The sequence below is a fragment of the Nipponia nippon genome, unplaced genomic scaffold (assembly GCF_047370975.1).
Source record: "Nipponia nippon isolate SJK-2023a ecotype South Korea unplaced genomic scaffold, ASM4737097v1 scaffold_9, whole genome shotgun sequence".
In the NCBI taxonomy this organism is placed as follows: domain Eukaryota; kingdom Metazoa; phylum Chordata; class Aves; order Pelecaniformes; family Threskiornithidae; genus Nipponia; species Nipponia nippon.
In genome coordinates, this window is record NW_028262413.1 from 9,411,425 (window position 1) to 9,988,140 (window position 576,716).

The 576,716-nt window shown below is 40.9% G+C and overlaps 8 protein-coding genes and 1 long non-coding RNA gene across 33 annotated transcripts in view; 2 read left to right on the plus strand and 7 right to left on the minus strand.

The window, feature by feature from the left end:
* Positions 1–48,234: 48,234 nt before the first annotated feature.
* Positions 48,235–289,449, plus strand: TAFA1 (TAFA chemokine like family member 1). Of its 3 annotated transcripts, XM_087744174.1 has the most exons (6): positions 48,235–48,318; positions 49,838–49,934; positions 57,581–57,701; positions 237,215–237,355; positions 280,798–280,922; positions 285,775–289,449. In XM_087744174.1, exons 3-6 carry the CDS (start codon positions 57,584–57,586, stop codon positions 285,790–285,792), a joined length of 402 nt encoding a protein of 133 aa, XP_087600300.1. In that variant the 5' UTR covers positions 48,235–48,318; positions 49,838–49,934; positions 57,581–57,583; the 3' UTR covers positions 285,793–289,449. The 3 variants fall into 3 exon arrangements, with proteins under 3 accessions (XP_087600300.1, XP_087600301.1, XP_087600299.1); XM_087744175.1 differs by lacking the exons at positions 48,235–48,318; positions 49,838–49,934 and adding an exon at positions 54,619–55,469 and having other exon boundaries at positions 237,218–237,355; XM_087744173.1 differs by lacking the exons at positions 48,235–48,318; positions 49,838–49,934 and adding an exon at positions 54,626–55,469.
* A 19,651-nt stretch (positions 289,450–309,100) lies between these two features.
* LOC148050091 (uncharacterized) lies at positions 309,101–311,286 on the minus strand. Its single transcript, XR_015701364.1, has 2 exons — positions 310,565–311,286; positions 309,101–309,908 (listed from the first exon to the last, which is right to left on the minus strand). It is a non-coding gene; the product is annotated as an uncharacterized LOC148050091 (long non-coding RNA).
* A 47,564-nt stretch (positions 311,287–358,850) lies between these two features.
* Positions 358,851–424,184, minus strand: TAFA4 (TAFA chemokine like family member 4). The gene is made up of 6 exons (XM_009469970.2): positions 424,163–424,184; positions 414,766–414,901; positions 411,522–411,637; positions 373,121–373,276; positions 363,585–363,668; positions 358,851–359,015 (listed from the first exon to the last, which is right to left on the minus strand). The coding sequence occupies exons 1-6, from the start codon at positions 424,182–424,184 to the stop codon at positions 358,903–358,905; spliced, it is 627 nt and encodes a 208-aa protein (XP_009468245.2). The 3' UTR covers positions 358,851–358,902.
* A 37,383-nt stretch (positions 424,185–461,567) lies between these two features.
* EOGT (EGF domain specific O-linked N-acetylglucosamine transferase) lies at positions 461,568–483,726 on the minus strand. Of its 6 annotated transcripts, none has more exons than XM_087745040.1 (17): positions 483,234–483,724; positions 482,608–482,654; positions 481,581–481,805; positions 480,501–480,601; positions 479,847–479,955; positions 479,661–479,755; positions 478,376–478,480; positions 477,120–477,226; positions 475,323–475,426; positions 472,607–472,699; positions 471,745–471,816; positions 471,121–471,207; positions 469,916–469,984; positions 468,539–468,600; positions 466,753–466,872; positions 465,184–465,286; positions 461,568–464,807 (listed from the first exon to the last, which is right to left on the minus strand). In XM_087745040.1, exons 3-17 carry the CDS (start codon positions 481,788–481,790, stop codon positions 464,661–464,663), a joined length of 1,584 nt encoding a protein of 527 aa, XP_087601166.1. In that variant the 5' UTR covers positions 481,791–481,805; positions 482,608–482,654; positions 483,234–483,724; the 3' UTR covers positions 461,568–464,660. The 6 variants fall into 6 exon arrangements, with proteins under 6 accessions (XP_087601166.1, XP_087601165.1, XP_087601168.1 ...); XM_087745039.1 differs by having other exon boundaries at positions 481,581–481,810; XM_087745042.1 differs by having other exon boundaries at positions 482,608–482,691.
* A 917-nt stretch (positions 483,727–484,643) lies between these two features.
* On the minus strand, positions 484,644–504,107 carry TMF1 (TATA element modulatory factor 1). 5 transcript variants are annotated; one of them, XR_015701356.1, is made up of 18 exons: positions 503,769–504,107; positions 500,032–501,272; positions 498,146–498,249; positions 497,134–497,260; positions 496,058–496,163; positions 495,264–495,406; positions 494,540–494,706; positions 494,208–494,364; positions 493,618–493,710; positions 492,856–493,012; positions 491,900–492,092; positions 491,498–491,567; positions 491,322–491,414; positions 490,153–490,263; positions 489,352–489,498; positions 488,756–488,881; positions 485,606–487,852; positions 484,644–485,246 (listed from the first exon to the last, which is right to left on the minus strand). XR_015701356.1 is itself a non-coding variant. In XM_009469879.2 (17 exons), the coding sequence occupies exons 1-17, from the start codon at positions 503,908–503,910 to the stop codon at positions 487,709–487,711; spliced, it is 3,321 nt and encodes a 1,106-aa protein (XP_009468154.1). In that variant the 5' UTR covers positions 503,911–504,107; the 3' UTR covers positions 484,644–487,708. The 5 variants fall into 5 exon arrangements, 1 of the variants encoding a protein (XP_009468154.1); XR_015701354.1 differs by having other exon boundaries at positions 484,644–485,370; XR_015701355.1 differs by having other exon boundaries at positions 485,546–487,852.
* Positions 504,108–504,608: 501 nt separating this feature from the next.
* Positions 504,609–520,437, minus strand: UBA3 (ubiquitin like modifier activating enzyme 3). Of its 9 annotated transcripts, none has more exons than XM_087744122.1 (18): positions 520,343–520,437; positions 520,165–520,206; positions 517,097–517,217; positions 516,033–516,113; positions 512,927–513,009; positions 512,280–512,360; positions 511,595–511,638; positions 511,235–511,299; positions 510,205–510,360; positions 509,991–510,093; positions 509,380–509,493; positions 507,854–507,907; positions 507,369–507,405; positions 507,208–507,289; positions 506,199–506,299; positions 506,017–506,080; positions 505,851–505,905; positions 504,609–505,388 (listed from the first exon to the last, which is right to left on the minus strand). In XM_087744122.1, exons 1-18 carry the CDS (start codon positions 520,360–520,362, stop codon positions 505,300–505,302), a joined length of 1,392 nt encoding a protein of 463 aa, XP_087600248.1. In that variant the 5' UTR covers positions 520,363–520,437; the 3' UTR covers positions 504,609–505,299. The 9 variants fall into 9 exon arrangements, with proteins under 9 accessions (XP_087600248.1, XP_087600242.1, XP_087600241.1 ...); XM_087744116.1 differs by having other exon boundaries at positions 520,332–520,372; XM_087744115.1 differs by lacking the exon at positions 520,343–520,437 and adding an exon at positions 519,406–519,467.
* A 1,646-nt stretch (positions 520,438–522,083) lies between these two features.
* ARL6IP5 (ARF like GTPase 6 interacting protein 5) lies at positions 522,084–531,563 on the plus strand. The gene is made up of 3 exons (XM_087744841.1): positions 522,084–522,302; positions 529,280–529,497; positions 529,811–531,563. The coding sequence occupies exons 1-3, from the start codon at positions 522,127–522,129 to the stop codon at positions 529,981–529,983; spliced, it is 567 nt and encodes a 188-aa protein (XP_087600967.1). The 5' UTR covers positions 522,084–522,126; the 3' UTR covers positions 529,984–531,563.
* A 2,223-nt stretch (positions 531,564–533,786) lies between these two features.
* Positions 533,787–547,629, minus strand: LMOD3 (leiomodin 3). 2 transcript variants are annotated; one of them, XM_087744178.1, is made up of 6 exons: positions 547,477–547,629; positions 547,102–547,217; positions 544,525–544,611; positions 539,483–539,810; positions 536,277–537,650; positions 533,787–534,076 (listed from the first exon to the last, which is right to left on the minus strand). In XM_087744178.1, exons 4-6 carry the CDS (start codon positions 539,771–539,773, stop codon positions 534,050–534,052), a joined length of 1,692 nt encoding a protein of 563 aa, XP_087600304.1. In that variant the 5' UTR covers positions 539,774–539,810; positions 544,525–544,611; positions 547,102–547,217; positions 547,477–547,629; the 3' UTR covers positions 533,787–534,049. The 2 variants fall into 2 exon arrangements, with proteins under 2 accessions (XP_087600304.1, XP_087600305.1); XM_087744179.1 differs by lacking the exon at positions 544,525–544,611.
* Positions 547,630–550,416: 2,787 nt separating this feature from the next.
* FRMD4B (FERM domain containing 4B) overlaps positions 550,417–576,716 on the minus strand; it is a 144,760-nt gene continuing 118,460 nt past the window's right edge. For 3 of the 5 annotated variants that reach the window (XM_087743914.1, XM_087743915.1, XM_009469884.2), the window contains exons 11-23: positions 576,706–576,716; positions 567,299–567,375; positions 566,036–566,174; positions 565,371–565,512; positions 564,415–564,548; positions 564,206–564,325; positions 562,701–562,929; positions 559,389–559,445; positions 557,896–558,043; positions 556,555–556,680; positions 554,583–555,388; positions 553,861–553,993; positions 550,417–552,145 (exon numbers count right to left, since the gene is read on the minus strand). The exon at positions 576,706–576,716 is cut by the window's right edge and continues 76 nt beyond it. In XM_087743914.1, the coding sequence (XP_087600040.1) occupies positions 552,025–552,145; positions 553,861–553,993; positions 554,583–555,388; positions 556,555–556,680; positions 557,896–558,043; positions 559,389–559,445; positions 562,701–562,929; positions 564,206–564,325; positions 564,415–564,548; positions 565,371–565,512; positions 566,036–566,174; positions 567,299–567,375; positions 576,706–576,716 (2,243 nt within the window). In that variant the 3' untranslated portion in view covers positions 550,417–552,024. Of the gene's footprint in view, positions 552,146–552,171; positions 552,949–553,860; positions 553,994–554,582; positions 555,389–556,554; positions 556,681–557,895; positions 558,044–559,388; positions 559,446–562,700; positions 562,930–564,205; positions 564,326–564,414; positions 564,549–565,370; positions 565,513–566,035; positions 566,175–567,298; positions 567,376–576,705 lie in introns of those variants that run through there. The other 2 variants (XM_087743916.1, XM_087743913.1) reach the window with 2 other exon arrangements.

A 576,716-nucleotide genomic window follows, 5' to 3' on the forward strand; every position in this document is an offset into this window, starting at 1 on the left:
ATGACACTCCTAAATGATGGCCAGTCAAACCTACAGAATCTATTAGTAACTTGATAATAAGTGTGAAGGGATGCTGGGACCCAAAGGAATCTTAAAGTCGCATTTATCAGGCATGTCACATCATTGCTACTGGTAATAAAAGCATTTTTGTTTTATGCTGCAGCGTCTATAGAGAATAATATTTTTTGTGCTATAGCCAAAAGTGATATTGCTACATTCATCACACTGTTTGATATGAAATAGCCTAAAAGCACTGGAAATTGGCTGTCATTATTTGTTTCTTCCTTTTTTTTTCCTAATCAAGGAGCCTACTACAGTGGTGGGAAAAGTTTTCCTTGTCTTCAAATTAAGGCACGCAGACACACAACAACTGCAACATTTCTCTGTCAGAAACCTAACCCTTTGTTTCTAGCACTGTCTAATAAGTTTTAGTGTCCTTTCAAGAAGAATATCTATGATTAACATTTCATTTTCATTTTGTCTCACCTTCTGAAAGTAAGATTCAGTGTGTTTGGTTTACTATTACAGCCTTTCCTGGCAAAAACTTCATTGGCTGCCGTGAAAGTTCTGTGTGTTTGGGGACTGCAAGGTGGTGACTTTGGGTGTTAGCTTTCAAGCGTTAAAAATCAGGAAGTAATCAGTTGCCTGTGAAAGTGAGAAAATTGTTTGGTTTTCCCTCTTTATTCAATCTTTTAAATAAGATAATTTAAACAAGGACAGGTCACAAGGTACAACTACAAAAGTTTCTGTGCTATAGTACTGTTTGTGGAAACCCCTGGTGAAGGGATAGTGTATACTGCTGAAAGTAGTTTTCCCTGCTGGCATAGCTACTGATGATATAAACGAAACTCTTTGCGGGGGAGGCGGGGCGGGATTTCTGAAGTATGTAAATTTTCTTTCAGGCCTGAAAGACACAGTGAGAACAAGTTAAGCTTTTCAGTGTAGTCTTGGCGGGTGGCACCATGGGAAACTACTGCTGAGTTGTCCATGAACTCAGTCGGTGACTATGATAGACTCTGTTCTTCCTTAAAAATAAAAAATACTGGTAGCAGTAACAAAATGTTAAAAGTGAAAAAAACAAAACAAAACAAAACAATAAACCCACAAAAACCCCTAGAAGAATCTTTCTTCTTTTCAGCTGACTTCCTTAGTAGGAAAAAGATCCATCAGTTACTTTCGATTGATGGGTCAACCAGTCATGGCCTTGTGCTCTGTGTCCCCTATACAGCTGCTGCAAATTTGCATGGGAAAGTTTGCACAGTTTCCTGTGGAAATGTAAGGCTAGGATAGGCAAGTGCATCACAGGAGCTCACTTAATAGCAGAGAGGAAACAGAGCACATTTATCATATTGAATTCTTTCCCACTGATATTCATCATTTGCATGTAAAAATGCCATCTGATTTTCTCCCTCATAAACCCGGTGTGATGTTTTCCTTTTTTCCTGTTGTTATTTTGGTTTGGATTTAAATCTGTCACTTTTGAAAACTTATGCTTTTTAAGCCCCACCGCACTCTGGAAGTAGAAACAAATGGGATTTTGAAGGACTGGGGAAGTTAAAATACTCTTTGTTGAGTGTGCTTGTGCAGCATGATGGATTTTGTAATTAGTCGAGCCTGTTCCTGGTGGTGGGGTTGCTCTTTGAAGTTAAATTCTACCCTGACCATTTTTTTCAGACTACAGAATTTGTCATACTGACTGACTCTGTTGAGAGCTGGCATGTCTTATTAACACTCTTCAGCAAAGCAACCCACTCTTTGTCTGAAACATATAGTCAGGCAAGACTGTTTGAATAGCTAGAGCAACCTTTACACTTCTTAGGGGCATGATGGTGCCAATATTGTGAATAGCTCTCTGCGCTTCCTTCACATTAATCTTATTCTGTCTTTATAATGTGCAGACATATCAGCTGACTCCATGGGACATTCAGTCCAGTAAGAGTATGATGCTATGACAACTTAATTCAGGTTTTTAGAATTTCATGCAGCCAGACAATAAAAAAGGGCATACCATGCAGAAATGTAGAAAAGCACCACAAATGCAGAAATACTATACTATCAGTATGGATGGCCACATTTAAACTGGGTGAACAGCTTATGCCTTCCTTTTCCACACTTCTTATATAATTATTGCTGGTTCTTTGCACAGCAATTAAAGACTTGCAGATAAGCAAGCTGTCACTTTGAGGTCAAATATATCATTCAGAGAGTATGGTGCTAAGGAATGGGTCTAAACAAATAGACTAATTTGTAAATAACAGTAATTTATTGAACTCAAGAACTCTCTGTATGAAGTTGTTCAGCCTTCCAGAAGATATGACACACCTCGAATCACTGGTTGAAATACCCAACAGTTGCAACAACCTGCAGACCACACCGAGAAATCATAAAATCATAGAATGGTTTGGGTTGGAAGGAACATTTAAAGGTCGTCTGGTCCAACCCCCCTGCTCATTGCAGGGACACCTTCAACTAGGTCAGGTTGCTCAGAGCCCCATCCAACCTGACCTTGAATGTTTCCAGGAACGGGGCATATACAACCTCTCTGGGCAACCTGTTCCAGTGTTTCACCACCCTCAATGTAAAAAATTTCTTCCTTATATCTAGTCTGAATATACCATCTTTTAGTTTAAAACCGTTACCCCTTGTCCTATTGCTACAGACCCTATTAAAAAGTCTGTCCTCATCTTTCTTATAAGCCCCCTTTAAGTACTGAAGGGCCACCATAAGGCCTCCCCAGAGCCTTCTCTTCTCCAGGCTGAACAACCCCAACTCTCTCAGCCTTTCCTCATAGGAGAGGTGTTCCATCCCTCTGATCATTTTATGAATGCCTTCATGAATAAACACTCACATCACCCTACACAGACTTAGTTTCTTCTACGTTCCCTTTCCCCAACAACATTTCTTTCTGAAGCTGTTTTGGCAGAGACGAGTTTGCGTGGCCCTTGGGTGACACTTGTGGGTTCTGTTTTCTGCCAGTGGCTGTTTTCCTAAGCATTCTCTACCCCTTACTCTGGTAGTATTTGCCGATTTATTTCTGAAAAGATAATACATACACTAGCAGACAGCTCTGCAACAATCATGTCTCAGCAGTTGTCTTTGGTCACAAGTAATGAGAAGAAAGGAACGAGCTTGAGAAAATGCACTAATTAGTTCCTGTAGATCAGAACACTTCTCAGCTGAAATAAGCCATGTGTCTTCACAGAGCTAATGTCATTGCACTGAAATGTGGGCTTTTTTGAGGAAAGAAATTGCAGTATGTTTTAAGGGATAAATCAAAATAATTTTATTATGCAAAACAAACAAACTGCAATAGACTGAGGAGAGGAAGTTCAAGGTTTGTATCTGAAAATCTCAAAATCAAATATGCTTGTTTGTATTTATGTATTTATATTATTATATATTTATAGCTCATATTTAGTTTGTTATGGTCTGTGCTCTATGGATATTTTCCAACTGGGTTCCTTACGCTGTTTGCAAAATTTCTCCTTTTGTTTTTTCAGTCGTCAGGTTGTTTCTTGCTGGTTTCAAACATCACTCCCTCTCTTATTGGATTTGAACTGAGCAAAATGACCCACTTTTGCTTTTGTTAGTATTTGCATGCAAAGCTAGAGATATTTGCAAAGAATCCATTAATTTATTCTACAGGAAAATGCTGCTACTATTGCAAGCAAAGACAACTTTTCTATGTGAGCACAGTGAAATTTCACCAGGAGCAAGCCACAGATGTGTTTCACTGAGACAGTTTGCCATTTGTTAGTGGAAACATTTTGCAGCTTCTAAAATATCGCTTCTTTCAGGAGCAGCTGCCTCAGTCTCCACCGTACATTCTGTTGAGTAAGGTAGGTGTGTGGATTGCTGACATCCATTGCATAGACACATCTACCACAGATATGCACTCACTCTAATTATCTACCTATACCCTCTTTAAACAGAAGGAAAGCAGAATAGTGACATTTTCCTGCCCAGCTATTTCTTGGCATATGTTTACCACTTTGCTTCAGGGCTGTATCCCCTACTTCTTGCCATAAGAATGAGTTGTGAGTCAAACTAAAGGTCCATCTAAGCCAATATGTTGTCTTTGACAGTGTCAAAAACTGATACCTGGGAAGGAGTAGAAGAAGGGGCATATATATGGTTCTCCTCTCTAAACTCTTGCCAGACTCCGACTGTTCTCAGTATAAGTACTAAGTTTTTTGTAAATCTCAATGAATTTTGATTCCATGAACTTTCTAGTCTTCCCTCAAACCACCCTACACTAGCATCCAGAATACCCTTTGACAAAAGGTTTCACAGACCACATGCCTATTGCTTGAAGTACCACTTAGCTTTGGTCTAAGCCTGGCTCAGAATTTCCTATTTCCCCTTTTTCTTTTCCTAATTTGAAAACTGCTTTTAGCATTTTTGTTACCTCTTTCCCTCTCTCCCTCTTCTGATAGTATCTAGCTCTTTGTACTGATCTTACCTTCTCAGCTCCAGCCTCCTCCAAGTATTCTATATGGAATTAGCAAGCAGTAGCCTATGAACATAAGATCTTCAAAAGTGTATCTGTCTTGCTTAGGTGGTTCTCCTCCTTTAGCTCTAATAGGACATAGGTATTTAAGTAAGGAATGTGAAGTCTATGTGTTTGAGGGTTGTCATTTCACTAGGACATGACAAATAAGGTCAACTTGTTCCATGCCAGTTTGGTTTATTTCTGCCAATGAATGCATAGGAATTATTAGCCGTTCAAAGACTATCCTGAGGCATTTCAGAAAAATGCATTGGAATGTCTCAGAAGTAATAAAATATTTGAGGCTCAGATCCAAAGTCAAATGCAAAAACATTTCAGCTTTAACTGAAGTCTTGGAAAGAGCATCCTAGCTTAGGAGCTGAACTAGGCTACAGGTAGTTTCTATCCAATTACTAAAGTCTAATGCTTTTCCAGCTGACTCCAATAGTACGTCTGACATTGCTTTGAGCATACACAACACTTAGTGATACTTACAAGGCCACAATGGCATATTTTTTTGTTGTATATCTTTGTAAATACTAATGAACTGCTCTAGAATAATTCATTTGGTGTTACCAACTTCCTACATTCCTCTCTCCACTTAAAGGGCCTATCCTTGGTTATTAACCTATGGACACACTGAACCCCAAGGATTTTGGAAGCTTGTCACACACATGAATGAGAAGTCTGCAGGAGCAGAACTAAGTATGTAGCTGTCAAAAGGTCTAGAGGAGCAGTTATCTAGCAGGAGTGCACGTAGAAGCTGCAAAGGCATCCACATAACGGTTAGGAAAGAGGAGAGAAACCAGAAGTGGGGAGTTGACTGCTTGAAAAGAAACAGCATAAAAGTATATATGAAAGCACTTAGCATCACATAAATCATATCATCAAAGCCACTAGAGGAAAGATATAGATGTGAACTTTCATTTTACACTTAGCACTCAGTGAATTCTTTGGATTCCTAGGTGTTACGAAAAATACAAACAAGAAGCTGAACTTTCATACAAAATATAACCAACAAGAGAGGGAAAGTCGCGGTGCTCACTGTAACATAGAGAAGCTTAAAATTTCCGTTGAAGTTATTTTTCATGGTCACTTGAGTAGGAGAGAAAAGCAGTCACGAAGCGTCTAAAAGGCAGCAAGCCTATCTCGTTTAACACCTCTGTCTGCAAAGCAGGTGTTTCCTCTTCAGTGAACCAATGGAAGGAGCCTGGTACCCCTCTGTCTGTTCTTTCCTGACTCAGCTGGCATTCCTGAGGTCTTCCATGGTTTGGATTCCACATCACCAACAGCTACAGTGTAGTTCAGGTACTGAGGGGAAGGAAAGTTCAGGGTCTCACCAACAGGTTTCATCCACAGGTTTAATAGAATTGAATATCAAAACTAAAAATGAAATCAGGTCTATTCTGTATGTAAGATTTGTAAGTATTGTCCTTTTGTGATCAATGGGAAATACTTTTTCTGATACTTGTCTGAATATTCTGCTGTTTCTGTTTAGTCAGTCTGGTTATCTGCCCTTGAGGATGGCTTATAAAGTTTGGACATAGCAATCTTATTTCATCCAGGCAAGTAGAGACTCTGGATCTGGACAAATATCTGAATTCTTAAATTCTTCATTCCTGTAAAACTTTACATAAGAACTGATACCCTAAACAGTTAAGCTAACATACAGTTAAAGCTGTAAGGTGGCTAGAATGGGTATCTCTTAATCCTTAATTTATTACTGGGTGTTTATAACGACAAGGTGAAGTTTCCTAAATAAATGGGAATGAAGGCTGTCACTTACAGTTCATCAATTTATACTGATAACATAACACTGTATTTATTATCCAGCCTTACAGAGAGCATTCAATTCATTTGGTAGAGAGCAGAGCCAGATGCACTGTCTTCCTTTAAAGTTATGAGTGTTAAAATGTCACTCATCTTTAAAAAGAAAACTACTGAATGTTTTTGCATGCTCACCAGTTTGCTGCAGTCTTGTATTACTTGTGAAACTTAAGTGATGGCATTTCTGGGACAATCTTGCATTCAAGAAACTCAGCTTTTCCATCTTCTAGAAGAGGCACATCCAGTGGTGACATTAACAACGATGCATAAAACAGCAATGATAAAGTAGACATTACATTTCCTAGTCTAAATCTGAGTGATTATGCTTTGAGAGACACCTAGATTTCTTCAGCTGTTTCTATAGCACCTTTGTATTTGTGTATACAGTCTGTGTGTATGTAGTTCCAAATCAAAGCTGATGAAGGTGGGAGGAATATAGAAAGACGGAAGAGTAATGTTTGCAGGAAAAGAGCTGAAAAAAGGAGAATTTCACTTATCTGGACAGCTGGATTGCCGTGGAAGGCAATATTTGATGGAAGACCCATGCATATGTCAGGCAAGAAAGCAATACATTCTGACAGCTATCAGAGATCTAACAGAAAGATGCCTCTGAAAAGTAAAGTGAAGTTCTACAGCAGCAACATCTTCAGTGTTTTCTGTAGGGTGGAGATGTGGCAGGTAAGACAGAGTAGAAATTGGATGCTTTGGTACAACATTTCTAAAATCTGTCTGGAACTGGAGAGCAGGGAGGGGAATTGTTAAGCAGATTTTTTGCAGATCTACCAACCAGATATTTGAGCCAGACATTGTACAGCAAAAAAGGATACAATTTCTACTGAATTCATTGCTTTTCCATATTACTCAAAGCTTGAATAAGCAAGTTGTCAACTGTAGCTTACAGGGACAGTGAAGAAAAATGGAAGACAAGACTATGACAGGTTGGGGTGTTAGGACTGAATACAGAAAGGGAGGACATCATGTGAGCTGAATTTGAACAGAGTCCAGGCAACTGAGATGCAAATGTGTCGCCTCCTGATCTCTCTGCACAAAGGAACTTACATGGTCAGAATCATCTGGTACTGCAAAAAAGTGCTCTATTACTGCAGAATGGGTTGAAGAAGTACAATGTTATGACCTTTCTACTTGGGAAGACTGATACAGATATTGTAGCTCAAATAACCACTGTTCCTACTGCTGCAGTCATTCTTGTATCAAAAATGAATCAAGATTCGTGCTTATCTTTCTGAATAACAGTTTATATTGTAGTGGGAAGGCCTCTGTAAATTAATCATCCTTCAAAGACCTTATCTCCTTGTTTAGTCCATTCTCGTAGGTAAGTAATAGATGGTATAATGCAGTCCCTGCAGCTTACAAAGGATCAGAGAACCTGCTTTCCTAATTGTAGGAAGAGGGCAGTGTTTCTTTCAGTTCTAAGCATGCTTTTTTAAGAAAGGAAGGGGCAGTACAAGTGAAATAGCTAAGATGTTAAACTGGAGGAGGATTTTTATCACATGTAGACATGCTTCAGATGGGATGAGAGAGAAATTCTCAGTCTTGCCCACATAGGGAAATATCAGAGCCATAGATTTAAGGGAGGAAGCACTATCTAGCTTAGGTGCGTTTCCTGGCATTTTAATTTTATATCTACATAAATTTCTGGGTGCTTTGTAGGTAACTGTTTGCATCTACCCATCTGATTAACCCTTGGATAACTCTTACTTACAAGTGCAGCCAAGAGGATCACTATTTAGAGCAGCACTTTGCATCAATACTCTGCAGCTTAGCAATGAATGGGTGTTGTGTAGATACTAAGATATAGGTCAGACTATACTATTAGATTATGTTAGATTTTAGAAATTCAGGGATATAGTCTCAAAGCATGTGAGTATTTGAAAAACTGACTCTAAGTATAGTGCTGCCTTCCATCTCAGTTTCCACCACTAGTCATCCAGGGTATTTGGTAATATGAAAGTCTGTCTGATATTCAGTTTTTTTTTCATTTTACTCTTGAACCTCTTCTCCTTTGAAAAACAGTGTTAAGTAGAGGTTACTGGTTAGTTTTTCTGTCAGCTGAGCTACCATGTTATTTACACCAATTTATCCTGCCCCTCTCTCCATCTAAATCATCCTTGACATAAAGATCACTGTTAAATAGTATATTTCTATAACATGAAATAGGAATGATTGCTATCTAGCCAAGTGGAACTGAAATAAGATCCCACAGTTTGTGATAATAGCTTCATAGTGTGTCCTGAGGGCTGCTGAGCCACTGCAGTTCTATTTTCAAGATTTCAAGATATTGCATACAAGTTCTTAAAATGTGTTATTAAATAGGATTTTCTCCTATGATTTGTTATAAGTAGAATGTGAAACACCACACAGAAAGTCACAGTGGAAGGACAGCTAAGGAGGCAGGTGAGTATGACTTGAGTCACTATAATACTGATGATGCCCACTTTGTTCTAATGCAACCAGGCTTGTGTGAAACACAGCTATAGCTGTTCACAGGTGGACCTCTCAATTTTGTTGCATGCCAAGTTCATACTCCTTTGACTCTTTCTTGAGATTTTTAATCACGCAATTTAAGGGAAATGAATTTCAGCCACTGGCTTTTGCATTGCTTTCTAATAACTGTAAAATTGCCCAGGTTCTTTGGAAATTGCCCAAGGATCATGAACTACAACAAACCTTTGGAAAATATTGTTATAAGTTCCAGATGCTCTTAGGAGCGTTTCCAACAGCCTTCAGTGATAAAGCCTGGAAACTTTCCAAAGCTGGTAAATGCATCTAATTCCCTCCAGGTCCAATAGCTACTACAAGCTCCCTTGGAGCCTTGAACCATAAGCACACTGTGCTTTTGTTGGGTAACTCAGACTTCCCTTCAGCAGATGACCAGAATGTAATCATATTAGCAGTGAATTTTACATTAAAGCAATTCCAAAAGTACTACCAATCACTTTAAGTTTATGAACCACATCTCTCAGAAATGAACCTGAGTAACAGGAATTGTGTAAGAGTCAGATAATCTTTCCAGCTGCAGAGAACTCTGCTAGCAATTGTTTTAAGCTGTTATTGGGGGATGAAAGCAGTGCTTTAGCTGTCAAACAGTAATAAATGGGGCTTTTTCTTACACAGCACTTTTTTTTTTTTTTTTTTGCCATCTCCTGATTAACTGTGTATTTTAATCTGATGCTGTAATGGTTTACCTCAGTTTTTCTCTTACTGCTTTTCAGCCCAGAGACATTTTATTTCATTTACTTACATTCCCTAATACTTCCCTATTATGTATTTCCCATTACGATGATCACTATTGTTTTGAATGGTTCTTGAAAGACACTGCAATTATTTTACCCGCATGAGTTTCAGCCTTGGTGTGGTACAGAGCAGGATTGCTATTTTGTGTAATAGTAGGTTTTATATGTTAAATCCTTTCCTTTCACCTGTACCATAGAGCATTCAAAACTAATAGCTGTAAAAATGGTTGGCTATGGGCCCATGACTGACTGTATTCTAGTTGTAACAGCTAACCAAGTCCACCTGCCCAGCCAAGGCACAGCTATGGACAGTAATATCAACTCTGACAGCTAAATGCACTTGGGCTATCTGTTCGGAAAGCCAAGAGCAAGTATTTGTTCAGCTTCAGAGCTCAGCTAAGCTGTAGCTGCCAATCTGAGTCTTTTCTCACTGGATGGGGCAACCTAGGCAGTTGCAGGTTTATATGTGTACAAGTCCAGAACAGTCAGTAGAGGCTTCAACAGTCATCGGGGGGGATTAAAATCGGATTGCAAGTGCACCTAGACCTTCCATCTCTCTGCCTGATCCTGGTTGACATGTTTTCATTCTCTTCGCAGGGACACCAGAACATCTTATGAGAGACTCCTAAAACTATTCCATTTCCAAGTCAGTGCATTAAGTGAATTAATCTCAGGTTATCTAATAGACCAAACAGAAAACTACTGAGTCTGATGGGTCCTCACAAGCTATCCAGTTATCCCCACAATGGTGACATCTACCACCTGTGTGACAGGTGAAAAGCTGGGGACAGTGACCTCTTGGTCAGGCAGAACACAACCCATCCTGTCATGTGGGCACAGTCCTATGATTTACATTGATAGTTTAGGGGCTTGAGCATCCATGTAGACAAACTTCCAAATTTATAATCCATAAAGGATCTTTTTCAGATCATGGGTTATGATCAGTTTCCTTCTAAAGGATTTTATTTCTGTGGATCTACATGAGATTGTGGAGAGGTTTTCTTGCTTCAGTGCCTTTTCTGGCAGAAACTTCAGGACAATGAGATGATCTGGCTCTAGTCTCATCCAGATGCTATTTTAATCTCTCCTTATAGGAGGACTCTAAAAATCACTAAATGTTAGGAAAGGAAATGATGAAAACTTAATTCTGTTAGCATAACTTTTTAAGGATTTTTACTTTCACCTGCTTGCAATAACTCATTGGTACTTGGATTATTAGTCTTTGAAGCTGTGTACTGGGCCTGGGATTTAGATTTTAAATATGGACGGGCTTGAAAATGGAGTGTTAGACTGCATCAACAACATTTTTCATCACACAAACTCTAAATTTTGTGTGTAAAAGTATTTATTTTTTCTTGCAATTTTTCTTCAGTGTTTGTGGTGACTGTAATGTCACCATCTGTTCAAGAAGAAACAGAATAAGGTGCCAGCGCAGATGTGTCAGAGAGATTAAAGCCCTGTAATGTTCCAAAATTTCATATTAATATAAATCTATCTTGTTTCATTTAATATATGTCTATACTGGTTATTTTTTATAGTCAGAATGCCCACCTATAAGAGTCATATGTGAGAAGCTCAAGACTGACTGGATATTTGGGGTGAAATCTTGGCTCCAGAGAATTTGAAAGCAGTTTTTTTTGTGACTTCAGTTTGCAATGTTTTTGAAGTCAGCTCTAAAAATTACCTGCTTATTTTGGGCCTGCTTAATAAAACACTTCAGTTCAGAATAGACATTGCCTTAGCAGATCAAGTTGTGTTCGGTCTAGTCCTGCATTTCATCTATAGTAATCATCAACCTTTGATGCTTCAGTAACAGAGGTGCTTCTATTTTATCCTTGTCTGAGACAGTCTATCAATCAGAGACGGGATTATATTAGGTGTAAGGTCTTACACCTTGGCACATGCAGTTTTTGGCACATGCAAGTCCAAGTTTTGTGGCTGAACAATTAATTGTGCACACTTGTTTTATCTAGTGACTTTTGGGTTTGTGCTGACCCCTTTGAAAAATTAATCATAGACAATTTTTTTTCCACAATAACCGTTTCTATTATTAAAATATTTATAATGGGAATTATTTAAAGAGGTCCCTTTATGTAAAGGGGTATTTGCCAAACAGATTGCACAGGAAGCAATGATTACAAGATCTATATGCAAGCTGCTTGTTTCTGTAAAAATTTCCAACAGGACTGGATGTCCCCTTTGGAAACAATCAAACAAAACTGGAACCTGCATGGGGGACCGAATCCAACTACATTTTAACAGGATCTTCTTCTGGCATTCAAATCCATTAATCTATATAATCTGATAGTTTCTCAACTCTTCTACTCATTCAATGTCCAAAGCACATATGAGACTTCTTCTGCCATGAAGAATCCTCTTCTCTGACAGTGGGGATTAGCTGAATGCATTCCCTTTCAAATTACAGAAAAGAATGAAACTGTGGTAATGGTGATACTTGCATCAACAAAGAGTGCTGTCATCTCTGTGCATCTTGGGAGGTTCTCAAGGACCTCTGGCTTCAAAGCCTTATTAGGATCTTTCCTATTCTGCCCCAAATAGACTTTCAACCTGCACACTGTGATGTTAAACACATTCTCCTGCCAGCATGGAGCTAGTGCAGCTACTGCAAGTTCAGATGTAATTGTAGACATCAGAACAGGGTGTGAAGGTCTGACTGAGGAAATGTTCAGCCTTGCAGATATTTTTAGATGGCTGAACATCTCGCTTAGTGTGACTTTTAGAAATACTTTTAAGGAGATTTACATAATAGTTCACTTCTGTGTGCAGAAGGAATATTTTTCAAGATTAATGTTGCAGAAGTTATAAGCAATGCCTGTACTGAGTACCTAATGATGACAGCCAGTGAAAAGGTTAGTGTTCAGATTATTCCAAGACTCTTCCCCAGAAGTGTTTCTTACCTTGTCTTCTGAATCTGGCCATTGTTGGATAGAAGGATCAGACCTACTATAGGAAAGCCTGTTCTCCTAAATACTGACATGACCAAATATAAATTGAATAGACACAAGAAAAGAAATAGGCTCCCACATCTAATGAAGATAAGCAAAATATTTTCCAGTAAGCACCTCACTAGAAGTTATCATATGTTGTCGTTCTCCTTCAATAAACAGTTTGAATTTAACGTTTAAATTCAAAAAGGGTTTAATAAAATTGCCAAGCACTGAATAGTATGAAGATTTGACTCAAGCATAGCTAGGTAATAAATCTGCTTAATTCCACTCTAACATAAACCAGCCGTCAAGTTCATAAATCCAAGTAAACGCAGTCATTTTCCTTCAGGCAACTAGGCCAATTTGTAAGAGTGCTACCTGGGTAAGAAATGGTTGTATCTTATTAGCAAGTACATAGGATTGAAATCATTCCTCTTTTTGTGTATATAGCAGATTCAGCAGCTACTCTGTGTAAGAAACCTGACACATACTCTAGGATCAGACATTATTTGGCGAAAACATTATGTTTTAGAAAAATCTGTCTCACTTTGGAGAAGAATCAGTGCAACTGAAATATCATTCTTTCTAGCTGGACGACAGGGTTAGCACATTCCTTGTGGAAGGCAGCAGGTGGCATTCAAACAGCTTGTACAATTTGGAGGGCAGGAATGTTCCTGAGATACCTGCATCATGGAAGATTTTGTCAGTTTAGCAACTTCTCTATTAAAACAAATAAACAAACAGAGAAAAAACTCCACAGCAGCAATTCTAATAAAGTGCAACACTGTCTGAGTTGTGGTATTTAAAGTTCAATCTGAAATATAAAGCATGCTTCAATAGTTTACATTAAATGTAATACTTCAAATCCAGATACTTTAGTGTCTCTACAAAATGAAAATAGGAGATGATAATCTTCAAAATCTCTAAGGCTACCTTTTTTGAGCATTTTTAACCAAGAGCTTAATCAGTACAAGGAAATGGGTGAAAAAAGCTTTAGGCATATATAAGACAACCCAAAACTCATAGTGACAAATCTCATGCAATGGACAGGATCGGATGATACATACAACCCTGTCAAAATCCTTTTTTACACTGAATGAAACAGAAGCCTCTGGGCATGTGAACTCAAGCATGTGAAGAAGTGAGCAAATGTTTCTACAGCAGTTTAGTTTTTTCATAACCTGTTGAGTTTGTTCTTTTAGTTCACTTTAGAGTAGGATACTTAGAGCTGTCTCAGGTATAAAGTAATGTGTGCTTAAAAACTGTGGAGTAATTATAGAGAAGACAAGATCTGAGGTCAGGTCTCTACATTTTAAAATAGTTTTGTCTCCTGTCACACTGTCAGTCATATCTCTTAGTGGTTGGTACCTAAAACCAGCAGGACTGAATAAAAAGTATAATGGTGTAAGCCAATTCGTCCCTGATGTAAAAAGCGGGGAATTAATGTTTGACCCCTGTGAGCTGACTGGCGTATGTCTGGAAGTATGAGATTTAATTAAACAGATGGTAGCATACATTACTGCTTTAGAAATGTGATTAATCATTATAAATGTTCTAGGTCCTTTAAAAGAATGACTAGAGCATCTGGCTATCCGCACTGAAACAGTGTACACCCACCTGACAGGAATCCATCTCCATAACGTAGATGATACTTGTGTTTATGTTAATTACTTCACATCTTTATGCTTCAGTGGAATGGACAAGTGCTGGCATATTCTTTTAAATAAAGCAGATCCATTCTGAAGTTAGACTGCATGTAGATTCTATCTACGGTTGAATTTTAGCATCAACAAAAAGCATGAAGCAAAAAAATCCAACCTTAACCCACCAGTTTTCAAGAAGCCTGGAGACGGAATTTGATGTAGACTTTTAGACTAGGAAAAGGCAAAGTGCCTTTGCCTGTTGTGGGGGTACGTTTCTTCACTGAGTCATGAGATCAGTTAGGAACCCCATCACTGCAAATCCCAGGCAAGTGCACTAACATTAGTCCTAAAGTGTTCTAGCTGACATGCTCAGAAACCCATTTCAAAATAGCTCTCATGTTACATGTACATGCGATCCAACTTTATCAGCAGTCAATGAACAGAAGAGCTGCCTGTCTGAAGTTCTCTGATTTTCATGTATATCATCCTAACACTCATGACCACAGACCAGGTGTCTTAGGAGTATTCCTTATGCAGGTGCTTGGCAAGTGCCTAACAGCTTGCCTGTGTTTTTCTGAGGGGACACAGCATGGACTCAGGAGGAGCTTGCTAATGCTGGTCAGCCCCTTCTAGTGGTTAAGTACCTTTCCTTGGATGGTTATGAGCATGGTGATTTATTTGTTTCAAATAGATATTATATCTTTTAGTCCTCTATATTTATCCACGTTGTGTCATTTATTTCCATCTGCTGTACATGGGAAATTGAGTCTTTATTTTAGAATCCAGTTCTGCAAACTGCTATCAGCTTGAGGCTTTCAGAGCTTCACAGTGCTTAAAGCTGGACAGGACCCTTGTTTTTAGTCTGTTCTCTAAAGTGCATGCCTCTCAACTTAATTCATTTGTGTTCTCCAATTGCACATTGCTGGCTGATTTCCAAAGTATATAGCAATCATACAGGAGATGTTTGGTGCCTTGCAGGATGGGGAGATTCCCATGCAGCTCTCTCAGGTTCCTCTTCTTGGGAACATTTCAATCCTACTCAAAGAAATAAGAGATGAGACCAGCTTGAGGCTGAATGATAGCCATCAGGTCAGTAGCCAGTGTTGCAAAACAAGTACTGTGGACTTAACTGATAACCTAACTATATAGGTTTCTATACAGGTTTTCATTTGCTAAAAGTCACATTAAGAGCCAAAGTTACTCAGATGAGCCAGATTGCTCTGTTTCTCTTGTTCAGCAGATCAATGGATTAATACTCTCTGTCATTTGCATATGATTCTGAAAGGCTTACAGAAATAAACTTACTTTAGAGGATTACCTTCTAGTTTCTGTGCATTTATAAATGCCATCTGTTCATATCTGAGAGCTGGGTGTTATGGTAACCCGAGTCTTAAACTTGAGCTAATTGCAGAGTACATGCCTATATTCCTGGAGCACATATGCCTATGGGTGCATAATGCTGGCATGAGGATGGTGACAGGGAAAATCCAGAATATGGGAAACTTTTGAATGGATCTTGCCTGCCACAGTGGTCTGGTTGGACGCAAAGCAATCCTCTCCTCCACAAGCCCAGGAAGCAAGGAAGGTTACTTGTAATAGTACACATGCCCAGAGGCCAGGTGACAAGGGGTCTGCTCTTTTGACAGTGTAAATCAAACTTTGGGGAAAAGATGAGGGTAGGGCGGAAGCCTCTATGCTGAAATTTTCTTTTTCATATAAACTTTGAGATATCTTGTGGGTGATTCAATGTGAAGGTGTCACCTGTTCAGTTCATTCCATTTGTACAAAGAAAAGCTCATGATTACTGTGGCCATGGAGTGAATTTGAATCATCGTGTACATAACTCCGTGTGCAATAACCTTCTTAGGTTATTCTTCATAGAAAGTAATTTGGCATATACAACATTTTCTCAAATGACTTTTGCTCTTAAAAGTGTCTTTCAGCATGTGGCCATGTAGATCTAATAAAAGTTAATAAAACAATTTCACAAAGTTGGACATGTACACAGCCTCATTCCCCATAGTTGACTGTTGTATTAACTAGTATCCTGCTACTGTTTTCCTGCTCTGTGCTTCCATTCATTATGGATCAATTATTCAATTCTTTAGGAACTCAGGTGATGCCTGGGCTACTGAGTTGTGAAATTAAAGCAATGCCACAGTGAACAGGAAAGAACATGCATTTACTTTAGAACCATCATCCTATGATAGTGATATTCCTAGGACAAAAGCATTTTTCTTCAATCAATAATTAAGCGAATTCATATGAATGTCCTTTTCCCCACACTGCTTCTAACTCTTCTAGCAAAACATTTATCAAGACCTTCTTTCTCAGTAAAAATCTTTACACATTTTTTAATGGCACAATCAAAATCTGAAAGCCAGATGCCTGTTATCACCATAGGCATAATTCACTGTACTCTGTATTTCCTAAATGAAGCACAGTACAATTACCAGAAGAACAACTGCTTTACAAAGTGAATCTTGTAGTTCAGTAAAATTTAGCCACTGAGGATCAGCTCAACAAATAAAGTACTAATTTGCTATTTGACATGCTGGAAAAAGTGTCAAACCAAAATGAGAGCTGTGGCTTCTCAGCTGCTGGGACCAGGAGGAGTAGCGCTCTCCAACACATTGCTCATTTCGCAGGCAGTCTCTTGCTTATGATTGCCTTAGATTCCTGTAATATTTAGCTGGTTAAGTCAGTTCCTCTTTACCTTTGGGGAGTGAAATTTCTGATGACAAGTCTGTTGTTAGTAAAAATTGTTTGCTTTCGGAAAATGTTCTCTAGTGTAAGAACCTGAAGAAAATCAAAACCAAATATTTACACAAAATAAAAATGTGGTAACAGATAAGGATAATGGCCTGTTTTTCATTGCCTTACTCTCTGTTCAGTCATCTACATGAATCAAATTAAGCAATTAAGCAAATTACAGGAAAAAATCTAACACTTTACAGCTTTTTTTGCATGGGGCAGAAAGGGAAATTAAGCTGATATTTTCAAATATCTGTCATTTTGCTAAAGTGCCAAGTCTTTAAAGAGTACTGTATTCAATGCCCAGCCTCCCTGGCATCAACTGCCATATTGTAAATTATCTTTAACAACGCAGTGCAAGGTCATGTTTGTATATATAGGTGGGAAGGGTCTGCATATATGTCTCCATCAGGACTGAAACTGGTGGCTGTCTTACCAATATGTTGCATTTAGCCTGAGCCTGTGATGTGTGACAGACCATGCAGAATGCCCCTGGGGTGAGCACAGGTAAAACTGTGCCTCCTAGAAATCCTTGGAAGTACAGCTTGCGTCATTAACTCTGGGAAGTGTGACAATGATGTCTGTCCTGCTGAGAACCAACCTTCTGGTGTCAGAATTCTTTAAAACCTCAGGACAACGGGTGCAAACCAGTTTGTGCCAAGATTTCCTCCAGTTCCGTTAGAAAATGATGCTTCTATGCTGTGTAGCAAAGGGTTGTTCATACCACCCCCCTGAGGCTGCCTTGGGCATCTCAGCGAAATGCTACTTAGAGCCCCCCAGATTTGGAAGCCCAACCTCCCTCTAATAGTTAGTGAAAAAAATGTTAAGGGCTTCTAGTTCATTCATGACATCGAAGTTAGATACCTGATGTTGAGTGGGTTAAAAACCTCTCAACTCTCTAAATCTTCCAGATGCACACATTTCATGTTCAGCTCTTGCCAAATCTTTCAGCCTTCAAAAATGTTTTTAGTGCTCAAGCTCTGAAGTATAGTTTAAGCTTATGACCCAGAAGGCCAGGCTTAAATAAAAGGTCGATTTTCTTTTTTTCCTGCTAGCTTACCTGGAGTTCCAACCTGAGTAAACAAGAGCTGTGGCCTGAAAGATATGTTTGTGATTCAAGCTTATTTAGAAATAAGAATGATTTCTGAACTTTCTGGTTGGTTTGGTTTGGTTTGAGTTTTTTTCCAGAGAGGAGATCATGACCTTCTGTGACGGGAAACGTTGTCTTCTCTCATGTGGTCTGTGAAGGTGTGAAGTGTATGAAACGAAAAGTCAAAGTGTTTCTTTTTTTCCTTTTTTAGGTTTTAGCATTTTAAATGGCAAGAAAACTTACTTCAGGGTAGTCACATAGCAATGATTTTTGGATCACGTAAGGAGACTACCGTATTGTGCTGTTTTGGCTGGGCTTCTACGTATGATAGTTTCAGAGGTTCTTCGTGAGCAAGAAGCAACAATGTATACTAGGAATTCGGAGCAACTTTTTGGCATGCATGATTTAACATAAAGTTACAATATAGAGAAATTTTTAATGGGAAATCTTTAACCTTTGAAAAAACTGAGTTGGAACATTAGTTTGTTAATTTAGAAATGAAGGGGTGAAGCTTCCCTTAGTTTCTTTTGAAAGCTTCAGCCTACATATATTTGCCAGTTTCTTCCGAAAAATACTTCTCAGGTGTAATAGCTGCCAAAGGATGGTGACATGGTGCACTGCTCTTGGTGGTTATTTATTCATTGACAAACTGCCTCCTTTTGGCACTAGATTTATATGGCCATTTAAAGAGAAAAAATTCAGGACCTGTAGACAAGACAAGAGCATCATAATGTGCTATTTCTCCATCTAATGGAAACGTCAGCTTCCCTGGTTGCTCTTTCTTCTGTCCAAGAAATTCTATGCCTTTGAAAGGCAGGTGTGTTTTATATAGGATGAATTTCATGAAAAGGGCTCTTTTTTTGTCTCCTGATGGAATATTTTTTGTGTCTGTGTATGGAGCTCTCTAGAGAGGGACAGAACTGGAGGGGGTCTGAGCATTTGTTCATTCCCATGGTCTCGCCAGAAGGAGCACCAGTGAGCTCAAGTCCAGTCCCCTTCAGGTTTCAAATCCGTATCTTCCTGAGATGAATACAGACATCTTCAACTTACCTGTGCCAGGAGGCATAACGATCCCATGGATGAGTTTGCCCAAATCCACTCCCAAACCCAGAATTCATCTTGCAGCACTGACACAGTAGAATCACCTTTGATGTGAAGTTGGTTGTTCAGGAATCAGGAGCTGCAGTCTTAGAAAGGCTGCATCTCTGGACCTCAGTTTGGCAGTCCTTTTAATGGAGCCAATAATATCAGCTTTAAAAAGCAGCTAGAGCAATTTAGATAAGCTCTTTAGTAGAAAGTATTATTAATAGACTTTTTCTGACAGCCAAACGGGGATGACCCTTTTCACTGCTATATATTAAATGAGAGTTTTTCCCTTTTTCATGATGAGTTGTAATAGTCTTAGCAACCATGGCAAATGCATTTCCTGATTGCTTTTTCCTTTCTTTCTAACTTCAGAATACATCACTTCAGGGACCGCATATCATTTACTGAATTGCTTCTGTTTGCCTCCCTCAGCTGCCGTCTGCTTTGTCAGCAGTCTGGGATCCAGCTGATGACATTTTTCACTCCTTGTCTCAGAGGCACGCGGTGCTAAGTCCTGCCCAGATGCTCTTGCACGCCTTTCTGTAAAGTCTAATGATAGAGCTGTTCAACTGAGCGATACTCATAGCAAGAGGGGCAGGTCTTGAGAAAGAAAATCAGACAAAAAGCAGGCTTGCCTCAGATGTTGAAAACAGTCGGGGAAGAACTTGATTTCCATTTAAAGGGCACTTCTGCTTTGCCAGTTCTGAAGTGCAATGTGTGGTAATAAGAGATGATTATGCTGCACAATAGCCTGAATATAGCCACTGAAGCAGGGTGAAACTAAAAAAGCTTTCTTCTTATAAGGCATGATGTAATGATTTCTGTCATGCTTACAGCCATAAATGAAAATAGCAATTCATTACACACCAAAACTAAGCAAATAGTTGAGGCTGCAAGTAGTACATAAGTAATAAAACCAAAGCCAATCTAAGGACCCAGAGGCTGAGTGCATTTTCTACTTTATTTATTAGTTTTGATCTAGACCAGAATAGACTAGACTAGAAATAACCATCCACCTGCTCTGAGCACCCTGCCAATTATTTCAATCTACAAAACCAAAATGCAATATGAACAGCTCACTGCTTCTAGCAAACTGCAATACCCACTCAGATATTCCTACCCCTCCTTTTCCACCAGTACTTTAATTCATTTCTCTCTCTCCTAGTGCCAGGTCACATAGATGAATATTGCAAGCACTGCTGATAGATGCAATAACAAACTATTCTTTTCTTTTCCTCATTTTTCAATGAAAAAGTAGAGAATGTTGCCTGAAGTGCAATGAAAACACTTTGCAGTGTCTGTTTTCAGAAGCAGGCTTGTAAATTATTAGGCTTTTGTTCCTTGTTCTGACTTTTCTTAAGAGACTGCTTTTTCTCTTCTTTTCTGTACTTAGTTACTTTATGTAATATTTTGACCTAACAACTTCCTCTCTTGGCTCCATTCTACCTTTTAACTTACTAAGACTTAAGAGGATGAGTAGCAATATTGCTTTTAATAGGAGAAAGATATATGAAAATCTGCCAATGTTCTAGCTATTTAACCATCATGTCTTTATTTCTTTTAATCTCACTAGAGGTTAAATTCAAGACTAAATCATATATTATTCTAAAAAGATTAACACCACAACAGTTAGCAGTCTTAACAACGAATTTAACAGGTGTTGCTGTTATTCAGATATAGACCAAGAAAATAGTTTGGTTTTCCCAGACACAAAAGAGCGATTCTGTGTTACAGCAGCAGTTGTGAAGCCACAGATGAAATCTTAGCACCCTGGAAATCAATGGCAGAACTTCCTACAGTGCCAGTATATAGATTTTCAAACAAATTAAGTGCCCAAATCCCTTTCAAAATCTCAAATCGTTCATAGGCAATGTCATCTCAACATACAGATGGTTTTGGGTCTGTTACCTCACTGTAAATCCAGAATTACACTGCAAAGTAACCCCATGGCAGTGAAAGCAGAATTTAGCAAAGGACTGCTGAAAGAATTTAAGAGACTGAGATGCCTGTATCCATGATTACTCCTTCCTCTCCTGCTACAAATGTTATTGGTTCATGCCTCATCTGACTCCCCACAACTGGGTGTAAGGCTGCAGACACACATTCTCTTCTGGAGCATCTGTGCTGCTTAAAGAGGTTATGCCCCCATCCCACACCCATCTGTCTCCTCTCCCTCTTGCTCTCTCTGTAGTTTTCATGAGTTGGCTGGTACCCTACAAGTCTTCCAGCTGTCTGTCCAAATCTCACTGCTATTAGCAATAGCTACTGAAAGTGGGTCACAAAATAGGAAATGAGGAATTCTTTCACTGAAAGGCAAAAACAATTTTTCCCTTTTCTAATCAAGGAAAATAAGTGGAAAGGATGAGATGTATTTTTTCAGCCCAAAGTCCAAGATGAACGGTGGATTTCTCATTGGCTTCACCTTGTAGTTTCCTTCATTTTTCATATAACAGAAAAAACAGCATGGTGAATGTATGTCGCATTTCAGATCTGTTCTGAGTTATGCTGCAGGGGAGCCCACCCCTTCGCCAGTGGATGCACAGGATCCCCAGGGATGAGAGTCTCTGTGTAGCTTCCCCTCTCTCCCCCACTTCAGTGGGTGTCCCTTAGGCTTTGGTACAATGTACGTCAGATAAGCTCTGAGCTGAAACTTGACGTACATATTTTTTTGCTGCTTCATTTCAGGAGACGTGTTAGCTTGGTACGTAAATAAACCTGAAGGTGACTACACGAGATGAAATATTAATAAAAACTCCTCCCTCCCGCTTCCACCATATCTTTGGTGAGTCTTTGCATCCAGGCAAACCAGATAAGTGACTTTCTGAGCTGCAGCAGATGCTGCTGCTTCTGTTCTCATCCTGCATAAGCTCCTGATGTAACACCCGAGGCCTGGCTGGCTGCTCCAGCAATCTTGGTCTCTGTGCATGCTGCAGGCTCCTGGTGCCCTGCTGTGCACAGCTCCTTCCTGCTCACCACATGCTGTATTCCCTGAAACTTCTTTCTGGTCAGGTTTAGTTGCTCCCTCAATCAGGAACAATGTTCCCCTTCCCAAGATGGCCACCTGACAATGGCAATGCCCCTTCAAAGGACCTTACTGCACAGACTGAGAATAAACATGCTATCACTCACAGGAAAACTGAAAGCCTTTGCTTAAGCAAAAGGTGTTGTATGGCCTATTTAATATTAATAAAATTGATTTTTAAGCATAATTCAGAGAGAGCTTTGATACACAACTTGCCTTATATGTTTTATAAAAAGCCTGAAAAGTGCTTCTACATTTCTAGACTGTTTCCTTCCATTGTTTTAGTAGCAGCAGACACTGATGTGTTGCTCCCAAGTACCTTTGTTTGGATGCAAAACCATATTTGAAATGGCATCAAGACCTCCTTTAAATACCCTCGCAAATAAAAGGAGATAAAATCCAATTTATGGATGCGGTTTCTGAAATTCCATATTCAGTGCCCTTTAAGTATTGCAATCCTATGGTCTTGAGATTCCTTACAGATATATTATCAGGCTTAGAACTGAGTAAAGGTGAACTTTATTAAATAAGTTCATTATAATGGTATTTCATAGGTTTGGGCTTATAATTAATGGATTGTAAATTTATACTTTAAGACTAGAAGAACAGGATCATATATATAGTATTATTGAAGTTAACAGGGCTGTTCTTTGAAGAAAAATGCCATTCAGCAGAACACTTAAATGTATGCATAGCTCTAAGCATACGTTTAAGTTCAAATGAAGTCAATCTATTTGGTTTTAAGAGGGCTTGACTGTGCTTTGGTTCCTTGAAGCATTTATATTAATATATAGGGTGGCTGCTGCAGTAGCCTTGGGATGTCATTAATGTTTTAAAAACAATAGTCTTTCTAAGCACTCATGACCGTTAGCTAAGAGAACTACTATTAGTTGGCAACCAGGTTAAGGCCTTAAAAACTCTGTCATCTGATATGTTTATTAAACTTTCATATGTATTGTACAGATTGAAAGAAGAGAATTTAACTTCATACCAGTTGCTGAAGACTAGTCCCTACTGCCAAGTGTCGTAGGTAAAAAGCTGCCAGAGTGCAGTTCAAGAATGGTAGTAAGAAAAGGATTTGCTATTTCTAGTTTTTCTGCCTAAATATTCAGAAAAAAAATTGTGGATTTTCTCTGGAAGTAATTTTCCTTGGGTTATTTTGGACTTTCCCTCCCCTCATAGACTGTAATAGTACCTTATGGAAGAATGGGAAAGAAATCTCTGTGGCCATACTTCTCTGTAGTGGGCACAGCATAGCATGATGAAGGAGCATGGCTGACACAGCAGCCGCTTCAGTGCATTTCCCTTACAGCAAAAAGCTGCACTGTGTAAGGGTAGTTTGAAGGCAGAAGTTCATTTATTATATTTCTGCAACAAAGACATCTAATGTCTTAATTACAAGAAACTGATACAGAACTAACAGGAACATTCTACATTATTAAACGAGTATAGAGGTTTAACGTATTTTTTGCTCTACACACGTAGGACACTGTATATACAAAGGAAACTTTTAAAGTAAGCATTCCAAATCTAAATCTCAAGGTCATTATCACAGGTAATCTATCAAGAAGTGCAAAACAAACAGCACGCTTAATCCCCCTGCTTCTTAAGTGTATCTGTGGGTTACTTGGCAGCATAAAGCAATCACATGCTCCACAGAGCATCATTTCCCTGACTGAGAGGAAATCATCCTATAATTTTTTCTCCCCTTGATTTCCAAAATAATTTTTACAAGAGACTCAGAGTCGTTACATTTCTGCAGCCACCACTCTCTCCAAAACTGAAGGGTGCTACTGCTACTGTCCCACTGGTGTCCATAGTCAAGTCATACCCTAAATCGGACCAAAACCTCCAGACTTTCCTGTAGTAAGGAGTTTCATTGACATCAAAGAGGTGTTATAGTTCCTTTGGCCTTAGGATTCTTTTATCTAAAGTAAGAATAATGAATAAAAGACCAGTAGCAATGATGATGATTGATCAAATCTGGCCCCTTTATATTTAAGCAAACCTTCCTGGACATCATTTTACATGACTGAGATTTGTCATACTTTTGGCAATGACCAGGTACATTCATAAAACTAGAGAGAGAGAGGGAGTGTAAGCATATAACCCAGGAGTCCTTCCTTGCCATTTCTCATCCATAGTCTGAACTCTGCTATATAACACTTGGTTACTGTTGTCTTGAATACAACATTCTCATTTGCATAAATGGCCTGATAATCTGACATTTTTTTAAGTTAACTCTTCCACATAAATGCACAGAAGTAGCAGATTCATATCACAATGCTGGACACGAAATGGTGCAATTCAAAAGAAAGTCAGTAGTACCTCTTTTTTAAAGCCATGCACAGATAGGCATGAATTGAAAATAGCAAAAGTCCTTATCTTGCTGTTGGTATTGAGATCCAGTACAATGGGTAAATGTTGATTAAATGTCAGGTACACTACACTGGGCAGTGCTTTAATCAGTTGTTTCTGTATATTCCAAAAATAGATGCATACTTTGAATTAAAAGCTCTGGGGGAACAAAAAAAAAGACAGTAGTGCTCTCGTCAATAGGATGTAGAGAAATACCCAAAGTCTCATTCAAACATGTTTAAGCTTTTGTATGGCAAAGCTATGCAGGGTTTAGAAAAATAGAATTTCAGAAATGTAAGCTTTTAACATTGCTGTTCTGCTCCAGTGAATGCCATAAGTATGATATTTACAAAGTTTTGTGTTTGTCACTCAAGGATCCAATATATAAAACCTATTAAGTTTGTAATTAGAAAAATATTCTGTTCCCTTCTCCAAATTCCAGCCTGTACTCTAGAAGTCAAGGTGCAAACTTTCTATCACATGCATTGACAGTAAAGATGAAGGCTCTATGCCAAATTAGGCCCAAATTAACGTCTCAATAACTTCAGTGTCTTTAATGTGTCTGCACAAGACTAAAACTTGTTGAACAGTTTAGGTGATGGTGGTTCAAAGGAGGTAACTTCCATTCCACTCTTACCTCTGATCTGGTTCTCAAGTGCTGAGATCAAAATAATTTATATCAAAATGGTCAGCAGGATCAGGCAACCGCTGTATGAAAAGGACATAGGACACAGAAAAAGGTGATGTTCTTATATGTTTTTTTTCCAACTGGAACCACAATTTGACTTGTGGATACCGTTTTTTTCCCATACAGAAAATTCTCACTGAGCTGCTATAAGGAGCTGTGAGCTAGTTATCCTCTGGATATTAATGTTTGGTTGCACCTAGAAAAATAGAAAGTAGCTGTAGTCTACTAGCAGCTGACCAGTGAACAGAGATGGCTAGTATTAATGCTTAAAATACACTGTGGTATGAAAAAATTAGGCAATGTGATTTCCATTCCTTTGATCAAGCAATATTTAATACACATGCTCACTACTGTCAAAGTTCAGAGTTGTTGTGGTCTAAATAATTTTCCAGCAAAAGGATGTAGCTACTCGCTTTGGAAGAGCACCTAGCTTAATGTTTGTCACTTTACTTCTTACCAGATCATTTGAACAACATTTGGGTATCAACCTATTGTTTTTTTTAAATTAAAGTTTACAGAAATAATGTAAGGTTGGCCTGTGAGTCTTTGAGCATTCTTATAAATTTCTTTTGTTTTCATTTCTTCCTTGAATTAAAAATAAAGTTCCCGTGAATGGAAATTTCCTCTGATGGTGTTCAGAGAAGCATTTCTCTAGTTGCAGCTTAGCGTGGATGTTAAGGAATAACAGAAACTTTTTAAATTATAGAACTAATTATCTACTTGCAGCTGATCAAACACTTTACACTTCTAGCTGTGAGCACAACTCACCACATCTGTTGGCCTCTCCCTGGGTAAGTCTACGCTGCAGTTGCTGCTGTGAATGTTATGGAGTGGAGACACACCAAAGGCAGGATTACACTAACAAGCCTTGGATTTGTTAGCATGACAGCACAAAGCTTAGAGGTGGCTTTTTGCCTGGAGTCTTACCCAGTTGCTTGCTGGGTGTTGGAGCCAGGAGAGAGTTTGGGGGTGCCACAGAGCTGGGCAGCTGCAACTGCTCTCAGCTGTAAAGGCTAGTACCGCTCTGTCCTTCACAATCTCTTTCCTCTACTGTTGTTTTTTTTTTTTTTTTAAAGTTAGCTCACTGGAGCTACAGATTGCACTTAATGTTCTTAGAGGACAAAGGGATGACCGTGAATTGGCACAACATCAAACAGGGAAAGAGTCCAAGCAGTCTATGAGGTAGTTTATCCCTCCATGAAAAAGTTGAGTATCCTTGAGTTGTAGCTAAGTGGAAGAGGAAATTTGCTGAGACGTGTACAGTGCTCTCTTGAGTCCACTGTATTGTGACTATTATTTAATATTCAAAATATCCTTTTCTCACTTAGATCATGAGGACTCGTAGAGTTGCAGAAGATAAGCACTATTGTACTATGAGTACAGCATACTCATCCTTGCCTATCACATGGATAGACCGTATGAATAGTCTTTCATACAGTCTTTTAGACTGCATGAATAATCTGTCTGCAAACACAGAGATTTCCACATGCAGGAGTGGAAACACAGTCATCCATATGCCTTGGGAAACCCTTCACTCATATCTTATGTACAGTCACTAACTTGTGCTGTATGTCCAGCTTTAACTACGCGTAATAGGAAGGCATATGATGTTCTGTTTCATGTTTATGTATAATAACAGTGCTAGAAAGCTGTATGATGCTCCGTATTTTCTTTGCAAGCAGAAGTGAAGAAGCAGTCGAATCCTTTTTGTTCAGACTCATGCCATTTTTCACCTTTCAGGATCAGCAATTGTCAACCTATTGTTTAAAAATCCCTTGTACTGGTTCTGTTCGTGGTGCCTAAAGAGCTTGCTTTCTCTGACTAACAAAAAGCTTCTTTTTATTATTATTTTTTCCTCCACTGAATGAGAGAATAAGGCCAAGCAATTTGTGATTTAACCTCCTGCTGCTGAGTTTTCAAATTTTAAAGTGTTAACAAAAGAGACTGCATGTTTTCAGTGCTGAAAGCTCTGATTATATTATGGCACAAATTTATAAAAATCAAACGCAGGCAGAGAATAGCAGGCTAGAGATATGTGACTATCTTTAACTGCCGGCCTCCTATAATAGAAATTGAACTTTCTCAAGAAAAGAAAAGAAAAAGGAAGCTGTAAAAAAGAGACTGTTTTACCAAGTCTTAGTCTGTATCCATTTTTGATAGATTTAGTTAACCTACAAGGGAACAACAGTATTGACATATATCACTTTGAAAAATGCCAGCCAAATGAGATATTTTTGTTTTCTGGGTTACATGCTGAAGCCATGTCATTTGTTCTGATTTTTTTCTGTCCCTGCTAACACACTCTGTTCCTGTGTTTTATGATTATATGTTCACTCTCTGAACTACCCCAGAGATATCGATTACATTTTCTGATGAGTGAACAGTATTTCAAACAGCCTACGTGAAACCCTCACTTTTGTTCCTATTTCTATAATTGTTTGGAATAGAAATATAATTAGATGAGTAAAATTATTATCCTAAAGAGCCTCTAAACCTGGTAAATAATTTTTGGTGGGAAGACTTCTGGTTCCATAGTTTTCCTCAGCTGACATCACACATGAGAAAGAGTTGCCTCCAGAGGAGACAACTCATGAGATTAGTTAAATCTGGGTGTTGCTGCAGTGAGATTTCCCTAAGAATTTATCACTGCCTGGTCCTGTGCCTTTCGAGTGTCCCTCCTGGTAGGATAATGAATATTAAGAAAAGTAATTTTTAGGTTTTTTGTGTCTTCAGTAATACTATGGATAAGCTGCCTGCTGAGGCACCTCACAATGCAGACCCAGGTCTGGAATTTTAAGATTCAGATCTGTTAAGATTCAGAGCATGACCAGAAAACCAAAACGATATGGACAATGTCACCACTGCTTTTGCTTACAGCTTGTTTGGTGAGAAGAGTTTAGGTCAGGCTTGTCAAGAAACCTTGATGTGAACAAAGTTTTTACAACAGAATTGTTCTCTTCTTTTTTCATTCTCCTTTCTTCTATTTCCTACATGTGTCGGGAGTGGATGTCTGTGTGGGCAGAACCTGCTCTCATTGCTGTTTGCTGACACTCCATCAAATTTGTGTGCACAAGGCACAAGCACGTGTGTGATTCATACTGATGTGGCTCAGGATGCTGATTTGAGCTTACTGCTCGATGCTCCCTTCCTGGGAAAGCCATCACTTGTTACTTAGGAAGGGAGTTCATAGAGTTGATAGCAGCTCGGAGCAGCTTTGCTCCCAGGCTAGTGCCAGAAAACAGATGCGTGACATGCCACATCCTTAACAGATGGACATGCCATATGCCATTGAAAGTGGTTATCTAACTTCCTCTCACATTGTGGGTGAATAGCTCTTCTCTTTTGCATCAAAGCCTTAACAGGCAAAAAAAGTGTTAGTTCCTAGGGGAGGTAAGTAACTCAAAGGAAGATTTCCCAGGCATCTTCCAGAGTTTCTCAGTGCTGAACAGTTGTGTGCCTTTCAAGGGCCTGTCTACCTAAGAGTTTGCTGTGCCCATATTGCTGGCTGTGGGAGGTATCTTCGCTGACTCACGGTCCTGAGCTAATTTACTTTGCTTTTCCTAAGGCAGGCTTGGAGCTGGGCTAACATGGTCACGAGGCATCTGGAATGACTTGGCATACACGAGGAGCAAGCTCCCATCTCCACAGAGCAGAGGCAGGGCTTGTAGAGATAAACTTGGATGTATAACTGAACTCCAGCTTCCTTACAGGAAGGAGTAGAAAGTTGCACAATAGGCTAAGAACAGCTACACACGTAATTTATGTGCTGGTTAGATATCTAGGTTAGTTGCGACACTTCCAGGCCATGCTTCATGAGTACATAGGTACTGAACTGCTCCTGTGTTTTAGGCTCCCATCTAGTTATGGACCCATGAGTGATGATATGGCATCGTGTGCTTAAGTGGTTTGATGGATTATTGTATAGGTTCTTTTTGATATTCAGGAGGAAAAATTATTGTCATACTACTGATCACTTGTGACCTTAACAAGAAAGCTGAGATGATCCAGGTTTTATCATTTTAGGGTATGAACTGTATCACATAAGGGACTAAACCCATTCTGATGAATGGCTGAAAATGTTTATAATGGTAAAAAGTTGCAATTATACTGAGAAACAGTTTTTACAAAATAATTTGTGCTTAGAAGACTAGCCTCCTATGAGAAGCATAAAGTTTTGCTGGAAATGTGCCAAAGCAAGACTGTTTCAAAGCTGACTGGCATATTGGTATGGTTTCCCTCTCACTATAAATTTGGTTCATTCAGATGAATGACTGGACTTTGGGCTGGTTGGTCTTTTAGGCGGAGATGATACAAAATGGGAGTTGAGAGGAACAGGTTTGGGGAAAGTCTTCATAGGTAAAGTCATCTTAGACCCAAGCCAGCTCCTGAGGGTGGTTGTTTTTCTGTCTCAAGTTATTTGGAGCCCTGAAATGCAGGAGGATTACAATGAATGGTTTTGATTTGGAAAGTCTACAGCATAATGTGATACAATGGCCACAATAAAACCTACATAGATTGAATAATGCAGAATCAATACATGAATGGAAGTGTGTGACAGGGGTTGCTATGGCATCTCCCTTATTTAATAAAGGAATAAATACAGGAATGGAAATTTCCATAAATGGTCTCAGCACAAATTAGAGCTGTTCCTAACAGCTCTAGTATATGTAGTAGCATTTTTGAAAAATTAATTACCTTCCTCCATAAACAAGAATGGTATTTTTTGATCATGCTTTAAATGAATTTACTTTGTCTAAATTTATGCCAATTCCAGTTGAACTGTTCCTGAAGCTTCACTTGGGGAGTAGGGAAGTTATGAATAGAGAGATCTGTTCAAGTGTTTTGTTCAAATGTCTTCTGCTGTTTTGTGCTGGAAGTGTAAGAGGACAGGCATAAATACACCCCAAAATGCAGTTCCCTGGAGAATATGGAACCTAAATCTACAAGAACTTGAGCCCTTAATTTTATTACTTGACAGAGAAGGGACAGTAACAGGATTTACTCAGCGTGGCAGAACTGGGCTGAAGGCGGTTCTGGCAGCCTACCTGTGAATCCCAAGCTGTCTCCCAGGCCACAATGCCCCTGAGCTAGAAAACCCACACTTAGATTCCAGGTGCTGCTGCCAGTCCACATCCTCACGTGTTTAAAATCAGGGTGTCCAAGGAATTAACAGGATTACACAATTTGGGTGTGAAGAGATTAAAGGGCAAGCAAGTTATATGCGATGAATAATTAATGTATGAAGTTAAGATCTGGTTTTGCTTATCAAACATTGATTTTCTCATTTAGCCTTACCAGGACTTGATAATATCACACACATTTGAATAGTTTCACCTGATCTGTAACTGTCAGGGTATGTTGTTAAATTATGTGTCGTTAAACATGTGGTATAGTTCTTCATCTTGAATAGGACAGTGCTGAAGCTGTGCACCGGGTATTGTAGGTGTTCAGATATGTAATTTATTGACAACAAATATTTTCTCAGTAACATTTTGTATTGGTAAAATCTCAATTGTTTTAACGTCTTCATGCAAATGAATACCAAAGGGGCATATTATGGCAAAAGGTAATATAAAGACAATTTGGATGCAACTTCTTAAAATGTTTTTTCTTCTATTTAAAGGTTGAGTGGAGGTTTCTCTGTGCTTGAGCATTTGTTACCCCTTAAATGTATCATCACACCCATCACATCTCCTACTGTTCCTGGAGAGTGTGTCAACCTTTAAATGAATAATTTAAAGCTATGTTAACTTTCCTGAGAAGCAGTCTAATGAATAGATGTAACTGATGCCCACTAGTTATCACATTCCAGGGTACTTGGTGAATAAATTATCTTTTTTTTCCGTTGCATGAAACAGTCCTAATTTGTGGAAATGCATTTGCTAGTCACAAATATCCCTCAAAAAATACATGCAAACAAATTAGTATTTGTTATGTGCAAAAGGCCTTCACTCACTTGAGTCACAGGCAAGTTTGTACTTCAACAACAACAAGTAAATACCAAATGACAAAAGATTAATATTTGCTTAGGAGAAAATATCATCGTTTGCTTGCAAATTCAGGCATTTTTATGGGCTTGATTTAAAGCCTACCGGTAACCTGAAAGTCTCCCACCTCATGCAGGTCAGGCAGCTGAAGAACACCTCTTTCCCCAGATTTTTGTGAAAAGAGAAAACAGCTTACGGGGATATTTAAAAGTAGTCGAAAGTAACAGGTACAGACAAGCAGAATAAAGATCATTCAAATAGCTCCATAGCTCTTGCTGTTTGTCTCAGTTACAACACAGAAAAATAGAGCAAATACCTAAGAAAACACTTCACTTTGTGAACTGCGGGCCTATGTAGCATCCTGGTTAGGAAGGGGACTGCACTTTCAGTTACTTAGAGTCAGTGAATTGCTGAACTTAATTAAAAGCATAAATAATTTGCAACAAGAGGACGAATGGGGCTGGGAAAAATATTTGTCCACATATTGATTGCAAGTGCATTTTTCAAATTCCTTATGATGTGCTAAATCCCACAGGAGGTAAAAAAATTTGGGCCAGATCATTAGCTAAAAACTCAGCATCATTTGAATTGAATTCAGAAGTGCTGAACAGTTTTGCTTTACATAGCTCTGCTCTGTAAATCAGCAAACAAAATTCAGCAACTGAATATTTTATTCCAAATAATAAACTATACTTGAAAACGTTTGTACTTACTCTGTGGATTTGTATAGATACATCTTTTTTTGGCATCATGTCACTTCTCAGCCATAATGTATATTGAAATTTAATGAGAAGCTGAAGAATGCTTATTAAGTTATTATTTACTTTTCACTTATCCATTAGGCTGCATTTTCACCTCTGTACAAGAAGATATTTAAACACTTTTTGACCAAAAATATACAGTAGGAAAGGTTATAGCCACCCTGATTCGCAAGGGGATTTTACATGTGCCTCAGGTAGGGACAAATAAACAACTGTATTCACTACAATATCACTTCATACAACTTTCTCTTGCCACTAGTTAGGCCTTAATATACTTAGAAGGTTGCTCTTCTAATTTGAACTGTGTGAGACTTTGGCTGGAGGCTACTTCTGTGTCCCAGTGATAAAAGAAGACATAAAACAACCCAGTGCCTGATCATTCTCCCTGGCTGTCAGTGAATCATGTTTAATAGCATCTCCATTGCAGTTTTGGCCAATTTGCTTGCAATGGCATCCTTTTCCATGGGCTTACTGCTCAGCAGGCCCTGAAGCAATCTATGAATAACTTCCCAACAGATGCTGTTTATGAATTGAAGCAAATGGCTTCCCTGTTTCTCTTTTTTCTCACTTCAATAATTTTCAGTTACATTACGATGAATATTTATAGTCCTATAGCAGTGCATAAAAATGGGAACAAGCAGACCTGTGCATTGTTTCATACGTGAGTGCTGTTCTAATGGGTTTTGGCTCAATGGTTTTGATAACGTTCTGTTGATGGACTGAAAAGCGAATGCAAATTGTAGATCAGTCACTTCCATTCACTGTTTTAGCAGACTGGGCATTGATGGAAGACTATATTAGGAGCACGTATAGTGCACCTTATCTTCTGGAAATAATACACCCCCTAATACAAGCCTACAATACCTTTCTACTCAGTTTTATTTCCTGTGAGTAATCCCAACTAACTGCATTGTTAAATGCAGGATCTTACATTACTGCAGCCGGTCCTTACTGGGTTTATCAGACTCTGGCTAAAATGTTATGTGATTTATGATAAAATTAATGTTTAGTGGCAGAAGTAGCCAGTGTTACAAATATGTCATTTCTACAAATTAAGTTGGAAAGTGCGAAGGAGAAACTGATTTGTGATCAGCCATCTTTCTTTAACAGAACAGTGTAAAATTCTTGTTCAATCCTAAAAAAAGTCCACTTTACAACATTTTATAATTCTGTAACAGTTCTTCAATGTTGTTTTGCCAAGAAAAGTGGTTAGATTTACAACCGTATATGTTTATTGAGTTTTTTCCAAGGGAACTGTTCTTGGTGCTGCTTCATTCATCTCCAAATGTCTGATCTACTTGTCATTTCTATTGAACAATAGAGAAGCTAAAGAAATAATGCTTTTACTACACAGTAATTCCACGATTAATAAACACCTCTAACTTACTAGGTACACTTGTACATATTGTCTATAAATATATACTAGATACAGAGCATGCATATTTAAATACAGACTATTTAAAATTATTGCATTTTCCATTGCTCTATAATAAATTAATTTGTATGATAAAAATAATTGGCAATATGGATGACCGCACACATTATTCACACTACGCATCTTTAACACAGCATTTTATTCCCCAGTGCAGAAGTTGGAAACAGGAAACAAGCTGAACAATTTCTTGTATCCTAATATGATGGCACTCACATGGATTACAGCTTTTAAAAATCCATTGTAAATAGGGCACACTAAATAAATACGACTGTTGTGCCTGTGGAACTCAGATTGTGGGATTTCATCGCTTTTGGCTTCCAATAAATGAATAAAAAGCATATACCATGTTAATTTATATTATCAATTGCCATCTCAAGAAAGTAAACAGACATGCACCATGTCTGAGTTCTAAGCCATTAAGTAGCAAAATACAATTACAGCCATACCAACCTACACTTCTAGAAGCATTTCTTAACATTCTGAAGTGTCTTCTAAAAGGCACGTATTGTAGAAGGTTGGCATTTCTAATTCACAGGATAATTTGAATTTTAAAAATGTGTATTGGTTCCATTTTCTATCAAATCAGTAACTTAAAAGAGTTGTCATGGTGCATTATTAAGGTGTCAGGGTAAGGTCTGGTTCCCCATGCGGGAAGCCACTGGGTGGTGGGCCCAGACCTGTGGCTGTTCATAGAATTTGACTCCAGCCTTCTGTCTCCATCCCTTGACCCACTCTTCTTCTGTAGCCTGTGCCATCTGCTGCAATTTCTTTATAAGATCTTGGCAATTCTTTTCTGCTTTGCACCATGAGAGTGCAATGTACCGGTGTCTTTCTCACATCTTTGCTGATGTTTTTTCTGGTCTTCTCTGAGCAGTCCCACATACAGTATAGAATCATAAACAAGTCCTTCCCTTGGCACTAGATTTAATTAAGAAAGGTACCAAAAACACAGTAACGGAAAGCCTAATTTGAATTTTTCAGTATCTTTTAAGAATGAAAAAAAAGCATTAAAATGTTGACTAGATATTCACAAAAATGTCTTCTCCCTGTCAATCACACACAATGCTTTTTTATTTAATTATTCCATATAATTTATCTTCACAGTTCCCTCTATAACTCATTTCCACAGCTCCTTGCTTCTTGGACAGGTTATTGATCTAATGTGTACAAAGAAGTTTTTTAAAGACAGTCTTTTAATAATAATCACCTATGCACAAAATCAAGGAGCTCTTTAGTGTAAGCAGTAGTAGAAATTTGATCGATGTGAGCATTACAGCATTAGTCCTTAAATTAATTGTTTCAGCTTACACTTTAAGTAACTTTGACATCACTTCAATATCTGGTCTGTTCAGAATTTTATCATGTAGGAAACGTTATCTTCATAAATCACTGTCAGCCAAGAAATTTTGCTGGAGACATAAAATAAAGTAAGTGGTCTGAACAATTTTCCGGTGGAAGTTGGGGACTGAACTAGATACTGGCCCTATTTTCCAGCCCTCATTACAGTGATTTAATATTTCAACAGTTCCCAGGGAAAGCAGTGAAAAAGCTCCGCCCAGAACATTTGACAAAAAGTTTATAATGTGTTACAGAAGCATCACCCATAAACTGCCATTGGGATGCAGAGATTAGCTATGCTTAAAAAGAAGATCAGATCTATATCTAAGAACTTATTTCTTTAATTCACCATACAAATTCCTGCTGAGGAATATTGATATCAGTTAAGTTTTCATTTAAAAAAAAGGTGGTTTTTTTTAAACCACTGGACTAAGATCAAAAGTGTAGACCCAATACTCCCTCCTTATTAACTTCAATTAGGGGTGGTAAATAGATTCTTTCTCAAATTAATCTTAAAGAATTGATTTTTTAAAAGAAACACCTGAAGTAACATCTAGACAGTGAACTGCGGGGGTCAAACATGAACACGTTTCAGATCACACACTGGTCAGCTTCCCACTGGTCCTCTGGGACCATCGCTGCCAGTTGTGAATACCCTTCAGTAACAGGAATAATGGAGCAAGAGATGTAAGGGCAATGGATGAAATGGATGTTCTTTCCAGGAGGAAGAGATACGTATATAAATGTACATATATTCCTTCAAAGGGGTTTAATGATTTGCATGTAGTTGTGAACAGTTTTCTGTACATTTAAACAATTCTAATGCTTAGTGTTTCTAATAAGTTGTTTATTACTGTGCACCTTCAATTTACCACATGCTGAGCAGGCTATAAATATTGCTCCTATATAAATTATTAATAAAATCAACATCTTTTATCACTTTCTTGCCTGACATAAACTATGATGAGCTGAAAGTCCTACAAATGCTTTTAAGCTCCCCCCCAAGTACACACGAAGGAAATAAATTTCCTCAGTCTTTCTATAGTGGGTACTAGTAACCAAAGTGGTTTTGTTTTTACCTAACAAAAGGCTAACATGCTTTAGCTTTAAAAAATCCTATCTTTCCTATTGTCCTTTTCATCTCAGCCTTGTTTTCTGCTATAGTTAATTATTTTTCTCACAGACAAAATAAACCCCATTAGTACTAACAAGGGAGATTCAGATTAAGGGCTCACAGAGGCTTGGATCTTAATGTTAACATTGTTGTGTGAGCAGGAATTTATCAATTTGGGATTAAAAATTAATCACCAAAAATGTTTTAGGAGCATGATTCATAGTCAAACCAAAATACCAGAATGTTTATTTGATTCCATAGAAAAGACAGATGTCTTTATCTTAACTCTGTGGAAATTGCACTGGAAAATGACAAGGAGTGTGTCTTTAACAAAGCTAAATTTGAATCATCACATGTGATAATTTAATTTCTTTTTTTTTCTTTTTTTCTTTGCCTTTCTCAGTGTGACATGGCTCAGACAAAAATAGCAGGATAATATCACAGATGTTCCTTTACACCAATCACTGGTTATTGCTTATCCAAATGATGTTTTAATACAAACACACAACTGCTCCTTCTGTTTTATTGCTGTCAAAATTTTGTTTCAAATTTAATAAATGGAGAAGTGTGAGCAGATGTGTCATTGACAATTTGCTTTCTTCACTGGGCTGCATGGCAAGCTAGAGGATGTTAGTCACATCTGCATTTTTAGAATATTTAATTCTGTACTTTTTTCACCCTGTCTGGCGCTCCTCAGTTGGCTGTTAGGGCCGGTGCAAATGAGCTATGGCTGTGCAGTAGATCTGGAACTCAGAGCTGCACAAACATTCAGCACCCATCACTAGCTCCTGGAACATCAGGTACCTCACTGGCTTCTTGGAGAGCATTGGGTAAACTCACTTTTCCAGCCACAGATGGTACCTGAAAACCTTATCAATGATTGCATTTATCCCAGGTTTTTACCAGTGTTTGACATAGTACTGTAGCATCCCTAACAGCTGCGCCACTTTGGTTTCAGTCCCAGCTGTGCTTTGGTAAAGCCCATGATAAGACTGGCGGCTAAAATCAGATGAATGGGAGTCTGCATCCTCTGGGATCTCTGGGTCATCAGAGAAAGGGCATTTCTTGTCAGGTGGAGGTGTTTCAGGGCCTATTGCCGTATGGTGGAATTTGGGCAGGAAAGTCAGCTAGATCCTAGCTATCAAGGATCCCCTAATCCATTGAAATGGGTAGCTTATGATTCTGGGAACCAGGCAGAGAGAAATCCCAAGGCAGAAACTATCTTAGTATAACGACAGCTGAAGCCATAAAACACTGTGAAATAAATATACTTTATAAACATAAAGTGAAAAAATAGTCCCTCACTTACAGTTTTTATGTGATTTATGTCTTCAATTTATTTAAATCAGTGACCCATCAAATGCAGACACAAAATTAAAAATTCAGCAAAAATTTCAACGGCCATAAGGAAATACTGAGTTTTTATTTGCTCTCCTCCTGCAGCTGCCTCTCCATGTTACATGAATTTATCTCAAAATGAAACACGATGAGGAATCATCTTGCTAGAATATTATTGATCTGTGATTTGGGTACCAGGCTCAATACACTGAAGACACAGATGTGAAAGAGACAATTTACTCCCTCTCACCCCGAAATTTTTCAGAGAATACTTCATTTCAGACATATAAATCTGTAAGCTTTTCATAACAATTTTGTGACCAAATATATGCCACTTATATTACTTATGGGACTTTTCAGTAAACCAAGAATGAGTCGGTATCCTTGTATTAATCAGACGGTCATGGTTTGAAAGCTGCTGATATCCGTGTCACATGGCCCAAAGGGGTCCACACACAGCAAGTCTGATCTGTAAGGCACTGAAGTAAAGGATTTTCTTTATTTTTCCTTTCTTTTTTTCCCCATTGGTTATAGTGGGATTTGGTTCAAGCTCAATAAATCCAACAACAAGTACTGGTTCTTCAGCTGGTGTAAACTTCACACATTTGCTTCAAAAGCAGACACTGCCTTTTGTGGTGGGAATTTTCCTGCTATCTTGGGTATACACAATTTGCAAGTGCTGAAGTTGGAGTGTCCAGCTCTATAACTTTGAAAAAGATACTGAGATTTTCCATGCTTTACTGGTGGCCGTACTCTGAACAGTACTTTTCTCCTCGTTTTTACTGTCTTTGTTGTTGACTAGTAAAATGATTATTTGTACAGACATTTTCCAGAAATATGTGACCAAATTATGCCCGCAGCATTTGAGAAAAACATGGTCCATGTATCAGGACAAGGCCAAAAATTCACAGCATGAGATTTTCTTTAGCTAGCTGTGTTTAATTTTCTTTTAGGAAATTATAGTGTTTGTAACAATCTGGCCCTCCCTACCAAAATAATCTAACCCTCTTTCAATATTTGCCAGGAAAGCTACACCAATATATCAATCATTAATTATAGAAAACCATGTCTGAGCACAGGAAAAAGAGAGAATTTTAATTCTCTCCAGGATACTGATTTCTTTTGTAGCCTCTGAGAAGTCAATCAACCTGCTTGCCCCTGCAAGTAACCACTTATTCAGAATATAGGTGGTGGAGGAAGGGTGGGCTGATGGGGCAGAGCATGCGTATGGGCACATGGCTTGAACGAAGCACCTCTTTAAATGGCTGCCTCAATAAAGAGCTAGATCACTTTTGCAAGCTTAGAATTGTACAAGCACTACCTGGAAAAGTTCTTTTATCTTCCATAGAATGAGGTTAGTTCAACTCATGAACATATTTATTCCTTAGGAAGATATCTTTAGGATTAGGCTCTTTGAAATGCAACAAATTTCTGAATTTCCCTTCTGAACATGCACTATTCCCAGGCTTTCTGACCACATGCTCCTGCTCCATTGCCTGGTGTCATGCTGTTGTGCTGACAGCTCCTTCTAGAGCTCTGATAGTGATGGACAACAAGTGTGGCATGCAGCTGTGTCTTTGCAATTGTTATAGCCAAGTTTAGATGCAGATTTAATCTGTGTCAGGCATGGACACTCCCTGCGTTTGTGTCTCATTAACAGGATCCCTTGATAGACAGCGTATGCCAGGTTTTTCTGAGTCCTGGGAAGATAGGTGATACCAGTATAACATCAGATCCATCATAATTCAAGAGAGAGGGATCCATGATATGTGATCTACTGTTGGTAAAATCAAGCCCCACTCAAACTTTCTAAACCAATATGAACTAGTAGAATGATTTTATACCAGACCAACTCTACATTTTCAGCTGTTACGCTTTTGACTTAATACTGGGGCTTCAGAAGCTCAATTTACAGTACGATCAAACCACAGCTACAACAGGAGTCTATAATTCTCTTTCCAGTATCATCTCTATTGACCTCAAAATGAGACTTGCTTTTGCCGTACTCCGTGGATTATGGAGCCCTCTAATGTCAATAAGCTGCACTGGGTGAAGTGTGTCCTCCACAGCTCAGCTCCTTACCTTTGAGCAAGTTGTAGATACTGGCAGATTCATTATACTGTGTTGAAACACAGGATAATATACTTTATGAATGAAAGACATGTATCATGTATGCTAACTCTACATACAGACTTCCAAATTGTGCTCCTGTTTATACTATGATAACAGCTGACTCCAGTGGTACTTAATCAGACCAAAACTCAGCATTGTATCTTTAAGAAACTGATATTTTTCTTATTATAGATGTTTTTACAGCAGTGGTGACATACACCATTCCATCAAGTACTGATTGGAAAATGAAGTAAATAAGCACTCTGTGTTGCATGACAATTTTCTTTGCAGAATAGATAGAAGGAAAATTTCTCAAAGAAGCCTGTAAGTTAAAGTAGAAATGAAATCCTGCCAAACCCTTAAAGTTGGTAAAAATACGTGGTTACCAAAGAAACCAAAAAATATGAAAAGAGCTATGCCATTGAACCTCAAACATTGTCCAATTGCCGACAACAAAAGTAAGCTATATTAATAGTAGAGAGTTTAGCATGTAACAATGAGAAAATCTGTCATAATGGCTTAAAAAGCCAGTCTAATTTTCCATGACCCTACATAAGCCTAGTAATACTCATTAGTGTCTACATGAATTTGTTAAACCTTCTCAGCATTGAGAAAACATGACTTACTTCAATTTGGATTTGTTTGCATCTAAAACTTTCATATGCTGTAGCTTCCATGGGAGTGACAATAACTTGTATTTGAGGATTAAGGAAACGTGTTATATATTCCACATCTCAATAACAGTACCTAAATAGTGTAATCTACCACATTTCTAAAAGCAATCAAATGGCCAGATCCCTGCCCTTTTAAGTAAGGAGGCTTGCCTGAAACATTCTGAATTTCATAATTAAATGAAAAATTAGATGAATAGTGAGGCTATGAGTCGATGCAGCTTGATTGTAACAACAGGGTCATTAATAGTTATTAATGATAACTGGGATAAACTGTCAGATATCATCCATGTGTAAGTAGGTAGACATGAACAAATGATTAATAAATGTCTCTTAAAGAAAAAGAATCCTTGGCTGAGACTTTGGTGAACTTGCAAGCTAGGAGAGTAGATACAAGAAAATACAGAAACAGGGCATTTGTTTTAATTTTGGATATACTCTGTTTGAATAAAGAACCCAGCATCACACAATGGCCTGCATGGAAACAGCAATGTTGCGGATTTCAGAAGTAAGTTGCAATGAAATGCCCCTTTTGGCTCAGAAGCCTGTATTCACCCCTGACTAATTTCATTATGCTGCTCAAGCTGACATACTGATTAAAAGAAAGTAATTCCATTTACTTCTCCTTTTAATCATTAGGTAAACGGAGTGCTTGGTATGTTTGGTAAATATGAAGTAGATCAGTTATTACTCCTCAGGTGCTGATAGCACTATCATACCGGATTATCTCCTGTGTTATCAGCATCCCATTCTGCCATATAGCAACTTCTTGAAATTGCAACATGGTAAACAAGAGGCCTTTGGGTATTTGCTTTCCTCTCTTTCAAATATACATAATCACTCAGCAATACCAGGATGGTTAAATTATCCTTAGAGCCAAATGACTTTGAATTAGATTTCTTTTCTTAACTACATCAATCCCCCATGTGCCACTGATATCTGTGGAACTAATACACAAAAGGATCTCTGCTGGGGCCACATTTTGTCACCCATTTACAGACCAAGCTGGATGTAATGCACAAAGTTCCCTTGATAGCTCATGCTACTATACACAGACTACATACTTCTCCAAATGAAGAGATGGCTGAGTCTGCCCACACTGGTGTTCCTTTGATGGCTGTCAAAGAACCTTCTCTTATGTCAATGCTGTCACCCCTTACTGAAGAGGGACATTTTCAACTTACGTGTATGACTTACTGTTTTCAAGGCAGGTGAAGGCATTGCAACAGCAGGGTCAGATTTTGCAGAGCACTGATATAGATCTAGCTCTTCTAAAGCAATGGGAGTTTTATTATTGATTTCCAAGAGACTGGAATTAGAGTACAGCTTTCCAAACCTCTTCTGTGCAAAAAATGCAGAATGTATTTTAAAATTTAGGGATGATATAATGAGGGTTAAGCTAAGCCGAGCTGAAGCACTGGTGGGCCTCCCTCCTGTTCTCTCACCTTTGGCCATGGAGAACCACTCCTTTCCTTGCATTTGCACTGGCACCATCTGACCTGAAACCCCAGGGAGAGCAGTGGGCATGGTGCACAGGGATGGAGGGGAAGGCATTATGGCACAGGCAGTGTTTTTCCTTGGATGCAGCTGATCCTTTCCCTCAGATCCACAGAAGCATGGAGCCTTGCTATGCTGCCTTGCAGGGGTACCACAGAGGAGGATGTGTCTAAATCCTACTAAAAAGGATGTTCTGTCATTCTGCAAGACACAGCCTCCAAAGGTCCCTCAGCTGGGAGTTTTGAAAAGCTTTAACTTTGCAAATTAATATTTTTCAGGCAGTTCCTGTCATATTTATTATTACAATTACTATTGCTGCTATTGGTATTTTTGCCCATAATTGCTCATGCATTTTCACAGAGCGAGGATAAAACTGGAACCCAATTAATTTTTCCAATTCTACTCTCACAGCTCTGAAAACCAAAAAATTCTGAAGTTGTCACCAGTCTGCCTATTATTTTGTTTGCTGCTTCCTTCCTGAACAGCGGCATCAAGATGAGCTTATGTTTGATAACTTGTTGTCATTTCTCTTTGTTTTCTGTTTGCAAGATGCTGATGGCTCGTTGCAAATTGGAGAAGGCTCGCGGCATGTCAGCTGTCTGGACAAACTGCAGGAGCAGGTTAGCTGGGAACAAAACCTCCCAAAGACGCAGGTTTAACACTGTTTGCATGGCTTTCCCTCTTCAGTTTGCAATCACTCTGACTTCAAAGAAGTGTTTTACAAGTTCCTACATTCAGAGCATTGTAGGGAAAAGTATTTGTTCATTCTTCCCATCAGCTACTCCCAGAAACAGCCTTACAACAGTTGGTAAAGGGGAGGGAGACATTTTATTGCTCCAATTCCCTTAAAGCAGCAACACCTTGAAAAACTGCAGGGCAATTATAGATGCCGTGATTTTTTTGCTATCATCCTTCCTAGCTTGTGTATTCAAGTTTAATACATCCTCACAACCATGATTTTACATGAGCATAATTAACATTTTGCCTTCTGAATGCAATAAGATGCACTTGCTGCTCTGTCTAGAGGCTGAGCCAGGAAGCATTGTTTCTCACTTGATAACATTTTAATGTTCTTGGGAAACACCAGTCTATTTGTTAAAATTTTGTTCAAATAACACCTCAGCCAAAACCGCTATAACTCTTTTCACATGAATCTTTCCCATGGCCTTGTTTTAAGCATGAATTCTCTTCAGGGGCTGTTGTACTTACTTATTTGTTTATTATTAAGGACATTGCAGATTAAGAAAAATAAAGGCAAGCAGGCAAACCTGCAGACTGCTAAGCTGAGAGACTTGTGTCCTAATAACAACATACAGTGAGGTGTAGAGTCTGTTATTAGGATAAAAGTCTAGCCATGAAGAATGACAAAACTCTCATTGTCTTTGGGAAGATCAGCATTTCTCCAGTGTCTCTCTCGTAAGAGCAGATTCTCCTTCTTTGACTGAACTGTGTTTCTAATTTAGTCACTATCAACACTTCCTCTGATTTCAACCTCATTATGAACTTCATCTATTTTTTCCCTTCCACTAAAAAAAATTAGACTTCTTAAGACAAACTGTGAATTCTACAGAAATATTCATGTTTAGACAAAATTGCCATTGAGTAACTAGGTATTTTTTGTTGAAAAGACAGTAAAGTCATGGCACTGATTTTACACTGGTGCTGAGAAAATTTACCCTTCAGGCCTGTGTCTGAGTCTCCTGTTTGCTTGACTCATTGCAGATTTTTCTCTTATCAGGTGAGTAGTTTGACCATTTGATTTTATTGTTGGTTTCTTTCCACATGCCAGAAGTACTGAGTATTTAAATATATATCTGAAGTTCAGCAGGAAATTGAAAATTGATTCTCTTCAGCAGTTATCTGAGATATGGTTCAAGTTCTTGCTTCAAGTTAGCCAGAGCAAAAAGCTGAAGCAGTCTCAGGGGAATGCCAGCTTGGCAGATATTATGGAGCGATTTCTGTGACATCTTTGAAGAGAAATTCAGAATTTATGCATTTTTTTAAACAAGTTTCCTGTTTACTCTCAGGTCTACTAAATAAGCATGGAGGGTAAGAAGAGAACAAAAAAGATTTTGAATGACTTGCATAATATGCAGGCACCTTTTAGTGGAGACATAGGTGATGAATTGTCAAATATGACGATGACCAGATTACGACTCCTTATGATTTTCTTTAGCTGTGCTGTGGCATGGCCACAGGCTCTAAATCTCATACATGTAGATATAAAGGAGGTGGCTTCTGCCCAAAGTACTCACCCACAGATTGCAATAAGAGTCAGCAGGTTGGACAGGACAAAAAGATAGGAGGACACAAGGTGACAGACCATTGCTGGAGCTTGGATAGCCATGGAGACAGACATCTGGTGTGTGGATGGCTGTCCCTACATGCACACATCCACTGCTAACTGGTGTCGAAGACTTGTGGCTCGATCTCTGCCATGAAACATAATTTACCCTCCTTTAGCTTTCCAAACAGTTCCCAAGGCTGCTGAGTACAGCTGAAGCAGAGGAGTGCACTCCAGTAAAGCTAAGTGCTTACTGTAAAAGTAAGTGGCATGACATAAAGTCATATTTTTACTAATGCTTCTATGAATTTGATATACTAACAGAGATGTACTGACGCAAAATGGTAACCTTTGTCATTCTGAGTCGTATATAAATGAATGGTTAAAACAACACTTGGGTGCAGAGTTTAGTGATGTTTTTCTCAGCAAAATCAATTAAACTAATCTTGGGTAAAGTATTTGCAAGAATATAAAAGTGACTTAGACACTTCTCTGCCTAAGCTTAAGCTTGCTTCAGCAGCACCTCCAGTGGTAGCCTATGAAATGGTACTTGGACCCCAGAAGCTGTGATGTGCGAGACAGCTCAAACCCTCTTTTATGCTTTGGCAGGAGAGTGAGTGCAATAATGATTCACTATTACAGATGAGTGTTAGTTCAATACAGATTGATTTGGTTCTCTATCTTTTTGTTTAAATGCATTTCCACATAAATGGGTCTGGTGTGTTCAAACTTCCTAAACAATAATTCCACCAAAATTCTGTAATAAATAAATTACCCTCAAAAATCTACCGGAATTAAAAATAAATCAGCAGATTCTCTGTTCAGCAGAAGCAATAAATCCTTCCTCTATCACAGCATACACTGTTTACATTTGCCTAGGGGCTCTAAAACATTATGAGATGAAATGATTTTCCTGTTCCTTGGTGTCTGGCTGCCACAGAATTTAAGTGTTTCATGAATTTAATTGTGAAGAGAACAGTTTAACATTTTTCAGCCCCCTGTGGGGAAATGGAGGGAGGAGCCAACTGGATATTATGCTGCCTGGAAAATGATTCATATTTAAAATTTAGCTATGATGACTGTATCAGGTGAGATTCAGAAGGCCAGCAAATGACCCCATGTCCATTAAAAACCCATGTAAATTGTCAAAAGAAGTCTTTGATATCATAAGTAGGGCCTAGCCTTCTGCTTGTGGTAGAATTTCATTCCACGTTGCATAAATATCTTTATTTATGCAACATTAAGCCAATTTTCAGCATTTTCCTGAAAATCTATTAGTTGCTTTCAGGCTCTCTGAAAGGTATCATATTTCATTGCATGAGAATTCATCTTTCATACTTTAGAGAAAGAGCTTATATCTCTAGCAACTAAAAGCTTGTAAAAAGGCAGTTGCAATCTTTTGCTGAAGCAGAGATAGAAGAAACAAAAACTACTACCGTTGCTTAGATGTAAAAAGAAATCTTTTTTTTCAGTGGAAGAAGATTGTTCTGGCTTACCTTGATTACTGAAATCAAGGAAAACATATAACTTAGGTCTACCAAACCATTTTTGTACAATGTAGGGAATGAGAGGGAGGATTGCTGTACAAGCTGGGAAAAAAGCAAAACTACTAGCTGCGCCTCCTTTAAACATACACCCCTTTATATTTTCATTTTCCAATCTTAGTTTTCTTGTCTTGGTCCTCTTTTGTTCACTTTCATGCTTTGCAAGCAATATGGGGAGGATTTCTGTGCCATTGTGTTAGCCTGCTTATTCTGACTTCTCTGCTTGGTGCACAGAAGTCAGAGTGTGACATGAACAACGATTTGATGTACAGAGCCTACAATGCCAAAAGAATCTAGTATTTTATTCAGAAGCAAATGACAACAAAATCTTTGAAAACCTGAGAAGAAGGTGGGGTAGTAAAAGGGATGTGTGGGAGAAGAGGAATATAAAAAAGGATCAAAGCAGATAAATTTCAGCTGGCATGTGATAACATACTCCTCAGTTTCTTAGAGTTAAAGTTGTAGCTTCCAATATATTTTAGTGATGGATCCCGCATAGCAAACTTAACCTAAATTATCCCTTATAAATTTGTTTTCTAGCAAAAAAAATAGAATTAAATATAATCTTATAAATTTTGCTAATGTGCTTGGCAGTGAAGCAAAATCAGCAGTAAGAAAAAGAGTACTGCTGACAATTTCAGTGAAGAACAAAATCAGTCAAGTATAATGTTCATCATTCCTTATTTACTATGATAATTAGATCCCAACGTTCTGCACTGTGATGTGCATGGCTTGCTTTGTTCAAGATGTTACCCACATTATTTCTTTGGGAGTTCTCTTCTTCCCTTGCCACCAACTTAATACACATGCTTTTAGCATACCCACACTGGGAATGAGTACTTCAAAAGTTTCTGATCAGCCCAGCACCTCTCTACGTGCATACCAGATGACACAGAGACAAATGGATTTGCTTCCAGGGACAGCACTGTGCGAAGTATTGCTTTGGTTCATTAAAGCAAATGCCTGGATACGCATTCAATAAATGTTCTTTATCACTGAAAATTAGCAGTGGTGTGAATGGGTCTCTTGAACTTTGTAACTACAGTCAGGGTTAAGAATGACAGAATCTGAGTGTTGGGAATTGGAAGAAATAAAAGAGTAAATCTGAAAACAGAACAGACTGGAGACTGGAGCACTCCTGAATCTCTCTTAGGGTGGAACTGTGCATTAGCAGATGGCAGCCTAAAAACAATATGTGCTGAGAGAGCTCGAGATGTATGGCAAGATTTTCAACACCTACGCAAACGTTCAAAAGAGTATTGTCTGTCAGGGGTGGTGTAGGAATTTACAAATTGCTTTTGTGTGGATTTCTGAAGCTATTATCTACATATGATCAGCTATGAGATGTTGGAGGCAAATTCAAGGCAAATTTTTACAAAATGGAATACGAGAGCTAGTCACAATATTAATCCATATGTTTTGATGTGAGCATTGTAAAACACATATAAAACAGCCCAGACCCTTCTTATTGGTAGATAATGTAGCTAGGTTGCTTGTGAGAGGCAGCAGAAAATTGCAACTGAAGAGCAAATCGTGATCTTGCCATCTGCCTGGAAGGAATTATTACATAGGGTTTGCTGTCAATCAACCAACCTGTTTTGAAGCAAAGGCAGAACAGTATATGATTTTTTTTCCATGCTCATTTCACGCACTAATTCCTTAGTCGGAAACTAACCATCTCCAGCACTAGTACGGCACACGGGGCTCTGGCTGCAGCTCTCTGCCCAGCCCTGCAAACAAGTAGATGAGGTGTGGAAGAGAGTGCTTGGAGTGCGTTTCTTAAATAATGACAAAGCCCATAGCTGTGACAAGGAATTAAATCTTAAGGTATTATGTTTGTTAAAGTGATGGCATCAGGGAAGTATCGGCTGCTCTATATCATATATTCATGCTGATTCTCACTTTTTTTTGTTCCAGTGGGAGAACTTTCCCCAATCCCTCATTTCCACCTCTTTAAGGGAGTCTTTTGTATTGCTTTCTAATTTTTTTGTTTGGGTGGGGTTTTTTTCATGAATGTAACTGAAGTCAGAAATTGTCCCTGTCTGCCTGTTTTATCTTTTCAAGGATTTTCCTAAAAACTCTAGGCTACAGTATTGCACACTGGTGTATTTCATCCATAATCAAAATTGCCTTAGGTAGCACCTCTAATCTGAGGATCTTCAAGCATGCTAAAATAGGTGTGTGGAAGCCACACTGTGCCCCTGCAGAATCCAAAGCATTTTAGAAGTAATAAACTGAAATATAATTTAAGATCACATAGTGAATCCATTATAAGAATTCACACTGCAGGGGGCAAGCAGCAAAGAAACCTCTCAATTTGTTAATGTTTTTCCACCACTGGCTTTCTTTGTGATAAAGTGGAAGCAAATACACAGGTTTGCAAATAAGCTATTTGATCAATCCCCTAGTGTAATATAAGAGCTGAGATTTCCTCCGCGGCTGGGGCCAAGACAGAATTAGTCGACTTTAAAGTGCTATTTTCAGGGTAGCACCTGGAGTTACAAAGACCAGAAGTGCAACACTGCAGAGCTGAGTTGGCTCCTTGCATTTTCCTTTTGTAGAGGTGCCAGCCAAAGCTTTCTTTCCAAAATAAGATGTTTCTGAGCACAGGTGCTGGGTTGTGCCAGGATGTGCATTTGGTGTGTGCTGGAGCACCCAGGCATACCTGGGTGCCTGGAGACATTTCACAGCCAGGAGAGACATTAAGCTCCTAGCAGAGCTCCATACAGTGTTCCGTAGCACACAGCACAACCATCCTGGCATATTTCCCAAATCAGCCTGGTTGTGCCTTGTCACTGGGATTTACTCTAACCAAAAAGTACTTTGCACCTGATGATAGTTTTTTGAGCCTTTAAACCAGCTTATCCCTTTGCCAGGTTGTGGGCCCTTTAAAGGCTCAGGTGGTTTGAGTTTCTTATCTGTGGAAGGAGGTGAGAAGAGTAGGGTGGGGATATGGTGGTGTTTGCTCCAGGAGTGGGGGCAGCAGCCAAAAATTTATCATCAAAAGAAGTTTTTGAGTTAAGAGGGGACAGAAAAAAGAGCTAAGCCTGCCTGTGAGCTCAGACCTGTTTTTTCAAGGTTGGTACTTGGGAACTAGACTTTTGGGGCTGGAGGAGTGGGTTCCTGGTTGTGTTTGTGATTTAGGCTTTCATGGTATGTTGGAGAAGCTCTTTCCCTTCCCAGTGATGTTGGGGAGGGGTGGGGGTAGCTGGGAAAATGTTGCTGGGAAGAAATTTTGAGCTTTGTTCTGTGTGGGAACCTTTCTGCTATGGCTCCTGGCTGCTTTTCCTACTAATTTCCTTCTGCCAGGAGAAGGTGGGAGTCTGGCTGGCTGGGCCAGGGGAGAGTCTGCCACAGCACAGCTGGGAAGGAGATGGGGTATTGAGCCAGGGGTGACTTTCTGCAATGCTATAGGGAGAAATTTGTTTCTTATATAGCCCCATTTCTATGCTGATGTCTGAACTATGTGAACTTTGACAGAAGAGGCTCATTTTAGCTGCTGTTGAAGCCTCCTTTTTTTTCCATTACCTGGAGATAATGGAGACCTATTGTTTGTTAAGTTTAACTGAAAGATAGGAACATAGCAAGCCTAGAGGGAGTGAAGACAGCCCAGTGACCATGTCTGAACTCACCATAGTGAATTTGCCTTCCAGAGTGTCTCAATTGCTTTGCTTCTGTTGGATTTATTTATGTTGTGAATATTGAAAACACTTGCAACTTCATGTAAAAATTGACTTTTCAGCAGAAAAAGTAAATATTAAACCTGTGCTTGGGGACTGATATTTGACATACTGAAACTGATAAATCAAATATCAAGTGTCCTCTCTGACTATAGATATACTCATTTTCAGTTCATGCACTCTGACCCGTGATTTGTCTGCTGTAGATGGGTCTTGCACGTAATGTGGCTTTAGCTGGTCTGGAAAGGCAACTGCAGATTGACAATAGCAATAGTTCATTCTGAAACTACGAGTATTTCAACAGTATTTCATGTAATGGGTTCAACTAGGCTACTATAAGAATGTCTGGGCTGAAGGCTCTTGAGTTTGTACTATGGCAAAGTTGAGAATCAATAAGAGGAGATTCTGGATTTTCAGATCAGGAGGATCTCTCCAGCTAATGTATAGCTGATAAAGGATAACAGTATCACTACTTGACAAGAACAACATGACTGGCATCACTTTAGGGCTGTTTTAACTTAGATTTCTTTGCTTTTTGGTATCTCAGAACTGAAACTAAATAAACAACTCATCTCCATTATGTGAAGGTTATGATATGATAATATCATGATATTATTATTATTATTATTACCTGCCATGATATCCTGAGCACAGTCACGTTTTTATTGTTATATTTTGAATATACTGAATGCTATTGAGATTTTGTTGCATGAAGATAATAAACTGCACAGATAATTCATCTTGTTAATCCTTAGCCAGTACTGATCGTGTTGGCTAATAGCAAGTTATAGATAAGGGTTGAGATTTTTTTGTGCCTTGTCCTACATACTTTAAAAATAACTAGGACACAAACTTTTTGATATAAACTTCCTTGACAAATATAGATGTGTTCTTTTTTTCTTTCTCTCCTTTCTTAGGCATGGAAAAGCTGTAAAAAGCAGAATCTTTGCCTCCCAAACACAGTAATTGTGAAGACTAGACATCCCTTTAACAAGGAATAGCAGCACCTTTAAGGTAGGCTAGGAAAAATAACTGTGAAAATCTTTCATTTTGTGATCTGCTCTCACTTATCCCTGATTTTGTCAATGTTCAGACTTGTTATTTAATTCTTCATTGTTTTCCAGTACAAGCTACTTATGATGCTCTTGTGGTTTGTCATGTTTGTTTTTTTTTTTTTTTTTTTTTCTAATGGCTTTGGCTGTGACATCTTGCTGGTTGGATCTTCCCTGTACATTTGGGGGTAGGGGGGTGGCTGACAGAACTGCTGCTTCTGCTAAGCAAGGTTGGTGTGGCTGAGGTAGCAAGGAGAGAAGTGCTGCAGCAATGTGGCATGAGATAAGAGGGTAGGAAGGAGCCACTACGTTTCTGGGCGCCAAGCGGAGCTTCTCCATTGAGTGTGTTATGCTGTTCCCTGGTGTTGCTGTGTCCTTGGATGCTTCCCTATACCTATATAGCTGCACCCATGCTGGGAACAGAGCAAATTTCCTTGCACTCTGTACTGCAGGTGGGACAATAATTGTCTGAACCAGCCCCTGGGCTCCCATGGGAAATGGCTTCTCTGCCCATGTTGTTGTTCAGCTATGCTTCTTTAGCTTTTGTTGTGTACAGTCTTTGTGTTTGGCCAGCAGAGGCTGTGGTTGCAGCCAGATGAATCACCAAACCTCTTGATGTTCTTCCTTCGTGAAAAATTGTGTAGATTTCTGTCTGAGCTTTGCATGGTCATCATGGTTACCTCTAGGAAAATCAGTGCATCTTCTCTTGCCACGGGAAAAGCTAAAGGAGAAGAAAGCCTGGCAATAGAGACTAAAGGATTTAATGCTGTTGTAGAAGACATAGAAAGGAAACAAGTTCAGCTCAGTCACTGAGGTTGGACCAGACCTCCTTCAAGAGAGGAGGAAAAGTGGTGGGGTCTGAGAAAGGGAAGTCTCAGGGCAGGGAAGGTTTTCCTGGGAATATATTGAAAGTGCTAGAAAGGAAGCAGAGCACCACTGTGAGCATCTGGCTGAGCACAGGGGATGTGCATCTAAAATGTCGAACATTGCTACACTTGTATGTATTGAACATGGCACATAAGCGTTTGTCTGGGCAAAGCACAGCTGCTTACTAGGAAGCCCATAGATTTTGAGCTCTCCTTGTCCCAAAAGAATCCTGATTTAGTGTTTGTGCTCCCTGTTCCACTGGGGAAAGAAACAAAGAGCCAGAAACATACAGGGAGGCTTAGGGACCTGGATGAGGGTTGCTGTGTGGCTGGTTTTACTCCGGGCTTCGTGCTTGCTGTTCAGGCTATTACATGTAGGCAGATTGATCTTCATGCACACAGCTGCTGGTTTTCCATGTGGGCTGGCTTTCAATGGAAGACAAGCTGCACGGGGAGGCTAGGGGCCAAGCAAAACTTCTGCTCTGTCAGATTTTAAAAAAAGCTTCCATAAATGTCGTGGACATAAGACAAGAGAGTCAGTAATTTGGCTTTTGGTGGAGGTAAGGTAAAACTTGCTGTTAGACTACACTTGGCTCACCTGGGGTAGCAACATGTAGGTACTGAAGAGCTGCAATGTGCACTGCCTGTTGCCCAGGCAGCAACCAAGACTGAGTTTGAGTCTATAGGAAAGAATGTTGTAGGGTGGGTGGAAGCAGCTGGGAGGGATGGGGAACACAATCTGTGAAAAGCAAAGCTTCATTGTCCCAGGAGCACTAGAACTAATGAGCTTTGCATTTCAAAGGTGGCAAGCCTTCTTCAGACCCTGTAAAATACACGCCTGGGATTTGTCGTGTTAAATCTCTACATGGGGAAAAGGAGCGTGTGGGGGAGGTAGAGAGAGAGGCAGAGGAGGCAGCATGCAGAAAGTAGAGGGCAGAGACCCTTATTTGGGTGCAAGTACCAATCTGCTGTCTGCATGAGTCTGCCTGAGTTGCATATGCTTTCCTTTTCTGTATGCACAGAAAATTGTGATAAATAGAGGTTCAGGCAGTGAAGAGCATTTATTTTTATTTGCATATTTTTGTCATTCACTTGGCATCTGTAGATGAATGGTGGAACCAGGAGGAAAAGGCTATTCTCCTTGCGAATACAATCCTCGTGTGTGTGAGGCAGCCTGTCTCAATGGCAGTTTGATGCCTGCTGACCCCTTGCAACCTACCTTCACCTTGGAAATATTATGCCAGTGTAATGGTCTGCTTTTGGCAACCTCGCCAGCAACCCCATGGAGTCTTTCAGAGCTGTGGATAGGCAGTTTTCTGTGCTCTCTGACTAGGATAGCTCAGGTCCTGGTCTCTGTCCTTTCTTCTGTTTGCCATCAGGTATCAGAGTGGAGGTGGAAGGACTTCCTTTTGACACTTCACCTCCCAGCAGCCAGGCATAGACCATGTAATCCAAAGGCTCTTCTGCCCCTCTGCAGGGCCTGGATCCGTCCTGCCCCAGTGCTGGAGGGAGCTGTCATTGCACAGGATGGTTGACACAACCCTTTGCCCCATTTACCTTCTTTCTAGAGACGAACTACTCTTTCAGCCTTCCCTTTTGATGACAAAGGATTTTGAAATGTGCAGACTGTTCCGTAGTGTCTTATTTTTCCTTCCTATTTTCTTTCCAATGTGTCAGTTTTAGTAGCCCCACATTCAACACACAGGCCCACGGGCGCATGTAAAGCATCATCCACTTCCTGTCAAAGCCAGTGACTCCTGAAGTGAGGAGGCTAACCAAAGCATCAGGTGAAGATGACACTGCACCTAGCTCAAAGCAGGGTAAGAGGAGCTGTTTTGTGTCTTGTTGGTCCACTGAAAGTTAAAATTGGCAGCGAAGACATCAAAACAGGTGTGAGGATGCTTCTGCAAGATTTGCCAAGGACTCCTCTGTTTCTGTCTGATGCTGGGAGCCAGGACAGGGAAGAGACTGCAAGCGCAGCCTGTTTAATATTCTCTTCTGTCCCTCTGATCTCCCCTCTACCCTGCAGAAGCAACATGTCCCATGTTTCTGCAGAGCTTGTCCTGAGCAATAGCAGCATCTGTCAGGGGTTACGGTGGCATTAGCCTCATGGAGCTGGGAGTTTAGCAGTGCTTGGCAGAGTGACAGTTCTGCTGTACCTTACATAAATCTGTATCTTGCATAAATCTGTCTCTGCCTACTCTGCCAAGGTGTGTGGTCACAATTTGTCTGATTCCTTCTGCTGTCCACAAGGCCTTTCAGTTTCCTAGAAGATTTTATTTGCTTCTTGAGGCCCATCTCTTTCCTCTTGCTTCACACTTCCCCACTCCATACCCTTTCCCTTGTTGTTTCCCTGCAAGCCCTAGAGGGAACGCTTCTTGTTAAACAGGTGTTATTTTAAAATAAATTCCCAACACCTGCCCCTCTCAGGTGCTGCAGAAAGCTCCCTATATTCCCATGGAAAGAGGGAAGGTCTTGAGCCTCCCTGTGGCTTTCGCAGCAAGCCACAGCAGCCTGCCACCCACCACCTACTACTATAGGCTGCACCTGATCCTGGGTCCTAGCTCCTTGCTCATCAGTACTTCATGGTACTTGGTGTGCCTTGGTTGCCTCTCATCAGCTTGCTTGGACACTTCTAGACCCTTCTGAGGCCAGAAAGTAGCAGCAACTGCCCCAGTTCTTGGCCTTCTTCCAGTGTCTAAGGAAATTCTTGGGGAAAACAAGAAAACCTTTATTAAACAGAACATTACATCCCCAACCATACTTGTGCCATGTGTTTTCATACAAAACACCTGAAAAAAATGTCCTGAGCCAACCCCTCCTGCCCAGCACTGCTCAGGGACCTGATGGGAGCCATGCTGCAGTGGTGGCCTGTGGTGTGGGGAGGTTCCACTTGCCAGTGCTCTCCTGTGTCACTTTGTCACACACACACACACCCACCCACACCACCACCCCCCCCACCCCCCCCCGCGACGATTGCTTTATTGTTTCAAGGCTGTAATAAAGAGCTGCTCTGAGCATTGTGGCAGAGACCAGCGTAATGTTCCTGTTGGTCTGCAGGGCCAATCTCTTAATATGTATTACCCAATAAAATACAGCAGCTCCAAAGGAGTGTATGATCTGTCAAGTAAGCTCACTGCACCTCTCAGTGAGAGTCTCCACTGAGATATATGTCCTTGGGTGCTGAGAAGGAGGTGCTTGAGAGTAAGGGTACTTATTACTGTTATTATTTACTATTGTTTGGTGTCTGGAGCTGGTAAGCAGTGAAGGCAGGACACTCTTCTAACACAGGTTATGAAGAAGGAAAAAAAAAAAAAATTCCCACGTTATGGTATAGCATGCACCCTCAGCTCTTAAAATGGAAGTTTCTGTTTTGTCTCCAAGCCTTCTTTCTTTTGTAGGCAGACATGAGAGCTGTAATGCTAAGTGAATGGTATGTATTAAGTCTACACAATGGCTCTTTAAAAAATAATTACATATGGTACAAGAGTGAGAGAAAACCACTCCATTCCTGTAAATGGCCACTTAAGATGTGGACAATAAATAAATAACTGTAATAAATAATTTCATGTACCTGAGCTTTAGCATTTAGGAGGAATAAATCAGAGCTCTTTCCCCATTGTCTGCTGAGATGCATCAGAAATTGAGTTGGAAGGAAAGATTTTGCTCAAGAGTTGTGGCAAGGTGTTGGAAAGCCTATGGGAGTGTGTGAGAGTCTCCTGCCCTCCCCTGTCTCTCCCTTGTTTCTTGTTACACTTTCCCTGCACCACCCCTCCCTGTTCACAAGCATGTGCTGCGCTCCTGTGAAATGGGAGAGACTCCCTTAAGCCTCACTTGCCTCTTGCGAATAAGTGCAAGAACAACGCCTGGGGAATAAAGCCTCTGCCGGCGGAATTAACGCATCTCCCAGATTGCTCATTGGGTATTTAGTCCTGCGCCTCTCCAACGGCTTTGCCTTTCCACCAGTGCTCTCCACCCTCCTCTGCCCATTCATACCTGCTCCTCGCAGACAAAACCGGCTCATCTTCTGCACTGTGCAAAGTCTGAGTGCCGGTATTTAAATGCAGCTCCAGTTGCTAAGCCCCGGCGACTAGCGGAGTGCCTGGCTAGGGCTTGCAACCGAGGGCTGTGTCGCTTTAAGGCATGTGATACTTTCCCAAGCAGGGATGTATTGAAATAGGCTACGGTACTTACAGCATCGTATAGCAGTGTACGTACAGCTGCCTTACTCTGCACTGCCCGCGCTGGAGTGAGGCTGCTCTGTCATTAAACATAAACTGCTCCTCATCCTTAAGTATCCTGGAAGCTGCAAATTATCTCAAGATCACTTCAAAGGTCTGATCAAGCAGAAGGTGATGCTAGGAGATGATTTAAAGGTGAAAATGAGAAGGTTTCCACCCCTCAAACCTTGGCCACTTTTCTGACGGCAGAGTCTGAGAGCTCAGATGTCTTCTTTACTCTGGGAACAGGATTTGTAACGAAAGCGATTTTTTTTTTTCTTTTAATCCTGATAAAGAAGATTATTGGGAAGCTATTAAAAATCCCTTATTGTGATACAGATGGATTTAAAAAGTGTTAGATTTTTCCAATGAACACTAATAGAGTGCTCTGCTCTTGGTTGGATTACTCAGGTAAGGAGCTTCTTTAGGATTTAAGATTCAGAAAGCAGATCTGGAACTCGTCAGATAATAAGTGGAGGAATACTCACTGCTGTGTTTCTTACTAATGATAAGATGATCTGTGTGTAAAAGTATGTATGTGACAGCAGTTTGCTGACAAACAAGTGCATGAAGAAATGTTTGTAAGAGAAATGCTGGGGTTTGAGCAAAGGTAGTTTGAGAAAGGGTTTTTTATTTTAAAAAAGGGGGGGGGGGAGGGGGAAGCAGAGAGCTAACAATAAAGCCAAAGTGCATTAAGTCAATCTGCTGTCCATGTGGTTAAGAATATGATGCCTGAGGAAAAACACAGGAGTGTTTAGCAGGCTGTAGAAGTTTGGCTTTGCTTTGCTGTTTGGCTAGGATTTTTAAAGTTTGGTTTAAATAACTTGAATACCTGAAATATCCCTATGTGAGAGTCACCTTTCCCTCTTACCTTGTTGTATAAAAAGCATGGGAGCACCAAATATGACAAGAAGGCATTAATTCCTGAAGACACGGGAAGCCTACTGGGAGCTCCCTGATCTGAGGGAATTGAATCTATTTTGCAAGATAAATAGGTGTAAAAGAGAGGGGGGGGAAGTACATTGTATACTGCAAAGTAAACAGCTGGAAATGAAATTAATTGTATGCTAAGCAGTGCATCAAACACTCAGTACAGCCTCATGCTGATCAAAATAATGTTTTGATATTTTCTAATAATTATACTTGTCAGTTTATGTAGTTTTTTGTAGCCAATTAGACTTAAAAAGCTTCCCAAATACTGTCTGCTTCTTTAAAATCAGGTGCAAAAAAATATTTTATATGCATCTGTTTTATTACCACTGTACTCCACTATTTTAATATTGTTAATTTTCCTACTGCAGTAATCCCCCGATATATCACATACAGACTTTTTATTTTTTAGTTCTTTTTTAAGGACGTGATTTTTCTATGAGAGACTTAATCTTTCAAAGTCTTTTTTGCTCCGTGAAAATGATGTTCAGCTGATTGGATTATTAGATAGAAAATGGCATCATGTCATTGGCTGAACAAGGAGAGTGCCTGAAGTTTGATTAATTTGGCAATATGAAATGCAGCAGAAGGTGTTGTTAAGGGAACTGGACGATGCGTAGCGTAGCTGAGCCTTGCAAACCTCCTGATCCTTGCAAGCATTGAGAAAGAGCTGTTGAAGTTAAAAAGTCAGAGGGAAATTTAGCCACCTAGTACAATAATGAATACAAGTCTGAAAAATCAGTTGTCTATATTGGATGGCCAAGTATGCCAGCACTGGGAGACAAAGAAATTGCTCTTTCCCTTTGTAATAGGAATCTTTAAAAAATTGTGACACAATCTGCTTTGTGAAAAGATCAGATTTTCTATAGAGTACCTATGAAATTCAGTCTGGCCATACTCCATACCCTTACATACACAGGTCGAACAAAAGGAAGCTGATTTCATCTGGGGATTAGAATATAATTCTGAGAAACAATTACTTTGTTTAGCAGACAGCATCATGATTAAAAATTAATGCTCACAAAAGCCAAAAACAAGAATCTGTTACCTTCTGGGTCATTATTAGCCTTCCAGTCCTGGGGCTAGAGTATTTTTGAAATGCATCTCAGATACCTGATGATGTTGTATGCCTATCTGTAATGTGTTTAAAGTAGTTTGGATACTGTCTGGGCATCATGGGTGTTTTAGCTGGCCGTGTGGTTTTCTTTTTATTATTTTTTTAAACTCCCTTGTAAAGTCAGTTATGGACCAGCATGGGAATATTTTCCAGCCTTCTATTTACATTGGTTTTGGTTTTTTTAGTCCTCAGATCATTACAGTTTCATTTTTACCAGTGAATTATTAAAGTTATCTAGGGGCTCCTGTGTTGAAATCTTGTTACCTTAGCTGTCCTTTTTGGACATGACCTTTGTTGTATGACAATTGCATCCTGCAGGAGGGAATAATAACCCAGAGACAAAAGACATTTAGCAAAAGGAGTAAAAAAAGAAAAAAAAATTAAAAGAATTTAAAAAATACTGTTGTAATGGAAGCTGACTATTCTGTGTGCTGTAAGGCAATGGATAATAATGTCTGTCTAATATTTTGTTTAGAGAATGGCAGTGGTCTCTGCAATGTCCTGGGTCCTGTATTTGTGGATAAGTGCCTGTGCAATGCTGCTCTGTCAGGGGTCCCTCCATCACACTTTCCAGCAGCATCACCTGCACAGACCAGGTAGGACCGAGATCAGCTGTGGGATGCCATAAGATTGCAGGCTTTCTGCCCGTGCTTATGTCTGTCTTGATAAATGATTGAATAATGATAAAATGGATTTTGTGATTTAACTTTTATGAGTAGCTTGCCTTTATGTTGCACAGAATCTTTTCTGCGTCGGTCTAACATGTTGTGCTTTGCCAATCTGATGTTAGAATATTCATCCTTTAAGGTCATCTTCTATCAACTTCCCAACACAGGAATCCTGTTTTGGGTAACCATTTAGTTTCTCTGTCCTTATTTCTATCTCCCCTTCTCCCCATTTCGTGCAGTTCTGGAGTGGATGTATAACTCTGAAAGACATTGCGACAGCGTAAGTTTGGATAACTTTGCAGTATCTAACCCAAACTGGACATGGGTTTGTTACTCAAAATACTGGTGCCAAATCTCACTTATGGTCGCTAGTGTTTACTGGAGGTTTGGTGTTTGCCTTAGCATAAATGAGAGAGACAGTTATTCTAAGGTTCTCAAGTTTACCTCTGAAAACTGATGGGGTTGCAAAGGTGCAGCCCAGAGGAGAATTTGGGACTGTCTTTCAATGGAGTTAAATGCCTGTAAAGTCAGAATAAATACCACAGGTTAGCAGTGGAGAATGCAGCTGACTTTGACTGTTATGATCCACAGAGACTGCACATTAGTAGTTTTATTGTGGTTTTATTAACAGAAATGGATCACATAACTTTTTTTCAACTGCTAATTGTGTTTTGAAGTATGTGCCGGGTTAAAAATTGAGGAGTTGGCATATGTTAGCACAGTATTATTATCTGGTTAAAATTAGATTGGCCAAGAATGTTGCTTCACAAATTTGGATCCAAAGAAAGGTAGGAAAGATTTTAAGAGCTTTAGAAATGAGAGATGGAAACAGTTAACTCAGTGATGAATCGTTTAATAATGTGGCAAATAATACTTTAATGTTATTTAATCTAATGGCATACCTTCAAAGATGGACAGTCTTGAACCGCAGATCTTTAGCAACCTTAGCGACTCAAAGTTTTCCCAACTACTTTTTTTGTCCAAAAGTCATAGGTATTGGCATTGTCTTGCTTTCTTGTAATAAAATATGCATAGTATGATGGAATAGACCTAAATCTTTCATAGACCAGCTCTTGGTAGCTGTGTTAGAGCATCAGATTAACTAATGGTGTTTATGTTTACTAGCTGGCACTGAAAGTTTGAGAGTATTTGAAGTTTGAGTGGTGAAGGAAACAGGGAAAAACAGCCCAGCTAAACAGAAAGGTAAAAGGAAAATGTAACCTCGTTTTGTAAAATCAGTTGAAACAAGTGACATTATGAGAAAAAATGAGAGCTGGGCAGATTCAGAGCTCTGCAACACTTGCCTAAGCTTGAAAAATCACCTTTTTTATGAAGCAAGAACAGCAAGACGCTGAATGCATACCAAGTGTTGGGGAAATGTGAAAAATGACAAAATCTTTCACTCAGAGATGTGATACAGATAGAGTGAAGGTTTTACAGCTGCCTCATCACCTACTTAGAAACAGCCAAGCTTTCCCTCCTGCGAGCCTTTCTCAGGCAGCTTCTCTGCACCCTACATGAATAAGATTGATGGTGTTCTGATCCCAGGCAGCCAATTTCAGTCTCTCAAGAAATAATCCACTACATTGACAGATGAGTGGAATTTGACATGATGTTCACCTCAGATTCAGATTGTGCTGCACCTGGGAAGTACCAGCTAGTGAGCTTCCTTTAGGGAAACTGTTAGAGATTTTGGACAATTTCTGCTGTCACAACAGAAAATCAAGACAGTGTGTTTTATAAGGCCATGAATTTGCAGTCTGCCAACTGAATGTGAAAGGTTGTACATAAAAGGGATGGAAATATGTTAACTAGCAAACTGAGTGATTTTAATGTATTCAACTGCAGTCCCTGAGCACACCCTATTTTTCATATTTATAATATTAGGAATGCGTCATTTACTTTTAGTTAGTCACTGTGTAAGTAAGATTAAAATGTTCAGCCAAATAAAAGTGAATAAAAAATGGATGCAGATGAGCCAGTGCATAATTTCAGTAATTTAATATTTGGTGTATGAAACTTCGACTTACTGAATCATGGCAAATATAGCTGTAATCAATAGCATGCTCAGCATACCTTTTCTTTCAGTTCATGATCTTCCATAGATAATGAGATGCTCTAAAATAAGAGAATTTGAGCTGTTCAGCTCCATCATGGGGCTACTTTGGTACAAGATAATTAAAAAGGCAGGTTTCACCCCATCTTATGCTTCTCATACTTGATGAATAGAAGAGTCTCACTAAGCACAGGAAGGTGCAGGTAAAAGATAAAATCCTCATGGAGTGTATTTAGCATAATAAACTTGAACTGAACTCAGTGGATTAGCACAGTGAATATACCCATCTGTACTACTGTGGTTAATCCAGTTTTGAAACCCTGGAAATCAAGGGCACTATATGAAAAGGTTAGTTTATCATTAGGGATTTCTGAGCTTGTTCTTTTTTTTTTTTTTCTGAAACTTTCTTAAGCAAGTGTCTGAATGGGTTGAAATAGATGTCTACACACTGTGCAATCACAGAAGTTTAAAGCTTCCTTTCAGTGTAGTATAATTTTTCAGTTTTATTATTCAGTACTTCTTTATTCAGTTAGATGACTTAGCAGAAGGTATGAACCTGAAAACAAATGTGATAAACCGCTTTACGTGACAGTATTTGTAATTGCCTGTAGCTTTATTTTCTGTGAAATGTTGGCAGGTGGGTACAAATAGTAAGGGCATAGTAAATATTACTTGAATATAAGATGGATGAAGCTGTATTATTTGTACCTGTTCATGAATTCTTTCTTGTCTCATTAACACTATGAAAAGTTTGAATGCCGCTGTTAAGTACCCTTAAGTATTGGTGGCTGTTCCTTTTGACTCTGATAGGTGAGGTGGGCAGGGTAGATTTTCAGGCTTCTTCACTGGGATCTGGAGGAGACCTTTGGAGTAAGCTAGCTGAACGCCATTGCGCTATAATTCCCCTTGGGTAATACACATGGCTTTCTGCAGGTTTTTTATGACTATATTTCATTTTAATGAAAATTATGTTAGACAAAGGACATGTGAAAGCATTCGCAGGAAATAACTTTATGTGGAAACAAATCACCATTTTTAAATTTTTTTTTTCAGGCATGTCATTTCTGTGTGATTTAGTAAGAAACAGCAGTAATGAGAAGAATTCCACATTGGCTGTTTTAGGCTCTGACATACACACAGTTGTAGAGCTGTTGAATTGGCCTGAGGATTAGAGTGGACAGGTTGTGATTTGCAGAGTTAGCTGAGTGCCTGTGATAGTCTGTTGATCATCTGATTGACAGGATTGACCCCACCCAGAGGTAGGAAGTAGACACTGGCATTTGGCAAGACAGCAAGATATTAATAAAGCAAAGGGTTCAGGTTTAAAAGATAACCACTCACCCCCTCAATCATGCAATTCTTAGTAATGTTTTGGGCTTTGTTCCATAAATGAGGGATGTTTTCCTCCTGGTGAGGACCATCAGCTAGTACTGAATCTCAGTGGACAATACTGACCACATGTTGCTTAAAAATACAGGAAAGCACTTTGGATTCACCCGTAAGTTTGAGCAAAATAATTAGGTACATGTTAAGGATGCTAGGTTAGCCTTGCATATAGCCTAAAGATGTGAGGCAGACACAAGCAGAAACATGTACCTACTGTAGCAAGGCCGACATTTGCAAATATGTTAATTAAAAATAGGCTTGTTCAGAGGAAGAAATCATGGACTGAATCAAGGCTGGAATCGTATGTCTACTAAACATGAAGTACCTTTTATTGTGACAGTTGTTAATGATGTGCCCATTAAAAATCATCTCAAGAAGTGATTCTCTATACCTCGTATTACGAGGAGGAAAATCAGTCTCAAAGCAATTCTATGCAAACTAGCAAGCAATATCAACCTAAGGATGCTCTGAGCATGACTCTCAGTAGACAGCATTTTGCAGAAACTTGAGTCTGTGGCTGGGGGCAAAAAATTTCTTAGTTCTGATCTTGGCTTTCCCACTGATTTTTATAGCCTTGAGGGAAACTGCGTATTTTCACATTTCAAAAGGTCTGCTATTTTCATATGTCCCATATAGGTGGCTATTGTATTGAGTTAAAAACAGACTGGGAAGAATGTTGGTCTGAATCTAATTCCTCAGAAAAGTGTAAATAAGATATGTGTCTTTACTTTGCAGAGCAACTGAGATTTGGAAGACAAATTCAACAGGATTTTTGCTCTTGATATTGATAGAAGCAAGTGTAGGACTAGGCAGTTTATATAGAAATGCATACAGTTTCTGTGATAAGCAAGAATTGTATTCCATTAATCATACTGTGTGAATACAAACTGTTGCCTTCCGTACACAATATCCAAATTACCATGCAACAACTTAGTCAATGTCCAGTAGATCACATCATGGATGTGAAAACTGACAACTGGTGTTTCTTGCTGTGTTAATTAAAATGAACAAATTTATTAGCTCTAAGGCCTGATTCAGATCTCACTTACACTGTTAAATGCACAGGAGGCACCATATATATCCCAGTTTGTTCATGATCAGAAAAACCTGCTCACAATGAGCTATTCCAGTCACTCACTGGAAATAATCTCTCTTGTGATACCTTTCTGTTATATACCTCTGGCCTTCACAGTCTGTTCTTGAAAATGTGAAAGTACCCGCTGCTAAGTAAAGAAATCTAGGTTGGAGGTACTTACTCTGTTCCTGGTCACATACAAAATATATTTGGATGTACGTGGACAAATGTATTTGTATGTATTTTGTGTAGACAGAAAACTGATGTAATGAAATCCACGCTTAAGGACGAAGTAGGATTACTAGCAGCATAATAACGAAGAATTGCCTACTCTGCTTGTGTGGTGAATTTGTTTACAGCAGCAGACTTTATCAGAAGTATTGCACCCTGTGATTTTTATTTTTATTTTTTTCTGAAAAATCAAACCTCCAAAAGAGAAACAACATGGCTGTAGGGTGTGTTTGCAGCCAGAAAGTTAGCTATGGGGTTTTTTTTGTTGTTTGTTTGTTTTTTTTTTTTTTCCGGGGTCTGTAAGCTGTTACTTTAATGGGCTCCTGTCTTTCAGGTAAAGGGGAAAGTGTAGGTAGGCATTGCCAGGGAGCAGCCAGTACTCGATGGAGGGTCAGAGAGGATACCCCCTTCACCAGAGAAAGGTACATAGCTGTGAAGCTCACAGCTTGGTTGCAGGTGGAGGAAAGTTGTCACCAGTCACGCTGCTGAATGTGACGCCTTGTTACTTCTGATCCAGGGAGATGAAGCAACCTGAGGGGGAGCAGGTGTTGCAGCTCGATGGGCTGTGACCAACAGCATGACCGAGATGCGTGGTGGGGCACTGAGCAGACCGCTGTGCCCGGCACAGCTCTGCAGGAGCTGCTGGAAGCATGGCTGTGTTCCCTGCAATCGCCCCTGCCACACACATCATGCAAAAGAGCCATGGCAAGGTGCTAACGGTGGTATTTTGAGAGAAATACCTCTTGCATGTGTGCTTTGTACTGGCAGTGTCTGTGCTCTGGTTTGGTTCCCCCCTGCTCTGTCCTTTCTCCCAGTCGTGCTCCTATCCCCAGCCCATGCTACTTCAGCTCTTCTTCAGGCCCCTCTGCAGGCAGCCACACAAGCAGGAGCAAAGCCTGTCCCTCTTTGTGTGGCAGAAGCTGCTCTGGGGAAACAGGGACCACAAAGCGCCTCTTGCTGTGATGGCCCCAGCAGGCATCTCCTCTTCCCACACCCATGTGCTGAGCCTCCATCTCCAGGTGCAGCCTTGGGGCCTTGGTGAGTCATGAAGGGACCTTTCAGTGCACGGCACTATTTGTAGCTCGCTGTCATGGTATTAAGGGCTGTGAGAATTCATACTATGGTGGTTAAGTCCCAAGGAAAATTTGGCACCTACAAATATAAACCCCAAAGGCAAACTATGTTGCTCTGCACAGAAGTATTTCTGCTGATAGCATCAGAAACATGCCTTTAATGATTAGCCTACTTTAGTCCAAGGCTCATTTATATTTTAAAAGGCAATATCCAAGTGCATTTCCTCATAAGATAGATGTGTTTTCTCCCATTAAGTTTCATATTGTTTTATCCTATCCCGCCTATAATCTTTGTATTTCCTTTTGAATGTTTTCTTTTCCACTCTGCTGTGAAATCAGCCTTTGCTGTGAGCAAGATTTATTTTCCTGATGGGATTCAGCATTTTGCTATTTCCAGATGCTCTGTACAGAACAGTTCTTTCTAGCTAAACTTATTTTTTTGCATCGGAGTAATGCTGGAGATTTCTTTTCATTGTGCTCTAGGCAGGGACCACGAGGACTGCAGCACAGTTGGACTCTAAATTTATAAGACTCAGTCAATGATGCACAATGGGGAATTGGGGGTGTAAATTAAGCTGAATGAGGTTACAAAGCCCCATGTATGTATCTGTGACTCATATTGCTATGCTCTATTTAGAAGATTGTTATCTAACATCTCTCTCTTGCCTTTTGTATTCCTTTCAGAACAACAGTTTTCCCCTTTTCCTTCGCAGTGGGTGAAGAAACCAGTCCTGCCCTTCTTGAAAGGTCATTTCAGTGACAGCAGGTGCAGGATCACTGTTGCTATCCTATAATAATCAATAATTAAGTCGTAGTAATCCATTGTAATCCTTATTTCACTTTAAGGGAACAGCTTTGCCTGGGAAAGGAATTGGTGGCAGGAATGGAGGACCTTACTAGTTCTTGGATGATGTGAAAGTGATTCCTTGAGAATCACCAGGTGAAGTGGGACACATGGACAATCTGTTATCTGAGATGGCTGAATTTCCTTCTACCAGGGTGCTCTCATTGTGGTGCCTTGTCTTTGAGCTACAAGTAATCTGGGAGTAGTCTGCTCTACACTAGCAGCTCCCACCGACAGTCACATGCGCTGGGTGCTTTTTAAAATTGTGCATAAATTTTTCTTCTGAGCTGCAAAATTTTATTTGTATATCATGCACCTTACCTCTCACTAAATGAATAAACAATTAAAAAGCTGCCTTAATGGTGATGCTTGTCCCTTGATTATAAGGAGAGACGCTGGTTCAGATCAAAATATGCATTGAATCTGTCCTTTTGCATGATCCAAAGCCCCTATTGGATTAATTTTTTTTTCTGTAGATGACAAATCTGAATCAGGAGCCTTCATTGTGAATCTACTAAAAGCAATGTGCAAAAATCACTTCTGTAGTTAACTTATATGCAAGTGAATGTTATACTGATGGAGAACTCGATTGGAAAACTCCTATGAGCATACATGTCACTTTGTTGGAAAGTGGGGAACTCGGCACTGTAATTTCCTATGTTGTAAATAATGCCAGCAGCCAACAGGATCTATAGATCAGCCCGAGCGCATGCAAGAGCCTCAGGATCTTAACTGCACGCACTCTGATAAAACTTTATTGTCTCTTTTATTGTCCTCATTAATGCTCTTCAAAAATGCCGTTAAATATTTCTGGCAAGCAAAGCTTCGGTGTAATTTTACTGTATTGTTAAGGATTTATTAATTATAATCTTTTCTTGCAGAGTCTATTTATATTTGATCATGACATTAATTGGTTGCCAAAACAAACTAGAGTTAATTGTGTTTAAGTGGTTGGGAGCAAGCAAGGATAGTTTATTTGGAAAATCAGTTTCATTGATTTATATGTTTATTTTTTGAAAGAACATGAATAAATGAAGGGAACCTACCACCTTTTTCCCTACATGCTGCCCGGGAATCATCAATAACACAGTTGTGACTTTGAACAGATTCAAGGATGGAAAAGTATCTGTATTATATATATTTGCCTATATGAACCTATTAAGAAGGAAATGTTCACATTCTGAATTATTCTGAATTTAAATAAAACCGAAAACCAAGCAGAAATGAGGTGAAGTAACATTGAAACTAACAGTAAGGTAGCGTTCAGAACAATACACTTTGAAAACTGCATTTCAGAGAAAAACTTAGCTTCACTTCAGATTTGGCTAAACATGCTTTGGATAAGGAAGTTATGGTAAAATACACTAAAATATGATTAGATAAATATTTTCTATAATAACTATATTAATACAATATATAATTATATTGTGTTTCTATGATATAGTAATTTCTGTATTTTCTATCATGCCTTTCAAAATAAGCTAATTTTACAGTTCAGAAGCTTTTGAACACCAGCATATTTCATGTTTTAATGTAAAATCAGAACTGAGTGTAGAATTCTGAGGACTTAATGTTTGGGGTTTTTTTTGAGGTATTAGTTTCCCACGTCAAAACTGTAATTAAAAAAAAAAAGCCACAGTAGTTTGATATCTTTGTGCATTCCTTGTTTCTGCCTTGATATTCCTTGTTGAGGGGAAAAAAAAAAACCTGTATAAGGTTTCTGTTATCCTAGCAGCTACCTAAAACAGTTGTCATCCTGAAAAATGAATAAATCCTGCCTGGAAGCATATATTCAGATATGCCAGTGGCTCCCTCTTTCCCAAAAGAAATTAAGACCTCACAGACTTCAAATCCAATGCCAATGCAAACACGAAGAAGGTCTTGCCAGTCCTTCTAGCTGGTACCAGCTCTTGTTTTGGTTTGCAGCAGCACTGAACTTAAAGGAGGTCTAGTGTTTCCAGAAGTTGCCTTTTTCCCCAAAATCACCTTTCTCGGCTGTTCTAATAAAATATATTTCCCTTATCTAAAAATCTTGCTTAAATCCATAAGCTATCAGGGCTACACTAACACTGTTTACTGTGAATGTCATTAACTCATGCTGTTCCTCTACTTGGTTATTTGCATGAGATGCTTTCAAATTCGGGTGGTCAGTCAGCCAGAAGTCGCTATTGTGTGTTAAAACAAAAACTTAAGAGAGGAGTTGAAGATAACAGAGATTTTTGTGATTGGTTTGAGTGCCAGGGCAGTATCTGACAGAGAATGATTGTGTCTAAGCCAGCTCCCACATCTGTAGTATAATTATTTCTGTAGTAATATCATATTTTTGTGAGGCTTTAAAATGCAGATTTCCCCCCGCCAGGTAATTAGAAACTGTCTTTCCATGGCTGAAACCTCAGCACTTTCTCCATTAAGTCAGCTGCCTGGGTGGTGTTTATCTTAACCTTGTTTTGAGTTTCTCCAATAAATAGATGACTCCTTTGGTTCTAATTTAGTTTCTCTTGGTATTTCTATTATCTCTTTCTAGTTGACAGGCAAGGAAATCAGATGTGCATCAAATGAAACCATTTGTCATGGATTAGTGCATGCAAATGCCTTGATGACAGCAATAGACAAAAGCTAGCGAGTGTCTGAATGCTAATTTTGGAAGAGAAAATTAGCAAGGCCAGAACACCAGTGATAGCAGTCCCTAAATGAGATTATTCAATGCCTAAGAGCAAGGCGACACTCTTCTGTCCCCTCCCTTGCCATTTTTTCTCTTACCGAAATCTTAAGACACCAGGGTAATGTACAATGACCCCTGCTAAGTGGAGGAGTGTCCATGGGAGCTCCTGGCTTTCTCAGAGGTACTCAATGGCAGGACCTTCCCTCTGCCTATTAAAAGCCACCTGTACCCACAGCAGAGAAGAGGGATGAGACTCATAGACAGGCAAAACTAGAGGAGACTGTTAGTGATATTCCAGCATGCATACCCTAGTTTGTCAGAGCACACTTGGAGTCAGAAGGGCTGCCAGGCAGGATACTGAAGTGAATCATGTTGAGGTGGAATATATCTTCCTTAATGTCTTGATTGGAAATGTTTTGCATTTCCCTTTTCCCCGAGGATGGAATTGGTAATTGTTTAATGCAGATCTCCTACTGTTGGTAACACATGGAACTGAACAAGATGACAGCAGTTATTAGATACTTGTCTCATGCTTGTGATTTTTACTCCAGTTTCTTTATGAGCCTGGTTGGACTCTTTTGAGTCCTAAAAGGTAAGTGTGGGCTCTGCAGAGTTCCCCACTTGAAGGATGATGTGAGGAAGAGCTGAGACACAGTTGTGGGAAGGGAATTTTCAGATGCCCTGACTGGGAGCAGGCTGTGGACAACAAGCATCCTGTGCACATTGTATTTCCATCCCTCCCAAACCACCCTTAGGAGAGCACCAGACACAAAGGCTGTAGTTTGGTGAGAGGACCACAATGTAGCCAGATTACCTGCAGTCTTCTCTAGGTTTTCACTCCATTTCAATCTTTTTTTCCCCCCACTGCTTATTCTATTTATAAATCTGTCTCCCTTCCTTTGAATCAGTTTCCTTTATTTTCTTTTAAATCTTTCTTTATGTAAGCTCTTATGGCTCTCACTTTTCGGAAAGGCTCTCTGAACCTCCTCCTCTTAAAGTCAGTGCACCTTGATGTGGTGTTTGAGCAACAAAATGCTATTTGATTTCATCCCAATTAGAACACCATCCACATTTTTATGAAATAAATAGTTTCAAACATTGCTATTTGGAAAGAATCAAAATGGAGCTATTTGATCAAAAGATTTGAAATGCTAAAGTACGTTTTCTGATATTGACACCTTATTTTAAGTGTTTTCTAACAAAAACTGGGGAAAATACAAATTATAAACTTTTGCACCCATAGGAAAAATTATTTCTGTTGATCAGAATTTTCCCCTGGGAAAAATTTCACAAGTACTTTGTGCCTGTTTCTGCAGCAGACTGCATGCAAGGCAATATATTATCATAGTGGTTTCTAATTTTTTTGTTTCCCCCCCTCTGCCCTTATGCTTTCCTTTTGTGTATTTGTACTGGAGCAGACCTTCATCCTTTATACCTCCAAAGTTTCTCCCTGTTTTGATGCTGCAATGTAGTCAAGGCGCCTTGTTGAGGTCATGATGTTACCATAGGTACAAGCATGTTGGTCAGACTGGGTGCTGCAGGCTCTGGAAAGCAAACTCTTGACTGAGCAGGGCCAGTTCTGAAAATGAACAAATGCTGGTGATAAAAATAGGTGCAAATTAAACGGGAAGGTTTTTCTGCTTTCAATGTGAATCATTTGATGGTTTCCCCTGGTCAAACAGTTCCTCGAGTTTTTAGAGTGTATTTGAATTGGCTTTGAGCTGCCTGTTGCTACACAGTGTTTTGTGATTATGTACCTTCTGTAAGCGGTGTGGTATCAAGTGTTTCTTTTGTACCAGACCTACTCCTCTGAGGTTTGGGCTATACAAGTGCCCCCTAAACCCTATTCTTATGTAAATTGAGTTATTTGCTTATGTTCTCTTTTACTTTTCTAGTCTATCAAAGGAAAAGGTGTAATCTATAGTGTCTAGAGATGGAAACAAGCTACAAAGCAGTATCACATTTATACTGAAGTCCTTCTGATGAGGATTGTACGTCTTTAGTATGCTGCTCCCTACATCTGATGGGCTGTGCTCTTTAACAGGTGAGAAGAGATTATCCCTTAGTCCTGACAGAATCTATGGATCAAAGTCTGGTAGGAGAAATTCATACAGAGTTTAAAACACAAACTTGCTTTTAAATGTAACTATAGCAAAATAATTTCCTCTGTATAATACACATGCATTGTATGAATTAGTACCTAAAGTTTCAGAGGTCCTACTGTAAGCTGTGTCCTGTCTGCTTTTAAGGAAGTGCTTTAATGTCCACATTTCACATAGGAACCAAGCAAAGGTATGAATAAAATTCAAATATGCCTTTGTCAGGAGCGATTATTCCATATTCTGGTAGCATATACAGATCTCAGAATCTCAATATTTGCTATAAAGATAACATAGTTTTACAGGACACCCAACCAACCTCTGCTTTTCTGTTTGATTCTTTTCTTTCCCTTTATGCCCAACCAAGGGACAGTCAATCCCCTTGTGCGGTCTGTACGCAGCATCCAGCAGTGGAATAGATCATCTGAGGAAACAGAGATCTCAATCATGAGCATATTTAGGGCAGCTGAGACGCAAATAAGTGAGGTTTTGTTATTCTGTTCCTCACATAGCCTCTTTAAGTGAGGCTGGTGGCTGCCAGACACTGTCCTCCCAGCTGGTACCCAGAGCAGGCATCCTGTCCTTAGTGCTCCGTCCTTGGCATGGCTTGGCATGCAAGTACAAGCGTTGCTGTGAGCCGGGTGATGGACCATGGAGGCTCTTAGCTCCCTCTTTTCATGAAATCAAGTGCTTTACTGTAAGCCAACTTCACGCTGGCTTAAACTTTCATGGTGGTTAAGCTATAATGTATCAGACTGCCCCAGCTGTGAGGTGTAAAGAGCCTTCACGTTCACTTACTGTTACTCAATTGACAAACAAGTTGTACCATTGTAGTGAATTTTTCCCCTGTGTCCATGCTCTCAGCTGAACCACAGGCTCAGCACACACAGACAGGCAGTGCGGCGTTTGCTTCAAATGTGGAACTTCCTATTTTTTCCTTAATTGCTTCCTTTGAGATGAGAAGGTTGGGCTTGTCTTTGGACAAAAAGGCTTCCGCTTTAAGCGTGTTTCTCACTTGACGGCTATGCTTTCCACCAGAGTTTTGTGCAATGTTTCCAATCTTTCACAGGCAGCGTAACACTGATTCTGCATAGCTCAAAGAGTGTGTTTTTTGTAATGTGTCTGGCTTGCAAATCTTGTTAACTGCATGCTGTTATCTCAATACACTTGCAGGCCAGCTACAGCAGCATAAAAACTGTGGCAAGATAAATCATGTTAATTTTTTTTTAATAGGGAAAAAAAATTCAGACTGTTTCATTTGCTGCAATTGGAAAAAAACTTAATCTCTTGATTGCTTCTAAAGACACAGATTGCTCTAGGGAAAGACCGAGAAGATCAGTCCCAAAAGACAACTGTGCACTGGGGGCTCCTAGGCGCAAAATCACCTGTGAACAATGTCTTGTTTGGTCCAGCCAAAGGTGTGTGGCAGGACTTGGCAGGGCTAGGATGCTGTTAGGGTCCTGCATGTCTTTCCCTACTAATGGCCCTTTTTTGGCTGCTGCTGTTGGGTTTTGAGCCAGCTGCAGAAGTTTTGCTTCTCACTCGCTGGAACCTAGAAAACCTCCAAGCTGGGGAAAGGTCTTCTCTGTTATTTACCTCTCTTTTGGCAACACAGAAGCTCAAAGGTTATATAGCTATTTACCAGTTTTGTCATATTTCCTGGCAGGGCTTCATGCTGTCATAGAGGCGCAGCAGGAATCCTGTGTCCCAGTTCATATCGAGGCCACCTGGTTGGACTGGGGAGTCCTGGCAAGGGATCCTTTTCCACGGGATCCTTTTCCACAGAATCCTTTTCCTCTCATGCAATGAAAAAGCAATTGAGCTTCAGCTGATGTTCACTGTCTGACTTGCAGAGGGTATCTAGAGGCTCTTGTTAGGCCTTGAGAATCACAGTAGGACTTGATTCCATTTATATTGCTGAATTAATGTAAAAATTGTTCATTTTAACCTCTTGCGGTTGTAAGCTTTTATGTGCTTGAGGAATTGTAACAAATTTTTCTTTTCTATTGTGACAATTGTTTGTTTATTTTTGTAGGCTGAAGGAATACAGGGTAACACTCTACGTTTTGCGAAGCGATGTTTCTTTTGTTGTGTGACTAAAGCAGTGTAAATAATTGTTTGGGTTTTTTTATTTGACAGCCAAAACAAGATATCAAGTGTTGGTTTGGTGCAGTTATTTACATTTTGAAATTAGTTTAGAACAATTCGATTGTTTTTCTTACTAACTGGTAAAGAAAAAAAAAAACAAAACCTGAAACAATTTGTCGTATTTCTAAACACTGAAAGAAAAGCAAGGAAAAGGCCAGATTAAAATACTTTTAAAAAGTCTGGAGAAGGTACTGCTTCTTTCCTTAAGTAGATTTAAGTCAGAGTATCTCTATTCAGAAGCTATGCTCTGCTGTAGGGGTTGACCCTTCATCTTTTTCCCAAAAGTAGACCTGTGGTGTTAACATATTGCGGGTAGGGAGAGTAACTTCCAATGCCTCTTGAGTTTTCCATTTTGAATAAACAATTAGGTAATCAGGAGAGCAGAGATGAGACATCAGGATTTTTCTCTGACTTGCTATGAGAGAGTAAAAAAAGCCAGTCCATTTCTCACAGTCTCCATGGCTAATGTAATGCTTTATGTAAGGTTGAATAGGCTTTGGGACAGGCCCTACCCCTGCCAAGAAGTGAAGAGGTGGAAGAGGCAGTGCTAAACTTGCTGCCACTAAAACTGAGCGCACAGCTCTGCTCTGAGCTGGTGGGGGCTCTCAGATGGTGGTGGCAGACGCTGGTCATTGAGAATTAAATGCATGTGAAAAAGAGGTCTTAACAAACAAAGGATGGGGCTTTTAAAAATAGCATGTTGCAAAATTTAACTTCTGGGAAGGGCATGCTTTGGAGGCTTTTGCTTTTCTTTCAGAAGAAAGCTGAATCACTGCCTGCTAACTCTGTGTGGTGCAGTAGAGGTAGATTTTCTGCCATTCTCCTGCTGTATTTGAACATAGGGCTTGAACTGTGGCTTCTCTCTGTCTTTGCTTGTATTTTGGAGGAGGCCAAGGCTGCACCCCAGCCACAGCAGAGCACTACTTGTGGCTTCTGTTCATCCATTCACAAAGAAGCAGGAGCCCAGAGGGAGGGAAAGTAAAGCTTTGACAAACTGATGTTTGTTTGCGGTGCTATTGAGGTGTTTTGCTGACTTCTCAGTCATCTCAAGATCTTTGCTAATTTAATGAGCCAATTTCACTCGTCAAGGTGACGGTTATCCGTATCAGAGACCAATACTCCTCCTTTAATGTACATCTGCAGCAGTTATTTTGCTGTCCTTGAAGAAACACAGACTAGAATATCGCTTTATTTTGAGAGATGCTCTGGTTTTTTTTTTTTAACTGAGGCTTAGTATTAGAAATGGGTTTCTTTATCTAAGTGATAGCATCTGCTTTTGTCATTTTTATGTAAACTCAGCTCTGCTTTGCAAAGCACCACTGTTCTCTTCTGGAGAAAATGTGATTGTCTATCAGCAGTGAAGCTCTGTCTGTGTGCTCTAATATTAATCATTGAATCCAGCAGTTATTTAAACTGTATCTACTTGTGCCTTTTTCATGATAAGTTCTTGGGTAGGTGGAGGGGATTGTGGTGGGATTTGTAAGCGGCTGTATTGGATTTTAAGTAAGAGTAAGGGATTATGTGCCAGAGGAGACCTGTAGTGAAATATATAGACTTGCCACCAAAAAAAAAAAAAAAAAAATCTTGTGGTAGGAACATACCAGTTTTAGCAGGATCCAAATTTTGGTAAAACAGAACAAAAGAGAGGTTGAGATCTTATCAACAGTATAATAAGCGGTGTGGTGGTTTTGGCATTTTTGTGGAAGCTGGTTCAGATGAAGTACTCGAGTCTCAGGCTTTCACTGGGCTGTTGAGTTTGTCTGAATTTTCCCTTTCCTGGGGAGAAAGTCTGATTCAACCAGTGAGCCCCTCATTCAGCACATAGGGAGCTGATGGCATGGCCTGGCAGAAGCACAGCATAAAGACCAAGGACTGTGTTTCAGCAGCACAAAGCACAAACCTCTTTCCAAAACCTTGTGATTTCTGTAAAAGTACCAACCTAGTTCTGCGTAATGTCTTTTCATGTTGCTACCCACCTCAGTGGACGATCTGTATCTGTCAAATGTTTGCAGAGCCCCAAATTTCTGCCAGCAGAAATAGAATGGTGTGTAAAACACTTAGGATTGGTTTTGGTGGCCCTTCATGTGGAATAGAAAATGTAGATTCATTTCATAGCTGACAAAGAGCTGATTATTTATGTTTCTTAGAAAACAGCTAAGAATGTCTAAGAATCTTTTTTTACCATTATGGATGACTTGCCGTGTATTTTCACGTTGTTCTTTTTGAATCATGACAAATGGAGATTAAACAACAAACAGCCCTTGAGATCTGTCATTTTTTTCAGTGATTTGCATAGGATTGCACCCATAAATTATGGAGGCAGCTACCGGATACCGTGAATGAACAAGTACTTTATTTGTGACGTAGTTTTGAGAAACATCCCGTGAATTGTATCTGCAGAAGATAATGGTGCCATCCCATAAAAAGCTGCTTAACATTTTCAGGTCACTAAGCCATGGGCAAAGTTACTAATTTTTTACTTATTTTTAACATAAACATATGAGTTTTTATGCTGGATTATATCACTATGCCTATCTCTTATTGCTTTTACCATGTCACCTAAATGTCAAAAAATTCCACCTCTTGTAACAGGAAAAGGATGAAGATTTTCCATCTTGCTCTGGTGCTCTGAATACTTTGACATCTGTAATATAACTATTTCTCAGTAAATAGTTCACCCATTTTTGGACACCCCCTTTTGTCTGAAGCATCTCCCTCTTTTGTAATGGGAAGTTTTGGAAAGATGGTATAAGAAAAGGAGGCTTAATTTTGTTCTGCTGCAAACCCTCCTTATTTATGGCTGCTATTATTTTATATATTTCCTTTCATTACTCCTTGAGGAGGATGGAGGAAGGTGGTAATGTATCATCTCCCAAATTGAGAATGTGTGGATACGCATATGGCCAGACATGTCTAACCTTTTTGTTCTCAGTGGTGCAGGCATATTTGCATGCAAGCCTCTATACGTTACCTCATCTCGTAGTGCAGAGACATTTTTAGTATACATTAGTGTACATTTTTAGTGTACAGAGCTGGATTTTACACTCACTTTCTTCACAGAATATTGTCCTTTGCTCTTCCCTTATTTCTCGTCTCAAAATAGTCCAGAGTGGGGATGTTCAAAGCAGCAAGGTCTTAGTCTCTCTCATGGATAACTAGGTGCTAAATGTTTCCCATCAACTGACCAGGTCTTGCAGTCAGTTATTCAAATAGTCACAAGGGTTTGGGGTTTGACTGTATTTCTACTGGGTCTTGATGAAGACTGAAATGTTTTGAGTTTCGCTATTGCTGAGAGTATCTTTCCTCATTTTGAAGTGCCAGTCTGGAATGAGATGCTTCCCCCAGGACCATGGCTTGTCATGTAGCAGCGGGAATAGCATTGTAAGGGGCAGCAGAACATCTCTACGTTGCATTGCCTAGGGGAAATGAATGTTGCTGCCTTCTTCAGGCTTTTTTCCCCACGGAGAGAATTTCTGCAGTTCCCCTAATAGCAGTAAAGACATCTGTTTCCAGCTGCAGAAGAAAGATGTGTCAATAGCTGCCCTGGCCAGGGCAACAGCAGCAATGTCACTGCAATGCAGAAAGCTCAGCACACACTAATTTTCCGAATTTCTTGTCCATGTACCCCCCAGGCCAGTCTAGCTTTGCCTGTCCTCAGGGCACAGCACTGTCAGGCTTGAAGTGGTGCTGGCGGGCTGTGGTCCTGCTGGAGCGGACACTGTACATGTCTCCTGCCACTGCAAGGCAAAGCCCCAGCTAACCTGGGGGAAGGAAAGGTGCCATCGCAAGCACAGAACTTCTGTCATTCTCTTTCGTTTATATGCACTTGTGATTTGCTTTTTTTCTTTCTGTCAGTGAAAACCTTCAGATATATCACTCCATGGACTAGAAATACTTATCAAGTTCCCTGATTATTTGTTTTGTTATCTGCCTACCCCCACCCCCCCAAAAAAAGATAGCCCCTTCTAATTTTTTTTAATATTTTTTTTTAACTTTTACCTTCTATGCTCTGGTGGCCACAGTTAGGCAGTCCTTGGTGCTTACCAAGCATTGTAAACTAAGTACTTAAAATCATAAAGGATAAATGTATGAAACCTGGGAACAATATCAATTATCCTGCTTTTCTTCTCTAGAAACATTTTTCTTATTACGTTTTGAATTAAGATTCCTGTAGCAAATTCTAAAGTATATATATCAACTCAAGTGCAGAAAATGCCCAGAGTGTCATTAAGTTTGCCATGACTGTTTCTGTCAATATTTAATATTTGGGTAAGTGCAATTCATGCTGTAAACAAAACCATGGCAAATCGGTGGAAGGTGGTGCTTGTATGTATACACATCCATACCTTTACTGTAAGCCAACTCCTTTTCTGCTTTACATTCTCCACATTCATATGGATTTCTTTCATGGGGGTTTCAGGCAGTAGACACTTCTGTATGTGTGGTAAGATTCAGAAGCTTCAAACCCATAAAATCAATCCACTTGGTGATATTCTGGTAAATAACACCCAAGAGTTTATAGTTTGTTCAGCTTTGTGATAGATCATAATTTGGATTTACAGCCGTTTGCCAGCCTGGCGGGCAGAGGGGTAAATATCCTCCCCTCCAGGAGCCTCCAGCCTGGCAGCACCTGTGTGCTACGCTTGGAGCCCAGCAGCGAGGGGATGCTTATGACCTCCCCTGGGAGGGACCGGTGCCTGGCTGCCCGGTGCTGCAGCTGCCTTTTGAGATGGGGTATAAAGATCTCGTAGTTAGCAGCGAGTGGGGATTTGGGGTAGTAACAGGTTTTCTTTACGATAAGCTTGCCAAACATTTTAGTTTCATCACACTTCTTCTGGCAGTGATAGATATTAATTAGTATTTTTATCACATAATAGTCTATAGCCTTAAAATGTCAAATTGTGAGCACATTTGTAGATTAGGTTTAACTATTAGTGCTTTTCCAGGAATTATATATAGATATGTATTATTTCTTTATTTGCAATATTAAATCATCGTAGTTGGAGAGCTATACATCTGTTCTTTATTCATTTTTCCTCTGTCACCAGAAACATGCAGACATCACAGCATCTCACCCAGCTGTCAGTATTTGAAGATGTTTTCTCTTTTTAAGTCTCTTACATAGTTATATAATATGGAGGAGTGGAGGATATAAAGGTTTCATCAGTATGTTTTTCTGTAACTTAATTTATATTTATTATTTTTTCAAGGAGGGAAACTTCCATGCCTATGAAAAGAAAAAGAGGTAGACTATGAAACATTGCTCTTAATGGCAGCAATGAAAGTGTTCTGTAATTTGGGATGTTAGAGCAAGTCTGCTGGGAAATGGATTAGTAGGCCAGGAGAGGGTATTGTGATCAAAGTGCATAGTAAATTAATTTACCTCACACTCCTGCAATTTATCACATAGATATCACCTCTACACATGAAAAGATACATGAGTATGGATGCAATATTGCTCTAGTGCTTATATCTTATTCCAGAACTTAAATAATTTAACACTCCTGCTTTAACCTTATTGAAATATTAAAACCCTGCAATCCCTTAGATTTGCTTTTGTTACAACAGTAACATTACATTTCCGTGTCATTATGACACTGGTTCATAATTGCAGCCCAGACAGGTCTTTGGCCATTTGAATAGAAAGCAAAACTGGTTTTGACTGGTAAATGCTAAGCAATTTCATCATGAACAAGGACACGCATTATAAAGGAGAAGGAATTACAGATTCACTGACATCAGGAGTCCTTTTTAAAAGAACTTTTTCATTTGCTCACCCTTGCAACTTTTGGCTTGCAGTCATTTCCCATCTATATAGCAGTTCTGAGTGATATTTCAAGTTGCAGTAGTTATGCTTCACAATTAGACTTGGCTGGTAAACAGTTCATTAAAAATATCTAATTCAAAGCAAGATGAAACAAGCCTTTCAGAGGTTTTGATGGAGAATGGAACAAAATAAAGATCCATCTATTGTCAAAGGACCTCTAGGTTGGGGGGTGGCGGTGCAGTGAAGTTGAGCATAGGAAACGCACCGTTAGGTCCTGGCTGGAATTATGGGGGTTAAGAGTTCTCGTCTGCTACTTGTGGTCCAGGAAAGTGCCCTGAGAAGGCTGCTGTGGTCTGGCTGTGCCTTTGGCCAAAAACTGCCTTGTTCCTCAGCAACCTTTTCCCATCAAAATTACTGCCAAGTGGCTCTCCTCCTCAAAAAGTTCCAGCAGTATAGAATATGTGCTATCAGATTACAAAAAGATTTCCTCAAAAAGAAGTCCTAATTAGCTATAGTCACTGTGCTTAATTCAGTTAAGCTGAGCTGATCCCTGCTGCTTGTGGAGCTGGCAAGCAGTGTTGCAGAGGAGAGGGTCTGCTCTTCTCCCGCTGTCCCACATCCTCACTGGAATGATTGCTTGGCTCCTGTCAGCTGAGCCACCAACTTCTTTAGCTGGAATCCCTTTATTGCCTGGGTTCCTCTAATTAATTACTTATCTCCAGGTCTTTTAAACATTTGGTAATTGGTGTATGTAGCTGTCTGTTTCCCCTAAAGTCTGAAACCATTTTATGTACATCTTATCTAAGTGTACAATCAACTAAATTAATACTAATTACAGTTTCCAAGACTCCCATGAATTGTTCATTTTCTGAAGAGAGAAAAGTTTTCTTGACAGTTATTTATGGGTAGAGGTCACAAATATCACTGTACTGATCTTTTTTGGTTACTAACACCTGATAATTCAGATGGCTTCTTCCTAAAGTATTTTTAGTTCAATTAATTTGCTTTTACTGCTGGATCTAACACACGTTCTGCTGCAGTAAATCACCTCCTAATGAAACTACATCTTTTTGAATCAGTTCAGACTTACTTGTGACTATCTTTGTTCTTGTTAGACTTCCATTTGAGGAAAAATGTGTACCTGGGAATACTTGTGGAAAATTCAAATAAAAAAATCTGATTACTCAGATATTTCAGTTTACTTGAAATTTCTGAAGTTAAATACTGTCACCTTTAAATTTCTTGAGATTTTGATGCTGACATGAGTGGGTTTGACCAGCCTTTGCATAATTTTTTTCTGTAGTTTTTTAGCATAGAATTATTAGTGTTTCTTGGAGATTTTTTCTGTTTATTTAAGTTGTAGGGCTCAGAGCCTTTACCTTCAGTACGAAAATACAACACACACCAGATGTCGGGGTGGATATGCTAAGAGTGTTCTTTGCATCTGGCAGTGATGACAGATCAGCGCGGGCTCTCGTAGCGTGGCCACGCGGAACAAGGCAGACTCGATCAGCTGAGATTGGTTGCAGGGAAGTGTGCGGGAGAACAAGCTAAACCATGAGGGTGGCACTGTTTCTGAAAGCTCATGGAATGATGAGGTGGTGCAAACGTTGGAACTCAGACTCCAAAACTGGCAAGAAAAAGGTGATGGAAGAAGTTGCTACTCTCGTAGAGAAGGAGGAAATCTTTCCAAAACAGGCAGTTGGCTCTCAGTTGAGTTTTCATCATAGTGTTACTCCATCAGCAGAACGTAGGCACCAAGTAAGACCACACTGATTCAATGATTTTACAAGCATTGCCCAAAAGACCTGGGGCAGTAGATAACTGTGTTCTAAGGTTATATATAAAAGCACATTTAGACCCTCTTACAAAATGAGATTCATTGATGGCTCATGTGAGGGATTTCAGATGAACTAAGCGATCCATTAGAGAAAGGAGTAAATGCTTAATCAAGACACTTGATCTTAACCAGTGCAAAATTAATCTCTTCCACTGAGGTAGAAAATTTGTCATGACAACTCCTGTTCAGGTCCACAAGAGTGAGAGGTACATAACTAGGTCTGCAGGTGACAAAGAAGTGATTGGGTAGTCAAAAGGGAAGAAGGATGCAGGAATCTTAAATAAGAGGAGGCCAAAGCTACAGAACCACTGTGCAATGTTATTCTAATCACAAATCAACAATATGCTGGGATTGAAAAAACAGATTAGAGACTTAGATGATTAATAAAAACGTCTGTAGATATATTCGGGTATGTTTTTTTTAGCTTATAACTCTCATTTTAACAGTATAAGCTTTTGCTATTCACCTCTTTAACTTCATGTCTCTAGTGCAAATCCTAGTCATGCCTGCACTGAAATCTATGCCTGTCTCCCTGATGTCTATGACATTGGCTTTTAAGTCTGATGCAATATAGCTAGAACAATATTCTTCTCTTATCATGGCTAAAGTAGGACTCATCGTGTCAAATCTCAGTTTTCAGTATTGTCCACTGTGGATAATTCCATTCTGCCTGTAATATGAGTGTCATCTTCAGCTCCTCAGCTCCTGTCATCCTGGCAACCTCTGAACTGTGCTGCATGAGCCACCTAAGATGCATTTGTTCAAGTTTATATGTGCAGCCAGAAGTCTTGTTAAGGCTCTTGTCTCATGCCTTGATTATTTCCACCTTCATTTGTCTGTTCTTCATAAGTTTTGTTATACTATGCTAGCATCTATCTGAAATGATGAGACAAAGGCTGTCCTTAGCCTATACCTTGTCTTTCCTCTGTCCTGGTATCCCCTTCACTATCGCATCAATTGTAAACTACTTGTTTTAATTTTTTTTTTTTTAATAGCCTAAGTAGCTGGTCTATTCCTAGCAGATTTATTTCCTATTTATTGTGTTGTTTTTATGTGTGTCTCACATCATACAGGTTTTCATGTTGTTAATTCACATAGTACTTTATGTACTCTTTCAAAGCACCAAGCCACTTCAGTGTTAGCTGCTGTTAGAGTACTGGGTTCGATGTAGCAATTGGTCTGATATTCTATAACAACTTCTCTATAACTGCAGAAAGACTTTCTTTACATAATCTGTCTTCAAATATCTGTACTTAGGATAACAGATAAATTATTCTTAAACTCAGATGACCATGTCTGAGCTACAAAGGCACCTCCTGGGACATACTGGTTTAGGTACCCAAATGCAGGTTTGTACTTACTGTGATTTTCAGCCAAGAGTTTTCAGGCATCTAGTTTAAAAGATCCAGTTGCATAAGGATTTCATTTCAGTGGGTTTTAGTCCTCTGAATATCCCCCTCTCATAAAAAGAAAATTCTAGGTATATCCACACAATGCAAAGGAAAACAGAGATGATGTAGTTGGAGCCTGTGCTAGCTCCAGAGCCAGCATAGCTGCATCAGGGCGTATTAGCTCAAACTGGCTGCTGCGTTCATTTGATACCCTGCTTCCCTTGCTGGGCTAGTTTCTGTGTTGCTCCAGCACCACACATATGTTGATTGCAAATCTACCTTCTGTGCTTGGGTGTTCAGTGTAGACTAGTTTTAAGCTATCACATCAGTGTAGATTCTTATAAGACCAAAATTCAATATTTTAAAGTTCATCAAAGGTTATCTTAATTACACATGTGTTTGTGCTATGTGTTTCTCAGATTTTCTTAATAAACTAACAATTATCAACAACAATTATTTAAAGGTGTAGTGAAAATTTAATTTTGATTGAATCACTTAGGCATGTGAGTATGCATAATATGGAGTGCCCCTGGTTTATTAATCTGAACCAAACTATGGTGCTCTGAAAGAAGGAAGATGTTATTAAAATGAAGTATATGTGTATAGCCAGGCTATTGCCTTACAAACTGTGGTGATAAACCTGAGGCTTAGGTACTCTTGAAAATATCCCCTATAGAGAAGTACATGCATTTGTTTATAATAAGTCAGAGACTTAGAACAGGATTTCTGCTGGCGTTTGTAGCCCGTGCCCTGGCAGCAAACACTTAATTAGCATCTAAACCCAATGTTAGGGCCTCAAGGGTGACCTTCAGTAGAGGGGAGCAATCAGACACTTTTAATTTCCTAATTACTGAGTGGGGCTAATGGATGCATGGCGACATCAATTCCACAAAAACTATCCTTGTTTCTCTTGGGTTCCTCAGACTCTTTTGCTTGTATCGATTGTATCTCTGCCTTGAAAAATGTATAGGCAGTGTGAAAGAAAGCAATTTTGGCTTGAGGTGCTGCGAGATCAACACTGTCATAGTATACATAGTGATTTAAATGTGATATTTCAAAAAGAGGGAAAGATACTGTGCTCATCTCCACTGAAATAATAGTTATTAATAATTGTGTTCTGTTTTTAAGGAAATAAATGTGGAACAGGGAATTCCCTCAGAGTTGAGGGGTGTAAATTGCTCCAGTCAATAGTACACACAATACCATCAGTAATACTTACTAAACACAACTCTCCAAAAAGGAGAAGCTAACATTTTTAAATGTCTGTGGGTGCTCGCTACTTCAGTAGATCAGCTACTAGCTTATCACAGAGCGTGCTCCAAAGTATCCCTTATTCACTGAGGACTGCTTACTAAATGGACAAAGTGACTTAGGTTTGATGTAGAGCAGGCAGGTTCTGGGTTTCAGACCTTGCTGCCAGCCAGTGCTGTGGGTCAGTGACCTGGTGTTGGATAGAGAGGCCACACAACAAATTATTTCCTTTGCAGCACTGGGATACAGGGTCCTGCTTTCCCCTCTGGCTTTTCTACATCTCTTGGTAGCATAGCTCAAGCTTGTGTAGTGAACTAGAACTAAGTAATTACTGTGCATAGAAGTACATAGATTTACTGGAGTAAAATACTAGTAAGTATGCCATATATTAATTATACCACTTTAAAAATTACCCATCTAAATCAATTTGATATGTGATGTCTTTTAATGCTTTTCACCAGTTTTACATTATGAAGATTGGTGAATAACTGCTTGGTCTTTCCATGTCATCTGCTATTTTTTATGCTTTCTTGTGTCCCTCCCCTTTATTTGTTCCAGCTGGAAATGAAGTATTTAAATGTGTTCAGTGCCCTTGATTCCCTTCAATCCTTTTCCTGGTCTCTCTCTCTCTCTCTCTCTCTCCCCCTCCTTCTCTCCCCCTCCCCGCCCCCCCCCTCCTGTTTTTCCACTTTGTCTTTTTTAGGGTGAGGATCTTAAGTTTCACTCTTTTTTAGTATGATTTAATAATATTCCTTCTCTACTAATTTTTTTCTATGCTATTATTTTTCTAGCTCCCAAATTGTCTGACATTATGGCTGAACTATCATTTTTTTCCAACCTGACATTGTTTACTTCAGAAATATCTTAGAGAAGGTACAGCTGACCGTTACGACTTGAAGTGGAATTGCATTGGTTCTGTTAACTCGTGTATAATTTAATGATTTTTTTTCTCCCTTTTAAAAAAAAAAAAAAACTGGAAAAAATCAATTGAAATACAGTTCAAGAAATGAAAATAACAATTAATGTTGGCCTTCAAAGTGAAGCTGGGGGAGTTAGTGCCGGTATTCCCTCCAGAGCCCCAATGCTATTTTTCTTCCTTTGATATTACCAACAAAGTGGAAGCAGCCTGGGCAGATTTGTGTGGGGAGGTGTAAAAGTTGTGGGAGTGTGGAAATAGCAAAATAAATTTATCTTCATCCTACTACAGTGTGTCATTGCAGCTGTTTATTTCAGTAGTTGTTCCACATAAAATACCGAAGCAGAGCCAGCTTCTCTGCTGCCTCAAACTGGCTGCAGTGTATGGGTATTTTCAGGTAATGGGCCAATAAGCAACAACAGGCCTGAATGCCCGTATTGTCACGTGTGCCTTGGGCTAGATACAGGTCCTACTTCTTCATCAGTTGACAAAAAACCACTGCCAGGAACTGTGACTGTAAAGAGCAAAAAATGTGAGGCCCTCTGAGGAGGAGCTTGAGGCTGGAGGATGCTCTTGCCTCACGGATTTGGAAACCAGCATCCTGTAACTTTTTTTTTTTTCCCCATGTCCCCATTCCTGAGGTGAGCAGTGGGACAAATGCTGAAAAGGATTTGCCTGTTTCTCAGTCACCTTCTCCCTCTCACCGGGAAAGTGCCATAGTGAGTCACTTTTAAAAACAAGAGGTGACTCTAGGAGTGCTGCTGCTGCTATTGACTGTATGTGGGGTGAGCTCCAACACCCCCTGATGAGCCAGCATCCCTGCCTTTGCAGGGCTGTGTATTTTGGCTCTGATATAAATTAAAGCCATTAGCTCTTCCCCAGGCCTCTTATGGCACCTGTGAGTTGTTGCATTGGAAAGCGACCTCACCATCTGCTCCCAACTTTTCATTGTACCAGGCCAGAGACAAACTTTTAGCTGAGGTGTGACTCTGGGTACAAAGGGGAGAAGCAGCTTTGGACAATTAAATACAGATTCTTTGGTATTTATTAAAATATACTAACTATCAAATTTAAATAGAAAACTAGCTGTTGAAAATGCAATTTTTTTCTAAAGTTCAGCTGCTGGTAAATGAAATTCTGGTGCTCCTATACTTAGAAATGCTTAACATAAATTATGACCTAATTAACATTTGCATGGTAATCTAGACTTCCTACAGCTTATTCTGCTAATTAACACATGACAAATGATCAAGAATTAATATTTCATTGAAACATAACTTGTCCAAGAAAGCACATTAATGCTGTAGAGAACATTTCATTCCCAGTTTTATACCTGAAAAGTGTTCTGTTACAGTTAAGACTATTATATAATTTTTGTCATTAAAATTATTTGTTATTAGAAAAATTACCATAATAAGGATGACTGCAGGTGTTTCAAATTTTTCTCAGGTCTACTTAAAAATAAATGAATACAAGTCCTGACATGATCAACTGGGCTAATTAGGGTTTGGGGTAGTTGGGATTCTTCTGTAATACCCCACTGGACTTCAACCAGTCAGCTTCAAACAGGTTGAAACAAGAAACAAGTGCAAAACCCATGTGCTGTTCTTCTGTTTATTTGTAATGTGACAGTACCAAAGGGTAATATCCATTCTGTGTAATGCAACGTTATGAGCAGATCTGCAGGTTAGCTCCAAGCAGGCCAATATCAGCACAGAGCACAGCATAGTGGCATGCAGAGATACCAGCTTGGATCCTTAGCTGCTGTTGCCACATTCACTCTGTGTTTTCCCCTTGAATTCACTCATGTTTTCCCCTTTAATGTTGCAAAACGTCCTTGGGCTTAGACATGTTGGGACCAGCCTTCCAGCACCCTCGGCGGGACCCAGCTCCCTATCCTTGCCTTTCCTGGGGAGATGGGTTACCTCTTTACAGATATGGAGGTCTGAGCACCCACTTAGAGTTTTTCATCTTAAGTGGATGGCAAAGTATGGCTAAAACAGAGAGCTTAGTCTTCAGAAAAAATATTTTCTTTCGATCCACAGGTAAAGGAAAAGAGCCTGAAGATTTCAGTACATGTGTATAGGTTAAGGACAATTAACACTTAAATAATAATTAACTGCTAACTCATATAACTAAGAAACTGCAGTTTTAAATCAAGATTGTAATTAGGGTTACATGATCAATGCAGTACAAAAATCCAGTGAGCTAGTTCCTGGAGTTCAAAGTAATTAAGTACTGGCCACTCTTGCCATGTTTTTTTCAAGCATTTCTCTTCCTGAGCACTGCTTACCCAAAATTTGAATACAGATATGTCTCCTTGGGCTGAAACAGTAAGTTTGATTACACTTAAAAAACAAAAAAATTAAAAATAATCAAATGAAAATAGATTATTTTCCTCTGCTTGTGTTCCTAAGCAAATAATACCACTTAAAGCAATAGGTATGCTTTTGCAGGAATGTAAGTCTCATCTTCATTGTTTGGTCATCAGACACATCTCTACAGACACCACTTGCTCTGTTTCTTTTAGATAATATATCATCATTTGTTCACTAAGCAATAAATCCTTAGTGATTAATCAGTCAAAATGCCTATTGGTTTCAGAAGGAATCTCAACTGCTTGCAAAATACAGGATCTGCTCTCTAAGGGAAGAGCAGAAAACATGCACATATTAGACTAACATTTGCTTTGTTTTAAAGTCAAATTAATTTTGCCTTGCCTGAAGCTGAGAAGGAACTTAATCATATATAGAGAGTCTGTAATAAATCCTGCTTGACATATGGTATTTCCCTATGAGTTTCCAAAAAGGAGGGGGACGCAGCAGATACGTTGTTCAGGGACAAAGACCTGGTATTTCTCGAGCACCAGTTGAACTCCGACATTTTGTGTTTCCTTTTGTACTCTAGTTGTGTGTGCTTTTCTTGGAAAGAGCTCAGAATTCTATTTTGTTGCACATGGCTGCTTGGCACTAGTCTCAGACGCAGGCGCAATGCAGAAACAAGTATCTGAAAAATCTGCTTCGTGGATTGTCAGACAGCTCTTTTCCAATGTATAAGGTCAATGTCTAAGGTTTAAGCTTTATGGCTATCATTTTATAGTAATTTGAATACTTATCTAATTATAAATTACCCATAACATTTTTAATTCAACCCAGAATGGTAAAGATATTTGGGTCTGTAGTTATCAGTTCTGAGGTTATGAATATCTACCTTAACAGTTCAACATGCCCAAACTTCTCCAAATTAAGTGTGAATTTCTCGGAACTATTATCATGAGGAATTGTGACTGTTGAGGCCGAGGAGCCTGTTTTCTCCCCCATCAAATGAAAAACACAGTGCAAGAATATGGGGGGTTTTGGAAAAAAGAGGAGTGAGTAGGTTTGTATCTGAATGGTGGCATTAGGTAGCATATCATCTCAACTATCAAATGAGTACTGAAATGCTGAGCATCCTTGTGAAATCATTCTCCCATTGCCTTCTTGGGAGAGGTCTTAGTGAGTACCAGGTGTATCCCATTGTGTAATTAACCATTACTGCTTTAATATTGTAATGATCTGACTGTTAGCAGAGTTGTATCTTTGAATTTCTTGTAAGGGTAACTGTTAGAAGAGTTTCCTTTGTCCAGAGATGGGAGTGCAGCTAGAAATTGGTAATATTGATCTGCCAACAGTGATATATTTTACAACTGAGTCAAGCATATCATCCCTTTGAAGCTGTCTGTCTTGTTTAACTGTTTTTCCTTTGTTCTAGGTTTTTTTTTAATGTTCTGGCATTGATGCCCACAATGCTAAAAGAACTGAATGAAAAGCCCTTCAGAAATCTAGCAGTTCATGCCTGTTTACATTATTCTGTTCTACATTAGATACAAACGCATTTGACCCTGAAAAAAAGGCTTCCTTTAAGGCTTTTGATTCACTGTGACATGTTACGTGTGTCCGCATTATGCAGGTGGTGTCACGGCATTTGCCCTCTCCATACAGCTGGAGGAGAAAAGTAATAACACAAAATTTCACGTCAGTCACTTCAACTGTAAGTGGCCTTTCAGTGCTCCCGAAAGTCCGATGTGCATAGTTTCCGCCTCCCACCCCCTGCAACTTCATAGGAAACAATAGAAGGTTTCTAGTATAAGACTTGTTTTTAATTGAAAACATAGTCCATGTTGTATGGGGTTTTTTTTCAACTAATAAAGAAACTGACCCTTGAGTTTGGAGAATCTTTGAGGTTTACTCTGTAATTACAGATTTGCTACAGTTTCTGCAGAATCCTGCTGAATTTCTGTTTCTTTGAAATCTCAAGGTCATCTTGGGATCTTGAATTTGTAGCAGTCTCTGAACCTTCATGATTTGCAGACTTAAATGATGTTTTAGTGGTTCCCAAGGAGTGGCACCTGTGGCAGGATACAGCTGGGATGGGCCATCCTTCTGAGCTCCAGGCTGCCCTGGGTGCAGGAGCCTCTTGATGTTGCTGGTGCTCCAAAGGCCTATAATGTTCCCTATTTGGATCCTGTATTTTGGGTAAATCCACATTTATCCAGGCTTGTGTTGCATCGTGTAATTGAAGCAACCCAATTCATGCAATGGAGTGACACTGAAAGCCAGTGGCTCATATTTATAAAGTAGTTTTCTTTGAATTCATAACAAAACATCTTGAATGTCTTTGATCTATGACAAAAGGTCAGAAGTTTGAGATGCAGGAGATATTGCACATCACCCATGGATCTGGGGATGGCAGAAATGTCAGTCAGGCTCCTGACTGTTTTGCAGTAAGAGTGATTTCATGTCTCCTGTGGTCCTACACCCTCCAAATGTAGAGATCTCACACTTGTATCCTTCAGCTTTTTTAATCTGAACTTCTGCAGGGTGACTGTAACTTGGCCTACTGACTGAAATGAATCATGGATAATTAACTCTTGGCTTATATGGTTGTTTTGATTCAAACAGTCTCTGATTCCGGTGCTGGAGGACATGGTTTAGTGGTGGACATGGCAGTGATAGGTTAATGGTTGGACTCGATGATCTTAAGGGTCTTTTCCAACCTTAACAATTCTATGATTCTATGATTCATATAGGCTGCTCAGCTTTTTTATTCCAGAGTTTGGGGATTGAGCATCTTGATGCAATTTTATTTCTTTTACATAACAAACAGCAATCTCTTCTCTTTGTATTTTGTTATATCCTAGCTTCATTAGATCTGCAGGTAAAACCACAGCCCTAACTGCTTCAGAAAAGGTTTTACTTTTTTCCAGTTGTTTGAAGCAAAAAGCATTTGCAAATAAACAGAGAGTTATTAACTCTTCTTTAAGAAATGCTGGTCAGTGTAATAAGGAAGGAACTGCTCTTCCAATTTGGCTGTCTAAATGCAATTAAATGCTGCTAGATTTGCTATAACAAACTGCTAAATTGTCACTGTCATCTACTGAAAGAGACACCTCAAGTTATTGAGGGCACTGTTCATTTCCTCCTCGCAGATAAGGGATCTGTCCGGCTGTCAAGTGTCAGTCGTCATCAGGCAATGCTGCTATGTGCCTGGACTTCAGAGCGTGCAGCATGGTTAGTGCTTGCATGGCATTTTTACTTATTCTTCAGCTTGGGTTTGCCACTTTGGGAGTGCATTTGCATTTTCAGCTTCCCAAACAATGACTTCAGGTTGTAACAGGTGGCGGTGATTGCTCAGGGAAAGAGCAGAATGGGAACAGTCATTTAAATGGGTAAAAACTTGGGTTGGGATATTTTTGTGAGACAGGGCGCAGCTCTGTTCCCTGGCCGTGGTGCAGGAACAAGCTGTCGTTTTATCATTTTGGGTCCAGCTGCATGAACTGGCAATCGCAAGGTGGTTTTGTTTTCTCCACTCAAATTCATGCTTTGTTCTGGATATCTCTGTTTACACAGACCATCGCAGTCACAGCAGAGGCTAAACTGAAGGAGAGAAAAAAGTCTTTTTTGTTGAGTTAGCAGTGAATTCATCATGAGATAGTCTTTTCTTGCTGAGAATAGAGGCCTTACTACTTGAATTTGGCCTGTCTCTAGCATTGAACTCTATTACTCATTTTACCTTTTTGCTTCTCATTTCCCTTTTGAAATGGGAAGGGCTCACCAGAGGCTGTTTTCAGCATTAATTAGTTGGCATAATTTGAGATGCTGAAGCAACTTATGATGGTTCAGACACTTTATTTTGGGCTACTGCCTCTTTTATTGATTGATGTTGCTTTTTCCTCACATACTGATTTAGTGGGGAAAAAAAACACCCCTTTTTCACTTTGATGTTTGACTGAATCTTTTTTCTGTCTTCTCCCATCCAAAGCACCTGGAGCTCATGGAATCAGCTGCCTGCGTGCCAGGCCACTACCAAGCGAAAGTGGCTGCGCACTGATGTGCACATATATTTCTTTCTGACATGTTTAGCTATATTGATGTTGGAAGGCAATAGTTTGGCTGCTGGAGCTAGTATTTACATTTAGAGCTGAACTATCAGTTTGCTGCTTGGTTTGGAGATGTGAGGTTGTCCGTCCATAGACCCAGCATGAGTGTCGGAGAGCCCTTCAGCTCGTAATGAATGTGAAGGGATTGCTTCGCAGTGAGTCATCCAGTCATATAATCAAAATGTTTATACTATCTGCGTCTTGGCAAGGCCATCTGCGGTGCCCCAAACACAAATTCCATCAAACAGATTGTTGCAGAGCAGCCGTGTGTATTAACTCTATTTATCAGATAATTAATTTTGGTAGCAGAGAGAAGGGATGACCATAATTTACAATGCAATTCAGGGCCACGTGGAAGAAAGAACAATGCTGTAGTGTTGTGGGCTGCAAACAGGAATTTTAAGTATGCCTTAAGTATATCTCAGTGAATATACTAAATGCATTAGGTAACCTTTTCACCAGGAGGCTGTCCTTATGGTAACAGGGGCATCTGGTTCGTGTCCTGCTTCTGGCAGGACAGGACTAATTTCCTTTTGCAGACTGTCTCTTTGCTGAAGGGTGAGGTTTGTTTGGGATTTTTTTGGCATTTTAGTATTGCATAATCCTCAAGAAGAGACATTATTGGTTCTCTGGCAGTAGTCTTATCTTAATATTTTTAAACAATATGATGTTTATAGGCCAGCAAAAGATTTGAAAATTATTTTAAGCCACAAATCCTGATTAGACTAGGAGGTGTGGAATTAAATTGCTCCAAACAGGGCCTGAACCCTATAAATGTATAATCAGCCCCAGCGCTATTTCCTGGATGCATTTTGTTGCCGAGTGCCCTACCAGGGCCTGCTAGATGACTCTACCTCTGTTTCCCTGCTCCTTGCCAGAAGAGAAGGAGCAGACATCATCTGTGTCTTCTCCAGAGCATATGGAGTGCTTCTGCCTTCCACCCCTCAGCAGCACGCGGGCCCGAGGCACACGGGCAGGAAGCGCATTTATCCTGGCTCTCTCTTTATTCCCTTAGTATCGTCAGACTGCGTACTCCCATTTGACAAAATGTGTACAACATGCAAAGCTTCATCTAATTTTTCATCATTGGGGTGACTTCTGTTTATCAATAGCTCAATAATTATTGATATTACATTTCCTACAGAGCAGGTAACATCTTTTAAAATTTATTTTCCCTCCTTGTAGTTTTCCTTCATTTTCCGCAGTATCTAGCTAGAAGGGAGAGAAGCAAAATGAGCATTCAGTTTTATTTTCCAGTTCAGGATCCCTTTTGTTCCTACAAGCAAAGTGCAGGTCGCACTGCAAGCACTAGATAAATAAAAGGCTTGTTTTACCTCATCACCAAGTGAAATGTTTTTGCTCACTTTTTTTCGCTGTTACAATGTATTTGGTGGTGTTCCATTTTGTAGCATTTGTAACAAGTTCCGGTCTGATGACCTCCCGCCATCCTCTCAGCAATGCTTGGAAGCGGTGCGTTATTATAGCAGAAGAGGGAATGGGCAAAATTTCCCCCACTGCTGCACGACTCTTTTCAGAACTGCCAGTACCTTTGGAATACGCTGAGTTGTTAATTTGCCTTTTATTTTATCTTGGGTAGCTACGATTGGTTGCACTGATTGTTGTGAACAGCTGAGATGAGGCAAGGCTTACACTGGTCGGTGTTTTAGCACTGAGGATTTGACTGTGCTTTAAGACAGGTCCTGGGCAGGAGCAGCCGAGTGGGATGCCCTGGGCTGGGAGGTGCTGTGGCTCAGGCTCAGGCAGTGTCCCAGCTGGCTCTCGCCTCTTCCCCTCCATGGATGGTGTGCGAGTGTCTGCAGCCACTCTCTTCTAACAGGATTTCAGGACTTGGGCTGGTTAAAATGTGCAATTTTCATTTTTTATATGAAATTGCTTTTGTTTTCCCATTTTTTTATATTCTATTTATTAGTTTTGCAATATTTCTCTACAAGTGAGTAGTGGTTCAATATTTCAATTCGTCTTTCATGTTGTGTCTTCTTTCATGTTGTTTTGGAAATCATTATTGCCTTACATTGACCAAATCACAGTACCCTTTATCTAGAGCAAAGTGTCTACTTTGAGATGCAATGAAGGGTAAGTTTGACACTTGTACAAAAATTATACATGACGGCATGTCAATAGTAAAGTAGTGTAGGATGTTACTACTATCGTGTTGGAAAATGTGAGAATAAGAATGATGTAAATTGTAAAATATATCAAATTATTTTAATAGTCACTGTCAAAAATATCCCTAAGTTTAATTTTAAAAAATAACCTAATTGGAACGCATTATATTCCACAATATCTTTGTTGAAGTTTGTACCGAAGTCAACAGAATTTGTAGAAAAATTTCAATTTTTTACAAAGACCAACACTTGGATCCAGGACCCTACAAACAAACAATATATCATAAGGGGGGAAAAGGCCCTTCATGACACCCAGGTCCTTACAAGAAACTCCAGAAGATTGGTGCTAAACACATTTTTTATTCTTGCTAGCTCTTTCTCAATCAGCCTCTATTGTGGGAGAGAGGGAAGGAAGAGCTATTCTTTCCTAGAGCTCTTTCATGATGATCTGAAATCCAAGACACAATCAAGTCTTTATATACTAGAGAAGTGGGTGGTAGATGTCAACCTAAATAGATTAGATTAATTATTCATGTGCATATTTTTGAGATTGACAATAATCGGTTGAAGACGACAAATCTATTTTCCTAAGTAGTGTGCCTCCAGACACAGCACCAAATTGAGGGTCTGGGGTCCCTCAGTTTGGAGGGAAGAAGACAGAGAGGGACATGGACTCGCCTTACCAAATCAGAGAAACAGACAATGTGGAGCTGTTCACCATATCCTTAAAAATTAGAGTTATGGGCACCTGTTGGCTGAGCAGAAAACTGAATGTAAAAGGGTGTTTGTCCCCTTGAATGACCCCAGTGCAGGGCTGTAGGAGCTGGTGTAGGGTGAGGGGATGGGATGGCACAAAGTGGCAGAGGCTCACATGCTTCCCCAAACAGCACCCTATTGCTGCTATGGGAGAGGGAGCACTGACCCACAGGGCAATTCCTGTGCTAGCATGTAATGTCAAAGTCCTCCTCAGTCTTTCCTTACTTTCCTGCCTATTCCATATATTCTGGGAAGGGAAATAGGCATATGAATTTGAGCTGAGAGAAAGGGTGGTTTGGCTGTTCTCCCCAGTTCTAGGAAAGTACCATTGTAATGATAATGTGGAGGGAAAAAAATCCTATCCCAGTTTTTCAATTCTTCTTGTTTACTCCCTTGCTAACAACCACACAGACTCAGCTCTGGTCATCACCAGAAGCCAGGTTTCTTTTGAAGAACTGAATGAAATTTCAATGACATGGACAAATACTTTTGAGATTAGTTTGCAATGTGCTTAGCTTGTTTCCAGAGCCACTTAATCTCAGATTATCCAATATAAAAGATTAATCTTCTGCTTAGCTTTCAGTTCCTCTCAGTATGTCCAAGCTTTCTGCAAGGTATGCAGCTTTTTAGGGTGTAATAGTATCATGGCAAATGCATGCATATGCACGTACTAAACCTACTCATAAAGAAATACTGCATGGTATTTACCAACATTTGCTTTGTATCCAAGCCAGTCTTTTCTACTCAATTTATATCGATCTTTCAGCCTGATTCCTGCCTTTTCCATCAGGTTTTTTTTGCACCATTGACCTTAATTTTGTCCTTTGGAGCTGTAAGAATGACCAAAGTGATGCTATTAGGTTGCTGTTTGGAGAGCTGGTGGTGACAGTGGCAGCTTTCACTTCAGGTCCCCAGGAATCTTCAAGTGTGCAACTGATATTCCCATATTATTTTCATCTCTCAGGTCAATCCCAAAAAAAGAAAAAAAGGAGCAGTTAATCCAAAAACTCTATCACCCCCAAAATGAGAAAAGTGTACAATGGAGGCATGTTGGTAGAGCAGACATCTTTTCTGCCTTTTAGAGCTTATTTTAAATGACATGGAAACAACAGCTTTATGCTCTGATCAGAAACACAGAGGTTAAAATCTAATGTGATTGAACACTATCCCATTTGTAGGGTTGTCACGAATTTCATCTGCAGCCTGCAGAATGAGAAGGGTCTCCTTGAGAAGATACCCCCTAAATCCCAAGGCTGCATTTACTGTCTTATAGGTGGGATTCTCTGATGTTTGCGCACATTTTCCAGTTTGGGACTTATGGCTTTAAGAACTGTATGAAATATTTATGTGTTGTGCAAATGGTCCTGCTTAGTTACTATTGGATACCTGTTGTGGTACAAGGCTTGAATCAGAATTACACAAAGTCTGAATCACAAGATGCACAACAAACCCCTGAAAACAACCCCATTTTGTTCAAAGAAGCCAATCCTTTAGTTTGAGGCTGAAGGAAATTCCTAATTTTGTCCATTTCCAGAGGGATTGTGCTTTTGTCTGGATTTGCTGTATCAGGAGAGAAATGAATGCTTGGCAACGTGCTTTGTGAGAACAGTAAAAATGCATCTTGGCTGGCGTATTATATATCCTTAGATCTACTCTACAGAGAAGAGCAGGTCGAAAGGACTATCCTGCCGGCTTTTAGCTGAGTCTCTCACAATGTGCTTCTCAGTTAACTGATGAAGAACCACACTCTGCAAGATGCAAGATATTTTTTATGAAGGGGTGATTACCTTCGTTTTCCATTGGGAGCTGAAAATGCTGAGCATCTTACATGTTATGTTCAGTGCTTTACAAGACTGGCTTTAAAGGTAACATAAGTAGGTTGGGGTTAATTTTGGAGGTAAAGACCCACGGACAGGAGCTAAAAATCATGACACTGAGATGATAATCTCAGCCCCACAGCTGTCCTACAGCACCTGTTTAACTTCTTGATCTTCTGTGGGAATTGGAAATAGGGCCACAGCTACAGACATATATGTAGGTACCTGAAGATGCAGAACTATGCTACCAAAGATCTCCCTGAATGTGTCTCCCTATTAGTAAATGTTTTATGGTTGCAAATCTGGCCCTTGAGTTGTGGCTCTTTCCTAAGCCTTTCCAAGCCCTGCCTAAAACAATCTGGTTTTGTGGTAGTGTTTTGAGTTAAATTTCTGAGTTATGTTTTCTCTTTGGAAGGTTTTTGAGATATAGATAGATAGATAGATATTTTTAATACTGTGAATTATTTCCTGCCAATCCTGAGGTGTTTTCTTCTTCGGTGCCTTACAAGATCGACAGGCTTGTTGTCGTTTGATAGATATGTACAACTGTCAATGCCACTTGCTCATTCAGGGATGAAGACATCTTTACTAATGATAACTAGTTAATAATATCAGCTTTTAATGTCTACTATCTGGAATTAAAAATCTCATGAAAGCTTCCACATACTTTCAAATTGTGGCCATTTAGTGCCTTTGTACTTTTACGTGCTACAAATCTAGCAACTATCCCCTTCGTGTCTGTTCGAAGTCAGACAACTGTGGTTCTGTATCTAAGTCATTAGTCAGAATAAAACTGCAAAGATTGCTGGAGGTCTCCTAAACATTTGCTTAAAGATTTATTTTCATTTATATTACTTGGTGATTCTAATCTTTGTTTCAATTATAGCAATGTGCTGATAATATGATACCTGAGTATGGTTATAAACCAAAATTTATGTATATGTAAATGTAATACCTCTTTATCTGATGCAGAAATATTTCTGTGGGTATTAGTTGTGTATACTCCTGCATAATTTGCAAAACCAATTAATGCACGGTATTGCAATACACTTCTTTGGTCACCTTCTCTACAGTCTGTTCACAAACTTGTTTGTTGTGGAATACTGCTGGGTAGCCTCAACCTCTTTTACCTGAGTTGCCATTTTAAATCAAGCTACTATGGAAAAGCTCTCTGGTATCTCTGTCGATGTGGAACAGCAGGTGGAATCAGCCTGACCCAGAGGTGTGAGATCAGTTGCTGCTGGATTCACTCTTGGATCTATCAGAGGGCTGAGATGCAGACTCCAGTAGCCCTGCTGGATTAGCAGATAGAAATGGGCTTCTCCTTTTCCAGAATGAGAAGTCATTACATCAGGCCCCAAAGAGTGGTGTGTTACCCACCCTAAAATAAACCACTGGTGTATAGATGGTTCAGTGCAATGTAATTTTCTGGAGTCTTTCAGATGGGTGCCAGTGTTCCCAGTACTAAATTAGACCAGGTATTTAGCAGAAGCAAAAGAAAAAATTACCACAGTTAACTTTAAACACTCTAAAATATTTTTCATGTTCAAGTATATTGCTTGTAGCAGTAAGGAGTAAGGTATTCTAAGGAGTTTGCAGACATTTCCTTAGGATGACCTTTATAAGTTCCTTGGGAGCTTACTATCTGCAATGGAGACGTCCCTAACGAGTGCCAATTAAATATTTATACCACAACATAATATTGCACAGATACAGTGGTCACCATTAACATTTCAGAATTTGTTTACAGATGCTGCATTCTCACCACAGTTATTTGCTGATTCAGGCATATGCACAAACAAATGGTATCTCAAATAACTCTAACTGTTGGAAGAAATACTAAATTTTTAATTGTGAGCACTGTATATACATGTGGTGTGTATTGTTATTCTTAAATAACTGGGACCAAAAGCCCCAGCTGAGAATAGCAATCCATTGTAGAAACTTGTATACGAATCTGGCCAAGTATCATTGCGATAGAAGAGAGCTGCCATTCAGAAGACCTTCGAAGATTGTTGGGTTAATGAAGGTAATTGAAGGTAAACTGAGGGCATTCATTCACAGATTGTGTCAGAGCATAGGATGTGAATTTAGGTAACAGCAGTGTTTCTCCAGTCATGTTAAAACAGAAATAATGCGGGGTGGAAAAAGTTACTTTAAAGCTAGTAAGTGATGTATACTTACGTAGTCTCTTCTTACTTTGGATTTGGAGTTAAACTCAATTTACAGCCCAGTGCTTGTAGTGGAAATGATGTTTCTTTTAAGTTGCAGTGATTCCTGTGCTTAATGGGTACAGCTTAATAAAACACAACTTCTCTTTGAAATGTCTCTTGTCAAAACTAAACACTTTGGAAATTTTCGAACAAACATCAGATGAACTCGCTGTAATTGGCACTAGTGTGTTGAATATAAAGTACATTACTCTTGTAAGATTTGTTTCACTCTACATTCATTTCAAGATATTGGGTTATTCTGCACATTAAAAATGTTTGGTGGCAAGAAAAATAAGTGATGAACGAATGTGGTACTAGTGGCAAAAATTAAAATGTGCTAGTAAGTGTGCATTCATCATACTACTATGTAAACTTTATTCAGGTTGGATACACTCAATTCACAGATATTTTGCTGAGCACTGATCAGATTCACGATTTTGGCTATTTCCTGTCATGTATTCTGGCCAGTGAAGAGATTGCATCCAGCCTAGTGATGAGTAAGTTGCGGATATACAGGTCTTGTCTCTTTTGACTGTGTTTTAGTCCTCCCCCCACATTTCTCAACAACACAGGCATGGGATCACTCACAGTATCTCCTCTTAAGTTTCTCCTTTGTCAATGGGACTGCCTCCACCTCTTACTGTTGCGAGGTGCTGTCATATTGTGGGAACAAGAAACTGTGTATGTCCTGTCCATATGTCTACCTGCAAAGATACATGCCAGTTAGTGTAAAGACTAAATTGCCTTAGGTTTAATAATTCATATGGTAGCTGCCATTACATCTGGCTATATGGCTTCCAGGTGAAAGCTGGGCCACAGTGGAAGAGCTCAGGTCTATCTATGCTGCCCAGACAGGTATGCCCTTAGGTGGGCATAGGTTATGGCAAGACTGGTAAAGGGGGATAGGATGTGGCTCAGAAAAGGCTAAAAAAAAAATCATAGTGGAAAGAAAAGAGAAATAAATCAAACCAACACATAGAGAAGTGAAAAGAAGACATAGCACCCTAGAGGCAGGGACATAAGAACTGAAATTAAATTAAATTGCAGTATTACACCTGGAATATCCCTACTATCTAGTTGAAGAAAGAAGCAGGGCTTCAAGGAAGGCCAGTACTGATACTGAAAAGAAGAAACAAAAAGAAAAACTTCATCTCCTGAAAAGGAAAGCCGTGCCATGAACACCTTCAAATATTTCCCCTGTTGTAACCCAGGTGAGACCATCTGTCCCTTCAGAATATAATTTAAAAGATTTTTTTTTTCATTTTTTGTCTGAGAGGGGATGGAGGAAAATACCTCGGAAGCAATATAGTAAATACAATTAGTGGTGTGTACTGAAAAACAAAATAGTTAGGGTTGTCTCTTGATTTCTGCGTCAGCCTGAATTTAAACTAAACTTCAAATGCATTCATGCCTGGTAGTGCAAGTCACCTCCCAGAAAAATCTGATAGGTATTGTTTTGGGGTGTCTCAAGTTTTTTTGGTTTGTTTTGCTTTGTTTTTTAAAAGCTTACTAGCCAGGCCATGCAATGTATTTCTACAAAGAGGGTGGCCAAGTAGAAATCCCTGGTTAAAAAGCCTTTGACTGCATAGCAATCAGATTTGACTTAACCAACATGTCAGGAACTGGAAAACAAATTTGGTGGTTCATCTTGGTGGCTGTTGGTCGTTTTCTGCATCACAGCAATAATAAGCATGGAGGCTGCATTGACATGGGCATTGTACATCAGCCAGTGATGTGCTGCATTGCAGTGGTTTTCTCTTTGGTGCCTGATAAATCCCAATTCACTTCACAGGTTATGCAATGGGAGTAAAAATTTCCCCTGTCGTACGAAGGACTGGTTTGGGGTTTTTTTTGTTCTTGTTGTTTTTTGTTTGTTTGTTTGTTTTTCTTGCAGAACTTTTTAGTTGAAAATAAGCATAGTATCTGTGTCCTAACTCCACTCCAAACAGAGAGAATGGTTGTAGAATTAACCCATTTCAATATTACTGGACAACTGGTCATCTTTCACAAATGATGCTTGTGTTATCTTTTTATGAAAAAGGTCCTGCTCTGCGTGCTCACTTCTAGCTGGTCTTTTCCATTCCCTTGCCTGTGGTGTGTGTAGCCCTCAGTACCAGTCTTGCTTCAAAGAGCCATTGAGGGCAAGTACCTTCATGGAGGCTTGCAACCTGTAGCGAGGGCAGGCAGAGACCTGGGATGGGGGGAGGATTGTTTCCAAATTGAAGATGCTTTGTGCATGACAGGTGAAATTAAACTTTTTTTGAAAATAGAGCCTTTCTAAAGGGACTGTAGGCCAGTTTCTAAATCCATTCTTAGCCTTGCCACTGTTCTGGTCCCCAAGCAAGACCTGTTTTTTCACTCTTTCCTCCTTGATACGCAGTGCAAACAGAGCACGCATAAGCCACATGCACTCCCTTTTCCAGGAGTCTCTCTCCTTAGGGACAGATGAAAGTATCGGTGTGAAGAAACACTACCCATGTCACTGGAGGTATGTCACAGGCCCCAGGAAAGATGCAATCCTGGTAGCTGTGCATTTGCTGGCTTTAGTCTAGCTGATGTCGGGAAGGCATAGCATAAATTTCAGTGCTGTCCCCTCTGCTCCTGGTTATGCATTTTTGTTGCTGACCTGCATCACTGTGCTGCTAGGGTGAAAGCTGTGCTCTGCCGCGGGTGCAGAAAGGCGCCTCGGGAGAACAGGGCTCTCCATAACAGCCAGACACACTAAAGCTGAATGAATTTTATTCCTGTGCAATTAATCACTCAGTTCTCTGAGAATAAAACAAATTATGTGCACTTGCATTAAAAAACCTCCTCCTGATAGCGCTGTTTAGAAATACGTCTGCTTCTGAAATCAATATTTAAAGTTTTTGGTTGGGAAACCTGCCTTTTCTGAGTTCTTTTCTTGCTAGAAGACATTATCAAAAGCTGGCATCTTAACCTCCTGCTAATTTGCTTCTAGTTAGTAAAACGATGAGTTTAGCTAAATTCTCTTTCCTAGTAACTGACAGCATAAGTTAACATCTACCTTTTCTGCCTACACAGAGCCAAAACCACACAAATGTGTTCTGACTAGGTGCGTGTACATTAACAATACAGCTTCTTAAATGATCTGTTATCTAAAAAGCAGTAAAATCTGTTGCTTGTAAAGTTTCAGAATATTTAGTTTAAAAAACTTTTGTAGTAGGCATCTGGGGTTACAAGCTTCTGGAAGTTTTGTTTCAATAAAAGGAGTAGTTTTTGAAAAAATTGCTGTGGAAAAGTGACACTTTCTTCAGCAGTTCTATTCCTGGAATGTATTCTGGATCTCCTCTGCTGAAGATGGTCACAAAATGTTTGTGCAGCTCAATATCAGACATGTCCTTTTCTGTACATCCATCAGGAATGGGGCAGAAATGCTTCTCGCAATCTAATCACTCCAAATAAACATTCCTGGAGCAGGCAGGATTACAGGGATATTAGGAAGGGCAATCAGTTTAATACTGGTGCTATGAGAGAAGTCAAGCACTTGGGATGCCTTTCAGCTGTGAAGTTGAGTTTGTGGGGTTGGAATTTGGGAGGTTTCTCAGACTGTTCATACATGGGAGTTGCTGACTGGTGACGTGGAAACCCATAACAAGAGTAACTTTCATTTGTCAGAGCTTTGAAATGAGTTTGTCCTCTCTTTGCATTTCTGAGTGTTTTAGAGGGCTAGGAAGAGGCAGATACACAGCGGAATAATTAGTTTGTAGCGCATAAAGCATTCAGATGGTGAAAGGAAGCAAATGAGTGCCTCAGGGAGGATGTGGGATGCACCTGAATTAGCCTGGGTGCCTAACGTGAGTGATAAAGCTGACCCTGTCCTGCCATAGGGGTATTAAACACCCATCATCATGGAGAGATCAGGTAGTCACACTGCAATTTGCTACAGTAAATCAGCCGGTAAATGAGAAACAAGCAGGTGAGCAGGATTTACACTGTGCTGTTACGTCATATTTTTACACGAATAGGCACTTAAGAAGTTGGTTGCAGTTATGTCTTGTTCCCCTGGGAGGCTGGAGTCATTTTTTTTGTGGGATTAGTTTAGCTCAGCTCTGAGGAGGTTTGTCTGTGCTCTTTATTTTATGGCACAGCGAAAGCTGCTGATCTATGTTAGCCTGTCTTTGCTTGCAAGTGCTTGCTGTCAAGCTGCGTGATACCTCTGTTTCCCCAGCAACTCAGTTAATTCATTTAAATCTCTCTTAAAAAGTAACTTTTGCTGTCTACCTTAGGATAGGGAATTGTAGGGAAATTACAAAATCAATATATGAAACAAACCCAAACTAAATTTCGAGAGGCGTCTGCCAAACCAATGCGTGTTTGTGTTCCTTATCTAAGAAAGATTTACTTTTTGCATTGTTCAGTTTGTTCTTCCTACATCTATTCCTTTATCCATCATATCAAATGTAGGAAAAAATGCCGAAGCTACTGAAGTATGAGTTTATGCATATATTTTGGTGTGCGATAGATCCATGTAATTTTCTTCATCTAGCTATTTCTTAAAAGTAGATCCCAGTTTGTGTAGTATATAAACTGGATGGTACATTTATATGGATATTTAGGAAGTACAGTCAATACTTTGAAGAGGTGAATTCTGCATGGCTGGACACAGTCCTGGATGGAGATGCAATCCCAAAGTCCAGCCAGGATGATTTCCCTAGTTACAACCATTACATCAGAAATAGGGATGCCTGAATCTATTTTGTTAGTGATTAACTAGAGGATAAAAATTGCAATTCAGGGAAACCGTGATATTTGGTGGATGCACAGCTAAGTGCTCTGCCTTTGGCTCTGGTTTAGAAAACGTTGGCATTGAGATGAGAGGAGTTTCCCCCACAGTGCTGAACTCCCACAGTCTGCCCAGTTTGATTCCTTAGCACTCTAAATAAAACCCCCAGGACGCTGACAGAGTCTTGAAATTTCTCTGGAATTCAGGAAAATATGAAAAATAATGAGCATTAGCCTTTAATCAATTGGCACAAACCCTTAAAAATCAAATCCTTTCCCTTTCCAGACTCTGTGACAAAGCCTTTTGTCACAAGAGCTCTTCCAGTCCAGACCTTCATGGTGGCCCAAACAGAACCAGGGTCTGAGGATGCGCAAAACGTCTTCTTGTGCTGAGCAGACCCTGGGCCTTGTGGTGTCCATATTTGCTTCCCAGACACTGGAGAGCGGTGGCCAAGGCACAGCTCTCTGCCTCACACCCTGCCCAAGGGCAAGTGGCATTTGCAAACTTTTCTAATGTCACCCACCACTGCTCTGTGTTTTACAGGCACTTACAAGGAAAACAATGTGGGATGGGCTGAACTGGTCTCCCTGACAGGGAACGCTGGGCCATGTTGTCTCTGCATTCCTTGTCTGCTTCTAGGAGATGAAAATTAAACTTGCAATAGTGTATGAATCCCAAGAAAGCTGTGCACAAGCCTATTGCCTGTAGTCTGCATGCGGTCCAATTCCACCCTGCGACTCTTCATAGCCCAAGGCTGTCAACTCCATGCTTTCCCTGAGCCATGAGGATTCAAAGGAAAAATAAGACAAAGAAAACAGCTTTGATTTTTTTGTATTTTTGTTACCACCACTGAACAGCATATAATTGCCCTTTCTTTTACATATTAAAGCTAGCCTGATGATGTAATATCCATTATAACTCTAAAAGCTTAATCTTAAACAGAGCAAAAAAAACCCCAGAGGATCATATGCCTGGAAATTAGCATAGGGTTTTTTCCTCTTTAGAGGAATGCCTGAGCACATGGATGCTGAGAGGATGTGACTCACACAGAATGAGAACGAGTTGTTCTTCAGCCTCTTGATATAGTGCCTGGGATATCAAATCAAGTCCAAGCCCTGATTTGAAACTCCCTTGGAGGACCAATTTTTAATTGGATGTGAACTACTTTTAATGATGGAAGGATACCTCTTTTGGTGTTATATTTATGGGAAAAAATGAAAAAGCAATTTTATAAGAGCAATAACATACTCCAGGGCATGCAGTTGTAATCAAGTAGACATATTTCCTGACTGCTGGAATCACAGCTGAAGCATAACGTATAGAGTACACAGGCTACATGTCACATCTCACACAGGGCTCAGTCCTGTTTGTGCTGCTATCGGTATCTTATACAGACAGCTTCCATCTCAGGACAGGAGTATTTTGCCATATTTACCCTAAGGAAAGACTAGACGTCCCTCGAATTTCCTCTGTTCACTGCATGTGAAGAATGGATAACTGTCTGGCCCTCAATTCTTTTCCCTTTTCGTCAGACCCAAATTTTTAACGTACAGGCTGTAATGCACATTTCACCTTTGTATACACTCATTACCTCCCTCATTAGTACAGTGTAGAGGTCTGGGCACCATCCCACCCCATGGGGAAAGGGGTCATGTGTTTGTGACTTATTCCTCTACTTAGTGGTTTTAACGATATAATGTTTTGGGTTAAGTTTTCTTCAATGCCAAGGTGCAAGCTTTTAGGACATGCCACCTTCCATCCTGTACTGAGTTAGAGTGCAGGCAAAGCAATCTTTCCACCCACCAGTTGCAAACAACATATGAAGTTTGTCAAATAACTCATGGGTAATTGTTATTCTTTCTTAGAAATCAGATTGTGCTGTTGGTTTTTTTTTTTCCCCTCTTATTAACCAGCTGATGAATGGCTTATACAAAACTAACATTTCGAACCTCCCCTTTTTCATTGGTCATGACAAGGATCAATTTGAATTGCAGAGCACTGCTTTTGAAAGGGAAAAAATAACCCTTGGCCTTTGCCTTGTACTTTTTCCTTTATTCAGAAATCATCGACAAACAACTACCTGGCTATTTAAATAACCTTTCATTCTAATAACTTAGTTATTTATCTACCACAGCATCATTATTTAACATTAACAGAAGTGCTTTGCTTTGCAAAATCTCAGTGCTCTTTCTACTCATTGCTGCTGTTTTCTCTGGGAACCCTCATACCAGTTGATTTTCTGTCTTTGTTTTTACAATATAAGTGAGTTTAATATTCTGCCCTATGCTTTCTGTGACCTGGATATCCTCACAGAGTTGTTATAGAATAGCTAGAGCAGACTACGTTTATAATTTGCTTCTCAGTAATTTTCCTGTGAGGACAAGTCCTAAAACAATTATTTTTGAGCTAAAGGTCTTGGAAACTTCATTTGACTATCCAACAAGCAAAGACCCGATCTCACGGTTGACTGCATCCCGCATCGTTCTTCCTATTCTCTACAAGTCTTTGTAGCCACACATCCACAATTGCACCTGAACACCTTTCAGTGTGTATTATGCAACATGGTTAATATCTGGTATGTATTTTTCTTCTCACCTACTCCTTGGGAAGGGAAGTGTGAGCCGCAGTGTGCCTGGGTGTTTTTGTTTGGTTGGTTTATGCAATATGCACATTTCTCTGAGTTTGTTTGACTCAAGTGAATGTTCTTGAAGACGAGACGTTGAAGGGTCTGTAATTCCTGTTTCAACCTAGGAAAGCTCACCATGCCACACACATGAGCCTAATCCTCCTTACAGAATTTTTTTTCCATGTGATGAAGTCCTGAAACATGGGTTTCAATCTACACATACCATGCGCTGGTGTGCCCTGCAGGAGCTCAGTTGTGTCAGGACAGAGCAGTGCTGTGCGTGCTAGTGCTTCTGGATGGGCTCTCCAAAGCATCACAGCCATATCAGAGAAGAACTCTGTTGCTTATCCTGGTTATTTGGAGAAACCAGTTATAGTACTATGCTGATACATGTATTTCACTTCTAGTCTAATTAGTTTGGTGGGCACTGGGCACCATGGCTTCACACCCTAATGTGGGTGGTCAGTTGGGATTCAGGCTGTCCAGGAAGGACTTTGAACCTTTCTGGGCGTATTGGTGTAGCAAACAGAAGACTAACCTGATTTACTTACAGTGGAAACTAAAGGGATTGTTGCAGCTTTCTGTCCTGAATGGGATTTCCCTCACCAGATCTTTCTGTCAAGGACATTTGTACGAGGTGCAGACCTGACTAGGTAGGACCAGCCTGGGACTAGAGTCCTCATCTGCACCATTGAGGGGAACAGGGAGCAACCTTTTTGTGTGCAGACGCTTGTAGCCCTGGGTTTCTTCAGTCTTATAACCACCGTGAAACTCTTCTCTAGACAGTAGGACCCTTGAATCCTATTTCATCTTGGCCACAAAGGAAAACTGCTAACAGATTTCATTATTTCCTCCCTGAGAGTTGAATAGACCTCATGTTATTTGCGACAAATTTTCCATTAGTATATGCTGTATCATTCTTTCATGTCAGTAATTCTTTGTTCAGTCTGCCTCACTGCAGGAATATATTAAGAATCCTTATAGCCCGGATTTAGACATGCTTAGGCATGATGATTTTTCATTTATTGTTGTAGAATGAACATTGCAGAGCAAGCAGGAGGCTAACCATTTAACACCAAGTGTCTTATTAATCAGCTTTTGTTTATTTAATTTAATAAGCAGCTTTTGATAGCTGTAAGAGTCTGGTTGTATATTTAATTTAAGCAGCACTTACTGCTTGGGTCTTTGGAACATACAACTTCAGCCTTCCTGATACTTTACTACTGTATGGTGGCCTTTAGATCTCAGAAAGTTTGTTTCATCTTTTTTTTTCTTTTTCTTTTGAAAATCCAAGAAGCGTTTTCTTCTTACAATACCAGGGAGTCCACTTTCTTGGGCTGAAAGTTTTACACTGCTTTCTCTTTAATTTTGGGAGGCATGTGTAAGCACACAAAAGCCAAGCAACTGCTTGCCTTTTAGCATCAAAACCCAGGGAAGCAAGTGCTAGAAATTCCTGTCTTTGAATCCTGTCTAGTCCTTTGGGAAATTATGGAACCTTCTTACCATCCGCCTCTCCCTCCTGGAAAAAATGAGCGTTATCACATCTCTGCCGTGAATAAGTCCCAAATTATTTCAAAAGCACTGCTATATGACCGGAATCAACCTCTGAGACCACTCTCTTACAGTCCTCTAGTTGCATCAGTCCATGGGTTTTCTCATACATTTGTTCTTTAGAGCCATTTAAAGTGCTGCCCAACATGCAGCATACTGCATTCCTGTGCCTGGTGCTGCAAACCTTGTCTCCTTAGGGATCTGGGGTCCAGGCGATGATTGTCATTCTGGTCCCACCCCTCAAAATTCCCCAGGACAGAAATCAGAGACATGCAGGGTAACAGGGCTCTGGGAAGCCTTTCTCTAGTTTCATTTGCATTTCGTGTAATCACTATTTATTAAGTAATTAATCTGGTTTTATTTTTCTGAACTAGAAGAATGCCATGTGGTTTTGTATCTTCCATTAGTTCAATCATGCCACATTAACAGGATGGGTTTGCATGTACAGCCTGTAGCTCCAAGTGGCCTCAGGCATTTTTTTTTTCATGGATCCAGTAGCTGAAGCTGGACCTTACTGTATCTAGCGAAAACTCAAGAATTCTCCTTAATATCCAGTGCAACTTGATTCCATAAAATCTTCATAAATTGAGAACAAAACATTACTGAAATAAATTTACGTACAGGTGAGTTCCAACATATTCTTTTTCAGGTAAAAAAAAAAGGATATAAAAACCCCTTCTGTTACCCACGATAGTCATATTTGTGCATTTTTGCAGCGCTAGATTGACATGGAGACCAAATATTAAATTGACTTTATATATATATGCCTAATTCTATTCACAGTGCTGTGGGCTATAATACTGTGTTTTGAAAGACTATTCAGGATTAAGTCTAACTTCATGACTCCCTGCATAAATTATTTAAATACTGTGGGGGTGGGGAAGGGAGTTTCAGAAAAACGGGTAATTGTAATTGTCTTGGTGAAATATATATTGACAATATTAATGTTTAACTATTTGATAAAACCTTTGAAAAGAGGTACCGTCTGCTCTAACTGGCAGATCCTAACGCAATCTGAGAAATACAGATCGATACATGACTGCAGAGTGCTACACGTCCTTGTCTGTAGCCTCCATTACTTCAGCCCCCTGCAAGTAGCCCCCATTATGCCATTCTGATACCTAAACAGGAAGATAAGTGAGGGACAGTTATTCAGTGCTGAAAAGCTAAAAAAAACCATCCTAAAACAACAACAACAACAACAAAACTCCCAAAAAATATTACACAATTTGTTATATTGGCTATTAAAATACCCCAACACCCAAAATTCCATGCTTGGCAGAAAGCCAAGGGCATGGTCCAATTTGATTTTCAAAAGCATGCGTATACAAGTAATTAACAAAGCAAGCTTTTAAACCCAATTTAAAAGGAAAGAGGGGAGAAGAGTTTTGAAGCACATAATTCAGTTTCTCTTTCAGTTTGTTCCCATGCTTTCATTGATTTTTAGGGGCTGTTGAGTAGTTCAGTTGTAGTCATTAGGATCCTAATTCTCTTAATTCACTCAGTTGCTTGCTTGTGCCCGTTCTGAGTAATTCATTGTCTTGAAATAAAAAGAGAAGGAGCAAAGATTGACATCTGAATTGTTATTTTTCCTATTGTATTATCTGACAGAACAGTAAAATCAGCATTTTACAACCTTTTTCCTCTCTCTGCCCTGTAATTGGAATGTAAGACATCTCTAGTAACAACTGAAATGTCCCATCTTAATGGGAATACTTAAGTGTCTGTTCCCATGATTTTTCTGCCCTTCCAGGAACAGGCATTCATATAGAATTTTTGGTACCCAGCTCCCTCTACTTCCAGGTTTCCAAAGAAAAAGACCACTGTGTGCTGGAGCAATGTAATCTTCCTTTACCCAATGACAGTGGAACTCTGATCCATGTTTCCAAACAGGATCTGAAACAACGACCTTAAATGCTAGTGTGGGAGTCTCAGCTCTTCACTGTAAGTGAAAAGGGCTGTTATGTGGAAGTAGTCATGAAAAGTTATTTTCATATGTCCATCAGCTACAAGAGTGGGCCATCTCTCAACTGTTATGCTCATAGGGCCTATGTGGACATATAAAATATATTTCTGTTGCAAATCATGTCAAAAGGTCCATAGGTTAATTATCTCTAAGCATTAAAGTTCCTTGGGGAGACATAAGCACAAACCCAAATGCTGCTGTGTGCATTAGACACAGTAAATACAGCAGTAATGTTTTCGGCACAGATGATGCTGAAGTGGGAAGCTAGCCCACTGCCAAGCCTTGGGTACCTTGACTTTCCCAAAAAACAAGTGGCCATCTGCAAATTAACCTGACATGTCTCTGTGCTCTAATGGAGTAGCTGATATGCAGAAGCATCAACAAGTGCTCTTTGACAGAAGAAATCCTTGATAAAAGATGTGAAAAATAGTCCCTTGGGAGGGGGGATAAATCAAAAGCTGAGGTTGGAGGAGGTACCAGCTTTGTACAGCAAAAGGCGACACCAAGCTCTCTGCATGGGATAACGGGCAAGAACTGATCTTGAAAAGAACTAAGGCCTGTTATCCTTTAGTGACCTGAAGTGATGTCGGCATGAAGGAGCCATTAAAGGGCAGTGGAGGCAGAGGAAAGATACTGCTTTTAAGGGAGAAATGAGTCATTTGAGGAATGAGTTTGGTTTTATTTTTTTATTTAATTGCTTTTCTCTCTGTCTCTATTAGCTAGATATCAGCTCTGAGAAATGTGCTATTTGGGCTTCTGGGAATTTGCCGGCAGTATTTCAAGTTTGTTTGTCTATCGATTTTATAGACTTGTCAGCAGAAAATCATGGGAGAATGAATATCAGGAAATCTTCAATTGTGTGTAACTTATCAGCTCATTTCCATGTGTATTTCTCAATGATCTTATCTCCACAACACTAAATGCATGTATGCATTTTAGTTTCATTGTGTTTATTCATTGAAAAGCTATGTTATAAATAGAAAAGTGATTTCCTAAATGCCATCTTGCTAGCATTGTAATGTCATGTCTTTGGCACTCTCAGTTATGCCAACAGGAGTATTCACTACTGCCAGTTCCAAAAAATTAGTTGTAGGCTGCTGCTCCCTGCCTATTTCCTGTGTTGGTTTTTTTTACCCCAGATATGTATAGAACTCCTTTGAGAGCTTCACCTATCCTCTGCACCTTTTGAGCCCATCCCCGCCATTGCTGAACACCTGCTATGCAAAACTGCCATGTGAATAAAATTGCCTTCTCTCCTTCGGTGACACCTCCAAAGTCACTCCCCAGTAGGACACCAAGTGCCCCTCCAGGCTTGATGCTTCCCTTTTTGCTTTTCTTCTCATCCATCCTTTGCCTCTCTTATTTTTCCTACTTGTTAAAATTTTTTTCTCTTTCTCTTCTAGACATCTCGCTGCTGTTTATCTTTCCGTTATCACCTTGTCCCTTTCCTTTCCCGTGTTCCCATCCCTTACTGTCCTCTTAAAGGTGAACACCTGTGTTTCACCTATTCTGGCTCTCCCTCTCCCCCGATGGTTGCTCTCCCGGTGATAATCATCCTCCTTTCCTCACCTTCCTCCTCTCCTCCTTTTTTCTGGCACTCTAGGTTCTTTCCAAGGTGGTGGCTGACAAACAGGTTTACACCACTTTACCCAAACGAGATGAAATGGATGTGCAGCTATTTCTGTTCATAGCAGCTTATTTCAGTTTACATCAAAACTGCTCTTGCCCTCTACCGTGGTGGAAACAACACAGAAAAGAACCTTTTTTTAATGCTGAAGAAGCCACCCAAGGTGTTTTGCTAACTGATCCCGGGTGGCTCTTGGGTAACCAGATGTGGGAGCATGTGGACAGGCTCCGAGGGCCGTGCTTCAGTTCACAGCCCCTCCATTATCTGCTGCTTCTTCCACTGGTTTGTTTTTAGTTGAAAGAGGCATTTTCCTTCCAACTCAGCCATCTGCCTTGGTCGCGCCACACTTTTTCTCTTTTATCTCTAAATGGAGTTTGCACCATCTGGACCTTCCCCCTCTTAGTGGACAGAATTTGCAAATATCGTGATGGGTTTTCTGGTTGGTTTCCTCACGATTTCCTCCTTTTAGCAAGAGTGTGGAATCGGCAGAGCAGTCGCCTCATGGATGCTAACTGAGTTGCCCTCCTCAGCACCTCTCCTGCCCCATCTTTTCCACCTCGATTTGCGTGCTCAAGCTGGGATGGCTTTCTTGGTGTCTGTGCCAACATTACAACATTTTATAAAAGCAGTAGTGAATAATGCTGTTAGTTCCTCCTCACTGTGGTTTGATTTCCTTTATTTTAACCCTACAGTCTTAATGAGCTATGCTTGGGGTTTTTTTTTACCTCTTATTATCTGTTAGTTTTCAGCTTAGATACCATCCTGCTGCTGATTTTCTTTAACCTCAATGGCCCGCTGCAGCTCTAATAGTGTCTCACTGAGTTTCTGGATACTGCTGAGGGCTCATCTCTGACAGCAGCCAGGCCTTTAACACTCTACGATCATATAAATCAATCTGATTTACCTGATTTTTATTGCTGTCAATGGAATGCAATGTCTTCATTTGTAATGATAAAGTATACATTTGTACCCCCACCCTCAGTTTTGCCTTGTCTAGCTCAAGCCAACGGTGGTTATTTCTCACATCACTCAGTTTGACGTAGAGGGCAACTGTTGTTTTGTCTATAACTCTGGTTGTGAGGAGAATATAGAAGACACCTATAGGACATTTGCTCGTTTGCAGAGGGATGGATTACCCCAGCCAGCCGTCCACTTTCAGAGTCCAATGAATGAGCTTGATGCCTCCTTCAGCACTAAGTATTTACTGCTTCACTGAACTGATCTACTAATCTAACTGCAATGAGGGTTTAAAAATATGTATCATTGCCTTCAGTTTAATTAATTAAATTTTTCTAATCGTGCTCTCTCTTTACTGCTGTATGAGGTAATAACTAGTGCTTTAATTGGGGTAATTCAAGAAAAAATCATCTTGTTCTTATTACTGGGTGGTAGGTTTTGTTTGTTTATTTAAGGTTTCCCCCAATATAATAGCCATAGCATTAAATTGCTTAATGCTGTGGGAAAGCATCTGCTATATACAACACAGGAAAGATGTGGAGAGTCCTGGGTGATGTGGCTGCTGGGTCAGGCCTGACTTCCTAACAGCCCTGCAGTTGATAATGTTGGATTTCATACCACTTCTGGGAACCCATATACCCCACACTCCTTTCAGGATTAGATTGCAGGATGTGGACCACGGGTCATTTAAGCCTGATCCCAATTTGTGATGACTTTATTGTTCCTCTGAAATGGATATTGGAGAAGAGAAATAGGCCCATCGGGTGTGTTATGATCATAGGGTGTATACCACAATCCAATCCTTGTGTAGTCTGTTTAATAGAAGAAAACACAGCAAAAAGATCCATTTGAATGGTTTTAAGATCATCATCTCTCTAAGTATTGTCTTTATTTTCCAGAGATGTTTCATAAATGGTAATTGCTGCTTTGGGAACAGGCCATTGAGAGTTTGTGGATATTTGGCAGCGACTGGAGTCGAGGGGCTGTGAAGGGGTTTTCCACACGGGGAAATTTACTGGTGTAATTACACCAGTGTAATTATACAGCTCTAATTGTACCAGCATAAATACCCCGTGTTTTCCAGCATGAGGGTTACTTTCTTCTTGTTTATCATGCTTCCACCATGACATGCTTTGAGTAAAAGGGAGCAAACTTCTGGCGGGTACATTCACCCTTGCCAGAGCGCTGGAGCTCAGGCTGTGCACAAAGGGGCATCCCGTCATCTGCCGTACCCGCAGACATGCAGATTTATGTCCCAGCACTATGGTAAAATTAGGAAGGCTGTGTTGCATGGCCCAGGGGGATTATTTTGCCCATGGGCTGTGCTTCAGCCAGCTTGTGGTAGCTGTTATCCCACTACTCTGCAGAATAATAGAAAGGTGCTATCTAGCAGGGACGTGTCTCTTTCAGCACCACAGATTCTGAAAAGGGATGGAACGACATGTGCTTTCAGCGAGATGATGTTATAGTGTATTATCGAACAACTGAGGCATGGGATTCTTTTGAGAAATATTAAAAACAGCATGTTCAGTGAGTATTGCCTTCAGGGCTGGGAGAAGAATACTCCCAGACTCTGAGCTTTGCTTTGAGGCTGGGTAAGTTAGAGTAGAGGAGGCAATGCAGGTGAGGGGGGAATTAATTTGCTGGAGTTTCTGTGCAAGGTGCAGTTAAAAGCATTAGGAGTCTTTTTGTAACCGCTATTATCTGAAGAGACAAAACTCTAATTTTGGAGTTATGTGTATTCAGGACAAAGAAATGTTGCTTCTTTCTGCAAGTCAGCATCAATAGCCAGCTGGCACTTGCCTAAAAATGTTTCTTTTTGGATTTGCAATTATTATTTTTGATTAAATAAAAAAGAGGGACCTCATTTTGTTATAAGTACACATTCTGCAATATTTCTGATAGTATGGGAAAAAGCATACTATGCACTTAAAAATTACTGCTCATTAATTAGCTTCTTTGATCCTAAGAGTGAAAACATCCCACCTGTGCTACAAGGTGGCTTGCAGAGCATTCTTTAGAAAAAAGACTTTTGCTGAAAAAGCCTATCCTCTCTGCTGTGTTACGCAAACAAATGATTTTTTTTTTTTTCTTTTAGTAGGAGTGAAGTATGAGTTCTTTTTCTTTTCCCGGCTTGCTAAAAATGTGTGATAACAAGTTGACTTCAGTGGGAGTTTTGCATGGGTAAAAGCTGAAGGATCTATCCCCATATTGTATGTGATTTTGCCCTAGTAATTATTCTTCAGTTGAACAGCTTCTCCATGGCAACTGCTTCAAATAAGTCTTGTATCTTCACCTATTTTTAAAAAAGGACTTATTAGGATGTATGTTTTAATTTTTTTCCACCCTAAAAAGAGAGACAGGAAAAGAATCAGACACAAGTAGAAGCGTACAGGATTTGGCCAAAGATGTCCTTTCTTCCACTCACATCCCCACCTTTTCTCTGTCCTAGGAGAGAAAAACCAAAAAAAGCATATACAGTTAAAAATAAATGCACTACCTTGTCTTTCCACGTCCCCTTCCTGAGCCTCTGAGACATTATGACGCTGATTTGATCAATCATCCCCCATCCAGCCCGACAGTTCCTTAACACAAACTTTCTTCTTCCCTCTTTTTTTCAGCCACAGTCTACTTCCAGTCTGGCAATTAATTGTCCTACTTCTGCTGTCCTCACAATTGCATTCTTGTCAGGTGGCTCAGCTGAAGGTCAGGGCCTCTTAGCTGCTTGCTTTGTTTTGCACCCTCTTACTAAAAAGTAAAGGGAGCAAAATATTCTGTGGCTGGATATTCTCTTTTGTATTGGACTCGTCTCATGGATCACTGGTGATGCCTCCACATACAGTTCTACTCCTAAAAAATGGGACTTTTCTAATTTTTTGCCAGACTAGAAAATACATCTGTTGTCAGCAATACAATAGTCAGGAAAAACATCCAATTATTTTAGACTTAATTTTCTATTTTCATTTTAGTACGGCAGCTGTGCTTTCTAACAAAACTCCAAGAGCAAGGGTTTCATAAGAAATAGTCTTCTTTTTATAGTTTTCTATTGTTGGAGGTCACTATCTTCTGAAATAATGCATCCTTTTGGAAGGTCTTTTTCCTTGATGAATTTCCAAATGTGAGGTTATTGTTGTGTGCTGGACATGGTATTTTGTGTTCAGGTCCTTATGCTGTGCCACATTTTAAAGGCTAACAGAGTAAAATGGGGCCTCTCCTTTCTGCTGAACACATGAATACGGAAACTCTGGCAGATAAGTCTACCTGTCCTGGTGACGTTTCTGAAACACTGCTGAGTGACAGTTTTACTGGCAGATTTTCACACGTGACTTTTATAAACATATATAAGGCCTTGTTACATTTGTTTCACCTGAAAACACATGTAACGTGGCATACAAAAGATGTTAGCTAATTGCTTTCAGCAGGACTACATCCCATGTGAGAGCTATTTTGTCATTTTTAAGGTTGCCTCTGAAAATTTTTGCAGGTTATGTCTAATTTTAAAATTGCTACTCTTTCTTGTGAAGATAGTTAAATGCTGATGATTTTTAGCTGGTTTTTAGCAAATCCAGGATGACTGATAATGGCCCTGATTTTTGCCTTCTTGTAGCTGATCACCCCTCTGGTTATATGCTGCTCTCACCCTCCCTGCGACGCACATTGCTTTTAGAGATCCAGTCTATATTATGACCCAATAAAGAGTTTTATCTGCAGAACTAAGATGGCAACAAACCGTGGCAGAAGGTGGAAAGAGTTTGCTGGAGGATGAAAACATAATAAACCAGCTTTCTCATTTAACCTGATTTATCACTGTACCCTAAGCCACAATACTCATGAATGTCAGCAGGTGCTGCTCAGTTTTCTTCTTTCCTTTGCCATTCTCAGTGTCAAAAAGAGGGCTCATCAAAACCAGGGTTCACTAGGCAGCATCCATAAGTTTGCCGGTACACTATAAAGCATTGCATTTTGCTGTTTTCTGACAATCAAAGTAGAGAGAGTGCTTAATAAAACTAAACTAGTATTTTTCAGTCAAAATGTTGACAGCCATTTTGCAAGTGCCATCTTAGCTCTGACATCTTGGGAAACAGCTTAATAATTAACATTACAGTGGAGATTTCGACTGTCTGCCAGTTCTGACTATCACAAAACAACACACAAACTCAGTAGCTGTAGCAGCAGTACCTCAGGTGGGCTGGACATCAGGCACTGAAGAGCAGCTGTCATGTTTGATACTGTGCCATCAGATGGAAGAAACTCTAACTGAATCTTAAACAGGTTGCATCTATTAAGTTTTCATTATGTATATTTGGCTTGAACATTTACAACACTAATTTGATTGTCTTTTGTTGGCATTAAAAAATTAAGCCAGCAATTAAAAAATGAAATAAATACAACCAGCAGTGAAAAATCTAGGATTTTTTTTCAATATGTCTTGGCTGTAATAGTGATTAAATTATATACTATCAGTCAGGTTTGTAGAATAATTTGACTCTAAAAAGCTGTGAGACAAATTTTCTTGTTACCCTTGCTTCTGCACTACCTGTTTTGTCACTTAGTCTAACACCAGAGTAATTAATTCCAAAGAGCTATCTTTGAAAAACAGATAGCCCTGGATTCCTGCTGAAAATGATAGATATCACTCCACAGGGAGAATAAAAAATAAACAATAGTTTATATTTATCACAGAAAGTTGCACCATTCTATTTAATTGAGAGGTATCCAAATTCTTCAAGTACTCTCCAATTAGTGAATTTATATGTATACTTAATGGTAAAACCAGTTGTGATTTGTGACCATTCATCACTGGTTGTACCAGTCTTTTGGCCAACAAGCTAAAATTACAGAGGGTTCTCTGCAATGTTAGCCTTATTACTAAACTTCTCATAATAATAATAAAAAAATTTAAAATAAAAAAAGCAACACCAAAAAAAACCCAAACCTAACTTCTACATGTTATGGCTTAACGTGGTTCCATGGACCGAAGTGAAATGCTTACTCGTGTCTTGTGGACCACCAGAGAAAGCTGGGACAGCAGGTAGAATCCTCACTGCAGTCCGTGGAATGCCATTGCTGAGAGCGCAGAATTTCCACGGGCAATGCATTTCAGCCAGGATTAGTTTCCCCGCATGGCAAAGAGAAGAACCTTTTTGCAGCAACAATAAAATGATTGATGCTGTTGTTTTTTATTACAGCTAGGTCTTAAAACATTCATTTATCCCATTCGTCCATCCCATGCAGATTTTAGACATCTTCTCCATGAGTCTCCTGAGCTTGCTTCTCTCCCTGAGGCAGGGCTCCTTCAGTGCTTGTATTTTCCTCAGGACACCCATCTCTTTGCTTGTGTAAGTAGGATAGTGAATGAAGTATTCTTTGGTGGGGAATTCAGCAAGTTTATTGTTTCATTTATTGCTGGATTTGGATTTTGAGCAAAGTGTGAAGCAGAGGGTCTGCACATTGAATGCTGAAGGGAAGAATGAATGTTGCACTGTCTGCATTGCTGGCTGAACTGCCTACTGATTTGGCCAGGGTCCTGAGGAGCAGGGGGCATGGAGTTATTTACAACTTGTGCACAGGAGTAATGTAGGATTAGACTTGACAGCAGACTGGAACCTGCTTTCTAAGGACTTTGCAACTTTAGCATTCTTCTCAGTCATTTTGTGTCATTATTCCTAATGAAAGAATATCTTTAGACACCTTCCAGCAACTTTCCTGACATAAATCCTTCTAGTCAAAACCTTTTTCACCCAAACTAGATCTTGTGCCCCAATGTATTATGGGAATTATACTTCCTGATTTCAGCTGACCCCAGGATACGCCTATCCAAATGATGAAGAAAGGATTGTGTGTCAAATCAAGACCCAGGGCACAAGGGAGAAAGAGAATGGCATAATTTCCATGGTTGGAGGCCATAGGAGGAAATGTTGTCATATCTACCTTGCTCTCGGATAATAATATACACCACCTGTTCTACAGGTTTCTGTAGGTTAGTTTTCCTTTCTTTCCTCTTAAAGCTCTTCATATTTGAAACATACAGCTACTTGAAAGGTGGTGTTATTTAAGATAATATGGCAAGTCTACCTCTGTCAGTTGTTCAACTAACAAGAGATATAAACAAGGTGGCTAAAACAGTTTTTGTACCATACTGTGTCATCTTGTCACAATTAACAACTAGCTAACCAGGTATTGAGTCTCTCCTCAGATCAGAGCATCCCAGCTCTCATTACAAATTAATGACACCAGGGCACCAGACTAGATGGGAAAAACTAATTTATCAGGAGTCCAGCTTACAATTTTGAGTCTTTAAAAAAAAAAAAAAAAGTGAAAGCAGGGCTTTGTATGTGCTAATATACCCTAAACATAAAAATGCCTGTTAAATGTGGTAAACCTAACATAGGCTCCTGTCAAATTACGTTTCTGGGTATGGAAGGTATATAAGTAGATCACAGCTTAATGTTTTTCTAAAGGTATGTTTGTTTAATCTGCATCACAATGTAACTGCAAAGTCTGCTGTCTACATATGTTTTGTTATATTTTTATCCCATGCCCAGATTTAGGTACCACATCAATGAAATTCTGTCATTTATTAAGCAGTTAAAACTGATCCTAATTTTCAAGTGTCTATTAGAATGCGAAAAGAGTTGTAACATTCATCTTGCAGGCTCATGCTTTTGAGATATAAACGTATATGTAATATCTAGTAAAGAAATTTTACTTGCTGGGCTGGAGTCTCAGGTCACACTGAATTTGTGCTTGTGCAGCCTTTTCTGAGAGAAAGAGCCTTTGCTTATATCTTTGAAGAGATGTGAGATAATGGACTTTTACACTGAGACATTTGTACTTCCAGAAAAGCTTTTACTGACCAAGAGCAATGCCCAGGCACTCCTGTGGCTTGGATAAAATTAATTGGTGAAGCGGCATTCCACATTTAGTGAAAATGAAAAAACAATGTTTTGATAACTTTAGGGACTTCCTTCCTTCCTAAAAATGCCCATTTGAGCATGCTGAGGAAGGTATACCATTATGCTGGTACGTTGAAATAAATCTCAGAGAAATATATTAGCAGACAAGCAATGTAGTTGTGGATGTGGGCTAAATTACATGGCTGTGTTTATGGATAGGGAGGAAGTGAATTCATGAGGTGAATTCCACATGTATCTGTGAGTGCAAGTTAAACTTTTAAAAAATAATAGCAAAAGGAATAGTGTATGCTGTGAAGTCAGAGTTGAAAAATAGTCCTGCAAGCTGCCTCCTTTTTAGTTAATGAAGACAGAGGAATCTTTGTGAAATATAGAAAGTCAGAACTCTGTAATGTGTTGATTATCCTCCCATTAAACATTATCCTGGCCATAGAATTGGAATATAAGTTAGCTTTATAGGGGAAATATTGACTAGACAGGCTGCTAACATAGAGATTGATTTTATTATTTAGGAAGGCAGAATATTAGGATACATGAGTGTTTCTTTTTTTAACCAAGATGCTATGCTGTCAGTGGTGAAATATTACTGCAGGAGAGTTTTCTTTTTATACACAGTGGTAAGAAGTATGGCTTCCTTTCTCGGCACTTCAGCCACAGATGCTATCAGCTAGACCATCTGTGGTGACAGATTTGTGTTATATCACTTAAAAACTAAGCGAAGCTGGTAAAGCCTCCTACTACAGGATATAAGTAGCTCCTGCTAAGGCTGGGATGTATTACGATTCTGTCTTTCTTCGGGGGGCAGAGGAGTGGGAGGATTGTGTGGATAGAGGCTCACAATAGCTTTCAATCATATCTTCACTGAATCTTGAAATGCTGGCGTAGATCTTCTGGGGCAATGTCCACACGAAGCTTCTTCCTCTATGTCCCCACAGGCGATACATCTGCACTCTTCTTGCTCACTGTGAGTCACTAGCAAACCTAACTGGTCTGTAGAGGTCAAGGGGGTCACTAAATCTAACCTCAGAGGAAGTCCGTGTAGGTGGTACCTAGCAGGCTCTCATGTGGCCCGTATCTCCTCTACAGGAATGACTCTGCAGAAAGGGCAATGTCTCCTCAAGGTTACGTTGTCTTAAAGATGGTGAATGGTGACATTTTAGGTCATGGTGGGCTTCTTCCTGCCCAGTTGTAATTTTTTCCTTCTCCTAATATTCAAAATGTTCTTAATTGGCATTCTGGGATTTCTGAGAGGATGACAAGATTTGATGAACATTGTTGTTAGCGAGTGACCATGGTGACCATGAACACCATTTGAGCACTGCTAGGACTAAAACTGTTGCACCATACATGGAAAGCTGGCCACACCAGGGACAGTTTTTCAGCCATAAGTATGCAAGAAAGGAATGTTGCTGGCATGCCATGTCACACAGCATTTCTGTGCAGTGAGATGTGATACCAATAGGTGTTTTGGCAAAAACATCGCAGAAAGCTCTGCTGAGCCAAGAATGGAAAACTTCAGTCTTCGTATCTGTGACTGTCCAGTTGAGACATATTAGACTGGAAAGAGATTCTTTTCATGTTTCTATAAGCATAAAAGAGATGTGTTTTTAGACTGAGAAACAACTTTTGCTGCTAAGAACATTGTAATATCTTTGTTCTACATTCAGAATCAGTGCAGCATACTCAGATACCAAATGAGCACAATAGGATTTAACAGTATGAAAACTCTCCAAGTATCTTGTGCTGAGAATTACAGGCTCCTCAGCCCATAGCGTTATCCACTCATTCCCCATCTCAAATTCTAACAAGTAACAACAGAGCTAAAGGAGTTGAGCACCTTTATGGGAGTTGGCATTTCATGATCTCAAGTTCCCCACCTACAAAACAGAAGAGATCATCCATTTGGTTATGTAGAGAAGTGGCCATGATTTCTTTCAGTAATATAACCCATAAAACAACCAAAAATAAAGCTATGGCATTTTACAAAATCTAAGCAGTAACAAACACCTACTTGTCAGTATAAATTTGCAAAATTGTCCTTCCGTTCTTTTAAAATAAAATCCTACTGATAACTTATACTTTAAATCCAGCAAAGAGGCTTTCAAACAGATGATCTCAGGAAATTGTTTTTATCTTTGTCTTTGGAAATTTAGGCTTGCTACATCTCACCCACAATAATTTTGCAGAGGGAAATCATAGCAGCGGTTTTCCGGATACTGTTCCTGCACAGAGCGCAGCCAGCTAAAACTTTCCAGTTGGTAAGATAAATACTGAAAGAGTCATAAAATGAACAGCTCCTTTTTGTAAAGTCAGGTATTTCCTGAAGAATAAACCAGTAGTCAGTTAAGTCCCTAGTTGGAAGACATAGCTTACATGTGGTAGCTTATTGGCATCTCAGGTGTTACTACCCCTTTCCTTAATTTGTCTCCTTTTTATTCTTCCCTTCATCCTTCCTCCCTTTCACCCCTCTGAGCATTTGGACCCTAGCTTTACAAAGACTTAGAGTAATGCACCCAGAATAGCCGTATTGATTGCAGTGGTTACTGCATGTATGTCATCTGCAGTTGCCACACTGTCTCTGAGCAAAATCTTCACTCAAGTTTTCTTCTTCCTTCTTCAAAAAGTCCCAAGACATTACTGCAGGGTAGAGGGCACAAGAAGAGGTTGCTGAGCCTGTCTTTTTGGCATGGCAACACAGAGGGCATGCAAAGCATGGGTCATGCTCTGATTTCCCCAGCTGGCTTGCCAGCCAGACCCCTGCAGAGCTGGCCCAGGCATGTGCCATCAGGAGGGTGTAGACAGGCAGTGGGTTTGCTATTGAGCACAGTCCAACACTACACCTAAGGAGAAGGGTCTGTGTGTGAAGTTAGGCAGGCATCACACTGCTTCTCCATGAGCCTCTACCGGTGCACTGCTGTCCCTACCTAAAGCACTCCTGTGTTACTGTTTTGGGAACGCAGTCATCGCTGTGTGGAGGAGGAAACAACCTTGCCTTTGACCCAACGCCCTGAAAACCGTCTCTGAATCACACTGGAAGAAGACAGGCCTGGAAGCCTCAGATCCTGTCACCAACTTCTAGTCTATTTTAGGCACTTGCTTCTCAGCAAAATCTGTTGGGACTTGGTGCTGAAATACTTTGGAGGATTTGAATAAAACTGCTTAGTATAATAAAAAGATAAGATCAGCCAGTGCACCATTGAGAAACATTTGAAATTAATTCTTTTCCCTTTTTGATTTCCAGAAAATAGTTTTTGCTTTTAAAAATGTCAACTGGCTATCATACATTTTAAAGCAAAATGAAACCAGCAACAGAGACTGCTGCATTTAATTATTTTTTTTACATATCAAAACTACTGCCTACAATGGATGTATATTATTAAAGAAAAGAAGAAACTTAGATTGGTTTTACTTCAGGATCAGTGGTGTCCCTTTAACTAGGCTTTTTTCTTTATCAGGCATTTGTCAGGAGGGTTTGTCATATGTATACGCATGGTAGGATTAAGCTAAGCTGAGACACAACAGATTTATTCATTTAGCAGGTTTTCTTACTTATTGGGGTTGTTTTTTTTTTTTTTCAGTCTTCAATATAATTAACTTGTTGCTTGCTAGCTCTCTGCCCTACTGCCCCCCATGTGAAGTGAGGGAGCTTTGTGGTGTCTTTGCAATACCTTGGAGCTCTAGAAACACACAACCATGTGACAAAGTCAAGTCAGGCTTCCTGGTCCATGCTTTCGGGGAGTATTTCTACAAAGACCTTGAGCTTCTGAGCACTTTCTTGCTGCCATCATCCAGAAGTCTGCGTTAGCAGAGGTTCCCTGGTGTCTGTGTTTGTCTGGCTCTCTGGCCATTAGAGGTGTGCAGCATGGTGGGGTATGGTCTGTGGGGGATTGAAGGAGGTCTGTCTGAGTTTGTCTCCAAAACTGAACACCATTCCGTACAGAACACAACTGCCAGCACGCACACAAAGATATTTTCTCCCCAGTAACTCTTCATACAGCTAAAGTGATCAATACTGGAATCTAGCTGTCCGTGATCTCCGTATCCAGCATGCTGTTGACTGGACAACATATAGCCCTGGCAATATATTGCTATAGGGGGTGTTACAAACAATTAGAGAAACAGGGATTCTTATCATGGGCTCTTGTCAATTGGAAGGCACCATCTAGTCTAAACTCCTGCTCACAGCAGGACAAGTAGAGCAGGTTTCTCAGGAGCTTCTCTAGTCAAGGTCTGAATAATGTATGCTGGGTGAGGTCCTAATGAGGTCTGTGGGTGAACTTAAAATTAAATATAGACAGGATTTACTGCAATAGAAAAGGACCTGCCAAAAAAAGAGATCATCACCATGCTGTATGTAAAAGGGGAGACAGAAGAAAACCAAAATCTTTGGCACAAATTCTCCTGTCTGTTATGTCCTTGTCATGTCCTTGAAGCCAGAAAATCCACTCACTGGATAACTCAGGTCAGACCCCAGTTCTGCAGCAGAGACATGGTGATTCTTCTATAAAGAAGAATACTTTATTAACAATATGTTTAAGTTATGTCAACTGTCAGCCATTCATGAACTTTTATTGACAGTAAATAGAACCTGAATGATTTGGGGTTTTGGCTGTCATTCAGAGGTGCTTTTGCTTCCAGGTCTGTCTTAACCTGAAAGCATGTAATTTGTTTCATTTGTGGTGCTGCATAGGAAATGAACCTAGGTCTCTAGTGCTCAAAGGCAAATGCAGTAATCATCTGCATGACTTGATTCCTTATTCCGGTAATATGAAAATTGTCAATTATGGATGAATTATGGGCACTACTGATACCTGTAATTTGGTTCTGCAGTTTTGTAAACATATGCAGCTGCATTTAATTGTATTTTGCTAGTCATGTAATTCATTAAGGTGCACCTGCAGTCACCTAAGATACAGATATTAATGAACTGAAAAGCTGTATTCCATTGTCTACTATTTATATTGACATTTCTTACAACTGTTTGTTTTTAATCACATATTTGTGTATCTGAGATGCTGATATTAAAAAAAAAAGTAAATGATCATGAAATAAACAGACAGCATAGCTAGCTGCTGTATTTTAACTTTCTGAAAGTACTTGCTAAATAATTAATTTAAATAATTGCTTTTCCATGCAAAGCCCAAGACTGGAGGAAAGCTGTAGAATTGATTTTTTTGCAACAGTTATTGTGGCAAAGATGAATCATTAGATAACTGATTCCAGGGATGTGAGCTGCTGAAGCCCTTACTCTGTACTTCCATGCTTGAGTGGTGATGGATGTTGTTCAGCTCTGCCTGAATACAGTAGCTTTACTTTTCATCTTCCAGTCCAATGTCTTGGAGAAGTTATCTTCAGATTTGGGAGCACGCTTTTAAAATATACATTATATTTTCCACAAATAAGTGTTTAATATGCATAGCTATTCCTCCTCTTCTGCTTCTAGATATTCCTATCATTTGGATTGAAACAAAAACCAAGTAGTTTTATTAGCCGTAGAGCCTGTTCATTGCATTTTGCAGAATGTACAGGCAGAGCACTGAGAATCAAATCATACAGGTCATACCCCAGATTTCTTTTTTTCCCTTCCTTCAGCATGTCTCACTTTGCCTTTTTGGAAAAAAAAAATCGTGTTATGGTAGAAACCTATGGCTTCAGCAGGTCTGGGGTAAACTCTGGCTCCATAGGGAATCATCATAACTTTGCTGCACAGGTTAAAGATGGAAAAGAAGGTGACACAGAGACCTTCAGTTACTGTCTGCGTCCCTGGGAACATTGCTCCATGGCTGCTGTCTGTATGGGAGCGCACAGAGAAGAGTGATGAGCCCATTATCTGCAAGCTGCTTAGGGGAAGCTCAAACCTTTCCGTCAGCACAGGAGACAAACTCTGATCTCCTCTCAGTGTTGGTCTCTGCCTGTTCGTGCTCTCTGTATTAGCTACCTCTTGTCTCCGACGAAATACAACAGTCAGGTACCTTCTTCCCGTCATTACTGTCTCCTTGAACAGAGTTTCAGTCTTCCTTTTTCCCTCTACCCTATCTCAAAGGATTGTCCCCAGTCAATCACTCTATTACACACATGAAAGAAGTCATAACACTGAAGTTAAATAGCATGGTAGCTAAACAGAACAAAATTATTGAGTCTGAGAAAGATGTAGAGATGATTACCATAGGTTACAAATGTTGTAATTCCCATGCCTGAATGAAAGGTATTGCATTTCTTGAGAAAAAAAACTATTTTCCTTGAACCAACCTGTTGGTTGAGGATCTTTCCTGGAAACATTAACTTGTCGTATATTCCGTTTTCAGTGAAGTATTTTTTTGTCAGGAAAGTTTTCCCAGCTCTAGGTATTAGAATACACTTTCTGCCTCGGATAAAGTTGGTCCTCTGCCCTGTAATGTAGGTCCTGGGACAAAAATAGTGAATCCTTTCCATACATCTTGACATTTTCAAGAATGTGTAAAATTTTTGTTGCAGGTTGGGGGGAGGGGTGTTAATTCAGTATTTCAGAAGTTTCTGTGATCTGAGTGAGTATGATTACATTATGCTAAGAAATGTTTTGTGGCCTTATGAGATTCTGTGATAGATGCTTTTGCAGTTGCAATATTTGTCACAAAATGGACTAATCCCATTGCTCAGATGATGTACTTTGTGGCTTGGCATCGTTTAACTGCACAGTGATGGTTATTGTAAAAGCAAGCTAAATATTCTTCAGACTATTTAGAATATTAAGTACTACCAAGCATCACACCTCCATTTCTGGAGGTGCTTTACAGATACAGTTTCCAGCTAGGAAAATGTCAGGCAAGCAGATGAACTGGAATCTGAATAGCAAGACTTGCATAAGGGGACACAGGCTTCTCAGATGGAAGAGGCAGATATCAGGACAGATGCCTTCAATTAGAAGGAATTAAGGATTAATGTTGTAAATAACTTCCCAAAAACACAGGACTTGCAGGAATGAATAATCTGATTATGTCTGTCCTGACATCTGTGCAAGTGTTGGAGTGTTCAACGGCAGGAACATTTGCACAGAAACTATCAAAGTACTCATGTTCTTCTTATGCTAGAGTATAAAAACAGATGAAAAAGTTAATTGCATGTTTCTTCTGTTTCTTTGTTATGCTTATTAAGAACATTGCAGACAACTGAAGGAGAAAGTAAAGAAAAAAGAAAAAGGAACGGCCATTGTTGAGGAGAGACTGGGAAATGAGGAAAGGTGAATGGGAATTTATTGTACATCAAATTAGGGATGGTATTATTCACTAGGGGAACACTGTTCAGAAATCTGAGCTAATATGACAACTTGGCTGTTTTATGATTCTGTTCTACTGACTGTATTGAAATGAGGTATTAAAGAACAACTGAAATGCAGAAAAATGTTAACAGTAGGCTACATTTTCAAATCACTTTATTCAAGCTGTTCTTTCCAAGGAAGTATAGAACAGATGAAGCAAAGTTCCATTCAATTAATGCATCGGTTGAGTCACTTTAAAGTCCTCTTTCTGCATAATACCAGAATTTGTAAGGATAACGAGGTGCCCAGATCCCACAAGTTGGTTCATCTACCAGGCCTTGCACTTAAGCCAGTTCCAGTTAGAGTCATTTCCTTCCTTAGACTCAGATGAAATCTCCTCCAAAGCTTGGCTTTCACTGGCCTTTGGAGTTCTTTGCACTACTGACATCTTATCCACTTCAATGTGCAAGGGAACAAGATTTAGCCCTTATCTCTGCCTATACACATCATTTGAAGTTGACTTTAAATGAGTTGTTCTTCCAAGCCACATAGGTACCTAGATTAGAGGTAAAATATCTCAGTCATTAAATGGATCCTTGTTTTGCTGCAAGTCATGCAGTGTTGGGGAATGGCTCAATGAGTTTTGAGTGCAAACCACACTTTTTTCCCACTCCTTTTCCCTCTTGTCAAGCAATAGACACTAGTTATGACAGCACCTATCTCTTTTTTATGAGAAAGTTCCATGCACAGCAACAAACTTCAGAAATTAATGGCTTTATGACAAAGTCACAAACTTGTATGATTGCATTTACTTTGATTATTGATTTGTATACAGTCTGAAGTGTTAGAAGAGAGGAGACGTATATCCAACTCTCAGTTGACCAGTAAGTGCCATATATAATTGATTCTTTTGTCCCAAGTGGAAACTGAGTTTTCTTGGCTCAGAAAAAGGTACCTATTTCTGGAGTTTGCTAACATTTAAAACACTTCTGTTTATGCTCATGATTGTCATTGCCACATAGCATTGTCATTTGCATTTTGCTGTTGGTTCCTAAGCACACTGAACTAATGAACTTTAGATTATAACCTTCATGCTTGTTTGTATAATTGGTTCTTGCTGCATTGAACATTTATATCTTGAGTCTTTTATTGCTGAACTCCACTCAAACACTTCAGTGATGTAGGCTTATCCAGACCACAGAATTGCTTGATACACAATACGGGTAATTCAGTGTTTGGTTTCCTGCAATACATATCAAGGATAGTTATCCTAAACTCAGTTTGTCTTGAATAAGGACAGAACTATGATTATTTTTGGCATCAATAGAAGGCCAAGGGGTACAAACATAGAATAACTTTCTCTTTTTTAACAATATTGGCAATTTCAGGATGCTACAAGACACACCTCTTGATAACTTTCAGCTTCCTGCTATCTGTTGATGATTTCTGAAGGGCTCTCGGGGGAAGAACTCACACAATGACTGTGTATTAAACACAGCTTTAATTTGAAAACAAGTGTGGGATGATTTGTAGTTTGATTGGTTTGTGGCTTTATCTGTCTAGAGAAGGTAGGAAGAGAGTATATAAACCATCCTCCATTCTGCAGCTTGCTTAAACCTCCACTCCCAGTGAGCAGACCAGGAGATCGTGGGTAGCTCCAAGGGCTGGGTAACACCTTGGCTCAGCCCTCCCACTCACTGGGTCAAAATAGCTGAGCCAGCACCTGCATGCGGGGAGGTAATAATTTAGTCCTGTTATAGGCCAGTGGTAAATCACTACCCTTTCCCTCCCACGGGGAGTAGGTGATTGTGATTCAGAGATGCGTCTCTGAGTCAGGTGGCCTCCTGGGGCTCACCGTGGGATGTTTGCTCCCAGTTTAGCATGCAGCAATGCAGAAGAGTCGATGCTCACCAAAACATTGCTGATTGCGTCCAGTTTGAGAAGGTATAAGGAACTGCTTTGCCTTTTGGTTCCTTCTAACCAGTGTCCCATCAGCCCTTCAGTGATAAAGAAATGTACAACACCCTGAAGTTGAAATTTTACATCCACTCTTTCCAATGGTTTTTTTCTGAAGTATATATTATAATGCATAGGAATGTAATCATAGTAAAGACTGTGTGCCTGCAGAGATGTCATAAGTGTCTCCTCACACCTGCATTTCAAAAGGCAACACTACTAAAGATAAAGGTGGTGTCTGAAATAGTTTAGGTAGTAGGAATTTTCTGGCAAATGACTTTCCAAAGGAAAACATCTTTCTTCCCAAATCTGAAAATGCCTGTCATGAAAAATGTCAACTTAATGCAAATTAATACGGAAAAGAAAATTGGAAGTTTTCTCTGGTGTATCCTTGAAGGCTCTCGTGAAGGACCACAATGTTACTGTCACTGCCTGTCTGCTGGAGGGAAAGGAATGTGCAAGAATTTTTCCCCAGGGCAGCAATTTCAGCCATGCTTAGATGGAATTTTTATCTTTTTCTGGAAACTCTGACTGGGGAGCACAGGGAATTATGCTTCTTTATAGTTTAGGGTGATTTTTTTAGTTAACTTTTTTTTTTTTTTTTTAAGTAAAAGGAATCTCTAAAGTCTGGTCAACAGCTTTGTTCTGAACGTGTCATGAGTTATTCTGTTACCCCCAGGCTTCCAAATTCTATACCCTAGTATAGGAGTGAATGTTCAAGCTCGAGCAGAAATGCCATGGTTGTAGTACTCCAGCAGGAGCCTGCTGTGAGTGAAGAACTGTTTCCTCTGCACATTGCTTTCTGATTAGGGTTGTTTCTTGACACAATCTATTTCTGAGATTCTTAAAAAAAAATAAATAAAAATTACATACTCTTGTTTCTGACCACTTCTGCTCCAATACTAGCAAACCGGCAGGGATAAGATGACACACTTAGAATCCACCCAAATATCCAAGAATTTCTTCTTTCTCCTTTACTGGGTCCAGTTATTCACTAACTGTTCCTAGACAGTCAGTGCCTGTCTCACTCAAAGGGGACAATGGTACTATTTCTTGTAAATATATTACTAGTGAACGCTTTATTAGCTAAAATGAAAGTGTACTCAAAAACCTTCCTTAGGCAGGAGTGAAAGCAAATGAAAGAATAGGAGAGATTCATGATTTTGATATGTCTTAACAGTAAGTGACTCAGACTTGTACAAAGTACCTTTTATTCCGTTCTTCTGTGCACTCATGTCATGACAGATACTCATGTCTTGTTCTCTCTGTAAAGCAGCTGTGGTACTTGTGAAAAGGCTGTCATCAGTGCCAAAGGGAGAGAAATGCTGTGTGAAAAGTGGCAGTAGAAGTTTTCCTGCTCCACAAGTGTCCTTGCCTTGATTTTTTAGGAGCTGTCTAGTAGGATAAAAGTACTACCTCAGCTATTACAGCCATTCAAACAAAACTGACTATAAATATCTCTGCCAGCCCCAAGTATAGTGTAGTTTTTCACTGGAAGTATTTGTTCAACCAGTATCTCCTGACCGTCCCCGAGCATTGTTGAGTAATGTCTCTGCAGAGGAAGGGCTGTTCTCCAGACAAACAGTTGCCCACAAAGCTGGAAATCTAGTGCCTCTTCCCATCACTGTTAATGAATCTTGGTGAGAATTATGGTTACCCTCATGTCCTAGTGTCTCAAAAAGGATGGCTTGCACCTCTGAAATGATCTGATCGTTGATGGAGTAACTATACTGTTTGCATCACTGGTGTTGGTGTGGGAAACCAGCGGTGGTCCCACAGCTGTGTTGTTGCAGGACTGCTGATTTCACAAATGATCGTGCAGGCAATCCATGCAACTCTCTTGCAGAAGATTTGTCAGATGTTTCCAAATTTTCTTACCCAAGGAAATTATTTTTACCCTCTTCTTCTGTTACCTGTGAATGAATCCTGTAGTTCTAATCTTAAAATTCAGGTTGAACGTTAGACCAATATTTCATGGTAATATAATTGTTTCATATGAGATCATTCCACTTCATAAAAGTTGCCTTCTGATGATCTGGAAATAATGTTATAAAACAGAAAGACCCCAGAAACACTAATGCATCACCATCTCTAGAATTGTGTTATCTAAAAAATACTTGAAGTGCCTTTCTGCTCTGCACTGTGTCCAGAATGAAAATGAGGAAAGACAAATTTTTAAGATAAATTGGTTTGTGAAAAATTTATGTGCACTTTACTAGTGCAGGCAGGATGTAATCTGTTTTGTATTGAATCTGCTTGAAAAAAAAACCACAATGATAATGAGATTTTTTAAAGGCGCTTTTAAATTCATGCTGGCAAAAGACAAATAGTCATGACTTTTAATTTCTATAAACTTAACAGCTGGGGACAAAATAAAGCGTTATTAACTTAAGGGGTGTAAGGAAGTTGCTTTTGTTCCAAGGACGAAATAAGTTATTCTATTCTCAGTGTTATTGATCTAAGCTGTCTGTCTGATCTTTCTGCTGGTACAACCAGGCCAGTGAGTGGTTTTATTTATGCTGCTTTTACTGTTAGTAGTGAGAGAAGAGGGGCTGCAAACATCTCCTGTGATGTCTGTGTTCCCCATCCTTGGTAATGCCTGTAAAAACACTGGTTATGAAGGAACTATGCTTCAGGGGCAAGTTGCTCTGCTACTAAATGGGATATTCCTCGTATTCAAAACATGAAGTGTATTACCAAATAGTGAGGAGCTTCTTAACCTCATTTCATTGTTTTGAAAAATATTACTTCTCTTCTATCATGAGAGCCATTAATGATAAAGGCGTTTGTCCTTGTCAAACTTTCTTACACTATTTTTAATTCCATTAAGTGCAACTTACTGTTATTAGAAGATAAATAAGTTATTTTTCTTTATCACTGTATGTTTTATATTACAACTAAGAAGTAATCTGTGTTGGTTTTTTTTTTTTTATTTTGATTATAAATGTAATGGTAATTCAAAGGCCATCCACAGTTTCTTGGTATTCTTATGTGCCTGCTGTTTCTTTTGCTTGTTGAATTCAATTCCTTTTATATTAGTAATTTATTTTTTACCGTGAATATCTTTGCTTGCCACCTGCAGACTCCTCCTGTATTTTCCCAGACTTCATCATAGAAGAAGTTGTAGACTATATTGTGTTAATAGTAAACCACAAGTTCATGTTTACATAGTCTGGGGTTTCCCTTGAGTCCCAAGTCTTTACTAACTGATTTGTCATAGAGGTGAAGGGCACAACCTCTGTGTTTAGGAAATCAATAGCAGTTGCCATTTCCATTAAGGAGCCTTGGCTGAAGTTGTTCTGTCTTGCATATTACACTGCTGTCAGTATATGCTTTCATTTGCTCATGGCCTGAAGTTAAAAATGGAGACAGACCAAAAGAGGTAGAGTTTGTTTTTTTTCTCAAAGAAGCTTATCCTCTCCATAGAATTGGGGAGAACTGATCTGAAGATGGCTTGAGCAAAGAGCGAATACAGAAAAACTAGTGTGAGTAAATGTTATAAAAGGGTGTACTTACACATGCTCAGCTAAACCAAAACAGTGGAACAAAGTATAGTTTGACCAAGTGTAGAAAAAATGAGCAGAAGTTCAAAAAAAAAAAAAAAAGATCCCTCTTAGTGCATTATAGGGGTAGCAGACTAATACCTCTGTTGAATAGTTGTTCAGTAGCATCTGATGGTATGCCTAGGCATCTTGAAGAATGACCAGTGTTTGAAATAACTGTAAGTGGAGCAGCAGCAAAGAGCCACATGCCAGTTAAGGAGCATATGTATTGCTGCCATTGTTTAACTACCAAACTATGGCTTGACCCAAGGACTGGCTTGGGCTACAACCCTTTACTGGTACCACGCTGCTGTCCTTTTTCATTACTTCTGATCATCAAGACAAGTTTTGTTGCTGCTTAGCTTTGAAGTGCAGGAATGCACACAAGTGCACCAGCGTGATGGTGTCATTACAAAATGAACTTACATCACTGTAAATTCTGGGGAGAAAGTGGACTGAAGCCAACCATAAATAATCCTGAAGTCAGCATGTGAAATTACAAAACACCTCTTTCACAATTTCAGATTGGCACATCCCAGTTGGCACTAACCATTTTCTCTAAGCAAGAGTGTCATTTAGAAGAGATTAAACTGCACATGACAATGATAAAAACCCCTTCTCCTCCCAGGGTGCTACTCAAAGCTTATCTGCTTAATACCAGTGTTACTACCCTCTTCCCTCACTGTAACATCAACTTGATTAGACCCTGAGGTCTCCATGGTAGGAGTAGAGAGATGCTCACTGGGTGGAGGCACCATCAGCAGTGCTCCTCAGGACAGGCACAGACCCGCACCGAGGCTGCAGGAGCCGAGCCTGTGCATGCTTGTCCAGAGCATCCAACATGAGGTTAATGACAGGAAAAGATTTGTCCCCCAGGGCAGTGCTAAGTTTGCAGCAACCACAGTGGTGTGGAGGTGGGCTAGGGGGAAATTTGCTAGCCCTGCTTGTGTTTTATCATATTTCTCCCTGCTGGAGAGCCACTGTGCTATCGCTAGGTCTTATGCACTCTCCAGTGTATTTCAAATACTCTACCTTTAAATACTGACCACCAGCAGAATGATGCCAGTGCTGAATGCTGTATTCACAGATAGGATAATCTTAGTCAAGATACATTCCTATCAAAATTATTAAAGGCGCATCTGATAGCAGTGTTTCAGTTAAGGCTTATTAAACACTTTACATTTTATCCTCCATTTTCAGGGATTTATAATTTTGCTATAAAAATTCACTCAACTTTGAAACTTGGCATCCATGATTTCATTCCAGAAGATATTTTTAAAGATACAAAAGCAGAAATATCCCTATTCCAGCAATGACTTAAATGGATATTAACTTTCAATCCTGCTCTACAGCACATGGGAAAGTTGAAAAAACTGCTAAAAATGACTGCTTAAAAAAAAAAAAAAAAAGAAAGAAAGAGCCTTTGCAGCAATATAGCTTGGATTATCCACTGAAATCTTGAACTCTTGAATGTGATCTGGTACATTTTGAGGGTTGTTGTCCAGTTTCAGAGGGAGCTGCTGAGATGCAGATACCTCTGCACTGCACTTCTTGCAGGGGCTGGAGCCACCTGCTCCTTCTTAGAAAAGCCCATGCCCCATGAAGGAAGGGTCTTTATAGATAGGGAGGATGCCCAAGCACAGGCAGTCCTGAAAGCAGTGTGAACTAAGAATTTTAGCAAGCGAGCTTTGGCTTTGAGGGGTGGGAAGTATCACATGAATGCCTGGGAGTTTTATAAGATGGGCACTGGGCACAGTTGCACTGAGTTTGAGTGCTCTGGAGAATTACTGGAAAACACTTTCTAATTCTTAAGTCTTGGAACAAATTGCTTAGGGTCATTGTAGGGTCTCCATCATCAGACCTCAAACTGGACAGGCTAGGCTAGACATGTGTCAGTAACATCTCAGATACAGTTAATTCTGCCTTAAGGCAGAGGGAGAGAAGGACTCTCTCACATGTCCTCCAGCCCATTTTTCACTCATTTTTCATCATAAAATTTGCTATATACTTTTTTTGTCATTGGTGCTGCGTATTGCTCTCTGCATTTCACCAGGTGAGCACTTTACAGTTGTCTTAAGTGGGTCCTTATTTCTTAATGCAGAGCAAAGTTTTTTGTTCTCAGTAGAGGTCTCCATTTTCCTGTCCTTTTTACCTAACACATCTGAGTCTGGTGTCTTCTTGATTTCATTGGCATTTAAACTGCTTGACATCTTTAGCCCTCAAGGATGCTCTGAGCTGTAAAGGCTCCTTTCTGAAACTGCTGTTCTGGAGTTATAGGTGATGCACGATTGGTTGGTTGCTTCATATGCTAAAGAAATCAAGCAGCATGTAGCTTCTCCCATTAAAAATTAACGCTCTGCAGTAGGCAGTAAAGACCTTAAATGTTTTGTTGTTAAGGAGCAGATAATGGAAAAAAACACCACCTTTTTGTAAAAGAATGAAGGATGCTTCAAGTTAGGAGCTTTCTCTTGTTCTGTGGCTATCACCACCTTGAATCTGACAACTGGAGAACGATGTCCGGGAACACATGATCATGCATGTGGATTGCTCGGATGTTATTCCACTGTTCATAATCACACTGCTTCTACCCGAAGTGGCCAATGCATGTATGCAACATGTTAAGAGATGGATAAGTGCCTATGTGATTTGATAGTACTTTGTGTATCCTTTCATATACTTTGTGTGCATGTAAAGTTTCACACAGCTGCAGATGGCTAATTTGAAAAGAGGCCTGTAGAAAATTTGGCATAGAGTGCATTTGCTAATGCAAATAACAATAATTCATATGGGAAAGAGTGGAAGGATCATTTAAAATGGAGCACTGACTCCTAAACTTCCCAACCATCCATGAATATCCTCGGTTAAGAGGCTAAGCTCTCGTGGTGGGGGAACTGGGGATTTGGTAATCGTTTGTGGTTTTGTGAAGATGAATTTTGTAAGATGCCAATGTTCATGTCTATTTTACACACTCAGTTTGCAACGGGAGATTTGCCTGGTGCATGGGGTTCTGTTGCCCTGTTGTAGCTGTCTCAAGCTGTTCTTCACTCTGCAAAACAGCGATGACTTGAAGCTTGAGAAATGTCCATAGAGTGGGATGCAGTGATTAGAGCAGACCTGTGGAAAGTGGGCATGTTTCCTCTGTCTGCCTGAAATGGCATAATGTTTTTGGCAAGGATCACAATGAAAGAAATGAGAGGGGGCATTCTGTCCAGCCAACTGTCACTGCTCATGTCCACCTCCCCTACGCCTATCTGGTACATTGGCCCTCTTTCAGTTACACCATCTAAATGCTAAATAGCAGGGCTGCTGCATGTCTGTAACTATGTAGCACTCACTCACTACGCTCCATGCTGCTATCAGATGAGAAAGAAAAATAGTTAATAAGTAATTGAAGATTTAGGAGAATTGTGAAACACTGCCAGGCAAATAAGAGGAAAAAATATGATATTGTAAGAATGAAGTGTTTGTCTGGAGAAGCTCTCTAGAGTAATACAAAATGAAGTCTATCTATTTAACAGGGTTGCAGTAGAGGGGTCCTTCAGCTCATCCGGGATGTGCCAGGGGCTTTACTGGGTAAAAAAGCTGGTGCTCACAGTCTCTGTCTAATTGGGAGTAATTGCAGTAAACGAGTGGTATAATAAATACTAGTTAGAATAAATGCTACTAATGATAGTAACACGTGTTAACATTGATATGATGATTGTTAGGTATTGGCGGGTAATTACTAGTTTTAATTTTAATTTCACAAAAGAAATTATCTATTGTCAACCATCCACTTGTCCAGTACAATGCAAAGACAGTTAGCTAAGAAAGACATCTGTATTCAGACTCCCCTGGTTGCTTTACCCATGTTGCACTGTGTTCCTCTTTAAAGTGTGTCCACAGCCTCCAACGCACATCCTTTATGGAAAGAAAAGAGCAATGTCACTTTGAGACAGATCCAGGGGGTTTAGAGCAACTTTCCATTTCCTCAGTTAATTACCAACATAATCTCTAGATAATCTCTTCTCAAGTCTATGAAGATTGGCTGCCTTTGAATTCCGAGGACGCTTGGTCTTTTTGGATCGTAGCCATAGATTAAACTTCTTCAGAGTGGAGATAGCTGTACTTTCCCACTGTTGATTGAAATGCGCTGCTGAACACTTCTGAAGTTGGATAACCCCTCCAGAAGCTCAAAAAATTGCTCGCCTCCCTATGTCCTCCCAGCTCAGAGGTGCCAAATCCCATTATAACTCATTTCTGTGCAGTCAATCATAGCCTTGTTGTTTGATGTGTAAGAGGATTTTCCAGTTATGCTAGGAATGCCTTATCAATAGGAAATCACACATTATGAAAGAGCTATTTCCACCAAATTTGCAAAATTGTGTTCGTAATTGTATTGCTATGCATTGTTATTGCATAACTCTAAAGAGGGGAATTTTCTAACTATGCTTTCTTAACTGTCCTCATCGTGACTGAGTTCTTACATCTCCCATGAAAGGAGAGATCTCCCATCTGCAGGAGACGTACCACCATCATGTGCACACCTCTGCTGTCTTCAGTCCCAGGCATTTTGACATGCTCTGCAGAGAGCATCTGCCTACAAAAACGCTCACGAGGTTTGTCAGACGTCACCTCTGGGAGCTTTGCAGAGGATTTTTAGGGAATTTTTTTTTTTTTTTTTTCAAAGGAAAATTAAACATTTTCCTGGGGGAGGAGGAAAATTTATTTAAATGAACAAATTTACCCTATCCTGCATGCTTTCCTTCCGTATCACCAACATCACCTCTCCTATTCTGTGCATGTATAGATTATCTAAGAAGCCATTTGCCTACTGCATGTGTATGCCTGGGAGTACGGACTCTCAGGAACCGACTTGGTTTCTTGTGAATGACAGAAAATGTTCAAGCTTGTGCTAGGCTGTCCCTTACTAGCCTCTAAGAAAATTCCTGACCCTGCCATTCTGGCTATGCACTTCTGGTCTTAATGGGCTCACCAAAAAATGCTGGGATCTGACAGCATAAATCCATTTTGTGTCACTATTGGAGAATAAAAATACTAATTTTTTAAAAACATTTAGTAATTTATGAGACAGCAAGAGAATCAAATGCTTAATATATCCTTTCCTGCAGCGCATCATTTTAAATTCAGTTTTGCTTTTGAATGCGCCTTACACTTGCAAACTATTTCACATTAAAGAATGCAGATACCTGCATAGTCATGTTGGTCAGGTTTTTCTCTTCTTTAAGATTGGGTCTCCAGCAGCAAGTCTGTCATTTAATTTGCTGATGTTTATTTACTAATTAAACCCTACCCATATCTGAATGTAACTCAGCAAATGTCTGTGTGGTTTCAACACAAGATACAACCCATCGTTCAGATATCCATACAGTAATTTCCCATGAGCTCAGCGGAAATCATTCCATCTCCCAGTGGACATCTAGCACCATTTTCTATTGTACTTGACATTTCTTCGCTTGTGAATATTGCACTTCTCCCCCACCCCAGACATACACAGTCATTCCAGTTTCTGGTAACAAGTTTTTGATCAGGTTGTCTTTGTACTCTCATCTTTTGAAAGCTTACCATGGGGCTAAATTTTCCTTTCATCTTCATGTAGCCTTCTTCTCCTCTTTTTCTCTGAAAACATCTGAAATGGGTAAGGAAGAAAGTTGCAGTGCAGACACAATTTGCTTTTTTAGTTAGAAATTGTAAATCCCCTTTTGTAAAATTCTCCCTACAGTGAAAGGAAAAAAAAAAACCAACAAAAACCAACAAACCAACAAAAAACCCCCAAACAAACCCAACAGCTTTTTTTTTTATCTTGTGACATTAAAATCTGGAATTTCTACTTATGAAGAATAAGACAGCTCTTTCGTTCACCAGCTGTATGTGTTTTTACAAATGTCAGGCTTAGTTTTGACAGCTAACCCAGACTGGCCAAAGGGCTATTCCATACCATATGATGTCATGCTCAGTCTATAAGCTGGGGGAAGAAGAAAGAAGGGGGGGGGATGTTCGGCATGGTGGCGTTTGTCTTCCCAAGTAACAGTTACACATGATGGAGCCCTGCTTTCCTGGGGATGGCTGAACACCTGCCTGCTGATGGGAAGTAGTGAATGAATTCCTTGGTTTGCTTTGCTTGTGCGCATGGCTTTTGCTTTACCTATTAAATTGTCTTTATCTCAACCCATGAGTTTTCTCACTTTTACTCTTCTGATTCTCTCCCCCATCCCACTGGGGGGAAGTGAGCAAGTGGCTGTGTGGTGCTTAGTTGCTGGCTGGGGTTAAACCATGACAAACAGCTTTTAGAGAATGACAGTGATTTTGGTTTAAGACATCGGAAACTCGGACTTAGCTTTCTACTGTGAAATAAATAGAAAATGGACTTAAATGCAACCTCTGGAGCGACTGACCTAAAAGCCAGCAACATATGTTTTATGCATGTTGGAAAGGTTGACTCTGCAAGCTGCCATGGGATGGAGCTGTCATCCCTTGGCGATGTCCAGCCAGCACAGCCCTGCTTGTGCACCCCAGCTCACTCTTGCCACGCAGCTCTGGTTTCAGCTTGGCCAGTGCCTTGTCCAGCCCCATGGCGGAGACTGCTCCAGCATGACTTTCCTGTAGAAAATGCTTAGAAAAACTATAAAGAGTTAGGCTACCCTTTGCTTGTGTCCCTTTTTCCCTGCCACTGCTATGGAGCATCAATTATCTGCAGGGTGGGACAGTCTATGTGAAACATTTTCAATAACTTGCTGCTGGCAGTACCATACTTGCTTTCTTCTCCTGGCATGCTCTTTATTTTCCTAAGGCTATGAAAAATATCCAAAAATCCTGTGAGCTGGAACTATTCTATGAATGACTATTCTTTCTGAGTCCAGAAAGAAAAAAGGTTGTAGCAAGGAAAGGGCTTTCAACTCAGCTCAGGCAGATGAGCTCTACTGGTGCAACCACATAAAATGCCACCAGATAAAACCCTAATCCTGACTAAGGAGTAAAGCCAGATGTTTCAGTCAGGGATGTCAGCTGCCTTTTGTTTTCTGAAATGAGGACTGTGAGTAATCTTGAGGTTGCCATCTCATGAGAGTGTCATGAGTGGATTTAGTAAGATTTTGGAAAGCAGTGAGTGTGTATGAAGGTATAAAAAAAAAAAAAAAAGCGTTATTTCTTGTGTTGAGCTTGTTGAATGTAAAACCTCCCTGCTCCTATCTGGTTTGCTAGACAAATCACAGTTTAAAATAGTGTATGTTTTACATCTACGTATGCATGTGTGTGTGTGTGCGCGCTGGACAGTTTAAAATATATGAATTACCTCCATTTGGTGGTTAATAAATTCTTAAGGGAGAAAGGTTCCTCCTGAATTTCCAGACCAAACGTGATCAGTTCCTGTAACATTATAAGGTGAGTGAGATCCCAGCGGATGTAAACTGGTATAGTCTCAATGAAACCAAATAAGCAATTCAGATCAAAATCAGCTGAGAATTCAGTCTGCTTAATGAGCAAGTCTCAGAAACAAACTATTTATCCATTTTACTGTTAGAGTATTTATTGTGGCAGGATATTTTCAGGCAGCAAAAATAAGCAGTTCCCAAACTTGCTAAAAATATAGAAAAAACTTGAGCACTGCTAAAAGGTGTTATTTTTACTGAATCGGGTTTATTACTTGCATAATTGGCATAAAATAGAAAGCAGTTCATGATAATGGTGTTGTTCATACTTCTGTAATTAAGATTGTATCAGTATTTCAAGGACATAATACCCAGTTAGAAAAATGTATACAATTATAGCATTAATTCCTTGAGAAGTAGATCTTTAGCCAGTTTTTATAGGGAAAACACTGCTTTGGTCAGTGACCAGGTAGAGGAGTCCAAATAAAATGATTCTGGGTTCCAGCACGGCACCAGGTGTTTTGCATTCCTCACATAATTAAAGCCTAATGTAGAAGTGATGCCTTAACGGATTTAACTAGCAGAAATGCAAATATTAGGCCGACTTAGTATGTTCCACTTTTACAATGTATTAATTGCTGTAAATATGCAAAGGTATGCAATTAAAAGAGCAAATGAGTATTTCTAATTAGGATGGAATGGTAGCACATTTCATCAAAGTAGGACACAGTGTGCTACTTAGCTGTGTATATGTTTTTGCCAATTAGTCAATAAGGAATTCTCATATCAACAATTGAGCCTTATATAATTGGAAAACGAGCATGGAACCACCAAAGTCCAAAAACAACACTTCTATTACCCTGTAAGACAACAGGGTACTTTTGGCCTTCTTTGCATCTGGGGAAAGGAATAATTCATTGACAAAACCTGCGCCTGTGTATGGGAAAGTGGCTTTGTCCCGCCCAGCAGAGACGTGGGGAGAGTCCAACTTACAGTCAGACAGAGTAATGCACGTGGGACAGGGAAACCAGGTCCCTGAGCAGCCCAGGGGCACAGCTGCTTTCTAACCCCTTGCATTTGTTAATTCAGATGTGTCTTTCAGCACAACGAACACCATGGCAAATGCCCACGGTACGTTGCAGTGTAACATTGAGGATCAGAGCCCGGCTTTCCTGGCAGTCCTAGCAGTGTGTTATGACTACCTTATTCTCAGTGGCAGAATACCACACAAACATGTTACCAGGACTTTCCTAGAAAGCATTTAGAAACAGGCCTAAGCTGGAAATATAATGGAAGTATAACTCTTGGCTAAAATAATTCTGATCTGATCTCTTCCATAGAGTTGCATCTTTGTGGATGCATGTGTGGGAGAGGGGCAATTCTATGAGGCGGCCATGCATGGGATGTGCCAGGGCTGCGTGGCCACTCGGACCATGGCAGGCGACCTGCTGGAAGGCTGGGGTAGCCCAGCACCATGCCAGAGGTGCAGCCCTCAGACACAGGTACCAAATTCATATGCTGAGCCTCATGTAGCAGGGAAGCAAACCAATTTTCTGTGCAGTCAAGAACATCCCAGTGAGTGCCCATGTGTTGGACAAGGGGGCACTCGGAGCAGGTGGAGTTTCTATTAGTTGACTCTATGCTGCACACACACTCCCATGGGAAGATATGTGTTTGGTAATTTAGCAAATGAACAATTTGGAAATTTTAAGACTAAATCATTTGGTTTTTTTCTCAGGTGAGGGGAATAGGATTAGAAGGGGAATAACTTCTGTTCTTGAGTAACATCTTTGGGAAAAGGGTGCTACTGATACAAATTGGAGCCACAAATATATCAGTCAAGGTGCGGGTTCAGACTGACATGGGGTTTGCAGGAACAAGAATTTAGTCTGCCTGTCAAGGGGAGCTAAAAATCTGAAACTGCTTTGAAAACCCTTGAAGGGGCAACAGAGCATGAGAAGGATGGGGAGAGGAGTGGTAGAGCACATGGCAAAGATGCCAGCCCAGGCGCTTATGGGAGCTGCTCGGAACAAGAATGCGCCTCCAGTCTTCGTATTGCTTTGCTGGGTTTTGGGCTGTTCTTCCCTTGCTTTTGGATAAAATTTCCTCGTGTTTGTAAGAATTTCAAATCTGTGTTGTGGATTCAGTAAGTTTAGGGGGTTCATTTGGGGGAAGGAAAAGCCGTTTCTCCTTTGCATAATAATACAAATGCACTTAGATACAGGCTGTAGTTAAAGAACTGACTGACAACCTCTGTGACAGATGAAATAGAACATTCTGGGGCTGCAGAATAAAATAATATAATTCATACTGTACCGGGCAGCCTCCTGCCCTGAGCCCTGACCCCTCAACAGATATTCTTCCCATAACCTCCTGAAATATTCCCAGAGCCTCTTTCATGGTGAAGGGTAGCTTGCTTAGTGCTTCTCCTATGCTCAGAAGGCACTGGCCTGTAGCTATAAATAATTACTGACTACTCACACTGCCTAGCACAAAGTTCAGGTTTGAACTTTCATTCAGATACCTCTGTGCCTGTTGGTGCTTGCTGTACGTGGTAAAAGTTGTATTTTCTACATCCACCCTATTCGCTCCAAGTTAAAGTGATTCTGTCATCTGGCTGAGATGCTCAGACAGGGAATTAAGTTGGGGGCTTTTTTGGTGTTTTGGGTTTTTTTTTCTTTCTTTCTTCCTCTTCCTGAGGAAAGTTTACAAAACCTTGTTCTTTCCAAAAGAAAGGAGTTAGTCACCTAACTCCAGGTCATCAGCATGTGAGTGTTTAATTCCCTTGTGCTCTGTTGTGAACCACCACAACCAAAAGACTGAGGTGTGTCCAACAATGGCTTTTCACAGCTTTCTTCAGGAATTAGGGACGTCCCTTGGCACTCAAGTGAGGCAGGAGTGGGGATGAGCAGGTGAAGGTGGGGAATGACTACAGATCTCTCAGTCCTGAAAGCCTCTGAGTCCCGACCTTGCCCTTCATGCCATCTTTGCAGAGGTCAAGCCTGCAGTGCCTGCAGTGGCCCAGCCATGAGCGATAGGGATCTTCTCTGCTGGGTGTAACAGGGTCCCTCCGGGCTGGCCTCCATCGAGGGTGCACTAACCCATGGAACTTGTGTAAAAGCCTTTATACACACCTGTGGGACTGCACCTCTGTTTCCTTTTAAAAGACCAATTATATATGGTAATAGCAACAAATGCCTCTTGTGTCATGGCTGAGTCTGATATGTTGATAGCTGCACTCACAGATGATGCTTCGGTGGAGCGAACCATCTTCTCCAGCTTTCAACAAACCTCAAGGCATTCTGCATCTGGTTATTTGCATGCTGCTATTTTGACAGCCCTCCTACCCAAAATGCTTTGCATCACTCAAGCTTGCCAGATATTGAGCTTTGTATTTTGAGTGAGGGTAACTTCCCTGATGTATTGAAGGTGTTTAGTACTTTCATTTGACCTTAGCTTTAACTTGCTCGTATTTGTCACTGGAAAGAAAGGTGATTAGGAAGATATATGGCCCTCTATACTGATTGCAGACAGCAGATACGCAGCACTGTCACAGTGGGCAATTGCTGATAGAACTGTTTCAAGTTTAGTACAGTTTGGATCTCAGGCTCACATCTCTGTCAGCTCTATTTGAATATCTCCTAGCACAATTTCAATATTTACTTCATGCAGAATAGAGAACATCTGGGATTTATGCAACTGCTCACAGGGGTAAACAAAAAAAAGAAGTGATTCTGGGGCCTTGCCGACAAAAGCTTCAACTTTCTGAGCAAAGCTAAATGGTGTTTGGCAGTGCTATAGTAGAAAATTAGAATGAAAATGGTATAAAGGCTCCTGTTAGTACCAAAAGAACTTGTTTTTCTGCAGAATTTGGCATAGCAACATCATGCATTCCCAGAACTCTCCCTATGTATTCAAAAATAATGAAGTGAAAACAAATTGGGTTTGTGGAGTACATTATATGCACCAGCAAGCTTGTTTGTGTGTGTCTGAGATAAATGTGCGTGTGCCTATGTGTATGTGGGGTAATTGTTATCTGCTAAGTGGTGTGCGGTTCCCCTCCCTCCATGAATTTACATCACCGCTATATGCTGTGAATAGCAAAGAAACACTGCCTGGGTACTACCATTTATATGTCTAGACTCAGTTTCCATGTAAAGAGGCTAACACTAGCAAAGAATTAAGTGGTCTTCTCTTCCTGCTACTTTTGAGACATTTGGGAATATTTTTAATCCCTTTTGCTTTTAATTGCCATTGTCCCTGCTTCATCCTCTCCCTTGTTGCCACTTAGTCCTTGCTGAACTGAAGAAATGGCTTTTACAGAATGTTCTGTAACTATTGAGATCTTTGATTATAAAAGGTACGTGCTGTTTCTGCTGCTTTCTGCAGCTGTAATTTGCACAGGGAAGTAATGGTGAAGGTTGCATTGAGGGGGTGGCCGGAGCCTTAGGAAACCCACTGACATGAAAGTGCTGCTCTGCTTTGCACTGGGTGAGGATCTGTGTCTCTTCTGTCCTCTCAAAGGTGGTTATTTTTGTCAACAAAATAGGGGTTCCCTACAGTGTCAGGGCTTTATTATCCCAGAGAAAGTCAGCCGAATTTCAGGACAGCACAGTATTTTCCCAGGTGTTTGATGCTGTGATAATATACGCTCTATTGACAGCCTGCATTAGAGCTGAAGCTTTGCACTCAGTATATTAAGAGCGTAATGTTCTGCAGTAACTGCACAATAATTCCACTCTTGCGCTACTTTTCTTTATTCCACGAATCCTGATTCTCTACCTAGCTCAGAAAAAAATATTAGCATTGGGCCATACCTGAGCCAGCTAAACTGTGTAAGGTAAAGTTGCTCAACACCAGAGTTTTTGCAAGAATTCACAGCACCTTGCTGCTGACTCGGAACTGCTGATATTATGAATTTCCGAATTCTACTATCTACCCCATCTCCTGTACACATCGTGAGTCAAACTTCAAGGTACCGCATGTCTGAAGTTTTCTCTACTTGTTTTCCTTTTCAATCCTATAATTTTTTCTAAGTAAATTTTGGCTTGTATATGAAATATTTTTACAGCTACATAGTATTCTTTATATCCAAAATTCCTGAGTGTCTCACTGGTATGTATCAAGGTCAGGGGCACTGCAGGTATGCAGTAAGTCAAACTAACCCTTTAAATGTTGACAATACAGTGTATGCAATGTATATTTATCGATAACCCCATAAACTAAGTCCTGGACTTCATGGGATATTTAGATTTACTTTGCATGTCTGGAAAGTCAGTTGTGTATGAAAGTGCTAGATCTACTGCACGTGCACAGAGCACCTTTTTTGTACACACGCATTAGTACCGGTGTTTCCCAGGGGCATCTGTGCATATGCAAGACATGCATAGGTTAATGGTCGCAGAGCAGGATACTTGATCTTCCAGGAAAGCTTGCTTGGAGCATATGGCTTGTGGCTCCATGGTGTGGGGGACCCCATGCTGGCCCCTCTGAGTGGTCTTTCCTGAAGGAAGACCAGCCATATCTGAAAACGGACTGATCACCAGAAGGAGATAAAATGTTCATTGCTGGGGGAAAAAAAGCAAAAAAAAAGAAAAAGAAAAAAGTATGTAATTTATTGAGAAAAAAGTGTATAATCACAAAGGAAAATTACCTTTGCTCTGGCGTTTTCTATAAATGCATCATTATACTTGGGAGTTATCTAACATTCCTGTAATTGCTACACCACTGTGTCTCATATTGCATTGGAGTAATTCTCCATGTGTAGGTGCATATACTATAGAACGATGGTTTTATTAATCTTGAAGGAATATCAAAAATCTGAACTATAACTAAGCACTGGCATATATCAGTTGAGTGTTGTCCCTTCTGCATAGTCCTCTCTCCTGCTTTCCTAATAACTCTGACACATCCTTTTTTTCTTTTGACAAATTTCTCCATAAGCATAGTGGTAAGATGTACCTCCCTACATGAATCTTGGTTTGTACAGACTTCCATACTTGGATTGCAACATTAATTTTACCTTAAGATAGTTACAGGTTGTCATTATGCCTAGCCTAGGTATATTATTTCCATATCATTTTTGCATGGATGTGGTGGTATTTATTCATACACAAATAAAGCCAATAAAGCACATATCTAGTGCATATTTTATTACTAATGTAACATTTACTGCACTTTATTGTTAACATAAAGTAATGGTACATATATAAAAAGCAAACGTTTCAGCATAAATCACTTTAAATGTTCAGCCAGCATGACCATCGCATATAATGTTTCCATTTATCAATCAATATGTCAACACGCCTTGATGCATCAGATGTAAATTATCATCTAAGGTATCTTTAACTCCTCAAAATGTCATCCATTGAACTGAGCTCGTTCAAGTTCACCTTTTAACTTTTTTCCCCAAGATGCTCGCTGTCCATCAAATATGTAAAGGAGGTCAGAGGTCAATGAATCTTAATTGGACTTCATTAGGTGGTAATATAGCACCTCAAGTGCCTAATTATGCCCTGGTACTGAAGAGCAATGTCATAATGTAAGGATGTAATGAACTAGAAGCCATGCATAATCATGCGCTGTAGCACTTCATGGCTTGTTATGGTTCTCTGCATTGTCTCCAGTGAGGTATAAAGCTTGGTGCATGTTAATATAGTCAAATTTCAGTTTTAAGAAGTATTTCAAACACACTTGTAAGTATGAAGACTTCTGATTGATTGAGTTATGCTGTAAGGCAAGCCCAGTGCTATATAACTTCTATCATTATGATAATCTATTGTTCTTCGTTGCCTGTGATGCTAGAAGAAAAATTATATTCCTTCACTGCAGGTAGGGCAAGTCAAACTGAAAAAAAATCCTTCACTCCCAAATTTTATGGTGTTGATTTGCCATGTATTAATTTTCACGTATCATTTGAGAGCAAACAAAGAATTAAAGTAGTTAATTTGGTAATAAAACTGTTTTATTCGGAGTTGTAATTAGGCTATATTATTTTCAGTTTCCCTTTGGAGGATTGGAGGCCATGAGCAGAGAATGATTGTACTACTGTTTCATTTGTCAAAAAATCTGCTTATACACTAGCTTTTAGCAACAAACGCATGTAAGATACTAGTGAACTTAGGGCATTGCAGGAACAAAATATACTGAAACAGTAACATATTTTAGGTACATTGTAAGTGTGTGTGTGTATTTCTGTTTCCCAAATTTTCATGTTCTGCATCAGGTGCATTTTGCCCGTTCTTTAGCAGTTGTCACTTGTATAATCACTTTGTCCTCATATTTAAAATGGGAGCCAGGTACAATGTTTGGTTGCTAGAAACCATATTCAATGAATAAAAGTTGTACTAGAGAGCTTGCAAACAGCTCTTCACAGAGCTGTGTAAATAATTGATAGGTCTGTTCGCTAGCTGAACTCTTTTGGTTTGGGTTTGGTGTTTTGTTTGGGTTTTGGTTTTTGGTGGTTTTTATGTAGTTTAGTCATTCTTGAGCAAAATATTTTTTCTTATTAAAAAAAATTAAGTGTGAATTTAGGTTACCTAAAATATTTTGTTTGAATAAAAATGATGTTTTGTATTTCTAAGGATTTTAAGCTTCTTTATTTTTTTTTAAATATTCTGGCATTTTTTGGAATGATTAAACCAGATTTTAATTTGAAGCAAACAAACAAAAAAGTTTCATTTTGAAAATATTAAATGAGCACTTCAACTTTTAAAAAATAAACACTTCTTTTTCACAAAAGTCTTTATGGACTTCACCCCAGAATGGCAATTTTCTGTGTGTAAACTATTCACTTTTCAATTTTTCATTTCTTGGGTCATTCATTTTTCATTATTTTTTTCTTTTCACCTTCAGAGATTTTTTTTTTTCATGGGAAAACACAACCATCTTCACTCCTAACATTATCTGTTTTGGCTGAATCTTGCTTAACAGTGTGTGTTGTCATTTGCAAAAACAAAACAAATTCAACCCAAAAGATGGCAAACAGTAGGGCCACTCTAAACATCACTGCAGAGAGAGATAACTTTAATTTTGCTTAAGAAATGTGCTGATTTTTCCTGGTATTGCAAATGGCATCGAATTTAAAATTGTTTCATAAATAAATGATTTTCAGTCAGCAAAAGAGCACCTTCATTTCTAAGCTGAAACTGGTAATTTTCTTGCAGACTTTCAGTTGTTAGGAAAGGAAACCTAGTTATATGCTGCTGTCTGTACCATCAGGTATCCTGCTTTGAATCCAATAACTGAGTTCAACAGCCTCAAAAGTGTATTAAACATCAATATCCTTTCCTCAGCAAGAACTAATCAGTTCCATCTCTCTAGCTTTTGGGATAAAATGAGACTGCCTGGTTGCTGCAGGATTTGTAATATTTATAGCTGCATTTTATATTCTCTGTTTCCATCTGCCTTTGTTTCCATCTCTCTCGTTCGCTGTATTTACATAGGATACGTGTAAGCTGAATGTAGCACTACAAGTTGGTTCAAGCAACTGACCTGTAGGACATATCTGCCTTAGGAAAGGCTCCAGCGATTTCACTCAAGAAGAGAGTCATGTATCTATCTCTATTTCTTATTTTCAGTTTACAAGAAGAGTCCCTGGGGCTAAATGACCACTGGGGAGAACCTCTGGACACAGCAATGCCCCAGTAGTCCATAGTGCCCATATCTCCTGGGGGCTTGGGCTGCAGTGAGGGCAGACCTCTTCAGTATTCACAGGATTTGCTATGGTCAGATGCTTAGGGTTGGTGGGGAATGCAGATTTCTGCTATCACTAAATGTAAACCACGTCTACTTTTCTTCTTTCCAGGATCTGTTCTGAATTAAATCCAGCAGTGAGCATTGCCAGGTAGCAAGCCTTCCTTTTGCTATGTTCTTACAGCCCATAACACAGTGAGACCCTGGTCCTGATTAGGCTGTCACAGCACTCTTGTAATGACATGTCTATTTTTCATTGCATCAACTGATAACTTGGTTCAGATAAATGATTACAGGAAGAAGAAGAAAAAAAAAAAACCAACAAAAAACCCCTAGGCATGTGTGGTGTATGAAAGCAAATCTCAGTCCCTATTAATTTTTAGGCTGTTGAAAAACACTTTCCTAGAGCATAACACATTACTATTTTCCCTAAAATGTGAAATATAATACAAATAACCAGTGGCAGCGAGGAATATATATGCTGTATACTCAGGTAGGGTTCATCTGGTGGAGTTCTATCACATTCTGATAGATTTATGACAGTTCAATCAGAAGTACAACACTCCCGCGTGTGTGCTCTGTCCCCGCAGGGACAGTACAGATTTCAGGAAATGCAATAAGCATTCCAGCAACAATCACAATTCAGGACAACAGTGTCTTCACTCTGGATATCAGTGGCAACATCTAATTATAAAGAAGAAAATGTCAATGCTTTCCCTTTATTACTAGCATTGTGGCTGCATTAAATCTAAGTTTATTTGACAGGGACTACTCAAAATTATCTCCTACAGAAATGTGCTATCAGACAGCAAGAGTATATCTTTGTCAAAACAGCAAGTAGTAGCTGCTGTTAAGCAATTTTGCAAATACGGTACCTTCAGGCACATATACTATATTTCATTCTGCATTTACCAATATGACAATTAGCCTTCAGTGTCAAGATAAAAAAGATTATGGATGCAAATATGGCTATTTCTTTTCTTTCAGTTGATTGTATCTGATCACAGCCAGATACTGCTTCTCAGAGTGATGAGTTTAAATATGTTTTACTCTCTTCTTAAGGAAAAAAAATGGAAATTGACAGCAGAGTACTTAACTGCTGAGATTCATATGCTCACTTTATGTATATATAAAATGTAATTCAAGTGGCTGCAAACATTGACTAATCCAAGAATTCAAGCTTATTTGAGTTTTCTGTAGAGAAGCTTAGATTAGATCAAGTTGATGAGTTCTTTTGAGTTGCATATTACAATGTCATAAAAGACTAACTGAATTCACACCAAATACAAGCTGGGCTCTTGCTCTCAGCACTGATAAAGAATAGAATCAGGATTTGCATCTTCTGTCACAGACAGCAAACCTCCTTTTTGATTATTGGAGGAGTTTTGGCAGATTGTCTCACTCTGGAACAGCAACATAACATGAAAAAGTCTTATTATGGAGTCAGTCTTTACATGTGGATTTTCTTATTGTAATTTTCTAAATACGAGCTATTCTTCAGTTTTGCAGCCTGGAGGTGGCTTAAACTTGTCTGGGAAATTCAGTGACAAATTTGTCATAACAATATTCTGGAAAGGTAGCTGGAATTATAAAAAATTATAGTTAAAATTAGTCACTTCAGATCATCTATCATGCAGTTTGTCCCTGAGGAGCTTTGCTGAAGGACCAGTGAAGTCTGAGCTTGACCTGGTGCTTCAGTTAAACCCAGTGGGCTTGTTCCTGTGTGTGCCAGGGAAGGGCAGAGCCCCGGCTCTCTCTGCCCTCCTGCTCCTGGTAACGGAGCCAGCAGAGATTGTTGTGGAAAACAGGCAGTCTTGAGCATAGTCTTTTTAACCAGAGACCTTTGCCTTTGTATCCACACCAAAAACCTAGTTGCATTATTTTTTGCAGTTTATTACCTGAAGAACAGTCATAACAATGGCTGAAGAACATACGATAAAGAGATGGAGTCAGGAGCTAAATAAAGAGAACAATAAATGTTGCTGAGATTATGCTGTTGGCAAAAGAGCTTGATGCAGTTAAAAATCCAGCAGATCAGTTCAGCAGGATGGAATTCATTGAAGGATGCTAGGCAGTAATCAGAAAAATGTGTTCCAACCACAACAAAAACTGAAAAGAAAACACCGAGACGGCCACAGCAGGTGTACTTTATACTGCTGGCACTCGTGAGACCTGCTAGAGAACATTATAGACGTGGCAGCAGAGCATTTGAGTATAAAAGGAGCATAAAGTTGCCTTGGCATTCACATCCAATTTAAAAGAAAAGCACTGCTTGGATACATAGAAAATATGTATCTTCCAAATATTTCATATGGAGATTGTGGTGCTTAAGCTGTTCTAATCAAGAGGACATTCACGGAAGAAACCAGTAAACAGCAGGCTTGAACAAATGCTTTCCCAGCTCCCAAGTAGGAATTATTTTTAATCATAAGACATAAAGCATCCATTGGAGTAAACCCCTGATCAGTATCTTGCTGTCATGCGAGTTGTTCCATTGATTTCAGTGGAGCTATTAAAGACAAGCATGTGCTTAAGTGCTTGGCTAGGTTGAATGATTAAAGGGGTATGTTATTTTGCAAAGATACCTGACAAAAACTGCACTCGTTTGCAACTTAACTCTGATTTCATAGTTCTGTCCTTTAAGAAAACATTAATTCACCGACAATAAGAAAGGAGTCATAGACCGAAACTGCAGCGAAACAGAGCAAGACTGTTTTCCCTGCAGAAATTTCAACAATGTGCAATGACCTCTAGCAACTTTAATTAAAGAGAAAATACATACAGAAGAAAACAGTACAAAGATATAGCTAGGGCTAATAATTTAGTTCACCATCAAAAGTCAGTAAATCAGTGTGCTTCATGAAAAGCAACTGTCAGTCCTTAGCCAACAACGACAATGCTGTGATGCACTGAAACATTAGGGAGAAAAAAAAAAGGAAACTTTTCCCAACTTCTTAAAACTGGGCACACAGTTCATATTCCTTTTAACCACCTGAGGGAATTAATTAATGAGAGAAAAAAAACACCACAAAACCAAAGTCCACTGGGAAGTTAATTGCAGGTATCTGCTTTCCAGATCACTTGCTGCTTTGGCTGTTTCTATCCAGGACTGCCGTCGTTAGCTGCCGCTGACCTCATCCTGCGAGATGGTTGTATGGACTTGCATAAAATTCAAGGTGCTGTAACCTTGCATGGCATTCACCTGAGCTGGCTTTCCAGTGATTAATCCAGGGCAGGTGATTATCAGAGAGCAGCCAGCTTTCCTTTTGCATTAGCTGCAAACCTACAGAATTTCCATCTCCATTAACTGGCGTGGGGCTAAGGGACTTCTCTGCTACAGGGTTTCATTGTGTCTCTGCCCCTCTAGCTGCTTCTTTCATTGATTGCACCTCAGTCTTCTTTAAAGATACCTTTGGGGATTCCTCGCTTACTCCTCAGAGGGATGGAAAGCCTTGAGCTGAGTGAGGCATGCTCTGGGTGTTAATCTTGACTTCTGCTTATCAGATCTTCTCAGGTGCTAGCCACAAAAAGCCGTAGCAGCAGTATGTCTTTCTTGACTTCATCTTCAGATGGTGTCTTCTGCTGTTGAGCTTTTTCACCTTGAGCAAACATGCCATTCAAGAAAGTGGTAGGGCATGCAAATGCAGATTTTTTTGTAGGTTTTTCCTCCAATTTTCAGGAAAAATCTATGGATTTTTTTACCACAAACTCTACTCTGCATTTACATGTTGATTGTTGGAAGCTTCTGTGATGGACTCTGCCTGGGATGGCTAAAAGTCACATGAATTCAAAGAAGTAAGGAAACAGCAGTCAGCAGCTCATGCACCAGCATCTTTCCTGCTTTGGCCCTGTGCAAAGACTCCTGCAGGTGGAGAGAGATGTTCATTTGGATGGAAGGGAGTGAGTACTGCCAAATTAGGGAACTAAATTGTAAGTAACCAGGTTGGCCAAATTATCTATAGTTAGTGTCTGAAAGTTACTGTTGAATTCAAGGCATGTTTGCTTGTTGGCAGCTCTCGGTGGAGACACCCTTTCTAGGCATTAATGCAACCTATAGCATCACTTGAGTGGTGTCACCTGAAGTGATATTTCTCTTTTCTTCATCTAATGGAGACTGAAAGGGCCCTGAATTTCTGGATTTAGTTGTGTGAATGTATCAGGTATTTAGGAAGGAAAAGGAAGATAGATGTAGGAACCAAAAACACTACAAAATCAACAAAGTGTAAAATAAAGGTCAGTTCACATAGGGTTGGAACCTGCCCATCGCAGACCTGTCTAGTCCAGGCTAAGCCAGGACACAAGTTTGAAGAAATACTGTTAAAAAAACAAGGCTGAAGCTTGGGCTTTTACCTATACTATTGCATTGCTTAGCTACAGATATACATGACTAAAAATGTTCTAGTATGAATTGGACTTGATCGTTTTTCTACAAGGACACTTAAAGTATGTAATTCTGGAAATATAGATGGCTTGATTGCAGAAAAGTAGATTGAGAGACCTATTGAGAATTAGAGCAGGTAACAGCACCAGGAAGACTTGCTGTACTCTCTGTTTTATTTACAACGCGGGGTAAATTTGTTTTATTTGAATGTCTCGCTCCCATACAAAGTATTACTGCAAATATCATGGCTGAAACTGAATAGCCAATAAAGTCCTTGAAGTATTTATTTGACCTTTTAATCTATGTGTGTAGATTAGAGTTTACAAATTAAAGCATCAAAGAAATACTTTTATTTCTTCTGAATAAACCTATCAAACTGTGTTTTAATGTCAAATTTCAGTTCTAGTTCCAAGCAATTTAGTAGAAGTTTTACCAGTGTAAGGATTCAAAATTGAGCTCACTGATTGCAGACTGTCACTTCTCTGGTAGGCACAGTGATCTCAGAGAAAGTCTTCTGGCTGTTAGTGTGACATCTGTAGTAGTACAACCACATTTCTTCTTGAAATGTGTTTCATCTAAACTGTATCATTTAGCAAATAAAAACCATTTAGTAAGATACAGTAGACAGATGCTGAAATTGGCCTATTAAAGACGCTTTAACAAATGGTATAATGAAATTCTCTGCAGCTGAAACACTAGGCTTAATATGACTCAGAATAGATAAAGCAAATAGTGACTAAGAGTAAAAGCACTTTATCGGAGATAATTATCATTTAAGTAAGGTACTTCGCAGATATGAGGAATTTCTGCAATACATTTCTCTTTCTGCTAGCATTAAGGGTAGTTTCCTCTCAGTAGTGACTCAATGTGGAGCAATTTGTTTCATAACTTGAGAGTTTAAAACGTAGTTTGAAGGTTTGCTAAAATGTCTCAGACTCTTCATTTTGTGATACTTTGGAATAGGCTGTGTATTTATGAATTATTTTCCCCTGAGTCTTTATTAACTAACAACCACAAGTCTTCCTCATCTTCCAATACAAACTCCTGTGAGTAGTAGATTTACTTGTTGCCTGTGTACTGTCTTCATCTGCTACAAGAAGCTATGCTTTACAGACAGATACTCTAGTAAAATTCTGGCTGACTAATAAGCTGTATGATTTAAGGTCAGATTCCAAGTACAGGTTGGAGCAATCCCTTTTTTTTAATACATATAATAATTGGATGATTGTACTGGGTCTGGCTGGGTTATAAATATGTGTCTATGTTATAAATATGTATCTGTCCCCACTGTTTTATAAGTATGATCTCAATAGCCTTGTAGCCTCTTTCAGACACATGGAGGCCATTGTCAATTCTGTATGAACCAGGTTTTGATTTCCAGAGTCAAATCGATTCCAATTGCGCCAATTTTTCCTCTCTGCTGTGTGTTCAAATCAATGACTCTGAAGTTATACTTATGTATAATATGTATAAGACTCCTTAACTTTATTGGTAGGTAATAGTAAACTGGAATTTAAGGGAAAGGCTATGTCTGAATCATACATGGTCAAGATCCAAAGCCTGGCCTAATCCAAAGCCAAATAAAGTGACAGGGATGCCTCATGAGCTGTTCTTCACAGTCCTTTGAAGTCATCCTTCTCTTCTGGGCAGAGGCACTGCTCCTGGGTAGGGCTTCAGGCAGGACCAGCTTCCCCAGATGAGGTGGAAAAGGCTTACACACATAAATGATTTTACCTGCTTAAGATGTCTTCTGAGATACATGATTCCTGAATCACTTTTTAAGTAGGTGACTTACTTGATTAATTAGTTTTCTGCAATACGTGTTCTTTATAAGCCATTAGGAAGCCTTTCCACTTCATCACAAAGCACTTTTATTTTGCCAGACATTATTTTTGTTTAATATACAACCTATTCAGCAACTGATTGCAATGCCCCATACAAGATTTTTGTGTGTGGCTGCATGTTTTAGTAGTCAATATAGTTATTGTAAGGTTTTATGTTCACAGCACTTCTGAAACAAATGGCTTTTCAGTGTCCATATTATTTTATCATATCAGTAATAAGCTATTACATTAATACGGAACAAGTTTTATGTGACACAGCAGTGAAACAGTATTAATTTCCCATACCATTAGATTCTTGTTTTGAATTAGCAAAGGTGTGACTGAGAACCATTTCTAAAAAAACATTATGCCATATGTTGCTGTATGAGGAATGTCCTCATAAGGAGTTGCCGCAGTTATAAAGAGGATAAATGGAACTTTACTTTTAGATGAAAATCCTTTCTTTACATAACTTTCTCCATCTGTGATGCTGCAGAGTAGAGTGTGACCATGCTGTTTAGATACTGGCCAGTAGCCCACAGAAGACCTGCAGTAGCCCCTTGCACATTTGATTTAGTTTCTCCCAGGCTGAATCTCATAGTAAGGTTACTCAGAGGTTACTCTTACCCACCGCTTTTCCATGCAATTGGTATAGCTTTGTACCACTGCCTGTAACACGTACTGCCTGTGGCTTTCCACCTTGAAAGGGCTCTACAGTTTGTACAGTGAGTGTTTCAGGTTAAGATTAGATTTAGGGTTAGGTAAATGTTTTTTCCAGGATTAAGTTATTCACACACAGAGGTTGGAGCTACCCCAAAACTCCTCGCTGAGAGGTTAAAATCAAATCTGCTGAATAAAATATTTCAGGTTAAATCCAGTTGGGGCTTGGGCTATCAGCACACAAGGAAAGCTTCTGCATTTAAATGAGAGCAGAAGGCAGCATGAGGAGCAGGGCAGGGGCTGCCCTGCCATGCAGGCTGCCCAGGGGAGCATCCTTCAGTCCTCCCTCCACGCAGCAACAAGTGCTGCTCTGCACATGCTTGTTGGTGACGTCTGTGCAGGTTCTGCCCTCATGCAGATGTCCACAAAACCTGCCACAGTCTCCCCTCATTTTCGGTTTGCATTGCCCTGTACCTCCAGAGCCAGCTGTGTCCCAGTTTGCATTGGCACATCTGATTTGCCTTCCACACTGTAGTACTTTGCACTAGCCTTCAGTGAATTTCATTTTCTTGATTTCAGCCTGTTTCTTCAATTTATCAAGATTGTTTTTCTAAGCCTGTCCCTGAGAGACTTCTCTGCCTCTCCCAGCCTCTTGTCATGTGCGTGTTTCAGTAGCGGGCTCTCTTTTCTAATTACTCACTGTGTAAAAAGCAGTACTGTCGCCACTGATAAATAATGGTAATCATTACTTTGCAGCCTGCAGAATTTAACCAGTGTTGCACTTCCGCTCTAGAAGGCAACAAACGGGCTTAAAAATCTCCAGAAGGTGTATAATTATTTATTTAAATGTAGTGGGTTTATCGATTCCTGTGGAATCCAATTGATTTCATCCCTGTTAAAACCCAGGTGACTAAAGAATGTAGCCTTTTTGATAAATTAATAATTGAATGTAATGGATTATTAATCAACAGCTCTTGTTCTGCCTTTGGTGACATAAGGTGCAAAGACCCCAGTTAATTCCCCCCACCCCCATTTCATTCAGTGGGCAGTTTCCATACCAGATTCAGGTCCATTATAAATCTAGCAGAGGACTAATATTACATATGCTGTTGGTCCGTTTAATTTGTAGAATGAACTATATATTTGCAGTATCTGAGGTTTACTGAAGTTATTTCTAAAACAATCATTAAAATAATAAATCAGATATTTATGTGGCACAAACAGCCCTGTGAAAAAAAAGCCTAAAAATCAGGTCTTGAACATTGTGTAGGGCAGTAAGTGGAAGTCATCCGTGGTACAAGAAAAATTGGTTTAAGGAAGCCTTGCCCGTGTTACAAGACGAATTAGCCAAATACACTGCACTCTGCTATTTGCTTCCATTTCAACATCACTGTTTGCTCTGAAGACCCCATTTACTGCAGCTGAACACATCACTTTTTCTCATGATCTTGACTTATCTTCTTGTTGACCTAATGGGGACAACTCAACATATTTTCTGGAAGATGGGATTACAGACAGCACTGAAAAAATTGTCTCTCCTTCTCTTATCCTGGCCTCAGGTACCGGGTGTCTCACTGGCCTAGTGACCAGCAAAAGCTGCTGCTCAGTGTCACCTCCTTGCCTTAGGAAGTGGCAGCCCTCCTAAGTGTCCTTGATCTTACCAAAGGATTTTTAAGAACTACCTCATTCCTAAGATTCATTTTTTCCCCCTGAATTATTTTAAACCCAGATATTCTCTAAAAGGATTTATAACTTACCATTAGAAATCCTCTTCATTGCTTTTTAGCCCTTTAGGATTTTGTCAGGATTACTAATGGGATTTTTATCACTAGGGAAATATGGCTTCAGACATTATATCTTAAAAAAATAAATCTGAAGCATAGGCTGTCAATGAAGCAGCCAACACATTTATATTCTTCTCCAGAATAGCCTGTCCTGTAAACCAGAGGATTCTGTAGCAAGGTGTTTTAATTTTTTATGTGTCAGAATAAAGCAAATTTCTGGCTGAGAAAAACCATCTGTATAGCTGACAGCTTGACCATCCTGGTTTACTATTTTGCTAACGTGTATCTGCCATATAGATTCAACCATGTTTTCACCATGTTTTTCTACAGCCGCCTTCTTACTCATTCTGGTCCCATACTTAAATATATTCTTAAGTCTGCTCAGCAATTCACTCGGGATTACAAGCATGTACCTAAGTAAATCAAACAGCCTCTCAAGTGTTTTCCTGCATCAAGGTCTCTCTTCTTGTGTATAGAAGATGGTAAAGAAGGAATTAGGGACGTTAGTTCCTGCTATGCTAGACCCAAGAGGCACGTAGGGTAAAAAGCATTCAAGCTCTCCCCTACATTTATCTCTGGGCATACAGATCATGCAGTACTCAAGGGGTAAAAACTTGGGTGGGCTTGAATACCAAAGGAAACTGTATATATTACTTTATCTAATGGCTTTTCTATGCAGGCTTCTTTGTCTTGACTTAAAGTTTTTATGATCATCCCACCCCGAAAAAGGATTACCAGCAGATTTTTACAGTTGCAGCTTCTGCATATCCATTGTGAACTCCCTGAGCGAGCAATGGAGGCAGTTCACCAACAGCATGTAGAGACCTGTCCATGACCTTGTTATGTCTCCAAGGTATACCTAGTATGTCAATAGCTGGGGAATGGGAGTCAAACTAGGAAGGAAATGGGCCTGAGGAAATATTGCATTGCAGAAGAAAGTATATGAACCTGAGATATGGTCTTTGGGGGTGCAAGAGCTGAAATCCATGTGAAAGCAGATTTTACTTCAAAAATTGCTTCCTATGACCAGATTCCTTTCATTATTTGTCAAATGAAGCAAGACAGAAACACACTTCCTTCCTTCTCCCTCTAACGCTGCCCTCACAGGGTACGAAGAAGAGGCTCCTTCTGCCTCCATTCCCCCCAGTGCAGACTGTTGGTCTGGAGTAAGGAAGACTGGATCGCTGTCGTAGCAGAGTGGTTCCAGGTCAGAGCTGGGGCAGGCCCTTAAAGTAAGAGGTAGTAACTCGCTGTTTCTGAAAGTGTTTTTCCAAGCCTTGGCTTTGCCCAGGAGGTAGGCCACCGTGGTGGATCTCTCTGCTTCAGGTTCACTGAGGCTCTGCATATTCTCATTGTAAACTGGTCAAAACCATTGTCTAAATAATTGCTTTATTTAGAAAAATCCTGCAGGTTTTTTTCTGCTCTTTGTTTGGTTTTGGGTGTGTTTTTTCTGTTAATAAAGAGCATTTATTGGTAAATAAGCTAGCCATCCAACAGGCTGACTGACATTGAGTTAATTGGTTAAAAAGCATGACACTGCAGAGGTTAGTGGGCCACATAAATCTTTTAGATCCAATAGCTCTGGCTTTTTATTTGAAAAAGTTTATTTAAAATTGCCTGTCTGGGGATGTACTGTCAAGCCTATTTTCATTTCATATCAACTATAATTATTTAAATGAGCTCTAATCTATGATATCTTAGAAAGTCTAAAATGCAGTAACAGCAATGAAATCCTGTGAGTACAACCTTTCTAGCCACTTACAGGGTTGCCCTTAGCAATTCTCCAGTACTTTGGGAGGTGGGGATAGACAGACCTTTCTGAGATATTTTCCTTTTTCATTTCTAAAAACTTTCCAGATCAATTCACAACAAGTTTGGATCAATTAACAAGTGCAAAATACAGAGATTCCTGGGAAAGACAGAAAATCCAAGCAACAATAAGCGTGATCCATCCAGATCCAAGTGCCGAGGGCTTTGTCAAGCTGTGACCATATGATGTCCGTGAGCTGCATGCTCATCTTCTGTTTATGGCAGTATTTAGGATGTTCTCCAGCTCATCTTCATTTGCTTGAAGGGTATGAAGAGGGTTTGCAAAAAAAACGCTCACAATAAAATACTATTAATTTTTAAACTGATGAGTACAATCCTCACAGCTGTTAGGTCTCTGCTATTTACATCAGAAGTGATCTTCTGTTTATATATTTATAACAGGCCAGGTAGTGATCAATGTCTGCGGGGCCAGGGGGAGCAGCTTGCCTCAGCAGGCACTGCCATCACAGAGTCCTTCGTGCAGAGTCCTGGCTCCCCCACCTTGCCCAGCCCAGGTCACCTTTGTCCCTCCATGAACTACATGTTCTGCTTCAGGATGGCTAAATTATGTAAGTCAAAAGTCATGCAATTGGATTAAATGCATGTGATCTTTAAAAAGAAATCTGTGTCAGGTAACTTTTATTTCCATCCTTGGCTTTGACCCTTCAGGCTTTAATCAGTTTTCATTTTCAAGCTCATCTTTGAACCCACAAAGGCTCTCTTGTCAAAGGCGAGATATTGTATCTAATCACTCGATTTCAAGAGCTGGGCTTTAAAATTAAAATATCAGATATTCAAGTTCACGTTAAGGACAGGAAAAGTCGTCCTTAAAACAAAAGTTAGCAGGACTTCTTTCTTCCTTTTCCGTGCCGTGTTTGAACCTGCGCTGCAGCCCCGCAGCCGGAGCCAGCTCTCTGCAGCACACCCGTGAGGGCTAGGCACATGGCAGCTCCTTTCCTGAGTCAAATTTCACAAATAACGAACTTGGAAGCTCGCCTCATGCACGTGGTTTGTTTTAGCAGGGGAGCATACAGTTTAATTGCTCGGATTCTGGGCCCTCACCTCAACTAACCTTAATTAATTAATTAGATATCGGCACAAGTCATCAAGCCAGTAGATGGGGAGAGGAAAAAGCTTCTGTTTTGGGGCTTGCTCTAGGATCTCTTTGTTTGCCTTTGCCAGAGGCGGTGAGTCGGGAAAGTGCTTTCTATTGCTGTTAGAACAAGACCTGGCACGGCTCAGGTGAGGGCGATGTGAGCAGCAGCAGGCATGACTTTGGACTCTCCTACAGCACCCGTCATACAGGAGTTCGTGTGGCTCCTGTTACCTCGGGGAGGCTAACGCCCATGGCCAGGCTTATCTGCTGATCAGCTGAATTGATTTTTTAGAAACTAAACATCCATCAAGGTAGAAGGACTGTGGCTGGAATGGATGTTAGATACTGTTTCATGCAGGGCTTGGTGGTAGGCTGTCCATCAGAGGCTGGGTTGTTACAGGGCAGACTTAACCCCAGGTAGAGGATTGTAAGTCCCTTTAGGGTCTCTGGACAGTGAGGAGAATAAGGTCCATCCAGAGGGCAATTCAAGAGAGGGGGCTTAACTGGACAGAAACCCCTTCTTTTGCTTACAGCAAGTCCCTGAGCTGCCCTTCTGGGAGCAGCAGCCTCCGCGAACGTGTTGATGGATGCCAAGAGGGAGGTGGAGCAGTTGCAGCAATTGCTCTCATACAGCTTGGGGTGGCTGTAACTCAGCAGGATACAAGCTTGTTTGTCTGCAGGCTCAGATTTGGGACATAACAGCTTTCTTTGGGAAGGGAAACGCATCTCTCCTGAATAATTCATGTTTTTTCCTTAATTATTCAATAATAGGTGCCCATTCTTTGCTGTTGAGGTCCCAGATAAAATGCCAACAGTATATTATGTCTCTAAATCTCATTTTCAGGAGTAGTTTAAGGCCAAATTTTCAAGGTTATAAAAGCATCTTAAGATAGAGATAGCAATTTTCAAGACCAGTAATTAAGTCGGGCAACCAATTCCCTAGGAACGCAACCTCTGTAGGCATTTTGTAAATGTATTTTTTGGTACCTAATGACCTTGGCATCTTTCTCAAGAACAGAGAACTGAGGGAGTTTGGATGACTTCCTATGGCTAAATTGCAGTGGAAGCTTTTGTTAAGTAGGAAATGCAAAAATGATCTTTTAGCATGTTTATTTTGTTAGCTGCTCTCTTATGATATAGCAGAAAAGACAGGTCTTGTAAAAAGCTGAAGTGACAACCAATCCTGTTATTTTGAGGGTGAAAAAATAAGTAATGCCATGTTTTTCTTCTAATTCATTTAAAATTTTATGTCCGAGACTACGGTACCAACTTTATGTGACATCGTTAGAATATATTTTCTTAAAATAGCTTTACACTATTCATTTCTTAAAAAGTCTGAAATGCGAGTAAGAAATGCTAAATCTTTTAAGTATAGTCTTCCCAGCTGCACAACACTACTACTTGTTTTGGCAGATCCCCAGCATGGCTGGGAGTCCTCTCTCTGCTTTCTGTCCTCAAAATGTTTTCTGGATCAGAGCTTTTGACAAGTAGAGAGTGTGGGAGTGTCATGTTCGACAGCTCCAAATCAATAGGAAAAAGCTGAACTGGAGTAAATCGGCATTCCTGCACTGACCATGGTAGTGATATATTTGTTTTGGTTAGTTGAGATCCTGATCCATTTAAGGAAAGATTAAATTTAGATGAATGTTTGAAAGTGTTAATTGAGGGGGTTTTACATAAACAATCTCTTTTGTATTGAAATATTGCTTTGGTTTACAGATTTATACATGTGCATCTCATTTATTTTATAGTCAATTAAATTACTAACAGAAACTATAACAACTTAATAGAATGATTTAATAAATAATAGAAAGTAGTGGAATTTGATGTTTTGATTTCCATTAGACTGGAGTCTGAGCACCCCTCTGCTACGCTCCAGCCCGCTATCTGCCTTGTGCAGGAGGAAGCCCTGTCCCCTCTTTGCCTTTTGGGGACCGTCAGGGAGCGGGGGAGCTTTCTGTATTCCCTGGTCTGGCGTGGTGAGCTGGCTCAGTCCCAGGAACAGCATGGCCATGTCAGCAGGCACTGAAGGCAGAGTTAATTCTGCTGGTTGGCCTCAGCTCGGGGATCAATGCGTTGGATGTTATCTATGATATAGACTTGCCCTAAGGCTCAAGCCTTTAAATGTATTTAGGAACCTAAATATGCAAGTGATTTTCTGACGGACTTGCCCAAGATCACAGATGAGGACTGTGACCAAATGCTGTAACTTTTCTAGTCCCTGGAAAGAGATAGAGCATTTCTGGAAATAGCAAACTCTGTTGGACTATGTTAGGATTCTGGGAAAAGGAAAATATTTAATTTGCAAAAGAGAACACACAAATTCTCTTTGCAAAAGAGAACTCACGTAACCCGGACATGAAGATTATCTAGCCCCTGCTGAGTGTGTGCTAACCATACCCCACTTCAACTTCTGATACTATAAACTTGTAGCTGATCACTTACGAATAAACTGAAGAACACTAATTATTTACAGAAATTATATGGTAAATAACTGTGCACAACAAATATACTTGCTTAAATGATAATCTGCTTGTGGATAATTCACAAAGAGGAAAAATGTGATGCTTTATTTATGGCAAATTATTCACTACTGTGAAGTGATTTGCTAGTGAAATGCTAATTCTTGCCAGATGTTTATAGAGCTGTGTCCAAACTTACTAAATATTTCAAGAAAGAGTCATGAGAACATTACACAGCATAGTTAGTGTTTATGCATAAAACTCTGGTAATGATTGCTTAGCAAGAAGGTTTGACTCAAGAAAATCAGCCGATACTCTACACCGATATTAGATTTTCTTTATGTAAATTTCAGATCAGAACAGCACTGCCTTGCTAACTTTAACTTGTATGTGGAAACTAGGAGAAAGCAAGGGAAATGACAAAAGTAATTGTTTGCTAAGCTGCTGCTTCAGAAGACCCTTTCACAAACATTAGCTTTTGCAATAGGTTTCCATGGTGCGCAGATAAACAGCAGCAGTTCCTGGTAGTTGAATTGCCTTGTGTGTTACTTGACAGCTGTCAGTCAATCACTGCTGAAATTTACTTCTTTGTTACATGTGTTTTATGAAAAAAATAGGAGACCATTCACAAATCTAAGTGGACTTCATTAGCATAATGACAATAATGTAGCACTTCCAGAGAAAAAAAATAGCTTAAGGAAAGTTTAACCTGCCTTCCAGCCCGGTTTCTGCATGGAATGGGAGTTTTCTAACCGAGGAGTTTCATCTAATTTCCTCAATCTCTAGACTGATAGGGGAAATAGTACAGGGAATAGAAAAGTGATTTCTTCATGTGGCTGGTTATTGTCATTTGAATCTGAGAGGGACGCTTGTGAGATGCATGCCAACAGAGGCTGGCTTCTTAGTTTGGGCACTTCACCTTCTTACTGTCTGATTTAGTCTTGATTAAGGTGGTTACAGCTTTTGTCTCTGCTTTACTTCATATTCTTGGGAAGTTCACTGAGGAGGCTTGCCTTGACTCAGCATTTATAACATACTTGCATGATTCAGTTAATATTATCAGGATGTTCAGAACTAATACTACAGCATGTGTGTTATATATGTTTTTTGTCACTAGCTAAGTCAGCAGCACTAAGGCAGTAAAAACAATACTGAGTCATGCCAAAGTCCTGTTCAGGTCAATAACCATGTAGTCTTCAATTTCAGTCAGCTTCGAATTTCAGCTTGAGTGAATTGGTATGTGGTGAAGCTGGTTTTTTAAGGCTTTAAATATATTGACCAAACTGTTTGTGACTTTATATATTGTAGTGAATACAGAGCTTTGCTGGTTTTTCCCAGCTAAAGACTGAAAACCTAGTCCCACTGCTTTGAAATTGCTTTTCTGACTTTTTACAAGACTCCAAGGGAAAAAGTCTGTGATGAGAGGCTCAGCTTTGAAAATGTAGCAGGATTCATTTTCTGTGGTAGCTAGGGAACAGGCTTGAAAGTCAAGTTTATCCATATATGTGCATATATATGTGCACATTTGAAATGTGTATATGTGTATTTTGAAGCTTTTTAAATATATATTTATATATTCACAAATATATATTTGTGTCTATATGTTATACATATTTTAACAAATCAATTCATGCTAAATCATTTATAATTCTTAAATGAAGAACCAAAGTTTTCTTCTTTGCACGAGATGCAACCTATATAGTGTGCCAAGCAAAACACCACAGTTTGTGTGCCAAGGTACTAGAGTTTTTGCCATTTTAAGGAAGTTAAATATAACTGATTTCAGAAGATGTTTAATGAAAACGCTTGCTTTCTTTCACACTGGTGCTGTTTATTTTTGTCAAATTCTGGCTGGTTTGTTAAATATCACTAAATGATATTTACAAGTTTGCAATGTTCCCACAGACCAGGTGCAAAGATTTTAATGTATGTATATATCTATCTATTACATATATATATATTCTTGATTATACATAATCAAAAGGAGAAATAAATGACAAATTCCCACCTACCCATCCTCAAGCACGTCACTGCACAAATATCGTCTCATTTTATCTTTATTCAGTTTAATGCTCAGGGAAATGGATCAGACATTACAGCCCAAAAGACTGAATATCAAGTAGTTGTCTATGAAACTTGCCAGCAGATTAAGGTTTGCATACCTCTGTCATGGACCTATCCCTTTATTGTACCAGAAACTTCATCTCAATTCCCATACAAACCCACAGCTGCTGGTGTTTGAATTTCTTCCTCTTTGCAGCCCCAGCCATCTGGAAGAACCTGTGTGTGTATTTCTGCTGCAGTAACTCTCCATCTATTTTCAAATATCAGCCATAAATATCTTCTTGTCCTTGCCCATAACCCTCAATTTCTCACCCCATCTGAAGCCACGTTTTAAGTGTTGATTTTGCAATTGGACTATCTAATTGTGGATTGCACTTTGAGATGCAAGTTGTCATCCCAGGCATGGGGGTACGTGTTTGGGTGCTTGCCTGGGGAATACCTAAGGGAAGGACCACAGACACCAAGGAGAGTCCTGTTGACCTGCTCATGGTCCTGTTAACTTCAACTGCTGTCCAGTGGAAAGCTCAGTACTGTGGATCCTGCCAGCATCACTGCAAACTTTGTGTCACAGATGGCTTTTGCAATTATTTGGGTACTTCCTTTAAGTACGTTTGAAGAAAACTGCATTTTCAGCCAATTCCCTTTGTTGTCCTGAATTATAGAGAACAAATCATTTTAACACAATTTCTCCCAAATTGCCAAGTAAAACTATTTCTGCATTTTCTTGTAAAACTGATGATGTCAGTTTAATTGATTACAGCATGGCATCAATCAAACACTAGTCTTAAAATATTTTCAGATGCCAAATAGAATAAACATAGCCACTAAGTACCTTAGCCTTTACTTCTTCAAAGAACTCCATGGGTGTTACTAACTGGCATGTTAGTCTGGACTGCCCAGGATCTTAATGTATGACTCCACCTGCATTTATTTCTTAGCAAGGTTACAACGTATTATGGGATGTATATGGTGGTCAGTGCCACCTCAGAATACCTTAGAGCACAACAGTAGCCAGTCTGCAAGGTCAGAGTGAAATTTTTCTGCTTAATTCTAAGGCATTTTGGATGATCCAAAGAACAAAGTATCATGTTCACCACATCAGTGACAAATTCTTAATTCTTGCATGAAAGCGTAGTTGGTATATCAAACACTGGAGATAAATTTCTGACAACCATTCTAATTCAAGCCACGTTCTTGAGTTCAGTCCAAGTGAGCACAAAGACTATTTGATTGATAGAAAAAGTGTGTGATTTATCTGTCTCTAGGGTGCCGTCTTTTCCTATTGTCCCTTTGAGCGCTCAGTTCTAACACAACTGGAAACAAGGGGTCAGGTTACTGCTCAAAACAGAATGATTTTATGCCACTTACTAACGCTATCTCCTTGTGGGCCAGCCAAAAAAGATGGAAGAGTTTGACATGCTTTTAGGCCCCTTGAAATGTAGTATTGAAGACCATATTAGCATACATATATTTGCTCCACCTCTTTCTTCTAATGTACAGCTAACATGTTCTAAAATTAGTCTGAAGCAGGTTTCTGATAGAGTAGGAATATGCTTATTTGAAAGATTTCTTACCTTGATTTCTGACATAAAATATCTGAGCTGTGTTTTAGATTTAGTTATGAATAGATACAGCTTATTGATAGACAAATGATACCACTGATGCTTTGCCTTCCTGTTATTTTGACATTTTGCTTGTAATTGGTGATTGTCAAACTCGAAAATTAGCAAGATGGAATCATCTGATACAAAGAGAATACATTGAATTTTGCAATACCGAAGTGGAACAGAAAGATAGCTACAACCATTTTCCTGTATTTTTTTCCATAACCATTTCAGGTGGGTGTTTGTGTTTCAGAAACTGCAATTTATTCTGCATAGCTCCTTTCATCCAGAAGAAATGGACTACAAGGTGTTTTATAGACTGTGGTAATTTAACTTACAGCGGTAATATAGGCACAACATGGCAAACAGACCATCTAACTGGCAGAGCACTTAATTCATGCTGAACATTAAGCACCTCAGTAGTCCCGTGATGAAATCCACCTTGAGACTGCTGACAGGCCATTTTAATGTTAATCACGTGCTTACAACCTTTGCCATATCAAGGACTTAATTTACCAACACTTGAACATTATTCAGCAAAAGAAGGAGAAAATAGGGATGACGGTAAGAAATCATTTCCAGATAGAAAGCACTACACTTCAATAGTTACTGGAATGGTCACACTTTCAGAAATCTTATTGACACTTGACTTTATGCTAAGATGGTGTTATTTCCTGCAAAACCAAAAAAAGATAGAACAGGTGAACTAGGGAAAGGCAAAAGCTTACTCCTTCCTTCCTGAAACCATTCAGTGCAAAATTTGGCTCCATTTGGCTTTGTCACAAGCACTAATAAGAACAAGATCTTGCTCACTTTTCCCCTTATGGTAAGCAGTTGCTCTTGTGGCATCAGTATGTTGAATCCTAATATTCTTGAGCTCGTTCAGAATAGTTACATCCCAGCTGTTGCCCTGAAGCTCCACAGGCAAAAAAAAAAAAAAAAATAATGCAACCTGCTGTCAACACAGCAGAAAGGATGAGAGTCAGCCTTTGCCTTCTTGGGGATGAGGATGTCACCAATCAAGGGGAATGAAGGAAATTCCATAAAATACATTTTCATTGAACAGAGGTAGGTGAGAACATGTGTTCTTCAATAAGTGTGGTTGCTTATTGAGATTATGTTAAAACTGTAGTACGTTGACTTTAGGGCTTTGATGAGTAAATGGAAGGAAATATGGTGAATCAGGATCAGATTTGATCCTCCTAGAATCACATGATGGAAAGATTTTGGGTAATATGTGAGATTTGTGCAAGATCAGTTGCTGCTGTGAGATTTCTGAAGCCTTAAAGATTTAAGTGATAGAAACAGTTTGGTATCAGTTTTGCATCTTATTGTCTGTCTAATGGGTGTTTTGTAGATTTTTCCTATCTGGACCTTGGATGAAAGATTGTCTTTAATTTCAGAAAGACAATTCAGTGGTCTTGGCAGTCTCCTACTTGTTTCCTTTTTAATATAAATATATACATTTTTAAAGACACATAGATTAATCTGTTGTGAAAAAAAAACAACCCAACTTTTCTTCTCTTATCATTATGAATACAAGGGCAATCTAAAAGAAGTATCACACAGAACGAAAGACAGAGAGAAGATGTGTGCTGACTCTATGCTGACAGCAGTAAAACTTTCGCAGAACACATTGAAAGTTCTGTCACTAAAACTATTTTATTGCAGCTGAGAATAACAAGAACTGTGGAAACTAATCATTAGAGACAATAAAAACAACGCTTTTTTCTCCAGATAGGTAAATCTTTGAGAGGTAATTGATAAACTAATGCTACAGAGCCAGCTGTAAATAAACCATCCATCCCAAGGATGAAATACATGCTTTCTTCAGTCACAATCCTAAACCTCCATCAAAGATCTAATTTCCTTCCTTTAGCAGGGGAAAATACAAGCCTTTATCAAACAGTAATCCTTTTAACAGAAATGTCAATTAAAGCTACCCTGTTCTTTATGCTATATGGGTTCTTACCATCTGTCTTGCAACTCTGTACTGTAAATAAGAGGAAAATAAAAGGATTCTCAGTTTATTATAGTTTTAATTGTAGGAAACAAAATTCAAGCATTCCCTTGATGTCAACAAATATCTCTCTTGGCACCCAGTGGAAACATGATTGTACTCTTGCACTTCTGCTTGAATTAATGAGTTTGAGCTTAGTGCTCAGGGTGCAGGGCTAAGTGCCAGAGGCTTGTAACCTATAATCCAGGGCTGGAGAGACTTTTCTTCACCGAGGGCAAACAGGCCCTTGAAACACCTTTGGCAGACTGCACAGCAACACCTAAATAGAGTGGCAGCAGCTCTGAGAATACACAACAAAAAATGTGGAAGTGAGGGCTGCAAACAGTAACGTTGCATGGAAGTGCACCATGGTGTTATTAACAGCTCTTTGCACCATTGATTAAGGTTTCCTTGGTACAAATCAGTAATTTCTCATGAGCTATGTAAACGCAATGACGTCTTATTTGGAGATGGGATGTCTTTCCAAGGTATCAAAATTAGAAGTGTTCTGCACTTTGCCTACAGAGTTGTATGTTGAGTTAGAGCAAGGTCCTGGATCGTATTTTGAAGTAATATCTTTCTCTCCCTTCTCTATCATGCCTACATAAATGTCTATTTCATGCTTAAAACTAGGAGGTATGAAAACCAAGCCCATCTAAACTTACAGCAGTTTAAAAATGAAATGAGAGTCGCTACTTCTCAGAGCTGCAGCATATCTGGAGTACTGCGTCCAGCCCTGGGGCCCCCAACATAAGAAGGACGTGAACCTGTTGGAGCGAGTCCAGAGGAGGGCCACAAAGATGATCAGAGGGCTGGAGCACCTCTCGTATATAAGACAGGCTGAGAGAGTTGGGGTTGTTCAGCCTAGAGAAGAGAAGGCTCCAGGGAGACCTTATAGCAGCCTTCCAGTACCCAAAGAGGGCCTACAAGAAAGCTGGAGAGGGGCTTTTTACAAGGCAGCATAGTGAGAGGACAAGGGGTAATGGCTTTAAACTGAAAGAGGTTTAAAGGGTTTTAAAGAGAGATTTAGACTGGATATACGGAAGAAATTCTTTACCATGAGGGTGGTGAGGCACTGGAACAGGTTGCCCAGAGAAACTGTGGATGTCCCATCCCTGGACGTGTTCAAGGCCAGGTTGGATGGGGCTTTGAGCCCCTGCCCATGGGAGGGGCGTTGGAGCTACATGATCCTTAAGGTCCCTTCCAACCCAAGCCATTCTATGATTCTATGATTTTCAGAATGGTACCATGAAAATAATACAATACTTTGCTAAGATGCTTGAGCCCTCTTTTCTTTCATTTAAAGACTATTTTAAGTATTCCATGACCCCTTTTCTTTCATTTTTAGCAAGCGATTCATAAGTTTATTTCCATGTCCTGTGGGACTGACATCCTCACAAGCTTTTTCTATTCTGGCAACAACCTGATCAGTTGGCTAATAGGAATCTGTCTGCAGAAAAGCTGCAAGCCTTCAAATTTGGATGAGCCATAAATTGTGATTAAAAATGGCATTAAATATTATTAAAAATGGGGTCCAGAAATTTGTTTTTCTTCCTCACTATGTTAGTTCTGTTTCCCAGAAGTGCCCCTGTTGTCTGGCAGTGGCACATAGTAGTTAGACAGTGGTGGTCTATGGTATGGTGTGGGAGTGAGTATGGTGGAAACGACTTAACCAGTGGTCCTTGTTTAGGCTGTGACATTAATATAGTTTTTGATAGATTTATCCTACGGACCCACTGCAGTATGATGAGTTCAGAAACTTATTTTGGGCCAGGTCCTATGAAATTGTTATAAATTTGCAAACATAGGGGAGAGAGGACAGGTTGCATTTGATTGCATGATCAGGTGGAAAACTAAACATAAAATTTCTTATTTCAAGTTAGACAAAATATCTTTTTTACCCCAAATACCTTTTTTTAACCTTTTTTTAGATCCAGGAGCACAGAAAATATGGGTTGCAACATGCATTAGACTGAATGTCAAGGAAAAAAAAAATTTTTCTCACCTGCATGCAACAAGAGAGGTGTCTATCCCAATGCATTTGTTCAAGACTTAATTAATAATGTGTTTATCAGTGTTATAAATCTTAACAAAATTACCTTTTTTCTACTTCATTTTTTCCTGTTCTTTCAGCTTTGTCTTTGTTGGTCTCACAGTTTTGCAGATTATTAATTCTGCTTCAGATAAACCTTGTGTAGACCTAACCATATGTTTCTACAAATTCTTTGTAAGTCAGCACCTTCTCTGGGACTGGAGTGGCAATACCTTAATTCCCCTTTGCATTCAGGAAATACACCAAAAGGCTCACTGCCAAACTACTTCCTATCCTTTTAATAACTCCTTTAACTCTCCCATCTCCAGTTTGATAGCTTGTGTTTTATTGCAAAGTGAGCTTTCCTCTTAAAGATAATGACACCCTTTGGTTTCTAAGTACCTAGTAAATTGGTCCCAAGGTGTCTTACAACTTTGACTTGTTGAAACATCCACCCCATTGCTTTACAGCTTCTCTCTTACACAAGTGTTTTTTACCAAGTTTGTGGCAGTTATGGAGTTCCCTTCTTGCGCTCGTGATTGTGTCATTCTCGATTAATAATCTGCACATCTGCAACACTGAGACGTGTTTGCTGCTGTGTGTACACATGCAGAGCTCCAGTCAACATGTATACCTACCACAGACAAAAGTTTTATTAATGAAAAAGACTTTATATGCAGCAGAGAAATTACTGCTTTAATTATTTGTTAGATATTTCTCATAAAAAAACTCTAAGAATTGGGAGAAAAATAAGATGAACTATTCAAAGTAAGAGGCAATGTATTGAAATAAACACGTCCTATCTATCAGATCATACTTGCTTTTCCACCACAGCAGCCCAAATCTTACAGTGAGCCTGAGGAATATGTTTTTCAGATGAAACCAGTCTGAAATATCAGATCCATATTCTGGTTTAATTGTGCTGCCTTGGAAGCCTGATGGTGTATATGGGTCAGTGTCATATGTGATCCTAGGTGGCAATAAACGTTAGGATGTTCCTAATCCATGAATGCGTGTAACCAAAGATGACCAAAACTGTGCTCAGAAGGATGTAAAGGACTTCAGTTCCCTTTCCAGTAATGTGTACTAATGCACTAGTCATTCATGTAAAATGTGAACCAGAATGTCTCCATGAAGAAATATCACAGAGTGTCTAAAAAGGACTTACATCCTTCCTGTGGAAAATGTAAACCAACTCAGAAAAATTCAGAAGAGCTGATACCTCCTTCTAAATGCTCTAACTTCTGCATAGGACACGGGTTTTAATTTCGTAAGAATTTCATAACAATTGCTACAGGTGTCGATTTACTTCAGACAGATGTAAACAGGAATTGAAAGTCCTCTGGGAGAGTACCAGTTCTGGTGAGGAATGCTACTGTCTTTTTGGCAAATTTCACCATATCAATTGGCATTCATAAATAGTAATTAATTAGAATAATTTACTATATAACAAGGAAAGTGGCTTTCTTGTGAACACTTGCATAATGAATATAAATAATACCATACTGAGGGTTTTGTCAGTTTTCCTCAGTACCCCTTTCTGAATACTTTTCTCTGAATGATCCTCTTGGCCTGTCATTCATGTGGGTTTTGAAATAAAACAATCCTCCTTATACGGACACTCAGTGTAATTACTAAGGCCACTGCTTAAATAACTCTGCTGGAGTCATTCCATCTGTGAACTGCATGAGCCTACGTAAAATAATTCACTACACATGTAAAAAAAAAAAAAAAGGAGAGACATACAGGAAAATTGCAGATAACCCCAGGGCTTATCAGTAGGTCTACTACAATTAAATAAAAGGTTTTCTGAAGGTGACCTTGCGGATATTCATTTCTTACTCTTGTCAACAGTGGACCATGATGACAAGGCGGGCAGAAGATAGTAATGAGACAGTTTGATTGATCAGTGAATGTCAAATTAATTCAGCTGGAAGCTTGCCAGAGTGAAACACAAAACTGCATAGTGGAATAAATAGAAGAGTAGATTTGATACTTTGGCTAGAACAATGCCCTGAAACCACTGAAAAGATGGCTCAGGCATGGAAAGGTAAAAAATGAATTCTGTAATGAATTATTTGTCATTCAAAACAAATTTTGTTTTACAACAGGAGATAAAAACTATACGCAAATCTTAGCAGCTTTGCCAAAAGGAGAAGCAATATATTAGAAAAATGTTAGTGGGACAGATGACGAATATTCATTTGTCTTTAGGCAATCTGCAAATGCAGCCTCTTAGATTAAAATCAAAGGAACCAGTCTGGAGAATTCAGTAATTTAAAACATGAAGGAAAAAAGCTCCTTTTTTACTTTATTTTATATGTACAAGCACGTATCATTTTATAGGGCTTCTTCAGAATCAATCTTGAGAAGATTGGTCTATTAAATATATTTATTTGGATTTTATTGCAATCATTTATTAAATGTTTATGGTCTGCTGTATACACAGAGGGAAACCCTGGCCTATTGAGTCAATGGCAAAGCTTCCCTGACGTCACTAGGTGCTGGGTATTACTGCTACATGTACAAGGAAAAATTATCCGTACTGAAATAAAAATTTTATCTGATAATCAAACATAGTGGCTATTTTAAAATTCATTTAATTTAATGCATTTCACTGCTATTAGCATGAAAAATAACATTTACCTCCTTAACAATACTCTTCCTTGAGAAAAAGTATCCACATAACATATCCACATGGAACACCTCTGCTATGAGCAAAGGCTGAAAAACCTGGGATTGTTCAGCCTGGAGATGAGAAGGCTGCGGGGAGACCTTATTGCGGCCTTTCAGTACTTAAAGGGGGCTTATAAGAAAGATGGGCACAAACTTTTTAGCAGGGCCTGTAGTGATAAGACAAGGGGTAATGGTTTTAAACTAGAAGAGTGTCGATTCAGACTAGATATAAGGAAGAGATTTTTTACGATCAGGGTGGTGAAACACTGGAACGGGTTGCCCAGAGAGGTGGTAGGTGCCCCATCCTTGGAAACATTCAGGGACAGGCTGGATGGGGCTCTGAGCAACCTGATCTAGTTGTAGATGCCCCTGCCAATTGCAGGGGGGATGGACTAGATGACCTTTAAAGGTCCCTTCCATCCCAAAGCATTCTATGATTCTATGATAACTTATGCCTCCAAATAGCATGTTGCTACTGTTGAGCAGCTCCCTCCTTTTCAACATGGCTGCACATTCAGAAAACCTTCCTGCTCCAGAATGTAGTTTTTTTGATGTAACAGGGTCGGGAGGAAGGGAAGTGGTGGGATTATGGAGAGATCAGGGCAAGAGGTGGGAAAACCTCCAGCATAGCCCTATCAGCTGTATCATCCCATACTGCTTTTCCCCAGAGCTGTTTTCCGTGGATGCCTATGCTACTGTCAGGTGCTGTCTTTACAACCATCTTTCTTTAAAACCAGAAAGCTAGCACAGTAAATGTGAAGTCGACACCATAGAAATGCCAGCACGTGAGTTATATCAGCTGCTGGCAGCCCGTAATTGCATAGCTGCATGTTGCTAAATGTTCTTTTTCATAAACAAAGTCCTATTTAGACTGTAAAGGTACTTATAGCAGTTTTGTGATGTGAACATAAGACCTAGAGTGGGAATTGGCTAGTTTCACACAGGATTGGTATTTGTGCCACAATTGCAAGACATGCTTTTACCAGTGTAGAAAGATTTCTAACTGGGCTTCATTATCAGCCCTTTTTGCATCTGCTGTTCTGCTGGAGGTAGAAGAATTTTTCTTCCAAGCATAATGCTGATGTTGAAAACACAGAGAGTGCTATTATAACAAGGGTTAGTTCTATTGCTCAGTGTCTCCTGGGAATATTCAGGCCATCACACTTGTAAGTTAATTTCCTTTGGCTGTTCTGTGTTCCACTTCTGTTAACTTTCTATGAACATTTTTACAATATGGTTTTAGCAACAAAAATGCTCATAGAATGACTGTTTCTAAACCAAGGCATGTTTGCAAGGGCTACTCTTGGTGCTTGCTCATGTACTTGTTCTGAAAGCATGGAGTGATCTTGTATTGTTTGTAGAGAAATTCTTGTTATTAAAAATGCCTACTGAAAATAATAGCAGCTTAGATAAGTAATTTTGCTCCAGTAACAGAGTTTTAGGGCTGCAAATGTAATTTGTTGAACTCCAGGAAAGGCTGATGGTAAGGTTCTTTGTGCAGTCACAAGTCCATCATTTTCAGTGTATACACTATAAATCAGGTTTTGTATCTGGAGGTATAGAAGCAAATTCCTTGAGGTGAGTTGCTCATGCTTCTGTTCGTTTGTACCACAGGACTGGCCAAACCTGGAAGACTGACATTGCAAAGGCTCAAACACCGGGACCTCATTCTGCATGGTGCAGAGGGAGCGAGGGGAGAGTACGCAGTGGTGGGACAAGTGTCCTGTGGATTTTCCCTACAGGCACTGCTCGGCAAATCCGCTGGTGCCAGCACACTTATTCTATCGCAACAACAGGACTGCTGTTAGCACATCTGGGCCTCATGGCACAGATTGGAGAGTGGATAGGAACAAGACATGGGAATTTTGCCACCAACTTCGGTGGGAAACAGATTGAGGTGTTGCCTTTTTATGCATTTATCTGCAGTGATTAATTTTTTAGGGAGTTAAGGACAGCCAGCTGCCACTGAGCTATCTGTTCCTGTGCTCCAACTGTTTGATAAGTTCCCAGCCGGAGAAGCCTTTGTCCCCACCTGATCTCTTTTTTGGTCATTCACATTATCACTTGATAAATATCTCATGACATGATGCTCTGTTTTACCGAGACCTGCACCTCAGAGACCTCCCCACAACTTCTGCCATCCCAACCCTGGGAATGTAATGCATCAATTAAAAAAAAAAAAAAAAAAAGACTTGATGTGACATGAAGTGAGACCTGAAATACCCTTGACAGTGTGTTAGGTACATTGCAAGCCTTCACACACTGTGGGGTTTAGTGGCTTTCTACAGTTCTATTGAAAAACTTCACTTTTTTCATCTGAGTAGAAATTTGTCATAAACAGGGGAACAATTAGTCAACCTGATAGACAGAGTTGCTTGATCTGTTCTGTAAAATTATATGATGCCTATTAGGTTCTTAGCTCATTCTCTTTCTGCATCTACAAGTCTTTCAAAATACTTGTTTGGGCACTACCTGCCCTTGATGAAAACTCCTATGTTTTTTTTAATAGAGATCAGCACACCTTGTTAGTGCCGTGAAATACCTTATGGATGAGAAACTTCAATGCAAAACTTGAGGCACCCAGTTTGAATGCCCTGAGTTAGGAGCCTGAGCTGAGCCTGATCTCTGATGAATAGAATCACCTTCAGGAGGTGCCAATTTCTTTCCACCACATGAGTAAATCTCACTTGACTTAATTTTGGGACAGAAATGGTCTCCTGTTTTTAGTGGTGCAGATTCCTTATGTGTGCACAGGAAAGCACAGTTGCACTTTCAAGGATTTCCACAGAAAAGTGATCCCTTGGAGCTTCTGATCTTTTAACTCTCAAGGCAGGAAACCCACTGCTTTTCAAAGCAATCATTTTGTTGGTCTGAGTTTGCTCCTCTTGAAATCTGTAATTGAATTCAATGGGAAAGATCTCAGCCCACCCACTGCCTTGAAATTCCACCTGTTCTTTCTTGGAATAGTAATAATTAGCTTTTTCTACACTGTGATAAAGTTATTTAACTCTCCAGTTCGTTTACAGTAATATCCTCCCCTAATATTTATCGTACATGTTGAAAATTTTTACTTGATCTTCATTTCCAGATAATGTCCATATGTCTATATGATATTTTGATTTTCCAGCTGACGCACATTTCTCAGTAATGTGGCACTTGAATGCATAGCCATTGCTCTGAACCTTCAAGAGGTATCATAGGACTGGAATGAACCCAAAAGTTGCTTTAAAAGCTTCTCATCTTTAAACAATTCACAAAAAAAAAGAAGTGCAAAGCATTCCATTGATTAAAGATTATTTAGCATGTTTGAATAGCTTTCAAAAAAAGCCGCATATCTAAAACTTCATCACATTTCTGTAAGCCTGTGCTGGTGTTTCTGTTATGATTTTTATTAATGTTAAAGGAAGTGAAATGGTTTTGCTTTTTCCCAAAGGAAATGCCAGGTTTTAATGTGGTGAAAGGACAACCATCGTTTGCTGAGATTTCCATTGCTGTGACTCATTTACTTGTCCTACTCTTTCAGTAATTAGCTTAGATGAGCTCCTTTTCTGCCAGTTGGCGTTCCCAGAGCATCTGAGGGGAATCCTGGTGCTTTCTGTTTGCATCAGTTGAAATGAGAAAGGTCCTGGGTCACTCCTGAGCACAGACTTTGGCATTGTACCGCACAGTGTAATCAGCCTCATTCACTGCCTTTGCTGCTCTGTGCTCTTCCATGACCTCCCCGCTAATTAAAGTGTCAATCCAGAGCAGCTGGGTTTGGTAGTGGCATGCTCATGCCAGGGATGTGGCATCTCAGAAGGGTCACCTTTGGGGAGGGAACATTGAAAACATATGGGAGGAAAATGCTACTTGGGAGATTTTTGACACCTTGAGTTTCTAAATTGGCTCTTCGATATGAGGAGAGATTACTGCAGTGAGGTTCTCCCCTTCTTCCTAAAATCCTTTGCCACAACATTTTGCAGCACAAAGCACTTTTTAAGTGGGGGGGAGGGAGGTGTTAAAGATAAGGATTATATTAAGGGAAGTGGCCAACTTTGGAGCAAAGCAGCATGACAAGATTGAGGTAGAAGTGCAGAGACTGATTTTTGATGTGGGATAATTTAACTTAAGACCATGACTGTCACTCACAGTTTTACACGTTATAATGAATGCAGGCATGTGGCAAGAACAGTTTGGGAGCATCTGATGCATGAAAGCATGAATATGATATTAGGTGCTTTTAATTGCTGGATTTTTGGTGTCTCAGGCTCTTTTTTAATAATTTCCATTGTTGTTATTCTTCCTTAAGAAGCTAAAAGGGTGCTCCTCAGCTCTACAGAGTGTGTTGGACATGGAAATGTAGAAACCAATTGAATTGTTTCTATACTTTATGGTAGTAAATGATTTATTTTGAATGAGAGCAGCTTTTGTAATGCATCTCCCTAATTAAGCTACTTCAAGCACCCTTCTAAGCGCAGTGTATATTGGCCCAGATTCAAGATCTGCTCAGTGCACAGGAGGGGTACCAGGGAGCCGATTACAGGTCTCAGACTCACAAACCCCATCTGCTCCAGCCTTGATTTCAATTAGAGCATCTGAAGGGGTGGCTCCAAGTTGCCCCCAGTTGTTCTGTGGCCTCGGAATCTCTCAGCTAGCTGGGAACTGAGAAAATGGAGATTTCTACCCATTATACACATTGTGACAGCTGAGTGTTTCCCCAGCTGGGGCTGTACTTTGTCTAGATGTGCTCTGTTAGTAGTTGGGATGAGTGGGAAGAAATTGTGGCCCTATTACTATAATCCTACTTCACCGTTATATCTGTCTTCTCTCGGCAATGTCTCTTAGTCCCCACTGTCTTTATGTGAGATGAGTGTATACTGTTCTCCCTAGACTTCCATGCTTACAATGAAGTAATTACAAATGGATAGAAAACTTAGTGACAATACTGCAAAAGTTTCCTAGGATATGTTTCTAAAGGAATTCTTTCATAAAAAGCAGAGAAAAAAGTGATAGCTTCACTGAATTCAGATGGAGATCTTTGATGTGTTGATATTCTTGGTATATCTCTGTCAAAAGCATAAGTTCAACTGTAACTATTTTTGCCAAAAGAATACTTGAGCTGCAGTGTTGGGGAGACAGACACCAATCTTGGGACTGGGGGAAGATGCATTTATTGAACAAATGCTCCTAAAAAAATTATCTACAGAGCAGTTCTAAATACATTTGATATCTGCAAATACCATATTAACTTAAAAAAAAAAAAAAAAGGAGAGAATCTGTTGTCCTTGCTTAAGTGAAATCAAGTAGCTGGTAGGATGCCCTTTTGTAGCTCGTTTGCCGACACTTGAGACATTTAAACTCACCTGTGAAGGATTCTTGCCAAAAGAGGGGTTGTACTTGAGCAGCTCTGAAAGCAGTGCTGGTGATTTGAAATTGTAAAATTACTAAAAGAAAATCTTCCTGCTGGAAGATTCAAGGACAAACCTGAAGTTAAAGGGTATTGAATCAGAAATTTTTTGTAAATTATACTCCCAGGCTACTTAAGAAGAAAGTTTTACGGGTGTAAGGAAAAATAACTCCTTGAGCTTGATATCTGCCATTTCTGAGCTAGCTGGTGAGTGCTTTTATTGTGAATGTGTTTATGTTTTTATGACTTGTGAGGAGACTCAAAACTTTGATCTAGTTTAACAAAATAAAATCATAGCGGGAACACTTGAGGAAGGTGCAGGGAGGCCACCGGGGAACTTTATCAGCGGTGGTGGGTCTGCTGGAGAGTGTCCCTGCACGGTTTGCACGAAGAGCAGCTTTGCTGACAATGAAACTTCCAAACAAACACCTCTTTCTGATCTCCAGAAGCCTTCTTTTGGATAGGGCTCCCTAGTGTCTCTTGGTAGAATTCCCCAACACATTGAAGCAGAAACATCTAGGTTTTTGATGGAGTTTATTCTGTCTCTAAATACTGACAGATTATCCTTGCCAGAGACACCTTACACCTGAGCTTGGGAGAAAAAAACATACATCAAAATGTTCTATTTCTCTCCCCCCCCTTCTTCAATAAAGTAAACGAAGGGTGTTTTTACAGTAAAATAAATCACCAGGAGAAGATGCTTTCAGTGCCACAGTACCCAGTTCTCTACCATCAATATCCACAGGATGATATCCAGGTCTAAAATACAAATGTTAATGAAAAAGAGGATCATAATAAAAGCAGTTTTTTCGTATTTTTTTTTTTCAAGTTGCAGAGTTATTGCTTTGCAAAAGCCATTAGAAGGCTCCTGTAACTGCACACTCTGTTGGAGAAGGATGTCATGTCTAAAAATGTTGTCACCTTCAGAATACTGTGAAAGTCAGGGGCAAGTTATTTTAATAAGGCAGGGCTAGAAGTTGTGGGTAGAATCACAATGGAAAAGCAACATTTTCTTTTATATGGCCGATGCAGTAATTTCAGCTTCTCTGGGGAGATGCTAGGAATTACATGGATGGTGAGATTAGTGTATTACTAAATCGTTTAACAGCAAGAACAGCTACTGTGTTAGCCCTCTAATACATTAATAATACTTAACATTTCTGAGTTGTATAACCCCTTTCTTTACAGGTTTGTTGTACCCATGCCTTCTTCACTGCAGAGAACTCTAGCTGCCTTGAGGGATGGAGAAATAGGAAGGCTTTCTCAGGAAAGTGATTGATTGGGGTGAGACTGGGGCTCCTGCGGGAAACGATGGAAGCTGTCAGGCTCATCCCTCGGAAAATGCCACTGAACAACAGTGCAATTTTCATAAAGGAAGAGACTTTCTGGTTCGGGAGAGATGTTGCATTGTGCAGGAAGAACCTGATGGTGATTCTTGGAGGAAGGGTTAATAAGAGAGTCGTTTTGTAGCCAACATAAAATTCAGCTTGCATTGATGGCTTCTTCACTTGGAAAGCTCTTTCTTTCTGCAGGGGAAATCACAATAGGTGAGAGAGGGAATAAAGGAGATTTCTTACCCATTCTCCTCTGACTGACCCCAGGCCTCACAATTTATGCATTGTGCTCTTTTCTCTCCCTTGCTCCATTAGCTGCCCCTGCCAACTCTGATGCCAGTAGTTAAACTGCTTCCAGTTTGGGTTTTTCACAGGCTTTGCTTTAAAGTTTCATCTCACTTGTGGAGACTTCCATTTCAGATTCCCCGCACTTATTTATTTATGCATAGAAGCTGCTTCTCAGCAAAAGCACGGACCTGGGCAGGAGGCACAGTGATATGTCTAATGTTTCCATTGTCTAATAGCAGGATTGCTGGAGGGTTCAAGCCAGCACAGCAGAAGCAACACACTTTATGCAGGCCCTGGCGATGCAAAGGAGAGCTCTGCTCAGGCTTGGGTTTATTTCCAGTATCTGATTAACAGCATCACCATCCCTAGTCTCCTGCTGTGTCATGTCTTGCTTGGCTGTCTGCTCTTAACTGAGACCAAAAATGCATCATGTACTCGCACAACCTTGGTAATTATCCTGGCTACCTTGGCTCGTACCTCCCAAGCCAAGACTGCCAATCTCTTTTTTGTTACTGACCAACGAGACTCGCCTTCTAAGTCCTCTTAATTGGCTTTTTGAGATAACTGAAGTTTACCTATTCTGCCTGGCCAATTTGCTAACAAGGCTCAGATGCCGTTTCTGGGCCTTGACAGGCTGGAGAAGGATTTTCAGGGCTTGGCTAAGCTCAGAGGCTTTGGAACAGCGGCCAGTAGTACCTGAGGGCTGCTATCAGTGGCTTCACCTCTCCTATGAGAGGCTTCTTGTGCATGCCCAAAATAGGTATTTTTCTCATTGAAAAAAGATGCTTGAGTGCTCCTTCACCATTCCCTAAACATTCTCTTCCCCTTTCCTTCCCTTCTCACAAAACTATACAAGGAAAATAACGAACCTTTATGTGGTATTTTACTGCTACTTTTTATCCATGTATACTATGTCAGATATATTGAAGGTAATGGGACTTATAACACTATTATGGTTCTGATAGTTGGACATATCTACGGCTAATCTTATTTTTTCTCTGAGCTCCCCTGTCCTTTGCTGCATTCTGATTTGATTTTTTTTTTTTAACATAGTGATATCAGTCTCTAGGAGGCAATGTTCTGTCACAATTAGAGTTATTAGATGGCACTTTATATAAAAAGAGGCCAAAGTGACTTGGTAGTTATTTCCTTTTTTTGTAGCTATAGACTCATTAGAAGAGCCTCATCCACTTGTGGCAAGCAAGCCAGAGCACACCTCATTAGTGTTTAGTATGAGAAAATCCTGGCATGCAGCACCAAAGGTTAGTTACAGATGTATTTCATGACAGATCTGAAGCTCTCTATTTTAACGCTTGCTCTAAAGTAAAGCTACTGAACCATGGTTCTGTATTGCAGTACATTAAAATGCAATGATAATTACCCTCATTATGAAAGCATCTCCTCATAGCTCTTGCAATACTTGCTTCAAAAACGTATTAAGGGGAGGTACACTTGGGATGCAATCCACAGAAGTGGGGGCTGAAGGCTAGGAAAGCAAAAGTACATTTATGGACAGGAGAGGTGGTGAAGAGATGTGCCTCCCTGACTGAATCGTACTGCAAACTGCTGTCTCTCAGAAAAGCTCTAATTCAGCGCACATCAGTCAGAGGTTTCCCCATAGTCCTCCCTGGGAACAGCACTCAGTGAGTCCCAGTGGTCTCCGTTTGTCTTATACAGGTCTGGTATAGGATTGACCAATTAAACGGGTTTTGTGCAGATGCATGCTTACCGGGTACTCCCTCACACAGAATTTCTGCTTTTGGTAGTTTTGAGGTGACAAAGTGAAAGATGTTTTAGCTGAAAACAGAAATCATTAAAAGTTAGGTTTATATTTCCAGCCGGTTCGTACACACAGGGGAAAAAATAGTTCTTGTGCGTAATATGTAACCCACAGGATTTGGTTTGAAGAGCTGTATTAGCCTGGAGACAAAAGAGGGAAGCCTTAATTAGAAACAAAACAAGCAGGCTTTCAACCACCCTGAACTTGGTGTGATACAGAAGAGGCTTTGCAGTAAGAAAACTCCTTGATCTACCAAGTTTTCACAACTACCACTGCCTAGAAAAGCTATCATATTGAGTAAGAGAACAAAAATAGGATATATCTCCACACCCCAAGCAGTGGTAAGGTTTTCTGCAATGTGCTGCTTAGCAGGGGACAGCAGTTTGGTAAGGATCAACATCCGAACCTTACAATTCGGTGGAAAACTTTGCTGACGTATGTATGTCTTATAGTTTGTTGCTCGTTTGTAGCCTCCAGGAGGCATATGAGCAGAAAACCAGTCAGTTGGGTAATCATGGTAATTAAAAGAGATGTAAACTTTCAAAATAGCTGACACTTAGCCATTACACCAAGCTGTCATGCTTGACTGAGCTAACGTTAATTCCGATATCCCATTATATCTAGCTGATATCGGTTTAAAAGATAGCTGCTGTATTTCTTTAGCAACTTGCAGCTACAGTCATAAAAGTATTGATTGCAGTGCACATTTGACAGATGTGAGATGTATTTAAGAGAAATTGTGCCATAGATATTCTTTTACTTAAATGGCTCAATGCTGTATGGATTCCAGATGTATTCTGGATTTCACTGGTAAGGTCCTGTGGGATCTGCCTGAGAGGAGCAAGATTGAGGAAGCCCCTTCTTTTGGGTTGCATTATTAGTTTCTTAGCATAGATCTCTTTGATTTTGGTACCTGACTACAGAGGTGATGGAGAATGGGAGAAAAAGCAGGGGTTTTAGCCAACTTCACCATTTTCTTTGAGCCTTCACCACGTGCTAAGTTATAGTCCTCAGCCGAAGTGAAGTCTTCTAATTGACTTCAGCAGGCTTTGATGGAGGGGCTGAACACTGAACTTTTTTGTTCATTGGGAATTATCTACATATTTAAGAGTTATTTTATCTTGTCTTCCTTTCTGGCATCAAATTGATTTCCCAGTAGTGAATTATTATTTTTAAGACCTTGTTAGATTTCATTAGATACTAAAACCCCAGCTAGTGGAAGCTGCTGGGAACTATAAGGGAGCTATGGAGAAGTTCTCACTTGAGGACATAAACTCCATGGAAGTGGCAAGTGGCGTTGCTCACAGCAGGCTTTGTTCTTACAGGTGGCTAGAGGACATGAAGTTTCTTTGTTCAAGCTTTAAATGATTTTTATTTTCTTTTCCTAAGTATCCCACCCCTTGTGATCTTGTAAGTTAAAATAAGGTTTTTATTAGACAATACATTCTCAATTTCTTCAATTCTGCATGCAGTTTTGAATCAGTGTGTGTGCCCACTCTAAAGCATGAAGAAAATGCTGGCAATTGTCCTAAGATAAGAAAACGTAAGAAAAGAAAAAGAAGATTTTAATTTCCCTTGAGAAAATTAAAAGTCCAGCAACTTGAAAAACCCAATAAGCTTAATTACTTGTATCTCTTTCTTTAAAATCATGTGCTAGCTTATAGCATGGCAGGAAAAAAATCGGGAGCAGGCCCACAAACTTGCATGAGTAATGGGAATAGTGAAATGAAATGGCAAAAGAATTATTCATAGTTTTATTTCTCTGTGTTTGGCAAAAAAATTGTGACTCTGAGGGTTTTCATAGAGACAGGCATGCTGGCATTATGAAAAAAAGGCCAAAGTTCAACTCTATCTAAAGATTCAAAAGCTGTCATCAGATCAATGTATGCCTTACAGTGTAGCTTGCAAAAATCGTTTCTCAGCTAATATCCTCAAGGACAAGATATAGTTTGATTTGGCTCTTCCAGGAGGTATTCTTGATTGCTTTGGAAAGCAATATTTTAAAATGGGGGCAAGGGAGGGAGGGTGGTGTGGAGTTTTATTTTTAAAGCTCTGCAAATCACAACATCAATCACCCGTGAGGATGGAGACTCTCTTTCTTTCTTTATAATATGAATCTTGAATCTTCTATTTTACGCCTAATTGGGAATTGTTTTAATGAGTTTATGAAAATCAGTCTGCCTTCCAAAATGTTTCAGGAGTTGTTTTTGTTTGGGTTAGTGCCTTCTTCTGTTTGTTAGTTTCTACACTGCAGTGTAGAGGGATTTTGGACCTTTTTTTTCTTTTTTGTCAACCTTCACATTTGATTCATATGTGGATAGACCCTTAACACTGTGTAAATAGATTGGCTAGCAAATCTTATAAAAAACTGCATAGAAAGATGCTGGAGACAACCACCTAGTAGTTCAGTGTTCCTGTACTGAGGCATTGTGGACACAAACAATTTAGCTCTCCCCCCCCCCCCCCCCGCCAAAGCTGATTGACACAGAAAATGAAAATGGTAAATAAATGTTCATGCTAGTTTATTTAAAGAGGTGCACGGGCTTTTGGCATGCATCCCACAGGTTATTTAATAAGATTTGTGTGCAAGGCTCCCACACAGTGCTTACCCCCTGATGGGCAAATAAGCATGCTACATGGCTACTTTTAAATGCAGGAGTCTTAAGAGGCCTAATTCCTATTTCTTTATTCAGTCAGCAGTGCCATTATTACTATGGAAGAAAGGGATCTTACATTTTGAAAAGCCCCAATCTTCCCCCTACAGCCCTACCCTGGCAGCGGTACCTCCAATGAATCACATGCAAGGAATTACTGATGGAGAAGTACCTGCTCTAAAATTTCTCAGGAAAATGCTTACAGAGATGCTTTTGCACAGGAGACCCTACAAAAATCACTAAAGTAACAGGCAGTCATTGCAAGTCAGAGTTTTCTTTATTTTGCTATTGGTCTAATGGGAGATTTGTCCAGAAGGCAGATTCACGATGTGCTGGTAGTTGACTTCATTCATGAAGCAAAGTATTAAAAGGGTCAGAGTCCCAGCTGACCTGTGCTTGGCTCAAAAAAGGAAGAGATCCTGTTAATTTAGTTTAAAGTCTTTTACAGCATAGCCTTGTGGATGAAACTAAACCAGGGACAGGATTTGAGCACACCCATAAATGGCTGCTGATTGTGGGAGAGCTGTTTTCAGGGGCACTGGCACCCATTTTTATTTCTACATTTATCACATTGAGTGCTTCTACCAGTCCCCTTGCTTGGTTTGTTCCCGTAGCTGATAATTTTACATTTAAAAAAAAAAAAAAAAGGATGATTTGGCTGTTTTCCATCAGAAAGCCATTTTTCTCCAATTGTTCTGGCTCAAAAGATGTAATGGAAAACATATCTCATAACTGGTATGTCTGGAAGGTACATCCAGCGTACACAGCTGAACATCAGCACAGGGAATCAGAAAGAGCAGGTCCTGTACAGAAGTCCTGTTAACCAGTTAAGATACTGGAGGACTGTTATATCAGGACTTGGCAAGCCAAATTTGCAGAGCTATCATTTATAATGTGAAATGCAGAAATAGCGTGCAGCTTAAAGGAAACAGCAGGAGAAAATTCTTTTCTCTTCATATATGTCAGTATAGCCTACAATGGCACAAATCACCATGGATTTTTCCATCTCTATACTGAAGTGGATTTCATCTGCCTTTTTGTAAGATGTGGAAATTCCTAATTTTCCTAAAGACACCCTAAAAGGGTGTAAATTAGCATGGAAAGCGTGTCTGTGAGAAAATGAAGCGCATGTTTTTAATGGCTCTGTTTCCTATAGGTACTTGAAATTCTATTTGTTTCACTCAGAAAAACTTCAAGCGGGTGCTCTATTCTGGCAGTGCTGCATATCAAGCACATTCATGTGGAAGTGACTTGGTTTCACCTCCAGCCCTGGCTTTGTCCAATTAACTCAGGCTGTAGTTTCCCGAGTCCCTGGAGCTCTGTTTCTGCCCCTCTGTCACCAGGCTTTCCCCAGGCGTGAGCTCACAGGGTTGTCAAGCCTACGGTGCTATTGGTTAAAGAAAAAAACAACTCAGTGTCCAGCTCAAAGATGATTAAAGTTACTGAGAAGGAGAAAATTTGTGACTTGGCAAGGCATTTTTTTACAGCCATTTCTCTCAGTGCAGCTTCACCTTGCTGGTTTAAAGGATGTTTGTCCTCTAGATCCTGGTGCGCTTATCATTTAGGGAGAGTTGAAAAACAGATTTTATAAAACTTGATAATTTGAACAAAGACAAAATCAACTATAAAAAATGCAACCTTGAAGATGTGGGAATCTTTCATTTAGCGTCCTGTGCAATGATACTGGGCTGATAGTTGTAATTGTTTATCGGTCTTTAAGATGATTGATACGGTAGCTAACCGCAGCGGTCTCTTTCAATACCATTGATTGTAACAGCTCTGACTGACAGTCACTTCATGTACATTACAGCTGTAGCAACATATTAACATGACTTCTGAATGGCTGGGGAGATTTAGACTCAAAGGATGCCATTCTTCACTGATTTTCAGCCGGTACAGTATTCCTGAGGCTACGTGGAATGTAGATCAATGGAGAAGTAGGCCTAGGTGATGAGCTAGTCCATTACAGAGGAACATTTCAACTTTGGTGTATTTATAGTATAATGCACTTAACTCCTCTGGTATTACCTCTAAAGTGAAGTAGGGGTGCAATATTGGGACTGAAAATTAAAAAAACCCCTATTTGTTCTTTGAACACATTCACTTACAAAGTTATTACTTGCCTTTTTCATAGTGTTTGAGTCAGCACAAGTGCACAAGCATCAGAAATGCTGGGAAACTACCTTTCATCTGACACCAGAATGCTTTTATACTCTGTGCTTTGCTTACTTGCATTTGGAGTATTATTCACATAAGCGAGCTGTGAATCCTCCTCTCCAGATTGCTGTCCTTCTGCAGGAAGATCCTGAGACAGACCATGAAGATCCTGACTCACAGACCATGGACCAGTTAAATTTGCTTTGAGCAATTTCAGTCTCAACAGATCTGCCTAGTGGTAGGGCCTTGCAAACAGCTGGGTTTATGGCAGTGCTCAGCCTGTGATACAGGCACCAGGGCAGGAGTTTTGTGTTTGAAGATGACTGGAGTTGCTTCATTGTATTGTGGGCCAACCCAGATCTGAGAGCAGATGGGATTAGTCAACCTTTGTTTCCCCCAGGATCGGAGAGCAGAGTTGTGTTCTTGCCACGTAAAAGGGGTTTTTTTGAGGTTTTTTTCCTTTGATGATGAGTATAAGTAGTGGTGGTTAATTCCTTACCAAGATGAAGCTACTGTTATGCTCTCTCTCAAGCCCTGACCATTAACTGAGCTGAATGAATTGATGGTAGTGCCTCAGTTTTTTGACAACTGTTAGGTTTCTCCTCAGCTTGTGCATGATGCTTATCTGGATTAGTGTGAAGGTCTACTAAATAATCTATTAATAGGTTATTGATAGACCACCTTGTAACACTTTTAGATTATGTTTGTGGGAGTCAGTCTAGAAAAAAATTGACTATCAGTGTTTGGAAAAAAAATACCCCCCTCTCACCCTATCCAGTATGATTGGTTTCTGTGCACTGGACAAATCAAACCACTCAAAATAGTCTTGTGATGCTGCTGGCAGACAGGCTGGTTGTGAAACAGGTTTGTACATGCATGGCACTGCTGGGTCCTTGGTTCATATAGCCTACATACCCTTCCCACTGGTAAGATGCCATTCTTCCCCCTGTTTTCAACAGGTCTGCAGGTTTGTCACTGCAAAATGTTACAGTACGTCACCTCCCTGAGTGCTGGGAGATGCAGGACTTGCACCACATGCAGCTCTTAGAAGCTGTAGTAGGGGGAAAATGGCTTAGATTTTGTTGGTGCTGTTGCCACCAGTCTTGACTGATAATAGAACAAGTAACGAAAAATAGATTTGCCTGCACCATGGATGCCAGTGTAATCATGATTTCTTTTTGCTGCATGACTTTTCAAAGCTGGTCCATGTCAAAGTTAGAGCCATGGTACTTAGTGGCCCAAAGCATGAAAAAGCAGCTGTCCTACATAAAATAAGTTTTGTTTCTGTTTTTCTTTTCTTTGCTCTTCTTACCTCCTCCAATCAGTAATCACAGGCACAGAGACAACATCTGCCCTCAGCCATATCTATAGACTCCCACTGCCTTGTAGTGAGAGATTATACAGTGGGACCTGAGGCTAGAGTTTTTGCCTTAGTTTTATTTTTTATTCTGCAAAAAAACAAAGCAAGGGACTAGTCAGAGCTCAGAATTGGAAATTAAAGACCCCAAATAAATTATTTCTGCACACCTACAACTTGAAAACAGGTTGTTTTCCTACTACTTTGTGTTGGTGTCTCACATGCTGATTGCCTTATTAACAAGCTGACACGATCTCCACTGCTGAATAACTAAGCAAATTAGGAGAGTGCTACATGTGTGTTACTTGAAGGACATGCTTCAGTTGGGATTTCCTTCAGCATCTCATATCTGTGAAAACCTAATGAAACGGCTTTGTATTTAGTGCTTGTGATGGTGCTTCTGACCTTTTGCGCTTCCTTTCCTTTCTTGGATAAGGCACCTGCATTTTGGACTGACTTGCTATGCATGTAAATCACTGTAAGTGGTGAAATGACTTTTTCTTGATTTGACAGAGAGCACTAAGTATTGTGCTTTTGTTCCCTACACTACTGAATATAAGAGTTGGCAAACTATACATACTGTGAGAGCTATTGTATCACGCTGTTAAAACCTAAGGAGCTTTTTATTGGACTTTCATGCTAAATAACTTTAAAGGTACCACCTGGTGTTTTTATATAAATTATAAATGTTTTAAAAATACATCAGAAAAAATACTTTAATAGCACAGTTTCCCGCTGCAGAGTCTCACGCTACGTAAATTTTCGATTACGGCTATTTATCCCTTCCCCCACCAATGACAGTCTGTTTCACGGGATTCAATTATAGCTATTTATTCAGCTTGAATAAAAGATTTCTTTAGATATTTGGCCTTAGAGCACTCATTTTTATTTTGTAGGTTTGGTAGGAAACACCCACAAATATGATTTCTGCTGCAGTCCCCCAGATAGTGGTTGTTTGTGAAATTTGACATAAAGCCCATCATAAAATAGAATCACCTGCAGTTTCAGAGAGGAACACAGAGTTTTCCGTGAGTTTGATCTTGCTCAGTTTTACTGGGAGCTGTGAAACTGGTAGCTCTGGTATTCAGAACTGCATGAATATTGGGAGTGCAGACCTGCAGCAGATCTGGAAGGTCAGGTTCTGCAGGTGATGAGTGGTTTTCTCACTGAAACAGAAATCCAGTGGCTGATGCATCTGCTGAAGGCTCCCTTGTAAATTAGTAAACTGTAGTAACAACACGACCGGTCAGCTCAACGCCTGTAACAGTCTGCAGTCTTTGTGGTGAACACAAGGTAACACAACTTGTCCTAAAAGCTGTTTCCCTAAGGTGTAAGAGAAGCTGCATTAGCTTGCACTTGCCGCAGGCAAAGAGCATGCACCTAGATGGTTAGTGCACCTTTACTAGCCTGGTGTAACTTGTTAAGCCACAGTAACTTGACTAAGTCTAAAATGTAAGTCACTGGTGCTCCTCAATGATAAAAGGAATGTCCCAGGGTCATGGAGTGTTTCCTATTTCCCTTTTATGCAGGGGATTTGCTTGTTATCCTTCTGCTAAGGATTGTTTCAGAACCGACTCTGATAACTCCTAGTACAAGAGATGCTGAAAACCTTCCTGCTGCAGGCAAAGGTGGTGAGCGAGCCCTTCACTGCGCGTGACTCTGCATGCGGATGAGGGCAAGTAGCATTGCTTCTCACCTCACCGCAGGCACGAGGGAGTGTTTTATATGTAAGTTTCTGTATTGAGCTGCACTGCCCTGGAGTGAATATTCATGTTGGCACTTCTGAAAATGGCAGAGAGAAAACCAGGTTTACAAAATGCACTTGGTGTACTTGTAGGCAATATATAACAGGCTGTGACGTTAAGGGTAGCACAAGGATGATGCTCTCCTGTGAGAGAGGCCACATGTGGCCAATGTTCAGTGTTCTCCCTCCTGAACAGGACTGAAGTACTGCCCACAGCGCAAAAGTTACTTGCCTTTTTAACTTAATTATTTTATCTAGGCAATCTTTCTTTCTCTACTTTTCTGCTTTCCTTATTAATGCTGACTTCAAATCTCTTGTACCCCTTCTAATGAATATACGGTCTTTCATACAAAAGTCTTCTTGTATGCTGGGGCTGGGTATATTCAATTGCAGTTAGTAATGGAGCTTAAGCGAGGAAGCGGGATACCTTGATTCATCATTTCCAATGTGGTTCACAGCCTCCAGGTGGAATTTGGCTGGTGGTGAAGCCAGATCATTTCTATACTGCTGAGTTTGGTGGTAAGGTCAGTGGTCACCAGTGATGAAACTGGAGGGCAGAGAAAGGCCTTCTCCCAAGTATTTGCATATCACTGGCCTAGGTGGTCTTCTGAATTCAATGATAGAGGAGATTTAGCAAGGTAACTGGGCATTTGATTCAAAATAAGGGGCTTTCCTAGAATAGGTAGTTATTTTCTGTGCATAACTCTTGTGACCATCAGTTGCGTGTGGGCTTACAATACATAAAAGATCAAAGTATTATTTTTGATGGCCTCGAAACTGCTGCCTGGAGTGAGATAATATCTGCAAATGATGCATTGTAACTGTTGACATGGGAAAACTGTTATGCAATCTGGTACAGCAAAAATAAATTAAAATAGCAACTGCAGAACTTGCAAATGTAACAATCCTGCAAATATTATTTCTCCTTGCCTTCCTATTTATTCATACATTTGTAAATGCCAAAATGTCTTTTATCTGCCCTTTCTCAAGGGCAGTTCTCTAGTGTCATAGTAATTGAAAATTAAGAATTTACAGTATCGTAATTAAATTCTACCCTTTGAACTCTTGTAGACTGTAGCTGCATTATTAACAACATCCCACTCAGATCATGAGTGGCAAGAAGTATTTTGAACACCAACTGCTGCAAGATAACATAACAAGCTCTGACAGCTCCCTAATTACCAGACTACCCACTAGTTAAAAAACTCTTTAATACTATAGCAATTCTCTTCTTTGCACATAAGTCAAAAGGTATAACTAATTTGTCCTTTAATTGATATCTATATTGCTGTTTAAATAAAGGGCACATACTCTCCCAATATGCTTAAGCATTAATTTGTCACCTATTAACTGAATTTGGAAAATAATTGGAATGACTGTAAAGGCTTCTTTCATTGATTTTTATCACTTTCACTGGGAAACTTTTACCTCCAATTTGATCATTAGTCATGTTAAGTGATCGGCAAATCATGTAAAGTAATCCTAAGCAAAGCTGAAGTTCAAATATTTCTGTACAGGTAAAAGATTCCCACCATGCCATGTCCCAGTGCTTGTGGCTGAGTCGCAAAATAATAAATAATTAGGCCTAAAACTCTGTTGCAGAGCCATAGTGCGGGCAGGCCTATCACCTGAACAACAGCAGAGGGAACAAAGTCCTGCCTGCAGTACGACACCCTGTTTCTAGTCTACAAGCCCAGCAAGATTATACTGGTGCCTCATCAGCAGTTTGCTCCCGACACCAAGGAGTGGGCGATGGCACTGCTGAGCTCAGCTACTCCAAACCCCACCGAAACTGGCCCCCTGCCCAATACCCATTGCTGTCTCTCTGCTTTTCCTGTTGGTGGCTATAATTTAGGAAAAAAAAGAGGTTCTGATGGCTTGCCAGTTTGGAAGGAAGAGTGGGAAGGTGATATGGAAGCTGCTGTAACTCAATTTTCGGCATAGACATAAAAAGTGAATTCTGGAGGGGTCTGAAGGTAGAAGAGAGTAAAACCAGGATGTCCTGCTCTTAGGAGCACAGTTATTTCCAGAAGAGATGAGGACGTGCAGTAGATGTGAACAGGACTGCTGTGCAGCCTCTCTGAAGGAGGCAGCTTGCAGGGATCAATATATGCATCGGCCTGAAAAGCTGCTGGAGAAATGTATATCTCTCCCAGGGCTATAAATGAATATGCTGTGGGTTTCTGAACAACTTCTGGCTTTGTGTTCTTCAGCACTTTGTGATCGTGTCATGATTAAATTCTTTACTTAGATTGCAGCCAGAGGAGGTGGGAGACCACTAATGAGGCTGGTTTTTGGGACAGTTCATATTCATGTGTTTTCCCTACTACTGCTGTGTTTGCTTTGGACCCTTTCAAAGTCCCTTTCCTTCTATATGCCAGTGCCGGTCATGTGAAACTCCTTATGTGAAAATATGTTGTCTTAACACCTTTGTGGGGTGACAAGTTGGTCATGGCCTGTCAAAATAACTCTCACCCGAAGAAAACCAGTAGGACCAGATGGAGGTAGGAAAGTGTGGAGATACCACTGGTTTAATGAAAATCCCGATTCTCTCTGCTTTTCTGAATACAACAACCTGGCTTTTTGTATCGACTGCTGAAATGTGCTGTAATTGTGTAAAAGGGACCTCTAGACAGAAATCTATTTTTTGTTCCTCTTATCCTTTGTATTAAGTGAGCTCTTTTGTAATGTTACTTTTTATAGCCTATAATCATGGTAATTATGTTTTGTTGAATCTTTCACAGTAGTCTAACATTTAGTAACATTTATCTCACTGTGCTGGGACTTGAAATCTTCCCTGCCATCAGATGCTAATACAGTTATATTATTGTGGCAATATGGGAGCTAAGCCTAAGTACAGTTGTTACTTGTTACTGTTGTTACCTTTGGCAAATTACTTCTGGTTATTATGAGTAGCTGAAATCAGAAGGTCAGTGTTAAGCAAACCGTGAAGAAGATATAAGCAATAGATATGTTTAAATACCCAAGCAAAGCACATACTTGTTGGGATCTCTAATGTGTTGGTGAGCATCCAGCAATCAACCGGGCTTGCTTTCAGCGTTGTGCTCATTGCAATGATTATTTCTTGTTGAAGATTCCCTCGTGTGCTTTTTCAACAGAATGCACATGTGTCCAAAGCTAACTCAACCAGATAAATTCTCCTAAATGCTAATATTAGTATAGTCCTGCGAGCTTATTTCTATAAAAGCTGGACTATATAACGTCCTAGTATCATCAGATCTATAGAAGGAGGTATCTCAAAGGAAAGAAGTTTGAAGAATTAATGCTGTAGTTTCTGTAACATACTCTGGGAAAGGGAAATGCATATCCCTTTCTCTCCCTGTCATCTGCTCGCTTGCTCTCCCACTTTATGACTGGTATTGCACTCTGTGCTGTAAACAGTCACCATTAAACTCAATTGAGGCACTTCAAGACAACAGCAGAACTTACACCAACTGTTTATTTCTCATTATGTTCCTCCAGCTTGGCCTGCTGTCATCATTCCGAGGCAAGATCCTCAGCCGGCAAAAATTGGCTGAGTAAATTTGTGTCAGTTAGGATGTACCCTGTAATAAATGTACCTTTTATAAAATGTCTATCGGGTTGTCAGGTACTTAAACTGGTTGTTCCAAAGTCACAGATCCTGGATTGTCAGTGGGAGAGGCATGATCCACTTCAGATCGTGTCTGCTACTCATAGCTCAGTAAGATACAGCATGGACCTTAATGTTTTTATGTTCACATCAAGCTGGAATAAGATTGATCAAATGACTGATATTTAACTAAAAGCATTGCTGCTACTTCTTTTTCTCTTCATTGTACAACCTTTTCTCAGATGCTCATTAGCTAGGAAATGTAGTCACTACAGTCTCTGCCCTAAGGCGAATCCTGTGATATACCCCGAGCACTTAACAGAGAGATATTTGCTTCAGCAGGAGAGCAAAGTGAGAGATACTACTTCTGTCTTAAATAGGATGACACAAAAATGGTTCAGAACAGTATAATTTTGAGCTTTTGTGGGTTTTGTGTGACAGAACTGAAAGCCCTTTGAAGTCATATATCTGTATTTCCACATGGACCCAACAAGTCCATGGTGCACGCAGGAGGTGTGGCCAGGGGGACAGCTCCTCTTCCCCTTGCAGAGTAGGGCCAGCTTGCACTCACAGCAACACAGAGGGCTGACCTCACATCTTGTGTATTTGTAAATGATATTTAAACTACTGTAAAGGCAAATGGGTTTAAATGAAGGCAGATGGCCACAGGTGGCATATGCTGTGTCGTGAGTGTTTAAAAGTGAGAACCAGAGAGGAGTGTCTCATCACCTTTTGCAGCTCCTTCCAGGCATCGATTGGCATCTCTTCACCAAGAGGTTCCTCCTCCTCCAGGTTTTTTTTTTAACTTGTCATCCTTTCTGTCTGGAGGCACCAGCACTTCTTCCTGTAGGTTTTGGTTTCGGCTCAATGAGGAAAGGGAAAGCGAACTTCACGTTCCCTGAAGCTACTGTGGGGTGCACAGAAATTTGTGACATGCCGGCAGCAAGATGATCTTTGCAATAGAGCTCTAAGGGAACACAGCAGAGTGAGCCCTGAGATGCAGTGTAACCATGGTAGATGTTTGGGGTTTTTTTTTTCCTTTTTTTTGTAAGGACATTGTTCAGATGGCCTTGTTGCTGCTGCTTTCAAGAACCTGGTGATGCCCTGGAAAATACAACTTTTGTTCCCCTAGAATAGCTGGCTTGGCATGAAATCTCCCAGTGCTCTGTTGATCAATAGAGTCCCCATGCCTCCAAACTTTAAAAAAGAACAATGATCTGTGCAGCATCTGATTGCAGAGCTTTGTGCTGCAACAAACTTGTAATATAAGAAAAGTTGTTATTGATTTGTAGTGCTATTAGAGTTTCTTTGCTCTCCCACCACCCTGTTTCAGTGCTTCTGACAAGCAATTGGATCTCAGGTCCTGGAGTAGAAATGAGCAAGACAAATTCAATACAGGACTTGAGCATCACTGTAAGGCTTGGGCAAAATTCATGTTCCTGTGTTTGAAATTGCAATGCTGAAAGCTCATCCAGCTACCCACTTCTGGGGTTACCTAAAAGCTTTGGTTTAACAGCATGCCTGAAGTGACTGGATAAAATATGCCAGTACTTCTGGAAGCAGGGTCCAGGATCCAGGACTTCTACTTTTCCAGAGAGAGTTATCAGCTTTCTTGTTATCTCCACTACCCAGCAGCATGGGGTTGCTCTGCCTATTATTTAATGACCGGGGTACTCAGCAGAGGTGGATGATGAGGGCATCTGTGCCTCTGCTTTGCTGCTTGAATACTTTAGGTACAACACTTCTGTGCAGTAAAAAGGAAAGCTCCAGCATCATCAACTACATTTTAAAAGTGAAAGGACTGATCAGAGCCCATGTTCTGGAAGAACGGCTGTGGATGCCTGTGTTCAGAGAGGGTCCTGGGTGGGACCTTCCCACAGAAATGAGCTGGGAGTAGGGCATTTGGTGAGTGGGGGTTAAGTCCCACATCTGACCCACATCTGCTGATGGCTAGCTAGACAAGAGTGCTGATTTCAGATGCTCTGTGCTCCAAGCATGGGATCTTTCATACTCGTTTGGAGGCACTGTGTAAGTGTAGGAGTTGTAGCACCAAAGTCCTTTACTAGATCTGCTCAGAAAATTAAAATATTCTTCCTGCATTTTATCTGTCCAAGAAATTCTTCCTCATTTCATGCTTTCTAACTGTACTTTTAAAAACATCTGAAAAATATTAACTACCTGTGTATCAGTGAAGGACAAATATAAGTTGTAGCATCAGCCGTAATTATTTGCTTGTTTTGCTTGAAATGCCATTTTTAGCCAGTTTTGCACATTTTACAAATGTCTTCCATACCAAATCATCCATGGAACGTACAAATCATCTCAATTGTTAAATTCATTAACCTAACAAACTGTGGACTAAAAGCCACATTTAAAGCATGCGTCCTAAATAGTATTCTCATTATGTGGAATCAGATTAGTCCCTAATCAAATTTGACTTGGAGCTTGGAGCAAAAGGTAATGGAGTATGACCCCTGATGTAAAACAAGGATAGGTGAAGTAAGTATCTAGCACCACGATACCTCCATTTTGTGCTGTGCCAACTAATTCCACGCTTTCTGAGCGTTTTCATCATTTTGTAAACAGATTTGTACTTGTTTAGCTCCTTACCTCAGCTTCTCACACACACATGACATCTGCTAAGATATTTACAGATATTCTTCCCAGCAGCTTGATGTTTTTGCACATTCATGTCACTGATGTAACTTTAATAGCATGGACCAATAACAATTATCAAGTCTATTATTGTTGTGCCAACAGACAGAGCATTGATGGGACACCGTGGTTTGAGACACAGTACAGACAGAGCAGGAGAAAGCCTCTGCCTCAAAAAGTTTGCTGTATAAATAGAAAAGGCAGGAGGGGGTAGAATATGCAAAGAGAAGGGGGAAAAAGGTCTAAATGGAGACAAATAACACAGTCAATTACTTCCATCCCAGAAAACTGTAGAGAGACCAGGAGAGAGACTCTCAATAGAAAGGAGACGAAGGACTGAGAAAAACTGACCATAGCCATATTATGCATTTGTATAGTGGATTTTCCTCAGGGGTTTCCAAGCATGTTTTAAAGACGTTCCTGAAGGAAGACAGAGGAAAGCATATTTCCCCCATGAGTAATACTTCACTAGCTTGGGTTAGCCAGTGTGAGACTTTTCTCCATTTGCTGAGCAGTTGGGACTCCAACATGGGTTGCTCACCACCAGCACCAGCCTGGTTTAAGGGGACTCTGCAATGGTAGGAGAGGTGTGTTTTCCTCCACCGGCTTCAGACTGGGCTCAGTAAGCTGACTGTGGCATGTGGTGGGGCCATACTCACCTGCCCATTTTCCTTCTAGCTGAAAGAGCATTCAAGGGGGCAGCGAACACCATCCACCATGAAGTGGTGTACACCAAACCCAGGAGGTGGGATGATGCAGTCCTAGGTCCCCTAGTTAACCCACTGGGATGTCCTATTTACTTCATGCAGGAATATTCAGTGTGTATTAAGAAAATCAACATCTGTCCTATAGCTATTGTAAAATACCTACACACAAAAGACTGGTTTGTATTGAAGTTTTCTACCATTTTTTTAAATCCTTCCTTTTTGAAAAACTGTTTTTTCTTTTTCAAAGGATGAGTTCTCACAGCATCCTTTGAAACTGTCCCATTTCACACACTGCCATAGGTAATCCTTTTGTTTGCCAATGTGGTGGGTTGGCCCTGGCTGGATGCCAGGTGCCCACCAAAGCGGCTCTATCCTCCTCAACTGGACAGGGGAGAGAAAATACAATTAAAAGCTCATGGGTTGAAATAAGGAAAGGGAAAGATCATTCACCAATTACTGTCATGGGCAAAACAGACTCGACTTGGGGAAATTAGCTTAATTTATTACCAATCAAATCAAAGTAGGGTAATGAGAAATAAAACCAAATCTTAAAAACTCCTTCCCCCCACCCCTCCCCTTTTCCCGGGCTCAACTTCACTCCTGATTTTCTCTGTCTCCTCCCCCTAGCAGCTCAGAGGGATGGGGAAAGGGGGTTGTGGTCCATTCATCACACATTGTCCCTACTGCTCCTTCCTCTTCAGGGGGAGAACTCCTCACACTCTTCCCCTGCTCCAGGATGGGGTCCCTCCCACAGGAGACAGTTCTCCATGAACTTCTCCAACGTGAGTCCTTCCCATGGGCTGCAGTTCTTCATGAACTGCTCCAGCGTGGGTCCCTTCCACGGAGTGTCCTTCAGGAAGACTGCTCCAGTGTGGGTTCCCTGTGGGGTCACAAGTCCTGCCAGCAAACCTGCTCCAGTGTGGGCTCCTCTCTCCACAGGTCCTGCCAGGAGCCTGCTCCAGCACGGGCTTCCCATGGGGTCACAGCCTCCTTTGGGCATCCACCTGCTCCAGTGTGGGGTCCTCCATGGGCTGCAGGCGGATATCTGCTCCACCGTTAACCTCCATAGGCTGCAGGGAAATCTCTGCTCCGGCACCTGGAGCACCTCCTCCCCCTCCTTCTTCATTGACCTTGGTGTCTGGAGAGTTGTTTCTCTCATATACTCTCACTCCACTCTCGTGGCTGCGGTTGCGCAGGGTTTTTTTTCCGCCTTCTTAAATATGTTATCCCAGAGGCGCTACCACCGTCACTGAAGGGCTCGAACTTGGCCAGCAGCGGGTCTCTCTTGGAGCCGGCTGGCATTGGCTCTATTGGACATAGCTTCTAGCAGTTTCTTACAGAAGACTCCCTGCAGGCCCCTGCTACCAAAACCTTACCACGGAAATCCAATACAGCCAGCTGCCTGTTGGCCAATTAAAGCTGTAGCTGTTCATGTGATGAATGAATACCATATTCCAAAGTTGGTTTAGGTCTTTAGTTGCCTATCGGTAGTAAGAAGGAGGAACGGACTTCACCTACAAAGAAAAAAAAGCAAGAATAGTTAATAAATTTTAAACCCCCCCCCCCCCCCATCCTTCTGGTATTCAGAAGCCCCAAAGAAGGACTGTCAGTTCTTTGGAAAGCAAGAGACAAATACTTTTAAAAGTATGGTCAAGGACATGAGGTGAGGTTACCGCAAAGCAATTTAGCAGATAAGAGTGTGTGTGATGGTGCTGAGGTCATTGCAAGCCTGCTTGTGTGCTGTTAGCAGGCTGATTTGTGATAGTTTTAGATACCTAATATTTGTTGCTGTCCATCTGAAACATTTAATGCTCTATCAAGGTCTTATGCATATTGTCCTGCAGTAGGGTAATACACAGTTCCTTATTCTCCCTGCTCACTGCAATTGACTTGATTGATAGTGTAAATGTCTGTTTATGAATTTGCTAGTGCCCATTCTTTTATCTTTTTAAAATTTTTGTTATTTCATATAACATTGATGACTTCAGTATGCAAACAAATGCTTTCAAAAACTTTTTGTTCTGGGGCAGCTTGCATTATTTAATCAGATTTGCAGTTGCGCTGCAAGATAATAGCTGTGTCGTGTGATTCTAAAAACAATCTCGGTGTGATGTTTAGAGCGTTTGAGTGTGCCACAGCCATCGCAAAGCCATCATTAGTAATCTGGTGCAGACAGCAGCCTTTGCTAATGAAAGTGTAAGGACTGAGTTAGTACAAATTACAATGATTTTTCATAACTTGCACCTAAAACTAAGATCACTTTTTCTTTTTTCCCCACAGAATTAAAAAAAAATCATCCATTTGCTTTTTGTCTTTGCATGTCACTTCTTTTCTTCAATATTCTCCAAAAAAATTGGAGGTTAAAAAAAGCTACTCAGACCAGACTCTTCAGACAGATCCAGTAAATGAATGGGATAGCTGGCTCTTTTATGATTCTCCTTTTTAAGTTACAAAAGTTTTAGATTTTTAACTTTCTGGCCCTTTTAAGTAAATGGGAGTTTTGATTTTGACTTCAATAAGGTCTGTCTTTCTCCTTCTAGAAAAAAAATGTGGTTATATAATTTGAACTATATCAAAACCTTTCTGCTAACTAAAATAAAAGAACCTGTTTCTGCCAGTTTAGCAATTACCCACAGGTAGTCTTTGTGGCAACTTCTAGAGTGCTGTTTGGTGTCAGCATCTAGGCAAGAATTTGCCTCCAATAAATTGCTTCAAATTGAAAACCATAACACGAGTGTTGAAAAATGGTAGCAAAGAAAACAGTAAAAAACCGGAGCAAGCATACCTTGGTAGCTACTCTGCTGCTCATAACATAGCTCCTGAGCAAAATCCAGACTGCACATGGCATATCTGATTCAGCTAACGTATCTGCTAGGAGAAAACTTGGTGGTTTTCATACCCCAAATCCTTGTTTCATTGGCCATAGAAATATGGTTGTTTCTGCCCAAGTCTTCACCCAGTGCACGAGTTGCTGTTTAAATGCATGGAAATTCATGGTAATTGTTGCATGTGTTGCAAAGGAGGACACACGGCTCCAAATCCCATCATCAGAGCCTAGAGCATGGAGAGCTGGAGCACTAATGTGATTTCATAACAAATACTTGGGCTTTGGCATATGCATGAGGCATAAAAACTGTCCCCGTGGGCTGACATGGAGTAAGGAGCATGTCATCAAATCAGAGAAGTTGCATTTGAACACAGTTTGTCTATTGTGAAGACCCCTTCTTAGGAAATCTTTTGAAAAATAGCAGTACAGTAAGGAAAGGCTTCTCTTCCCATTGTTATCCCTGTCTGAGGTATTAAGAGTCTTTTTTTACTGCTTTTTTTAGATAACTAAACAGATGCTACCTTTTGATCTGGGCACTACTTTACTGGACAACTAATAAATTAGTTGAAAAATAGGAGCTAGCTGGGGAGAAAAGAATTTGGGTCAAATCCTATAAATAACTCCTGATGAAAAATATAGGAACAAGAGAGAATTCAAAACCATTTCATGGGAAATGCCAAGATGTTTCATTTCAGTGCTTTAATGATCCAACTTCTTAGCTTTTTGCTTCAAATCAGCATTTTTTTACTTTGAAAAAAGCTCTACATACTAAAAAAGGAAACGATCTTTTGTTCGGGAGTTAAACCAAAAACATAATAAAATACTTTATTTTAGGTTAAATGAAGCATTTCAGATTGTGCCTATGCTAAATGCAGAGGTCTTGTTGTTGTTGTTGAAAAAGCATAAATATTTTGACCTAAACCATTTTCCTTCTCAATTTCGGAATTGGCTGGGAAACAGAAGAAGCTATTTTTTCTCTCTCCTCCCTGTTGCAGCATTCTTGAAGCATTACATTTCCTTAGCAGACTTTTTGAGAGTGGACAGGCTTTCCTGGAAGCAAATCTATCTGTCTGTGACTAGCAAGAGAATTTCTTCTGCTGAAATATTTTGCATGTGTGTTCTTTCTGAGACAGACTCTGTTGCTGCAAAATACTTTGCAGAGCACTTTCCTTGGACATGCACTCAATGAACAGTTATTCCATGTGTATTTTTGTTAAAGCTTTGATTATTATGGCAAATGTAGGATTTAAATTTCTGTAATATTTTGTGAGCAGTGGAAACTTCTCCGTTGCCTTTGGACTGCAGACTTAGGAGTCAAATGATGTGCGTTTGCTAACCACCAAAGTTCACAGGTTAGCACTGGTTAATCAGAATTACTGCAAAACCCCTGCAATCACATCCATTTCTTTTCCATGTTGGGTTGGCTTCTGGCTGGAAAATACACCTTTAAAAGCTGTGCTGACACTTTCAGTGATGTCCAAATGCTATAAAAGTTTAGTGCCACACTATGGTATCCTTATCTCTCACTCTGGTATCCTTATTTCTTTCAATAATGTTGAAAAATACTTCAGGACTGTGAAGAGCAAGGAATTGCAGAGGCAGAAAAGACAAAAACAAAATGTTTTTGCTCAGGACACAGCTGTTCAAGTGGGTGTCACTTCTATTGCTTTGTCTGCAATAGAGTGCAAAGCCAGGCAGTACCTGTCCTCTGTTCTGCTCTCTAACGTGTACGCTCTGCAAATGGAGGAAAAACAGTGCACATCTAGGACCCCTCTTAAGGTCCTCTTCTTATGATGGCTGAGAGCAAGAAGCAGGGGGGTGGAAAGGAAGGCTAGATACCAAAAAAGAGGGCAGCTGCTGTTGTCCTAGTTACTCACAATATTTGCCTTTTAAATTTCCCATACAACCTGGGACTGAATGTACTGGGGGATGTGATGCAGGGAAGCTGAAGTCACCTGGGGTCCAGCATCAAGCTCACAGACAGCCCCACCAGGCTCAGGGTTACACCCAGAGGGTCTGGCATAAAGATGAATTAGCCCCAGAACTCCAAGTGATGTCAATGATGTTCTCTCTGTTGCTCTTCTCTGGCATAGCTGAACTCTAAAATGCAGCCCTAATCATAAAGATGAGTGCTGTGGCTCTTCAGTGAGTGTTATCTGTGTGTTCATGTGCCTTCACAGCACAGGATTCCTTTTAATCCAGTCTTTCCACCATCTTACAATTTTTCTGTTTGGGAAGAGACAGCTCCATAGCTGAAATCAGATTTCTGCCTGCTCTTTGCTGCTCTGCTGTGTTTATGTGTATAGGGAGGAAAAGAGAGGAGAGAAAATCTAGACTCTTGTGACGTTATGGGAGAAGGAAATAGATAGAGAAAATGTTCATGAGAAAAGAAAAAAATTATTTGTGCAGATTTACTGTAACTTAGAGTAAAACATTTCCTAGATGTATGAACTTTATTATCTAGATCAAGAGTATTATATGGAAATATCATTTAAGTTTCATGCCCAAGTCCCAGTTTAACTTCCACTAAGTCCATAGAAGAGATTGCAATGTGTTGAATGGAAGCGAGATGTAAGTCTATAAAAGAGGTTTTCTTTTCACAGGGGACATTGCTTTGCTATTTGTACTCTTTGTTTCTTAGGAACATCTCTCAGAGGTATTCCCTCTTTCATTTCTCTCGTCAGAAACATGTGATTAATGATCTCTTTTTAAGCTTTATTATTCAATTTAACTCACTAATCCAGTACACATGTGCATAGTTCTGAAAACCTGAATTGTCACCACATTCATCCAGGCTGGTATATGTAGACTTGCAACTATCCTAGAATCTGACAAATCAAATCATTTTAATGAAACACAGCAAACAGTTCATGTTGAAACAGCTGTAAGCACAATATGCAAATCATGTTTACTGGTAGCTTATGCTCCAGAGAAATAATCTTTATATGACTGCTTTATTATTTACAGTAGTTCCAAAATTTAATTTTAGTCAACATTGACAGATGCCATCCATGTTAATACTTGGACTGCTATATATGGAAAATGCTAAACATATGCAGAGATCTCATGTTTGTGAGTTGATAATGTGGTTGACAAATGGGTTTAACAATATCCACTCATTTCTGAGCAGTCGGCTAAAATTCACCTGAGGTCTGTGGTAACAGAGTGAAGAGGAAGGTCAGAGGAATACGAATGAAGAAGAAATAAAGGAATGACTCCAGAGAGCAGTGCGTATAATAAAAGCATGACAGAGGATGATTAATTATATTTTAGAGTGAGATAATTCCCAGAGAATATGTGTGCATGATAAAACTTTCTAACCTTTCGAGTTGTAATTAAATGAGAGATACACTAATCTGACCAAGTAGAGACTATTCTGTTTCTAAAACAGCACTAATGCATATATTAAAAATGTGTTATTTTAAATAAGCAATCCTACCTGGCATGAATAAAGTCAGAGGCCTTAAATGCAAAAGACAAAACTGGGAGTAAAACAGCTAAATTAAAAGAAAAATAAAGGAGATTTTGAGATATGAGTTACAATGTGTAAGATGCAAGGAACAGAATTAGTAGGAACAGCTACTGCTGGAAGATAGGGGTGAAACCCTCCAAAATTTGTCTTTACTTTTTATCCCATGTCCTTTGTTTTGAAGATGCCCATTTAAGTCTTTGCATACTTGCTGTCAATGAGTTCAGTGGTTCTTCATAAGCAACATGAGTTTCTGTTCAGGTCTTGAGTGGCTGGCAGGTTGATTTAGACAAAAATCCAGAAAAAGACTTGAGAGTGTAAACTAGTTCATGCATATTCAGCGAAAGTAAGCATGGATCATAAAGAGCATGGTTTCTCCTCTTCTATTGATTATTGCAGTTCAAAAAGTATCTTAAACTGTTTCTGGATCTTGACGTTAGCAGAGCTGCTCCTTTTGCTGAAATCTTAGAGCAGGTAGGCAGGAGCCGTTGTGGATTGCATGGGGATGGACCTTCAGATTGCAATTATTATCCATTTAAGTCTCTTCCTTAATATTAATTACTGATGTGCTGGAATCTCAGGTACAAAACCACAGCGCTTTAAATCTTAATTAACCCAAATTGAAGAGCTTAAGGACAATGAGCCGCATCCCCCTGTTTTGTGAATTTCACTTTGGTTTGGAGTCAATATGTTCATTTATAGTTAATGCTACAAGAGATATTACAACCCTCATTATCCTACCTTGCTTTTAATACAAGGGCTTTGTAAACCACATGTGCAGTGGGCTGAACTGGTCTTAAGCAGGTCTGTCTGGTTCCTGAAACACTCAGCCTGTTCCCAAGGGAAATCTGGTTTCAACTTTCATGCTCTCTACTGCACTTCATGCTGATTTTTGAAGGGGAAGACTATGAAATCGGGGTCATGTTATTTTGAGATGGATGTGCTGGTGATAGACTGGTCTTGGTCTGCCTTCATGAGAAACTGTTTATTGGCTTTCTCCCTCTGTTGGGAAAAGTGGCTATAGCAAATGACTCTGGTATTTCTGTTGCTTCATTCTGATTTTTTAGGAGTCCTTGAGAGAGAAGCACCCGAAGGAGCTCAGTAATCCCAACCTTTTCCTCCAGCTGATCTTGGAGACATCCCCTTTCAAGGCTGTGGTTCCCTCTCAGCCTCTTTGCTCTTCCCCTGTGCGTCTTGCTGCACAAGACACCAGCTGGGGACAGTGATGCTCTTTATCTTTTTCTTTTTCAAGTTGTCTCACTCATCTTCTTTGCAATGTTTCGTGGAAGCTCAAAGCTGTTCAACCCCTGCTTTGTGGTTATGGCTGCAGGTCAGATAAAGCAGGCATGCTCCTAAGACATTTGCAAGAAGTGCAGGATGTTATCGTGGGCTTTTCTTATCAAATCCTTGGATTGCTTCATTAAGAAATCAGGGTGACTTCTGGTAGTAAATTTCATAGTGAATTCGGGACTCTTACCAAAAGAAGTAGTAGAAGAATTATGTTGGGTCTTCCATTTCTCTTTGAAATTAATATTAAAATACTAATTTGCTATTGACTCTTTTTTAAGGGTATTAAAATAAGAAGCATTTTATTGAGGTGATTGGTCACACCATTAAAAACAAAACAAAACAAAACAAAAACCAAAAAAAACCCCCAAAAACCCCAAATTTGAATTTGAGTAGGAAGATTTCCTTTTTAATAGATCTGGATGTATGACAGAAACACTAGCATACAGCAAGCCTTTATATTCATGGTCTGCTTAACAGAAGCCTATCATTTGGCATTAAAATTTGAATCTGTGAAATGGTTAAGCACATGTTTAATCATAATGGATTTTGGACCCACTCATGTATATCATTCTAACATTTTTTCAGCTTTCTGAAGCACATTTTTCCTTAAGTTTTAAACTAATAATGCAGTGAATTATGCTGATTTCACCCCGATCTCACATTTTTAATGTTGCAGGCTTGATCAGCAAATTTTAAATCAAAGCATTTCCTGTGGCTTCTTAGATTAAAGCAAAAAAAAATGCAGCTCAGCTGTTTATATACAAACATGCAGCAGTTATAATGAAAGAATTACCCATAATGCCAGTGTAACTATAGTAACCTGCATTCATAAAGATCTACATTTAGCGGTGGTTAAAGACAAATACATATTTGTTTCACACAGACAATATCATTCTTGTAAAAGAATACAACAGAAAAAAACCGGTTGTGGATAGGAACAGTAGTTAGGTGTGGAGTTTCCTACAAAATAAACTCTGCCTTTGCCTTTGCTAGCAGTATGCAGACTCCCAGGCTGCTCCAAGCATGTCAGAAGACAGTCATTCAAAATGTTATTTCAGCACAAAGTCAGCTGAAAACCCAGTTGTCTAAACCCTCGTCCACAGTGGTATCCGCTGGTGGAGGTCCCGTTCTGCACAGGGTACCACTGACTTCAGCATGATGGTGCAGGACTGATGCTCTCTAACCTGTGGCAACTCCTGCATCTTCTAACTGCTATAAATATCAAAAATCAGGTGTTTCACTGTGGCAGAGCTGTTATTGATTCTAAGGGATGGAAAAAGAAAATAGTAAAAAACAAATAGAAGACAGATAGAAGAAATAAAATAACAAATGGATGTACACTGTAATCAAAAGGTCCTCTCTAGTTTTGATGCACTTTATGATGATGCTCTGTTAGAGAGAGGTAGGGCTTTTTCAAGTCTATGGCTGATTGCACGCAAAAATAACTACTGATCAATAGGAAACTCCACTGGGAATGGAACATTACCTGGAAATGATCTTAGCAAAACTATCTGGCTTATTGACTTGCAAGTTTATGCAACTACTTCTTCATAGTTGTTTCAGTTCTTCTTGTATGCAGAAAAGTCACTATTGGCCTATATCCACCTTTGTAGCTTGGTAGTTTCAGGGAATATAAGGGTACAAAATATGACTATTTCCTCTGCTTTGCTTTTAAACACTATGCATTTAGTTTGGTCCAAATATCCCACCCCAAGGCTGGGGTTTAGAGGACAGGAGAGCTGGGAGTCCACGCACCTTCTGAAGTGGGAGGTACCTGGGTGATCCCAGCAAGAAAATCTCACCTCTCCTAATGAGAAAGGCAAAACCATCCTGCAAGCCCTGCAGACTTGACAGAGAAAAAAAATCATTCCCTGCCCCAAACCTGGTAAGTGAAGAAAGCACAACAGGCAGAGTCTATGAATGCGTGTTTTCTGTGCCACCTCCTTCATTAGTCCACAACAGCCCCTCTTCAGCAGCTGCGGCCCTCCACTGACCCTTCAGAGCCAGATAAAAGAAAAAACTCAGATTTTATCTAGGCAGTTGTTTGCTTTATAGAAAGAAAGCAAAATAAGTATGAACAGGTTTATCTGAGATGAGTGGTTTCAAGCTTGGAAATACCAATACGATATTCACCAAGGATTCTAAGGGTTCAGAATAATTTTGAACCAGTGTTTGTTCCAGCCGAACTTAAAGCATGCTGTGTTTTTTGCAAGACCCAGTTGTTATAATATTATGTCATTAATGACTGCTGTCAGATTTGTGTGTGCGTATCCCTTTGTCCCCAGAGGTTGGGTTCCTATTCCCAAATATGTGGAGGAAATGTTAGGGTATAAAACAGGTACATGAAAGGTTAAAATCAAGCACCTGTATTGTCGGTTAGTGCAGATTTTTACCAGAGTTTGGTGTGTCAACCTGTATGGTTAAAACAGTTTCTCTAGTGGGCTAGCATGTAAGACCATGGTAGCTGGTACCTTACCCATCTTCCTGATCTGGCTGATGTGGTATCCATTTACTGCTGCCTTGGCTGCTGACTTCCCCTGATGCAAGGAGGCATTTTATCTGCACTGAGAAGCTGTGTCCACATTGTCTCTGTGACTTTGAAATAAAAAGCAATATAAAGCAGCTTGAAATTAGCTGCATTTTGTTATAGCTGAAAACAAGAACATAATTTCAAATGAACAGCACAGAGCTGTCAGTTGCCATGTTCTTTACATCTAAAAGTTTAATGCGATACGTTGTATGTGGATGAAGGAAAAGGAGAGAAAGAAAGTGTGGGTACGTGGAGGGAAAGCTAAGGGCTGACAGGTGGAAGGGCCCAGTTCATTAATATATTTCCATCAGATCTGAAGTAAAACTGAGACAGTGACTAGAAATGTAAATGACATATAAATAGAAAAAGAACTGAAAATAGAAAACTAGGCAACAGTAGAGCCAGGATATAATATTCATAATGACATGTTCACAACATAGGACAAAAGTTTAAAATCTTGTTCCTAAATCAAAAAAGAATAAAAAAATGGCATACTTTACTCCAGTCAAATAGCTCTTTGAATTTCAATTTCAAATGAAGTGAAAGCAGGTTGCCATGACTACTGAGTGTTATTGAATGTCTTCATAGCTGTATAATTGCTGAATATTTGTAGACAAACAGTTGAAATGCACCTTTTGCTTTCACCTGAAAACTTGGAAGCTAACTAGTTGTTAATGTGAGTCCCCTGGTGTCTTTTTGAATAATTGGCTCAACATTAAGCTACAATTATCTCTATCCAGACAAAAAGATAACTATTCAAGCAGCCATCATACGTATATCAGACCCAAATGTCATTATGTGTTAACATACAGTATATCTTAATTTTACAGAGCTTTCCCCATTTAGATAAACCAAGGGCTGCTAACAAAGTTGACATGATTTTATGAAGCTTGTCTTTGGGCTCTTTGATCTTTTCTTCCAAAACTTGATAGCTTTTCACAGAGAAGTAGATCTCTTCAGCAAAGCTGCGGAGGTCCTGGGCATGGAGAGCTGATGGTTTTCTTGGGCTTATCAAGGACTTGTCACAGAGCTATTTTATATAGAGTCTGCCCACAGTGTCTCCCTTCGTCTGGTAGGTGGGAGATTGGATCTAACAGGCATTCCTTGTGATTTTTATTTTTTTTAACATTTGTACTGAAAATTTCAGTTAAACCGTTTATACGGAAAATGAGATGTGGAATTTCCACTGTCTTCATATATTATGCATATATACTGTACTCCATTTGCCTGCTAAATGCAGCAATTCCCACAGCCATGGAAATAATTGATGTTTAGTCCTGCATAAGCAAGAATTGCCCCCAGTGAGGCTAATTCAGATACCCAAACCTTTCAACAGTACTACAGATCTCCAATTTTGATTAACTTGTAATCGTCTGTAAGTTAGTTACCTGCACGGTTTGTACTCAGGCAAAGCATTCAACTTTTTTTTTTCTTTTTTTTTTGCCTGTGGCATGCCTTTGAGAAGATCTGGTCTTAAAACTGGAAGGAAAAGATTTGGGAAAAAAAAAATCATTAAGCATTTCCCTGCTTTTCATCCAATTTAGAAATATAATTAAGCATATAAGAAAACCAAAAGCACTGCTGCTTCTGTCTCCCTTTTCTTTTAACTGCATCTACAGGAGCACATATGTGGGAGTAAACAGGAGGAAGGTGGTCCAGTAAAACAGACTTCATGTTGTATTGAACAGTTGCCTCTGTCATACAGCACCTCTAAAAGAATCAGGAAAACACAGAATAAGAGGGGACATTTCTGTAAGGTACCGAGAGCTTTCAGCTCAAAGTTGTGCAACTAAATCCGCAAGTAATAAATGTATATGGAAAGCAAACTCAGAAGGAATGAGGAAAAAGCTGAAATATTCCAGGGGGATATTGCCCCTTCACTCCACCAGTACTCGTCCTGTTCTAGAAACTATGTTACTCCTCATATGAAATTTTTGAACCTGTACGTATGCATTGCTCACTGGCAGTAAACACAGTATAATTCTTGGTAATTAGCTGTTATCAGCAATATGTCAGAACTCCAAATCAGTGACCCCCTAAAACTCCTGGCAGCACCTAACAGTACAGATCTGGATCAAATTTTGCAGTTACTCCCTTGGTACACAACTAATTACCCAAAATCTAACTTAGACTGTACCCCAGTTCTGGAAAATAATTTAACCATTGTTACCTGCAGCTTGCTTTCTCTTACAAAAAAAAAAAAAAAAAGCTCAACGGAAAGCCAGAAAGCTTATTTTATTTCCACTAGCTGTACTAGGGTTTGTCCAGTTTATTTATTTATTCAGAACTTGAGGTCTATATATAAATCAAGTTTAAATTTTACTCTATTTATATAGTTCCAGTTGACTAGTAGTAGAAATCTTTTGGCCTTCCTACCAAAGATCATTATGTCTCTAAAGAGAACTTGGTTAGTCTTCTAATCACTTAGAAGTTTTCTGTCAAGATGTATTAGTCTTTGTTCAGGTTCCATTAGATTTAAAGTTCTCTTTCTTGGATCTTACTTAATTGTATGAGTGGAATTTCTTCCCCTTGAGAAAGCTCCATTTCTTCCCCTTTGGAGAAAGCTCCACACCTTCAGCCTCAACATAAAATAGCCCAGTCATCCCCGTGATACATATTTTATTGCTTCTTTGACTGTAATTCTCTGCTCTTCCTATTTTGCAACCTTTTCTCTTTCATCATCAATCCCACCCATGCCTCTAGTGTGAGGCAAACAGTTCTGTTGAAGAAGAATAATTTATATAAATCATGTTCTTGTTCATTTTTCTGTAGTTTCTTCATAGTCATGGATTTTTGCTTGTGACCCTGCAGAAAGCATCTTAGGTAGCTCCATGTATGGTGTGCCTTCCACCACGCAAGCCCTTGTAACTCTGAAAGCCACTGGAGTATCTTTGTTGGCCTGTTTTAGGCCAAGAGAAACAGTCCATTGTCCTCGGAGCTGAGCTGTGAAACTGTCTCCATTTGGCACCAATATGTGCCAACACCAACATTTCATACGCGTAACTCAGGTGTAACGATGGAAAAGAAGTTTTTCCAAAATAATGCCAAAAATGTCATACACTTTTCCCTTTTTCATAATAAATGGCCTCTGCTTTATCATTTTAATGAACGTAATTGAAGATATTTTGACATTTTTAATTGTTCTAACTCCAGTGAATTAGGCAGAGATATAATTGCATCAAATTCTAGACTATCTCCTTATGTATATGAACATCTTTAACATCTGAACAATGGGGAAAAGGAAATAAGCTAAAAAAGGGAATACATGGAACGGTTTCTTTCAAGGTTCATGGACTCAGCATTTCAAAGATGTGTGAAACTTCTTTTTTTACAGAGTTATTCCATTGACTCAAAGATTTTTAAGGTCAGAAAGTGTCACTAGAATTATGTATTCCATTCTCTTGTGTAATATAGGTCACAGCATTTCATCCAGCTGTTTCAGTGCTGAGCCTTGTAAACTGTGTTGAATAAGCATATTTACTGAGGCATAAGTCAATGAACTGGAGAAATTAACTGAGTTCTCCCCTCTCAACCTGGCCAGTCCCCTCTGCCCTATTCCATTTTTACTCAAAATGCCAATCTTTCTATAAAAAAATTATTTACATACATAGAGATTGTCAATTCCTTAGAACTAGCATCTAATGTGTTCTTTATAGTGAAGAAAATACATATGATATACTCCTTTGAATACACATGCGCACACACACACACTAGTCTCACGCTACTTCCTCTGCTCAGTAAAGTGTCCCTGAGAATAAATAGTATTACTTCTGCAAACATTCGTAATCCCTCTGTCATGATCATCTCTGCATCCATAATCCATTTGTTCTAGACAATGGAAACTCTTCAAAAACTTCATAAAAGCTTTATAGATCAAATTTACAAGGTGGACAAAATTCTAACTTACAGAAGTAACACTGCTGGAATGAAGAAAAAATGTACGTGGTCTGTGCTTATTTGTATAATTTTCTGGGAACAAACAACTGTTTAGGACATCTGCAGCTCATCTGTCCACTGGCCTGAAACACTGTGGTAAAATGCAATGAGAAAGAAATTACTCTCTAACTGTGTTGAGTTTCCAATATGGTAAAAAAAAAAGTGTCCCTTATGAACGGTGCTCTGCTTATTGCTAATCCTGTGACCTGAGAGCTGCTAAACACTTCTGAAAGCCCCACCATGGTTTCCCAGGTGCCACTGATGGCCAGACAGCCTGTGTGCCTGCTGGCTCCAAGAGCTGCCCAGATGCTGGTGGCCAACCTGATGCTTTCCAAGAGGGTGAGGAAACATTTGAACCCAAGGTGGGGTCCTTCCCAGACTGTCCCAGTTAGGGAGATCGCTGCAATTCATCAGGTGCCAGGCTGGGGTTTGAATGGTATTAGGTGAGGGGCTTTTTCTGTAACCAAACAGAGCAGAAATTCAAAGGTGACCATCCTGTGGCCAATACCATGCTACAGAAAAGCACACAAAGGAGTTTTATTTAGTTCTGATGCAGAAGCAATGATAGATATCTTGAAAAAATGCAATGTATCGGCTACACTGCAAACTGTCAGTTGTGCATGGAGAACATTAGAAAAAAAAAAAGGAAATTTAGGTTCTGAACCCATGTCTATACAAACTGCTGATAAAACTCTCATTTTCAATAAGTCTAATACCTCAGGAAAACTTCAGTACAGGTTCAGGTACCTGAAAAGCTTGAAAGCTTGTAAGCTATTTTGTCCATAAATAAACAGGTACCATACATTTCTCAAGCATATTATAGTAACATATTACACTATAGCACTATGTATATATTTGGTAGGAGTGTTGTCTCTGCAACGTACCCCAAAGGTTGTAACTGCCCCCCTGCTATGAGTCTGCGACAGTGGCTCATCCTGGAAATAGGGATGGTTGCCACAGCGAGCAGCTGTGGTGTCAGTTTAAAGGAGCAATATTTGTGCTGATGAACTGAAACCGCGTTGCAAAGGCTGGCAGCATGCTGTGAATAGCGATCCAGCGCAGGCGGGAGCAGGTCTCCCAAATGGCTTTCCAACATAATGGTGCAGTTTTCTATTGAACCGGCTGCAGTGGGTGAGGGGGGGACCAGATCGTTCCTTGAGTGCACAGGCTGAAGTTTAACTTCTACTGGAAAAGCTGACGTCAAGGCTAAGCACTATTTAAAAAAATTTCTTGTCTTGTGTTAAGCATAAAATCTTGTTAAAAATAAGATTTTCCATGTCTTAATTGTAATACAGAAAGTGTCTTTTATTCTTCCTATGCTTGAGATAGCAAGGTAATTTCAGAACTGAAACTGATTGTCTCAGACATTCACGACTCAAATATTTAATCTAAAGGGTAAAATTCCCAGACTACTTCTCTCATCATTCCTTAGTTCTATAGAGAATAAAAGCTTCAGCTTTATATGATCTGATATTATTTCCATTATTGGTATTATGCTGGAGGCAAATATCCTTCAAAAAGCAAAATCCACTTCCCCAGTGCTCAGTAAGTTGCGCACCACAAAGGCCCAATGTCTCCTTTGCACTGTGTTCTGGAGATGCCTTGTAATCTGCTGAGAATTTAATAACAATTATTTTACTTCTTGTAGTGAAGAGCCTTTAAGATGTAATATAAAATATTCATCTGAAATCTGATGTATCCAAATTTCAGGGGCGATTTAGGACTGAAGGATGAATTTTCCAGCTAACTGAAGAGTTTAAGTAGTAGTATGCCTCTATGTATATGCATCTGCGTACTCTCCACATGGGCGTGCAGGGACTTTCTCTGGCACTGCTCTGATTTTACTGTTCTAATATATGCAAAGTCTGTGATAAGTAATAGCTAACTCCAAAGTAATTCATACATTTTTGGAGCTCTGCTTTGGAAACAGGAATAAAAGTAAGCGTTTGCCTGTGTGGTAAGCAAAGACATCAAATTTCCAATAACCCCTCAAATTCTTTATCTCCTTAATAACTCCTCAAAGATTTTCACGAGATCTGAGCCCAATTGCTTCCATCTGAAAGTGGTAAGAGCTGCTAAATAGAACTTCTAAACAGCATGCAGTGTAATATGACAAACTGTAAAATATTCTGCAATTGAAAACAGTGGGTAATATAATGCACCTTACTTATACAGAAAGGACCTCTTAATGATATCAGACAAATTTCTGATGTCTTTTTTTCAGTTCTTACTGAGTAGAAATTCCATTGACTTTATCACCTCAGTGGGGCTGCAGGAGTTTATCCGTCCTGCCTGATATCATAACAACATGAATATGGATTGCTTTCTATATTTATTGTAATACAAGGAAATATGTTTTGTAATTATGCATAATGAGGTCTGTAAGGCTATGAGGTGTGTGTGTCTGCGCATTAGCCACAGACATGCAGGCAAGAGATGGATACAATTTCTCTACCATCGATCATTTCTAAACATAAAATGAGACGGTAGGGAAGATTGCTTACCACAGTTGCACAAAGCAGTTACTGCATCTACAGAAGAAACTTGTGCAAATAAGTGTTTGCAAGAGTAAGAGAGTGAGGACTGGAATAAATACATGAGAATTCAGGGGCACATGGGTGATAATTGTATAATGGTATATACATGGAGCAGCAAGATCAAAGATTAGACTGAAACATTGAAGTAGACAAAGTCTTTGCATCACTAAAACTTGTTGCTTTCTGTATCCAAAGTATCTTTGAAAAACAGTATTTGCTGCATATAGTTGTCATAACTAATTTGTAGATGACACAGTCGGGCTTTGATCAAACAAAGAAACAAGGGAATTGAAGACCAAGAATAGGGAATCATGACTCAGGTCTGTGTAACAGACTGGGAAAAGAGAAATCACAACCTGTGCCAAAGAATGAGAGCATTAATGTGTGCTTAGTCTGAATTTTTCATAGCAGTCCAAGCCAGGAAAATGAGAAGAATTCAGGCTAGATGCTAAACAGTTGCACAACAACAACAACAACAAAATGTTCCCTTCTCTGTTATGACACAGAAAGAGGGATTCATTTCATGGTGGTTTGAATGATTACAATATAAGTGTTTACACCTGAGCTTAAAGATTCCCTTGCATTCAAAAGCTTTGCATGATCTAATGCGCAGAATACTACTGCCAGGCAGCAGATGCTTGACAATGTTGATAATGTTGTATAGATAATACATGACAACCAAATAAGCTGCGTAAGTTTTATATATATTGACATGCTAAAACAAAGACCTAAAAGACACTAATAAAGAAGAGAAACACCAAATTGTGTTAGAAAAGGGAATCATTTTGCAGGAGATGCTGTATCTAGTTCATGGCAATGTTAGCTTTGTGTACCAGATTTTAAATCATTGAAGCTAAGTCAAGTAGACATCTCAAGGAATAATAGCTGTGATGATCCACATTACTTATGGACCCATTTCAGGATTCTGATTTTGGTATTTTCAAACAGTAGAGAACAGAAAAATAATCCAGTGACTTATTAACTCTGATAAAGTTAATTAACATAATAGATCATCATTTCTACTATCTGGATGCATGTGAAATTAGTATTCATTGGGTGAACCTGAATTATCACCAAAATGTGATATTTTATTGTAGAAAATGATCTGTATATTCAATTTTTTACCTAACTTGCAAAGAGCTGGTAAATGTCAGAATATGCCAGATGACATTAAGAAAGTTATTCAAGCAAAGATGGTTTAAAACACTTACAAGTGCCTGTGGTGTTTTTAGATGGAGAGTAGAAGACATCACTCAGTTTCCTCTTTTTTTTCTGATAATAACAGCAGGTAAAGGCAGAGCAGTTGTTCAAATGTACCTCAAGCTATCTGCTAACTGCACGTATCTTTCAAGATAGTCAGGGACTCCTGAGGAAAATACAATTGAATTTTAAATTCTGAGCTAGCTGAACATTTATGAATATATATGTTTAAAAATGAGTATGTGTTCATACACATGTACACAGATTTTAGAGATATTCGCTCTGAGTATGTGCAAATATATCCTTAAATGGCATTATAATCTCCACTTCAGTACAGAATATGCCCTGCTTCAAAGTCAATACATAATATTTCTTTCATTCTGCTTTATTTTTTTTTTCAAAGAAGATTGTAGGAGCGAAGTTATACTCAGTCTCTGATTTTATAGGTGAAAATAGATATTATCATTTAGCATTAATTGATGACCCTTTTATTATCTTCTATTGCTTGGTCTTTTGAACAAACATAATGCAGCCTACTGTTGCATGAAAGTCATAATGATAAGTGCTATTTGGTGACTAGAAATGGGTTTCCTAAGCTTTAGTAGAGCTGGTATTTCTCGAATGGTTATGTGGTTAAGCATTTTATTTTGTATTTATAACAGCTACTTGCTGCATTATCTGGCTTTTTAAGGGGCAAAGACTCTAGGAGACATCAGTATTCAGGAACAATTGTAGGATAATGCAAAGATTAAAAAAAAATTAGAGGAACAGCAAGAAAGCAGCAGATAAATAATAAGAGGCCTAGTCACTAAGAAAATGGGATTGCCACCTGTAATGGGAAGAATGACAACTAAACGTTGTGCTTCATCTGCAAAAAAAAAAAACCACAAACAAAAGGGCTCATTCTGATTTTATTTGGTGAGTAGGCTTATCTATAGTGACTGACACCATGCAAATTATCTTGATGAATCTAAAATATCTCATTAGTGAAATGACAGAATAATCTCATGAAGTTCCTGGGGATGGGATTGTATTAGTTGTGTGCGTGTTGCCATTAAACATCTTTATATTCTGGGGAAGAGGCAACAGCTCTTGCTTCCCTGGACCATCTCAAAAGCTACTGAGGGAGTTTATGGGAGTTTATGGGGTTTATGGGGCTTATGGGGTTAGGGAAGCAGTGGACCCACTCAGCAGGGAAGCAGATCGCCCATGCTGGGAAACGCTGAGAGCTAAAGGGGGTCCCAGCCCAGGCAGCAGGAGGTCCTGCAGGGAGGTTTGAAGTTTGTAGGAAACCTTCAAGGCAATGCAGGGCATCAGTCACCTTTAATGAGACAGGGCTCTTTATCTGGACTTAAAATAATAAATGGGGCAAGCCCTATAGAAGCCATTATCAAGGTTCTTGTTTCTCTTAGTTAAGATATAATTATTACTTTATTATCATAAAGACTATTTTTTTGGCATGTTCTAAATGAGCTTTAATAGTCGTTTGCTTGAGCTGGAAAGCAGTGAAACCAACTGGAAAAAAAAATCTTTTTTTTTTTAACATGTTGCATTACTGCCCAACTCTTGTAGTAAAAAAGAGAAAATCTCCGCTACACAAGCTAAGTGCAGGAACTCAAGAATCAAGTCCTTTCTGAAACTCTGTTTTCTTTCCAAAATAAAACAAGCTGCCAAGTAACTTCCAGTCATTCTTGCTGTGGCAATAACCTTTCTCAAATAAATCGACGCACTGTTACTTTATGAACTCATCTAGGTAGAAAACTGTCTCCAGCCAGCCAAACAACTGCTCCTTTAAGAAAATACAATAAATTTAAGCATATAGCAGGGAGTTACTTGGCACTATGATGGCCACAGTAGATCACTAGGAAGAGGTGATACAGTTGTTCATAAAGCAGTTAGTCCTGGGTTAGTGTGGGATACACACTGCTAAAAATGCTCTTCCCTAGCAATGATCACCGTTTGTAGCCATTAGAGAAGTGATGGAGCTCTTCATGTAAGGATGAGTATGATTCTACAATGTCAAAACTAGATGATTACATAACATTATTTCTAATGAAAATTAGATGTTAGTGGTCTAATGAGAAAGTTTCCTGGTTGTTCATGATGTCTTACTCAAAAAGCTTTGGGAATTATGGTTGTATAATTTTGTCCAAATATGTAAATACATCATGCAGGACCAAGTGGTTTCAACATTTTATACCTGATGCCTATGAATTTTCTTAGGAAAGCCATGTTCTGTTTGGAAGTATTTCAATTTTCTGCAATATTTTCAGTAGAGTCAAAAAAGCAAATGTTATGATATACGGATAGTGTTCATTATTTTCACCCATACTTTTGAGTATTTTCATAAGGGCTGTTGAAGGAAGTTGTAAAGGAGTTTGGATGCTGTACAGACACAATTAGGACACTCTTTTAGGACCACGTTTTGTACATAATTGTCTGTAATGTTTAAGCTGTTCCATAGAAAAGCTGGAAGACTGGAAAGCAAATATCAAAGTATATTAAGTGGTCACCTGAACACCTAAAATGCCTTTTCAGAGAACATGTACCTCATCAGAGACCGAGCTCATTGCTGCCTGGTTAACTCTTGATTTTTACTTTGTTCCAGCTGTAAGTGACATGACTCATTACTTATTTAATCTCAGTGGTATTATTGTCATGGCTTATTCAAAACTTCCTTCAATAACAAGATGCCAACTTGCATTGTCACCTGGTAAGTATTGAGAGACACAAGAGTCTGCAGGTGGAAGAAATAGGGCAAAATTTGCTTCATTAGTTACTCAGTAGATTTGCCCTGTCATACAATGGCTTGGTCAGCAGCTTGAGAATTTGCTATATTTGTATTACTAATATTGTTCTAGTTAGTCACTTGAAATACATTCTGTACAAATAAATATGACATATGCAACTGTTTAAATTCACAGTTCAGCATCATACTAAGACACAAAGATGCTTAAAAGACTGATTTATGTGGAAATCTTACTCATTTATGTTGAACAAGAAACCACTGTACTACACATTAATATGTTGACAACATAATGAAAGAGGGTGAAAAAAGTTTTATTATACGTCAATGAAAACAACAGCGTATCTACTTCCATAACCGTTTCCACAGGTTTGGATGATACTTTATACTTTTGAAATCAAATTGTTTGGGATTCATAAATCAACCGTGATGCTGTTTCAGTTGTTCCTGTATAACGTGTTACTGATGGAGAGTAGAAATCCATCATGTTAAAGGAATCCACAGGTTGGGAGGAGGCATCTCTTAATGGCAATATAGCATTGATTTATTCATTTTACCCTTGTCTATAGTTAGAGCAGGCACTAAATTTACTCCAGATTAAATATTAATGTAACTAAGAGGAAAGCCTCATTGTCTATTTTACTGAAGTAAAAACTATCAGGGCATAATTCAATTGATATTTTATATTGAAGTTAACACGATGTTAAAAGGGAAGCTTCTGCAAGGGTCATAAGAATACTGTGGGGCTACTGAAGTTTTCAGGAAGCACTGATTCACATCAGTTTGGGGGGTTGCTTTAGAAGCAGTGAAGGGATGAAACACTGCCTTCATTAGAGTAGTTTTTTTGGCTGGATCCCTATAGCTTCAACAGCCAGACACATTGATCTGGTGTTGCATGTTCCTTTGAACATTTTATTTCATCCTTTCTTTCTTTTCCTTGAACTATTTTGCTAGAAAATGAAAACAATAAACCCATCCAGTCTTGGAGGTTAACACATATGGAAAGATATATCTGTATGACAAAATTAACTAAGGAAAGACCTGGATTCCTGGGAGTGTGGTGGATAAACTTCAGAGACTTTTTGATGATGTCTTATTAATTGAATCATTTACAGCCCAGAACAGGGGAGAAAGGAACAATTCCACAAAATGAACTTTCAATTCCACTTACCCTCTTGCATTTAGAGGTTGGAATCCTTCACCAGAGGCTGGAAAAAGGCTGCACAGATAAAATGAAGGCAGGTTAATTTTGTGCAGTCCACATTCCATAAATAAGGCAGTTTTCAGTTTAAACGATTAAGCAGATAGAATGAAGTCCTTTCTACATTTGCCAATTTCTTCAGTGGGACCAGGATTTTGCCTTGAGATTTTGTGTGGCATACAGGGACCAAATCTCCTGTCAACTTTACCACTATGAGCTGTCTTGATGAATTAGGTTTCTCTTCAGCTATGTTAATTCCTGAGAAGCATCTTAGAAAGGTACTTCAGTGGATTTTGCTACATGTGCTTGGAATAGCTGGGGAAATTCAAAGTGAGTGAGAGCTGAGCCAGAGACAGAAAAGTCTATTTTCTTCAAATTACTGATGCTACTGAATCCAAACTTCAGCTTTTTTTCTTTCTCCATTCCACTTTTTCTGTATGTTATTACCATCTGATTAGTTAATTATTGCTATCGATTCTACTGTATTATCAAAGAGACAGCTTTTCCCTTCTGTTTTACCTGTGAATTACGTTTAGACACCCAATAATTATTTTGATAATAGTAGTATAGGGATGAAGAAATACCTCCTCACTCCACATGCAACGCCTAGTTTGAGACTGAGAAGTTGAAGCTGAGTTGAGTGCTACAGATATTTATCCGTGTTGCTGTTCAGTTAAACTGATGTGTGTGTGACCCGCTGCAATCAAAGGAAAAATCAAAATGGACGGGAGCTAGTTTGTGAAAAGGCCCAAGCATAAGGGCATTAACCTGTTACCATATTTGGGAAAGGGAATCAACATCTCTTATCCACAGTCTAAAGTACGTTTTAAAAAACATATACAAGGGTGACAGCGTTTTGCCTTTTCTCCAATTGCTCTTTGATGATTGTCATCAAGAATCAAGCAGTGTGGTAGAAAGACCTTGACATATCCCTTAGTGACATACAATACCTTGTAGGCATGGATGGTATTCAGCAGAATTGGCTTTCCATGAATAAAATTCTAACACTTCCACACAAACCCCCTGATATCAAATATGTGCCCTCCACCACTTCAGATGCAATACATAGCCTTCCAACAAGGGCCTCAATTCACAACTTGTCACTCTGGCAATTGAGTTTGTGAAGCTCATGGCAGTAATAGTAAAACACAAAATATGCAGTACACAGTGTTTAATATTGCTTAGCAAAACTGTAAGAGTAGCCTAGTGGAATTATAGATATGTGAGCATGTTTGTGCATGTATTTAATGAACTGAGCTAAAAATATATTACGGAACATATTTTAATGCTCTGAAAAATATAGAAAAACATACTGCTCATCCCTAACGAACATAGCTTTTCTGTAATAGGCCCTATGAGTATAACATGGAAAATTCTTTATATCTGCACACGGACCACAGTCAGGCACGCTCTGCACAGGCAGTTGCAGACCTTGATGGATGCTAATGTGCACAATTGCCCACCCCATGCATGCACATCCAGAGGTTTTACAGGCTGACATGCACAACCACTGCTAAAAAGTGTGTGTAGTTTGTGATCCCTGCTGTAATATGAAATTCTGTCATACTGCATACAGACCACTCTTAAAATTAAGACCTCCTTATTTTTGGTAGCCACGACAAAGTAGAGTTAAATAATGCTCGTGTAACAGTGTGTGTACATGTGGGGGTGCGTATGTGCAAATAATGGAATTATCTTCAGTAATGCCTTTAATGTGCTAACACTACTTTCAAGTATTTCCAGAGGCACAAAGAAATATTTGTTACAGTTCTATCTTATTTTTAATGTTAATTAATTAGTACTAAGAGATATGTTTACCGTAAATTAGATTTACTAAAGGTTTGGCCAATGATCTGGCAAGTTTTGGAAAGTATGGCATAAAATTTTTTTTCTGTGAAGCACATAGAAAGACTTGACTTAGAAAGACTGATACAATTGACAGTCTTGTGTGATGGAGAACATGACAAAGAGTTTCACAGGGACTAGATCAATGGGTAGCATAAGGGCAGGTGATTTTCAGTGTTGATAAAGGCAGGAAAAATAAAGCAAAAAATGTGTACACAGAAGGAAAATCACGAAGGCTAATATTAGCCTTGGGGCATTATTCTGCCTTTATGTTCAATGGAGGGAGATGGGCATTTAAAGTGCCACTTAAATGATCATCTCTGGGCTAAAGGTAGTCCTTGTGGATGTCTCTCACAGTACTGGGCTCTAACTAAATCCTAACTACTCGATTCAAAGACCTGATTCATCTCCTGAGCAGAATATCTGCTCGCTCTGCACTATAGTTAACATGATCCAACGTGTGATGAGGCTAGTAACATTGTGCTCTGAAAATGAATAATGGATCTGTGAAGGATCATGTAAGTGAAGAACTAGAGAAGGCGATGTTGCCAAGATGTAAACTGCAGAGAGACAAGAGCACCCAGGGGAACATGTGCTGAATTGTTTTTAGGAGCTAGCAGAGACTGCAGAATAGTGTAACAGGAGTTCAAGCCCAAGAAGATAGGAAGAAAATAGAGAAAGAGGCCAAGAATTATTAGAAAGCAGAGCTAGAGTAGTCCCAGGGGTGAGTCACCTGGGGCCACCTACTGCTCTTGTTGTGGTGAGGGAAAAATCACCCATCAGGTGAAACTGCAAAGGATGATTTATTATGAAAGCATTGGTTATTGGAAAAAACCAGCATCTAAGGGAAATAGGTGTGCCCAAACTGGTGACTACTGAAATGCTTGCTCCAGCACACTAGGATAAAAATGGGGTGGGAAATACTGGATTGAATACTGAATTCTTGAATGTCATCATGAGAATTTAAGATCTGTCTACTGATGGATTCGCATCCCCACTTCTATCATCAAATCCAAAGCACCAGTGAAAACTAAAAGAGGAGCCACATAATAGGTTTGAAAGTCGAGGAAATAGCTCTATATGAGCAAAAATTGACATGTTGGTGACCGCATACAGTAGAGAAAAACTCATGAAGAGGCATGAAATGGAACTGCAGAATAACAGTTATTATTTGCATCTCTCTTAATGAATGATTGCAGACACTCAAGAAATTTATGAAACTAATATAGGGAACCAGGTTTAAAATATTTATTAATACAATGTGTAACATATGTGAAATGCACAGCATACCAGTAGGACCAGGGTCATAAAATAATATGGATATTTTGCTGGATCATGTGAAGGTCATGACTTTGCATAGGATTAAAAATTTATCTGAAGGAATAGGAGCTCTTATTCCCCAGGCTATAAGTGTATAAGCAGGCTATATAGTAATTGTTCTATTTATGGGCTTCTTTAATGTCCCTTTGAAGCCTCCTGTGTTTATTCTGTCAGAACAAGGGCCGAACAGATGATGGACAATTGTTCTGATCTAGTTTGATAGTATTTATATTCCAGGTTTGTACATGTTTAAGGGCCATTTAGCAGTGAACCTGGGACACTCTGAGGATTTCTCAGATGCATGGGAGATTCATCCTTAGCTTGAAGTATAAGCACAAAGAAGTTTTGAAGAAGGTGTGGCTAGCAGCAGAAATCAAAGAATTGGGGAAAGTGCATGATAACTTTGACGTTTCCTTCCTTGTTCTGTCCTGTAGCAGTGACTCTGGACAAGGCTCTGCAAGACAGGCTGTCAGATGATGAATGAAATAAATAAAACTTTGACTGTGTACTTTTGATGGCATTTCATAGCACAATTCCTCTTTTGAGAGAGCACGTCAAAACTGATGTGGTTTGAGTACAAAGAGAATACAGGAGATGGAAGCAGGAAGGAAATTTGCTCTGGATAAGAACAGAAAAAATGGAAATGCAAGACCTGCAAAGGGACATGAAATTCCCAATATATGACTTATTTTAGGAATATGTGTCCTAAATAACTTGGTGATACTTTGCAGTGGGTTACTATTTTCAGATGACTAGAAGAATGACCTCTGGGACATCGGGACCATCTCTGGGAATTTAAAAACTACCATATAGGGTCAGGCCAGGAATCCAGTATCTTGTCTCCAGTAGCAGTTGCAGCATATGCTAAGGCAGAGTACAGGAGTGATAAACAAATAGGAAAAAATTTCCTCCCAGGTTTTGGTAGTTTGTGATCCAGGGATTGTGTTTAGTAACTCTTAAAAGAGTTTTCTCCCATTTGCTTGTCTAAACACTTTGTGAGCTCATGGAAAACTTTCAGTTCATGTGCCCTGTGTGAGAAAGTCTCCCTTATTTGTTTGAACCTTCAGCTGCATATTCTGTCATAATTCCTGGATTTGGTACTGGAAGACACAGTGAAAATTCGTATTTCTCTGACATTAAACAGTACCCTGATTACAAATAATTTCAAACCACACCTGTTGTTCAGCACTCCTAATAATAGTCTTTTCCAGAAAGTCATTGTTATTTTGGTTAGAAACATTCAAATTTTGTTCTTAACTGATATTAGTCACTGCCAGTTTAATATTTACATTTTACAGTTGGGCAAACCTAATCTCTTCATATGGGGCTTTGGGGGTTGCATCAATGAGTTGCAGTTGACTTTTTTGTCCTCTTCTATCCACTTGATATTGCTGTTTTACTGAGTTTTGTTAAAAAAAGTTTATCGGCTTCATTATGAATAAAGTCAGATCTAAGGCAAACACCTTCCAGAATAGCCAGTGATTTTGGAGGACTTTGTTTTGAGGCCAAAATGGAAGTTTCTGAAAGGTGCCTGTTTTTCAGGGTATTTAATCTTTTCTAGCACTCAGGTCTCTTAGTGTATCTCCACATAGGCACCCAAAATCAGCAGCTACTGTGGACTAACTAGATTTAATTATTCTTTTAGCTAGCAGGGTCAGTGAACTGTCTTGTTCATAGGAGTTAACTGCTGACATTGTATGCAGGCTGAGAGCTGCAGAATTGCTGTTATATGTCAGATCAGCTGTTCAGGGGACTGTCATATGTAGCAGCTGCTCTTATAATTGTCATTTACTGTTCCTGAGAGACTAAAAGTGTGTTCAAAAGTTTTTTAAACACAGAATTATGAACCTTCCCTTGAAGATTTATATGTCGTTTCTTTCAGCTTATATTTTTTCTTTGTGAATTTTAAATTAATTATAAGCCCTTATTTTTGTATTTCTCTAGTAGTGGCTTCCATACTAAAAATCTCAGACCTCTATAAATAAGAGAGAAAGCATTTTCTTTATATAAATGCATTAATTTAAGAGAAATCACACCAGGATATGTTAGGTCCATTTGCCAGGTAAGTTTCATAAAAGGTGTTCTACCACATGCAAAAGAGTAAGAAATACATAACGCTATTGTGAATCATGCTACAGTGCAGTCTTCTCTGGGGTGGGACATGATGACACACAGCCAATGTGCATGCAGTTCCAGGAGTGAAGAGATGAGTATATTCATCTGCAGCATGAATTTAAGTGCAATGCAATTATCCAAGTCAGAATCCTGTCCCTTTTCTAATGGCTTATATTGGCATTCACCATCATAGTATTTGAACATCTTTCATGAGGGAACATTCCATTATGTTCCATGAGGAACTTCAACACTGCTATCTTCTTTGCCTAGTGGAGATGGGCTACTTGTATTTTGTTTTTCTTCATTTCAGTTCTTATAGCATACAGAATAGTGTGAGTGGTATCTGGTTTGGCTTTATGGTGGGAAACTGGGTAGAGAGGTTGACTCTTTTGTGATTGTGAATGTTCCTAAATCATCTGGCAATGAATTTTACAATCTGAATAAGCTCTTCAAAGTTTGTTTTTCCTGTTGCACACACACCAAAACCACCTGCTATCAGGAAGCAATGAGTGAAGCTATGACTGATGTCATGGTTTGATAACCAGGTTATTGAAGCCTAATTCTATGGAGGGCTTTCAAAAATCTGCAGAGTGGCAGCCAGTAACTAGACCTTGCTATCTTATGGGACTGATACAAAGAGCAGTGGATGATACTTCTCAGAAAATAATGTGGATGAGATGACATCTTCCACTTTATGAAGGGATTGAAGTTTTCTTAGGACACTGTTTCATTCTTACCCAAGGGAATTTGGCCGAAACAGGAGATTTGATTTTATCTCTTGACATTGACATTTGCAATCTTGCATCTTTTGCAAAGATGATTGCCATCATCTTTTGCTAAAATGTCTTTTCTCTCTCTTTTTTTTTAAATCAACAGCCAAAAGTATCTGGGGAGTTTAGCTTAAACATTCACTTTAACTAAACCTGTATTTCTTCAAGAAGTTTCAGTGCAGTTTTACACTTTTCTTTTTTGCTTTGTTCTGATGCCCAAGTGCTTACTCTCTCTCTCGAGGATCAGAAACAAAGCCATAAAACCAAGAGCAGTTGACTGGAAAGCCCATATGCTAGGTAACTGGCCAGAAGGGAGCAGAGCTATTGTCAGTCCGTCATGCTGATGACTATCTGATGAAATTCACAGTATGATAAAAGGAATTTCTTACTGAGTGAGGGTCAGTGAATGAGCATCAACAGCTAAGAGCTTGTTTGTCTAGGACATTGATCAGTGCGTATTTTCAGTCATCTTAAATATCATCCCTTTTGAAGCAGTCGCAGTAATTTATTTAGGACACAAACCCTCTAACATAAACAAGGATTAATCTTGGAAGAAAACTAACAGAGACAACAGCTTTGTGCCATTTCTTTTGTTTGTATAATTAATGTTCAACATTAAGTGTTCACTCGGTTGATACATGCATGGTACCAGCAAAGTAAATTCACTCAAATGCAAACAGTTTCTCTTGTATTGTTTTTGGAAGTATACGGTACATTTGTTCAGCTCCCTGGTAATACTTTAAAAGCTAATTACTTTGAAAAGTAAACAAGTATGCAAATATACATCAAGAAGTGCCAATTGGTTGTTTTTGAGGTTTTGGGTTGAAAGAGCCCAAGAAGAGAGAACCATGAGTTTGCTGAATTACTGACAGTGCTGTATTTTCTATTTTATATTGTAGCTCTCTGCAGGAGTTTTTTCTATTGTCAGTCTCTACAATACTTTCTTTATCCAACCTAGTTTAAAAAGAATTGAAATCAATGCTTCAAGATCATGCAAATTTTCAGCTGAAACAAGCCAGCAAAACAGTGATAGTGGGGAAAAGACCACAAATGCCCAGGAGATTTGATCTGTTTGGAAAGCAGCAAGCAGTGGAATATTTATGCACAAATTGAATAGACCTCACAGATAGCTTGCCTACATTGGCTAGGGATGATAGGCTTTTGATTGCTGCAGTGAAAACATGAACAAACAAAGCAGGGAAGGAGAATGGGAAATTTGGGGCAGCTGTGTCCCATTGTGCCTCTTCCAGCCCAGCTTTCTCTTGTGCTGTGCACTGAGCTGAAAAGTCTTGGGTTAAGGATTCCCTCCCTGACTCTCTCTGCTGCAGCTCAGGACCAGGAGCTCAGATGTTACAAGCCCATATGGTTTCGGCTCCATGCCCTCTGCACTGACACCATTATCTTAGATGTAAACAGGAAGGTAAAGAAATTTGCACTTAATTAGTTGCTAGTTATGTCAAACATCTTAATATTCAACTGTGCTAGTGAAACATCTGTGCTCAAGTGCTCTCACCAGTCTTGCCTGGGTGGAAGAGACCATGAGCTCTTCTTTGATCCTTGCAGGTCATCATTAGGAGGATGGGAATCACGGCTGTTTCTGGATGCCACACTGGTGGTATTCCATGAGGCTGTTCCCCGAGCATACCCAGTGAGCAGGAGGACAAAGTTTAAGCCTTCCAGATCTGGCCAGAACCTTAGATTTTTCAATTACAGAACTATACATGTAAAACTTTAGATATAAACTGGACAGTGTCCAGTAACTTCTCAATGGCTAATAATAATAATAATAATAATAATAATAATAATAATAATAATAATAATAATAAATTCATGACCTTGATATAAGGAAGCTCCTGGTTCATGTTTTTAAGGAAGCTGTCAGATTATTAAATCCCTCACTCAAAACTTGTGCCCAGCAACCTTTACATCTTCTGACATGACAATTATTTAGGACCTAGTGCTATCTCACTGAGCTAGAAAATTTCTCACAAGACCATCTCCTGGTCTGAGAAAGTCCTGCCATTAAATTTCTGTTCCAGCACCATTAATTCACTAGTCTGCCTCTCAGTATGATCCTGTGCTTGCATATCAATCCCTCAGAATGGTCTTTAAGTCTAAAATTCCAGTTTCAGTATGGCTGAATACTGTTTATTGATGTGAAAAGAAGTATCTGATCCTGAAAGTATTAACATATATATTCAGACATTGAAGAGGTGATTTGTCCCACAGAGAGAATTATGCTTTCTAAATAAGAGAAGGGCTACAATGCATGAGACTGTGAGAAGGTGATTGCAATATCAAAGGAAGAAATGGAATAAATGAACTTTCCAATTATTTCAGTAACTTACCTGTTTGATAGAGTGTGTAAATTATGGTAATTTATTTAAATGAAATTTGTGTAAGCAAAAGTATTTTTCTAGATACACTAATTTATCAGAAAAAGAATTTTTTAGATGTTTTCTGTGGATTTCTTTTTGTGGTGATTGAAATAAGACCCACGTCCTAAAGCTATTATTGTAGCAACATAGATTTTCTGGCTGCATTACTTGTTCACAGATGGTTAGCCTTTGACATGGCAATGAGATTGTTCACTTCTGCAAGATGTTAGCACAGATCAATAAGAAAACTGTCTTACAGAAAGAACACCTGTTTGTCAACCAAGCCTGCCTTAAAGGTATTTCTGATATTACATTTTTGTTTGTTCAGTGGAAAGTCAGTAGTTTCCCTGGCTGCAGGGTTAAATTCCCTCTTTGTGAGTGTGCAATTTGATAGCAGTAAGGAGAAGAATCCCTTTGGAAAAAGGAGGAAACCCACATTTTTGCAGTGCTGGGTATCTTAGCAAGTTGGGCTTAAACCGCTGTTCCCCTTACTCCATTTTGGGCCATAGAGGTATTGCAAATGCTGGTTTCGTTTTCTGCCAAGCAAAAAATCACTTTCATCTTCTAAGTTTTAAAATAAATATCTGGGGACTCCTCTGTCCAGGTTGTGGCTCACAGGAAACAGAGCCTCTGCCCATTTACCAGGATTAGTAAAATACCTGTTATGACAGATGTCACTGAAGTCCAAGACTCATAATAAAGAGGATCAGAAAAATTTGAAGGCCCAGGAAATATAGTGAGTGGAACTAGAAAAATGTGAACTAATATATCTGGGGAAAAGAAGTATTCAAGTATTAATGCCGGAAAATTGCTAGCTGCTACAGTGGGGATGAAAAAAAAATAGGAAAGTGATAGCATTTTCTCAAAGAGCAGGAGGTAATAGTCTCTTTGCTTGTTGAGAATACTGCTGGAAAGCACAGAGCACCATTTCAATTAGATATGGCATTCCTCTTCCACTCTCAGACTGTTGGCGAGATTTTCTATTACATAGCATCTGTCTGTGTTTCTATCCATCCCTTGTTTTTCATTCCTTCTCTATCTCCATAGTGCCTACGTGCCTAAGCAGTAATAGATAAATGACTGTGTATCTGGTAGTATATCTACTGATGTTCAAATATTTTTGACACTTGATTAACTCGTCTTGGTTGTCTATGTTTTAGTTAACAGTACTGAAGAGCAGACTAGAGATAAATGCTGGGTTGGGAAAATAGGACAGATTTCCTCTCTTAAATGGAGATAATAATACTTATCAATTTAAGAGCACAGAATTTTTATCACTGTTAATAATAATGTTATTGTTATACAGTGGAATCTTAAAAACATCAGTATCAGTGATGTCAATGATGCAGGGAAGAGCTATAGACATAATTAAGGTGATGGAAACAGGCTCATGAAGAAAGATGAAGAGAAGCAGCAAATGCACAGCTTGGCTAAGTGGTGATAATGATGATGGGGGATGTGATGACCATCTAAAATGTATCTGACATCTGTAAACATAGAATAGGGAATAGTTGTGTTCAGTTGGTCATAGCATTACAATTAGGGTTAATGAGGAAAACTGAGCAAAAGAAAACACAGAACATTTTTTTGCTGTTCAGCCCAATGGTAGATCACATTAAACGCTAGAATGGTATCTTCAAAGGATCCCCCTGTTGCACCAGCAGAAGCCCAATTGCTTAAATAATGTGAAAATAAATTGAGCAAGATGCTCATGAGTGTGCAGAGGGAAACATTTTGATACTGGGAAAGGACTGGGCAAGATGACCTCTTCTGCTTCTAATTTCCAACACTCTATTAGAAAGAGTTGGCACAGATGCCCTATTTCTAGTTTGCAGGCACTTCTCATTTTTTTATTTGTAATGAGATCCCAGTTTATATCCAAAATCATCCAAAACTTTCAAGACTGAAAATTCAGGTAGCTGAACTGAGGGTTCAGAGCATTAGGGTAGTTTCTCTGGTGGGGCTCACCTGGAACCGCACACCCTGGATGCACATGAACCCCATGGGATGGCAGTTAAACCTGAGCTATCTGAAGTAGAACATTTGGCGTTGAATTAAATTATGTTTTTCCAACGAGCTCAAAAGCAGACAAAGCTGGACATGCATCAGTACAAGTCTAAGAAGAATCGAGGGAAAGAGAACCATTTGTGTGCAGTGCAGCAATTGGCACAGCATCTGCAGTGCATTAGACTGGCTGCATGGACACGTGCATGTTTTTTTGTTCGTTTTTTTTTGCATGATTGCCTTGAAATATATTGTTTGGTTTATTTTGGAATAAAAGTTAATTTTTTTTTTAATGTAAAATGGCTGCTTCATGATCGTAAGAGACATAGTTCAAGTAATTTCCAATTTCCTTCTCTGTCTGGACTTCAGCTTCAAGATACGTTCCCCTTTTTGATGAGGATATGAACACGTCATAATGTTTCTTGGCTGTAGTATTATATAGGAAAGAAACTGGAAATCATTAGCTAAAAGTAGTTGAGTTACATGGATTATAACCCTCCTCGGAGACATAGGAATTTTATCTTGAATTGAAATTTATTGATGTTTGCCGATGAAGTGTAAATTTAAAAAACAAACAAACAAACAAACAGACAACTCTGTTTAAAAAGCAACTTTAATTAAAAAAAGCCTATTCCAAATTCTCAGAGATAGTATTTGGATGAATACTGATCATAACCAAGGGTATACAGCAGAGAGAAAAATAAATGCATTTTCTACCTGACCTCTTTGGTTCTGCTAACTACAGAGCTCCCAGCACACTTCTACTGTTTAACTAATAAAAAATAAATTAATATGAATTTCAAGCCAATGCTGTAATGTATCACATGTTTCTTTCAAAGTAGGAAATTATTTGCTCCCTAGACTTCATGTATTTCCACTCAAGTATGCAGCCCTTTTTATTCATATTATAAGGGAACAGAGCGAACTGAACTGCACATGTATTCAAAGAAGCAGTACAAATCTGAACAGGAGCCAGATGATCAATTATTAGGAGGTAGTGCTGCATTGTGTTGTTCACCAGGAGCTTCAAGAGAGACGAGAAAGAAATTGTCGGAGAGAGAAACATTCAATGAAGTTACAAAAAAGGTAAAAAGCCGGGGGGGAGGGGATGACGACCAGAATAAATCGTGGTTAGAATTGTATGCTCAGAGCTGGAGTGGAAAGACAGAGCAAATGAAGGTGACAGGAAATAAAATATCACTCATCAACAGAAACAGGGAGGAGAGAGATATTAAAACATGGAGACTCATGCAAAAAAAGGCAGCTCAGGATAATGACTATGGGAAAATGTAGGGGAAAGGAGGTCTTGGGAATATTTGTAGTTTGGAAAAAGAGAAAATCAGTCAGACTTGATTTGTTTGAGATGAATGTCACCAAAACAAAACAAAAAGCAGAAAATAAGAGGAATCAAAAGTTATCATGAAATAAAATATTGCCATTGTCCTCTCCCTTAAAATTTTGGTGAGGTGGAGGCAACCACCATTCCATTAAGGCTTCCCATAGAAGTGACCACAATGAAGAGTTACATTTTGAGAACGGTAAGGTCTGAATCCCACGTCATCCTCTGCTTCCCTCCCTCTTCCTCAGACGTAGTTTGGTCCTGGCCAGTAGTAAAACAGCTTAATCATGCTTAGGTCTGGATGAAATAGGTTATTTTGAGAGAGAATTTTTTTAACTCGTTAATTTATAACTACAGTATAGTAGTCTGAAAATTAAAATATTGCTGTTCGCATATCCAGTCTGTAACATTTACTGAAGTATTTGACTGTGCTTGAAGCTAAATAAAGTTCAGTAATGAGTGTGCTATAAATGCCTTAGGCTGAAGACTACCAGGTTCTTCTGCTATGGATAATGTATGCAGTGTAAAACGCTTTCCATGCAAAACCAATTGATCGCTTCTGTTCCTTCGGTTCCATCCTCTGTCCTTCTGTACCATTGTACAGTCAGTTCCTGGCAAAGGTATCATTTTGTACTCAAATGCAGGACCAGCTGCTGGTGGTCACAGTGTGAATGACTCTAGGAATATATGGGGTGGGATAATGTGCACACTTGTCCACTGAAAAATGACTGAGAAATGATTGCTTGACATGGCTTAGCTGCAGCAGAGTATAGAATTTACTGCTGCTACTCATGGCACACAGCACCTGTACAGTGACATTTTCATTACATATGCTGTAACTTATGGTCCTTTGTTTTCCTTTTTGTGGATTTTGGAACACGCAATCAACCCCATTGGTGAAAATGTTACTGCCACTATAGCAAGACAACGCATCTGTAAGAGATCCCATTCAAAACATCTTCACTTTGATCCCACCCTAACATCTCAGTTTTATACATTGGCCAAATTCTTTTAGTCCCATTCCTCCTTGTTTTTTTATTTATTGCCATTCTTCGGAAGATTAATGCAGCTTCTGCACTTGGTATAATTCTCTATATCAGTCTGTCTATAGTATCTCTGCAATCCCAGCTCTTCATCACTGTACATTCTTTATGGATCACATTACTTTCACCACCCCTTATCTAACTACTTCATAAAAACCACCTCACACATTTATAAAGCATGACAAAAGCATTACCATAACCTATGTTACTCTGCTCAGTAAACACATCATAGACTCCATAGGCTAATCACCTTAGTGGATAAAATTATCTGGGGATGAATTTATCTGCAGCAATCATATCAAAAGACAAACTGCATAGAACAGCTTTTTTCTGCTTTTCCATCATTTTGTCTTGACTGAAAGCCTGGATTTTAAAGTCAGTTATTGCTGATCTTCTTTGTAATCAGTAGATTTATTTATGAATATTTAACAGAAATCCTAAAAGTGTGAGATTTTCATGTATCATGTGAAACAATAAAGGATATGTTATGAGTGTAATAAGCAATTCTGGGCCTCTTTCAAGGTTGATGGGAAAAGTAATATAGTTTCCCAGTTTGGAGAGTAGGCTGAAGATAAAGGCATTTAATAAAAGGATTAGGCAGTTTTAGAGATCTGGAAACATCAAGGTGCTTGGGGAAAGCCTGTTGGGCAAGAGTAGGACTCTGGTATGACCAAACAGTGCTCGCATGGTTGACATAGAATAATTTCTAAATCCTTTCTTAGTAACTATTTCTCATGCACACTTCTATATTAATTTCTCATCAGCAGCTGTGCCTAAATCATATATTTCTTATCAGCCTAATTATTCCATCTGAAAAGAGAGTTATCCTATCTTTCTTTCATTGTGTGCCTTTTCTAAGACACATTTAATGTAACATCTATTCTTTGGACGCCTTTTGCTGGCAGCAGTTAGAACAACAACATTTTGAGGGCCCAAGAACAATATTCTGTGGTTCACCCAAATTTTGTTGTTAGGATATTTTCAGGCCTAATTCCACTTTGGATTTTCACTGTGCTCTGGCAAGAAACTGGAGATGTCAATATTGGAAATGTTCGTTTCTGTTCAGCAGCAGAAATGTTCGTTTCTCCACAGCTTTGTTACCCAAAAAATTTGTTCTGGGGAAGAATTGTGCAGCTGCAAAGCAATGATCAGAATAGCATAGTAGGTCTTTTTAATCTCTAGTTTTATACTGCTGCCTGTAGTTTAAGTTATAGGAGGAGCACTGCTTCAATGCAGGCATATTACATCTATTTTGCCTGAACTGTTTTTTCTAATCCTCTCTGACAAATCAAATATTAAATTTTCCAAACCGCTCAAGTGACTAAGGGCAAGATTTTTTAAAAGATACTTCCAGATTTTATGCTCAGCCTTACTAGGCCTACATCATTTAGACCAAGAAATCCCATTTACAAGTGATATAGACCTTTAGGAGTGTCATATCTCACTGAAAGTCAATGAAATTTAGAGTCATAATGCCTATTACTTTTTGATATGGAACTTAAGATATTTCTCAAAAATAACGTTCTTTTCTTTCTGAATTTTCAAAGTGCTGCCTCTTCATATACATCTCTTAATGGCATTCCAGAGCTGTAAATCCCACCAAGACTTCTAATTTCTAACCTCCATTTCTCAAAGTTGCTGTAAGCTGATCTCCCTTTGAAGTAAAAAAATCTCATTAAAAGACTGAAGATCCCCACTAAGAGAACATTGGATTCTTGGCTGCCTTGTGAGTTACATATCTGCTTTTTGTAGTTCATCAATACAAGAATGCTAACAGTACCTATTACAATTCACTTTCAATACTCCCTGTGACAAAAAAGCAATCAAATCTATGGGGTATGTGTATGGTCCTCTGCAGGCAGCTCTGCCTGATTGCTTTCACTTTGCTGTCTATCAGGGACAGCATACAAACACAATAGGTGGGATTTTCTCATAAACTCTGTCATTTTTGTGTATGTGTATACTGTACACATGCATGCAAAATCATAATTAAAACTACCCATAACTCTGCTTCAATAACAGCTCATCAGCATTCCTCTCCAGCCACTCTTGCCCTGTTGTCCTCCTGAATACTTCAGTCGACGCTGGTTATTGCATTGCCATTTGAGATGCAATGTGCCAGAGGCAGTAGCTGCTAGAAGACTGTCTTGTTTTTCTGGATACCATTTTTCCTTTGATTCATCTTTAAGAGATTTTTTTTTTTTAAATATGCATAAGAATAAGGTCCTGTGCAAATTTCTCAGAAGATCAATTTGCAAAGCTCTTTAGTAGAAAGACCTATTCTCTAGTGTGTATGTTGGTTTGATATGGAAATCTATAAGCCTGCCCTAGATCCACCCACATCTCATACACTGGTGTGCTCTGGGTTTTCTTTGTGAATTCAAGAGTAGAACCCATACCATTTCTCCTTTACAAAAAATACTTATTTTTAATTTCTGTGAATAAACCAGTTCTTGAGGATCAGAGTCTGTTCTGGGTCTAAGAATCTGTAAATCTCTCAGATAAAAAGCCTCCTGTGGCTGATGGCAGAGAGCATTAGTAGAAAATTGTAAAAGACTACAAATCCATGTGCTAATTAGAGCTTTGCATATCCCTGCTTCCCCTATTATTCTGAATGGGAAATAAAGTACAAATGAAAAAAAAGTTAGTATTCAAATGAAATATTAAAATTCTGCTGAACAAAATATTGTAAAGATATTATTTTCTTCTAGAAATTCTTTTATTATGGATTTTTGTGGAAAAGTTTGATTTTATGGAAATGTCCTTTTCTGTCGAAACTGCTCTTAGAAAATTAGCTTATAGCACCATATATAACCAGAGAGGCGTGTGCTGAATACACATTGCCCCTCTTAGCTGTTGAATTCTGACTCCAGCATCTATCAAAACTTTGGCTTAGTATGAAATTAATTTCCATGTGTAGCTGACCTGCTTTGTCCAGCAGTTCGTCTCCAGAGTCTGACCAAGTGTGAAACGGGTCAACACAAACCAAGACAATACATTTCTGCCCTTACTAGAAATAGGGTCGTTATATCAGTGATACAGAAATCAGGGCCTGAACTGAACGGGAACATTGCACCACCCACCAGAAAAGAGGCCCATGGGCTTCCAGCTGAGCTGTGACCTCCATGAGTACTCTTTTAAGTGATCTAGACATCAGAAGCAGCTCAACAGGAGTTTGAAATGAACCACAAGGCGCAAATCCATTGGAAACCAAATTTCACTAGCCACATTCCTCATGGAACTACTTGTTTTGGTCTTTTGTAAACAAATAGCATTTTCTTTAGAGGAGGTACCCTGTGTCTTCAGAACTCTTTCATAGCAACAACATTCGAGAAAATAGTATCTCAACCTAAAACTTAATGACCCACAGCGGGAATCGCTTGTGTTGCTGCAGTTGCATAGAGCCTTCCCAAACTGAACATAATATATATCCCACATAATGAACAATGAAAATACTGAATATTAATGAAAATATAAATATAAATTTAGGGAACAGACCACTGCAGTCTATTCCGATCCACTGGGCAAAAAAAACCCCAGTATATAACCAGGAGGCTTGTGGAGCATGTGTGGTGCATTACAAATTCCCACGGTTACTGTAACTCCATATATAATGAGTAGCCCATGAATCTATTTGTATCAGTTATCATAATGGGAAAGAATTAAGTATGGCTTAATGCTAACTTTTAATACTTGGGTCCATTTTTTGATGGTACCTTTGTGCTACTTAAAGTTCATGGGCCAAATTCAACTGTTTTGTAACTTCATTGGAACTGATGGCACTCTGGCAGCGAGGTGCAGTTAGCCTCGACCTTATAAAAAAGCGTAAAAATCCTGAGCCCTGTCTGATTGCTCTGCAGACATTGTCACTCTCCATGCGCAGAAATGCACGCTCCTCTGTATGCAGAAATGTATCCTGTAAGCTTGATCCTTTTCCTTTTGGAGCAGATACAGAGTGTCAGTGGATTATACGCAAAACAAAAATTGGAGTGTAATTGCACTGTGGCTGTGAGGAGTCTTTTATTTGTTCACTTATGAAGTGGCTCGTGGAGTAGCATGGGACTTTGTTTTTCCATCTGTTACATAATCCCGTCAGAAGCAGAAACGTTATTTTGTAAATAACATAGTAGTGCCTTATTATTTCTTAAAGTAAAGTAAAGTATAGTATTTTCCCCTGAGCACCGTGTAGTCTGTAGTTCTGGCACGTTAGCTGGCATAAACATTTTGATTAAAGCTTATGAATGTATTAATTACACCTGGGAAGTTTCCAAAACGTATTTAAACTGCAAACTCTTCAAATTGCAGTCCCCAAATCTGAATTCTTTTTTAGCAATTGTAAAAAAGGCTACCATAGGGTTGTCTTTTCATTCTCTAGGATGTTTGTATAAAGACATGAGGTGGCAAGGGTGCAAATTTTTTCACCCCTTAGTTCCTGTAAGCACTTTTCCAGAAAGTCTTCAAGTGTCTGAAGAATTCTTGAAGTCTAAAGAATTTAATTCTGTTTGAAGTTTTCTCTAATCTTCCAGGTCTAGCAACATCTGCATATACCTAAGCATTTATCAGAATAGCATATGGGTATACAACTCCAAACAAGATGGTAACACTGGAACATAGACTGTCTAGCTGAAGCTGTATAAATAAATAGGGCTGTCAAAACCAGTAATAGTCCTAATGAACTGTCTGGAAATGTTGATAAAATTGGTCCATGTGATTTCCTTTGCTTGTATTCCCATGGTGGAGTGCTTATGGTATAACAGAGGGCAGAATTTGACCAGCAAAGCCTATGAAATTGTTTGGGTATCACTGTTTTTTTGAAAGTAACATAAACAAGTTCTTATAACAACCTTCAACTGGATTAGATTGTGTGGTGCATTGATGATGAGGTAGAAGAAAATGTAACAGAGGATCTGAATTCTAAAATCACTGGGCACATGACCCCAAAAAGAAAGGCATATCTTATCTATCAACCGTCTGTGCCTCTGCCAAACAACCCAAGAAGTCTCACCTAAGCGGTGCTTTGCTCATGCATTCATGCACACATGCATTCATTATGACTGACCTGCCCTAGGAAGGTCCATTAAATGGAACTCATTTCAAGCACAGATGGTCCTGAATAGCTTAATGTCTGCCTGGTGGCCAGAATAAGTGAATTCTTGATGGCCTTAGACTTCTGATCACATACATGCAGCCAAGGAGGAAATGAAAACATGTTTATCATTTTGATAAACAACCTCTCTCATTGCTGCAGGATGCTCCATGTAACTCAGCAGAGTCAAATACTATTAAATTGTCATCACTGTCAAAGAGAGAACGTATAAGTTTTGCTACCTGAGTCATAGTTAATGACTTCCACAATGTATAACACAAATCAGTACTGCTGTTTGCCTTTTTTATGTTTGTTTACTGATAAGTTCAGCCTTGGCTAGAATACAGAGGCGAGTTATAATTTTGAAGTGCAAAATATGCTTTTATTATTACCTCTCAGCTAGAGATATAAAAGCCAGAGAAGACTAGAAGATGGCTTTTTGGCTTCTGCTAAGCATGTACTCAGACCCTATGGATGATTAGATATTTTAAATCGCAGCCACCCACAGTAGGCTCATACTTATGATAAAATATTTCACTCTGTGGCGTGTAAACTCAAGGTGGCTTTATAACAGAGGCAAAACTGAACATGATTTCAGGAGTTCAGTGTCCTCTAATTAGAATTAAACCATTTGCAGGAGTTACAAACATTTGTCCCTGTTTTACAATAAGAATGATGTATATAATTTCTGCAGTTTCATATTTTAAGCCTATGCAAAACAAAGACTTCTGAAAGGCTAGGAAATATGAGCAGTCGTAATGCCACAGGTAGTTGCCATCTTCAACAGCTCAGAATCCTTCCTGGCAGCCAATTCTGTCCCTCTTGCTTTGGTAGGCATTGCATTTCCTTCATGCAAAGTTGAGGGCATCCTGTGAACTGAGCGCTCAGAAAGGGTCAGCTGTTGTTACTATCAAGTCCTGCTAATGTTTGGTGTGAAGAGGATATAAGTCACGTTAGGACATTTTAATTTATCTCTGAAGCTTCTTGAAGAAAGAGCAAAGCTATTCCTGATTTGCAAGCTCCTGTTCCATTTCTAATCTTTTTCTGATTTTCCTGGGGCAGGAGGGAATTAAAAAAACATAAGATATTTTTCTTGCCAGGTGGATAAAGCAGCCACTTCATGAAATGTAACTGTCAACAAAACATTCAGAAGACACTTACTTAGAGGATTTTAGGGCCCTTTCCTCTCCTTTTAAGATCAATGGCAAATCCTCTATTGACTTGAATGAGTTGGATGAGGCTGTTATTGTGGAAACAAAGCCAGAAGTTACCTTAGCTCAATAGACCATAAACTTCCAAAAAAAGACATTTCTGTTCTTTGTGACAAGGGTTTAAACTTTTGCTGCACTCACAGCCTATCAGGTCAATAATTCACATTTTTGCAGGACTCCCAGCACTGTAACATCTTGCCAGGTCTTCCCATAATCTAGAAGAACCACTGAGAAAAAAATCACTGGCTCAGGAGCAGAAGTCCTCAGATATTGGTATTACAGCATTTCTTGGCGCTCTCCCTCCCCCCCACCCCCACCCCCAAAAAAAAAGTTGGAAATCAAAAATAAAAATCACAGAATAAAAACCTACTTCGCATATACATCCGAACATGTTAAATTTTTTTCAGTGGAAACTGAAGACTGATTCATGGCCCTCTCCCTGCTCTAATTTGTTTTCTTGTTTGTACAGCTGAAATAGAGATTTAAGTTGAACACACACCACCACCACCCCCCCCCAGTATATTTGTGGTATATATATTTCTGTGACTAACATAATCAAGACTGTGCTTTTTTAATGAGGTTTTTTCCTACCTGATTGTGTCTATTTGTATTTGTCTGGGTACCTCCATCTATTCCCATTTCATATATGGCTTTTAAAAAGTCCAACATGTATATGCATGATTGCTAAAATATATACCAGCAGAACACATTGGATGCAATGCTGTCCAGTAGTCATTCATAGGCTAAACACGCTTTAATGGAAAAATCTGATCCCACATAAAAAATTTTCCAGAAAAACCCAGTGTGTAACATGCATAACTTTCTCCCTGTGAGATGGATTTTTTCTTCTGTGTCAGCACTGGGAAGGGTCTTTTTATTACTGTTATTATTATTATTTGCATTAGAGTTATAGCCCATGCAGATAAAAGTTCCAATTAATGTACTTAACTGTCTGGTGGTAAAAAAAGTGTTTTTTCATTGCTTTTATAGTTTCATTATGTTTTGTCACTCCTAAACAACTATAACTTTGAGTTAAATTCTTTATTGCTGCAGCAACTTGAGCTTCCACATAGCAATTAAAGGTGTTATAAAGCTCATCCACCACAACCCATTATTTTGAATAGATAACCAAATACTCAAGACTAGCTCATGTGGTTATTAGTACTCATACAGCAAATTAATAGAGAAAATTAAGCATTTAGCTTATTCACAGATATTTACCACACAGTCTACATAGTCTAAAATTAGAAATGCTTATTACTGCGTACATTATTTTTGTTGTTGAGGTTGCAATCAATAAAATCACAAATCTGTCTTCTCTTAGGGCATGACCATAAGATGAATTAAACCAATAAGAATCTTTTCATTGCTTTCAGTATGATTTGGGTGGGGGAACAGGGAGTTTATCTGAAGAATTACTTCACAGAAAAATACAAGCATTTGGGGCTCAGTTGATTGTCACAATTCCTCTTACTCCTAAGAGACACTTAAAAGACCATTTGTCAGATCATGGCTTTCTGAATTGTTGGGATCTCTCTTCTGTGGCATCTATTGGCTTTCAAAAAGCTTGTGTCAGCAGACCAAATGCACCTAATAACTAATGCATGAAGCAGCATTTCTCTCCAGATGAGTTAAATATTTACTGCAGAGTTAGTCTTGTCTCATGCTTGCAAACTCATCAGTGCTTAACCCCATGACCACGCAACTTAAGGTCATTTACCCTAATGGACATTCACAGGCTTTCATCCACTGACTCACCCTGGAAGGTCAATGGTTTGAAAATTTAATATTATAAAACATTTCCACACTTTGTGGAGTCCCTGTTCATTGGTAGTTTTTGTACCACTCATTACTGCGGGTACACCTTATGGCACACAACCATATGACCTTAACAGCGTATAGTCAAGGGAGATTCCTCCCTGCCCATCTACCCCAGTGCTTCACTACAGAAATACCACATTTGTAGAATCACCAGGGAACAGGACTCGCTCCTGCACAGGGAGATGCCACTGGACTCTCAGACCTCTTCCAAAATCCCTCGCTCACAGCCAGACGCGGATCAGCATCTCCACACTGCTTATTCTCCTACCTGGCTGCAGGGTTACTATAGTGTTCAAAAGCTCCCAAAGTTGTTTCAAAAAGAAGAGTGAAACCCAAAGATAGGAATAATGCTTTTTATGCTATAGTAAAAGCAATGTACAGTTAGCGTTTCATTGTGGCATAAAGTAATAATGCTTTTCTAGCAAACCTAGCGAACTGTCTTACACATTCTTCTCTTTAGTAGGCTGTGCATAGTTTTGTGCTAAGTTTAAACAAATCCTGCCAAATTTATGCCACAATTTCATGAAATAGCCAAATATCTGTGGGGAACAGACTGGCACTATTAAATACTTGGCAATTATGAGCTAAATACAATCCGAACTGAGAAATCAAGAAATTACTTGGGCAGTGCATTAGCCTACTGCGGTGTCTCATCTCCTTGCACTGCGTTGCTAAGGTGAATGGAAATAACACACTTGACACTTCATTTCTGTGCATAACATATGCCACAAACACCAAGTATTCATAAACCTTAAGCCACCATCTATCTGTCTATCACTGCTTTGTGTTCTCCACCTAATCAAACTATTGCAAATGTTCATGAAGAACAATCAGAGAGAAGACAAATTAAGCCTGGTTGTCTTGCACACAAAGGGAATGTTTCCTGCCCTTAAAACTGCCAATTTAGTGAGTGGGGTAGCAAAGGGAAATGCTATTGGATCATCCTGTAATTTGCAGAGGCTGATTGTCATTCCCTAAGGGCTGAGTACTGGTATAAAATCTAATATTTGGAGAAAAGCTTATTTCTAGGTGGATTCTCTTAGCCCCTGTCCTTGTATGAGAGAATATTTGGGGGAAGAGGCCTCCAATATCACAAGTATAAAATCAGCCAACAGTTGTTGCACATTTACTGTACCATGTTACCTACATTTCTTCAGGCCCAGACCTTGACACAGTCATTTTTAGGCCAAAAATTCTGCTGATGTCAGAGAAGCTTCTAATATAAGACAGGCAAACTGTATCTACTGTAGAGGGACATTTATCTTCATTTCTTATTAAAACTGAAGTATAGCAGCACCTGGCTTATTCAGGAGGACGCATAATGGGAGAAATAGCGTTGTAATCCCACCTGTATAGAAGCCATGCAGAGACACAGACAGGAGCACGCCTGGGTGCTTTGATTAGCCACTGCTGCTCTTCCTAATCAGAGTGTCAATATTCTCTTTTTCTTTTTTTCTTTTTTTCTTTTTTCTTTTTTGCCAGAAGGAGGAACGTGTGAAGTTATAGCAGCACACAGATGCTGTAATAAGAATCGAATTGAGGAAAGATCACAAACAGTAAAATGCTCCTGTCTACCTGGGAAAGTGGCTGGGACTACAAGAAACAGACCTTCCTGTGTTGATGGCAAGTAGCTCCTCCTGTATATATGTCTCTGTTTGTGTACCATCCAGTAAATAGCTTTAAGTCTATAGATTATGCATAGGAATTTTGTTGTGTTCTCTATTTAACAAAGCAGAAAAATCTATAAGCATAAACTTACATTTACACCACCTTGCCTGCTACTTTAGTGCATGGTTCTGTGCACCTGGGTCGCATTAAGATTTACTCACAAAAATGAGGGTGTAGCACTCAGTATAGACACTTAGATAAATATAACAGATTCTGTGGCAGGATCAAGCCCTTAATAAATAACTGGACAAAATTATCCTTTGCGTCACTTCACAGGGCCCCCCCGGTGCCACATTAATTTTGATTCATAAATATTTCAAAGGACAACAGCCATTCATTTTGATTTAGTTAGCCATTTGAAAAGTCAGTGGCAAAGAAGATAAATAAATGAATCCTGTGGTCTTGTCCTGTAACAAACATTACAGAAAGCTAGGAAAGAATCTTTGTCTTTTGAAATCACTGGTGCTGTTTCTTGTCATGGGGATTTTTTTGCTGAAGGAAAAACACCATGTTATTTGTGCCTGGGTTTCATATCAGGTCTAGCTCCACAGGGTGTATTCTTCTCTGGGGCTCCCCTGCCACCGCTGCAAGGTGAAATCATGCAGTAATCGGGGAGAGAGCTGCAGCTTGGAAGTGCTTGGCAAAATATAAATCGCATAAGAAGACGGGGAGTAAGTGGTACTAATCCCATTAGTTACCCTTCCCAAACAAGCTGCTCTGTGTAGCAGAATCCCTCCATGCAGCAGCTTTGTGAAACAGAATATCTCATAAAAGTTCCCCGCTACTCTTTATGGTAAACATCTGGTGCCGTTGTTTACACCGCCCCACAGCCCACAGGTGCTTCAAAGAGCCAGGGGTTGTTTTGGCCAGAGCCGAGGTGGGCACTGCCTGGGGCTCTCCTCATCCTTCCCGTGGCTGAATGTCCAGGGGTGGCAGTGTATCTGCAGGTTTTGGAAGCACCCAACATTTCACCTTTGGGTCTGTCGTTTAGCATTCAGCTTTCCCCCAAGTGAGTGAGAGGGGGAGCTGTACAAGCAAACATTGGGAAAAATGGTTTCTTCTGGGTACCTTTGCTCAAGGACATGCTGCAAAGGTGCTAGCAAGGGAGCAGGGGCTGTTCCAACTGTAGCCCAAAGTTAGACAGGAGTATTGATGGGCACAGCAGACTGTGTAGACAAAGTTCTGAGGCTTGCACATTCAACACTACAAAGATGAGAGATTGTGGGTACCTTGGAGGGATGAGAACCTCATGCTTTATGAGTGGGTATTTGTGGTGTGTACGTATCTGGTTTATATATTAAAGATAGGACGAAAATGCTTTATTATTTCAAAAATGCTTTCCAATTTTTAAATTGTGAGGCATTAATTCATAGCTTGTTACACTGGGAATGTGATTCAGCTTCTGAACTCATGACTAAAAACATGCTAAGAATGCACCTGTGAATGATTACACTTTAATCCATGTTCTGTCATTCTGTTATTGCTTAATTACCCTGATAAAAAGAAGCTTTTCTTTTTTTTGTTAAGCACACTCATAAAACCGTAGGTGAAGCCTACAGCTGGTCTTAACCAAAGATCAGCTGTACAAGCCTTGAAGAATTTCATGTTCTTCAGCAGGTCATGAAAAACAGAGGCACTGGATAGAGCAGAGAGACACCATTAATTCAGATCTCATAATTCTGCTCAGAGAAGAGGAGCTCAAAGAATGCTGTCTTAAGAAAAAAAAGTCAGGTGCAGGTGTGGACTGGAGCCTAATTGCTCTGTCAGGATTACAATGAAAAGAAATGTTATTGTCTGGAATTTTGAAACGAATAAGGATAAAACAATGGCTAATATAAAAGTGCGAAGCTAGTCCCATTGAAGTCACTGGTAAGACTCACAGTGACTTCAAAGCCAGCAAACGTGAACTACAAAGGAATGTCTTCCTCTTTCAAGTTTAGTTGTTGTAGTCAGCCCATATTTTCTTTTGTAGATGGCTGGTGAATGGTTCAAAAGACCAATACGCTGCTCATAAAAATTATGGAAGGGGCATTTTCTTTGGCCTTTGTTTTATCCCAGACTTTGCTTTGTGACTTTTGACATACTGACCTGTTTTAAGTCAAAACTTTGACCTGTTTAGTGGTTCTGTTCTTGCTAAGGCAAACTCCCAAAACTTCCCATGGGAGTCCCATTGACGTCAGTACTTTAACTCACACAAAGATTCAGGATTTGCTTATTCTTTTGTACATAAGGACATTTCAAAAGGTTGTCTGCAACTTTTTACCTTCTTTACCTTCCATATTGAAAGGATTAAAATTATTTAATCTCACACTGGGTTTTACACTGTATATGATTTCAAGCCATAATCTATCACTAAGAAAGCTTACTTGGGTCCCTTAATTAAAAATCCATAGGTGTTCAGGTACAACAATATACTCACGCCCAAACAGACTGATCATCTTTGAGAGGTGACAAGGACTGGGAGATCCCATGTTAGCGGTTTGGCTCCCATCTGTGGTTTCAAACTGGCAACCCGTCACAAGTGGGGTCCCCCAGGGATCGATATTGGGCCCAATGCTATTCCGTATCTTCATAAGTGATCTGGATAATGGGATCAAATGTAGCCTGATGAAGTTCGCAGATGACACCAAATTGAGTGGGGAAGTAGACACCCTGGAAGGGAGAGCCACCCTGCAGGAAGATCTGGATAGGCTGGACGATCCTTGAGGTCCCTTCCAACCTGGTATTCTATGATTCTATGATTATTGCCTTGAGCCATCTCCACCTGATGGCTATTTAGTAGTGTGTATAAAACAAACTGAATCTCAGTCTTGCCCTGTTTATACCACTGGCCAGACTGTGACTTAATGGGAAAACATCTCATCAAGCCTGATGCTTTGACAGTTTTGAGTTCATGTTACAGAGGAGAGATTGCATTGCCTTCCAATCCTACCAGCCATTGCTCCAGGACACCACTAGGCTGTGTGGGTGGACTGTGTGGAGACCTAGCTTTGTTTTCTCTTTAAGAGAGAATACAATTATGCATAGGAGTCAGATTAACCTTTTTAATAAGTATTGGGTGATAAATGGTCCTTTTACCCTCTTGTTGTGAGGGTAGCACACCATCATAGTACATAGGACTCACGTATGCAGTCCTCCTCCTGAATGAGCTGAAATTCAGGCAGAGCATGTGTTATTTGTACTAAGAAGGGTGGGAAGTTTCTGTGTATTCCCAAGCATCACTTCCTACCAAGTCCAGTAAACTTTTTCTTCGGGGCCTCATCTTAAAAAAGTACAGTGAGGCTAGGCTGTGGCAGCCTCAGAAGTTATAAATTATTCCTTGCTGCTCATTCAGTAGACACTGTCCTAAAACCTGCCTCAACCACCAATGAATTATGTAGTAGCAACAGTGAGAGCAAAATAAAATCCAAATCTTGTCATGAAACAGAGATGCCAGTTTCTGTTTCTTTGCCTCTTCTGTTGCACATTTACTTTCATGATTCCCTTCACTACTTCAAGGTCTTCTTTTTTTTTTTTTTTTTGAAGAATGGTTTTGAATGCTCTTTTCCCTCCCTACAATTTATCTTGTGTGTCACTTGGCTGTAGCACATACTATGGGCATCAGTCTGTTCAGCTCTCTGTCATGGCTGTTATTATTTTCTCCATTTGCCCAAATACCTCTCCAGAGCAAGTCCCAAATGGATTTACTTCATCTGTGTTACAGCAGCTTGAGAGGGTCCCTTTTTTTGAGAAAGCAGTGTCGAGCATGTCCAGGGAGACCCCAGCCCTTTGCCTTCAGAGCACAGGGGACCTGTGCAGCTTGGAGTGTTACTAACCTACTCCTCAGCAATGCAGTTGGACACAGCGTGTGTATTGACTGTCTGAAGGTACCAGAGCAAGCTCCTGATCTACCATCCTGCCCTCACACTTCAGAGGTGGACAGGGCCAGCACAGGGCTTGAGTTTGCAGCTCAGTTTGCATGCAGACCTCTCTAGCTTCACACTTTGATGAACCTGCTCTCTCTCATTTTCCTGTTACTGCAGGCACTTCTTGTGTGATGTGCAGGTCATTTCTGCAAGGATTTCTTAGCCATGCTTCTGAATTCATACCTTCCCTCTCCACTATGCTTACAAACAGCTTGTCTTCCTCATTTCAGAAGCCCATGAATTTTCCTCCTCCTGCAATAGGCTCTGTGGGCCTACGAGGGCAGTCAGGTGTCAGCACAAGTAGCTGGGATTTGTCCCCTTGCTAGCTGTCACATGGTTAGTACAATTTCTCCTGTGGGTTGAGGTTTTATTCCTTTGTCTTTGTTAACCAATTTCTTCTTTTGGTACTGTGGTTATCAAAGTGAGATGTTCCAAGTAATATCCTGTGCTTCTGTATAGCAAGTCCTCTCGTATCTTCCTGGTAGGGTCAGTGAGCCCATGACGATTGTCCTTTCAGGTGTCAAGCCCACATCCTTTAAAAATCTGTTCACCTCTGTGACTAAAGATCAGTCGGTGGCTCCAAAATTTTACTTGTTTTTTCTTAAGTTAATTTTCTGTTATTCCACATAAAACTAAAAGCTTACAGTAAAAGGAAAAAGAAAAACAAATCCTCATATATTTCTCTTTTTTTAAAATAGATATTTGTCTTTTTTAAGAATTTTTCACCATTCCCAGTGCATCTTTCACAGTAAGTGGGGCCCAGGTTTCTTCTGTTGTTCATGCACAATGTGGAGGCATCCTTAATCTTGTTCGTTACTTCATCAGAGCTTTCTTTTCCTGCCCCATCTTCCTTCTCAGTATGGAACGCACTGAGCATAGTGAAATCCTGATGAAAAAATGTAACTTTTAACTACCTTTAAAATTGCTGTTTGAATCTTTTCTAGATGTATCCAGCATATTCTCAAATTATTTAAATGTTATTGAGGGATTTGCATTCACAATGCCTTCACAAAAGCCGGTTTTATTTTGTTCTAGCTTTCTTACAACCCAAGACACTTTCTTCAAATAAATGGCTGCAGACTGGTCCAGGTTTTGTGGTTCTACCACATCTTGGCGTCATATGAGGTTTCATAACATCAAAATAACTTTGTTGTGACAGTATCAAATGTAAAGGTTATACCAGCACTGTCATATTTGGGTCAGGACTGTAACGTTCACCTCTCATTCTTCATTGACCTAATCTTCATGCAAAATTGATGTCACCTTTCTGAATTTTCTTCTGCAGCATGAATAAAGTTGGCTGTGTGAGCTAGAGAGCAACAATGAGCAAGTGGCAGCAGTGAATTGATTAATACACACGTCTTTTTTTTTCTTTTTTTTTTTTTCTTTATGGTTTGTCTGCACATGACTTGCAGTTTTCTTTGGCTGCTTCCATTAGCAAAAGTGTCTTGTGGCCACTTCAATTGTTCTTTTTGTTTGGTTTGTTGTTTTGGGTTTTTTTAAGCCGTTCATTTTAGTACTCAGTATACACAACATAAATGTTTGATTGGACATGGGAGTCACCACCTTTTCTACACTCTAGTTGAAAGCATGTGAAAATTCTCCTATTTGGAAGTTTCTCATTCCCTGTAAGGACACACACTTTTGCTTTCTACTGTGCTTTGCAGCGGCTGCTCACATTCCTCCCAGGATATCAGTAAACAGGTCTGGTCACAAATAACCAGTGAAGGAGGTGAGAACAGAGGCCAAGGGAGCCTGTGGGGTTACTGAGTAAATATTAACAGAAAAGCTCTGGTAATATTCTCTCATCTCTAAGACTTCATATGATTGCTATAAAAATGTAATAGGAATACAAGATATTTATAATTTTAATGCTGTCACTTTTATACTGTGAATAATGTGCTTTGTACCATATCATTTACAGTGGTATTGAACCATTCTGTACAGTCAGTAGGTGGTTATGTCCGTGTGTTCTTTGAGGCCTTTGAATAATACATAATTTGTTCATCTATACTGAAGTTTACTGTATTACGGTCAATGATGCTCTCAGATACACATTTTTTTAATGCCTGAATTTTTTGTTCCCTTCACTTCAGTCTTCTTCCCGTATTTTAAACGCTTTCACAGGCAACCTCAATATTTCTTGCACAATTATCTGTGAAATTTGTTGGACCACAGAGTATGGAATAACAGAAAAGCATCTGCACTGGCTTTTGAAATCCATCACAAAGGGACTTTCATGCAGGTTGTGCATGTTGCCAGTGCTTTTAGGAAATGAGGTGGTTTTAACACTGGTGTCATGGTTTAACCCCAGCCAGCAACTAAGCCCCACACAGCCACTCGCTCACTCCCCCCCAGTGGGATGGGAGAGAGAATCAGAAGACTAAAAGCGAGAAAACTTGTGGGTTGAGATAAAGACAGTTTAATAGGTGAAAAAAAAACTGCACACACAAAGCAAAGAAAGGAATTCATTCACTACTACACTACTTCATTACAGGTGTTCAGCCATCTCCAGGAAAGCAGGGCTTCGTCATGCATAACTGTTACTTAGGAAGACAAACACCATCACTCTAAATGTCCCCTCCTTCCTTCTTCTTTCCCCAGCTTTATATGCTGAGCATGATGTCATATGGTGTGGGATACCCCTTTGGTCAGTTGGGGTCAGCTGTCCCAGCTGTGTCCCCTTCCAACTTCTTATGCACCCCCAGCCTGCTCGCTGGTGGGGTGGGGTGAGAGGCAGAAAAGGCCTTGACTCTGTGTAAGCACTGCTCAGCAGTACCTAAAACATCCCTGTATTATCCACACTGTTTTAGCACAAATCCAAAACACAGCCCCACACTAGCTACTATGAAGAAACTTAACTCTATCCCAGCCAAAACCAGCACATTCTCCACCTCTTATTTCATACCATTTATGTCATGCTTGGGTCTCACACTATCTAATACATTCTCATTACCCACAACCCTTCCATCCTTTGATATAAAGACATCATTCCCTTAGTCTATGGACCACCCCTGTAAAATGTCCATAAATGTCTACAAATGTCCATTGAGTTGACTCAGTCCATGACTGTGGGCTCCATCTGTTATGGTGGTCACTCAGGACAGGAGAGGGCTTTTGCTTTACCTATTAAACATGCACCAAAGCCAGCTCAGGTCGGGTCACTGCGGCACTTGCACTGCTTCTTGTAAGGCTTCTCCTCCATTGGTTCAGGTGGTTCCTGCTACAGTAATTCCTCAAATCATGAGTTACAACAATTTAAAGGTATTTCCATTACAATCCTCAGTCCCTTTGGGCGAGGTTATAGGGTTTAACATTGTGATGAACTCCTCCCCTTGCTCCTAGCCTGGCTAACAACAAGGGGTTCCTTCTATAGTAACTCCCATAACATGCAACTCAAATCCCAGGTTACAACAATTTAAAGGTATTTCCATTACAATCTCTACCCTGGTGCCTTTGGACCAGATCATCGGGTTTAACATTGCAATGAACTCCTCCCCTTGCCATGCTTCAGCTTGGATTTATCCACAGACTGCAGTCCCTTAAGGTTGTACCTGCTCCAAGTGGCATAGACTTCTACACAGCCACAGTTGCTTTGAGGTGCACCTGTTCCAGCATGGCCTTATCCATGGGCCACAATGCCTTCAGAGATGTACTTGCTCCAGTGTGGCCTTACCACAGCCACAGTCCCTTCAGAAGTAAACCTGCTCCAACATGGCCTTACCCATGGCTGCAGTCCCTCCAGGGGTGTTCCTGCTCTGTTGTGGGCTTATCCACGGCCACATGCTTTGAGGTGCTCCAGCATGACCTCATGCACAGCCACTGATGCTTTGAGGTATATCTGATGCAGCATGGATTTATCCACAGCCACAGATGCTTTGAGGTGTACCTTCTCCAGCATGGAATTATCCTTGGGCCACAATCCCTTCAGAGATATACCTGCTGTGGCACAGACATAACCACGGTCACAGACGCTTTGAGATATACCTGCTCTGGCATGGATTTGTCCACAGCCACAGACGCTTTGGGGCGTCCTGCTCCCATGTGGACTCATCTACAGATCACAGTCCCTTTGACTCGAGCTCATACTGGAGTTCCAGCCTGTCCAGTACAGCAGCACAGAAACAGCAGTGATGCCCTGGCCATCTGCCAGCCCAGGTGCATGGCCATTGCTGTTATCAAAATGTTCCCAGGCACAGCAGAGTAAGACGATAAGCAGTACAGCAAGCAGCAAAAGCAAAAAGCAGCCACTAACGAGCACTAGACTCTAATCTACAGTAAGGAAAGCAAGCCCCATGGCAATTAATAGCTAAACAGCAGTAACAGCTATAAATTCGATCTAGCACATTCCAATCAAACCTGTCATTATCTCAAACCCTTTGAGCCCCACGCTGGGGCTTTGCTTGTGTGCGCAGCTTTTGCTTTACCTATTAAACTGTCTTTATCTCAGCCCCTGAGTTTTCTCACTTTTACTCTTCTGATTCTCTCCCCCATCTCACCAGGGGAAAGTGAGTGAGTGGCTGTGTGGTGCTTAGTTGCTGGCTGGGGTTAAACCGTGACGACTGGTCAAAACCAATGAGGAAAAAGGAAGATGCTACTAAAATGCCGTGTAGTATCTCTCCCTCTAAATTATTCCTGTAAGAAAAGTCTCTACAGAGACCTGAGATGATCCGATTCCATGTTGTCTGCAACACAGGATTTGAAGCATTAGCTCTCAGGGAGCAGGACTAGTGTTTTAACTCTCCTTGGCCTGCTGTTGTCCTATTTTATACCAGTCATGCATCAAGGGAAAGGGAAATCACTGATACAGAACAATCAAATGAAATGGATCCAGTATTTCCCTTTCTCCCAGACTGGCTTTGGATCACATCAAGTTTCAAATCATTCCGTAATATACGAAATATTAATGTGCACGTACATACTTCAGATTTCTATTAGTTTGAGGATTATCCATCACTAGCTACCATGCGGCCCTGTGAATTTACATCAGACTTCATCACGACAGCATTAACAAACTAAACACAAGTCTTAATGACTGTTGAGAGCACTGTGACTTTTAATGCCTCTCTGGGCCAGCAACTCGCAACTCTCCAGTCGTGCTACTGGATGGTTGGTACTGCACATCCTTATTTTGCCCTGTGCAACAGTGGGAGCAGAGAGAGGACAGCATTCGTCAGCACTTGTTCCCTTTGCTGACGTTTGCCCTCCTTCCTCTCACCCAGGACCTGCTAAGGTCATACCTGCTATGTCACTCCTTGGGCAGACAGTAAGTGCAGCCAGGCTGTTGGCATGAGCTAATTTTTTTTTTTTTTTTTAAATTATGGATAAGATGCCTACTGTAGAGTGAGCATTCATAATTCAAGAGCACCGTGTTCCTGCAGTACAGAGGTGTAGCATATGCCCTTGCGGGTCCCTGAGCTGGTGCTCAGCCCGTGCATCATCCCACAGCACTCATGCTACCCCAGCTCACACCGGCTGAGAGATGGGCATGGGAAATACAGAAACTTCCTGGCTCTCCCTGAAGTGAGCACAGGATTCGAGCCCCGTAGAGCCAGATGAAAGGCTCCTAGTGACTTGGGGTCAGATCCTTAGTAAATGCTTTGTTAGATATAATCCTGTATCTATCAGCGCTTACATCAAGTGAAAACAGTTCACAGTCACAAAGCCAATAGTTTTCTATTTATCTAATGTGTACTTTAGGTGGTATCACCAGAAAGCCTTTTTTTTCCCCACTCTGTGAAAATACTTTCAATCAATTCTTATTTCTTGAAGAAAAGGGGAAAAAAATGTTTTTTGAAATCCAAGGAGCCAGCTTCTCATCCCTCTAGCTGTGCTTCGGCCTAGATAAGAAGAGATCTCAGGGTCCCATATTATTAATGCACTGTCTATATGAATAACGAGCAGGCTTGGTGAATTATTCCACACTCCTGGGAAAATCTATAGCCCTGTCCTTCTGCAGCACCACTGGAACTGAGCAGTATTTTTTTGATTTGTTGAATTCAGATTACTTCATTTGTATGGAGGAAAAAAATGTATCTGTTCCCCACTAACACCCAGTTAGTAAGCTCAGAAAAAATTCACAGCATATCATGTGCACTATTAAAAAATGAGAGAGAGAAAGAGAAGCCTAACTGTGTACTGAAATATTTTAAGACTTTGCTTTTGTCCAAAAACATGCCTTCTTGAAATGCCCTTGCAGCCACCCTGAAATTGCAGCCAGATCCTGAGAGATGCTGACTTCAGTGGGAGCAAAAGCAAAACTGGCAGTGACGATGCAGAGTAATTAGTTCATTTACCAAGGCACAGCAGCTCTCATTACCAGTTTGCCTTCTAATCTGCAGGGCAGAGGCTGAAGGGAGCAGAGGGGAGGTATGTGCCTGACCCTGCTTATGGCGGGTGAGTTTTGTGTCAGAGCACAGTATCATCTCCTGAACCCAGACCATCAGTGAGCAACCTGGGGAGAGCAGAGAGGCCATGCTTCTCCCTGAACAAGTACATGTACAAACATATATATATGTGTGTGTGTGTGTACATACATATCTGTGCACATGCTGTAGAGTTATCCTGCCATGGGCAGCACATCAAAATGCTGTTCAGATGTGTAGATATGTGTTTCCAGTGATTAAGGTACACAGGGGGAGGATATTCAAGGGTCAAATTTGTAGCCAGCCTGAGCCAAAGTCTGCAGCAAGGGCTGCCGAGTCAGGCGCTTCCCCATCTCTCAGCGAGGGCTGCGTTGTTTGTGCCGCATGCAAACATCCACCAGGCATTAGGGAGAAGTAGACAGATGATGATGTCTTTCTGGTGTGAAGACGGTGCAGCTAATGAGATCGTCTGATTGTGGGTTTATGTGAGTACATCTTCAACTCAGCTATAATTTATCTCCCTACCTATGTCTTATATGTCTTTCTTTTCCAATTGACATTGCAGTTTACTGCGCAGCAAAGCAGCTACCCTTTTTAATATCAAGCCCATAGAACAGCTGACTAATCCACCCCTGATGAAGTGCAGAGAGCTCACTTAAATCCCAATTTCCGCAGAAAAAACATTTTCTTTTTCTACTTAAGAGGGGAAAAAAGCCATAAGTCATGGCACTATCTCTATCCGCATGAGGGGTGGTCATTTTTCCAGGCTCCAGCTGACAGGTTTCAGTGCTGACACAGAGGGAGCAGAGCCCTCGCAGCCACCAAGGTGCACAGGCAGCAGCCTTATGGTGAAATTAGAGAACGGCATGGCTACGTAGCAGTGTGAAGACACACAGGAACATATAATTACTTCACCTCCATACACAGGAAAGTAACCTTTCTCTAAAATACTTGCAATAAGCCTGCTAGAGGCTAAATGGAAAAACAGTAGGAGATTTTTCCTCTTATAGGTAGCATTAAGTGTTAATCACAGCACTGGAAAGAGCCTGGGAAGGGGTTTTGGAGGCAGGGAGTGCAGGCACGGAGGGCAGCTGGCCATGCCAATGTGCCAGGCACCACAGGGAAAAAGAAACACAAGCTGGGTGGGAAAAGAGCCTAAATTAGAGAAAAATCCCTTGCTGGGGTGAAGCCACAGGCAGGGACCATGCAGGTGTGCTCTGTGAGTGCAGGTAGCATAAGGATCAGTCATGCTGCCTGGCCAAGCATGGAGAACAACCAAGAGAAGGGTTTTTTTGCAGCTTTTGCATATGCAGATCTACCTCAGTGAGCCCGGACTAGCCCAGAAGAGGGGCAGCAGCCCCCTGCGACCTATCTGCAAATCTACAGATGGCAGATGTAGCGGGGGGAAAAGCTTCAGCAATGCTAAAGGAATCTCTTCTCCCAGCAAGCGGGCATCGAGCAACACTGAGTGAGAGATTTCCAAATGTCCGGATCTAGATGGAAAAAGCCTGTCCAAGAAGAGATTACAAGGCTGGGGTGAGCAGCAGTGTGTCAGAATCAAAAAGCTTTGCTTGGGGGGCAACACAGAAGTAGCTCAGAAGAGTAAGATCTGGATATCTAGGAGAGACTTGTGTGTACGACCCTTGATGCATTCATGTCCATCACAGCTACTGCAACGTATGGAGTCTGATGTGTAGCTGCCCTGCGTGGCAGCAGCAAGGCAACAAGAGAAAGAGCTTTGCTACCATTTACTAAATCTGTGTGGAGTGACGTTGCCAGCTGATGTGGGATACGTGGCATCTCAGGAGTAAAAGGTTTAAACCTTTACACCATGCCTTTAAACAAACACTGGGTTTATCTGTGTCTTGTGTGACAAAGCGCATGTGTGTGGTCCAAGTACAACATTGAAAATGCATTCAGAAAGTGGTTTGACACCCAGAGACAGGTTTTCAGCTGGTGTAAACTGGCTCTTGAAATCCAGAGAGACCTGCTAGTTTGTGCCAAATGAGGACATGGGTTGTTGAGTTTAGGAAAATGAACAGAATGGTGACTGGCTATTAATCCTTGCTCACAGTCTTTAGGGAATATATGGGACCAGCATTCAGCTAAGCAGTGGCCAAGAGTAGCTTAAAGAAATGTTAAGGTCAGGTTAGCATCTGTGCTTTATCCACTTACACCAAATCTTTGCAGTAATTCAGACGATAATCTATCTCTGCCAGGAAAGACCATACTACTAAATATCTAATTCTGCATAAGCCCACGTCATACATCTTTTCTGTATCCGATACTGTATTTCCAGTGCACCAGGGCTGTGAAATGCTGCTTGTCTACAGGTGTCTCTAATATAGGATAGAAAATACATGATTGGAGTATTGCAAAGCATTAAGTCTTTTTTTCTTTTTTTCAAAGCTCCCTTCTATCTACAAACATGGAGTTAGTTCACAAGGCTTGAATGTGGTTTGTAGGATTAGGATTTGAACACAAAAGAAGTGGATGATTAAGTAAAAATGGAAAATGCTGCTACATAGTATGCTCTCTTTAAATTAAGAGACGAGAACCTGAAGTTATTACACACTGAGGTTTTAAAGAGACAATGACCAAATCTTTGTAAGAAGAATACACATTGTTAATCCTTTTATTGATGCAGTGAGTTCAAATAAGAGTCACTAATTTAGCATGGGGATTGTCCATTGTGTTGAACTACGTGAATTAATCTGGCAACTGCAACTAGAGGCAGACAAGTCAACAAGTGTTTAATTGATTTCAGAGAATTGATTATCCATAAAATTGATCATAGACATGTTTCCAGTTCTTCCTCTCAGAATACAGCCAGGTAGCTGTAGGACCCAAACCCCTCAGCAGTTCATCAGCCCATAGTCTGGTTTGGGTGATTTTTGTGCATTAACATTGCAGAATTGCCTTACGTTTAGGAATCAAGTAAGTACATTGCAAGCGAGGCATTTATTTCAAATCTTAGACTCTGTGCCAAGGAGGTGCACCATTCAGCACGCACATATTCTGCAGATTTTGGAAGAGGTTTCTATAGGCAGGTGTCAGAAAGCAGTTCACTAATCCAGTATCTTAAAGAAAGCATTATTCCTGTTTGGGAGTTAAGTGTTTCCATAGACCATTCCGTTTACTACAATAACTGCTCAAGGTTAAGCAAGCACAAGTGCTAAGGTAGTATCGCAAAATACAATATTCAAAAAGTGCTGCCTCTCCCTTTTGAAACTATCATGCAAAAGACAGCAGTGTGGAAAGGAGCTGTGCTGTACAATTTAAGCCTTCTGCCCTGTGTCATTAGTACATAAAACTTACTCTGCAGGCAGATGGATTGTTTTTAATATGTGGTCTTGTGTAATCATTTCCTTTTGATTACAATTCCTAGGCAGCAAGCATACAGCAGAGTTTTCAAGATGCATGTGCATGGTCAGTACATTTTTTTTTTATCTTCCTAATGTTCCCAGAACTCACAAACAGCAAGGCGTAACATCAGCACAAGCCATCACTCAGGAATGAAATTCAGAAGCAAATGCCACTGTCCTAACTGAGGACAATGGCAAATCTCCCATTACCTCAAATGAGAGTAGAAAACATATCTCTGTATTGGTTTTATTATTACAAAATGCCCTCTCCTTTTTCTTCAGACCCCTCTACGAAATACCATCAAATGCGGTTGTATGTAATATATTTATGCAAATACCAAATGAAGTCTTTTTCCTTAGGAAATTTCCTTTTCTCCTCTTGAAAATAGCTAACTGGGTGACCACATTTTAAAACAAGAGCACCTCTAGTCCCTGTTAAATAAAAAAACCAAAGCTCATTAGTGTAATGAACACTTGTATCACATTAGTGAGATCATTATCCGGGGACACAGATACCTATTGCTCTGAGCAGGATGGGGGAAAGGAGGGTGACCACTGCTTTGAACCACAGAGCACAGGAATGAAGCCATAAAGGAGAAAATCCATATAGTTTTTGACAGGTTGTGTTTCCTCTGGGATTCAGCTCCGTAGCAAAGGCCTGGCCTCGTTATTGCACTGGTGCTATTCATTCTTGTTTGTCTGTGTATTGTGATGAATTTGGTTCATCTGCATGCCAGGTGGGGAATCGGGCAAGGATTCTGTGGCAGAGCTGGAGAAGTGTAGTGCTTCTCTGTAGCACAGTGATGGGTCCTTTCCTGGAATGGATGTGCAGTTTTGGCCACTCAGCTTCAAAAAAGGAGGTGAATTAACTTGGGGGCCCAGGCAAGGAGAAAAGCTTTGGCTGCTCAGGAGAACGGGCAGCCTCTACTGAGAGAAAACAGTTGTAGGGCAGCAAAGCAAAGGATGAAGGAGTATGAATCTGGTGTCAGATCAGTGTGTGAGCACCAGGAATGGAGAAAGTCTAAGAAAACAGTGGAAGATTTAATAGATATAAGCTCCCCGTCATTAAATGTTGGTTGGAAATAGGGAGAACAGTCCTAACTTTTAGAGGAGGTTGGCAACAGCTTCCCAGTAGGGATGCCAGCTAGTTTTGCAGTCTTCCAGTGTCTTTTGCCATACTCACAAAACGCAAAGAAATTAGTATTATTTGATAAAATAACACTGCAGTGTACTGGCGAACAATGGAGGTACTGCAGACTGACATAAGTCAAGAAAAAGAGCTGTAGAACAGACTCATAAGAATTCATTCATGTGTTAGAGACACAACGAACTGCATATATGCTTTGTCTTTAATATAGCAAGAATTGATTCAATCTGGCCAAAAAAAAAAATCTTATAACAAACAAATCACATTACTTTTCAGGCAGCTGCATTTCACACCAACTAAAGGGTAGAGTCTGGGGGGGTTGTGTGGTGGTTTTTGAAATGCAGTTTTTGAAAACAGAAATGTTTTGTCAATGTTGTGAATTTACTAATAAAAGCAGGAGGGGAAAAAATTGCCGAGAGGATATGTGGAAAAGTTTCATCCCATTTTGAAGTCTTTAGTTACAGTTTGACTTTATTTGATACAGTAATTTTTTATTGTTTGGTTGGCCAACATTTATATCATTTTTATATCCATTTATTTGCAATAACGTGCTGATAAATCAGTTTTAGTAGTGGAACCAATTAATTCTCCATTGCAAGTATTGACTTAGATTTTTTTTTTTCTATTCCATTTGTCGGAGATGGTAGTGCTGGAGTTCCCTGGATGGGCAATAATGAGGGAGTATTGCAGAATCCATTTCTACTGCTCCTCTGAAACAGTGCTTGTAAGTTCTGTGTGGTTATTGCAAAAAACCATCATTTACAAACACAAATTAAGTAAATTATAGCCTTACTACCTGGCTTGCATTCTTCAAATGACCGCTGGTGCCCACAAGTGGGGATTCTAGCAGTAGGTATCAGTTTGAGTTTGCAGATTTCCCAGCTGAGTTTGCTCATTAAAACATGGCAGGATGGAAACTATGACCAGAAATAACCTGTGATTACAACGGACATGGTCTAAATGTATTGTGTGTAGTCAGGTTTGGTAAATAAAACGAATGAGGAAGGTTTTGAAATTCCTAAAATTCAAACGTAATTGCATACCACCCAGATCTGTGTTTTACTGTTACTGTTGACTGGCACTGAAAACCTTTTGAAAGCTGATACAATTTCCTAATAAAAGGGATAAATTGACAAACTATGTTAGAAGCTTATGCTCCAAATGTAGCAACCCTTATGCAAAGGCCTTTAGTGGAAACTCCTGCAAGTGTGCACTGTATTGAATCAGTATATTTCTGAAATAATCAGGAATACTCATTTGTAACAAGCTTTGGCTTAGACCCTTTCCATGTGAACCACTCTCATTATAAACTCATTATTTATGGTAAGCATAGCCACAGTCTTCATGCATTTTGCATATTCAATTTTCAAGCCAAAATATAGGAGCTGCATTAGCTTCAGTGCTCCCAGCAGGTAATCAGCCTCCTGCAGTATCAAACCTTATGTCACCAACAGTAATAGGCTGAAATAGTCAGAGCCTCATAAGGACTGTGCCTGCCCAGTTCCTATTAAAATTAATGGGGACTGGGCATCCATTCCCTCTAGGCAGCTTTGAAAATATCAGCCAAAATGTAGTTGTAATTATTAACCTTTAGGAAGTTAGTGTTGGCAGCCTCCCACTGCTCTGTGCTAGTTTCCAAAATCAGTAGCTCTGATTAGGCATGAGCCCTACCTGAGAGCCTCCAGCTCTGGTTTGATGGGACCATGTCCTTTAGAGGCTGCTGGTGGGGAGCAGCTGTGGGCAATTTGCACCTTCAGGCTGTTTTGGCTGAGCAGACCCTGGGGAGTCAGAAGGCAAATTGTGAGGCTGCTTTGCCACTTGTACCAGGAGCAGCCTGAACTGAATATGATTCCCCCCCCCCCCCCGCCCTGGTCTACAGAGGTGACGAAGCCAGTTCCGTAAAGGTCAGTAGAGGTGGTATGAAAAGGCTACCCTGACTCTGAATATAATGCAATATGGAAGTCTGAGGTAGAAATGCCAAAAATATTACAGCCTACTGGCCTGCTGATTTAACCTTCTTTAATTAGAGGGTTTTTTCCCTTTCCTGTCTATATTTGTAAAGAAAAATAATCTGGCATTTGAAAAGAAAAAGGGGATTAGAATCATTTATTATTGGATTACTATTAAACCAATAGAAATAGCAATAGAAATTCATGATTTTAAACAATCTTCAGGTCTCAGGTCTAATCCATATAGATGATGACCTGTGAGAAGTTAGTGTTACAGAAATAAATTGGCTGTGGTTTAGACTGAAGGATTTCAACCCAGCTAATCAACTCTCAGTAGTGCACGTCTGAAATGTTACCACAGTAGCTGGAGAGAACTGCCCCCTTTTTAAATTTTTTCACCAGATAGTTCTAAAATAACCAAAGTGTAATCAACACACTCAGTGAGCAGATTGTTCAGGGACACAAAATACATTCCTAAATCAAATAAATTGCTAACTGTGAAGTATTTGCTAGGCTCTGCTTTGCATAGTATGAGATAAGAAGTAAATATAACATACTGATCTCTATTACTGAGTGCTACTAAAAATGCAAAGGGATATATGTGCTCTTTCAATTTCAACAATGCATCATTAGTAGAAATCCTGTAAGGACCACCTGGATCTTAATGACCTGTTACACTGCATCTTTGCCACCATTGTGAGTGCCAGCTCTACTTTTTTGGTGGATACCTATGCCATTTTAGGAAGTACTAATTGTGTTTTGCTGAATTTTGCTGTGTTTTTATTCTGGTATTCTTACTTTTTTACTTTCCCTTCCTAAATAGGACTGTTTAGTAGTCACGGAACTGAAGGAAATGTGTAGCCAGGAACATTAGCAGTGCTGGCAGATCTCAGAAGCAGCAGAAGGGCCAGCCAGAGCCCTTCCTGGCTCTGCTGAGTCCACAGGTTTTGAGCAGAATTATGAGCAAGGCTTACTGCAGTATCCCTGTGCTCAGGGTATGGATTGTGTGCTTGTTCTGCTAGCTTTTTCTGAAATATTAGGTCTTGCTAAATGTAGCTTTCTGTAGAATATAAATCAGCTATATTAGTGTAGCATCCTGCTTGTACAACATGTTTTGGTTATGTTTACCCTTATATTCGCTCACTTTGTGGCATACTACAATATGTCAAAGAATGTAGATGTTGCTTCTTCCTACCACATTTTTCAGCTAAAAATGACAGGTGCCTGGAATTACTACAGTATTATTTTTGTTTGGTTTTTCACTAAGAAAACACCACCATAGACGGTGAGAGGTTCTTGCCAGGAGTTTTGCAGAGACTAAGGGGGCTATACTTGCACTCCGCAGTCTAACAAGAAACAGGAGTCTACTAGTTTGTGCTGCAAAACAAAGTAGGCATCCAGCAAGGGCAACAGCACAGGCTTCGCGTAGCGAAAAAAAGAAAAATCGGGCTGTGGGCAACACAGGAGTGAAGAGAGGTTGCACTGCAGAGTGGGAGCAGACTTGCTGTGTTAGGTAATACTGGATACAGTAAATAACCTCAAACCTTTGGATTTTTTTTCTTTCTTATAAACCTGAAAAGTGTGCAGTAACTAAATAGATTAAAACCATACACTGTTTGGATCACTGTTACTGTATCTGTGAAGGATGAGATAAAAACATAGCATGAGGGGCAGAGTGGGGCAGACCCGCAGGGTCCTATTCTACACTCAATTTGGGAAAACCCTAAAGTAAAAGGAGATATTCCTACAGCCTGCTTTCCATTCCCATCCAAAAATATTCTTCCTTCCAATTTCTCTTTGGTGTCAAAATAAATGAAAATGTTTCATAGTGATTAATGGTGTGCTGGCTACACAGTGAATGCTGGTAGGGATGCAGCCGCTCAGTGAAGAGGATATTTTCAGAAAACCTCATCATATTTTGTTTTGACTTTATGCTGACGTGTTGAATTTTGGCAAAAAAGTGATGAAATTCAGCCAGTTACATAAGCATGCATGTGTGCACATAGACACACACAGGGAGAGAGAGTCACTTGCTGATTCTGCTCCTGGAAGGAGATACCTCTCTGGATAAATGCTCCGTTGTTTGACACATGCTGGACTGCTGGTCACTATTTGAACCTGGATTGTCCACTTCAAGGATTATGTCTACAGGACAGGACTGAAGGAGCATTCTTGTGGTCCCCAAGGCCACCCAATGTTGCATGGCACTGTGGGAACGAGCACCCACTTCAGGGCATATTGATGGGAGATTGGGACTTACCTGCCCCTCATCCTACCTCTGTGCACCTCCTCCTGTGCCACCTTTGAGAATAAAAGGAGGTGACAAATGCCACCGCATCCCTGTTTTCTTTAGGAAATTGGCTTAGTTTTTTTTAAAAGTGCTTACAAGGTTTTAGAGAGAAGTCTAAAAAAACCTGCACTCTAATGCAAATCAACTCAGAACTTCTAGGTTTTGATAGAGCTTGTTATACATAAAGTCTATACTGTACTTATTCACCTAGAGACCTTAACTATTGTGTACAAAAAAGAACAACTACAGCACAATATTGTTTTTTTCACTGCCATTGATCTTTAGTTTCACGCTTCAATTTTGCCCTCTAGATTAAGGGTGGTTTTTTTCATACTGCTGTGTATGTGAGATGTTTAAAACTTGCTTGAGATTTCGATTTGCAGAGGGTTCTGTGAGGCTGAGGTTGTAGCTTATCTAATATTTTGACAAAGTCCAAGCTCTGTGTTGTAAAAGTCAATTTAGTTTTAAGCTGTTTTCACCACTACGGTGAATAATCCAATTTTTAATTATGTTATATGTTATTTTATTAATTTTTTTTTGTATTTTTTTCTTAAAATTTAGTTGTTTGTCATTACTATAATTTTAGTGGAAGGGACACTGGAGGAACCAAGCCTTGCTGGAATAGATTGTTATCCAGTGTAATGTATTGATCAGGTCGGGCAGTAAATTAACAGGAGCAGAACACCATTAAATTTTGAACTTAATTGCCTTCTACTCTTAATTTCTATTGGATATAATCAATAGGTGCCAGAGGAAAGTTAAAAGAGTTATTTAGCAAGCTGCTATTTCCTGCAGCATAATGGAAAACTACTGTTTCATCCTCTAGTTGATGCAAATAATTTGCAGTTCAAGTGTGGCCACTTAAGCATTTTATCAAAGACTCACTTTTAGTTCTGTCTTGATTAATCTTCAACCCTTCCAGAAAGAAATGTGATTAGTGACACAATTCGTTTTGGTTTAGCTGCCCCTTTGGTCTTTGCACTTTCCCTGGTGTTGCACCAATGCCGTTTCCCTCCAGGATATCTCTCCAGCCTGTATTCCTGTCTCTAGCCCTGCTCACACAGAGTGGCTTCAGGGGGATATTCTCAGGCCAGTATCTTTTAATATTATTTCCTTTTCCAGGGAAATGCAATGTTACAGCCAGTGGAAATGAAGACCATAGCCTTGGTCTTGACTTTTCTTCTTGGTTCTTCTACTAGTTTGGGCAAGTTGCTCATCTCTCTTATTTTCTCTGCCTGCAAAACACTAACATAATCAATCGCCTTCACCAAGGTCTAGTGTCAAGCTGATGTGTTGTACTCTCTACTAGGACACCCTGTGCGGATGATACACCTTGTTCTGTTCTTCAGCCTACCGACCAGTTACTCCTTGTGTCTTGTATTTCTCCCTATAGTAATATTTTAGATACTTTTTTTTTATTTGCTGTTCAATTTAAGTATTGCTTATCCTGCTGTAATCTAAAACCAGTTCCTTATAAATCAATATCTTAGTGCTATTATTATTTTTACACCTATTTGAACACTCTTTCCATTACCTAGTCTTTTGCTAACAAAATGCTGCAAAGGAAACACCATGTTTCAGCTGGCCCCCTTTCAAAGCTGTATGCCCAGTATCACTGCCCTGTGGAATCACAGGGACATGAAAAAGCTATTGAATGGAAGATAGACATCTGATGCAAATTAGGGGATTATTGCAAACTTTGGTGGGCCTTGGAAGCTGTATTACTGAAGCAGCACGCAGAATAAAACAGGCCAAGGTAATCATACCTCATATTTTACAGTAGTGTCAGTTCTGTGCCAGTGGTGCTATTCCATATTTATAACTTTATATTGGCAAAAGGCAATTCACGTTCAAGCTAATAGGAGTTTTCCAGGAGTGTTGATTCAGGTTCTTGATGAGAAATGAGTATAGCCCCTTTTGCACATCTTAACAGCAGAAATAGCAGTTAGAGTAGAGAAGAGGATACTTGAGATTTTATGAAGTGGTGAATAATGATGCATCAAATGGACAGACCTTCATAGAGGTCTCATTTTCTAAGAGAGCTGACCTATACTCCCTCTGAAAACCAAGTATCTTCAGGGAGTGGCAAGTTACCCACCTCAAAATATTCAACACATCCAGCGAGCCTTGCTCTGAAATCCTGACCTACGTCTGTCCACAGTTCTCTCCATTATGAAATGCAGATAACAGGTATTTTACTGTGAGCACACTTGATTTTATTCCAGTCCATTGTATTTGAAAAAACATTGCTTGCTGTCTATGCAAATTCAAAAACTTCCAAATCATCAAAAGAGCTGAGTATGAATTTACCTCTTTGACAATTATTCCTTGTCACATTATTTTGGTTAACAGGGAATTCATCACAGGGGAGAAAAAAACCTAAAGCCTTTTGACAGTTACAAGGAATTAACTGGCTTACAATAATATATTTTCCAAGGGAAGGCTGGAGGGCAGAGTTTGACAGTGCTGAAGCTGTACCACATACAACGATGTCCTGTGACCATCGTTGGCCTGGACTTAACCTTTACAGAGGGAAGACTTGTTGCTCTGTGTTACAGACTAGCACACATTGTGCCAGACTCCCAGTCCCAGCTCCCAGGAGAGGCTGAAATTCTCTTGTTCTGGTCATACCACCAGTGCCCACAGCATCACTGGTCCTCATATTACGAGCAGACAGACAGAACAGTTGGTGTTGTGCCTGTGGGATATTTAGGGAACTGAATCACAAAGCCCAGGTGCTCACGGAAGCCTGAGGCCAAAAAGGGAATTGGACATAGGGCTAATTGAGTGTCTCTGGCCAGGGTGGTGTCAGCAATTATAATAGCATTTCCCATGGAGAAGAGCTTCTCCTTGTGTTCCACGCTTCTGCCAAGAAAAGGATAAAAGGAGATTTTTCTCTGTGTCACTGAGAATCCCCTTTTCATCCAAATGAATTATGCTGTCTCCAAGGCGCCAGATTAATCTGTCTGTGATATCCCTTGTGTATTGTTTCTAGACTAACACATATCTATGTTTCTTCTTTCATGATCAACTGGTACAAATGAAAGCTAATTCACGTGGTAGTCTTTCGCAGCTACCCACTGTCACAAAAAACTCTACAGGAACAATTCAGTCCTGCTGAAGAAGAGAGGTGCAAATATACACCTCGCTAAGCAAGGAATTGGGGTAAAGTTTCACCCTTGAGTTGCCTCTTAAGAAGCCTCTGGAGGAGATGCTTTAAGCATGGACATGGTTCCTTGGAAAAGCAGCAAAGAGAGGCAGCTGAGATGATATTTTGATGCTGTGCCTGATCCTCTCTTGAAACTCCCCTGGCTTCTTCTGAGACTCTTGAAAGGGAAGTAGCTGCTTATGTCATGCAGCAGCCTAGGTCCAGTCCAAACTTCTATATGAGACAGACATATGCAATGATCCCCAACTGTTTTGGAGTGAGATGTGGATAACAAGACAACATTTACATTAAGGTTGATGATGAGTACAGTTTGGCTCAGTTGAAGCTCCTTCTCTGACTTGCTATCATCATAAAAACTATAGATTATTGCATTATAGGTATACACACCAGGAAAGGCAGAGAAGGTAGGAAGTCTCAGAGACACACATGAATTAGGATTAAATGGAGCAAACTAATTCTCAACCAGATGTAGTCACCACTAAAGCGAAGAAGATAGAAAGAGACAGAATCAAAATTAGCGAGATAACAGCTTGCATTTCTGGTTAGGAAGAAGTCCTGCATTATGAAATGCTGGTGGATTTAATGTTCAATTCTACCCTTATTTGTCATGCACATTGTAAAGCATATTTGCAGTCATCACTTTCTAGTTGAATCAGGGCAGTGAGTTTTTGTTTTTCTTAGCATACTTCATGTTTTATAGCTTAGAGCCTTGGCAGAAGTCCATCTACGGTAATATATGATTCACATCGTTGCTAGGCTGGGGACTGCAATTGTTGCTGTTCTGTCTATACTCTGCTGTGTTTGTGGAAGGATCAGGATTGGAGCTGTGAGGTTTTTCATGTGATCCCTAAATCCAGAAGTGTATTTGCACCATTTTTATCCCTAGAAAGTTATCTACTGCTTACAACTCACTTTCCTGAGAAATGGTCAGACAAGGGATATTGGAAAGCAGGCTTATTTTGTGTACGCTAGTATATAAGAAATTATACCAGACAGTAACCCTAGTTATGAACCAAAAGAACCACTACATGACAACAACAACAACTCCCCCAAAAAAACCCAAAAGAAATGAAAGAAAGAACACACACACCCCCCAAAAAAACCCTAGCTCTTTGGGGTCTTTGCAAGACAGTTCTGGAAGTTTCAGGTGAAGATAATATATTCTTGGCATAACTGTTCAAATTGAATGCATTGACTCTAGCTAAACTGTTTTCAACTCTGTCTTGTCATTCAGTCTGAAGAGAGTTTCAGTGGCACCTTGGCAGAGTTTCTCAAAACGTTGGTACTGTCAGATATAAGATGGCCTGCTTCAGCTGGAGGGAAGCTTTAGCTTCTGGGGAAAACTTTGCCATTAATTTCATGGCCAGCAGAACTAACAAATTATGGCTGCAGGAAAACTGTATAACATGCTGCAAGGGGAAAGTTCTTTATACTACATCACTGGAAATACAATACGAATGTGAAACCCCTCCGCCTATTTGCACACATCTTCCAACATTTTCAGCAAAATCAGGAGATTTCCAGATCTTTGTCCTGAAGCATAAGCAAGCACATTTTATAAAGATATGCTCAACATCCCTATGCATAAAAATTTCTCTTTCTGCCTTTGCAAGCCATCATCAGAAGGTGAATACTTCTTCAATTCCTCACTCCTATCCTTCATCTGCCTGTATAGCCATAACAGCATGCATGTAAAAATGCATAAAAATTTCAGCCTTCCAATTTAAATGTCAAGTCTTCAATCTTATTCCAGTACGTTTAGACCCTCTTTTGCATACAGTATGGCTGACTTATTACAAATCTAGTTTTCTTTAAAATGACAGAAGATGTGTCTGAGGCCCTCTCTGATAGTTCCATTTGTTACTCTACCCTTGCAGAACAAAAATGTAATGCAGCATGCTATGCTGAGAGACTGGTCACAGACAATCCCTTAGGGATATTAAATAGATAGTTATATTGTCTTTGTGGAGCTGATCTGACTCCCCGTCACTTCACTAGAGTTTAGCAAGGTCTCCCTGAAATGCTGCTGTGATTTAGCTTCACTGTGGTATAACCAGGCATCTCTGCATGGGGAGATGATGTTGCAAAGGTGTGTTCCTATTGCCCATCTCTTCCAGTGCCCTGAAAAAGAAAAAAGATGGCACAGAAATATATAGGTGAATATATATGTAATCCATTTCACAGCTATCTGGTTGCCTAGATTTTTTTTCTCCTCATCCTGTATAGTTTCCTCAGATATATATCAAGAGAAGCTGTTTGCAATCATGTTGAGTGATGATTTGGGGAGGTGTTGCAGAAGACAGACACAGGGCAGACAACACTCTAGGCTGCACTACTGAAGTTGCAGACATAGCCTGGTCCTCTCTCTTTAGCATGAACTAGTATTTAGGACCTCACTTTCAAAGACTGAGGGCTTCCAGTGAGTCATCCAAATTCCATGTTTAGGCACCTAAATTACTTGCCTTCAGTGGTTTTCTAAATTAAAAATTACAATTTAAAACAAAAAGTACTAACAACTGTACAATTTGTTTTCTCAGATTTGTTCCGTTTGAAAGTAATAACAAATACAATGACTTAAAAAAACAAGTTTAAACAACTTGCTAGCTTTTGAAGAATTTCCTTCCAAACAGTAATAATAAGTGTACATGTGTACATTGAGAGCTCTCTCTTGGGTCAGGTTTTTTTAGTATTAGAAAAAACTTATTTTTATAGCTACATAAAATGTTACAGCCATTCCTAAAGAACTCATGAGTGCCTTTTTATTCCACTGCCCACAGAAAGTGGAAGGGAACTTGCCACTAACCTCTTTCTCCAGCACAGAGGACACAAATATAATGCAGTATTTCCACTGAAGGATAGTGGATAATTTTACCATTTCTGCCCATGTCCTTTGGAGCAGCTTGTACAATCAATAGTGATCCAGGGGCAGGAATATACTTTCCCTTCCGCCTTGGCAGGGCTTTACTATGTTAAGGCAGAGCTTGGAAACTGCTTTGAGATCCTTACAGTGGAGGTGCTAAAAAGCCACAGGGAACCGCTATGGCGTGATGATGCACCGGCTTTGCTGCAGCATGAGCTTCCCCATTACTACAAAAGCCTTTGGAGGTCAAAAGCTGTCCTAGTTTGACTGTTTCTGCCTGCTTTTTAATGAACGAATGCTGATACTGTTTGAATAATTCATTTATATTAAAATACAAAATCTTGAAGCACATCAGCCACTATAGGCAATCTTTGCAGAAGACATTCTGCATTTCCCTGCCCGGGATGTGTGCTCCTTGCGAGGCAGAGCTGGAAGGGCTCCCCATGAGCTCCCAACGCAGAATTGAAGTCTTGAATGCTCCCTGGCCACGCATTGAGCCCCTGAATGCAATGACTGAATATTCATTTTGTCCATTCTTCAAAAAAATACTTACAATTTAAAGTACAAGAATAGCTCCATTCATAAGCTGCTATGTGAGACAAATCTCTGTCCCCAGTGCCATATCTACATTTCTTAAAAAGAAGTGAACAAAGCCGATATATTGCCACGTATAAAAATAATGAAAAAAAGATATCCAGAGAGAGAAATTACCTTTTTGTCATAAAGTGATGTGGGTTGATTATAAGCATACGTATTATTTCTCTTTGTTGTTCACTTCATGGTGCAGTCCGGGAGAATAAGGAAGCTGTGTGCACCTGCCGTACGGCTGGATGATATTAGGGTTTCAACATTTGGAACAGCAGATACTTAGGGTAAAACTTTCCCCTGATTTGAGCTGAACTATTCATCACACACGTAGCTGTCATTAATCTCACATGCAGAGCCAGGCTTCTCATATTTCAAAATCTTTGGAGAGGCAGCTTTTTAATCTATATTTGGTTCTTCTTTTTTCCCCCTCTGAGATTGATTTCTCTTTGCATATAATGCTGTAGTAGTTTCAATTTAAACAGAACCCTGAAATAAAATAGTTGAATATGAAACCTTAGCAGAGAGAAAGGAAACAATTATCTTGAATTTTTTTTTTTTTTTGGAGGTAAAAAACTTCAATGACAACACTGCTGACTGACAAAATTGACATGTATTTTAACTTCTGTTTCAAGCAATGGATTATCTTAATCACAACAAGAGGGCATATACTCCTGGATGGGGCCATAAATTCAATTAATCTCAGTAGTAATTCTCAAAGCAATTCATTTTAATATAATGCAGCACCTTGAAGTATCTAAATTACAGCAGCTGAAGCTGGTTAAAGACAAGAGGCAGCTACAGAAGCTGCCCAGCAGCTCCTGGTGGCCAGCTCTACCTCCTTCTATGTTCTCTCTGCCACACCAGCTTGAACAAAAGGCAGATCTGCTGGAGCTGCTCCTCTAAGCCTGGACAGGAAAATGAAGGAAAAGGACAAGGAAAGCAAAATGTCAGGGAAAACAGGAAAAAAGGCAGCACAGCTGTGAGGGCAACAAATGGCAGGGGGTAATGTCTAGGCTTATTCTCAAAAATATATGAACTGTGACAGCTGCAGGTTATAAAGTATCTCTATCAAAAGTTTCCGATGACCAAGAGCAAAATTTTTAAGTGGTTTGCATATCTCTCTGGGCTCTTGAGCTAATCATATAGCTGTCTGTTCCTTATTTTGTAAGTCGTTTATACAGCTCGTAATCTAAACCCTTCTCTCTGCTAATACTCAAAAAGGATGTTACTGGAATCCCAAACTCCTTGCCATTTTGCTGAGCTGAATCTGGACACATAGCATTATAAATTCAGCAATGTGTGTCACTATGGGAACTGTTTCTCCTACCAGACAGCGTTGGGAGTGAACTGGGAACTGGCTGTTTAGACATTTGTGTGTATGCGTGTGTCTGCCAGGCACACATGTACAGAAACATTCAAATGCAGATATGTAAATTTTACCATTAAGTGTTTGCATTTCTTTGCTTCACCATTTCTTCTTATTTTGGTTCATTTAGCATAGATTGTCTCTGTAAGTCTGGCAACTAGTCAATTACTGAATTCCTTTTCAAAGGAAGGAAAAGGAAGATTACAAAATTCATCAAACTAGCATAAATCACCATATCTTCCCCACCTGAGGATCTGACCCTCTAACAGTAGTTTCTTTCTTCTTCATAAAGGTAATTATTCTATTAAAATTAATAGTAAAATGAATACTGCTGTGACTGAATTACATGGGATAAGCGTGAAATACTGTGATCTGTTCTGCTATGAATTAGTAATTATAGTGTGCCCAGTGAAATTTGCATACTTCCCTCTCCTTCCCTGCAATCCACCCTGGTTTAGGTGCTAAAGCTCTCTCCAGGGTTGGAGCTGGAGACTGCTAGTGGTTTCCACCGGCACAGCAAAGAGGACGTGTTTGCAGAACATAGTACCCTTGAATTTTAAGACAGCAGAAGAAGTTACAAGATAAGCATGGGTTTGTTTGATATTTGAAGATATGTGATTGCCTTTCTAAATGTGGTGGAGGGGGGTTTTTTTGTGCTTATATAGATTAGGTGAGAGAAAAAAAAGAGGAAAAGAAAAATCTGTCTCCTCTCCACCTGCTATTTCTACGTGAAAAGTTTGGCTTCGTGATGTGACTTGGAGTTCACACGGCCTGGAGCAGTGAAAGTTGCTGGCATCTCAAAGGGACGGCACTCAGAATAGGGGAGACCCAGTACTCATGCAGGAGCTCATGAACCTGTAATAGCTTCTGTTTCGGAAAGAGCTGCATGCACCTGCTTGCACTTAGGTGGTTCATGGAAAGTTTAAAGTTAACCTTGAAGAGGATAAACGTTGTCGGGGCGAAAGGCAACCTTTCGCACACACATTGAGAGATATGCCTTGAGCCAGCAATAGCAATTACTTATTAACTAGAGGATGGCAGGAAACAACAGTTTTTTCAGTGCTATATGGATGTAGGGCAGAAGTCAAGTATCAGGTCGAGGCTGGTTTCTGAGGACGAGAGGGAGCCTGCCCAGCACTAGCAGGGAAGTTTTGCCCTGCAGCTTGTACAGCCCTGCTATGGCAGCGTATGTGCTCAGCAAGGCGGGCTCTTTGCCTCAGCACAAGCTAAATAGCCCACAACCTGACAAAAAGGGATGTATGGGAGAAAACTGAGATAGAGAGATCTACTCCCCTTTGACCCGTGGTAGCCTGAATCTGACATCCTTGCAAGTGTCCTATGAGAGCCCTGTGCTCAACTGGGCTTCACAGGCAGAGGGTGGAAATCACTGCTGCCCAGGCAGCCTGGGAAAGCCCTAGCTGGCTGGATTCCTGTGAAGTAATTGCTTTCATTAATAGGATTTTATTATTATTAACCATATTAGGATGGTCACAGCCTGGTTTAGATAGCTTATGTTTGATTAAATAATGACCTGCTGCAGTTATAAATGCAAATTTGTCCCAATGAATGAAAAACTGTTTTCATTTTCCTGAGAATAGTATGCAGCCACAATTGCTTGAAAAAACCAAACCAAACCAAACAAGCAAACAAAAAAAAAAAACAGAGAAAAAAGGAGACTTATGTTGACATACTTAATTAAAAGAATGTATTTTGTTTCTTTGGATAAACCTTGGTCTTGACAATCCCCAGGCTAATAGAAGGTTGTTCTTTTTTCCTTCCTAAAATAGTCTGTGCAGTCCATAGCTTAACTAGCTCCACCAGAAGCACGTTTTCACCCCAAGAAAGCAACCTTAGACAACTTGTAAAAAGGTCATATAAACTTTAGATGCAAGCCATTATTTTTAATTCATGTGGTCTGTCCGTCTTTCCTAGCACCTGAACAGTCCTTCCTGCAAATTACATTCTTTTTGTGAATATAAACAGTTTATTAAAACTCCTGTATTATTTATTTAAATGAGTTTATAAACATTTGAGGAAGCCCATGCAAAAGGCGCTCATAATAAATTATCATATTCTACCTTCATTGAAACTTAAATTACAAAACTCTGAAGACTGCCTTCTGTAACAAAACCATTTCTGCTGCCTGTCATCACAAGATCCAGGGTAAAAGCATTATATCTAGGTAGCAGCAAAAAATTAAAAATCAGCACCTAAAGTTTGAAGTGAACTAACAACATTCCTGTCTTAGAGTATGTGTACTAAATGTGACACACAATCAAGTATGCAACCATTTAATTACCCATGTTCAATGTCTTACGGGAGAGCCCATCGGTTTCCAGCCTTGACTTTGAGGTCATAGGTATGGAGACAAAATTAATGAGCAGAAGGGGAGAGAGAGGTACTGAGGAGAAGCCTGGAGCAAGTGAAACAAGAAATCACTCACACAGATCGATTGATTGAATGCGAAGTCAGATACTGTAAGTGGTACTGGAAAGAATATCAATCCTACAACTCTATGGCAGATCAACCTGAACAGTGCAAGGGGATTTCTTATATGAGAGGACAGGCAAAAAATAAAATTAAATAAAAAATGGCAGCAGCAGGAGAGCAAAAACTTCTTTGGATAAACTTTTCTGGAAATTCTTTTCCAGATAAGAGGAAGCTTCACCTTTGGAGTTCTTAGTTTTGCAACTTTGGTTGGTAAGGTCACTCACTTTGTAGACATTCCCATCTTTTGAGTCCCAGTCTCCATGCACATGGTCATGTCTGGCTGTCAAGGACATTGCACATTATAAATGGCAGGTGCCAGTCAGGACAGAAGTGCTTCTGCAGAACTTGAGTAATGGATAATTAAATTGATTAAATAGAAAGAGATGTCCAATAATGATCCCCTTCACCATGTGCTTCTTTCTTAACAGTCCTGTGTTCAAGGAGCCTCTTGAGGTGGACACACAGATTTCTTGAAAACTTGGTAAAGTCAGTTTGTGGTCATGCAAGATAGACCAGGAGATGCTCCTGCTGTAAAGCTTCAGACTGTGAACTCGTGATGGTTGATAAAACTGAAGCACTTGTAAAGATGGACTCACCTCTATGAGAAATGACAGTTCAGATTAGCTCCACACATCCAGCCTTTACAGTTTTCCCAGCACTTGTCCACTCACCTGCTTCTCTTCTTCATCCATCTTCTCTTCCATTGATGATCACTGCTAAAGCAGAAAATTGGAAAACTTACTAGCCTGAGGACTGCAACGTAATGCCCAGAATTAGGGGATTCACTAACCAATTATCTTTCCTACTTGATCTGCTTTTAACTTTCAAGTATTTGTAGAGGTGACTATTTAGGAAGAAAACCCAGCTATTTCAACCTTGTGCTGTTTTAAAGTGCTTTAAAAAGATGAACAAGGAGTATTATAAAATTTCATCTAAAACAACTTCCTGTTTGGTTTGCTAGTAACTATAGCAATTCTCAGTATCTTTGTTTAGCTATTCATCTTTGGAGGGTTTCTGCTTGCATACATTTTGCAACTGGCAGAGCTGAACATATTCTGCAAAGCATTTTACACTAATTCATGCTCAGATTTGTAAAAGAACGCGTGCTGGGCATGCTCAGGCTCCATTGACATTCATTTTGTATGAGCATTAATGAGATCAAGTAGAACAAGGACAGATGTTTGTGAAAAATAAAATGTTAAACTCCTATTTGTAGTGATGAGAATAGAGCTTAAGGCTTCATAGCTAAGAATCAGCTGACCGGAGTGTGCACGAGATTCCCGGAGTATCTGGAGTCTAAGACTTATAGCTCCTTCCATCTGGTTATTTTTCCAAGAGCACATGTTGTGCATTACATAGGAAATTATGATTCTTGTATAAATTCAGGATTATTCATTCTAAGGACAACAGAGTAAGGTCATCATATAAATTATTTGTAGCAAAGACTGACCTAGAACTGCAATCCGGGGACTCTTCCAAGCTAAAAAAGAGGACAAAACCCCACTGTAAATGGTAGTGAATTCTCAACTTTTAAAATAATACAACTCAGAGTTAAATTGAATGGAGGCAAAAAAATGTGAACTGTGCCAATACCAACAAGGCCATGAAATTTCAAGTGTCCCTTAACAGGCCTCTCAGCTCTGTAAAATGTTTCAGAGTAAATAAGCATTATGAGCATTGAAGGAAAACATAATTTCAAAGAAAAGCTTGTCAGTTAAGGTCAGTTTAATATCCAGTTATGAATTTCACTGTTTTTAAGTCTTACTGATAAGCTTTTATAATTGAGTTCCTTCTCTTATTCCATGCATACTGAAGCAGTAATTAAGCTATGATATGAGATACAAAGTATTGTGTGCTCAATTCATCAATTTTTGTTCAGTCTCGCAGTTCTTGTTCTGATTGCACTGGCATTGTTGCACTGAAATATCTCCAAATCTATCATGTCAAGATTATGCATGATGTAATTTGTAATAGTAGCTAGGGATTTGTTTACAAAAAACAAATGCTCCTTTAATCTTTAAAACAAAATCAGACTTGTCTTACATCACAGAACAAAGAGATTTGAATGAATACAACACTTTTAATAAATCAGTAATTACCTTGATCAGTAATTACCTTGTGGAGTGGCAGTTGGCTCATTTAACTTAACATTTGAAAACAGCTTCCTCCACACAGATTTTAAACTGTGCCCTTCTGAGATAAATTTTGAGAGCTGGACTGTGGGGGATTTAAGTGCTCTATAGGTGTATTATTTATACCACAGCAATCTCCAATTCATGGAGGAGAATTTGGACCATATCGTCTTTTCACAGCAGAGATAATTGCAAGTTAACTAAACTACCTCCTAAAGAAATGTGCAAGCTCTGCCTTTTGGTACCACTGTGCATAAAGTGGCACACCACATGCAAGTTCATAGTACCATCATTAGGAAAATAAAACTGCCCTTTAGTTTATAATTTCAAATTGAATCATCCCTAAGATGAGAGCACAGGGCACCTGACCCCAGTTTGCAGTGTGAGTTGGTTAGTTGGTGAGGGTTTAAATAACATTCCACCAGCTGTAAACCGGTCTGCCATAAACATATTTCTGTAGTTGATATGGTCTGAAAATAGCTGGTGGGTACAAAAAATAGCAAAGGGCTGCTCCCATCCTTTCCTAGAGCACCCTGGGTTATCCATGGGTTATGCTCATCAGGGCTTTGACCCACATCACTTTACTCTGAAAATCAATCAGCTGCATGCCAACAGGGAACTAATGAAGGCTGTTGTTCTTCTGCATATGTGTCCATTGGATAATAGATTTGTGCATATTTTATTAGTGCTTATTTTATGTCTGCAGGACACAACAGGCAGAACATTTCAGGGGAAAGAGAACGTACCGAGAATGTATTATGAGACATTAGGTCAAGCACTGATGAACTTCCAACTGCTTGAAAAATGTTTTATTCACCAGCTGTGGACCAGTTAGGCAGCTTTACTGCTACTAGACAAGACAGAGACATGTGTTGGTGGGTGTTTTGGATATAAGTATGACCACAGCAGCAGGTGCTTGTACTGGTGGGACTGGGGGGAACAAGAAGGTCCCTCCAGAGCTGCGTCCTGCCACCGTGACAATGCTAGCAAACAGCTGCTCACACTCAACCCCATCCTTGCATGGTGGGGTCAGCCTGTCTGAAAGGATGATATGTCAAGCAAGGGTTCCCCTATAAAATTGCAAACCTGAGTCACTAAAGTGATGGCTGAAATCTGTAATCACACACCTGAATGTATTGCTGAGTCTGCCAGTACCACTCAACCCAGCAAGAATCTCAGACCAGTGGTGATATTCAGACCATTTTAGGACATTAGATTCTCATAGCGAGCTCAAATTAAGGAGTATTTTGATTCAGGAATTTTCCAGCTCTGATTATTATCCTCTTTCCATCCTTTTTAAGGGAAGAACAGCAGATGGCTTCATGTACTTCATACCTCTTAGCAGTCTCTTTTTCCAAAAATTCCTTCATATCCGGGTTTTAGGAGAAACATCACCCTGTTACTGCTCACACCGATCTCTGATCGTTGTGCTTTCGGCTCTTTTGCCACTTCTCCTGTCCTCACATGCTTTCTTCAGCAGCAGGTACCCACCTGACAGCCCTCACTATTACAGAGAGACATCTGGAACCCCAGCCACATATTTCAGGATTTTCTAAGCTTAGAGATTCAGCCTTAGGTCTTTAAAGCGCAGAGAACTTAGTATTTTTCACAGAGAAAAACAGTGACAATATAATAGCTTGCATTAAAAAAAAAAAAAAAAAAAACAACACAAAATATTTTCCCCTGGAAAAACATATATAAAGCAAAAAAAAGGTGGTTTTCATTGACTAATGAAAATTGGTGAGTAATTTCTGTAGATTTGATGGAAGAATTTTCCTCATTTATTTATTTATAGGAATCTTCTCTGTGGACTGGAAACAACAAGAGAAAAATACTACACAATTTATACCCAAGCAGTACACCAGAATTTAATTTCATAACTGATAACTATCCAATATATTATGCATGCTTTGTTATGCCTTATAAATGGATTACAGTTACATAATTTACTCATATTCAGTGTTCTTTCATAGAGTGCTTTGCTGCCAAGCTATGTTTCTGGCACCTCATTCAGTCAAAACTTCATAATAGACTTTCACCCTTCAGAGCCCATCTTGCAGCTTTTCCCTTCCACCTCGCTAAACCCAGCCCCCTGCAGCGCAGGGAATTCACATTTGAGCAAACAGCAACTTTTACAGACACCAGATTTGGTCTGAAGCCTGTAAAAACTAAGGAGGAATTTTTTTTTTTCTGTTTCTTCAGTAACTTTTGGATCAGACCCTAAACACAGATCATTGGTTTCTAATGCAAAAACAGGCAATAATTGTTCCTCTTGGGTGCTCACTTCCACCATCACGAGGGACAAAGTCATAGGAATTATATCTTTGGTTCAACACAGTCATTTCCCAGCAATGCTGGTTGTGTGAGCAAACATCTCCACAGCAGCTCATCAGATGCAGGTATATATATGACTTAGGGTCCCTGCAGCCACCGGAGGAATAGCATTGCAAGGCCACCCACAAACCTCTGTATACCTCCCTTATCCTCATCTCACAGCCTGGCTCTTCTCCCTCTGCATTTCAACTCATTCATTTATTTTATTAATGAATTATTATTAATGAAAAATTAACATTGCATGGAGACATTTTTCTTCTTTGATGGCACACCAGTCCTCAACCCTGGTCTGAAATGTGTGTGCATATTTATAAGTAGCTTCCTATTGTCTTTCCAAAAATGTATAATTATGCTGCAGTTCGTTGGCATTTCATTAAATATATAACAGTAAGATTAAGCTTTCACTAGGCTATCTAGAAGCAGTTCAAATAGGGTGTAAATAACACTGCTACACTGCACAAATATTTTATCAGCCTGCTTTCAGCTTTGTTCTGCAGCGAGGGATGGATTCAGTTCCAGACTTGTAATAAATAGCAGCAATGGGTCTCCCTAACCTACAAAAGATCGATTTTTTTACCCATACAGGTTGGGAGGGGATCCTCAGTCACCTGCATTCATTTCAGCTCCCTGCATGTGAACATTTCATGTTTTCATTAGTTTCATTAGCACTCATTAGTGTCAGCAGGTTGCTCTCAAACAATCCACTGTCTTTGCAGCGAGGTTATGTCAAACACCAATAAACTCAGACACATAAAACTATAAATAAAGGTGGGTGGCTCAGCACTTGCCTTAGATGCATGTTGCTGTGCATGAATTCAAGAATTTCCAAGAAAAAATGTAAGGCTGTGCCCTAGCACTCTGGAAGGTCACAGAATACACTATGTGCTTTTGGGGAGACAAGTTTATCATACATGGTTTATTTTATCATTTCATGTCCTTTCTCTCTGCCACCGATATCTGCAAAAACCTGTTTTGTTGAGGCTTGTTCTGCCTTTCATTGTAGAAATCAAGTTTCCAGACAGATAATGCAGTGAAGGTTCAGTTATAATACCAACTATGATCCATAACTGTCAGAGAAAAAATATCAAGCACTGGTCATGTCTGAGCTCAGTGGAATGTGGAATAATTAAAAAAGCCAATGATGCCTTTTGAGTACAGTGTTAGCAAAGGAGAACAGGGGTTGAGAGCCAGCTGCCAAGCACAATTCAACTGACGTGGGACCTGCAGACATCTCTGCAAAGGAGTGCTACAACCCATTGGCCTCCAAGCCTGACAGCTTCCAGCGGCTTCATTTTTTTATTGCCTTAAAATCTGAGACTTTGAAAAGATCTCACAAGTTGAACTGTAGGGCCCAAGAAAAATTTTGATTGCTTTTCATTGGCCTGTACTCAGTGCTGCTGAGATCTCTGAGATCTCCCCGACTCAAGATAATTATGCAAATTCTACATTTCTCCTTAAATTCTGGATGTATTTATCTGTGTACCTAGCTAACAAAACAGAGTTTTTTACCTCTGAACAGCTGTGCACATTTTCTAAGTACTCAGAGGACTGGAGTGCTGTCATTTTTAATGCACTCATGGAAGTGAAGATGCACATTCACTCACCATGAAGGTGCCACCCATGAGAAATCGTGGTCCTACTTCAGTTATGGATGCCCCTTAGCCATATGTCTAAGCAACATTTGTTTCCAAAAGTGCAAAGAGAGGGACATGGAAAAATGACAAAGCTGCAACGTTCGATGCTCCAGGGCTGAACAGCATTGAGGGCTAGAAACTCCTTTGCAAGTTCTAAGCTATTTTGTATGAAAACTGCTCTTTAACAGACCATCTCTATTCAGCTGAAAGTCAGGCATGTGCTTAAAAACCTTCTGGCAGCACACAGACTTCATATAATTTTAATGTTATTATTTATTATCGTAGTACCTAGGAAACCCAGGCTCAGTCCAAGACACCATTCTTCTGGTTGTACAAAGGCAGAAAAAAGGTCAGTCCCAAATCGCTGCAATACAGTGTTGAAGCTCAACAGGTCAGTCAAGACAGAGGGGAACATACAAGGAAACAAGGCAAAAATAACTCATCCTCTTAAGTAAATGAAATTACAAGTGGAAAATTGGTATAGCAAGAAGATGATTTACTTGCAGTAACAGAGAAAATCAGAAGCAGAGCTGGGATTAAACAAGCCTCAGGAGTTTCTGATTCTCAGGCCATTAGCCAACACCATCTCTATTAGTCATATTGTTACAAGGGAAGTATACAACATGCTTATGTCATTTTTTCCACTGTACCTAACAGTATGACAACTGTTAGAAAATAGCAGTGTAAGTGGTTTTTCACTAGTGAGGCTTCTCATGCTGTCAAATTAGCACCCTTTTTGCTGGTTGATGCGGATCTTAAATGGAAATTGTTCATGGATTCTTTGTGTCTAATCTGCCCTTTCATATTTTATGGGTATATCCTAATGCAGCCCACAGGGCTGTTCAGACACATATTACACTCTTAAAAATATCCTACTCTGGCTGCTGAATATATTGCAATGAAAAATCAAGAATTCTGGATGGAAAAAAAAATATTAAAACCTTCAATTCTTTCTAAAGTTTCTGCCAGTGAATTAATAAAACATTGTTCAAAAACCTGGAGAATATTACAAAGATCAGAAAGTTGTAAAAGAAAAAAATTTAATATGATGATCTCTTTTTAATGTTTACTACAATTAAAAATATTAAATTACCTCAGTAAGACTGAATCTGAGGCAATTAGGAGATATGAGACATCACTTGCCAGACTGATTGCATTGTGCTTGTATTTTAAACTGGAGAAATGTCAGTTTTCCCAGAGTTATGAGAGGTCTGTTATCAAAGTCTGCAAAGTATTACACTGCGTGAGCATTAGATTGATGCTTCTAAAATTGAGTAAGATTGAATTAAAGCAGATAGATAGTTTGATGGACTCCCTGTAGCAAACATCCTGTATTTCTCCTTGACAGCATTATTCAACCTGAAATCTTTTGTTTCGGATTTGTATTCTTTAACTTATCAAGCTACTGCTTTACAACTCCCGGAGTAAATAGTATCTCAGTTTGTTTATGAAATACATAACCCTTCAGATGACATGTTCTTTCACTCTGGTTTTCTCATCCTCCTAGAAAGAGTGTTCCCACCCCTGTAATTCATTCCACACCCCATGACATCCTGATAAAGTAAGAGAAACTACATGTCTCATTCAATTCTCTGAGATTTTGTTTTATAAGGAATAGGGGAGCACGGGGTTACAGATTCTTCTATTCTAGTTTATATCAGGGTTTTTTTTAAACAAAACAAAACGACCTGAAAGATTTTACCTACCTCCATGCTATTGCCATTGCCAGAAGTCTCCATCAGTGCAAGAGTCTCTCACAGGGAGTTTGAACTTTCCTTTAATCTAATCCATTTAGAAAATGACTCACAATTTATTGAATAAAGTGGAGAAAATTGATATCTTTTCATTAAGCCGATAAAGTCTTTTTCACTGCTGGCATCTGTGAAATGTGTTCTCTATTTAAATTTTATTTATATCAGTCTTCTCTGGTGGAAACTAGATTAAAATGGAATGCTTTATACTTACAGTAAAAACTTTCCCATCCTGCAATGAGTGTCATACTGGTTTTGAAAACGAACGCTGTTTCTTATTCCGTGGAGTAACATGATACCTATGATCAGGAGGAAGCGCAATCTAATATCTCTATTCCTTTGTACTCTATTTCTATATAAACAAAATGTGTATACTATATCACAGGCAAAAAGAGATAGCTGCTATGGCTTTGTAATGGGAAATGCAGAAGCAATCTTGGAACATTTTAATACATCGCATGTTTCCTCTAAACTGCTGAAAAATGCATGATGATACTTTGCTCTGTTTTCATATTTCAAGGTTTTCCATAAACATGAATTAAAGTTATATATTATTCTGTGAGTATTGTCATATTGTTACATTGTTAAATATAATGTCTTTATACTTATTGTCACATATAGTTTGTCATGTTTTTAAAGCAAGTTCCTAAATACAAATGCAGAAAAGTTAAAGGAGAATTCTATCTACAAAAGAAGTCTTTGCATTTTTTATACACACTGGAGTAGCAAACATGACACAAGCAAGTGCTTGTGAGTCTCCGGGCTGTGTGTGCACGTTTTCTCCCAGACCACCCTCTGCCCATGTCCTGTTAATCACCTGTAAGAGGGTAGTTAGTCACTGCTTTGAACAACTGAGTAGCTTCAATTTAATGCAAGAACTTAAAGACTGAGAAATGTGAAATGCAACAAGTTCAGGAGTTTCAACAAGTAAGGAAGATTTAATCAAACGGATTGTATATTTTTTTCCAAATAGTGCTTGATTCAAGAGGAAGATGATGGAATGGTTAGTATTTCCATGCTGATTTGATCTGTTTAGGTGTAGATATTTGAAGGCGTTCAGTGCATTTTTACTGTCCCATAATAGAATAATTTGTTACTGAAATGCAAGGGGAAAACGTCCCCAGCCAGCTCTCTTCATGCATCAAACCTTTGTGCTCCAAATGATACACAAGAAGAAGTCAAAAAGCGGTCACTACCCTTGTGCAACCTACAAAGGTTCTTACGACCTTTGCAGGCTGAAGTCCACTGAATTCAGTCTAAGCTGGAAGTTCCCTGCAGCCACCTAAGGCTTTGGGCATTATGTTTGGGAACAAATACATTTTAAAATGCAACAGAATTGTGTAAACACTAGCAAATATAAGCTATTCTCTTGCTCTTTCCCTATATTCAATCTGATCCCCAGATCTCTTATCTGTATTTCTCTATTTGGTACACATGATTAGCAAATGCCATTTCAACCAAATGCTTTTTGGTCTGTTAATCCATGCAGACTAAATACTTCAAAAGTTAAATATTTTGATCACAAATTTTCTATAGCTTTGCAAATAAAGATGAAAAAAACAGTGTGAACTGGACTGGAAAAAAAAAAAAAATCTCAAAAATTTTCTGAAGTTGCTTTTCTCCCCAGCTCAGTTATATACTTCTTATAGAAGAAGCATTTTCTTGAAAAGAACTCAGATATAAGCAATCCCTTATTTACACTAGCAGGAGCCGGTGAACAAAAAGACCCCAAAACAGAACACAAAAAAGGAGGAGTAGTCAAGGCTCTTTTATATGATATCCTTTTTCTTTCCCCATGGCTGCGGGTATCTGTCTCAGTCAAATCAGCCTTGCATGAAAAAACTCCATGCTTCATGTATTCCCCAGACAGTGAGAAGAACACAATGAAAACCACTCCAAAATGTTACAGGCATCTAATTCAGCGTGATGTGAGCACTCACAGCCTGTGATGCCTGGTGACTAACAGGAGTCTTTAATTCTCATCCAGAATTAGCAGTTCAGGTCACCAAGAAGCTCAGGTTCCTCAGGACCTGGGAGATCTTGAATGCAAACTGCCCCGAGGGAAAGCATCTTAACTTTAACAATTTTCTCTCTCACACAACCGCTTCAGCACATCTCAGAGTGACATAACCTCAACATAGAGAAGCTGCATTGTATTCCCCAGGGAAGCTTTTTTCCCCCTCCCCTTACAGGTGTACCTAATCTCAAATGCAGCAAACTGTGATTCGTTTTAAAGCTTTTTCCTGCCTCTTTGAACAGAGCCAGAGGTGTAAAACTTTGAAATCAAGTAGACCTCAAAGGATCAGCAATGCCCAAGAAGGACAACTGGTCCTAAAGATTAAAAGACTCTTAATAGAAGCGAAAACCTATAAACACAAGACTCAAAGGAATTAATTTTCATTGAGCTCTGGACACCCCTGCCACAGCGCGGTGCTGAGGACTAGACCACAGCGAGCTTTGTAGTGCTTCAGACTTAAAAAGGATTTTGCCCACTTTTATATTAGAGACAAATAGGAGCTTTTCATCTGCAAATGACCTTAGTTTCCCCCTTTATAAAAGGAACCTTGTCTCCAGTCCAGATATACTGGGTAGGGACAGGTAAGGGTACTCACTGGTGGACCCTTGGGTGGGCTACCTTGAGATTGTAACTGCACTGTGATCACAAATTCATATATATGTATATATATATACTAAAACCTGCACACTATTACATGAATCAGTTGACATTAAGGTTCAGCACTGACTTTGCATTTGATTGTTTTTCAAGGTCAATATCTGAATACTTGGGCTGTATTTAGCAGCATCAATAAGTACTTAGGTCATTTTACTTGCTATGAACAACATTGCTGCTCCATGCTGCCTCTCGGTCTGTATTCATCTCTGTTTTACCTTGTAAAGTCTCTATGCCAGGGCATTCAGTTTTGTGGTTTTTTAGTACCTAGCACCATAGGATCCTTCTCCATGATTATTTAATGCTACAGCACTGCTACTGGTAAATAATTACGATCATCGCTTTTGATTCCGTACCACAGGATTCTTCTCACATATTCCAAGGATGCTCTGCTCTGATGATTGCTGTGAAGGCCAGTATTTAGCAGGATATGGTTTTTCAGTTTGCCCACTGCACAATCTATTATTAGAGTGCAGATTCAGTCCTCATGTGCCTTTTCATGCATAGCAAAGAGAGATATCTCTTTTCTCCACTGTTAGCAGCATTAATGATACCCTTCTGAAAATGATGTGTGAATAGCATCATTAAACTGCCTTGCAAGCACAGGGGTAAAGGGTTTTTTTATGTGTTGTACATATGGAGAAATGATGTATTACATGATAAAAATGAGGTATAAGCTGTGAGAAGAAATAGGAAAGACAGCACAGAGAGCTAGATGATCGCTGTAGGGTCCTTCCAACTGGACTATTCTATCCTATTCTATTCTATTCTAAGTTTAGCTCACTTGCTCCAACTTACTCAACTCTTCTTCCAAACCAAAGCAGCTTCCAAACCCAAGGTGTTTCTCCCTGTATTTCAAGTAAACTCAGCGGGTGAAACCTATATCCCTGTTGGGACAGTTATTCAGCAAGTCTGCTGGTATAATCACATACCAAGTGAAGGCCTGTTTTAGAGATACTAACTCGGACTCCTGAATTGCAGTAGCTTCCCATTAAGGTTCATTATCTGGCTTGGAAATATTGCTTCTCATTCTGGTTTATTTTGCACGAAAGTGGGCTATACTTGGATGCATTCCAGCATGGCCCAGCAGATCTCTTGATCATATGCCACTCAGATCAACCATGTACCTCGAGAAGTGGCAGGGGTTGGTTTGTCCAGTTTATTTGAGGATCAAAGATCTCACCTTTCCAAAGGAAGTCTTAATTGCACTTTAATGGAAATAAAAGTGAAGTTTAATGAATGTATACTTGACCTTCTTTACAGGATTTCCCACTCTATATTAACCATTTTTATTTCCCAGAGTTTACTACCAGCTTTACATAAAAAAAATAGCTTATTTTCTGGGCACATGACATACCTTTGTGTTCATTTAACCAATCTAAATTATTTCTCTCTGTTACATTCTTACCTAAAGAATATGGTATTTGGCTTGGTTTGGGTGTAAGCTTGTGTACCTAAGTCTCCCATTTGTAAATATACATTTACAGTATTACACACCTACATGCTTGTATCTGTGTGTGTGTTGTTTGTTATTCTGCAGCAAAGGAAGCTGGATCAGAAAGTCAGGGGAGCATTAAGGAGAAGAGGTAATTATGTGAGGCTGCCAGAAGAGTTCAAAGTGGCTGAGGGTTGACCGTGTTGGCAGTGGTTCATTTTTCATGGACCGCAGTGGAAAACCAAATGCTAAATTGGAACAGTCCTATGAAAAGGTAGTTTTCTTTGTAGAGCTAGATCAAAAGGGGAACCATTCCTAGTAAATTAGGATTGGAGCAATAAAGTCGTCTGCTTAGGTGGGACAACAACAGGTCTCGTAAGATAGTATGATGGGTATAACTCTGTGTAGATAATGCTAATTATACAGGCCGTGGTCACCTGGTGTCCATCTCTGCTAACTCAAAAACAAGAATGCAGATCAAAAGTTGAAAATGCCAAAGTCCCTCTTTCGTCCCTCACTGAGTTTCTCTTCAACAGTCTCCTGCTCTCTGTGACACACAGAGCCTCCTCTTACATGACGAAATGGAATAGTGATACACACTTCTTAGTCTAGGAGTGTCTGTGGGTTTGGTGCATTTATTTTTCAGTGTGGGTTTGTCATAGAGATTAGAGAAAAAGGGACTTGTAGCTTTATCTGTGTAGCTGTGAATTAAGGGGATGGACATTAGTAGCAGCTGCAGATACATCTTTGGGTGTTTCCTTAGGATTTTGTGATCATAAACAGATTACAACTAGCTAAAAAATAAATCAAGACTTTAATTATAAACTCTGAAATGTCCTTAAATGCACGCGTGCACAACAGGACATTTTCCAGAGCTGAATGGTGTGATACAAGGTAGTCTGCTGCTTCAAAGGTATTTTATGGGCTTGAAGCAGCTATGCGGGGTGACATGAATGCGTTAAGCATCTCTATTTGAGTGAGTGTGCAAGAAGCTTTGACAGTTAGGCTTTATGAGTGCAACCATGAGATTAATTCTTGCCAGAGAAAACAAACCATAGACAGAGCCACTCATGCACCAACTAGTCACAGTTTGCAAGGTTAGCTAAAGTTTATCAAAATCCCCAGACAAAAAATGTCATTAAGTTACAGTTAAGGTTATAGACAGATACCAATTCCCAGGCAAGAAACTTCATTAAGGTGCACTCAAGGTTGTAAACATATGTGCCAATTAAATTCAAACAACAAGATCCAAACACTGTCATTATTTACAATGTTAAATATTTGGAAATTAAAAGTTACTGCTAGAGATAGTATGGTTTCTATAAAATTCATAATCATGTTTCAACAAACTGAACTTCTGCTGATGTTCAGTATTACCTTACATTCTATTTCTAGTTGTGATGCTCCCTGCCATGGGATACTGTGAAAGCTGAAAGTCTACATGGGTTCAAAAAATTCTTCATAAATTTGCAGAAGAAAAACACAGCTGCAGGTATTGAAAGCAAAGCAGACACTGTTTATTCTGGAGTAACCCTGAGCCACAAGTCCTGAAGACCTGGAAAATCTTCTGAGGAAAATCTCTTTCGACTTGCCTTGTTCTTATATGTGTCCATAAAGATCAGACTGGCTGCTCACGAAGCCGGGCTGTTAGGGTGAACTGTCCTTTGGTCTGAAGCAGTATTGCTGCCATCACAGCATTCCCCGCAGTCACAGCATGATAGTAGACTAGATCTCATCTATAAGGAAGCTATGGCAAGCAGTGCACTGTCTTAGAGAATATAGGATGCAAAACAAGTAATTAAATATGAAATCCTTGTAACTAAATTTAAATTGAAGGGTTTAGAAGGGGCACTCTGCTTCTTAAATGCAATGTTAGACCCTTGAGATATTATTTAATTAGATTTTTCATTATAACATAGTTGTGAACATTGTCTTTTCTCTTTTAGCTTCAATAGTGATTGGGAAATGGTGGTGTGAGATGGAGCCCTGCCTAGAAGGAGAGGAATGTAAGACGTTGCCTGATAATTCTGGATGGATGTGTGCGACTGGCAATAAAATCAAGACCACCAGAGTAAGTCATCTTTCTGCCAGTACCCAAGAGGTCTTAATAGGAAAGGGAATCACTAATGATTGCTTACATATATCTCTTCCATCACCATGTCTGCTGTAAAAATCTTAAAGATCACTGCATACCTCCCCAGCCACTCAATGCTTCTGGCCATAATTTAGTGAAAATTCAGATGGATTCAGCCTGGTCAGCTGGGCCCAGGCTTGATAACCGGCAGGTTGGAGCTGCCCAGTTGCCAGGTCCCTTTCTTACAGACATTGCCACCTCAGGAAAAAACCTAGTGCACATCACTGAGTCCCTTTCTGGTGGCTAAAGGGAAGAATATTAGATCAAAGGGATCTGCTGGATCCTACATCCATTCCTTGGCTGTTCCAGGCCACATCTGTATTAGCAGCTGTACAGGTGCTCTGTAGCATGAAACGGTGCTGAGGCGTCTGCTCGCTATCTGCATTTCAGGACTGACTTCAGAGCAGCTCTAGCCCTGTGCACCCATTAGTGACATATTCTTGAGGTGCTGAAGATTCAGGTAACACAGGCCAAGAGGTGACATCAACTTTCACCATGCATTGCTAGGAAAATGCAGAGATATGGCTGCAAAAAGAGAGAGTGTGAATGAGCTGGCTAAACTTCTCCCACTATGAGATTACCTTTGGGAAAAGAAGTGTTTTTCAAAAATATATTCTAGCTTTTCTTTTGCATTGTGCAATTGTTTCACAACCATTTTCTTAAGACTGCAATCTATACCTGTACTGAACAATTTTAATTAAATTATTTTCATACCGCGATTGAATTTTTTTCCAAGAAAATTACATGGTTGCCAACTCAAAATATTTCATATAAACGAATAAATTTTGTTTTTCAGTGAAGTGGAAAATAACTTTTGAAACCTGCTAAATGAAAAGAAGCAAATTTTCAAGAAATTTTTCCCTGTTTATTAAGAAGTTCTACGTGCTCATACACAGCTACTAATTCACAGGAACATGAAGTTTAGTGTCATGATTTCCTGTCTTCCTTTTTCTACAGTCCTAACGCTAGTCATTTTTCATGTCTTCTAGGCCTTTTGTTGAAGGAGGAGATTTTATCCCAACTGATTCCCATGCCGTCTGAATTCTTGTCTTTCCCTCCATATGATTTACCCCAGGATGAATGATTTGTATTGCAACCCTAGTTTCTTGAATGGTGCCTTCTGGCATGGCTAATCTCACCACCACGTTAAATTACTTGGATACGTACTAATTTAGAAGGTTTTCTTTGCAGAAGACAGTAAGTGGCCCCTAAAACAGGATGCATATTATCTCTCTGTCATCTCCCAGAGCAAAGGAGAAAGCATGGAAGGAACTCACAGTTCCTTGACTCAATTTCTACCTGCAGTGTTGTCATTGCTGCAAACCACTCTATACTCACAACTGATCTCTCCACACTGAAACACAACTGGAAGATTGTGCTCTAATGTATGTGCCTTGCAGTGCAATTAAAAAAACCAACCAAACAAACAAATTTACTACATGTTTTCAGTGAGGCAACATTTTTCTCACTGAATTGGGGAATTAAAATGGAAGAAAGTGATATTAAAGCAGTAATAAGCAACATGAAGAAGTATGTTATACTTTTGTTAAATTACAATAACGCAGTACTTCTGCAGTCTGTCTGCAAATTATATAATTTAGGAATTGCATTTGCTTTTTTTCTGTGAAATTGTCCTGCTCTTAACTCCCCCAGCCCTCATCATATAAACTAGTTTTAGGCGATAGCCTGCATCTAGAAGTGATTGCTAGAAATTTAGCAGCTTCATTAATATGCAGATGTATGGTCCAATCTATTCAGTATGTACTATTGTATTTCATTTAAATTAAATACTTACAGAGTGAGTGCTCATAACTGAAAAAATATTTCTTCATTTACCCACAGGAGTTATTTTAATTAGCTTGTGAGGGGAGTACCTTATGGTGCTGCTTCCAGTAGAATTTTGCTTTGTTGCTTTAAAATATCATTACAGAACCCAATTGACAAAGGCAACATGACATGATGTACTTAGCAACCGTCTCTTGCATTTTCTAAGCAAAAATTCTACTTCATAATCCCTGAAACTTTGCTTGAATCCATACTGCTGCATCAAGTCTAGCAACATAAATATAAAATAATAGAAGCAATCAGATCCTGAAACAGGCATTTTTTTCTTTGTTTTGTCATTTCAGATGGCATCAGAGAAAGAGATTACACTATAATCTGTACTGACTCCAGTCCAGTCTGCAAGACTGGGCCATGTGTGTCTAATTTATGTAGTTAAGGAAGTTAAGAAAGCAGAATAAACCAGACAAATCGGTCAACATCCTAGATACATCTGTGGCGATTAGCCAAAAAGCTGGAGCAAGTCACCATAGGCTGTAACTGTAAACTGTTTTAATGAAGGCTTTTCCTTACACTAAATACATTTATGTTAGGCAGCTGCTGTCCTGACAAGGAAAACATTCACCTTTATGACTCACAGGATTAAAATACCTATTAGTATATTCTTCAAGACCCACAGTAAATCACATATAAGCATGTGTGTATGTGTGTGTGTATATATATATATGAACACACGTATATACGCAATATATGTAATTTTACAGTGTAGTGTATTACTTCATGGTTGGTTCTCAGATGTGATTAATACTGATTCGTGTCAGAAGAAGGTGGATAACAGATCCTGTGAAGGCTTTGCCAGCACATCCTCCATTTCTTCCTTTTCATGCTTTATTCCTGTGTTTAGTCCTGTAGCATAGCTCACTAATTAAGTTGTTAAAACCAAAGATATAATGCTCACAGCCTCTGTAAATCGATTTGTTTTCTATTGATGGTCAGAGCAGGTGACAAACACTGGAAAGAAACCATGTTGTAATTCAATTTTTGGAGCAGTTTCAATGCTTTTTTTAATCCCTATTTACTCCTTTTTTTTTTTTTTTTTAAGAGCATAAGTTTCAATGCTTTCCTTAAAAATGTGGGGCTTTTGGAGCTGTACTAGGAGCTGGCTAGAGATCACATCATTACATTTCAGCAGAGCAACTGGCACCAGGGGAAATGCAAGAGCACAGTCTCGGTCTGGATGCTGGGAGATGGTGCCCACAAGGGCACATAAATGCCTATGAGAACCAGAGCTGCTGGAAAACGTGAAAACTTTTCATGCATCCCATGTTTTGTGGCTTCTCGTCTGAACTCTTGACATCTGGTTGCTGTCTACACACAACTTTCTGTGCACCGCTTTGCAGGGCCCTTGAGGAGCACAGTGCTCCTCCCCAGGGCTTTCTGCCCAGGCTCAGGCGCACACTGTCCTGGAAAATGCCCTTTTTATGTAATCCACACTAATAACACCTGGCATTCATGTACTAACCCTCTAAATATTTCAACAAGCTGATTTTCTGCTGATACTGTGGAGGAAGGAAACTAAAGCGTTAAGCACTTGGGGACTGGCAGAGCAGCTCAGCTTGGAGCATCTCACCAGTTTCACAGCCTGCGCCCTCCATTACAGCCCACCCACCGGTTTCCACAGTAACACTTGGTTTACCATACATTTTGCCATCAGAGAAATGCAGGCCATTTTATGGTGCCCCAAGGGACGTGAGCATCACATTTCTTAGCAGCCACTGCTCATCTCATGGTGCAGCAAATAGCACCTGAGGTGCCCGCGGCCCCTTGGCACCGTGGTCCCTTGTCATTCCCTGCTCCAGCACCAACCACACAAGTCCTTGCAGCAGTGTACAAACGAGAAGGGGATGTACTCATCCCCAAGAGAGAAAAACCCAGTGCAGTCACTTGTCAGTGGCAAACCAGGAGAGCAGAAAAAGGGAACTGGGGGAAGGAAGGAAATGGTAAATGAACCCAGAGTTCTATTTTCTTTTTTTAAGCTGTCCCACTAGGTTAATATGTCAGATGATTTCCAGATTAAGTTTTTCTTTAGAGCACTGAAGAAACCCCCCTATTTTTGTGATAAGTCTCTGTAATTAAGAGGTCAGTTCAGAGCAGTAGAGCACAAGATAGTAAATATCTCTTGCTATAAGACGTACTGCTGCATTTCATCATATCACCTAGTGCTTAGCTAATAATTTGTAGCCCTGATTTAATGCCCAAGCCTGCTTGTATTCAAGTCAATTTGAGTTTCATTGCTGACCTAGGTTGGATCCCTTGTGCCATTCATCTGTGTGTATCAGTACAGGAAAGAAACAAAAGCCTCGCCTCGAGAGAGTTATTTTTGCTTCTGGTCAGTCGTTCTTATTTCAGCATCCTAAAAAAACCTCTGGGCGGTGGTGTTTCCTCTTCAAGCCATTAGTGCACTCACTCAGATCAGTTGTGGTGTTAGTCATAAAAAGCAATGGTTTTACGGTCTGCTGTAGGCCATGTTATCTCACCCGAGGTAAGCAGATGAAGTTGGTCAGACTTTCCAGACTATTATACAGCTAGTCACTCTTATCCTGCCCCTCTTTGGGTAGGCAGGGGTCCAAATGAACCTGAAAGATGGATCCATCTTCATTTCCTTGTCTAGCAGAAGCTTACTAAAATCACTCCAAGAAGGGGAGGGTGGAAGGCTGGGGTGAGCATGGCCCCACACCCAAAGATGTCCTGGCATCTCCTGCACCACCAGCCCAGGTGATCGATGCACATCCAGGATCTCCCAAGGCACAGGCAGGAGCTCGCTCAGGGTCTGCCTCTTGCATATCCTTAAATCCCTGCAGCCCCAAGAGAAAAGAACCCCCCCCAAAATATTGCGATTTAAACTCAGCTATATCATGAGCAGGGCAAAGTGCCACAAAGCCTGGGTCTTTCTTTCCTCTGATAACATATTTTATATAACTGACTCTTTCATGCTTTCTTACTGCAGATCCACCCAAGGACCTAACAGAGTGCCGTCTGCACGGAGACAGTGAAAGCCCTGCTGATTTATGAGGACAAAGTATTGAAAGTTTAAAACCATCTCAGCATTTACAAGCCAAATGGATTTCTTATTTGCACTTTGACTGTTTACCAGATAACAACAGTGGCTTTACTGTGTGAAGGAAAGTGTTTGGTGGAAATAATGCCCCTGATTTCTGACAGCTGAAAATAAAAATGAAGAAAACGGTTCTTTTGGTAAAGTTTCCGAGATTGCGAAGTACAAACAACAGTATAAGTTTGGATCTACAATTTACTTTATACCAGTTAAAGTATATATATAGAAATATATATATATTAATATATGATATTTTGAAATAAAAGCCTCACTCTTCAAGAAATTGAATAGTACCACACTTTGCTGCAGCTGCTGTAAAGTTTTTTTTTCTTTTTTGCAATGGTCTGGAAGATCCCTACCTGTTTCAGAGAGAAATGTGGCAGTGAAGAGGCAAAGCAAACCTGCTGCGGTACAAGGACGCCTAAGAGCTACACGAATCCTACCGATGTGGCATCCAGAGCTTCCTGTTCCCTTCGGCAGAATTTTGAGGGCATTTGTTGTTCCACTTTGTGTTCTGGAGGCTTTTCCCCTTGTGCAATACTAGCATGCTGGCTTTGCTTCATTAACCATACTTGATTGATATATAACAATGATAATTCTATCCTCTTCCAAGAAAATATTTTTAGAGCTGTTAGATATTCCATGAAGAAGAGATGGACAACTACTGAGTGAAGTACAGTATGTATTAAAAGTTTATTTGGCAGAGTTTGGTAGACTGTGAGCTCCCTTCTTATTAAAGATGTACTGTACGTACAATGTCTTCAGACTTTGTATAGCTTGTAGAGACTACAGTAAAAACCCAGTAACCAACTCCAAAGCTTTGTGTTGTTGGCTCACTAATTCTTTGAAACAACAACAAAGCTATTTCTTTCCAGACCAACATGCGAGAGGGCTTTTACATACGGTTTGTTTTTTTAACGAGCCCATTTGCAATTGGTGAACAAGCATCTCAGCTTAAGCAAATGCCTCTGTGGACACCTCGAATGCTCAGGCACACCAGCACTGCCTGGCTCTGTGCTCTTATCCCACAGCACACACGGGAGAACAACCTAAATGTAAGCTTCCCTCGTTGCAGGCCAGGCTAATTCTTACTGAGAGTATTTGCCACCAGCTAAAAGCATACACATCGGCAATTCCATGGCACAGCAAACGCACAACAGTTTGTGGTAAGCAAACTGTGTCTGAGCCCTGCTTTCGTTTCAGGAATAGTTTCTTTCAGTTTAATTTTAATCTGTTTCTTACTAAGGTGAATTCAACTGAGATGAGATGCTCTTCAGCAAGGATACGTCCACAGAGACATTAGTCTACTCACTGTGAGCAGTCTGAATTCACATTTTTAGCTAAGCTGTTGCTGTTCACCATGCAGCTTGGCCCTTGCATTGCTGAGGGCTGAAATGTGCAAGCCTAGTTCACATTCCCAGGCACTTTTGTGAGCACTCCAATTAATTTCAGGGGGTTTATTCGTGTGGAAAAGTATCTTGCTGTCACACATAAGTCTGTGCAATCTACCCTTCAGTATGCCTAATGCTACCAAATCAAAGAGGAACAGGGAATTGTAAAATGTGTTCTACCCAGTCCAGCTTCATTTCTTTAATATTTCCAATTTTCTTTCAGCCTGCTTACCTGTCTCTCACAGGACCCCTTTGGCCATGCTGATCACTTTTAATCCCATGCAGAGGAAGTGCTGCACTTTCTGACCTAGAGTTGGTCAAAATTCTCCCACTAACTTTCTTTCTCCTTCAGGGCAACCCTTCAGTCCCTGATGCTTCAAGAGGCAGAAATTTGTCACTGTAATTACACTGTATATTAAAGCAGCTACATGACGTGTCACGCCATGTTCCATGCCAGCTTTCTGTGCTGGTTCTTGCCTGATGCTCACAGTGGAAATGGATATGCTGTTTCCAAGTTCTTCTATTATTTCCCCTTAAAAAAGATATGAGAGTGAAAAGTGTCCAGGGAAGAAACCTGTTTTCGTCCTGTGCACAGAAAGACTAAATAGGAGCATGAGCCTCACCACCAGTTGTAGGTCCTAGCACATGGAGACCAGCCTCACTGGTGGCCCAGCTGGACAGGCCATGTATTTTCTGGCCACAGCCACCTGCCTAAACCACAGAAGACACCTGGACCCTAGTCTGTGTTTTAAATATGATCTGCCATGGCCATGTGTCCCTAGTCCCATCTTCTCAATTTGGAGATGACCACTGCCTGCCTGGTTACCCACAGATAGGTGTGATCCCAAAATGATACCATCAGACCGGCTTCAGGCTCACCTGCCACAAGTAAAGAGAAACTCCTCCAAAATAAACCCCTAGCATTTCTTATTTTTACTAGAACACCACTTCAAAAACTCCAGGACCCTCTACAGCTAGGAAGCACTTGGTGCACTAGGCGATAGATCCTGTCACCAGGAGATAAGCTGATTAAAAGCCAGGGTATGTTATCATCCCTTTGTCAGTAGGAACTGAGGCACACAATACTAAATGGCCACTCAAAATCACATTGGAGGGTTATGGGAAATCAGGCAGAAATTGAACTCCGGTTTCCTTATTCTGAGTCTACTGATACTCTGTAAGATGACCCACACACAGCAAACTAACCCATGGCCTCTTGTACCCTTTGCCAAAGCCCAAGGTATCACCACTGAGAGGTATTTTCCCCACAGCAGTGTATCTAACATGGCTCAGACTGTGAGTAGATAACAATGCTTATGCCTGTGTCTATGAAATATGCCTGTTGAGATTGGGAAATATTAGACTTGCTAAAATATAAGAAAGAAATGTTGTCATTACCACAGCAAAGTTTCTTGAGATGTTTATGAATTTTTCTTTGCCAGTAGGCAGCCTCAAATATCACCACACCAAATTCAGTAAACATCTGTGTCTCTTTGAAGTTGCTGCAAAATCTGCTCACGAAGTGCGGCACTGAGAAATTGCTGTTTTAATTAAAATGTTTTAGAGGAGAATTAAGGCCTTTGCAAAAATAATGACTAATAAAACGTGAAGTCAAATTAAGAGCCGGGTGCAGCTAACCTTCATTGTTTCAGTGAACCAAATTGAAAAAAATAATAAAAAAAATTCAACCAGCCTGGAGTCACGATGATCATGTATTTCAGTGATACGCACAGTAACACAGTGTGTAGCGGGAAGATGTCAGAGCTGCTTACCTTGGCCCATGGAAACCCAATGTATTTCAGTGGTGGAGTGAATGCATCCCACATCCTCATGAGAAAGTGAGAGTCATGTCATTCTCTGCACAATGTTAAAAGGTATTTACATCAACAGAAGAGAAAGTTAAAGTTCCTGCTTTCTGGCAGAAGTCTAGACAGAGGCATGGCAGGGAAAAAAGAAAAATATTTGTAAATGCATCGAAGATAAACTTAGATTTATGTCAGTGTTTCTTCTTCAGATGTGTGAAACCAAGTTATGTAAATCTAAAATGTACAAGTTTGAAAAAATACTGAAAAAAAAAAAAAGTAGCTACCATCTGCCTATTGATTCAGAAAATCTAGATTATGTGCTTCTGTCCAAAAATCTCTGGTAATAAAGAGCTCAGTGTGGTATGACTTGATATTGCTTTGAATATGCTACATGCTATATTTGAAGAAAAAAGACCCATGGAGAAAGTCCACTCCTATGGCCAACAATTATGAACAACATGATGTGCACCCAAACCTGGCATTACACAGAGAAAAGACCATGAAAAATTACTGAAGGTGATACAGTTCATGAGTGATGCTCTTATCAGACCTATTGATTGACCATTAACGGAGTTTGCAGATACTTTGTGTTGTATTGCTTGTATATTTTCCTATTATAAAATGATTAGTTACATTCCTAACTCTCCTCATTTGCCACTTTTCTGTTTCGCTGTATGGTCCAAATATAATTGCAGATCATAGAGAAGTCGTGGAGGAGATATAAACACACCTTGGCTTGGAAAGCACCTCCATTTCATCTGAAGGTGGCAGTCTGTTTCTTCTTCAGTGGCAGCATGAATACTGTGGCCTAAAATGAGCTTCTCTTTTATCAATACCTCAGACACATCCCAGTAAGCAGGGTTTAGAGCTTGCCTGACAAAGAAATGGGTCATGCTTCTTTGCTTGGTATTCTATTTTTTGTCAGAGAAAAATAGAAACACATTCCACAAATAATCTTTCAGGTAGACAGAAGGAGATGTGTGTACAGGGCAGTTGGTTTAAAGCTGTCAATGATTTTTCTAGTTCACTGGTTTGAATTCAGATCATAGGCCTGACACATATTTATGGTTTCTTCTCTGAAATGCTCACACAGTCAAAACACTTAACTTCACAAATATTTATACTTTATAAAACTATGTCGCTCTGAGGAAAGACACCAAATCCTCTGCTTTGCAGGTAGGAAACTGAGACTCATAAGACCTGAGACCTGCCCAAGGTTATGCTAATAAACTTCAGCAGAGCCAGCAGTAGAACTGAGGACTCCTGGATTTTAGGTCATCATTGCAGATGGTTCATCTACAGTTCACATCAGTGAAATTTCATTGAGAGCAGACCCTGGCTTTTAGCTCAGCTCATATAGAACAGAATTAGGGTGCCTGCAGTCAAGCGTGGACAATCATCTGCAAGCACCAACTGCTCAGAGCTTGTTCACTGTCCTTCAGCTGGGATTTTCAAACAGCTGATGCATGGAAGACCACCACTAGACCTACTCCAACATCTTCGGCTCCCACAGGGACACAGTGACACAGTCCTGCCTTAGTTTGTTTTCATGGCTCCTTAGTAGAAGCTGCTTTGAGCCTTTCAGATTAGAGTGGAGACAGAAAAAGGCACAGAAACGGTTGTGCTTAACCCTGATGGGCTGAGAAACAGGTGTAGCCAACAGTCCTTCTTTTGGAGGTCACGATTTCTCAGAGATGCCCATCTGATAGAATGATTTGCATGTAAAAGTTGACTTTGACAAGAGCAAGCACACATTCCCTCACACCAGAAAATGCCTGAATCAGCCAACAAGAAGCACAAGTAATGTTCTCAACTGAAAAAACATGAGCAACACTGCCAGGGTAGAGGATAACTAAGTCATGGGAAAAAAAAAAAATATCACTTTTTTTTGACAAATATTCATCTGTAGGCACACTTGGCAGATCTTTGATAAAACCTTTTGCTGCTGCTTGACAAGTACTTCGCATTCCTGAGTGCAGCTCAGAAATGTACAGAGGTCTTTCCCACATGCCAGGCCTCAGTATGACATCTTTTTGTCCAGCTCTCATTGTTGGATTATTTTTATTTTCCCATCATGCAGCAATGTAGTCAAATTTGTATGACCAGAAACAATATACGTTTGAGCATCAGGTTACTGACATGCTTCCCATTATTTCTCATCTGCTTTCTTTGTCAGACGGCTGTCCTTGAGTCAGTTAGAAATGAGGGCTAGAGGCCCACCTAGATTTGAAGGAAACTACCCATAAACTAAAATATTGCTCAGGGGAATATGCAATTTCTTCCTCCCACCTGCCATTCCTCTTCATTTCCTATTTCATTTCATTTTCATTTCATCTCATCCCCTCTCTTTCACACCACTTAATTATTTTCATCCATCTCTATTAGACTTTTATCACCACTACTGCCCCACTGACTAAAGAAAAACAGCTGTGCTGTCAAGACCCAATTCAGAGAGCTGTTCTCCCCAACAGCAGTGATTTATGTGATCTTCTTTCTTTTCCTTTTTCCTGTGTACTTTGGAAGGTGAGATCCCAACCTTCTTGCAGCTGCTGTGCCAGCAGCTCCCAGTATTTGCACTGCCCACAGCAGCAATCCCCAGCTCAGGGCCACAGGGTCCATCTCAGGTGTGCCCTAGTGTACAAAACAGATGCTACTGGTACTTGCTTTGCAGCAGAGTTAATTGTCAGCTTCTCACCTTCACTGAACCTGTCCTGTTTGTTGCTTCTCCTATAGTCTCATATACCTTGACCAGAACTGAGAACTTGGCACACTGACTATTGAGGGCTTGCCATTAGTTTATGCCTCTGCAAGAGGAAAATTTATCACTATTGATTTGATCAGACTTTTCTTGGACTTGAAATAGAGAGTGAAGAACAGGCCAAGTTGCTGCTAAATGCACAATATCGGATCCAAGCACAGACATGTTAGGTTTTTCTGGGCTCTTTTTTTTCCTGGTGCTCTTTCAGTTACATTTTCTTTCTGAAAGCCTCTGCTATCTACACTAGGTATCTATCATCTCATACATGGTATCTCATGTAACGTGGTCCAGAGTTTTTACAAATCTGGCACCAAGTCCCTAAAGCCCTACTAGTATCTCACAGACACTGTTGTAAAGCAGAGAAAGAGTTAGGAAATGTTACAGGCTGAAGACAACGGTCTCTGTGTCTTTCATTTGCTTCAAAAAAATCTTCCCTGAAACTATCTTTGAAACAAAACATCAACTTTCAAAGCATTCTACAACATGAAGAACCTCAATACTGAATTAATGCTGAAGATCAGCTAAAAATCCTAAAGGACAAAATGCACTTGGTTCTTGAATTCAAGCCCTTAGTCAAATCTTCCACTAGCTTTGCTTCAAGAATAGTAACTGATGGGTCACCCTGAGACCCATTTGTGTCTTAGTAATGAATGTAAGCAGGAAAGGAGACCTATCACAAAGGCATTACTGCCTCTCAGTGTTACCTCCAGGCACTCGCCAGCTTTTCTTTAATTCTGCCAGTGGCAAGATTAGTCTTTAACACTGAGTGCCTACTACCAAAGGGACTGCACGGGATCTACTGTAAGCAGATTTGTATCTCCACCCACTTTCACTAATCTAAATCTAGCCTGAATTTGACTGATGGGTGTGTGTGATAATGGCACTTACGGCTTTGCAACACAGTACGACAGTCCAATTAAAGCTTTCCTACTGAGGAAGGCATAGAACCTCATTATAATTACCTGCTCTTTAGCACAGTTTGGTGGCATATGTGTTCAAAGCTGCTGAAGAGGAGCGATCAGACTATGATGCTCTACCTTAAGCAACCTGGTTATTTTTCCCCATTCTGTTTGGCCAGCAGACTCTCAAAGACATATAAGCTAAGTAGCACCTGCTAGTGCAACAAAGAAATATCACAGTCTGGATGTGTACCTTCAAGAGGCAGCTTCAATAAATGCTTCATTCATTTGGCTTCATTTTCTTCTGACTTTGACTTCCAAGAACTGAAGGGTTCAAAACAGCACAAACAGTGACTAGATGGAAAAAAGGTCGAAAATCATAATATCCCTAGTTGGTATGCCCTTGCACTGCTTGGCATAGGGCAAAGGGAAGACTCAGAAAAGCAAGGGCAGCAGGGAATTCTGGCACCCAAAGCCCTAAAACTGTTACAAGCCTACAGTGGTTCTGCCCAGCTGTGCTGAGATGTGCTTATTGTAAGAATATCATGTTCCCTGTTAGCTTTTCTACTCTCCCAGCACCTCATTTCTAAATATTATTATAGCCTATATCTCCTTTTCAGCCCACCTCCACCTGGCCTTTGTCCTAGGTAGAGAAAACTATATTCTGCTTACACAAAAACCTATTCTTTTACTGATATACAAAACAAGACAGATGATAAGAGCCTGTTGGTCTTATTTAACAATGCTAATCTCATCACTTGCTTCACTGTGGGATTATAAACAGTATTCCAACCTACCTCCATAATCGAAACACCTTTTTTATATCCCAGTCTTTTCTTTTTAATGTCAGACAATTTTGATTTGTTTACAGCTCTGCCTCCTGTAACCCACTTCTAATTCTCTAATTTGAGCAGAATCGAATGGAGACTTCAAAATGGTGGGACCAATCCTACTGTTTTTCCCTATAGATGTTGTGTCTATATAACCTGCTACTTCCACCTTGCAATGCTCTTTCCAGCAGTGCCTTGTTACAGTCAACCTTGTCCCTGGGTAATGCTGAAACTGAAACAGCCAACTCTGAATTGATAGTCCAGGCATTCACGTATTTTACAACTTAAAAGACATGTCAGATGGTTTAATATTTAATGTTAGTCTTTATCCTTCAGTCACTGACCTCAATGGAGGGTATAGCAAAATTTCACCAATGCCCAGGAGGGACAGGAGAAAGATACGGACAGGAGCAAAATAGGAAGGAGTTACCTACACACATAGATTTACCTGCTGCCTAGAAAGATTCTACAGACTGAAGTTACTGAATTAACCCCAGAGGACTGAATAATACTGGCCAACACCTGTTTTCTGCCAAAGTACATCAGTTTCCCTCTTAAGTGGATTTGACCCACAGTATTTGCTGGTTCATAATGTTGCTTTGTGGCCCCACTGCTGAGTTAAAAAATGTCTTTTTTTTTTTTTTTTTTACCCAGTAATTATTCATATTGTGGCTTTCGCAACCACTTGTTACATATGATCTATGAGACCTTGGAGTGAAAGATGGCCCTCAAAAGCTCTCAAATGTGCCACAGTGGCTTTTCTCAACAGTAAGATCTTGACTGTGCATCTAGCAGCAATCTACAAAAAAACCTTTGTGATGGGGTCACAATACATCCCTTTCTCCACCACAGAATAAAGCTGTGAAGGAAAATAAGGATGACAGGATTTCTTACAGTCAGTGCTGTTCAAGGTCTGGGGGCAAAATAAGGAAGAGCAGCCCAAAACTTTAAAAATGGTTTAGCACATAGTTGTCATTGATTGCTGGTCCATGCACTCTTCCCTTAATATATTCCACACATCTCCCTGGAGACTACAGTAACTCCACCTTGAAGCACATCCTGTAGCTGTACCCTTCAAAGCCTTGACACTTGCAAAGGAGCCTCGAAAGCCAACCACACCGCATGAAGTGAGTGTAGACCTGGTCAGTGTGTTGCTGTCTCCAGTTTCCCTTTCAACTGCTGCCCTTACACTCCCAACAGAATTTGACCAGAATAGCTATGAGAGAGTTGTTCTCCACAAATTGCTGTGAGACATGAAAGTCATCTTATGCCTGAATAATTGAGGCACTCGTCTCTACCAACAGCCAGTTGCTTTCTGTTGTCCTCATTAACCCACAGCAGCCCTATTTAAACGGATCTAATTAGTCCCTTGCAATCAACGGCAGTGGTTTGGGTAGGAGAATTGAAAAATGGGAGTTCACAACAGGTAAAGTTCTTGATCAGGATTATTATTATTTTATTTTTTCAAATCAAACCCAAAGCTTGCATAATGAGGATTTCTGGGAAGACATGGTCTGTTACAGAGGAAAACCAGTTGTTCATCACTAATTGACTCCATCCTTCTCAGACACTTTTTCACAGACACCTAGAATCAGGATTTCTGGGCACGTACAAGCCCAGCATTAAGTTAAATGAAAATTGAAGAACTGACCTGAAAGCAAAGATTACCAGCCTTAACTTTCAATTTATCAGAACCTCGCCATGATTTGAACACAGGCTGCTCTGCTGAAATACATACAGTTTCTACCTGCAGATCTCAATTTTCTTCACTAGTCTACAATGCACAGGCTAAACTGAGTGTAAAACAGTAACCATGCAAAATACCCTGCACACCTCAGCGGTAACTTTCCTCACCAGTTAGCACTAAGATGCCCTGTGACACAGGTGAGCCCATCAAACATAACTCAACATCCACCAATGTGAACGATATTGGCTATTCACTTTCAAGTTTATGCAGTATAGAGGCAAAACAGACTCATAACAGGAGAAAAGTGATATTAAAACCAGTGTCTGGACAGCAGAAGATCCACATCTCACAGGTGACTTACATATAAAGGAGTATACACAATGGCTATGCTGATTATTTCCTTAGGATTTAGAGAAATGAGCAACTTTAGCTTTACAGACTTCATGGTTGCTTGATCTCACTACAGTAAACAGCTCCATATTTTTCCTTTTCATGTTTTATCCTGAAGCAACAGAGCATTACATTAATTGACTTGTCTTATTAATTCAATAAGCTGCTTCCAAGATGAAATGCTTAGCTATGCTTGCTTGTTTTTGGCACTTTTTTGGTTGTTGGAAGAAAAGCTTTAAGGCTAGAATTGCTCTGATGTTTTCCACAGTTCACTGAATAATTTTATGCACTACTGAAGATTTGCCACATTTGGAATTACTGCAAACTGCTACTTTTTCATCGTATTATAATTTAATTCACACTTTTAGTATGATAAGAAAACATTTAACAGTTTGCATATTAGAGAAGTGTATTTGTTCTGCCATAGAGTTGTGGTTAAGAATTCATTATAGGTCACTGCTTTCTAGGATTTATAATTTGGACATAAGATGCATTTAGAAGATTAAAGATGGCATAGAAGCCACCCTATTCAAATGAATTATATGCAAGAAAATTCAGGGAGAAAAAATTGACCTTGCTGTAAATATATAGCAAAAATAATTTACTGCGAACTTGAATAAGACAGAGAATTTTTTACTATTTCAGCAAGTTATTGGAGGGGAGGTGAACATGTTTTAAACTTTAAGAAACTTGAATCCCAATAGAGGTATCCAGCATTCCTTAAGGGGAAAATACTCATGTAACTGTGTGGATTCTTAGATTTCAGCTTCTTTAGGGAACATGAATTTTGGGTTTGCCTTTCAACTGGTGAAAAAGATGAGGTTTTTGTCTGTGAACTGGATGAAAATGAAATTTCTTTTTTTCACTGAGCTTGTTCTTTTTCAAGAACACTGGCTAGGGGTTGTCAATGCTCTTACCTTTGAAAACTCTGCTTCCATCCATTGCCCGACTCTACGTTGTGCCCATACAGTCTGTTTTGAAACAAGGTAGAGCATGGTCATGCCTGCTCAGCACGTGGCACGCACCTTGGAGTGACACAAGCATATTCAGCTTGCTAATGTCACCCTTCAGGAGCCATCGCTGGTGTCCCGCAACCTCTCCATGTCCCTTGGAGGGTCCTGTCCCTTGGAAAGTCCTGTCACACCATGAGCTACTGCCCTAGAGGTAAAATTCTCTCTCCATTTTATTTCTTGGACTTGGAGTGGAAGCTGATGGTGAAGCCTCTAAGGTGAGGTCTCTGCAGGGTAACTGCGAATACTCTCCCTCCACCTTCACGCTGCAAGGGGCTGCGGGCACCTCCAGCCTCTCTGATGAGGAAAGGTGGTGAGTGAGCCCTCATCAGTGATTGCTTCTCAGCCTGTAGGTAGTACAACTCCCTAAACTCCTGCTCCACTGCATGGCACACAGAGCGCCTTACAGAACTTCTGGAGATATAGTGCTGCATTTAGCTGCTTCAGGGGTGGTACCAGGCCAGGGCTGGGCTGCTGCAGGGGGCAAGGGCTGGACACAAATAGAGTGAAAACCAGAACGCTACAAAAAGGAGTCAGTCCCTGGAGAACCAGGTCAGTTGTTCCTGCTCCTGGGGGTAGGAAGGCGTCTGCAAAAACTGTTCTTCACACCGTCCCTCATCTGTAGCAAGCAAAATTTTGTCCCCCAGCAATAAGTCTGGCAGTTTTGTGCTCAGAGGCAATGCCAGTGGTTGGGGCAGTGACTCCTACCAGCCCTGGTATGGGTTAGTGCAATGGGTGACAAACCTTCTCACCACAGAGCCAGTTACAATCACTGCTGCAGCAAAACTAGTCTGGTAATCACAAGGTTTTGAGTCAAAATAAAGATTTTGCCTGCAGTGAGGTCCTATTCTTAAATGAAGGTTATTGATCAGGTTTCTGGCCTTAAGAAAAGAAATCAAAACATAATTTATGCTCAGAGTGACCTGTAGGTGTTTGCACAACAATTAATACCCACAGTTATGGTAATGCAGCTGGACACATGGCAATAGATCTTTTCTTTGAAACATTTTACCCTTACAGCCACTACCTCTAACTCTTCATTATGTGTCCCCATACTCTTTGCATTTCAAAATTATCATACTAAGCAAAGCTCAATGCACTGTTTAAATGAGTAAGGAACATCTGGTAAGCTGAGACTGCTGGGACTCCATGGACAGATAAAGTTGTAGCACTTTTCCTCTGTATATGGAAATGCATTGTAAATTAAATCTACAAATCATCTGAAACGGCACAGGTCAGAAAGGAGGTGGAGAAATGCCATCATTTGTGCCAAGGTCAAATTCCATGCAGCTTAGCTTAAAGTCAGAGCATTTTCATGCATTCAGTCACAAAGCATTGTAGTGTACACTCATTATTTTCTATTTTAATGGTTTTCTAAAGGTGCTTGCAACATCATATTTTGGCCTTCACAAAATATGTGCCAAATATATTATAAAACTGACAAAACTTGTGATTATGAAAACATTTCTCTCCCAACCCCTTTTTTTTCTTTCATTTGCTTTAAAGAAATGTGGGATAATACTGAAATCTCAACCTGGAGCTGCCCAAGACTGAACCACTGCCTGCTGATCTACCTTAGTTAAAAAAAAGAACAAGTTGTGCAGTAGGCCATCTGCCATGAAACATAAATGTCTTGTAACAGCAATGAGCCGAGAGCCATGAACCACTTAGCCTGAGGGAGAAGATGTTTCAGCAGGGTAAGCAGCAAGGAAAGTTTCAAAGAGACGGGCGACGCTCCCTTTCAGCTCCAGCTGCTGCAGCGTTGAAGGCCAGCTCTCCACAGCCTGCTAAATTCCTGCACAGCCTGATAGCTCCTGCTGCGTCACCTCTTCACCTTGGCTTTCTTGCAGAGAGATTGAACCCTTGGGAAGATAATAGTAACTTTTGTCAGTGTTACTCTGTGGTCAGACATCCTCCAGATCCCTCTGTGCCAGGAAATGCCATTACCATACCTGGAAGTTATCACCACCTCCATGCCAAAGATAATCTGCCTCCCTGACGTGCTGCCTCCCTGACATGTTGGCGTTCCTCTGGCACAATTTGTCTGACACAGATTAGTGAGTACTCATATGTTGGTAGACCTTGCAGGAAGCAAGGAGAGGGCACTACAAGCTGGTGGGACTATAAAGTTTTGCAGATGAGAGCTGCATTTGGAAGGCAGTGATGCCATAGATGTGCCAGTCGGCACTGACACATATTGCTGTTATTCCCATCATGCAGGAGACTGTGTGTTTGCAGAACATTCATGCACATCTGGGGTTTTGCTTTTGCATTGCAAAGGGGCAAAAGGCATCTGGGAGAGTGCAGCCTACATCTCTGCAAGAAGTTTTACTACCATTTTCTGCCAAACCCCCAAAACACCCTTTATTCCATGTACATCTGTACTTCAGGAATTACCCTGACACCCCTTACAACCACAGCCCAAATGTCAAATGGGGTGAATATGAATCGGTAGGACATTTCAAACTGTTTACTCTGGAACAGAGCTAATAACAAAAGACAAGCAGCTTTCAACACAAGGTAGGGTTATCTCACGTCACAACAGCTAAGTAGTATCATTTTAAAACCCCAAAGGGAAAATTTAAGAAAATGTCTTCCAGAAAAATCCCTGCTCTTGTTACCATTCCAGGAACAAGCAGCAGGAACACGACACCTTTGTCTTGTTGGTGTAAGAATGGAACTAAGTATATGGGAAGGTTGAGTGCTAATTGTTTATTGCGTGATTAGTGATATTCCCAGGTAGATGCAAAGGAAGAGGTTGAAAGGAGATAAACAATCCTTTGGATTTCTCCTTTCAAGAAATCGTTTAAACAGAGGCATGAATAAAAGGAGTGACAGGACTGAATCTTCAGATGGCTCCAGTGTCAGGGAACATTTATCTGAAAGCCAATAAAAATGTGTCAGTCTACTGTATTCCCAGGCCATATAACTTCATCTTGATGACTGTTTTGAGATAAGACAATAATCGATGCAGAAGAGCACACCTCCTTTTTAGCACAGCAATGGGCACCAGGAGAGCAGCACTGTCATTACGGCACACGCGCTCCCGCAGCTGCCTGCCCAGTGCTCCTGCTCCTCCTCCACCCGCCGTGCAGTTCCCCGAGGTGATAACACCCAGCAGTTCTGCTGCATCATCCAGCTGACTGCCCCAGCCTCTTCCCCGCCTCTGTCCCCGTTATCCACATGTGGCTCGCCAATTTGGCTGATCTCTTTCTGGACCTACCAGTGCCATCCATCTCCACAGCTCCCACAGCAGCATGTGCCAGCACCTCATAGCCCACTGTGCAAAGGAATTTCCCTTAAAAATCAGTCTCCTGCTCATTCACTGGATGCCCCTAGCCCTGATTTTGGACAACACGATGAACAGCTCCACATTGGCTGCATCTCCCACTCATGATTTGGTAACCCATGGCCATGTCCCCCTCATTCTTCTTCTCTCCAAACTGAGGGCTCCCAGCCCAGACCCTCAATTTGCTGCTGTGTCTGGGGACATATTTGTTTTAAGCCATCAGCCAACAACTCATCTAAGGATAATCCTCAGCTTTGTGCCCACAAATTTCTCAGCTCCTACCCCATCTCAGGAGATCCTTTACCTCCCTGAAGAAGATGCCGCCCTGAAGCCTCTTTTTTACCTACCCAACATGCAGATCTGTGATATGGATAACGAAGTTTCCATCCCTTTAGCAGGGCTTAATGCAGCTGAGGAGAAAGGAGAGCAAAGATTCCCCATATCTGGACAAAACACATCTTCTGGCTAACGAAGGTCTGACACACATTTTGTACCAGTTGAGGGCTACAAAGGATGGCGGACAATCACTCTGGCAGTTCCCCTTATATGAGCTTATCTGATATAGCACATATTAACCAATGTCCAAGGGCAAAGTGACTGGTATTAACCTAGCTATCCTCTCAATGCCATGAAAAATAAGTCCATCCTTTGTATACTCCTAGGACAAGGAAATAAAGCTAGAAACAAAGTGCTTAAAAACCCGCATTTGTCAGGCTGATCCTGTTTAATTAAACAGGAAATTGCAGGGCAACTAAATCAATCTTTACAAAGAAAAGCTGTTTGTCTGTTTACAGAAGAGAAACTTGTGGTGATTTATCTTAAAGAATGTAATTGCCTAATGATTAATAGTGACCAGAGATAGTCAGAGGGAGGAAATGAGGAACTGGAGTGACTTCTCTTGGTGCATGTTTGAAGCATGGCAGAGCTATATGCCCCTGCCACAGTAAGTGTTAAACAACCAACATTTCCCGGTCTATACCAGGACACTGCTGTTCTTCTAGTTTATTCTGTTGATACAGAAGTTATCACCACTGGAGAAATCCAGATATGCTGGTAGATCTTTGGAGATTCGGGTCCAGATATACATTTGTTTTTTTCTTCCTGCTCATGATGATACAAAGCCAGATTTTCACCTTCACAATTCTCATCTGGGCCCACTGCCTTTTTAATGCAGGACTGTAAAAAAAATAGGTGTTGCCTGCCTGGGCTTGAGACTTTGCTGGAGTTCAGAGCAGATTTGGAGATGCTGCAACACATGGTGAGTAGATAAGGCTCTCAAAAGCAGAACAGATCTAATGTGCTGGTCTGCAGGCAAACATTGTCTGTCCACAGGCTACCTATGGCTCTCTGTAGGCAACCTATAGCTGTTCACAGGCTACCTATAGCTGCCTATGCTGTGGCAGTGCACCAGGGACTGGAACATGCAAGTGTGTGTATACATACATCTCTTCTGTATATTCATAAGGATACTGGATAGCCTTAACTCTGGATATATTTTCTTTATCATAGAGACACTATGAAGAAGCCAGAAACAGCTCTTATTGTTCCTAAAAACAGATAGGAATTAATACTTGAGGGACACTTGGCCTTCAGATAAATCTGTCATCTTGCTTAAAAGGACAGCCTGTGCTTTTCATAACACTATCAGGGTCTTCTTGCAGCCATTCGTCTCAAAATATTCTCAAAAATATAGATCACTGGTGACAGGATAGACAAATGAGCACGTCAGGGTTATTTTTTCATTATATTTATTTACTTGTGTGCTGAAGTATTCCAGCCTGACAAAAGCAGTGTGAGTAGACAGTGGGATGATTTGATTGTCCAGAGAACAGCTAGTTCATGGAGAGTTTCTAATAAAGCTGCTTTATTATATCGCTAATATGGCACAACTTTCCATTTTAGGGATCCTCACTATCTCACAAGGTCTCTTCATAAATTGTCATTCAGTTCTATCATTGTCTATCAATCACGTTTGTGGTTTCCAGGAATGACTGTTGGATGATATGACTGCTTCCATTAAATATAAGGGTTATTTTCAGAGTCCAAGTCATAGATTTGGGGGCCTTCCCTCTCTGAGGCGCGTCTAAACCATGTCAACACACACCAATGTTCAACCTGAGTGTCCAGCTGGCACCACCACGTTTCAGAGGTGCCCAAGACTCAGCACATCTCAGGAGTGTGCTGGTTTGAGGTGAGCTGCTGGCACTTACCTGCCCAGTCAGTCTGAGGAACAGGAGATGGACCTGCTTTGTGCTGTAGCTCCGACATGGTTAGGTCTCCCCCAGGAAGCATGTCCCGAAGCTGGCCCACCATGACAAGTTGAATGTACAGCCGGTTTCCTGAGGTGCTGCTGTCAGCCTCCATCTTCCTGGTGAAGCTGAGCCGTGGTGCAATGAGGAACACAGGAGAATAAGTGTAACCACACAAGATGCTGACTTTGTAAGCTGAAGTGCCTTTACAGGAAGTCTTGAAATTTCCCTGTATATTTTCAGGAAAAAACATAAATTTACCAGGAGCTGAGAAAAGAGCCTGGGAGTCCCTTCCTCCCTAGGTTGAAGAGTCAGGTTCCGTCTTGCCTATTCCCTTTTCCTGACCCCATTCATTTTCTGTCTTAACTCACCTGTGTCCCAGCAGGAGAGTGAGCAGGTGGTCTCCCATCCCCTTTTCTGCAACCTGACATGGAAAACAGTGGGCTTTACGGCTATATGGTACCTTAATGAGCACTGCACTGAAGTGTCCTAAATACTTCTGCAGTCCCATCCTTCGGGGTTGCATCCTGGTTCTGAATCCTGCCCTGGCTGCAGGACACCTGTGATAGAGTCAGGAACTGAACCCAGATGAACTCCATCTCAGTGCAGGACCTCAACTGCTAAATACCGCTTTCCATTCCAAAGCATGTCCGCTCACAGCTTTCCAAGAGATATAAACTAGATTTGCTGTTCACTACTGATGGCTGACGGGGCTTAGAAATGTAAATTTCTCACACAGACAATAAAAGATACCACGACTACAGAGTCCTGGTCGGACAGTAAGACATCCCTCCACCTCCAGGATTGCATTCAACCATTTAATCAAAGCAATACCCTTGAATTTAAATAGGAAACAGAAGTCGCCAGTACCTTCTGCAGAGAAGGCAAAAGGAGGCACCGCCAACTCATCAGAGGAGCAGCATGCCCTTGGCTGCTGAGCATGTAGCAGGGCTTCCCAAACAGCACTGGGAAGAGGGCTCTGCTCATCTCTATGCACATAATTCAGACTAAAAACGCACAACCACTCTTTTGTAGGACTGACCAAATGACTTGAGAATTTGATGAGCTGTGATTCAATTTTAGAGTGTCTGATAACGTCAGTAACAGCGTCCTCTGCAGCCACATACAGAAATCCCATCGCAGCCAAACACAAAAGTGCCATCCATGCTATCCCTCTCCCCTCACCAAGCGGATTAACAGATGGAAACAATTTCTATTCACTTGGAACTCGTAGAGGTGAGGATAACACAGTAACCTTTTAATGAACTGTAGTTTTTTGATTGCTTGTGAGGAAATGCAGGCAGAGGTCTCACAAACCAGTTAGAAAGCCCTGATTAGTGAAACCTCATGGTTTAAGCAAATGAGGAATGTTTACTATTACTCTAAGGTGGCTTGCACTGAGATGAAAGTTTGAAAGACTAGCAATGCCTCTGAAAGAGGTGTCTTAAACTTGGCCAGTGTGTAAAAGGACTAATATTACAAGTGTTTCACTATTTTGCTGTTGTAGCTGAACTGAAGCAACATACTGCTCATTTTTTCAGCTCAGTCATTTCATCTGCACCTCCAGCAGGACTGTTCTGATCCCGAGAGTTAATGCTCTTTCCCTAGGAAAGTGCATTGCTAGCATTTCAGTCCCTTACATTAAAGCACACGTTGTTCTCTCAGCTACACATTTTTTCCCCATTTCGTTTAAAAGACTCAAGGAAAATCTGCCCTCAGTCTGTTGCAGAAAGGAATTCATCTGGTTTTAACCCACAACCTTTTTGTGCTTTACTGACCTGAAAGGCGGCTGCTTACAAGGCAGACTCACATTTTAGAGCATCTATCTCCATAGTTTAGGCATGGCCATAAAACATTGTCCAAGCATATTCACTCTCTTTTCCCATAGATCATTTACTGATTATTTATAGGCAGCATCCTAGCTACTTGTTTGATGAGTGCTTTCATTACTATGCCTCTGTATGAAGTTACCCAGCTAGACTAATATCCACAGATTGCAATATAAATTCCCTATTAAATCCTAACCCTTGTAATTATTCAATCCTAAATACTCTCATTTCTTCCTCTGTAGATTCCAGAAATATCTAGCACATGAGGATCTCACAGCCACCCTCACTGATCCCCTGCCACCACTTAATTGAATTATAACACCATAAATAATCTGGAAGCTATCTCAGAGGCACCCCATACAATTTTCAGGGATGCTGCCTGGTGGGTGGCCTATTTGGAGAGGTGCAGACAGGTTTCTCAAGATTTTCTTCAAGCTGATTATCTCCATATTCCCTGATGGGCTTTTGCTGCAAAAGCATTACCAAAAAAAAAAAAAAAAAAAAAAAAAAAAGCACTAAACTATTTAATTTATTAACAGTTTGTCTCAAACCAAATTCCCGAAGTGGAGAAATACTGAGCAGATAGATAAACCTAAACTTCTGGAATTGAGAGTGCCAGGATAGCAAACTGTTTTAAGATGGGGATCTGAATGTAACAGCTAAAGATGATCTTCAGGCAGAGAGTGGATTATGGAGACTGTTCAGGAAACCAAATGCAGAAGGCACTTATTGCCAAGTACATTCTGGCATCCACAAACATCATTTCCCAAAAAAGAAGATTTCCACCACAAAGAGATGTTTCACATATACAGCCAGAAACATGGTTGCTTATCTGAATTAAAACTTCCAAGGGCATTAAGGCTAATCTATTGGCAGTAGTGGGTCTACACTTCAGGTAGATGGAGTACTTGTGCTGTATTGTAGCCCTGCATCCACTCAGCAGAAGGCATGCAGAAAATTGCTCTTCTCTTCGCTTGTCCAGCTGCTGTACAGATGCCTGCCACACTTTTAAGACAAGAGATGCGATACCGGAGCAGTCCGCCATCCCGGCTGCATACGCATGAGTGCTATTGTATTAAGCAGAGCTCTGTAGAGTGGATCTACGCAACATGCATCTCCTTTTGTTATCAGTCTGCACAAATGAGCATCTTCTGCCACCCCAGGAAGAGACCCAGCCCATGCTCCTGGAAAAACCTTTTCCCATCTGTTTGTTCCCCAAGAAGTGCGTGCTGCTCTCCTGTGAGCTGGGCCAGCGTGGAGATCCTGCTGGCACCAAGCATGACTGTGTGCCATTCAGAAGTGGAAGGCCATGTACTTTGAAGCACAACAACCATTGCATCATCCACCTGCCTTACCCCTCTCCTTCACTTTGTTCTTCACCAGGTTCAGACAACACAGTACATTCTAAGCCCACTTTCGCTGAAATAAAACGTACATTTTTTTCCTACATTGATTTCTGAAGGAATGTGCTCACTTGAGGGAGCCCAGCACCTGCCGGACTGCCATGGCTGGTGCTTTCTGTGCCAACATCTCTGGTCAACCAATGCCTCTCGGCTCCTTGCAGCCTCAGGCCCAAATTCTGCTCCCTCCCTCTGCATTTTTCAGTACCTTTCACGTTAGTAAAATCAAAAGGGGAGGGGGAAACAGTATTGCAGCTGTTTTTTTCATTAAACTGGAAAGCCTGTCAGCCTCATCAGCGTTTGTAGAACCGAAAGACTGGAGAGCAGACACCAGGGTGGGCAAAACAAATCCCAAAAGAGGGAAGTCCAGCTTAAAAAATCACCAGCACCATCAGAGTGCCAAAACGTTGGTCAGTCGCTCCTGCATTCTTGGCAGCAGGGTCTACCCAGAGCTTTCACAGCAAGGCAAGCCATCTACTGCAAGAACTTCCTGCTCTCTCCCCATATGCATCATCTCTGATACATTCAACACAGGATAAACGTGCCTCCCCAGCTAGTTTACTCACCCATAAACACTGGGAGTATTGGTGGCTGATGCTTGGGTGTTCAAAGATTTCAAAAATTTTGTGCCACAGCTGAGAACTGGCACTAATCTGGAGTAGCAAGCAATGAAAGAGTGGACAGGCAGACAGGCAGGGTGAGCTTTCCCACAGAAACTTGTCTGGTCAGATGTGTGAGCATCACAAGGCACCTCTGAAAGAGAAGAGATGGTCTTGTAAACCAGGAACAGGGCTAAGTGTTTCCAACCTTTGCTAGATTTTCTCCAGCACATCACTTAACTTCTTTTTAAAGTTAACAGTCTTTTTGGTCTCCTCTATCCCTATGATTAGTATGTAAACACTTCCCATCTGCCTCTCAGTGCTCTCTCTCAGATGGCGGAGAGGCTGGGGAGGGGGATGCCCAGAGCACTGGGTACTCACTGGGCTGTGGCTCGCAGGGGCTGCAGCCAAAAGGAGGCTGGGGGTGGTGTGGCCCCTGTGCGAGAGCCACATGCCACGTCCACTACCAGCAACTCTCCCAAAATAACAAAGGTTAAGAGAAATAGGCTAGTGAAGCTGCATTAAAATCTCTGTGTGAGCGCACCTAGCAAGCACTAAAATTGGCCTAATAGTGTAAGCATTTGCGTGCATGTTCTTAGTCTATAAATAAACTTAACCTGGCCAGAGAAGGCTAAATAAAATCAAATTACATTTTCTTTGCCTCTGCTTGAGAGCATTCATATAATTGCCAGCTATCCATTAGCCTGCAATAACTTGTCTCACTTCCAATGTGACTAAACCAAACCAAATTAAAAGAGTATCCTGAGTGCATTCACACTGCGCACTAATTCAGTTTAACACATCTGAGACTTTATACATTTGATAATAGATGAGAACGGCTTGTGAATGGTTACAGAGCAGGTTAGAAAGTTTCCTTGCTTAGTGCTGTTTCTCAGGGAGACTGTCCAGCACAACTGCAGTGCTTTGATTACTTAACCATACAAACTGGTGGGGCAGGTCTGCCATGGACCACCTCCCACTGCATTTCTCCAGACACTTCCACTTGCATTGTTCCTACCTGTCCTCCACGTATATGGCACCACACTTTGCTGGGAAGGGATGCTCCTTGGCTTGCAGCGATGTGGTGGCTCTTGCTGCCATGACATGCAGCTGAGGGTTTCAGTTTCCTCTCTTCTTTCTCCCTGGCCCTGCGCGTGCAAGCAGGGACATGTGTGTGTGCTTCCAGAGGATCACAGAGGTGTTGAGACCCGATGTTTTTCCCAGCCCCTCTGTTGCTCTGTGTGTGTGTGTGTGGTTTTGTGTAACTAGAAGCTGTTGAAGCCTGATGTATTAATATATAATCCCTACACTGGGAAGCAGCTAGGTCTCCCCTCCTGCTGCTTGTAGAGCACCTTTACATCTTCCCTGCTTCCCAAGGAGGGGTTGGGGAAAAAAAGCCAAACCTCAGGCAGGGGTCTGCTCTTTTTGCCTTCCTAGCATGCACAGCTCTCTGCACATGAGGTTTCACAAGGGTTGTGAGCCAAGCCTTATCCTCACCCCAACCTTCAATTAAGGAAAGTGAGCAGGGAGCCTTAGCGAGCACCAGCACCACACCAAAGCCCAGAGCTGTCAGTGTGGCTGTCTGCAGCAAGCTCCCAGGAGCTAGCTACCGATGCTAAGAAAACAAGGGTAAAGAAACCCGAAACAAACCCCGGAGCCCAAATTTCTGATTAAATAACACTAAAGTGCCTAATGTAAACTGCTGCATGCAAAGGCACCTGGAAGGTAGGCAGAGAGTCTGTGTTGGGAAGCCCCAGCTGGAGCGTGGCTGCGAGAGCATCCTCTGCTCTCGTCCAGGAGACGGGAAGAGGAGTTCCCACAGGAATGGCTATTTGGGGCCAGAGAAGGCAACCAAATGCAGAAGAGCTCAGAAGGTGACAGAGCCTGGAGCAAAAATACCCAACGCTTATCCTCACTGACAGCTAGTGGGCTGCTGCTTGTCTGTTTGACTGACTTTCTGCTAACTCCCCCCAGAAGTTTTACCCAGCCCACGGGGAGAGCCTGAGCCTCTGTCCACTGAGCATGAGACAGCCATGGGGAGATAAACCTGGGGCCTGAGCTACGTCCTTCACAGTCAATGGCAGATGCAGCCTGGCATTTTCAGTTCCAAAGATTTTTTGGTTGTAAGCACCAAGTAAGTAGCAATTTAGGCTCACTAACTGAATCCAGCCTGCTTTATATACTCCAGTGTTACGGTGTCAGGTATCTAGTTAACCTCAATATCGTAACAGGGTTTACAACAGACCAAAACCTTCTTTCCAAAGTTTCAGGGATTCCTGGGGTGCAGCTGAGGCTCAGTGTAGGACTGACCTGCACAAAAAGAGGAGAAGATATTTTCAAGTGCAAATTCCACTTATTCAATTATCATCCACTCCAGTGCCAAGGGTGCTGAAAGTGGCAGGTGAAAGGGAGGGATGGGGGAATGCATGGTGCTCTGGGTACCTGGCTGGCTTTACCTCCTCGGGGTAGTGAAATCCCACTGCTGCCTCTGTGCTCTGCATCGCTGACTTCCCAACAGCAACAGGGTCAGCCACATCTGTCCCATAAAGGAGAATTTAAACTAGGTTACCAATAAAAAAGAAAACAGTCACCCTGTTAAAGAAAGTAAGTAAACACCCTCCACTGAGTGACTGATGCGTTGGAAAGTTACACAGCCTAATGAAGAGTGCTATGAGCTGCTGGCATTATTACATTTGCTGTGACCTTAAAAAAGAATAGCTCCAGTTGTCTCCGGAGTACAGCGTTGTATGTTCTTGGATTTCTAATGCTAGCGGGAGCACAAAATCCAGCACTGATTAAAATCATAGAAGCTTTTGTTTCTACACCAAGGAAAGAGTGAGAATGGGTTGTATTACAGACATTTTGACAGAAAGAATATTTGCTTTCTCGGGGGGAGATATAATGTGTCAGTCTTCTAGTCAAATAGCAGACAATCTTGCTTCCACTCAAACACAGTTTCAGCGAAGCCTGGTGTCGTGGTTTAACCCCAGCCAGCAACTAAGCACCACACAGCCGCTCGCTCACTCCCCCCTGGTGGGATGGGGGAGAGAATCGGAAGAGTAAAAGTGAGTAAACTCATGGGTTGAGATAATGACAGTTTAATGGGTAAAGCAAAAGCCGTGCGCGCAAGCAAAGCAAAGCAAGGAATTCATTCACTACTTCCCATTGGCAGGCAGGTGTTCAGCCATCCTCAAGAAAGCAGGGCTCCATCACGCGTAACGGTTACTTGGGAAGACAAACGCCATCACACCCAATGTCCCCCCCTTCCTTCTTCTTCCCCCAGCTTATATACTGAGCATGACGTCATATGGTATGGAATAGCCCTTTGGCCGGTCTGGGTCAGCTGTCCTAGCTATGCTCCCTCCCAGCTTCTTGTGCACCTGGCAGAGCACAAGAAGCTGAAAAGTCCTTGACCAGTGTAAACTCTGCTCAGCAAGAACCAAAACATCAGTGTGTTATCAACATTATTCTCATCCTAAATCCAAAACACAGCGCTCTACCAGCTACTAAGAAGAAAACTAACTCTATCCCAGCTGAAACCAGGACAGTATCCACCCCTTATTCCATACCATTTACATCATGCTCAGGTCCCACATTATCCAATACATCCTCATTAACCACCACCCCACTTATTTTATGGACCACCCCTGTAAAATGTCTGTAAAATGTCCATAAACATCCACAAATGTCCACATAATGTCCATTGAGTTCATTTAGTCCGAGACTTTGGGCTCCATCTGTGATGGTGGTCACTCAGGACAGGAGAGGTGGTGTGTTGCGTGGAGTTATTGGGCACCAAAGCCAGCTCAGGTTGGGTCACTGCTGCACTTGCACTGCTTCTTGTAAGGCTTCTTCTCCATTGGTTCAGGTGGTTCCTGGTATGGTAATTCCTATAACATGCAACTCAGATCATGGGTTACAACAATTTAAAGGTATTTCCATTACAATCTCCACCCCTGGCCCCTTTGGACCAGACCATTGGGCTTAACACTGCAATGGACTCCTCCCCTTGCCCCTGCTCCGGCTTGGACTTATCCACAGACTGCAGTCCCTTAGGGGTTTACCTGCTCCAAGCGGAGCCTTGTCTATGAGCCACAGTCTCTCCAGGGGTATACCTGCTGCGGCATGGATTTATCCACAGCCACAGTCACTTAGAGGTGCACCTGTTCCCACATGGCCTTCTCCATGGGCCACAATGCTTTCAGAGATATACCTGCTCCAGCGTGGCCTTGCCCGCAGCCACAGTCTCTTCAGAAGTAAACTTGCTCCACCGTGGCCTTACCCGCAGCCACAGTCTCTTCAGAAGTAAGCTTGTTCCACCATGGCCTTACCCATGGCCACACGCTTTGAGGTGCTCCAGCATGACCTCATGCACAGCCACTGATGCCTCAAGGTGTACCTGCTGCAGCATGGACTTATCCACAGCCACAGATGCTTCGAGGTGTACCTTCTCCAGCGTGGACTTATCCTTGGGCCACAATCCCTTCAAGAGGTATATCTGCTGCGGCACAGACATAACCATGGCCACAGATGCTTCGAGACATACCTGCTCTGGCATGGGCTTATCCACGTCCACAGACGCTTCGGGGTGTCCTGCTCCCGCATGGACTCATCCACAGGTCACAGTCCCTTCGACTCGAGTTCACACTGGAGTTCCAGCCTGTCCAGTACAGCAGCACAGAAACAGCAGCGATGCCCTGGCCATCTGCCAGCCCAGGCGCATGGCCATTGCTGTTATCAAAATGTTCCCAGGCACAGCAGAGTAAGATGATAAGCAGTTCAGCAAGCAGCAAAAGCAAAAAGCAGCCACTAACGAGCACTAGACTCTAATATACAGTAAGGCAAGCAAGCCCCATGGCAAGTACAGAAGCCTGCCGGTTAATACCTAAACAGCACTAACAGCTATAAATTCGATCTAGCACATTCCAGTTAAATCTGTCGTTATCTCGAACCCTTCGAGCCCCACGTTGGGCGCCAAAAAGGACTGTCGTGGTTTAACCCCAGCCAGCAACTAAGCACCACACAGCCGCTCGCTCACTCCCCCCTGGTGGGATGGGGGAGAGAATCGGAAGAGTAAAAGTGAGTAAACTCATGGGTTGAGATAATGACAGTTTAATGGGTAAAGCAAAAGCCGTGCGCGCAAGCAAAGCAAAGCAAGGAATTCATTCACTACTTCCCATCGGCAGGCAGGTGTTCAGCCATCCTCAAGAAAGCAGGGCTCCATCACGTGTAACGGTTACTTGGGAAGACAAACGCCATCACACCCAATGTCCCCCCCTTCCTTCTTCTTCCCCCAGCTTATATACTGAGCATGACGTCATATGGTATGGAATAGCCCTTTGGCCGGTCTGGGTCAGCTGTCCTAGCTATGCTCCCTCCCAGCTTCTTGTGCACCTGGCAGAGCACAAGAAGCTGAAAAGTCCTTGACCAGTGTAAACTCTGCTCAGCAAGAACCAAAACATCAGTGTGTTATCAACATTATTCTCATCCTAAATCCAAAACACAGCGCTCTACCAGCTACTAAGAAGAAAACTAACTCTATCCCAGCTGAAACCAGGACACCTGGTTTTACACTATTATATGTTTCACAGTGCGTGAGCCTGGGCTCTCTGCAAACACCTGCAAGAAGCCCCTGTGCAGATCATCCTGCTGCAAGTGGAATCGGTCGGCCAGGGGACGGTGGGCAGGATTGCAATTAAAAAAGGGGCTGTGGTAGCAGAGGTGGCCCAGGAAGAGCCCATCCATGATGGGCAGTTCATGGACCATGCATGAAGCTGCTGTGTTGTGGCTGCGGTGCCTGTGGAGCTGTGGATGAGCAAGGGCTGCAGAGGATGCCCTTCATGGGTTTTTCCCTCCACCTTGATACCATCTCCATGCTGTCCCACAGGGAAGAAAGGGGATTACTAAGAGTCTCCAGTATCACCAGCCCTTCAAGCACCCCTAGCCCAGTTCTGTGACACATAGCTCATGTCATAACTACCAAAAGATGTTGGTTTGTGACTCAAAGTACCGGAAAAAAATGTGCAGCCATGCCTACGTGAACATGGGTTACACTTACATCAGGTTACTTAACCTCCCTGGTCTAAGAACATTTAGCAACAGGATTGCTGTGAAAACACAACACATTCAACAAAACCAGCTTCAGAGACAGCAGCAAATTTCAATTGCATTGTCATTTCTGTAGAGGCACTGATGGTGGGTATTGTGCCACCTAATGTCAGTATTCAACAATACATGACTGAAATGAAACAAAGTCAATACATTTCCAACTTCATTGGCTTTCATTTGGGGCTTTATTAAACAAAACAAAACAAAAAATAAAAATAAAAATGAGGCCTTTCTGTTTGAGATTGAACTAGAAGATTTAAATGCACATTTTCAGACTTAATACCATTCTTTCATATTTAATCTTTCTTTTTCAGGTGTGGTTATAAGCCTTCAAGTGATCAGAATGTCTTACTCTTAAGATACTAATTTATTTTGGAAGGTATATGGGAAGATTTCAGGAAAAAGAAAGTTAGGTTTCACCTGCTTTCTCCTAGAGTGCATGAGAAGAGGAATACAATGTTTTAATTAAATGTATTTATAGAACAGAGTCTGGCAAAGCATATTTCTCCTGTTGTTGAGAAAACAATGGTGTTTTTCACTCTTTTGTTACATTACCTAGAAAATGCATAATTTCCCTTATCCATTGTTTTTAATAAAATGTTTGTGTTTTTATCAATATGAGATGTCAGATTGAACCACATAGCTATTTGCTTTGGAGTAATCATAATATTACCCACAGCTCTATTCAAAGCACCAAAGAACATAATAGTGTTAACTATAATTAGATTATTTTCCAGAGAGTTTGGAAGATGCATTGTAGAGCAGGGGTTTTCATAAGGAAACAGAAAGAGTTACTTTACTGAAACCCTCAAATACCTCTGCACAAAATGGTTCTGAGGAATTAACTCCCCTTTGTGTCTGGGCTTTAATTATTGTCTTTTTTCCTTGCTAATTCATGGATTCTAATGATCACATTTTAACAACATAATGGATGACTCAATAGACAAACGTGGTTTCAGACTACAGTATTAGCTTATCCCACTGCTACCCTGAACCTCCTGGGTCCACAGCACATGGTACCACTGCTCATGAGGACCACCATCACCTTCTGCATGGCCCAGTAGCACCAGATGCAGATTTCCTCCAAAGAAAAATGTCCTTTCCATACCATGCATGGCATCCTTCCCAGCAGCATTCAGGGGTCAGCAGTTCACTCCTGCCCTGAAAACGGATTGCACAACACTCTTGCTAAACCAGTTCTCTGTTCCCGCAATGCTACAGGGTTAAAAACATTTAATCAGACATTGTAAGACTGCATTTTCCTGACACAAAACAGGCAGGCCATCACAAGAAATCATATCACTGATTTTATCAGTTATTTCTCAGCAAGCAGGTGATCATGGCTTAAATTACTTTTACTCCAGAAAGTCTCCATAATTGTTTATCGTCTTTTTTCGCACCTGAGGTCTGTGTCCTAATGGATGTTTCATGGACGACTCATCTGGCATCTGAATCAGAGACTGAGGCCTCTATTGACCTGTTTGGTAGGATGTCAGTGCTGATCATCATTGCACCTGACAAGTTTTAAGAAATTCCAGATAAACAGAAGTTGATAAACTACTTGCTGTTATACACCTGGCACTTTTGGATTTACAGGATTTATAGTGGCTGTTTCATCTCCATTTTCTTGGAAAATAAAAGAAACTTAGGAAATGTTAAAACACAAGTAACTTCAATAATAACTTAAAGGACACACAGCTGAATGGCCATTTTGCTATGGAAGTGATACCCTTTTTTGTGAATGATATTGATTTCCAGTGATAAAGACCTTTTCATTTCCAAGGATCCCTGAAGTGTGCTAAGTGCTACCTATGGGAAACCCCATCACTGTGGTTCTGCACAGCTGGCCTGGAAAGCAAGAAATAAACACTGGTGTACTCCATCAGGACATTGTAGCTGAATCAAATAATTCTTCAATATTAGCCTGGATCTCTAAATAAATTTATTTTCAGTTCTGCTGAGTCCCCACATGTTTTCACCCTCCATGAATACTGAAAGGATCAAGCTCACACCTTAAATGCTTGCAGGAAGGGAATTGTAAGTGAGAAAACAGTAGCTATTGAGCCATAGAGTTGTGCATCCAGCTGGGTGCCTCCTGAGGATAACTGTAGTCAAAAGAAGGGAAAGGAAATTTCAAATGCTTTCAGTCAGACCAGAAGATAAAACTATGTCTAAACCAGGAATTAATTTGGTAAACTCATCAACATGTCATACACTCTTGGCCTCCAGCACAGGTAAGTGTAGTCTCGTAAGGTCTCTGGGGAAAAGGCTGCATCTGCCCACGGATTGGTACAATATCCCTTTTAGGCTCTTAAGTACTACACCATCAACTATTACAAGACCTTTCAGTTCTCTCTGTTCAAAGAACTGAGGAAATTGATAACAAACCTGGTTAGTAATGGCCCTTGTTTTGGAAAATGTGCTCAATGGTCTCTACTGACTTATTTTCATATACCTTCCCAGAGATAACATCTCTCAAAGCAGAGGAACCTGCCCTGAACCATTGGACCAGCGCTGAGCAGAAGAGTGCCACTATCGCATTATTATGGTCAATTTTACCCATATCCCAGGCTGTTCTTGGAGGTCTTCCATTCAGAATGGACAAGGCCCAAATTAGCTTACCTTGCAAGACTTCTGTCCAAGTTTCTGTGGCTGCAGATATGTGAACATATTTGCTTCAGAGAGAGCTGACACCAGCAGGAACCGTAACAATGCTACAGCTGGCAGCAAGCTAGATTTTATGTATCAGCACTGGGACTTCACAGACAGTAGCACTGGCTGTGGAAATTGGATTAGTAGGTCCAACTAAACAGAGCTTAAGCCATTATAAAGTCAGTGGGAGGTTCTGATTGACCTCAGTGGGCTTTGGATCAAATCCCAGGAAGAATATGACTGAACTAGGCAGTGTTACTGCCATGTTGTTCCTAGAAGACTCCTTTGCCCATGACAACAGTGTTGTTAGTGAACAGCTTTCTAACAGAGAGCCTGGGCTACTGGGGGGATTGGTTGGCTGGTTTTTGAAGGCAGTTTCTTGAGTCATTGAAGACAAGTGCCAGACAGGGAGCAGACAGTCTGGTCTAGTCCAATCTTCCTTTTGCTGTGATCTAGTCAGCCCTGGGTGTTATTAACCACATTTGCTCACAGTAGTGTCCCCCCTCTTAAAGTCTCCGGGTGGGGCCTCAGGAGAGTGGAGAGCTGGAGGGTTTTTCTGAGCAATTCCTAGGCAAATTCTCCTCTCTGGTCCTTCTGCCCTCCCTGTAAAAGCAGAGCGTGATGCCACTTCAGATGCATGAATGGAACCTGCCACCTAAACCTTGGGATAGCTACTTCTTTTTGGAAAAAGGAATAAATATAGTGAATACATAAACTTGAACCTTGACTCTCCTTTTCCAAACCTGTTATTAAACTGGGGAAAAAAAAATGTTTTAGGGGCACCAGAAACCCTCACTCCTAGCACTATACAGAAAAAGAAAGAAAGACATGATCCAAAGCCTGCCATTAAATGTTTCTCATGATTGCTTGTTGTTAGAAGGGAGCTGCAGCTATGCTAATACAGTGTGCTCACTACAAAAAACCCTGTAATTGGGACAAGGCAGTCTCAAAGCTTCCCGCAGCTGGCAGGAATTGTGGCTGTTCTCTTTGGTTTTAATCATGGCTTTTAAAGCAGATCAGTAACAGCAACAATTAGCCTTTTAGATTGGTCTCAGAAATTACCATTTTTAAAATATGGTGACTCTGGAGGCACAAACCCAAAAGCTCTGAGCTCTGCATAAAATGAGCAGCCGTACACTCTGACTTGTTTGTCACCAGTTTGGCTCCTCCTTTGTTTCTGCTGAACTGTCGTTCTGAAAAGCAGAGAGGAACTTGCACAGATACTCAAAAGGAAATATCCTTAGTCACCTACTTTTCCTCAAGAAACCTATCCTTCAAGACAGCTTCTGCTCTGAAGGACTGTCTGGCACTCCAGCTGTGTAAGGAGAAAAAGGAGGCACAACCACGTGGTTACGTAGACTAATGTCTGATAAGATTGCTGGTTCTTAGTCAGCAGAATGACTTTGAATCTTACCTAGTAGGAAAGGATTGAAGCACAGCCATTTGGAATAGAGACATGAAAGAACAAAGTGGAGAAAGTGGAAGATTTTCAGTCCAACAAAGGCCCCAGAAGATTCACATCCTTGCGGAGAATATAAAAAGCAGTGTAGGAATAAGAACAAACGCCCCATCAGACCAGACAATGTTGTGCCACAGGTTGCTGTTGAGAGGGTCCTTCGGTGCATCTCCACGAATGGCAGTGAGGTCTCAGCCCGGCTGCCAAGGCTGGCAGGAGCTCGCTTTGCTCATACCTGCCTCTGCTAAGCCACTCAGAAATTTTTGCTTGCACAGCAAGGTTATGCAGTGACCCTAACATCTTTTGTGAACCCTCTGTATTATCTACACAAGTTCTGGCATACAAAGCTGGGTATACCTATATAAAAACTTTCTCTTCCTACTCTGTGTGGCACGACACATGCTTCTAGGAGGGTTTGCCAGCACAGCAACACAAAGGAGCCTTTTTAAGTACAGATCTGGCCTTTGTGCCTCAGGGCTTAATTCTCTGATGTTAGGACTTCTTTGTACCACTCTGGCTTACAGAGTCTTTAAAGTACAAGTGTAAGTGCACTTCGATGTATCTACATGTCAGGTGGTAACAGGATGTTTCTTGCCTACCTCAAAGAGCGACGGAGTGGTGTTATCAACCAACACTTCCACCAGGCTTTGATTTCTCTCAAAAAAGCACTTTGACATTGACACTCATTGCTTTGTCTTGTTGAAGTCTGCTACAAATCCCACATGTGAGCTTCACAGCCTTGCGTCCCTGCCAGGCTGTTGTGCCAGCTACTGTCCGACTTCTTTAGTCCCAAAACTTATTTACCTGTCTCAAAGCTGCACATGCCCCAGGCAGCAGAATGTTTAGAAATAAAATGTAGCAATGGAGTCTCTCTGGCAGGGGTGAGTAGACCATAGTCTGTTTTATGACGTCCTATTTCTATGAAAACAACAGAAAGACGCTGTACCCTGTACACAGTTTTCCAACCAATGCAATTATGATAGCCAAATAATAAAATCCACGTACACAAGAAATGCTGAAAGACATCACTCCATATCTAGCCGATTTAACCTAAATGATTATGACATTTCCTTGCTTTATTTCTGTCACAAAATTGTTGGAAAATTTAGAAAGTCATCATTTTTCAACATCATAATTTGTCTTTCTCTATATGCACTGTAGACCTAGGAAGAAAAGAGTAGAAGCCGCATTTACAGGAGGCTTTCAAAGAAGCAAAGGAAAATCAGCTTTATGGAGCAATCCTGCATGATTAATAATATGTGGAGCTTAGGCTGAGCCTTTCATCCCAATGGGCTCCATGTACATGTGGACAGCAGTGCAAAGAACCCATTTTTTACTTCAAGCCTGTCATTCACTATGTACGTTCAATCAAATGGCATTGAAAGGTGGAAGTGCTGGTTTTGTCCATGATGACTGATAATGGGTTTAACACCTCCCTGGGAAAGTGCAATAGGAATTGGCAGGAATATAAACCTTACATTTCCTCAGGTCATATTTTGCTTTTAAAATGGGATTTTTTGCTGCTGTAAATATGGTGAATGCTGAGCTAGAGCCATCATTAAGGCTTGCATGTTCCACATTTTACATTACTACACTTGCCTACATCAAAATCTGCACAGCAGGAGTCTGATAAACCAAATGCTTTTGAATGTGGTTACTAGTTTAACGCTGGGCTTTCATTTATTCCTACCTTATGAAGTTATTCATTGAGGCAGTGTGCATTAATAGTAAACCAAAAAGTACCTTAGCCAATCAGGACATGGCAAGGAGAACTGCTATTGTAATAACTATGAATGATTCCTATTATAAATAGCCGTGACTCCATATAGGAAAGTAAAGGATAATGTGTTTATTTCAAACACCAAAATGGGCAATATTTCCATTTCATAACTTTAAGGGCCCAGGAAGCATATTCTTTTTTATGTAGCTGCAATAATTGACAGTAGGATGGAGCACAAGCAAATGACTTAGTGCTCATTTAGCCTTGCACAGCTGACCTGCTTCCTCCATACTCACCATTTTCCAAATGTCATATTTGAGGCAAACATCCTCTTTGTTGCTTAGTCTTTCACTCTACGTCTTTCTCCTCATCCAGTGGTGTCTCCTAGTAAAGCAAGCACCAAGCATTAATAGAGGTGTTTTAATAGCAAATTCAGGAAAACTTGCCTGTAACAAGAGCAGAGCCTTATTCAAAGCTGGATGATTCTGACAGACTTCTGGTAAAAGTGCTCACAATGTGTCAAGTGGTTGTTGTAACCTCGATTTTATCTTTTTATGACATTCAATAAAATGCAATTATATTAATTCAGAATTTCTGTCCTTGGGAAAATAGCAAGCTTTTTCCCTCTTCCCTATCCCAAATTGGGATGGTAAGACATCTTGAAAAACTGAATTTTTGAACATAAAGTTTCAACCTCTTTACAGAACAAAATACTGGAGGTTGGTGCAACAGCTATCCTTGCTGCCTCACGGGAGGTGAAGTTTCATGTCTCCTGCAAAGGCCAGCATGCCTAGCCAGGTTATGTTCCTCTGTGTTGCACAGAGGACGTGGTTCTCACCGCACACAGACTGCAGTGTTTCATGGCAAATTACCTTGGTTTTATTGGGGGTCCCTGTAACACCCACATTGTATTTCCCCATGACTCACCCAGTAAGTCCTCCAGGCTTGATGCTGATCTGCCACAAAACCAGCTGTTTCCCTGGAGTTCTCCGTCCTCTAAAGAAATCACCTGGGTTTGGATGCAGGTTTTCTCTTTCAAGAAAGGGTTTTCTGGAAACCACGTATACCTAAAGATGAAACAGGCATCAAAACATTAAATTAGCAGTTTATACTAAACCATCAACTCTTTACTCTTCAAGAAAATAAAAACAGAGGTAGAAATGTTCTTTACATTCTGTGAAGAATGCTAGCACAAAGACGTGTAACCTTGTGGAAGTCCTGCAGATCATAAAGATCTCATAAGCAGATTTTCCTTATCATGATCTGGGTTTGATACACAGCTGTTGTCTAAACTTTTCAAAGTTATTTTCAAAAAAACCCTTTTTTTTTTTCCAGAAATAAATGATTAAATATTGAACATCTTGTGAAAAATTCAAGAAAAACTGTCCCTTATAATGAAAATTTTAATTGATATCTGCTTGAATATGTTATCAGATTCATTATTGAAATTCTATTTTTGCTAAGCATTTTTATTAAAAAATTTCAGGGTTTCATTAAAAGAAATGTGACAAGTCTGAACGCCTTGAGATTAAAACTATTTTGCTTAATGAATTGTATGGCATTCAAGCCAATCTCATTGTCTGCCACTGTATCTAATAATGCTATATGATATAGGTAGCTACTCACATCTACAGTAACGTAACATTTGATACCACTATTCTTGCAATCATTATATTAGCAAGTAACGCAACTGAATTTCCCTAGGTCTCAGGATGAGGCTTGTGGATTTGCCCAAGGGGTTAGTACAGATGATATAAACAAATCATCCAACCTGCCCATGAGTTTAACTTTTTGCAGGGAGCAATACTTGATAATACTATCATCAGCTCTGAAGAAAAATCTAGCAAAATTTTCCTAGCCTGAATGCAGAAGCTGCTTTATTAATGGACAGTATTTAACTTGCTGGGTGAATGAAAGGAAACGTTTTAGAAAAAGAACTTGAAAAAAAGACGTGGACGGTGTCCTGCTAATTGCAAAAAACATGATGCATTCAAGTCATAAATCAGCATTTCTTGAGGCAGCCAAAATAGCCTTTAAAATTCATTGCAGTAAGACTGCTTTATTACAGCGCTGAAACCACAGTTTCTCAACAGCAGCTTCCTATTCAATGCAAATGTCTCTGCCAAGATTTGATAAGACAAACAGGGAGGCCGGGGCAGAAAAGAGGGAAATGATGAAAGAAAACTTTGCTGCAAATTAGTTACAAAATGGTTTTAAGCTAGCTCGTTTCAAGTGTCTTTCGCGTCCGCCGCATCTTGCAGTAACTCTTCCAGGAGGGCTGGATTATGCTAACAAATGATCAGCCTTGACTCATTCCTTCTTCAGGCAATCTCTCAATGGCAGCTTTTCCCAGCAAGAGACAGGGAGGGGCCTTTAGGATTTCACATATGCTGCTTGAAACAGCAAGCAGGACCTGACCACTGAGCAATTTGCAGATGATAGCTCTCTTTCCAGGGATCTATCTTCCTCCCTGCTATGTTTCGCCTCGTTCTTTCTGTCTCATCCCAGATTTATGTCCCTTTTTCTTTCCTATCTTAGTCAGCCTCTCCCTCCTGCATATCATCTCCCTGCAACGTCTTCCCAATCCGGAGGAAAAAGTGATTATTCTGTAGCTCTCACTGATGCTCACACTGACACTCATGCTCCATCACTTGAAGGGTTTTTCAGGGTGATGATTTCCAGCCCTCCTGAAATTGAGTAAAAATTAACATGTAAGAAACCCAGAATCTGTGGTCTGTTGATCTGACCCCAGGCAAAACATGGCTCTAGCTGTGGCTGTTTTACATCTAATCACAGCAGAAGAACAGCTTCCAACCGGTCTTATTTGTAGGTTTTTATCTCACTGTCCAGCTAAGTCAATCAATTGCTGCAAACTGTGTTGTGCTTCAGGGTAAAGAATAATAGAGAAATATTCAGCCAAACTGCACAAAAATTCTTCCTACTGCTGTGTATATATGTTGAAACAGCAGCCTGGCCCCTGCTTGCCAGGTAATGCCACTGGTCCTTGATAAGACTCTTACAGCTCTTCCACTTTCAGGAAAAAAATGTAAAAAGAGCCATCATTCACCTCAGGAAACGTCCATGGAATAATTGCTCCCTCCAAAACAATTATATCTGCAAAAAGCTCCTTCTCCTCAGAGGGAAAATCCTTCTGGAGACTGTTCCCAATTAAGGTTTAATATATGCCTTTATTTCTTCAGGAAAAGGGTTGTTCTAGTTCCCATTGGAACCACTCGGAAACTTTAATGGTCTTTGAACCAAGCCCAGTGAAAATGCATCTTCATTAGTGATAGGAGTGCTCCCTTGTTTCAGGTTTTTCTGTGGTTTGGATGCTTATCCATCACACTGTGGCATGCTGGGGACGAGAAATTGGACATAAACTTGCACAAAGAACTGAAATTTCCTACCAATTCGTCCACTCCTCATGCCTGCTTCAAGGACTGTGTGGAGGATGGTTTTTTGTTTTTTTTCTCTGGTGACACTGTTGGGACCAGTCCCTGCCTCCAACTTTATCATGGCTGGGAAACGGGGTTGGGCAGCTCAGTGCTGGTGCTGGACATACTCCAGTGTCCCCAGCTGCCAACTGATATCCTCTGGGCCACCAGTGGAGGAGCAGGACGTATTCTCCTGAGCTGTTATGCCCACTCCACCCCTGCAGTGGTCCTCAATTTTGGGGGCTGGAAGCTGCAAGGCAGGCAAAGGAAATGAATAATTATGCAACTGTCTTTCTTGTTTTGTACCTCTGCAAAACAGCTTCAGATTGACTTCCATCTCAACTGCCCCATAGTGACTACATCCAAGATTCCTGGGAGAAGCAGGGATGGGTTTTTTAATGGAATTATCATTTAATTTCTGTGCCATATTAAGCAAATAAACTAGCAGACTGCTAGCTTAGGAGCTCTCTGCAGGGTCCCTTACCAAACGCCTGGCAAGAGAGAGGAGAGATTCCCTCTGACTCCCATGGGCTCTTTCATCAGCTCTTCCATGCTTTCATCACCCTGCTTATCTTCTCCTGTATATCCCATTACTTTTCTCAACAAACTGGGTGCAGTTCTTAATATTGATTGCCATTCTTCTTTCTCTCACACAGACACATTTCTTTCCTTCTTTCTCTCATCATACAGTCTTCAATCTTTTCTCTTACCCTGTTTTAGGTATTGTACAAGCTTTTCTTTGTATTAGCCCACTGCTGTTCAGTAGATGACTCTTCTTGATCGAATCTGTGCTACAAAACCTTTGCAACATGCTGTTTACCTGAAGCTCTCTCTAATTCTTCCAGTGTTGTGCTTTCCAAAGCTTCGCTTTCTTGCTAAGGCTGTCTGTGCAGTATTTCACACTGCTCCCTCACAGGATTTCTTTTCTTAGCTCCTCCAGGAGTGTAGAGTTTCTTTCTAAAATACCCGTGGTTCTTCTTGGCATTCAGGTGGCTGTAGCACCTTGCAATGATGATGGAAACAAAGATGATTGTCAGCTGCAGACAGGGACCCAGGACAAGGTGGTTGTGCCAGCCTGTAAATCATCAGAGCATCTAAATGTTTGTTAAAAACAATAATGAACACTCTCTCATCAAATGTAGTACTCAAAAAACTATTGGATTTGAATCAAATGAGAACAAATGCGGTACACAATGGCTCCCATTCATCTCAAGGCATGTTAATTCTCATTCCTAATATTGGTAAAACTGAGATGAATGGGAACTACGGGTACTACTGGCAGAGTTAGCTCTTGACTACTTATCATTCTTAGAGAAGATCAGACTCTAATACCTACCCATCACGTGTTTTTAAAGGAAATCCTGTGCCTTGGTGTAATAGAGGCATTAACTTCTTAGTATGAATATCTGGAATTAAGCACCCATTTTCCTTCAGTCTTAAAAACTTTTGACCTGTGCTTCTATCCAGTATTCTATAATACTTACCTGGCAGGGGAGATACCATGATCGGTCAGGTGTTTTTCCCAGGGCAAGGCTCATCCCCTGCTTTCCAGGCATGCTGGTGTTTATATTGGGATTTTTTGCAGTTGGACTAGATGATCATTGTAGGTCCCTTCCAGCTGAACTACTCCTATCCTATCCTATCCTATCCTATCCTATCCTATCCTATCCTATCCTATCCTATCCTATCCTATCCTATCCTATGCTAATAGAAAAGGAGATACATCCATCTCAACACAAAACATTGCAGCTGACCCTGAACACCCAACCCAGACATGTTACATGCCTTCAAGGACACTCTTACCTCCAGATACAGCCCCGACTGATTTTATCCCTAGCAGCTTTGGGCTTTGGGTCTGCAGCCTGCTCTGAAATACATTTTGGAGGTGCAGGGGTGGTGGAACATTTACAGTTTGGGATCCAGGTGAAATAAGCTGAAGAGCAACCTGGCAAAAATAACGCTGAGGCTGCTTGGACCATGGCTGTGTAGAAGCACAAGAGGCTTGGGCTGAGGGGTGGGATCCCACCCTGGATCCCACCCTGGATCCCACCCTGGATCCCACCCAACATCCCACCCAGCTCTACCCGGGCGGAATCCCAGCCAGCTCTACCAGCCTGCACCCCTGGGGCAGCCCAGCTTGCACACAAGTATGCAGCAGTCTGAGGAGTCATTTCCAAAGCTGTTGAGTTTCCCTTTGCTCCAAGGAAGCAATACTGTGGACTGTAAACCAGTAGTTGGGTTTTATGATATCTATATTGCTTATCAAATTTCTGAACTCTGTGAGAAATATGAGAAACACATGTGAGAGTTCTTTGTGAATATACAATGAAATTGTTCCATTCAGGGCAGCTGAGCTGCTTATCAAATAAATGAATAAACCAATGTATTCCTTCTTAACGTGGAACTTACATCTTTAATAAACATCAGCTTCATGGTCTTATAAGAATCCTATTATGCAACTTCCGTCATCGGTTCATGTATTAATATCATTTTGTATTAAGCTAGTACATAATTGATGATATGGAAGTGTTTTCATATAACAACCCCTTCACTGCATAATATAACCCACTTATCATATTTTCAGCTCAAAATTCAGAAAGTTCATGGATGCATTATACACTGAAATGAACAAATTAATGATATAAAAGTACAGTATATCATTTGCAAATTGCATGCAAACCAAAGTAAATACACAGTGCTAAATGCTGACTTTGATATAGCTCAGGTTGAAAGGCATAAATCAGCTAATATAAAAAAAATTTAAGAGCTCAGTAGAATAGAAAAATCCCCCACAGAAAACAAGACCTGATCTAGTGATTTGGGTGTAACGTGTAGCCTATACGGCTATGATTAGCACATATGTTAGCCATTCAGGGACAAGACTGTTCCCCAGAAAAAAAGTCCTGTCTCACAGTACCACTCACTATAAGCAGAAGCAGCAGGTGAAATCCCTGAAGGGATTTATTTTTCTTTTGGTTTTAGGGGTTTTTTTTGGTTTTCTTTTGCCTGCAATTGCATAACAGGACTCAGAAATACTTCAATATCTAATATGGTGAGATTACAAAAGGCTCAGGAGCCTGCTCTATTTTATAAAATCTGTTTAAAACTAAGCTCAGAAAGACAGACAAGGAAACCTTCTTCCTGCCAAACAGCATACCAGGGCAATGATGATGCAAACCACACTCTGCAGCCCTGTGAGTCTAGTGATTCCCTGTGCTGACTTACAAGGCTTTCATCCTGTGGAGACCATTTTACAGATGCTCAGGCAAAACCATTAATATTGGAGAGCTCCCATGAAAATGTTCACCAATGGAAGAAAATGATGGTTTGCAGGAGGAACATGCATGCAGCTTCAGTCTTATGCAAACGTAGTGAGGGTTCATTTCTGTGCTGCTGCTGTAGCACCAGCTATCTGTCCCAGCCTAGCAATGGGACCATGTGAGATGCCACTACCTATCATGGATTTGTGTCAGCACAGAACTGGTTCCGAGTTTTCAGACACTGTTCAACCACCTCTTATCTCCACCATGCTGCTACACAGCTAAATAGCTCTAAGCTTAATTGAACTTGGGAAAATAAGTGAGGAAAAATATTTTTTTGAAGATACCGACTAGCTGTGATCATTCCATTCAAATTCCTGGTTTCTGCATCATCTCACTTCAATGTTCCTTGAATGTCAGTGTTGTACCAGTGTTATACTGTGAAGTTAGAGCTATTGATACTACAAGTGTACACTTTGCCTTCAAGCTTGGTTTTGGCCAGAGTCAGTCTTTGCTTCTGTTACCTACTCTGGCTCTGATCCTCAAGGTTATGTCAGTGCCCAACACCAGCTGCTGCAAAGAAGCTGTCTGTGAGACTCAGAGCCTTTCTTCTTGTCTGGGAAGGGCCTTATTGCTATTCTTACAACCACTGTCATACAGCCAAGGAGTTCAAATGCATCATAAGGCACTATATCCAATTCATCCTCTCTCTCCTTCCATTGCACCATCATACACTTTCTTACCCACTAATAATGTCCATCCTATACTCAGAAAAGTGATTTTTAAATATTCATGTCTCAGGAATAGATACTTCATCCACAGATCTGCCCACACGTACCATCAAGTACAGTAGTTCCACTAATCTCCTTTATTATTTCTTCCTTGTACAGTATAATTTAGAGCAGACTCAAAATATGAGTTAACACATATTTTTTCATTACCTTCTCCCTAGCTTGCAAATTTGTTATGTATTCCAGCTAGTCTGATGAGGGTCAGATGCATATGGGATGCTTCAGCTTCATAGGCTGCATTTCATTTCAAATAAGGCACAGTCATAAGGCACAGGTCTTAGATGTCTTGAATAGAGTGTAGCTGCCCCTGCCCAGGGATGACAATGACAAAAGTCACACTGGCCTGAATAATATAAGATAAGAGTCCAAATAGCACCCTATTTCCTATTATTCATAAATGTTCCTACATCTATATTCATTGAACTGCAAATACTGAAAACGCACCTAGTGTTCATTTGGCTGTTTTCTTATAGTACTTTAATCTCAGGCATATTTATAACAACAAATTATGACTATAGGAGATTCTTTTGTCATCTTACTTGATCAAAGGCACAGACATCTTTCCAACAAGGAGAATAGCTAGTATTTCTGCTTGTCCTTTTTGGTAAGCAGATAACTACCAGAAAACATATTTTTTCCAGAAATCATCCTTACCTCTTGCCTAACTAGCATTGCACATGTTAATTCACTTGTCAATGCTTCAAAACCTATGAGTTAGCAGGAAGTAATGCAAATACTTTCCATATGCTGAACCATTAAAAATATATTGCTATTGAATCTCCTGGCTCTTCCCCCTCCACCACAATACTGACTCATCACTTCTCTCCTGTTAGAAATAGTCCTCAAGACTCTAGGTTACCTTCCAGCTCCTTTGGGCAAGTGACAAGCCACACTACATGACCTTTTAATTCCCTCTCCTCAAAATGACCTGTCACTTCCCAGCCCCCTGGTTCCCCTGGGCAGTAAACAAGTCTTGCTCCAGGAGCGGTGTGATCCATTATTAATCCTGCATCACTATGTCTGGGACTTTCACTCCAAGACAGAAATAAAAAGAATGCAGCACAGGCAGACTAGTACTGCAATCAGAGCAGGGTTTGTAATTTAATAGAACTACCTGGAGTAATGCTATAATCTCAAACAGCCTTCATAAGTTGTTCAGAGAGAGATTCCCTAAATCCTCAAATCAGCTACAAATATATAGTTGCATTACTAGCATGGATTTAAATGCCTTTGAAGTCAATGGAGAGATTCTTATGGATTTTTTTACAGGCTCATGTGTTTTTTATATATGTGTATACACACATACAAACATATAAATATATATAAATCTCCCTAGGGGTTTAATCTGGCTTGAGAGTCCCTGAAGAACTCATAGCTGAGACCCTAAGGAAAGGCACAGCCTGAAAGCTCTCTGTCTGTAGGATTTTGTTATAATGTCTTTTGAACAGAGTTTTTATTCCATTAATCACCATGTTTCTTCTCCTTTTTGGCAAGGCAAGAGTTGTCTCTATTCTGTAATGTAGACATCACCGTCTCAGAGCACGTTCCCAAGGAGGCCAATTTAAAGACTGACAAGAAAACCACCCATTCCATTTGGACAGAGAGAAAATGATATTTTTCCAGCTGGAAAGAAAAAAAAAAAACCAACAGTAAATTCTGCTGTGTAATCCTGACCAGGTTTGCTGAACAAATCAAGGAAAGCTTGAGGTTTTGCCAACCTGAGGATCACAATTCTAGGAAAAGCTTACTGAGCTTTATTTGCTTGTACCATTGCACTAATTTTCCCAAAACTCCATTTTTTCCTTGGTGCAGAAGCACGCCCTGACCAAGGCCAGTTGAATGCTCCTAGTGACCTGCACAGGTCCACTCGCATCCTCACCACTACCAGTGCCGCTGAACCTGGGCTGGGTCACCCATTTATTTTTCATTCCTGTTTTTATCTTGCTCATCTTGCTCCCTTTCTGGCTCCCTTCTTACAGTCTCCCATTACCATAGTCATCTCCTCTTCCACCTTATGTTGAGCAATGTTCCTCCTCCTGCCTTTTCTCAGCTCCTGCTGCAAGGGGCCGAGGGATGACCCCGCGTCAGTGCATCTCCAGCATCACCAATAGCTTTAAACGGGTGGGTTCAGAGGTAACGACAGCAACAGTCCTGACAATCAAAAATGCCATCAAGCAAGATCGGATAAGAGACCAAAAGACAGAGTTTTCAACTCGTTTCTGCTGGAGGGCTCAGCAGAGCAGCTCCAAGAAGACAAAGGGAAACGAGGCAAAAGACAGGTTAAAAATAAACACAGGTATCCTTCGGGGGGCGCAGATCAGATCAAAAGCCCATGACATTTTAACTTAACCAATGGCTGCGAAAGCACTTCCAAATCAGAGAGCAGCTTGCTGCTGTGGGAGGGGAAAGTGCTTCAGTGAGGAAAAATCCATATTTTTTTGATTCAGGAAAAAGGAAGGTATTCTTATATATTTTTGTCTCGTATTGATTTGGGGATGGCGGATAAAAAATAAATAAAAAGCCTGTTTTGCAGGCTAAGGGCTGTCACTCATCTCAGTCGTCCTGTCAGTACCTGGAAGCAAACCTTTTCATACAGGTCCAGTATGGGCTCAGCACATCAAGTCCCGCTGCCGACACTCAGAAATGGCCAAACCTGCCCTCCAAAACCCCATGGAAAGCCACAGCATCAACATGGACTCGGCCTGCTGTCACTGCAGGCTCTAACTGAGCTCTGCCTAGGAATCACACAAAACTTAACACCTAGAACTAGGTGCCACTGCTGTATGAACATAGAGAAAAGTTAATATAAAAATTAGATGACAACCCAAGTGCATTTCTTTAACCAAATAATTTACAATTTTGCTCTACATTTCTTTGTTTCAAAGCAGGAGGGGAAAAAAATCCCACAGAAACTGCAAATGTAGACCAAGAACGAAAGGCTAAGTGAGGGCTATGTAGTGGATGAGTAAAGCATGGGTAAGGAGTAAGAAGCCTCAAGCTTCTTTAAATGTCTTTCTATTGCTAATTACAAGACTGTACAGAATTTCTCATGGGAAGAATTATGGGAATTGAGCCTTGTGGCGTGAGCCTGAGTGAGGGGCAGGACGCAACTGCTTCCCTCTGAGATGAAATTCTCTCCCACACTTCTTTCCATCATCCTGTCTCACCCCAGCTTCCCACACCCCCTCACCATGCTGCTGCCCATCCCGGAGCCAAAACCCAAACAAGCTGAGCAGAGGACCGCCCCGAACCCCTAGGCTTCACTAACCAGGGCCGTAAGCACACAAAGTCCACTAACTCAGGATAAGGCAATCTGGGGACACACGATGGGACAAACGTGGGTGATTTACTCCTCTCCATAGTAAATTTACCTTGGATGTACCGAGGCTCAGTTTGGGCTACAATTAAGTGCCTGTCAGTGGCCTCAGGGCAATTTATCCCAGGGGTATATCATGTGCTTGGTTTCTGCAGCTTTGCTTCCACAGCTCAGGTCCAGAGCAGAGGCCACCTTTGCAGCCCTCTCCCTGTCCCCAAAACCCTGACCCAGCGCAGAGCCCCCTGCCACAGCCCCTCTCCCAGCCTGCTTCCACAGCCCTGCTCACTGCATGCTTGCAATGCAAAAATCTCAACCTCTGCACTTGCCGGAATAATCTTGTGTCATGTTCACAGAGATCAAACAGGATTTATTTCTAGATGAAACTCGGCTGATAATATAAAGCAAGTTATTAATCCACTCAGGCCAGCCATCTAACACCCAAAGCCTGTTACTCTTGCTGGCTGGCTGGAAGTATTTGATTGAATCAAAAGGGATTTGTTTAGCTCTGTCTTCTTGTTCAAGTTAGGAGCTGCTTAAAATTTGTAGCTGGCATTTGTGTCCCTGCATCTGCCACCCCACTGTTGGCTCTTCATTACTGGTGACTGAACCTGTGAACTGAGAGTTTACAGTAAAAATAGGAACAAAAGTCAGGATTCATGTTCTCTTTGCTACATTTTCCTTTAGTATCAAGATACCAGGACTAGAAACAAGACCAACTCTGATCATTCAGGGCATTTTTTGTCTTGAATATTCAATAAATCTCTCTTCCTTTCAGGCTAAGAACTCAGCTTCCCTGCCCCTTCTCTGGCATGGCTTGCCAGCTCTCAGTCTTCCCCTCTCCCATCGTAAGCTGATACCCCAGTACTTCTCTCCACTGCCCCATCTTTCAGCCTCCCCCCACCAGAGCCCTGTTCCCAGCCACGGCATGTCCCCACGCTCCCCCCACGCTCCCCAAGGGAGAGCCCCGTGCCCACGGTGGTGCTCCCTGGCACCCTGCCATGGGCCGGGCAAGATGCAAGGCAACGCCTTCTGCTTTTACCACCGGTCCTGGTCGTGAAAAAGCTGCACATTGGGAAATTCGGGGTGCACAGGGTGCTTTGAAGATTGGGGGAGTTTTGAGCAGCTGTGTTTATGTACCTCGGCGCTGGAAAACTCTGATTTCCCCATAGCAGTGGTTTAGATCTGTCAAAACTGTGTTTAGCTGCTGTTTTAACCAGCAGGGACTGGATTTTCTCTCTTTTTCTGTCAGAGGGTTTGATGAGAGAACTGGTATCAAGAGGATCAACCAGAGAGTGATGATAATGCTTTTAGCATCTGAGCCAAAGCCCACTGCCTTTACTGAAAGCCTTTCCATTGACTTCAGTGGGGTTTGATCAGCCCTCCGCATTGCCACAGGACAGGGCAGGCTTAGCTTTGAACACGTTTTCAGAGTTGGACACCAAAGTTTCCAAAGGCCACCGTGTGGTCTGGTCACAGAAGTCTGCAAACAGGCAGGGCGACAAGGGAGAAGAAAGGAAGATTTTTTCCCCCCCCACTTCCACTTCCTCACCTTCCACACCTTTCTGACTCTTGCTTCCATTGTATTTCTTTTTCAAGTATTCCCTAGCATCTCCTAAAGGATCCGAAAAGAAAAAGTTATCAACTCATTTTTAGTGGAGAGATATAAAAGCCAAAGATCTTGTACAACGAAACAAATAAAAATGAAAGGAGTAAAAAAGGTAAACACAAAAAGAGGACTAAATGTTTTGAGAGGTTGACAGAAAGGCATTAGTTTAACTCCTCTTCCACATAGTCTGAAATCAGCTAAATGTAAGTAACACAATTTTCCCCGTCTCTATTTATTGTATTATGCATAAACTCTGCTATACAGGGAGATGAGCGGATCTTGACATGCTGTCACAAGCTGCCAAAGTTTCCAAAAACAGGCGGTTCTTGAGCAGCCACAATAAATGAGGACAGCCCACACGTGCTCCTAATGAAGCGAGCGTGGTGCCGTGCAGAGCGCCCGCAATCTGCCTCCCTTGTTGCCCGTGCGAGCCACTCCAGAAATAAAGGAACAAATGGCGTATGGAAATGCCTGGCAATGGGAGCAGCACTCGGGCTCCTACAACGGTAACTAATGTGAACTTCTACATCTCATAACAGTCATCGTTGCTGCTTTAAATTGGAAATTAAATAAGCAGTCGCAGGCCTGAGCCTGTGACCATCCAAGGGTTTAAACAAACATACTCGTTAAGATGCCATTTGACACCACGTATTTTTGGGGGGGTGAGACCAGAGTCTCTCCTTTCCTTCTTAGGCTTTCTGCCTCGTTACGCACTAAAAGCTGGGAGTTAATTAGCTGCTTGCACAAAATGGAGGAAGGATGAGGGAAGGTGTGACAGAGCCAGGTGGCTGTCATGGGGGAACATCTCTTTGCGTAAACGCTGGTATCCATTCACAGGCTCCAGAAAACCTTGTCCCTGAGAAAATATATGCCAGATGCAAAGCATGTCATACGTGCTCCACTCCTCTGCAGCGGCTTCCCCTTTGCAGCCCCCGGTTAATTATAACTTTGAGGAATAGCAGCCTATAATCACATACATGGAAACTCATTTCTCTTTAAACGAAACCTGGCTAACGGTTGCTTTTTGCTGGGACAATTTTCAAATAAACAAGCTCTGAAACTTAAAAGGAATCTTAAACTCCATTAAATAATACAGTTCCTTCACAGGAATTTCTCCTGGGAAGAGATGTCTTCTATTCAAGTGCCATGTTATGACAAGCATGACAGACTTGATAGTGATCTGTTCCAACTCATGACATTGCTTAAATTAGGTTAGATAGAATCTGTACAAAATTTCTAAGGAAAGCTCCTCGGCGTGAAAGCACTATTATTTTTGTTAATGGCTGTGAATTATGATTTTCTTCTCCTAGGAGTCATAAACTATGTTGTTACACAGCAGTACATCATGTAATGTATGTAATACATGATTCCTTAGTAGGGGAGGAAACTATTACATTTGCATACATTAGAGCCAGAGTTGTAATCGGAATGTGTTTTCCCACTTCCTTCATTGAATATTTATAGATTTCTCTCTCACTTCCCCTTCTGCCACACATGTCTCCTGCTTGACCTAGTGTCTTGCTCTATCTTATTCAGACTTTGGAAGGGTACATGTTTATGGCACGTTCCCGTTGCTTTGCAAACACCAAGTGACTGGCTTTCTTTCAGATTGCTTTCTAAGCCTCACACACGCTCCCATGCATATGCAGCTACAGCCTCAGCCATGTGAAAAGACAGATGGAGGCAGAAAGCAACTTAACTCCATCGCTGTGTGCTCATGAGCACATCAGGGCACTCAACAGCAGCTGATGACACCAAGGACACTTGCAGGTAAACAAGGAGATTTTAAGGTTGTAGTAACACCTGAGTAAGCTCAGAAATGCGACAGCCAGCAAGTGACACTTTATACCTTTAAGGGATGACAGACCAGGGCTCTGAGAGAGGTCAAACCAGCCCATCCTCCTCTTTCAGTCCTCTCCTAGCATAGCATCTCAGCATGACCATTAGCGGAAGGGTAGAAAGGCACAGGACAATACATTCAGTGCTGTGCTACTGTTTTTGGTGCATTCCATGCAGTTGTTTCCGAGGGCTCAGACCTTCAAAGGTGCTCTTGGGCTCCTAAGTTGCTAAGGTTTTATTTAGAAATCCTGCTCAGCAGTCCACCAGGCAAACCCACACTTGTATTCTTCCACATCTTTGATCATTCATGTCTTGAATTTAATAAAAGCCATTCAAGTGCAAACCCAGATCATTAGGAGATAGACTTAAAGTGTTTGTTCTGAGCTTACACGAACACACTTATTTCCCAATCAACAAAATGCAAGCTGAGAGAAGACTGACACCCTTTTGTAATTTGCAAAGAGGAGCTGGAGGCCATCTGAGCACCTCGGACAGAGAGAAGCAGCAAGTACACTGTTTTTGATGCTACATATGAGCACAGACACAAAGCAGCATAGCTGGGAGACTCTCATAAGGATCAGAAGGCAATATACCACCACCAGGATAAATTAACACTAGGGACTTTGGAAGAAATTCCTTTCTAATCCTACAAAGCAAGAAAAAGTATATAAAGTTCTAAGAAGCACTCTTGGATCTCAAATACACAAAACCAAATTTGGCTCATTTTGCTGATTACAGTATCTGCAACCTGTGTAACAGCTATTCCCCTCCAGATAGCATTTGTACACGTGTCTGGGGTTAGAGACAAAATGAGAGGTCAGGTGAGACATCCCCCACCAGTTCCTGAAGCCTTGCTGAAACACTCAGACACCGACAAAAGCAAACGATTATGGATGTGCTCCCAAGCACACTGATGCTGATCAAAATAGAGCAGACCTTCTCAATGTCCATCACACTGGCAAAGGCTCAGCCAGGTTAAGAGGAGGTTTCACATCCATGTGTCAAAGGCTTACAGTAATAACAGGGTGCACATTCAGAACTGAGTTATTGTTGGTGCAGGGAGGTTAGAGAGAAACCAAGAGCATTTCTTACTGACTCAAACCAATTTAAGCTCAGGTTTCCTGAGTGACATGTTGTTATTTGTTAGCTGAGAGATCACTCAAGGCAAACTTCAACCTTGCAGGCAGCCTGTGGGTAGCACAGCGTGCAAGCAATGGGCGAGGGCTCATGTTTGCTGAGAGCGCTGCACGGTTGTACACCACTGTCACCAAAGGGACACATAAAGATCTCTGTTTTGCCATACAGAAATATTCTCTATCTCAGAGCAGATTCATTGCTGGGCTGCCAGGGAAGAGCTGCCTTTGCTCCTTTTCATTAGAGAGAGGGTGGTTACAGCGTGAGATTTCTGAGTGCGTGCAGAGGAGGAGGAGACAGCATTACATGGTACTCCAAGGGTTTTAATGCATGACCAAGGATGTACTTAGAGCTAAAAGATGTTTAGGTGCCTAAAAATGCAGAGAAGCACACAGGCTCAGACCCCTGAAGAAGAAAGCTTTTCCTGGGTAGGGCTTTGTCGAATTTCCAAGTCCTCCAGTCAAGGGAAATACAACGAAAGGACTAGAGCACTTCTCTGCTTTGGTGCTCTCTGCGTCTTAAAGATGCAGAAATGCCTTTGCAGAACTGGTCTTTGTGCTAAAGAACAGTTACAAAACTAAAAAGGGAATAAAACATTGAAATAGGATGTTGCAATTTCTGAGCCATCAGGACAGGCACAAAACAAAGAGTAGCAGGTGGTTTTACTTTCTATATTAAAACTCATGGCAAGTTCACATTAAAAAAATTTTTAAAAAAGTGAAAAGCATCTTGAAATAATTTTGGCCTCTCTCTTCCCACATGGGTCACTAGCCACAGTTATCTAATAATTACATCATAGTCATTCGCCACCCTGGCATGAACAGACACCGTCACTCTGCTCCTGCATTCAACCTGGACAGATCATTAATGTGAAGCAAACAAGGAACGTGCTTTAAACTACTATTCAAACTCACAGTCCCTAAAGGAGGAGAAGTTACGTACCGTTGTACAGACGTGTCCTGAATACCCACTCAGTTCAAGGCAGATGCCATTACAATCGCAATGTGTGGGGAAGTTTGTAATTGTATTGTATCACAATTTTTCAGCTGATAAACAGCAGACTTCAGCCTGCAGTGCTGTTAATCTAGCATCTTTATGAAAACAACATTTATTTTCAAAGAGAACTGGATATTTATGGCTGATAAGTGTTATTTGATCATTTTCATGAAATCAAATTTAAGTTCATATTGCATGCTCTCCAAACTACTCTATAAAATTACACTTAAAGCAAAAATGATATAAATCATAGACAAACCGATACAATCCTTACCCGTTAAAAGTACTGCATGGGTATTATTTAACCATGATGTATGCAAATCAAATGCAAATTAAATAGCAGTGGGTGTGGTGTATATGTAAATTTCAAAGCCTACTCCATCCCAATTTCCCCTTCATGAACTGCCTACAGCTATAACTCTCAGAATTTATGAGCTGCTCAGCTTCTAATACAATCTTTGTCATTGTAATGAAGCAAAAAGAATGGAAAATGACACAAAGTCAACGTACTGCCATGGGTCCCATTCCTCTTCAGGGGTCTGGCCTCCCGCTATCTTGAAGATGGACAAGCAAGGCACAGCACAAGAAGTTGTGGGTACTTGTGAAAAACCTCATATACACCTGAAGCTTTCTGCGTTATCTGGCAGAAAGCTGAGACACTGAGGGCTGGGGTTCATACACAGAACATAGCACAAACCAACAGCTGCCCCACTGCTCCTTCCAGCAGCTCCCTGGTGCAATTAATCACAAAAAAACCCTGCAGCTGCTGTACACCTCATACCCACTGCTCCAACCTATCTCTCTCTCATTTTCATCAGATGTAGCCCACTTTTCTTCAGCACAAACTGCTTTCATCAGCATCTCCCCATGGTTTCAATGCAATCTGTCTCTTTGTTTTCCATCAATAATGCGAAATGACAAATTCCATAAAGAACTCTATCACACCTCTACCTAGTGGGGATATTTTTATGTTGCTAAGGCCTAAGTGCCTGGATATAATTTTTATAAAAGCAGATCTCAGGTTTTTGGACAGAAAGTATCCCCCGTTTCAAACCAAATTAACATATTGGGGAGTCTTCACAACTAAGGTGTGACCTGGCTGTAGAAATGACTTGTGCTTGGGGCACATTCACTATGCAGGTGTCAGTATTTTTCTGGAGGAAACGCGACGGTCATCCTCCTGGCTGACCTACCTGCCACTGACACAGGACATCCAGCACTGAAAGAGAAATGCCTACAGCTTGAGCTGAACCTGATAGATGGGTGTACTTCAAACCCAAGCCTCTCCAACACCAGTCCCAGAGGGAAATTTTCCATACACTAGACTGATGAAGCATTACAAGCATTCTCTTCCATCTTCTCCTGATACTTGAAGGCCTCCTGCCTTTGATTTCCTTTGAAATTTCCTTTTGAATCATTTATTTGAGCATTCTCTCAAGGGCCGTGGGGACTTCCACCCTGTGACAGCCTAACCATGTTTTCCCTGAGATTTTGCGAAGAGCCTTCCTGCGGTTTGGTTTCCCTCCAGGGCCCTCATCAGGGAACTGAGACATCAGATTTAGTTGCAAGATACTTGAGAACAGAGGAGCTGTCTCCCAGACCTGGCAGACTCAGACCTAACCACGGAGCTGTTCCTCCATCCTGACATGTAAAAGGGTTTCCTTCTCAGTTTCAAAAGCAATATGGTAAAGCACCCCCAGAGTTTCTCCTTCACTTTCGTTCTTCCTATCTCTCATAATATAAAAGGAATTTGGCTATTTTTCACTCCTGTTTTGGACTCATTGCATTTGTCATCAGGACCTTTCTCTGAGGACGTACCTATACACACGCCTTTTCTGAAAACAGTTCCCCATCACCACCCACAGCAAATCTGAAGAGCAAACACTGGTATTTACTGAGTAAGAGAAGGGGGGCACCATCCAGCCCCTCTGGGCACAAACACAAAACTCACTTCAGCAATAGCCTTTGGAGATCAGCCCCCCCGCCCCCGAAGAGCAGAGACTACCCCCGATAGAGCAGGAGGAGGAGAAAGGGCAGAAATGGAGGTTTTCCTAACCCCACTGATTGAGGACTTGGAGGGAGGATGGACCAAAACACACAAGACTAATCAATAAGTTTGTCTGGTTCAAAGGTCCACCAGGACTCGGGCTGTAGCCCACCATTCACAGCTATGGTAACCAAGTGTATTTGCTAAGTGTGATTACATTTTCTATTTTTATTAGACATTTGCTAGCCACACGGCTTGTCATAGCCACGTAGAAGGGACATTTAATATGTAGAACAGAGACGGGCCTCAACAAACAGAGGATTAAATAATTAATTTTGGTTCTGAGTAAGCAGCTCCACGAGACACAAAGGAGAACTTGCTTTTTATTTCAAACTCAGTGAAGGCAAATCTTGTGTTCCTGGAGACTGGGAAAGCTGCCTTTCCTTCTGTGAACTCCTTTTAGAGATAGCTCCATTTCTCCGAGTCCAGAGTAGTCTCGAAATCTCTGCACCAGAGGATTTGAAGAGGAAATGAAGGAAAAATGCAGTTCTGAGCACAATGGGCATGAAGACTCATCCACTGCAAATAGAACATCCTAATTTGAGATTGCACACCTTGGAGTAACACGATCAAAGGCAGCATCTGATAGCACAGTATTTGTGACTTGTTCCTATCTGTTCTGTTCCCAGCTAATTATCCCTTCCTTAGGTGAACGGAAAATAGTTTAATCTGTTTTTGCAAAGCTCATTCCATCAAATTAGTCAGCAAAATACACAGTGCTTTCACTGCCGGTAAAACCTACACCTAGGAACTACTGAATACAGTAAAGCCATCTCTCAGTGTACTATTTTCTATTTGACAAACTCAACCAGTTCCTCCAAGGGGAAGGAACAAAATGTGAAGGAAAACGCTCAGCGTACACCACCATCATCTGGCACGCGAATCAGGAACAACACTTGGCTTCCTCCCATCCACCTCCAGGTGCAAAGGATGGTGGTGAGTATTCAACATACCCACTCCTTTTTCCCTACTGATAGCAAGAAACAAACCAAAAACCCATCACGCCTTCTCTTCTCCCCACTCTGCTTTCTGCCCACAGGAGCATGGGATTTCCCAGCACTGATGGCTGCAGCTCGCTGTGTGGTTTAACCCCAGCCAGCAACTAAGCCCCACACAGCTGCTCACTCACTCCCCCTTGGTGGGATGGGGGAGAGAATCGGAAGAGTAAAAGTGAGAAAACTCATGGGTTGAGATGAACACAGTTTGATAGGTAAAGCAGAAACTGTGCACACAAGCAAAGCAAAACAAGGAATTCCTTCACTACCTGGCAGTGATAGGTTAACGGTTGGACTCAATGATCTTAAGGGTCTTTTCCACCCTTAACAATTCTGTGATTCTATGATGCTACTTCCCATCAGCAGATAGGTGCTCAGCCATCCCCAGGAAAGCAGGGCTCCATCACATGTAACGGTGACTTGGGAAGACAAAACATCATCACTCTGAACATCCCCCCCTTCCTTCTTCTTCCCCCAGCTTTATACGCTGAGCATGATATCAAATGGTGTGGGATACCCCTTTGGTCAGTTGGGGTCAGCTGTCCCAGCTGTGTCCCCTCCCAACTTCTTGTGCACCCCCAGCCCACTCGCTGGTGGGGTGGGGTGAGAGGCATAAAAGGCCTTGACTCTGTGTAAGCGCTGCTCAGCAACAACAAAAATATCCCTGTGTTATCAACACTGTTTCAGCACAAATCCAAAACACAGCCCCACACTAGCTACTATGAAGAAAACTAACTCTGTCCCAGCCAAAACCAGCACACTCACCAAGACTGCTGTCATACGGGATGTTATCCTCAGCCTTTCCAACATTTCATAACATATGCTCACTCACACTAGGGATTATGTAGCTCCAGGGGAAATCACACAGCTTCACAAGGATAGAGAGACCACGCAGCTTTGGGATTAGCAGGGCTATCCACCATTTAGGAGTGTCTTAGCCTATTCTTAGCCCTGGAAGGTAGCAAAAAGGAACGGCTCCCTACCTAAGGAGTGGTCTCCTTGGAGTATTAGAAGTTCTGCACTTTGGGAACCCTCGTTAGCAGTCAGCACTTATTTTATCGGCTGCTGTTAGGCTGCACCCATGCTTTGGTCTCATGAGTCTGTCAAAGTAATAATCCACCTGACATCTCCTCAGCCTGCTGTACTTCTTATGGTTTTATAGCTTATTCCTCTATAACGTCACTATATACATACACTTCATGGGGGCTGATCTTGAGAGGCAAAAGCTGCTGTTAGATAACTATACTCATAAATCCAGCTCAGTCTTTGTGTCCAATTGATCTGTATCCATATTGAGCCTAACCCAGGTCCTGCTGAAACTCATGGGAAACCTCTGGCCCTAGATGTATTTCTCTTTATCCTGTCTTCATGCTTCTCTGACTAAGTAAGCTGTGGTGTTACTAAGCTTTTCTTATAAAAAAACAATCCTTCCTTATTTGGAAATAAATTTAAAGCAGTGAATTACAGAATTACAGAAGACAGACCACAGGGGGACTGAAAAAGGTTACCTAGCTTATTCCCCCAATCCCAACAGAGGACCATAACTATTCATGAAAAATCTTGTTTAAGCTATTCTGAGAATTTCCAGGAGTGAATCCTGCTGCACTTTTATTCAGACATGATTTTTTTATTATTTGCATGGTTTGGTCCTTGCACAGGTTTTTATATAAATTCTAGCTCCATGGAGTGAATCAAATTAACAATCATTATTACTGGGGGGTGTGAGGAGGTGGTGTTTGCATTAAGCCGGTGTGTAAAATACACAAGGCAATGTCAAAACAAATTGGGAGTCTCTTTGTCTGCACTTCCCAGTCTGAAAAGATTCCAAACTATAAAATGCAAAACACACATGGAGTTGGAAAGTATCCTATGGGGAGAAATAATGAATAAAACAATTTGATGCCTTTCCAATCTGACAAAACAAAGAAACATTCTGAGCAGCGGTTCTCGGGGATAAAAACCATTCAGCTTTTCATTATATGTGTTAATTTATGCTTTACATATTTTAAAAAACAGTAAATTTGTGACTTGAAAACCTGCTATTACATCTCACTATGAGTGTCACTCATGCAATACGCAGAGAAGCACTGGTAGATCTAAGCACCAAGAATGGCGCATTTGCAGTTACTACCAGCACTTGCTAGTTTAGCGTGGGATGGTGCTTCGCTGAATAGTTTTCCTAACCACAGATGGCCATCTCCTTCCCAGCCACAACTCTGGCCTCGGTGACATCAGTGGGAGGAATGTCTTAGGGCATTTGGCTCTGTCACCTTACAAGAACATCCAATCCTTTGAAGTATACTTTAGTTCGTTAAACCAGTTGCACCCAGCTAAGGAACAAATGGAAATCTCCTTATATAGAGTCCAGTAGAGCAGAGACAAGCCAGCCCCTCCAGGGCTCAGGAACTGGAAACCATCAGGATGAAGTTTCTGGAATACCATCACCCTAAACCTTCTCAATCTGCAGAAAATATTTCTTCCAACTGCGCCATATGTTGAATCAGTTCTGAAGCCAGTTGCTCATTCTGCAACACCATTAAACAAAAGAGAAGAGGGGGGGAAAGCCTAATGCTCTATCAGCTGACTGCAAGATCAGATGCCAATAAAACCAGTCAGGCTTGATGGGATTTCAGTTTGGTTGTTGTATTTAGTCGTGATTGCATCATTGAGACATGATCCAACGATGCTTTTGACTCTTGAAAAGATAGCTCTTTCACCTTTGCTTCTTCTCACCAAAAAGTCTTAATTCACACTCCAGGATACATTTTAGTATGTCCCAGACAAATGAAGAGGAGAGGTTAGCTGTTTTTCAGTTTCAGATGCAGAAAGCATTCCTGCATTCAATAAGCAGAATTAAAAATAAAATAAAATAAAAAACAAAAACAAAAACCAAAACAGACAACAAGCTGGAAAATAAGATGATCAACAGCATATTTTCCTCCAAATAGAAAACCTTCTGACTTTCTCAAAGAAATTACAGATCAACTGCCTACCACCATGTGGAAACTTCACATAGAGACATTCAGCCATAGGAAAATGCATAAACTTATTCCTATTTTGAAAACTCTGTTATTATCTGGATTTTCTTATGAGGCAGACATATTTTGCATCCTATTTTCAATACAAAATCAGAAGTCTTGTAGTCTGGAAGCACTACAAATGTAGCACACCATTGGAATAATTTCCAACTAATACAAATAGAGATCAGAGGTTAAACTCTACACCAGCATGGCTGAAAACTGAAACTGGTTTGCCTTGCAAAGAAGCCTCAACTTGTCCTAGGCAAGCAAACCGACCAGAGAGAAATTCCTTACATATTATCTGCTATTATTTAGGTAGCCTCCCCCCATCTATTCCCTTTATACCTACCAAGAAGGTCACTCTATGAACCTGTAAGCCAGCAAAACAAATAGTTGTAGAGAAGTGCCAGCTTATTAATCATGTACATATGGCTTTTCCTGGAAAAGAAACTTTCACCTACAAGCAAACTGATGTTTATGTTTCTCTGCTCCAGCTAAGTTCAACCCATCACACATGCCAGATCATTACAAGTTCTGAAAAAATAAAAGTGAGTCATCATATATAAAAGAGATTGATGACTTTGCTTCCTGATAAAAGTCAGTGAAGAATAAAAATGCTCTATTATAAACAGAAGTAAACAATACCTTTTTCAAAAAAAAAAAAAAGCCAGGATTCAAAATAAATATTCAAAAAACAAGCCTTCAAAAGACTTCTTTCAAGAATAAATAGTTTCTTTGAGCTTTTCAAAAGCTGATCCTTGACCTTGAAGATTTTTACATGCATTATTGTCTTACCACCTCCCTGCTACCTGCCAACAATACGTTGGCCAACATCCTGTGTATCACAAAGAGGGATACAGCCCATGAAACAAGACAGACAGCTCTGCTGACATCCAGAGATATCCTCGTGGACACTACCATCCTTACCCTCCTGAACCAGTCTGCAGCCAAAGACTGAAGAACCTATTAATAACAACATGTACCAGAAATAGACAGTTCATCCTCAACATAGTTGCTATCACCGGTGTCCAGCAAACCTAAAGAGTGGAGACAGGTTCTGTTCTGTCTTCCCTGAACAGCCCATAGGCATCCACATAATTTTTCCTTTTCTAAATTAATTATGCAAGATGATGGGGAGAGATGGAGAGGTGCTGCGGGCTTGGTTACCAACAGTCTGCAGACGACAGTCAGTGTCCTCATTCTCCACGGGTACAACCATTGACACTAACAGCACGCAGAACACCTCCAGGAAAACAGCTCTTGGAGAGGAGCAGATGGCTTGAACTGAATCCAAGCAATGCCGAAGTGAATGAATCGAAGCACAGCCAAAATGCAGGATGAGAAGAAGGATTTCTTTAAACAGCTCATGGAAACATCATTTCCCCCTCTGCGGAAAAGCACACTGCCCACATTTGTCAAAGCTGTGCCTTGGGTCTGACACCTTGCAAAGTCTGGCTGCTTAGGTGTCATCAGTAATCCATGAATTTGTCACCTCTGGGCTAGATTATAACAACTCAACGTGTTTTGAAGCTCAGTGTGGGAACTGTACACCAGCTCCAGCTGGTTGAGAATGGGGAACAACTGCTTTTTCTATGGCTTATGTTGCCAAGGGCATATCTGGTTTGCACTCAAGTCCTTCCCATAGCTCTCAGTTAACATCTCATGCCAACTTAAGGCCCCGGTCCTATTTTTCAAAGCAATTAGTGTCTCAAGACCCAACAACATCAAAGTCTGAATTTTCATCCATGAACCCCCATGGCAACTGTGCTCCTTTGAGAGGTCTCGAAGCTCAGAACAAAGCATCTAGTAGAGCTGTGAAGAAAGCAGGCCCTTTTTTATCAATAGCAATGGAATATTTTTCTAGTGGAGATCAGGCAAATCCAGATTCTGGTAAACTTCAGGCATAATTTCTTTAAGGTGGATTTACTTCTTAACTTGAACGCACAACTCAGATAACTGTTTCATTCCAAAACTCTTCCTAACTTCCTCATCATATCAACTGTCATGAGTTTCTACTCCCTTTGTAAAGAACTGGAAGAGGCTCTACAAAATCCATTAGACATTTAATGCTGCCACTGAACTTGCCCACAATATAGAGATGCTCCAGCAGTTTAATACCCTTAGAGAAAGCACAGAAAAGCAAGAGCAGGGAGGATGTGCTGAACGCAATTTAGTCTGTTCTTCAATCCACCCTTGACAATTTTTTTTGATGACAGACCATATCAGAGAGGAAGTTAAAAACAATTTGCATTTGGTATACACCTACCTTCTTGCATCTGGAGGTTTTGCAGCTTCTTCATGTGAATCCTTTTGTTCATTCCTCTTATGAATTACAAGCAGATTTGGGAAGCTTGTTATTTACTCCTCCTCCAGTTCAACCACCTTGACAAGTGTCCAGGGTGACGTCCTACCTAGTATACCAGCATGCAGGAAGACTGATTTGCCTCCAGTGTCGACTAGTGGAAGTACGAGGTTTATTTGCATTGAAAGAAGTTTAGTTTTCCAGCTCCCCATATTTTTAAGAATTACAAAGGGACAGTGTTTTCCAGACGGACACATGGTATGTGTGTTAAGCTGACTTCAAAATGCAGTTTCCTCAGGAACTGCATTTTTTCACAAGGCTGCTTTCACTAGCCTCAACCGTTCTCCTCCTATTTTGTTCCCCTGCCCAGAACATCTGCCTCCCACTGAACTTTCTCAGCATCGAGTCCTGCTAGCGGTAGATGCAATTATCTTGCTATTCCCACCAACATCCATGGCATCAGTTGTTAAAAACACAGTTGGAGTAGCACAGGCAACCCCTCACATTCATCATATCCTGCCCTTACACAGACAAGATTAAAGACCTTTCAGTAATTAAAGATGGAAGGATGTCATTGAAAGGTACAGGGTAGCTGGGGAAGGTGAGTTATCCAAGTGACACATCTATGATTCTCTTGTCTCATCTGACCCTTCGTTCTGAAGGCTACTGTTTGTAAATCAAGATTAATGAGAAGAACAGCACTTAAGTGCACCTGATCATAAATCTGGGAGAGTTAGTACACTCTCTGACAAGATTAATATATTTTCTATCTGACACTGTCTGTGTAATGCTCTGTGTTCAATTTATTGCCATCTCAGACCTGAAAGTGGAGCATGGATTTACTTGCAGTGCAACTTTCATTTTTTGCAGACTGTTTCATTTACAACCCTATATCCATTTTTATCCCTCTTGAGGTTATTTTCATTATGAAAAACTTTTTTCCTTTTAACATAATTCCGGTACAATTATATGTAAAACAACACATTGGCAAAAAGCCACTGAAAAGTGCTCTTAGATCATGAGGACAACAGGCTGGGAATTTGAGGAAATTTGAGGAAACATATCAGAAAATGCCATTTCACCTAAAACAAAACATTTTGTAGATAAAGGATGGTTCAAAAATGTGTTACTTAGGAAAAAAAAATTCTAATCTAAACTACTTTTTTTATATACTTTTTTACTTGAAACAGACTGCATTTCATATAGGACCGCTTTCTTCCTTTGAAATTTATAATGATCAGGAAATACTTCTTTTAAATTTAAACAAGTCTGAACTCAAACTGCAGTAATCATAATTTATTGAAATGTATTTTTTCAACAGAGTCAGTTCCCTCCTCTGAAATTCCCCCAGCTGATGAATGAAAATTGTTGAGATTTTCGTTTTCTGCCTTAATTTGAGACAAAAACACTTTTCAAATTTTGAATTTCTCATAGATTAGGAAAACAATCCCCACTGAGCTGCAACAGACACACAAACTCTACGAGAAACCATAAACCACTTGGAACAATTCCTTTAGCAGATTTTTGGGCATCCAGAAGTTGTTGACCGTGGTCAGGGAACGTGCTGATGAACCGTTTCTCAAGTTGTCTCCTTGGTGAGCTAGACACACCTGGGATCAGCATTGGACATTGCAGAGAAAATTCTTCTGTGCAATGGCTGCACCAGTGACAATGACAGCATGGTGTAACGGCATAACAAAGGTAATACAGTGCAACAGATCCCTCATGGCTGAAGCAGCACGGAGCAAGGAGAAATGGAATTCAGTCCTGTTGAAGGAACTCCTCCCCGTTCACTTCTCCTGAAGCCACTCCTATCTCACTCCTGTGGCCCCAATGAGCCCCCCCAGGCATGAGGGCTGGTGGCACATCTCCTCCCGTGGCCTGTCCCTCCTTCCAGGTCTGTATGTTCACAATCATGCGTGCCAGACAACCCAATGAGCCCCCCCAGGCATGAGGGCTGGTGGCACATCTCCTCCCGTGGCCTGTCCCTCCTTCCAGGTCTGTATGTTCACAATCATGCGTGCCAGACAAACAGCTCCTGTCCCCTCCTGAATCAAAATCAGAGCTAGAGAGTAATCAGCAGAGGCCCCCAGTTTTATTCCTCTGGAGAACAACATATGGGCATAGATCGTCCATCTTTCAAAATGCTCCTCTAATTCACATCATAACCCCACTGGCCTCCAGGCTGACATATGCCATGAGAAGTACACACATGATAGAAGCTAATTTGTCCACCGAGTCTCATCCCTGTTCACAGTTCCCATCCTTACATGCTTTGATTCCCCTTTGCCCGCACAGCCATGCTCTCACCAGTTCCTGCCCTCTGCCACAGCATTTCCTAAAGTCGGCACCCTACCAAAAGTTTACTTCTCATTATATTTTGTGCTCTTCAGTACCACTGTCACCTCCTCCCACGACACCATATGTTCCTTATCTCTTCCCCGCTGAGCAGTCTCTGGTCTCTGAAATGTGACAGCTCAAATGACCTCCCCCTCCTTGTCCCCCAGTTCTGTCTCAGCAGAAGTCAGTGACTGCAGTTGGCATGCTCTGCTCTCCTCAGGAACCAGGTCCACACCTGTGAACAAGGGTAAAAGCATGTCCTCATTCTCAGCCTTAATCTACTCCATCTCCTGATTCTGTGGGCTTTTCAGGACACACAGGTCTCCCGTTATTTGGCTATGGAGCACTTAGGCAGTGCCTCGCATCTGATTGAGGTTCCTGGGTGCCTTCAGAACAGAGATAGCTAAACCTGCTCCCCATATTACTTGTGACTAGCCATTTCTAAAGCCTTTTTGTCACCAAAAGCTTCTAACATAGCAACAATTCTCTAAGAGATCCTCAAGATGCAAGGTCAGAATCTTGCCCATAAACAAACCAGTTACTCCCTGTTCGTGCTCCAGCTCTGCAGCCAGGACTAATATAAAGCAAAGTCAAGTTTTCTAATCTTCCATGGTATAAAACACCCAGCAACCAGAGGCTTATTAGCAGATAATGATTTACTTTCTACCTACCAGCTATTTGCAAAGATCATCCACTCTCCCTGTCTGAAGTACCGTCAGGATTTCTCCATCAGTCTACTACATTTATCATTAGGGGGATTTACACTATAAACAGGACAGCTGCATTACTAAGTCTAATTATACCCTGAGAAGACAAAGCACCGTGTGCCCACACATTGCACTGGAATTAGAAGTCCAGGTAGAAGAGAAGAGAGGCTTTTAATTAAACAATGTCAGTTACCTTTCACAGAAAGACTACAATTTAATTTAAACGCACACACAGGAAGAACAGTAGGTCAAGCACCTTCCCCATCTTGTGAACTTCAGGCCTAGTGACTGCCAAATACGACACAATCCTTTCTGCCCACCTGCCTCACATTTCTGTTTAGAAGTACTTCATCATTTTTTTGGCTTTCTTTCCTTTAATTAGGCGTAAGGAAAAGGTTGTAGTGACTTCATAGCATGTCAGATTTAATCTGCGTAAGACCCCATCACATGTTGGGGGCGGTGTGTGGCAGGAGTTTTTAATAAAGGATTACAGAATGCACCTGCTGTGGCTGAAATATTGTGAGCTTTTTCTAAGCTCTGGGAGGCCTGCATTAGGTCGGGTTTGACTTGAACATTTATTACTTATCAACCTTTGGCATTGGGATGGAGGCTGAAGCACAGTGATGATGCCAGCTGATTTAAATTGCCAGAAAAGTGATCAGGTTGTTTGCACGAAATCAGACAAGTGTTTGTCTTAATGGCTGTTTCAAAGATGGGCAGAATTCCTTTGCCCCAAACAACATATTTTTTTTGTTCCCAGATGTCATCCGATAATGACTTTTATGCCAACAAGTTAATTGCAAAAGCAAAGCAATGCAAAAATATACTGAACAATAGTCACGTATTTTCTACAATTGCTTCCAATTTAATGTAATGAACAGTGTGTTTTGTGAAGGAATATTGCTGATGCCATGGAAAATAAATGCTGTTTCTGAGTGTAACCATCACTCAGCCAAATGATTTGCAAATTCTCCCCTTTGCTTGCACCTCTCATCCTACTCATTGCTTACTTCTTTCACGGGATGTGGGACATGGAGGTCAATCGCTTTCTCCATGTGAAGGAGTTCAACCCAAGCTCACCAGCACACACCTTTGCCATTTGGTGTAGGGATAGGAAGGACACCCTCACTCCAACCAGCTGCAGCAGCTCCACATTGCATAGGCAGATCCAGGATTACTGGAGCAGATGGAGACAGAGAAGCACCTGCACACTCTCCTACGGGTTTAAGAAATCTTCTGCTCACACTTTTGTTCCATTTTCTGGTTTTGAGGTCATTTTAACTAAGAAAAGCTCACTGCAGGCTATTGTTGGCATGTGCAGCTATACAGCCTGGGTCAGAGGCTCTTACAAACACCAAGCAGCAGCCAGCAAAAGAGCAGTTAAACAGACCACTTCACCGTAGCATTCTCAGCAGCAGGGCTGCAGAGCTGGACCAAGTATGTCTAGGAAACAACCTCCTTTGGAGTGTTAGATGTCTCCTTTTGAATAAATCACTTGTCAGTTCATTGCTCACAGCTGCCAGTGTGTACCAGACTCTCTACTGCATCCAAGCCATTTCCATTCTAATGGTACACAACAGAAGAGAAAGACATACTGAAAATACACAGAGCAGTGACAAGTGTTAACAGGGCTGCTATCCTGTTTTAAAGCAATTCTATTAACACATTATACTGCAGCTGAGGGTAATTATTTCCAAGGGAAATGGCTTTTGCGACCATGACCCACAGTAGGCTCTCATAATGGTGATTAAATTCACATGTGACTAATATACATAAGACATTAACTGAAGTTTGAGGATTTATTAAGATTTGCAGAGACATCTGCAGGGCCACAGAAGACAGTCTCCTTGGGCTGCAGAACCAAAAAACAAAGTAAGAAAAGTTCGTGTGGGCCTATAAAGCTAAATAAATGAATTTCAGATTTTCAGTAATATGTCTTAAAGTAACACCTCTGCAAATCTAACATTTTATTTAGTAAAGAAATGAAAATGAAAGGGTTCCTTCTGCTCATATTATGTAATAAAATATGACATTTTGCCTTCAGTTAACACAACTTTGACCTACCACAGAAGATTAAGCTAATTTAGAAACATGGGGGAGGGGGATAAGAGAAATAAAGAGCATTTAGATTCACAGCTTCTCATCTGGCATTGTCTGTCTCTTCCTTACGGCAACCTGATGGCAGCACAACGTTGTGCATTCAGTACTTCCCTGCCATGCAAATGAGCAAAGTACTGGTAAATCTGGGATACTCCTTGTTCCTTTGCAGCACCCAACTGGCTAAGCCAGTGCCGGAGACTGATTAAAGCCAGCAATTGATCGCTCTGCCGTTGGAAAACCTCCACCTCTGTCTCGCTCCTGACACTGGGCTCACCGTTATATGCCAGTCTGCCTGCCTTCAGCACACATTTGCCACTGATCCAAATCAATCCCAACAGGAACTGTAAAGAGGGCAAACAGCAAAAGTGATAACGCAAGTTATGCTGTGCCACGCACACTGCAGCATTCGAATGTAAAAGCCTTTCCAGCTTCATAAAAGGGAATTCTTTTATGGATTTCCACAGTGACTGGATGTGATCTCTACAGTCACAGGTAAATGGGAGCAGCATCAGCAAGCTAACAGCTTCCCATACGCACTTATGGCTGTGTTGTGTCAGTATGGCATCTGGTTGCAGCTGTAGAGCAGTTGGCGAACCTTAAGCCCATCCTTCATGGGCAACCATGCCGCAGCACCTGTCTGTAAGAACCAAACACTGTTATGAAGAGCTTCCCCCACTGCACAATACCATAAATGTTCTTGAAGAACAATATGCTATTTTGAAAGGAAAAACGTCTCTCATCAAATTCTGTCCATGCAACAGCAGTGCAGGATGCTTTAACAAATATCTCTTCCTTGGCTTTTGAATGCGTATTTATAGACAGTTTGGATATAAGAAAGGGAAGGGAAAGGAGAACAGAAGTGAGGAAAATTTGGATCTACATCGTGGGCGGAATGAGTATAGATGTAGCTTTTACCACCCAGCCAAGTTTTCCACTGCATATCCTGTAATGCCTCACGGTAGCTGCACACAGTCAATATTTGATAGACAAGTTGGCAAAGCTTCTTACGTCTTACGTTACCTACTTGCTACACAGCAGGCTGAGAGTTGTAGGCAGGCAGGCTACAAGAATCCACACTAAGCAAACACTACGGTCTGGCTTCTCCCTTGGCCCTGTGCCTTGGGGACAGAAAGAGAACAGCCTCGGCTTCATAGCCCTCGCTGTCATAAGCAATAAAGCAGAGAGGGATGCAATTGCTTTCAGACATTGATTGAAAACCTTTGGGCTCCATCATTCATGCAGAATTTCTATTGATAAACATGCACACTAAGATATTCACTGCATTTAAAAGACTACCTGCATTTATTCAACCATCTTGTCGAGCTTTGTATGTAACAGTCTGCAACTGGATCTCAAATAAAACCTCCATTGCAGGACTGATGAACAGCAGAACCAAATCCAGCATTTCTCTCAAGCAGGTGACCCTCTCTCCTAGTCTCCTGCTTGGCCACTCCCTGAAATCAACTGAGATCTGATCTCCATGATGCAGATCAGGACATTTATGGACTTGACAGAGAAAAAAAAAAAAAAATTATTGACTTTGCTATTCATCAAATATTGATTTTTCCTAGATTTGAGGATATACCCCAGAAAGTACTGTGCTGTGGTAGGAAATGTTAAGAAAGGAAAGAATTTAGTTTGTCATTTCAGAGGCTACTTATTCATTTATATAGCTACTTGTCGAGCAGGGAGAACACCTTTGGCAGGCTCAATAATGTCATTCCTTCATTAAAAAAACCTCTGGAATCTCCAAAGCAATCCTTGAATTGAGACTCTCCTAAGGTAAAAAAAAATATTGTTGGAGAGTACAGAAGATGTTCCTGCCTCAGTTTCAGACTTTGTCTGACAGAAAGTAATTCTACATACCTATGGATCACCAGCTGAATGACCCAGGAACATAACTCTGTTGAAATATTCTTGACATAATGAACATTAATGGCTTGGAATAGGCCTATAGGGTCTAACCCATCAATGCACCTGCAGCAATTTAGCAGACTGTAGCATCTCTAAAATTGTGATCAGTCCATTAAACCATAGGTCTACAAACGTACATCTCTCTAAAGGAGGAGCAAAGTCTGATTTGAGGCTATTTCAGTCTGTCAAATCATCAGAACTATTAACTAAAATATCTTCAAGGGTGTTTATGGGGCTTTTAGATTGTGTTGAAAACCCCACTCCTTTTACCTGCCGTGACTACAGAACTCCAACAGGATGCTTGAATGGATAAACCAAGATTTCATTCATGCAATCATGTCAACACAGCACAACCTCCTCACATAGCCCAGCCAGCCTTCCCAAGTCATGATCATCAGGGCCTTTTCCCAAAGGGAGGATGTCCCAAAGGGACTGATCTTGTCCCATCACTGCTCAATGCCAGAGCCTTGCTGTGATGTGGTAGACAACTGGTTTTGGTGTGGCCAAGCCTCTATCCTGAGCCAAGAGGAAAGGCCAACAGCTACAGCTTTCCATTTTCACCCAGTTCAAGCCCATCAATTTCTGCAGCTTCTGTTCCCCCTGCTCTTCCAAACACTTCTCTCTTCTCTCCTCTACCCTTGCCAATGTGTGATGTTCTCGGTGGTGGAGTGGAGGGGCAAAGCTTGGGAGGCAAAACTTTGGGAAAGGAGGAGTGACCAGACCCATGAGCAGTCAAAGTGCCGAACTCACCTTGGTGTGCTGGGGGCCACGGCAGTTGCACTAAAAAGACTTCTGTCTCAGCAGTCAAGTCACTTGCCCCCTGCTGAGTCACAGATCTCCATTCCTCATCATCACTTGTCAGGAAAGGAACCCAGGATGAAGAACTTCATGGAGGTCTTTATGAAGGGCCTTTATAAAGGACCTTTATGATCTTCATGGAACACAACCTGTTGTGGTGAGGAAGATAACCTGGTGGATGAGTAAATGGAGAAAGAGCAAGGGCACAAGGGAGCAAAGACACAATGACAATCAGAGCTATACCCAACCCACATTTTGAGGGCTTCTCTGCAAAAATATTTACAGATATTTGGATAGAACCTTTCTAAAATGAAAGCTAAAATATTGATAAATTCATCATAGATAAACATATTGTACCACAAATGCAGCTCTGTGAACAGAGTCCTGAAAGATGCTATAAACAGTTCAAAAATTTTCCTCTTGCATAAACTCCAGCACTCCAGATCTGTTTTGTTGCTAGGCTGAATTTTCAGTCATGGGGAAAAAAAAAAATCTTTTGCTAAAAGAATGCAAATATCCGTGTGCTTCATAAAAGAAAGTTCCTTTTTTGACATGATTACCCCAATCTAATTAAAACCTATGCTTGTCACATCTTGGAAAATTAACTGTCTTCACACAGGGCAAGCACTATCATTTGGAGAGGTCACGATAAATTACTTATAAACAAGAAAAAAAAAATTAATTCTTGCGCTAAGTACCAAACTCTTTACAAACCTAATTAAAGAGCAAAAATTATTGCCCTGAAGTGACTTCGAGATGCTTCCCACTTGCAGAATATAAGCCTGTGTGTTTAAGGGAGCAACTCAACACATTTGGGAAAGAGATGGAGAGCACAAAATGAATAATATAAAAGATGAGAGAGAGGATTTTATGCAAATGTATTATGAATATCAATACACTCCAACACTAGAACAGTGAGTGCATCATTACTGTGGAAACCGGGGGATTGTCTTTGTTGTCATTCAATGCCAAAAATCAATGCTTAGTATCCTTTTCTCATGACACTGTTACAATTCATAAATTATTAACTGGAGTCTTTTGTAAAAAGTTCCTGTTTACAAGGTTACTCTGTAAGTTAAAATGTTTGTTTCCCCTCAGATGTCTACTGTAAAGCATCTGTGGGTAGATTTACATGATGAAGTTGATAGATTTGTATTTTGACAGTACATCTGTCATCTTCGCTTCATGTGTCAAGAGGTCAGGTGTGCACTTGGTGTTATCAGGTGGCTCATTAGTGTCCTGTGGGATATACTACCTTGTCTGCTTTACTTTAAGTGACAAAAAATGTTCTTTTTAGCCCTTGCTTCAAGAATTCACATCCCCTTTGCAATTGTTTGTATTTTCCTATTGTCAGAAGATTGGAATGGATTCGTAGCACACGTACAGAGAAAATGTCTAGGGACGCAGCACCATGTGGAGAGAAAGCTCGACTCCTTCACACACCCCCCACTCAATCTGGGCTGCTAAGGGTGCAGAGCACCCCCACGGCCTCTTCTTTACGGGACCTGACATGCACATTTAGACACTCAGCACAGTCACACTACCACTTGCACAGTCTCTGTCAAATAAATGTGCGTTAACCACTGCCAGCAAGCCATCAGCTCACTGCTAACCACTGTTAGACATGTATGCTCTCTACAGGGGTAGGGCCTAATCCATAGGCTGTGAAAGCCGTGGTCTGAAGTAGAATGAAGTAGTTTTCCCATTACTTTCCAAAGACTGTGTACAAGTTTTTGAAAGTAGCAGTACCATTTCTGTACTCTTCCTGCAATATTCCTCATGGATTTGCTAATACCTCCTGCTGTCTGCGGGCACATCTTCAAAAGAGAGACTAGAGAACATCATTGTGCATTCATCTGGACCTGTGTGAACTCATCAGCCTCAGGAGTTTCATATGAATCCAAGAGACAGCAGAGTTTAGTCCTGCGAATACCAGTGCTGTTGTACAAAGCACCTATTTTATTTCGTTGGGACTTAGAGTAATGCATTTTACATTGATTTTACCACTGTAGTAGATTACTTTGTGGGTCACTTAATTTAAAGGGTAAGCAAACAGCTGACAGTTTTGCTTGCAAATCACTTGTTCTAGTGAATTTTAAGCAATGGGCATATTTGTTGAAAAATGTGGTAAAGAAAAAATTATCGTCTTTCGGTAAATGGGAAAATCATTCAACGTGTGAGCTTGGGTGGATCTGCATACTACTATACAGCAGACAAACAGATTTTGTGCCTAATTTTTTGTTATATTTTAGGCTACTTTTCCACTTTTGCAATGTTCCTTATCTCTTTCTCGTGGTGGCTGATGGATGGCATGGTAGATGTTCCTTTAAGACCCATGAATTTTTTTTTTATTTTTTCATTTATTGTGGCTCTCTGAGGTCTCAGAGAATATGAAAGCTACAGGTCAACTGCCCTTGAAAAGTCTATTGAATAACCCTTTCTATAAATAATATGGAGCATCCTGAGGTAGAGTTATCTTACCAATGTTACCTTGTTACTCTTCTTTCTCCCTGTAGAGAACGTTTGTGGGATTGGATGAACCGTGTCCCTCTTAGCTTTCTTTTCATGTCTGAACCAAAATTTCCCTCTACTCAGAAGACTCAGCAAGAAGTTTCCTGACTGGAAGGCATTTCTGTGAAAAACCTCCCCAATGATTCAAAGTTAAAAAAAAAACATGTGGAAAAAAAAGTGCATCCACCCACAACCTTGGATTGCAGAGAACACAAATAAGGACTCTATAGCCAAGAGCGGGATTACCAATCCTTCACCCAGTGCATATATTAAAGAGCAGAAGGCATACTGGATTCCTACAATTTATACATTTTTGTGTAAATGCCCTTACCAATCTGTGCAACCTTGTGGCAGTATAGATTGTCATGATATGAAACATAACTCCAGTGAGTGGACAAAACATTTGTGTTCCTATTCCTCTGCTGAGAAGTCTTCAGTGACTAAATACCAAGATCTAAATTGAAAGATTCCGTTCTGCAAAATTTCACTTACAAAAATAAAACTCTCTTATACCTTAAATGAAGAAGTCACTGCTAGTGCTGGATCATCCAATGTTCCTAAATAACCACTACTTGGCAGGTACAATTCAGGTTATGGCTGAGGCAGACGACTACAAATCACAGTTAATATATCTTTAAAAGTTACTGCCCCCCCAGCTGCAACCTTCATAGTGGTTCAAGCTACCTCACTTTACTTCATATCTCCATAGACCACAAGTATGTATGGTACCTCCCTTTGAGCTAAAGACTAGTATCTTGTTAAGATGCACTGCTTAATCACTTGTGATCTAACTATGCCCTTAGATACCTTCCAAAATGAAAAACTTATATTGGCTAGAAGAGATTTATAAATCTCCGAACTTCAGGCCCAGAAAGGTGTACAAAGACTGAATACACAGTCGTCTTTCTTCATTGTACGGTATGGGCAAGAAGCGTGAAGCCAGAGTTAACTTTCCACTTAGTCTCCCTCATGTCTGCACCTTTTACAAGGCATTACATCTCAAAGGACCAGAAAGCCATATTCATTTCCAGGACCCAGCTTGGGCTGGTAAAATGCAACAGTGGTATTTCACAGGCTTAAGCCTCCGGGTTCAGTGTAGCCTGTACTGATTTTTCTGGCAAAATCTCATTGACTATCATTTTGTATAAATGATTGTAATGAACAAACTTTTTATCTATGCTACCAAAATTGCTCTTCTTTTGAGTGCATGTAATTTCTATTACTATTAATGGGAATGTCACACACACAGACAGAGCAGGGTAGAATGGCCCCTGAAGTGTTCTAACAGCACTTTTAGTTTCTCCTGGTGGGTGACTTTGTCCTCACAACAATAATAAAGCTACAGTACTTTATAAAATGCAAAAGGTCTCTTGAAGGCTGGTACAGGCTGTTATTTTAACTGATTACCATTGTGATTTTTCATCCAAATGAGAAAAATCTGGTAACGGAGACATACCCATACAAGGTTCTAGACTTTAAAGTACAAGCTGAAAACACTGCCTAGGTGCCTTTTTTTTTTTTTTTTTTTTAAAGAGTAACTGTTTAACAGGCAAAAGACACAAAGAAAATCAATAGAAGATGTGCTACTTATTCATCAAGGCAAAGTCATCATTTCGAAAAAACCTCCGCCTTTTATTATCATCTAGATAATCCTGCTTTTGTAAAGGGGATCTAGTTGCTCAACTAAACACAAAGGTAACCGAAGTGGAAAATAGTACATGCTCCCCGTCTTCAGGTGTAGGAAGACTCATTTCCATGCAGTGAGAATCCCTGCAGCCATAACCTTCAAAAAAAACATCCCCATGAGCTCAACATAACCAGCATATTCCAAATTCCAAGGTGAGCAGATCCATTCTGAGTCTGCCCAGAATTATTACCACAATGCAGTGCTTGGGGACACTGTGCTGTGACAAGCAATTCTTTAAATGACATTACTACAGTTTAGAAGCATTTATTTATCCTAAATAGTCAAAAGTTAGTTACAGGATCATCCCTATTTCAATAGATACAGAAGTGTCTATTGTTATGACAGAAGTCTTAACTGTTCTCTTACCTCAGGGTCTGTTCAGTCTGCAAGAAAATTGTTAGTCTTCAAAGACATTTTCTATTGTTGTCGGTTTGTTATGAACTAACCCTTGAGAAAATTTACAGCAAATGTAAAAATTTTATTCACTCTCTTTAGGTACAAATTCTAACACAAATCCTTGAAGATAAAAGGCTTAGAGGTAAATGGAAAATGGAATAAAATCTATCATGGATTTAACAGAGTTGTAGGATGCAAGAGAAAATTTGCAAGGATTTCTATTAAGATAATTTATTTTCTAGATAAAGAAAACTCCATTAATCTAGTTTATATAGCAAAGCATTTATTTTGATACCACAGATATTTCCTTATCTAATTGGAGAAGATAAGGACGGTGGTAAGGAACTGGCTAAAGAGTGAACAATGGCACTTCCTCTTCAAAACGAGATAGGATGGCGTTCCTCACCAGTCTGTCTTGGTAGTGTCGAACCACGGCCTTGCAAAAAGGCACAGGGAAAACCTCAGCACAGGGAACAGGCAGCACCTCATGACCTCAGACCAGGAGAGTAACAGTGGGTGACATTCAGGAGCACAAACTTCAAGGCCGTTCTCCGAGGTAGAATCAGTAAGAACATACGCTATCAGCAAGGAGGCATGAGCTGAAAAAAGCAAGCCTAGAATATTAGTCAAACACTTGCTGACGGTGAATTGCTAGCGTGATGCAGCTATGAAAAAGGCAAAAGCAACATAGGCTATAGAAAGTGAAGTATTTGCAGCAGAGATGGGGAAGTGCTAATGACACTCTAGAAAACTGGCAATGGCAGGTGTCAAACAAAGTGCATAATTCTGGCACCCGTTGTTCAAAAAAAGACTCACCTAAATTGCAAGGGATGCAAAGAGGGCTACAAAGATAGGCAGGGAAGAAAAGGAGATGAAGAAGCCATGGTTATTTTATCCCTACTGAAATGTCATCTGGGTGAAGGAAAATACATCAGGGTCATCCTAATGAGGGGAGAAAAGAACACAGTTAAGAAGTAAGATACAGGTATAATCAGGACATGAATGAGCTCGGCTTGGATATTAGAATAATATCTCATTAGAGGAGTGTCTGCAACAATCTTTGTTAGAAATTGTATGGCAGAACATTGCCACTTCAAGACAAAGGGGATTACTTTCTGAACCAGACTGCAGGAGACAGTGCCTGCCCAAACAAAAGCCTGGACATGATGACCCACGGTTTTAGCCCCATAGAAGCTTAACAGTGGGATGCAAACTGAGGTTTCTAAGAGATTGCAAGTATGCTGCTTACAAAACCTGCTCTTCTAGAACAAGTAGATAAACATAAACTAAGCCATTTACATAGAGAATACACCGAGAATCTGGGACGCTGATCTCTTCTACTAACAGAGATGCTGGCAAAGGCTTTAATTTTGCTGTTGCTCAGTAGAAGGGTAATGCTGGTGTCAGATGCCAGACAACAGCATTAGAAGAAGCAGCAATCCTCCAAAAAGAGACAGGCATACATTACAGCATTTGTGCAATGGGTCAGAAAAAGCTGTAAATCAACCCAAGATCCTCTGGAACGAGGCCGCTTTAGGAATATAATCTCATGCTACCAAACTTACGTTGGAGTTTCCCCCTTCCCCAGTGGCAGTGAAAACACCTTCCAGGTGGCTATTGCAAAGCATGTAACACACTGCACCCCTTTTGGGCAAGTATGTCACACGCCTTGAATGGTAAAGACTTAGTTAGACATAAGAAGTTCTGGTTCTGTTCTCAATTCTGCCACAAATTCAGTGTATGACCACTGGCAAGTAACTTATTTTCTTTGTATTTATCTTCAAAATAGACAAAAATAATTATTTTTCTGTAAAACTTGTTTGTCCACTTAGAACATCTCAGCAATATTTTTTTACTATACCTTTGTAGAGCACTTACCAAAATAAATACATAAATACCAGTTAAGGGTCAACATTGTACAAGTAGTAAATGAAAATGCTCTTCACTGATGATATTGTTGAATATATGCACAGAAACAGTCGAAATAGTAAAGGTAACTTTAAAATTTAATCAGAAAATTGAAACAATGGAAAAATATTAGGAATGTAGAGCTCATTAGAGCAAGCAGAGTCTATTAACTGTTCAGCTGTCCAAGCATAGAGCAGAAAATCTCTTGTTTACTTATCACCAAGTAAAATGACCACTATGATCCCAGCTGTAATCACATACATAATTGAAAGTGAACTAAATCAGAGAAATCAAAACCAAAAAACACAGGGCCAGATCTCCCCACCACTGACTTCAATGGAATTACCTGACTGAATTTTCCCACTCGCTCCAGCAAATCAAAAGCTAACAATTATTACTCTGAACAGCTTCACACTGCTGATGCTATCTTTCCTGTAAACTAGAAAGCTTATGCACAATGACCTAAATTAGTAGAACACACTTTTTTTTTTTTTTTTGGCTTTTTCATTTACATAAAAATTAGATATACATTGTTACCCTAATATTTACATAAAGCATAACAATGAATTCAGTAGCTGGATCAGCAGCAGTTCATCTGCACGACTGCCATCTGCATTGTTGCATTTTAGTCTGTTTCAATGCACCTTAAGTCACAAAATGATGCAACAGGGAACAGACTGGCTACAGCTTCACCTCTACTTACTGTTCTATTTATGAAGACTGATGACAAAAAACTGTAACAGGCAAATAAGAAAAACAGTATGAAATGCATCTACAATAATATGGAACAATTATGTGTCACAAAATGTAACCACTTGGAAATTCAGTCTGTCAAGAAACTGGACATTTAATTATTATAATCATTCTAAACAAGAACTAATTGAAAGTGAAGATTCACTTTTATCTAGAATTTTGCTTATGAATTTTATGTTACCTATTAGGATATAACCAAAGCTATGAAAATCCACACAAATTACTCTCCTTCCAGTAAGCCTTCCTTATGCAGTATAAGCATGCTCTCCTTTTTTTGAGGCATCTGAATGAATATTTCTAGCTAATGGCTAAATTCTTTTCCATATCTAGATTCAAAGAGGCAAGAAATACGTATACTTTGCTATTCCCCTAGAGAATGGATTTATTTTAGGACAAGAAAAACTATGTCTAATTTCAAATTTTGTCTCTTCCTCATGCTTTCCTGCCATCACTTATGAATGTAAAAGTTAAACTACCTAGAACTATCTAAGGCAATAAATCTAATTGCACAGATATAACCAAAGTATGCCCTACAATAATTGCTACTGATTTATAAGTTCCATCTTTTTACCTTCATACAACCTTGATAGTTACTAAATCACAGCTGAAAATACACTAAGACATAATTTACTAACACTGTCCTGTCAACTCACTCAGCACTGGGATCAGCTTTGTATTTTTATATTGTACTGTATGTGAGAAGTACCTCAGACCAATCCATAGAATCATTTAGATTGGAAAAGACCTTTAAGATCATCCATATCGGTTCTAACATAAGCATTTTCTTTCTATGACGCCCTAGGTTACATTCATGATCTAAACTAATTTAAATCAATTTTACATATCTTAGTGTCATTAAGAATGTCTTATCCTTGATGCACTGCAGTTCAGGTGTGTGCTTCCACGAATTTCTGCCAGGTGTCAGATCCTTGGGAATCCAAGGTGCAGTTCAGGTAGAACCAAATCTCCTTGCTTTTTCTTGTGAAATTAAAATGTACCATTCTGTGTAGCAAAATCCAGGTTCAGGAACTGCAGCCACAGTTGAAAGAAGAAGTATTGTCCTTTATGCTGACTAATTTTACAAGTTCAAAGAATTAAGTCAATAGCATCGTCACAAAAAAGGGTCTCTGTGTAACAGCCAAGCAACAGTTGCACATGCCATTGTTCTGGTAGTGACCCACAGGTTTATTCTTTGCTACCGTGTTACCTATAAAAGAAGAGGAAAGAGTTACCTACACAGAATTGATCAAACAAGGTGATAGCACGTGCTTTGTTGCTGCAAAGGAACTGTATACATGAATACATCATGAATTAACTTGCCCCAGCCATACCTACATAACTTGCACAGAAACCGAATCTATATGCAAATGTTAATTACACCGTTATTCAATAGTATAAGGGAGATTTGCAGATTAAAAAACGGCTGCTTACTATTAAATTTGCCACCAACATCTCATGGATATCTCCTCCTGCTTTATTTTGCTTAGCATCATTTTCAACACCAATGCCTACAGCACAAGTGCGTGATTGACTTACATCCCAAAGGACTGTTCATGCAAACTGCTACCCATTCCCAGCGGTCTGTCTTATGGGAGGGAACCAGGGATCAGACAGAACACGGTCTGCAGAGGGGATGAATTGTTCTTGCAGAGAAGCCACTCCAGATAGCACCTATCCCATGGGACCCTGTGGTCTCTTCCCCTTACAACCATACGCACACTCAGTCGGGTGCTTCAGGGATGTATGTGCAAGCCTTAATGCACACACCCAGTGCTGTGCAAACCCAGTGGGTTTGGCTTCACAGCGAGGAAGGGTCATGTCAGATTTCCCATCATGGAAATGGATGAGAATAGGGAGCCTGCAAGGAGGAAAGCTTTGTCATCTCTGCTCTGTAGTGTCTAGTCTTGTTACAAAACCAACCAGACACTCAGCATAGTGAAGTTTTTATTTCCTTCCCTGAGGTAACTGATGTAAGATGCGAGCTCTTCAGCTTTTCACATTTTAACTGTCCCACTCAGCTACTAACTATTCATCTAAACACTGATTAGTGTCAGGAGTCTCCTGTGCTTCATGTACTTCAAGTTACTCTAATATTTTCACAAAATGAAAAGATAGAGGACTTAAAATTGATTAAACAGCATTTCCTCTTTCAGTGTATAATTAACCTGTGAAAGTCATTGTCCCAACTAGCCCTGATCCCAGGGTCTTAGAAGCTTAAAAATTGATTAGAAATTTAAATGGTAATGAGATCATCTTTGTTACATAACATAGAAAAAAAAATTTAATATGGAATGGATCTCAATTCTCATGTTTTAGACGTAAGCTAACTACTAAACTGGAAGAATTTCATGTTATGTGTACATTTTCTATAATAGTCCACAAGCGTTTTGCTGTGTTTTTCTGATTTAAGTATCCCAACACTGAAGACACATAGGCTGCTGTACAGTTTAGACTACTGGTCTGACAGTTCATATAGTCCTCTTTGTGTAAAGTTTGAATACTGCACTTAATACATATTTTGTTGATTGAGCTGAGTTTGGACAAATCTTTGGTTCATTTTTAAAATAAAAAATAAGTTATATCATACTTTCCTTTACCCTATAACAAGGGAAATTTTCTTTTCATTCTGTTTTTCTTCCAGTTCAATATTGCCTGTGCCACAAGCTTCTGTTCAGAATCTGGAGTTACCATTACTCATTATATTTCTGCAACAACTATATCTTGGTAGACAGAGAAAACCACCCACAAGCCAGGCAAAATACCTACAGAGGAAATATGGATGCCAGGACAGATTCTATAGCACAGCTTTTGCTGTCTAGCAAGCAGACCTCTACAAGTAAGCTTGTCATCCAGGGCTTCCTTAAGGTGCAGGAGAGAGATAGAAGTACTCATGGGAACACTCCTGTGGATGGGCACAGTCATGCTGTGAGATCACCCTTTTCTCCCCACGTGACGCTGGAGAATCCTAAACAACTTGGCTTGGATGGAAACATGCCTGCAGCTGGGGACAATGAAACCTTGGACAAATCATGTCCTTTCTTACTCGGACCAATAAAGAAGACAAACTTCATGATTTCAGACTGATTCTCAAAAGGTACAATACTAAAAGCTAACTAGAGGACCACAACAACTTGGTGATAGTATGACAAGTCCTTGGCTTTTAGAAATGTCACTACTACTGAGGATATAGCTATGTTAAATCCCAGCATCCAAAAGTAACCTTCAGGGTTCACTTACACAGGTAAGTGCATGGAAAAAGCTTTTATGGGTCAAAACCAAAGTATTTAAAAGCATGAAAGTAATTATTTCCCTGAAGCATCCACACATAAAACACATACAGCCAACAATGGAAGAATTTCTAGCAAAGGCTAATTAAAAAGGGAGGGACTGAGACACCTTTTTAAGCGATCTGCCCTTTAAGGAAGCCTGCCTGTTCCCTTCTCTAACATGGCCAATCACTAGCTAAAGGTTAGGACTCTCTTGTGCCATTTCAATGTGAAGTTTAACCACTACCTTCATTATTCATATCTACATTTATATTGTTGCAGTACTCCAAGACTCCAGTCAGAATCAGGATCTCCCTTACGCTGCTGCTAACTGCATGCACAAGAAAATACAGTCCTGCCTTAACATGCTCAAATCTAAAACAACACAGGGCAGCAAAAGGAAAACATCGTCATGCAAGGAAAATGAACAGTTCTCATGTCAGTAACACAGTAGAATGATTCACATCTAAGCACAAGTGCCAGTTGTTTGCTTATCCTTTCAATTAAATGCCTCTCAAAGAAATCTCTTATGGTGATAAAAATCAATGCAAAATGCATTACTACACACCCCAGCAAAGCAGAGGAAGAGTTTAATGAAACAACATTTGCGCTCATAATGCTACACTCTGCCCTCTGTTAGACCCATACAAACTCACTGGAGTTGATGGATTTGCACAGGTCTAATTGCAGGCAGGATGATTTGTCCCACTCTAGCTTTATAAAGACATTCCTAAACTCATCAGAATGCATTACCATATTCTGTAGTTTGCTGGTTGCAATATTTGTCATGGATAATAAAATAAATGATCCATGCCAAATTTGCCTTTCTATTAGTAAAATCCCACTGACTCAGGCTGCCTCTTTTCACTGTTTAAGAGCAAGAGTCACGAACACAGGCTATCTGACTCACGCGGTCACTTGACCTCAATGAACTAAAAGGCAACTGTTCGTAGGAAGGAAGAGACAGCTGCACGAATGAGGACTTGACGCCTCAGGCCTTCAGTCATCAATGCCAACATAAAGTTCTTTCTCCTACCCTTCATCCCTCCAGTATCTAACGAAGGCATCAAGGATATTTAACCCTGGCTTACTCTTTTCCAATAAGGTTCTTTTGGTATAAATTGCCAGTTCTCTTCTGGTATGTCCAGAGATGAAGTTGTCTTATTCAATATCTAGAACTCTTACCTCGCCAGTCTCACCCTTCAGCGTGATGCTACAACACTACCCCTTACCTATATATGAGTAGTTAAAAGTCAGTACCTGTGAAAAAATTTAAAGGCTGAGGGTAATCTATATCTTGCAATAACTGACTGCCAGTTACCCATACTGATTCTAGAGTGTGCAGGTCAACTTTCAGGTGTAGTATCCATCACAGGAGAACAGCAGGACCTAGGCACACTGTAGACTACATCTTTGACATTTGATAAATAACGTTGACTTGGGAACAATTCCTCTGATATTAAAAACAGGAATAGGGTTTTTCAGACTGGTTGATTTCGTCAGAGTTTTCCAGCGAGCCTGTCACCGTGCAATGTCTATAGCTGGGCTTCAGACCACTGATATCACACCACAGCTGCCCAAACCATCTAATTTTCTCTCTTTCATCCAGAAATTAGTACAGTTTTCACTCCTTAGAACAGCCATTATTAAACAACATTTGGTGTCAGTATTTGCTTATTAACTCAGACTATAACCTAATCAACAACATTCATTCCCAACTAGAAGAGGCTGTAAAGGGAGAAGCTAAGCATATGCCTTTCCTTGCTATTGCCTGCTAAATGCTCCTGTTTTATGATATATTTAGATATGCAGTTTGCTATGACTTGTTGAACTTCAATGCACTGAACTCATTTTAGATTGTTAAGCAGAGGACATGATATTTTCCCTCTGTTGGTCATTAATTAAGAAACAGGATGGCATAGCAAAGTTGTTTTTTTTTAAAAAACAGGCCATCTACAGGATGGCTTGTAATTAGAAATTATCTGAACTAGCCTGATTTCCAGTGGTGCTCAGTGTCCCACAGTTCCCATTGACATCAGTGCAGATTCTCAACAACTCCCAAGACAGGCTGCTACTTTCAAAAGCTAAAAGGGCTTTCCAGTAGCACAGGAATCTAACTTTAGGTGACACTGGTAAAGGCCATGGATCCATGTACTCAGTCCGCAAATTGAACGGATCCTGGAACATGATTATCCCTCTAGCACTGATCACAACGGAATAGTTTCTTTGCTCACTACAGACTGAAGCAGGGCTTTCTTCAGTTTGTCTCCAGCACCCAATAACTTAACTAGGCCAGCAGTGAAGGGGCAGTTCTGACGCAACATTTCCCTCTCAGAACAATTGCATTAATCACCACTTTCCAAACCATTGAGGAGTCCAGTACGGATGCTCACACCCGCAGATGCAATGCAATAAGCAAGTGTTATCAGCAGATTGTCACCTTTAAATATAGGCGATCTCTGTACTTGCCTTTGTGGTTTTGACTTTATTTCCACTGCTGCAAGACCAACCTGAATAGTCTGGTAGTACTTTACAGTCCTCTCCATCCAAACAGGGGTTCATATGACACCACCACTTCTGTAGGACAATGGAAGCTAGAAAAAGAAATAGGAAAGAGAAACAGAACACAATCTTTTTTGAATACTGTTGGTTTTAGTAAGGAGGTTGTATTTGTGCTGTTCAATTGTTTAATTACAAAAGGTAGAAACCAACAGTTATTGTTTTAATAGATTATCACACTGATTGTATTTGAGCTAAAAATGTGGCTAAAAAACTTCATCAGCACACAGAAGGGTAATTGCCATATGCAAATGCTGAAGACAGGCAAGCACTGCCAGACACTGACTCCAACATTTGAACTGACCTCTGGAAGTGTCTTTCTGTCTCCACTGACTACAAAGATGGCTTGCCTCCTTCATTTACACGCTTCAGTCAAGTACCTGCCATAAGGCAGAATGAAACTAAGGCTTCTTGATTAACCCGGATATGCATATGCGAGACTGGACAAAGAAATGCCAGTTTCTCCCTTCACTGGGTGAGAAAATAGAATTGCACAGAAATGTAAGCATGTGAGGTCTGTCAGCAAATAGTGCAGACAAGAATGTGGAAACCACTGGAAAGCATTAGATGATTAACTAAAAATCCACTTGCAGTTACACTGCCAGTTTTGCAGTATGTTTTGGAAGACTACAGTAGACTACAGTAGTACACCTTAACTGCGCAAATTTATTAATTTTCTACCTTTAAGCCAATTTCCATTAATGAGACCATGCTTGTTATTTTTACAAATATAGTCATGAATTTATAATACTGTTGTTAACAACAGATATACTTTCCCACAAAGAGCTGCAAACATCTGCATGCATTTCTCAGTTTTGCATTGTTCATGGGATTCATCAAATCCCAGAAAATTATTATTAAATATACCAGTTCACAATCTTACATAATCTAAATTGGATTTCAAAATAAAATATGGCTTAAAATGTTGATTTAGTTAGTCTGCATTATGCTACTATGTGCATGAAATATTGAATTGCATGCTTTAAAAGATACCACATCCAAAAGAGATTAACAAAAATAATTTAGTCTACTTCTTGTAAAGCACTTTTTTTCCATTTAATTTCAAGGTAGATTTGTACTTCTGCAACCTTCAAATTAGGGTGACAAGCAGGCAAGCTGACATCAGGATATTGCTGAAATGCTCATTCAGTTACTTTTGTTTTGCACTTTCACTCTAAGCCTACATGAAAAGCACTACGAAAAATATACTTCTGGAACACCAGTTTGGCTTTTATAAACTATTCTTTCAATCTCATAAAATTATAAAATAAATCCATGACTCCTTTCACCAGTCATTTGGATCTTAGATCATTTGCATTGATGCTGATTGACTGTTGCAGATGAAACTTCATTGTGCTTCCTAGGAGGCGAGGGATCATTTCCACTCCAGACATATGGTCCAATCATCTATTTTATATCTCTGCTACTTTCTAAATTTGTTTTGATTTCTATACCACATTTATTTCAGATAAACATGAGCAAGTCTAGGAGGCCAGATTCAAGAAGACTGAGGGCATGTGCAGAGGTCCCTAAGCAAGCAGCAGATCCTGCTAGCAAGCTAGCTGTGTCTTCAGAACTGTGCTTCAAAGCCAGCGAGTCCTCCTGGGGGGCCTGGCTACCACATTACCCAGCTCTGCACAGTGCTGTTGTGAGTGTGGGTGCTGCGACATGATGTGTCTTTGCCTGCACTCTGACATGTGAACATGCTTTCATATATTTAGTGCTACCCTAAAAACATAAGTTCAACTTCAGACCTTGAAAACCACCTCTCACCTGTCTCCTGCAGGTACCTAGAATCCCTTGTGCCTCAGTTACTCTGAAAACTCCTTAGATCCAACCTTTTTTGTATTGGTTTGGGTGCAATATGTTTTGAGACCACAGACAATGCACCAAACATGGCAGGTTTTATTTATCTATACAACCTGCATCAACCTGTTCCTAACACCTGATTAAAGAAAAAAAGGCATCAGTTGACTGGCCAGAAGTGCAGCACAGAGATGGGTTCACACAGCATTCTTGACCAATTATGCCCATGCAGCTTCCTGGTCCATGTGGACCCTGTGGAGCTGCAGACAGTGGAATGCCCATCATCTCCAGCAGTACCACCTTCCATTAAAACAAGCACAGATGTGAATGGGAAACATTGCTGAGTCAATCTGTAATTCAAATAAGATCCACAAGCTCTTCAATAGACTACGTATTTCACCTTCTATTCATCTCTTGTTTAGACACTTTCATAGAAAGCGACTCCTACTCTTCCGTTGACCGATTTCTATTCTGTGCAGATACCTCTCCTCAGAGTAGTGGCAGCACTTTGAAATACTTAATACAGATCTCATTCCATTAGCTTCCAGCAAATTCCCCATTCTTTGCTGTAGCAATCCACTAATTCTTACATCCATTTTACGTCCAATTTCTTTATAGGTGTAATGTCCAACTCTGCTGATCCATATGTCCTAACTGGCTGTAGCTGTTTGTGTCAAACACACCCCTGAGATTAGTCCATTCAAATTCTCCATCAGAGCCATAGGCTCATCTTCATAGCTAGAGTTCTTTAACTATCGTTGTCTCTGTAACTGTGCGACTCACTGGAGGATATAAAGGCTTCCTCTTCTTTTCAGATTGAGGCACTCTTGGAAAGGTTTCAACAGATGACTTTTCTAAGAAATGAGAACAGCTGTGTCGCTCTTATACACAACCACCCTCATGAAGTGAAAGGAGACTGCTTCAGTTTGACATTAGCCAGCTGATTTGCTGGAAATCAGCCAGAAACCAGCCAGAAACCCTGCCAGAAATAAATCTTCTGCTGACATCGCTCCGTAGATAACCTGACTCCATGGAAACAGTAGGTTCACAGAGAATAAAGCCAAAAGGTGTCAATATATCATCTCGTCTTGTCTCACACAATTCATTCTGTTGTGCCCCCAGTTGTGTTTGGCTACACAGTGTCTTCCAAACCAATCTGGAAGAGGTGAAGAAAGAAACTTCTCCCATTTTCATTTTTTCTGACAGTTAAACAATCTCAGCATGAAACACACAGCCTTAGTTTTCTTACTTTTCCCACCTCTTCTGTTGTGTTTTCTTCTCCTACATTACAGCACCTGTTAGCAATCATCATGTTCTCCCTGTGAAAGTATTGAAAGTGCTGCAATCCAGTAACTTTTCAATCTTCTGCTTGATAAGCCGAGCTGATTGAACTTCTTCAGTTTCGCACCACAATGTATTTGTCTTTATTAACGCAGTTATTTCAAACAAGTTCAATTTCCTGTGAGTACGACTATGCCATGTGACTGCCTTGGGCTTGTCATTAATTACTCCTTTGCCCCACCAGATGAAATCCATACATGTTTTTGTCAGGAGAGATTCTATATTTGCTTTCGGGTCACTGGTGAAAATGTTGCAGTGTCAGGTGTAGAGCTAAGCACTGTGCAATCCCAGTAGGTATGATGTGCCATTTGACTACCACTCCCTACTGATGACTCTGCAGAGAGATGTGTTTTTGAGGTATGCGAGGTAACTGACACTGAGCAGTGCACACAATGGCATATGGTTCAAAATTAAATAGCTTGCTTACAAAAAATAAGACTTAAATTTTCAAATGTATTTAGTAACCAAATCTTTAGTCGAATAAATTATACATTATCTTCCAAGGTAACTTGGAAAACATGGGCTTACATGCAGAAACTACCTGTATTAGTCTTGAAAACTCCTCAGGAAATGAAACCAGTTGTGTCTGGCAAATCTCTTTTCAGAAAGCCACATAAACTCTTGTGACCTGTACGCCAGGAATTCCTTGCTAATCGGATACCATATCAGCTTCTCAGTTATTCACACAGGACTGAGATCAGCCTCAGTCGTCTCTAAGTATCTAGGCCATGCTGCCTACCCTCTCAAAATTGACACAATACTAGTGCTCTTCTAGAATACTCTGAAGTATTCTGAAATACATTTTGAATTACAACAACTGACCAGAGATCTATTAGCCAGCTTGTTAGGACTCTAAACTACCCAGGGTCAGAATTAAAAAAAAAAAAAAATTCATCCCAGTAGATATTGATTAGCACCTTCTTTAGTTAACAGTAACTTAGAAAGTACCTCCCCCATCCTGTTTCTTACCAAAAGGAGAACTGTGATACTGATCCACCTCAGAATTAACAATGCCAATATATCACGCATTATAGGCCAATATATTTTTTTTAAGGATTTCTGTCTGTTCTACTTGAACAAGCAAATTCATATTGTATTTAGTCTGGACAAATACAGATGTCTCTCCTACTCTACTGGATTAAGCTTTCTTCCATAAAAGTTTTCAGTACATTATTCGTTCTGCTGTATATTTCCTTTTTTTCTTTGAATACTGACACAGCATTAGCATCCTTCTGAATTCTCAAGTATTCTGAAATCCATTCAAAAACAGTGGGTGGGAAATCTCAGCTATTTCTTCTTTTATCTATTTCTTATGTACTGATTCTTTGTTTTCTTGTTTCTATATGCTCTCTTCCCTTCAGTCTGGAACCCAGGTGGGCTTTCAGCCTGGAACCCAGGTGGGCTTTCAGCCAAAATTGTCCTTTTTCTTCATCACGGCTCTTTGGCCCTACAGAAAATTCTTAAACAATTCTTTAGTCCCATTCACATTTTTGCCAATCTGAGTGTTTCCTCCTCATAAATTCTAGGACTAATAGAATTGCCTGGATGGAAGATGATTTGGCTAGTGATGATTTACTTAGAGGCATTTAACGCGCTTAGCTAAGATAGCTTCTCTACAGACAAAAGTTATTAATGTTTTATCTTCTTGGCAGTAGCTGTTAGGCAAGCTGGAAGTACTTACTCAAGGATGTTTATTTCCATAAAGAAAATGTGTATAAACAAAACCTCATGACTACTTTAAATGTAATTTAGTCATTGACAGAAGAATGGGTTGACCTTTGCTAAGCAAAATTTTCTATAGCTGCAGTCAAGTAGTATAGCTGCAATTCAAGGTAGGGTATACAGGCTGTGTGGTATGTCCTCTCTGCATATTTAAATACTTTCTTTCATATGCTCTGCTTTTTTCTGAGTTTAGGGGCTCAATTTATCTACAGCAACATTTCTCAAAGTATCAGATAGGCCTGTGCTTGGAGGCTCAAATAACCCCCACGAAAATTAGGTGTGCATGTACACAGAAGAACTAGCCTTGCTTTTTTTGTTTGCCAATGCTTGTCAATAGCCTTCACAACAAAGTTCAAATACACAAATGACAGAGTTTCTTGTTGGATGCATGCAGAATGCAATTATCTAAGTAAGTGTGTTATCATGGGTAAAAGATAAAAAATATCCTGACCCAAAGAGTTCTTGCCCTGTACTCTCACCTAGGCTATGATGAGTGACTTTACTGTGCTTGTAAAAATGCTAGAAGATCTCAGTCTATAACAAACATTGATTTTCACCTTCATATCCTTCTTTTTAAATGAGGTACTTTGACTTCTCCTACTACCAATATTTAAAGTTTCCAAGATGAAAGACACTGTAGAAATGCAAAGCACTCTATAAATGTTAGTTAAGCCCCACAACACTGTAAGTATTACTGCACAACATGGAAAAGGACTGATTCATAGCAATCAAGGCACTTAAGACTTCCAGTTTATGTATTTGCAAGATTTAACTTTTACTTTATTTATTTACTTTAATTAGCTTTTACTTTACTTTCTGCACCACTTCAACAGCTTTTCCTTGGAACTCACCTGGATATCTATCATTTCTTCTATAACACCCAAGTACTTAGTTTCCTCCTTAGCACATATCATGAGTAAAAATGTCACTTCTATGTGTAGGTGTATGCCTGAATGTAATTATGCAAACATCCATTCTGACTTGGCTCAAATAGGGAGCCTTCCTGAAATTTTGGTAGCTGCGAATATTGGTACATGTATTCACTACTTCTCTGAGCAGGCCTTAGCCTTAACATACAGTGCTGCTCCAATAAACTGCTGTTTTAAATCTGACCTTGTGTAAAATTCTTTAGCATCTGTAAACCTATTTCAAAATGTAAATATCCAGCTGGCCTATGACTGTACCCTAAAAAACATGATGATGGGCTTTATAAGCCTATTTTATTGGCTATATATACAAAAGGGCACAATGCCCAATACTCATCAACAAGGAGCTCTGTTTGATGAACTAGGCCTTTCCCCCACCCAAATTAACAAACAAGCTGTCACTGCACCCCAGTGGGATCTAGGTCAGGAAACCCACATGTTGCAAGACTGAGGAAACTAAGGAAAAAAACCCAACTAAATTAAAAACCTGTAAAATACTAAAACCAGATGTATAAATTTCAAATGACAAAGGCTTATTTTAATTTGGTTACAATTTACTGGGGAAAAAAAACCAAATGGGTTATAGCAGAAAGCTGCTCAAATGTCAAGTGCGAGTCCAGAACAGAATAGTAAGTACAGTTTGTCTAGACTTTGCTAAAGTCCCAGACCTTTGCAGTCTTCCATATTCTGTGAGAATCTATTTCTTGCAGTAGTCTTAATTTCTCATGAAGCATCTAGAATCTATGACCAGTGATATGCTTGCCTGGCCTAAAGAAAAGCTAAAATCAACTCTTGTTTTCCTGGTTGTTAACACTAAACCAGAAATCAAACCTGCATTTTAAAATAGCAAGGAGAAGCAGACTTCTGTAAAATCATCATGCAGATCTTGACAAAATTAGTTGTAATTATTTAATTATATAACCATCCGTTTGTTTGGTCAAGAAAGGAAAACTTAATTACATTCCAATAGCTTTATAAAGGCTCCTACTTTGCATAGAACATGAAATACGATCCCATTTACTGTGCTTCAATGGGCTTTTTGGAGCTGCCCAAGAACAACTGAAACATGTAAACCCTGAGAAGTTCACACAGGCAACTGATTTCACCCTATTTACTATTGTTTTCCAGCATGACTTGCACAGAGATATTTTCCTTTTTAGTGTGTGTAGAAGAGGCTAAAATCCAAACAGAACCTATTTTCTAAATCCAGATAGAACTGCTATAAAAACTACTAAGCACTACCCTACTTTTACCAAGAATTCCAATAAGTAAAAGCAACTCTCTGTCTATGACGAAAAACTGTGTCCGGACACATACTCAATGAATGTGAACTACATTGGTTTCTCATTTTGTCCAAACACAGTTTAGCACATAAGTAATTTGAGGGTGCTCAGTCGCTGGAACAGGCTCCCCAGGGAAGTAGTCACAGCACCAAGACTGTCAGAGTTCAAGGAGCGTCTAGATGACGCTCTCAGTCATATGATTTACCCTTAGGTAGTCCTGCAAGGAGCAGGGAGTTGGACTCGATGATCCTTACGGGTCGCTTCCAACTTGAGAGACTATGATTTGAGGTAGGAACTACAGGTACCTACCACCATGTGCATGTCATGCATGATCAACAGCACAGATAATTGCTGCCCTAATGTAAATGGTAACTACTACTGGATAAGGGGTGAAGTTCAAAGAAAATATTTTAAAAGACTACTACAAGCCAACTGCTTTATAAAACCTTTTCTTTCGGTTAGAAAAGTAACTCTGTGCTTTAGGCATGTCCTTCCCTTTAAGCTCAGGGCAAAATATAGGCAAATAAAACAGCCCTGCATTCAGTAATAAGGCGCTGGAAAAGAAAATGAAATGTCTGTATCAGACTGAAATATGCAAATTCAAGACATAAACCGCCTCTGGCTTCCACAGTGTAGAAGCCTACTGAAGGATATGTACAGAGTGGGAGAAAACACATCTAATCCAGGGGCTAAGGAAAGATAGTTATAGTTTCCATGCTACAGCAACTGAATAACACTGACTATGGTCCCATATGCTTGAAAAAATAAGTGAAGCAGGCTAAAGTATTACCCTAAGGGGTGAGGGGGAATCAAAGGCTTCCACTTTAGAAACAAAAATCTTATATTCATAATATTTTCTCGTATTTAATTTCAACTATACTAGAAGAAAAAACAGCTACTAAATTCCTTCTGCAACTATTTGCATTGACAAACTGAATTAAGCTTCTATGGTATCGTGCATTTATATCTTTCTATCATGGAAAGACAGTTGTCACCTTTGCAATCCTTAAGTGAGTTTAAAACAATGCCTGACTTTTATTATCTGTTGTATGTAAAAGTATTTCTGCTGTTTGATGTATCACCTAAAAATACAGAAGGTACTTCTGATTTAACAAGAAAACTACTTAGCAAATTGCACAGTTAAAGTTGATTGCTTTCCTGAATTACAAGGCATGAAAAGACTAAGCATCAAAAAAAAAAAAAAATCTTTCTTATTTAAGAAGTTCTCAAAACAGATAATAGGTGAAAAAAATCAGACAACTCATGTATTTAGAGTTTTATGTTTAGAACTAAAAATTTCTGAATGTTAGATTAAAAATTGGATTTTGAAGCTTTTGTTTTATATTTAAATTGTAATGGTTGCAATTTTGTGTGAAAAATAATGAAAACAGAAGGGTCTTCTTTATGAATTTCTAGACTTTTTCTATTTAAAAAAATACCTCTCTCAGAGTAACTGTTTACTAAGTCAATAACAAGAGCTGCAGCCTCTCCAGGGAACAGACACTACTGGTGGGAAAAGGAAGAAGAGTAACCCACAATTTCTGAACTGCTGGTAAGGCAGAGAGGAAAATGGTGGGGGTGAGATGCAGAGTGAACCTCGTGGAGGCATGTTTTATTATAGGCTCAGAATGCCTGGTCAACATTACAATCAAGGTAAGATCTTAGCTTTAGTGTATATAATCGATTTACTTTTTAATAAGTTACACTGCTAAAAGACTAAGGATGGCAATGTTGAGCCCTGTGAGTATTTCAACATCTACCCAGGAAGGTGATGGACTAAGGTAACTGTACCACGTTTTTCCTTCATCAGGTGGGTGACCTAGCTCAGACACTGGGTCCTGTGCAGCAGTATGCTTGTTCTGCTCTCCAAACTCTAATGTATTTGGGGTTACAACACATGAAACTGAAAAGATATGGGGCATCATTATAGCACTGATGTCCAGCATACAAGACCATTAGGCACATAAAATGGTAAAACATCCATCTAGAGAACAGCTCTCAAAATCAGATGTCGCAATACTATCTGCATGCCCAGTCTTAGGGCTGCATTTATTATACAGTGAATGTTTAGCCAAGCTACTAAGTCTAAAGACAACTGGAAGGGTTAATATCACAAGCTTGAATTTCTTGACTTATGCTGTTTTCAGACTAGTTTTAAAGGAGAATTCTTCTGTGAAAAAAAATAAGAAGTTTTATTGGCACAGACATGAAATGGACGGGTACATATATTAAGAGGATTAATTACACCCAGATTTATGCACAGACTCATTATCATCAATGCACAGTGATGTTTCCAAAATTAACAAAAGGAAGGATTATGCTTTTGAGGCAGTGGGAAGTCAAACAATCAAGGAGACTAAACTTCTCAAACAATGTTAATGAACCATGAGTGAGGGGGAGACTGCTTACCTTCCACGCACGAGGGCTGAGCCCTTGTGGTACCAGCCACCTGCCCTGGGAAGCAGGAGCACTTGACTGTTTGCGATCGTTCTTCAATCCGGTTCTTATTGCAGCAACGATGCACTGCCACAACTTCGCATGTCCCTTGCTTGACCTGGTGCTGGCCTAATAATTGCAGAGATAAGTGATGGAGAGCAAAACAAAACATCAGTGCATACAGAAAAAGCCGGTTCTCACAGTCCTACAAGATATTGAATCTCTCGAACACCAGTTTAAATCCCAGGAAGATGAAGGGGCAAAGCACCTTGTAGGGTCTGGCTTATTCCCGAGTTTATCCTATTCTTACTAATAAAGATTAGTTCATCATAACAAGTCAATTTTTCAATCTGTCTTCCCTGTCCCTTACAAAGCCATAGGGAGAAAAAGAGATTGGAGTAGTCAATTAGATGGATTAGACAAGAAGACATGCAGAGACAGAGCACACTCCTCCTTCCTTTGGCCTCCTGTCTTGCATTAGGTTTTATATTTAATTCTTTCCCTTCATAAATGGACACAATGGACAGGATAATATTTAATGCAAGGGAGACATCTTCAATAGTAAGGAAAATTTCTAACATAACAACATTTAAGCACTGCTTTCTATGCTTATCATTGCAGGAAGGCTAAGAAAAAGGTAGGCTGAAAAGCTGTCATAGATAATCAAGTTTTGTCAAAAACAAACAAACAAACAAACAAACCAACCCAAACTATATGGATTTCTTGAGTTCCCTCCCAACCCATGTTGAAGAAACCTGTGATAAATATTCTGTCCTATTGCTTTCCTCTCAAGTGCTTTTCCTCACAATTCACTTTCCCCTGTTGCTCTGAGTTTATTTCTCCCTTCCTCTCCTTTCCTTGCTCCTGCCTTCACATCTTAGCTCCACTGCTCCTTGCACCTGACCGTTTTCCTCCACTGCCAAACTTACTCTCTGCCCTGCCTAAAACCCTTTCTCAGAAAGCACACTTCACAAAACCTGTCTCCTGTTTGCATAAGTCATTTCCATGTCCTCGCTTTCCTGAATAGCCTTCAAGTGCTTCATCTTGCATTTGTCTTGTCTTATTTAGAGCAGAGCCTTGGATGGTTCTTATCTATGTTTGTAAAGCACCTTGTAAATTAACAGCACTACAGAATTGGGTGGGTTTTTTAATAAGTGAGCTAGACAGAGAGACAACACTGAGAATAATAAAAATATTCACCATCAAAGCAGTACAGGCTCCTTATATGAGAAGAGACTACAGTACAGATATTGGTGTAGGTGTGTGTAATATCAAAGGTACAGCAGACTAAAGAAAGGAAGGTGAAGGGGAGAGCACTTTTCAGAAACAGACAATCCTCCAAGTGGCAAGCCTGGAGGATTGTCCTGTTTCCTACTCATTCCGTGCTTGCCCTGGTTTGGTTTTTGGTTTTTTGGTTTTTTGTTTTTGTTTGTTTGGGTTTTTTTTTTACAATATCTGTTACTAACTAATACCAGACACAGAATTTTGGGACAGAGAACACCTTGGTCTGATGCAATATGGCCAGGCTTACGTCCTTATAGATGAAATCTTATTGAGTGATTAAGATCACTGTACTTTTTTGGCAGAAATTTTGATGTGTTGATTAAGTGGAAAATCTTAACCTTCAAAACAGTTAGCAATGCAATTTATGCTTTTAAGGGTTTTTTCCAAAAAAAAGGAGAACATTCAAATATATACAAACTTTTTAAAAGGTTGGCTTGGCAATGTTCCTTTGCTGTGTGTGTTTTGGTTTCACAAGTATTTCAAGCACAGCTAAAGCACTGTCTGACTTTTGTTGCCAAATTTGTATTCACAACCTCAGTGGACAAGAAACTATGTATATGCAATCCTGGAAAGGAAATCTAGTCTTCCATTTGTGCATTCAACATGTAGAAAGAAGTTATATACACAAAGAGGTTTTTTGGGTTTTTTTCTGAGGAAAAAGCTACACTTTACTTTTAAGCAAAATATGCTACAGCAGAAAAATGCATAATGTATTTTACAGAAAGTTGGAAAAATGTTGAAGACAGCGTAAAAGTATCTATTTTACATAGCTACTGTAATAAGTTTATTGGTAGACTATGAATTTTCATGCAAGTATTTAATACCCATATTGTAATAAACATGAAAAACATGAAAAAAATGAAAACAGGTACCAGCTTGTAGGACAGTAGCTTCTCTGTAAGTCAATATGGAAAATACATACACAAATAGAGAAATTACATTGGCCATGCCACTTCATTCCAAAATATTGTTCTACAAAACACCTCATATGACAATGTTTGGAAATGATAAGCAGATGGCCGGGGGTTCTGACAGCAAAGATTTTGTAAAATGAGGTTGTTAATTTAAGAAAGTATATTTATTTATTTATTTATTAGATCTACAGCCTGAGTAAAAACTCTTTGGAGTAAACAGGGAAAATTTCCATTCGTTTCCTATAGTGCTTACAGTGGTGGTCCTGCATTCACTGCAGTCAACAACAAAATTTCTATTGACTTCAGGAGAGCAAGGTCACAGGCTGGACTGTCTCTTGAGAAGGAGATTTTATAAGGGAGGGAAAAAAAAGCAAAAATTTGGAACTGCTCAGGCCACATACTTGAGTTTGCCATGTATCTCATCTGAAAGACTAAGAGGCCAGGTCTTCTTTTTAATTAAAGTCATTATTCACCAGACATCAGATGCCAAGATAAGAGTAGAAGCCATTTTTTCAGAAAGTACATCATAAGGATGGACTAGATCCAGCTCCAACAATCAATATGTAGCTGAAAGAATGTCTATTTTCAAGCTCAAATTCTGCTTCCTTTAGGTGAACATTCCTGTTAAGTCAATACCACACTAAATCAAACAGGTTGGCCCTGAACATACAGCCCAAAAAAACTGAGGCTCATTTTCAATTATCTTGTTTGAATTTTAAAGCAGTGACAGCGCTCTCCTGAAGTGCCAGGAGTCAATAGGCACACAGAAGTTTGCAGAAGGCAAAATTAAGTTACCTCATGAATGCATCCTTTGGTTTAGTAGCTCTTTTACTCTATGCTTATTCATGTTTCACAGCTACACAACCAGGGAAGAGAATGCGTCCCCTCCTTGTCTGCTGGCCAGGGTAGGATGCTAAGGTTTGAAAGTACTGCTGCCATGCAAAGGAAGACAGCGCTCTCCTCCTTTGTCCCTAGTGCACAGATCTGATGGAGTATAACAGTGAACTAAAAAGCCAAAGACATCTGCATGCATCATTTGCATTAATTGGATTGCCCTTGTAATAGTCTTTCCCCTCCTACGTATTCACATCTATATTTCCTCCTGCTTGTTCACGCACATCTTAACACTTTTTATTCTGTTGAACACCATATGCATTTCTTCTTAATATTCAGACACATCTGTGAACAGGTGCTGAACAAATGCTAAGTGTTGACATGCTAGCTTTCTGTCCCATTTTTGTCAGTGTTCAGCAATCTAGAGGACAAGCACTCAGTGGTTTTCAGGTTTAAGAGAACTCACAGAATATCTTAAAAACTAACCATCAACTCAGTCTATTCTCTGCCTACATCTATTGAAACCTGTTGTATCTACATTCAGGTGCCCAAAGGTAGAAAAAAGAAAGAATATAAGAATACTTTCCTGCACATTTTAATCTCCATCTTGCACTAGATAAACCTTCATCTCAGGTTTAAAGTACATTTAAGGTACAGCTGAGAGCATAATGAGAGAAAAACTCACTAACAGCCTTAAAATATTTTATAATCAATGGATTCTTAGGAAGCCAAGGCATTAGAGGAGCAAGGACTGAAGAATTTTTAAAGTGTGAATATCACAATAAGTGAATTCTATGCCAGACGCATCAGGAAAGCCATTTCAGGGTGAACTGCAACGAGAGATAGAGAGAAAGCCAGGCTCTGGAGAGCAAAGCCCCTTTGGGCTTACTTATGAGAAGCCCATAAATTCATAGTTCTTCACCTGTAAACCTATTCAGATCTGCAACCTAAGGGCTGTCAATATTTGCAGTTGAAATTCAGTTACATCTTCACATTTAAATAAGAAAACCCTCCGAGGAGAGATACGTTTTATCAGCAACTGTACCAGGGAAAGGTTCCTGTCGTAGAACACCTTCCGCATACCGAAGAGGAGATGTCTGCCAGCCAGGCACCGTGGAGGACAGAGAATGAATGTTAAAAACTATGGGGCTCTGGGTTACCTCTGATCAGGAGTTTGGCATGTGTGTTGCTCTCCATATCCCAATTTCTTTACAGCTTATCTTCCCTAGAAATAGCATTGCTATTCAAGTTCACTAAGGACACTTTCGCTGCCTCTCCATACAGGGCACAGACACAACGGAGTAGGGCTCACTAATGGAAGCAACCTCCAGGACACTCCCTGCTATGAATTGTGCTGCCTTTTGCAATGAGATACCTACAGATAATAACAGCCTTCAGGTGCCCAGATCCAGAATGCCTCCTAATGACCTCATGGACCAGCCACACAAAGGCTCTGGGACCACTTCTTTGTTATCTGTGGGCTTTCCAGTCCAGAAGATGGAAGACTGTGTAGAGCTGCTAGGCAGCCTTCAATTTTCAGAGAAAATTATTTCTGAAGAACAAGAAAGTACAAACTAAGAAGTTATTAGGCTTGCACATTACAAGTCAGCACAAGTGTTGTGAGTAGAGTTGACTGAATAATCACTACTGAACTGTTTATTCTCAGTTTAATACATTTTTTCAAATAACTTATTTGAAAAGACCTTATTTTCACTTTCTTCATAGAAGTCAGGGGGCAGATATGCAATTAATGCTTCTAAAACTCTTTGAAATCCTCAAATGAAAAGAGGGAAATACAATTATTGTTAATAAAATATCAAACATCACAGTGATGTACTTCAAAACTATAAGAAAAATATCAAAGAAAGAGTAAGGCTTTCAGAAGGTTGCTAGCCAATTCTGTCCACATCCATTTCATCTTTGCGACTAATTCAAATCACTCCCAAGGAGTACCCTTTCAATGCAATATACATGCAGGCAGCACGCCTTTATCAGAAATCCTGAATAACCTCCTCTTTTTCTAATTTCTTAGCTAAGGAACATATGGAAAAGACATATTTACAGGGAGTTTTTACCTCTGTTTCATAAGCTGCCCTCTTTGATGAAGAAAGCAGCTAGTACTGTGGAGAACAGCACATCTAGACAGTAGGACAATATGACCCTAGCTCAGCACATTCTTCAGTAAGCCTCAAAACCAGCAAGCTTGGTCTGCACAAAATCTACGGCATCATTTATTTAAAGGGTAAGAGGATGTCTGTCAATAGGGAGATGAATGGCTATGGAAGCTAATATTGCAGACAACAGTAAGAGAAACAAGTGAGTTTAGAAGTCAGCACTGATGCTGTTTGGAAGAGGAAAGCACTCTAAAAAGCTTGGTGCCAGTTTATCATCTGTTCCACCTTCATCTCATGCTGTCTTTTGCTTACAAATATATGAACGCACAGAAGCACTCACCAAGAGGCAAATGTTCTTAGAAAACCACATACGTTAAAGGAAATAACATTTCCTATTTTTCACATTTTTTTACCAAACATATTTATGAGAACCTCTCCAGTTCATGGGATGTCTTTTGGGGGGAAAAGGGAGAAGAGGTGTTTCTAAAGACGACACCTCTTCTCAAGAGAAGAAGCTAAAAGTCACTTGGAATGTAAAATGAACACACCATCTTCTCAGCTGAGAATTTCAGCACAGCTTTTCTCTACTACCATTTCATCAGCCACAGGATTTTTTCATAATAATTTCACATTCATGTCAAGGTCCTGACTTAGATGCTCTCCTTCCTCAAGGATATACAATATTTATATATATACTTTCTCATAAATTGTATCTGCATACACAATTCAGTCCAGTTTCACTTGTAAAGTTTTACCTTTTCACTTGTTGGCAGTGAGGGACTGTTCAGAGGTAGTCCAGAACTGCCACAAAAAGCCAGGTCAACTACTCTGTTTGATAAGTAGACAAGGAATATCTTCTCATAATCACCTGCCCATGATAACAGGCAAAGTAAGATGTAGCACGCACACACAAAAAAAAGGGAGCAGAGAATCCAGTTTGCTATCTGTTACTCTCACATTCCTCAAACACATAGTGGTATTGTGATTACCAGAGCTAACATCTGTAACAAAACAAGCAAGCAAAGATACAACAGTCTCCCAGATGAAGGAATTAAGATTGATGCTCACACAATGTGCACGTTTCAAACCAAACAGTTTATCACAGCCCATAAAGCTACAGCCTTTGCTCCAGTCAAGACATTTGTGCTTCATCAGTTGTGGAAGCCAGTAGTATGGCATGTGCAAAATCACAATCAGCATTTTAACTGGATAACCAGGGAACCAGCACTGAGCTACTTCTTTAACTTGTTTTGGGCAAGAAGTGATACCTGAGGAAAACAACAACTCTGAAAATGAGCAACTAATTTGAGGGGCACTCTAGGGGTACAGTAGATCTAGATGTGTATTTGAAAAAAAGGTGAGTGACCTCAAACCCTGATAATGAGACCCAAAAAGTTAATCAAATCAAAAGCATAACCTTTCAGTGCAGGTGGAGGAACATGCTGACACAGCTGGAGAGAATCATGTAATACAGTGAATTCTTTGGCGAGTGTCAGAGGTCACATCCATATGGAGATTAAAGTCCCCTGGAATAAGTAGCATAGGTGACCTTAGATCAGACACAAGCATTGAGACTTCTCCAAGGAATGAAGCATTAAATCTGCGTGGTCAATAAATCAAAACAGCTGAGACCAAAGTAGGTGCTGCAAATGGGGGAGGGAGGAGGGAAGAGTTGCTGCAAATGAAAAGAAGGTGGATGAAGAGTGACCTGGAAGCAAAAACAAATTAAAACATGAGCCTCTCTACTTGCTGGGGTGCTACGCTGAAGTTAATCAATAAGGACTGCCTTTCAGCCAGGCAGTAATATTCATCCTGGTTCAAGCACACATATCACTTGTACAAATTAAACCTAAGGGCATAAAACTTCATAAAGTACCTCAGAGTAAAGTGGTGCTAATCATTTCCTGTGGGAAACCTTCTACTGTGTGGCTATTTTAGGTGAGGCAGAGAAGAAAATACAAGGGAGAGATTTGGTTTTCCATCATAACTTGTAGAAAATGAGCAACATTGTGCTCCGTAATATAGAAGTATTTCCCACATGTCCCATTAACATTCACTCTTGCTACTACATGCGGACCGCTCTTTTTTTCACATTTGTTCCTTCTTTCGCAAATTTATCATGAGAGAAAGGGAAAAAGAATGAAACTAGTTCCCTAGAGAGATTTCTGCTTGCCTGAAGAAAGCACGTACACACACATCTGTATAGGCCAGGCTTACAGTTACTCACTAGTTTATAAGCAAAAATTAAATTTTCTGCCCCAATTGTGAGGGCTGATGACCTCTAAAAACAAGGTGATTTTTGCCACAGGAAAGCAAAAGCAGCATACCTGGGACTGCAAACTGGGAAGGACTATCCCATCCACATCTATAACTAGCTCTTCATTGATGACAGAAGCCATCCTGACCAAGACATCATCAATGCAGCCCTAGTAGGTGCCAGGGCCCAGGTGAGCTCGCTGTCCCCAGCAGCCTGCTGCCATTTGCAGCTGCTCACCATACCCCAACTCAGTACTGTACTTGTACAACTTATTACTTCACATCTATGGCATGCCAGAAGTTCCTTATCGTGAACTTTAAGAAAGAAAAAAAGAAAGAAAAACTCTTAAGTCTGTCTTATGTATGCTATAAAACAAATTTGATGATTAGGCCTTATGCCCTTCTGAGCATTTCTCCATCGCCTGAAATATCAAATGACCATTTTGTGATTAGCTGTGTAAAACATATGCTTGTAATCTACTAAATACCAGAGGTATTTTTAACCCAGTTCAAGGTTATTCATCAGATAAGAGTGATATTTGTTTAGATAACATGAAACAGCAATTGTCAAAGTCATTAGGCTCTGCAGATTAAATACATGGCAGTTGCCAGAAAACAAAGTAGATGTTTGGAAAAGAAGAATTTTCTTCATTTCAAGAGAAAATTGAATCCTTATTCTCATGTCCAAGTACAATAGGTAAAACTGAGGGGGGCAACCAAGGAAACTTGTACTCGGTTCTGTTTCTGTCCTCAAAACAGCTCAAATTTACAAGCTACAAAGAACTTCTGTTTTTCTGGTTTTTATTTTTTAAATGCAAAGTTACGTTTCCCTCCTTAAATGAAATTACTTTTATGGGACTGTAAAGTAACAGGACTGTACCTGAATTTGGCAGTTAGAGGTAGGCAAATGAATAATTATTCATTAGTTAACCCTCATTTGAGAATCTACTCAGGAAAGATATGGACATAACTGTTGTCATTAAATGGTATGGTTTATGAAAGTTTTTGTGGTTGTCCTGTTTGACAGTTTTAATTTAAAAGACTGACTTTGGCAGTGAATCTCTCTTTCCATTAATTGCTCTGTGTTTTTTAAAAATCATGCAGCAGTATTTGTTGCTACTAGAAGAATTGTCTTTTGCAAAAAACAGGACCAGTGGATAATTTGTGAATTTGAATGATACATTTCATTGCTGAAGTGAGATGAAATTTTCATGCAATAGGCAAATCAGGCAAACGGAATTTCAAGGAACGTTACAAGCAATCAGATCGGTTAATGCACTGGGCACCAGGCCATCAGCTCCTCAGCTGGTCTTTAATCCCTGGAAAAGCCCCTATGTCTTGATCACCACTGATTAATTATTTTCAGAGTTTGCCTCATTTTGTATCAGGTTTTATATAGCTGTAATGGTTATCTTGGGTTTATTGCAATGGAATGGACAAGGAAAGCATCGCAGCAGTCCAAGTATAAGATCCAGCTGCCAGTTAAGCAATAACAGGCCATAAAACTAAATTGCACAAATGCATTTTTAATTCTGAGTGACATAAGAACTTTTAAATGGTTTCAGCATGTGTAGACTGTATCCAACCTGGCTGAACAGCTAATTGAACTTAAGCTATTTTAACTATTATATCCATAAGCGCAAAGCATAAGTGAGGTTTCCAGAATGCCAACAGACTTTTTTTAGTCAGTATTATTGAATGATGTTTTTCTTCTTATATGGAAAAAAATAACCCTGCAGAGTGCCCACCATTTTATGCTACAATGTAACAGTGAAAGAGGCAACAATAAAATATAGTCATAATCAAATAAAATGAGAATCAGAACCTGATAACAATTTCCCATAGGCCCACATTATAACTCATTACTCTGATTTATACAGCTAATAAAATAAAAATTAAAAAGAAGGTCAGAATTCAGAAGTTGTGAGGGTCTGTACATTTCCTATGTCATACTGATGACTTTTTCAAAGCTTCATCATTAATACTTTTTTCTCTTTTCAAGGTTCTGCAGATCTCTTGAGCCTCTCAACTTTCACTGTTTAATCTTCTTTACCTAAGAATAAAGGTGCAAATCTAAAATTTTGAAATATCAGTTGCAGGTTGTAGCACAAGAAAATCGCAGAGGTGTGCAGTTCGGAGAGCCATATCTGGAGATCTGTGTTCAATTACTAGGTGCATGCACAAATGGGTGCTGCCACAACACACATCCCATGCTGATCTTTCACCTTATTTCCTCCATGTTATTTGTATTATTAACCCTGTGATCTCATGCAGCAAAAGGATTTTTGCAGTCAGTATACTGCTTGCTCTACCCAAATTTGGCTTTTTTCATCGGGCAACGAGCAACAATAAAGATATTTCACCCAGGCTTACAACGTGAGTTGGTATGAAAAAGCTATATGAATCAGTAAAAATACAGTGTTAACAGACCCTTCTCAGAAATGGAAGAACTAGAGGTTAAGACATTCTTTCCCTGTTCCACAGATTGCCTTCCAAGCACTCGAGAACCCAACCCTTCTTCTATTCTTATTAAAATGGACAGTCCTCGGCAATGATTAGGCAGATTTTCCGTTTTAATTAAACCATTCAGCTTAAAGTGAAAAATTAAAATATAACTTTAAAACGGCACAGAAGCCACTGTATCCTGTAATCTGTACAACAGAAACAGACTGGAGAGTAACATCAAAAGTCTCCCTCCACACCATGTCTTACCTTTGACAGAAAGAGACTACAACTCCGGGAGAACGTCCAACAGTTTAATCCTTGAATCATATTCAAGTCTCACTGTCATCACTCAAAGGACTAAGAAAGCTCTTGACTCTTCCAGATTATTGTATTTTGAAGGGGGGTTTCTACCATGAGATGGAAATTTGCTCCCTGATAACTGAGCACATTTATTTTGTGATGTAGCAGCTGCAATAACAGCACTTTCCTACACCTGTACGTAGCAAGACAGTCACTGGCTTCATCCTAGGACACTTGACAAAGCGTATTAGCGTGGCCAGCAGGTCGAGGGAGGTGATTCTGCCCCTCTGCTCTGGTGAGACCCCACCTGGAGTACTGCATCCAGCTCTGGTGTCCTCAGCACAGGAAGGACATGTGGGAGGGCCCACAGAGGAGGGCCACAAAAATGATCAGTGGGATGGAACACCTCTCCTATGAGGAAAGGCTGAAAGAGCTGGGGTTGTTCAGCCTGGAGAAGAGAAGGCTGCAGGGAGACCTTATTGCAGCCTTTCAGTACTTAAAGGGGGCCTACAAGAAAGATGGGGATAGTCTTTTTAGCAAGGCCTGCTGCAACAGGACAAGGGGTAATGGTTTTAAACTAAAGGAGGGTAGATTTAGACTAAACACAAGAAAAATATTATTCAGGATGAGGGTTGTGAAACACTGGAACGGGTTGCCCAGAGAGGTGGTAGATGCCCCATCCTTGGAAACATTCAAGGCCAGGCTGGATGGGGCTCTAAGCAACCTGATCGGGTTGAAGATGTCCCTGTCAGTTGCAGGGGGGATGGACTAGATGACCTTTAAAGGTCCCTTCCATCCCAAAGCATTCTAGGACTCTATGATTCATATATGGATTGGAGGCTTAAAGAAGGTAGAATTGAAGCGGAAGTCTCAGATTCCTGAGGGCTTTTAGATGTCCAGTTCTTATGTTGACAATGAAATCTGTTTGAAAACAATGGAAATGAGATGCCTGAATAGCAGGAAGACACCTGGATATGTTTCTAGATCTTGGCCAAAAAAAAAGAAAAAACAAACAGGTCAGCCAGAAAAGGGGACATACTTCATTCACTATAGAAGAGAGGGATTGCCCTTTTTAGCAGTAACACGTCACAACTGGGTAAGTTGCAGAAACAACATAGTGAAATTGTTTTTCTAAAGTATCCCAGCTAGTTTGTCAGATTTGACAAACTTTTATTCTTACCAGAAAACAACAGGCTTCCTCACCTGGTGAATTTTCCCTTGGCCCTAATGAGACTATCAGCAAACACAGAGATGAATTAGAATACTCATTAAGGAGGCAAAGCATAAAAAACGAGCCACAGGAAAGGTCAAAGAAATGAGGGTGAACGAAGAAGAGCACATGCCCTGTCACAACCACTGCAGATGTGACGGAAACAACCAGGGGAGAGAAGCAGATGTTCCTGTTAAAGCTGTGCAAATTTGACGGCTGTTTTCAAGGATAATGGAGCAGCCATAGGTGGCAGGCGAGGGCACACCATTAACTTACACAATGCTGGTTAGACTCCCCCAAGAGCCATTGACTTTAACAGCAATGCTCCACCATCTCCCCTGTCTGGATAAGATTAAAGGTGACCCGGTAGAGTTGTCATTAGTTCCACTATCTTTCCACAAAGATGGTACTCTAATTAAAATGGTTGGGTTTTCCCTCTTGCAGTGTGCACATTACAAAGGGGAAACTTTACAAATGTTTGTTCTGATCATATTCTCAAAAAAAGAAGTCAAATCAACAGTTACAGTTTTCTTGCCTTTAAAAACTGTGTTGACTTTAACTCATTAGGAAACAGTTTCTGCTCATGTGGTTGGCTTTTCTTGATCTTAAAAGATGCATTGCCTTGCTGGCAAGATAAACTGTCAGAACAGTAACTAACTTTGGAAGCCCATGGACATCACTAGATTATATATAGTGTCGTTTTGGTACTTCCTTTAACTCAGTGTCCCACCAGAGACACGGTGGGAAGGACCGACAGGCATTGCTCCTGATAGCTCTTCTACAGAGCAGTAGCAGCTTCATAAAGGCAGATTTCTCTGCAAGACCCCCTGCTTGAAGTTCCAGGGAACCCAAGAAAAGGTCAGTTTAATCTGTGGTGAATCACAAAAGCAGAAGTCAGCAACAACTGCACTAGTGCCACTGTCATTAACGAGCTGTGAAATCCTTCATAGTCTATACAATACACTTGCACACTGGCCGAATAGGCCATGGAAAAAGATTTCCTTTCCACTCACGCCTCTTCAACTCCTGTTATTTTCAGAGCTTTCTAGGACTGTGTGTGTGGTTGGAGTGCCTCCCTCACACTGTTCTTCGACTAGCCTCCCCTTTAAACATGAGCTAGTCTAGTGCCTCCCCCTGCTGACATCCCTCTGGTGCCCACGCCAGAGGACTCCTGTCTGACAGCATCATCACTGCGCAGCAGGTAGTTCTCAGCAGCAGTGAAACTGGCCAGAATCACATTAATCTTACCCAGTTGGCTCAAGAAAACAGCAGAAATTCTGTCTCTTATCTAGATAAGAGGGAAGGAGACAGCCAGAAAGAAAACCACAGCCACAGTGGTTTTTCTTAGGTGGATATGTCCTTACTAACAACCCTGAGATCTCCAACTAATTTCACACTAACCACCTGTCTGACGGCACTTCCAAACACTACCAAACAATGACCTTGAGGTGAAAGGCTCTGTATCTCATTACTAATCCATTGAGGCTTCCTATTCTCAGTGGTTGCATCTTGTCATTATTTACAAGTGCCTCTTTCGAGCACAAGAAATAACAAGACTTTCTTTATAGTGACTATACACCTTTAGAGCATGCAAACCTGACCATTTGAGATTAAGCAATATAATTAATGTATTTGTTTCTGCACTGCCACTTCCATAAAGAGAACTCAATTGCCAGCACACTGACAGTCCTGGCTAGTCCGGTTTAATTCTACCTTGGCAAACAGAACATTTAAGGAAAATAATGCACACACCTGGACTGCCATGCCGTAACTTCTTTAATGAAATAGTCTGAATTTTGTAATGTAAAAATACCTACATTTCTACATTAATAAAAATCTGAGTTTTGCTTTAAAAATATTACAAAAGTTTATTGTTAGGCAACAGGCATGGCATTATTCAGCATGAAAATGCTGACAAAAAGTGGCTTTTCAAAAGTCTTTTCGTTACTTTATATATGATTTATTGCCTTCAAGCTTCCTGTTTAAATACTTCTAACCAAGTCATTTACTTTTTACTCATGTATTACTTATGAAATAAGAGGAAATTTTAACTGAGCTGTCCCAGACGTTACTTCTGAGAATGTAAAAATAGCAGTGCAGAAGTTAAGGCAAAGTTCCTTTTATTTTGGGGCAAAGGTTAAGGGAGATGCAAAAGAGAAGGAAGATTTAAAAGGTTCTAGAATGAGTATAAAATAGTTACTGGCTTTAAAACAATAAAATACATGTAAAACATGTATGTAAAACATACATTCTGCTATGAATCACTGGCTGTGATAAGGAAGGATGCATCTAGGATGAATATTTTTATTCATTCTGAAATTTATGGCAGATAGCCTGAAGTTATCATAAATATGTACACTTTGGAAGTGGCCTTAGCTGAGAAGATACCTGTCTTCAAGAACATAACCCTAAAAAAGAGTTCACTTATAAACAGGAAAGCAGGTTTTCCACTATCAAGTTCCAAGAATCCTGTGCTCTGAGTAGCTGAAAAATAATCATCTATCTTTAATCACAACTTGAAACCACATAGCAAGCTTGACCAATGAGCTGACAGTCAACACATTCAGAATTTAATCTGGTGATGTACAGAGTATCCCTAACTCCAAGTTCCACAAAGTGTTGGTTTACAAGGCTCAACACCAGAGTGACTTAGACCTTCAGATACGGCCTTTAAAAACAGCTAACACTTCACTTAAAATATCCTACTTTTACTGAAGGAAATTTGCCATGCAAGTTCACTAAAAAAACAGGGAAGCACCAGAACATACATCCATTCCTAGCACTTACAGTTCCACATGGGGTGGCTAAATGACACATTTACATTTCAGCTTCACCTTTTCCGCAGGGACTATTTTAACTCTAACACATCCTAGTGACAAAAGCTGAATAACTGAACCATCACAATGATGTAGGCAAATGTGATCCCCCCAAGTACCATGACAACTCCAAGACAGACAACATCCATGAGAGAGTCCCTGAGCCATGCATTCTGCATTGGTCAGGGATGGGACACTCAAACAGAAGTATGATAGTTCTCACAAGGACTTCTCTGGTGCCTCTCCACAGAGCCCACTCAGGCCACAGCACACTATGTTTTGATGATTCCAGCTGGCAGACAATTCCCAGCAGAAAAGCTTGGAGAAGTTTTCGAGTATGGCTTCCAAACTGACTGCAACAGTTAGGCAGGCAGCTAGGAATGAATCACTGTATTTAGTATAAATTTCAGTCGCTTCCTGAGCTTTAGGTAGAAGTACCTTAAGTATCCAAGTACCTTAAAGATCAACAGTAAAAATCTCAGACCACCAACACCTTCTTATTAGCTACAAAGGCTGCCCTTTTTCCCTCCTCTTGAAATCTATTCAGACTGTGAGCTGGGGTGGATTCATTTCCAAGGTGCCCTGCCTTCACATTCATTCTTTAACACAGGCGAGGCACTGAGAGCACTGAATGGCCACCTATACATATCTTTTACAATAAAATGAACAACGGGGTGTGTCAAAAGAAGAACTCAGCTACCCTCCTACTGAGAACTATTCCATTTTTCAGTTTGTACTCATTAAATTTTGCTAACTATTAGACATGAAATCAGACATGTTATTTGGCAACAAACTTGACAGCTACTTTCAATGAACTAGAAAAAATAGCATAATTTATCTCCTGCAGGAATGTATTTTGCACTCTCAAATTAAAAGGTGCAGTCTCTTGAAAATCATAACTCGTTTTTCCTTTTTTTATTTATTTAAAATCATTGACATTTTATCAGGAACTTTGGTAATATATTGTTATTTAAAAAACACTGAAATTGGGTAAAAGAGGATAGATTTCTATTTCTTTTAATGTTCCTATCAGTTTAAACCAGAGGGATTTTTTTTAAATGAACTTTTTACACATCCATCAAATTTCAGTAAAAATTCCAGTACAGAAGAGGAAAAGTCTGTTAATCTAGACCCCATAAAGCATGAAAATACTACAGTGAAAAAACAGATATATCTGTGCCTGAAGTATCTTGTCAAAATTGGGACTACCTTCTTTAAGATAATTTCTCACACGTTCTTCCTAATATTAGTGAGAACAGTATTATGACTGATCATGATTCACTGCTTAAAGAACAGGGAAGTTTCAGATGAGAGGTGGATGGCAATTACTGAATAGATGAATAGATCCCATATCAGAGATTCAACATGCTGCCAGTCCAACACATTATCCTTTGTCAGCTTTTAAGTAATTTTAAGCATTTAGATAGAGGTGGATTATTAGATAGTTTATGTTTCAAGGCACACAGACAATATATGGAGGCTTGCTGTTAGAGGTGGAAAAATATCTTTGTTTGCAGGATTCTGTAAATGGCTTGTCCAGATACCTTCACACTACAAAGCTGATGTTTTTACTGAAGCTGAACAGGGACTCTTTCTCTCAGCTGCCACCTCAGACCATGGAACAACATGGAAAGTGCTGAATTGAAACCTTTAAAGAAGAGCCTGTAGCAAGGAGTGACCAGCTTCCAGCTACAGGCAGATGGAAAACACAGTCTAGCTTCTTTTAGTAAGCAATCAGTCCTTGGGTGTAAAAGTAAATAAAACGTGGCTTATGTCTTATCTTCACCAGTACTGAACCAAGACAGGTAATTAGGCAAAATGAGAATGGACTCAACAAAACAATTTGTTATTTGTTTACTATACGGTATCATCTAATAGAGACTCCACAGAAACAAAATCCCTTCCCGGAGGTCTTTGCTTTGCTCATAACTCATTACCCTAGAGACAAGAGATATCACTGATGCTATTTTAATCCACTAAGCTGCCTTTGCTCAGCTATATAGCAAGTCTTATGAAAGTGTGCTGTGTACAAAGCAAAATCTTCTCTCTCCTGGCAAGACGACCTTGAACTTAAAGGTTTGAATCTATAGCACGTCAGACAATGGCAAAATGACTAGTCATAACAGTAGTGCAGGATAATGCCTTATATTTTCAAATTTTAGGTTTTGCTGTACTGTATTAGTGCACATCCATCAGCCCTTGTCACCAATAATTACTATCCCACAGCAACTACACAAAAATACTCACCAATTAACTAATTTCATTTTGACAGTTTTGGAAACAGAAGAGGAGAAATATTGATGTCTCCAAACCACAGTCAGCAGCTGACACGCATCTTCTTTCTATCTGAAGGAGCTGCTGTCAAATGAATTGCTTCAAAATGTATTTGAAGTGGTTCTATAGAATACAGCAAGGATGCATGGCAGAACCTTCTGCAAGTATTATTTCTTGGGGTACTATTAAGATCAGTACAAATGAAAAATACTCCTTGGTGGCAAGAAATGACAACTTGAGAAAAGTACTATTTATAGATGGCCAGTATTTTAAGGGCTAAAAGAAATCTGAGAATAGCGATTGCCTCTAGAAAATAAAGCAAATCTTGACTTTTTCAGCAATATGCACTAAATATTTAATAAGGGATCCTGGAGCTCACAAAGGTTTAAGACACCGTGTTAGGATATTGAACTAATAAGCTCCTCCAGTAAGTCTCTAAATATGTATAGTTAAGCACTAGCTAGTTTATTTTAATTATTTAACACAGAGACTGAAGGAGGTTAATGTGACCCAGTGGACTTGTTTATGTTGAAAACTATTGCCTCTCCTTACTCAAAAATCTGCATGCTGAGCTGCATCATAGCACAGAGTTACAAGGGAGCAATAAGGAATAGAGGTTTACAACTGCTTGCTAACGTCCAGATGATAGCATTTATACCAGGGCAGTGACTGCAGGAAGGCATAGGTAATAAAAAAGTCAGGCCCATTGACTTTGTTGACATCACTAGAAAAACTAATACATGTAAGTTAGGTGCATAGTTGAGAACACCCTTGATGATGGGGGATATTGCTAGTTTCCAAAATTTAGTTTTAGAAACATAAAAATCCCCATCATTTACCATTGAGCTCACAAATCATAACTGCTATTTGTCCTTCTCTCTCTTCACACCATGGATGACACATCACCTTGATCTTCAGCCTTTTCCTCCAGCTAAGACAGTGGAGAAAGCAACCTTCACTAAGCTGCCAAAAACAATGAAAAAAAACAAAGGCCTTCACTTCAAAAATCCCAAACAATAGTTATTAAACAACAGGGAGGAAAAAAACGCTTTTGCAATCTTCCACATCCAATCAAAAACAGACACATGATGGAAAGGTAATCATTCATGGCCCCACCCAGGAGGGGAGGGGGGAATAATCCAGTTTTAAGTAATACCAGCTAAGGCCTGGTGTATTCACCTGGATATCTCTTCCTTAAAAAGACTGAAAGCTAGTCTTGCATAGGGCTTCAGTTTCATTTTTAAATGGGTATCTGGTTTATCAAAAGAAATCTTGATCAAAAACATTTGTTTGTGTTTAGGAATGCAAGCACAAGGTGAAGCTTATGTTCCTTCTCATATATGGAATGCAAAACCATAAGTCTCATGCGCAGCATGATGTGCCAACAAAAAACGTGGTTTAGTTCTGCATCGTCTCTGACTATTACAGAACAATGTTCAGAGTCATCATTTTGATTCTACAAACTAGTATTTACACAACAAAGGTTGTTAAAGACTAAGGAAAAAGCCACTGAGAGCAGAAGTCATGGAACTCTTAGAGGATCAGTTGGAAAGAGAAAGGCTTTGGAGTTCATTGCATTAGATGCATTCAGAAGGGAACAAATAATAGAAATTTTGCATATGCGTCTTCCAGAAACAAAGAATCTGCTGTGCTAGAGCAATGCTATCAGCAGATCCATGCACGGATACAGCTTTGTGGTGCTCTACCGCTGGAGATCTATTGACTTAAAAGTGCAGAATCCTGCCCAAAGGCATGATAAACACTGTTATTTCAGCTTCTCATTCTCTTATTTCAGAGACCAGCACTGGGGCCTAGACCCTTTGCCATTCAGTCTCTCTCACCACCACCATCGCGTTCTTTGCAGTTACAAACAAGGGTGGACGTGACCGTGCTTTGTTTCTAACTCAGTGCTCTGCCTGAGTGAAAGGCGTGGCCTTTTTAAACACTTTCTGAGATCCAGGTGCCTAAATTCCACAGCTATTGGATTTCTGGCATTTAAATAAGTTGACTTTTGTGTTTTGTGTCTTTGTCTTCTAGAAAAACAAAACTCCATGAAAATTACTGATCTCATAGTAAAAACAATCCGATTTTCAAACAAAGCTTAGGTAAAACAATTCTAAAACCTCCAAATAAGATCAGCAGCATCTTCAATCACCTAAAATCTCAGTACTGGGGAAATCAGTGGGGCAGAAACAAAGAGGGAAGGTCATCCATACAAAAAGAACGTTTAAAAATAATTAGTGATTCAAACGTTTTATCTGCGAATGAAGCCAGGAGGTACCAGAGGCTCTTTTACCCCCAGTCCTGAATAAAAATAGCACACTTAAGACTTAATTTTGTTGGCTTATTTTTCCTTTTCTGCAGGATTTTCATTACTGCTTTCCTCCAAAGCTCTCCCAAGACTCAGTTATGTGCCCGGAGAGCTTTTAAAGGAAAAGAGCTTACTTGCCTGGCATCTCTTTCCAGCCTCTTAGCTCTAATTACAAGGTAAAGATTAAAAAGACAAATGAGTTTTATCATTGCATCCTTGGCTTTTGGAAAGGAAAAAAACACCCCAAACCCAAAACAAAACAAAAATCAGTGGAGCTTCCAACCTCAGGTAAAATGTTGAAGTCAGCAGCTTGCACTGGGAGGCAGGGAAAGAATAGATGAAATCCAATTTACAAAAAAAATTCACTACAAAGCTCACATGCCTTGTGGCAGTCTTGCTTGAGTACAAAGTTGTGCAGCATACAGGTGACATAATTAGGTCACTGGGGGCAAGGCTTCTTAGAACTATTACATAAAGAAATCCATAAAATCTTTCAAATTAGACTTCTTCCAGGTTTCGAGGAGGTTCAAAACAGCGACTCTGCAAGGAACCTGGAGTAAGTTCCTCCTGGCAACACATAGCACCGCAGTTATACGATCTGGCTAACTAAACAGTTAATGTCCATTATTATTCCATTCTCAGCTTGCAACTATTTATGGGATCCTGCTAAATACATCTTATAACTTTGGCGCTAAATACATTTTATACTTCTGGCACTGAACATGAAACAAGATTAAAGAGATACAATAGGCAAGCTGTCATTGGTGTTTCCCTGTCATTTCAGGATGAGGAGTGACATTGCTCATACAATAAAAGTGGCTAATAAGAGTCAGACTTTTCAGAAGTGTCTAAAAGGTGACCCAGGAGCACTGAAAACAATGACCCTTTCTGGTCAGCATTTGTTGTTACTGACTCAAATGGATGATATCTAATAATCAAAATCTAATCAAACAGAAATCAAGTGTGAGTTGGACACTCACACGTGAGAATGGTTATGGCTGGGAGGGATGGGACCCCAGTCTTGGGATCACAGTCCACACTGACACAACAGCTACAGCTTGCAGCCATAAGCAGCTGCCCATGTATGCATTTACTGGGTTTTTCAAGCTAGTCCAATACCCGCTCCTGCTCTTCTATCACCACAGGATAGATGGAATTGCCGCACAGATAATCTTACATCTGACCCATTTCACAGTGGCAATGCCAAGAAAACCAGCATTCAAATCATCACCATCTTCTCCCATCAGAAGAAACCAATTTTTCTGACATTAAACAAGCCAAATCCCATTTAAGAGGCAACCATCGCTTCTTGAAGTGACTGTAAGAAATAATCCCTCATTGATTGTGCTGTTCCACTAGGTTGCATCCATGACACTCGTCTGTTTTCTGTCCCCGTCCCACATCACTGTCATGGCTTCCATTCTCATCCACTTCACAGTGCTCAGGCATCTTCTGTGCCCCTTAACCACAAGGCAAGTGCTGGTTCCAGCATAGGGGTGTATTAATCAGCAAGCTGCCAGGACACACAGGGCAGGTAACCCTCACAATTACACTGTAGCTTTTTCTTAGTGGGAGCAACAATGTACCTCACTGTTGGTTTTCTTCAAATTCCTAGAAACCCTACCACATTTAAGATCTTAATTTGGTTGGATTTGGCCCAGCAGTTTCAAAAAAATTATTGGGGAGTCAGTGACAATTAGAGGGACTATAAAATTATGTATGTCTTGCTTCTTCAGGAACTTTTAGTCCTTCAGGGTTAAGAGGTGTTTGAAACGCAAGATGTACACATGGTTCCCATTTTGGAAAGCGCTGTGAATTAAACAGTCTCACTAAACATAGTAAGACTCAGCCATCTCTTGTTCTCTGCAACAGTCCCAGTTCCGTTTACTCTGAAGCATTTCATAATTAATTCAGAACATGCTGGACTATTGGATTGACAAGTATCACAATACACAAGAGCAAACTGAAAAGGAACAGACTAACTAAAGAGAAGGAAGAAACAACTTGCTCAGGACAAAAACCAAGGCACTGTTCTTGCCACCTGTAGCTAATCCCAATACTTGGAACAAGACACCAACAGAGGGATCTACTTAACAGCAGCCTTTTTACACAACTATTACAACTACATAAATCATCTCTTGATTATACTGTATCATTTCCTAATGAATGTACAGGAGAGAATCCCAGTACACATCTATGCTGTGCCCTTAAAACTCCCAAATTTCCCTTAAACGCTCCAATTTTGTATGGATTATTTCATGTGTCTGCCAGCTAGAGATGTTCTGTCCTCTCCGTGGAATTTCCATCATCTGTCACCTGGGGCATACAGAGCACCACTCCCAAAGGGTCAATCACAGAGCTAGATTAATAATGCTAACCAGTTATCTTCTCTGAATGACACAATTAACCCTAATTAAGAGATCTCTTTATTTCTAAAAAGTCCTCCTTCAAAGTGATTTTTCCTTTAGGCTTTTAAGCCAGCCAGATAAATTCAACATCTGGGACAGTCCCATAAGTCAAACAGCCCCAATTTCCATAGGACAGCATCAGATAATACATTCAGCCAGTGCACCTGGCTTGTGTTGATAAGTTTCAAACAGGTTTGTGTCACTTATATCTGCAAGCAAGTTCAGAAGGAGGTGAACAAGTTGCCAAAATCTTGTTTCATTCCAAGATTGAGGGCCATAACAGAGGTCAAGCCTGTACCAGCTCCAAGCTTGCATTTTTCCCCACATAATAATTTCCCATACTTTATTATCTCCACATTCCTGTCTAGCACCATCACTAGGACCTGTGGCTGGGATTAAGTCTCTTCTACATATCCAAAAGCAACTACTGTGGAATTACTGTTAACAATCCAGTCACTGGGTGTCACTGCTATGGCATTTATAAGCCCTGCTGCTCTGGGGAAATAGTCTGTGTTTTGATCTCTTATTTCCTGCTTGCAACAAACAGCACTATCTTTATTTTACCCACTTAATACCATATTCACCCCCGAGTAAATAGAAGTATTTCCTCTTAAACTTAGAACCACCTCCAAAGAAAGCAGGTGTGATATTTTCAGAAATATACCTTACATTCATTTCAGCTACAGTATTTACTAAGTAGTCAAGAACAATTTAAAAAAAAAAACAAACAAACTATAGCAACTCAGAACATTTAGTTGCAAGAGACCAGAAGTCAAAAAATAAAAAAGCTCTAGTTCTGCGGATTGAAATTCAGCTTCTACCTAGACACCCGAAAATGCCACCATCATTAGAATTTTAATTTTTGTGGGACTTTCTCGTACTGCAGAGAGAGCCTTAACTGTACAAATCTCTTTTCTCTCACTGTACAGACTCGGCACACAAATAGCTGAAAAATACAGCACTAACACTGAGGTGAACTGCCCACACTTTCCTTCTAATGGATTGTTAGCCTCGGAGGCGAGCTGGATCCCATTTAAATGCTGGCACACGTATAAAGTATTGTAGGTCCAAGCACTCATCAGAAAATCATGACATTTAGTTAAGAAACATATTATGCTATAAAGGCACAATGCTACACAAGACGTTGTTAGAAATTTTAAGTAACGTAATTTACATTTTAAATAGATTCAAAAAATCAGATACTAGTTCAAGTAACATGAGGCATGAGGGATTGCTCAAGGTCAAATCTAATTACAAAGCCTGCTAAGATGAGGATCATTTTTTAAGCGGTGGGAAATTAAATTATTTGTCCGTGCTATCTGCCTGTAAATACCTGCCTGTTTTAATTGCTGTTGATATAGCCTAATAAAAATTGGAAGGGAAACGCTCATGCTCGGTTTCAGTTCCCTTTCCAGAGAAAGTTCTACCTGACGTTCAGTGAGCTGAGCTGGTCATTGCTGCAGTCTGACCCACGCCAGGTACACGGGCGCACCACCTGCTCACTGGCTGACTCAGCCCCCCAGCTCTTTGAAGATCTAGTACAGCAATATGCATTCTTGGACACGGTGAGAAGAGGAAACTGAAGACCAAGCTGTGCCTCTCCTGGATACACAGAGGCAAATAACAGAAAAAAAAAAAAAAAAAAAAAGATTAAGAAGGGAGAAAGTCACACGAAAGCTGGGAGAATGTGAGCGAACTTGGACAGTTCCACTACTCAGACAAAAAAAAGGAATATATGGATGTGTTGTGCTGCTGCCATCCAGTGGGGAGGTTGAGTAGAAAGCACTTGAGTAAAGATCGATAGCTAACAAGGGCTGAATCTGAGTCACTGTCAGATTGATGCTTATTCTGCACCTCGCTGTCAATGCCATCCAAGACAAAAGTTTTCAGAGAAAGTAAAATAAAACAGATGCTGAATAAGAAACCGTTGTAACAGTCTGCTTTTTCTGCGCAAGGACAAAAGAGGCACTCTGCTGCTCCGGCTCATTCCTGGTGCTGTCTGTGAAATCACTCTATGGACTTGATCTGCTTCGATCTTGCAGCTGTTTAGCTGTTTTAAGATGCTGGAGCTGACAGAGGGATGGTTATACAGAGCTTTGTAACACACAGGATCCCAGATTATAATACCATCACAACTTTCAAATCTACAAATTTCATTGCAGTTAAAATGGAAGTTCAGCAACTACCTTGCATACACACATTTGAAAAATCCTACTGGCTGCTGATCTGCAGTAATAGGTATCTAAATATTTCATTAAATCTGGCTTTAAAAGCCCATATCTGCCTTGTTTCAGTCCTTGGGAGCTCAGAATATAGATGTGTACAGCAAAATGAGACTGATACTCTACTATCTACTCAGCAACCCCTCATAGATAACAGGAGGCCTCAGAATTGGTAAATGATAGCTTAACATTTTCATTATCAACATCATTACTTGTGGATGATGAAGCAGAGGCAGTGACAACAATTTAAAGCCAACTCATATTGTCAGGGTACAGTGTACAGGGCAATTTATGAAGAAGATAAATTTCTGATGCTAATAGGACTCTACAGCAAGACATCAATAGGCAAGAACTCCTCCAGCAAATCAAGGAGGATGGGAGGGAAGCAGGGAGAAGTGGACTGACTTGGGACTAGGAAAGAGGAGAAGACAAAGCTTTCCTCAGCAGTCTAGCTGGACAATCAGCATTTTGCTTTGTGAGACCATGAGATGCTGCTGAGACTGACTCTTGTTTCTCTATGTCCGTATTTTTCATACCTTCATAATATTTCCTGTAAAATTACTACAAGCAACATAAAATTATCATTTAATCCCCAGCATCAAATCCCACTACACAGAGGTCTTCCAAAAACAGCAGTAGTGCTGTAGCAGTCAACAAAGAAGGGGATGATGCTTTCTTTTCGGTGTATGGGAGGAAGTAGGTGAAACTGTGGCCCAATAAACACCATTTACCAGTACTGACATTCAACTACACCATCAGCAGAATGGAAGAATCATAATACACATTTCATCTGTTCTGACTGGTGAGGACTTATCCCGATCAGCCTAACTCTTTTATTATCTTGGCATTTGTCTAGCAGTTGGAAAGACTGACACATGTTGTCATCCTTGTACAGTTAACCTTCCTGAAAAGCAGGGATAAAATCAGAAGCCCTCTACTCTCCAGCAAGTCCTGGGTGCTATAAATAATATCCTACTGGAGTCACAGGCAAAACATAGAACTGCCCCATGATTACTTGCTATACATTGCACCAGGCACCAAGTCAGCTTTCTACAGAGAATCTGCAAGTATATCTGCCCTTATTTTCTGCCATATGTTCAGTTCAGCTCTGTCTGAGCAAGACACCAAGCCTAGGACCCTCTCAGTGCTTAATTTCAGAAGGATTAATTTCAGATAGTTATGTTTTGTCAGTAAACAGATGTCCTTGATTTGCCTCTATACCAAAACACAAAAAGTCCATTTACCTTTTAAAAAATTAACTGTGGCATTAAAGCCCCAGTAATTCGCACACCCACACAAACATTGCATAGACAAGACTTGCATAGCACATAACATAAAGCATAGTCTCAGCCTTTGCACATTTCTACCAGGTTACTGCTTAACCATGTTTTAAACTTCAACACTTGTTTGGATACAGGACAGCAGAATTAACGAAAAACATACAATAGATTATGTAATCTCTGATTCTAGTCAAGAGGGTATGTAATCATTAGTGCAGACCTATTTATCTGCCTCTCATTTCATCATTCAGCAATTTAAATGTGATTCTTGAATTTCAATTGGCTTATCAAGTGCTCAACGACATCATGAGATCCTGTCTCCGCTGAAAGTGATTTCTGCCTTTCTTCTTCCTTGAAGACTGTCATGTCCTGTTCACTCTATCAATCAGCCTGACATTATCTTCCTTTCACAGAGCAGATAGCTTAAGTCATGAGATTTATGCAAAATATAACAAGTAGCTCTCATTGCCCCAGAGAGCACTTTGCAATTGGATGTTGTTCTTTATATACACTCTTATTGAAGCACAATGTTTATCCTTGTGTAATTCATACTGTCTTCTTTTTATGTTCATCAATTCTTTGCTTAATGCTTTATTTACAGTATAACACCAATGACTTTTTTTAAAAAAAGTACTACTTATTGGTTTTCAAACAGATACAGAAAAAAAGGTAAAGAGGAAATGGAAAGAGAGGTATTTAAGAAATCCATTAACACAAAATGGAATTAAGAACTGAAATATATACTCATATGCTAGTGTAACTCATCTGTTAAAATACAGGCCTCTAAACACACCACAGCACCCAGATAACTCCAGTGATCAGCATCTTTCTTTCATGCTTATTGCCCTGTGTGGTATCTATATAGTATAGATCAAAAGTACCTTTGCTTTCATTTAAGCCTGTAATCTCATTCTTCAACTAACCAGTCACTCCAACTTTACAGGGAAAGAATGGCATTTCACCAAAAATGGCTCATTGTTTTGTGGGAACCAGAATGTTACACATCTTGGTTCTGTCTTAGGATTTGATTGTATTTTTAAGGTTTCTACCACTGAGGTTGGCCAAATGGTGGTGAGGAATGGTACTGCCCCTGTCCTGGAGAAGCTCAGAGGTCTGCATGTCCTGAAGAGTGATGCTATCAACCAGTCATTTCAATGGGGCAGTCCCAGAGCGCTGTTGGCACCTCCGAAGACGGGTGCTACCTGAGCCATCATGACTGCTGGAGGACCGAAGTCTAAGAGGGGTCCTCGAATTTTGGCTTTCTACGTAGTGAACGGAGAGACGGTCTTGTCACCTAAGTGTCACAGTCACTGCATCTCTCACAGGGAATCTGAGCAGGGCACAACAATGCTTCCTCCCCTCACTCCTCCTCCTCAGTCAGCTAGCATTGTTTGTGATTTAGCAAGGAGCCGTCGTGACATTACTGAAGGGGTGGTCATACCCTTCTCTGCGGGAGGTCAGTAGATACTGCCTCTCAGCTCTAGTTACCTTAGTGTTAGCTGTGCTTCACACTGACTTCTGCATGAAATGAGTATCAGCCTATTGGTATGCAATGACTGTATTATCACCTCACTCACCTGAGACAGAAGGACCCCACTTCTTCTCTTCCCCATCCTCACAGGAAAGCGGCAAACCAGTTTGTAGTGAACATGCTAATATAAGAGCAGTGGCGGTTAGCAATATCCATTGTCTCATTACAACCATCTGCTGAGGCTGCCACAAAACAGACATCTTTCCGTTGCCTGTCCCCTGACTGAATTTATCATTTCACAACATGCAGTTTTGCCTTGGTTAAGGAATGACCTTGCTAATACTGTTTATTATCTAACAGATCTCAGACTGAAAGCCCATGTCATACTCCATAAAAAAATAACAGTGAGCAAAACTTAATAACTGTAAGAATAAAGTATTTAGCATTCAATGCAAAATGTTAATAATAATTTAAAAATGCCGTTTATTTGCATGGCCTTTTGACCAACTCAGCTAACTGACTCTGGACTAGGAAATACTGGAAATAAATGGCATTTAAGTACTGATCTATGTTGTTTGCATAAATAGTAGCCCAGCCGCCAAGTCCCAGGCAAGGCAATCTAAACATAACCTCTGGCACTGTTCTGCAACTGAGTCCAATTTGTTCCTAAGACCTGGAAGCATTCACCATGCACACATGTGTGTTTCAGCCCCCCATCTGTTAAATGAGAATAATCACACTTCATTTGCAAAGCACTTCATGTTCTACTGACAAACACCTTGTATTGCTTTGATTTCAGTGACTCTGGCTGCCAGAGTAGAGTTACTCCAGCATATCCCTGTTTATTTAGACTGAAGCACTTGGGGCAAAGACCCTTGTCTTTTGTTGAAAGGCAATTGTCCTGGTTTTGGCTAGGATAGAGTTAATTTTTTTCCTAGTAGCTGGTATAGTGCTGTGTTTTGGATTTAGTATGAGAATAACATTAATAACACACTGATGTTTTAGTTGTTGCTAAGTAGTGTTTATACTAGCCAAGGAGTTTTCAGCTTCCCATGCTCTGCCCAGTGCACAAGAAGCTGGGAGGGGGCACAGCCAGGCCAGCTGACCCAGACTGGCCCAAGGGCTAGTCCATGCCATATGGCGTCATGCTCAGTATGAAAACTGGAGGGAGTTGGCCGGGGGGCATCGATCGCTGCTTGGGGATGGACTGGGCATCAGTCAGCAATTGCATTGTGCATCATTTGTTTTATATATTCTTTTATCATCACTGTTATTATCTCTTCCTTTGCTGTCCTGTTAAACTGTCTTTCTCTCAACGCATGGGTTTTACTTTTTTTTTTTTTTCCAATTCTCTCCCCCATCCCACCGGGGAGGCGGGGAGGGTGAGTGAGCAGCTGTGTGGTACTTAGTTGCCAACTGGGGTTAAACCACAACAGCAATACAGAGGGAATGCTGGATCACCTTTATCTCTCTGGTAAACTGGTCATTCTGCAGCCATAGGTCTTTTTAATGCTGTTTTGATGCAGTTCTTGCTACAGCTGAAAGAAAAATGGAAATGATTTTGCAAAAGAAACCCTACTCAGGCCTTGGTTCTGATCCAGAATTCAGTTAATCCAAATCCCTTGATACTGGGGAAGGGTCAGGAAAACGCTTTCCATAGTCACTGTTGGATTAGATTTGTTTCCCCAAAAGAGGATATGTTTTCAGAGTACCCTCTCTTTTCTCTCTAGCTTGGCACAAACTACCATGTGACACAATCTGAAAAAAGGATGCTTCTTTACATTAGCATAGCAGACTTATTTGTCAGTTGTAGACTAATTATCTTCGCTCCTTGTTTGGGGACTGTGTCATCCCTTGCAGTAAATTGCATTTTGCTGCGGGCAGCAATTTTACTCCTTTTCTAAAGAGTGTCGACACAAAGCTGGGGTTTTTTTGTATTTCCAGTAAAAATAGTGTATGGTGGGGGGAGAAAAATAGCACACCTGCCACAGTGTTTCCAAATGAAATGTCAAACTAGTGCTTTTTCCTATGTAGTTCATACAACGAAAAAAAAACCTGAGCGTAGGACTGATAGTAAAATCTACTATGTTGTTCCCTCCCCATTTCTGAAAGCTTGGAAGCAGAACAAAATCTGAAAAATTAACTCAATGCAAGTAAATTATTAAACTCTATTATGAGTGGGAACTCCCAAAACCAGACAACTCATTTGGACACACAGTCAAGCAAGTGTCAGTCCTAAAAGGCAAATTCCAGTGCAATCAGGCTTCTTTTTTCTTTTTAAGCAAGATGCATTTAGAAATACTGAAAATAAAAATATTAGTTACATTTTAATTCCTCAGTGCCCCAACAGTGCTAACTCCAACAGGGTGCACCTAGAGAACATTGAGGACCTCTTTCTACATTCAATCTGTTTCAGATGAGAAATTTCAGTTCATTGGCGGGGGGGGGGGGGGGGGGGGGGCAGTGTTTTGGTTTGTTTTTTTCAGTTGGAGGAATACCAGCATCTGCTGAAAGGACTCAATAGACAGAAATCATTAGCATATCCACAATTTGGGCCAGACATTCATGTTGCTAGGGTGATTTATGCCAACTGACATAATTTGCACTTTTTTCAAATTCTACTCTGACTTGATTTTCATACTTTCAATAAATTATATTTTCTAAAGACAACCTAAAAGTACTTAGGAGTAGCATCAAACATCAGTGATGATTCCTGTCTGATCTCCTCTGAAGGGGGCATCTCCTCAAAATGGTAAGTCATAAGAGGACAGGCACCATTCCCTTGGGTGATCAGTCCTTTATTGTGCCTCATTTAAAAAAAAATAAAGAAAATGAGGGAGAGGGGCGCAGAGTGGTTGCATAGTTATTGCTTATTCATGAAATGCAATAATCTGGTTCTGTAATTTCCAGTGCCTCAATATACTTTTTATTATATCACCAGACTGTGCAAATGACATCACTGGGACAGGGCAGGAAACGCGTCAGAAAGCCTTGATACTTTCAAACTGTATGGCACGTAGGATAGTATAAAAGAGCTGTAAATACGTATTTATAGAGAAAACAGATATTTCCATGCTCTTTTTCAAGAGATTTTGTCTTTCATTGTGTTGTGCATTGGATTAGGAAGAGCACTGGATTCAATCTGGTACCTTACAAAGGTCATAGCTATGAATGAGGGACTTGCATGCTGTTCTCTCCCCTTTTGCAGTTTGCTGCTAAAGGACACTTGTGCTCTAATGAAGCAGGCTAATGCCACCTTAGAGCCCTTGAACCCCCTCACCTTCATGTCCTGTCCAGTGCCAATCCAGGGGGCAGCACAAAGGAGGAAGGTCAGCATGCTCTCTACCAACTTTTATTTCCTGCTATGTAGAAGGAAATCTCCCAAGGAAAAAGGGAGCTATAGAAGAAAAGATACACAGAGCACGAGAGACACTCTAATCTTTTTCACCCAACCTGAAAATAAGATGCATAGGAAAGACTACCTTGACACATTTAAATTTTTGCTGTACAATTGCTTATAGTTTCATTTTTGCTATCAGGCATCAACAGCCAACACGAATCTAAAATCAGCTACATGCAACACCCTACAAACACCTGTTAACACAACCATGATCTGTTACACACAGATCCTGCCATTCCATCCCAGAAGTATAACACAACAAAGCTAACTTGTGAAAAAGACAGTAAAAGAAATCTGTTTATTCCAAACTATTCACTGCATCTTAGGATGCTACTTTAAGGAAACACAAGTGTAAAACTAATGGAAGAACTGATATCAGGAAGAGGCAAGCAGTAAATAATGCTAAGAGAAATCCTGCCTCGCACTTATCTGGTCATTATTTCTTTAAACAACAACATAAATCAAAAGAATAGTGACCATCACTGGACTGCAAGGCATATGGATGCTGTCCATCAGGGAAACAAAAGTAGAAATAAATAAAGGGAAAAAAAATAAATAAAGGCAGGCCAAACACTAAGCAATAGAAATGTTGATCCCAGAATTTTCCACTCATAACTTCTGTCATTTGCAGGATATTGTTCAAGATTGCCACCCTGGAAGATAATGAATGTCAGGTGTAGTCTCCACTCCTGTGCTGATGGATAGCATCTCCAGTCTGATGAGGAGAGATTACCCTGCTGAATCCTACAAGACATCTTTAATCTCCTGATTTAGAATCCATTGTCCTCTACCAGTTGTCACTCTCCTGAAGGAATGCAAGAATCCTGCCAAACACTGAAAACCAGACAGCTGAAGCAAAGGGCTATCAGCAGCAACCTGGAGGTGCTTCGCTAACAAAACACTTAAGGGTTAGTAAAGAAAAAAAAATTCCATCTCCAGGTTCTTCCATTATTAATTAAACATTTTCTGGTTTCCAAGAAAAAATGCTTGCTCAAACATGTCCTTGAAACCAGAGACACCAACACCGTAAACTTTCAAACTAACACCGAGGGGCAGCTCTCTGGCAGGGGAAAATACCATCATTGGCATGAGAGCAGAGCTGAGCACTCCTTTATGCAGTCTGAGTGGACTAGGCACAGGTGGGGCATGTTTGATGCTACCGCCAAGTATGACAACTAATTTCCTGCTCTTAAATATAGGTGAATATTTTGTACCCACCTACAGCCAAAACCATGGACAAATGGAAGCCAGCATGGAGGGTCAGCATGTCCTAGCCTGCTTCTGAATCACCCTTCACCTGGCAGCACAGACAAAAATAGGTGCTGAGTCTAAATCACCAAATCAACAGAAACTGCTATCCATTTCCATGGACTTTTATTCAAGCCTGTGCAGTCACTCATTTGGGATGAAACTCTCCAGTAGCACAAGGCCTCACAATTACATTAAAATTGGACTTTAAGTTTGGGACAGGCTCTGTGCTGCTATTTCAATTAATGTAATTGCAAGGCTGTGGCAACGCAGCCCATGCAGTAAGCACAGACATGTCGATCAATAGCAGAACAGGCCCTAAGGCAATTTCCATCCCTCAAAATGGCAGTGATTTGCAAAACACTGAATGATGAATTCTGTAAGAATGACTGGCTTAAGGGTTAATAAAATCATAACTATGAAGTCTAACTTTTCTGCTGGGATCAAAAACCATATGACATATGCGGAGCAGGCTGGAAACTAAATCACAGAAGAATCACAAACTCCCACTTCAGTGAGGTCAGGACTTCATCTTAGGCAGGTCTTTTAATCATTTCAGAGCAAGGAATTCAATGCAAGTCCTTTACATTTCAATCTATTGCCTTCATCACTTAAGCATCCATCCTACCAAGGACTCCACGTGTTGACCTCCATGTAAACCCTGAGTAGAACATGTTCCACTTTTTGTTGCATCACTTCACCCAAATTATCACTGAGGATAAGATGCTTTCCATCCTATTTGTGTATTCTCACTTATCCAACCGTTTCTTTCTCCCCACATTAGCACAAGCCTACCCGTTTGCAATGTAATTTTTTTTATAATATAAGTTCTAAATTTGGGAAAAGTAAATTAAAAAAAGACAAAGAGCAAAGAAAGCTTTCTTGGTTAGAATTTTGGTCAATGGAATGTAAAGATTATCATTTATTGCAGAGAGCAGCCATATAAAAAAATGATGCTGTCAATGTAAAATGAATAAAATAAAGACAATGTTTTCACAAGCTTTCCCCAATGGCTTTTAAATAAGGTCACTTTGATATTGTAGGAAAGAGCTGGGCTTCAGCCTCCTGCTATACAGATTGATATACTGGACTTGGTCATTTGTGTGTTAAATGAGACTCCATCTTCTTTTTGTTAAAGAACTTTTCACCCCCCTTTTGAAAAACGATGAAATATGATATGCAAAACCTACACATTCACCAGTTCATCTGTAATTTTTTTCCCCCGACTCCCTGGAATACACAAATCTTTTCATATACAATCACATTCCATGCAGTTGAAGTGCACGTTCATGGAAAACTATACCAGAAGCTATGTTTTACCCTGTAAAAGACTAAATTAACACTGAATTGCTCCTTACTGGTAACATAGCTATGCATCCAAATTGAAGTAGTCGTCAAAATCTGTCATATATATTAAAAGTTCCCACTGTTATTTAAGAGAAAAAAAAAGAAAAATAAGAATTTCTTCCTCTTTTTTCTTCTCAAAAATAAATTTACCAGCAAACTTCATGCAGCGAACTCTACTCCTTTTTGTCTTAAAGAGAACCTATTGCTCAACTGAATTGCTTTCCCTACCTTATTACTTGAAGAGATTACAGCCAAGGCTGTATATTGTAGCTACCCTATATTTAGAAGCTGGATAATAAAACACATAAATAACACACTGAATAAAACATTGACATAAAAGGAGTTAAATAGAATAAAGGGCTAAAGCTTATTGTGCACTAACCATGTCTGACCCGTTGAAATACAAAAGGACTCATAATTCTAATTAGTAAAATGCACAGCTATGATTTAAATCACAAGAAAGCAAGCGCGGTGCCTGTCTGCAGCTGTGTGCTGGAGCCCCTTTGGCGGCCTTGCAGGGCCCTCTGGTGGAACTGGGAACCGTGCCCGTGGGAACCTGACAGCACTGCTAGGAAGAATGACACTCCAACCCAAAAATAAGGGGAGAACAAGAAGCCTGGGTTCCTCCTTTTTCCTTGAAAGCAGCAGTATTTCTAATATAAAGCTGCTTTTTTCAGGCATAGAGCCTTCACCTAAGTAAATGAAGTCCTGAAGCCTGTGTAAGGGAGGAATTTTTCCTCTGACTCCAATGAGGACAGGATTCTGCCCACAAAGTTGTGAAAACCTGCAATAGATGTGGAACGATCCGGTCTGCTACCAGACCGCCTGAAACCAAAAGCATGATCAAGAGGTATTAACAGTTCTGAATTCCAGCTGACAGTGACTTTCCACATTCAGAGTTGAAAAAAAGCAGACTTGGAGGGTCCTGCAGATCAAAACAATGTCTGATACATGCCTCAGTACATGAATTGCTATTTCGTGCATAACGGAGCAACCTTCTGCTGGGATGCTCCCAGTATCATTTAAGCCCACCTGCCACTCAGTCCCCGAGTCCAGTCCAACAGCATCACTGAATCCTTTATTCATCCTTCAGATGAACCGTGATGTTCATGTCTTCTTCACCTGATGCCTCCTTCACTGATAACGTGCGCCACGCTGACAACTCACCAAGCTTTTATGTATCATAGGCTGCTATTCCTCTCTCGCTACCTAACAGAGGACAATGAAGCATGTACTTTCCCAGTGTGTTAGAGTGGTCACTAGGTTTTGGGGGGTCATTCTTCCACTCCTTCAGGCTACTGACTTCTCCTTGCTGTTTGGGACACAGAAAAGAATTATTAAACACCTAGTTCAACACATACCCTCTGTACTGCCTTCAACTCGTCTGGTTTGCTGTCCATCAAGGGTAGGTCTTTGCCTCAGGTCCATGTACATACAATACCACTACCAAATGACAGGATGTCTGTTTCTGCGACAAACAGGTGACTTTCACCATCCCACTGATAGGTAAGACTGGCACCTCTTCAGAGAGCAACCAAAGAAGGACAAAAAAAGAAAAGACAGATGTGTTCTGAAAGAGACTGCTTTCTGTGAGCCATAGCAAGGGCAGAAAGGGAGTAGCAGCGAGGAGAGCCTTTGTCTTCTGCATCAAGCGCACTGCTGCATTATTCACTCAGATTGCTCCCACACAAGCCGAGACTTTCCATACATCTGTCTCTCCCTGTTCAAGCATCAATCAGAAGAGAACAAAGGACAACACTTGTGGAATCCAGGAAAATTATCTCAGGTCCCAGTTCAGGCCCTGCTCAGCAGAGTCTACAAAAGAAGCTTGTCTTTCACACGTGATGGAAATCACTGGTCCTCTGAAAACCAGCTAGGACAGCATCCTGGTTGCTGGAGATCACATCTAAGGTGCCAGGTAGCAAATTACAAATTTTCAGCTGCATTTCACTAAGCAAAGACATAGAATTCACAACAGCTCAGGCTGGTGATAAGTCGCTCCTGAACCACTTCCCAATCTCTACAGTCATGCGTATTTGCTTGCCACTTTCATTTTTAACAAAATTTCTCCAATTTAATCTCTGATAACCCCATAAATAAAACTCTCTGCAGTGCAACAAGGAATAAACACCATGAAAAGAAGTTGCTACTTCTTCCTCCAGTTGGCTAAAAGACCAAACTGTCACAGTGCACTCAAACACAGTGATTTATCCTTATGATCTGCATCATCCTGCAGCTATGGGAAGCAAGCAAACCATTAGGGCTACCACTGAAGTCTTCACTTGAAATCACAAAGAAAAGAGAAAATGTGAACTGTGTAAGACAATTCAGAGACAAATTTGGCCCTGCTTTAAGCTACAGATGTTTATTAAATATATGGATTCTGGGCATGTTAACAATAATGGACTTTCCAAAAACCTAGACCCTTCAGCAAGCAGAAGGAGGCCAGAAGCATTTCAGGCGAGCATCATCACATAAAAATAAAACACAGCAGCCTCAGAAAAGCCAAGCTGCACTGGTAATTCATGACAGAAACTGCTCAGCTGGCTATATCAATTAATGGTCTGCAAGTCCAGCCCCCACGTGAGGGGACCTGAGGAAGCGTCTTTTCAATGCTTCATCATTTGTGGATCCTGACTTACAGCAGTGAGGTGAAAACAAATCTTTTCTGGTACTAAATGTGTGTTGCTTCATTCAGCACAGCATGGAATTGATAGTTATATCGGTATCAGTTAGGTACTCTGAGAGCCTGAAATACTGCCCAATTTTAAATAGCTGTAGTAAGGTTGGTGCTTATGCTTTCCTCAGCTATTGTCACTGCAAAAGACAAACTCTTCAGAAGGGTAATTCAGAGCAACAAAGTCAGATGAATATTCTGACGTGTCTTCTCTACATAGATGTACAGGGAGCCTGCTGAAATAATCTGCATAAGTAGCATCTTCAGTGCTCTAATGGTAATGAGAAGGAACATTTCTCCTCTACCTTTTGCCTAGTTAACTCTGCCAGTCAAAGCAATTACAGCGTTCGAATGAAAAATAGGCTGCAGCCTCCAAGCTGGGCTCAAGATCCAAACTGCTTCAAAGCAATGGCAGGATTGGCTTGCTAGATTGAACAGTCTCTTTCTCTACTAACCGTTATTTGATGGTGGTGAATATTTTGCAGAACAAAAGAAAGAACCAGGTCTGTCTTACACTTTATTACAGTGAAGAGGCTCTTTTTGTCAAAGGGACTGCTCAATGGCATTCTCTCCCACTTTTCAGAAACAGGATGATTATAGGGTCCTTAAAAATCTAGTCTCTGTTCCTGTCTGAATATTGCAGAGACAGCTGTCGAATGTCATTCTTTCAGGCACCATCTAACAAGACCAAAGTCAATAATTGCCTATTCCCAGATTAGGCTCCTTAAAAATGGCAGTATTTTGAAAAGAAAAAAGTCAATCTCCACTTTTCATCTAAAATTCTATTTTCTGCTCTTGGTTAATAAACTGTCCTAGCTTTAATGAGTAAGCATTTTTTCAAAAGTGACTAGTGATGTCAAGTACATAGCTTGAAACACAATGATTTTCAGGAACAGACACAATACGTTCTTAAAAACCAGCTCTTCCTAAAGTACCCCAGGCTAGGCACCTCATGCCTCATAAACAGCATGTATTTCCCACCTCAGTAGATACCTGTCAGCTTACAGTTGCTTGACCTATGGGACACAGGACAAACCCAAAATTTGAATTCATTCCTCTAATATGCTTCAGGACATTTTACTTTGAAAAATGTTAATGTTGTCTATTGACTGCAAAAATTTTATCTCAATTGCCATCCAAGAACATGCTAATCTGTATTAAATAAATGAGGCTAATTATTTGCTTTCCACAAAATGGGCTACACTGAAAGTTCTAAATTATTTGCTTTCCTGATGAATGAGATGTTGTCTTGCTCACATACCAGATTCCATCACAGATCTGATCATACATTAGAAGGTCAATATAGGTGTTGTTTCAAACAGCAAAGGTAAGATAAGGCTGGGAAAAGCAGGCGCCTTGAGGAGAGGCCCCCCAATCCCTCTAAATGCTCTATGGTGCCAGACATCAGACACCAGGAGCTGGAGAATCAAAAATGGGGTGACTGTTTCATCTGCTACATGGAATCATAAAGTGGGATGGGGGTCACTTCAGTGTGTGCATAAGAGAAACTCATGTCTGGGAAAGAATATGACACCGTAGTCTAAAAAGGTGCATGAAGGCTCCAGCTTCAAGGGTGTCTATTTGAAAAAGAGCTCCATAATCTGACCAAACTATTCATGAAAAACAGAACCTTTCTTTAGCCTACCAGAGAAAGCACTGTAAGCAAATTTGCTTAACAGTTGAGCAGCTTGATTCTGTTTTACAGTACCTTTTTGATACAGAGGAAAGAATTCTTGGTATCATTTAAAAGTATGCAGTCAAGCATTCTGAAATGTTCTGTTAAAAAGATTGTCATAATTTACATACAAGCCTGCAACACAGGATCACCACTGCCTTATTACAGGTATTTCCCTTAGGTACATGTGAAAAGTGCATCTTTAAAAGACAAAAATAACATTTCTTTTTAGAAGGCTCTTCCCTGAATGATAAAGGCTGCAGAAGGCTGTTCTCCAGGTTTTGTGGCATAGTCAGCTCTGAAATGCTCCGCTAAGCAGCAGTTGTTTACAGGAAAGGTCAAGAAGGCCTAATTAACTTGTAATTGTACATAGACCCCCTTCCTCATTGAAGTGATTCAACTAGTTTCCATAACAGCTACCCGCAAAATGGTAATACGGATCATCCTCTAACACTGTATTCACTGGAATCACTTTATGGGCTTTTGCTGTAACACGTCAGTTATTCTCCATAACCTGTGACTGCATTTTATGGCAAAACCATAGGAGTGCTGCACAGCACCAGGGGACACAGAGCTGGTGACGGGGTAAGGCAAGGAGGTGTTTTGTGTAGCTCTTAGACACACACACTGCCGATGTGTTGAGAGCATGTAGATAGACACAGCACCTATATGCAGGTCACAGTCAGTCCTGCTTGCCAGGACTGAAGACATTTTGGCAAGCACATGAGAAGCCTTCAGCTCCTACCTAGACAATCACCAGAAGCAGCCAGGAAACAGATCAATAGGTTGTCTCATCTAGGGGATGAAGCCTCTAACAAATGCATCCCCGCTTCCTAGTGCTGAGCTGAAGTGGATCTTAACATTAGACCTAGACCCACAAGAGTCTGGCTCAGAGCTAAAAACATAACATACGGATTTAAGGCATTACACCTAATTTAAGAATGAGACTACATCACAAATAGCAACACATGCAGAAATCCCCAAGCCAGTATGAAGCTAACTATGGTACTGAGAATACTGTCATCTTACCATGGTGTTGCAGCCAGGCTTTTGACCTCTCCTAAAAAGCAGAGCTCACAGGTGGTATTTTGTTAACTTACCTCTCTCTCTTCTGAGCTCAAAGGTGAGACTGGACTAACTCAGCTATCCAGTTTTAGGACTTGCACCAATATCTTTGCATTAGCATTAATACCTCTATATTTCTTTCTGCTTTCAAGCTGATGTGTCTGGATGATCCTAGCACAGAGATGTTGCCTCAAAGATTCAGCCTGGTATCTCCTCATGAAGCTTGTTCTGAGCAATTTCTGTCATTATAAGAAGATACTACATTGTGCCTGGTAGATAAACCCTGCTACAATAGTGCATCCTCTTAAATGCAATATCTTTATTTGCCTCACTATGCACACTAGGAAAAGAGGGAGCACATCACAAGCTGAACTAAACCACAGTTCAGTATTTGTGTTACTTAGTGAAAGAACTGGCTAACGTAAGTCTGAGTGCTTTGATCTACTGCCCACCAAAGCCAATGATACCGTTGTAAAGTCTCTTGATAACAACTGGATTAAGAGGGAGAAGATAAAGATACATTTCAGAGTAACTTTGGATAAGGGTAAAGCAAAAGGACACAAACAAATCCCAAAGTCTTAGCAGTCATGAAGTCACTCCAAAAACTGTCTGGTGAGCTTCAGTACATTAAATTACTGGACAAAAACCATGAAAAATTACAACTACTCATTTTTTCTTGTTGTTGTATTTTTAACCCATTGCACCAATTATAACATGCTGTCAACAGCCTCATCAATTATCCATTGCTAAAAAGTGGGCTCTGACATTCTGCAAGTGGTATTAATTGGTCTCAGTAGCACATAATGAGTTTAAAAGCTCCTACCTGTGTGCCCCCGGGGATGGTGGCTAGAGGCGGACAACAATTTACAGCAGACCATTAACACATAGACCAGAAAGAGCCAGTCAGATAGAAGCATTGATTTGGCACAGAATCTCATCCTGGAGGCAGAAAAGGAAGCAGTTGAGTGGAAGAACAATGTGAGTAGGGAATAACATAAAAATAATGCGGAGAAGAAAAAGCTGAAAAGATGCTGAAGAATAACTAATATGGCTTATTACAAGGCAACAGTGACAAAATCACATTCACGGTTTGGTTGCAATAAATTCTTTGTTAAGCATGTTTTATAATTAGAAGCAATGCAATGGCTATCACACATCGTATGATAGCCCACAAACACGTATTTATAATAACACATTATGAGTGCAATACATTTCTATGAATCTGAGATAAGGGGTTGGTTTAGGGTTCTTTTGGATTACGATCCAGCCACACTCAAATTTATATATACATAAGTCATGCTACTATTTTTAAACTGCATCTGCCTAAAAATCATAGAAACATCATAGAAAAATATCCTTTATAGGTAATACTTCCCAGGACATCTTTGCTAAAGCTGCCAACTCCCATGTAGCCATGCACATGAATTGGCTGGATCTCCCAAGCACACATCTACTAGCTTGCCTGGAGATCAGTAAGTTTGCTGAGGGTTAAACACTCATGAAACCAGCATTTTAGTCAAATATGCAAGGATGCGCTGCTCTGCCAGGGTGTTAGAAACTGCATTTCAGAAAACAGTTGTTTTAAAGAAGGCGGATGTTGTTAGTCTTATTCATGTTAGTGTTAGAACTAAGACCACAAATCCTCAGTAATTTTGCTGCAAATATCCACAATTAAATCCCTCAGTAGCTTATGTTATGCCATTCATCATATAGAAAGGTAATCTAATCATTTTCTTAAACTCAGTTATAATGATCTATTACTCGTGCGATACGTAAATAGGCATTATGCAGTTGAACCCTTAGATACAAGGTTCCACACTTTCAGCAAAAGCTGTAAGCAGGAATACATCAAATTAATTAAAGGCAATTTATAGATTTGCATAAATTGAACTAAATACTGCTTTCATAGCAGTGACGTTAGTCTGCAGTTAATCAGCACACTGGGATTTGGGCAAGCCTATCATAAGCATGCCTATTTGCACCAAAAAGTCCTTTGAGAACTTCTTTCCCCTTCAGATTCCAGTTCTGATTCTTCCAAGTATTTTCTAAATAACTTGTTCATCTGTATATCTTTAAATTACCTGAGACTATTCAGATAATTCAATATTCAAGTGCTGAATAGACTGATAGTTTAAAAAAAAAAAAAAACAAAAACACAACAAAACAAAACAAAAAACCCTCATGCCTTAGACAGCTCTACTGTCAAAGCCAGGTGAAGTACTTGGATCCTGTTTTAAATTCGATAGCCATCTACAAATGAAACCAAAACAGATCCCGTGTTTTCTCATTTAAAAGTGCTTGCATAATTTTCCCTTTCGCACATCACAAAACAATTTTGTTCTCTCATTGTGTTTGAATGGGAATGTTGATAAAGCCCAAACAAATCACAAATGCACTTATTAATATCAAAAGGTAAGAGATCAGAAGCCTATTGTATGTAAATATATTTTAGCAACAAACACTATTTTATACTTGAGAAAAAAATACACCGGTGAAAAACCCAGCACCTTCAGCTGTCCCTGTAGTCTTTACTCCAGCCTACAAACTTTTTTCAAAAGCTACACAAATATTGCTAAAAAATAACTCACCATGTGTACAAATCTAAAGAAAAAAAATTACATGTAAGGAAACTGCATTTTAAGGACTGATTTGGCAAAAAGGTACCTTCCCTTGCATTAAGAAGGTGCTCTGTTTCAAGCCCAATATGTTGCCACCCTGAATGCAAATGTACCAGTACAAGAAGAAACACACTGAGGCTCTTTTGCAGCAGTATATAGGAGTCTTCTGCAAGCATGAATCAAGCCCAGAAGATAAAGACATCACTGGTCCTTGCCTACCCTACAAGTATCCTCTTATGGAGCACTCCCAGGCTAATTCAGAGCAGCTACACTTCAGCTAATAAGCATGGACCTAATTCACCTCTTGCACCCAGCTGAACCACATAATGCTACTGCAGCTAATGGGATTGAGTCACTGTGAAACCAGCATAAATGTTATTACTGCTGTTCATCCAACATTAGTCTAAGGAAACTGCCCAGTAGGCTTTGAAATCAACCTACCATTTCAGATTTTAGTCACCCAAATCTTCCCCAGGTAACTTAACCTCGTTTTTTTGAGAGGAGAACTGGATTTAACCTTAGTTTTCTTGCTCTCTCCATGAGAAACACACAGCTTACACCTCATGCACCAGTTACCACTAAATAGGAAGTCATCATCTGTTCGTCTTGCAATACCATCTCTCTGTCGCCCTAAATGCAAACAGAGGAATCTGACACAAGTATCAGTGGAGACTCCAGCTCTGGTGTCACTCCGTAGTATCATAATGAAAACAGGGACCTTCCTTCAGGTTTCCTGAGGTGTGACTGAAAGCAGGATTTAACCCTTGGAATTAAATACCACAGATCAGACATTGTGAGCATGCCCTTTCTGGTGTGAGTTGATGGAAGGGACAGGTATTTAGTCCCAAATCATGAACCGCATGCTGAACAGCTGCTATTTCAGCATGTAAGTGAACCCAGGTGTTCCCACCATTCCCAGTGCAGGAGCAAAGCTGGTCTCAGTGGAAATGGTTGTGTGCTGACCTCATTTCAAAACCTTTCCCAGATTATGAGTTTGACTCATTTGAAGCCATGGCCCTGATGTTAGACAGGGAATGTGAAATCAGGTTAACAGGGTAACCTTACCCCTTTGCAAGTATATTCAAGTCCAGGAATAAGTGTATCACTACGAAGCATCAACTCAGTTATATGCAAACTGAAAGGCTGCTAAAAGCATCCAGTGCCATTAAAATGATACAACGTTTGCAGACTTTACTCTGCCTTGGAGGTAGACAGGACACAAGTTTTCAGCCCACCAATATAAGGAAATACAAGGGGATCTTTAAAAAGGCAGGGAAAAAATGAAATTTGGCAGACAGGTGCAGCAAGGGGTGCTGAGCCCTTCAGCATCAGCGGGCTGCTGCTTTCAGAAATGTCAAGCCTTCATTCTCTGTTGGATTCAAGTGGATATTGTTGCTAACCAGAACAGCAAATCTTCAGTGTCATTTGAAAGATAAAAAGTGCTCTTACCTTGGGGACTTTGCAAGAATTTTGTTCCAGTCAAACACAATTATTTCAGTGTGTTTTTCATAGTTATTCCAGATTCCCATTTGCAGCAGCAAATAAGCCTTTCTGCATTTCAGAATTTTTCCTTCACTTTGGGGACCTAGAAAGAAAGCCATATTACACTGCAATTAACGTCTGGAATGGTGCTGTGAAATAGATCTTCGTGACCAAAATCATTGTTTCACAGTGCCATCTACAGTGCAACCCAAGGCAAAAGGCAGCAGTCATATTGCTCTTTTCACTTGTTTCCAAGAACACAGAGAAACTGTGATGAGGCAGCTCTGAAATATCACTACATTAACGAAAGGCAGAGTTTGCTATACTAGAAATTACAAATAAAATGTGCACTGCTCACCGTGCCTTTATAAGCACGTGCCCTCTCACCACCCAACTGCTGTGAAAGCTGTAAGGTCTAAGACACCACCACAGTGCAAACAGATTTCCACATGTTTACTTGAAACCAACAGTTTGAACGAGAGATTATTAAAGACAGGAGGAAAATCTTTCATTATCTTCACAAAGATTTGGCCAAGGCCCTGGAAGTCTGGCTGCCTCAGGAGCAGAGGGTCTGTAGGGTCGCATCCATAGGATCGCATCTGTGCGATTGAGGCATTATAGCACCCTCTGACACTTTTGTCTCTACTTGCTTCCAGCATCACATCTCACACCCAGCCCACCTCTACCCAGAAGCTACACTTTGAAGTCGCTATATGGAGACACTTTTGCAGCTGTACTGACACACGTTCCACAGAATAATGAGCTCAAATACTCCATTTCATAGACAATTGAGTCTTTTTGCTTTTATTGTTTATATTTGTTCTCTCACTTCTATCCCTGGGCTCAACTTGACCTTCTGCTATTGAAAACACAATACAGTGCAATTTGTGAGAGCAATAATAATGTGGTCTTCACCTATGGAGTGATCACAATAACCTTTTCTCGTCTTTTCCACCACTCTTTTCATTTCACTCTTCCTTTGATCAATCAGAAATTTGTTTTTAAGAAACACAAAATTACACTATCACATTGGAGGGCAAAGCGTCTCTGGGGTCATAAAAGCGCGTAGGCAGACACCTTTCAGAAGCTTAGGACAGGAAAGCCCTTGGCTCAATACACTCAGCTCCCTTCTGTTCAGAACACCATGAGAAAACAGAGTAATTGCTGGAATTAAAGAGGTATCAGGCCAGCAATCTATAATTAATCACATTTTACTCTGTCTTCACTTTCCAACGTGGGGAGTTTCAGAGTGAGCCAAAATCGCAACGCAGCAGTTCTAATCAAAACTAAGTGTGGGCAAAGAGATGTCTTAAGACAAAGCACTACCATCCTGTATTCATCCTTTCTTCCACAAATACACATAAAATAAAAAAAAAAAAAATCAGTGTACCTCAAAAAGCCTATTGAGAAAAAGCAAACAAACAGGCTTTTCAATATAGTATTGAATGACTGAAATGGTTGTGTGGTACATTTTTACCCATTTCATAATAGGACAGATAGATAAATATACTCTTACAGTGCTCTTGTAGAAATCAATATGGCAATATACCAACTTGGGTTTTAGTGCTTATCTGTTCCATGATTTTTATTAGAGAGAAAAAAAAACCTGTGTAGATGCATCTACAGGTAAATACTAACTTCAGTGTAACCTGTTCTGTAAACATATGTTAAACACTGGTAAAAGACAAGAAAGTATTGATTATTCTAACTCATTCTAATTAAATGGATACAGCAAAAGCAGCAGATGATACAGCCACCAGCATATCTTGGGGCTTTCTGATGCCTTCCAGGCAGTGATATTTCTTAAGAAAACAGCGTTGTTTGAGGGGAGTGTAAGGCAAACTCCAGATTCAGCTGCTTTATTTCATTAAAGGAGGGAGATCAGAACAGAAGCAAGAGGCTCACCTGGCTAATAATGGTAAAAGGAATTTGAGGCTTCTCATGGCAAAGTCATGTTTTGTGCATATTTTGTGATCGGTAGCTTTAATGCTGGTGCCTGCCTCCTCTCAGGGTGCAGCGTTACTTTGGAAAGCAGAGCTGTTGCTCTGCAGGCTGCACAAACAAGCAAATCGCTCCTGACCTTCTGCACCAGGAGCTCTGCTGGGGCACCATTTGCACCTTATTTGCCCCAGACCCCACTTCAGGCCACACAGCTCTCCCGTGTGAGTATTTAGGGCATCCATGAGCCCACACTAAGACTATGGGTTCTGGTATCTAAAGGGAATTGCAATGGTCAGACCTGCTGCACCTCAGTCCCAGCACAGTCTGTCTCTGTCCCTCTGCACTTGGGTAAGATGGGTATAAATGGCATTTCCCTATGCCAGAGAAGTGTTTCAAGAACAGAAACAATAAAGATCTGAAGTTATTTGAAAATTGTATGGGCACTGTATAATTCTTTTGACAGATGGAATAAGATAGCATTTTAAATTAGGTACTTTTCCTACCAATATTTACATGTTGTAAAATACTTCTTACGGCTACTTTCTGTAAAGAATAAATTACTAAACCATTTTATGCCATCTTTTATAATAAGCTATTAAATAATTTAGAAAACCTCTGTCCATTAAATATTTAAAAGGCCTTAATTTCTCCATTCTCAATAATTCCTCACTTAAAATAAAGATAGTGCTTCCCTTAAAAGACTCCTCTTCTGTAAAGCAATTGGTAAGAAGGAAGCAAGTACGGAGGCCGCACGTTTCACAGGGCGATTTGCCAGCCTGAGAATTGACCCCACTGCCAGCCCTGCTAAACTCTTACGTCCCACCGAATAGAGAACTGAGAGAAAACAGAGCAACATTTACAGCGGCTTAGACGAGGAAAAAACACGATCCAGCCTGGTCACTACGTGTATTTGGAAAGCACCGCTGTTTCAGGGGAAATAGAGACAAAAACCAAGAAAAGAGCAAGAGCGAATGCCTGCTTGGCCAGTTCTACCTGTTACACACCAGTTAACTAACGCAGACGGTCTGTTTCAGGGCTAAACGACCATAAGCGGGACACACGTTTAGCGATACCCCTCCAAAGACCCCTTTGTCCCACAGAAGCGGTTTGCCCTAGGCCCACCGCCTGGGGGGCAGGCGTTGCCCCTCAGGGGATGGATGACACCTGAAAGGTGACACTCCTCGGCCCGGCCTGGCAGCCCACAGCACTTTTAGAGCCGCGAGTGAGGAAATCCTTTTCTCCGTGTGCAGTAACTTAATGTTTTTCTGGCGCTAAAGCCCCTTTGAGGGCACACGGGGCGGCGGGGGGGTCTCGCCTCCCTGACGGCGGCGGCGGCGGGCGGCCCTGCGGCGTGGCGCTGCTGCCCCCTGGCGGCCGCCTGCCGCCTCGGCGGCTCGGCCGGCGCCCGCCTCACCATGGAGCTGTCCCCGGCCCGCCGGCATGCATAATTTAGCGGCGAGCTATTAAACACTTCCAACTTTTGTCATTACTCGGAAATCTCATTAAATCTCATCCGTACAACGTGCACCAATTGCTCCGCCGAACCCCGCTCATTGTTGCCCGCCAGAGCCATCCTGGCCCTCGGAGAGATCCCCCCCTGAGGCCCCCGCCTGCCGCAAAGCCTCTAATCTGCGAGCGCTCCTTTGTGCGAGAATGAGCTGTCCGTGCAAATTAAGTTTTGTCATTAATCACATTAACACGTTGCTGTCACAGGATTGCTCCGCTCACCCTCCTCTCGCAGGCTGCGCCCCGGCCCCTCCAGGTCCCCTGCGAGCCCACAGAAACGGGCCAGCCAGAGGGAGATAACGCGCGTTAGATTCTGAATTTAGTCCCTCCACCCTCACCCAGAAATCTCTGCATCAGGTCAGGTAACTTTAGCTGGATCTGAAGACTTCAAGTGGCAGTAAATTCACCACAGCTAAGTTATTCCAACAGTTAATTAACCTCACGTTAAACACTGCACCTGATTTCCAAACTGAATTTGCCCAGCTTCTGCTTCGAGGCATCTGGTCTCATTAGGCCTCTTGCTGGCAGATGAAAGCGCCCTCCGCTCTCCGGTACGGCTGCCCATGCTCGCTGCCCTCAGCCCACCGTCAGGTCCCTGGCTTTCACATAAGTGAGATGGAGGAAGCCTCTCCTTGGAAGGCTTTGCACTTCTAAAGCCATCGGGCAGCTCTTCTCTGCATCCCTGCCAATTTCTCAACATCAGGTATTTTGAAGTGAACCTCAGAAGATACAGTAACCAGAGATGATCTTTATCAATACCACAAACAGAGGTAACAAACCTTCCAGCTTGTACTTCATGTTCCCTCCTGACATATCCTGCTTGTCTGCCCGACTGGCGCATCACACAGTGACAAGTAAGGTGCTTAAATAAAGGTCTCGGTTCTGCCCATCATTACTCACACCAAGTAACAGTTACACCAGGTAGGAAGGCACTATGCAAACTGAGGAAGGACACAAAGTTATGCACGTAGTAACATAAGACTATTCTCACAGTGCAAGAAAACAAAACTTTTATTGAGCCCAATTCCTCTATCCTTTACTCCCAGGGCAAACATCCATCTTCCTTCTGCGTCTACTTCCCTACAGGTGTCACCGTGGGAGGCCCGATAGCATCAAGCCCCATAAGGCAAACTGAATTGAGAAGGCTCATCAGACAGCAAGAAAATTAGCTAAATGAGGTGGCGGCAAGCTGCAAGTGTGCTTCTTCACTTTTAAGAAAGCCAGACACATAGCAAAAAAAATCACTGGGGGACTGCGGCAGTTTCCAGCACCTTTCAGACCCCAGCAGACTCCCAACACAGTTCACCTGCAATTTCTGAAGTGCTTTTTTATAACTTCACATTCCATTTATGACATCAGTCTCTGCTGGCGGCAGCTCAGTCTGTCACCACTAGTCAGCCCTTTCCACAGGAATATTTCAAAACCTCACTTAACAGCAACTGCAGGAGGTGGGGAAGAAAAAACAAAGCCAATGAGAGCTAAAGGAAATAAAACCCACAGCCTCCTAAGAAAGGAGTACTGAACTGCTATTATATCCACATAGCATGAGGTATCAACCACACCAGTAGCCAGACCATCCACGCACAGACAGACATCCTATGTGCTGTGTGTTTTGGGGGAAATGTGTCCGTCTTCACCAGTATTTGGAGTTCTCTAGGGTCTATCTGTCTTCACTGCCTCCTTTAGAGACGACAACGAACCTTCCATCCATTGTGGGCATGTTAAGAGGATATACTGGGAGGACTGCAAAAATATGCCTAAGCCACCCTACTTCTCTGCCCCAGTCACTGTAGCCTTCCTCAGTTAATTCTGCCAGAGTGAGAATAGCGAGTTGAGTGGATGCTCTGTTGGAAAGCCTTTTTCAGTTGGACTCATTTTAAGTGAGAGTCCATGGCCTCCAAGTTTAATCCGGTGGAGGTCGGGTCACACAGAAGCAGTAACAGCAGTGCACAGAATCAGAAAACAAATTCAGGCAAGGGACTGAAGGTGAGAACTAAAGGACTTCCAGAAGATCTCAGGTTCACACAGTGTAAGGAGGAGTTTGAAATCGAAGCTGTTGCCTCCTCTGCTGAGGCAGAACAAGTCAGGTGTCTACTCGGAACCTGATGTGATGCAAACTACAGGGGCTAGTCCAGGTCCCCTCCAGGCAAGGGAACAGTAGCTTCTTCATACACACTAACTCCAGTGCAAGAAGTCGTCTTGCAAATGAAGCATATGAGTTATGCTGGCACAAATAACTGATCGCTTGCAGTTCAAAAGTTTAATCTCTGTGTATGAAAGGATCACCTAAATTAAATAGAATCTCATTTAGAAAAATAATTTTTAGGTAAATGTTTTAGACCCTGCTCTCTCAAATCAAACTGAGTCCACATCTTCCCTCCAGGAAAAGTTCCGCCCAGACCAACAGGACTGCTCAGAGAGTAAAGTACAGCTATTCCAGCTGTAAAGTAGAGTCAGAATAGACCCTTTTCTCCACAGAACATTATTTGTTATTCAACACCATCCTAGAAAGAACTCTTCTGCCAAAGTAAACTCCTGAAGAGGCAAGTATTACTATCAAGGTTTCATTTTTAAGGTTCCACAAACAGACTTCCCAACTTGGACAGCCAACACAGCATATCTCCTCATTACAGCCCAGCATTTCAACTCTTTCAACTACATCTATCAGAGAAGATTTTTCATTGTGATTATCCAGGTTCTTTCAGTCCCTCACTACAGCTCAAAATCTTCCCCACCCCCTGGTGTATGGCCTACTTAAGAGATGGGCAGACTTGCAGGCACAAGGAAGCACAGGAATTGCTTCAGCCCTGTTCAAAGAGGAGGCAGAGCGGAGACAGTGCCCCGCTCCACTCCCAACTGACCTCCCAGAAGCAAAGCAGTACCTACGTAAAGCAGGCAGCACTCCAAAAAATGTGGAGAGAAACGTCTTTGAAGGAAATCTCTTCAGCGGGATGTTTCAGACAAGGCAAATACGCATTTTCCCCTGCTGCAAAATTTGCCTGCCAGGTAGCAAAGCAGTAAAGTTGTTGCACAGATTATCTCCAGCAATAAGACACTGTTTTCCATACCCTGAATTGATGGAGGAATTTTGTTTCTCCCATGGAAGGAACAGAGAACTAACCCAATAGCTATAAAGCAGGTCACTCACCTTTCTTCCCACTCACCAGGGACCGAGGTGAGCTGGCAGGTTATTTTGCAGAGATCACTTGGGGAAGGGAGGGAGGGAAGGGATGGAGGAGGGGGCCTCATGTCAATTTGTTCCTCTGGATAATGCACTGGGAGGTCCCAGACCTGTTCTGGGTGCCTGGTGGCCAGCCCAGGGCTCACATTCAAGAAGCAGATGATCACTGACTATGGGTGACCACTCAAATTAAGAACAAGAGGCAATCCCAAGGAAATAACGTGAAAATTAAGAGATTCAGCAAGTGCAAGCAGTAAAGAAAGGCTGAAGTAGCTGTTTGTTTAGTTGAGAAAAGGGAGTTTGTTGGAGACATGCTAACTGCCTCCTTGAAGAAGTTTGCTTTAAAGAAGGGCACGATTTAAAGAAGTGGTTCTCAGCAGCTACTGCAAATAGCATAAAAATAACTTAAGTGTCCCGCAAAGGTAATTTGGTGTGTGCATGAGGAGAAACTTTCTGTATCTAAGTGCACGAAACTAGTGGTACGAGCTGCTCAAAAAACTCACGGAGCCTGCTTCGATGGAGTTTTTTAAAATTGGCTGAACACCTATGGGTTGGTCAAGGCTCCCTTCTCCATCCATAGGGTTGGATTACATGTTTGCCCAGGGTCTGTAACAGGATTACATCTCCTTTATGCCCGGGAGCAAAAAAAGCACTGGAATATAAATGCGAGGTAAATAGCCGCTGTTCACAGTGTCATCCTCAGTACCCTGACCACAGACAGTCATCAAGTCAGAGATTAGTGGCGGAAAATTGTGGCAGAAAGAAATTGAAAATACCTCCTACACATATTGATTGATTTTTTTCTTCCATGCAGACAGGGTCAGCTTGTGTTATATTTAGATATCTTTCTCGTGGTTTCGAGAGTCCTTATGAAACCAAATTTATTTCTTTCTGATTCTACTGCATTAGAATACTATATTCTCTTGTTATTCCCCAAAACGCCTCAGTCACACTAAATAGTTACAGCGTGTCCACTCATGCTTCCCTAAGCTGTATTAGGCCGTGACTCCAACAGCCTGTCCATTTCTGTGTCACCAATGTAACCTGGTCTCCGCTTTTGTTTCAATTCATGAAAGGCTCCAAGAGGAAAGCACAGAATCGCTAGTTTTGCTTTTAGAACACAAACATGCTTTATGAGCAGTGGATGCACATTGGCTGATGAAGAATCCCAACCGTCTGCATATATGGGATAATTGTTCCACTTGGGACTCATTAGCTAATTGTTAAAGATTCTAATGAAAAGCATTTCATAAATACAGCACTAAATTTCCAGAAGTGTAATTATGGGCTGAACGCACATTTTTAGCACCTGTGTTAACAACTACATAAGCCAATAGGAAAATGTCTTATGGTATGCTAGCTCTGTTCTCTCCGTCAGTTTCAAGGTAGTACCTAGGATAACTACTAGCAAATTGAAAGGTAACATTTTTGATATTCACATTTTTGTACAAAGATAGCACAGTCATCTTGGGATTGGCTGAAAATTGTGCCCCTAGCACACAGAATCTCTTGTGGCAATAGTGAAGAACAAAACTTGCACAGGAGGGGAGAGGCACAGACCAAAGAGCTATAACCCAACTTCCTGATCTTGTTTTCTCACTTGACTTTCATGCTATGAGACAAGGTTTTTACTCAGTGTTAGAAAACATTGTTTGTTTATCAGAGCCTGCTTCTCAGGTTGTTTTAGAAAATCATCATATTACTGAATAGGAAAATTCCAGAACTGAGTTCCTGACTCATCAGTTCAGGAACTGTTACTAAAAAAAAAAAAAAAGTGTAATATCATTCTTCATTTTCTGTAATTGAATGACAGAGGCAAAATACTGCTAATAAGCTAGCAAGGCATTTGTATGGCATGAGGACTTGGGAGTTGGGTCAATAAACAATTGCACTTTAAAGGAGAACCCAATTTTGTTCAGTCTTGGTCCTAGTTAAATGAACAAAAGCACATTCAGAACCAATCTCAAAGCTGTGTTTGCTTTTCTATGGTTTGGCAACACCATGCTGGGTGGAAGTACTGACAATCACACAGAGTTACACCCACACTGTACACAGCACTGTCTGAGTTGGGGATAACTTAATTCCTATTCCAACGCGGATGGCACTGGTCCTGAGTCCTGAAATCTGGTCTCTGTTCAGCATTGTACCATGGAGAATTATCTGCTTGTTTGGAGCTAACTGGAGCACCGCAGTCACAGTATGGGCATGGCACAGTTGGGTTTAGCTCTCATTGAGTTTGAGACACCTGGGTGAGGCTGTAGCTAGACACCGTTAGTATTGTGCTCTTCAGGTACCAGGAGTCATATAAGGTTTTCTAATTCCTGACAGCAGCCTACTACTGAGTCAAGAAGAAGAATGAGCAGATAGATATATCTGTTAATTATCTCCTGAGCCATTGGTTCTGCGGCCCTGGAATCAATATTACATTGCCAGAAGAAAAAGCAAATTTAAAAAGTGGACAGACCTCAGAAAGATATACCTTTTGTGATGCGTAAGCAACATGCCCTAGCTGGTCTGGTTGTGCCAGCAGACCACTGACATGTACATGGAGTGACTCTACCTCTCTCCTGCAGCCCCTTGTCTTTCTCTTTGTAACCAGAAAAATTCCAAATTCCAATATGAATACATAAGGTAACACTCCCTCTCAGGTATTTTCATTTCCAGCAGTACCAGCTACTGCATGGCCTCATGCAAGAGAATTTCAGAAGTTCCATGAATTACATTTTGCCTCCTCACCTCCAGAAGGGATTTTCTTCATCCTTTCCTCTTCCAGCCCAATCCTTCAGGCCTCCTTCCCTGGCCCTTCTCAGCCCTCTCTGTTTCTTGTTAGCATAGCATCTCTTCCTGCCTCCTTGGGGAAGCTCACCTGCCTGACAGCAGCATGTGTGTGAGCATCAAGAGAATGGTTGGCAGGCAGGGAAAGAGACCTGAGTTACGTCGTGATCAATGGTGAAAAAAGGTGTCCCTGCTTAGAGCAGGTTAATCATCTGCTGGCTGCTGTTTTCATCCCTTCACAGGCATGAGGAAGCCAGGTAGAGCTCTGGCTACTGTTGCAATGAAAAAGGAGCAAACCTCAAAAGGTGCTGAGGAGTTGGTAAGGAGAATAGTCCTAGACACCCTCCTGTCGCTGCACTACCAAGACAGGACAGCAGCAGCCGCAGCAAGCTGATACTGCTCTTCAGAAGCAGTAAGAGAAGTTGTTAGCATGGTATTTCCCCCTCTAGCACCTGAATTGTCAAAGGGTCCTCCTTCCAGTACCTGTCACAGCTGGAGTAACAACATGTTTCCATACAGGAGGCTCAATCAGTTACTCTGACTAAAGTAAGACCGCAGCCAGACTTTGAATGAGTAACAGCATGTCCCCTTCATGGCTACAGCTAGAAACTTTCTTCTCTATTTGTTTGGGTTTGGGGTTTTTTTTAAAAGATTTTTCTTTTTCACAAAGCTCAGAAAAGACTGAACTTCAGGCTTTCAGTTCCCAGTCGGGCTAGGATGGATTTTTGTTTTTCTATTGCCCCTTCATTCATGCACAAGCCACTTCATGATCACGTAACCATGTGCATGATTGATGGGAGGAGCTGGGGGGAGGGCAATTAGCCTAATTTTGATTATGCTTTGAAATGCTCAGGGTTGGAAATGAAGTATGAGATCCCCCCGCTTTCCCTACCTCACTTTAAGGCAATCACGATTGCCTTAAAGATGCGGGATCTGTTGAAAGTAATAAATTGTTGATTGTTCGTTTATTTTCAGGGTAGACAACAATCAGCTTTTAATCAGCTTTTCATCACTGCTAGAGAGCTATTAACTCTCCTAAAAATAATTCGAAAAAAGAAAAGAAAAATCTCCTTCAATTATTTTCATCCAGGAACCTGGGACTTTATGAAAAAAAAACCTCAAGATTCACAGAAAATAAGTTAACTTGGTGGCACATTTAGTTCACTCTTTTAACAATGAGATACTGTTTGCCAGACAGGTGGGGCAACAAAACATGAAAAACTGAATCATATTTAATATTTTTCCACAAAGTCTGCCGCAGATAGCCACCCACCAAGCTGAGTGCTGATTGACTCGCACACCTTCTCACAGCCAGCACTGCCCGGCTCTCCCCCGTCCAGTTCTCTCCACCTTCTGTTTCCCAGAGCACTGTCCTTTTACCACAGCCTCCAGGTTTAGTCCCATATTGGCGGTTGTTTCCCCTCACCTCCCCCCAGATAGAATTTGTCTGCAGTGATGCTCTCAATGGCAGAGCTAAAGAAAATAATTGTCATTTCTCTTTCTGTGGATTGTGCTTCCTGATGTATGATGTTACGGATATTGGCATCTGGATATGAACCAATATTTTCAGCCACCTTGGGCAGACACTCAGTTACTTCTGCTGAACTTTTTTTTTTTTAGGGAAAGATGTTGCAGGAGTCTTCCACTTCTCTGATCTCTGACTATTCACCGAATCTTGTCTTTCAGATCCCTACAATACACATTTTTTCCATTTTTGAGTAAATGGACTGTGAATACTGTCCTGGAAGAAACAGTACTCAACTGCAATAAAGGGAGCAGCCTCCAAATTTCAATCATAGTAGAATTAGCAGATAGGCAATGTAACTAAACAGAGTCCCTCCATCTCACATACAACTTTCCAGTACCTTTCCCCACCAATAATCCGATGAAAACATACCTTCAAGATGCCTCATTTACTTCCACCCTATTGCCACGTACACCTTTACCAGTACGCTGGTTGTAACTCAAACACAGTCATCCTTACAGGAAAACAAGATCAATCATAAGCACTTTGCTAGATCCTGAGACAACTGCTGTTGTTCGGTTGTGCTGTTGTTGAACCGCTGTTCAACAGATGTTTGCCTTTTGGGGTGGTGGCCAGACAACGTCCTATGTGCACTTCTAAGGTGCAGTTAAGTAGGAAGCAGCCTTTGGTAAGAAGGCTGGGGGACAGACATGCTTTGTTATTATCACATTGCAGGGAACCTGTCCTCAAAGCCAAGAAGCGATGACCTTCTTGGTAGGCAATAGTCAAATACAAGTTTTCAGATCCAGTAAGAGCTAACTGAACAAAAATGTAATGAGCTGTAAAAAATAGATCAGACTGGATTATGGATTCTAAGGGGCAACTAACCAAAAAGTGTGTGAGGGGCTGAGCTAATTAAGTACTCCCCCACCAGGACCCCAGTGGCTGCATTTTTTTTTTTTTTTTCAATTGCCCATTGGAGATGAATTGTGATTCAGTTTAAAAAGGAATTCTTCTTGTAAATCGATCAATGTTAGACCCATTTGACCTACTAGTGTCTCTTTAAAGATTGATGAACTGGAACACAAAAGTGAAACTCTCTCACTTTAACTGTTCCCATCTGAGTTTCCTGCACTGTGAGATACATTTTTAAAGAGGCCTATGGAGTGATTGCATCATTGATTCAAATTCTACAGTTATTGCACAAAGCATTTCCATAGTCTGGCAATAGGCAAGACAGTCACACAAACTGAAAGAAGGCCACTAGCAAGGGCAGTCACAGGACTGTTTCAGATTAAAAACTGCTGTTATTAAAAATGCATTACATCTCAGGGACCATAGCAGGAATTTGTTAGTCCTTTTACTTTAATACTGGTCGCTAATTAAATGCAAAACAGCAACACTAATTACAAAAAAAAAAGGGGGGGATATGGAAAAAAAAATCACTTACTGGGTTTATACTTTGCCCTCTCCAAGTGAAACCTCTTCCTTGCAAATGGCAAGCATTTTGGCCAAGATTAGCAAGAGAGGCTGCAGGTACCTGAACCTTCATTCACCAGAGGGTACCACTGATTCAAAAAAAAAAGATACAGACTTTTAATTTGGAGCTGTGCCTTGCACTATTTCAGGCAAACTCCATTTGTTTTCACACAGCTGTCTACTGCCAACTTAGACTAACACTTTGTTTTTCAACCAGGGATGAAGTCCTGCCCACCTCTATCCTCCCCTAAAATTCACAGAAAACGGTCAAAATTCCCTTCTCTGCTCAGAGATACTGTTTGGTGAGCACCCAAAGGACATTTTCGAGAGAGTGCAACCACCCTTATTTTACCCTCCTGGTCCTTTTTCTTTTTCTAAGCTGATAGCTTTGAGCAAATAGAATAAATACTTGGGTATTTATCTGTTCAGCTTAATTCAGATTGTACGATTTTGAGGAGGTATTTGTGAGTATGAAGTGTTTTATATCATCTGTATGTCAGAAAGGCAGCATAACTTGCTTGGTATACTGACATTACTGTGTAAAACAGACTAAATGGCCAGTGGAGGGTGTGGTTTATCATTTTAAATTATTTTTGCACTCCAGCCAAAGACAGCTGGTTTCTTAAACCATGATTTTGTCCTTTTTAATTTGACTACTGGATTGTACAGGAATTCCTAATTATTTCTCTGCCTGCAATAGCACCATCCAACTTATTACCTGAGAATAACAGTATTGCATAAATAATCTATTGCCTTTTTAACCTGAAGGTCTCAACATCTAGTCTTCAAGAATATGAAACATTTCTATTTAATAATGGAATATTCCTATGATATTCACCCCAACTGGAAAGTATTACTTTCTGAAGCTTCCTCTTCTCCACTAAGGAGGATTTAGGGTCAAATAGATCATTCAACGACAGTGTGTCCTCTTCCAGCAGAGACCCAGAAGTGCATGGAGAGATCAAGAGCAGACTGGCTGTCACATGAAGAGCCAACACCTGCATGCTATTTGTCAGCATTCAGGCTAGAAGCACGAGCGTCGCACAGAGGAGACAGCAGGCTGGGTTTTAGCATTGTCATTGTTGCTCTGTGCTTGGATCTGTGCTAAGTTAGCAGAGCGCTCTGAATACGGTGCTCAAGCCTGGCTTAAGCTCCAGTGCAACAGTCTAGACACAGCTGTGGGTTATCTGGGACCCCTTGGAGCTTTCATCCACCAGAGACCTCTGGTCCATCTGTCTCCTGGGACTCATGTCCCAAAGCGCAGAATCAAAGCCACATTCTGTCTGTGTGTTATACAATGTTGAGCAAAAATGTTTCAGAGTGAAAGCAGAAATCCAGAGGTTGCTCCCCTGGCACAGAAGACCGGTAACAGTATCTCCACTGTGACTGGGTAAGCTTCAGCTAAATTCACACGAGGAACGGGATTTTTTTTTTTTTTTAAACATCTCTAAGAAAGATCTGCTGAGCACTATGTAATAAAAATAAAGACAGACCAGACTTGACACGTTTGCGATTAATTTTCCTTGGCTCTTATTTACATCTTTGATTCTGGCAGTCTTCCTCTTCTGAACAAGAAACACTGGCTCCCATTCGTTACTCCTAACATAGCAAAATCCATAATGTGGCAGGTGTTTGCTACTCATTTCATTGACACAAGTATTATGTTTAATCAAAAACTGAAGCAAGACAAAATGAATAAAACAAGATAAAACAAAGTGGAGCCTGAAGCACCACTCTATCCTTAACACTTGGCAGTTTGGCAGGAAGTTGCTGGGCAGAATCTCAAAGGGTAAAATTTGTCTGCCTAAACCACACACCGTATTGTCAAACCGACCCATGGAAGCTCTACAGAGACATCTTATCTACCAAACAATCTTACGCAGAGATTTTATAATGTCTCTCTCCAATCCCTTCCCATTATAAGTATAGCCTACTTGCAACATACCCCTCTTTCCCTACACCCAGCTGCATTACTTCAAACAGGACAGCCATGAGTATAGCATTATGAGAAGGCAAAGTCTGAAATCTTTGTGAACCAGCTATTCTCTTACCCTAGAAAACTAACAGGGATGTCTAGAAAAGATAGGAATAACTCACCTTCAAAACAACCATTGGACAATGCATTTGCAACAGAAAAGCAGTGACCCAAGGACCTGAAGCAGAAGCTCAGCCATGCTTGTCAAAGGATGTATTTGTAGCTGCACTGAGATTGGAGAAAATTTATTCTGAAAAACAGGATCTTGAAGCCTGAAACCCAGCATGACTTGGGAGTCGCTTAGAATTTAAGCATGAGAATTGTGAAAGTCTTATTCAAGGCACAGTACTATACACATAACTGTTCCCACCAGGGAATCCACCAGTGGAACTTGTGTGGGTGCTTGCTCTATTATGCGAGAGCAAAAAAATAACCAGAAGACTTTGCGACACAGAGCAGCCCTTCCAGCAGAAGGCAGTTTATCTCCTCCTTTATTTGTTTAATAAGATCAACTACCATGTCTTAATAGAGCAACTCCTCCTAACAGCTCCTCCTCTATATTGTGTACCCTGACAAGAGCTACACGATATCAAAAGCAATATTGGATGAAAGACGGAGGCCCTGAGATGTCCCTTTTTCATCACGTATAATCTGTAAAGCTAGTCAAAAAACAGCAAGCAATGTAGCCTGGAATTTTGCCAGCTCTGATGTTCATAGCACATGTGATCAAAGAGCAGAATTTGCCAGTCAGTGGAAAAACAATCATCAGGCCCATAACCTGACTTCCACTACCAAAGACAAACCCTGCAAACATTACTATTGATCAAAGTAGAACTATTTTCATCAGGCTGCATTGCACTGGACATTAAACATCTGCAGAGCCAAGGCCTACATAAGCTGAAGCTGGGGCAGATAGTTCCAAGAATTTAACATTCCCAACACATGAGCAATTTTCAAAAGAATAAGCAATGGAAGACACTATGAAATCACACTGAAAATTAAAGAAAAGGATATCACAAATGGATTTTATGTAATACTCCAGGTTATGTTACAGCATATTGACATATACAACAAATTAAAACCGTTAATTCATCTTACTACCTTCCACTGATAATTTTTTAATTAAGTCACTTATCTTTATCTACATATTTAAGAATGTAGATCTTTCATTATTCATCTCTTAAAGAAAATCAATGTTGTCCTGATTTGCTACAGCTCAACCAAGCGAGCAGTATTAGCTAAGATAAGACAGCCTAATAGAAAAATAATTCATTAACTTTATTAACAAGCCCTAAGAAAATGTTATTGAGCACATTTTCATACTCCTAGAAGTCTGAATTATGAACCAAAAGCTTAGTGGTGTTCAGTATGACTAAAATATACATAATGGCTTTTTTTAAAAAAGCTCATAAATAGAAAAGGAAAAGGGAGAAAACTATTAAAAACTATTAGAAGAGTTCAATGAAATGTTTTAGAGAGTTCATCCCTAATATTGAATTATATTACAAAAGCCACTATCAAAAAGCTTCATAGTCCGTAATGAATTGAGGGACTGCAGCACTGGTTAGATGTGGGTGTCTAAATGCCTATCCACTCTACAGTTTTTAAATATTTGCACATCAAAACAAACTCTGGTTTTACACTTGGGATTCTAAAGCTTTATAAAAGACACCGTGAAAAGAGTAAACTTTGAATCTCAATTTCTTGAGAAAGCAGACCTTTTGTAGTCATCTTAAGTGTCCTTTTCTTCTCAGGGTGACCTTAACTTTCAGATTTGTAAAATGGTTTCCTCTTGTGTTCAATCCTACTATGCAATAAATTTTAAAAATGACTATTTATCTTCTTTAATATATTAGTCATATGTAGCAGGAGAAGCCTCTGCGGGAATTTTTGCTATCGAGTTTGCTCAAGCTTAAGTCAATGCTGATTTAGAAAATATAACTTACACTTAGTAACAAACAATCATGAATATATTTATTGGAATAACATCTTTCCATTCTCCTCCAGCGGCATGTTTAGTTTATCAGTTGCAGTACTATATATCGATATATATTTACAGTGACCAAGGCAATTTGAAAGTAAGGATTTTATGTTGCCCATCTTATTACGCTTTTACAAGCCTAAATCACTGGCATTTGGAAAACAAATAGTTCTGATGGTTCTGAAAAATGTAAATGAAATGCAAATTAACCAGGCAGGTATAAGTGATATTTATTTCTGAAAAGTGAGAATCAGTGCATGGCTCAAAAACTGCCTGTTGCAAAAGTTATATTTAAGCAAGTTTAAATATTTTTAGATTTTGCCTTACTAATCATCACCTCAGCTGCTTGCATCATGTAATGACAATAATGAATAAACATGCTGTGCTTACGAAGAACTAGAACCTAACAAGCTGATCAATTGTTAATTCTATAAAGTGACTAAAACGTGTCTCTACTATCAATAAGTAAATCAGCTTCTATTTGCGGGATTAATGCACCTTGTACATATCCTCCAGCTACCCTGCCCTTCTCTATAATAATGTAATTATCAGTTTGGTCATATTTAAGTACAACCTGAATGAGATTTGATATTATTTTTGTCTTGAGGGTGGAAAAACAGAAGGAAAAATTGTTTGGATATTTAAAGAGACACACTACATTTGTTTGGAGGATGCAGATTTTCCATTTGCCCTCCAATTAGTTATACACAATTGTTCATTTGAAAACCAATTATTTTGCAGTATTATTCTTAGATCTTACAGACTATTGTCAGACAGACATTCCAGAGAAGGCCTTTTTTGTTATTAAAGCCCTCTTGCTCTAAGCCTCTGTAACAAAGAATTTAAACAAAAGACAACAATGCTCATTAATTGTAACAGAAGATGCTACTTCTGTAGAAAAAGGCATTTAAACCAAGACCAGTTTCACTTTATTCAGTCTTTATTTTTCCTTTTAGATGAGGAAAACACAAAAGATGTGTCAAGTTTTCAGCCATAATACAATTCTGTATATTCCAAATATGCTAATTACAAATAGCTGCCAGTCTCCACTACATTTCCAAGCAAGATTTAACAGTAATAGTTTATTCATTGCTGAAGATTCTGTTCAAGAAGAAGAATGTGTAATACTTGCAAAAAACAAGAGTTTTGCTGAAAATATCTGGTTTCCTTCTCATTCCTACAGCCATCTGCAAAGATGCTGGGTGAATGCAGTTACCTGTTCGTCCACTCCACACCACCACTCATCTCAGTCTGGGGTGCAACTAGAGAGCAAGCACAACCTGAAGCATGTCGTAGGTGAATGATGCACACTGGCAGAGTAAGCAATTGTATTTAAAGTTGCTGCCCTTTTGTCAGAGTTATAAACAGTAATTATTCTTAAAGTTTAGGGCTTCTATGTCTATTCTCTTGTTAAGCCGAAATATGTATCACAAAAATACATTAGAAACATCTACAGGAAGGCAATGTTCTGGAGGGAAATGCTATTAAGTATGTGGATAAGCTCAATAGCAATTAATTTGTAACACTTAATGAACCAAAGGAACCTATTCATTTTTCAGGTGGAAGATTACACTAATTCTGCCAGAAACTGCCCCGCTTCAACTCAGATCCATCCCTCTGTGTCCACTTGGGGTAGAAAAGGAAGGAGAATCCTTTTTCCCCAATACTTTCTTGGATCAAGAGAATCAGTGCAGGTTTTTACAAGTAACTTTTTCTAACAAAATGTTGTTCTTTTGGTGGTCCCTGAACAGAAACAGATCTATAATTAAACAAAAGAAGAATGAATCATTTTAGCAGCACACCAAAAATACGGGGATAATTTAGTACTAAAATAATTCTTTTGCTTCTTCCTCCTTCAGCCCCAGTTAAGCCTATACACCCTATCACTGGTAAATATTTCCACCATTAAACTGTTACTCCAGTAGTACCTTTCAGATAAACAGGCCAATGTCAAACACTCTCTTATATTCTTCAAAATAATGGATATTAAGTCAAAGGTTCAGAGTCACTGTTTAACTAAGTAATATAACACGAATACACACATATGACAATCTTTCTATATTCCACAAAATTACTAATCCTTTTTTCAGACTCGATGGCCTATTTTACGTGCAAGTCCACTCAGTGCTGTAGATGTGTGTTTGGGGAAAATTTTATAGCACTTGACTTCTAACCGTGGTGCTTCACAGTCATTAAACTGACAGTGCTCAGTACAAATAGTAATGCAGTCAACACGAGCCCACAGTCAGGATGTCTTTTACAGCTACCTGTATTCATGCTGGGCCAATTGCAGTGAAATCCATAAAACACTCATGGAGTGAGGCACAGCTGCATAATACAAAGAGAAAAAAGTTTAGCCTCATAACAGCAATGCCGGCTGACCAACATTAACGTCGCTGCCTCACTGCATCCCCGTTTGCCTTGGGGAGGAAGCCGTGCTATGGCCCCAGAGCTGGGTTTCAGAGCAGACCAGCCACAACAGCCTTCTCTCTTCTCAGCTGTATGAGTGCGGCTGACGAGAATCCCCTTCTCTGCGTGCTCGACAAGGCACAATCCAGGGAGCGTATCTGAGCAGTACGGGGGAAGGCTCACCTCAGGAGCTGAGGTACATACTGCGCAGGTGGCAGTGGAAGAGAGGTGCAGGGCACCACAAAGATTTCCTTCACCCTTTATCGCATTTTCTAGGAACAGGGCAACTGGATATCTTGAATACAGCCCTGGCATTGCCACGGTCGCTGGCAACGGCCAGAAGAGGAGATAACAGCAAAGGGGAAGAGATGACCCCTCCTTCCTTCCTAGTAACGCTATCTGCTGAGCATTTGCCAGGAAATTGGAAGAAAACCAGCAAGAAGTGTGGGCTGTCTGAATGCCCAGTGAAGGGACCATCACCAGCAACTATAGCTTCCCTGTTTCCTTTTCAGAATTATAGGGAATAAAGAGTCCCAAAGACTAATTTAAGTAGGGCGTATTAACCCTGCTGCTTGTGTCCGAAAGCGTACTTCCATTAAAGACCTCAACCACATCTGTTTCACAGTTTAAACAAAACAAGAAGTTTCATTTAGGAGTCTAAGTTAAATTAATTTTGCTAGGAAATTACGATACAGACGCATTATATTCATTTCTGAAATAAGGCATTTCTCTTCCTGTCTCCAAAATTATTAGCATGTTACAGTGGCTTAAATTAGAAAAGAAACATTTATTTTATCACCCTGATATCAGCTCACTGCAATATAACATTTTTGAAACAGGATAATATCACAGCTTAGCATCATAAATTCAATACCGCAACAAGATAAATCCTTCCTATTAATGTAAACCGCTGTACTTCACAATATATCTGCATCTGCAATGCACTTCTATTTGCTGATCGGACTATCATAAACACACATAATTCTCACTGAATAATGGACGCAGCAAAGAAAGAAATCTGTGGGTAACTACGTTCTCTAGACTAAAACAGCCACAGCCTGGTCCTTCAAACAGATTCACTCATGCAGGGATGTTCCCGCTTGCAAATGACAACATAAAATACCATTGTCTCCCTAACCGGAATCTAGATAACACAGCAAATGACATCGAAGTATAGCCACTCCTTAATTACACATGCACAGAATGTATGCTGGAAGCTTTATTAACTTGCAACATATATAAATCCCAGAGATGCACATAGGAAAGACTGGGTACCCTATCAACTAAGCATTTCCAAATTTTCCACTGAACACCTGAAGCGACGCTGAAATGACTCACATAAAAAGGAGCTTGTTTAATTTTGTTGAAAAGAAAAACCACTAACCATTCAATGTTGCTTACAACTACTAAATTTTCTCCTTTTCCCCTTTACACTCAGATTAACACTCTGAAGCTTGTGCCAAATGGGAATTTGGCACACAGTTTAGGAAATGCAAACACATGAATTAATAACCTGAATTACGCAAATATGAACCTGAGATTCGCAATTTGTTTTAAAAAGCTAAAAGAACTTGTATTAACCGGTTTATCCGCATCCAGGCATTACTCAAATGCTTCTGGTTTAGTTAGCAGTTTCTTGCAGGCTAGAAAAAAAGCCTACGAATGCTTTAAGAGCTAAAGCATCAGAGTTCTGCTCTTTGCTTTTAAGGGGTTGGTTGCTTCCAGAACCAGCAAGCCCAGGCTGACTCTAGTTACACCCTCTCCTTCAGTGCAGAAGGATGCAACTCATGACCGAGTCCTGCTTTGCAAGTGGCTGGGTGGAGAACAGCAAGGGGCAAGAGCTCTGCATCGAGGGTCGGGGACTAAGTTCTTTAACCAGACTTTTACCATCATGTAACACCGAGGCTGGGATTGCTGCCCCTTAATATATTTATCCTTGCTTGTTATATCTCACAGCACTTGTAACACAACTGTTATTTTAAAGGAGGGAGGAAGAAAACTTGTACTGATGCTGTGCAGAGGGAAATACCCTCTGAGGAGAAAGGCCTGACCCCACCAGAGTTTTTATTCCACAGATGTTCCCTGTAAAGTGTAACTGAAATTGAAACACAACAGAAGGGGCAATAAAAACAACAGGTCACCTTCTGAGTCACTGAGACACCTGATACTTCTTTCCCTCTTCTGAGCTTTACTCCGGCATAGTTGTACCAAGTCTGAGAAAATCAGCCTTTTAGCTCACAGCCTTTCCGAAATAATTGCTGGAAAATATAAAATAAAGCAAAATTGGTGAAATCCACAGTCCTTTGTTCCTCCTTACAAGCCTCTTTAGAATAGCAAAGAGGCTTCAGTGACACAGGCCAATAGAAATCCCCACAGCTTGCAAATATTCAGGATGCTTTGCCACTGCAAAGCAGCTCACATCGCACTGCCTAACCTCAGGTGAAAGTGTGCTGTGATCTTCTGATCTGCGGGGTTGGCACTGGCTTCAAAACAACCGCTTGCATGATGGTTATCAAATTTTTCAAAGGGATAAAGAGATGCTGAGGGAGTTCTCCTGCTAGACCTTGAGAGGGGGCAAGGAGTCCCAGGGCCATAAACTGTGAGAGTGAGACAAGGAAAATCCAATACCTTGGATGAAAAGTTTATATATATATATATATATATAGTAGAGCTCTTTATTCTGAATATGCTTCCAAAATCCAGGACAAAACAGTATCCTCAAGACTTTCCTCAGGAGACTGGAAGGAGGTTTAGCACTCCAAGGGACTTTGTTGCTCCATATTCATATTGATAGTGAGTGAAAAAGAATAAAAGATTTGTAGTGAGTTAAAAAGAATAAAAGATTTGTCCTAGACTGTTATTAAAGATTGATATTCCAAACAAAACAATTTCTTGCACCCACAAATTCAAGCTTACTTCTAGATCAAGAGCTCAATTTTCCGTTGGCCAACAGCGCTTGGTGGCATTGCAAGAATGCAGTAATTTCAAGATTTCATACAAAACTTTGTTTTACATGAAACTGAGAATTAACTGCTTTCTGTCAAATATTTTACTGTTTACCTCTTAAACGCACATTTTTTCTAACACTTGAAGAGTACCAGCCAAATACTGCCCTTTTCACTCAAAGGCCAGGCCTTAACTGGGCAGCTTGCCTGAGAGAGGACAGCAGGTGTTGGCCTTAGATTAATAAAAGATTGGCATGGGGAGATCAGGAGCTGCTCCACACAAGTACCACCAACCGGTTGCCAGTTCAGATCTAATCCAGAGCAGTCACATCTGGAAGGCCAGACCAGGTAACGCCTGCATGGTAAGATGTATGACCAGGAGAACTGGTGGATTTAATCTAGTTCTTAGGAATTTATATAAATCTCAGTGAAGTCAACAAGAGTCTGTTTATGCAATTTAAATCATATCCCAGAATTACCAGAGCTGCAGCAGCCTTCTAGGTAGATGAGGAAAGGGGCCATGGAATAAGTGGCATGGACCCAGACTTTCTCTGCACTCTGGCAAGGCAGAAGCCTCTTCAGTATTGGACTGAAATCTATCACCAAGCCTCTCGTATCATTTTGCCTGTGTTTTTCTTCAATAATTAGGAGCTTTTAGCTATCAGAATACATCAAACCTGTACCTTCCACAAGCAATGAAGTCACTCAGAAAAATGATAGCAAACATCAATGTGAAACTAGAAGGAAAAAAAAAAAATCTGCTACAGCATCATCTAAACATAAGATAGTAAGTAATAGCATTAAAAAATCTATTTCACACAGATGAAAATCATTACAGTTCTCTAGAGACCCTCTCTCTCTCTGCAGTAACCCGTGTCATTTCCTAGCTAGTAAAAATGTGCCACAGGATATCAAAAGACGGTAACGTTCTTCTAATTTTAATATTCCTCTAATCCAATAATGGCTTGTTTGCTGCTTTCTAATTTAAAGGTAATTCATTAGATGTATGCTGTCATGTCTTATTGGCATCGAAGGCGTAAGAATCATACACACCTCTGAGGCATGTCGGTTGTACTGCTAATATTCTATGTGGTTCCCTCAATGTAAATGGCTATCGATGCAATGGCGCTGATAAGGGAGTGTATGTGTACGTATAAATCACAAACAAAAATATTAAAAGACTTCAGGGATGAAGTCTGGACCCAAAAATTTACATTCAACACTAAGAACTCTAGCAAACAGCCAATATTTAAGCCAATGTAAGTGATTTGTGTGCAAATATTTGTGATAGTGACACAGAGTCTCACACAGCCTGTGGGGAAGCCCCCGACTGACCTGCGGGGGACTTGAATGAGTCTGCTGCAAAATGATAAAGGTGAAGGAAACGTTAGACAGAAGAGGCAGCCTGAACTCAGAAATGAACATTTCAGGAGCCAGACCATGCGTGGCAACATCTGTTGTGATTCTGCAAAAGCTACCCAAGACAGCTGAGTTTTTGAGTAACCCTACAGCAATGTCACAGGAACTGAGGCCGAGGGCTTCAAACCTGCTAGACCTTGGCAGCACGGAGGCACCGAGGTCCTGGGATGAAGGTGAGAGCGCAGCAGGAGCCATTAGCGCAACCGGGGAACGCGCGCTGTCCTGCCTCACGAGCCACGGCAGCATCCACCTGGCTGCACGGTTTCCCTCCTCGCTCCCCTGACACAGAGTCTGTGCCTACCTCCACGTGAGCAGCTCTACTCCAAGCAATAAGGCAGAGGAAGCAATTTACTACAGGTAAATCCACTGTGTGCTCAAACACGTTGTTCAGGGAGCTTTCCTGCCACAAAGGCTGAGAACTGTTTGGCTGTTTGTATTCTGCCAGCAACCAGCTCGGTCACATCATCTCTCTCTATACCAGGGAACTAATATGTCCATTTTCAATAATCTTTTCCCAAATGAAAGCTTTGATCAACCAGACTAACCACACACGTGTGGCTATTTAACGAACCATGCCTATCTCGGAGGAGGGCACAAGACTGAGAAACTCAATGAAACCGTGCTGGGAAACCACCCTGTTTGTCCAAACTTGCATTATGCCTTAGGAGCACGGCAGGATCACCGCGTCAGTTTGGAAGACAGTTTGGGTCAGTATGTGTCCAAAACCATCACCTCATTGGCTGTCGATGATGTCATGCCCATGCATTAATCCCCAGTGACTGCGGGTTTAACATCACGCATATCACCCCATCATCTACACAACGACAGTGAATGTAAGTCTTAGAGGAAATTACTGGAGCAGAGAATAAAGCAACTTGTTGAAAGAGGGAGAGTAGCATCTCAAACGATTGTTTCCAGCCTTTTTTTTTTTTTTTTTTTTTTGTCAAAGTGAAGTTGGTGGGGTCAGGAAATAACACATGCCTGACTGAAAGGAGTAGGTATTGTTACAGCTCTATTTTAAAGAAAGTAAATCTTCAAGATCTCCCACTCAAAAAGGCAGAAGTGCCAGTGGTGAGAAACCAACTGATCCGGGAAATAAAAGTATTTCAGGAGCTATAAAATCGGCAGCTGAAATTGAAAACATTTTCAAAAAGGAAAAAAAACACTAAAAAGTGAGAGTAATATCCACAAAGCAAGCCTGTCCGATTGCTAGTGACATCCTTATCGCTAGAGTAGCTACGGCAGTACATGAATTACATACACATGCACTAGTACCACGTTTAAATATAACACAAATACTTGAAGTGTTGCAGACTGTCACTCAGTCACACTCCCAACGCCAGAGCTTGCCCAGCCCTCGGGGTTCGATAAAGACGTACTTAAAAGCGCCAATATCCCGGACCCTTGCGGCAAGGGGGGTCTGCCTGGTGCCGGCAGCCTGCCAGACCCAGATGGCCACTTCGGGAGCAGATAAGTCACTATCATCCACCGCGCTCCTGATAATTGCACTCCTAAAGACAAGTTACGCGGCAGGTAAGCCACGCTTCTCCCGGCGCGGATCGCCGCTCCAGGCCGCCCGGGACGCGCAGCGCCGAGCGCCAGCCCGGGCAGCCGGAGGGGAGCCCCGGCTCGGCAGCCCCGCACCTCCCGGCGCCCCGGCCCCAGCTCCGCTCCCCGGGCACCGCTCACCTGGCCGCCCTCTCGTCCGAGGGGAGGCTGCGCTGAGGCGCGGCGGAGGCAGGAACACGCGTGTCGGGAAGGCGGGGGAAAAATCATCCACGGGAGAGCGGGGAGCGCACCCGGCTTTCAAGCTGCGAGGAGGATGCTCCGCACAGCCTCCCGCACGTAGCGGCGCAGCGCCCGAAGTGGCTTTGGAGCTCCCCTCCCACTCCTCCTCTTCAGAGCCGGGGGGAGGAAGGACAGCGTTACGGCTTCTCTTCTCGCCCACCTCCGCGGGGCTCCCTGCTCCCTCCCTTCACTTCCCCCCTCGCACACGACTCCACCGCGCACGTTAAGTGCGGAGCTACAACTGTTGGGGCAAAGTGCCCGCTCCTCCCTCCGCTCCGGGCAGCGAGGGTGCTGCAAGGGAAGATCGCGCCGCCGTCCGCAGGCAGAGCTGCACGCCCTGCTCAGCCCGGGCTTGCGACTGCCTACCAGAGCCCCGACCTTATTTTAGCATCCGAGTGGTCGCTGCTCAGCCGAGGGAAGAGAAGGGAGACGTTTCTCCAGCTCGCAGCCGGGCCGGAGTTCGCAGCATCTTTTGGAGACAGCAGCAACTTGAGAAGGGTGCAGAGGGTCAGGGCCGCAACCTCCCCTCGCCTCTTCTCGCGTGCCTGATCCCTGCTGCCCCGTACACCACAGTCCTACGGGTTATCAATTAATTATCCCGTTCAAAAATTTAGTTTAAATGGAAAAAGTGAAAGATGGTCTTTCACTGACTACAAAGCCGAGGTCACTTCGACAGGCTTTCCAGCAGCCGCTGGGAAACAGATTCTGTTTCTTGCTCTGCCACTGACTTTCTGTACAACCTTTATCAGCTCACTTCACACCCTGTTTCTCCTGTAGCCCTGGTGCTTGCCTAAACAGCCATGTCCAAATATGTGCTTCAGTGGGAGTCACGCATTTAAATATCTATAGATATTAGTCCCATTTCTGTGAGAGAGGGCAGTGTCTCACCGTAAGCGACCGCAGAGCTCAGTGCAACGGTAGGCTGATCTTGGCTGCCTTCCCTTAATGGCTGTTGTGATACAAATCATCATCATCATTCCTTAAATTGGAAGAACCACTGAAAATACGCCTTGTGGAACAGGGCAGGCTACTTTTATCGCGGGAAATCACTCATCAGCTACTGATGTGGAATTGCATATTGCCTTTCAAGTTGTCCATGTGCAACTTTTCTAGTGCACGTGTGAAAAACAGTAAAAATCTCAGTAGCTTTCACACCACAGTTCATTGTAAATTAATAATACAGCAGTAAACTCTCACATCTTGGATAAATTCATTTAGCCTGAAAGAAAGGGTCTAAAATCCCTGCGCCTTAGCTCTCCCTCATCTCACGTTAGCATAATTCAGCTGTCCTCTTTTAATCACCGGGAGCTACAACACAGTCAGAATAGGGGGGAACAAGCCCACAGCATCAGATCACATTTCTCCACCTCATTCCTTACACGTGGCACTACCACCTTTCTTGCCTGCTGCTGCTGACACTTAACACCCCTCCAGTCCTCCAGACCCTCACGAAGCCTAGAAAAGGAGACAGAGAAAAGACAGAGAAGGGAAGGAGCTCCAAGCTTACACAAAGGATAGAGAGAAGTAGATCTGGGGGAGAGAACTGGATGTACTGGTGGGAAAGAGAAAAATTTAGAGGACAGGAGACACAAATCAGCAGGAAAAAGGTCTGTTCTTGCTGCCTGGGGAACAATTTGTTGAAAGCAGGTTAGCCAGGACACCAGACAGGGATTACGTAGGATCAACAGCCCCCAGTATGCGTGGACGGAGCAGTTCGCCTGCCACGGGTGCTCTCACAACCGGGCTGCTGAGCCGTGGGAGGCAGGAGCTCCCTGCTCTCCCTCACCTGGTGCTGTCCTGTGCTCACACTTCCCTTCCCAGCCACCTCTGTCTTGGGCCCATCCTTTAGACTCAGTTTTCCCACCCTGACAATGGAGACAGCCACATTTCTTGCACGGGGCTGCTGTCAAAATTAATTAAGTGATGTCCAAAGAGTACTTTGAAATGCAGATATTATGCTCGCCAGTTTTAATGCCTCCAAAGCATTCTCCAGATATCTCTAAATCCTCAAGATATCCCTGATCAATTCCTGTTTTACAGATGAGGAAGCCGAGCAGAGGGACGGATGCTTTAGTCCATCTCTTTTATGTTGGGTCCTGCAGGTCCCCCTGACCTTGCCATGGCTCAGGCTCCCAGTTGCTGGGCCACAGTGACCGAGTCCCATCCAAAGCCACGTTTTGCTGATAACATAGAACAAGCACCATACATGCAGGGTATCCACACCTGATTACTAACCCCCTATAAAGCTATTTCCCTTGACTAGGTTTGAGCTCCCGTCCCCTCCTGCAGTCTGGCGCTACGTGCATATTTCTGGGGTCCGCTGTGCCCTGCAGGACCCCCCCAGAAAGAGTGGGCAGTCTGGGACTGAACTAAATCTCTCCCTGTATTTTCCTTGCCTTTGTAGGTGTACCAGGAATGAGCAGGACACAGGAGCTTCTAGTCCCCAGGCCTGTGATCAAATTATCTCTCCCTCTGTCACACATCCTAATCATCACAGCTGGCGGTCATGCCAACAATATTAACGCTGCTGAGTAGCTTTCAGTTTTGCAATTAGCAAGGTTTTCTGCTTACCTCAAATAAAAAATAGGCTTGTACTACTTAACGCTGCATAAACGATACAGATCCATTCAAGACCCATGTTACTGTCTTGTTGAGATGAACTGACATTATGAGTGCTGTAGGTATTTTAAATCTTTTGAAGATTACAATAGTTACAAAGCTCATTATTTCTAAACGTGTTTATCCTTCCTCTCTTTTTTGTTTGCAAAATTAGGCAATGCGCAGTTTAAATAAACAACTATTGTACTATTAAACATTGATTAAAGAAAAGGGTTCCATTTAAATTATTGAGTGGTAAGATAAAAAGCATCCCTTCTCTTTTGTACGGTACTTTATTCAGAAGTCAAACTTCTGTAGTCTCACTGAATGCTAATGAATAGCATAATAATGCACAAGGGCAAGAGGGGGCTGAGTAATTAAAAACAGAGGCCAGAAATCAAAGGGCTTGAAATACACTTACCAAAATAATTCAATTATACATTAGAAACCTGGGATAATCAAGACACATCCCACAGTTTCATTCATCATTATGCCCCAATTTAATATCTATGCTGGTTTGCTGTACACAGGAAGCAACAACTGGGACTTTCACGTGCGATGCTTCAGCTGAAGAGACAAAGGCAACGTGCACTCAGGTCCCATTCTCATCACGCCGCACCTTGGAAATGGCTTCACTTGACTGACTATATTCTCAGTTAAACTGATTTAGGGAACTATTTTTAGCCACAAGCTATTTCTCTATTGGTTGTATATTCCTTTTCTCCGTAGCTTTGCAATTAATTAATACAAATCTCCGCACCCACCATTTTAGCTTCCCTATAAATCTATCTCCCACCTCTCTCCTTGGCTTCACCTCTTCTTGTGGTTTCAGGCTTTCCTGGTTATCCACAAAAACCTCTGCGAAGCAGAGCAGCAGGTAGGTTCATTCAGCAAACCATGCGTTTAGCTGCGATACGGCATCATGAGCCCCTGCGGTTGTCACGCAACACAAGCTGGGTCAAAAAATCTTGATGTAGCTTTGCAATGTCACCACTCTTTTGGGCCGAGGAGTCCCAGCACAGCTTCTGGGGGGGACGACTGTGCATTTCAAGGAAATTCCAGTGTCACGTGATAAAACAAGGAAAAAAGAGCCAGTCTGACCTTATTCCGTGGTTTTGGAGATCAGCAGAGGATTTATGTGATTTGCTTTGTGCAGTCATGATGAAATAAGTAATGATCAAACCTAGTCCCATTAGCACTGATAACAGCTTCACGGAGGAAACTCCAAGTAATGTATTGTCAGGAACCACGGGAAAAACAGAAAAAGTGAACAGAAATTTCCAGCCGACGAAGGATAGCACTGTTGTTCAAAAAGTTTGTAGATGCCTAAGTTGTTCCCTCCCTTCTGGCACATAATTAAGGCAACAACAGGTGAAAAGTGTTGGAAACAACCAATTTCAGCAAAAAATCAGGAATTTCAGCAAAACCAACACTCAATGGCATATCAGCTTCCTGAGGAATCAGAGTCTGATTGTCTTATTAGAATTTTTAAAGTTTAAGCATAGAAACTACTAGTTGTCTCTAATGAGCGCAGAAGTCAAACAAAATACTGCTGTGCTTCACAAGCCGAGAGGAGCCTGTAGGCCGACATAGGTTGCAACATTAAACGATATAAAAAGGGAAACAAGAATCTCAGGTCAAGTTTTCCAAAACTAGGGGTCTTAATTAAAATGAAGGTTATGACTTTAGCAGATGGGTGCCGTTTAGTATAGTCCCAGCTATTACCAAGATTTGCTGCATCTTCAATTTAGAAAAAAACAAAACACGGCATGAGAAAGAGTGAGCTTTTGCCAGTTTACCACAGCAGCAAATGTCTCCAACTTTCCCCAGCCCTATCAGCCACGTTTGCCTCAATCAGAAATCAAGCTCCTTTTGAGGTGATTCGGTTTCCCCCAAAGAAGAAGTACATTCACTTGTTAAAAAGCAGATCATTAAGACAAACAAACCAGTCTGAAATCTGAGCCGGAGCACTGTTTGCCAAAGGGGGAGAGGGGAATGTACAAGTTAAGACAGATATCATTTCAACATACAGTGAAGCAGAGAGCAAAATACCTTTTTTTTTTTTCCCCATTTTTCTAATGAGGAATTCATTTTTAGAAGAGAAGACACTAAGGTACATGTTGCTTGATTTTGCAGAGGGATTGACTGAAAGTGGGGAGCTATAGCCAAGGGCAGAGCCTGAGCTACACAGGAGCCCCACTGCTCAATATTTGTTTCCCAAGTTTGGTGATGAAATACTCTAATAGATATCTTAGTGACATCCTTTTCCAAGAAACAGTCTGGGGCAGTAATTCTAACAGGACAAGTCAGCTGTAATGAATCTCTTTCCTCGGCGCAGATGGGGCCTCACTTTACTCACACGCATAGCTTCTTCCACCTCCTAAGACTACACGGAGACAAGAGCAAGTAGCTCTGGCCTCTTATGCTTACCTGCCTTAAACAATATAGTTGCAATCAATAAATGAACTTCATTTTTTTTTAAATATGCAATTACATGAAATAGATTATAGAAGTGACAAAATCCAGAACAACTCCACAAACACAGAGCTGGGCTCTGATTTCTATCAGTATGAGATCAAAGTAGCGTAGTTGCTCATTTACAGCTCAAAGCTGCATTATTTTCCCTAACTCAAGTTGTATTGTTAGTCGACTGAACTCGGTAAAGCAGAAATATCAAGCCATCTTGATATTCCTTCCACAGTAAATAACTATTTACAAAGGAGGGGGAAAATCTCCCTTCCCCTCCCTTCTTCAATTCATTAAGTTCAACTGTGATAACCAGTGAGGCATACAGGAAAGGGTTAGGTATCTCTGCCTCTGAATATTTAATTCAGGACTAAATGCAATGCACAGCATCCTTATACCCTCGAGAGTTCAGCAGCCAATATGCCAATGAATATATCCTGACAATAGTGATATTTTCTGCACTTTGGAGGCATGAGTGACATTTGCTCACCACATATGTTACATCGGATGCTGAGGTCTACACTTGTGAGAAATTAATCAGAATCCATCTGTTTCCTTCTCATCCTGGACAATTTCATTACAACTTAACCAAAGATTATAGGATTCCCATGTCTGTGTCCCCAGCCCCCAGCCCCGTCTTGGTGTTTCCATACTGAACGATTAAAGCTGCTTAGTTTAAGTAAGGTCAGAAACAATCTTCCTTCCTGTAGGGAAAGGCATAATGCTCATGAGCAGGGTCCAAAATCTGCTCTAAATTACATGTAGGTAAATCCAGAATATCCCTGTTGAACCCAAGGGGGTTTAGATTTATCCTGGAGCAGGAACCGGACCTTGATATTTCAATGCATGTTTCTGGTGGCTTATTTTGATTAGCATCAGGCTCAAGACGGCACAAAGTCAGTCACTCTGCAGGTCCTCTCTTACGTTTTCATTTACCTGTCCAGGGGGTGAGCAAAGGGATGGCTCAGCCTTCCTGCAAGGCAAGGAGATACTGCGCTACTGTGGGGAGAAGGCGGCGCTCTGTCTTAAAACACTCCCTGTACTTACACACGCAGCTTAGCAAATTCTTTGCTTATTTCTTATTTACTAGTACTTTGTTAGTTCGATGTAATAGCAAGTGAGAACTGGACATAAAGATTGCTTGGAGTCAGCTGATTTATAATGCTAAATATTGCACAATGATTGATGTATTTGCTTAAAAGTGGGTTTTTCTAAGAGTTCTTTGGATAAGGCACAAACGGCACAAAAAAAAAAAAACCAACCAAAATCCCGAAGTGTAAATATCAGTGGGAATCTGGTACTCAATTGCTAGGTAACAGTTCCAGCCAAGCCTGCTAACATGAGGTTTCCTGAACGACAGAGGAGCCAAAGCTATGATCTAAAAAGTGAAGTTTCCATTACAGAAGCTATCAACAGAGAGACACCAAATGGGAGGCCTGGAACAGCCCAGTAACGAGGGAAATGTGCTCCTGCAATAAGGAGGGGCTGAGAGGCAGCTGTAGCACCCGGGTCTACCTGTCAGGGAGGCAAAACCTGGGATACAAAGGGATTGAGACCGCAGGCTGGCTACCGCTGCACGGACAGAAGCAGGGGCTGCACTGCCAACCCATTGCGGGAGGTGGCAGGTCACAGCCCCTTGGGCAGGTCCCTTTTTAGAGGGATCTCCTGTGCCTGCAACCTAAAGCCTTTCAGTCACCTACCTGTGAGTGCTTTTGCTGCTCAGCCTGAGTGAAGGACACTTGGAGACATGAGGTTTTCCACCAGCTTCGGCAGGACTGCTCACCTCTTCCAGTTGTGGCTGGAAATGACCTCAGTGCGACTCGAGGTCCAGACCCCAGCCCGTGAGATAGCAGAAAGCAGGCACTGGTCCTGCTGAGCATCGAGCTGCTGGACAGGAGCTGCGGGACCCCAATAGGGCTAACGTGGTTGCCCTAAACTAGGCAAACACCCCCCCCAGCACTACAGCTTCACGGGGACCAGCCCCAAAACCTGAGCATGCTAGCGGTGGAAGAGGAAGGAGGCAATCAAGCAAAGCTGTGCAGGACTGGCTAGAAAGATCAGTTATAAGCAATAGGTTGTGGCAATGAGATTTGTCTGCAAGCAAAGAAATTCATCCAACAGTGGGGAGGTGGAAGCTGAAGGCAGATGAGATCTGCAAAGCCAAACGCCATTCAGCCAGCCTGAGATGGGAAACCGCATGAAGCTCCCTGACCCTGTGCGGAGCCGTGCTGCCTTCCCCAATTCTCACAGCTATTATTCCAGCTGACTTGCAGATACCCAACAGTTATTTTTGAAATGAAGGTGCATTCAGATCAGGCTGTCACAGCCTGTCTTTTCAATCATGAGTTACTTGATCAGATGCTTTTTTGCTGTAACATAATCACATGACACCAGGGCTTTAAACAGGACCTGTATTCTAGCTCCAGTGCTGGATACTTCCTTGCCAGAAAGATATTGACACATTGGGAGATAGCTATAGAAGAAAAGAAAGATCTTGCATAAATTAACTTATGCTATTTATAGACATGGAGAGCAGTCTATCCATGGGACCATCTGCTAATCTATGTCCCATGGCAATTAAAGTCAACATTTCACCATATCTTCTCCATCAAGGGCTGAGATTATGCACTGTACTCTTTTTTTTCATATAACACCGACCTTACATCTGTGCTGTTCAGTGTCTCTTTCCAACTGTCCGTAACACTTCCCATATCCAGCCTCTGAGTGCCTGCTACAAGAAAGGAAAAACGCAAACTGTTTATTTTTATTACTACGAGGTCAAGGGGCCAGTAGGTGACAAAGGCTCTATTTATTTCATTGATTCTCAATGACTTTTGTGTTTTAATAAAAAAGAAAACAGACATTATGCACTAAATTAATGACTTTATAGATTAAATACAGAGTGGACTTCATACAGTTAAATCTTTTCAGTGCTCCTTGTTATAAATATCCCACATACATTTTCAGAAGCAACTTATGATTTTGGACGCTATGTTTTTAAGCATCCAACCCAAGATGCTTTCCAAAATTATCAAAAACCTGTGAGCAGACCTGTCGCCATCTCATTTTTTCAAGGAAAGCTGGAAGCCTAAAAGTATGGCATCCAAACATTTTGCTTTGGAAAACATGTAAAGACAAAACCCAACTGTATTTAATGTATAGCTTGCCCATACTATAGATACCAGAGAATTTTCTGAAGTAACTTAAAAGCTCAAGTCCTACTGGCCTTGTTCTGTATCTTTTTATACACAACACAGTTTTATGACTCTATGTAATTTTAATAATTTACACTGGCACCATCATTTTAGCAATTGCATTCACTACATTTAGCAACAGGAATTACTATAAAAGCAAGGCAGAAGATATAGAAGATTCGATTAGCAGGAAGATTGGCCAGAAAGGCAGCCTTACAGCAGGACTGAAGGACTCTTGCTCAGGTGAAAGGTACTGTTTTACAGAAATGGCACGCAGGGATACACGTTTCATGGCCACTAATATATTTGGTTAATTAAAAAAAACAAATTAAAGACTTTCTTAGCTAGTATGTTAATCAGTCACATGAACAACATCTCAAGCAGTGCTCCACCTCTGTCATAGCTGATATTACAAAAAGCTTCTCTTTTCCATATATGTGGGGATGTGTGTGTGAGACAAAGAATTTGAAATGTTAAGCAGTGACACAACCAAATATTATCCATTTTGGTCTGAAACTCATTACAGTCACAAGACAATTAGAAGTGATGTAAGCACAGAGATATGAAAAACTTTTGCTGCCTGAGCCACTCTGTATGGGAATGATCCTCTCCCAGATCTTCCTTCCCCTTCCAGCTTCCCCAGAGCTTTCCTCTCTTTGGCTTCCACTTTCCTCCAAAGGATACAAAAACTCTGGGAATGAAGGTGCTGGGGATGAGCTTTACAACCACGACTGTCTTCCCAAAGGTCTAAACTCTCTGCTGAAAACCTAAAGGTTATTATGCAAAGTCCTAGAGGAGAAAAACTGGTGCAATACCTTCCCTCAGCATCTAAAAAGATATAACAGACCATTACTGACTACGGATATAACATATACAAAGTATACCAGGGCATAGATGTAAGTATTTGTGGAAAGGCTTTAAAGCCATTGTTGTCCATTTTTGCACATTAAAACCCACAAAGACATTTATTTAGAGCACTAAATCATTTCATTTCTCTCTGGCTAGATTTTTAACTATTAAAATATTCATCATGCACTCCAAGAATCTCTATGCCAAGTATTTATTTTATTTTTTATAATCTTTTAAATAGCTTCTTTAAAATACCATCAGGTGTACATACTGCTCTTAAAAAAACCACTGAAAATAAGAGCTTATTGTAAAACACCAAAGAGAGAAATGAGACATCAGGCACTGCTGAGACCAGAGATCTGCCCATCAGCAGTGGCGTCTGACCACAATGCAACAAAGGGGTGGATTCCACAAAATTCAGTCCTCAGGGTAAACAGAAAGTACATTTTTTCAAAGTTGAAAGTTTTTAGAGTGAAAATTCTTGGAGCTTCACATAAGTAGAAACTCTCTACTGCCAAGAAGGGTGGGGAAAACAAGCAAGCAAACAAAAAACTTCTGTAAAGGGAATATTTGGGTCAAAAACTCCCTTTTAGATTTCCCTTCAGATGGACAATATTTTTTGTAAGATGGTTGGTTGGCACTGAGAAAAAAAACCCACTATTTTCTCTTTGAAAATGTCCCCCTCATCTTCTTACCCTCTTTGGCTGACAGGATACCCTGCCCCCAAAATGATGCCCGGTAGCAACCAGCCCTCTTGGCTTGCTAGCAGAGTGCTGGACACAGTGCTGATGCTGCCACTCTCCCCCCTTCCACCACGTACCCCAAAACAAATCTGTGCCTCTGACTTTCTTGAGCTTAACCAAGCAGAGAGCTGCACATAACTCCTACTCTAGGTAGCCTGACGTAGTTGGGACTGATCAGCCCAAGCTGCATTTGTCAGAGACAATTACAGAGCTGCCTCGTCCGAGGTGAATATCATATGGTGACGCATAAGGTGCTGCCCCCACAGCCGGCTGGCCTCGGACACTTGTCACAAGGGGCAGGAGGGGCCACAAGCCAGCAATGGGGATCTCTTGCCCATGGTGTGATGGGATGAAAGGCACAGACACTACAGTCGTCGTGTGAGCAGTAATAGCTGGGTCTGTATCTCAGAAGTTCATCCCAGCACCAGTTTCCTGGCCAAAAGATCAGCAGCACCTGTAGCTTTCAGCACAGTGGCAGATCAAGCATCTTCTGCCTAGAAAGACACTTTGGATGGGGCCTGTGACAGAGACCAAGGCCAGGGCTGGCTCGGATGCCTCCACACCCCAGTGACATGGCTGCTTCTCACCCTGCAGCCTCCTCAGCTGGAGATGCTGAATGTGATCAAATACAATTTGGCAGCTGTAAAGCTCGGTTACAAACTGCCTGGGAAGAGATTACCTTCAGTTTCATTTGAATCTGAAGAGAAGCAGAGCCCTCCCCTCTCCTCCCTGTGAAGCCTCTGCTTTGTGCACAAAGCCAACCTTATTCTCAAATACCAGAATTTGAACCATTATGTTCCTCTCTGTATTCCTTCATGTGATTTAACTTCTTCAACATGGAAAAAAGAATATTTTAACTGTCCTTCCTTCTGTTTCTTCTCACAGAGGAAGGAGTCAAAGAGCGAGGCACAAACCTGAAAAGTGATACCAAACTTCTACCAACTGCTTTGGTGTCTCCGCCAAGAGCCCTCTGGCCACCACAGCTCCTTGGAGGACAATGGTAGGCAGCACCTTCAGGCGATTTCATACAGAATTTGTGCCATTGCTTCTCTGTCCAAAGGGGTTTCATTCTGCATTTATGTAAATGTAGAAAGCAGAAGAGGCTGTTTACCATTTATAGTCTCCAAGGAGTAAGGAATGTGCTCGTACATAGTTATTCCACCTGTTTTGTTTTCTTTCCCAGACTTGGAGATTAATGAAAAAAAGGCAAGTAAGACCGCATTTGTAGACACTGACTACATTATTACTGAACACAGAACTTAACACTGAACATCTGGGTCATTTTAAAGGTGGCGTGAGTTTGTGAGAAAGTGCATTTAGTTTATTTATGGACAACAGAGACACACACTGGATTCACTATATCATAGCAAAATGCTCCAGTCAAGGTAGAGTAAACGAAGACGCTTACTGGGGAGGAAGCTTGTTCTTTTTCAACAAATTTCTGGTTATACGGCATATTAGGTATCATTAATGGACTACATAACTTTTACTGAAACATGACCTGCTATTTCCACAAACAAGTCTCTTACCTTTACCACATTTATTTCCTACAAACTCTTTGATTTTCATTTAATGTCTATCTAAAAGGCTAAAGACCCAGGCACTCCACTCAGTTGCACTGACATTATCTCTTAATTAGCAGAGGTCAGTTAATGCTTTTAGTACAATCAACAGTTGCTTTCTTTCCACGATCAACTGCAAGAGCATCACAGTTAATGCAGACTGATTAAAACTTGAAAATCCCTTAGCATAAAAGTATCTCAGGACAAATATAATCAAGCCATTGCATGTAGATCATTTTCCTTGACAGCTTTGATTGCCACTCCATTAGCGTGTGACTGATTATCACTGCACAGTATCGTTTTATAGAAAACACCCTGATTTGTGCAGCAATGCCAGGGCGCAGGAAGAACAGTTCGGGATCTGTGGGTAAATGGCCTCTTCTTTTATCCTGGGTCTCACCAGGGGACTGACAAAGCTGTGGGTGAAGTTAATCCCCAGGGCTATCTCCAGTTGCATGTGCCTGACATCCTTTAAGTGCTTCCAAACCTTGTCTCAGAAGAAGGAAAACTAAAAGTAGGGTTCACATGTGATTGGTAAGTGATAAATAAAGCTCACACTGGAGGGACATACACAACTCGCTGCTTGGCGTTGCAGCTGAACGCACATATAAAAAAAAGTGACCAACTGTATAATGTCTTGCAAGTATAAATCAGTTTCCTCATACATAGATGAAGCTGGGATCCTTGCCTGATTTCACTGGAGTAAGACCTATCGGGTGCTTGGTGGCGAGAGATTTGCTGAAGTGAATTAGGTTTTTTGGGAATAGAGGCCATGTTGGATTCAAGAGAGCGGCAGGTCTTCTCACTCCAGAGTCACCTGCCCTTTTAAGAGACAGATTTTAAAAGCTAAAGGCAAACAGATGGGGCTACTGTCTCCAATACCTAATAGTTTTGTTAATCTGTATCCTTTTGACCCATACGCAAAGAAAATTATTCCAGGAAGCCAATGGTAAGACTCCTTTATAATCCCTGTGTTATATTATATCTGCTACTGAGTTTGCAAAGTCAGTAAAATGAGAAGAGCTCTTACTATGCCTGTTACAAATTAACGAAGGCTTCTTACTCTTGGTAGCTTTTCATCGCTAGACAAGGAGCATATGTCAGAAAACATATGGCAAACAACAAAACCAGGATGAACCAGACCAAAAAAAAAATAGAGCAAGCACTTCTATTTAAAAAACAATTACATAAAGCTCCCTTGGAATGGCCATATACGTCCACAAACCAGCCATTTTCATCTCCTGTGCTGCATTTAGGTTATGAAAGGATTTAGCTTCCCAAGAAAAGAATTTGAGCCATAAGGAACGCAGGACAATTTTAAATTAAACAGCATGACTATGGTAACATCTGCAATAGATTGGGTGCCCTAAACACAGTACAGGAGATAACAGTCGTCTTATCTGTGGTTTGGTAAATAATTTCTCCTACCTCCAGGGTCATCACATCTTGAGCTCTCTCTATCATTTGTGATTCCACTGAGGGGCTGAAGAATAAAGTCTCTACAGGTGCTTATGGTGGAAGTGAGCAGCTATAAATAACACCCCCGCGTTCAGCTGCGCAGGACAAGAAACCTCATTCGTATCCTGACGTTCCGTCATTAGACGCCAACTTTCAGCCCTACAGATCTCAGCATCTCCCGACATCGAATCTGGCAGGCAGCCACTAAGCGGCAATATGAGCCATTAGGGAAAAGGTTTCGTGCTTTCCTACATCCCGAAAGCTCCACAGTCCCTCCCTGAAAGAAATGGGGAATTGTGGTAGGGGCAAAATCCCATCAAGTGGCATGTGCCCAAACCTGTGAATCAGCAGAAAAATCTTCTTCTCCAGTCCTAAAGTTTGAACTCATTAGGTGGGGGATAACATCAGCCCCGAGCAGATCCCCACTGCAGGGGTAACACTCACACATCTTTCCCCACGCTGCCGCCGGGTGTTTGCTCCAGCAAAGCAGAGCACGAGGCTCCCTCCAATTGCCCGCCCTGGGAGCGGCACTCCCCGGCTCTATTGCAGACTGGTCTCTGTTAAAATAAACTCATAGGTCTGTGGCTGGAGACTGTGTTTCTATTACAGGGGGAAAAGATTTAAGACTGGGGCCAGTGCAGCAGCATTCTCCCTCTGGTCCCCGGACAGGTGCTGCCTGCATAAGGTACGGGCACAAAGAGGAGTTCAAGCATGAGGCCATGAGGGAATCTTATTGTATGCGTGCTGGTTTTTGGAGAATGCCAAAAATAAGAGGGTCACCTTACCTAAAGAGAAGGGAGAGGAAAAAAACAGCGAGATTCAGCGTACAAAGGTATTAAAACTAAGAAAGCTGAGGAGAAGGCGAGGGGGCACTTACATCAGGCAGGCAGAGCTAGACACGTAAGCGATGCACAGAGATCTCACGGGACAAGGTTAGGACAGAAGTGACAGCTGGTCTGAAGAAATAGCATTTTAAGATCCAAAACCCTGTCAGGAAAACCCAACCGTGAGGCCGATAGAGAAGTTCAATAAAAATGGGCAGGCAGAAAAAGGACACAAGGTACATAAATACATGCTTATTCAATAAAGCAAGAAATGGAACAGCAAAATTGAGCAAACAAGGCTGCCTGGCGATGGGAGACAGCGTGATTTATTTGCCTTGCTGAAACACAGTAGCATGGAAAACACAGCGGGGAAACTGTGTTGTCTCGGTAGGAATTATTCAGCAAAGGAGGGTTAGGTCATGGCTAGAGCACCAGAAAGAGCCTCTGGAAGCCAAGTTTCCAAAGGAAGAAAAATCACAGAGACAATGCATAATTGATGCAGACATACCAGGAGTGTTGTATGGTTGGCTCCGGGGACAGAGAGGAAAACTATTTTTCAAAAATTCAACAAACAGTTAAAAATAAAGCAGTAGTGACTTCTAATTACTTGTATACAACAGATTACAGCCCTTGCCACAGTGACAAGTTGTTTCTTAGCAACTCGGAGGCGCCTTTTGGAAGGGCTCATTCCAGGGAGAGAAGCTCCCATCTCCAGGGGACCAAAGTTTAGTGGTAAACTCTGCCTGGACCATTAGGTTTTAGGGGCTGCAGTACATCGTAGTGATGTAATTTACCTCCCATAGGAAGAGATCACACTAAAAACCAAACAAACAAAAAAACCCACGACTGGGGAATGTGGACAGGAATCAAGCAGTCCTGTAAATGAGGATATTCAAATGGTAGGTTTGGCACTGGGGATGCCCAGGCATTTCTGGCAGAAGAGGGGTGCAGCATCGCGCGAGCCAGCAGCACAGAGGAAAGTGCAGGTCATCAGGGCCAGATGGCTTCACCTGAAAGCTCTGCAAGGAGAGAGCCATTGAACCACTAGTGCGGAGACACCTTCTCATTAAAATCAGGTGTCTCTCTTTTTTGAGAAATGCTCACGACAAACCATTTCCCAGCCATCATTTTTTTTCCTTGCGCAACGAAGTTGATTATTTTGAGAAGCCATTAAAAGTTACACACACCCAGGTGAGCAATATATCTTTGTAGAGGAAATCTGCACCTTTCCACAAGCTAATCTGCAAAATAATAAGGGAAACTCGCACATAAATCATATGATCTTTGAAAACGTCTTGGGCAAAGGCACTGGCAAGGGTCTGTTGACAAGCTGAAGTATCCAGGAGAGAGGGAGTATTGCCATGGCTCAAGAACTGGTTAAGAGACAAGCACAGCTGGTTAATTTTTAAGAGGATCAAAGATCTGCATCACCATTGATGTTTAATAAATTAATGAGCTAGAAAAGCACACAAAGAATAAATGTCAAATACTAGAGAGAAGCTAGAAAAACGCCAGGGGTTCAGGAAATCTGCATGAACAGACATAGAGAAAAATAAACACACCCAGAGCACAATGCAGCCCTACTCCTTGGTAAACACGAGTCTCTTAATTCATTGGAAATGGCTTCCAATAATAATTAATAGCGAAAAAGAACACAATGAAATGAAGCTGCCTACAACAGCCCTGCCAAAACTTTACTCTGTGAAGTGCTGGCTGGGAGAGTGGCTGCCAGGAGAAGTGTCGCCATGTAAAATGACATCAGCCCCCACCTCTGATGCAATCTTTGCACTGCTGCAGTCCCAGGAAGGGCGAGTTGTAGAGTTCAGTGCGGCCGGTGCCAGCCCTCATCTGCCAGCTTGGACCCATGGCAAAAATCCAAAGTGCAACAAAAAACCCCCCACCAAACCACTAAAAAGAAGCAGCCCAGGTCTGGCTAACTCCAAGAGGAGACAAGTAACAGAATACACTGGGGGTAAACGAACACCTGCCCCCAGGGAGAGAAGCTTGGGCATCTCTTCTTTGTAAAGGGGGGAAAAAAAAGATTTAAAAAAAAAAAAGAACAACTTTGGTCACAGGAATTTAAAAAGTGATGGAAAGATATGGTGGGGGACAACAAAGCTGCAAGGAACGTGCTGTACTTACTTCAGAAGATGTGGATGTCCAGCAGGATTTCGCCCACAGCGGGATTTGCACAGGGATCTACACAGGATCTGCAGGTGCATTCCTTTTTATCCTTCTTCATTTAAATGTCCCAAGCACAAAATTTGATAAGCAAGTCGCTATATTACTGCATCCAGGAGAAACCCTTCCCTGTAGAGCAGTGCTCTGATGCAGCATTGCAATGCCTATATCCTTGTAAAAGATGCTTTAATAAACTGCTCTATTAAAAATAATCTGCCAACAGAAGAGTATCAACTGTGTAAATACGATATTGGAGAGTTGTTAGGAAGTGAATATGAGAACAAGTAAACACTGTTTTATCAGGAGGGGACAAAACCCAGAAAGCCTTAGAAATACGCAAAATTTTTGTTTAACATTTTCAAAACACAAGGCAAAAATTTTTAGCTGAGTACTGAGTCAGTGGGGTCTGGGATGTCTTCAGCCAAGTCCCTTCTGCTGAGATCAAGCTTCTGCCAAGCAGGCAGGGTTTGTACTTACCACTGTCGTCTCCAAAGTGACACCACCATCCTCAGCTGATGCCATTGCACGAAGCTAATATTAAATGCTTTCAAATCTGATCAATAAAATACAATTTACATTAAATGACCAGAAAGCTGTCAATTTTGGTTTTTAATCCTAGGCTTTCTCATGAGTTCCTGACTCAAAAGGAAAACATTGCAGTTATTAAACAAGTAATGATTGGTTTATTACATACCATTTGGAAATGTTTTCTTTGAAGCATGCATTAAAAGGTCAAATATTCCCAAGTTTTTCTTTGTGTGGAATGTTAAAAACACTAAATAGATAATATCCAGGGCAGTTTTGCAACCAAGGGCATTATAAGGAGATTTGGAGTATCTGTGTTCCTCTTAATTTACTTAACTTTTTTTTTTTTAATGAAATGTTTTAATATTCTGCATTGAACTAACTACGTTTTCTTTTGCTAGGGAAAAGTAGTGCTACGAACAACATGACGGCTTTCAGACTGACCGATCCGGGATGCAGACCCACCTTGCAGACCTTACACACAGAAACTGGGGCGGGGAATGGCAGGTTTGGCAGCGATTCAAACACCATACCCAGGGAGCACAGAATCCTTGCAAGAATTTAAGTCAAAGCATTGCTCAGATATCAAAACGTACAGACGCGTTTTTCAGCTGCAATTGTTCCTGTTGACAGTTATCCACCTTTGTAATTAATGACAAGGCAGGGAATACTTTGTGCTCCAAGTGCACCTCCATCAAAGGAATCCCCGGCATTTCACCAATGCTAACGCAGCCGCTGCTGCAGGACTCGATGTGCCAGGGCTCCAGGTCCCAACAGGAGCGGGGTTTCCACCCGGCCGCTGGCTACCGAGAGCCACGGTGCCCCATTTCCCCCCACCCTACCTAAAGTGCCACTTTGTCACTCAGAAGAGCTCCCAGGCTTCAAAGCAACACACGTTCGAGCATCACTTGAGCACATCCTGAAGTGCTTTGCTGGAGCTGTAGCACCCGAGCTCTGGCTGCCCTGCTCCTTTCGCCACAAAGCCCGCTGCTCCTCACCGAGGGGGAGAGCCGACGCGGGCGCAGGTGGCAAGGGCAGAGGGACCGGAGCATCCCACCCTGCCCCTTGCCTGCCGGAAAGCTGCTGACACAGATACACAAATAACCGATAACATTAAGCTACCGGGGAGGAGGAGGTTTTGTAAAGCAGAATGCAGACTGCTTAAATAATGAATTAAGAGGCATCAAAGAATGTGTATGTAAAGAGAGGAAAGGTCTGATATTTTAGACTATGCTAGACCACGATGAATAAATTATAAGATAGGCTGAATACTTTACTACGTATGAAGATGACTAGCAAGAGAGAAGTCCCTATGCTTCTCATCCCCCACTGGGTCCCAAACGAAGACAGAGCTGAGGGCTCAGCCAGCCCATGAGGTTTTTTTCCATGTACATTTTCATCCGGACTGAGGCACCTTTATTTCACAGCATCCATTCTGTCTTTGAGCTTTTTACACCAGAGACAAGCTTGCTTATTTTTCTGACGCTGCTGAAGTTCTCCCAGTCATAACAAACTACGAACACCCGGTCAGTTTGACAAAGATGAAGTGATAGGTAGGAGACACATTTCATTATGCTATCAAGGCTTTGGCGTGGTAATTGGTGAAGAAACAATTCAGAGCTGTCAGCTTGATACACACGCCTTTTCACTGACGGATGTGCAGAGTCCTTGATGGGGTAATGAATGATACCCAACGGCGGTCACTGCCGCGCTCACACCCTCTCACCGGGCATCCTCGCAAAGCCCCGACCAGCGCGACCATCCCTCCCCGTCACGGATGCGGCCCCTCGGCCGCCTCCTGCGCATCCCAAGGGCCAGGGCAGGTTCCCGCACCTGACACACGACCGTGATGAGGATTTTAATTAGCTGCAAGATGCAAAAAATCAAATGCCAAGCAGGGATAAGCCCTGCTGCGGTCTCCACCAGAGCCGCATGCACACTGCACTGAATGCTCAGGACCTGTCCACGTTCCTCACCTGACACAGACCCACGGGTGACAGTGGAGAGATGCCAGCTCGTAGCAGTCAGTTATTGACCTTCACCGTCCATGGCAGCCTTCCCCTTTTCACAGGGTCTGCCCCACCCCTGCACCACTGAAAGGAACCTGATGGCTCCCAGGTTTCACCACACATGCCCACAGAGGGACTCCAAAGAGCCCTAATTCAAACGCCAAAGTTGATGATGGATGTATTGCTCTTGCATCATGGGAAGGGAGAGTGTCTGCCTTCTTTCAATGCTTCCATCATATTACAGAACTCACCTGCTTTCCATCCTTCTTGCACGGTAATTCAAACAATTACTACCCTGTATTAACTTTTAAAGCTTATTTTTATTTTGCTCAGCTGTCAAAAGCTGAGGGTCAGATGGCAGGCAGAGAAATCAACTCCACCGGCTTTAACCAAGGAGCAGAGGCACGGCAGGACACCGCATCCCTCCCTGGGGCAGCCAGTGGCCTGCACCAGCTCCAAGGTTTTCGAAGCTGCAAAGGAAAGTCAAGCAATTCCATTTTTAATGGCCAACTGTGGGATAAGTTTGGAAAAGGGGTAATCTGCAAAGCACAATTGTTTTTCTTTAAAAACGAATGTCTTCATGGTAACTTTTTTTTTAAAAACAGAACAACTCCACCATTTTCCAGTATTTTCTTACTATTTTCTGCGTGTCACTGGTCTACATTTTCAATGACACCAGATGCATATGCACACACATACCCCCCTCCAGTGAACTAAATGGGAGAAGTAATTGGGTAGTGGAAGGTGCACGATATATTGCAAGGCTGGGTAATGTCTTGCATAATTGAAAATCAAGACTTTGCAGCAGAACGGGAATTGCATTAACTGCTAAAAAGTGACAGTTTGGCACAAAATGTTTTTTACAAGAAAATGAGAAACAGCATCGTGCTACAAAAGATTAGCTGAAAATTATTTTCCAACACCAACTAAATTGCTTAAAGAAAAACTAGAGAAAAATATTCTGATGTTATAGCATCTGAATAATCCTACACTAAAACCTAAAATCCCCCTGGATTAATTTTTTTCCAGACATCTCCTTCTACAAACAGGAAGGGGAGAAGACAAAATCATCACCTGCAGGAGCAGTTGCTTTATTGTACTCCTCTGCGAGCTGACTCTTTGCATCTGAAATGAGATCGCCTTTGAGCGGCCGGGAGGACGCTGGGAAGGGCTCTAGTGCCACCTGCTGCACCCTGCTAAAACGGGCTGCAGCCGCTGCTCTGCCTTACCTGGCATCGAGACGGCCTCCCAGGGCAAGGGGCTTTGCCAGCCGGGAGGCAGGGGGGCAAGCAGCAGCCACCGGGGCTAATGCCGGCAGCTCACAGCCTTGCACTCAGCGCTGGCGCGCTCACCTGAAAACCTTCGGAGAGCAACGAGACTCGACTTAAACATAACGTACAGCTCCGTCACCGAGCGCCGACGCGGGACCAGGCAGAGCAGATGTCAAGTTCTGAGCTGATGGTATTCCGCAACCAATAAAATAAACCCGAACTCCGAGCGACGGGGTAGCCGAGCTCTGGACAGTTGATTTCTCACCCTCTAGTCAAAAGCTTCAGGCATTTTGTGTACTATGTTGTTTCAAATACTTTTCTAACGGCCAAAATCAGACCTGATTTTAAAAAAATCCAAGTAAAAAAAAAAAAAAAAAAAAAAAATCAATGCCATGTTAGGTTACGCATATTCAAAACAAATTCAAGTATTTTTGTTCTCAATAATAGTGTCATTTTTCTTTTTTACTACTTCTCCTCTGTTTTGATTTGCCATGGAAAGATAGGAAGAGAAATGAAAAAACAGAAGAATATTAAACAAAGGAAAAGATAGCCTGCTCTTTATTTTGGAGTTTTATTCCCTTATCCAAGAGACAATGGTAATAACAGGAATAGTTATGGTTACATTATGTTTATATGCAATATATTTTTATATAAGTAGTATTCTATTTCTATTTATTTATCTACAAATATTTTATTTATATATTTTTATATTATAAAAATATTTCACTGTTCTAAAAGAGGCCAGCAGCCTATAAAAAATGTTTCAGAACATGCTGTCAGCTCTCTCAAACTGTGGCGAAACCCCCCCCCCGACCAACCTCCACTGCCCTTTCCAGCTTCTCCCTCTAGCGCAGCTTCCACGCCACCTCCCAGTTTTCCAGCCCTGGCCCTTCTGGCCGCGGGTGCTGCTCCCCTCCTCGCCTGGCTCAGACCCAGGGAATTCAGGGCCTTTCGTTTCTCCCTCCTGTACCTCCTTGCAGTTTACGACAGTACCATTTTCATCACCCTCATTTTTGGGGGGTTTCCACACACCTCCCTTGATCTATAGTCGTGTTCACAGAGGTCTGCTGAGCCTCAGGCTTGGGAATGACTCTGCTCGTTTTACCTATCTGCAGCCTTTACACTTACTCCTTCCTCCTTACCCCTCTCATTCCCTCTGCACATCTCCCTCTCCACCTCTACAAAATGCTTTTATCGGCTGCACCATTTGAGATAGCCATACCACAAATTGGTCAATTCCACCACCACAGAAGCTACTCAAACTTCAGACCTGGGCTCACCAAGACTGGCTCAGTCATTTTATTCCAGCTCTAGTTTCTTCTAGAAAGCTTACCCTAACCACAACCAGGACCTGTCTACCAGCTTCAAGGTACAGCCACACCAGAGGAGCAGCTCACACAGCCATCCCTCACACCACAGCCCTTATCTGCAGGAAAAATGAGTCTGTGGCGAACAGTTCAAACAACAGGCTCTGGCTAAGCCAGCTGACTTTGGCTGAAACGAGGTAGAGAGCCCGCACAGAAGCTGACCGACGCAGTCCGTAGCCGGGAGGAGCAGCTCCCACTGGGAGTAGGTCAGGAGCTTCAGCAGCTGCAGGCTTACCAGCCTCACACCCATGCTGCGAGACAAGGAACTGAAATGCAAGAAGGATGATGAGAATTCATAAATGAATAATGAAGAGCCAAGCTACTTTGGCTGTTTCAGGGCCAAAGGCAGAAGAATGTCTAGTAGCAGTTATTTTATTTCAAACAAAAAGCCGAATCCATGAGAAACGTGTTCAGAGGACTAGAAGCAAGAGCTCAACTTCAAGGCAAACAATTAAAACAATTATTCAATGTTGAAATAAAAGAAAATTATCCCCTCACATTTTACCCTTCTGAGCAGATAAAAAGCTCAAGAAGAACATTTCCTTCCGTTTCTCTCCCATTTAAAAAAAAAAAAAAACACAGAAGATTAAGAGACATTCTAAACCCTGAGTTCTCTCATTAATGGTACAACTGGCAAGATTAACAGCAAAAATTAAACAATTTCATTATTTTTTAAATGATTTTAAAAATGTATTGCCTTAATATTTATAATTTTACTCTTACGATTAATAATCCTGATTTGCCACCTCCCCAATCACAAACCATTTCTCACACTTACCCAACTTCCACAGAACTTCACAAAGAAAAAATTGAAAATACATCTTGAAGACTTCTGAAGCAAAACGGAAAGACACCATGTGCATCCATAAATTATTTTTTATTTCAAATCCAGCTCTCAGTTTACATTGTACATGAAACACAGGCAATCCTGTAAACATTCAGGATTGGCAATGTTCATTAAGTCCCAAATTCATCACGCTGATGCCAATGTGCCAGGTAAACACAGACTTTAAACTTAAGTAGACTGGAGAGACCAAAAAATAAATCAGAAGTAGCAAGGAACAAGATTCCTATAGTCTGTTAGGAAAATATGATCCAGAGCTATACCCTGCCTAAAGAACAAGTGGCCCAGAAGTCTCACGGATTCCCTCAAATTCCAATTTCGAGGCAGACCGAGATGGCGCAGACCCTCTTTAAGAAAGTCACGAGCCAGATCTTTGCTGTTGTCCAAATTCTCTCTCAGGATTTATTGGCAAAATCCCATTAATACAACCGAACCTCCTTCTGCTGCCATGATAATTTTGTGACTTTTTGTAAAGCTAATCAACCACAATAGTATTTTCATCCCAGTAATATTAAGCCATAAAGGCTGAAGAATATGTTGGCCATCAACTGTCAACACTGCACTCGCATTTGCTGAAACTGGTGCATGTTGGCAGGATATTTTGCCCTTGGATTAAGTCCCCACAGCCTCTCCTCCATGCGTTCAGGCATATGTTCAACCACTTGTTTTAGTGAGTCCTAACACAGCTTGAAAGAGAAGCTCCTCATTAGCTGCCTCTGTACAGATTCAAGCACATGCCTGCATTCACACACTGGCTTCAACAGCATCACCCGCAGCGCAGAAAGTTAAAACGTATACAAATGTTTTTCACAAACCAATCTTAAAATGCCTGGCAACAAAGCCATCAGTGCAAGGTGATAGCGTTAGCTCTGAACGATTCCCAGATAAATAACTCTGAGTATCAGTTTGGACCTCAGAACATCAGGTTGCCGTGACAGGAAAAAGCAGAGACACATGACTATGCAATTAATGGTATTTAAAACATTTGCCGCTAAAACCTGGCAAACTATGACCAAAAATTGTACACGCTTTTTTAATTAAAAAGCTTTTCATTAAAAAGTTATCAAATATCTGTGCACAGTTCATCGTTAAGTGTCTTCTTTATTTTGAGTTGGTTTCATTTGAACTCATACATTTTACTGACTTAAGTTTTGTACATTTTTCTCTTTAAAAATCCCACAAGGTAAAAAACCACACACACAGACACACACACACAAATACAGGAAATTGTATTTCTCAAGGCCTTTTTTTTTTTTTCCATGTCAAGAAGTGCAATTTTGCTTCTATGGTTCTTTAAAGTAAAACAGTTTTATCCAAGAGTAAAACAATACATTACGCTAAGAATTGCACCAGATACCTTAATATATCTTGTGTACTAGCTATATCTAGCTTTTCCTACACGCTGCTTAAGGTCGTGAGAGATCTATAGGAAAATTATGCTTACAGTAACTCATCTTTACCAGTATAGGCAGGTCAGTAAATGTACCTACACTCTGTGAAATTGCCTATGACTGTTGGAGAATGGAAGTCAATAATATCTACAATTATACCAATGAAATGTTTACATTTACTGTAACTGTCTTGCCTTTGCATGCAAATGTATGCTCTGCTTCAAGCCACTGAGACTGTATGATGATAATGCAAGTCTATCATGGGAATACATTCTCAAAAAAATCCATAATTTAACATAGAATTCTGTTTTTATCTCACTGAGCTCGAGTCTTCCACACATCCTTCTGGCCCCACTTAATACAAAAGAGCTACTCCCTTTCCCCGCCCCCCCCACTAGCACCAAGTCAGCTCCGGAGGGAATTTTAGAAAGAAAGAACTCAGCTTTAGCTTAACATTTCCTTCACTGAAAACAGTGAACTATGCTATTGGCTTTGGAAGGATTTTCAAAAGTTTTCTAGATTGACTCTTCGACATTTTGAGAAAACAAGAATATTACTAGATTAGGCTTTTAATGACTCCAAGAACAAGGTTCCTCACAACTTCCTTTCCTTTCAGCTGGAGCTGAAAGACACACTATACATCTTATCATTTGTCATAAAAAACTAGAAGTCCATTCCCTTTAGCATCCTCAAAAAGTCTCAAGTTTTATTCCAATTTGCTCAGGTTTTCCATTGCAGAGTGCTGTTTTATGTGAAAAAGTAGGAAACACCCAGATTACCTGAAGTTTTAAGTGTTCGCTTAGGAAGAGATTTACCTGCTTTGAGATAGAAAACTGACTAAACCTACTGAGCAGACCTGTTACATTTTAGCGTTTAAAACTACAGGGAGAAGAGTCAAAGTTTATATTTAAATGCAAAAATGTAAGACTCTGCTCTCTAACTTGAAAATGTTTCTAAACTTGAAATAAAAGTCTGCAGTGTCTGTTGAATCAAACAGCAAGTTTGATTACAAGTTTGCTTAACCACTCTTACAACCACTATTTTACAAAGGAAGATCTTCAAACCTGGAAACAATAGAGGGACAAGCACAGCAACGACATGGATGGTGACAGAAAGGAACTAACCAGCCATGCTGGAACCACTGTGTCACGTAACCTGAGTGCAAACGACATACTGGGCAGTGTCTTACAATAGGAAGGCAATTCCTATTCAGATTTTTACTTACAGGTACAGGACTATAGGATAAAAGCATCCAGCTTCTTAAAAAGAGGAACTGAGGAGCTCTGACAGGCCGATTTAATTCCCAGAGAGACTACACTGAGAAACCAAGCTGTAATGCTCTCCATCCTCTAGCATTTCCTCACATAATAGTAGACATAAATTATTACTGGATTAGTATCTACCCCAGAAAATCTTACATGAAATGGATGGACATATCTTTGTACAAAGATAAGTATTTCAGAATTTGGAATGCAAAAGTACAGCACAAAAACCAAAAAGAGTTCTGAAAAATCATTTTTACATATCAAAAACTCCCAGAAATAAAGAGAGGGATTATAAAGATAAGGTATGGTGCGAAGAAGTGGTTTGACAAGTTAATAATGGGTTATTTCCATCACAGAAGTTTACGTGTTTCACACCAGCATTTTGCTTTATGTTGTTACAATATTTTTATGGAGCATTATTTAAAAATAATATCTCAGTGAGAAGTCTGAATTAGAATTCATCATGTTTTACCCTAAACGGCCACTTGGAATGCTGTGAAACATGATTTGCAGCCAGAAGCACCAAGTACATAAATTCTTCCACATCAAAGGAGTAGTTTGTAAATTTTGGATGTTCTCCCAGCGTTGGGTGGTGTCCCTAGAAAAATGAAATAAGGCCTTTTAAACAGAAAAAAAATTCAGTACCTCTTCCATTCAAAGAGCAAGAAAAAAAATTGAGCATCTGCCATTTAAATTTATCATTTCTGATCCACTGATCTGCTCTGAGGCAAAAGAGTCAGCAAAGAAACGGCATAACAGCTATGCTATGGATGGCTTGGATTAATGGCCAATTAATTTCATTTATCTTCTTCCCTTAGCCATTAATATCAAGTGATCTCTCACAACAGGGAAGTTAATTTGGTCTAAAGAATGAAAACCATATTTCAAGTATCAGAACATAGATAGGTAGAACAAGCTAACCTTTAAATGCTTCAAGTTATAGCACCCACCCTTCCAGCAGTGGCCATCATTACCTGATCTTGAGGGAATACTTTATTCCTTTTTCGCCAAGTGATGTAGTGAATGCCTCTCAGCCTTGCCAAATCCAGGTAACAACGTTCATCTTCACAATTGTATCTAAGAGCAGGCAGAAAAAACATATTTACCTACAGAGATTGTGCTCAAATAATTGCCAGAAGTAAATTTTTTTACCAGTATTTTGTTTTCCTTTTTACCAGCATGAAACAGGAAAAAAAAAGTTTCAAGCCAAAATGTTTGCTGTCCAGTTCTAAGGCTCCAAAACCACGGACAAATTCCACTCCACTGAAAACAACGAGGGCTGTTCTTAAGATGCTGCCTAGAAGGCAGTCTGAGGCACATCTGTGTGTCAGGCATGCCCCTGTCCAGCTGCAGCAGCTCTTGGGCATGGGTTTCTGAACTTAGCTGGAGACTGGACAATACACTCTCAAGCCATGATTATGCTGCAAAGCATCAGCTCCACAGCCTTCCCACAGTAGAGGCTTTAAGCAGAATTCCCTAAGATGGAAAATTCAGTGCTCTTCTGAGAATTGTGCAGCATTTTTGTTTAGTTCTACAGAACTGGAGCGTCTATCAACAACCATACTTTGCAACAAATTGCGGCCACAAAAATGATCAGAGGGGTGGAACACCTCTCCTATGGAGAAAGGTTGAGAGAGTTGGGGTTGTTCAGCCTGGAGAAGAGAAGGCTCTGGGAAGACCTTATTGCAGCCTTTCAGAATTTAAAGGGTGTTTATAAGAAAGATGTGGACAGACTTTAGTAAGGCCTGTTGCAACAGGACAAGGGGTAATGGTTTTAAATTAAAAGAGGGTTGATTCAGACTAGAAATAAGGAAGACATTTTTTACGATGAGGGTGGTGAAACACTGGAACGGGTTGCCCAGAGAGGTGGTAGATATGCCATCCCTGGAAACATTCAAGGACAGGCTGGATGGGGCTCTGAGCAACCTGATCTAGTTGGAGATGTCCCTGTCAGTTGCAGGGGGGATGGACTAGATGACCTTTAATGGTCCCCTCCAACCCAAACTATTCTATGATTCTATGAAAATATGTTTAAAAGGAAGCTACTAGAGAAATTTAGGTAAAACAGAATGACACTCAGGTAAGCTTGACCAGCAAGCTGATGCTCATGTCCTGAGCATAGAAAAGAGTATATACATAATGTTCAGGGGGATCTTTAACACCCTGGACATGCATCTTATGTAATCAATTCCCCTGGATCACCAAAATACCACTAAACCTCAGACTCACCAGCCAGAATCTGACCAGTGAGGCTTTCTCTTTTTTTGCCATTTTCCCCAAGCAATTGTTGACCAGGCTGCATTTTATTTATACCATGGCATCTTAAGAAATCACAGGCTAAACCTGTATGATACAGTTACACTATATTTTATAATGAAAACTTCCTCACTTTTGATTCCCAGAAGAGACTGCCAAAAATGAAGTCTAGACAAGGATGCACTACAAACATTCATAGTCAAATACTAGCAAGGGAAAGTGCTTCATTAAGATTTATGAACAGACATTAGCAGTTGTGGTATAAGAGGGGACGGAAACAGACTTACAGTTCAAAAACAACAGCCCAGTCTGGTAGAAAGAGCAAATGGGTAAGTCCGGCTCCATGCATCCCAATGAATATATCAGAGTTGTGGGTTATTCTCAATTGCTCTGAAAATTCAAGTTCCCTGCAGGCAACACAACAAAAACGGTGATCTGGCATGCCTAAGCATCTCAGCAGGAATTAGTTACATGTAGAAAGCTCAAAATTAACTTAAGGGAATACTGAAAGAGAGAATTGATTTTTTTTTTAAGGAACAATACTAAAAATCACAAATGCTGAAGCCAGCGATAACTCAGCATGGAATTAAAAGAAATGCAGACAGGTTTCAAAATATTGCAAGAGTCTGTTCCAAAAGTTTGAATTATTTTTTTTTTATTAAACACAAGTTTTTGTAAGTTTTGGGTTTTTTTTACTTGCCTTAAAAAAAAAAAATGCATCACCACCTTTTAAAAAAAAAAAAAAACAAACACAACATAAAGGACCTAAACTGTTTTTGATGTAGTGCAGAAGTATACAATTCCCGCCTAAAGGTGCAAATATCCAACCTGAACTTATGCATAGGGCATCAAGTGGAAATAAGGAGACCAGTCTTTTTTCAGCTCCTGGAACTGCCACTCTCTCCCATCCTTTGACTGTAATCTCCAAATAAAGTATTCTCTTTAAATAACCAGGTGCTCCCTGAGCACACAAGAAAAGAATGGACTAAAGATATTTAATTGTAAGAGAAGACAGACAACTGGAAAGGGAAATTACAACAGGCTTCATTTGTGTGCGAACAATTCATACGTTAAAAAGAGTAACAACCTCTCTGACCATTTGGAAAACAGTAGAAAGAAACCGGCTTAAACTGCAACAAGAAAGTTTAAACTGCTATAAGGGCAGACTTCAGGGAAACCCTTCACTCTATGACGACTGTGATGCTGCAGGATATCTGTGGAATCTGTAATGCTGAATGGTACCACAAAGAGTTTTGACAAGCACAGGAATTGTGGAAGTACCACTTGGTCATGCTTTCAAGTGGGATGGTCTAGATGCCCTCTCAAGGGTATCCACCCTCTTTTCTATTATTAGACTGCTCAAGCGCTTTCATTGACAGGGGAACCAAAAGCAACTCGACTTCCTCACACCGTCTCTGCTTTGGTCAAAATGCTGATCTCTCACTGCTGCTTCAGTTTCTCACTCTTCCTGCAGGATCCAGGACAGCACCATTGAGTAAATGGGAGCAGCTGCCATTTGGCATGGGCATACACCACTTGGGAACTTCTTCTTCAAGCCATTTCTTACTGGCACAGTGCTTACTACATCTGGGCACCACAAACTGACCTCAAGTGGCGTCTTCAGGGGCCACCAGAGCAGCAAATAAGCTGAGTTATTACTCATTACTAAACTAAGGGTCACATAAAATAAGACACTAGCATCATACAAGACAAATCTCTGTTGACCCACAGTTACTGCAGAGCACTAGCAAATCCAAATGGGTGATGGGAACACAGCTGTTTTGGGGATAGGAGAGGAAACAGAAAGAAAAGTGATTTCAAAACTTGCTCATCATGTAGTAGCTTTAACCTGAGCCTACTAACTCTAGAGATTCATTCCTAAGCAGTGCATCATAGGATGGGAGTGCTTAACTAGCTCACCCACCACTCCCTCAGAAACATTCTTCCTTCCTTACCAGTTCTTGGATTTTGCAGAGGTTAGACATTGGGGCATATGTAGCTTTGCCTGCAGACAGCTTTCACCACCCAGAGGCAGCATGAGATCACACTAGTTTTCTCTACCAACTTACGTACTTGTATTTGTAGTCTACCACTTTGACCTCCAGCGTCGATACTGTTTTCAAAGCATTCACAAGCTAAGGAGGAAAATGAAATGACAATGATTTGGTGTTCTCCTTCACTTAATTCTCCCCCTGCACTCCTGATCATTTTACACACTCCTCCTCCCCACCGGAAAATTGTAAGACAGAACATACTGTCACCGCCATATAAAGGAGCAGTTCCCCTCCTTTTGTGCCTTCCCACTCAAGATACATACGTTACTTCTGGCAGAGCAACACCTGGAGAGGAGACTCAATCTCCTGCACTCTCACAGAGGTTACTGTTGATGTTTACATGCTCCAGGACCCACTCCTAAACCACTCAAACTAGTAGGAGTTTTGCCAGGAATAGCGGGAAGATGTGGTTGCATTTCCAAAAGTTACTCCAATACCTGAAGAAGCAAGCTGGCAGCTACAAGGATTTTCAAAAATACCTTACTAGGTCAGACTCCTACTCACATGAGAAGTGAAACCAGGTTAGAGCTGGGCTTCTAACCTAAACGGGCTTTTTTTTTCTAAGTCTCCAATCCATAGCCAGCAGAAGAGGGAGAAAGAGCCAAGTATTTTCTTTTACAAAAGTGTAGTAAAAATAAGATTAACTTCTCCCTTTCTGTCATGTGCTTGTTACCAGAAAACATACTGCCTGTAGCAGTGTAGGCATGCACTGTGGACAGCCTAGCAGACAAGGCACAAATCTAGCCATCTGCGCTCTGTCTATTCTACCACGGAGCTATTGCATCAAACAAGTCTCAGTTTCTCCCTACATAAGGTGGGAATGATAATGCCAATTCATTTCTGTCAGGCACTAACAGCTAAGAATGAAGACAGGTATGAAAACATTAGATATTATCATTTTACCACAAGAGAAGCTACACCATAAGTCCACTGAGTTGTGTGATTCAAAAACATGAATCAATATGAAAATTCATTAAGTTCTGAATGCACATACTCAGATACAATAGCTTATGCATTTTAATCTGCAAGCATAACAAAGGATTTTGTTAGAGCCTTCAACGCTGGGGATGCTAGAAATAAAAGAGATAATCTGAAAGCAAAATAATTTAATGTTATCAGAAGCTCTGCAGTGTCTGCTTGTTAAGAGGAAATACTTCTAGTATCACATCTGTAGTCTTCCACTGGATATTTAAAAAGGGCAGCAAGGTTCAGTGTCTGGTGCACAGAAGTAGAGACTGGCTAGAAATCGTATTAGAAGAAATTAATATTAGCACTGAACGTATTTGTCCAAGATTTGTCAGCAGATAGATGTCTTGGCTGTACCTGAAAAAAAAACAATTCAACAAGCAAAATTTAACTTCTGATAAATTTGTTTTAAAAATAAAAAGGACCACACCTCATTCTGGTTTAATATTTTCCGGTAATCTGTACTGCGTGCAAGTATTGTGACTCGAATTTTCCCATCCTAAAAAGAAAGAAGCAGCAGTGTATTAGCTATGAGGCAGACCTCACAAAAAACGCCCAAACACTTCCATATTTACTTCTGGCAATTATTTGAGCAACTAAATGTATTCCCTCCCCATGTAATACATGATGTAACCACCTTAAAATTCACATCGTATTTTCCAACAGATTAAAAGTGTCAAAAACTTTGTGAAAGTCTGACTATTAACAAAGAACAAAACATTTTCTGAAAGATTTATTTTATTCAGTACAAAAGAGCCTTTGTATTACACATTATACAGCAGTTTTTGAAAGCAGGAAAGCAGCTTTCAGGATGGCTTGTGCACAAGATCCTTGGAAAAAAAATATTTTACTTCTATAACAGTTCCTCCCTTTACCTCTTTAAATTAATTGGACTCACAGGGGTAACTGTTCCAAGTGAAATAAAGAGATTTAACTGCATGACTCCCATTAGTGTCAGCAGGAGAAGCATAACTAAATGCCTGTGCAGTGCTTTGAATGTGTGCCCCTCAGCGATAATATGTAGACTACTCTCTAGCAAATACTTCAAGAAGTCCAGGACTGCCGTATCCGTCAATGCAGCCATTGCAACAATTTGCAAAAACTACCAGTGTGTACAACAGAGAAGCCCAGGGCCAGGCAGATGGTACTGGGCAGGAATCAGAAGGACCAGGTTAAATCATTTGCTCCTCTGATCTGAGCTCAGCAGTAACTATGAGGACTGATAAAGAGCAAGCTCACTGCATTGCTCTGTGGGATCCCCTCTGCTGGATCCAAGAACAGTACCTTGTCAGCATGCTCCAGAGGAGACCATGTATCTTCCGTAACTAGGAAGGACACAAAGGCCTGGAGCACAGAGAATGGAAGTGAGGAAGAGATCCTAGGGTTGGAAGGAGAATGTTCTAAAGTCTGTCCAATGGAAATAAGGCATGAGGGCAACTTTCACAAACATACACAAATGTTTGCTGAAGGCCTTTATAGAACAGGCTGACTTATTGGAAAAAAATCCCAAGCATCACAGGAAAGGACAAAAAGTACACTCTATGCCTATTCCCCACTGGGTCCAGCTTGCTAATGTTGTTTCTCTGGTAAGAGCCATCAGCTTCATATTACAATTTTATTATTCAGTTACCATACCTTGGGTCCTTCTTGTGTGATATTTAATCTGTGTAACACATGCTGAGAAAATGCTCTAAATAGCCCTGTACTGTGACAGCCAGAGATCTGAAATTAAAAAAGCAATTGTTAATACAAAAAGTTATTTGCTCAGAAAACCTCTCTTTGTGATCAGTCTTTTGCCATTCTTGTGGAACAAAAGCCTAGCATCATGCATTGCGCTAAACGTGTCACTATTCACTGCAACACAAGTGGCACTTTCATTTAGAAAGAAATATAAGTCTCTCTACAGTGTTACAGCCTGAATGCATGAGCTAATACCACCGGGAAAGTCTGTCAGTGTACAAGGTCTCGTGTTCTGCAAAAATACCATTAAGTTCACAGTGCCCACCCATTAAAGAGGAATAATATGCATCTCATGAAGTGTGACAGAGGAGATTGCACACAACCAGTTACTATCAACCAGCTAAAGTAACTTCAAAATCCTAATCTTTAGGGAAGATCATTTCATTTGGAGTTGCATAGACTTTCAATGCAGTCTATTTCAGGATAGCTCGGCTAGATATTTGAAAGATTCATTAGCTCAGATTTTATACTGTCACACACACACCTAGTTAACACAGTGGATGGATAAAAAGAACTCACCAATGGTGTGTTATAAAACAAGCCATATCGCATTCGAGGCAGTAATGAGAAGACTGCTTCTTTAAAGCATACCTGTAAAGGAAGATCACAAGAAGTTACACTGCACTGCTACCTTCCTCTGGCACATTACATGCTCATTCAGTGGGATCACTGCTTATAATGAGCTAGCAATTACATGCTCCTGTCAAGAACATCCTCACTTCCTTGACTGTGCAAATGAATAGAACAAAGACAATCCTGATCCCAAAAGAGCTCTCGCTTAGGATGCCGCAGATGCAAGTGTGGGAAGAGGTTAAAAAAAAAAAAAAAAAAAGAAACCCCCCCAAACAGAACAAACATGAACTAAATAGAAAAAAAAAAAAAAAAAAAAAAACCAACAGTTAAAGAGTAGAGAGTTTAAGACAGGCTTTAAGGGATTTAAGAGACTAAACTGAGCTATGAATGAATAGGTACATTTTTTTGGTGGGAGTCAAATTTTTTTTAATGATAAGCGGCAGGTATACTAACAGTTGCAGGGAAAGATAAACACCTCAGTAGGAATCAGAAGACTTAGAAAGAAAGTACCATTTGATAACGCTTAACTTCAGTAGTGGGTACTGCAGAAGTGAAACCAATACATAAATATCACCTCTCAGACGACACAAAAGTTAGGTCCGTCTCCATAAAGCATAGACATGCCACAGAATTAGGTTACAGCTCTGTCTCTTGTTTGTAAGGCAGGATACTCGTATTACACAAATTAAACATGCATAGAAAGTATTAATGCTTTCCTCTGAAACACCCATATCCAAAAGCAGCTCGAGAAGCTGTTGTATTTGCTACCTAGTGACTATGAATTAAAACAAAATATAAAATTCCATACCCTTTTAGAGTCAAATGTTTTCAAGTGTATTATTTCATAGTCAGTAAATGCCTTCCATGTCTCACTGAACAGGTCACCATAGCCATATGAGCTCTAGGAGGAAAGGAAAAAACACAAGGGCATAATGATTACATAAATGCATATAAAAACTCTCTTCTTGATTTACAAGTTCTATATATGAGTTTTAACATACAGTTATTATGTGCATCACCACCATGGGACCTAAGACAGCCTAGCACAAAACACAGGCATTACAGAACACCGAACCCTGTGTTTACCATGGTAGTTAACTCAAATTACCTGTCAGGTAGTTAATTTTTAATAAAACAGTTCTATAAATTAGCAATCTAGACAAGTTCTTCAGCAGCAGATTAGAATTTCTGAGTTCAGACCAAGGATTACCCACTATTTTCCCCAGAGAGAACAGAACACGAGTTAAATTTGAAGTAACAGAAACAATGATGGTAGAAGGCATGAACCTCGACTCCTGAGACTCAAAAAACACCTGGGAATTCAAGTGCAGAAGTAATGTTTGAAGTAAAAAGTCAGAACAAGCCTGTTTCACATTTAACTGTTTTGGGCTGGTCACTCGTATCACAAATTGAAGGCAACAATCTGATTTGATGGAAGAAACAGCCAGGAAACAATGTTTTGCACTACTTTGACAGGATACCAAGAAGTTTCTGTACAGGGCAGTATAAAAATTCCCCCTTTGCAGCAATGCTCTGTGAAACCTTTTAAGAACCATCTACTCCCTACAACATTGGCCTAGCAGCAGGGGCTCATGCCTTCAAATTTGTAATGTTTCCTACACATCTGAGGGCTAAGAGTCACCATCTCTTGCTCTTTGAATGCAATTAAATATGACCTCAGTAGCCCTGGTACAGATTCTTGCTTAAAGATTCCTTTCAACCCTGGAGCTGGTTCAGGCTGCTTGGAAAGCTACATGGAAATATTCTCAACAAGAAATTTGAGAATAAGACTACAAATGACCACAGAAGAGAGCGGACATCTAGTGAAATGTAAAAGAATCTAAAGGGCACCAGATTTCCTTCAGCTGAACAGGTGCTTCCTTCTCCTTCTTCTCCCATTAAGTTTTAACGAATTTTACAATCCATACTACTTTCTGGCCATCTGTATTACAAGAACTGCTCTTCCAGATTAGAACTAGAGAACTGATCTTCAAAGCGGCAAGTACTACTTTCTAACCCTATCTACTCTCCTGAAAAGGGCTTTATAAACATTGCTTTCCAGCATTTGCAGAGACAGTCTGCAAATCAACACCCAGTGGATTTCCTACTCATTTTCTGCTTTAACCTACATCTAAGGGCATTACTGTTTAATAAGAACAGTGCACTGATTCTACAGTAGCTAGAAAGTATGGCCAAATCTAATTACATCAAGAAAAACCAAAAAAAGAGACTGAATAATAAGCTCAAGTCCATCTTTCAATCAGCATAGCCAGTTCATCAGCAGTTAGTTGGTGCCATCATCTGGTTGTACATGGTAATGAACGCGCACTGACTGAGCAGTTAAGACTCATTTAAAATGATAGTACTGTGACAGTACTCACTTTGAATGGTACATTTGAAGGAGTTACAATAATCTTACATCAATAATGTGATGTAAGAAAAAGAGTTGCTTTTCAAAGTAATCTACAGAGCTGTCTTACTCATCTTTTCAGAAAGTCATCAGAGCTGAATTAACAGGTCCCTGTATAACATCTAGAGAGCTTGCTTATCTGGCAGGTGCATTTATTTTATCTTTCAAAATGTAAGAGAACTACAAAAAAAAGGTCTCTTCCAGCCAAAGAGGTTTCTCATTAAATAGCCATCAGGGGATATTTGCAGGTCTGTATTGAATATTAGTTGTCCTAATAATAATACTCAATAACAGTAAATACTCAGAAAGAAAATCCAGTATTTTATGAGAACAAGACAGGCGTGGGACAATACCATAGTCAAGAACTGTGTTATTTCTGGACCTGATTGTACGTGTTATCTGGTATGTTACAAATTGCCTAGTTTTTTGTTGTTTAGTTTAACACTCTCCTGCACAACTTAAATACTGGCCAGTAAAACTAATATTACTCTTAAACACAGTCACGGTTTCAACTCAGCAGTGCAGCAGAAAGAGACCCACTTAAAAACTTGTTTTATATGCCGTTGTGGCATTCTAAGAGGTGATTCTAAGAGACAAGTAACTGTAAGAAGGCTATTTAAAGGAACTAAGTATTAGACCCTGTTTTGATAAATATAAGGATTTAATTTAGTTGTTTTCTTTCTTACAGGCTGCACATTACTGATTTAGAAAGATGCAAGGCTGCGTTTCTTTCTAAATATAGAAGAAACAGTTTTGAGTAAATCTACTTCAATATTCTCAGAGAAAAAAAGTCTACAGAAAACAGCACAAAATGTTCAAATGCCACATATTAGAAATACAGATCATGTTATTTTTGAGGTCACACCAAAAAAAGGCATAATTATGTACTAGCAAAAGATGAGCTATGGAGTAGCATTCAAACAGCACAAGGTTTATTGTAGAAAATATTACCTAACTATTGTTCATGCACCTGTATTAAGATTCAAAAACTTATAATCAATTCTACATGGCTAAGCCCCCAAGAAAGCTAAGGATTGGCTACTGAAAGCTTCAGACTCTCTATAAAGCAGAAATACAACCCCTTACAAATAGGTTAAAAGCACAGCAGACTTACAGTGTCCCACATGACTATGTTGACATCAGTACTGAAGGAATTATTAATATGCTGTGTAATATAAAGATTGACGAAATCACAGAAGTGATGGTACATATTAACACCTGAGAAAGAAAGAATTGTTAGCAAAATGCTGCATTCCTACACTCACTCCACTTTTTATTGGTTCACGCATTTTTTCCTTAATAAAATGTGTTTTTAAGAAGTTCCAGAGAAATTAGAAGAGCAGCCAAAAGACAGCATAAGACAAAGGTAAGTTTCACGTGCTATTTCTCATTACGGTCTGCAGCTGCTTTCTGAAGTATACAAAAGCAACTACTGCTTTAACAAGAACTAGCTAGACATAAAGGAAACATTAAAAACAGGCCTTCGGCACTGATCTTAGTTCTGCTCTATTAGAGTTAAGGGAAGCTCTGTCTGCAGGACTACAAGACAGAACTTGCACATGAACCAAAGCCCCAGGAATTCCTCAGGTTTTTTCTCAGAGCATTCTTGTTCATTCTTGGTTTCTGAAGCTAATACCTTAAGACCACGGTGCATAAAAAACCACCATGAAACAAAGGTGGTACCGTAGTCCAGTTTCCTTGCTAGTGAAGACCAAACCCCAGTTTTGGAACCATGTGCACACAGCCCCTATTTCTAAGCTTTTGACCAAAAAGAGCTGCCATGGCAGGAACTAGCTGCCGGGCTTCCTGTACTGCTCTAACAGCAGTTTCCCCCCGCCTGCCCTAAAACAAAGGGGCTGGACAAAATCACCTCCTGAGCCACAGCTAGACCACCCTGCTCAAAGGTACAAATTGACAGCACAGCAACTCTTCCACAGTAACTCTTCAGGGGCCTGCAACAACTTTGCTTAAAATACACAATACTGACCTGCAGGGGAAGAGGGGCAATCCAGTTTACAGTTGCAGCCTGTCACAGGGTCAGGACACAGCAGACAACTGTCCAGTTTAAACCATAGCTTAGCCCACATCAGCTTGTTTGTACATCTACAACCTGAACACCCCCTTTCATTAACATTTGCCTGCAAAATATGCTGCATGAACAAAAAGGCTGGTGAACTTCAAAAAAACATCAGATACCACTGGGCTGACTCTTAAAGATGCTTGGTGCTGCCTCCTCATGAATTTTGGTATAGTGTTGCACAGCATTCACCACAGCTCTCTCTAATGAGATAGCTATTTTTTTCCTGTAGTAGCTTTTCACCTAAATTTGGAACTTTAAGATTAAAACAGGGTTGTGTTTAGTTTCGTGTGTTTTGGCTTTTCTGGGGCGGGTGAGGGGAAGTATCTTAATCAACTAACAAAACTTATTCCCTTGAACTTTGTCTTTGAATACCACTTCCTCTTCCATGTCATTCAATACACATAGAATCCTCAATTACTGAGCACGTACGACAAGACATATATACCCATACCTTGTGTTTCATGGTATGAAAACTGACGTCCAGAAACACAGCCAAAATCAAAGACTCTGTACAGAAGAGTCTTTGGCACAAAGTCAAAGACTCTGTCAAACCACAGTCGAGAGTCAATGACTGTGCAAAGTAAGTGGCAGGAAATTTCTTCTGATTTATTTATTATCTGTGGCAAAACGTAAGGACTTAAACCTAAGTTTCCAAGTTTGTAAATGGAACTACAGAAAAAAAGGAATTTAAAAGTTCCATCATTTTTCAAAAATAAAAATATATTACAAGTGAACTTGACAATCAGAAAGTCATAGTGTAAATGGGCAAGTTGGATATGGGGTCTTTTTACTGCAGTACTGTAGGATAAAAAAAATGAAGATACCAATTACCTGCATCTAATTTCATGAAGTATGTTGGCTTTTCAATAACAACATCACACTTCTCATCTTCTAGGGGCCTGAAGTTTAATGCAGTAAATGTCTGGAGTTCTGCAAACCTACAAAGATTCAATCACACAGAACGTGCTTTGTCATTAACACACTCAAACAAATGTACTTCATACATCTAAGATTTAGTAACTGTTCATCCAGTCCATTTGATTTAACAGGACTGCTGAAAACTGATAGAGTCTGACAATTACAATGATTTGAAATTGTAATGGAAGGTTCTTCAGGTTATGAGCTTCAAGAGGTTAAACACCGCCTTTGATCTCAGGAGTGAACAGCATCTTTGATCTACAAATCAAGGCAGTAGAGATATAACAAAGAGCCTTAGAGCCTAGATCTGTGGGTCTATCCAACTTGATCTGCATTGCCAAAGACGCTTCAGCAAGATCTTCATGCCTGGTCAGAATAATGAATGTAGATGCAATATTTATTATTCCTGGATCTAAACAAGGATGAACAGTTGAAATGACAACAGCAGGTAGAGAAGAAAAGTCTTTTCCCCCTCTGCAGCTATTCTTAACTGAAATTGACCATCAATGCAAAATGAGAAAAAAAAATGAAAACATGAGAAAAGCATAGAAATGAACTCTTACATGGACCTTAATGGCTCCAATTCCTTCATGTTTCATCAACTAACTGGCAATGCAGCTTTGAAGTGCTAACATGCAACCCGTGATACTTAACCAGCTACCACAAAGCACCCTCTGCACTTCCTGCTCAGCCTGTGGACTGTTGCCCATTTCACATTCCAAACACAGGCTCCCTGGGAACACCGTATGAACGTGTATCCAGATCAGTCGTTGCGTTAGCCCCAATGTCACCGAGGATTGTGTGAACTAAGACACAAGTGCAAACTTCCAGGCATTTCACAACAAAACAATTGTCTCCTTCTATAGGCAGATCAGGCACACAACCAGCATCTTGCCCAGGAAACACCTGACGGTTAGAACTTCAAATTACAAGACATTATCAGATCTTTTGCTGCTGTAAATTAGGTAGGACACAATTATACATAGCATAGTTCAGAACATTCTGCATAGATACCAGAAGTATCTTATATGAACTCTCAAACTGACCTTCGAAATGAGCAACTATTTCCTCAGTATGAAATCCCCTACACAGAGCTGCTAGTGCCAATGAAAAAAATAAGAAAGAATTAGCAGGTGAACTTCGAAGCAGTCTCGACAAGTGATTCTTACCAAGACTGCAGAGGGCTCTTGCGCTGACCTTCAGCCAAAAATGCTTGGACGTCGAGGGTGCAATGACCTCCAATTTCTCCCTTCTGCAAAAAGTCTTCTTTGAATCTAATGCAAATTAGTAAAAGTCTATCAGCTTTTGTGCAGCAGTGCTACAAGTGCTCTGCAATCTCGATTACATACTCAAGCCAGTGCTAGTGAATCTCAATTCAGCAAGGTACTTCATACATATTTAAAACTTGAGTATTTTCTTCGGCATAAATCAAGCATTTCCCACAATTCCCAAATAAAGATAGTGGTGTCCCTGGAGTTCTACACATCAATTTAGAAAACACCACTAATCCACCCAGAATGTTATTAGGAATCATTTTCACATACCCAAACGAGTAATTTAATTAGATTTTGTTACATGATTACTTACAGGAGCATCATTAGTTGGGTTTTTTGTTTGTTTGTTTTTAACAAGAATTTCTCACCGAATTCACCTCAGATTTCACAACCCAGTTAGTAACCCAAGAATTTTATACAACATATGAAGAGTGAGGTGCAAGAACAGGTTTCATGAAAACAAACTGCCAACTAAAAGCACTGTCTAAGTTAGCTTTTAGGACAGGCTGAGAAGATGACAAAACCCATCCTGAAGGGTATCAGCCTCAGAGTCATGAACCAGCTCTTTCCAAGTCAGGTGCCCAAGACACTGACTTCAAAGATAAGGCAGAAGGAAAAACAAGTAATGCTAGATCAGTGGTATGGGGTTTTTTTACCCAGTTTTCCCAATATGTAGCATTTTAATTTGGAATGTGAGAGATCCAGGTTCAGATCTCTCTTCAGTCTCTGTATCTAAAAATGCAATTCCTGGTTCTGGTATAAAGGCATCTAGCATAGCAAAGGTCTTCTTGGCGTCTCATACAAAAACAATTCTACTTTGCACATCACCTGATCAAGAAAGGATGTGACTGAAGACACAGAAAGGATGTGACTGAAGACACAGAAAGGATGTGACTGAAGACACAGAAAAGTCTCCCTCTCTTCCATCAGAAGGGACAAGTTCAATCACCCATCACCATTCCATAAAACTGAGAGCTTAGGTTTTTAAATAACCTGTACTGCTGACAGCAGCAGCAGCAGACAGCAATCAAGAGGTGTAGATCTCAACAGGACTTCAGCAACAAGTCTCTGGTCAGCAGTAAAGCCCATAACAACAAGCACACTAGCGTTGTTAAACAAATTCTGAAGTCCTTTTCCCTGCCATCCCTTGGTTTTACTATAACATAAGCAAATCAGAGACCTGTCGTGGTTCCTCTTTACAGTTCGTAAATCAATGTACAAGTTTGTTGCTCTGCAATGCTGAAGGTACTGAGAACAGGTCAGAGATGAATCTCCCTGTTAAGAAAAGAACAAGTAGGATTTTATCAATAACAAAAATGATGTCTAAAAATAAGTGAAAAGTATAGTATCTATCAGAAATACCTACTGTTGCTGCAGGCTTACAATGGGTTTTCATTTCATTGAGCCTCTCTCGAATGTAACCAAAGTCAGCTTGTTTCCAGAATATCTGTTGGGCTGTCTCAATGTCACTTGCCCTAATGTATGAAGGAGAGAGGAAAAAATCAAGGTCCGTTGCTCAGTTCTAGTAATAACTTTAACAGATAACATTTTTTCCACTGAAAGTGCAACAGAAGAGCCAGTCAGTTACTTTATTGACATTTAAGATGCAAAACAGGAAGCAACTTATCAACTGCATGTAAGTGAAAACATCAGTGACAATTTAAAGCTATTCTCCCGTAAAAGGGTATCTTTTTTTTTTTTTTTTACATTTTCCCTGTGTTTTTAAAGCTAAGAAAGGAAATACAGGGTTATTTTAGGAATCTGAATTCAAGGCTAAATCAGAATAATGAAAACATTGTGGCAGGAAGCATTTCAAACAGTATTTTCTTCCTTAAAAAGTTAAATTTTTAAAATCATGTTGAAAGATGTATGTTATCTATAAATACACATATATCTTCACAAAGAAGCATCCTTTAAACTCTAAATATCACAATAATTTTAACTTCACAGCTAATATGAAAGTGAGCACTATACTCTCTTTTTAACACACTGTACTTTATACATTTAAAATTACACTTACCATCCAGTTTCAACATAATCACACACTGGGTAACTGAACCTGTAATCTGACTTGCAAGATTTCTCATAACCCCAGCAAGATCTCAGTTTCTTCAAGTATTTCTGTAACACAGAATAACTGAATCAGGTTACGCAACAGCAAAATGTGAAATCACTTAAGTCAGTTGTTAGCTTATAAACTACCACTTGGTAATAAATCTTGCGTTAAAGGCTTTTGATTTGGTCTGTTTTCAAATAAAGTTTCAGAAAGAACACTCAGATTCTTTATGCACAACACAGGCTCCAAAGAGGACACACACGCACAGCAACATTATCCTTGTCTTTAATATGTCTGTTCCAGGAAAACCACTTTTCCTGACCCAGTGAGTAGGATTCCAAAATTTTAACATCGCTGACAGATATAGGTAACAAAGCTAAGCTCACACAAAGCACGGTGCTCCAAGCTCCGGGCTGAGTGTACCACTGCTCCCCAGGCAAATCTAGAAACATCAGCTTCTGCAGTGCTGCAGAAAGTCAGAGAAGGGGGAGCATGGCTCCCACCCCCAACTCTATGAAGCAGCTCCAACCTCAGAGACACTGGAATTGCTCCCGAGCCAAACATGGCCCAGATCCTCAGGTTCACTGTCCCCACTTCAGGTAAATGAATTATATGCAACCACAGGGTAAGATGAAATCAGCACTTCATCAATTTGCCTATACTCTTGGCACTTCCACAAAAGTACTACAGTATGCTAAAAATCACAGGCCTAGAAATTACTAGCTGTACTTAGTTCAAACACCTTTCACATGCGCAAGAGTCACTCAGATTAAGATCATCGTTTCAGCTCCGTAACAATTAAAGGAGGGGGGATAAAAATCTTGCAAGACAGTATGTTAAAAATCTAGTCTTGTGACAGCATCAGATTGAGGAAGAGCCCTGCACAACTATTTCAAAAGCAACAATTCCAATTCCCAGTGAAACCGACGAATTGGCAAGGAGAACAATTCATCACCATCTTTAACTGCTATGACTCCAAGAACAAACCACCCCATTACACATTACCTTTAAACAAACAAACAAAAAAAAAAAAAGCAAACCTACTTTGTATGGGCAATGGGAGTCCTGCTTACAGATGCCAGCAATATGCTGATTATTGTGCAGAAAGTATGGAATATGCTCATCTGGCAAGTTGATAGCTTTGTAGCTATATAATGGCTCTTCTGGAATGTTTTTTAATTCAGTAAGATTTTCAGCTTGGGAATTAGCCAGAATTTCTTGCAGTAGCAGTCCAAATGCAAGCAACATGAACATGGCAACCTATGAATTCTGTGCTTATTGGAAAAAAAAAAAAAAAAGGGCACTTAACATATCTGCAGCATAGCACATTTCAAGCATACAAGACAATATACAGCCAAAGTCACTCATATACTCAAAGAATTTCTACTTGTATTTCTGAGGTGGTTTCTTTTCCCCCATGAAAAGTAAACTTTCACTAAGAGACTAGACTGTACAACCTCAGGATTATCTTTGAATCATTAGTCATTGAGGGTTATTACACACTACCAGCTCCCAGTCAAACTAAAATGGGTGTGTTTACTTTAGCTAAATCCCAAGGGATCCTAAGAGTTCAAATGTGGAAACTAAGTATAAAGCATATAATATCCAGTCAGCAGGAAGAAAATGTAGAAGTATTGGGGGGGAGGGGTGAGAAGAGGAGGAATTTTAGTTTAAAAATAAGTATAAAAATAATACATTCTCCACTTCGGAAGAAACTAATCATTAGCTGAAGGAAAACTATGCAGTCACAAATAAATGGTCACACTTCAGTCTGTTTCAGGATGCTTGTTTTTAGCAGTTAACATCATGTTAAAGGAACTTTTAATACTGAGTTATACACTTAACTACAGGCCCACGTATATCTGTATACTCTAAAGCAGACTGGATACCTTTCTGGTAACACAACCTTCTCATCAAACACCCCTGCTTTGAACCATGAAACTTCCTGAGAAAAAAATTGGATGGCCTGTATCTAAAAAAACCTTTTTTTGGCATTATAATTTGCCAAAATTTGCATGCTTTCTTGCAACTGAAGCCTTTAGCAATATTCCTACAATACAAGTAGTTTTACCTGTTTGGTTTGAGGAGAACTGCTTCAGATTTCCCAAGTACAGGAGCCTGGGGCAGGGGGGAGGAAAGCTGAGTTAAATACGTCCTGCAAAAGGAGCCTTCCTCAGAACACAGTCCTGCTTCTTGAGAAACATTCACAGCAACGAGAGCAACCTTCCCAGGGGCTGTTGGAGCGTTTCTGACCCGTCCCGGCACTCGGATCCCTGCATGAAAGCGCTTCCCTTTCCCTAGGGCACGCAGCCGGGGCGTGGGGGGATCTCGGGAGGCTCACACCGCACCCCCTCCCCAGCTCAAGCCCAGCACGGCACTGCGGTGTCCGGCTCCCCAAAACGGCGTCGCCCCTGACCCGTCCCCGGGGCCCCGGCTGAGGATCAGTCACTTCGGGAAGGCGCCCGACACCCGGTGCCGGGCCCACGCTACTGCCAAGTCCGGACCGGACCCCGAGCCGGACCCAGCCCCTGGCCCACGCTGGCCCCAGCCCTTAGCCTGTGCTGGACCCAGCGCAGACCCGCTGCCAGGCCCGCACCGAGCCCCCTGAGGCGCCGCTGCCGCTGCCCCGTCCCGCCCGAGCCGCCCCCCGCCGCCGCTCACCCACACCCTGAGGCCGCGGCGGGCACCTCACTTCACCTCAGCTCGGCTCAGCCCCGTCGGCCCCGGGGAGCCCCGCGGCCCATGGGACCGGCCGCTCCTCCCGTTACGCGCTCGCCGACGGCCTTAATCCTCATGCCGCCGCGGCAGCTGGCGGCTCTCCGGGGGGCAGCGCGCACGGCCCGGCCCCTCCAGGCTCTGCGGGGGAGAGGCGGCCGCCGTGAGAGGGCTGCGCCCGCCGCCGCGCCCCTCCTTCACACCCGCGGGGAGCGGAGCGCGGCGGGCGGCACCGCCACACCCCGTCCCGTCCCCCACAGCGGGAAGCAAGCGCGGCCTGAGGGCTGCTGCTGCTGCCGCCGCCGGGGCCCGCCCCACCTGGAGGCGGCGGGAGCGTCGAGCCGCCGGGGAAGGAGGGAGGAGCCCGGCCGGGCCGGGCCGGCGGCGCCGCTGGCCGGAAACCGGGCGGGGGGCACGGGTCGGCCTCCGCTGCCGCTTCTCAGCGCCCCGGCCCGGCCGCCGTCAGGTGGAGCCGCGGCGGGGGGCGCTGCGGCCGCCCGGGGCCGGGCCGTGCGGCACCTGCCCGGCGGCGGCACCCCCGCCCCGGCGGGGCCCGCAGGCCCGCGAAGGGAGAGCGGCGCGGCAGCGGGGGCTGGCGGGGAGCCTTCCCCCCGCTGCCGGAAATAAAGCGCCGCGCCTGCCGCTGCGGGACCGCCGCGCTCGGGGCGCGGAGGGAAAGGGCCTTTTCCTGCCGCCGCTCAGCAGGAAGCGCAGCCTCCCGGCACCCCATTGTTCGGGGCGTCCCCCCGCTCGCCTCCCCCCCGGCCGGCCCGGCCTTCGCACGGCGAGCGGGAGCGGCCCGGCGCGGTACCCCCACCCCCGCCGCCTTCCGAAACTGCCGTATTCGCAAGCGGAAAGGTTAATTAATCCCCTGCCTCGCTTGAGGTGCCCGTCAGGCACAGGGCACCGCTCCTGCGCTGCCTTTACTGGCAACCCACAACGTGGTTGACAGCTTTCCTCAATCCCTGCTTCCACCAGCGCCGCGGGGGCCGTAGGCACTAACTCCTCCACCCCAGGGAAGGCCTCTTCTCCCCTCGTTTACAGGTGGGAAATGTGGGTGGCAAACGCCCGGCCCGGGAGGGGACCCACGGCGGGGCCCGAGGGGCCGGCGGGCGTGCAGGCCCCCGGCACCGCGGGCTCAGGAGGCCGTTCGGCTTCAGTAAAGAACTAGTCTGGATTTCACATTAACCCCATTACTGCGGTGAATTTATAAATAAACCACCCTAAATACCCACGACACCACAAGATGTAACTGGCACTTGTAACTCTGAATTCAAACTACGTTTGCTATGTTCTAACTTTAGCAATATTTTCCTTACATACCACTAGGTTCATGCACACCCACCCACCATAAAACTATTTTTAAGTCTTTTCTCAAAGAGAACCAGAGCACACTCTTAGCACAAAATTTTATTTTACCCTGACCTATGCTTTTTACAGTTTATACACATTTTACAACTAGAAACCCAGGGTTCCAATTTCACCGTGCGATAACCCATTTCATTTCAAATGCAGGATTATTATAGCCCTTAGTAAAACGTACGTACATAATTTGCAACAAAGTTATAGCAGGACAAAAAAATTAATAGAACTAACCCTCTCTCTCTCATGTATGGATACCTAGGATTTCGAACATCACCCCCCGTGTTGATAAAGGACGCAACACAACACCCAGAGAAGTGAACACCAGCGTAGCCTATACCTCACCCAAACCCACCTACGTTATGGAAGGTAAAACTAGGAAATAAACCCCCTCAGTATACTTTGAGTAAGCCTTTAAATAGCATTTCTTCATACCTGTGTATGCAGTGAAAGTGAGGTATAAATTAGTTGCTTTCAGAAGGAAGTAATAAACAGAAGTGGACATTAGTATTCTGACCCAAGTCCTTTTCATTTTGCATGTTACTTTTCCAGGCAATCTCAGTAATAGCAACCAACTTAAGATGTCCAAGCAGGCATTGATCTTAATGCTTCTTCAAAACAAGCATACAAGACCTATATCAAAGATGACCAAAACAGAATAAAGTCTGTTACCTTCCAACAGCCACTTTGTTTTCTAAGGCTTTGATGATTAAGACACAGTAGGCCATCTGATTCTCATGTGGTAGTAAAGGTTGCACTAAATGGGAATAAAGAATCCAAAAACAGTCAATACAAATATTTACATCTACTTTTGTAAAATTTAAAAATCTAATCATTTTATTATCTAAAACAGTTAATGCTGACTGCATGTTAAAGTTTCCCATTTACCCAAGCTCTTCCTGAAAAACCAAGATAGTCTAAGACATACTCACAACTGCACCTGTGTCAGCCCCCGAGGAGTATCTCCTCACACATTACACAGGAAATGTTACCTTCAAAAGCACTGGCAGCAAGAGGTCCAAATAAAAGTTCAAAGGATTGGGGTTTTTTTTTGGTTGTTTTTTGTTTTTTTTTTTTTTTTTTTTAAGGAGTGCTGCATTTGTCTACCAAGACTGTAAAAAAAAAAAAAGTTTAAAATCAGCAATTTATTGATTCACTGCAGTAGATACAAGCTGAATAGAATTTCTGATCTTTGACCATCATAAAAAGTTGTCGTCTTTTTTTAAGAAAAGGCTGAACTTCTAACATTTGCACATCATAATTCTAACAGCAAATCAGTAAGTTCCAACAAGTGCTTTTATCTGGAGTGTGATTTTGGGTTTTTTGTGGGGTTTTTGTTTTTTTTTTAAACCTAGAGCAACCAACCATGCTTCAATATGAAGGCAAAAGTGTTAAATTCTGAATTTTTCAGAAGAAAAATGGTTTCACCTTGGTTTCCAAAACTGAAACGAAGACAGTAGGAGGGTAGTTCCTTCCCACCTCCCCACCAAAAGAAATAAAAAAAAAAAAGGGAAAGAAAAAAAGTCTTTTATTTTATTAAAGCAGTTAAAGTTTCTGTGACAGATAGGGAGTTAAGCCAAATTTTAGTGTTCTTGCTCTATGGCTTTATTGAAATCCTCAGAATAACTGCCTGAATCTCAAACTGAACTAGGCTTTTCCACGAACATACCCTTGCCTGTGTAACTTCAGTGACTAACTGTTCTCCCAATGAGGAATAGATCCCTAACAGCCATAGAAAAGTCATATTACTGAGAGGCTTTTCTCCAGAAGCAATGTCTCATCATTCACATCCTTCGTCTCTCTCAGGCCACTTGAATACACAAGCAGGAACAGAATTCTCTAACACAAATTACAATGCGCACAGATGTGAAAAAAAAACCTCTCACAACAGAAGCAATGGTATCATAAGCAAAGAATTTCAACTACCGAGTATTTCACACGAGTACCCACCACAGCTACAGTTCTGAGATGTAGCAAAATATTTGCTGTCTGGAACGCAGAGAGGAAGACACAAGCTTCTTCCCCCGATTCTCAGCATTCCCAAGGGTCCAATTCAAATGTTTCCTCTGACATCACCGAAAATGCAGCTAAACTTCAAGCCACGTCGATGCTATTTGACCAATACCTTGCTTAAGGAATGGCATGAGAAATACTTTGCAGCCACTAGAGACTTGCTTGAAAGCTATATTAAGTCACGGTACCATTTTGCAAAAAGTCTAAACCTTGCTACTTACATAGAAGGAACCATGAGAGCAGCAGCAATTAATTAAAAACAAAAAAATCATCATTTTTCTGCATCCCTCTGAACTGTTTTAGCTACTGCTAAAAATCAGCATCCAAGTCTAAAACAAATATTGAATAGTTTGGATTTCTGGTGGTAAAAGTTAAACACATTTAGAATTACAAGCAGAGCTGCTGTCTCTAGACGGCTCATGAGACAACACAAGCAATATACAAGATGAAGCTGCAATTTATAAAGTCTCAGCTGATTTTCACACTCAAGTGCTTAGAGGACGTAGGATAAAATAGTCCGACTAATCTGATTTGTCTAAGAATAGAGAATTATCATCCTAACATGTTCAGATGTTGTGAGTACAAATATGAGATTTTCCTGTCATAAAAATATCCACCAATTATGCTTCAGATAGCAAGCCACTGCTATTTTGTTAGTAAAAATTTACGGATGAGATTTTAGAAAAACTCTATTAAGAACACTTAAAAAAGACTTCTAATGTCATTTTCTTCTGAATCCAGGGCTGTTTTAGTAAAACTCATGCCTTTCAGTGCTGGTCTCAAGGTAACAATCGTCACTTCTGCTACTGTTTACAAGCAAAATGGTCCACCGTTTAGCAAGAAATTAAATAAGGGATGATGGAGAAAAAAATTTAAATATTGCACAAATAATTTAACTGCAGACAGTACAAGACACTTAAAGCATTGATTTTTTTTTGTCAACATATGAACTCTATTATATAGTCACACTTTCTATAATACAGTTTGTTGGGGTTTTTTTACAAGACATTTAAATTCAGCATTTACAGAAACAATTCTCTTTACAATCTGTTATCATATAATGTTAAGAGTTCCAGCAGGAATTAGTTTTGTCTTTGTTTTAAAAGTTCATCTATCTGAGTCTTGTACATGTTTTTCACATCTTCGAGATCTAGTCGGAGTTCTTCAGCTTCTTCTGCTTTCTCTCCATACATCTGAAGAATTGTATTGTATCTTTGATCCAAATCCTGCGAGGACACGTAGTTTATTATCTGACTGTTTTTCAACTTTAAAAAAGTTGCTGCTAGGATAGTGTTTTACACTACTAAGGAAAATAAGCGTAGCATTATTTTATCAAAGTATCACTGTTTTATAACGAAGCACGTAGTAAACTCTTCACAAATACTTTATGCTTTGACTCCCTCAATATGGCTACATTTATACTCTAGATATAAAATGAAGATATTCCAAAGACAAAGATCCTTGACTACAGAGAATTAGTGCTGGCTTCGGAGGATGCACTGAAGCACCTTGAAGTTCAACTGCTGTAAGCATTAAAAAAGTTAGCAAACTGCACTAAGTTTTACTACAGGAATGACCACAGTTTGTGAAATGTTTCATCGGGAAATTTAACATTCTGCATTTAAAGAACAATGACCATTTCCAAAATTATTCCAGAACTATTACCAATATTTCAATTTAAGTTCTTAAACATTCAGAGGATTAAAATATTTGTCCTATCACCTGTATCAGTACTGCACACTCATTCAGCTTCTGCATCGCTCTCATAAATCCATGCTATTTATCAAAACACCCCCTCCTCTACAAAGACTACTTCCAGACAAGTGTCTTAAATGAGAGAAAAAAAAACATTCTCTCCCTGATTTAGCACGCAATCTTATGCACAGCACACATTTCTAACAACTGCATTTTGAAGTGACCACCTAGTCATGGAGTAGGTATTTTCAGATTCTACGGTTAAAAAAAACAACAAAAAACAAAAAAAACCCCCACAAAACCAAAACCAGGTTCTTCAGTCATTTATGATTAGGGACAGATTTGGATATAATCCTAAATTGATAGGGGTATTCCTAAAAAAAAAACCCAAATATGTCAATTTTACATCAGATTTGCAACAGAAATACACTTACCTTTAACTGTGCACGTAATTTTGGTATTTCCTTCACTTTTTCTTCAAGTTCATCATTTTGATTTGTTAATTTAACCAGTTCTTCTGCCATTATTGATCGAGTTTTCTCAAGGTTTCCAATTTCCAGCTAAGGTAAATACTTTTAACAATTAGGAGGAGGACAGAATTTACAATATTTATAAAACACTGTATCAAAATATTTTGATAGGGTAATTAAGGCTTTTTCTTAAGCCAGGCTATGAAACAGCACACCCTGGAAGCACTCTCACTTTCTTCTCAAACCTGATCAGTGGTTTGGGTTTTTTCTTTTTCAGATAGACAAGTTCAGTTTTCTGTATAGCTCCTTGCCAAAACAAAAAAGGAAGCAACAAATCCTTCTCTTGCTCTTCTACACATACCTCCTATCCTGCTTAACAGAATTGTCATGAAAAGGGAAGAGTGAATGCACTCTGCTGTGAGGAGAAGGACCAAGCTTTCCGAATATAAAATTGATTGCATATATTTTATATTGAATATAAAATTTGAATATAATATTGATTGCATTAGTATTTACACTTATAAATGCTGTGTTTGGTTATATAAGATTAACTACAGTACCTGTAGATGAGAAATCTCTCCTTCTCTTAGTTTTAGCTGTGATTGAAGGTTTTCAATGATACTTGAACCTGCTCCCATCCTAATAGCATCATAAAGATTGCTCCCACTAGCAGCTATTGGCCCAAATGAATGATCATGAGGATCATCCTACAAAGAAAAGGTTAGAGAAGCTTAAAATTAGACAAAAATGTGCACCCTTTGGAATCTTCCCTCTCCCAAAGTATTATTGTATTTAAGATTTTAAATTACACTGTAACTAGGCAAGCATTTCAATGCTTAAAGCTTGTTTTCAAAACAAGAGCTTAAGGTGAATAGGTACAATTTGAGACAGCTCCTTACTGGCAAGTTCTCGTGTCGCCTGTACAACTGCCATTTGGACATCAATAACCGTATCCATAGGAAAGCAGCAGAAGCAGCAGACTTCACACAGACCACAACAGTCAATGATACTGCCTAGGGAGCAGCGTTGTGCCCTAAACCAGGATGGCTGATAAAATTAAATCAATTGATTTGACTCCCACTAGTGTTATTCAATTCTTCTAGATGAAATTAGACATGTGAGCTCAGCACCAATACATGCATATATTACTCTGCAATAAAAGTCGTATTTTCACGCTAGCTTTCACAGATGTTTTACAATCATAGACATCTTTTAGGCAGGTTTTAGACATTTCTGCATAGGAATTACGTCGTCTAAGGCCAATATACTCTTGAAGAGACATTTTCTAAATTAATAGAAGTTCTTGAAGAGGAGAAAAAGCAGTCTGTCAAAAAAAGGCCAATGTAACTGATATACAATACCTGTGAGAGGAAAGATGTCTGAAGACCTGCCATGTCAACTCCACTTATGGAACTAGAGCGTGACATAGTTGGAGTACTTGAAACAGTTTCAACTGTAAATGACTTCCGATCCTCAAAAAAAAAAAAAAACCAACAAAAAAACCCACACAACATCACCAGTTAGATAATGAAAAAGGTTTTAAAGATGGTTGAAGACAGGTTCTGTAAAGAACAGACTGCCCTTTTCCACCACCACTTATAAACATAATATGACAGATAACGTTTCTTCCAATGAAGAATTGCTGTGCTACTAACACTTCTAGCCTACGTTCAAATCCTCAGACTTTTCAGGAAATGAAGACAGAAGCTGCAGATTACACCAAAAGAATTTCTCTTTCAAGTAGCCAAGGGAGATTGAGAGGCAATTTTGTATGCCCAAAAGTATCACAGGAAGAATATCCTAAACCCAGAAGTACATCTCTTTTCAGAATGCATGTTAATACTTTTTTTTTTCTAATAAAGTGTATTAATTCAATTCTGAGATTTCTCACATGCTAATGCCTTACTGACATGCCTTCCAAACAGACTAACCTCTTTTTACAGGCAGCATCTGAAAATATGCTAGCCTCTGAAGGATAAAGCACTTAGATTTTAGAACTAGAGATGGTAAGAAACCAGCAATACAAACAGTTTTACTTGAATATCAACTCCTAATTAGCAGTAACAAAGCTACTGACTATTGAGGACTGTTCTGTGACTTTTGACTTGAGCTGGAAAGCAGGCGGTACATTACAGAGCCACGTGAAATGCAGAACAGGAATTCAGTGGAAGCAATGCTAGTAGCCTAAGCAAAGAAAACAAGTAGCTTCAGAAGAAACAGAATCCAAGAGCATTCAAAAAAAAAAAAACCCAGAAGATTAAACCAATCATTATCCATATTTTATCTCTTCTCAGGTTAAACAGACTATTACTCAAGACTCATTTCAGTGCGTATCGCACAAGTACTTATTTCACTGGAAATAAAAGGCAGTCACAATAAAGAAAAAGCCAAGTCCCTAATGCCTAGGCTGACAGTATATACTGCACTGCTCTAAGTCCACTTTGTTGCCTGAGACAGTTTCAGGTTCTAGATATCTACTAAAATAATGATAGTATAAATAAGATTGAACAGAAATGTTAGGTTTTGGTACCTTCTCCTTTGCTGCTTCTTGCACAAAAATTGCCTTCTTTCTTTCCTGCTCAACTTTCATTTTCTCCATTTCTAGCTGAGTAGCTAGCAGCGTCTACAAAAATAAATACAGGTTGTTAAACTCCTGCCAGCTCAGACTTCAACGATAACATAGCTTAAAATTGAAGTAGGCAATACCTTTTCTTTCTTTGCATCTTCCAAGGTTTTTGCATACTCATCTTTGAGCCCTTCTAGTTCAATTTCATACCTACATTGAGGAAAGAAAGAGGTAGAGAAAGTCAGTAAGTAAACATATTCTGTGTTTAGATTCATATACTTTTAAAACAAACATAGCTTCAAGGCTTTAAAACATTATGACAGTAACATACTTCAGACAATCTTTAACATGAAACAAAATATCTTTAATCAGCTGGGCAACTTTGCAATAGCAGTCATCATTTTGTACAGTCATATCAACACTGAAAAGAATCAAGTCTTCCAACTTGCAAAGAGATCTGCTGCAGGTGGTTATGCAAGAGAGAGCTTACTCCATTTCGCTACAATTTTAAAGAGACACTGTTAACCAAAAATGCAACTCACCTACTGTTTTCATTTTCCATTTTCTTCAACCTGTTTCTCTCCACTTCTAGCTGAGCCTGAAGGCGTGTATTTTCTTGCCTTAAAAGACTATTCTGAGATTCAGTAGAAGACATCTGAATTTTATTAGAAAGAAGTTCTTCTGTAGCAGCCCGTTCTCTCTCAGCAGCTGCTGCTAGAAGAGTTTGAGACTCACCTAATATTAAGTAAAGAAAGCCATAGAATTTAACTGTTTTGATCAAACATCCATAATATGGACCAATTATTTAAGCATCAAAATGGAATTTGGGATTTTTTTAGATGAAACTAATTTTGCTTTTTCGAAAAGAAAAAAAAAACACCACACAAACAAGAACTGTTTTCTGTTTTAAAGGAAATTAAATATTTTCCACCATACAGTTAGAGAAACAAGGCAATGCAGAACAAGGAGACTTCATACTCTTTCAGCACGTAATATACAACTACAGATTGCCTCCAGAAAAGAAGCAATTTCTCTGTGTCCACCTTTGGGCATTTCATGCATTTTTCATTTAAAATAATAGATTACTACTATATCAACAAATATATGTCTCATTACCTATGCAATTAGGTAAGTAAATGATTTGAACCTTTAGAGTACAGAATCAAAGCACCAGGCTTGACAACTGAAAATGCTGGTGTACTTCAGCGTCTCAATGTCCCTCCTTCCTTTAGATGCCGTAAGGACATGTACACCTTAACACCTCTATCTTCAATCTCATGTTACGCTGTGTTTTAAAGAGAACCAATGAACCACCTGTCCAACAACCTTGCCAGAATACCCCACATACCATTTCCTTACAGAAAAGCATTTTGTGCTCACCTCTCCTGACCCACCATCTAAGCTTTGGGCAAGTGTCAAGCCCTTTTCTTTCACCTTCAGCCATCTCACATCTTCATCAAGAGCCTCACAAGTTCAGCAAAACCTAAAAATATCTTACCAAGTCTGTCAGAAAGGTTCTTTTCCAATTTTTCCCACGCAGAGGTCTGTGCTCCCAGTGTGGCTTGCAGGTTTTCTATCTGCCGGAGAAGTGGCCGTGTAGCAGATGTAACACTTTGACTTAGTTCTTGGTTCCGGCTCTCTGCTTCTTGGAGTCTCTGAAATCACAAATTAAATATAATTAAGCTTTAAAATCGTATGATGGATTAAAAGATTAATACAGAATTCAGCTCAACACATAGCAGTGGCTTTACATTCTAAAATTCGTATGTTCAGACTCAAAGTGTGAAATTTCAAGATAGAAGCCTAACATTTTTAGATACATGACAGAGCAACAGCCCTGAAATTTACATTTCAGGAGGCCTCGGGACATCACTTGAAACATATTGGCAACAACCTATCTATCTTCTGGACCTTAAGAACAACAAAAATATTTTTAAGCAGCAGCTATAGAGTAATTTAGAACATATTGGCTAGCAATTTGAGAGGACTATTACAAACTTAATGGCTGTACTTTGCCTTATACTAAAAGGATAATATTACATTTAAAAGGTATCATAAAAATTATGATTTTGTTTTCAATACGTGATTAAAAAAACATTTGCTTTAATATTTTTATTGTTCTACACAGGACAAATACTGCAGGTAACCAGGAAAACAAAGCCTCTTTTTCAGGCTATTAATGTCAAGTTAGCATTTCATTTTCAGTTTTTAGAAGCCCTCCTTGCAGATACAAGTCGGCATCATCTATTTGCTACAGCACCTGTTGTAGTTCACCGATTTCCTGGCGTAAATAGTCTTCTTTTCTTGCTGCCTGCTGTTCTGCACGTTGCAGCGCTAGCCTCAGGTCTGCCACCTAAATAAACAAGACATCGTCACTAATCTCTTGCCAAAAGTTATAGTACCGCCTATTCATTGCTACAGTCCTATACCACTTTCAAACACTGTTAAACAGGGTGTATCTGTTTACAAGTTAAAAGCTTAAGTTTTGCACGCACACAAATAGTTACACTCGTTTATCTATCACTAAAAATTTCGTCCAACTAAATTTCTTGAACTTTGCATCACGGTAAGAGCACTACGAAATTAACATAGAGCTTGTCAAAGTCCCTTTATTTAGACAAGTAAAATTAAAAGTATTTTTGTTAATAAAATTAAAATTTTAAAGCTTAGCACAACTACCACTAAAGACTGAACAAGTTCACAGGAAAGAAATCCATTGAGTATCGGCTAAGTACACAAATATGAGTTCCACCCTATATTGCATCTGGTTCATTACGTCAGATGCACACACCATCGGAGCACATTCATTTTTTCAATGCAAACATTTTATTCACTGCATTTAAGACCCACCTGAATTGCCAAAGCTTCTTGTTGTTGTCGTGCCTCATCCTGGGCCTTCTCCAGAGCTAACCCAAGCTCTTCCTTTGCCTTCATTTCCCGACTTAGGGCTGCTTCTTGTGCCTCACTGTCCTTTGTTGCATTAGCTTTATGAAGATCTGCAAGTTCCCTAGGAAGGGGGGGGTAGGGTGCGGAAAAAGCAATGCTTTTTACAGTCTATACAATGCCAACAGTGACTTTGCAAATAACTTTGTTAATATATTAACATTTCACAACCTTTGCACAAGAAACAGACACAGAAGCTGAACGTATGGTTGAAGACAGGCACACAAATATCTGCTTACTTGTATGCGCTGTCAAGTGCTGCCTGGACACTTCTGTTCCGTTCTTCAAGGTCTTCCACTTCTGCCTGAAGTTTAGCAAGATCCTTTTCTTGTCGCTCTACAACACTGTTCAGTTGTTTAATGCTGTCTCGATGTTGCTTCTCAAGGTCTTCCTTGCCATCAAGCACCTGTTAGAGTGCAAACAAGAAGCACAACGCTAATCCCAGTACATGGGGTAGACAACGCCACCTAAGGACAATGACAACTGCGGCAACCAATTCAGGATGAAGTTACACAAAATGACTAAACCGATCCAACATTTCACCAAGACAAAGGTGTTTCTCCCCCATCTTCCCCCAAGGAGGGGGCTCTTCTTCACCAGTTTCGCGTACTTCCTCTTACTGGGTCTGCTGCTTGTAAGGTCTTGATTCAATCACGAACCAAGCAAAAAACCCCCCAAATTTTGCTGGTACAGGTTTTCCAACTAAAATTTAGTGTACTGAATTTGGTCGGTCCACCTGATAACTAGCAGTGCAAGTGCAAACAAGCAGCTGGGAAGATACCTGACCGCAGTTTTAAACTGCTCTGAGAACACACACAGAAATCAGATCTCAGTATTCCGATAATATGAAATAGAGAAGTCTCCCAGAAAAGAAAAATATCAGTCTATCTGGAGCCTCCCTAAAAGGCTACTCTGCAGCTAATATAAAAAGCTTTAAAAAAAAAAAATCCCAAAGTATCTCACCTGTTTTAAATGCTGCAACTCCTCTTCCATTTCCTTAATCTTTTTGTTCTGTTTTGTGTTAGTATTTTCCCTCTCTTTCTCTTTGGCTCTTAATTTCTTAATAATGTTGGAATTGTGCAGCTGCTGTTTGGAAAGCTTTTCTCCTTGAAAATGAAGAAAATGAACATAAAGCTAGTGCATATTGCTGCTATTCTATGAACTCTCTCTATTCACACCTCCCCCTACTCTTCAGTCCCATGAAAACAGTAATCAAATACATATGTAAATACTTACTTTTACATTTTTTCATGCAAGTTCTTAAGTTTTAAATCTACCTTATCCTGAGATGACCTTGCTACACTAAGCTATAGTGAGACAGGATAGGCAGTGAGAGGCTTTGAAAGTAAAGCAAAAGAGCTCATCGTATCAGGAAAAAACCCGAAACAGCCTGTTCGTTTCGTAACTACATTCTACTTCCAAAATTAAAAAGTAGCAAGGGAGACACTGTAGAAATGCCTTAAACAATGCCCCTGTTAGATTTCTGCTGAATGGAAGATGGAGCGTTGTACTGCCTGCTGGTTTTATCTCACAGCACCTTTTAATGCATACTGCAGAAAGTACCCCTCCTGCCATCTGTGCTTGACTGATCCCTCCTGTTGCTCTTTGCTATTAACTAAATGGTTCAAATATTCGGAAACATCTAACGTGCTTCAAGTGTTGTATATTTTCCCACATAAAGAAGGCTCATATGTGAAGGCATTACATTTCAAATTATTCTCCAGATTTTTACTATTTAAAAAAATGTTAATTCTTACCTTCCTCCATTAATCCTTTGATTTGCTCTTCTTTCTCTTTCAGTAATTCGGCAGTTTCATTGGTATTAAGTCTAGTAGCCAATTCTTCTTTAACAGTCTTTACTTCCTAAATAATAGGATAAAATACTTAGGACCATTTATTAAAATATATTTAGGGAAAAATGCACAGTAAGTTACACTGATCACCTTTTTCTTCTCCCCTTCCTCTCAAAATGCTTTTATTTGAACACAATTTAGGTTGGAAGAGAACTCTGGAGAGTATCTGATCACATCAGATTGCTCAGAGCCTTATCCCATCAAGTTTTAAAAACCTCCAAGGATTGAGACTCCATAAATTCTCTGTACAATTTGTTCCAACTCCTCTTCCATTTCACTTTCTATACTTTAAACTTTTGCCATATAGTAAAAACAAACTGTTATAATCACACACAGGTATCGGGTAATTTTTCTATTTCAACTTAGTACGGTGCCAACACAGTGACACATAAAGTGACAGAACAACTGTCAAAAATATCTTTTTTTTGCAGTTACAGATTTGAGTTTACTTTTTACAGATTAGCAATGAGCCAGAGAAATGTAATGCTGTGATACCAGGTCAAGAACATTTAAACTCCATAAACTTTGTTGCTGCAGACTTCTTTGCTCATTCCAAACCAATCTGTCCTCAGTCCTTAATTTGCCTACCAGTTAATCCTCTACAGAAGCCATCCCCATTCTTCGCCACTTCCCCACATCCCCAGGCCGTTCTTCTCCCTCACAGCAATGTAAATGAATATATGGGTACAAGGTAAATGAGGGCAGACATTAAACCTTTTTTTTTCCCAAACCAGACTAACTTTAACTTAAATGAGTTCCCTAACTTGGTTCACAACACCGCTGTAAGAATACATGTGTCAACACAAGGAAATAACAAGCAGCCTGGGAAGCTAGAATCAGCTTATGCTAGTTACTAATACCACGAGATAGCACTTGTTGGTCTCATGCTTTTCCCTAGCTTAATTTTTATGAATTTACCTCAAGAAATTTAATTGTGTACTAAAATAATAAACATTAATTTCACTAAAAAGCCAAATTACCTTTTTAGCTGCATCTCTTTCTTTGCAGGCTAGCTGGAGCTTCTTTTCAGCATCCGCAATTCGCTGAGCAAACTCCTCTTTAAGAGATGAAAGGCTACTGCTCTCTTCTTTCATTCTAAACATTTCACTACATTTAAAATTAACATTTCAGAACAGTTGCACGGTTATGTGACATTCCAAGCAGTTTGCAACAGGTTGTCTTAAATGCTTTTAAAATGTGTTTTGTTTTTTTTTTTTTTATTTTACACACATTAACCAGAAGTCAAAAAAGCACATCCATATTAGAAGTACTAATCAAAGATCTTTATTAATTCAGTAATTTACCCATGAAAACAATGAAATGCTTGATTTACCTTAAACGTTTTGCCCCTTAATCAAGTTCTTTCTGATTAACCAGAGTCTATATCATATACAGGGCAAATGATTAAATGTATTTTTAAGTTAAGATCAATTTAGTCATTAAATAATACCTTCACATGTTATCTGCAAATTTTTAAACTTGATATTTGATCAGTAAACTGGTAAATCCAACCTTTCATTTTTTTTCCTTTTAACTGAATTAAATAATGAATTCAGGTTTTTCCTTACAACCAGCCCTTCTACCACAATTTCACTGCCTACATTTTCGTCAGCAAATTACTTAGTAAATCAGGTTCATCCATCGGTATTAGAAAAGTCAGTCTCCCTTAGTAGCTGAATCCAGTCTTATAACAGACCTTTATTAATAACCAAGCCTGCCTCTACACATCTGCTTGTCATTCCTACTGCTTACTTACTGAAAAATCTTTCACCAGCTTCTTCCCAAAAGAGATTTTGTCCCCAAGAAATAATGTGTCTTTAAAAAAAACACCATCACAGCACATGCAAGCACTATTTCCACCTTTCCCAAACAGTGCATATCCCTTGCAACCTTTGTTCTAGCTATAAAGCTATTTGTTTTACGATATTGTCTACTGATTGTATTACATTAAAGTTACAGTTACACCCACTACTGTGTAATTTTCATACTTACTCTTTTAGGTTATCATAAGCTTCTTCCAGACGCGCCTTTTCTTTACTAGTACTTAATAACTGTATTTCCCTCTTCTCCAGTTTCTCAGTTAATGAATCAATCATCTGGACAACGTTTTTACAGATAAAGATCAGATGAATGGGACAATTAAAACACAAGAGGGGCAGGCTTCCCCTTTCCCCCCACCACTCCCTCCCAACACTACTTAAAGCTGAACTTAATGTTTTTAGGAATTTGAGGTAGAAGTCAGTGAAGATTACCACATTAATTTAGAACTAAGCAATACCTAAACACAAGACACCTGTTTTCTACAGGTGTAGAACTCCTGCCAAATAAGCACACGTGGCTCAGCTAAGGTCCTCAACAAAATCATCAACAGTTATATTTAATTACAAATGAAGTTTTTAAACAGAGCTGATATAGCCTATAAAACTGTAGCTAACATTAACCATTAAGACTCGCAATGATCCTTATACCACTCTTTACAGAATCACAGAATAATTTACATTGGAAGCTCTCTTCCATAAAACGTTAGCACAAAGCAGGAAAACAATGTCAGATGAGGGAAGCAAACTTCCAGGCAGGATCAAGAGCTCTTAGCTCCCATCATCAAAGTAATTTCTTAATACCAGATTTTGGAAAGCTAAATATAGAGAAAACACACAAACATACATGCACATATGCAAATATAAGCAAATGAAACATTCTATAAATGTAACTCAATATGGCCAATGAAAGACAAAATTTGCTGTGGTCCATTATCACTATTTCCCGTAATGTATAACCATTTAAGTTAGGAAAACTTACGGATAACAGTACATGGCTATGGAGTTCCCCGAGGAATTTACACTGACATTCTGTACAATTTACACAAACAAATGCTTTCCTTAAAACACAGATTACATTGGGGTTTTATGAACTCCCATAAGCAATTGCTTTTCCTTTATTACTATCAGAAAGAGCATCAGTATTGTAAACACGCCTACAGGGCACAGCCATGAGTAGGGCCCATCTATGTCACATATTAGGCATGTAGACTATGAGCAAAGCAAAATGCAAAGAAAGAAGAACAAAACACATGTCAAAGGAGCTCAGAAATTAAAAACAGGAACAGAGGAACAGGAAGGTGACAAAGGAAATGGAAAAAAGATAGCACACACAGTACACTGGCAGAACTGGACAAAGCACACTGCTTCAAAGCTACAGTTTAGCCTTCCATAGGCTTGAGTATCCTACTTTGCCACATTTCTAGTCATTTTGTCTATTTAAACTAGCCATCCAAATTTCTTTTAATCCATTCATTATCTGTAACTAGGCTTATCTTCTTCATTAAAAAACTTCTTTTTAAAGTAAAGATTATTTCTGCTAGAAGCAGACATTAATTTATCTAGTAAAAAGGACTTATTTACACTAACTACTACTATCCTCAAAGAACATGAATAACACTCCTGGAATGTAAACAAATTTTGACAGTTTGTAAGTCTGGAAAAAAACGCTTGCAAAATATTATCTTGATTATTGCTGAAATACTAAAGGCTTGTGGTTCCATAATTCAAATCAAAATACTTCAAGGAATCCCTTCCACCTTTCACAGAAAAAAAATTAAGCCAACACATTTGACTTATCAAGGCTTCCTGTTTGCTAGCACTACTCTCAATTCACAATAATGATAACTAGGTGGATTAGCTGAAACCCAAAACTATTTGGCCAGAAATTTCACCAGTGTTCTTCCACTGCAGAATATCACGGACACTTTTCTACAAGGTAGGGTAGTTCAGCATCAATTAATTCATTCAAAGAAGGTGAAGCTAACACCTGTATCAGGAGATGACAGGAGTTTCATTTGTAATTAAAGGGTGTGTTTGCAAAAAATGTTTTACAGTTACCTTTTTAAGCTCTTGCTTTTCAGTGTCCTCTTCTGACAATTTTTCAACAGCATCCTGCTGTGGCTCAGCCTCCTCTTTCACAGTCTGTTCTTCAACAGTTTGCACAGTAGCAACCAAAACATCTGGCTGCTCAGAATTAACAGGGGTCGCGCTTCTCCCACTCTCTTCCATCTCAGCTTCCTCAGGATGTAAAACAGAGGTGTCATTCAAGTTTTCAGATTTATTTTTCAGGGCATCAACCGTTTCTGTCTTTGGCGCAGAAGGACTGACAGCGACAGATGCTGAAGCAGAAGCCCTACCTGACAACTCATCATCTGAATTTATTTCGCTTACACTTCTACTATCTAAAGACTGTACACTAAATGAATCGATTCTTTCAAAAGCATCAGAGGAGCAGCAGCTCTCGGTCATTTTTTGAAAGTCATCTAAACGATTATAATCTGCACAGGCAGATGTAGATAAAAGCTGAAATGATGTTTGCATTAGATGAAGACTTGATTTTGAATCTGCAGCTTCTTGTCTTGAACTTACTGAGCTCTCACTTATTACACTTTCATGGTCCAGAACTTCAATATCACTAGTTGTGGATGTCCCCGAGGAGAAAGTGCTAATTGGAGGCGATGGCGTATTGCTTTGCCTGTCCTCAGTCTTTCGCTCCTTAGTTTCCAAACCCACATCTTTTGTACCTGCATGAAGAGGCTGCGAAGTGCTGCGCTGTGCACCTCCCGTTCCATCCCCTTCTACACTGGATTTTTCATTATGAGCATCCTCAGGTACTTCCAAAGTTAGAGCAGACACCTTTTTGTCAGTACCTTCATTTGTGCTTTCTTCAGGCTTGGCATCAGACTTCAGCACAGAATTCTCTTCTAATTTCTCCTTGGGAATATCAAGGTTTTTCAAGTCCGCTAGGGCAGCTACAGAGGAATCCTTCACTTCTGCCTCTGTTGTCACTGGTACTTCCAGCTGACTGGGGTGTTGAGACTCCTTTAAAGTGGTTTTCACTTCCTCTTTGGGTCGCTGTGATTTGGCTGGAGGTTTGGATACCACTGGATTTTTCTGTATACTCTGAACGTCTGTCGGAGAGAGAAAGGCACTGAAGAAGTTTTCGGATTCATCTACTACTGTCCTCCTCACTGGCTTAGTGATTGCTGTTGGTGATACGGGTTGATTCTGTGGTTCTGTATTTGAGCTTAAGCCCCAAGAAGATGTATCCCATCCTCCACTTATGAGAGAATTTGTTCCTAAAACAATAAAAAAAAGAGATATGCCACGAACACTTAAAATGTATTATTTTGCAACACTTGTCTTTTTAGATGCAACAGTCCAGAAAAAATGTTTTCAATATCATATAACTTAAAGTGAATATTATACATGACCACAAACAGCATCATTTTTGTTACTTCCTTACAAAGCTCGGAACCGATTTTTAGACAAAGCAAAAGCAGCTTAAGGGAGACATGAAGTAATTCTAAGTCTTAAGGTGGACACAGACACCCCTAGAAAGTAGGAGTACCTGAATGGAACCAACTTCTTCCCTCCCTGTTAAACAGTAGCTTAAGCAAAGGCAGAAAGAAACCATAGACAAATTACGTCAGTAAATCCAAGAGTGAGAATTTCAGAAAGAAGATGGGAGAGAAGTGTCTGGGAAGGGGAAACGAGCCCGTGCATCATTCCAAAAGTTGTAAGGGCAAGTCTGAAGCCTATTCAGGCACAAAAAGCAAGCATTTCCTCTGGGAAGGGAACAAGGGAAAGGCAGTGTGGCCTCCTATTTCCTACAGTGAGAGGAGGCTAGGCAAAACAATCTGAAAAACTGTAGTTTAGAGAATTATATAGATTACAAAAGGAGGAAACAATTACTAGACCTTAAAAGTTATCTGCCAGTAGAACACAGACAAACACTTCACACACCATTACAGAAAACGGGGGCGGGGGGAGCTTTAAATATTTGTAGAATTTACACTATAAGAAGGGTTCTTGCCCTTTCAGCTTCTGACAGGTTTCATATTTTTCCTCACACACCAAGCAATGGCCTGAAGCTGACAATACACATTGTCAGCAGCCCAGCTAACATGATAATTTTCTTCTCCTAGGGAGAAATACTGAATTGATTAGTTCTGAAGCGGCCCTAAAACAAAGGTAACAGTTAGTTACTATTATTGTATTTCTCGCAGGTTTTTCAGAACTTGTCAACAGAAAGGACAGTAAGAATTTCATTACCAAATTTCAGCAGCATCCCAAGTAAGAAAGATAAATCCAAAAATAATATTCAATTTGATTTTGTACCTACAAGCATAATCTGGATAACATATTTCCGACTACTTAAAAACAAGCTTATTTTATACAGCAATATATATTAAAAAACATAGAGTTATAATATTTAAAGTAGACTACGACTTTCAGAAACTGTTGATACCTATTGGCCTAAGGATCTGAAATTCAGATAATTACTGCTGTCATTGCCAAAAATACTACAAACACCTCATTTATTACTACCTTGTCCATGATCCAATAGCTTCAGAAAAAGCCCTGTGAATGAACTGTAACATTCAGAAAATATTTTAACTTCTTTTAAAAATAAATGTTTTCCCTGAAAAACAGATGCAGGCTGGTCTTTGCTGCTTTCCTTATGAATTATAGAACTCCTATAAGTACTAAGATATAAATTAAATTAAATTAAAAAACAGTTTGGACAAGTTTAAAGTTTTAAGAAACTAAGCACAACACAGTCTTCTATAAACAATTCCTGTAATTTAAGACAACACTGGACTAAGTAAGTGACTACCGAGCCCTTGCTCCCACAAAGGGACGATGACATGCAAAACTGACCCTACGCTTTGCTGAGCAACCAACCGAGAAAACACTTTCAATTCTTACAGCTTTCAATTTTCAGAAATCTGACTCTGCTGTGGGTATACCTGGAAATAACCTCCTACTACAAATATGTACAGTTCTTCCAGATGTAGCTGCAGTAAGGACGCTGATTCCAGATGACTTAGTATCTCAGCCTTTTCTTTATTCATTCTTAAGGTATTATTCACGGGGAAAAAAGTTTTTAATGTGAGAGCTCCTTTTTGCTCTTTCGCTTCCAAGCAGCAGTTTAGGTCTGATGGTTCTTACAGGTTCTACATGAGCACACGTACAAAGGAGACACTTCCTCATAACCAAGCCGTGACAATTTTTCCACCAACACATTCCTTTCAACAGATATTGGAGGATTAGGCACTTAACACCACAAAAAGTGGAAACTTCACTTGGTTGAGGCAGACCAGGTTTCCAGCTTCTACCCCGCTCTTCCTGTCGCAAAGAGCGAATCCATGCATGCCTCAGAACATAATTTCCCTTTTTTTTTACTAACTGAGTGGTTTTTATCACCTATTAGTCCCTCGGCAAAAAAATAACACCTTGAGAAATACGGGTATGAAGCCCAGTGCTACCCATGCAACAAAAGCACGACACTGGTGACAACAACCAGGTATTGCGTGTGCTGCCGAGGCTTCCTCCGCTTGTTGTCAGTGTTACCCCTCCTCGCCCCTACGGGGGGAACGCGAAGTACCGCCGGCGCTGCAGGAGGGGCTCCGGGCAGGGAGGGCCGGTGAAGCCCCGCGGTGTAGCCCCCGCCCCGGGTTAGGGCGGGGGGGCAGGGGAGGGGCGCGGAGGAGGAGGCTGAGGGGAAGGTGCCGCCCCGGCCCACCCCGGAGGCCGTGAGGCGAGGGGGGCCCGCCGCCGCCCACGCTTACCGTCGCCGTAGTCGGGGATGACGGCGTCGGGCCAGGGGCTCTCCTCGGCCTGGATGTCCAGCACCCGGTCGATGGACTTCTGGGCCTGCGACAGCGCCTGCTTGGCGAAGCTGGAGAGCTGCGAGGCGTTGAACCAGCTCATCCTCCGCCTCGCCCGCTCCCGCGCGGAGGCGGCGGCACCGAGCCACAAGCGCAGAGGCGGGCGGGGAGCGACCCGCCCTCAGAGCCCGCTCCCCCGCGGCGGCGGGGCCGGCGGCCGCGGCCTCGGCCTCAGGCTCGGCTCGGCTCGGCTCGGCGGGGAGGGGCGGCCCCGCGCCTGCGCGCCGCCGGCCTCCACGTCGCAAACAAGGCCGCGCGCAGCCGCCCCCGGCCCCCGACCCGTCCCGAGGGGCGGAGCCAGGCCTCCGCCGCCCTCCCTGTCATGGCGGGCGGGCCCCCGGGCCGCGGCGGGAGCGACAGCTTCCGCGTACGCTCTCCTAAACCTCAGCGCCTCAACGCGCTGCTCTGAGCCCCGCAGCTTACGCGGGGCCTTTTAACACTTCCAAACGTGCAGCTGTTGAAAATCATCTGGTTAAAAATTACAGGGAAGTGCCCTCCCCCTTTACTACTGAGTTCAAGTGCGAAGCTGCAAGATGGGAAGTTCAAACACGGTTCATGGTTTAAAAGGTGGAAAGTTTAAACACGGTTGACAGGCACCAAGTAAAATCCGAGAACTCACGTTGAGGTATCTGGCACCGCTTACAGAAAGGTCTCCGATTAAAGCAGCCAAACGATGCCCTCAATTTTTTAACCGAGGTTACAAGTGCTCTTGAATGTCCACTGATAAGCCACAAACCAAGGTGTGTTTATGTTTTTTTATTAATAAATACTTTAACAGCACCAATGATACTTGAACATAACCCCGCAATACTGTGCACAGCGGCTGCCTGGGGACTGTGAGCAGACACGTCCGTATTTTCATGTACAGTTGATCATTCTGTCCTTTTGTGTTTGCTTGTAAACAAAGTAATCTCTTCCATACTTAACACCTTTCATAAAGTTGATCAAATCAATATCAAATAAGAGGAAAATGCTTGTTTTAATCTACTGCCCTCTTTTGGTTTTAGGGTGACTCAGCAAGTGCATAGGAGTGCTACAATTTAAAAACCAGATCGCTGTGGTTCCTTTTAAAGGGTCTTCTCTTTGCATATACGTGTGCGCACGTGTTGAAAACAACTTTTGGCCACCTTAAAATTTCCATGTGTCTGAAAGTATATTAGCATTAACATTTTGACAACAAAAACTGGAAAAAAGTGTATTCCTATACATCAGAGTTCTGTACATTAATAAGCATTTATACAAATATAATCCACCAAATATTGGCTTCTACGTACAATTCTGAAATATGGTGATTCATTTGTATTACCTAACCTTCAACAATGCTAGTACTAACATGAACATTTCAGGTTGCTTTAGCACCCACGGAGTACGTTTGCTTTACAAGGTGGGTACAGATTTCTCTTGCTGTCTATGCAGTTTACTTATGAATAAATTAAGTGGTAAAGTGAAGCTTGAACAGCATAGTCTGTGGTGTAGTAACATCAGCAACTGCAAGTTCCTGGCCATCCACAAGCCCCAGTTCTGAAACAGAAAGAAAAATTTAAGTACAGCAAACCCAGGTGGTTTGTCTCTTTTTAATTTAAAAAAGTTATGAATGCCATTCCCACAAACCATAAATACGATGAAATAAAGCTGCAAACAGCTCACTAGCTAAACTAATATTCATCTAATTCAACCAGAAAACTAACATACCTTGTCAAGAAATATATAAAACACTACTGAAGTATGTTTCATTTACATCAGTTATCACCTTGCTTTGTAGCAATGTTTTTTCTCTTCATCTGCCCACACTTCACATTTAAGCAATTCAAAGCTCATCCTTGAGCAACCTGAGAAAGGTATACTGCACGTAAAAGGATAACAAAGCATATTCTACTGCATAGTGCAAAATAAAGCCGAACATGCCATACGGAGGGGTGAAACTGATTGACACTCTATTTAGAGGAGTATCTTGAAAATCTACATGTGACAACTGCATGATACCTTTTAGTGTCTTGGAAAGATTTGGCCTTGTTCGTTCTTCAATTGATGCTACTGTCTGGGAAAAAAAAAAAAAAGAAAAAAAAGCCAAAATATTACCTTTCAAATTCAGGAAAGTAAACTTAAATAAATTAAGATTATTAAAGACAATTACAGATGTTCGGATTACCTGTAAATAAAGTGTTTTATTTCCCCCATACATAGTTGCTGTGATTGCAGGAGATTTCATTTGCCTATATATAAAACGTTAAAAAAAAAAAAAGACAGAGTTAAAAATACATTTAGAAACCACCTTTCTGAAACATTAAACTACCAAAATTATCAAGTAAGTCAGAATAGTTGCACACTTACAATGAAGCATTATTTGTCAAGTAATCCAAGATCTCCTGTAACTTAGCTGATGGGGAAATCTCTATGTTTTGGGGAAGTTGGCTGCAGGCTGGACAGTTCTCCTACGACAAAGTAGCACAAGAATGCACGTTATGTTAAATCCGATTTTAAAAATGCTGCTAATAAAGTCTCAAAACTGTTTCTGTGGGTTTTTTTAAAAAGTTTTAGCTCTAGAAATATTAATACTGTTGCAAATACTAATGACAAAACCCAATTCCTCATGAAGTCTGTCAGTTTGACCAGCTCCCAACAGCAGCTAAATATTTATGAACTACAAATTTCATCTGACATAAAATTTAACACTACAAACTTTCAAGCAAATCTTCTCAAAAAGAGAATTAATTTATGAGTCTTCTTAAGATTGCGTATCTTATTTTGTAAACCACGTCTCTTGTATTACAGGGGAAATCTTCAGGATTCACTTTCAAAAAAGTCAAGTACTGTTTTCCTCTGCAGGTAGCATAGCAGAAACAATTGAGATACTAATGTTGCACTAGCAGGCACCACAGAAATAGCTGTCTGAAGAACCTCCCTATACCAGAAGCTACTTTTCCAAATATTAAGAAACTTTGGCTAAACAGGCAACAATGAAATATGCCATTACATATACTATGCAATAAACAAATAGACTGATGGGTAGAAGCAAAGGTTTCATTACCAGCACATCAAATAAAACATGCGTTGATCTGGAGGCAAACAGTCCTGCTACTCTACGTAGACAGACCGCCACTGTCATCACTATTAGACCCAAAACCACAGAAGTTAAAAAAAAAAAAATTCCTACATGCTAAAAACTCTGGAGAAGTAGCAGACTAGTAACATTGTCGTTTCTGCTTTTAAAACTTCAGAAATATTATTATTCAGTGCTAGGGGCCAAGAGATTCAAGACTGGGTTTCAGAAATACACACAAACTGCATAAGTTCAATAAAAATCAAGGAAACAACCCTGCAAGCCTTTAATGGCACTAACCTTCCTTTCCGCTTCAAATGTGTACGTGTATAATCCATCCGCATCATTGAACACCAAGTAGTTGTTAAGAGGAATGTATGCACTATAATGACAAATATGCTAGTGTTAATACATGTTATTATGTTGGAAATCATGTATGTTATTAATAAGAAATGAAATACCTTGTGGCTATTTTAAAAACTTCAGTGGCGCAAACAGCTGGAATGAGAAAAAAAAAAAAAAAAAAAAAAAACAATTTCTTCACTTCCTAGCTCTATCTCAGAACATGCAGACGTAAGTGCACAGAGTTGTACCAAAGAAGTAGTGACAAAAAAAAAAATCAAGTATAACAATTTGTAAAGTGAAAAATAAACATCTGAAGGTAGCTGGTAGTTCTATGCATTAACACCACAGATTCGGCACTAATCTAAGACTATGTTAAGCTTATATACCATGGTTTCCAATTATTTTTCTTCCGCAGTCTCAAATGCTTTTGCTCACTCCTACAGTCATACATGAGCTTATAATTTATACAGTAAGACTGTAAGAATAAATTAGACCCATTTAAAAATTACTATTATCCTCCCTGAGTTCTGAATTCCAAACCGTTGCCTTAAAAAACTCTAAAATCTGTAAAGCAGGAGTGAAATGAGTTCTTTTAGCATACCTGCAATTACTGCATTTGTAGAAGCTACTGCTGGAATAATTCGTTTAACCACCCCTGTAAAAACAAAACATACCATTTTGTCTTTTCCAAGAAACTACACTGAGACACGACTTTTAGCCAGAATAATTACAGAAGGGTGTACCCGAAGATACTTTAAACTTTCCAGGAATTTCTATAACAATAAGATATAATGGCATGCTGCTCAAGTACTTTGGCTTTTTTTTATTTTAGGAATGGATCAAGCATGTTGAGAAAAAGAAGGTATCACACAAAGAGAACTAGTGAACAAATTCTAAAACCCAGTATTCTGTATTTAGCACCGAAAATTAATTTAGAACTCAGTTCTATTCCTGTTTAACTGGAAAAATGCATAAAGGAAAGATACTTGGTTTTGGTATTCCTTCTGCAAGAACAGGCTTGCCACAGTGTACTGGCAACTTCATCCAATCTGAGCCCATCCAGTCTAACAGCAGAGTACATACACCAATATAAAGCAAGATTTCCTATGCATACAAGTTTGTACATTGGGAACAAGGAGGTTCACTCTTTTTTCAGGCTTGCCAAAAAGACAGCAAGTTCCTAAGTAGTCTGAAGTTCCTCTGGCTTCTCATTATTGACTTGTATCCCTTCATACCTGAGAACACATGCATAAAACTTTTATCTTTGCCTTCTTTCTGCTATGTACTTTATAATGAAGCCATCTTCAAATGCTGAAAACTGTGCAGCCGTTTGCACGTACATAATTATATTTCATAACTGGAGTTCACATTTATCTGTACCAAGAAAAGTAATACTAGAGAAGCCAGTATAAACCGCTGCAAAGAAAAAGACTATCTGCAATACACCGGGTGGAATCTGAGGAAGATACACAAGGAAACAGTTCACCCTTTTTTTGATAGAAAGGCACACACTGAGGTTCAAGCGTGGCATTTCAAGCCCAGCATTTCAAATGCATTCTCAGCGCTACAAGTCAATAAATAGACAGAAGTTACCACAAATTCTGGAGATTCTGTATGAGATTCTCCACTTCTTTTCTATTTGGTTAGCGTTTAAAACGCTGATTAAATGAGCAGCAGCATTCCGCGCTTGCATGTGAAGAGAGGCATACACAGCAGTGAAGAACAGATGCTATAGTCTTAACCGCCCAAACTGCCATGAAGTGTTGCTGTTGCTAAAAGAGGCAATCACGTTCTTCTGTTCCTACTCTTTGACCGAGCAAAAGTGGTCACAGTGTAACGTAAACTGTGGAGCTGCTCCAGGTTACAAATAAAATGGCAAAAAGAATGTTCAGTTTTGTCCCAGGTAAGTTCCTCTGATTCATCGTGAATGCCTAAACATCTGATACATCATAAAAATATTTCTGCTGGCACAGGAAACAAGCTGCTTGTTTCTCTTTTAAGATGTTAAGGGAGAAAACAACTCTCTCTTTCTCAGCAGAGCTACCAGCTGAGTCATAACAAATACAAAGAATGCCAATCCAGCCTAATTGCAAATGCCACAAACTTACTGAAATGCCATACCCTTACCTTGGGTGAGTCTGTATGTAACACCTTTAATACTAAATTGTGATGCTCTTTCTAAAGACTTCTGGTAAATCCACTGTATATGTTCAGGGTCATCTCCATCCAGTGCAACACCTTCTACAGTGAAGTTAAGAATTTACAGATAACTTACAGTTATAAGAGTTCTTCAGAAATACAGCATTCTCTTTGTCTAAAAAAAAATCCCTTTGTTTTACTTTGCGTTAAAACAAATACCCCATTAAGCTATTAAAACTTGACACTTTAAATAATCAAAATATCATTTCTACAAACATTGTAAGTTCTAACACATTCTATATGCAAACTACCTTAACCTTACAGATTTATAGAGCTGTTACAGGTTACATTCTGAGTCAGGAAAGACATTGGGCAGCATGAGAGAGGGAAACACATGAGCAAATATGGAACTGGAGAGCGAGTCCGAGAAGAGAAAATCCATCACCAGCTCAGAGGAGGCTTAGATTCAATACGACAATGAGCGATATAAGGTTAAAAGGTAGGATTGTTTTATTAAAAGTAGCTGGGTATACCTAACTCAAAACAAATTAGTTGAATGGAGAAATGTCAGTTTAGCACCAGTGCAATAAACTAATTACCTCCAAAAGGTTGCTCCTTTGGCCACTGCAATATCCTGACATACTCAATACAATGCTCTGGTAGTCTGGGCATAGATGCAATAGTACACATAGGAAAATTGACCTGGTGTGGGCAGGGGAAGAAAGCATGTAATACATTATGTACAGTGCTAGGAAAAGAAACAAGCAAATCAGAAGAATACAAAGAAAAGGAAATATCGCTGGTTGCAATTACCTGTGGTGGATAAAGCTCAAGTGTGCACTCAACACATGCTGTCATACCAGGAATAATCACACGAACATTTCCTTTAAAACCTTCTGTCCCTCCATCTATTAAAGGTATGATGGAACTTGGATCCAATACACCATCTTCATAATGTAAAAATGACATCTAATGAATAAAGGTGGGTGGGGGTTGTTAGCTTTTGCTTGCATTTGGTTTGTTTTTAATAAGTTGCAGGAAGAAAAAAAAAAATCCTAAAAATTTTATTCTTAATGGTACACCACAAGATTGAATGCTTAATATACAGTCTATTTTAAGGGTACATAGTGTATAAAACACTACTTATTTGTCAGTGCACAGGACTTCATCTACCTCACCCTCCACCACCTCCTCCTCCCCCAACCCCCCCTGGTAAATGCTATTATTTCCTTATAGTATACCGGAACAAATGGTTGATTGGTTTGAAGGATTTGGAGGTTTGATTCTTGGTTTGTTGTTCTGTTTTGTTTTGTTTTTTTAAATACTGGTAAATACTCAAGCTCACTATATTATGAACAAATTCGCAATGATAAAACTACCTAGTTCAATGACCAGCTTTCTACTACTTTGTAGCAGCAGGGCTCCAAAAGATGACATTTACAAGCTGCAGCACGGTAAAGTACTGTGTGGCTAATGGAAAAAAAAAAAAAAAAAAAAACAAACACGTTCACAATGGGAGCATCCAGAGAGGCTGTGGAACTTCCCTTCTTATCATTTTCAAAAGCTGACTGCACAAGGCCACAAACAATGTAACCTAACTTTGAAATTCCCCTGCAGGGCACTGCACAAATGCTGGCTAACACTCCTCAAGAAAAAGGCAGGTAAGAAAGCGTGCATTTTATCCTGTTCACAAAAAGAAAAAAGAAAACAGAAATAGATACAGAAAGCTGTGAGTTTCAATATCCCTCATTTCATTTTAATGACACATTCTACACAAATCTGTTCAACTTTAGTTATCTATACTCAAGCAATAACCAGGCTTTAAAAAGACTGAAGACTTTACCAGCATGCCATTTATCCATCTTCTTGCAATTATAGAGTCCAGCCCACAAACAATAATATGAAACTCTAGGGAGAAGAAAACATTATTTAAAGTCTATAGTAATGCATACTTCTTAAGACAAGCAAAGTATTCTGTCCATAACAGTCCAGAGGAACTGACTATAGTTTAACTACCTCCCCTAGATAACCTATATGACAGATGCACTTAAGTTTTGTCTGTTTGTTACTTCTACTTCCAGTATACTGCAGAAGACTAAAATAATTAGCAATCTAACTACCAGGAAAAGCAGCAAGCAGCAACAACTGCAGTGTTCCCCTAAAGCACCAGTGTGTGTTTGGCAGGCAAACAAATACCACTTACGTCGATAGAAGCTTTCATCCATGTCTTGAATCTTTTTAAAATAGCTGAATGTAAGCCCAGTAAAGGAATATATTTATAAAGTAGTTAAGTTTACTGTTTTCTATTTGCTAACCTAAAGCCAAAACATTATCTAATTTATTACTATAATTTTATATGACACTTTTTTAAAAAACTAAGTGATTGAAAGATTCAAAATTCCCATAGCTGAAACTGTAGCATCTGACAAAACACATAAGGGACACAATGTAATAGTCACACACAGGAGAAAGCTCAGCAGGCAAACTATTTAGGACACTCAAAACATGCTCTCAGAAAGTCCTGTATCAGTAAGTGCTGCTCTAAATTTATAAACTAACATCTCCTACAAGTACATATTCAAAACACTCTGGTGAATAAACCTGTAATTCTAACATCTCAGTGAAAATTAGAACATTGCATTTGAATAAAAAGACTCAGTGGAAATATACAAAATAGTTTCTTAAAGCTTAGCTTGCTTTCCCCATGCATATTTCCTGTATACTAATGCCACTGAGAAAGAATTCTCAATCACCAGCTGAATGAATCTGTTCTTTATTGTATGAAAAAGAGAGGATGGCAGCAGAATACTTTAGATAGTCTTACCACCTACAGAGTTTTCTAGGTCTTTTGAAGCCTTCAGGGCTACTACTTCTCTATAAAAGGATACGCTACGACAGCACAGTTGGGAATGCGGCTATTCAGGAATTCTGCTGCAACTTCTGCTTTTGGTCGCCCAACATCCTTCGGTCTGCGAAAGAAACCAAGCAATTTCAAATGCATTATTTTAGTAGATTCAGTCTTTCCAAACTCTATGCATTGCAATACCGAATTAAGTGACTAATTGTTACTGTAGGACAATTTGTTGATATGGATAATATTAAAGGGTCCCTGTAAAGCATCAGATTTGAGAGCCCCAGACTTATCTAAATATGTCCATGTAACTACAGTTATCAGCACCAAAAAAAAAAAAAATCCAACAATTTTTCATTTTGCTTGGAAGAAAAGGGTACCAGAAAAATTGATATCTCAATCTGTGCGCATTACTCTTTCACGTCACCCTTTCCATTAGTCATTAGCTGTATTTGAATGGTAAGGTACATACGTTAATTTTCTTCATGCTGAAACTATGACACCACGGATCTCAAAACAAGAAGGAATCACACACAACATTTAGTTAATTATGAGTACTATTATGATATGAAAGTTCAGTAATCTTTAATGACATTTTGTTCAACCAAAATAATGATCATATTCACATATTTTGTTCAGGTACATTTTAAAAAACTAAAGTCAAATCGTGAAAATACCACTTACCGAAACAGAAACTGTCGGTTAAGATTAGAAACATCTATAGTATCCATGTCAATAACATGGATCTGCCTAAAGCCGGACAGTGCCTGTGAAAAGAGATAGTCAACATCATTTAATAGGAAAGGAAATGCTTACAGTGCTCCAGAATTCCTTCCACATGCCACAAAAGCAACCTTTGGAGGAAGAAACATATTTGCTCTTCATTCCCTCTGCCGACAGGTATATGGTCGTTCTTTGTTAAAAGAACGTTCTTTGTTGGGTTGCTAATGCTGATATTTAGACAGATGGAATTAGTAACATTTCAATGGTCAAAGACAACGTTCTACTGAACACAGCGTTGCTTTAGCCTACCTAATCATAACACAGGGAAGTCAATGGTAGGCTGATCTATAAGGGGAATTTGCAGGATTCCATCACAACTGAAGTAAATCAAAAGCGTCCATTGGGGAAAAAAATGCAGAATTTGAAGAAATGCCATAAGCACTTCCTTGCTTGTCAGGAATAGAAAAACAAAGCTTAATTCCTCTAAAATTTTAAGTTTTTGAACATGCACCATTTTCACAGTTGGCACAAATGAGTCTGGCATATCCACTCTCAAATCACAGTTCAAAATGAGCCAGCATTCCTCACTGCACTCAATGCTAGAACAGAACACTATGCTGGAAAGTCACCTCGCTATCTAAGAACACACCGAACCTCTGACAAAAGTTCTGCCTCATCTCTGTTTGCATGCAGGCCATCACTAGATTTGGCAAATAACTTTAAAGTAAAATTGTCTTAAAACTGTATCGTGGGTCTGATCTGATAAAGTAATAACATCTGTCACACAAAAAAACCTATGTGAATTGTGGGTAAAGGGAAATAAACGCTGTAAAACACTGGTTTTGGAGAAAGGAAGTGTGTTGTGATGTTCTGAAGTGACCCCCAAAAAATTTGAGTCCTGTCCTCTACCTTTTTTCCTTTAAGACTCAATCTTGTTATATATAAAAACTTCCAAACTTTTCATTTTACATTTTCTGAATAGACAGAGCCATCCCATGCATAATAAGTACTGAAAACGGTGTATTGGGAAACTGATTAAATAAATGAACAACAGGAATGAAGTCTTTCAGAATAGAAATTAATTTCTGTAAGAGAAGCAGCACAAATTTCTGTATGTCGTATCGGATACTCTTGGTGCTGAACAATCATTTTGTTTCACTGATAAATGTTCAGCTTTTTTTCAATATTATCAAAGCAGTCTGGAAGCACCTGCTAAAGAGAAGAGCAAGCTTGGGACATCACAAACAAACAGATTGGAGTCTTTATCAAATTTATATTCATTGTCCCAAAGACATGAATACATGTGAACAGACTCTAGGTTTACTTATGAACTTATCTTTCTGAAAATGATAAAAATAAATCATGATAATTTAAAACCTTTTTGAAGAGACGGGTACTGACTGCACACAGCAGACTTATGAAGTCCCTTATCCCACACAAATCCTCCCTCTCAATGAGCTATCAACAGATTGAATTTTTTATGTCCCAATAAACCCATAAAACAGTAGCTCTGGGCAGAGGTTAAATTCACCAGCACTAAATTGCCAAAGAAAGAAAACTGCCTTGGAGCTGTCATAGTCTCTTCAAGTAAAATCCTGCTTAAGCATTGCAGTAACAAACCAGCAACCAGAACAAGAGTATACACAAGTGCTAGAACTATAAAACCCCTAAGTTAATGGGATCTGGAATGCCTGGCTTTAAATGAGGCTATTGATTTATCAAGCATCTCAAGCGTGGAGGTAGTCTGTGGAAATACTGAAATAGCAGTACATAAACTCTACAGTAAAGTACACTAATGCATAAGTGTTGGTATAAATTAAGGAAAAAAGTTATTTCATAGTAAGTTATTATATCAATCTACACATTTTCCATGGAATCCGTAAGGACAGAAATTCTTATTATTAACTAGAAGCATGGAAAAGTACGGTATGAGTCTAAATTACCAAACTCAAACAGGGTGGTAAGAGTGATACGCTATGATAAATATGAGCATCTGTGAGGACAAAAAACACATTAATAGGATAATTAAATTCATACACATTTATTAGGTAAATGTCTGACAGCACACGATCCTGTGACTGCATTTTAAACACTTAAAATTTGCTTTTCAGAACACGTAGTGAGAGAATCCATTAAACTAACACCGTATCAAGAAAACTACAGAATACCTTCTGGTAATCTGTACGCCAGGGAAGTACTGTCATATTGGTTCTCTGTTCTTATACCATTACCTATTCCTCCTTAGCCATTTCCATACAGAATAGCGCATGCTGGTCTGACTCACTAAAGCTGCCATTACATAGGCTGAATTCAGCAACAGAGGTGCAACTCTGAGGGGGTGTTCAGGCTCTGCAGACAACCTCCAATTTACTGATCTTGAGGAACTGGAAAACCTGAGAGCCACCACTCAGGAAGGCCAAACAGATTCCACGGACATGAAGGTCATCATAGACACAGTAAGTCTGGCTCTACTAATTTCACTATGAAAGAATGTAAATAATTCCAGCAATTCTACCCTCACTTTGAATTAATCCAAAGATGCAAAATAAACTGAAATTAAATTCAGCTTTGACCATTAATACTAAACTTTGTACTAGCTACTTATGACAGTTTCAAGTATCACTTTTCATCTGAAAAGACACATTTCAGCCATTGTATTCCAAACAACACTTCCTGGTATCATTATGGGCATGATTTGTTCTTAGTTTACTTCATCTCCCTTGATGTGGTAATTAGGGAAAATTACCAACATTAGACCATATCTAAGGCTGCAGGTGAACTTTTGTCTACACTTTATAAACAGCACCATGTTGTCCCTCATGACAAGCTTTGAGATAGCTAAATAAATAACATGCAACATAGAACCCCACCTTTCAAGCTTATTAACAAAGTGCTTTCTTCAAGTTTATTGTCTGTATTGTCACGTATTTTATACATTTTGATTAGAACTTAGAAATTTAGTAGCTATATACAATCAAAAATGCCAAATTAGCAAAGCAGAAAAGATAATTTCCTCAAGGAAAAAAAGAAGATTCTAAGAAGCAATGGGTGAAAACTTAGTAATTACCAGGTTTTTCAGGAGTTCGCATCCTAATCCTCCTGCTCCAATAACTAGTACTTTACATGTGCTTAACAAAAACTCAAGGGCCTGCGGAAAATATAAAACAAAAAATTAATACACTAAATAGGAAAAATAATAATTTGTCCTTTGCTTCATAATCCTTAAAAATGCGTTATCATAAATTTTCAGTGCCTAATAAGTTTCACACAAAACAACTCAGATCAATAAAACAGTTTATGCTTGCAGGAGTAATTACATACTGGACTTTAATCAGTTGGTGAGTTCATGCAGTTCCTATATCCCAACTCACAGAAAAGCAAGACCTTTGTTGATATCAGTATTCTCTTTATGTTAATTTTGACTATGAAAAAAAGCAAGGTCCACCTTTGTTGTTATTTGCTTTAAGGAGATAATGTTTTCTTCCTCCAAAAATTTTACTGCTACATAATAGAAAATAAATCTAAACAGACAGAAAACATTGCTGACCAAAAATAACTGAATTTTTTAACTATATAACTGCTTTCTACTAGACCTCAGCCTCAAACTAGTAAATAATGGAACAATACATTAAAAAGATAACACTAAAATACATTCTACTGTAAGCTCTGAAACAAAATGTATCAAAAAAGGAAAACAGAGGAAATAATTAAAAGTCTAAATTTTGCTTTTCCCTACTAAACATCTTTCCCAATTCTCTAAGTACTCATATTAACCTTAATTCCTTCTATAAGTACAAGAAATTCCTTACTGTATCTAATTATTTAAAAACAGAGAGACAAATGCCGCTATTTTTCACGTGGAACTCAAAGACAGAGCATAATTCATGTGTTGTTATACATTTTTATATATGATGACAGCAAGCTTGTAGCTGACAGTGTACAATTTAGAAATACAAGCTTATAAAAAGAATACACCGTGTTCTTCTAGCAACATAATGTTCAACTGATTAAAATATAAGCTTTTCATGCAGTTTTAGTATTCATACACTGCCGGAAGTCAACTAATGAAACTGTTTACATTGGTTTGCAACACACGCTACAGATTTTTTATTTAAAGTAAGTGTTTCTCACTTGAGTGCCTGGCTCGAAATCGGGATGTGTGAATGGTCCAGATCGCTCGAGGAACTTCTTTACATGGTTCCAGCGACCTTCCCAGTCTCCAGTGTCCCCACACCCACCATCAACAGCCATTCTGCACAGAACACAGTAAATTCAGCTGCAAAATCATAGAGAAAAAGCCACACCTCTAAAATGTATTTTTACTTTATATATCTTAAAATCATTGACCATTCATACAAATGCATTTGCATATTCTTTATGCATGTAAGTTATGTGCATGAACATTTGCACGAGTGGGTTTTATTTGTGGAACTAGAAAGCGATAATATAAATACGCATAGATGGGAAAAAACCCAGGCATTTCAATAAATCCCACTGATTTAGCTGTTACTAGTAAAAGTTGACCTGAAGTGAAAAAAGGGTCTAGTCTTTTTGCTTTTATTTCCCTCATATTTAAAGAGGACACAGAAAAAGAGGTTGTCCCTTTAGATTTTGAGGGTGACGTTTTTTTCATCAGAGTCAAGTCTGGCATCCTTTTTTTGACAGACTTTTTAAGCTCATAAATCATATCTAAAATTATCAGCACGTAACTGCAACTGTGAGGCACTGAATAAATAACAGTAGCATGCCCCAACATTGTCTCCTCTGAATCGACATAGTAGTTTAATTAAACAAGTGTTAAAAAATACAAATCTGGAATGCTCTTCACCCTCAATTGGTGCTATTTAATTTAGAACACCCCCATTTTTCAGTCATGTCCTGAGCCTGTCAGTGGTAGCAACATGACTTGAAAAAAGGAATGTTTGCAGTTATTTTCTTTTAAATTTTTGAAACTGAATTTTACATCAAGTACTCCAGTACCCTTTTTTCCCCTTCTGGAGGTCACTTTTAATAGTACATAACTATAAATCTAAACTCTTAAGAGAGTTACTGGAATGGTTCAAAATCAGCTCACTGAAGTAATTTTGTAACATAAGATCACTGCCTACACAGAACAAGCCCTTCCCTAACACAGTGCACTTCCCTTTTTAAACAGGAGCTCCACTCAATATATGTGAACGATTACGTTCTACCTTAACACAAAACTAAGCTTCTAATAAGAGAGCTTTGCCAATCCTGAGTATGAAAGATTCTGTCATCATTGATAAGGAGTATTATTTGCTTCCTCCTATGAAGTAATATGAAGAACGCTCGTATCAGTAACTGTTGTTGGGTAATGTTTAGAATTTGTTATTACTTCCTGGTGACTCCTCTCAAAATAAAAGGAAAATGTAGTGAAAACATCTAGACAGCGAATGCCTTTATCTTCACAGAATTCAGAAGATGGACAACACAGTATGTCCATAGTCATTTTAACTTATAAGCAATAATTTTGCAAAAGATTTTCAATAACAGGGAAAAACTTTACTATAGTGCAGGAATAAATACATCATAATTTGGCTATATTTTGATTGCAGACTGAACTCATTCCTGTTTAACTGTTGACTTTAGGTAAGTTAACTTACTGTATTAGCAGTTAAATAAGATCTAAAAAAATTACTTGAATTCATACAGGTCTTCCGATCTCTGACTTGCACTTCTGTACCTCCCCTAGTTTTCACCATAATGTGAAAATACACATATTTCACACAATGTGAAATAGTGTAAATAAATACAACACTCCCACCGCTGAACCCTGGGCTCATCTGTTGTATACCAGTTTTCAGGATGTGCATTAAGCACTGACTTAAGCAAATAAAATGGGTCAATATACATTACAATAATTGCTTCTATGGGTTATATTATAATTTTTAACTTTTCTGGAAACAAATGCAGAAGCTATGCTTGGTGACATTAAGAACAACGGTTTTTATCCTTTTATATGGTCCATATAAACAGCCATTAAGCAGCAGTACTCCTTTTCTGTTTAGATGTGCATTTTCCTTTATAAGCAATAAAATGGAAAGATCTAGTTTCACTTTTGCGATTATACTACAGTTTGGTTTTTAGAGGGTTGGACGTTGTGGAGATCTGAAAAACATCAATAACTCAACCGGAGAGTTTATGTTTAACTTCAGAGACATTTTTTAAGTGGGTTTTTTTTGTGTTGTCACAGCATTACTAGGTATCTGCATTATTAGAGTTTAACAAAATCCTTATTTGTTTCATCGAATTACTCCAATTTTAAATCTTTTTTAAAATATCAGAGCACCACAGTCCTTATGTTGCTTTAGGCCCGGACTTTTCCCTACCACTTTCACACCTCCAGAGCTCCATGCTTTTGAGGGACTTGGCATGCACCCCCCCCATCCAACATGCCCAAGGATTTTTGTGACCCTCACCCCAACACACACATGCACTGCCTGCAAGTCCACCGCTCGGGCAGGCAGGTCTGCTCTGTGATCTTTGGGAAGAGGAACACAAGCAGATGGAAGGGAATAGTTAGGGGATGGAAGCAGATGAGGTTCAAGACTTCTGAGCATTAGTTTTCAAGGCCGTTAAGACAGATGCATAGAATTTAGGGTTTTAATAAGCAGAGGCAACTGTTCTGTAGCCTGAATTTTTAATTTTCAGCCAAAATTTAGTCACCTGCTTCTAGCCTAGTGGCCCTCCCCAGGTCCCTGACCGGCAATGCAGCTTTTCCACCCCTGTCACAAAGCTCTCCAGCACACCAGCCTTTACTCATGCCAAGCTCCAAGCCCGCAACTCCCATCCCCACGCCGGGTGAGCCCCTTGGTCCTCTCCCCAGGAGATGCCTCTTCCCCAGTCCTTGCTGTTCAAGCGCCCTTTCGCCTTCCCCCTCCTCACACTGACCCACCTAACACCTTTCCTCCGGCTCCCTCCTCCCGCCCCGGCCCTGGGCTGCGCCCTCCCCCCGCTCTCGGCCCGCCGGGCCCCGGGCCGCTCACGCACGGTCGCCCCTACCAGCGCCTCTCCAGCGGGCCCCGCAGCCCTCAGCTAACCCGCAGCCTCCTCCCAGCCCACACCTCTCCTGCGGGGCTGCGGCTCGCCCTGACCTACCAGCCGCCCCTCAGCAAGCGCTGCCTGCCCCTGCCCCTGCCCCGGGCCGGGAGCCCGCTCGCCCGCAGCCCCGCACTAACCCATCCGCCAGCAGCTCCTCTAGCCTCCTTCTTTTCTTCTCCCTAAAAGAGAGAGAATAAAAGAAGGGTCAGTATCGCGCTACAGAGACCGGGGAGGAGGGGGAGGGGACCCCGGGGCCCACCCGTCCCCGGGAAGCGGGGGAAGGGGCGGCCGAGCACACACATACAGGGCACTTACGGTTCCTCACCATCCGCCATATTTCCCTCTGCTTCCCACAATGCACCGCGGTGCCTCGGTGGGCGGTGCTTTGCCAGAGCGCCGCCACGGTTGCAGGCCTGTAGAGTTTGGGGGGGGGGGGTGTGTAGATAATCTCCATGGCAACAAGGGGGGCGCGCGCGCACACACACACACACACACACCCCCCACACACCCCCCCCCCCCCACCCCCCACCCACCCCCCCCCCCCCACCCCCCCACACACCGGGCTGTCCTGGGGCCAGACATAGCCCAGCTCGCACCTGGGCAGCCTTCGCTCCCCAAAACGCAGGGGACGGCGTCTGAACACGGGGTGGGAAGCAGACGAGCAGGGCGTAGCGAGGGTTGCGCTTCAGGCCTCAGGTTCCTAAACTTCAGGGTTCTAAAGCCTTTTGCAGATGGAGCTGTGAGGAGCAGCTGCCAGCCTCCAGTGTGGCGATGGTGCTCGGCTGGCTGCTGGCCTCCATTTTGGGTAGGGCTTTGTTGCCCGGCATGGCGGCGCAGCAGGCCCGGGGCTCCAGCTGCAGGGGATGACCTGTGAAAGTACTGAAAGAGCAACCGTCCTCACACAGACTGCTGGGGTTTGGACCACTGTGGCTGCTGGCGCCGGCCTTCCCCTCTGGAGCTGGGGGTTTGGGGCGCAATCACCCCATTAGCAGGGTCTCCCTGCGATGGCTCCCCCTTGGCTGGGACAGCCACTTCATGGCCCCCTCCACGCTTCGACCCTGACTCCCTGTTTCACAGAGGATGCAAATTGGATTTACAATGTGAATCAGCCATCGACAGCCGGCTGAATAGGAGCCAGCGGTGTGCCCAGGTGGCCAGGAAGGCCAATGGCATCCTGGCCTGCATCAGGAATAGTGTGGCCAGCAGGACCAGGGAGGTGATCGTCCCCCTGTACTGGTGAGGCCCCTCGAGTGCTGTGTTCAGTTTTGGGCCCCTCACTACAAGAAGGACATGGAGGTGCTGGAGCATGTCCAGAGGAGGGCAACGAAGTTGGTGAGGGGTCTGGAGCACAAGTCTGGTGAGGAGCGGCTGAGGGAGCTGGGGTTGTTTAGCCTGGAGAAGAGGAGGCTGAGGGGAGACCTTATTGCTCTCTACAACTGCCTGAAAGGAGGTTGTAGTGAGGTGGGGGTCGGTCTCTTCTCCCAAGTAACAAGCGATAGGATGAGAGGAAACGGCCTCAAATTGAGCCAAGGGAGGTTTAGATCGGATATTAGGAAAAACTTCTTCACTGAAAGGGTGGTTAGGCCCTGGAACAGGCTGCCAAGGGAAGTGGTAGAGTCCCCATCCCTGGAGGTATTTAAAAGATGGGTAGATGTGGTGCTTAGGGACATGGTTTAGTGGTGGACTTGGCAGTGCTGGGTTAACGGTTGGACTGGATGATCCTAAAGGTTTTTTCCAACCGAAACGATTCTATGATTCTACGATTCTGATATTAAATGCGCGTCATCTTTTGCTGAAGGAACAATGCATGCACAGCGACCGCTGGCAGCGGTCCTCCGCCCCCGCCGGCTGCCCATCCCGGCCGTCCGGCGGGCAGCGCGGTGCGACACACGCCTGTCGCTTCTGCCGCTGCTCCCGTCCTCCCCGCCTCAGCCGCCTGTCCTCCCCGCCTCGCGGCGCGGCCGGGGCCGGGGCTGTGGCCGGGGCTGGGGCCGGTGCCGGGCGGCGGCGGTGCGGGGGCCGCCGGGCGGGAGCCGCCCCGGGGCGGTGCCGCGGCGCTCTTAGGCCTGCGCGGCGGCGGGGCGGGGGCGGCGGCAGCCATGGAGGTGCAGGTGGCGCCGCTGCGGGCCTGGGACGATTTTTTCCCCGGCTCGGATCGCTTCGCCCGGCCCGACTTCAAGGACATCTCGAAATGGAACAACCGGGTGGTCAGCAACCTGCTCTACTACCAGACCAACTACCTGATGGTGGCCGCCGCCGTCGTCTCCATCGTGGGGTGAGTGCGCGGGCCTCGCTCGCCCTGCGGGGGTCGGCGGGCTCCAGGGGGGGCGGCGGGCCCGGGGGTGCCCCCGTTCCCCGGGCGGGCGGTGCTGCGCCTCGGCCCGGTGCCGCGGGAAAGGGTCCGGGCCGGCCCCGGGCCCTGCGCTGCCGGGGGGGTGTCGGGGGTGCAGGGGCAGGGAAGCTGCCTCTCCCCTCCTCTGCCTCTCCTTAAACCTCTGATTTACCCTGTGTCGCTGATGATGATTCTTAAAAAATTAAGGCCTGATTACAGCCTCCCTTGTGGAGGTGGGGCTTGTTAGGTTGGGAGTGTTGAGTAGGGTTTAGGATTTATTTATTGGTGGGGGGGGGGGGTCTGACAGATCTGGGGACTCCCTCTCATCTTCCTCTTCTGCCCATCAAGCCCTTTTGCCCAAGGGAGAGGGCTCCAGGCACCCAGCTTGCGGCAGGGCACCCTGTGCCTGGCAGAAAGCAGCGATGGGTTTGCGTGCCGGATGTCACTGCTCTCTGAAAAACTGAGCTGTATCCTGCGCAGTGATCTGCGCTTCCTCGCTAAATCTGTCCAGTGTGACTGCTCAAGCTGAGATAAGCTTCACTTTGAAATAAAAAAAAAAAAAGAATTCTGTTCTCTGTTACAGTTCTAAGCTTATGTCCAGGGGACAGAGTAAGCCTTTCTTATTTCTGAGCTAGCTCATACTGAAAAACCTTTAATATAAAATAAATAAGGTACCCATTCGTTTAATTGTGGTGGGCAGGGTTGAGACCTTTGAGGCAGGCCCACCTTTCCTGAAGAGAACTGGAAAACAACCTTATGATCATCTTTTGAGTCAAAGCTTAAGTGACTCTTCTTCAAGTATTGCTCTAGGGTCTTTGGTCAGAAAGCTCTTAAGCAAGACATGCAGCAGAGGCTGATGATTAAGCTTTTAATATGGAAACTGGAATACTCCACTCTTCACAACAAACAATGCGCAAATGCTTAAATTGGAGAATTGCCCAGCCACTAGGCCAGAGTGGTTTTGGCTGAAGCATATCTTATCTAGTATGTTGCAGAGGCTTAAAATTCTTCCCCTAAATCTTTTTTTTTTTTCTTTTTTGTGTTAAGCAATCTGCATCTTGTTAGGGCTTCTGAAGCTGTTGACCCAGCATGTGAGTTGGTGAGGATTCTCTGGGTTGCAGGGAGTTTTGGCCTGTGCTCTGTGAAAGGATAGGCTGAGAACCCTGTTTTTTCTTCTTGATGCATATGATGGTTAAAGGTTTGGTATAGTGGCGTAGGCTTTCTTAATTTTGGTGGGAATAAGTTGCAGTGAGCTCAATAGACTACTAGACTGATAAAATGAGACTTCCATGGTCTTGCTGTTCTTATACCACCTTGGTCTAAACTTCTGTGTTCATCTACCCTTGTTTAGCGGTGTGATGCCGTAGCCAGCTCTCAATGAGCAGGTAAGTCAGAGTGGTCCTGGAAAGCAGAGGGACAGCTCTTTACCCCAAGAAGGTGGGGAAAAAAATGTAAACAGTTTTGATATCTCTGGTTGGAAAACTGGGATGGCAGCAGCTTTTACTCAGTCTCCTAAATTCCTTCCTCCTTTTCAACTCTGATTTCTTCAGATCAAGGGTGATATATCTCCCACTTATTTCCCACTATTTTGTTGGGGTGAGAAGTGGAGAAGGAAGAGAGTGACAGGAGATAGAGTTTAATATCAGAACTTCAATTCTAATATTTTAATATTGAGTGGTAACCCTCTGAGTTGAAAACTTAAGGATGAGGAACACCTGCAGTGGGATCTTGATCTTGAATATTTTTTTTATTGTGTGTCTTAGAGCCTTTGGTATATGATGAATCTGATTCTTCTAACACTGAAGAGGATGGGATAAGAACTCTAAAGAAAGCAGGATAACACTTCAATAGAGAATAACTATCCATTTCTTTTATTAAATAGGTCTTTTCACTTGGCCAGACTGTGGCTTTGGGAGAAAGGTAAAGAAAGTTCTCCCGATAAATTTAAATTGATGACTAAGTTGTTGTCTTGCACTTCATTCTGTAATAGGCAGGAATCCCTGACTGATAAACAATGAATCATGGCTTTTTAGGAACTCCAGGACTGTATACAGGCCTGAGGGCAGGATTATTGGAACTGCTAATGTAGTGGTCTTCCTGTGATCAAAACTAAACTTAGCCCATGACCAGCTCTACCTGTTCTTAAACCATCTAATTATACAGACAGACTTGTAATGCAGAGATGATATTTTCAGCTATTGTAGTACTTGGTAGCTGTGGTGGTGCTGGGCTGATGTGGAAATTGTAGCCTAGAGCTTTCTTGATACTGGAAGTACAGTACCTGCCACAGCTTCGGTTTACTGCCTCTCGTACAACAAAGTTGACCTCACCAGCCTTCTACCATCTCTCTGCAAGTTATGGAATAACCTTACCGTGAGCATAGTGGAATTGTAATGGTCTCTACTGCATCATTTCCCTGCCTTTATCCCTCCTTTTGCCTTCTCTGATAGCTGCTGTTACATGTAAATGATCTTCTGTGCTTTGCAATAATGTAGATTTTGCTTTCAGCCTACAGGACTAGGTAGAAAATAATAAATCAGTGAACAAGAAACTAAAACTATTGAATTAGTGTCATTCTACTAATGCAGGCTGGTGGTAGCAGCCTTCCTTTCTTCTCCCCTCCCTGCCCTGCAAATTCATTTAAGAATTAATCTGGACTTGTGTACTGTTTGGGTTTTTTTTTTCCCTACAACTCTGTTGCAGTAGACTGCTGATAAAAACCAAGATCTTTACTAACTCAGATTGTGCCCTTTCTCCCAGTTGTGTAGGAACTGGACTGCCTGTTCTTACCCTGAGCCAGGGCCCTGTCATTGTGAGTGCTATACAGATATTTATTAAAATTAGTGCCTCCCACAACAGCTTGCAACTCTCCCTCAAACAATCAGTCTGGTTAATAAGTGGAATTTGTCTGTGCTTTCACCTTCTCCAACAAGGCTTCTCTGTCTTGCAGTTCAAACTTAACTACTTAAATTGATGTAATTCCTTCTAGGCTCTTGTTGCCATGTACTTGCTAAAAATTAGTTTCTAAATCTGACAGTATTAAAAGGTGTACTGGATTTCAGAGTGCTGCATCTAAGAGAGTCTTCATTCTCTTCTGGCATTATGTCTTCTCTGCAGCCTGAGGTTCGATGTCTCTTTCCTTTGCCACTTCTTCTCTAGAACACCTACTGTCCCTCTGCACAACTGCTAGCAATCAATGAGTGTGTGTCTTTTTTCTTTTTTTTTTCTCTACCAGATCATTACCTTCGCTGATGTGCTTATAACTATTCCCTTGCCAAAACAAAGACTCTAGAGCAGCAAAATGCTCAGTTTCTCTAATGCCCAATGAAAGATTAAGAATGAGCGAGCAGAACGCATCACTTTAAAACATATGTTGCATAATAATATTAGTATATAACTTCATAAAAGTCTGGCAATTCTGCCAACGGAATCTGCCTCCTGTTCTCAAAGCAATCTAAGTGATCAATAGTAAGTAAAGAAGCATTGCTAAATCTGTGGATGCTGAGGGCTGTCACCTGGGACAGCATGCCATATATAGTTTTATGTGCTGCCTCCAGTTACAGCTATATGACCTCATTGAAGCTAGAAGTATGGGGAGAGAGGACGCAGAACTTTAAAGTTGTTTAAATTGGTACAAATGAGAAAGGAGGCATTTAAGTGCTCTAACCTGCCCACTGCTTGGAACACGATGGAGCAAAAGCTCTTCTAAAAGGGAATTTTCATGCTTATTTGATGTAATGGCCTAACTGAGTTGCTAAAAGTAAAAAGGTGTTGTTCTCGGTGACTGGAAGTCTGCTATTCAGTGCCTTTGTTCAGACTTGCCTGGTCACATGCAAAAGAAACAGATGTGACAGCAACTGCTGAATAATCACTATGAGACAGTCACACCACAGAAAGTGATGCAGAAGATCATCCAGCTAGGGAGCTGTTAGCACCCCCAGTTGCTATTTAGTCCTGCCATACTGACTCCTTTCCGGGTTGTGAAAGCTAGTGGTTTTCTTCTCCAACCTCAAAAGAGTTTTTCTTCCCCTAAGTTATCTGAGCAGTGTAAACTCAAGTTACCACACCATTGCCATGCTAATAGTTCCATGCATTACATTTTTTAGGTATTTGAGAGGTCTCGTAAATCCCTGCTAAAGGGAATTACATTTAGAAAGTATTGTGTAACATACTGAATGGCTGGTCACTTACCTTGTCTCTGCAGCTTTGAAAGACTTCCAGGCTTCTTGCCTGAGCATGAATTTGGCATATTGTGTTCTGATCTGTATATAAATAAGGCCGATATCAATGTTGGTTGTTCAAGGGCTGTTGTACGGCTCTCTTTCCCAGACACCGGTATTCTAAAATAACGTGCCCATGTTTTTTCCTTTTTAGTCTTTAGCTATTGTGTTATCGAGAGCAGCGTGCCAACAGATCTGAGCGAAACTGGATAATGGAGGTCTGCCTTCCCAAAAAAATGCCATTGCTGGAGAAGTTTCTACATACAAATTTCTAGGAGAACCTCAGATAGTTCTGTGAATTATGCTGTGAGTGAGTCAAGCAATAAAGGGGAGCTTGGCATATGACACCCTATCCAGTACTGTAATCAACAGTACTGAAGTCTGTGGACACATGGCTGATAATTTGAATACCATTTTTTAGTGGCAACTGCTATCCCCATCTGTTTTCTTGTGGCTCTGAATGACTTCATTTGATACTTATGTTCACTGTTTCCTTTTACGCATTGGAATGCAGCCCACTTCAGAAAACATGTAATTCAAATAACTTTCCCCAGGAAAGTGGAATATTTTGAATGCAATTTTTTTTTTTCCTTCCTTCACATCCCTTACAGCCAGTCAGTTATACAGAACCGTGTACTACCAGAAAGAAGTGTAAAGCAGAGTTGTTTTCAGTGTTTTCCTTATAAAGATGGAGGGATTGCTCTTCACTACCAGTTTCTGAAGTTGTAATGAGAGTAGAGGGAAGAGTAGGGAAGATAAAGCTTTGAGAGTAGTTACCAGACACATGGAAAATGTGGAGTGGAGCTCTACCTAGCCCTTTGTTGCTTCTGAGATTATCTTGTCCGTAGACTTTTGGGAACAAAAAATCAGTTGCTGTCAGTTGTCTGAGTAAGTTTGGCCATTTCTGCTCCAAGCTAGCTGTGATGTGGAGGTGACGACTGCTTTAAGAATCTCATATGTCCGGTAGTATGTATATAAACCAGGCACTAGTGTGGTCCAGTCATGAGTCACCCTCCTTCTGCTGCAAAGGAGCACAGATGAAACTGATTTCTTTCCAGAGCAATGGTGTTCACTTTTTCCAGCCTGGAAACTTAAGATTGACAGTTCGGAGCTAAAAATAATCTGGCTGGCTAGAGGGAGTGACTCAGATGCAACAAGCAAGTCTGCCCTATCACCACTCCAAAAGCCCTGTTGGCTTTTCAGCATGAGTAGCAGAAGCAGGTGGGGAACTAGTCTGAATTTTAATCTCTTTCCATCCAGTTGTCCTGTCTCCTGTTGGCACAGCTGACTTAAAGAATCAAGAGCCAGTCTCTGCTCTGAAACAATTCTTGGGGGTTCTTCCTTCTCTAGGAAGCTGCTCTCTGGCACTGCAGGTAAAGTGTTGGCATCCCAGTCCAGCAACAGATTTCTTCTGCCTGTGCCGGATATGAAGCACAGACCACAAACCATAGCATCCTCCTCAACAGTGGGGTGGAGTGGTGAGTCATTGTGCCTGTTTGCATTCAGCCTTCCTGTTCCAAAGCTAAGTCTACAGGAGGAAATCTTGACTACATTTGGCTTTATCGGGGTAGTGTTATGCTGCTGTCGTAGTTGGAGCAGCTCAGAGGCCTCAGCTCCTGTGTAGATAGATCGGTGCACATACAAGCAAGTAAATCAGAATGCACATGGAATCACACAACTTATTACTATATAAGTGAAATATAATAGAGCTTGGACTTTGTGCAAGTACAGAAACAAGCTAAGCAAAGTCATTACTGAAAACTTGACTCTAAACAAGCTCTAAATACTTGGGAAAGTGGTTTGAGCAGGTGATGTTCTTGCCCTGGTCCATAAAAGGGACTTGCTGTTTATAGTCCAAAGCTGATCCACTTGATGGCTTGGTTTGCTTGGTAACGCTGGTAACAATAATAGAACACAAACCTCAGCAGTGACCCTCTTGCCAGGCCTAGCTGTTCTTCCTGCAAGACCTTTATCCCATACTCCAGTTCCTTCTGACTCTCAGGCATGCTTGGGACTGGTCTTCCATCTGTTGTGCTGATGGTAGTAAGCTCCTTCTGCAGGTTCATAAAATTACTTTGGGTGTAAACCAATAAGAAGGTCTATTCAGAAATAAGAAATAGTGAAATCACTTCCTTTACTCAGCGTTCCCCTACCTTTCCCATTTTGCAAACCTAGACAAGATAACATGAAAAGCTAGTTCATCTGAAGGCCTACGCTGAGCCTGGTTTTGATCACATGTAGGGAAAAGATCAGTCCCTTGTGCAACTGATTGTTGGCTCCATCTGCTTGGGATTTTCTAACTTTGGGTCTGATATCAAGTGAATGTGTTGATTGCACAGGTAGGAGGGGTCCTGGTGGTAAGTGCTTCTATTGATGAGGTGCTGCAGAAACTCTCATTATCCTGAGCTATGCTCAGGAAGAGAACATACAGACAAAGATTATCTAAATCCACTGCTAAGGATTGCTTGTTCAGTTGCACTTGTTGCTTTACTTAGCTTCTTCCTAAAAATCAGAGGTTAATAAAGGTCTTGACAGCAACAACTGACTTCTTAATGCTTTACCTCCCTAGGTACAAGGGAGCAACAAGTTACCAGTGAGCTAGATGTTTGCTATATGGACACAAGTCATGAAAGCTCTGAAACAGAACTCTTTTTTTTTTTTTTTTTTTTTTTTCTTTTCCTCCTGTCCTCTTCTCTCCAGATTCCTGAGTCCCCTGAATATGCTTATTGGCGGTACTGTGGTGGTGCTGGTGTTCATGGGGTTTGTCTGGGTATCGCACAACAAGGATATACTCCGCAGACTGAAGAAGCAGTACCCAACCACGTTTGTAGTGGTCATCATGCTGTCTAGCTACTTCTTGATCTCCTATCTGGGAGATGTCATGGTATTCATGTTTGGGATCACGCTTCCTCTCCTCTGTAAGTATTCTTCCTCTTCTCTGGGTGGCTAGGGGCATGTGACGTGAGCTTTCTCAAATAAGTCTGCGGAGTCTAAATTGGCCATTGCCTTTACTATCTCTGTTTAAATGATCCTAAAACAAAACTGGGGGGAAGGGGACACACAAAACAGCACAAGCCATCTTTAATGTTATTATTAAATGGGTACCTGCAGTTACTTAAGCAGTCATTAAGACTTAATCTTCTTCCAGTGATGTCATGGCATTGGAGTGCTGCAAGAACTATGCATTCCTTGGGCATTAACAATTAATAGAAGTGTGTTTCTGTCATGCAGTGATGTTTGTCCATGCTTCTCTGAGGCTCCGGAACATAAAGAACAAGCTGGAGAACAAGATGGAAGGAATAGGCTTGAAGAAGACTCCGATGGGCATCATATTGGATGCTCTAGAACAGCAAGAGGATAGCATCAACAAACTGGCTGACTACATATCTAAAGCAAAGGAGTAAGCAGCTGCAACATGACATTTTTACCTGTTGCAGGAGTGTAGTTGCTATTTACTATTGTTCAAGCTTGCTTTCAGTTTGTGTACAAAACAGGAAATGCACGTGGTACAGATAAATAGTTGCAGGATATAGGTATTCCAAGATCTTCAGGGCTCCTCTAAAAACATAAGAGCAGCAACTTTTTTCTATTGTATAGCAAAACGTTCTGGTGTTTACACAAATACATACTAACTTAAACGTGTTTGCTTGTCTCTTCTTCTGGGGGGTAGAGGAGGAAGAGATGGAAACCTATGGAATGCAGTCTCTCAAACTGTCTTGTAGCAAATTTGTCTATTAAAAGTAACACCCCTTTCATCTCAGTTCTACAAGATGGCAGTTTAGCCAGTTTATGCTGGGTAGCACCTGCAGGCTGGCAATGTTCAAGGTGAGCTGGAACGTATCAAAAGTAGGTATCACTTGCATCTTCCAAATCCCCCACCTTGAGTGGTCTGTATTGAGACTGTCGCTAGCTTAACTGGCAAGTGGAAAAACTGTGCAATACTTGTAACGGATATGGGTTCCTGTCCTCACCTCACATTCCTCCTTTAGCAGCGGGAAACAGTCTAAATAGATCTAAGTATGAAGAATATATGTGGCACCATGCCTCTGTCAGTTCCAGTAAAACGCACCTTTGTTCTCTCCAACATCTTGATCTATAGAAACAGCTCTTCTCTGCAGGAGAACCAAGCTTCCTTGCATACCAGCTAAACTATGGCTAAGCAGAGGAGGAAAAGAAGTTTTCAGATACATTGGATGAGCTAGGTTTCTACCCTCTTGATGTTTTTAAATACTGCTACTTTAGGACTTACCTTGTTCTGCTTTAGTCTGTATAGGCTGTTTTGTAGATGGAGGTGTATGTGTGTTCTCGAGCGTGGGTCATCCTTTTCTTTCTTCTTAACCAGAACGCAAAGATACAAGTAAAACATGCATCTCACACTGACTCTGTACTTCTGCCACTCTTCAAAGGAATAAACTGGATTTCAGGTTTACAAGTAAAAGCAATAAATGTCAAGATACAGTTTTTGAAAACCCATTAGAAATTCATGAAGATATTTGCCTGTAACAACTCCTGAAACTCTTGTGTGTGGGATTCTTTTATATCTATTTAAACTTAACTGCCAGCTCTGATGGAATTATCTTGATAACAAGAGCTTACCAACAGTAGGGGCGGAAAGTTGTCCAGGTGACACTCCATTTCAAATATTCTTGCATTTCTCTTTTCTAACAAAGTAATTAATTTAACAAAAAAAGCAAGGATCCTTAAAGTTGAAGCTTTTATGTAACTTACCATGCTGTTTTCATAGGGGACTGTGTAGAAATCGGAACATGTCATTCCATTTAAGTGTTAAAGTGATCAGTATTTATTGAAAATGTCTGTATATTCCAGCTGAAGAGTCAATGGCCTGTTCATCACGTGTAGCGCATGGTCTTTGTTTTTTGAAACCTGTTTCCACACTTAAAGAACATAGTAGCCTATGACTTCATTATTGTAGAATTTTAAAAACTGCACAGTTATGAAGAAAAATAAACTCCAATGGTGATTACTGAGTGCATTTATTTTGGGTTGGGAAAAGTGGCTGGAAATTGGAGCTTCTCTGTTTCTATGAGACTCCCTAGAGTGGTGGTGGTGGGAGATCTGCTGTCACCCTGCAGCTCGTGCTGCAAGCCCGTGCTTGTGGTGAGCTGCTGGCTTTGCATGCTCTATATCTGTAGGAATTTTGTGGAGGCATGAGGGACCTCTGAGCTGCAGGAATGTTACGGCCTTGCTCTTGCATCCTTACAAAGGCTTCTCTACAGAGGTGGAATACTTAAGCGTTTGTTTGTGCTGTTTCAATCTCTTATATAACTCTACTTTACTTAACTGGGATTTTACATTTCTTTTAATTACCTGGGAGGGATTTCTGCTTCTAAGATTACTGGGATCTGTGCCTTCAGCAGGGCTAGGAAGCCAACTTTGCTGCAGTCAAACTAGTAGTGCAGTCTCTGTATCTGGCTGCCTCCCCCCTCTGATCACTCGAGAGGTTGCTCAGTGGGAGACTATGGCTCAGAGCAGGGCTTCACAGGTCCTGCAGTATATACCCTGGTAATGTGTGTCAGATGCTTCTGGGTCTAGCAGTAATTTGCACCTGGCAGCTTGATTTCTAGATTCTAAAACACTATTAACTCCCCGTCCTAACTGCTGAAGTCTTAGCTGTGCTAGCCTGGCCTTGAAGTCAATGTGGAGAGCAGTGTGCCCCCAAGAGCTTTCTGGGTGAGTTGCTTTTTGTGCTTGTCATTTGCTGCCATGCTCCATGTGAGGCCTTGGTTAAAAGTACCAAGTTCCTTCCCTTTCCTACTTTTATCCTTTATAAAAAAAGAGGGCTGTATGAAACAGGTGCAATGAGAATGTTGCTTCCTTTTTTATGTCTCTGCCACACAGAAATGCCTTTCCCCTCCCCCTTGTCTGATACTTAAAAACTACTTGCTCTGTCTTAGGCAGATGAGGCATCAACCAGGTTTCCCAAGTATGTAGCATTACGGTTGCAGACAGAAGCAGAGCTGTGAAAGAGCTTTACAAGTTTGGAAGATGGAGATTTGAAAGAGACCAGGTGATAGATATAAAAAGGACACGGATAAATGAAAACTTGAACTAAGGGTAATGGAGACTGCCGTGGATTCAAGGAGGTCCTGGACACTGCAGATACTACAGGACTATTAAAATAAATGTGGGAAGGGGGAGCGGGGTGGGACTGGGATTCCGCTGCCCGGGGAAGGTTGCTAAGAGTTACAGGCAGGAGCAAGGAGAAACTCACCTGAAGGAAATCCTGCCAGGAGCTGCAAAACTGTGCCTTTTGAGCAAGCATTCAGCCACAGGAAGGCAGGGGTGCTGCACATTAGCAAAGGGAAAGGCTTTCTTCTTTCCCTATGCCTTATAGCTTTAAATGGCTTTCTTTAAAAAGAAAAAAACAAACGAAACAAAAAACCACCCAGTCTCTTGTGGATGTATTCCACAAGAGTGTGACTTACCTGTAGCTGCTTTACAAAAAAGGCTTGCAGCAGAAAAATGTAATGTGATTAAAAAAGGGGAGGAGAAAAAATTTCACAAAAATATTACGGAAAAACTAAGTTGTGTATATGCAGGTGTAAACCCATCATATCCAGCCCTGCTCGGGGTGAGACGTGCTATTCACACCCCATACTAGGAGGAATGATGAGTTTCCTGAAACCCTGGCAAAGAGAGGGGTAAGGCTCATCCTCCTGCCACTTAAGCGTGGTGTGGAGAGAGCCCTGCAAGGGCATTTCAGTGCTCTCCAAGGTGGCTGTAATTAAGGATTACATCATGGGCAGAGGTGATTCGTGGGGAATGAAGATTACAGCTCTCGGAACAGAGCATGGCATCAGCTTTTACATGCTGATCGGGTGCTATACCCACTGAACTATGTTCTGCAATAGAGGTAAGCTTGAAAGCATCAAGCTGAGGTGTTTGATGTACAGAGCAGTCGTCCTGTTCTGTGAGTGTCTCGTTAGCCACGGAAGTGCTGCACACATCGTACGGAGAGAGCTTTATTTCATTTCTGTTTCCTTAGCCTAAAAAATGAAGCTGTATACATGGAAACCAAATACATTTCTCATGGACAAGAGAATAATAAAGGAGCATGTGTGTGAAAAGAAAGATAAGAGAAAGCACAGCATGTTCCTGCAGAATCTGGCAGCAGAAGGACAATGTGGAAGCAAAATAGTTTGCTGACAAACTAGAAAGACAAGGTTATTGATGCCTCTGAGAAAATACTCCCACAACAAACTGGAGCCTCAAATCCGCTTGGCAGACAGATGGCACTGGGATTGTTTGATACCTGATGGAAATGCTTAGCACTGACTTTTCCCATGCCAGCCGTTTTCACCACACTTATAAAAGTGTGTATCACAAGCTTTGTTCCCAAAGAGTTTTATATACCACCTGGGTTCTGCAGAAAACATCTGCTGAAACAGTTGTAAGCAAAACTTGAATAGTCTTTATTCCAAATTCTTTTCTTTGGGTCAGTCTGGTCTCTCACTCCAGTTGCTTTGGCAATGGCACCTGCACAAGGACAGCAAGTATTAGGAGAGGGAAGTTTCTCAGTCTTATTTCCCAAATCCATCTGGTTTAATACAAACCTTCAGAAACTAAAAAGATCAAAAATACAACAGCTGGGAGCTCTAAGGAGCTCTGCTGGGGAACTTCTTTTGTTTGTAATTCCCCACTTGCTGTTTGCAATTCTTAATGCCCAGGAAATCAATTTGCAAGCAATGAGTCCCACCATGGAGTGAACAAACACACAGCTCGGCTCAAGCAGTAAAACCTGATTTTAGAGATGGAGCTGAGGATATCGAGGCAAATAAGGAGTTACCACAATCCCATAGGCAAGTGAGAATAAAACCCTAATGCCCCAAATCCAAGCCCTTTGGCCCAGTGACAGAAGACCAAAAAAAAAAAACCACAAAACCAAAAAAACCACCAAACAAAAAACAACCCCAAACCCCCAACACATGTGCCCATTGCTTCACCTTTCCATGGGCTGTGATAGGAATTGTTATCTGGCCCATTTAGGATGGAGCATGAATTGATCCCTCCGCCCCAGACCCCACAGCCCTCACTTAGAGAAACCTCCTGAGGATTTTGGGGGGAATGGCTGGAGTTCACTGTTGCTCCCAGGCACCTGGCAGCACCCGGGTTTCTTAATCATTGCTGTGCAAAGTGAGGGCTGTGCCCAGCAGAGCACCGGCACCATCATCCTCCATCTTCCTTCCTGAGAGGAGGGGAGGCAGCAGATCCCGTGGCAATGACGGACCACCCTGACGTCACAAGCACCATCTTAGCCTGTACAGATAAACCGTGACCTTTACAAGAGCAGGTCTTGTCATCTTAGACATGGCACCAAAATACAAAACTTAGACTGGCTTAGAAAGGCCAGAAATGCCCTGAGGAGAGGCCCTGGCTGCAGCCAAGTCAGACTGGCCAGCAGAAACCACAGCCCCAAAACTTGGTTTGAGGGCAGAACGTTCACATTAAACCTGGACCAGGGTCACTGCAGGACCTGCCCCTGCCAAAATTTCAGGACAAGCTACTCTCTCTGGAATTACTGAGGGAATAATTATTTCTGTGTAGGTATAAATGAAAGCAAAATGTGTCCCACTATATAAAAATGTCAATATTAAACAAAATATGAATTACAAAATACTACTTGACCATTTTTAATTGCAAAGGATTTTCTGTCCTCTTCCTCTAGCCTTAGCAACACAGATGCATCAACATCACTAGCTACAAATAGATCAGTCAGCTTTTAGTATTCTTGAATAATGGTACAATGCAAAGAAATACAACATTTCAGGAAAGCAAAAGGTTAAATCTGGGGGGCCAGCATTTTGAGAAGTGGCCCATGAATTTGATACCAAGTAAGGGCATCACCAAGAGGCAGTTATCACAGTTTGGGACTTTCCCCTCACACTAAAGCTTTTAATTTCATTTAAACCAGACCAACCAAAGGCAGTCCTGGACCACAACTGTACCGCAGACCCTTCTCGCTTCCCGCAGCCTTGGCCGGGCGGGTTTGCGGCAGCGCTGAAGGAGCACGGTTACTGACCGCGGGCAGCCCCGGGGCCTGAGCACCCACCGCGTCTGCAGGCAGGGGAGTGTGGCCAGCCTGTTACTGGAAACCCAGTTCCTGCCTCTGTCCAGTTTAAGTGACCTTGGGTAAGTTATTTTGCTGCCAATGTTTCAGTTTAAGCCTTTATCAAATGGGTCCAGTGACAGTGCTTTCTTGTGTAAAAGTAAGAGCTAAGAGGGCTGCCGGAAAGAGAAACATGGTTTTTATGGAGGACTGAGGACAGACTAACATGAAAAGTAATACCTGTTGCTCTCCTGAAGGAAACATCTTATAATAGCATATGCCTACCATAACTAATATGCTATTACTGGTATGCTAACATTGAGTTTCTGTGGGGTTTTTTACCTCCTGAGTGAATTTTCTTTCTTTCACCTGTATGGATGCAGACAGGGACGTGCGAGGCTGCAGCCTCAGTGCTTGCTGTCATTTCTCTGTGCAAGCCGTACCTTAGTGCTACCAGGGAAAACCACCACCTGCATCCCAGGAATGGCAGCCTGATGCAAAACGACAACGACACACAGCGTGCGGATGTGCTTGCAAGCCCCACCAAATGGCCGACGTTTCAAACAACAGCTCCGGAGCGCGCTGGGTGAATGCGGTTCCCTCCCCTTGCATCCATCGCTAAGCACTTACCGGTTTAAGATAAGCGACATTACTCTGACGAATGTCATTTAGTAGCTGATCTCTCGGGGTTATTTCAACGAGGGGAGGCGGCCTTCTCCTGGGAATTGGTTTAAGCGTTTTGATGACATCTTTGAGGTTGGTTTTCTCGGCAGGTTCCACATACTTTGGCACGGCGGGTTTGCGCTGAATCTTCTTCAGCTTGACCACTCTGAAGCTGACGGGCTTCTCTCTGTGTGGCTGCTCGGGGGACGGCTGCCTCGCGCTCTCCTGCCTTTTGCTCAGAGACACAGCCGCGGGGACGGGTGGTTTCGGGGCCTGTGGGGGTTCATGCATCCTTGGCTGGGGCAGTGGTCCCCCCAGCATTTCCCACATCCCAGGAGGCAACCCAAGTCCATTTTCCAGCATCGCTATCAACTCCCTCTGCTCTTTCATTTGCTGCTGCCTCTGCTCCTCTTGCCTCTTTTGCCTCTGCTTGTCCAGGTTTCTGCTGAGCAGGTTGGTCACCACCATCCTGGGCCCCGGCAGTTCGAAGTGGTACCCCATTTTAAGGAGGGTGGCATTGGCTTTCAGCAGCCTGGCGATCTCCATTTCTGCCTGGTGGCCCAGCATGCTCCGCTGGTTGTGAAAGCGCAGCTCCGTCAGCGTCTCGTTGTACTGCAAGCATCTCATGATAGCAACGATCCCTTTGCCAGAGATGAAATTGGAATCGATGTTCAGCGTGGTGATGCTCCTGTTCTCCCGCAGCATGTTAGCCAGCGCAAACGCCACATTGTCGTCGGCCCCCACGTTGGCCAAGCTGAATGTTTTTATGTTCTTATTCTTCTTCATGGCATTGACAAAGTCTATCAGCATTTCTTTGGGGACGTTTTCTATGTTGTTCAGGTTGAGCTCTTTCATGTCCGGGTTGTTTTTTCGGACTTTCTCCAAACTCTCTTCTAAATTGGTTTGATTTCCTGAAGGCCTGGCACTTAGCTTCATGAAGCTGGTATCCAGTGCTAACTTTTTGGGGATGTTTAATTTTGATATTTTCTTTTCATTTTCATTTGGCTTTTCTGTGATTTCTGCTGATTCTGTACCTGGTTTCTTACTTATCTGATCGTTGTGACGGTTCTCACTGGTGTAAGTCTCCTTCGTTTCCAATTCAGTCTCATCTTCCTCTTCCTCCTCCTCTTCATCATCTTCCTCTTCCTCCTCTGCTTCCTCATCCTCATCCTCCTCTCTCCCTTTATCACTTCCACCATTGTTTGTCTCCCCAAATTGTGTTCCTGAGTTGGACAAGTGCTCGTTTTTGTAATGTCTCTCTCTCCCCTCTGCTCCTGGCATCCTCCCGCCGGCCACCTCGCCGCTGCCGCCGGCCTTTCCTTCCGTCTCTGCAGCACTTCTCTGAGGAAGACAAAACCTCACAGCTGAAACAATCGAATGCAGCTTTGTTACATTAACTTTCTGCTCAAATAAACACGTAGCAGCTGGATTTAGATACCTCTATGCCCACACATTACAGAATAATCCTTAAAAGTGTCATTGCCTGTAAGTCAGGGCTGTGCTAGCTTGCTTGGGAACACAGGACCGATTGCTCTTAAAGCAGCTGCAAACCAGTTTCTCATCTTTGCCTATTAAATTAAATCCTGACAATTAAATCATGTACCTATTTAATGCTATGTTAAGGTGGTCCTTGAACCCTTCTGGGGGTTAACAGTTTCTGATCCAAGGTCTGTTTCTGGATTTTGTGTAATTTTTATTATTTCCATGACAAGAGAGAAAGTTTATTTCGTATGCCACAAACCATTGGAAATCAGTGTTAAACACTGGCTGTTTGCTCAGCCCAAGGAGGAGTGAAGAGGGCACATCACAACAACAGCGGAGTCACCCAGCACATGAGACAACAAAGCCGCCTGCTCTGGTACCTACCAGAGCATCACAGCTAAAGCAGCACGTCAAAGAAGATAAAGCAAAATATCAGCTCGGTTTTATTTCTGAGTCCAGAGATAGGAAACTGGACTCTGCACAGAGGTGTTGCAAGGCAGTGGGGCTTCTAGCATCAAAACAGAATTAGTTGCAAACTTCCACCATCTCCAGAGACCGTCCTAGCTGAGATTTTTTTTCAAGCATCTTTTTTGCAGCGGATCCTCCATCACTGAGAAATGCTAATAAAGCGCTAAGAAAGATCAAGATATTTTCCTAAAAGATTTGCACTAGTTCAGGCAGGGCAGTGTCATGGCTTGTGCTTCACCAAAAGTCAGACAAAACTGCCACAAAGTCACTTCTACTCTTCTGTTTGCTGTGGTAGTGGATGGGTTTAGTGCAGGGATCACCTGACCTGTTGTGAATGCAGCAGACAGCTCTACACTCAAATTCCAGCTTTAACCTCAGAAGTATTAAAAAAGATTGTTTCTTTGAGGGTAAGAGTATTGAGGGAGGGGAAAAACCCCACAGATTTCCCCCTGTCTCCAGAGACGGCCCATGAAACCTGCCCTGGGAAGTCCGTGATGTGCTGTGCTACTGTGTATTAGCAAAAACATTAGTGTTTAAAAAAAATAAAAATCAGTTACCTCAAATTCACTTGGATTCAAGTATGGATGTATTTCACCTGGCCAAGTTTCTGTTCTATTAACCTATTTTTAAGTGTGGCCCTCATCCTGAAAAATATCTAAGTATGACTGTAACTTTATTTCAAAGTCATACGGATAGTAGAATAAATTTAAGTACGGTATTGACAAGGGTTGGACTAGTTCATGGAGTTTGCATGCTTGGGTGTTAGTGAATGTTTCACATTGTTAAAATGCAGTGGTTTGGGTTTTTCTCCAGTATGACATTAAATTCTGTTAATTAATTACTTTAATACATATGATTAATGTAGTCTTCTATGGAAAAGCAATATGGTGGTGTTCCATATGCAAAGTCAAACAAATTTGAGTTACATCCTCCACACTGGTTTTATGACAATTTCTCAGTGACTTGCTTTACTGAAACAGAATTAGAATTTTCTTATATTAAAAAGCTTAAGTAAATACTTAAGAAAAACAATTAACAGATTACGAACCCTGACGTCAATCCAAGCTGGATCCTGACATTGCCAAAGCTTTTAGGATGAATTTAAATTTGTTTGCACCATACTTTACGCAAGGGATGGAAGCAGAGGCAGGTTAGTTATTAAAGCTATAAAATAGATCCCACAGCAGATGCATAATAAATATTTGTGATTTTTTGCTTGTTACCTCAGAGGGCAAGAGGGTGACGGGAACTCTCTCGTCCTCGAGCATGCGTCTGGATGCCTTCTGCCAGTACAGGTAGTCAACCAGGGACCTGTGGTCGAAGCTCCCCGTGGGGGGTTTCTCTGTTTGATCCCTCTGTATCATCCCAGTTGGGACTTCGGGGTCTGGGGCCATGACTTCCATCTCACTCTGCAGCTCCTTTAGCTCCTCAGGGGACAGGTTTGCCAGGATTTCATCTTCATCGATGTCCTCAGGACACACTTCTTCATCAGAGTTTTGGCTGAGTTCAGACATGTTCTTTCTTCTTTCCTTCCTCTATTGCTTTTTAAACCTAAAGAGAAAGATAAATTTTAAAGGTTTGTGGGTTTGGTTTTTTTTTTTTTTCTCACTAGCAGTACTTCATTCGGTTAAATCAACAACTTCATGTTTTGGTCATGAGCTGTGGCAGCTCTCAGTCTCAGTGTGGGAGACAGACCGTGCAGTAAGTCTATATTAAGCTGCACTTGGCTGGGTAAAGAGAATTTATGGCGATGCTGCCATGCTCCATTTTCAGCAACCTGTCAGCTGTGCAAACCCTTCTGACATTTCAGTGCAGCTGGTGCGTCCCCCATTGAGTAAGGCAGGAGACGGCCATTTTCTAGAGGATTCCTGGGGCGCTACGCCTTTCAGTGCTTCACCTCATGCTTGAATCGCCATAGGTGGGTGGAGTGACATTAGTGGTACCTGCGAGCTGTGCAGGTGAAATTCTGCACCGTGGGAAGAACCAGCACTCTGTATCCGTAATGTCTCAGCTATCTCAAAAGGGCCAGGGACTGCAGGCTCTTCACTGCCTTTAGCCAGGTCTAAACCCTGACTAAACATTGCAGGTGGGTTTGGTGTGAATGCAGCCATCACACAATTGATGAGCTCTCCCAGACACCAGATCCTCTTTAAGGTAAAACCCTCCAAGATGGAGAAAGGCTGGTGAACAGTCAGTACAACACACATCTTGTGTTTGGGGACAGGGGTCCATGCGGGGACAGGCACCAGCCCTTTGAACCAGCCTGAGCAGTGCCAGAGGGAGCATTTCCCTATAGCATTTCCCACAGCACATCCACGCCCTGCTGCCATCCAGTCTGCCCAGGGGCAATGCCAATGCCCTGTTTCTTGACTGGCCTATCTCTATCACAGACATTATTTGCACTGTCAACAGATCTTGGCTGACAGTTCATCTCAGGTTCATTCTTTTCCTAGCTTTTACCATTTTTTTTACAAAATTAATAAGCAACTACAAACATTTTCTTTGCTAATATTCATAGAACTGTTGTAACTATAGAAGATTACCTGAAATCCTTTTTTCATTGTGTCCATTCCAGCTAAGAAGTACCTCCTTCTTTGTTCAGAATATTTTATAGGCTTCTAAATTTACACAGCAAACCAGAAAGCCATATCTCCAACACCATTTTGCTCGTGGCTGCTTTGTAAAAGCAGAGTAGCATGGGTGGGTAATTTTTCCACTACGGTGCAGTTTCATTATGCCACAGTTCGGACTGTTTATTGGATTAGGAAGATTTCCCCTCATAATTTCAAATATTCTTTGCAGGGGGCATCGAATCAAATCCTCACCTTGCAACTGTGAATGCATCTTTCATAGGAAAGAACCCTGAGACAAGAGGCTGTGAAGCCAAGCCCCACCAATTTTTAAGCCATATTTCTCGTTACAGTCTCAACCACGCTCTGCAGGAGTCTACCAGCAGCAAAATAGTCTCTGCATGACGATGGTCTCTCTTTGCTGTGTTTTGTAACAGGAAACGTGGTGTTCAAAGCCCTGTTAACCTCTATTAAAAAGCCATTATCCAAAGGTCCTCATTTAATCAGTGCTGTTACACATCGGGGAAGAGGGCAAAAATTTAAGAACAAGATAAGTGGTAAAGGAAAAAATAACAAAAATGCAAGCCAAGAACTTAATGGCTCCATTTGCCCCTTTGGTATTTCAGGGGACATCCTTATTTTATATTATGCAGTAGCAAGCACAACAGCAGACCCACACATCAATCTATCTGGTCTAGCAGTTTTAACCCCCAGCGATTGCTGTCCATAATAGAGTCCATAAATGGTTTCCTGATGTTATCAAATAAATCAATGCTCTTCGGTAGCTGGTATGTTATTCTCCCAAACGATGCTGTTTGGGTCACAGAAGCTGTCTATTCAGTGGTTACTTATCGCTTGCTAATTTCTTGACTGTAAATAAAGCCCCTGGCCACCTTCTTGTATTTCCATGATCTTCAGCCAGGCCATCTCGGGCCATGGTCTTGTCAGATCTGCTAAGTTAAGTAGGGTCAAACCCATGAAGTCCTCTCGAGAAGGAAAACAGGGATACTGAGAACACTATCAGGTATTTGAAAAGCAAGTTTTCTTCTAAGTAGAAATATATCATTTGTCGATACCACGATTAGGAAACACTATACTTTTGGGAGCCATGTCTTCTCCGTCAGATGCAGAGCAAAGGGCTTCCTGGTGACATGGGTGTTAATCCCACAGATTTCCAAGGTGGGTATCACATTTTGCCTACTTTAGGTCTCTCCTCCATAAATTACCTCGAGTTCAGGATTCACTTCCTTTTCTAACATGTTGCTTAGTGTTTTGGTACACTGGAAACGGCACGTTAAGGCAACAAACGACACCCTCCAGGCTGGGGACACACCCATGGCCAAATCTAGAAGTCTTTTCCAAGGCAAAACTCCCATCTTCTTCCCAATAACATCTGCAGGTACTCCTTTCAGAGCTTTCCAAAATTATCACTCATTCCTCAACCTTAAGACGGGAAAGCCACTTCCATCGGTAGCACTTGCTATTTTCATGCCAATTTGACACTTGCACAGGAATCCCCGGACTAATAAGCTGCTGCACGAGGTGCTCTGTTACCAAACAGCAGCGAGCTGTGCCAGCACCTCTGCTCACAGCACAAGCAGAAGACAAGAGGTACCTGCAGTGATCACAAAGCGATCCCTATGGGTAGCAGCACAAAATTCATGCTAAGTAGGTACCTAACAACTGTTAAATGAAAGAACTTTAGGAGCAAACTGATAGAAGAAAAGGTCCGCCCTTAGTAAAGAACAATTCATACTTATTGCGTACTGTTTCTAAGGCAGGTACACGCATATGGATGAACTCTTGCATGAAACCCAGCAGGCTCTCATGCAGGATTGTTTCAATTCATTGATTTTTGTCATTCGTGCATTTCCTTCAAAACTTCCAACTTCTCTCTCTTGAAGGGTTGAGAAGTTTTTAACGCAAATATCAAGAGGGGCTGACCCTTGTGTCACCCTTTGACAGGAAGGCGGCCATCACACCATACTTCAAGTGCCTAAAACGTGTTCTATTTTTAAGGTAATTGATGGGACACATGCTGATGCCAAATGCTCAAGAGCAATTTCTATAATGTTGGCTTTCATTTTTTTTGCTTATAAACCCCACACATTTATTCCCCTCTGTTACCAATCCATGGCATTTCCAAGTGCCAAGGCATTAACTGGAACGAGTCGGAGAATGTGCCTGTGTAACATAACCTTGCATCGCTTTTAAGAAACTCGTAGGCTCGATGGGACGGTCTAAAATTGACAAACAGTAGCATACATCAAGTATGTCCAGCAATGCAGTGTAATGTAATATGGGGATTATAAAGGGTCAGATGATGGGATCTTAACAATAACAACCACTAAGTAACGAGAGCAATCATAGAGAGACACCCTGTGGGAAAAACACCGGGGATCATCTTGGGGGGGAAAAAACCCGAAACACCACACCTCCAAACTGTTACAGATATAAATATACCAGATTAAGTTTGTTGCTTAAATAGAGTAAGGACATCTGACTTTCGAAGTATTTGCTCAAGTCACTTGACAGGGAGCTGCAAAGTCAACCCCCCGTGTGAAGCGGCAGGCGCGGTGGCGGCTGGCATGGGGACGGGATGGAGCAGCGAGGACGGGGGCGCGAGCCCCTCACCCCTGCCCCAGCAGTCACCGAACCACTGCATCTCACTGCATCGAGGTCTGGCCGTTTCCTTCGCCTCCAAGAGGAGCAAACAGAGCTGCATCTCCTGTTTCAGTGGGACCTGGATGCCTCTAATTTGGCCCCAAAGAAGAACAGTGTGGGTTTTGTTTTGTTGTTTTTTTTTTTTTGTTTCCATTTTCAGAGAAGCCTGAAAGCAGTTACACTGGGTCCTCCCTATGCAGTAGGAAGCCACCTCTGTCATCATCCACATTCCTTATTACAGGGAAAAGAAAACATTAAAATGTGTAGGGAGAAAGGGGGAAGCATGGAGGGGACTTTGGTCATGCCAGAAATTAAGGAGAGAAAATTTCAGCCTGGGGCAGGGTGCTGACCCCCGCACTGGCGTGTCCAAAGCAGTCCCGCAGGGAAAAGCACAGGTGAGTCAGATGTGTATGTCTTGGTTTGCAGCAAGAAGGGTTAAATAATTAGCTGATGGATTTCTAAACCATTTCAGCTGTTTTAAACCATTTTAAAAAGATCATCCAAACCCTCATGATTTTGGGGCAGAAGACAGCTCCACATATGAATGTTGACAGTGACATTTAGCTGGTGAGAGGCTGAGGATAACACCGAGCGCAACTGAGCTGGTCCTGGGGTCTGGACTGACCCAGGGCAAACTTTTGCCCCATTCAGAGCCAAAATATGTTTCAAATTTCACCCTCGAAGCCCGAGTTTCTGTGCTCACTTGCCAATGAACAATGCTACGCCTCACCCGCCATCCCCCCTGCCAATATACATACACCTTTTTTTTTTTTACTGACCATGTTTTAAAGTGGCTTGAGCAGCACTCCCAGCACAGCCAGAGGACACACGACGCCTCTTTGCACTGTGCTCATTTACAAAGCAGCAGCTCCGTGGCTACAGAAGGGAGTTTCTACTCCCAGATATCATTTATAGCACAATCACAGGCAAAACGCTGAAATACTCAGCACTAAAATACCAAGTTAGCAGGGACGTAACTACTTTCCCAGCTCATGTTATTTATGTGACATTGGCAAAGCACTTCCAAATACCTGAACATTTTCATCCCTGGGTGGTGGTTCGTTGCCTCATCTTCCCAAAGCACAGTGCTAACAGCTGCCAAGCAGATGAAAACCAGCCTGCGATGAATGAAGATGGGTCTGTGAGAGACTGCGAGCAATTTTGTTATTTTATGGGGAACAGGCGATTCATGAGGGGATGTTGAATGTCTGACCATAAGTTCAGGGACCGAGCTACAGCCCTGCCTGGGGCTTTTCACCAATAGGCAAAACCAAAGGGTGCCCTGGGCTGCCCCGATGTGGCTTCACGTGGTTTGGGACAGAGCGGAGGCTAGTTATGGCCAAAGGGGGACACCAACCCCCTGTGCCAGCGGCCACCTGGGGACGGAGACCCGGGGCAGCGCTGGCTCCTGTCCGACAGCCGCAGCTTGCCCGGAGCACAAGGCAGCGCAGGCAGACAGCGCTGAATCGCACACTACCCGTGGGCATTGCGCAGGGCATTTACCCAAATATTTACTATTATTAACTGAGGGCTTATTATTCCAAATCTGTGTGCACGACAAGCCCAGGCTCAGAGATTCAATACTTTGCATCAGAAATACAAGCTCGGACCCTCAGAGAAGACATTCATTCTCCACGCAGTCTGCATAAGAACCTATCTGTGGCAGCATATCCAATTTAGCAATTATTTACTATTAATTCTGTCTTTATTCTTACAATTTATCTATGCTCTGGGTTTGCATGGCAGAGCCTCAGGAGCGACAAAAGCCTCACATTAAAACCAGTCGCTAGAATTAAACTTTAAAATGTCCTCTTCCCTTTTCAGGCAAATTTATAGTTTCCCTCCGAATGGTGCGTGGCAGTACTATTAGATCAGAACTGTTATAACACAACACCAAGGACTCTTGGAGGAGCGACAGCCATCATCACAACCTTTCAAACAAGCAATCACCTCCACGTTGATATGAAACGCTAAATTCAGCACATGCCAGATCAGATATGACAAGAAATGGAGTCATTCTAGGAAACAATGTCACCCTTCACATTAAACATAGGGTGTATCTTTCTTTTATAGCGTTCAAACCTATCACAGCCCCATACCTCGTATCATCCTGCCACTAAAACGTGCCCGCAGGCAGTGATGCCGGCAAGACCGCATGGTGATTTCGTTATGTACGCACGGGGCACGTCCTTCCCTAACCTCAGCCTGGGAACAGGTGGAAGGGTTTCTTCTAGAGTTACTCCAGCTGAGCCCCGGCTGGCTGCAAACTCTTCTTCATCCGCAGCTCTTCGATGACACTCTAATGATTAAATATAAATTGAGACTCACGCCTACTGCACTTGGGATGGGCAGGAGATGCCCTGGGAGACGGAGCACATCCCTCTGCAGTCAAGGACTTGCTGAAGGATTTATGGTGATTCCCTTCATGAGGGACAGACACAGATAACGATGTCAGATGGATGACAAGGAGCTGCTTCTTGGTTAAAGGTCTTGCTTCTCTTTCATGAAGGCCCTCACATCTGTGTCCTATGTCCTCCTGGGCTACCAGCACCAATCACGACTCACACCATCCTTTCTTCCAAGGAAGAAACATCACATCAGGTTTGACTTGCTGCATCAGAGCATGGGGTAATTGTCTTTGATGATAAATCCTGATCTGGGAGATGATCCATGTGGTCCGGAATCTGTGTCTAATAGCTATGAGAGGAAGGGGAAAGTCCTGCCGGACAAGGCAGGGAATTGTGCATCGGACTGGGTGTCACCACCCTTACCCGCTGGTAGCATGGGCATCACAGTGGCGCTGGGAACGGGAGAAAGCATCTTCTTTGAAAAGCTCAGCCAGGCCTTGCGGACACACTGTCCTGGCGCGCAAGGGCGCTTGGCCAGTTTGTGACAGGACAGGGCAGGTGGAGGGAAAGAGGGTGGGCGACAGCACAGCGAACGTACAATTGCCTCTTCTTCCTCTGTCCAGGCCTAGGGCGAGATCAACCCTGAGGTCCCACCTGTAGGCCCCAATGTTGGGGTCAGGGAGAGAGAGACCAGAGTCTCCAAAGTACCAACCATGCGTCAGTGCGGGCAAGGACCACTTGTGGAAATACCAGCCACGACAAAATCCATCATACAAAGCTTGTACCTGAAAACATGAGCAGATGCCACGCACAACCTCATCCCTTTCCCTGGCCACATCATCTATACCAGGATGAAGGTCCATTTTCTCACTGCTTGGTGAAACAGCAAACATCCATATAAGCAGAGTTACTCAAATTACATAAATCCAAATGCTAATTGATTCTAACAAAGGCTGCATTATGTGGGAAAACATGGGCTGCCCCCACATTGGAGCCCTAGGTCCCCTTCCCCTGCACTACACAAATACCATGTTCATTGCTTCACTTGATTGGAAAGCCGGATTATCCCCGACCGATGCGAGGAACGACGCAGGACTCTCGTGAAGTCGGGCGGCCAGCAGCCTGGTGCCTTCAGCACAAGAACAAGGGGATGCAGCAGGGAGAGACACGATGCCGTGTGTAGCACAACAAGAAAAAGTGCACAGATCTGTTTATGTCTTCACACATTTGCAAAATAAGATTCTGCCCCCCCGTATTTACCTCAAACAGCTGCAAAAAGTGACAGAAGCAAGCTGAAAACCACTGCAGAAAGTTGCTGTTACCGACAAGATAAAACATTCCTAAGGACGCAGAGATTTTCCCCTGGCACAAGATCCCTAGGGAAAAAAAAAAAAAAGTCTATGGAAAACAGATAATTGGACTTAAATTAATAACTATTCAATAAAATAAACACAACTAGAAGTTTGCTCTTATTTGCTTTAACTTGGTAGATTTCAGTATTTGCATGAGGCTCCGCTATAGCTGAAGCTCTCAGCTTTCTACCTTAGAAATCTATTAAATATGATAGAAAAGCACAAAAGCGATCTAAGAATAATGTAGAAAGCAGAAATCTTCCTAGGAGAGGTGTTAACTTACCCAGAAAGTGCCAGGCAAACGCAGTGACGGGGAGCTTCTCCCCAGGCTCAGAAGCTGCCTGCAGAAGCAGCTCTCCTGCATTAATCCCAAAAGCCCAGGAGATGGAGCAAACCTTCAGCCCTTACAGGAGTTCCTACAAACATTTCAGGACTGGCTGGGCCACAGCGGAGGCTTCGCACCTACCCAAGAGCCGTGCAGCCTTACTGTGTGCAAAGCATTGCCGCAACGTTGCTCGCGTTTAAGCTGAGCAAGTCCAAGATCATAAATTAAAAGTCAGCAGAAACCTGCAAGAGTCGCATCACGTATTAAATCACCTTGGCCAACAAGTTTCGCATAAGTATACTTGGGTGAATTTTAAAGATTTGTGATCTTTAGAGATTTGCCTGTGCTCGGAGAGGGGGCTCCTGGTCTGAGCCTCGTCCCTCCGCGGTCCCTGCACCGAAGGAATGTCAGACACCAGCCTCCCGCAGGGCTTGTGGCAGCTCCCACGGGAGTTTGGCCTCCCACATCTCAGAGTATTTCTGTTCAAAGCAGCAGAGAAAAAGCAGACAGCAATTAAAAACATCAGGCATGGCTTATTTTAGCCCAGTGCCCTAATGCCTTTTTAAGGATTCCTGGCAAGGACTGGTTTTTCTTCTTCATCCATCAACTAAAAAGCACTCAGAAATGCTCCATTATGTACAGTTTTCTGTGGGCTTTTATTTCCCCTTCACGCTCTCATCTCGTCAGCAGCATCTTCTACCTTCTGCAGACAAAGATGTTTGTGACGCTGTAAAATTGAATCTGTGGGTCTGTGGGTGTTTTACATTGGTGTTTCACATTGTTCACCTGTTGGCTTTGTTCTGGATCATACTAAATAAGAATTTCTAAATATTTCTTCAAACTGGAAGGGGCAGGAAGGATTTCAGAGGAGTATGAGAGGCAGGCAGGCTCTTCTCAATGCTGCTGGTCAGTCACTAGATGTCCTCAGTAATCCTGGGGAGGACAGGCTGTGGTTAAACAGCAGAAAGCACAGATAAGGTAGGCATTCAAACAAAGCACAGGCAATTTGTATTTCAGCTGTAAACAAATATGGTAATAATTACAAGTATGTCTTTAGTACCTCTTCAGGTGCATTATAGAGACCTGGTCTCTGTGAAAAATCATACACGCGCACCAAAACATTGCTCCAGAAATGCAGCGCAATAAAGTAAGCCAGAGGTCTGCAAAAGGCAAAGTTAAGGGTCCTGGGGAACAACAGGCAAAAATCAGGTGTTGCAGAAGCTGCGCAGCATCACCAGCTCCCTTGTTGGCGATGGGGGGGAGGTCCCACGGGACGTTGTGCCCTCCCTCTCCTTCCCTGTGCCACCCAAGGCCTACCCCAGCCCTTTCCTACCTGCCCCAGGCAACATCTGAGAAAGAGAAGCTGGGTCTTCTTATTCTCTCCTCTTCTGGGCCTCCTTCTTCACTCTGTACTGCCACCCTTCATAAAAGTTCCTAAGAGCACAACTCTTGCAGGGCCAGGCATGCAGAGAACGACAAGAGGGGTGACAAGTGCCACACCTGCCACGCTACCGCTCTTCCATTTCCAGCTCCTCTGCAGCTTAGCTCTTGCTTACTGGAAGCTGTAATCAGGCTCTGAACTCTGGCCGTAGAGGTTTTATGCCCAATATCCCCAAATACAGCAAACCATCCTCAACCCAAACCCACCTCAAATTCCCATCTTCTCAACAACATCATCCAAAATTGTCCTGGTCCTGTCCGGGAGGCCAGGCTGAGTGCCAGCGTTGTGCCAACATGGACGTGTTAGACAGCTAAATCCTGAACGCTAACGGAAAAGCCAATACAAAGCTCAATGGCTACAGCGTTAAAATAAAGGAATGCAAACAACACTTTAAATGGGGCACAGACCTTGTTACACACCTCATTTCCTTTTTTAAATGAAAAGCTTTGAGAATGCTGATAAACAACTGCCAGCCTGCACCGATACCATTGGTTCTGGGAAAGGTATTGCACTTCGCACCACTCGGCTTCCTGCTCAAAACACCAACGTTTTGTAACAGCAGCAAGCATGACTCAATGAAACTTGCAAACAAACGTCAAAAACTATTTGGAGAAATGGAAAAATATGATGACATGGGGCTATTTTTAGTGGGCATATCTGCAAGTTCTTGTGAATATCTATTTTCACCAGCAACCTGGAAGTAAGTATAAAATTCAGTGGTGGTGAAGCTTATGGATGCCACAACGAGTAGGAAATGACAAAACTCTGAAAAGAGGAGAGTGAGACTGACTAACCTCAACTGCTTGGTGCCCAGGGTGCAAATACAGCTGTCCATCTAGAAGCAAAGTCCCTCTTCCAGAAAGGTGGGCATCTCAGAGGGCACAAACTCAAAAGAGGACCCAGCAGATGAGCAACATGAACCCAAGAGCCACGCTCCAAATGGGAAAGGCTGCAGCAATTTTTAGGTGCAAGGATAGATGAGCAAGACTTATTTCCAGAAACATGAGACCACCTCTGTCTGCGCATCACTGCCCGGGCTGACGCTGGGCAGCGGGTCCAGGGAGAGCGACCCTCCCACAGGGATGCGGCATGAGCCCAGCTTGGCTCCTGCTCCTGCAGGGCAGCTGCACCGGAGAGGCCCCTGCAAAGGCGCCGACCACCACTCCTTGCACCATCAGAAATTCAGACCCACAGGTGGGTTTTGCGAGGGTCTGAACTGCCCCTGGGCCAAGCTTCCCCCAGCAACAGCGTGGCCGTTGCCGACTCCCCTGCCCCGGGCTGGGGGATTTGCACAGCAGCTGAGGCCACTGACCCTCAGCACCCAACCTAACACCGCGTGGCAAAAGAAATCAGACCACAGTGATTTACTCTCTCTTACTTTAAAGCCCTGAAATAACACACACTGCACTTTTCCAAGCACTCAGGTAGAAATAGGAGGAATGCTGAAGTGGTTTTGGTAAGCACACTTTTTAGTTTATTGACCTATACAAAATAATAGGTCTAAAAAATTCAGAAGTAGTAAAAGAATAAGCAAAAAGAGCTTTTGCATTTCTAGAAGGCTATACAAATATGCAAAACCAAGGAAATAAGTTATTTTTTATTTTGTTTTTGTTCGTTTAATTCCAAATCGCGACTCTAATAATACAAACGACTAAGTACCAGCTTAACAAGTGTGTCCTTCTGTATATATTACATGCTCTGGAATACTGGTAAAAAACGTCAAAAAAGTTTATCAGAAACTTTTCTATTCACAATATGAACAAGGAGTAACTAATCCTCTGTATAAAAGAAAAAAAGAGCACCATTTATGGAATCCTGAAGCACAGTACAGCTGAGAAACCAGAGAGATTTTACCAAATGCAAGCAAGTCGTCGGAGATCACGCAAGATAACCCATGCCAATTTGTTCCTACAGATGGATGATGTGAGGTAGGTTTATCCCTCTTAGATCAAGACTGCAGTCGCACTTTTTCCCTACACAAATGGTTTTGTGAAAAATGCTGTTCTGTCACTTAGTGACTTTGCAATGCACCTGGCAGTTCAGATGACTCGCGGTACAATGCTAATGCCCCTCATTTTAAGGCACCCACTTGGCTGTTTGTGTTTGCATCCACCTTAAAATACTGGCCGTTACAATCAAATTGTTCGCCATGTGATCACAGGAGCTCCCCACTGTGGATCCTCGATTCCCTGTGGCAGAGCAAAATGCCATCGTCACCCGATGACCGGGGGTCACTGTGCAGCCGCCGTGAAAATTTGCCTACTCTTCCACACAGTGAGGCTGTACCATGGAAAGGTCATTAAAATGGGAGGTTATTAATTACACTTTATCATGGAAAAGAGAGTTCAAAGTTTACTGCTTCCGTTTCCAAAATCCACAACCGCTTATAGTTTTACATGGCATATTGTGTGAGCAAATTCTTTACTTTCCAGAACTTGCTCGTGGTGCTAACAAACACTCTTAACAACACCCCAAAAATGGATAAACTCATTCAAACCTCCATAATAAAAAAAAAAATAATCCAGCCTTCCTTCAAGTAATGTTCCAATACTGATTAAGTCACCCTTTGCCTCACTCACACACACAGTATCTATCCTTCATAAGCTTATGAAAGTCCTTCCAGGTCATCATAAGCCATGGCAGAATAAATTTTCATTTCTTCTTCTTTCAGACATCAGAATTGTGCTCCTAGAATTCCTGGTTTTTCCATAAGAGTCTCCTTTTCACATTTTTTTTTTTCTCTGAGGTTTGCCTTCAACACCTTCCAATCTTCCAAAAAGTGCTTGCTAAATATAAATACTTCAACCAAGTGCTGCATCTAGTCATAGATTAAACTGTGGCTTGCCCTTGCTCGTGTGGGCTACCCAGATTCAGAAAGAAACGCCATTCGTGGTAAGACTTTGTCATTTTGCTACAGTCCCTCTTAATGCTGAATTTAATCTTTCCCAGCAAAACAGCCTGCTTCCTTTTCTTGTTCGGTTTGGAAGTTCCACCCGAGATCTGCCTCGGAGTCACAGCATTTTGTGCAAGGCACGCAAGGGTACGAATGCGGGGCTTCAGGTGGTCTACACGAGCGTCCCGGGCTTTGAGTCCTCGTGCCAGAATAACCTCTGCTCATTGCTGTGCAAGTCTTCTTCCAACCGGCTCTCATCATCGCCACCCAGCTGGCTGGTCTCCGCATACGCTCTGTAAGAAAGACACGGCATCAGGGATCAGCGAGAGCTGAGGGTCTTCCCCAGACCTCCAAGTGCTGCACAAACTCATGCAACTCCCTTGGGCTTGAAGTAATGCTGGTTACTATGAGCTCACCCCAGCGTAATTTGGATCCAAACACAAACCCAGTTTTCATGCTGTAATTAGTAAAATTGTGTGCAACAGGATCTCAGCTGCTCAAAATTGTCAAGACTGTAGGGCGTATTGATTGCTCATTTGCCATAATCACATTAAAATAGAAAATAAAACAGATGAACGATTAGACAAGTGATTCAGAATATGGAAAATTAATAGCTAATAAACCTCCTTTAGATAAAGCTGCCAAAATAAGCAGTTTTCAAAGCCCAATTATAGCAAGTTAAGAATTTAGTAGAAATTGTGTTTTTAAACACTTACTGTAGGATCTTTTAAATTACCGCAATAAAAAGCCCACAGCATTTAGCTCAGAAACAAGGATCTAGCAGAGGCTTTTATGTCTTTTCTTACACTTTCATTTATTTTAAAACAAAAAAAATTAAAAATTCAGTAATTTCACGCAAGTCAGCCTGGCAGCAAGTGCAAACTGCAACCCATGAAGCAGGAGGCACAAACTTGGGGTACTTACTACAGCTGGCTACACTTAGCATAAGTGTACTTAAATGTGATGGCATTTGTGTGGGCAGAGCCATTGCCCTGGACAGGAGGTCTCTGTCCTCACTGGTAACAGCCGGTGTACGATAGCCCGGGGAAGAGACCGAAAACACCAAGTAGAAGCAGCGAGAGAGTTGCAGGAACTTCTGCAAGGACAGAGCAGACCCTGGGCTCCCTGCAGTCCTCGGGAGAGCCCCCATGAGCAGGGTGAGATCTGCAAGCAGCAGCATGTCCCGCCTGGTTCCTGGGTTAAGCTCTGCCAAGCAAGATGTGCCTTCGAACACCAGCACTCAGACATGAGGTTGAAGAGAGGTGTTCATAGAATCATAGAATCATTTAGGTTGGAAAAGACCTTTAAGATCATCAAGTCCAACCGTTAACCCAGCGCTGACAAGTCCACCACTAAACCATGTCCCTAAGCACCACATCTACAAGGCTTTTAAATACCTCCAGGGATGGGGACTCTACCACTTCCCTGGGCAGCCTGTTCCAGGGCCTGACCACCCTTTTGGTGAAGAATTTTTTCCTAATATCCAATCTAAACCTCCCCTGGCTCAATTTGAGGCCATTTCCTCTAGTCCTATCACTTATCCTTCCTTGTTTTTCCGAAAGTTTATCAGCACAGGCACTACAGCTTCAGGAACACAACAGGACTGCGTCCTGCTGGACTGCTGATGGGGTGCAGGAGAGACCTCCTGTCACAGGGGGTGAGAGGGACTGGGCTCAGTGGGTGCCCTGCCCGCAACACTGCTCCGAGCATCGCAGCTACCAGGGAGTGCAAGATTTTTGATGGTCCAGCACCAGCCAGAGGAAAAGGCTGCGAAATAAATGAGTTCACCCTTCACTATGACTGCTTCCCCCTTCCTTGAATATCGGTGTTACAGTTTGTGGTGGTAACACCTGATCTACTCCACACAGAGAAGACTTGCTCTCACAAAGTCAGTTTTATAATTACTCTTCAACCTGGCCCTTTGAAATCAAGCTGATTTTCTCAGAAGTTTTAACACCCTGTGAAATGCAGGAGGGAAGGGCAGAAAATCCTGGTATACTCTACTCACCTGCTCTGCAAAGGAAGATTGCCATAAACATTCCCGTAACAGCTGGCATAAGAGGAATGAGACAATGTATCGTAGTCTGAAAGTCCCAGCGCAAGTGGGTTTCGCCAGTTCCCAGCGGTGTTTGCAGAAGATGCTGGAATTAAAAAAAAAATTACAGCAAATTAGATCTTTCTCCAGCTAAATCAGCTGAGACAAATGAGACAATTCTCATTAGCGATCTCTATGGGTTTCTGCAGAACACACAAGCAGACAATGCAAACTCAAAATATGATTTACAAGCCCTGTAGGGAGGAAAGCACTGTGCGGGTGGTATTTTGGAGTTAGGGAATCTCTTTAAAAAGACTTTCTGACCCATTCAGTGATGCTCATTGTACTGTATTTTGGAAGCCATCAAGGCAACTGCATTTACATGGCATGAAGTTTTGCACATTGCTCCTAGTTGGTAAATACGCCTGTTCGAAACCCCTGTGGCTCTTTGTGCTTCTTTGGACTGCTGCGCTTACGAAGAGTAAAAGACAGTTTTACCCACAGGAGAAGGCAACAAGCAAGTCTTTCTTCCCAAGCATGGAACAACAAGATCCTATTCAGGTTTCTCATCTACCTTTCAGGACAGAGCTCTAGCCTTGCTTCTACTCTGCTGACTTCACCGAGGCAGCGGAGGGGGGCAGAATTCGATGCACAGCAGGGACTTAGAAAAACACTCAGAAGAAATCAGACATTACCTGAAGAGAAAGACGACACCCGACTGCTAGGAGAGCACGGCGCCTGCAGACCAGCAAAGCCCAAACTCCTTTGAGATCCTCTGTCAGACTCAAAGCCTGCCTGCAGGCTATGACCCTGTTCCTTTTGACTGGAGGCACGTTGGTACCAGCCTCGGAGATGCTCTGCTACTAAGGCCTTGTGAATGTTTTTGGTTATATGCTCCGTTTTAGCAACTTGCTTCCTTGGAAGCCTCAGGGTTGCATATGGGTTGTGCGGTACTCTGTCCACTTCATCCTCATGGTAAGACCTGAATTCCCTGTAACGGTCGTATCCGTAATGTGCCGATGAGCGATAGGAAGGGTTGACACTGTACTGTCCCTCCGTATCACTCTCATAAACATATCCTCCATTGTAATAAACGTCAGATTCGGTGTATGGGGAATATCCAGAAATATAGTAACTAGAGGAAGGCTGCTCCTGACTCTTGTGGTAGACACCATTGCGGATATCCTTCTGGGCAAGATTTGGCATACTTCCTGAATTTGCAGCAGAAATGTTTTGTTTCTTTGACCGTCTTCGACCCCTGGTCCTGTTGTCGAGTGTCTGAGTAGTATAATATGGATTGGGAGTAGGTGTCACGCAGTAATATTCTGCACTTGACTGGCTAGTGTAGGATGATCCATCATCGAGGATCTCTGTGCTGCTGCTTCGCTGGGACTTTGAGAGGGTGAAGGCTGCCTTTTCAGCAGGAGTCTCAGACAGCAGGTGGGTTTGGGATTCCAGACTTCCGCTGCGCTGCCGGCAATGGTGCGGGGAAACATCTGGCCTGAAACAACACAGATGTAGGTTGGTTAAAGGCAGTCACACGCAAACATACACACACAGTTGGAGAGAGCATGCATGGGCAAGTCAGGCATGCTGCCTCCCCAGTCAAAGCACCACACAAACCCAGTCTTATCTTTCTACGTAGAATATCTGCATTACACGAAGTTCAGCTTGGCTGAATTTTAGATTTTCTGCAACAGTAGGAGATCTCTCATATAAAAAAATATATCATGGTGAGCAAGGTTAATCAGTGGCAGGGATACATGCAGCAAAGCTCACAAACTCACATTCTGTAATGATTTACAGGAGGGCGCTCTCAGTTTTTAAGGAGGTACAGTCTACACAAGTAACTGAGCTAGGAGCAGAACATAGGAAGATGGGTTTCCTGTGGCTCTGTCTCTCAAGGCTGCATTACCCCAACCAAATAAACCATGAGCTCTAGATAACGTTGTAAGATTTATAGCATCTCTCCTTCCCCAGCATGGATTCTGTCTAATAACACAGGTGAGCTCACATTGCTGCTCTCTTCCCATAGTAAGGGCACTGACTGGGATCTCTCTCCTCGATCCAGCCACTTAGTTTTTCAGGAGGCTTGCAGGAACATAATCCACAGCGGACATCTGTCAGCTCGTGAACAAGTTTTTGTGGGGAAATCACTAGCTGACGGACAATACAATTTCATAAGCCTCACTTTGTTAGAAAACGAGGCTACAAAGGAAATGTAAAATAAATTCTGGCTATCTTACAAGTATTTTACAGAAACTTTTTGAACAAGCATTACCTGTTAAAACTCCCTATAGGTGCCTATCTGGAAATGACCCTTCTCCTATAGTCTTTCATGATCAGATAGGCAATATTTGTGTGCCAGCTTCCGTATCACTCCTAATTATGCAGACACCCATTTGCGCGTGCTGCTATTTGCCAGACAGGGTTAGGGCTCACATAAATGCCCTCACTCGCATGTCACAAAGCTGGTGCAGGACTGTGCCAGAAGATGGTGGCTGATATTAACCTTGTGCCTCCAATATCCAGAAAAGACATCTTGACGGTCTGACTCTGCTGTAGGGAAAGCTGCACGGCAAAGGACCCTTTGCCCTCTTAACACCATTGGCTTTTATTCTTCTGCTGCCTAAGATGGACACTGCACTTAAAACAAAGCCCCCTTACTGTAAGTGGCTGCTACTGTAGGCATTGCGTGTGAGCACGGGGGTTGTAGGCATGCTTCTCCCTCCATGGGGCTGGGGCGGCCGGTCCAGGGTTCGGTAAGGACTGCTGTGAGTCGAAAGCGGGTCCCTGTAAGGAAGGAGACAATCCCAGTTAGGTTAAATGCCACGCAAGTCGCAGCACACAGAATACGTGCACCCTAAGTCTTGAAGAAACAAAATGAAGGGCAGAAAAAACAGGCAAGGGCATAACTGGATGTGCTTATCCATATAAAGAACAGAACTGTTAAACAGGTAGAAAAATTCAACCCCTTCTTATGGTTCAAGGGAGGTCCTTACAGGATGACCGGTAGGAAAAGCTGCCGCCAAAGGACAGAAGTATGAAGCAGAAGAGACAGAGCAGGTAACAGAGAAGCAAAGGAATCAGGTTTTAAAATGAAGCACATCACAGCTAAATGGTTACATATGGCTATAATTCAACTTCTGAATTTCATGTGGAGGAGCGTTCTGCTTATCTTGAGGGACAGATGAGAAAAACGCAAAGACATGATGACATTGCCCAAAACTTTAAAAGATTTTTAAGCATGCCCTCAACAGCCTGCACAAGCAAGACAGTCCAACAAATATCAAGATCAGTGGGAATCCTTACACTGAGAACAACCAGCACCACATCAGACCCATATTTATCACACAACCCTCAGCAGAGCTACTGCTATTGATGTGCTCCATGGAACTGTTCTTCTAGCTCAAAAAGTGCCCAAATCCCACAGATACACACAGGAACCTCAGCCAGTCCCTGCAGCTGGCACTAATGATGGTAGCTGGTTGAATCCCAGTAACTCTGCTCCTACACGGAGAATTGCCCATCAGGACTTACGCGAATTCTGTACGCTTTGACAACGTACTTGCTGAAATACCGATACCATCAGGAGGGATGGGTATGGTTTGGTGTCATCTGAAGCCATTAAGCACAGTCATCAGGAGAACTACAACTTGTTTAACTAATACTGAAAACAAACCACAGAAACGGCGACAAAGGGTGACAGTACTGGTGGGCACGAGCAATTCCTTAAATACAGCCCTTGCTATTAAATTTCTCACCTGTCTCGAACCTCTTCACAAAGACTATACTACCCTACAGTTTCGGAGACCGTGTCAACTACTTATACACACTTTTGTTACTAAACAGGAAATTTAGCTCCCATCACCAAATCCTGTAATCGCAGAGGAGTGCGGAGGCAGCAGGCTCCGCTGGAGTGCCGATAGCAACAGGAGTCTTGGCAGGGGCAAGACTGAGCTCCTGCCAGCAGGGCGGAGAGCACAGCAGCAGTGAGACGTGCCCTACCTGGAGTGTCTGGTTTCCAAGAGCTGCTCGTTTATGGATGACTTTCTGAGATGAATTCTCTCCACCCCGAGGGACTTTGGTGGAGGAAGCTTTGGAGAAAGCTGTGCAGAGCTGGGTCTCTGTGCTGGCACAGGAAGCGATTCACTGACTGTTGGAAAGGAATATGTGTTTTGTTAGCAAAGCCCTTGATTCTTTTGCCCTATGTCCAAATCTGTAGCCCCTAAGCAGAAACATTTTGCACTACAGAGACAAGGACAGAAGCTGTGAATCTAGAAAGGCTCTGCTGCCTGCACTGAGCTCTCCTTCATGTGGACAGGACTTCGTGGAGGCTCATACGGATGTCAGCAGCACCAACTCCTACGGAGATTACACACAGCTTGGGGCTGTGCCAGATCACAAATTGAAACTTCCTTGGGAAAACACCTGTTTGCAGCGCAGTCTTTCCCATAGCCAAGCAGGCAAGCTCAGCCTCTGCAAAGGCCAGTTCCTCTCCCTCACCTTCCAGCTCTTTACTTGAAAATGACATTTCAAGAATTAGTTTTATAAATACAACCTAAAAGGGAGTGACTTCAAAAGTGACTGAATGAGCAAAGACAACTGACAGACACATTTGGCTGAAGGCAATTGGCAAGATGCTGGTTTGATCCTTGTTCTCACTTTGCTTAGGGCACAACCCAGGTCCCATCAGAGCCAAGACGAAACTCCGACTAATGCATATAAATGCAGGACAAGCATCACAGAGAACACTTTCAGAAGCCAAAGCCCCGGCTCTACTTCTACTTGTACAAGCAGGAATCAGGTGTAACTCCATTTTAAAGCACCAGATGGGTTGTATGGGTATAAAACTGGGACAAAGTGAGATCAGAATTAGGCCCTAACTGAAAAGCGAGTAATAATTTCGATAATGTTTGTCCCCAAATGATGATTATCCGGTTTAAGGGAGAGGCAAGACAAGTCCTTTCCACCTTGTGGAACAGGGCGTGAATGTGTGTATTTGTGGGTGTGTGTGTGAAATGAGTAAGCTGAGCAAACACCATACCCATGCAAGATGCAAGCTCACTAGGTAACAGATAAACGTAAACAGATCATTAATATCTCTGACTATTCTACTTTTTTTTTTCTTCTAAGTTTTATAGTAGCTGTGAGGACAGAAGGGCTGGGCAAATCCTCCCAGCTCGTAACTCCTCCAGCCGCTCATCTGTCTCTGGCCAGGTCCTAGGGATGAAGTATTTGTTTGAAATTCAAAGCCTTCAGCTTGCAGGTTCGTCATGTTAAAACCAATCATCTTCTCTAAGGACAACTCAGATCAGCTCACAGAGCAGAAACTTTCAATAACTAACCCATTATGAGGAAACACATTCCTGATTAAGCTCTTTTCTCCTCTGCTATAATTTGTCATTGAAAGTCACCAAAGTAGTAGGCTAAAGGACATTAAGTCAAAGGAATGTCTCTGAACAGGCCAATTCATAAGAAGAAAAGGATAAGCAACATACCATCATCATAGGTGGTTGTATCGGACAGGGAGCTGCTCTCAGAGGGAATTATATCATCTGTGAATGGAAACAAGCACTTTAAGCACAGGATACCCAACATTAATTTCCAAATATCACGTACAGTTTATTTTCTACAGCATCAGAGACAGCTGCTACTTGTAACACTCCCTCTGCACGCTTTAGCCCTTAACAGCCTGAAGACAGCCCTGCTTTGGAGGATATCACGACCTAGTTGTGCTCACTGCAGTTCAGCAAGCTACCTAAGTAATTATCAAAGGAGGTTTTTTTTCAACTGCAGTAGGAATCAGGCCAAGATTTACAAAGGTGTTTTCCACCCAACTTCCAACAGATCTCACAGGGTGCTCTGGTGCTCCAATAGGAGCGAGGAGCCTACACAGACATGTAGATCTTGGCTGCTAGCATCTAATCTCCTCTAGGTACACCTGAAATTCCACCAGGTAGGTACGAAATGCCTTTTGAAATTTGGCATTCACTTTTGAATGTTTCATCAGCAAACAAATTCTGTTTTAATTAAATTAATATCAATCCACAATAATTCCACTGATTTCAATCAAGTTATTGCAAATTCCAACAACACAGAGAGCAGTAACTGTTGTATAGACATTGCAAATTATTTCTGTTTCTTTTACATTTTCTTATTTATTCAAAGCGCTTTGCTGCACCTGCCTGTCCTCTCACCTTGATATTACATGCTGTCACTCACTCAGAGACAGCCTGTACCTTGCTAAGGTTTAAAACAGACCAGCAGCAGCAGAGAAATTAGGCTGGTGATGAAAAACAGGACTAGAGATAATGAACCCAGAGAAAAATCTGTTCCTAGGCCGTTTCTGGCAAGACACGGCACTGGTGGGGAAAAAGGTCTGCGTGAACCTCCACACACAAGGGGAAGGAAGCAACAAAAGACGACAGTGGCAGCCACTTCGTGTATGACACCTGCTTCTCCCATCAGTCATCATGAGCACATGCAGCATAGATTGCTCCCTTGCTGTCCCGCTTTGCTGCGAGGAAAGGTCTGGTTACAAGAATTCAGTAAATAGAGCAGCTTTTCAAGAACAGCAAAACATCAGGGCTGGCCCCTGCCCTGCGGGGACTTGTCAGACCACCGAGGATGGGTTGCAGCTCTGCTTGCAACCCGACACTGGGAAAAAGCTTCAGGGGAGCTTATTCACATGAGTTTGACCATGTGGTGGTGAAATATGGAACTGGGCCCAGTGCAAGGGGGAAAAAAGTCTACCTAGGAAAAAAAAAAAAGCCAGCCTAAAGCTACACTGCTGGATTCATGTGGGGTTTGCAATGCTGACATATGGGGGCGCTCTGAATTTAAATCCCAAATCTGTGCAGTTCCCCACAAAAGGGGAAGAAACTCCAGGCTACAGAGGAAGCAAAGGAAAGGGACAGTGGAACATGGGGAGCAGGAGACAGTCCAGTATGTCCTTCACCTCCTATCCCTCAGGGGCTGGGATGAAAATAGCTATGGTTTGGTTCAATAAATCAATGTTACTATTTAACACGTCATTTCCAACAAGTCATTCCCCATATTCACAGCCACAAGTGACTCATCACTACTCAGCTTTCTGAAACCCTGTACCTTGAGCTCGAGAGTACAGTCAGCGATGGTGAACAGGTTACACATAAAATCAGTTATGGAAGCAGATGACAGTTCTGCTTCAGGTAAACAAAAACACATTGCACTGCAAGAGTCAGGAACTGGAAGGGAATGCAGCTAACTTATTGCTGGCTAAGTATTTGCTGTCTTGCAGTCCCTGCCTGCAGGACAGGAGACCCTCTGAGACACGGAGTCCAGTCCCTTCTGGCTGTGTCCACCTTCTCAGACAGCAAACAAGGATGTCATGCATCAAATGCTGCAAAATGGTGGGCTGAATGTGTAAGGACCAACTCCTAAGTCACTTGTTTGCACAACAAGACAAAAAAAACACCTGCAACAAACAGCAGTGACTGTGCATGGATGCTGCCTCACGGGGCTCTCATTGCTCACTGGCCTTCAGTAGCTTCTTGGTTGTTACTACACGCCACGTGTCCCAGGTAATACAGGGCCTCCCACTATTAGTATCCAGATTGGTGAGCAAAAGACTGGAAAAACAGATGTTGTCCTCATCTCCGTCAATCAGGACCTAGCTGAGCCACATTAAATAGCAATCATCAACCTTTCAGAACAAGCACTTTGTGATGATGGATAGCCCAGTGCTACCATGGTTCGTGCTGGGTAAGAATCCAAACCAAGCTTTCAACAGGAATGGGGCAGGGTGGAAGCTTCCCCAAGAGAAACCCGGCAGTGCACAGAAGGGTCTCCTCCAGGGAAAATACATATTGGCAAGAGATCTCATTCTCAAGGGTCAGTAAGAGGGTATCAATACAAACAGTAGAAAAATCTTGCATTTTCTTTCCCACCTTGTGATTCCCAGGAAAAGCCCCACTAACCTCATGAAACAGCATTTCCTCCAGGACAAAGGGGAAAAAAGAAATCAACTAAACATTAACAATTATCCATATATATTTTCCATGGAGAAGAGAAGTAAAACGTCCTAAAACTGTTACTCACTAAAGAAACTAGAAGAACCTGCAATACCGATGAGCTTTTACTACTCCCAAACTCCTTCAATTGGCTTGGATACTAGCAAGTTTCCATGCTTTATCCTACGAAGCAGCAAGAATCTCACCTCCCTGAGGAAAATCACACTTCCAGGATGGAGAAGGCAAGGGTATCTGCTTTCACTGTGCTCATCAATGGCGAATGCATTTAGTCAAAAATCTGTTTGCCACTATTTGTATTCATAAAAACTCTTAAACTTCGCTTATGTCTTCCTGGAAATCAGTACTTTTTAATCAAGAAATAAAGCCTTTGATCCTTATTTCCTCAATCCTGTAGAAAAACTCACAGGCTAGAACTCAAGCATTGCGGAAGGGAAGGGAGAGAGGTCTTGCATATGGCAGCTTAGACGTACAACCGCACTCAATACACTATGAATTCAGACACCACACCAATTTCGGCTGAGATGCTCCTGCCAGCCTCTCTATGTATAACACCTGCAGTCTGTACCTGGTGCTGGAACGTGCCTGCACTTGTTCCTAAAACTGCAGCTTCTTCTGCCCTCAGCCTATAAGCAGTGCACTTATCATATCAGATGCAGCAATTGCATCTCTATTTTTCTTACTTAACTGCCTTGGAGAAGATAAAAATCATACAGAGGAGATGTAAACAAAACTTGTGAGCCAAATTACTTCCCCCGCCCCCCCCATTTTCATCACAACATGGGGAATTCTCTTGCCTACCTGGTAGAGTAAGAGTTGATTTCTGGGTTGGTTTTTTGCCACACTTGATTCTATATTCATTTATGGAATTTTCTATCTCTTGCAGCTTTTTTACAGCATCAGCATATTCTTGCTTTCTTTTCTTCTTCACATTTTTGCAGAGGTCTGGCTCACTGGCAAGCTTCTTTGCAGCTTCCACCAGCTTTTGCTGTATGATAAAATTGCTCTCCAAGTCCTGCAAAGCGGGATCCTGCAAATTCGTGAGATGAGTTATTTGCTTCTACTCTGGGTAGAAATTATCAATGATGGTTATTGGATAGAAGATCTGTTTTTGTGGTAATGAAGTGAAATCTTGAGCACAAAACACAGAAATACCACAGTTTATACACAAGACAATCTAAGCATATTAAATCCTTACATCTTATTTCTCTGACAAGTGTAAGATCATGAGATCTCTTGAGAAAGGTCCAAAGTTCTCAAGCCTGGGTGACGTAAAATAGACACCTAAATTCAGGTTTAGACCCTTCTGTTACACAAGCCAACCTGCAGGCTGTTAAACCTCCTGCTCCAAGTCCAAGCCTGAAAACATCTGTTCAAAAATCTCTCTCTGCTTTAGAGAAAACAAAAATGGCAATTGAAATCACCATACCTACGTAACAGGGAGTTGGAGGCTTTAATTAATTGTTTGTAAACAACTTTGAGAGGCTCAGATGAAAGGCACTGCAGAGGTGCTAAGGAACACGTTATTAAATCTGGTCAGTAGGATTTTGCTTCAATAGCATCAGTTTGCTGCAGACATGGATTACACCAGCACTGTAAGCCACGGCAGCGAGTTTTTGGTGAAAGGCAGATGCAAAGTGCCCAGCACCTACTTACTATTTGGATGACGCAGCTTGTTAACAAATCTCACAAGGAATGAGGGGGAACGGTATGTGTCCAGAAACTGCATATATCTGAATTACCATATCTCCTGAGTCAGTCTCTGCCAGCAAAGTTCATATTAGCTTCTTGAGCAATATACAGAGCTTTTACTTAGGTGGAACTTGCATTAAGCCAGAGATAAATCTTCTCCTGCTGTCACCTGTCACACAACTATATTTACAGACAGATGATTTTGCAAGGGGGACAGCGCACGTCCCTGCCACGTTCTGGGTTCAAACACAATCTCAACCTGACACAAATCAATGCTCAAGAAAAGCTCATAGTCATGTGTTGCCAAATGGCCTTATGCACCTGCTCTTCTCTAATTAGCAGCAAAATGTCCATTAAAATTCAAACAGCGTGGCCACATCAGGGTTCACGTCAGGGGATTTTAAGGCCTTTTGAAACAGCCAACTTCCTGATCATTTCAAAGGGAGCATGGCTGAAATAAGGGCGGTACTGGTCTAAATTTCCCAGCCCATGCAAGCGACTGTCCCAGCTGCCTCCTCTTAAACAATCGGGGAAGAGCTGGATTATTTACCGGTGGCTTTGGTCACCGGTCTGGCCACCCCACCTTCACTGTGAAAACAAAGTGCAGCGCTCACCTCCTCACTCGGGAGCAGGTTGTCATCCAGTTTGAAGGCCGTGCCAACACGTCTCCTGACCTGGGGAGGCTCCTCTCCAGCGCTCAGAGGATATTCCTTAGGCATCTTGCCCGTCAGCTCCTGGAGAACAGAGAGGGCCTCACGTGAAGGCCTGGGGGGAGAGAAGGGCTCTTGCCCATCCCGACCCCAGCCTAAGGTGCAGTTCTCACCGCCTCTCGCAGGCAGATTTTCTTCAGCTCCTCAACTTTCTGAAGCAGTTTTTCCTGAAGGAGTTTCTCTTTCTTCTTTAGTTCCATAATTTTCTCCTTCTTTTGTTCTTCACTGACCTCTGAATCCTGAGACCCTGAAAAATACACTCTCTGTATCAGAGGATTTGGAGGTAAAAGCCATTTTTTTGTGGTCAGGTTAAGCAGAGATCTCCCCAAAGCAGTCCAGCCCAGCAAAACAACATGTTATTCAAAGTGCAACGTCCAGCAAGCAGGCTTTTAGGAAATCTACACTTTTTCAAACCCTCACTGTATATACTTGCATGATAAGTCCCAAGTATACACCCCAAAAACCCACCACCCAGAATATAAGTCAACGCGTTAGGGATATCTACAATATACTTGCTATTCTAGCTTTGACTTTGCATTCAAGACAGACTGAGGCTCCCCACTTGGGATTCAATTCACCCCGAGGCACCTACGTGTGGCAGCCAGGCTTTTACCTCCCTCCTTTTCCCCTCCTCCAGAGTCCAGGGAGAGATCTAAAGTCCACTCCAGAGCTGAGCTTTATTTGGAAGCATTTATCTTCTCTCCTCATTCTTGAGGAAGCTTGAGGCAATTCAACTCCTAGTACAAGCGCTTAAAGTTAGCCTGGATCAAATTTCCCTCGGATTTTAATGACGCTTACAGTCATTCAAGGACTGATTGACTGGTAAACTGATATCAAATTATTCATGGACTAACAGTATATGGGCGTTTATCCATCTAGCATATTTTTATTTTCTTAGTTGTGTGTGGGGGAACAGCAGATTGTACCATTGACTTTACTGTTTCAGATACATAACTAACACATGCCTTCACACACGTCACTGTATTTATGGTCAGCTAGCTTTGTTTTCCCTTTTAACATACACAAGCCCCACGGTACTTCGCTACCTTGCTTTTACACGAAGTATTACCTGATGAGATCAAACTGCCATTGCTGGCCATAATAAGCTGGTTCTTTGCCTCCGAAGTCACTAGCTTTGAAACTTTTGGTGTTCCCATCTCTGTCAGATCCATGGCAATATCATCCAAACTTCTAGCTGAAGGAATTTTTGCCTGAAGGAGTTTGGGTGGAAAAAAAATTCCAGCCTCATCAAGTTACCTCTAATTAACTTCAGAACACAGGGTCACAGAAGATGACATTTCACACCTCATCTCCCACAAAATTAAGGGCTAAAGCAACAGCATCACGCAGGAGCTCGCGGTGCACCTGGTGGTGCTGGCATTCCTCTTCCCCTCTGCCCCCAAAGCCTGAACCATCTCCCAAGTATAAACCTCTTTGCTGTTTGCACCGTGTTCAAAACGAACACAAGAAGGAGACAAAAGAAAAAGCAGATTAAACGCTGAGAAGTAAGAATTCCCTCTTCTGTTATTACACTGCCATAGCTCTTAATTGCAGGCAGGCTAAAATGGATCGAATTACAATACTGTCACTAATAGCCTGCTCAAAACGTGGACAAAAACAATTTGTATGTTTTTCTCTGGAGACTAGTTTATCCATGGAACAACAATACACTGGAGGATATACAGGAAAGGTGTTGAAACTTACGCCTACAGTAAAATATGCCTTACAACTTACTTTGCTTTGCTTTCTGTCCAAGTAAAACTGGTGTTGACTGATTGCCATCACCCAGATGGACTTGATCAGGGAAGTGTTTGCATACCAGGTTTGCACTACCAGTCCACTCTGACCAAAGGTCCTTCTCGACACTGAAATTCTGAGGAGGTGAAAAGAAATGCAATTTCAAGACAGGTCTTTGAGGTTTAAAGTCCCAAATGTCTCTCTCTCAACCAGGCAAGGCTCAGCCTTTATTTTAGAGGTGTGAAAACTCAGATTTCCTTCTCCCCACCACCCGGTGCTGCTGCCCTTCCTCCCTCTTAACCTTCCCTTCATTTTACAAAGTTAAAGTTAAAGCCCCTCCTGGTTGAGCTTTGCAACACGAAGCAGCAGCAACTGCTGTGCCTTTAGTTCAGCAACGCAATTGTGTTGCTGAGACCAACAGCTGGGTAAGCTATAAACCTAGAAAGGGCGAGCAGACTGCCATGGCACCCTGAAAGGAGAGATCGGGCAGAACGGGGGACCTGGAGGGATCAGCACGGCATCTTGTGGCTCCTCCTTGGCCCACCTGAGAGGCACAGCGGTCTTGTGCCAGAGGCAGAAAGGATGGCAGCAGGAGAAGCAGAAAGAAAGGTGGAGTCAGAAATTCACCCTGGGCAAAGGCTCTTTCTTCTTGGGAGGGATCTTGAGGGGAAAGCACAGGAAAGCAGCCTGCGGGTGAGCTCCCATCCTAACCGGCAGTGCTCCTTCAGGCCCCTGACGGCTCAAGCTCAGAGGAGGGAGCATCGCTGCCAAGGCAGGGGAGGGCAGAAGGTAAGCAAGAAAGTCCTGTCCAGGTCCTGCTGGCTGCATTCCCAGATCTCCTGCTGCACAGGCATGTTACAGCGGCCTCTCAGGGAAGGGTTTTGTAAAGGGAGCAGATTTGGCCATGACAAATAGTCCTCCTTCTGCTCCAAGAACTCCCTCAGTGGACAACGTAGGCAATTTGAGAGAAGGACACCCAGAGCTGTAACACATGAAGAGTTGCTCCAGGCTGCTCACTACGGCTGTCACCTTCCCTCTGCAACACCGCAGCACTACTTGTCCATTGCCCACAGACCGGACCCAGCCCTGGTCTGTCCTGCCAAACACAGGATCAGGCTCAGTATTGCAAAGCCCAGAGTAAACTCAGGTCTGTGTTGAACTCGGAGGCACCTCCCATCCCCATCTGTTAACACAAGATGATGAATCCTCAGTCTGGGTAAAGATTCATCCTGCTGCTACAACTGCCTCCTCCAGCCTTACCTGCGGGGATCGTGTACTTCCACAGCAAATTTCTTTTCACGGAAATAGAGATTTTCCAGCTGTTTCCATTGGAATAGCTAGGAGAATTGGGAGAGAGAAGCAGAACACTCACTCCAAGAACCACCAGTTTTCTCCCCCCAAGGTTATACAATTTCAGCAAATTACAACTCCTGTGTATCTTCAGCTATGTCCTTTTCTCTCTGATTAAATGCAAAAATCTCTATACAAAGCAATTGCATAGACACCTATGGTCTCTTCCCTCAGTCAGCATATCCCCAGGGAATGGCAGCGGCTCGGGGAAAACCAAGACCTTTCTCTTGTGAAGACACTGGGTGAGAGATTCAGCATGACATTTTGGAGCGGGGGTACAAAACGTACAGAGAAAGAGCAGCTCCAGGAAGAAGCCACCCCACAACACATACTTCTGTAAGGACACCACAGGTTTCCTGCAAAGTGCCAGCTGGGAGAAGAGATCAAAGTCAACCAGGGCTTGGCAGCTGCACCCGTGGGATCAGAATTTCATACAAATCTGCTCTCCCTCTGCACCCGCATTAGCCACCCTCTGGAGATGATCCATCAGGGGCTGCATCTTCTCAGCCCAGCTTTGGCTAAGCTGTTCCCCGGGCCCTCGGTGCAGGTTTCTGCAGCACCACCTCCTGCCCCCTTCTCCAGCAGTGCCAGGGTGCGTGGGTGCACATGGAGACCCGTACGGGTGTCTCCAAGGGTGTCACCCGAAGGTGACGGGGTGCAGCAGCACACGTTGTAGTTTACAGCCAGCTACTTCCCAGAGCCAGAGCCCACGGGGAGGTACCTGAGGAACTTCCACCCAGGACGGGCAGGCAGGGCCAGTGTTAAGTGGGAGAGATCAGCTTGGAAGTCAGTGATCCAGCCCAGGCACCTGGGCCATTACAACAACCTCCTCCTTCCCCACAGGAGTTTTCCGAAAGCCTTCAAGGCTGTAGCCACCACACCAGAAGTCCCCAGGACACACAACATTCCCGCTCACCTCTGCCAAAACCCAACACACCGCGCTCCGACTACGGAAGAACTTCAAGTTTGGTAAAAAAGTACATATTACGCCATGCTTCATTTAAAACATTCTTAACACAAATCGTAAATGAAACATAACCCAGTGCCTGTGCTTGTGGGGAAAACTCTGGCTCTTTCAGTGACCTTTCCCTCTGTTTAGTTAAAACTTTCCTTTGTAATACTACAATTTATTATTAGATCCTGCTACATGAAAAATGCAGCAAAGGGGAAATGTCATTTATGTAAACTAATAAGTCACTTTCTGAAAGATCGTGGAAGTTTTACTCTGCTGCTTAATTAAGTTTATCTTTGCATTGAAGGCACCCTGTCCAATCACACTACTTTCAGAATTGCCCTCTTTATAACTTGGCATTGAGCTTTTAAATAAATAAATAAATAAAAATTTAACAAGACGACAGCTCAGGCAGTACGTCTGACATTGAGCAATAGCGCCCGTGGGTGCCGCAGCAGGCAGGGATCCCCCGCAGGACCCCGGCAGGAGGGCGGCCCCCCGCCCCGCTCAGCCCGCCAGGCAGGCTGCCCTCCCCGCACTCACCTCCCCGCAGCACCGGCCCCTTCTCCCCAGCACCACCGGCCGCTCCGGAAAGCGTCAAGGGCGACATGAGAAGAGCAGAGCAAGAGGCGGCCGCCGTGCCATCCCTCCCCGCTGCCGGCGGCCCGTCGTGCTGCTCTGCTTTCGCCGGCTTCGCCTCCCACTGCTGACACATGCCTGACATCACCGCCTCTCCCGGCGGCGACGCCTCCCCAACCCACACTTTCCCTCAAGATAAATGGAAAAATGGAAAACTGAACCGAGGAGAGAACAGAAGAGGGCTTCTACCAAGGTGCTGCACCCCTTCAGAGCACCCCGAGGCTGCGCAGGGGGCCAAGGTGGGAGCCAGCGTGGCGAGGGGGCTCAGCAGGCAGCCCGGGCCCCTGCGGCGGCCGAGTCCCGGCCCTGCCGGTGTTGACTCATGCCCGAAAGGCAACAGGTTGGACCAGAAGCATCTCGCTGCATTCCTGGCTGCCCTGCTCCCACGCTCGTAAAAACGACGGGCGTGCTTCAAACATGACCTCTGGAAAAAACACTGCCTCGCCGCCTCTTATCGGTTGCGGGTGCTGACACCCCGTCCCCTTTATCGCTTCCTCTGGGTTTTTCCCCTCCGGACGCGCTCGGCATTCCCGAGGGCTGCGGGAGAAGGGGTGAGCTGTCCTAGGGGCAGCGGGGGTGAAGAGGGTCGCATGTGGCAGGGGGACAACATGCAGCTGCCCCACCGCCTTGAGCAGCCTCCTGCCCAGGCAGAGGGACACGCCGGCGCTCCAAGGGTCTGGGTGGACCCTTCCATGAGCAGCTGCCTGTGCAAATCCAACGGCAACCCCCAGGTGAGATGCATCCCTGATCATCTGTGGTGCCAAGAACGATTAAAAAATAAAAATAATAATAATAAAAAAAAAAGCCTTTGCATTTGTAAGGAAACCTGCATGGAATTGCCTCAGGATGTGGGTAGAGCTTTGCCCCATTTCCTCCCCACCCTGTGAGATCCATCCCAGCCCAAAAAGGAGCTGACGGGCGCCCGAAGCATTTGCAGCCGGGTACATTCAGCACAAAGATATTTGCCTCCTTGCCCGAAGACACACGGGACTGGGATAACTCCAGCTCCCCCCTCTGCTGCTCTGTGGCAGGAGAGATGGGGAAGCAGTGTTTGAAATTCTGCACACAGGACGGAAAAGCACCCTGTCCTTAAGCTACCTCACTTAAGAACAATATAAGCTCCTTAGCAATCAACTCTTGCAGTCAAGTCCTTAAAAAAAAAAAAAGACCAATGATTATATGAGTAGCTTCAGAATAAGATGTGGACAAATAGTATTCATATAGGTGCACTTAAAAATAATAATGAAGGAACGTATTAACAAGTTTCTGCCTAACATGTCTGGATTCATGAAGACAAGAGGAAAAAAAGGCCTCAATACAAACAAGAGCAAAAAAAAAAAAGTAACAAAGAATAAACCAGAGTAAACCAAACAAAATTCTACAAACTCCTTCAAATAAATTTTTTCTAAACTGTGGTCAAAAGGCAATACTCAGGAAACTGTCACTGCACTAGAGTTTTCCTGCTCCCTTCAAATACTCCCTAACTCTGTATAGACATGTTTCTAAATCGTTCCTAATTTCAATCTTACCTAAACTACATGCATATTAAAAGACAAAAGAGTTGTAAAAAAAAAAATCTGGAAATCTGAAACTGGTTTTTGAGGGCTGGAAGAACAATTAGGAATAATTAAAATGTTTTTGTGGAAGTTTTGCAATGTATGTTCCCTTTAACCAGATGATTAGGTCCACCTGAGCTAATGAATGTTTTCTTAATAGCCTTCCCATCCATTTAGATAGGAAAACTCCCACTGAGCATAGCAGGGGCTGCCTGTCTGACTCTACAGGCAGAATTTGGCCTGGTCAAGGTTTGTTTTCTGGGTCTTTTTGGAGAAGGTGGAGGTGCAAAGCTCTCTGATCACACCTCATTACTCAGGCACCTCTGTGCACCAGCCGGACTCCTACCACCCAGCTGCTGCTTTTGCCAGCCCATGAGTTTAAGCTTCCTGCATTTCTACTGTGATCCTCTTCGAGATACTACAGAATGCTGAACAAAAAGATATCGCCCTCCTAACCCTCTTTCCCATACTAAAAGAGCTGTAATTGTAGTCTAACAAGACAAAAAGCAGACACAGACTGCTTAAGTAGTGAAACACCTTAATAAAAGAAGCAGCTGGTTTTTTACCTGGCTGATCTTGCATCCAGTTTTGAATAAAATGCAAGTTTGTCTGGGCCTGACAGCAGGAGCTCATTGGCTTGGAAAAACGGCCCCATCAGGATCGCAGAGCAGGAGCTGGCAGAGCCCCCACCTCGAGAGATGTGCAAGAGAGCTGCTCAGGGGCCCTTTGCTTAATATTCCTATCAGCCTGATCCATTGTGTTTAAAAAAATATTTAAAAATTCCTTTTTTTTTTTCTTTTTTCTTTTTTTTTTTTTTTTTTTTTTTGCAAGGGGGTGAAAATCTGGGAAGAAGCTGGCTGCAGGGGTTGCGTGGCCAAGCACAACATGTGCCAGGGTTGCACCTGGGATGTTTCCAAGGTTGATGGCAAATTCTGACCAAGAGCTAAATTACCCACATCTCTGAATTTCCACCCAAGGGATCACTGTACGGTAAGGTCAGCGTGGAAGTGCAAACCCTGCTGCAGCGTTTGCAGCAGCCTTTCCCTCGGGAAGCACTTTCAAAGCACCTCATGGTACGTGCGGCGCCTGGAAGGAGGTTCGGCAACCAGCATCACAGGAACTGGCTGGGAACGGCAATCTCAAGACAAATCTGGCAATTCAGACCAAGGAAACATAAAAGATTTCTGCCCACAGGAACGTACTCCGCCCCAATGAAGGAAATTACCACCCTGCCGGCAACGGTGGAAGAAGGGCTGTGTTTCAGCCCCTCCGCTGCAGTTTGCTGTCTGGCATGCTACCTTCAACTGAAATCTTTTTGTTTTACATTGCTACGCCTGGCCATGGAGGGAGGCATTTGAGGAGATGGCAAGAGAGCCAATCTGCCTCACCTGCAGCGGCTTCTGAGAGAAGGCAGCAGACGGCTCCCACCTGTGCCAGCATAATAAATTGGTAGAGCTCACCTGGAGGCATCCTTCATCTCTTACATATTAAGCCAGTCCTCTAAAAACCTCTTCAGTCACATTTTTTTCTAATACATTATGATCCATCCTTGCCCAGTTCTCACTAGCATTGGCATTAACCAGAATGAGAGATGCCTCAGCACCAAAAAAACCGGCCCAAAACGCGTGTGTTTTGGGGAAGGTGACACTCAAGCAACTTTCTGCACATCTGGAAGGAACTGAATTTCAGAGCGGTCTCGTAACAGCTCTGTGTTTATTTTAAATAATTACGCGCACTTAGTATCTCATCTAAATCAATGGTTTCTACTTGGTGAGAAATAAACACCGTAAAAGAAATCTCTGCCTAGTTAGATCCGCCTGCCGAGAAGCCTGTACAAATGCTGTTGTGTTCTGAACCATTCAGCAAAGCAGGACAGCAAATTTACATGAAGTAAATGTTCTGCAAGGGAAAACTTTCAGCATCAGCTCTTAGTATATGTTGAAGTAAAAGAAAAATATCATAAGTATTACCCATTTCAAAACTAGTATACTCTAACAAAAACACTTCTGAGAACATAATGTATTCAAGACAACCAGCAGTAGAATCAAAATCCTTGTAGATTTGAAACAATACCATAGCAAGATTAGTTCTTCTCTTCAGATATTATAGTTCATTTATCACCAGGGAGTCGCCCACAGAAACACAATGAAGTGGGAGAACATGTCAAAAAGCCAGCAAGCTGCCTTCTCACATTCCCATCCCTCAGAGGATCACCACATATTGGCTGAACGCAGAATAAACTCAACTCATACCCTCGTACACGCTCCATAAACAAGACGACGCATTGTTTATCTCACCAGTGAGAAGAATAGGGGTAGAGATAAAAGGGAGATCTATTCTGTTTTGAAACAGCATACGAAGTCCTGGGACCCGTTTTATGCTTTTCCTAATTGATTCAGAGGAGACTGGGGACAGGATCTTGGCATGCCACCCCATAGCAAGCAGGAGGCATCTCTCGGTATTAACTGCAGCTGAAGGGAGAATACGTTTGCAAAGCAGCAGGACTGCAGAGTTAATCCTAGGTCTGAGCTGAAATCTGAACCAGGGTTGCCAAACCCAGTCTTTTTATGCCCTGTGAGACTTCAGGATTATAATCAACTGAGCTCAGTGTAACCTCCAGCCAGTGTGGAGCCACTGCTTTTATCTGTGAAGAAAATGACAATTTTCATAAATGACACAAAAAATAATTCTCCATTTTCAGTCTATTACAGCGCTGGAGCACAGTGCTCCCCTTGGCTCCCATCAGCTCGCAGTCCTGGGCGAGGGGTAAAACATGGGCTCACTTCGCTAGAAACCGCTTCCGAAGAAATACAAGCTTTCAGGAGTGACTTACAGCAACAAAACTCCTTTCTCCAAACCATCTCAGGTCAACCAGCAAAATATTACTAGCCAGACTCAAACCTCCCCAGCCAGCTTTACACAGACAGACAGACACGGCAGGTTCTCCAGGTCCAGCCCTGAGTTACACACTGTCCTCTCCAACACCACACGTTCCCCTCACGGGTGACTGACGGTACATGCGCAAGCGTTCGCGAGGCTGGGTGATACGCATCTGGAGATTGCTTCATCCAGGTCTGTCTTGCAAGTTGTTTCCTGTGAAGAGTTCTCAACCTTGGACTTCACACAACAGTGTTGATCCAACAACAAAATCTTGAGATAACCACTGTGCTCCAAGGCTCATATTTAGGTCTCTTTGCCTAAAGACCTACTTGGATAAAGCCAAAAGATTTCACTTTTTGAGCAGGATGGTTATATTTGTTGGGAATTGACACTGCATTAATGAGTGCAGTTAAATTTTTTTAAATATATATTTTATTATTCTGAATATGAACTTAGCTCTTACCAGATGCCTGTGATGAACACATTACATCTATGTCTGATAGCAGCCATTAACATGGTACAGAAGACATGGGGAGCAGCATAAAACTGCCTGGTGTCAATTCAGCTGGAGCACAGGCACCAATTCCTGTTCAAAGCCTCCCACCTGAAACTCAACAGCTTCCCACTGCAGCCAGTATCAGAGAGGTCTGCACACCCAGAGATCACCTGTACCTTTAAAATTAGGAAAAGCCAGCTTGGTGTTCATTAGACTTGGACTCAGCCTTTCCCTTTTATTGAGTTAATCAGCTGCATGTATATTTAAACATCACTAACTGGAGCAGTGGAGCACAATAAGGATGCTCTTTCCCAGATGGCTAGGGATAAATACAACAGCACTTTTGATCCACAGTATAAACAGCAGGATAACACCAGCACATGGCAGTTCTGAGTTTGGCTCCATCCCGAAAAGCAAAGCAAGAAAATTCTGCTAAATCCAGCAAAACTAGCATCTCTGCTCCAAAAGACAGGCATAGTTCACATGCCTACTCCCCCTCTTGCCTGCTGCTTCAGAAAGGACTGTGCTTGCTGACTCCTCAGAGACTCAGGCAAGCTCTACAGACACTTCTCTCTCTGAAATATATTCCGATACATTCATAAATATGAACAAACAACAATATTGGCTAAAAGGAAACTTCTGTCTGCTGCACCACAGTCAGCAAGGCTACAGCTACACTGAAATAAACAGCAGTGTCTCAACATTTTAACTCCAAAACCAAGTCTGGACGTGGGTGCCTCTCTAGACCCAGCATCTGCTTTCCCCCCAAAAGCGAGCTGATTGCAGTTACTTCCATGGATCACATCAGAATTGCACTTTGTATTTCAACCTCTGATACATTTTTTCTATAAATAAACTGTTTGCAACATGTTAAAAGTAGCCATGACTGGGACAAGCTGTAGCTTAAGTCATTTTTGTCCCCTTCTATTAACACCAGACAGAAATCCGTAAGGATACTACAGCCATATCCATCCCCACTTTTTCAATCAGCTTATTGGCATTAAACCTTCCCTCTGCCTTTAGGCTCCTCTCTCCCACCTTCCCTTTTAATCTCTATCCTCGGTTGTATAATTATAATTACAGTAAAGGAGACAACTATTATAATTTCCATTGTAACACTTCTACTATAGAGGTGACCTTTGGTTTTTATTTTATTTTATTTTTCTTAAACACAGTTCCTGCTGCATTCGAAGGCAACGCCTTGTAACTAACTGTAGCAGGGTGTGACTTGGTATCTGGGCCCTGCTGACCTTAAAAAATGTTCTTAATCTGCCTGGTTGATGTTGTAAACTGAAATCCCACAAGCATAAAAACTGCTTGGCGAAGCAACGCTTCTAGCCAGGCAGGCTGCATTTTCTTGGAGAGCATTGCTGGTCGCAGCTGGACATCTTGGCTAGAGAACCATCCGTGTTTGACCTGACCAGAAAATCTTGTAGATGTTACCTACAAACAGGGAAGTGATCAAGAGCAAGAGGAGCTCCTTGATGCTCTCCTTTGATGATCAATGGCTGCATTAACATTGACTTCATTTTTTAGGGTTCCTCTTGTGTCACTGTCATTTAGAAGAGGCATGGTAAGAAAGACCTGGGACGAAACTATGTGCTTTACTAAACAAAGCAAAGGAAGGACATATGAGTTCAACCTTGGACACACAGGTATCTAAATATACCAAAAGAAACCAAGTCATAGCCTGCTCTGGAAAAAGAGGAGATCAAGTTGGGAGCTTGAAGGGGAATTACTCTTAACAACGAAGTTTTGTTAAGCTGTGTTTTTTGGCACAAATACAATAAACAATATCATTTTGCAAATATAAAATTCCCTGGCAGGAAGCACTCACTTCATGTGAGCTCCTGCCCAGATCATTCCCGGGGAAGGAGAACAGCAAAACCCCAGGTCTCTATCTCCTCATGGCTTAGATGTTCCAACAAAGACATGACAAGAAAGCAACCACACACCCCCGGCCCCTGCACATGCAGTGCTGGCTCTTCCCCCCAGCCAAGCACGTTAAATAACTCTTCAAAGACTATCAGGGCTCAGTCCTGTCGCAGGGAGACGTATGCGGCTACAGGACTGGGCAAGCTCCCAACACATAGTGTGCCTGGGCTGCATGATGGGTTTCCAAGGCTGCCGGCAAAAGAGCCTGTTACGGCTGGCTGACGGGGGCTTTGAGGGAGCCAGCAGTGCGATATGGGGCCCTGTGCCTTGTTTAAACAACAAGGGAGGTTGTTGGCAGGGTTCACTCTGCAGGAGACACACTGGGGAGCACAGGGATGGAAAAAGAGAAGAACGACCTCCAGTATTTGGCGTGTACTCTCAATCCCCCCTTACAACTTGTTGCATCATGGAAACATAGTTGCCTAAACAGGCCTGCAGTTTCACGCAGTTCCCCCTGTATTTCATGGATATCAGTGGAGCCTTTTACCACTTCACACGCGAACAACAGCTATGAAAGCCAAGTGAAAACACTGCTTAGGTACAAGGCCTTTAGTTCAGGACTTGCAGAAACCCAGTTGCTTCATACTTCTGCAGTTATCCCTGCAAGCTGCCAAAATTCCTATCCAGACTGTCCTGAGACCACCAAACTCAAGATGACACACGAGCCAAAGCTCCCAAAGGGAGTTTCCACTATGTGAGAGGCAGAGTTTCACTGCTTCCGTGCCAGCAGAATTCTCCTTCTCCCTCCAGCCCGTTGTCTTTTGCTCACTGGTCTAACAAGCAAGAGCTTGAAAAAGCATATTCTGACATGCACCACCACCTGCCTCCCCCCAAAAAAAATCAGATGCAAAAAACTTACTTTTCTGGGCT

Coding starts and splice junctions, on each gene's coding strand:
- TAFA1 (XM_087744174.1), top strand. CDS start 57,584: ATGGCAGTGGTCTCTGCAATGTCCTGGGTCCTGTATTTGTGGATAAGT. Junction 57,702..237,214: donor GCATCACCTGCACAGACCAG/GTAGGACCGAGA, acceptor CTTTTTTGCCAG/AAGGAGGAACGTGTGAAGTT. Junction 237,356..280,797: donor CAGACCTTCCTGTGTTGATG/GCAAGTAGCTCC, acceptor TTTCTCTTTTAG/CTTCAATAGTGATTGGGAAA.
- TAFA4 (XM_009469970.2), bottom strand. CDS start 424,184: ATGAAGAAAATCCCTTCTGGAG. Junction 411,638..414,765: donor ATTCTTGCAAAGTCCCCAAG/GTAAGAGCACTT, acceptor TTCTGCCTCCAG/GATGAGATTCTGTGCCAAAT. Junction 363,669..373,120: donor TCAGCCCTCGTGCGTGGAAG/GTAAGCAGTCTC, acceptor TTCTTTTTCTAG/CTTCCATTGTCCTACAGAAG.
- EOGT (XM_087745040.1), bottom strand. CDS start 481,790: ATGTTCATGTTGCTTGCATTTGGACTGCTACTGCAAGAAATTCTGGCT. Junction 469,985..471,120: donor TCACACAAGAAGGACCCAAG/GTATGGTAACTG, acceptor CTTTCTTTTTAG/GATGGGAAAATTCGAGTCAC. Junction 468,601..469,915: donor AAATATTAAACCAGAATGAG/GTGTGGTCCTTT, acceptor TTTCCTCCTTAG/CTTGTGAATGCTTTGAAAAC.
- TMF1 (XM_009469879.2), bottom strand. CDS start 503,910: ATGAGCTGGTTCAACGCCTCGCAGCTCTCCAGCTTCGCCAAGCAGGCG. Junction 493,013..493,617: donor AAATCGGTGAACTACAACAG/GTGCTGTAGCAA, acceptor TTGTGATTTCAG/AGACTCCAAGAAGCAGAGAG. Junction 490,264..491,321: donor AAGAAGCAGCAAAGGAGAAG/GTACCAAAACCT, acceptor TTTTTTTTTGAG/GATCGGAAGTCATTTACAGT.
- UBA3 (XM_087744122.1), bottom strand. CDS start 520,362: ATGGCGGATGGTGAGGAACC. Junction 507,406..507,853: donor TACAAATGCAGTAATTGCAG/GTATGCTAAAAG, acceptor TTCTCATTCCAG/CTGTTTGCGCCACTGAAGTT. Junction 507,290..507,368: donor GTTTTTAAAATAGCCACAAG/GTATTTCATTTC, acceptor TTGTCATTATAG/TGCATACATTCCTCTTAACA.
- ARL6IP5 (XM_087744841.1), top strand. CDS start 522,127: ATGGAGGTGCAGGTGGCGCCGCTGCGGGCCTGGGACGATTTTTTCCCC. Junction 522,303..529,279: donor GCCGTCGTCTCCATCGTGGG/GTGAGTGCGCGG, acceptor TCTTCTCTCCAG/ATTCCTGAGTCCCCTGAATA. Junction 529,498..529,810: donor GATCACGCTTCCTCTCCTCT/GTAAGTATTCTT, acceptor TCTGTCATGCAG/TGATGTTTGTCCATGCTTCT.
- LMOD3 (XM_087744179.1), bottom strand. CDS start 539,773: ATGTCTGAACTCAGCCAAAACTCTGATGAAGAAGTGTGTCCTGAGGAC. Junction 537,651..539,482: donor TCACCCTCTTGCCCTCTGAG/GTAACAAGCAAA, acceptor TGTCTTCCTCAG/AGAAGTGCTGCAGAGACGGA. Junction 534,077..536,276: donor ATGTCGCTTATCTTAAACCG/GTAAGTGCTTAG, acceptor GTCCTTGTGCAG/GTGCCATTGCCAAAGCAACT.